This window comes from Engystomops pustulosus, chromosome 8 (genome assembly GCF_040894005.1).
Source record: "Engystomops pustulosus chromosome 8, aEngPut4.maternal, whole genome shotgun sequence".
Lineage (NCBI taxonomy): Eukaryota > Metazoa > Chordata > Amphibia > Anura > Leptodactylidae > Engystomops > Engystomops pustulosus.
The window spans coordinates 92,772,751-93,265,412 of NC_092418.1; the positions used below are offsets into that span (position 1 = coordinate 92,772,751).

At 44.4% G+C, this 492,662-nt stretch overlaps 6 protein-coding genes and 1 long non-coding RNA gene across 17 annotated transcripts; 4 read left to right on the forward strand and 3 right to left on the reverse strand.

The window, feature by feature from the left end:
• The first annotated feature begins 912 nt into the window (after positions 1-912).
• Positions 913-62,489, forward strand: ABCB11 (ATP binding cassette subfamily B member 11). Of its 2 annotated transcripts, none has more exons than XM_072121793.1 (28): positions 913-1,097; positions 8,188-8,225; positions 11,533-11,560; positions 12,155-12,215; positions 13,428-13,666; positions 14,304-14,388; positions 15,653-15,786; positions 17,641-17,812; positions 27,683-27,807; positions 28,229-28,403; positions 28,964-29,077; positions 29,684-29,794; positions 30,553-30,678; positions 31,241-31,444; positions 31,643-31,813; positions 35,458-35,638; positions 35,951-36,026; positions 38,577-38,724; positions 39,542-39,697; positions 40,336-40,440; positions 41,486-41,647; positions 42,162-42,365; positions 54,067-54,308; positions 56,408-56,564; positions 58,406-58,603; positions 60,085-60,291; positions 60,384-60,530; positions 61,169-62,489. In XM_072121793.1, exons 2-28 carry the CDS (start codon positions 8,198-8,200, stop codon positions 61,367-61,369), a joined length of 3,957 nt encoding a protein of 1,318 aa, XP_071977894.1. In that variant the 5' UTR covers positions 913-1,097; positions 8,188-8,197; the 3' UTR covers positions 61,370-62,489. The 2 variants fall into 2 exon arrangements, with proteins under 2 accessions (XP_071977894.1, XP_071977895.1); XM_072121794.1 differs by having other exon boundaries at positions 38,577-38,721.
• Positions 62,490-64,370: 1,881 nt separating this feature from the next.
• LOC140075657 (dehydrogenase/reductase SDR family member 9-like) lies at positions 64,371-98,806 on the reverse strand. 3 transcript variants are annotated; one of them, XM_072121802.1, is made up of 6 exons: positions 98,743-98,806; positions 70,485-70,594; positions 67,494-67,836; positions 65,720-65,978; positions 64,951-65,114; positions 64,371-64,671 (listed from the first exon to the last, which is right to left on the reverse strand). In XM_072121802.1, exons 3-6 carry the CDS (start codon positions 67,807-67,809, stop codon positions 64,454-64,456), a joined length of 957 nt encoding a protein of 318 aa, XP_071977903.1. In that variant the 5' UTR covers positions 67,810-67,836; positions 70,485-70,594; positions 98,743-98,806; the 3' UTR covers positions 64,371-64,453. The 3 variants fall into 3 exon arrangements, with proteins under 3 accessions (XP_071977903.1, XP_071977902.1, XP_071977901.1); XM_072121801.1 differs by lacking the exon at positions 98,743-98,806 and adding an exon at positions 72,089-72,129; XM_072121800.1 differs by lacking the exon at positions 98,743-98,806 and having other exon boundaries at positions 70,485-70,656.
• On the forward strand, positions 91,943-143,890 carry LOC140075656 (bile salt export pump-like). The gene is made up of 29 exons (XM_072121798.1): positions 91,943-92,255; positions 97,388-97,483; positions 98,090-98,108; positions 98,223-98,261; positions 100,065-100,116; positions 100,564-100,802; positions 101,346-101,433; positions 101,737-101,870; positions 102,982-103,153; positions 103,249-103,373; positions 104,316-104,490; positions 105,796-105,909; positions 106,157-106,267; positions 106,798-106,923; positions 107,444-107,647; positions 120,093-120,263; positions 120,935-121,136; positions 121,848-121,929; positions 123,913-124,045; positions 124,731-124,895; positions 125,276-125,380; positions 125,456-125,617; positions 136,781-136,984; positions 137,518-137,759; positions 137,972-138,128; positions 139,054-139,251; positions 139,669-139,875; positions 141,427-141,573; positions 142,277-143,890. The coding sequence occupies exons 2-29, from the start codon at positions 97,414-97,416 to the stop codon at positions 142,475-142,477; spliced, it is 4,044 nt and encodes a 1,347-aa protein (XP_071977899.1). The 5' UTR covers positions 91,943-92,255; positions 97,388-97,413; the 3' UTR covers positions 142,478-143,890.
• Positions 108,301-118,307, reverse strand: LOC140075655 (uncharacterized). Of its 2 annotated transcripts, XM_072121796.1 has the most exons (4): positions 118,187-118,307; positions 116,656-116,847; positions 116,393-116,530; positions 108,301-114,856 (listed from the first exon to the last, which is right to left on the reverse strand). In XM_072121796.1, the coding sequence occupies exons 1-4, from the start codon at positions 118,245-118,247 to the stop codon at positions 108,549-108,551; spliced, it is 6,699 nt and encodes a 2,232-aa protein (XP_071977897.1). In that variant the 5' UTR covers positions 118,248-118,307; the 3' UTR covers positions 108,301-108,548. The 2 variants fall into 2 exon arrangements, with proteins under 2 accessions (XP_071977897.1, XP_071977898.1); XM_072121797.1 differs by lacking the exon at positions 116,393-116,530.
• A 7,798-nt stretch (positions 143,891-151,688) lies between the features above and the next one.
• Positions 151,689-194,875, forward strand: NOSTRIN (nitric oxide synthase trafficking). The gene is made up of 16 exons (XM_072121804.1): positions 151,689-151,950; positions 156,726-156,811; positions 159,448-159,531; positions 166,721-166,783; positions 169,415-169,496; positions 171,768-171,830; positions 171,910-172,014; positions 173,593-173,718; positions 174,601-174,699; positions 176,110-176,235; positions 176,316-176,424; positions 178,531-178,619; positions 178,916-179,041; positions 180,695-180,932; positions 182,110-182,187; positions 194,505-194,875. Exons 1-16 carry the CDS (start codon positions 151,900-151,902, stop codon positions 194,621-194,623), a joined length of 1,644 nt encoding a protein of 547 aa, XP_071977905.1. The 5' UTR covers positions 151,689-151,899; the 3' UTR covers positions 194,624-194,875.
• Positions 194,876-199,369: 4,494 nt separating this feature from the next.
• On the reverse strand, positions 199,370-465,591 carry LOC140075660 (bile salt export pump-like). 7 transcript variants are annotated; one of them, XM_072121807.1, is made up of 30 exons: positions 465,455-465,591; positions 463,738-463,787; positions 461,182-461,277; positions 460,702-460,720; positions 460,561-460,599; positions 459,110-459,161; positions 457,344-457,582; positions 457,158-457,245; positions 456,076-456,209; positions 442,856-443,027; positions 442,636-442,760; positions 439,887-440,061; positions 274,886-274,999; positions 273,767-273,877; positions 273,322-273,447; positions 272,464-272,667; positions 267,296-267,466; positions 257,727-257,928; positions 237,842-237,923; positions 224,815-224,932; positions 224,331-224,501; positions 223,971-224,075; positions 223,734-223,895; positions 213,864-214,067; positions 210,582-210,823; positions 210,196-210,352; positions 208,892-209,089; positions 208,337-208,543; positions 202,711-202,857; positions 199,370-200,673 (listed from the first exon to the last, which is right to left on the reverse strand). In XM_072121807.1, coding segments are annotated over exons 1-30 (4,113 nt in total). In that variant the 5' UTR covers positions 465,457-465,591; the 3' UTR covers positions 199,370-200,472. The 7 variants fall into 7 exon arrangements, with proteins under 7 accessions (XP_071977908.1, XP_071977907.1, XP_071977912.1 ...); XM_072121806.1 differs by lacking the exons at positions 223,734-223,895; positions 223,971-224,075; positions 224,331-224,501; ... (6 more) ...; positions 273,767-273,877; positions 274,886-274,999 and adding exons at positions 416,483-416,644; positions 416,720-416,824; positions 420,301-420,462; ... (6 more) ...; positions 429,064-429,174; positions 430,557-430,670; XM_072121805.1 differs by lacking the exons at positions 199,370-200,673; positions 202,711-202,857; positions 208,337-208,543; ... (13 more) ...; positions 273,767-273,877; positions 274,886-274,999 and adding exons at positions 338,664-339,073; positions 346,520-346,666; positions 349,600-349,806; ... (13 more) ...; positions 429,064-429,174; positions 430,557-430,670.
• On the forward strand, positions 380,436-381,526 carry LOC140075661 (uncharacterized). The gene is made up of 3 exons (XR_011849455.1): positions 380,436-380,580; positions 380,730-380,797; positions 380,898-381,526. It is a non-coding gene; the product is annotated as an uncharacterized lncRNA (long non-coding RNA).
• Positions 465,592-492,662: the final 27,071 nt, after the last annotated feature.

Sequence of the window (492,662 nt, forward strand, 5' to 3'; positions counted from 1 at the left end):
ATAACTGGAGGCTTTCCAAAGCCTTTATCAAGGTGATGGTCTACTGAGTAAATATCCTGGAATGTGTCAGATACTTTCACCAAGACCCTGATTCTTTGTACTGTTCTATGTAACTAGAAGGCAACACCCTTACAGAGAATGTGGCGCCAATTTTCTTTTTAGTTACAATTTGGTCAAATTTTAAAACACATATTTACCATCGAGCCAACTGTTTCTTGCCCCTTGCCCTTAATTTTCTGGTCGTCCCCCAGCAACCAATCAACCATTGATCGGCTATCCTGAGGATGGGCAATGAAAAATTATTCCTGGACAACTATATTAAAATTAGCTAAGGCTAGCTTTGTCTTCCTTTAATGTTTAACTTTGGGCAAAACATTTCAAATCTTTATTTTTGAGCTTTATATTTCCCAAAAAGTTAAACCAAACATCATCGTCTAAGTGTTTGAGTTGATTATGAGAATATGTCTTATCATTATAAGAAGGAAACATCTCAACTTCTCAAACATATGCTATATTCTTCAGTCCCTACATTCACAAAGGAGACAAAGGACCCCTTTGTTCTTATATTGTAACACCTGTGAATAGGTGATTTATATTACGTCATGTCAAATCTTGGAAAAAATTCCAGAAATGATGATCAAGTATTTTCTATTTAGTCCACATTTGATCATTTACAAGGTGATGGTTCAACTCAATGATGGGTCTACAGGTCTTAGACCGATATAGTGAGGGACGTGGGATATGATAAGAACAGGACATTTATTATTCTCCGTCTGAAACAGAATGATCACATAATGATTAACCATCCAATATGATAAAATATAGAACAGAACAAGAGGAAGGTTAATCAATAGAGTAAGTCAAGTAAAATGCAAAGATTCTCAGTGTGACATCTCTTCTGTCAGATTTCCCAGCATTCCACGGGACATGCCTGCTCTTTACCTCCGGGTGTGAACTCCTGATAAACTTACTAATAGCTAATGATAAAGAAGTTCACAGCAGTGACGAGAAGTCCAGGGAGCCGAGCGGGCGGCATCTCTACAAACATTCACTACAGCCCCTTGGAATATATAATTGCCACCGTGAGAGCTAAAATTGTAAGTTCATTGTGATTTTTATGTTCTCTATGTTACTATGTGTCCAGATTAGGAATTAGATGCCATTAGATCTGTCCTACACGCTCGATCGCCTTGCAATATTTGCTACAAAATTTGTATTATGTAATGGATACTAAAGTTTTTTTTTCCCCAAAGAATTATCTAAATGGCAGCACATGGATTACCTATAGCTCCGTAAGGCCAAACAGTAAGGACTCTATACAAACTCCATGTAAGGTCCAAGACTAGCCATGATTGGCCAGTGTCAGACTGGTCCACAAGAGTACTAGAGTATTGTCTAGTGGGCCCGGTTCTAACCAAAAACTAGTCCCCACAGACCCACGAGAAAACAACCCAATTTGGTGGCTACAAGGCTCTATTTAATAGGGTTGGAGGACAATAGTTGTAGCCACTGAGCCCAATGAACCCCAGTCCGGTGTGTCTGGTCAATACTAAGATTTGGAAAGGACTACCTCCCAGTCTTCCTCAGTTCCATCAATAATGTTGTTCCATAATTTTGCATTATGGTTGGATTCCTTGGCTGCCTTTGTAAAAGCTGATGTTGATGACTTTGACCTGGAGTATGCAAGCTCAGCTTGATTCCTACTTTTATTTGAACCCCATATTAATTTGGGTAATTTGGTTAAAAATTCCCCTCCCCCCCCCAAATATGGCAGCTCTAACCCTGAACTCCTGAAATAGTATACTCCCTCATGCAAGTAATGGGGAGAGAAAAGTAAGTTACTACTCAACACCTCCGGTGGGACGTTGTATAATAAAGGATTGGGAATTATAAAATTCTCCATCGGAAACCAACAACAGCAACACAGGCAGCCGCTCCAAGTGCCTTTGTGCCTATGTACTGTGCCTTTGCTAAAACTGACAGCTAATATGGCAAATATGAGTGAGGTGAGGGCATCCTCTGTACAACATTGTTCTACTGAGGCTCATAGAAAAAATGTGACAAAAATTGCATAACTGAAATCATATTGCGTTTCAGGCTTGACAACACAAAGATATTCCTGAATATCATAGAAAGAATGAATACTTGTAGGATATAGGATAAACCTTTAATATGATATATGATAAAACACTTCATCAGTGAGACACAATAATAAACACAAAAGAAAAAACAATAAAAATGGAGCAGTCTTACCAGTTCGGGCGACAGGTTTCGGGATATGTATCCCTATACGGGACCCAGGAGGGAGGTACTTGTAAACACTTACCCTCAATCACTTATGCGGTCCCTAACACCCCAGTTGCTCCCGTCCTGACAAGGACAGTACCCATGCCATCCCTACCCAGAGCGGCTAGGTCCTCCTGGTTTGTATACCTGGCTAGCCTCTCTGGGTTAATGCCTTTGGAAGGCCTGTGTGTCATCTGTCTCCAGGATTCCAGGGTCGTCCCAGGGATGTTATTGCCCTCTTTCCTCCCCCTTGGAGTTTTTTGGTCCTAACTAGTCCCCTGATGATTCACGCTAACGGTGATGAAACGCGTTGGGAAGGGAAGGACGGGGAGCACCTTTTTTAGGTTATACCTTTAGGGCAAGACAGTGCACTGCTGTAGGGATGGCATGGGTACTGTCCTTGTCAGGACGGGAGCAACTGGGGTGTTAGGGACCGCATAAGTGATTGAGGGTAAGTGTTTACAAGTACCTCCCTCCTGGGTCCCGTATAGGGATACATATCCCGAAACCTGTCGCCCGAACTGGTAAGACTGCTCCATTTTTATTGTTTTTTCTTTTGTGTTTATTATTGTGTCTCACTGATGAAGTGTTTTATCATATATTATATTAAAAGTTAATTTTTAACGTGGCCAGTCCTATGCTATTTTTGACATATCTGAAGGCCAGGACACTGTTAGTGGTATAAATACCTAGAGATTTGGCTTAATTGTGGATATAGGATAAAGACAAGATACAGTTTAGTGCTTATTATTTTCAATTTTGTATTATTTCTTTACTTACAATACATGGAGACAGATATTTTTATTAGAAACAAAGAATAATTCACTTTATTAATGTTCCCAATATGATAAGTTTTAGAGTGATTTTTAGTTGTATGTTTAGTTGTATATGTAAGACTAGAGGGTAAAATAGGGATAACCTGAAAGTAATTCAATCTTTATTGTCAAATAGCGGTAGGTGGAAAATAGTTTTTTCTATTTATCTTCCTGTTTATCTTGGCGTTGATACAATGGGGCACATTTACTTACCCGGTCCCGCGGAGTTCACAGTAAGTGCATTGTCCGACGATCATGCACTGGGCCACAATTCACTAACATCGTGCGCCCGATATCCTGCATGTGTCGCTTCCCCACTCAGGTCAGCAAGAGTTCTTCTTCCTGGTGTATGTATGTGCATTGTCTTGCGACACAATTTTAAAGTTAAATCCCGCGCTCAGTCCGAATCAGTCGGATCGTCCTATGGCTCGCCCCCCCTTCCCTTTTCTGTCGCATGGAAACCAGAACAGCTGTGCCACAATCCAGTACACAACATGGAATAGTAAATAATTTCACTGAGAAGTAAAATTTCTTTATGCATAAAATAAACCCTCAGATAGCTTTAAATTTGATAAAGTTATTGATTTTTGAACATGGGGAGAAAAAAATTGATGAAAAAAAAGTTGCGATGCAAAGGGGTTAAGTGTGTGTAACATAGGTCACTTCTGTGTATTAGGTAACCCTTGGTTAATCTCTTCTGTGGCTTCTTTAGGATAAAGGGACAAATGTGACAGATAACACAGTGAGATATAGCATTGCTCTAGGAACTTCTTCATAATTATTGGTTATACAATGAATCCTGACCCTGGGGCTTGTATATATGTGTTCCTTTTAGTGCAATATCTTTCCACTGTCTGGAGAGCCTGCATTTAAGTAACATAATTTTGATCCCCATTATAGTTCTAGTATTTGCAATATAGGTTGGTGGTGAATAGGATGGGTGACATCAAAGTGATTGGGTGTATGAAACCAAAGCAGCACACAAGGACTGATACCAGGAATATACATGAATCAGCCTCAATCTCTTGTAAGAAGCTTAAAAAGGACAAGTTCCCTAAATATACTCAGGATAACAAAAATAACACCTTCTTTAATTCAATGTTATTAACAAAAAATACAGCATTTCACAGATAGAATTCCAACCTGTCTTTATCAGTCCTGGTGCAAACAATTTTGGTTGCCCTGGGATCCGACCCTAAATCAGAAGCCTAGGGTTGGGCAGGACAGATTGTTCTCCTGACTGATGAGGCCTTTATCCAGGGAAGGGGGAGGGAGACATATAGCGGTGCTGTGTATGTTATGGTTGTGATAGTAGAGCTGAGAAGGTAATTGTGTGTTACATGCATCTCGTGGATCTCATCATCTCTCATCTCTGATCTGTCTCATCTCTCTTTTTCTGTGTCAGATACTAGTTAAATACAAAGCAGCTATAGACCAGTTATTCATTAAGTCCCTTAGGGTTTACTGTATCCAGAACAAATACTGTATCCAGAGCAAATATCCAGTAAGTTTCCTTTCTTAAAATAGAGTGTGTTCAATTTCCCCCTCTCACTGGAGGCTTGACCAAGTCGATCCCCATGAATTTGACACTGTTACAGTCACTAACATGGTACCGGTTTACATGCCAGGCTATCGGGGTGTCTTATACTAGATACTAGTTAAACCCTGTGCCCTGATAATCTAAGCACATTGTCAGCACACAGCATCTCATAGCACAGAGGAATCATGAAGTGTCTGCTTAGAGAGTTCCTTTTCCCACTCTGGAATCTTATACTGACCATCACTGAGTGATAGGAGCTAAAACAGCAATAAACCCCATTAAAAAGTAAGGGTTTAAAAATTATCTTTATTGTGTAAACATCACTAGGGGATTCAAATTTGAGAATTTTCTTTCATGGGCAAACCCCTTTAAGCATATTTCAGCAAATAATTGATATTGTTTGTGTAATAAAAAGTTATACAATTTTGCAATATACTTTCTGTAGACGTCATGCAACAGGAAGCTTCATTCTTTATTTCCTGTAGATAAACAATGGTCCATGGTCATGTGATGTCACACAGGTGCACGGCTCATTAAAGGGAACCTACCACCACAAATCTACCAGATCGGGTGGTAGGTGGATCAATGGGACGTGAGGATAGACCTTTTAAGGACTAATCCTCACGTCCCCGCACTTCTTTAGTAACTTTTATTTGACTTTTATGGTAATTTTATTATGCGGCTACTGGGGCGTGGAGTAGCCACATCTGAGGTTACACGAGGCGGCTACTCCACGCACCGTTAGCCACTTTACCCCTCCTACTCACCATCTTCGGCGCGCAGCTGCTCGTAGATGTGCACCCTCGTCCGATGATCCTGCCATCTGCGCATGCGCAGAACAGCAGGCCCGCGCCTGCGCGGTCACTGCTCCGAAGCCGGGGCTGCACAGGCGCGGGCCTGATGTTCTGCGCATGCGCAGACAGCAGGATCGTCGGACGATGACGCGCAGCTACGAGCAACTGCGCGCCGAAGATGGTGAGTAGGAGGAAAAAATAGGCTACCGGGGCGTGGAGCCGCATAATAAAATTACCATAAAAGTAAAATAAAAGTTACTAAAGAAGTGCGGGGACGTGAGGATTAGCCCTTAAAAGGGCTATCCTCACGTCCCATTGATCCACCTACCACCCGATCTACCTTTATAGGTAGATTTGTGGTGGTAGGTGCCCTTTAAATAACACAGTATAATCAAAGCTGTGTAAAGCTCAGGAGCTGTGCACCTGTGTGACATCACATGACCATGGACCGGTGTTTATCTAGAGGAAGGAAATAATGAAGCTTCCTGTTGCATGAGGAGCAAGAAAACAGCAAGCATCTAGAAAAGCGTGAAGAATTGATAGAAAAAGTATATTAGAAAATCAAATAACTTTTTGTTACACCAACAATATTAATTATTTGTTGGAATGTCCTTAAAGAGTGCAATCCCTTTAAGTGTAAACTTTTATATAGGGAAAGAAGGAAGAGACTCTGTAGCTTCAGTAAGCTACCAGGGCTGTATTCAGCATGGAAATTAAACAGATTTTCCCTAGCAACGCTCCTGTAAAGCATTGCTAAGCAAAAACGTCACAGGCGTTTATATCCAACTCTATTCTCTATTCTGAATATACGCTCAGTGGGGGTCATTTACTAAGGGCCTGATTCGCGTTTTCCCGATGTGTTACCCGAATATTTCCGATTTGTGTCGATTTCCCCTGAATTGCCCCGGGATTTTGGCACACGCGATCGGATTGTGGCACATCGGCGCCGGCATGCACGCGAAGGAAATCGTGAGGCGTGGCCGAACGAAAACCTGATGGATTTGGAAAAACCGCCGCATTTAAAAAAAAATGTGTCACGGAGCTTGCACTTACCTTCACTAGGAATAGGCCGGTGAACTTGAGTGCGTTCCGATGCTCTTCAGCGCAGCAGCGCCACCTGGTGGACGTCGGAGGAACTGCCTTAATGAATCCCGGCCGGACCCGAATCCACCGCAGAGAATGCGCCGCTGGATCGCGAATGGACCGGGTAAGTAAATCTGCCCCAGAGTATACAAAAGATGTGATGCGAATGTTGAGAGAATAATACTGTCATTTTAAAATAAAGGTATCCAATTTCTCATTAGTTCTAGTTGTTAATATATTACTAACATCTGTAAAGTGTCAGTTTTGATGCTGATGAATTGGTTCGTTGACACCACCAAGGACTAAATGTAACCACCAATATGTTACCTTCTATACAATGTGATAGATTTTTATGCAAGTAACTGCTTGTATAGATGATTGAGTACTGGGGGTCATTTATGTTTTCTCTGCTTGTTTTGGCTTTTTTTTGCCTCTTTTCTTGTTTCTCCATCTGCTTCTTTGGTAATTTATCAATTTCATGTTTTCCTTGTGTTTAAATTTATTTTCTTTCAGATTTCTTCTTGTGACACTTGTTGCAAATGTTGCAAAGATGTTGCACAGATGTCTCAAGTCACTTCTTTACATTTTTTAAGCTTTCCTTAAAGGGGTATTCCAGGAATATGGCCAGGCCAGCAGTGGGAGCGGTGGCAGGGAGTGGGCCAGGGGCGGGGGCAGAGCAGCGGCGTATGATAAATGACCCCCATATAGTCCATTTAAATTTACCACACACACATTGTGAATCTCAACTAATGAATGATTGGATATGACTGAATTTTTTTTTAATTATTGGGAAGACAGACCAGAACTCTATGCTCTCATTTAAAGGAACACTCTAGTCAAAGCCAATTTATTGAATAATACATGGTGCGGGGCCTGGAGGGAGGAGCAGGACTCATTCATGATTTTCATTGTATTCCTAGAACCTGGAGTCACGCTCCTCCCTTCAGACCCTTCACAAAGAATAATTCAATGAAGCCGCTGTGACTGGAGTCTTCCTTTAACAGCACATACAGTAGTCATTTTACTATAATCCTAAGCTTCTTCTTAAGAAAACATATGTAATATTTCATTTTTGATTTTTTTTTAGCAGTGTTTAGCATTTTTTATTTCGTTTTTTGCTACATCATGAACTTTGTTGACCGGATTATACGGCGCTGCTTATTCAAACACAATAATATTTTATTGATTTACCATGTAAAGACCTCATCTCATAGTACAAAGATCCGTGCGGCCCTTATCTAATTGTAAGAATAACAGTCTGCAGGAATCTTCCATACTCCTGCTACAATAAAGTAATCCACTGACTAAGAATATAGGAAGATGTTGTTCCCATTAAGCTCAGGAAATTAGGCAATAGGTTATGGTTCCGTTACAACGGAGAAAAAGTTGTTGTACAAACTGGGCAAGTGGCTCGCTGTTACATATTTTGCAAGGTACTAAACCAATTATTGCAAAAAGCTTTAAAAATTTAATTTTTTTAGGGCACAAATTCATCTTGACCAAGCAGGAAACAAAAGAACTCCTTCAACTTTGACAACTTTCTTGACAACTTTGCTATTGTTGTTATATGGATAATCTGCAACTTAATACAAAGTAACTACTTATCTATGCATACTGTACATTCTGTATGTTGGTTATGGAAATATCACTCTTATCTTATCTCTTACAGTGATCACTACATGGAAAACCAAAAGTCTCCCACAAGTGGTAAATATAGTTTTCCTCTCTAATTTGTTGCAGATCTAGATGAGGACAGAGATTGTCTTATGTTGTATCAGTTAAAAAATGATCACTGGGTTTTCAGGCTCTTATATTCTTGATGAAATCTGTATCCGCTGTATACTACAATCCATTGTGCAGTTCAATTGATACTTGAAAGAAAAAGAGATGAACTTTTCTTTGTTTTTACTTTTCTATGTATAACCTATGTATTGCTGAATTCACTGACATTATTACTACCGTTTTAGGGTATGAAAAAAGCCTTTCAGTTTCTGAAAGAACCATAGAGACAAGTAATCTTCTGCAAAGTGGTTTGTCTTCTTATAGATATCCGAGGCCCTCACCTTATGATTATGGAGAGTGTTTAAAGTAGACCTGTTACCAGAATTTTAATGCTGGTAAAGGGTTAAAAGTCGTCCCCTATTACCTAAAATTATCTGCCACCGAAGCACTGTACCAGAATTACAGTAGTTTTTTCTTATGCATATGCAAATGAGTAAAGGTGAATCAACTTCTGAAGAGAAGAGTCATATTTTCTCCAGAGTGCCAGTGAACCACGCCTCTTTCCTTTGAATGACAGCTCATTCAAAAAAATTTTTAACCGGATCGGTTTTAACATCTGACTCATCAGTTGTTATGCCAATCTCTGGGTTCCTTACATATCAAACCTTAGCCCTAGCTCACCTGTTAAATGGCCTACCTTTGTACAACGTGCTATTTACAATACCGATTTCTTCTTATGTGTCAATGAGACATCTGGGCCCCTTCCTGCTTCAAGACTAAGTATTGATTACTTTCTCTGCCTAACCTATTGCTAAGGCTACTTGCACTCAACCGTGTGCATAAACGGGACGCAAACAGATGGAAGTTTTGTAGCCTGTTTTGGCTGGGTTGAGCTGGGATGGGCGGCTTTAGTGCAACAAGTGCAGGAATAGGACATGGTTTTATATTTTGCGTATGCCCAGTGCGGTATAGGTGTGGTGAGACACCTTGGCCTTACTGCATGATGTCCGTGCTCAAAAACCTCAATAGACACCTAGTTCACAGCCCCCATAATAATAACATTAATAATAATAATAATTTCTTTATTTATATAGCACACACAGATTATGCAGCGCTGCACAGAGTTTGCAAAGTCAGTCACTGTCCCCAATGGGGCTCACAATCTAATCCACCTACCAGTATGTTTGGAGTGTGGAAGGAAACCGGAGGACCCGGAGGAAATCCACGCAAACACAGAGAGAACATAAAAAATCTTTGCAGATGTTGAACCTTGGACTTGAAACCAGGTCCCCAGCACTGCAAGGCAGTAGTTCTAACCACTGAGCCACCATGCTGCCCCTGCTCCCATATACGGTCGTGTGCATGTAGCCTAAGGACAAGGGGTCGGCACAGTGTCTTATGACGATTTTGCCATCTATTTTTGTGCCCAACCAGAACCACTTGAGGAGAAAATCATGATAAATCCTCCCCACACCATTTTTTTATGATAATTTACATACATTCAGGTAAAACTCACCTGGAAGGATCAGTACTGTGACCTATAGTCATACATATAGATAATAATGACTCTTAAACAGCCTTTGCCCTTAAGATAACTGTAGGACCAGGTGTTAAATTGTGTAAAGGTAATATGTAAAAACAAATGTAAATGTTACAGCTCACAATAGCTACAAGGACAAGTTTATAATATTTGAGCCATAGATTTACATGGCCAATGAGTTAAGAGACACTGGCCCAGATTTACTAAAAACAGTGTGAACTGTACAATGCACCAGATTCAAGATTTCAATATTAGCTGCCAATGGGGCCCTGTACCTTAATTACAGCCAAATTAGCTTTTCTGACTCATGTCTGGTATCTATGACTCTTCTCTCTCTCAGGCTGGCAGTGAACCACGCCCCATTATTCTGACTGACAGTTCTGTGTCTCTTCAAATCACTGCTCTGCCTCCTTGTATTTAGGAACCGTCTGCTAATATTCAACTACAGACATACAAAGCTCTATGTACAGATGGGAAATACTGTGTCAATTTTTTTACACGGTACCTTGTGTTACATTCATGACATGTGACCAGTGACATCATCGCAGGTCCTTCAGGTATCTAAGAATAGAACTGTACACCATGTATGTGATGACATGAAATCACAGCATCCATGGAGAATGTAGAGGAGTAGAAGTCCAAGGAGGCTGTTGTGACTTCATGTGACTATTAGTAAGAAGCTAAAGGATGGTGTCACTCTGGTCACATGACATGAACTGTGACCAGTAAGGAGGCAGAAGGCATGGGGAGGATTAGATAGGAGGGGCCATACGAGCAGTACACGCCACCTCTGATGCCAGGTAACATAAGATAAAAGGTGATTTCTGTGGATGTAAGCGAAACAATTTTTAGCTAAAAGAAGGGTGTCAGTCAGTGAATAGGACTCTATAGGAACCTGTCACTGGCTATACATGTGCAAATGTGGTGACAGGTTCCCTTTAAGTGTCAGGTTATGCTTTGTAGCAAGTGACTGTGCTCCTAATGTAGCTCCCATCTTGCTGCTGCTGGTGCTACCTGAGGCAAGAGGCTCAGCTCTCCTCATGGCTGGTGCAACCCTGTGTGTGAGGTTGAATCAAAATCAATACAGTAATGCAGTAAGTTCTAGGGTACATTGATTTTGTGAGACTGGTATAGATAACAAGGAAACTAATGCCGGGAAGTCCTATTAACCACATGGCAACTCATGGGGACTTGCTGGTGATCCTGGTGTCCAGACCCCTCACAATAACACATTTATGTTTTATCACACATAGGCTACATTCACACTGCCGTATGGGGGACATATATATGGGGGATGTATATACGGCCGACGTATATACGGCCAATATAGGTCCCCCCATATACAGCAATGGCCGCACGGTGCCCAACGGGAGCACGTGCGGCACCGTACCGCTCTGTACCCCGGAAAAAGATAGGACATGTCCTATCTTTCTCCGTAGTACGGTGCCGTGCGCCAAATCTTCCTATGGAGAGAGGTGGGGGTGAGCTGCGCTCACCATCTCCTCCTCTCCACGTGCGCTGCCGTTGGCCGTTACGGTACGGTGCGGCGGGCAACGGCAATGTGAATGCAGCCATAGTCACATCTAAATATAGGCCCCTCTTCAGAAAGTCATTGCTTTCCCAATTAAGTAATAGCCCTTTTTCCAACAAGTCAAAATTTATGTCAATATTTTTATGACATATCAACTGGACTTTGATGATTCTTTAATACAATAGTCATTTATGGCAGTCCTTTTTGTTATTCTTTTTCAGATGGGGAATTACAGTGGTTACAAGATGGGTAAGTATCGGAAAGATTTCTAACCAGTAAAGTAAAGTCTTAATTAGAAACTGTCACTAGGAATGTCATTTTTAAAACTGGTGACAGTTTCCAATAGCCTATGCTATGCTGATTTTGAAAATGACTTTGTCAGCATTTTGAATAATTTTAGTACTTTATATAAGTTTAATTCACATTATCTGGCTCCCTGCCAGCAGCATGTGCTGAGTCCTGGGGGAGGCAGCTGCGGCCTGTGTCCTCTACTCCACACCATTCTAATCCCTTTCCTGCTCAATGCACTTGACAGGAAGTGGTGAGGGAGCTGGATGAGTGTGGAGGAGCGGAGACTGACACAGGCACACATAGGCTGCAGCTGCCCCCCTCCCTGGGGACTCACCACATGGCAGGGAGCCAGTTATTGTGCCTAAAACTTATATAAAGTACTGAAATGATTCAAAATGCTGACAAAGGCATTTTTAAAAGCAGCATAGCAAAGGCTGTTGCGACCTGTCACAAGCTAAATATGACATTCCTGCTGACAGGTTTGCTTTAAGTGCAGTTGCAAACGGAAAAGCTGAAGCTCTGGCAACATTTTTTGATTTACTTATGTTCTAGATCGGAGAAGAAATCAAAGAAAAAGAAAGAAAAAGAAATTCGGGTTGGATTCTTTCAGCTGGTAAGTGTCGGTGCTTGGTATGTAACGTAAAAATATGGAACAGTTACATCTTTAAAAAAGTTTTCAAATATGTTTTTATTGAAATATAAAGTAAAACAGGGCGGCACAATACGCCTAGGTTCTCCATGCAGGTGGCTTCAGGAAGTGGTTAAAGGGGTTGGCCACTCTACCTCATGTTTTTGTAATGTGTGTGTTAGTGGGGGGAGCATGATATGAGGTAATTTACTAATATACATCTATTAGTAGTTCTGCTCCGCTTTCTTGATATGTAAAGTGAAGCCTCCTGTCTTTTACCTCATCAGCCAGAGATTCCTGTCCATAAAATGGCTGCAGATGGAGGGTCATGTGATCTCTGACTGGAGATTGCTCATGGACAGATAGAGATCACATGACCCTCCATCTGCAGCCATTTTATGGACAGGAATCTCTGGCTGATGAGGTAACAGACAGGAGGCTTCACTTTACATATCAAGAAAACAGAGCAGAACTACTAATAGATGTATATTGGTAAACTATTGCCCCCCCACGTACACACACATTACAAAAAAAACATGAGGTAAAATGGCCAACCCCTTTAAGGTACCTGCACTGGAGACATTGAACTGAAAAAAAGTGGGAAGGGATAAAACCTTCCAGCATAATGTAAGCAATCTATGGGGAAGGAAGGGAAGAGGGCGGAGGGGGTATGCCTCTCCAGGGTGAATTGAATAGGGCACAATCCAGTAGTTCGCAGTCAGTTTGTTCAAACTCAATCGGGACAGAGAAACCTTAGACAACCAAAGAGCTTGGTAGTTTAATATAATCAATACATAGCTGCCAAGTCTTGAAGGAAATCGACAGTCAAAATCCATTGTGATAAACCAGGGACACTTACGCATAGATCCAGGCACCGTGACTGTGGTAATCTTCTTATATGTGTTATCTTCCTTCTAAAATCAACTTTTACAATTATGCAGATTAGTCTGAAGGGCTACCCTCCAGGGCCCAGAATAAGAGCTGCTATGATGTCACATGGTCACATTGTCAAGGGATGCTTTCTGGATATATTTGCTCTCTTGACCTTTGCTCCCTTCTTTACCAGGTGCCATTGAAAGATCTTTGTGCCGCTGAGTAGGAACAGTACTAACGTAGAAGGATTTTATTTGCACATTGCTTGTATACTTTTATATTCTCTTGTATACTCTACTCTAAGATCTTCCCGATCTTCTCTAGTTCCGCTATGCTTCCTGCAAGGACATCGCCATGATGGTGGTTGGGGCCGCCTGTGCTTTAGTCCATGGAGCCGCGCAGCCCCTGATGCTTCTGGTCTACGGTCTCATGACTGACACATTTATTGCATATGACAAAGAAAGCCAAATACTTCAGGATGTGAACAAAACATGTATCAATGACACCATCAGCTGGGTCAACGGAACCATCTTCGAAATCGATAACTCCACCGTGCCTTGTGGGTAAGATCTCATTCTGTACATACATAGACTTTTATTTATAAGGACACCACAGTCTTCTGTCTATCATTATATTTTACTGCTAGACCAACTTCTGCCTTTTGGTTGGTAAGAAGAATCTGGAGTTGGATTTTAGTGTGAGAGATTGCGACATAAATTTTTTTTTCTGAATTTGTAACAATTCTGCTTTATCACTGTATACATTTACCATTAAATTGGTGCCAGTTTACAGATTTGGTGCCCAAAGACTTCTGATTTTGTTCCATATTGGTTCAATGATACCATGGTTCAAAAAGTGGGCATTGTGTCCTGTGGTTTGACAGATTTTCTATAACTTACACATGGAACTTGGGCACCAAAAAGAGGCACCATACTACCAAAAGGGGGCATGGATTCATTAAAGAGGATGTAGCCATCCTAAAACTTACATGATTTCAGCATTCAAACATTGGCAGATATAATTAAAGGGGTCGCCCACTTTCAACAAATACACTCTCTCACCCTGGGTGCATCTATTATGTCCTGATGATAAGTTCACTAAATTGTGATTCTGAATTGCTTGTTGGTGCAGTATTTTCCTTTTATGACAATCTGTTACACTCCATTCACCCTGACTGTGATCTTTCATCCTAATTCACAGAATAAACATTGAGACGGAGATGACCCAGTTTGCATACTACTACATTGCTATCGGAGCGGTAGTCCTGATCATCAGCTACTTTCAGGTACAGGACCTTTAGTCTACTATACTGTATATCATGTACCATGCTCCAGTCCTTGTAACATTAAAGGGGTATTCTCGTCTGGGCAGTCACATTCAGTTTGATAAATCTGCCATATGTAAACATTTCTTCAATTAGATGTTATTAAAAAAAATGTTCCTGTGTGAAGGTAATTTCTCATAAATGCAGGCATATGGTCCTTTAGAAACATGTCACACAGCAGTCCTGTGGTAATGATTGCCGAATCCTGGTGGTCCGGCAGGACTTTATAGCGCATGTCTGGCCACTGCTGCCAGAGTGTGACGTGTTCGTATCCGAGGAAGCTATCTGGTTTCTAAGGGACAACATGGATACATTTATGAGAAATTATCTTCACACAGGAACATTTTTTTTATTAACATCCAATTGAAGAAATGTTTACATATGGCAAATGAATTTAATTAAATGTAAATGCCCTGATGGGAATACCCCTTTAAGGGTACATTAACACGGCGGTATGCCCGGCCGCACACGTGGGGAAAGATAGCGCATGCTCTAGCTTTTCCCGGAGTATGGCGATCGGTGTCACACATGTGTGGCACCGTACCACCGCCAGACCGCCATTGCCGTCTATGAGGACACAAATGTGCTGCCGCATTTACATCCCTCCCGACGCCTGTGTGAATGCACATTAAGGTGTCATGTTCACGACCCTTTAGTCTTGCTGCTCTGTACATACGGCCGTATTCTGGCTGTAAATATGGGACGTTATGCAACCGTAAGGCAATGTATCCGTACCATATCCTAGGAACCCAGGTTCCTCTCACAGGCCCAGTAAACTCACTATGGAAACGGAACGTATATATATATACGGCAGCATACGGTGCACAACAGTATGTAGCACCTATTTTTTTATATTTTATATATCCCCATTGACTTGTATGGTCCATAAGGAACGGAAATACAGCCCCTCCATGCTGCAGCTTTACAGGACTTCTAACTGTGTGATGAAACATCCTCTGCTGTAGTGATATTACAGGTAGAGAGAGAGGGGGGAGCGCAGGAGAGATGGTGAGGCAGAGTAACAGCCTGTGAAGCTGCAGCACGAAGATTTTAGAATAAATATAAATATAAGTTACCACAGTCACGGTACCTGGATCTAACTGGATGGAAAAAAAGAAGTCTGTGCTGTATTATGACTCAACATAACAAGCTGTCTCTACAACTTGCATTTCAGACTTCGGAAAAACTATGAATATGTGCCAATGTTTTTGTATTTCCCCTACAGATTTCATTATGGGTTGTGGCCGCAGCTCGCCAGATACAAATCATTCGGAAAGAGTATTTCAGGAAAATAATGAGGCTTGATATCGGGTGGTTTGACTGCAATTCTGTTGGAGAACTGAATACAAGAATTTCAGAGTAAGGAAGGATACATACACACACACATTGGATGCCATGGACAACTAGAACAGTTCTGCTCCAAGAGACTGATGATAAACCTCCCCCAGTGCAGGAAATCTAACATAAGTCTCTTAGAGCAGAACTGTTCTAGTTGCCCATGAAAACCAATCAGAGCTCAAGTTTCATTTTCCCACAGCTGTTTATAAAATTAAAGCTGAGCTCTGATTGGTTTCCATGGGCAACTTGAACAGTTTTACCTCAGAGATTTGATGATAAATCTCCCATCTGACAGTGAGCGTAACCATGTCCACCTCAACATTATATTTCACATAGTAGCGTATGATGCCACACAAGTAATACAATGCATAATAATCATGACATATCATACATGTGTCTTCATTTAAAAAGCAACCTACCTGGTCACTATTAAGACGACTAAGTATATTCACCATTCTGAGTCTGTCTGGACTAGTAAATGCTTGGATTACAGAGCATTATTTCCAAAAAATTCTGTGTGATATAGCTCCTCTTAGATGTAAATGAATATATTTTCTCAAAGCAGTGTTTCCCTGTCAGAGGGGTGTGTCCATCCTGGTCTGACACCAGCAGCACTGATTGGACTGGTTCAAAGTAGTCTAGGACATGCCCCCAACTTTTATGTCCAAATTGTCAGTTAATTCATACATTTTCGATAGCAACAACAAAGGTGTAATAACAGAGGTGTCATCCCATGAAGAATACAAATTTATACTAAAATACACACGACAGGGAAGAGGACAGGTGCACTTTATCAACCAATAAACATCTGTGTACATGTACGGTAGAAGAACACACATTGAATACGGCACCCACTTGAGCAATACAGATACCAAATATCACAATTCTGAACTAATGTCTCTGATTGCGTGGTTGAATGCAGTCACAGCATCTGAGAGGTTTCATTCACTTCCAGTGATGTTTCTTGTAGGCAATCGGACCCATTCCCATGGCAAGATCCAGAAAATGATAACAAAATTATAAGAAAATTGGTGATACCTTACCTTTAATAGTAAAACAGAAATGTTACCACTGAATGAAAGACTGTTGTGTTGTCTATGGCATAAGCAATCTTATCATTGCTCTATTCACTGTAGGCAGGGGTGGTGTGTTTTGGGGCAGTTCTCAAAAAGTTTTTTTTTTTAATTCCCCATTTTCCAAATAAGAACAAGCAATATTATGTATTAGAAAAAGAAAACTACAAATTGCAATTACAACTCACCAACTCATGGTCTAAACATAGTCGACTATTTGTTGAAGGTGCACAGGAGAGGGAGAGGAAGCCGGGTCGGTTACGAAGAGGCAAGTCCAGCACTAAAATGAACAAAATACAATAAACTTTAATGCTCCATTAAAATACATGACCAACATTGCATGGATACATTTAGTAAGATCAACCATGACTCAGATTTCTGTAGTTCAAAACGCGTTGGTATTTTTATATGCAAGTGTTTGTCATAAATCTTTAATGGAGCATTAAAGTTTATTACATTGTATTCATTTTTAATGCTGGAGAAATTCCTTTTTTCCTTTTATCCAGTCCAAAAATGTCCACAATATTAAAATATGCAAATATGGACTGTTCCACAATAACCTCAAATCTGTTAATCGAAATATAAAATGTTATGGCTTTCGAAGAAGCAAGGTTTTATTCAAGAAAAAATATGAATTAAAAGCAAAATGGGACACATCTAAAGTTTCTTACCTTTTGGCTTCTATGGAGTCTGAGCTGTGTTCCCATCATGCTTTATGTACCTGTTCCTCAGCTATTGTTGTTATTATTGGCCTATAATCCTGTAGTAGTGGTATATAAAGTTGTCTTTTTTCTTTATACAGCGACATCAACAAAATTAACAATGCCATTGCGGATCAGGTCGCCATCTTCATTGAACGCATCTCCACATTCATATTTGGATTCCTCATCGGTTTCATTGGAAACTGGAAACTAACGCTTGTCATTGTGGCTGTGAGTCCCCTCATTGGGATAGGAGCAGCTTTAATGGCTCTGGTGAGTCTCTAATGGACAAATCTTTGAAGCAGAAGGCTTAGTCACAGAAACGTAACTAGTTAGTGGGATGGAGAAAGGGATACATGATAGAAAGCTGCGCTGTCCCTTTAAACCTAAAGTCAACGTATGAAGTTACATTGCATTCTATGATTATGATGGATTCTTTCTCGATGAATGACTATTAAGGGAGTATGATTGGAATGGAGATGTCTCTTCAATCATTCTGATAACTGGATCTAAGCTATTTCTAAGAAAAACTAGCTGTAATTTACCTCCCAGTGATGTTATTTTTACCAAAATGTACCTTGTATTATTACGAGCTGAAGTACTTGATGGTTGATAAGTGGTTGCTATCATTGCTGGGGACTGTGAGCTGGCTTGCATTAACAATATGGCCTGTAACCCGCTGCTGTCCAGTCCATGTCCCAACATGTCAAGTCATTTGGATTTTACTAGATCTTTCTTCAAATAATCAACAAATGCAACATTAACACAACTTATTCTAATGTTTAGTAGACAAAATGAATGGCCATTGAGTTTCATTAGAGATGGACAGGATATGGTTGAGAAAGGGTAAACCTTAAAACGTTGTTCCCCTTCTTGAGCTACAGGAACGTAAATGTAAATCAGTCCTTCGCAAAAGGGAAGAAATCTCCTTCCTGCTCCACAATACGCCTGGCCCACAATATTTACTATAGTCTCTATCAGAAAATTGTTGGAGACTATGGCAAAAAACTCTGCCAGTTCAGATCTGGTTTACAGGTTCGAACTGACTTTGAACAGGTCGGAACTGAATGAGTTTGAGCTTGTATCCACTATGAACGCTGTACCAACATTGGGGAGAATTTGAGGACTTTTAGGTCTTAATGAATACCCCCTTGTGTCTCAGGAGAATTCATCTGAAGAATTCCAGGAGATTGCTCAGAGTGATCCTCCACCCAGAAAACAAAATGTGACTATTGACTATATGAGGAGTCAATGTAATGTTTGACCTCCATTGTTTTTTACCTTTCCATCGGGTCTCTCCTAAGATGGATATTTATTAGAGATGAGCGAACACTAAAATGCTCGGGTACTCGTTATTCGAGACTAACTTTTCCCGATGCTCGAGTGCTCGTCTCGAATAACGAACCCCATTGAAGTCAATGGGAGACTCGAGCATTTTTCAAGGGGACCAAGGCTCTGCACAGGGAAGCTTGGCCAAACACCTGGGAACCTCAGAAAAGGATGGAAACACCACGGAAATGGACAGGAAACAGCAGGGGCAGCATGCATGGATGCCTCTGAGGCTGCCTAATCGCACCATTATGCCAAAATTATGGGCAACAGCATGGCCATGACAGAGTGACAGAATGAAGCTAGATAGCATCTAAAACATCCAATAATTGACCCTGACACTATAGGGGACGGCATGCAGAGGCAGCGGCAGCAGGCTAGAGAGTGGCATGGCGACATACCCTAATTGGACTCAGGCTTCAAACCAATGGGTGTCAGAGAGGAACCAAAGGAGGTGAGCAAGAAGCGCTCAAATAATATCGGTACATGATAAAAGTTTGCCAGTATATTTTGTGGATTACACAGCAGGGTGGCGACAAAGTTAACATGGAAGCCATGAAAACAACCCAAAATTCTGCCTGACACAGCTCGTTTGATAAGGGGACCATGTATGCTTACAGTTCATGCCAGTCGCTGCACTGGCTGCCAGTCTCCTTTCGAATACAGTTTAAAATAATAATAACCCTCATCCATAAAGCTCTGTATAATGCTGCACCCCCCTACCTCTCCTCTCTTATCTCAGTCTATCGCCCAACCCGTGCTCTTAGATCCGCCAGTGATCTTAGATTAACCTCTACCCTAGTGCGGACCTCCCACTCGCGTCTCCAAGACTTCTCTAGAGCTGCACCAATTCTATGGAATGCTCTGCCCCGGACTATCAGACTAATACCTAACCTCCAAAGTTTCAAACGTGCTCTTAAAACCCATTTCTTTAGGCAAGCCTATAACACTCATTAACTGCATGAAGTTTTAACTCTTCTACTAACCCGTCCTGTGTCGTCCTCCCATCTGTTATCCAGCAACCAACAGGCACCAGACTTCTCTGCAGTCCCATTCACCCTGGACCTGGTATATAAGATGACGGCTGAGTGGTTCAAGCGACAGCAATTCCATTTATTATATTTTTTTCTATTCCCTAAGAAGAATGGCTTGACCATTAAATATTCTTTTACCTCGTGTTACCCCATCATCTTCATAAACCGTAAGCTCTGGCGAGCAGGGACCTCACTCCTGTTGTTCCATACAAATGTTGTGCTCTGTTACATTACATTTGTATTTGTTTCCTATGATTTGTAAAGCGCTACGGAATATGATGACGCTATATAAATAAAGATTATTATTATTATTATTATGGAGGCAGTGAACTAGTAGTAGATTAAAGGTGCTGCAACTATGTTAGTTGGATCTTGGGATGGAGCTGGCGCTCTGCAGCCAGGCGAGCTTTCGCCAATCCAAGCCCCTGTCTCTAGGCTACTCCCCAAACAGCACTTCTAAGAACCTTTTGTATAAGATCAAGTGTAGTAGCGTTCTTATAAGTTTAGGATATGCCGGGTGAGGGGAATGTAAACAGATGCGCAAGAAGCGCTGAAATAATATCCCTAAATGGTAAAAGTTTGCCAGTATATTTTGTGGATAACACAGCAGGGTGGCGACAAAGTTAACAACTTTGATGTGGAATCCATGAAAACAACCCAAATTTCTGCCTGACACACCTCGTTTGATAAAGGGACGATGTATGGAGGCAGCTATATGGATGACTTTTGGAGGTAGCAATGGAGACAACGTGTGGAGGCTGCTATGGAGACAATTTAATTTGGATAGTGCCTGTATGTGGCAGTCCCAAACATTTTTCAAACCAGAGGAGCAGGTAGGTGGCCCTCCAGTAAAATGGAATAGATTGAGTGCCTGTATGTGGCAGTCCCAAAAATTTTTCAAACCAGAGGAGCAGGTAGGTGGCCCTCCAGTAAAATGGAATAGATTGAGTGCCTGTATGTGGCAGTCCCAAAAATTTTTTAAAACAGAGGACCGGGTAGGTGGCCCTCCAGAAAAATGGAATAGATTGAGTGCCTGTATGTGGCAGTCCCAAAAATTTTTCAAACCAGAGGAGCAGGTAGGTGGCCCTCCAGTAAAATGGAATAGATTGAGTGCCTGTATGTGGCAGTCCCAAAAATGTTTCAAACCAGAGGAGCAGGTAGGTGGCCCTGCAGTAAAATGGAATAGATTGAGTGCCTGTATGTGGCAGTCCCAAAAATTTTTCAAACCAGAGGAGCAGGTAGGTGGCCCTCCAGTAAAATGGAATAGATTGAGTGCCTGTATGTGGCAGTCCCAAAAATGTTTCAAACCAGAGGAGCAGGTAGGTGGCCCTGCAGTAAAATGGAATAGATTGAGTGCCTGTATGTGGCACTCACAAAAATTGTTTCAAACAGAGGACCGGGTAGGTGGCCCTCCAGAAAAATTAAATGCATGAAGTACTATAGCAAGAGCCAGTGGGCCCTGTCAAAAAATAGCCATTTTCCTCTGCTTTACTGTACAAAGAGGAGGAGAAGGAGGAAAATGAGGAGGAGGAGGAGTGGATCAATTATTCAGGTTGAGCTTCCTTCACCTGGTGGAGATTGGAAATTCTGAGAAATCCAGCCTTTATTCATTTTAATAAGCGTCAGCCTGTCAGCGCTGTCAGTCGACAGGCGTGTACGCTTATCGGTGATGATGCCACCAGCTGCACTGAAAACCCGCTCGGACAAGACGCTAGCGGCAGGGCAGGCAAGAACCTCCAAGGCGTACAGCGCCAGTTCGTGCCACATGTCCAGCTTTGAAACCCAGTAGTTGTAGGGAGCTGTGTGATCATTTAGGACGATGGTATGGTCAGCTACGTACTCCCTCACCATCTTTCTGTAAAGATCAGCCCTACTCTGCCGAGACTGGGGACAGGTGACAGTGTCTTGCTGGGGTGACATAAAGCTGGCAAAAGCCTTGTAAAGCGTACCCTTGCCAGTGCTGGACAAGCTGCCTGCTCGCCTACTCTCCCTCGCTACTTGTCCCGCAGAACTACGCACTCTGCCGCTAGCGCTGTCAGAAGGGAAATACTGTTTCAGCTTGTGCACCAGGGCCTGCTGGTATTCATGCATTCTCACACTCCTTTCCTCTGCAGGGATGAGAGTGGGAAGATTTTGCTTGTACCGTGGGTCCAGGAGAGTGAACACCCAGTAATCGGTGCTGGAATAAATTCTTTGAACGCGAGGGTCACGGGATAGGCAGCCTAGCATGAAATCTGCCATATGCGCCAGAGTACCAACGCGTAAGAATTCACTCCCCTCACTGGCCTGACTGTCCATTTCCTCCTCCTCCAACTCCTCCAACTCCTCTTCTTCTGCCCATACACGCTGAACAGTGAAGGACTCAACAATGGTCCTCTCTTGTGTCTCGCCAACATTCTCCTCCTCTTCCTCCTCATCCTCCTCCACCTCCACCTCCTCCGATATGCGCTGAGAAACAGACCTGAGGGTGCTTTGGCTATCAACAAGGGAATATTCTTCCCCTGTCTCTTGTGACGAGCGCAAAGCTTCCGACTTCATGCTGACCAGAGAGTTTTTCAACAGGCCAAGCAGCGGGATGGTGAGGCTGATGATGGCGGCATCGCCACTGACCATCTGTGTTGACTCCTCAAAGTTACTCAGCACCTGACAGATATCAGACATCCACGTCCACTCCTCATTGTAGACTTGAGGAAGCTGACTGACCTGACTACCAGTTCTGGTGGAAGTTGACATCTGGCAGTCTACAATCGCTCTGCGCTGCTGGTAAACTCTGGATAACATGGTCAGTGTTGAATTCCACCTCGTGGGCACGTCGCACAACAGTCGGTGAGCGGGCAGTTGGAGGCGGCGCTGCGCTGCCCTGAGAGTGGCAGCATCTGGGCTGGACTTCCTGAAATGCGCACAGATGCGGCGCACCTTCGTGAGCAAATCAGACAGATTGGGGTATGTCTTGAGGAAACGCTGAACTATCAGATTTAACACATGGGCCAGGCATGGCACATGTGTCAGTCTGCCGAGTTGCAGAGCCGCCACCAGGTTACGGCCGTTGTCACACACAACCATTCCCGGCTTGAGGTTCAGCGGTGCCAGCCACAGATCAGTCTGCGCCGTGATGCTCTGTAATAGCTCTTGGGCGGTGTGCCTTTTGTCGCCTAGGCTCAGCAGTTTGAGCACCGCCTGCTGTCGCTTAGCGACGGCACTGCTGCTGTGCCTAGAGCTACCGACTGATGGCGCCGTGCCCACGGATGGTAGTTCGGAGGAGGAGGTGGAGGAGGGGTGGGAGGAGGAGGAGGCATAGTAGGCCTGAAACACCTGGACCGAGGTAGGCCCCGCAATCCTCGGCGTCGGCAGTATATGAGCAGCCCCAGGGTCAGACTCGGTCCCAGCCTCCACCAAGTTAACCCAATGTGCCGTCAGCGATATATAGTGGCCCTGCCCGGCAGCACTCGTCCACGTGTCCGTGGTCAGATGGACCTTGTCAGAAACGGCGTTGGTCAGGGCACGGATGATGTTGTCTGACACGTGCTGGTGCAGGGCTGGGACGGCACATCGGGAAAAGTAGTGGCGGCTGGGGACCGAATACCGAGGGGCGGCCGCCGCCATGAGGTTGCGAAAGGCCTCGGTCTCTACTAGCCTATAGGGCAGCATCTCCAGGCTAAGCAATCTGGAGATGTGCACATTAAGGGCTTGGGCGTGCGGGTGGGTTGCACTATATTTGCGTTTCCGCTCCAGCGTCTGGGGTATGGAGAGCTGAACGCTGGTGGATGCTGTGGAGGATCGTGGAGGCGACGATGGGGTTTTTGTGGCAGGGTACTGGGCAGGGGGCTGACTAGCAGCTGACACAGGGGAAGGAGCAGTGGTGTGCACGGCCGGAGGTGAACGGGCTTGTTGCCACTGAGTGGGGTGTTTAGCATTCATATGCCTGCGCATACTGGTGGTAGTTAAGCTAGTAGTGGTGGAACCCCTGCTGAGCCTGGTTTGGCAAATGTTGCACACCACAGTCCGTCGGTCATCCGGTGTTTCCTTAAAGAACCTCCAGACTTCTGAAGATCTAGCCCTCGCCGCAAGAGCCCTCGCCACGGGAGCTTCACTAGTTGACACATTTGGCGCTGATGCACCAGCTCTGGCCCTGCCTCTCCGTCTGGCCCCACCACTGCCTCTTCCAACCTGTTCTGGTCGAGGACTCTCCTCCGTCTCAGAAGCACTGTGTTCACCCGGCCTCTCAACCCAGCTTGGGTCTGTCACCTCATCATCCTCCGATCCCTCAGTCTGCTCCCCCCTCGGACTTCCTGCCCTGACAACAACTTCCCCACTGTCTGACAACCGTGTCTCCTCATCGTCGGACACCTCTTTACACACTTCCACTACGTCAAGAAGGTCATCATCACCCACAGACTGTGACTGGTGGAAAACCTGGGCATCGGAAAATTGCTCAGCAGCAACCGGACAAGTGGTTTGTGACTGTGGGAAGGGTCCAGAAAACAGTTCCTCAGAGTATGCCGGTTCAAATGCCAAATTTTCCTGGGAGGGGGCAGACTGGGGGGGAGGAGGCTGAGGTGCAGGAGCTGGAGGAGTGGCGATTTCGGTGACATGGGTGGACTGCGTGGAAGACTGACTGGTGGTGGACAAATTGCTCGAAGCATTGTCAGCAATCCACGACATCACCTGTTCGCACTGTTCTGGCCTCAACAGTGCTCTACCACGAGTCCCAGTAACTTCAGACATGAACCTAGGGAGTGTAGCTCTGCGGCGTTCCCCTGCTCCCTCATCAGCAGGTGGTGTCTCACCCCGCCCAGGACCACGGCCTCTGACCCCTGCAGTAGTTGGACGCCCACGTCCCCGCCCTCGTCCTCTACCCCTAGCCCTCGGGTTAAACATTTTTAAAATGAGAGTTATAACTTTATTTTTTTTTTAACTTTTTTTTGTTTTTTTTTGTGTTTTTTGTTTTTTTTTGTGTTTTTTGTTTTTTTTTGAGTTTTTTGTTTTTTTTTGAGTTTTTAAAACCAAACAATGCTATCCTATTGCTATGGCTATTTTCTAGCCAAGTATCAAAGCACACTACTATGCCAGATGAGATGACACTGAGTTAGTGCCTAATTGAAATCCAACCCCTACTAAATTTTCCCACTTCGGTCTTTGCTATGGATATGTGCGTCACTAAGCGCAGAACACAGCGGTCGCAAGTCTCACTACAAATTGCTCAGAATTGGCTAGTACATGCACTGCAGAAAGTACAGCCACCAGCAGATCAACCAGAAATCAAATATATAGAACGCTACTGTAGGCGTAAGTAAGCTCTTTGTATTCTCCTATGGCTATTTTCTAGCCAAGTATCAAAGCACACTACTATGCCAGATGAGATGACACTGAGTTAGTGCCTAATTGAAATCCAACCCCTACTAAATTTTCCCACTTCGGTCTTTGCTATGGATATGTGCGTCACTAAGCGCAGAACACAGCGGTCGCAAGTCTCACTACAAATTGCTCAGAATTGGCTAGTACATGCACTGCAGAAAGTACAGCCACCAGCAGATCAACCAGAAATCAAATATATAGAACGCTACTGTAGGCGTAAGTAAGCTCTTTGTATTCTCCTATGGCTATTTTCTAGCCAAGTATCAAAGCACACTACTATGCCAGATGAGATGACACTGAGTTAGTGCCTAATTGAAATCCAACCCCTACTAAATTTTCCCACTTCGGTCTTTGCTATGGATATGTGCGTCACTAAGCGCAGAACACAGCGGTCGCAAGTCTCACTACAAATTGCTCAGAATTGGCTAGTACATGCACTGCAGAAAGTACAGCCACCAGCAGATCAACCGGAAATCAAATATATAGAACGCTACTGTAGGCGTAAGTAAGCTCTTTGTATTCTCCTATGGCTATTTTCTAGCCAAGTATCAAAGCACACTACTATGCCAGATGAGATGACACTGAGTTAGTGCCTAATTGAAATCCAACCCCTACTAAATTTTCCCACTTCGGTCTTTGCTATGGATATGTGCGTCACTAAGCGCAGAACACAGCGGTCGCAAGTCTCACTACAAATTGCTCAGAATTGGCTAGTACATGCACTGCAGAAAGTACAGCCACCAGCAGATCAACCAGAAATCAAATATATAGAACGCTACTGTAGGCGTAAGTAAGCTCTTTGTATTCTCCTATGGCTATTTTCCAGCCAAGTATCAAAGCACACTACTATGCCAGATGAGATGACACTGAGTTAGTGCCTAATTGAAATCCAACCCCTACTAAATTTTCCCACTTCGGTCTTTGCTATGGATATGTGTGCCACTAAGAGCTAAACACAACGGTAGCAAGTCCCCCTGCTAATTCCTCACAAAATGGTACTAGATGCAAATTAAAATAAAAAAAGTAGAACGTTATTGTAGCCCTAAGAAGGGCTGTTGGGTTCTTTGAGAATCACTCCTGCCTAACAGTAAGCTAATAGAACACCCTAACGCTTTCCCTGACCAGCAGCAGCTCTCTCCCTAGCGGCATCCAGACACAGAATGATCCGAGCAGCGCGGGCAGCGGCTAGTCTATCCCAGGGTCACCTGATCTGGCCAGCCAACCACTGCTATCGACGTGTAAGGGTACCACGTCATGCTGGGTGGAGTGCAGAGTCTCCTGGCTTGTGATTGGCTCTGTTTCTGGCCGCCAAAAAGCAAAACGGCGGGAGCTGCCATTTTCTCGAGCGGGCAAAGTATTCGTCCGAGCAACGAGCAGTTTCGAGTACCCTAATGCTCGACCGAGCATCAAGCTCGGACGAGCATGTTCGCTCATCTCTAATATTTATCCATCTAAGAACAGTTGAGTCTCTGACTTATAGGGAGCTTCCCTGAATATATGTAATTTTTTGAGCAAAACAGAGAGCATCAGGAATGTTAACTTTTAATGCTTACAATATTGACAAATTTTGTTTCCTTAGTGGAGGGTCATTTTTAAGCCATACAAATTTCCCAACAAAATAATGGGTCTTTCTCGTGAATGTAACCCACTTCACGATTTGAAGCATGCTAACAAAATGGCACAAGCAGGTTTTGATTGGAAACAAACATCACCATAGGCATCTTAGTCTTTAGTACAAATAATTGCAGTAATATCACCAAGAACAGTAATGGAGCTGCTAATCTAATCCTGATTTAACCTACTAGCACTCAATCAAGCCAACATTTGACAATTGATATTGCAGATTGCCAGTCTAAACTTAAGTTCACCCTTGCATTCGGAAGGTGTTGTTAGGCTGTTGCTACGGATGACAACTCAATGACACCAAAAGCCACATCAGCCCAACGGTTACCTTTACAGACAATTGTGTTTGTAAGACACAATATACCCACCCCAAAGCTTTATGTGCTAGCACCAGGAGCTCTAGTGAAGATATAGGCATGGATGTTGTGGTGTGGTAGTGGAAAAAAGCTGAGAAGTGTCCACATTTCTGCTATAAATAATAGAAGGTTAACGTAAGGGAGCAGCAGATCAATGGAAGTCTCTAGGAAACAGAAGGTGAATGGAAGATCTTCTGTTCACCTTCCATTTTACGTTTCTGTTACACAAATTGCACAACTGGGTCTAAGCTTGGACATGTTCTGTGAAGGTGAAAGTAACCAGAAGTTCTGTTGGTGGACTCAGATTCACAGCAGAGGTAATATTAGTGGTTGTTAGGACATGTGATAAGTATTTGATTACTGGAAATTCTAATAGTAGGGCAAACAGAAATCAAGAGCTCGTGTAAAACGTTGTCCTCATAGTCTTATCTATATTATATTTTTAGGCTGTTGCAAGACTGACTGGCAGAGAACTGAAAGCATATGCCACAGCTGGGTCAGTAGCTGATGAAGTGCTCTCCGCCATCCGCACTGTGGCTGCCTTTGGTGGGGAGAAAAGAGAAGCAGAACGGTAGGAAAACTACAGCAAGAAACGCTGATATTGTACAACTGACTGGATGATGTTGAATTAATTAATACATATACAGGCGGTCCCCTACTTAAGAACACTCCACATATGACCCCTAGTTACAAACGGACCTCTGGATATTGGTAATTTATTGTCCTTTAGTCCTAGGCTACAATGATCAGCTGTAACAGTTATCACAGGTGTCTGTAATGAAGCTTTATTGTTAATCCTGGTTCTTATGACAACCCAACATTTTTAAAATCCAGTTGTCACAGAGAACAAAAAAAGTTCTGTCTGGGATTACAATGATAAAATATACAGTTCCGACTTACATACAAATTCAACTTAAGAACAAACCTACAGACCCTATCTTGTATGTAACCCGGGGACTGCCTGTATTTCACTTCTGTTCCTTTTTTTATAGATATGACCAAAATTTAGTGGCGGCCCAGGCCTGGGGAATTAGGAAAGGTACAATTATTGGCTTCTTCCAAGGATACATGTGGTGCATTATATTCTTGTGCTACTCTCTGGCCTTTTGGTATGGATCCAAGCTGGTTATTGAGACAAAGGAGCTCACACCAGGGAGTCTTCTTCAGGTAAGAATAATAAGTATCCGCATGGGACAGAGCACCATGGCTATAGGTGACCCAGAGGCCCTGATTGCTGAACTGAGGTGTCGACAGTCATGGACTCCAGCTTATTAGACTTAACATATTGGGGTTCATTTACTAAAGGTCCGTCGGACGCATTTTCGTTGGGTTTCCCGACAATTTCCATTTTGCGCCGAAATGCCCCGGGATTTCTGCTCACGCGATCAGATTTTTGCTGATCAGCGGTGGCTTGCACTCAACATAAATCGGGGGGCGGGCCTTTGGACAACCCGACGGATTTGGACAAACCGCGGAATTTAAAAAAGGATTTGTGTCACAAGATTAAGCACTCACATGCACCAGGAAGAAGAAGGTGAACTCCGGCGGACCTCAGCTTAGTGAATCGCGGCAGACCTGGATCCTCATCGGACAACGCACCGCGGGATCACAACAGGACGGGTAAGTAAATGAGCCCCATAACGTACATATCGAAAAAAGGGTCTATTTATTTATTAATATCAATTGTTTCTTATGAATTAAGAAAACTTATTCACATCATCCTCTAGGTATTCTTTGGCGTTTTGGTTGCTGCCATGAATCTAGGTCAGGCCTCTCCATGCTTGGAAGCTTTTGCCTCTGGGAGAGCAGCTGCAACGATAATATATGAGACAATAGAAAAGGTAGGTATTGAAGAGACATACTGTAATGTATTTATAAGTTAGAGGAAATGTATATATATATATATATATATATATATATATATATATATATATATATATATATATATATATATGTGTACAGTCTGTATCTCAAATCCGTTTGATAAAAAAAAATTAAGAAACACTACAAACAGTCTTGGTAATAAAAAAAAAAGTTTCTATGGGAGCAGACTACAAGAAAGCCTTGTAGTCTGTTACTGTGGCGACACATATTATGGGGTTGAAACTGTATTCAAAAAACAATATATATATATATATTTTTTTTCTTTTTTACATTCTCCAAACAAAAAAATTAAAAAAAGAATCCTTTATTTTATTTTATTGGAAAGTAAGATACAGCTAAGATACAGTTCATTTTTACATTTTTATTCAAAGTAAAATAAATAGAGCTCAAGTCAATTTATTTTTTGTGGTTTGATCTTTCTCCCAAATTATTAAATTTTTTGAAAACATTGATGACTTTTAATCAATGATGTATTATAGTACGTTTACATCTTTACGCTTTTTGTACTTGTGTATTGACAACTTCAGAGGTGCTAAACATGGATTATATTTGGGATTTTACAGGTTCCAGTCATTGACTGTATGTCTAACGAAGGTCACAAATTAGATCACGTGAAGGGTGTTATTGAGTTTCATGATGTGACTTTCCATTATCCATCAAGGCCTGATGTGAAGGTATGAATTTTCACATATTACATGAAATGTTTAGGGTCTTGGAGTGGATTTTGGCACTAATACCCCGCAGCTTTTGAATGTTCCTTCCTGCAAGATGTCTTATTACAGAATTTTTTTCGCTTAGTTTTTAAATCTTTTAAAATGCTGGTGTCATTGAATAATAACAATTGTTTACCTGGGGTTATCACACTTACCACTGGTTGTAATCATAGAGATTGGTGTATTGAGGGTTGATGCTCCCTAGACATTTTTAAAAATAATAATAATTATATTATAATTTAATTATTAATTAATGAATCAATTATTTCAAAATAATACTGATATTCTCCAGGCATTGCTTTAGAACGGCCTTAGTGACTATGTACAGACACAGGATACAGACTTTAACCTCCAGGAAGATAACAAATACAAGTTAACTTGACATTGGTAGATGATTTTACAACCCCAATACAAAAGTGATAATCACAAAAAAGGGTCTATTTCCTTTATAGAAACAAGTCTTTAGACAAATGGTTGTTTTGGGGATAACTGCTCATTCTGAATATATTAAATGAATACCAGCTGCAATACCATATACAACCAAGTACTTGCTGTGGCGCTGATTTTTTTGCATTCTGCATACGGTATACCTAGATAAGTTATGAAAATGAATGAGGTTGGCACTAGCAACGCTCAACTTACTGTTTATCCAAAGTAGTGGCTGAGTGAATAGAAAACATATTGGAAGATTTGGGTAAAAGTGTTGTTTTTATTCACAGATTCTAAGTGACCTCAATGTCTCTATTAAGCCCGGTGAGACCACAGCTTTTGTTGGGCCTAGTGGTTCTGGAAAAAGTACTGCAGTACAGCTCATTCAAAGATTTTATGACCCTACGGATGGAAAGGTAACTCTATGGGTAACACATGGGCATGAAATATATATTCATCCTTTCAATTCTGATAAATGCATGAAAGCTGCAGTAACACAGCGTGGCCACTTTACAGGAATTGGATATATTGTTTTAGATTCATACACAAGAATTGGGGAAGCCAGAATTGGCTGATTGCAGTGGGTCCAGAGTCTTGGACACCAGCACAGTTTATATTATGGATACTAAATAAGGCTGAATTCACACTATGGCTACGGCTGGACGGGCACAGGTCAGGCGCATTTGGAGAGGAGGAGAGGTGAGCACTGCTCACCCCACCCCTCTCCATAGAAAATAATACCTAACAGCCACATATCTTTTTTGCTGCCATGGCACGGTTTGCTGAGCACAAGTTGTGCTCACAAGTTGTGTCCCCATAGTCGCCATACACGACTATGGGGACAGCGTATATCTGGCCACAAATTTGCGGCCCTACATACACCCCCATACGTCCGTGTGAATGCAGCCTAAGGGGGGAAACATGTATGTATGGCTTTGAATATACATTATATGAAAGGTTTGTCATCTCCATCCCCAGGTCACCTTAGATGGACATGACATCCGCACACTTAACATCCAATGGCTGCGCTCCCTGATCGGAATAGTGGAACAGGAACCAGTATTATTTGCTACAACCATTGCTGAGAATATTAGATATGGAAGAGATGGAGTCACGATGGAAGACATTATCAAAGCAGCAAAAGAAGCTAATGCCTACAACTTCATCATGGATTTACCAGAGGTAACATCAGGCAAAGAGGATTGTCTGTAAATGCGGGAGCCATTGTACAGGAGAGTGTGAATGTGTTACATAATTGCATTGTGAAACAGGATAAACTTCTTGGTTAATTTCAAGAATAGAACCATTTATTGAGGCTGGAATGTTATGTAAAAATGGGTTACGTAAACATATTAATTGGGGTATTTTATTATTTTTTAGAAATTTGACACCATGGTTGGAGAAGGGGGAGGACAGATGAGTGGAGGACAGAAGCAAAGAATTGCAATTGCCAGAGCCCTGGTCCGAAATCCCAGAATCCTCCTCCTTGATATGGCCACATCCGCTCTGGATAATGAGAGTGAATCTGTGGTACAGCAGGCCCTGAATGCGGTTAGTGTCTATATAGCTCTAAAGTTCCTCTATACATCATCTATATTTTATATATGAGATAAGTTGTCTGTCACTGGCTTGTTACCACCAATGATCGCTAGAACTAAGGAGATGTTCTCCGTTAGAGACATCTTGCCACCCTATTATTCTGGACTCTATATACAAACATTGTTCAATCCCTGAAATAGATGCATTTCCTGGTTCCCGGACAGTAAATGCACCTATTTACCTTTTTACACCACCTCCACGCCAAGTGGACGTCTAGGGGTATGAAGAAGTCACGGCCGGTGGTGTAGTGGCAAGATTTCATCATGCGTTGGCACATTTTGCACCAGAGTAAGATAAATGTGCTCCATTATTACTACGATTTGTTAAGCAACAAAAGCGATTTTGGGCATATAAATATCTCAACACTGTAAGTTATTGGTTAAGCAGATCTCTGTAACCAGGGGCGTAACTTGAGAGGGTGCAGAGGGTGCGGTCGCAAACGGGCCCAAGAGGTTTAGGGGGCCCATAAGGTGTCAATTTCCAATATGAAAAGACGAGTACTATTTACCGTATATTATAGTCAGGGGGCCTGGCACAGACTTTGCACTGGGGCCTATCAGCTTCAAGTTATGCCACTGCCTGTAACCATACCTTTGTGTTTTCTTAGTAGCTGGAAGGACTGTGAAAATCGCATTCATATTCCAAGTAAGAAATTGGTTGAACATCCTCACACTGCTTTGCACTTAGATCTCTGCATTCAAAATATTTCCAGACCCTCATCTGTAATATTAAATTTATCAATCGGAGCAAAGAGAATAGACTTGAGTGAAGAGACCTCACACATCTATGTACTCTAGTGTGTCACTGCATCTACAACCCTAGAATACAAATGCAGAGATCATAGCACACAGCAGTGTGAGGGCACTTCCCCCAATGTTACAAGTCCATCTACAATCCTGGAATATAAATGCAAAAAAATCAAAGGTATGGTTACACAAATCTCCAGGGACAATAACTAACACTGTCAGCAGCTTTTTTTTAGACTTGCGCCTCTGCTTTCCCTTCTGCATGGGGCACTGTGATTTCTGAAATCATGATGCAACACAATAGATTTTTATAGAAAATAAGATTAGGAAAGGAGGAAGGATAATGGTTACTGATAGCAGGTGCTAGCAAAGGGTGTTTGCTGCATTATGCAACAAACACCTGCACTGTATGAAGAGGCCTCAGTCCTGTCCATACATACCTACCGACGCTGCACTATAATAACAAGCTGTGCGTCGGTAAAGGGTTAAATAAAAAAAAACCCTAATGAAAGGGACTATTTCTACCCCCACTATTCCAGTGGAAAGGACCATATTAGTTATAAGTTTTATATAAGTAAGGAAACTTCTCTGTAATTGGCTACTACGGACAACAAAACAAAAACAGATTTTCTTTTAGTTTCGTGAATCTGCCCACGGTGTTTCCCACTCCATTACATTTTCATATAAAGAGGATGACTGTGGAATGACACAGAGATGACACGTGGGCTGTAGGCACGATGAGATCAGCGTCATCTCTAGATAATGTGGTTATTATTACATTACAGTGACAACGATCTGAGAACATCCCCGGTGGCTCTGAGATGTGACTTTTTTACGCTACTATCTTGTTGATCATAGATAGGACTGATAGTGGAAATCAGTAGGAACTCTTATCTTATCGTCTCTATCCATTACCTCCATCACTACATGTAATGACTTGATAGCCTCGTAACCCTCCACAATATTGTAGAGCCCGCAACAGGTAGAAAGATTAGATCAAGATTGGAAAGTGAAATCCATGTAATACATCATGTAATGATAAATCATATGCTGTACTGTATGGGGGTTAACACTGGGTTGCCTGATTCAAATTCAGCAAGAGTAATATCTATAAAGAGGTAATATGTTGCCAGGATGTTAACCATAATTAACATGTCTATTGGCACGGTATTAGATGGTTACCAGGGCTATATAGGTACCTTACACTAGCTGTATTTGTGAAAAATGCAGTGATAGGTTCCCTTTAAAGTCTTCTTACTTCTTACTTATCCTGCATCATGTTACTAGGCTTTCTAAAAGAGTTATGCTAGGTGGTAAGGTGGCAGCCTTTCAAGGTAACCAAGAAGCAATGTTTTCCTGATCCCATCCTGGAAAACATTTGTGCAAATTTCCTAGAACTTATTAAGACTTTATTAAGCCTGGAATTTTAACCAAGCGGCTCGGAGATGTGGGTGCAATCTCCTTCAGGTTGGAACTGCTTAGAGTAAACAGCGATAAGTCCAGCTCACCTCAAACCCTTATGTAGAGCCTGACAAGGAGCAGAACACCCTGTAGGGGCAGCAGCATTTTTGTAATGTTAAAATACAAGTGCGTTATTGGCCTACGCGTTTCAAACGGTAACCCCGTTCTTAGTCATGGCTCGTAGAATCTTTTTTCCTCGTACAAAAATGGACCTGCTTAGACCAGGTCTGATCTGGCAGGGATTTCAGCTATGGTCTGTACCAGGTTTTCTGGCAGAGGCTATAGTAAATGTGGTAGGCTGCAGTGTTCATCCACGAGCCCACCATCCACCTGCCCCGCTCCTTGCTCGGCATGCCCAGAGCGGCGTGCAGGCTAGAAAACCCTCTGAGAGACAGAGACAGGGAGATTCGCAGGCCTTCTGTCAGTAGCTGTCCAGCAAACCACACAACCACAACCAGGCTTGGCGCTAGCTGTCAGACTGGGTAAGTGGTGGCGAACTCACCCTGCGGCGTCCCTGCGGGCTAAGGCCCTGCCTAAAGCAGATAAACCGCCCTGGTAAGGGCGAACCCGCTATCAGGAACCTATCTGACGGTCCCTGAGTGACCCTACAAGATGACAGGGAAAACTTACTTTGTCTGGCAGCTGCTCGATGGTGGAGCGGACAGGTAAACGGAATATAGGAACAGACCAGTGTTCACACTGGTACACAGAATATGCAGACAAGTCAGAGACAAGGAAAACGGAATAACACTAGGAGGTAAACGATACTGTACAGAATTGGATACAAAACACAGAATACCAAACAAGATAACAAGAGCACTAGATACACAGGTAGGACTTGAAGAATAACCAGCACGGTATGATGGGAATAGGCAGGTATATAAGGCCGTTTCCAGACATGCCTCCAGCAGCACACTGGGGGAACTGTCCATCAGGCCCTTGCTGGGCAGGACAGAAATGCAAGGAGCAGGGTGTGGCTCAGTTAATCCAAACACAAGCACTAAGCCACAGTTCACACACACATAAACGTCATATAGTGCGACATTTAGGCACGGAGACGTTACACCTTTTCCGGTTTTCTAGTAAATCTTCCCCAGTTTGTTTGCTGTCTGTTACTATAGAGAAACATAGATTTTCATAAGCAATGTCAAAAGAAAAATCTAAAATGTTCATGAGAACAGGGATCACCTGATTTTGTACTCACTCCAAATAGAGTGGCTAAGAAATCATAGTTCTCATAGTTCTCATAGTCCATAGTTTGGACACCCCTGTAAAGACGACTAAACCTCCAGAACAAAACTGACCTGAAGATGAAAGCTCCATGTTCTCTTTTTCTCTTCAGTCTTCTTTATTAACCCCTGGTTTGTCACGGTATTCATGTTTTTCTAGGTACGTAGTGGAAGGACAACCATTTCCATAGCTCATCGTCTCTCCACGGTCCGGAATGCAGATATAATTGTGGGATTCGATGGTGGCAGAGCAGTGGAGATGGGGACCCATGAAGAACTGCTGAAAATTAAAGGAGTTTACTTTACTTTAGTCACTTTGCAAAACCAGAATACTTCATCAGGTAATAGGACGGTATCATGGGTTTGTCCCTGTAGTTTATACATTGAGGGGTTACATGTTATTAATGTGACCTGCACTTTGCACTATGCTCATGGCTATTTTATAGTTTGTGCCAGCATATGCACTTCTTCTCCTTCCAGTGACCTTTGTTATGTCATGTTATGTATATTACATTCTATGGACACCTCATTTATATTATAACAAAAGCTATAGTTGTACATGGAATTACAACTTCATAAATTTCACCCAAAACATTTCTGTTCATATGCAATATCCTGCAGTACTGACACTTTACTGTTATTATGTATCATAGAAAAAGTTGCTGAAGATAAACCGGCAGAGGAGAAGACGCGCACGTTCAGCAGGGGAAGCTATCAGTCAAGTTTCAGGTTAATTTTCTTTTGTCTACTAATGACCTGATTTTCCAGCATTTTCAAAATAAAGTGTACTCAGAGTGTAGTGAAAATTTCAAGGGATTTAGAGGGACTTATACGATCCTCAAAATAGTCTGCAGACAAAACCACAATAAAGCAACAAGACCATACCACACGTAAGGTGGGGTGGAGACCAAAATAAGGGGTGGGTGGCACCCCATGCATATCGTGGCTCCCAGCGAGTTTGTCAGGGGTAAGTCCCAGGTATCATTGTGGCCAGTATTTGTACACCTTAGGGCCCCCCTACCTCATGGGTGGAAAAAGCATCCAATAACAAAAGGTAAATCTCTCCTGCACAATGTAAAATTAATAACGCGCGTCCGTCCGTGATTTTAAGAAGTCCAGCACGGCTATACACCAGAAGTTTGGGAAGCCACAAATATCAAAAGACACATGTGCAAAAATGATGACTTTAGCGTCATCATGGTGACAACCTCACGATATTCAATCCACCTACAGCTCACTACAGCAGGTAATGGCGACCCCTTTAAGCTACCTTCGAATTTCCATATGTTCCTTTATCACTTTTCTTCACGATCTCTGCTTACTTTGGATAAAAAGTAACATTCTTATTCATATTCAGGAGCCTAAAACTAAACTTGAGCTCCCCACCCAGCTGAGGGGTCTGTACTAAGTATCATTCCGACCAGGGGTGTAACTACAAAGGTTGCAGATATAGCAGCTACCATGGGGCCCACAGTATCGGGGGCCCCATCATCCGACTTAATACACTAAAGAGTGGAGGATGTGCACCATTCTATACATATTACACTAGAGCATAATATTTATATAACATTCAAAGCTCCATGGTTCAGCTTTCCCAACTCTGAATGCAAAGTAGATAAATGATACAATCATTGACTGCAAGCAGTGATCTTATAAAGATGTGGAATGTAATGTAAAGAAAATGAGAATATAATGTAATGTATTTTTATATTGCTGTCTTTGGACGCAACCTTTATCGTGTTGTGATATTACTTGGCCCCGTGTGCTATTGCAGTACTGGTACATATTCCAGCACACACAATACTTGCTATTAATAAGAAGAAGTCAATTTGTTCCCCGGCACAATGTCAGGCCCTCTATTAGCTTCCGTCACTGATACAATATAAGGTTCTGTGGAAACAATTGCTATGTGCTTTTCAGCATTCAGCCGCCAGCATGAAAGGAGAATTTATAAGGCTTTTACGGAAGAAAAGCTTCTCAACATTAGATGAGCGCCTGTGATTTATGGTGGTTTGTCATAATCTACATCTGCAAATCAATGTAAGATGCGTCATCCATAGGTCAGCCGTAGGCCGCACCCAGGCTTGTGTTATAGTGGGATGCAATGAGAACCATACAATAATTTCCTGATTTCCTGATTGAGAAGTAAGGGGTCATTTTCAAAGTAACGAATTATAGTTTTTCCAAATAGCAGAGAGACATTTGACATTAATATCATGCATTGGGATCTATCTCTTAGGTTTCTCGGATGTGCATAGTTACAGCTGAATTTCTATATAAATTCTATATTTTGTAAATGTTGCAAATGTGGATAACATACAAGCTGCAGATACCATATTATATGCATTAAGGCCTTCCTGCATTGGTATGTTAGAGGAGTAACTTGATGCTGCTGGGCCCCGGTGCAAAATTTGTACCAGGACCCTCCCCTCCAACAATAAAGTATAGTTTATAGTACTGGTCTTTTATGTCTTATGGGCCCCTAAAGCTCCTGGATAGTGATAAGGGGACCCGTTCTTGGGGAATGGAGGATGCCTCCCTTCTGCCTTCTTTAAAACTCTGGTTTCAGGACATTTGGAGGACCTTCAGAGCTACTGAAATGGCTCTTGTGTACATGTGTATTTAGAGCAGGAACAGATGTACGAGGCTTTCATGGGTGAAGGTCCATCTCAATATAAAATTTGGTGGGTGGTTTGGGTGACCATGGACCCCTTAACAGAAACTAAAACAGTCGCCTCATCCCGAGTTTATCATACCAAGCAGCATAAGCCCCCTTACATCCTATAGATTTCTTAGATACAACCACCTGACCCCATGGATTCCTTATGTACAGCCATTTAGGGCCCCCCCCCCAGCAGCTGTGGCCCCGGCACTTGCCCGGGTATGCCCAGTACTCGTGTCGGCCCTGACAGAAGATACAAATGTTTTATATATTGTACTCTGAATGTGGTACCAAACATCATTCATTTTTTTTGTTCCAATTATATATATTTTTTTGCAAACTTTCAGTTTTCCATAGACTTACAGAATCCTGACTATGTGCACTTTTGCATCAGAGGCTAAGTCTAAAACCAAAGTAATAAAATCCTGTACACCCAATGATGTAACCCAAATTAAGACAATGCTAGTTTTTTGGGACTCTTTGTTTACATTGTACATCCATCTATGTCATACTGCTATGATAAGTTATCTGCTGTCCAGTCTTTAAATCTTCACATCCCACCCTAGAAACATTTTATATGACATTAAACACTTATCACTATTTTATTTCATTTATAGGAATTCGATTCGGCTGCGCACAAAATCCCAGCTGTCCAATGTCTTCCCTGACGCCTTGTCCGGTACTGTAAATGGGTCACCTGTTCTGGCAATAAATGACATTGAAGAGGCAGAATATCTTGATCAATCACAGTCAAAAAAGAAGGTAGTGGTGACATAGCTGCATGTTCTGTCTTTATCTGGTTACACATAAATTTTATTGTACCCTCTAATGGTAAGCTGTTGTTATTTGAGCAAAAACAGAAAACCGAGCTGGGAGCATAGCAAGCCGGCGCCAGCACTGGGCATACACGGGCAAGTGCCAGGGCCCAGAGCTGCTGGGGGGGGGGGGGGGCACATAAGGCTGTATATAATGAATCCATAGGAGGTGGATTCATATAAAATAACCTTGAGGGGGCTGTTTGGTATGATAAACTAGGGAATATTTTAGGTAACAGGAGACTGTTTAAGTTCCTGAATTTTTTATGTCACCATGTGAGTTCACTGCAAAGGGGCCTACTGAGGCTCTGCCGCCCAGGGGCCTACTGATACCTGGAGCCGACCCTGAGCACAGCTGTGTTCTCGTGTAGTGGTTGGAGCTGGGTTACTGTTGTCTTGATTCCACGCTGAGGGTTGAATATCCCACGCTTGTGTTCATTTTGCAAACTGTGGACTACATGGACAATATATCTCTGAACTAACACTGCATGGCCCTCCGACCCCAGCATCATAGTCTTTTGCCTCCAAACAAGAACAGTTGTCTCACATATCAATCATGTTTTCAATATGGAACAGCAGTGATGCTTAGCATCATATTCCATGTTTGTGTATTGGGGCAGTGTTCTGTCCTTGAAATATGGCGTATAGACTGTTTTTCATGGATCAAATACAGTAATGAGGCAAGGATACCATGTGGACCTCAACTATTTTACCTGGGGCTAGTGATATGATTGCTAACCTTGTGATCTTAACATTATTGTGACTAGAATAAGAAGAAAAAGAAAAAAGAGAAGAACGTTGTGATGAGGATACTGAAGTACAACGCTCAGGAATGGCCATACCTTGTTTTGGGGTCTGTAGGAGCAGCCATTAATGGGACTCTTACTCCACTTTACGCTCTGTTGTTTAGTCAGATACTTGGGGTAAGTAACAAACCTAGCCCAAATATTCTCATCACATACATACTCACTATAACAGGTTCCTTAAAGGGATTTTCCCAAAAAACAAGTTAGGCCTTATCCACGGGATAGGGAGTAACTTGCTGATCGGTGAGGTCTCAGTGATGAGACATCCACAGATCATGAGAACGGGGATCCGATTGGGTTCGAGGAACCTCCTTGGATTCTTTTTCATTCCTGCGCATGTCCGTGCTGCTCTATTAATCTAAATGGAGCTGATGGAGATTGGGGAGCACCTCAAACCCAATCAGACCCCCTGTTCTTGTGATCTGTGAGATCACTGAGACACCCACTGATCAGCAAGTGCGGCCCTATACTGTGGATAGGGCCTAACGCTTTGTGGGAAATCCCCTTTAAATGTATTTATTCTTTTCTGTATCTGCTTCCTCACAAATTCACTTCGGATTGGTAGGCACCTTGTGCAGAGAAATCTGTTCTAGAAGCATCCGGACATCTCGGTGTACTGTATGTGATTATTCTTATCAGACTGACCATAAAATAGCTGAAATGGGTGTGGGTATCCAAATAAAGAGCTTCATTGTTACATCTTCGTCTTATAATGTGTTTGGAATTTTATTTATGTGTGATTTCTTGTCTTCCAGACTTTTTCACTTCCAGATGAAGCAGAGCAAACCAAAAACATCAATGGGATCTGTGTTCTCTTTGTAATAATTGCTGGGGTGTCTTTTGTTACCCAGTTCTTACAGGTGAGTCTATAAGATGACTATTCTCATCCATCCCTGTCCACCATGTGGTTATCATTGCAGATTCCCTACACTAGACACTTCTCTGGTTTAATCAAAAAGAATGTAATATCAAAGAGAAGTTCAAAGTCAATCCTTCTGCACCCAATAAACCACTGGAAAGTCTGCTGACATAAAAAATATCGCCACAAGCCCTTGGAAAATTGGAATGCGAGTTAATGTCCCCTTAGGGTTCATTCACATGGCCGTCTGTGGGGACGTACATGCGGCCACAAATTTGCGGCCGCATGTACGTCCCCATAGACGGCAATAGCGGCACGGCAGTGATACGGTGCCACACATGTGTGGCACCAATCTGGGCCGCACACCGCAAAAAGATAGAGCATGCTCTATCTTTCTGCGAGTGTGCGGCCGTGCGTCGCTGTCTTCTATGAAGGGAGGAGGGGTCACCTCCTCCTTCTCTCCAGCACACAGAGGTATGCCCCCATGTCGGGCATACCGCGTGTGAATACAACCTTACCATGTAGAGATAGGATATACAAAATCAACCACTCGAAAAAACACAAAGAAAACCTACAGATACTCACCTCCGCCCCTCTTCATCTCGATCCTGTTGCTCTCTGTCTCTAGCCTTGATCACTGTAATCTGCTGTGAACACTAGTGATGTTGGAGGAAGATGGATAGTGGTGTTTTTGTTATTTGCTGGCTTATTCTTGAGGAAGATCTCCTGGTTGTCGAAACACCTCAAACGAGTTGGATGATTCTTTGAACATGCATTTTAATCAAGATAGAGAGACGCCACATAGAACTAAGAGTCTTCTAACCAGACTAATTCTCTTTCAAATGTGAATTTTTTAGGTGGATCGGTCCAAGGCTGTATGTGGCTCTTAAAGTTGGAAGTGTGAAATACATGCATTGTTTTCCCTATGTATATGCTGACAATATAATACAGTTTGCTATCATGCTTTTTCATTACATGGTATCATACTATCAGCCTTATATTTTCTATAACGCATGTATAAGTACCACGATTTTTATTCTTTCCAGGGCTTTGCTTTTGCCAAATCTGGAGAGCTGCTGACCCGCAGATTGAGAAGGATAGGCTTTCAGGCTATGCTTGGTCAAGAAATTGGATGGTTTGATGATGCCAATAACAGTCCTGGAGCTCTGACCACCAGACTTGCCACAGATGCATCTCAAGTCCAAGGGGTACAGTACATACCTCAATTACATTTACATACAGTACAGATCTCATGATTGACCCCCTTAGTGGAATACCTTTAAATGTCATGTCTGGGGAGGGGCCTGAGGCGAGCAACTCAAGATTAAATAGAAAGAATATTAATGAGGAAACCGAAGGTCATGAATTGATCCATCATAGGTCTATCTGACTACTTTTGCATTTTTGATAATGATGACCTCTCAGCAATGTCAGATCAATTGGGATACAATCCTGTTCTAGCTCTCATTGGACACCAAACTCTATACATGGTATGTTCTCTCCGTCTTTTTGTGGGTTTCCTCCGGGTCCTCCGGTTTCCTCCCATACTCCAAATCATACTGGTAGGATGATTAGATTGGAGCCCCATTGGGAACCAGAACCAATTTGGCAAGTTCTGTGCAGCGCTGCATAATTTGTGTGCGCTATATAAATAATAGAATTATTATAATTCACACATAGAAGTCTGCATCCAGTCTTTATTTGATTATTTTCTTTATTTAGGCTACAGGTTCCCAGATCGGAATGGTTGTGAATTCCCTGACAAACATCGGAGCTTCGCTGATCATTTCTTTTTACTTCAGCTGGAAGTTGAGTTTGGTCGTCCTGTGTTTCCTTCCTCTTATCGGACTGTCTGGAGTTTTCCAAGCAAAAATGCTCACAGGGTTTGCAAATCAAGACACAAAGGCTTTGGAGGAAGCAGGGAAGGTATTTCAGTTAAAAATTCTTGTATCAGTTGAATAAAACTGCATGTAGTATAATCCTAGTATTATTATGGGAAATTAATATTTATAGGAGACAAACAAATGGACTGTGTAAGTTTATAACTAGAGATGAGCGAACATGCTCGTCCGAGCTTGATGCTCGGTCGAGCATTAGGGTACTCGAAACTGCTCGTTGCTCGGACGAATACTTTGCCCGCTCGAGAAAATGGCAGCTCCCGCCGTTTTGCTTTTTGGCGGCCAGAAACAGAGCCAATCACAAGCCAGGAGACTCTGCACTCCACCCAGCATGACGTGGTACCCTTACACGTCGATAGCAGTGGTTGGCTGGCCAGATCAGGTGACCCTGGGATAGACTAGCCGCTGGCCGCGCTGCTCGGATCATTCTGTCTCTGGATGCCGCTAGGGAGAGAGCTGCTGCTGGTCAGGGAAAGCGTTAGGGTGTTCTATTAGCTTACTGTTAGGCAGGAGTGATTCTCAAAGAACCCAACAGCCCTTCTTAGGGCTACAATAACGTTCTACTTTTTTTATTTTAATTTGCATCTTTTACCATTTTGTGAGGAATTAGCAGGGGGACTTGCTACCGTTGTGTTTAGCTCTTAGTGGCACACATATCCATAGCAAAGGCTGAAGTGGCAAAATTCAGTAGGGGTTGGATTTCTATTAGGCAATAACTCAGTGTCATCTCATCTGGCATAGTAGTGTGCTTCCTTTGATACTTGGCTAGAAAATAGCCATAGGAGAATACAAATAGCTTCTTGAAGCCTACAGTAGCGTTCTATATATTTGATTTCTGGTTGATCTGCTGGTGGCTGTAGTTTCTGCAGTGCATGTACTTGCCAATTCTGAGCAATTTGTAGTGAGACTTGCGACCGCTGTGTTCTGCGCTTAGTGGCGCACATATCCATAGCAAAGGCTGAAGTGGCAAAATTCAGTAGGGGTTGGATTTCTATTAGGCAATAACTCAGTGTCATCTCATCTGGCATAGTAGTGTGCTTCCTTTGATACTTGGCTAGAAAATAGCCATAGGAGAATACAAATAGCTTCTTGAAGCCTACAGTAGCGTTCTATATATTTGATTTCTGGTTGATCTGCTGGTGGCTGTAGTTTCTGCAGTGCATGTACTTGCCAATTCTGAGCAATTTGTAGTGAGACTTGCGACCGCTGTGTTCTGCGCTTAGTGGCGCACATATCCATAGCAAAGGCTGAAGTGGCAAAATTCAGTAGGGGTTGGATTTCTATTAGGCAATAACTCAGTGTCATCTCATCTGGCATAGTAGTGTGCTTCCTTTGATACTTGGCTAGAAAATAGCCATAGGAGAATACAAATAGCTTCTTGAAGCCTACAGTAGCGTTCTATATATTTGATTTCTGGTTGATCTGCTGGTGGCTGTAGTTTCTGCAGTGCATGTACTTGCCAATTCTGAGCAATTTGTAGTGAGACTTGCGACCGCTGTGTTCTGCGCTTAGTGGCGCACATATCCATAGCAAAGGCTGAAGTGGCAAAATTCAGTAGGGGTTGGATTTCTATTAGGCAATAACTCAGTGTCATCTCATCTGGCATAGTAGTGTGCTTCCTTTGATACTTGGCTAGAAAATAGCCATAGGAGAATACAAATAGCTTCTTGAAGCCTACAGTAGCGTTCTATATATTTGATTTCTGGTTGATCTGCTGGTGGCTGTAGTTTCTGCAGTGCATGTACTTGCCAATTCTGAGCAATTTGTAGTGAGACTTGCGACCGCTGTGTTCTGCGCTTAGTGGCGCACATATCCATAGCAAAGGCTGAAGTGGGAAAATTCAGTAGGGGTTGGATTTCTATTAGGCAATAACTCAGTGTCATCTCATCTGGCATAGTAGTGTGCTTCCTTTGATACTTGGCTAGAAAATAGCCATAGGAGAATACAAATAGCTTCTTGAAGCCTACAGTAGCGTTCTATATATTTGATTTCTGGTTGATCTGCTGGTGGCTGTAGTTTCTGCAGTGCATGTACTTGCCAATTCTGAGCAATTTGTAGTGAGACTTGCGACCGCTGTGTTCTGCGCTTAGTGGCGCACATATCCATAGCAAAGGCTGAAGTGGGAAAATTCAGTAGGGGTTGGATTTCTATTAGGCAATAACTCAGTGTCATCTCATCTGGCATAGTAGTGTGCTTCCTTTGATACTTGGCTAGAAAATAGCCATAGGAGAATACAAATAGCTTCTTGAAGCCTACAGTAGCGTTCTATATATTTGATTTCTGGTTGATCTGCTGGTGGCTGTAGTTTCTGCAGTGCATGTACTTGCCAATTCTGAGCAATTTGTAGTGAGACTTGCGACCGCTGTGTTCTGCGCTTAGTGGCGCACATATCCATAGCAAAGGCTGAAGTGGCAAAATTCAGTAGGGGTTGGATTTCTATTAGGCAATAACTCAGTGTCATCTCATCTGGCATAGTAGTGTGCTTCCTTTGATACTTGGCTAGAAAATAGCCATAGCAATAGGATAGGATTGTTTGGTTCTAAAAACTCAAAAAAAAACAAAAAACACAAAAAAAAACAAAAAACACAAAAAAACACACAAAAAAAAAAAAAAAAAAAGTAAAAAAAAAAAAAAAGTTATAACTCTCATTTTAAAAATGTTTAACCCCAGGGCTAGGGGTAGAGGACGAGGGCGGGGACGTGGGCGTCCAACTACTGCAGGGGTCAGAGGCCGTGGTCCTGGGCGGGGTGAGACACCACCTGCTGATGAGGGAGCAGGGGAACGCCGCAGAGCTACACTCCCTAGGTTCATGTCTGAAGTTACTGGGACTCGTGGTAGAGCACTGTTGAGGCCAGAACAGTGCGAACAGGTGATGTCGTGGATTGCTGACAATGCTTCGAGCAATTTGTCCACCACCAGTCAGTCTTCCACGCAGTCCACCCATGTCACCGAAATCCCCACTCCTCCAGCTCCTGCACCTCAGCCTCCTCCCCCCCAGTCTGCCCCCTCCCAGGAAAATTTGCCATTTGAACCGGCATACTCTGAGGAACTGTTTTCTGGACCCTTCCCACAGTCACAAACCACTTGTCCGGTTGCTGCTGAGCAATTTTCCGATGCCCAGGTTTTCCACCAGTCACAGTCTGTGGGTGATGATGACCTTCTTGACATAGTGGAAGTGTGTAAAGAGGTGTCCGACGATGAGGAGACACGGTTGTCAGACAGTGGGGAAGTTGTTGTCAGGGCAGGAAGTCCGAGGGGGGAGCAGACTGAGGGATCGGAGGATGATGAGGTGACAGACCCAAGCTGGGTTGAGAGGCCGGGTGAACACAGTGCTTCTGAGACGGAGGAGAGTCCTCGACCTGAACAGGTTGGAAGAGGCAGTGGTGGGGCCAGACGGAGAGGCAGGGCCAGAGCTGGTGCATCAGCGCCACTGTCAACTAGTGAAGCTCCCGTGGTGAGGGCTCTTGCGGCGAGGGCTAGATCTTCAGAAGTGTGGAGGTTCTTTAAGGAAACACCGGATGACCGACGGACTGTGGTGTGCAACATTTGCCAAACCAGGCTCAGCAGGGGTTCCACCACTACTAGCTTAACTACCACCAGTATGCGCAGGCATATGAATGCTAAGCACCCCACTCAGTGGCAACAAGCCCGTTCACCTCCGGCCGTGCACACCACTGCTCCTTCCCCTGTGTCAGCTGCTAGTCAGCCCCCTGCCCAGGACCCTGGCCCAAAAACCCCATCGTCGCCTCCACGATCCTCCACAGCATCCACCAGCGTTCAGCTCTCCATACCCCAGACGCTGGAGCGGAAACGCAAATATAGTGCAACCCACCCGCACGCCCAAGCCCTTAATGTGCACATCTCCAGATTGCTTAGCCTGGAGATGCTGCCCTATAGGCTAGTAGAGACCGAGGCCTTTCGCAACCTCATGGCGGCGGCCGCCCCTCGGTATTCGGTCCCCAGCCGCCACTACTTTTCCCGATGTGCCGTCCCAGCCCTGCACCAGCACGTGTCAGACAACATCATCCGTGCCCTGACCAACGCCGTTTCTGACAAGGTCCACCTGACCACGGACACGTGGACGAGTGCTGCCGGGCAGGGCCACTATATATCGCTGACGGCACATTGGGTTAACTTGGTGGAGGCTGGGACCGAGACTGACCCTGGGGCTGCTCATATACTGCCGACGCCGAGGATTGCGGGGCCTACCTCGGTCCAGGTGTTTCAGGCCTACTATGCCTCCTCCTCCTCCCACCCCTCCTCCACCTCCTCCTCCGAACTACCATCCGTGGGCACGGCGCCATCAGTCGGTAGCTCTAGGCACAGCAGCAGTGCCGTCGCTAAGCGACAGCAGGCGGTGCTCAAACTGCTGAGCCTAGGCGACAAAAGGCACACCGCCCAAGAGCTATTACAGGGCATCACGGCGCAGACTGATCTGTGGCTGGCACCGCTGAACCTCAAGCCGGGAATGGTTGTGTGTGACAACGGCCGTAACCTGGTGGCGGCTCTGCAACTCGGCAGACTGACACATGTGCCATGCCTGGCCCATGTGTTAAATCTGATAGTGCAGCGTTTCCTCAAGACATACCCCAATCTGTCTGATTTGCTCACGAAGGTGCGCCGCATCTGTGCGCATTTCAGGAAGTCCAGCCCAGATGCTGCCACTCTCAGGGCAGCGCAGCGCCGCCTCCAACTGCCCGCTCACCGACTGTTGTGCGACGTGCCCACGAGGTGGAATTCAACACTGACCATGTTATCCAGAGTTTACCAGCAGCGCAGAGCGATTGTAGACTGCCAGATGTCAACTTCCACCAGAACTGGTAGTCAGGTCAGTCAGCTTCCTCAAGTCTACAATGAGGAGTGGACGTGGATGTCTGATATCTGTCAGGTGCTGAGTAACTTTGAGGAGTCAACACAGATGGTCAGTGGCGATGCCGCCATCATCAGCCTCACCATCCCGCTGCTTGGCCTGTTGAAAAACTCTCTGGTCAGCATGAAGTCGGAAGCTTTGCGCTCGTCACAAGAGACGGGGGAAGAATATTCCCTTGTTGATAGCCAAAGCACCCTGAGGTCTGTTTCTCAGCGCATATCGGAGGAGGTGGAGGTGGAGGAGGATGAGGAGGAAGAGGAGGAGAATGTTGGCGAGACACAAGAGGGGACCATTGTTGAGTCCTTCACTGTTCAGCGTGTATGGGCAGAAGAAGAGGAGTTGGAGGAGTTGGAGGAGGAGGAAATGGACAGTCAGGCCAGTGAGGGGAGTGAATTCTTACGCGTTGGTACTCTGGCGCATATGGCAGATTTCATGCTAGGCTGCCTATCCCGTGACCCTCGCGTTCAAAGAATTTATTCCAGCACCGATTACTGGGTGTTCACTCTCCTGGACCCACGGTACAAGCAAAATCTTGCCACTCTCATCCCTGCAGAGGAAAGGAGTGTGAGAATGCATGAATACCAGCAGGCCCTGGTGCACAAGCTGAAACAGTATTTCCCTTCTGACAGCGCTAGCGGCAGAGTGCGTAGTTCTGCGGGACAAGTAGCGAGGGAGAGTAGGCGAGCAGGCAGCTTGTCCAGCACTGGCAAGGGTACGCTTTACAAGGCTTTTGCCAGCTTTATGTCACCCCAGCAAGACACTGTCACCTGTCCCCAGTCTCGGCAGAGTAGGGCTGATCTTTACAGAAAGATGGTGAGGGAGTACGTAGCTGACCATACCATCGTCCTAAATGATCACACAGCTCCCTACAACTACTGGGTTTCAAAGCTGGACATGTGGCACGAACTGGCGCTGTACGCCTTGGAGGTTCTTGCCTGCCCTGCCGCTAGCGTCTTGTCCGAGCGGGTTTTCAGTGCAGCTGGTGGCATCATCACCGATAAGCGTACACGCCTGTCGACTGACAGCGCTGACAGGCTGACGCTTATTAAAATGAATAAAGGCTGGATTTCTCAGAATTTCCAATCTCCACCAGGTGAAGGAAGCTCAACCTGAATAATTGATCCACTCCTCCTCCTCCTCCTCATTTTCCTCCTTCTCCTCCTCTTTGTACAGTAAAGCAGAGGAAAATGGCTATTTTTTGACAGGGCCCACTGGCTCTTGCTATACTTCATGCATTTAATTTTTCTGGAGGGCCACCTACCCGGTCCTCTGTTTGAAACAATTTTTGTGAGTGCCACATACAGGCACTCAATCTATTCCATTTTTCTGGAGGGCCACCTACCCGGTCCTCTGGTTTGAACAATTTTTGGGACTGCCACATACAGGCACTCAATCTATTCCATTTTACTGGAGGGCCACCTACCTGCTCCTCTGGTTTGAAGAATTTTTGGGACTGCCACATACAGGCACTCAATCTATTCCATTTTACTGGAGGGCCACCTACCTGCTCCTCTGGTTTGAAACATTTTTGGGACTGCCACATACAGGCACTCAATCTATTCCATTTTACTGCAGGGCCACCTACCTGCTCCTCTGGTTTGAAGAATTTTTGGGACTGCCACATACAGGCACTCAATCTATTCCATTTTACTGGAGGGCCACCTACCTGCTCCTCTGGTTTGAAGAATTTTTGGGACTGCCACATACAGGCACTCAATCTATTCCATTTTACTGCAGGGCCACCTACCTGCTCCTCTGGTTTGAAACATTTTTGGGACTGCCACATACAGGCACTCAATCTATCCCATTTTACTGGAGGGCCACCTACCTGCTCCTCTGGTTTGAAAAATGTTTGGGACTGCCACATACAGGCACTATCCAAATTAAATTGTCTCCATAGCAGCCTCCACACGTTGTCTCCATTGCTACCTCCAAAAGTCGTCCATATAGCTGCCTCCATACATCGTCCCTTTATCAAACGAGGTGTGTCAGGCAGAAATTTGGGTTGTTTTCATGGATTCCACATCAAAGTTGTTAACTTTGTCGCCACCCTGCTGTGTAATCCACAAAATATACTTGCAAACTTTTACCATTTAGGGATATTATTTCAGCGCTTCTTGCGCATCTGTTTACATTCCCCTCACCCGCCATATCCTAAACTTATAAGAACGCTACTACACTTGATCTTATACAAAAGTGCTGTTTGGGGAGTAGCCTAGAGACAGGGGCTTGGATTTGCGAAAGCTCGCCTGGCAGCGGAGCGCCAGCTCCATGCGCATCATGCGCTTCTTGCGCATCTGTTTACATTCCCCTCACCCGGCATATCCTAAACTTATAAGAACGCTACTACACTTGATCTTATACAAAAGTGCTGTTTGGGGAGTAGCCTAGAGACAGGGGCTTGGATTTGCGAAAGCTCGCCTGGCAGCGGAGCGCCAGCTCCATGCGCATCATGCGCTTCTTGCGCATCTGTTTACATTCCCCTCACCCGGCATATCCTAAACTTATAAGAACGCTACTACACTTGATCTTATACAAAAGTGCTGTTTGGGGAGTAGCCTAGAGACAGGGGCTTGGATTGGCGAAAGCTCGCCTGGCAGCGGAGCGCCAGCTCCATGCGCATCATGCGCTTCTTGCGTATCTGTTTACATTCCCCTCACCCGGCATATCCTAAACTTATAAGAACGCTACTACACTTGATCTTATACAAAAGTGCTGTTTGGGGAGTAGCCTAGAGACAGGGGCTTGGATTGGCGAAAGCTCGCCTGGCAGCGGAGCGCCAGCTCCATGCCAAGATCCAACTAACATAGTTTTAACTGCAGCACCTTTAATCTACTACTAGTTCACTGCCTCCATACATGGTCCCCTTATCAAACGAGCTGTGTCAGGCAGAATTTTGGGTTGTTTTCATGGCTTCCATGTTAACTTTGTCGCCACCCTGCTGTGTAATCCACAAAATATACTGGCAAACTTTTATCATGTACCGATATTATTTGAGCACTTCTTGCTCACCTCCTTTGGTTCCTCTCTGCCACCCATTGGTTTGAAGCCTGAGTCCATTTAGGGTATGTCGCCATGACACTCTCTAGCCTGCTGCCGCTGCCTCTGCATGCCGTCCCCTATAGTGTCAGGGTCAATTATTGCATGTTTTAGATGCTATCTAGCTTCATTCTGTCACTCTGTCATGGCCATGCTGTTGCCCATAATTTTGGCATAATGGTGCGTTTAAGCAGCCTCAGAGGCATCCATGCATGCTGCCCCTGCTGTTTCCTGTCCATTTCCGTGGTGTTTCCATCCTTTTCTGAGGTTCCCAGGTGTTTGGCCAAGCTTCCCTGTGCAGAGCCTTGGTCCCCTTGAAAAATGCTCGAGTCTCCCATTGACTTCAATGGGGTTCGTTATTCGAGACGAGCACTCGAGCATCGGGAAAAGTTCGTCTCGAATAACGAGTACCCGAGCATTTTAGTGTTCGCTCATCTCTATTTATAACAGATCATGTCCATGGGTTGCGTCTGGTATTGACGTTGAGTTTCACTTAAAGGACTTGTCCAAGTTTTTATTAAAACCATACAACGGTAGGAACTAAGCTTGGGCCTCTTTTACATCAAGCAACAACCTTTTTATCCGAGCTCCGCTCACACAAATTCTAGGAAATATGCAAATATGTTTTCCAGGATGAGATAAGGAAAACATTGCATCTTAGCTACCTTGTAATGCAGCCGCCTAAACATCAAGCATGACTTCCAAGAAGCCTAATGACATGATGTGGGAATAGAGCCAAACCAGTATATCTATTCCAGAAGGGACAGACTACCAATTGTAGACAGCGCTGTTTTGACATGATTGCGTCTGTTCAGTACAGTGTAGGGAACTGGCTTGGTTGAGTGAGTAAGAGACTTTTGACTAGGGTCAGGAAGTAAGAGCTCTCCATACAAAGACTTTGCCAGTTCAGGCGCCTTGCAGTCAAGTTGAAAGAAACATAATATCTAAATAAATGTGGTGCATAACATTTAGGAATCTAAATGAAACAAATGTTAATCATCTCCAGTAAGTTTTCAATGTAGTTGTTAGAGACCAGATTGTCCCTTGCTTATCTATCTTGATCTTTGTTGACGTTTATAACAATGTTAACAACAGATATTTATGTTTTCCACAAATACCTGCTTATATATATTTTCATTCAAAGTGAGCTGGATGAGGACTCTTGGTGGGGCAGTTGGGCAGTTGGGAGCAAGATGAGCAGACCTGCTGCTCCTGTTTGGCTGCACAACCTGGACATATTGCCGGATTGGTGACCGAACAGTCTACCCGGCAAATTGATGCCCATAGGAACAAGTCATGGCTATGATTGGTCAGGGGAGACTCAATTTGTTCAGCGATCAATGCGCAATATGTACGGGAAGCCGAACGGAAACAGCAGGTCAGCTCATCTCTAGTTGGTAGGGTTCAAGAATGCAAAATTCATCCGAATCATGGGGATTGTCTCTAAGATTGGATGGGAGGGGAGGCATTTGGGTATAGGGGAAAGAGTTTTCTGCATGAAGAATTTTCTTGACTTAAACGCAGTGTACATAGAAGTCAGTTGCCCAAAAACCCCTCAGCCCAGAGAGTTTAAAAGAGTAAGTGCAACTTGGCCTGATAAGAAATTGTAGGTGATGCCAGGTCCGAATCATGTGCCAATGATTGAAAGGGGGGATAAAGGGGTTGTCCACATTACGCACATTCCAGCAAATAATTGATATTGTGTGTTGTGCACCTGGGTGACATCACATGACCAGGGACCGGTGATTATATATAAGAAGTAAACAATGAGGCTTCCTATTGCATGACAGCAAGCAGAAATCTAGAAATCTGAACAATTGATACAGAAAGTGTATTGGAAAATGGAATAACTTTTTGTTACACAAACAATATTATTTAATTGTTGTAATGTGATTAAAGTAGAGGAAGCTAAAGTGCAAATAGAATCTGGGAGAAAGTTTGTGTCTCCGGGCCATTATTGCCACCAAATAGTTTTTCACCATTACATGATCAAAGTTTTGTATTCTTGACTTCTCAACAGATTCTAGTCTAGAGATATAAAGGAATATCCTGTAATTATTTCTTCTTATTCCAATTACATCTTTTTTACATCTTGATCCATCACTGGGATACTAACACATAAAAATCAGCCATATCATTACACATAAAAGTGACTTTGTTTTTTATTAAATTCCCCCGCAAGTTCATTTTTAATATCAGTCGTCCTCACTGTATAATCCTGATCCGGTAGCCTGCACATAAAGCACTGCATTAAATATACATATTTTAATTAGTGCTACTTAAATCACATGTAGAGAGCCTCGGGTCTAGGGGGAAGGGAAAAAAAAAAATTTAATTACGCTTTGAATATCATTCACATAGCCTTGGGGTGACCACGAAAAAATACATTTTAGTTATCACTTACTTAAAATGAACACCATAAAAATCTTGTAACATGGAGATTGCAAAGCGAAACAAAATAGTTTGTTTGTTTTGTTCATTTAATTTAATTATGTGTTTTTTACTTTAACTCTTTCATATCTAGTATTTGTAGACCTTGACAAGGGACATGAATATAGGTTGTAGCCACATGGATCACCATAGGTTAACTGTGGCTAAATTGTCAGTAACTGACTCATTTCAATGTAAAGTCAGAGGATAGTGGAAGGGATTTAAAGGGGTTGACCAGTTTCAGCAAGTAATTGATACTGAGGAACATCTGGGTCAGCTTTGTCTGTTGTCCGTGCTATGTAACTGAGGAGGCGCTGTATGGATCTTTTGTTCTACTGTGTGTGAACGTGGGTTTAGCTACATTACTAATGGCATTGATCTGAGTGTTCCACATCAGATTTGCATGTATCCTGTAATTGTTAACCTGCTATGATTGGAGCAGAAGCTCTGATCTCCTATAAGTGTCTTCCCTTCAGCGCTAGTTATAGAGATTATTCCTTGATTAGTTAAAATTAGTTTGTTTGCATTCTGCTATTTAGGTTTTGGCTTTGCTTAGACTACCTAACTGCATCTATTTTGCAATTTTGTACTTCTTTACTATCTCTGTTGTGACCCAGCTCGTTGTCCATTCTTGTTTGTGTTGTTTTTGTTGTTATGTGTCTGCACTTTGGCATAGGGTAGGATTGAGGCCCAGTTACTAGTCCCCATTTAGGGTGGATCAAGTAAGCAGATAGGGTCTTTTGGGGGGGTTGAGTTTAGGGCTCACTGTTCTGTTTGTCTATGCTGAACCAAGTCCTTTCATTACATATTGTTTTTGTAATGAAAAGTTGTAAAATTTTCCAATGCATCAATTCCTCACTGTTTTCTAGATCTCTGCTTGCTGTTATTCAACAAGAAGCTCAATTGTTTACTTCCTGTGGTCCCTGGTCATGTGATTTCACATAGGTGTATGGGTCGTTATATCACACAGTTCTGATTACTCTCTGAGTAATAAGTCGTGCACCTACATGACATCACATGACCAGGGCCTTTTCATATCCACCGGAAGTAATTAATAAAGCTTCCTATAGAATGACACCAACTAGATATCTAGAGAACCTTGAGAAAAATATAGAAAATATGAATTATTTGCTGCTAGTGGACAACCCCTTTAAACTCCTTGTTACAAAAAGTCCAATTTTGACATTTTTTTGCAACAGTGGCTTACATCATCTTTTTGTACAAATCTATTTAGAGACATGAATAAAGCAAGTATGCGATAATCTCATCATCCCAAGTAACAGGCTTTATATTCTCCAGTTGAAAAGATATGTTCATAAAAGCAATGTTGTCTTTATCACAATAAAAATACTAATTTCACTAAAAATATAATTTGCCTTTGATTTTTCAGGTCTCCAGTGAAGCTATTGGTAATATTCGTACAGTTGCTGGATTGGGAAAGGAAATGATGTTTGTGGAAGTCTATGAGAAGGAGCTGGTGATGCCTTACGAGGCAGCAGTGAAGAAGGCTCACGTGTACGGCGCCTGCTTTGGCTTTGCCCAGTGCGTCATTTTTATGGCTTATGCAGCCTCATTCAGATTTGGAGGCTTTTTGGTTAATACGGATGGGATAAATTATTCTGTGGTTTTCAGGTATTGTATTTTTGTATAATCTTACAATATGTGTTATGTCTTTGCCGATGTCTTACCCAGTTTGCGGCCCAGACGAGCATACGTTCAGGCCTGAGACTGAGGAGACTCTGATTTTTTCTATGGCTCACTATCATTCTGCAGTGTGAACAATGGTCTAGTTGCTGATTGAATTCACCACGTCCATCTTCTCTCCAGCCTGGCTCTTGTTTAGCAATAGTTAACATTGGGGTAGATTTACTTAGCCGATCCTGTCGCGATCCACCGATGCGTTGTCCGATGAGGATTCGGGTCTGCCACGATTCACTGAGGTTGTGCGTCCAATTTCCATGTGTCGCTTCCCTGCTAAGATCCGCCGGAGTTCACCTTCTTCTTACTGGTGCATGTGAGTGCTTGATCTTGCAACACAATTTTGTTTTTAAAATTCCGCGGTTTGTCCGAATCTGTCGTGTTGTCCAACGGCACGCCCCCGGATTTCTGTTGCATGCAAGCTAGCGCAGATGCGCCACAATCCGATCGTGTGTGCCAAAATCCCGGGGCAATTCGCCGCAAAAATTAAATAGTCGGGAAACCCAACAGAATCGCGGTCTGCGGATCCTTAGTAAATGTGCCTCATTGTGACTGACAGAATTCTGCTCCTATCACCTGAGGCTGGGTTCCTGCCAGCACAAATAGATCAGGAGGGAGATTTATCATAGCGCTAAAGTATGATTGCGGCAAGCAAAACTACGCCAGGTCCGACTTTGCGTAAACACCTACAAACGAGAATCAGAAAACTGTACACCAGTGATAAATACCCCCCTGTGTTTTGTTTGATCCTAATGTTTACTTTACATGCTTTATTTTCTGTGAGAGTTTACTGATCTTGGAGTTAGTCACAAAATGTAAACCAATTTGGTACTCTATTACTATCACCATCATTGTTGTGTAAGTTTGTCTTGTTTTGTGTTTCACTTTGGTGTAGGAAGAGACTGTCTCCATGGTTGTCCCATAACGCTCACAATATGTGGAGGAAAGCAGGCAGGGCATCCAGGAGGCTGGAGTTTTAGGGTTCACTGTCCTTTCTTGTCCGTCCTCCCTCAAACCAACCCCCCCCCCCACGTATCAAATTCATTGTGTAGGTTGATAAAACGGGTTGTCCAGATTAGAGCAATTACTTTAGTAGATTTTAAGATTAGGACCCCGCAGCTGCTGATATGGGTGGGGTTATTACAGAGGGGGTGTACTAACAATATCGACTGCACAGTCTCCTCTATATGCCATGAGCCAGTAAGACATGGGATGTCGCAGGAAGTCCAGATGGGTCATGTGATCCAGGTTACGTACATTAGGGTCTTATCATTAGCTATCCCTTTCTAACCTATATATAGGTCTTTCTAAGCTATATATAGATTATAGAAATTGATTAAGGAAAGCTTCTTCCCCACTCTGCTAATCTGAACTGGGCCAATGGAGGCAGTATAATCATAACATACAGAAGGCTCCCCTGATAAAACTACTGACAATTTTCCGTGCACTATTGATGATTGGAGAAGAATGGAGGATATCAGTTCTGTTAAGTACCTAGGATATCTTGGCATGTCATTGTTATTGCATATAATGGTGATTTACTTTTTACTTTTTTGGGAACAAAATTATGTAAAATAAATGATAGTAGACAAATAAAAGACACCAGTCTATAGTCAGAATGTAGGGTTCCTGCTTCTCATCAGTACAGAACAGAGATATTTCCTTATAGCCTTGTAATCAAAATTTTCAGGGGCACTAATAGAAGGGTGTTTGAGCACAGAATCCGACTACAAAGGATTTGATTGTAGTCTGTTGCCCTGGAAACAAATTACTCTCTATTTACTTATTAATTCAATGTTTAAATAACACTATTTACAAAGGTGTTTACAATTGCATTATCTCGTTCTAGTATGGCATTTACATATGTCTGTGGGTCTGTCGTTTACAGTAGTCAATGCAGTTTTCAATTTTATTAATAGATAACCCCCCCCCCCCTTTCCCACAAAAAAAAAAAATATTCAGGAGAGGTTACTTCTTCAAACTTTATTTGACTCTCAGAAATGTTATCAGATCGATCTTTCTTTCTTCTTTAGAGTCATATCTGCCATAGTCACAAGTGGCACAGCCCTGGGAAGGGCATCATCCTTCACTCCGGATTACGCCAAAGCAAAAATTGCAGCCGCTCAATTCTTCAAGTTATTGGACCGCATCCCTAAGACCAGCGTCTACAGCACAGATGGAGAAAAATGGGTAAGATTGCCATCATACATCTTTCTTTCATAAATCGAGCCATTGCTCAAGCAAATATTAGCAATCCTACAAAGAAGAAATGTGCACAGCTTGCCTGATGGCAGGATATATTCCTCCCAGCCTCCTTTATCTTCTGCTCACATCATTATTTCACCCACAGATGCCACTAAACAGCTTTCACATTCTAATATCTCGTACAAAGCACCAAAGTGGGAATTGTCCCCTCCATAAATGCGCACATTTAGGCTTTGTATCCTGCAGTGAGGGAAAGCTGTGAAATACTGTAAAATTAGGCACAATGGTATAAAATGACTTTAAATGTGCAAATCCATTCCATCCAGACCCCTCATGCGGCTTCTATACAGAGTAAAACATGTTGGGAGGGGAATCCTAATTGTTCCATAAAACTGTTATTGCTGATAAGTTTTCATAGACTCTGTCTCCTGACATATTGTCTGATATTATCTGTGATAATATGTGAACATTTCTATTCATACACAAGATTTTCTATCACAGTGTTCATATTTTCTATTATACATAAAGTTTATATCTTTGGTCATTAACCTTTTACGGTGTGACAGCCATATTACTATATTAATCAAACTTCGGCCGCCTTTGTTACCATTATCATAAAAGCACTAACTTTTATAATAATGCCCAAAATACCACCCTAGAAATGGCAAATATCACAGTATAGCACAAATTATTACTCCAAATGCACCAAAGAAAAGTGCATGATGTCAGATGCATAAACAGATAATTGATGGACAATATCAAATAATGCAGACCACAAAGCAGATGAAATCTAATTATGCAGATCCCATATAAAACACACAAAATTAATAAAAACCACAACCTAGATCATAAAGAAAAATACAGACCACAATTAACAATTATACAGACCATGGACCACCAGACAAAAAAAGGATAGTACAGAAACAAAACCAGAGACTGGATAATGATATAGGGTGGTATTTAGAGGCAGCACAGTGGCTCATAGGTTAGCACTACAGCCATGCAGAACTGGAGTCCTGGGTTCTAAGCCCATTCAGGTCAACATCTGCAAAGAGGTTTTATGTTCTCTCCGTGTTTGTGTGGGTTTCCTCTGGGTCCTCCGGTTTCCTCTACACTACAAAACATACTGTGAGGTTGATTAGATTGTGAGCCCCATGGGGACAAGGACCGATTTGGCAAACTCTGTGCAGCGCTGCGTAATCTGTGTGCGCTATATAAATAAAGGAATTATTATTATTATTTATCAGAAAGGTGGCATAGAAGTCCTGAAATAATGGCAAATTCTAGGTAGGTCCTGGCATAGAAATAAAATTCTCCGTTGCCACCCTCGGATACATGAAGATGCTGGAGCCCCTTGATGTATCCTGTTGCACCAGATGGATGGCTATCATACACCAGCGCAATTGATAAATATATAATGATGATATCTAATAATACAAATCAATTAATCTAGATTCCAGACCAGACATTAAAGAATCTCACAGAACCTAAACCAAAGGATAAATAATAATGCAAACACCAGACCATACATTGAATGACATTACAGACCACGGATAAGTGGATAAATAGTGATACGGACCACAGCCAATATCCAATAACACAGATGCCAGATCAGTAAATTATCAGTAAGTCTAGAGACTGAGTCTAGAGTCTATAAACCAGATAAAGAATAATACAGAACACTAATAGGAGTGTTGTAAAAGATTTTGGCTTAGGATATTTTGGGCCAAGAACTAAGGTAAGGAAGGGCACATCTGTACACTGGTGTAAGTGTGAATGTAATGACTTGCTGACTTACTGTATGTACCTTCTTAAAATCTTTGCAGGACAATTTCAAAGGAGACATTGAGTTTGTGAACTGTAAGTTCACCTACCCGAGCCGTCCAGTGACCATGGTGCTCCGAGGTCTTTCTGTAAAAGTAAAATCCGGACAGACTCTTGCCTTTGTGGGCAGCAGCGGTTGTGGAAAAAGTACAAGTGTGCAGTTATTGGAGAGATTTTATGATCCAGATGAAGGGAAAGTAGTAAGTAGATATTATATATTAGTGTGGTTTACTGGACACAAGATCATTTTCACTATAGCTGGTGCAGCATGTGGTCTACCGGGTTACAATGTAATGGGCAAACTATGGCATATGTGGTGTGGGCACAAGACTCATTTAGAACAACTTCTGTTCATCTTCCACATAAGATGTTTAATGGCTTGTATCTTACCTACCTTCAATTTGGTATTTAATAACTTATGTTTGGCAATGTGTAGGTAAGCTGTTATGACAGTCTAACAAAGAATTATGTTCTCTGGAAATGCTGGTCATCCCATGACCAAGAGGACATATCTATCCTCCCTAAACTTAAAATATGCAAATACATTTTCCAGGATGGGATAAGGAAAACATTGGGGTACATGTATCTAACTTCTGTCTTACCCATTTCTTTAATTTTTTAAGACTTTCATGGCCAACTGCCATTGTCCAGTTTCCTGCAGTGTTCCCTGAGTGAGCACCTTAATCCAGATGTGAAAGTTGCAAGTTTTTTAAAAAAAAAGTCACAATAAAGTTGCACATTTTTTGAACAAATCTACAGATGCCCCTGACCAGGTATAGAAATAAGCTAGGGATCTGTTTGCAACTTTTGGAGACTTTTTGTGACCTTTGTTTTAAAAAGTTGCAAATTCACCATAGACCAAACAAAGGACAAAATGTTAAGATACATCTGACCAGCAGGAAAGCCAAGAAAAGTCTCAAAAAACAGACGTATGATACATGGGCCCCATTGCCTCTTTAGCTACTTTGTAAGGCAGCCCCCTCGAGATCAAGCATGACATATTTCCAACTCTAGACAGTACTGACGGGATGTGAAGACATTGAAACAGCACAGTCTAGGGAACTAGATAGGCTTTGACTATTGTGGGGAAGTAAGACTTCTCCTTATGGAGACTTTGCCAATTAAGACCACCTTGCAGACTTGTGGAGACATACAGCCATTGATGCTCCACTGGGGTATTCTGGGAAATTCACAAATACATTTTCCAGGATGGGATAAGAAAAACATTGCCTCTTTTAGCTACCTTGTAAGGCAGCCCCTTCAAAGCAAATCTACCAATTAAAAAAATAATAAACACCTTGAAATACTCACCTGGTCTTCATTTTATCTTGATCCCGGCAATGTTCATCGCTAAGAAGACAGCATGGGGGCGTGCATAATTAACAGCCCGGAGCACCGGACATCCTATCCCCGAGCTCCGTGCTGCTTATTATAAGGATCTGCCGGGTTCAAGATAAAGAGAAGTGCAGGTGAGTATTTCTAGGTGTTATTAGATTTCTTTAAATGGCAGATTTCCTTTAAACACCAAATATGTATACATCATATACCTAGCCCTTGAGGGATCCTGGAAGAGAAGGGGCTCAAGGGGTTGTGGTGCTGAAGTGAGACCTAATTTTTTGCTTTTCTATATTTCTATGCTTTCTAAGCACTGCTAACCATGTGTACATTACTCTACATACAGCTTGTGGATGGACATGTAAGTTCCAATGTCAACATATCATTTTTGAGGAGTAAGATTGGCATAGTGTCCCAGGAACCTGTGTTATTCGAGGGAAGTATTTCGGACAACATCAAGTATGGCGATAACTCTCGAGATGTCTCTATGGAGGAAGTGATTGAGGCTGCTAAGAAGGCGCACCTGCATGACTTTGTCATGTCTCTACCAGATGTGAGCTTAATTGCTATTCTTTTTATACGTCTATTATAAATCGCATCACTCAAATTTCAAGATAAAGTTTACAATTTCTATTTTGCCTTTAGAAATATGAAACAAATGTTGGGATAGGAGGATCTCAGCTCTCCAGAGGACAAAAACAGCGCATTGCTATAGCCAGGGCCATAGTCAGAGATCCGAAAATTCTACTTCTGGATGAAGCTACATCGGCCTTAGACACTGAAAGTGAAAAGGTATGTGACCCTAAATCTACAGTACTATTTATGTTTGATGCTATTAGTTTTGAATAGTTGCTTCAAGACTTTTTAACCTTTTTCAAAACGTTCTGTACACTTATGAAACCACAGAACCTATTTAAAGGGATATTCCTGGATCCACTTTTCTTAGAATAGGTAGTCAATATTGGATTAACAGTGGCCCCACACCATCCCCGCCTTCCCATTTCAGCTTTTTTGGTCACATGCTTGTTGCTCAATGCCATTCATGGTTATGCGGCTGATATGCAATAGTAAGCACAGCCACTTTACAATGTATGGCGCTGTTCATGGTAGAGTGTGGAGAGGTTATAGCATTCATCCAAACTCTAAGAGAACGTGCCAGCTGTAGGACCCCTGCTAAATTAATATTGATCACCTATCCGAAGTATAGGTGTCCAAAAAATGCATAGAATATCTTATTACCTTTGACCATGGGAATGGCCCATACATGGTAGATCCGAGCAGACACTTTGCTGCAATAAGAGATACTTCAATAGCAAATGGATTGGTAAAATGGGGGATTCAGTGATATCATTTGGAACATTAGGTGCTAGTTTGTGGTGAGAGCTGCTCTTCTATTAGTTGACCTAATAATTTCTTGGTTCGTGTTGTAGACTGTCCAAGAAGCTCTGGATGAAGCAAGACAAGGCCGTACCTGCATTGCCATAGCTCATCGATTATCCACCATTCAGAATTGTGATATCATCGCCGTGATGGCACAAGGCGTTATCATTGAACAAGGAAATCACGAGGAACTGATGTCTCGTAAAGGGGCCTATTATAAACTGGTCACTACAGGAGCACCCATAAGCTAGATGCCACCAGCATCAGCACCTTAACATATTGTATAACAAATGTATCTCTTTACAATTGCAGGGTCAAATTTACCCATCCATGTTATTGACCAGGGGTGTGGGAAAGATGATGTCCTAGGATGCCAATACAGGTCGAAGTAATAGACCCCTTACTGCAAAACAGGGGCATAACTAGGAGAGTCTGGCCCCCATAGCAGCCTTCAAAATGGGCCCACTCCTAAATCCCCACTTAAAAAAAAATATACATGTTTGTATACTCGCACATGCGAGTTACAATCACACACATTTATACAGCATAGGTACAGCACACATACAGTACATACATACATCATAAACAAATCATACATACAGCATATATACATCACATATATGTAATATACAATGTGCAGCATAAAATGTATACAATCCTCCTCTGTTTAGTGTGTCAGGTCAGATGACGGGGCCCCCTGATACTGCAGGCCCTATAGCAGCTGCTATGGCTGCTACCACTGTAGTTACGCCCCTGCTCTGAAATTCAGAGAGCAGTTGTCCGTTAAGGAGACCATATTATAAAAATAAGAATACCAAATAGTAAAATAGTAAATCTGTTTTAGTTGCTCATGGAAACCAATCATACCTCAGCTTTCATGTTCCCCAGAACAGTTAATAAAATGAGAGCTTAGCCGGATTGGTTGCCACAAGCAACTAGAACAGTTTTCCTCTCTTTACACTTCTGATAAATTTTCCCTATTGGGTTCAATTTACGGCACAAAAACATAGGGGGACATTTATCAGAAGGTAAAATTGTTCTAGTTGCCCATTGTTCTGTGCAAAGTGTTTCCCCATAACCGTAGGAATGGATATTACTGCATTTCAACAACATCCTTTGGTGCATTGCGCTGTGTTCATGATGACATAGGCTGTAAATTATTTCCCGCTTATCTTCACAGATAATCTGCAACTTATGTATTTTGTAAGGGTCTGGCGAGTCAGTCGTCACAATATGTCAATTACTATTGTATAATGTATGAAATCTTTAGGAGAACAGCACTTACAGTGGAATTATTTATTTCCTTTCCTTTTATATGAAAAGCCGATGTTAAGTCGTCTGAAAAATTACATTAAAACCTATTAATGAGAATTATCTAACTAATGTCTGTGGTCTCTGGCAAAACCAAAGAAATCACAAGATAACAAAAGATAAAAAGTAAAAATTTCTTATGTCTTCCCCCTCATTGGATTTTCTGGGAAATCCCTAAAATTATTAAATTTACTGATCTTTGAACATACTGGGGCACATTTACTAAGGGTCCGCATCGCGTTTTTCCGCCGGCTTTCCCGAATTTTTCAAAATTGCCCGAGGATTTTGGCGCACGCCATCGGATTGTGGCGCATCGGCGCCGGCTTTCAAGCGACAGAAATGGGGAGGGGGGGGGCGTGTCCGTCGGAAAACCAGACGGATTCGGAAAACAATGCAGAATTTAAAATAAAAATTGTGTCGCAAAAATAGCACTCACATGCACCGAGACGGAGGAAGTGACTTCAGCGCAGCAGCGACACCTAGTGGACATCGGGTGCACGACCTTAGTGGATCCCTGCAGAACCCGAATCAGCGTCGGAGAACGCGCCGCTGGATCGGGACTGGACCGGATAAGTAAATCTGCCCCATTGTATCTACAGTATATAGTGAACTAATCTGTAAGCTGTTGTCATGTGGGTCATCCTCCCAGGTAAGCTGGGAGTATGGAGCTGCAGAAAAGTAAATGAGCTGCAGAGATAGGGGCACAAAAAGGTGATACCATTCACTCACTAGGATGATGAGCTTCCAAGGAAAGTCTCTTTAAAGGACATATACCACCAGGATGAAGGATTGTAAACCAAGCACACTTATATACGGGTGTGTGCCCCCTCTGGCAGGATCCACTCTTCTTTTAGCTCATGCCATTGTTTTTTTTAAGTTTTAGAATTATGCTAATTAGCCTGAGGGGCTGTAGCCTCCATCAACACCTATGGAGCATAAAGCCCCTTGGGCTCATTAGCATAATTGTAAAAGCCTTTTTTTTGTTAAAACAAGAACATTAGAATCTTAAAGAAGAGCAGATCCTGCCAGAGAGGGCACACACCAGCATGTCAGTGTGCTTGGTTTACAATCCTTTATCTTGGTGGTAGATGTCTTTTAAAGTCCACCAACATCATGTTACGCCATTGAAGGGAAACTACCTCTTGTTACATTAGGGAAGAACAACTTTTGTAATGACTTACTAACTTATAACCGTAGGATTTCAACACATAACTTCCCTAAAGCGTGCCAAAAAGAATGGGCTTGTATTATATTTCTAAATAATAATCCAAGATATAATCCAACAAAAATCCACAGCAGCACAGTAAAAAGGGAAAAGCATTAGGGTGCACTCCAACGTAACCTGCCGAAATTCCACATGTATATAAAAGAAATAAATGGCAACACTCCAAAATAGTGAAAAAAAATCAGCGGTTTTATTCCAAAGTGCATTTGGAGTGCTGCCATTTCTTTCATTTATGTACAGGCGGTCTGGATCTACAATTATAAAGTATACAGTTTCAATTTACATACAAATTCAACTTAAGAACAAACCTATGGAAGCTACCTTCTATGTCACCTGGGGACTGCCTGTATATATATATATATATATATATATATATATATATATATATATATATATATATTAAAATGGCAGCCCCTTGGAGTGCTGCCATTTTTTGATTCTATACTTCGGGATGGACTTTGTCGAAGTTCTGAGCTTTGCACGTAAATATATAATTTTTTTTTTGCATGTGCTTCTTGTTTTCTCATATATCCATAGAAAAGAGTTATAGATTATACTATAAAATGTATATATAGTGAGCCCTTTATCCCGGGAGCCTGAACAGAAAACATTGGACCCCATAGTGAAATGATGAAAACAGAAGTTGATATGCTATAGTATTATTACTCATATAATAGTACACTAGAAAATGAAGGAGAAAAGCATGTCATATTCAATTTATGTTATAACAGGACACAAAATGAGTTGTTTTTTTTAAGTATATTATAAATTCTGATAATTTATACAATATTCTTGGCCTTTACTCTGAAGTGGGTATTTTGACTTTATTTTTCAATATGACAAAGTCTTGTATGAATGTTGGCATATAAGATATTGGAATCCAGAAGAAGGTGGCATCAGTGCCTACACTGTATCGCGTCCTCGGGTGCTGGCTGGTCAGAGCATGCTCCATGCACCAGACGACCGCCGAGAGGTCGCTGCTTCGGATGTAGTTTAATTTCTGCTTCATTTCTGAATCTGAAAATAAAAAATAAGATCATGTAAGAACAAATTTAGACCACAAATACATAAAGATGTGAGAACCTGTAAAATGGTGAGAGCCTAGTTCTAATAATGAAGACATTGGACCAGTGGGATATAAAAGAGATTCCGACAGGATAGACAAGTTTATCATTTTTAGATTAGTTGGGATTCTTCCTGACTTATTTAGATGATCCAATCTAATACATTGTCTTTGGGGACCCCTATGAATTCAGTAGTAAGAAAGGTTAACACATTTTTTGAAGGAATGTTTACCGAGTTGTACGTAGTTTTCTCCATATTCTTCTCGAATTGTCTTTAAAAGTCGTCTCCAGATATGTAATCGTTGTTCTAAAACACGTTTTGGATCGGACATTGCTGTCTTGAACAGTCCTGGTTCAATACAGGAAACTTTCACCCCAAAGGCCTTCATGTCTCGCCTTAAAGTAAAGATAATAAGAATCAGACTAACGATCCAAAAACTGTCAAATAAAAGCTTTCCCCTCTGCAGGGAATGTCGGCAAATGTGCTGTTCACTTTCAGATGCTGAGTGGTGATCCAGCTGTGGCTACTCACTGCTCCCCTTCCCCTCTCCATAGAGCTTCTTATGTAGTCTGACACCTCAGTGACTTTCTGTCTGTCTTGCGAGCAAGATGGAATTTAGCTTGAATTTGTAAGTGAAAAGTAGATTAGAGGGAAGGAGGAAGATAAAAGCTAACGTAAAGAAGTGTATTACAAAGAATGTTGTGTTTAACATTTGTTAATAAGTTATTGACCATTTAAAGGACAATTTGTACTTGTTAGAGAAAGCGTGTAGTAATAAGCTGATGACAAGGTGAACCACTGATTAGAAAACCTGCAATCAGTCAATTACATCTCCACCATAAGGGAAGCTAAGTATTACACAGTGCCTATTCTAAAGTAATGGGTTGTCTATATAATGGACAGATCCTCCAGAGTAAGGGAAGCTCTATATTCTACCCTGGATTCTTTTATAGATCATATAACAATGGGTTTTCTAAGCTTCACAACCTCCTCAACTTACCTCAAACTGTCATTAAATCCTTCCACGCCATACTTAGATGAAAAATATCCTCCTCCACTGGCTGCGACTCTCCCGCCGACACTGGATACATTAACAATCCTCCCTTTAGCTTTCTTAATCAAGGGAAGTACAGACAATGTGACTTGTATTAATCCTATTAGATTTACTTCAATTGGTTCTCTAATGTCCTCAATAGTCAGCCAGTCAATGGGAGCGAGAGTTCCCATTACCCCAGCATTGTTCACTAATCCCCAGAGACCTGAAAAGATCAAAAATAAAAATTGTCAAATGAAATAATTATTTATGACCTAAAATATTGTTATTATCAACACAAATATAATCCCAACACAAAGACAGTACAAAGCAGGGTCCGTCAAAGAATTTTTTTTTACTCTATCCATAGCATAAAATATGGTAATTTTGGAGATCCGGAACTGTGGTTCAATGGTGGTCATGTACAGTATGGGATTAATGTCTATGGGATTGACAAACACACCAAAAGGAACACGAGTGACCACCGTTCCATAGACAAAGTATAGCAAAATGATGTTCATCATTGATTGAACTGTATAATTGCCTGGACAGGATATACATGTAACAAACCCTCAGCTAACAATAAGCTATAAGATGGTTGGCAATTACTGAAAGTAACCACCTTTTGGGGAGTGGTCACTTTACATGCCAAACATGGCCCTATTTGGGGATGTGTAAGGCACAAAACTTCCAATGCACCTCAGTAGGCCTTGGGAGATTGGCAAGTACTTCCAAGAATTGTTCCCTTTTTTGGGAGCCTCTTGGAAGTTCCAGTAAAGTTGATAAGAGTATTACTTCTGCACTGCACTATTGTTGAGAATTGGGGTTATCCTCACCCCTGTCACACGGGAACTGCAAATGTTTATGGTACAATATATTTACAATATATATATATAGGGGCGTTCCACAAATATCCATGGCTGCCTGCTCAGTTATTTTGAGAGCCCCGTAGATATGAATGGAGATAGACCTGTCCATGTTTGGCAGCCTTTTCCTTCTAAACCTTTGCCTTAAAACAAGTTTCAAGGGACCCACATTCTCAATATTGGTGCAGTTTCCTGAAGTGGGGCCTGCATCACCTATAATCTAGGCATTTAGGGCGGATGCATGTCATTACCATAACCTAAACCCATCAGGGAATGTCCTAACCCCTTGGTGAACAGGTTTAGCTCTAAGAATAAAGGATACTTGTCTTTACTAATAAGCCCACTATCGAGTTCCCAAAGCACTATACTAACTTCAGCCCACAATGTTTTGTAGCTAAAAAAAATGTATGGTTTCTATCCCCAGAAAATGAACTTTGTGAGCCAGTACTGTGCCAGAGGGATCAGTGAGTGATTGTGTTATCTTCCACCACCACTTTCCCCTCTTCACTCTTCCCTTTGGCAGTGAAGAGGATGACCTGCCACTAGCCATGAGATGAGAGATACACTCATCTCTCATCCTATGCAGGGTGCCAGGTAGGATTGCAAAGTTAATTTTACTTGGGATAGGTGTAGGCATATATTTTATAGTATTTTATTTCGTGTATGCATTGAAACGGACCTAGGAGGATGTTCTATAACAACTGGTGACATCTACTGTTTTGGTCAAACATATAATTTCAAACATCTTATCACAACCCTAGGAACTACATTTTTTTTTTTACCAAACACAAGTTAGTAAAGTCTAAAGTTTATTATTGAATATTATTGAAAATCTGTTGATAGGTTCCCTTTAAATATCAGAGTAACAAAATTACCTTTTTCTCCAACTTCCTCTTTGATCCACTCAGCGACTTTCTTTACATTGTCACCGTCTGTCACATCTAACATGATAACTTTAAGTCTTTGTGATGTTTCCTGCTTTAAAGCAGCTGCTCCACTTTTGCTAAGACAAGTTGCCAAAACCTTGAATCCTCTTTCATCAAAGGTGCGAGCAGCAAGATGACCGAATCCAGAGTCACATCCGGTGATCAGGACATGTTTGTCTTCAATGTAGTTAATTTTTAGACCATCCCTTACTCTCCACCATAGATACAGGACAGAACCACAAAGCACCAGCAAATACAGAAACATCTTGTCACATGTCTAGTTCACTGCACCCTAAAATATACAAGAGGGTTGGAGGGGGAGTTACTTTACACTCTTAAAAAACATTCATACAAAATTCAAGGAAAGTAACGCTTCTGGGTAGATCCCAGCAGTGTAATAAGAGCCAGCACCAGCACTAGGCATACCCGGGCAAGTGTCGAGGCCCACATAAGACAGTACATAAGTAATCCGTGGGGGTGAGGGGGGCTTATAATGACTACATAAAGGGTGAGGGGGGCTTGATATAAAATACCCATGAGAGGGCAGTTTGGTATGACAAACTAGGGAATATTTTAGGGAACAGGAGAATATTTTAGTTTTTAATGCCACCACATGAGTTTACTGCAAAGGGGCCCACTGAGGCACTGTCGCCCAAGGGTCTACTGAAACCTGGAGCCGACCCTGATTAGAGCAATATGTTAATTTACTACAGGCTGAGTTATTGCAGACAATACAGCCTCACAGCAATACAGTACATGTATTATGGAAGAAAGCAGAAGGACACTACTGGACTAGTTTACAGTTGAGTACCATTCTAAGGCCACTAACTTAGAATAAAACAGTAGTATACAAGAAACTGGGGCAGATTTATCAAGCGGTCTGAAAGTCAGAATATTCCTAGTTGCTCATGGCAACCAATTACAGCTCAGCTTTCATTTTACCAGTGCTCATGAATATTTTAAAGGGGAATATTCCGACTTTCAGAGAGACCTTTTCACTCAGAAATCAAGACAATTTCCTGTCTCTTAGAAAATGCACACTAACAATGTTTATTACCATGCAGTCGCATATATAAAACACAGAAAATTATCTGCATAGGCCATGAAAAGGTGATAAAATGCTGCAATGCTATAGACCAGCTGAATATACCAGAACCTCCCCCTTTACGACATTCTCACAAAATCAACTTAATTTTTGGAAAAATACTAAACTAGGGGGAAACAGAATGTTTATACAAATTGTCCTTGTGTTAGCTTTGTATAGGTCACAACATGGCCTTCAAGCAGAGAAGCTACAGAAAAGACAAGGTAAACAATAGCAAAGACATAGTAATTTTGTCACAAAAAATGATACTTGCATCACATGCCTTCTAAATGGACAACATGACCCCTGGTTAACACAAGATGGCGTCTGGTTGGACAAAATGGCGTCTGTAGATAAATATATCTCTCACAGGGGTCTCCAACTTCTTGTTTTTGGTTTAGAACTTAAAAGGGAATAATGCGACGTGGAACAACATGACCTAAAAATACCCACCCGGTGTATTGTGTACAGGAGGTGCGTTACACCACAGATTTCCTTTGTGTGATTGTAAAGGAGCATAACATATTTCATAATAATATACAGGAGTGAGATTGCATCACACAAGTGTAAAAAAAGGAACAGAGAAATATACAGAGTTATCTGGAATCTTGGGGGAAGAAAAAGAAGAAGGTCGAGCAGAGAGACAGATTATAACTTCTTATTACCAAAATGTAATGTAAAGATGCATGTAATTGGGGAGGGGGGAAGTTCCACTGTAAATATTATTAGCAGAACAGCAAGAAGTATTCCGTCATTTAGAAATTTGGGCATCCACATCTATTGTACATTTATTTAAAGGACATCTACAACCAAGATCAAGTATTGTAAACCAAGCACACTGACAAACTGGTGCGTGTCCCCTCTGGCGGGATCCGCTCTCCTCTTAGCTTCTTATTGCAAAAATTATGCAAATGAGCCTGAGGGGTTTCCAAGTTTCATAGGCGTTAATGTTTGCATAATTTTGTAAAGTCTTTTTTTCTTAAGTACAAGGGCATAAAAAGCAAAAGAAGAGCAGATCTTGCCAGAGGGGGCACACACCTGCATGTAAGTGTGCTATCTTTACAACCCTTGATGTCCTTTAAGGATGGACACATCTGAAGATAATTTCTCAGTAGGCCCATGGAGGTCATTAGAGAAAGCTGAGTACAAGCGGTCCCCTACTTAAGAACACCTGGTTTACAGACAACCCCTAGTTACAAACAGACCTCTGGATGTTGGTAATTTAGTGTACTTTAGCCCTAAGGATACAATGTAACAGGTATCACAGGTGTCTGTAATGAAGCTTTATTATTAATCCTGGTTCTTATGACAATCCAACATTTTTAAAATCCAATTGTCACAGAGACCAAAAAAACATTTGTCTGGGGTTACAATTATAAAATATAGAGTTCCGACTTACATACAAATTCAACTTAAGAACAAACCTACAGAACCTATCTTGTACGTAACCCGGGGACTGCCTGTAGATTGTCAATCTTTCTGTCAACTCCATCTTTAAGACAGCATTTGTGGGACCCCATTGTTTAGAAATTTGGGGGTGCATGATGTTAGATCATAGATAGATAGATAGATACATAGATAGACAGACAGACAGGACAGGTAGAAAGGTAGAAAACTAAAATAAGCAGCACTCCAGGGTTCCAAAATGCAGTTGGATATGTATTCCACTAATAATGTGTTGTTTCCAATAGCTATCTATAAGAGATAGATAGACAGATAAAACCGAAACCATGTTCTAGGAATAAGCAGGCTTCTACGCAAGGAAATACATAAAAGTGAAATTTCACCCTCTTCCATATACATCCAGCAGTTACTGTACAGTATAATAAGATTAATATGAATTAGTTAGTACTCACATCATGTAGCAGCGTAGAAGATGATTAGAAAGTTCTCTTCTCTTCAGGGGACTTCCTTGTAAGTGATGAGGAAGTACCAGACTACTTCTCTGTTATCTGCATGTAGGAGGCTGTGACATTAAAGCAACTTTAGTTCAGGACAAGGTGTGATCCCAGGTGACAGGTACATTTACATCATCGCAGTTACTAATGTGGACACTACCCAATAATCATCATAGTCTATTTAGGTCTATGCAAATCATCACTGTGTACACTAATTTCCCTAATCAGTATTTCCTCATGATGATTTTAAAGAGCTTATAATAGTATATGATAGAAGAGTTACTAGAGATGCAGCAATGTATTATAGTTTAGATTTTGGTTGTTGGTTCTATTATGGATTAAGTCTGGAATCACTTCCTACATATGGTACTAGAATCAGCTTTCTGGGGAATGGAGTATATCTCCCTTCTGCCTGATTTCAATCTACAGTTTCAGGACCTTTGGAGGACCTTCAAAGTTCCAGAAATGGCTCCTGTGTACATGTGTATTGAGAGCAGGAACAGATGTACGAGGATTTCATTAGTGAACGTCCTTCTCAGTATCAAATTTGGTTTGTGGTTTGTGTGGCCATGGCCCTCCTAGAAGGCTTTGGCCCTGGGTTACAGCCCAATATATAATCCACTACTGTACTTGGCACCTGGAAGGTGGGGTCCAAAAGCTTCTCTGGCAACACACTAAACATCAATCTACTAAACAGGGATGCAAAGTTCAAAATGTTACTTTTTCCATATAAGGGACTGTGGGGACAATGCAGGACATCTCCTACAGTCCTGTGGAGATATGTTGTTAATTGTGACTGGTGGGAATCCTAGCAGTTGGACACCTGTGAATTACTTCTACCCTATCATGTGGATTCGCCATACATGGTAAACTTGGGACAACAATTTTAACTTTAACCCTTATCACACATTTTCAGTTCTAGACCATGTCATGATATCCACCTTGTCTCTGCCCAAGACCATTGAAATTGCCCTCCTAGAGACTGTAATGGATGACCCTACCCAGAGGACTTAAATTACATAGTAAGTAACAGGTCTCCCTAAGTTAGTTACCTCAAATTTGAAATAATTCTCTACAGGGTCTCCCCCCAAAATTGTTTTAATTATTAACTAGACTGTAAACAACCCTTCCTGCGGACCTACTATCTCAGATTTCTAGCCTGATGATTTTGCTGCTGAAGTTAGGCCGTTGCCTGCTGTTGAAGTTTCAATAGAAACTGTAGAGAACTGGATCAGGCTGTTCACCATCATGGGATCCCCATCCTTCGTCAGCCAAGGATCCCTATATACACCTCAGGGGTTGGCCCAGGTTGAAACCATTCCATCAGCCTCTCCCTCCATTTTTCTTGCACACACCACCTGCTGGAGACCTGCCAGGTTGTATGGTCACCAAGCACCGTGACCATAGCGTGCCCAAAGCCACACCAGCCAGCCACTCTGGTATTCTGGGCCCCGGTGGTCAGGCCCCAGTGGGGGATGTTACACATATCCAAAGTTCACGTGATGTGCTGTGAATTGGGTGCGCCAATTGATGGCCTCAGAGGTCATGTGCCATTTACTCACAGAATGTCGGGTTCTACATCTGATGTGACCATATCATATCTCCCACAGTTAAGTGTTTCACAACTCCACCTCTACAGACTGCTATATATATAGTGTCTTATATGGAAACCACCCACCTACCAGATATGTACTGGAAATTCCAAGAATATCTCAGATGGGAATACCCCTTTAAAGTTTCATTGTGGCCCATGGGAGTGGACTGTGGACATAGGATTACTATACAGAACTGCTGAGAGTCTCATGTTAATCATTCATCACTGTAATTGGCTGTATTACATAACAACAAATAATAATCTGTCACTATTAGGCTTGATGCTGCCAAATGTGATCACGGCTATAGGACAGACAAGTTTTTCAGCTTTCACGAGCCGCCCACAGATCTATGATTTGTTTCTGTACTGGAGAGAGGAAGTAAATATAACGCTGGCAGTGACTCAGAGCAGATACTACAACCAACCACTCTCACATTTACTCTGCTTCCGGCACTATGCTTTCATTTGTTTCTCTAATTTATATTCACCCCTATAAGTATCTGTCAAAATATCCATTTACATACACAGTACATAGCAACCTCTCCACAATACTGTCAGCCAATTCTGACCAGATTTCATTTGACAGATATCTGGTCCCAATATATGTTGTGTACATTGGTTATATTATTTCAGAAGATGGACCCTTTATGAGGAATTTTGGGTAGTTGCACTCTATATAGACTTACTGCCCTATTTTATATATTGCACCTACAATTTTTTCACAGTGTCTCTTACTAAAAGGTATTCCATTTTCATATATCTACAGTAAATTAGTAAGCTCAAAAAGCATTTCTTCTCCCTCTTGCCCAGAACAATATGATGACTTCTTCCATCCAAGACTCTATTCTCTTAAATGGAACCTGACACCAGGAAACCACTTAATTAAATGTAAATAGTACCTTATAGAAGTCTGTAATGGTGGAGTAATGTTTTTTTCTGTGGGGTTTAAGCATAGCTTCATTTGGCGAAAAATGCCTTTTACTCCTTATAGATTTCCAGTCAAGGAGGTGGGGGGAGCTCTTGTATCCAATCAAGTTCCGCTCATCTCTGCACGGCCGCTCTGGTGGGTAAACCGGCTCCTCCACACAGCCCACACCTCTATATCACTGCTCATTATTTGGAAAATCCGGCAAACACACCGGCCATTTCCATAGGCTAACGCATGCAGTGAGCTGGGGCATGTGAGCACCTATGGAGATGTCCCAGGGTGTGCAGGCCAGTGCGTGTGCCAGACTTTCAAACTGATGAGCTGTGACGTGGAGGTATGGCTCATGCCCAGGGGCCGGTTTACCCACCAGAGAGCCCATGCAGAGGCAAGGAAAGCTTGACTGGATCCAAAAGCTCCCCCACCTCCTTGACTCGAAATATATAAAGAGTAAAAGTCATTTTTGGACAAAGGCAGGAAACCCCCAGAAAACCCATTACAGCACTATTACAGACTTCTATAAGGTACTATTTAGGGTTAATCGAGTGGGTTCCTGGTGACAGGTTCCCTTTAAAAGCAAGAATACCATAGTGACCTATGTAATAGTAAATGTAGCCAAGATGATAATATTATCCAAGACAATAAAAGTTTCTACTACAGTCTGCAGGCTAAACGTGACTAAGGGGCTTTGAATCCAGCGATCTTGTTGCCATATTGATCATACAGATTGTTACCTAAAACCCCCAGCATCATCTCTTCTACCCCAGGATTATTTTTTCTTCCCTTGGATTTTCTTTTACCCCACCCACCTCCCAGGTTCATGTCATATATACAGTATATTGTAGACTCAGATGTAATAATGTTGTATAAAAACTATATAATATACCACTCAATAATATAACACAGACTACAGAGATCTGGGAGAGTGTTGTGCGTAATGGCTTGGGACCCTTCTTATATGGCTGCTATGACATCAGGTCCCCCACCGGAGGATCCCATTGATGCACTACACTTTATCTTACACTTGATTTTTGGGGTTGATCCAGATACATATCATATGAATTTGACTTTAGTTCGGCATCAGTGTTAATAATTCTAAATTGTGTATAAAAACGTTATAGTGCTAACACTGCAGAATCCGCTTTGTCTCAAATGTAACAAGACCTGCAATAACATTGTAGCAAAACAAACAAGAACAAAACTAATAATTTACACAAGCACAAACAAGATCTGACAAGTTATCGCAGTTCAACAGGAGGAAAGTGTCTCTTGTGCCATCTGTAGGCTGGAAATATAAATGTGTTTCGCTGAAGAACTTCCATGTGCGGCGTCACTTTAAGATTTCGTTTTCTTCCTTTTAAATCTATTTAGCACCTGAAAGCCTATATTCCTATAAAGGTAACGACCTCCCTTTAGCATAGCCCTACCCCTGCTGCTGTTGTATTCACAAATATAATCCTGACTACTGCAAGAATTTTTCCTCCTTTAGTGTTACCCCACCATAACTATCCCAACTTGGCTTGGACCCCAGTCACACCGCTCAGACTCAGAGGGGACAAAACTGTCTTTCTGACTATTCTGCAACTCTACACTTGGCATTCCTCCAAAAAAACTGAATCTCCTTCGCGTTTTCAAAAATCAAAGTCCCTCACACGACCGGAAGATCAAACTAGGAAGAGGAGGAGCTGCTGTCTTCTTTGGTTAGTCGTTGGACTGTCTATCTACATGACCCACTGCTCCCACTGCACTGACAACATGATACTTTCCCTCTTTCCTAACTATTTCTCCCTTCAGTTGGTCACTCCTTCTGCCCCTTAGCTCCATTAAACTCTTCACTACAAAACCAAAGCCTGTTAACCCCTACAAATCCAATGTCTATTCCTTCCCTGACTAATGCTTTTCTCCTACCCCTTCCTTTTTCTGCTGATTGTACCCAAAAAATATATTTGGGCCCCCGAGATCAGGGGGCCCTTCAAAGACATTCTGGAAGCACCAATACAGTTTTAAGGGCATCTACCACCAGGATGAAGGACTGCATGCAAATGAGCCTAAGGGGCTCCAGGTTCCATAGTTGTTAATGGAGCCTGGAGCCCCTCAGGCTTATTAGAATACAATCTTTTATCCTGGTGGTAGATGCCCTTCAAAGTAATGGAAGAACAAGGAGGAATATGTAAGCTGGATGCCTATATAATGTCATTTGTAAGCTGGATACCTATATAATTAGTCATCTCTATGTAAAGTGGATACCTATATAATATTATCTGAGATACAGCAGCTCATTCTATGTAAGGTGGATACCTATATAATGGCAGCTTACATATAGAGGCTCAGTCCCTGTGTAGGACACCTGTATAATATACAGATACCATTTATACACAATGAGATGAGATGTTATAGACATCTTCTCTGAATAAAGTGTGAGTGGAGAAAAGGCATAACACTCTAACCCTATACAATTTTCTATAGTCTCAGTTACCTGTCTATATACAGGCCAATTGCTATGATTGGGAGACAAGCCTGGCAGCTTGTGTCATAAATCTCAGTGCACAGACTGAGACTTTTAGTTAGGAGACATCAAAAGAGATGAAAGTGTTGTGAAGGGCTTGTGTGTCCCCTTATGATCTCAGAGGCAGCTCTAACCTTCGTGGCCTCTAAAGTTTTGCCGCTAGTAATCTTCATGCAACTTAAACCCAACTTTGACTATTTGTGTGATGAAACATTTCCCGAATAAATCGCTCTTATATTAGATAACTGTTGCACGCTGTGTATAAACGCCTATGAAATGGAGACAATCGAGGACTGCAAACTAACCACCAGGCATCTACCCAGAGTAATGATCAACATCACAACAGCTCTCGGGCACAGCTCATAACATCTAAATATCAACAGGATCTTGGTAATGAATTAATGAATTGGTTAAATACCAGCATATGTCTGTATATAATAATGTACAGTACCTAGTGTCATACAATATCTTAAAATACCATATATACTCAAGTATAAGCCTAGTTTTTCAGCACAAAAAAATTTGCTGAAAACCCAGACTCGGCTTTTACTCGAGTAAAAAAAATATATCAAAACTCACCTTTCCGGCTTCCGCCGCTGCAGGCTATATACTGGGGGATATGGGCTGGCAGGCTATATACTGGGGGGCAGGTGCTGGCTATATACTATGGGGCAGGGTCTGGTGGGATATATAAAGGGGGAGTCTGTGATCAATGCATTTCCCACCCTCAGCTTATACTCGAGTCAATAGGTTTTCCCAGGTTTTTGTGGTAAAATTTGGGGCCTCGGCTTATACTTGGGTCGGCTTATACTCGAGTATATACGGGTACATTAAAAAAGGGGTGATTTTCAGATTATTTTCTAATAATCGGCAATACGTTTTGTCCTCTGTTTCATTTCATATTACAGGTAGAAGCTGTTCTGCTCTTTTGTAACTTCTGTACCACGAGCAGATAATTTGTAGTAAACATATGGACTGTAACCCTGCGGTCAGTGCACTTTCTAAAATCAATATTTTTCTATAATATGTTAATGTGCAGTAATCACAATACTTAGCACTCACATAGTATGCAATGCATTGGGCAGATTTATCTTAAATTTTTCTATTTTGCGTTTTTTTTGCACCTAACATGTCTCTATTTTGCACCATACTTGTCTAATGCCAAAAATTTGCTTAGATAGATGTGTTCCTTTTCGGTGGCTTGTTTTTGAGACTTTTTCATATATTTGTGACTTTTTGTAAAAAGTCTCAATGAGAAAAAATCCTATAAGTAAGGCAATATTCAGACGAGCGTGTGCTCGCTGTACCGTAGCACGGCAGGTATGCGTCGGCGCCTGGGAGAGGAGGAGAGGGAGACAATGGGGGTCATTTACTAAGGGCCTGATTCGCATTTTCCCGACGTGTTACCCGAATATTTCCGATTTGCAACGATTTTTTCTGAACTGCTTCGGGTTTTTGGCGCACTCGATAGGATTGTGGCGCATACCTTCACCGCTTACCTTCACCAGGAATAGGATCATGAACTCCAGCGGACCTCGGCGGACTTCAGCGCAGCAGCGACACCTGGTGGACGTCGGAGGAACTGCCTTAGTGAATCGCCGGAAGACCCGAATCCAAAGGCAGAGAACGTGCCGCTGGATCGCGAATGGACCGGGTAAGTAAATCTGCCCCAATCTGTCTCCATGACAGCCTTGGGTCTTTGTATCGCCGTATCCTAAAATTTACAATCTATCAAATATAAAAACAATTTTTTCCTGGCTTTTAACCCTGTAATTAGAAAATAGCACCCAAATGTCCAAAATGCCACTTTTTTTGCAATTTTGCACCATATAAAAAATGTGATAAAAAGTGATCAAAAGGCAGTACAATCTTTAAAACGGTACCAATAAAAACATCATCTCATCTTGCAAAAAAATACATGTCAAACTGCTCTGTAAACCGAATAATGAAAAAGTTATTTGCATCAGAAGATGTATAGAAGATTAAAATTTTTTAAAATATATTAAAACACATTAAAACCTATATATTTTAGTATCCCAACAAAATTTAGACCCAAAAAATAAAGATGACATGTCATTTGGTCGCACAGTGAAAGCTGTTAAAATCAAGCCCACAAGAAAATGGTGTAAATGCGTTTTTCACCAATTTCTACATTATTTATTACAAATTTATTACATATTGATACTACGAAGTGCAATTTGTTATGCAGGAAAATGCCCTCATTTAGCTCTTTATGTGGAAAAATAAAAAAAATTTAGATTTTTGAATTTGGGGAAAACACAAAATTAAAAAAGGGCCTAGACGGAAAGGGGTTTAAACTGGAGCAACAGCTAGACTACCAATTTACTGGATGCATTTGCTTGACTGCCTATCTACTGGTCATGTTATGTGAAAAAAGACACATGTCCATCAAGTTCAACTAAGAAAGGGAAGGGGTTGGATAAGAAAGGGATTTAGGGATTTAGGGGAAACAATTCTATATAACATAACCATCAATGTTATTTAGATGTTAAAAGGCATCTAGACCCTTCTTCTAGCTCTCTGCTGTCCCTACTGTGACCAGCGCCTGAGGCAGGCTATTCCACAGATAGAGAGTCCAGACCACTTCTGATACATGACAAGATCCTACTGGCTTTAGAGGCTGCTGATTGACATTGCATGCTGATATTTAATTTATGATCTACTAGTACCCCCAGGTCCTTCTCAACGAGAGACTCTCCCAGATTTACTCCAAGGAAACGTGTTGCCTGTGGATTATTAGCCCCCAGTGCATAACCTTACATTTGTCCACATTGAACCTCATTTGCCAGATGGATGACCAAACACTACACAGCATTTACTACTCCCATCCTCCATAGACTGTATTACACTACACAGCTTGTACTACTACTCCCATCCTCCATAGACTGTATTACACTACTCAGCTTGGTGTCATCTGCAAAATTAGACACAGTGGGGCAGATTTACTTACCCGGCCCATTTGCGATCCAGCGGCGCATTCTCTGTACTGGATTCGGGTCCGGCCGGGATTTATTAAGGTAGCTCCTCCGCCGTCCACCAGGTGGCGCTGCTGCATTGAAAAGCATCGGAACGCGCTGGAGTTCACGGCTCGGGCTGAGTAAAGGTAAGTGCAAGCTCCGCGACAAATCTTTTGTTTTAAATGCGACGTTTTTTCCGAATCCGTCGGGTTTTCGTTCAGCCACGCCCCCCGATTTCCGTCGCGTGCATGCCCTCGCCGATGCGCCATAATCCGATCGCGTGCGCCAAAATCCCGGGGCAATTCAGGGGAAATCGGCGCAAATCGGAAATATTCGGGTAACACGTCGGGAAAACGCGAATCAGACCCTTAGTAAATGACCCCCAGTGTTATTAATTCCAACCTCTATATTAATAAATATATTAAATAGTAGTGGGCCAAGCACAGAACCCTGGGGTACACCACTCATAACTGGTGACCATTCCGAGTAGGAATCATTGATCACAACTCTCTGGATACGATCCTTCAGCCAGTTTTCAATCGGATTGCAAATGATTCCTGCCAAACCAATAGCCCTAATTTTACCCATCAAGCGTCTGTGAGGGACTTCTGTGTCCAGGCATCTGCTCACTTCTTCATAGAAGCAGGTCAGGTTAGTCTGACAACTTCTATCCTTAGTAAACCCAAACCAAATATTTTCCCCACAATTGCAGTTAAAGGGGTATTCTCATCTGGGCATTCACATTCAGTTTAGTTAATCTGCCATGTATAAACATTTCTTCAATTAGATGTTATTACAAAAAGTTACCTGTGTGAAGATAATTTCTCATAAATGTAGTCACCTGGTTCCTTAGAAAAAAACTGTGTCCTTGGATACGGCCACCTCTGCCGGTGGGATTGAAACAAAAAGTTTCTGAATATGAAATATTCAGGAGTTACTGCAGGTCCCACAGTCGCCCTGTGGTAATGAACGCTGACCTTTTTTTTTTTTAATAACATCCAATTGAAGAAATGTTCACATATGGCAAATTAATTAAATTAAATGTGATTACCCAGATGGGAATACCCCTTTAAGCTTACAGGCCTGTAATTGCCCGGGGAAGTTCTAGAGCCCTTTTTTAATATTGGCACCACATTTGCCTTGCACCAGTCACTTGGCATTGTACCAGTCATTAGGGAATGAAGATTTTAACCCCTTAGTGACCCAGCTCGTTCGTACCTTGATGACCAAGTACTACTTCTCAAAACCAGCATGTGCCTCTTTATCTAGTTACAACTTTAGAAGACTTTAGCTTACTCAAGTGTTTTTGAGTTTGTTTTTCTGTCACATTTTGTACTTCAAGTTAATGGGAAATTTTGGTTGATCTATTTTGAATTTATTTATGAAAAAAAGGTGAATTTGGTAAACATTTTGAAAAGATTATCTATTTTCAAACTTCGAAATGTTCTGTTTTTCAAACTGAGAGTCTTACTACTCAAATTAGTTACTAACATTTATCATATCTCAGCTTTGTGTTGGCATCATTTTAGAAGTGTCCTTTTATTTTATTATGACGCTAGAAAGGTCACAAATCAAACAGCATTCTCTCAAATTTTTAAGAAAATTTTAGAATCAATTATTTTAGGGACCGTTTTTTTTCTATAGGGGTTTTGGGAGTTCTGTTAATAGAAACCCCCTGCATGTCTGCATTGAGACTCTCTATTAGTGACATGTGAGGACTGTTCACATGTTCCTTTTCCAGGTATTATTATGGGATGGGATTCAATGGGAAAACTGACAATTCTGACTTTTCATATGCAGAACCTAAACTGACAGATATTGGAGAAATGGAAATAACTTTGTTAGGCATTTCTCTTATGTATCACAGAAGTGATGGATATTTACGAGTCTAAATTTTATTTATATCAGGAAATGGAAGCTTTAGAATTTTAAAGTTTCTATCTATTTGGGTGCTAAACAGGGTGAGTAGTACAGGCAGAAAACCATGTGTAGGATGTTTGACCTCCCTTGACATTTGGATAGCGCTGTGAGACTACTGTCCTGTAGGTTTCCAAAGTCAAGGTCCTTTGTGTCCTTACTGTATATATGTCTGTAGCACATGCTGCAACATACAATTTCCTTCTGCTGTCAATGATTACCTCTGACCTTACTCTGGCTTTGATAGTTCACCCGGATCATTGGTTATACTAACATGTAAAAATGTTACATTTGTGTAGATGTAGCATACTGTAACTAGTCAAACACACTTTTATCCTGTCATGCCAAAAGAAAGGATGCAACTGACAGTATTGCAGGTAAATTGGTGCCAGCTGAAAGTTAATCTGTCAGCAGTTTTGACCATAAAAAGTTCAAGAGAGTCTTAAGCAGGAGATCTGTGTAACCATAACTTAATGAGGGAATTCATGATGAGGTTTTACGCCAAAAAATGTCTAAAATACCTTCCAACGCTTTTATGAAGGTTACTAAACTATTTTTTGTCCATTTCAGATTCGTCCGACAATTTAGCTTGATCTTCCAAAGGGGGCGTAGTTTTGGAAAAAGGTGGCTTGACCTATGGAAATTAGCAGGTGCGCCAAAAAATCACGGAGGTTAGACCAAAATGTGGCACACAGCTTAGACCAGCTATAAGCAGATTTAAAAGTCGAACTCAACAGTCCGGTTCCATTATCACAATAATGAATCTGGTGCAGACTCCCAGCTCTGCATTGTTGGAGTCTGAGACACATTAATGAATCTCCCCAATGTGTTGTTTGTAGCTGCAGGACTGTGAAAATGCATTTATATTCTGAGAATGTAGCTGGAGCACTTCGGAGCACTGTAGGATTTAAAACAAAAGCTGCATAACCAGAGTGCTCCAAATACAATCCCAACATTGGAATCTAAATGCATTTTTCCAGTTCCTGCTGCTAATAACCAACATGCCAAATGTATGGCTACACAGATCTCCAGGGCTGCAACTTAACACTCTTTGCAGCTTTGTATGGTCAAAATTGCTGAAATATTCCCTTTAATAGGAATCCTTCACCACAATTTAACTACATGAACTGACTGCTTTTATAATGGACCCATGTAATTTCCCATCCCATGTTGTTAATGTGATGTCTAATATGTTGATACAATTGTATTCTTTCCCACAGAATTCAGGCTGTGATTGGTTGGTATTCCCGAAATCCCCAGAACAAAAAGTGTATAAGTTTAGGCTCTACCTAGACTGGTGGTTCTTCTTTTGTGTCTTCATGATGACATTTTAGTCTTCATTGCTGCAGAAGCAGCACAGCCCATTGGCTCCTATTTTCAGCCTTCTGATATCAAGATACTCCTAAATTCCTGCTACACAATGGAACCCACGATCCACAGCCAACCAATACACCATCTTGAGTATTTGCCAGGAAGGATTACTGGTGCCAATAAAGAACTAAAGATTCCTGTTGCTCAGTGTGATCCGTCGCCTGCCCCCCCCCCCCTCTGCCCCCTGTGACCTTTGGTGAAGCTCTCTGGATACTTTACTATAGTCCCAGATTGCAATGATCAGCTGTAAGGTGTCTGTAATGAAGCTTTATTGATAATCCTTGGTCTCGTTACTGCAAAAAATTGTGAAACTCCAATTGTCACTGGGGCAAAAAAAAATTTTGTCTGGAGCTACAATTGTAAAATATACAGTTTTAACTTACATACAAATTCAACTTATTAACAGTACATAACCTGGGGACTGCCTGTAATTCTGAAGAAACACAAAGCGGATTGGTGGTAGGCACAATATTTACTAACTGCTTCGATGAAAAGATTGCTGGAACACAGATTTGCTACAACATACAGTTTCACGGGCAACAACAGTATAAAAGATCTTCAGGGTGGCAGTCATGGTGACAAAATCATGTCAAATTCAGTAGATAATGTCACATCAAGTCGGAGAATTAATGTCGTATAGTAAGTAATGTCAAGTCTAGTAAGAAACATCTAGTCTGGCAAGTAACTTCTAGTCTGTAAAGTAAGGTCAAGTCTGGCAAGGCATGTTTATTGTGATGAAGATTCAATAGCTGACAGCCTCCAGCCACTTAGCATCACCATGGAGCCTCTCCTGTGGTGGAGTTTGGCAGAGGCCAACAGGTACAGTAGTAGCTCAATGCGGATTCAGTCCTGCACACATCAGAGGAAGAGGGGGAAGCAGGACTGCTGCGGTGGAATGGGGAAAGGCCACAATGAGAGGTGCAGCAGACAGGAAGGAATAATGAAAGAGGGAAGCAGAGGGGAGCTGCAATACAAAGGGGGAGCATAGACAATCGCCACAGGGTAAGGGGGAGTTGGGGGGATCAGTAATATGAGGGGGGTTAGCAATTGGGAGGTCCACAATGTGAGGAAGAGTAGACAGGATGTGCAGAATGTGAGGGGGAGCAGAGGGATGGTCCAATATTTGAGCATAGAAAATCATATATAGTTTATGGAGCCAGATTTTTTATCATTGTGTATTTTTTGTATTTTGTTCATTGTCTGAAAGCCTCACATACATGAGCATGGATAATTATTTACTAAATGTGTCCACCCACTGGACTCTTCAGCCCAACATGAGCAGATGAAAATTATTCTACTGAACCTTTTCAGATTCCTCAGCTCCTCCTGCTCTATAACATCTTTTGCACAGATTGGACATGTACACCGTGACAACTTCATAGCTAGGAAAATATTTTCCTACTGTATATCTGGGTATATGTTATAGCAAATTCACCATAAAGTCTACTGTCTATATACTTCTATGCTCATCTTGTGAAGTGCACAGGATCAACACATGTTCCCAGAGGACATTCACCTTTTACACACTGAACATGTTCCAGAGTTTATTTACTCAATTCTAAGAAAATAAATCTACTAAAAAAGGTCTCAGTGCACTTCCAGGATAAAATATATTTTTGATTGCTTCTTGGAAAAAGGAATGAAATGCAAGATAGATAGATAGATGATAGATAGATAACAGATAGATAGATGGATAGAAATAGATAGATAGATAGATAGATATTTAGATCAACACTTCTCTTTTGGAAATGCAACTAAAGATGACACGGTATGTAAGGATTTTAAAGGAAACCTACCATTTAGAATGGTAGGGGTAAGCTGTAAGTACCGAGCACCAGCTCAGGGTGAGCTGGTGCCAGTACTTACTTTCGTTAGTGTTATAAACCGCGTTATCGCGGTTTTAACACTTTTTAAACTTTAGAGCAGAAGGGGCTTCGGCGCTGTGCGCGACCGTCGCACGGTCGCACGCAGCGCCGAAGCGTCTTCTGCTCTAAAGTTTAAAAAGTATTAAAACCGCGATACCGCGGTTTATAACACTAACGGAAGTAAGTACCGGCACCAGCTCACCCTGAGCTGGTGCTCGGTACTTACAGCTTACCCCTGCCATTATAACTGGTAGGTTTCCTTTAAATAGAGTCAAATGTATAAAAATTAGACCATGACTAAGACGCAGATGCATCAAAACACATTTCTTTTCCGTGTAACCATCTATTGCATGACTATGTAAAGTCAATAAAGAAATATCATTCAATCTATTCACCTCCAACGATTTTTGTGAGTGGTTAAAGTCTATTATATGAAATATCTGAACCAAATAATTGTATTTACACAAGTAAACCTGGTTTCTTTAAGCAAATCATTTTTTTAATATAGTGTTGAGTTTAACACCATCACCAAACCCCTTTTATCTGCCCAAATTACAGAGAGATTTACTGAGATTTGCCCAAATTATAGAGAGATTTGCTTTATCCTTTTATTGCTTTAAGGCCAGTCTCTCTTCTACAGGTTTATTTTTGTGTTTATTAATATATCCCTCATTTCCCCTTCAACATACATGTATTCTTCAATTCCACAAGGTCTTTTCCACGAGCTCCTGGAATCTATCCAAGATAGTAGGAAAGGATCCCACTCGGTAGAATTTGAGTAGGATTTCCCGGTTCACACAACCATTTGGTTCAGATATTTCACATAACAAATATCTCATTTACAATCACATCCATAAATCTAATCGAACATTCACTTAAAATATTGGGGCCCATTTACTTACCGCCGATCCGGAATGTCCAACGAGGATTCGGAGCTGCCGCGATTTACTAGAATCATGCGTCCAATTTCCTTGATGTGTCGCTTCCCCGCTCAGGTCCACCGGAGTTCACCTTCTTCTTCCCGGTGTATGTGAGTGCTGATCTTGCGACACAATTTTGAAAGTTAAATTCTGCTGTTTGCCACCAGCTGCACTGAAAACCCGCTCGGACAAGACGCTAGCGGCAGGGCAGGCAAGAACCTCCAAGGCGTACAGCCACAGTTCGTGCCACATGTCCAGCTTTGAAACCCAGTAGTTGTAGGGAGCTGTGTGATCATTTAGGACGATGGTATGGTCAGCTACGTACTCCCTCACCATCTTTCTGTAAAGATCAGCCCTACTCTGCCGAGACTGGGGACAGGTGACAGTGTCTTGCTGGGGTGACATAAAGCTGGCAAAAGCCTTGTAAAGCGTACCCTTGCCAGTGCTGGACAAGCTGCCTGCTCGCCTACTCTCCCTCGCTACTTGTCCCGCAGAACTACGCACTCTGCCGCTAGCGCTGTCAGAAGGGAAATACTGTTTCAGCTTGTGCACCAGGGCCTGCTGGTATTCATGCATTCTCACACTCCTTTCCTCTGCAGGGATGAGAGTGGGAAGATTTTGCTTGTACCGTGGGTCCAGGAGAGTGAACACCCAGTAATCGGTGCTGGAATAAATTCTTTGAACGCGAGGGTCACGGGATAGGCAGCCTAGCATGAAATCTGCCATATGCGCCAGAGTACCAACGCGTAAGAATTCACTCCCCTCACTGGCCTGACTGTCCATTTCCTCCTCCTCCTCCAACTCCTCCAACTCCTCTTCTTCTGCCCATACACGCTGAACAGTGAAGGACTCAACAATGGTCCCCTCTTGTGTCTCGCCAACATTCTCCTCCTCTTCCTCCTCATCCTCCTCCACCTCCACCTCCTCCGATATGCGCTGAGAAACAGACCTGAGGGTGCTTTGGCTATCAACAAGGGAATATTCTTCCCCTGTCTCTTGTGACGAGCGCAAAGCTTCCGACTTCATGCTGACCAGAGAGTTTTTCAACAGGCCAAGCAGCGGGATGGTGAGGCTGATGATGGCGGCATCGCCACTGACCATCTGTGTTGACTCCTCAAAGTTACTCAGCACCTGACAGATATCAGACATCCACGTCCACTCCTCATTGTAGACTTGAGGAAGCTGACTGACCTGACTACCAGTTCTGGTGGAAGTTGACATCTGGCAGTCTACAATCGCTCTGCGCTGCTGGTAAACTCTGGATAACATGGTCAGTGTTGAATTCCACCTCGTGGGCACGTCGCACAACAGTCGGTGAGCGGGCAGTTGGAGGCGGCGCTGCGCTGCCCTGAGAGTGGCAGCATCTGGGCTGGACTTCCTGAAATGCGCACAGATGCGGCGCACCTTCGTGAGCAAATCAGACAGATTGGGGTATGTCTTGAGGAAACGCTGAACTATCAGATTTAACACATGGGCCAGGCATGGCACATGTGTCAGTCTGCCGAGTTGCAGAGCCGCCACCAGGTTACGGCCGTTGTCACACACAACCATTCCCGGCTTGAGGTTCAGCGGTGCCAGCCACAGATCAGTCTGCGCCGTGATGCCCTGTAATAGCTCTTGGGCGGTGTGCCTTTTGTCGCCTAGGCTCAGCAGTTTGAGCACCGCCTGCTGTCGCTTAGCGACGGCACTGCTGCTGTGCCTAGAGCTACCGACTGATGGCGCCGTGCCCACGGATGGTAGTTCGGAGGAGGAGGTGGAGGAGGGGTGGGAGGAGGAGGAGGCATAGTAGGCCTGAAACACCTGGACCGGGGTAGGCCCCGCAATCCTCGGCGTCGGCAGTATATGAGCAGCCCCAGGGTCAGACTCGGTCCCAGCCTCCACCAAGTTAACCCAATGTGCCGTCAGCGATATATAGTGGCCCTGCCCGGCAGCACTCGTCCACGTGTCCGTGGTCAGGTGGACCTTGTCAGAAACGGCGTTGGTCAGGGCACGGATGATGTTGTCTGACACGTGCTGGTGCAGGGCTGGGACGGCACATCGGGAAAAGTAGTGGCGGCTGGGGACCGAATACCGAGGGGCGGCCGCCGCCATGAGGTTGCGAAAGGCCTCGGTCTCTACTAGCCTATAGGGCAGCATCTCCAGGCTAAGCAATCTGGAGATGTGCACATTAAGGGCTTGGGCGTGCGGGTGGGTTGCACTATATTTGCGTTTCCGCTCCAGCGTCTGGGGTATGGAGAGCTGAACGCTGGTGGATGCTGTGGAGGATCGTGGAGGCGACGATGGGGTTTTTGTGGCAGGGTCCTGGGCAGGGGGCTGACTAGCAGCTGACACAGGGGAAGGAGCAGTGGTGTGCACGGCCGGAGGTGAACGGGCTTGTTGCCACTGAGTGGGGTGTTTAGCATTCATATGCCTGCGCATACTGGTGGTAGTTAAGCTAGTAGTGGTGGAACCCCTGCTGAGCCTGGTTTGGCAAATGTTGCACACCACAGTCCGTCGGTCATCCGGTGTTTCCTTAAAGAACCTCCAGACTTCTGAAGATCTAGCCCTCGCCGCAAGAGCCCTCGCCACGGGAGCTTCACTAGTTGACACATTTGGCGCTGATGCACCAGCTCTGGCCCTGCCTCTCCGTCTGGCCCCACCACTGCCTCTTCCAACCTGTTCTGGTCGAGGACTCTCCTCCGTCTCAGAAGCACTGTGTTCACCCGGCCTCTCAACCCAGCTTGGGTCTGTCACCTCATCATCCTCCGATCCCTCAGTCTGCTCCCCCCTCGGACTTCCTGCCCTGACAACAACTTCCCCACTGTCTGACAACCGTGTCTCCTCATCGTCGGACACCTCTTTACACACTTCCACTACGTCAAGAAGGTCATCATCACCCACAGACTGTGACTGGTGGAAAACCTGGGCATCGGAAAATTGCTCAGCAGCAACCGGACAAGTGGTTTGTGACTGTGGGAAGGGTCCAGAAAACAGTTCCTCAGAGTATGCCGGTTCAAATGCCAAATTTTCCTGGGAGGGGGCAGACTGGGGGGGAGGAGGCTGAGGTGCAGGAGCTGGAGGAGTGGCGATTTCGGTGACATGGGTGGACTGCGTGGAAGACTGACTGGTGGTGGACAAATTGCTCGAAGCATTGTCAGCAATCCACGACATCACCTGTTCGCACTGTTCTGGCCTCAACAGTGCTCTACCACGAGTCCCAGTAACTTCAGACATGAACCTAGGGAGTGTAGCTCTGCGGCGTTCCCCTGCTCCCTCATCAGCAGGTGGTTTCTCACCCCGCCCAGGACCACGGCCTCTGACCCCTGCAGTAGTTGGACGCCCACGTCCCCGCCCTCGTCCTCTACCCCTAGCCCTCGGGTTAAACATTTTTAAAATGAGAGTTATAACTTTATTTTTTTTTTAACTTTTTTTTGTTTTTTTTTGTGTTTTTTGTTTTTTTTTGTGTTTTTTGTTTTTTTTTGAGTTTTTAAAACCAAACAATGCTATCCTATTGCTATGGCTATTTTCTAGCCAAGTATCAAAGCACACTACTATGCCAGATGAGATGACACTGAGTTAGTGCCTAATTGAAATCCAACCCCTACTAAATTTTCCCACTTCGGTCTTTGCTATGGATATGTGCGTCACTAAGCGCAGAACACAGCGGTCGCAAGTCTCACTACAAATTGCTCAGAATTGGCTAGTACATGCACTGCAGAAAGTACAGCCACCAGCAGATCAACCAGAAATCAAATATATAGAACGCTACTGTAGGCGTAAGTAAGCTCTTTGTATTCTCCTATGGCTATTTTCTAGCCAAGTATCAAAGCACACTACTATGCCAGATGAGATGACACTGAGTTAGTGCCTAATTGAAATCCAACCCCTACTAAATTTTCCCACTTCGGTCTTTGCTATGGATATGTGCGTCACTAAGCGCAGAACACAGCGGTCGCAAGTCTCACTACAAATTGCTCAGAATTGGCTAGTACATGCACTGCAGAAAGTACAGCCACCAGCAGATCAACCAGAAATCAAATATATAGAACGCTACTGTAGGCGTAAGTAAGCTCTTTGTATTCTCCTATGGCTATTTTCTAGCCAAGTATCAAAGCACACTACTATGCCAGATGAGATGACACTGAGTTAGTGCCTAATTGAAATCCAACCCCTACTAAATTTTCCCACTTCGGTCTTTGCTATGGATATGTGCGTCACTAAGCGCAGAACACAGCGGTCGCAAGTCTCACTACAAATTGCTCAGAATTGGCTAGTACATGCACTGCAGAAAGTACAGCCACCAGCAGATCAACCAGAAATCAAATATATAGAACGCTACTGTAGGCGTAAGTAAGCTCTTTGTATTCTCCTATGGCTATTTTCTAGCCAAGTATCAAAGCACACTACTATGCCAGATGAGATGACACTGAGTTAGTGCCTAATTGAAATCCAACCCCTACTAAATTTTCCCACTTCGGTCTTTGCTATGGATATGTGCGTCACTAAGCGCAGAACACAGCGGTCGCAAGTCTCACTACAAATTGCTCAGAATTGGCTAGTACATGCACTGCAGAAAGTACAGCCACCAGCAGATCAACCAGAAATCAAATATATAGAACGCTACTGTAGGCGTAAGTAAGCTCTTTGTATTGTCCTATGGCTATTTTCTAGCCAAGTATCAAAGCACACTACTATGCCAGATGAGATGACACTGAGTTAGTGCCTAATTGAAATCCAACCCCTACTAAATTTTCCCACTTCGGTCTTTGCTATGGATATGTGTGCCACTAAGAGCTAAACACAACGGTAGCAAGTCCCCCTGCTAATTCCTCACAAAATGGTACCAGATGCAAATTAAAATAAAAAAAAGTAGAACGTTATTGTAGCCCTAAGAAGGGCTGTTGGGTTCTTTGAGAATCACTCCTGCCTAACAGTAAGCTAATAGAACACCCTAACGCTTTCCCTGACCAGCAGCAGCTCTCTCCCTAGCGGCATCCAGACACAGAATGATCCGAGCAGCGCAGGCAGGGGCTAGTCTATTCCAGGGTCACCTGATCTGGCCAGCCAACCACTGCTATCGACGTGTAAGGGTACCACGTCATGCTGGGTGGAGTGCAGAGTCTCCTGGCTTGTGATTGGCTCTGTTTCTGGCCGCCAAAAAGCAAAACGGCGGGAGCTGCCATTTTCTCGAGCGGGCGAAGTATTCGTCCGAGCAACGAGCAGTTTCGAGTACCCTAATGCTCGACCGAGCATCAAGCTCGGACGAGCATGTTCGCTCATCTCTAAACATAACTAATTGAAATAGCAAGGAATATTGTTCCTTTGTCTATGAGTCTATTTAGTACAATCTTTATTTTAATACATTCCAATAAAGGTTAATTTTTATCTAACAATTTCATTGATTCTATCTGTCATAGGTGGGCATATTTTTTTAAGTTTTTGATTCAGCGCTATTTCACATTGTTCTCTAATTTTGATCTCCAGTGTATAAATTACAATCCATCAGGGGCAACATAGTCTCAAAGTAAGACATTGGATATATCTACTGAGGCTGTGATTTGTTTTCCAATATATCAAGGGTTTTGCATGCATGTCTTGATATGGGGCGGAATTGGCATACCATATATACTCAAGTATAAGCTGAGTTTTTCAGCACAAAAAAATGTGCTGAAAACCCTTACTTGGCTTGTACTCGAGTCTAAGAAAAAAATCTCTGTACTCACCTTTCTGACATCATATTGTGTGCGCCTCTATTTTCTCTGCCTGTCTCTCACTCACTTCCCTGCACATCGCTCACTCACTCTCCCTGCCTGTCTCTGTGTCACTCACTCTCCGTACCTTATCTCTCTGTCCCTCACTCTCCCTGCCTGTCTCTCTGTCACTCAAACTTCCTGCCTGTCTCTCTGTCATTAACTCACTCTTCTGCCTGTCTGTCTCTCACTCTCCCTGATATTCTCTCTGTAACTCACTCACGCTTCTTGCCTGTCTTTCTGTCACTCACTCTCCCTGCTTGTTTCTCTGTTACTCTCCCTGCCTGTCTCTCTGTATCTCACTTGCTCACTCTCCCTGTCTGTCTCACTGTATCTCACTCGCTCACTCTCCCTGTCTGTCTCTCTGACTAACTAATCAAAGCTCAGAGCTCATATTAATGACCTGTGGAAGAATAGCAACCAATCACGGAAACCAATTCTAGCTGCCACAGCAGCAGCAGACGATGGCTTCTGTAAGCGGGGGTTAATAAGTATATTTTGGAAAGCGCAGGATGAAAAATTTGGCTCAAAACCTATGTCTATGTCTATTACATTCCCTGAGTCACAGAAAGTGACTATGCAAAATTTGGTGTTTGTAAATGCGATGATGCAGATTTATTTAGCGGACGTACATACACATACACATTTTTTTAGCTTTATGTATTAGATAGTCCAAATCTGTTGAAATGAGGAAGAGACACCATGTCGGCCCAAATGCACCTGGGCTACCACAGCCAATGCACCAAATCAAATGTTGGCTCTTTTGCTGATTTATCCTAAGGAGAGGCCCTTTATATTTCATAATAATAATAATAATAATAATAATAATAATAATAATAATAATAATAATAATTATTATTATTATTATTATTATTTCATTTTGAAAGCTTTTCAGAGTTATTACTATCTTTATTTTATCTACAGGATTAGGAATAGCTATCTGGTAACTGACTGGGAATTCCTACTGCTGTGAGCCCCCCACCAAATCTGATAAAGGGAGTCCAGTTCTGCAATCCCCTTTAAAATATCTTGAGTTGGCAGGAAAATAAGGCCTTCCCTCAATCTGGCCTTGAGGATGAACCCCCTAAAATATCTATCCCCTAATTTGTGAATAGGTTGGTACTATCTCTTCAACTCTGACTACTACCATAACTTGAAATTTATATATTTCGGGTCGATTTTCCAGAGTAGAATCTTAAGTTAATAGAGGAAATCCCTTGTTCCTAATTTTTTGGGCCACTTCACCTTTCTTTCTCTCTGAAAGACTTGCCTATTATCTCTATTATCTACATAACTTATTTTTTTAATCACCAAATTTTAGCTGATTGAAAAACACTTCTATGCACCAGGGATTGTCCAAAGTGAAAAAGTCCTTTAAACCTTCACACTTCTTGAAGACAAGCCCTCTAACAGCCTCATGGGGTGAATCCCAACTTTTCATGGCAGTAACATGGGAAATAAAACTCCAGCTGATTCCGGCTGTCAGGTAAGTTCACTTCTTTCTCTACCGTCCTAGATGAACCCAGTGAAGGTCACGCTTTTGTGTTCATTACTACAGCTGGGGCAATGGAAGCAAGGTCATTGTCAAAATTTTTTGTTCACTCCAACAGAACTCATTTTTGGATAAGTAGATGTGTCTTGTCTGACGTGAACTTGGTACAAGGAAAGGAGCGCGGCTGGAAATCTATAACCAATTCCTAATATACATACAGTGGTTTTCACCCCATAAGCAGAAGAGTCAATGAACTATCGGAGAGGCGTTCGCCCGGCCATTTACCTTTCTGCAAACACCAAGTATTCCCTTTAAAGCTTCACTTCTTAATACAGCGCTGTCACTCTGAGTCCTGCACACGGCTATGGACACGCTGCTCTCCATCTAACATATCATTTCTCTTATTGGAGCCTGGATTGGATTATAGTGCAGGTAACTTACTATTATATTTTATTAATTCTTTTGCCTTTTTTTTTTTACTATAGATATTACTTATAACTGCAGAATAGAAATGTCTATTAGAGATATCTATAGAAATTTGCTTAGGCCATTCGTTTAAGCAGGAGTTTGGGATTATTTACGCATAATGCTTATGGCGGTTATTTATCATTAGGAGGCTACTTGGGACAGTCTAATTTTGGAGCTCTGCTGCCCATCAGATCCATTAAAGTGGCTTTGGCCCTTTAATAAATGTTCTTATATCTTTGATTTTTTTTTAAAGTCCCAAAAAAGTCTCAAAATGCATAAAAAGTCTCAGCACATAGACCAGCAGGGGACTGGAGTAACTTTGGAACTTTTTATGAGACTTTTTGCAAAAGTCTCAAGCCATGAATCTCGCTTTGCACATTGTTGCACTAGCAGTAGTTCTATGTTTAGGCCAGATTAATGAAGAGGTGTAAATAGTCCTGTGAGCATTTTTAGCAGTGAAAAGTCTCAAAAACCCTCAATGTGACTACTTTGAGACTTTTTTATGCCAAAAAGCCCTGGAAAACCAATGATAAATAACCCCCTATGTGTTTATGGGGATTTGTCTATGGTCTTCATATAAGCAGTCTGGAACATATGTTGGAATCATTCACAATATCTGTGTTAATGGGGTTCATTAACAAAAAGAAAATAGACATAATATAGATTAATATTAGGAGCAATAGAATTATATTATTATTATTATTATTATTATTATTATTCCTCTTCATACCCTGTTTCTCCTAAAATAGGACATCCCCGAAAGTAAGACCTAGTACAATTTTGTTCAATCTTAGAAATATAAGGCCTCCCCTAAAATAAGACCTAGTGGCAGACATTGCTACATCTCCCCCCAAGCCGTACATTAATACTTGTAGATTTTTTAGATGCTACAACAGGGTTGTCACATGGGTGAAGAATTGCAGAATAAAATTACTGACTGTTGCAGGACAAATAAGTGCTATTGCTAAACATGAGAGATTGGGGCCAAATAATCCAATAGTTCAGAGTTTGGAGAGTTATAAGGATGTTTTAGAAGTTGATTTTTCTGTTCACCAATAAATGTAAATTCTTGTTTATGAAAAAATAAGACATCCCCTGAAAATAAGACCTAGTGCCTCTTAAGGAGCAAAAATTAATATAAGACACTGTCTTATTTTCGGGGAAACAGGGTATTATTACATTTTCCATTATAATTATTATTATTACTACATTTTATATAATTATTATTATTAATATCCTTATTATTACTAATATGTTTTCCATAGTAATAATCTTTATTTATATAGCGCCATCATATTCTGTACTGCTTTACAAATCATAGGGGCATATACAAATAAAATAAGACAATACAGAGTATAAACATCTATGAGGATGAGGGGGTGACACAAGAGCTTACAGTCTATGAGGATGAGGGGGTGACACAAGAGCTTACAGTCTATGAGGATGAAGGAGTGACACAAGAGCTTACAGTCTATAAGGATGAGGGGGTGACACAAGAGCTTACACTCTATGAGGATGAGGGGGTGACACAAGAGCTTACAGTCTATGAGAATAAGGGGGTGACACAAGAGCTTACAGTCTATGAGAATGAGGGGGTGACACAAGAGCTTACAGTCTATGAGGATGAGTGGGTGACACAAGAGCTTACAGCCTATGAGGATGAGGGGATGACACAAGAGGTATAAGAGCTTTTATAATGGTCCAGCCATTCTTTTATAAGGGAATGGAATAATTATTATATAGCATAGAATTACATAGAATTTTTAGAACTATTGTTACCATTATTTTTATCACAATTATTATCAATATTATTTATATTGTTGCATTTAAAATTTCCAGCTGGTTATGAAATCAGTGAATCGGTGCACTTCAAACTCTCCATATGCATTGCTAGGGATATATAATTGCACTTTTTGGCTCTTATGGTTTCCACCTATGGATGAGAGGTTTTATTTGGTCCAATTTTGATTAGTGTCTCTTGTTACTCAAAGATCTAACATACACTACAACAATATATTGCACCTTATTCATCTTTTTTCTCTTCATAATGCAATTCATGCAGAACATCTACCATCTAAGTATAAGTACAAGTGGTTGTTTACCTTTAAATTTCACATTAAATTGAACGTTTTATAACAATGTAAGCATAATGACATAGTATAGCGCCACCTACCATTCAAAGAGTATAGCAATGTGCATGTCGACCTGATGAGCTATGATACGTGATCACATATCTTCAATTATTATTCAAACCACCATGTCTCTACATGATTCATTTCTAAACAGCCAATAGGAACTGGTTTCTGACCTGCTTGTCGGGAAAGGAGCAGTAGTTAGAAGTATAACGGAGACTTTTTCTTCAAGGGAAGTAACACAGTTGTCAGATAGGAAGGAGCTTGATTGTGTCTAGAATAGTAGCAGCACCAAGAGAAACACATGGGCACAAAAATTACGAAATTTTATATGAGTAACATAGCAAATTATTGACATAAATGTCCTTTCAGAGCTTTTAATTTGGAAATCTTAGTTTGAAGCTTCTGTCTGTTCTTTATGAATCCATTTTTTTCTGAAAACCTAAAAATTGTATCATGTACAGGCGGTCCCCTACTTAAGGACACCCGACTTACAGACAACCCATAGTTACAGACGGACCCCTCTGCCCACTGTGACCTCTGGTGAAGCTCTCTGGATGCTTTAAAATAGTCCCAGATTGCAATAATCAGCTTAAAATTGTCTGCAATTAAGCTTTATTGATAATTCTTGGTCCTATTACAGCAAAAAAATTTGAAACTCCAATTGTCACTGGGGCAAAAAAAAAAATTGTCGGGAACTACAATGATAAAATATACAGTTTCGACTTACATACAAATTCAACTTAAGAACAAACCTACAGTCCCTATCTTGTATGTAACCCGGGGACTGCCTGTATTGACTTTGATAAAGTAGACAAAGTCCTTATAGTTGTGATTTTTTTTTAGTGCAAACACCAGGGACACTGTGTTTCTGGTCAGGAGCCATCAGGATCATGTGCACCCTCAGCGGACCCTGTCCCTTATTCACTTGTCTGGTACAACCTAAGTATGGCAGGTCAGAGGAAAGAAATGTGACTCAATGATGTATGAACACAATGGGGCTCATTTACTAAGGGTCCGAACGCCGCACTTTCATCGGGTTTCTCGATTATTTCCGTTTTGCCCTGGGATTTTGGCACACACGATCGGATTTTGGCGCATCGGCACCGGCTTTCACGCGACAGAAATCGAGGGGTGGGCCGTCGGACAACCGTCAGATTCGGAAAAACAGCGGAATTTAAAAACAATTTGTGTCGCAAGATAAAGCACTTACATGCACCGGGAAGAAGAAGGTGAACTCCGGCGGACCTCGGCGCAGCAGCGACACCTGCAGGAAATCGGTTGCACGATCTTTGTGAATGCCGGCAGACCCGAATCCTCGTCGGACAACGCACCCCGAGATCATGTCTGGACCAGGTAAGTAAATGTGCTCTAATGTATAAAATGGGGGATTAGCGAGTGCATGAACATCATAGAATCTAATTAACAAGAATTTCACGCACATTAGTGGACTACAACGTGACCCCAATGTCAAAGTTGAACAATATCTGAATACAAACTTGTAAAAAAAAGTTGTCCACGTTTTGCCATCTAGTGGTTGTGTTTTGAGTTGCAGCTTGTTGTGGGTTATTTCAGAATGTCACAATATTGTATGGAGCTGAATTCATGAAAAATCAGTGCCTGTAACTAAATTTACATTTACATGTCTATAACTCATTAGACAATATCTATGCTAATGTTGTCCCCTCATAATAGGTATGTAAATCTTTAGAATTGCAAAGGGAAGGATGTGGAACTGTTTGTATAAAAAAAGAGAACCTGTCATCGGATTTAACCGAAACTACTAGCCCCTCGATTAGAGTATGAAATGTCCTTTCTAGTACTCCCTCTTTTCTGCAAAATTTGCGACTAAGTCATGTGCAAATAAGCAGAGAAGAGTCATATTTAACCATAGATGAGAAAATTTTAGAGCGTGCAGGGGAAGTGTCACTTCCGGTTCCCATTTCTTTGGTTCTGTAGCACCTGGAAACATGTTTTGGTGTGATATTAAAGATGAGAAGCTAATCTTTTAGATTGCATCAGGTTTGTGGTTCTATGAATAATAAAAACACATAAACACATCCCTTGAGATGTGAACTCCAATTCTCACACTTTTTTTTTAACTGTATCTCTGGTTCTGTAGCTAGCAAGTTGGATGAAAACTGGAAGTTTTATGACACCAAAAATCTTGTTTCTAGCCTTAATAAATGTGTTGGAAAACAGTTTAGACTGTTTAATATGCCGCAAATCTGCCAGAAATCTGGCGCAGATGCATTAATGAAATCCCCCCTATGTCTAGGTAGCCACATGTAGAAACACATGAAATAACTGTTGTATCATGAAAGGCAGCTCATTTCATGACACAGATGTGTGAACATGTCCAAAAGAGCAAAGGTAGGCAAGGACACATCTGTATGTTTATGGTGAGAATACTGTTATGTGATATTATGTCACAGGATGATAAGCTACACGTCTATGTGCAGCCACATATTGATTGGGCTGTGTGGGAGACTTTTTGGGAGACTTTTTCTTACTTTTTAGTTATTTGAAAAGATTTTTAGGGATTATGAAATTAATGGCATATTTATATCAATATTAAGTTGATGAGTGGGCTTTAAACCAAGTATAGCGCCATACAAGGTATAGTGGCTGTGCTTGGCATTGCATGGGATGTCACATGAGCGGGAACCTTAAGTAATGGCACCTACAGGTGCTGCACTATGATCAGGATAAGCCTACAAAATCCCTTTAAGAACTTTTTATTACCAACAAATTACAAAATTTAACAGAATCTTTGTCTTGCCTAGTAAATGTCATATCAATATTATTGCATAGAAATACATAAACTGGTAAATTAATCGGAATAACTGACTGTGGACATTTATAGCTTATTTGCTGTCTTTTACATTTTTGCTTACAAAACAGAAATTGATTCATGTATCATAATAATTAGATATAAGATACATTAACAATATCAATTTGCAGGGCCTGAACCAGAAGAGGAAGGAACCATGTCAGTAACTCTCAAGAGCATCAAGAAACTTGGGCATGAGAATTCATCATTTGAGTCGGATGAAACAGGTATAGTACATGGAGATGTAGTTACATTTACTCATATGGAAATCCATCTTTAATTTACCTTATAACCTGCTGCATGGAGTTATATAATAAAATTCTGACTGTGTGGGGCCGCCACTAGATGGAGCTCACGAGCTTTCTGCCTATCATTTATACACTGGTTCCCTTCTCCCTCCTCTGCAGCTCCCTGTCAATAGAATACTATGGGAAACTGTAATCTGATACATCTGCAAGCTGACAGTTCACCTTGGAGATGACCTAAATTTTTCAGGGAGATGTAGGGAGAGAAAAATAGCAAGATAATTTTAGAAATTATCATTTTTCTCTTTTAATTTTCTGTACTATTAAATTATATAATAATTTTGGAATTAGCTGATTGTTTGGGTCCTAAGTGCCGGACACCTAAATCTGATGTTGACAACCTACTTTATGCAACTTCACGTTGCCAATTTTCAAAGTGGGAGCAGGGCATTGTCAGTCAAAGGTTTTTGAAATAGCGCCTTCCTTCTCCATAGGCTGTGTTTGGTATTGCAGCTTACACTCTGACTGTTACTATGTTAATATTCCTTTTTATATATAAAATATAACAATGTGCTATTGTCATTACAGATAACCTGAAAAACACAACGTAAGTATTTGTTTCTGATCATACACATTATAATCTATATAATCTATGTGGTGTTACCCTATAACACTATACTGAATGTGATGCTTAAGATCAACATTTATCTCCTCTTAATAGGAAATATGAAAATGGCAAGACATCCTCCAAAAATGCAGAGTAAGTAACACTGTCTAATGTATAGAATACACCTCAGCTGACTGCTGTATGTATGAATGATTAAGGTTTGTGGACATCTTATTTGGAAAACCTATTTGCATATTCCTTATCCAGAATCCCCAGTGGAGAATGTATGACCTTTAAGGCTTAATTCCCCTGCAAAAGCAAATTCCATAAGAAGTTTAATTCCCTTTCTTTACCTACTACTTAAAACTAGGTTTTAAGCCAAAATTTTCACCTCATGCTTTCCAAAATACATTTAGTTACCGCCATATACAGGACCCATTGTCTAATGCTGCTATGGTAGTAAGCCATGGTATTGTGCTATGGTAATTTTGCTTCAGGTCATTTATATTAGCTCTGAGCTTTGATTACCTCACATGTAAGACGGCTTGTGTATGAGGTAATATGAATAGAGACAGACAGACAGATATACAGCTGTGGGGGACATTTAACAAAACAAAAGACGAACAGGCACTACCAAAGTAATCTCCGTATGATAATATCCACGCGGGGGACATTTATCATCAAGTTTCTGAGGTAAAACTGTACTTGTTGCTCATGGAAACCAATCAGAACTCAGCTTTTATTTTATAAACAGCTGTGGGGAAATGAAAACCGAGCTCTGATTGGTTGTCATGGGCAATGAGAACAGTTCTGCTCTAAGAGACTTATGATAAGAGACAGAGAGAGAGAGACATTGAAAAAGAGACAGAGAGATACAGAGAGAGACACAGACAGTTAAAGAGAGACAGAGAGAAATAAACAGAGAGAAATAGACAGAGACAGACAAATAGAGAGACAGCCAGAGGGAAATGGAGTGACAGAGAGAGTGGCAGACAGAGAGAGACAGAGAGACGAACACAATGATTAGCTGAAATGAGTGAATAAAGCCCCTTTGTTTGACCATATCTGTTGTGGTGCTGCCTGCTTCCTGCTATATATATAGAGTTAGATAGATATTGATATAAAATCTTACTTTTTATCCCATTGAAGAGCAGTTATTTACTATGTAGAGCAACGCGGGAGGCCACAGCTAGTTAGGAAATAAGTTCCAAAATTGTTATTTTAAGGGCAATGAAATTATTTACTAAAACGTACATATGTCTGGAGACGTGAGAGGTGCTTTTAATTGCCAATACATATGACTAGATTTCAAACCATATCTTATTAAATAAATCTCACATCAAAATCCATAATGATAAACCAGGGGCACTTACTCATAGATCCAAGCACCGAGACTGTAGTAACCTCCTTATATTATTTATGGCCTCCTTCCTTTAACTCAATCAACTTTTAAAATGATGCTAATGAACCCAAGGGCTGTATAAAGTCAATGAGGCGGAGATATTAACACTGAAGTCAAGATCTCTCTATTCCTCAGAAAGCCCCCTTCACTGTAATTGATGGTCCTGCATCCAGAGACATCACTAACCAGATCTCTTGAAGTCTGATGCATGATGTCAATCACAGAGGAGGAGGCGTTGAGAGCTCCCCATCTTGACTACAGTGTTAAATTCTTTACCTCCTTGACTTTATACAACCAATTTCCATCTCAATTCAGAGTTGACTTTCTGGATGATACCACCACACTGGACAGTGAAAGAAACAAAAACCAGAAGTTGTTATGCTATTTACAATATACTGGTAATGTTTGATTGTACCAATGGCTGATGACAGGTTCCCTTTAAGTGGCCTCCTACATGACTTTGGTGATCTCATAGCTAATGTGTTATCCAGTAATATCCATCTAGTTCCTGATTTATCTTTATAATCCATAATAGAAGGTTCTTTGTTTTGAAGGGCTAAGGGCAATGATAAAGGAGACAGCATCCGTGTCAGCTTCTTCCAGCTGGTAAGTGTGTGCTGTAGACTGACTCAGTTCTTCAATAAATAGAAATGTCAAGCTGTAGATTACCTACTCATAAGTGAATTACCACTCATCACGGCCGGCGCCAGCTCTTGCTTTTGGTATACCCGGGCAAGTGCCAGGGCCCAGAGCTGCTGGGGGGAGGGGGGGGGGCACATAAGGCTGTGTGGGAAAAAAATATGCAGATGTTTTGATCATACTTTTTACATCGTAAAGGGCATAATAAGTGGTGGTCCGGGGCAGTGAAGGTTGACTTTCTTTAATCTCAGGTTGCTCCAGGAGGTTCTTTCATATTTCTTCTGGAAACAGGGGCCCTAAGCCACTGCCTTGTTTGGCATACCTGGAACGAGCCTCGGCACTCTCAATTATACATATAAACATGAGACAGATAGATAGCAGATTGCAACATTTGAATTTGTCATGTGTTTCCAGTTCCGGTTCGCCTCTTGCTCAGAGAATTGGTTGATGGTGTTTGGTGGCCTTGCAGCAGTGATCCATGGTGCAGCTCAGCCGTGTATGTTGCTAGTCTTTGGAATCATGATTGACACATTCATATTGTACGATATTGAGCTGCAAGAGCTCCGGGATCCCAACAAGACCTGCATAAACAACACCATCATGTGGATCAATGGCTCCTACCACTTTGAAAATAACGATACTATAAGCTGCGGGTAAGAGATCATATTAAAGCTATGAATTGAAAAGTGAAACGAGTAATGTGATTTTTCTGTCAGAATAATTTCATTACTTTATATAAATGAATTCACATTACCTGGCTCCCTGCCAGCAGCATGTGGTGAGTCCCAGGGAGGAGGCAGCTAAAGACTGTCTGTGCCTATGTCTCTCCTGTATTCTTCTGCTCCTCCACACCTTCCCTATCCCCCCGGAAAGTGGCCGGGGGGTGGGGGAGGCAATTGAGACACAGGCACATGCACACATAGGCTGCAGCTGCCTCCTTTCCTGGGACTTACCGCATTCTGCTGGAAGGGAGACAAGTAATGCTCATTAAACTTATATAAACTACTGAAATGATTCAGAATGCTGACAAAGGCATTTTAAAGATCAGCATAGCACACGCTATTGGAACCTGTCACTAGCTACAAATGACATTCCTTGTGACAAGTTCCCTTTAATGGCCACTTACTTAACTCTTGCATTGAACGCTAACAGATAACAGTGTGTGATGTCTAACTTATTTCTTTATTTTCTCACAGTATGCTGGATATTGAAAAGGAAATGACTCGATTTGCTGCTTATTATGGAGGCATTGGGTGTGCTGTGCTTATTCTTGGATACATGCAAGTGAGTGTCCAAAATAGTAGGTAACCCCCAAAAGGTATCTGTCAGCAGTCTATCATGTTAGGTATTGGCCCTGGAGATCTGTGGTATCATACTTTAGTTTGTACCAGCAGAACTGTGGATGGATTTATATTCTAAGACTGTAGCTTCTCTGGTGTGGGACTTGTCCTCACACTGCTGTGTTCCTTTCTCTCTGCAAATTTTACAACATCTGCCTATACCAAATTCTTCCTTTTTAATACTAGTGTAGAAACATTTTACTGAGATCTGAATAATCAGTTCTTTTCTAATGATTCTCAACCACAGATTTCCTTTTGGGTAACAGCCGCTGCCCGACAGATCCAGAGAATAAGGAAACTTTACTTCCGGAAAGTGATGAGGATGGAGATCGGATGGTTTGATTGCACCTCAGTCGGAGAACTAAACACCAGGATGTCCGAGTGAGTTCTTATAAGTAGGGACAATTGAAGGAAGTTTAGACATACAAAATTACAAATCCTGTATAATATTTGATGGACATGAGATTATACATAGGACAATGACGCAGTTACAGACTCAGGTAAAGGTTTAGCCTAGTTTTCTCTATGCAGCATCTTCTCATTCTCAAAGCAATGTTCTGTTGTGACCTTTTTAAGTGATGACTAACACACCAAACATTGCATAGTCATTAATATAAAAATATATAAGAAGATTGCTAATATAGCTGTGGAAACAAAAATCCTCTCTCTCAGTGGGAGAGTTGAGCAGAAACAGCAGAGAAACAAACTCTGTCTGAAGCCGAGGGAGCCGATAGAAAGTAGGATGTTTCTATCTTTGCTTATGGTAAAGTACACTTTAAAGAAAATCTACCATCAAATTCAAACATGATAAACCGAGGACACTTACTCATAGATCCATGGCCCCCTTCCTTCTAAAATGCACTTTTAATATTATGCTAATGAACCAAAAGGGCTCTGGGGAGCGTTACCAGAACCCCTCAATGCTGTACCTTCACATTATATTACACTTTCTCCCATTCCTCCTCAGCTCCCTCAGCACTTCCTCACTCTGCCTGATGTAATCTCAATCTCTTGTTTCAGGTCAGGGAAGTGTACAGTGTAGCAGCTTGTAAAGTTAGAGCACAGAGGGGTTCTGTTTAAACTCCTAGAGCCCTTCAGCCCAAAATTCTGAACTTCCTAACAACCTAAAAAAAGAGAGGATGCATAACAGCCATGCCAATGTAAAGAAGACAATTGGGAAAGTTAGTTATAAAGTTGTTTTGGGTGCTTTGACTGTCTAGTGGAAAATTTAGAACTTTGAGAAATTTTTGCCAAATTTCTGTTTTTTTCCACAACTAAACACTAAAAATCGCATTAAAATTTTACTCTGAATTACAATGTGCGACGAGAAAAAAATCTCTAAATACCCTGGATATGTCAAAGCGTTACAAAGTTATAACCTCTTATAGTGACACAGGGAAGATTTGAAAAAATCAGGCTTGGTCCTAAAGCACTAAAATGGCTTAGTCCGGAAGGGGTTAATAAATGTGGGCCATTGTATTCTCTATTTTAGCGATATCAACAAAATCAACGATGCCATTGCTGACCAGGTGGGAATATTCGTCCAGAGATTTACAACATTCATATTCGGCTTCCTTTTGGGATTTGTTAATGGATGGAAGTTGACCTTGGTGATTATAGCTGTGAGCCCGCTCATTGGTGTTGGTGCTGCCCTTATGGCCCTGGTAAGAAATGTTCTGCTACACAGTAGGGACTGACTATTCCATTGATCCATAAATTTCTTTATGTAAATATTTACCAAATTTATCCTTCATTAAAGGCGGTTGCAAAACTAACAGGAAGAGAATTACTGGCCTATGCTAAAGCCGGGGCGGTAGCGGATGAAGTTCTATCTGGAATAAGAACTGTAGCAGCATTTGGTGGAGAACTGAAAGAAGTTGAGAGGTTTGTACCGCTGACTCTTTATAAAGGAATTAATGGGGGGAAATCGTCATTGTATGTACAGTATAAAATAGAACTCAATGGGACTTATAATTAGCAGCAAGGAGAGCAGAGACAAGATGCCCAGCTCTTCGGGATGCTATTTATGCACGCCCCCGAACCTCCCTCTTCCATTCTGGGAACATGGGTGAGAGAGGTGACATCACACAAGAGGCCTCTCTCTTGACTTCACTTCGCTATCCTAGCATGGGCGAGGGAGGTGGCGGGGGTGTGCATAATTAGCAGCTTGGAGCGCCAGACAGCATACATAAACGTCCTTCTGCTCACTATCGACTACAAATGTGCCACTGGGAGTGTGATGTTACTGAATAGGTGTGGTCTCCTGCTCACTATCTACTAGTTACGTAACTGCGGAGTGTGCCGCTGAGATACCAACATCAATTTTTGAGTTTAGCTGTGAGCTGACTGCCTCAGTGCTGGTGCTACGGCATGCTAAATTCAGACATTATTGCTGGTGAAGGCCCCTCTTAGTAGGAAGTTGGTGAGGGCCCCAGGGCACATGCCCCAGGAACACAACCGATAATCCAGCTCTGGATATAATTAACTGATCGGTGAAGGTCAAACTGCTGAGAATCCCTCAATCATGAGAATGGGACCCTTAACAATCCAGAAAAGAAGGGTCCAGTTTTCACTAATCCATGGAGCAGAACATATTGATTGATTATATGCCCTACTACTTGATTCAATAATATAGGAGTGTCAGAAATTACAGAGCACGGTTATCTCGGGCACTCCGTGAGTCCAATTTTCTACCCCCCCCCCATACTATTATAAGGTGTGGCAGGATGCCACATGGTAGACTTGTACTTTTCTTAATAGATTATTATAAGGTTATGATGTTTCATGATTCTCCTTATCCTTTTAATGTCCGTTGCATCTGCACAGATATGACAAGAACCTTGTGTATGCTCAGCGCTGGGGGATAAGGAAAGGAGTCATTATGGGATTTTTCACTGGATACATGTGGTTTATAATATTCCTGTGTTACGCATTGGCCTTTTGGTATGGATCCAAACTGGTTCTTGAAGAAGAAGAATATTCACCTGGAAACCTGTTACAGGTAAAATGTTATTTCTTACAAATTTCCGAATGGGGAAAATAATGAAAAGTAGTTTATAATGGGAACAGGCATTATATGTAGTTGTAGGCGCTCAAATAGAGATTACATAATTCTAAGGCCCCTCTCATTACCAGCCCTGGGGAAATAGACCTTACTAGACTCTAAATTAAGTTGTCTTTTACCATATCTCTGGGGTCTAGAAAAAGGGTTCAAGCCTGAGCCCACCTGCGGATCCTCCGAATCTCTGGTGGGCCAGTCCAACAATGTAGGTGCTCCACTCATCATCATGGAGAAGATGTGAATATATATGAATCCCCCTATAGTGACAGGTGGAGAAAGCCACACAAAACTCCACTGTAGTCACATGACATACACACTGGTATCACTTTTGTAGTTGGTGATTGGCTGCTGTGTGGTCACATGGTGCAGACAAGTTAAGAAAAACTGCCGAGGGATTGGAGATGCTGGATCGGGGAGAAGCAATATTATTATTAGTAAAATTTTCTGCTGCTCTTATACATCCTGTATACTAATTATATTCTATTAAATAGATTCATTATTCATTTTTGGAAGACTTTGTACAAATCATTTGATCAAATTAAGCAGCTTATTCATTTAGTGATTGGAGTTGGGAACTTTGGGGTTGAATGATAAAGATGATTAATAACAGATTGATGGGTGTTTTATACCCAGCACCCCTATCCTGCTGTTAGAAGGAGATGCTGCCTTTGGATAAGGAATGTGACTCCTTATAAGCAACTAAGAAGCAGTGCCATAATAGTGGTTGTTCATAGTATTGCAGCCCAGCTTCTTTCACTTGTGGGACTGAACTGCATATGACTGGTGGATGTAACATTGCTGGACTCATCGGAGCTCCGTGACTGCTTCATAAAACCAGGTGTCAGGCCCCCGCCATTCTTCTAAGCATTGGGATATCCCTTTAAGCAAAACCAAATAATACATTCCAGATAAATGTAAATTTCATGGAGACTTGAAATGGACTGGATTAAACTGGGAAGGATATAACAAGAATATCTTTACAATGATAATCATTAATAATAGCTATTTGCAAATTACCTTATTACCCGGAGTATTCATTATGTGAATGAATTCTAATACATTTTTCTCCCTTTGGATATTAATATGAGTCTAATTAAAATGTACATTTTTTTTCACTGTTGAATTTGTAAGAACAGCAGCCTATCTGCAGTCCGGCTATTAATAATGTCACAATCACTCCTCAGGTAGTGGTGGCTTTAGCATTAGATTATTTTATTATTGTAACATCACTTTTTTATGTTCTAGGTGTTTTTTGGGGTGTTGGTCGGAGCTCTGAATCTTGGCCAAGCGTCTCCTTGCCTTCAGGCTTTTGCATCAGGACGTGGCGCGGCTACAAATATATTTGAGACCATTGATAAAGTACGTTCGCCTCCTGTGTCCCCCCTTCCTCCTCAAGCTCTTGTGAGCAGGGCCCTCACTCCTATAGTTCCATATAACAATGTTATCACTCTGTAATCTCTGGTATTGTTTGTACATGTATCCTATGATCTATAAAGAGCTGGAGGTGGGGGATGCATAATCATGTCATTATCCAATTCTAGATCATTTATCTAGATGTAGATATCAGTGCGTGGAACCAATATGCATGAATTTTATTTTGTTGCAGGAGCCAACAATTGACTGCATGTCTGAAGACGGCTACAAGCTGGACAAGGTCAAGGGAGAAATAGAATTTCATAACATTTCTTTCCATTATCCATCCCGACCAGAGGTCAAGGTATGTTACCCCTTACCTTTTAGACATATAGCTGTTGCATTAGATTACCTATGCTAGCTATAGCTCCTCATATTCCAAGTTTGTATGAAAGGCATCCTGTCTCACAAGCATGGTTCTGTTTGAGAAAAAAATCTATCCCCTAAAATTTAAAAAATTGTCTTAATTTACACGCAAATGTGCATTTCAATGCAACATGGGTGTAACCATGTGGTCCAATGCTCCCCTGATGCCCATTTTCAAAGGAGGAGCATTCAAGGCTGGAAGGGAAGTTTTGAATGGTGACGTCTTGCCCATATTGCACCAAAATGACAATTTGCATATTTATAAACATGAAGACTTCTCAGAATTTTGGACACAGATAAGGTTGCAGGTCACTTCACCTATAAGGACATATGTGACAGGGCACTGACTGTAATGTTTAGCCGTTCACAGCAGTCATTTGTGCCAATGTCAGGGGCACTTGCTTAATTTTTTAAACCTTTTATGACCCATTTTCAAAACAAACTTTAAAATGTTATATTTTTATGCAGATTTTAGACAAATTAAACATGATTATCAAGTCTGGAGAGACTACAGCGTTTGTTGGACCCAGTGGAGCTGGAAAAAGTACCACAATTCAACTCATTCAACGCTTCTATGACCCTGATGAAGGAATGGTGAGTGCTGCCCAGATATACTATAGGGTACTACAGGCCTGTAGTGCACATAGAGTAACTATGCCAGGGGGTGGCTTCAATTTTTGGATTTTTCAGTTGTGGTGGGCTCCACAATGCCAATAGTTCACAGTGGTGCCCAATACAGATGCAAGTTAGGTAGGATTTTTATCCTTAAAGGTGTTGTACAGTATCAATCATTATGTAAATACTATTACACAATTTATTTTCAATATAAGTGCCTTATGGTTTTTAGGAAGCCATGGACATGTGGGACATCACATGAACTGGAAGTAATGCAATGAATGACAGCAAGCAGAGATCTAGAAATACAAAAGGAATTGATATAGATAGTATATGGGTAAATTCTATAACGTGCATAACATACACATATGTGCAAACTTGTATAACAATACAGTCTCAGAAGGGAGGTACCTGACAAGAGGGTTCAGGGATACTTGTGTTGCCTCTTGATTTTGTTTCTCATCTTGGTTATTCTTGCCTTTAATTCTGGATGTAATAGGTCACCTTGGATGGACATGACATCCGCTCCTTAAACATCCAGTGGCTGCGCTCTCTCATTGGTATAGTGGAGCAAGAGCCGGTCCTGTTCGCTACAACAATTGCGGAGAATATTCGTTTCGGTAAGGACAGCGCAACTATGGATGACATCATCAAAGCAGCAAAGGAAGCCAATGCCTACAACTTCATCATGGACTTGCCACAGGTTAGATTTGTTGTGTGCAAATTACATCAAAATACTTCTAGACCTTCATTTTTATTGATAATGTATATACTGTATTATGGGGTAAGTGGGCAAACCAACTCTGTAAGAATTTTCTCTTTTTACTCAAAATAGTTTACCTTTAATTTGCAGTAATTGATCAAACAATTAAATAATCAGGATTTAGTATCCCATAGGATGGATAAGTTCTTGATGGGTCAAGTGATGGAGTTAGCCAATACTGGAGATGTTTGGCAGTGGCTTACTTGCCTTGAATACAAAAGAAATTCAACATACAATGCCTTGTTATCAGTGAACCTAAATTACACATTAGCTAGTCCTACCAAAATTTTTAGGAACGGTTTTCTGGAATCATTTTAATGGCCTATGGACAGGATAAGTCATCAATAACAGATCATGGGAGACTAAAAGAGCCCATTCATGGATCTTCATGGGTCTATATCTTTGTTGTGTCTTTCTCAGAGTAAATCTCAAATTCACAAATGGACTTGGCCTACATCTGCCTTAATATTGATCCCTGATGATTGATCCCTCGTTGTAATAGCTGTTGATCAAATAATGAAACCAGAGACAGATACTTTAGATCAGCATTTTTATTTATTCTCATATAATGACTATCATATAATTGTGGAGGTATTAGCAATAGCTAGTTATACAATCATCCCTCTACCATCATTCCATTACCAAGAGACATTTGTAAAATGTATATATTAAGAAACTTAACAATATCTCAGTTGCTGAATAGCGATGATGCCATCTTACATTTTTACCTGCTGAGTTTTACAAATGTAGGACCCATCACTGTCATGACAAGCACATGATTTTAAAGAACTACTGCACCAGTTCTTTTATGACCAGATTCCCATTATTAATTATCTAGAAGTTAGGACTCATAATTTTCCATAAGCTGAGGTTTATTACTATCTAGAACTTGGGGCTCATCAGTGTTTTGTACTTGTGGTGGATCACTCTCCAGAACTTGTGTTGGATTACTGTCTAGAGCTTGTAGTGGGTCTCTCTCCAGAGCCTGTGTTGGATAACTTTCCAGAGCCTGTGTTGGATCACTTTCCAGAGCTTGTGTTGGAATACTGTCTAGAGCTTGTGGTGGGTCACTCTCCAGAGCCTGTGTTGGATCACTTTCCAGAGCCTGTGTTGGATCACTTTCCAGAGCTTGTGGTGGATCACTGTCCAGAGCTTGTGGTGGATCACTGTCCAGACTTTGTGTTGGATTACTGTCTAGAGCTTGTAGTGGGTCACTCTCCAGAGCCTGTGTTGGATCACTTTCCAGAGCCTGTGTTGGATCACTTTCCAGAGCCTGTGTTGGATCACTTTCCAGAGCTTGTGGTGGATCACTGTCCAGAGCTTGTGGTGGATCACTGTCCAGACTTTGTGTTGGATTACTGTCTACAGCTTGTGGTGGGTCACTCTCCAAAGCCTGTGTTGGATCACTTTCCAGAGCTTTTGGTGGATCACTGTCCAGAGCTTGTGGTGGATCACTATCCAGACTTTGTGTTGGATTACTGTCTAGAGCTTGTGGTGGGTCACTCTCCAGAGCCTGTGTTGGATCACTTTCCAGAGCTTGTGGTGGCTCACTGTCCAGAGCTTGTGGTTGATCACTTTCCAGAGCTTGTGACTGTTCACTACTTAATGCTTGTGGCCAATTTCTATCTGGATCTTGAGGTTCATCAACGTAGATAAATGATTGATCACTATCCTGAACCGGTTTCAAATTCTCAGCAGGTGTTTGCTCAAACTCAACTGGAATTGTAGATGGTTGTTCTTGGTCATTTGTCAGACAATCTGATGTACATGATGAAGGCTTGTTTGCCAAGATTGCTTCTTCCACACCTGGTACAGACGACAGATCACTTTCTAAAGGAGATGGCTGCTCACTGACTTGGAAGATGGATGCTTCTTGAGTTTGGTCTTCATGGCTTTCCTGACTTTCGTTTTCAATTTCCTCACTTGAAGAATGTCTCTGCTGACTTCTCCTGTTATGAGGATATTGCTCTTCCTTTGCCCCTTGTTTCTGCCCTTCCATTTCTCCTGAAAGTTTCCCTTTCTGTTCTCCTGTTTTCTTAGTACCTGGTTTCAGGCTTCTTTTGTGGCGTGGATGATGTCCTTCTCTTTCCCCTGGTTCCTGCCCTACCTTTTCTCCTGGTTTTTGCCCTTTTCTTTCACCTGGCCTCACACTTCTTTTGTAAACAGCATGTTGTCCTTCCATTTGCTGTGATTCCTGCCTTTCAAATTGCTGTAATTCCTCTCCTAATCCTTCTTTTGTATTTTCCTCTGTTACATTCTGCTTATTTGATTTGTTATGACCTCTTTTAGTATGTCCTCTCTCAGGCTCTTGTTCTCTTTGCTTCCCATGTCTCTTTTCCTCTGCTATCTTCCTCCCCTTTTCTCCATGTTCCTCATGTCTCTTTTCCTCCGCTATTTCCTGACCTTCTTCTCCCTTCCCCTCAGTCTCTAAAATATTGTTAGGCACCTCACGTTTTACCCTTTCTATGGTATCTTCATGCCTTTTCTCCTGTGCTCTCACCTGCTCTCCATGTTTCCCAAGTCTATTTCCTTCTAATTTCTCCTGTCCTAGATTTTGCCCTAACCTTAATAATCTTCCCTTATGATTCAGGGCACCTGGATTTTGACTTCTCCTCTTATGAGGATGTTGCTCTTCCTTTGCCCCTTGTTTCTGCCCTTCCCTTTCTCCTGAAAGTTTCCCTTTCTGTTCTCCTGTTTTCTTAGTTCCTGGTTTCAGGCTTCTTTTGTGGCGTGGATGATGTCCTTCTCTTTCCCCTGGTTCCTGCCCTACCTTTTCTCCTGGTTTTTGCCCTTCTCTTTCCCCTGGCCTCACATTTCTCTTATAAACAGCATGTTGTCCTTCCATTTGCTGTGATTCCTGCCTTTCCAGTTGCTTTAATTCTTCCCCTGCCCCATCTCCTCTCCTTATGTCTGCTATATTCTGCTTATCGGGCTTGCTATGTTCTCTATTACTATGTCCTCTCTCCGGTCCTTGTTCTCCATGTTTCCCATGTCTCTTTTCCTCTGCTATCTTCCTCCCTTTCTCTCCATGTTCCTCACGTCTCTTTTCCTCTGCTATCTTCCTCCCCTTTTCACCATGTTCCCCAAGTCTCTTTTCCTCTGCTATTGTCTGACCTTGTTCTCCCTGATCCTCAGTTTGTAAAGTATTTTCAGGCACCTCACGTTTTACCCTTTCTATAGTTTCTTTATATTTTTTCTCCTTTGCTATTACCTTCTCTCCATGTTTCCCAGGTCCATTTACTTTTAATCTTGCCTGTTCTTGTTTTACATTTTTCTTTTCTTCGGCTATCTTCCTCCCCTCTTCACCATGTTTCCCAAGTCTCTTTCTATCAGTTCTCTTCAACCCCTGTTTTCCGTGTTTCCCATGTCTCTTTCTATCAGTTCTCTCCAGCCCCTGCTCTCCATGTTTCCCATGTCTCTTTCCCTCTTCTCTCTTCCCGCCTTGCTCTCCATGTTTCCTATGTCTCTTTCCTTCTACTCTCTCTTTTCCTTGTTCTCCATGTTTCCCATATTTCTTTCCATCTGATACCTGCTGCTCTTGTTCTCCTTGCCCTTCTGTTTGTAGAGTATTGTTGGGTAACTCACGTTTCACCCTTTCTAAATTAGCTTCTGGTCTATTTTCCTGCCCTTTCTCACCATGTTTCCCATGTCTCTTTTCCTCTGCTCTTTCTTGCCCTTGCTTTCCATGTTTTGCACATCTCTTTTCCTCTGCTATCTTCCTCCCCTTCTCTCCATGTTCCTTATGTCTCTTTTCCTCTGCTATCTTCCTCCCCTTCTCTCCATGTTGTTCATGTCTCTTTTCCTCTGCTATCTTCCTCCCCTTTTCTCCATGTTGTTCATGTCTCTTTTCCTCTGCTATCTTCCTCCCCTTTTCTCCATGTTGCTCATGTCTCATTTCTCCCTTTCCCTCAGTTTGTAAAGTGTTCTCAGGCACCTCACGTTTTACCCTTTCTAAGTTATCTTCAGGTTTTTCCTCCTGTGCTATCACCTGCTCTCCAGGTCTATTCCCAGGTTTATTTCCTTCTAATGTCTCCTGCCCTTGTTTTCCATGTTTTTCATTTCTCTTTTTTTCTGTTATCTTCCTCCCCTCTTCACCGTGTTTACCTTGTCTCTTTCCCTCTGCTCTCTCCAACCCTCGCTCTCCATGTTCCCCATGTCTCTTTCCTTGTGCTCCCTCTTGTTGTTTTTTACCATGTCTTCCATTTCTCTTTCCTTCTACTCTCTCTTTTCCTTGTTCTCCATGTTTCCCATATTTCTTTCCATCTGATACCTGCTGCTCTTGTTCTCCTTGCCCTTCTGTTTGTAGAGTATTGTTGGGTAATTCACGTTTCACCCTTTCTATATTAGCTTCTGGTCTTTTCTCCTGGCCATGCTCACCTTGTTTCCCATGTCTCTTTTCCTCTGCTCTTTCTTGCCCTTGCTTTTCATGTTTTGCACATCTCTTTTCCTCTGCTATCTTCCTCCCCTTCTCTCCATGTTCCTTATGTCTCTTTTCCTCTGCTATCTTCCTCCCCTTTTCTCCATGTTGTTCATGTCTCTTTTCCTCTGCTATCTTCCTCCCCTTTTCTCCATGTTGTTCATGTCTCTTTTTCTCTGCTATCTTCATCCCCTTTTCTCCATGTTGCTCATGTCTCTTTTCTCCCTTTCCCTCAGTTTGTAAAGTGTTCTCAGGCACCTCACGTTTTACCCTTTCTAAGTTATCTTCTGGTCTTTTCTCCTGCCCTTGCTTTCCATGTTTTCCATGTCTCTTTTCCTCTGCTATCTTCCTCCCCTTTTCTCCATGTTCCTTACGTCTCTTTTCCTCTATCTTCCTCCCCTTTTCTCCATGTTCCTCATGTCTCTTTTCTTCTGCTATCTTCCTCCCCTTTTCTCCATGTTCCTCATGTGTCTTTTCCTCCGCTATCTTCTGACCTTGTTCTCCCTTTCCCTCAGTTTGTAAAGTGTTCTCAGGCACCTCACGTTTTACCCTTTCTGTGTTATTTTCAGGTTTCTTCTCCTGTGCTATCACCTGCTCTCCGTGTTCCCCATGTCTCTTTCCCTGTGCTCCCTCTTGTTGTTTTTTACCATGTCTCCCATTTCTCTTTCCTTCTACTCTCTCTTTTCCTTGGTCTCCATGTTTCCCATATTTCTTTCCATCTGATACCTGCTGCTCTTGTTCTCCTTGCCTTTCTGTTTGTAGAGTATTGTTGGGTAATTCACGTTTCACCCTTTCTAAATTAGCTTCTGGTCTATTTTCCTGCCCTTTCTCACCATGTTTCCCATGTCTCTTTTCCTCTGCTCTTTCTTGCCCTTGCTTTCCATGTTTTGCACATCTCTTTTCCTCTGCTATCTTCCTCCCCTTTTCTCCATGTTCCTCATGTCTCTTTTCCTCCGCTTTCTTCTGACCTTGTTCTCCCTTTCCCTCAGTTTGTAAAGTGTTCTCAGGCACCTCACGTTTTACCCTTTCTGTGTTATTTTCAGGTTTCTCCTCCTGTGCTATCACCTGCTCTCCGTGTTCCCCATGTCTCTTTCCCTGCGCTCCCTCTTGTTGTTTTTTACCATGTCTCCCATTTCTCTTTCCTTCTACTCTCTCTTTTCCTTGATCTCCATGTTTCCCATATTTCTTTCCATCTGATACCTGCTGCTCTTGTTCTCCTTGCCCTTCTGTTTGTAGAGTATTGTTGGGTAACTCAAGTTTCACCCTTTCTAAATTAGCTTCTGGTCTTTTCTCCTGGCCTTGCTCACCATGTTTCCCATGTCTCTTTTCCTCTGCTCTTTCTTGCCCTTGCTTTCCATGTTTTGCACATCTCTTTTCCTCTGCTATCTTCCTCCCCTTCTCTCCATGTTCCTTATGTCTCTTTTCCTCTGCTATCTTCATCCCCTTTTCTCCATGTTGCTCATGTCTCATTTCTCCCTTTCCCTCAGTTTGTAAAGTATTCTCAGGCACCTCACGTTTTACCCTTTCTAAGTTATCTTCTGGTCTTTTCTCCTGCCCTTGCTTTCCATGTTTTCCATGGCTCTTTTCCTCTGCTATCTTCCTCCCCTTTTCTCCATGTTCCTTACGTCTCTTTTCCTCTGCTATCTTCCTCCCCTTTTCTCCATGTTCCTCATGTCTCTTTTCCTCCGCTATCTTCTGACCTTGTTCTCCCTTTCCCTCAGTTTGTAAAGTGTTCTCAGACACCTCACGTTTTACCCTTTCTGTGTTATTTTCAGGTTTCTCCTCCTGTGCTATCACCTGCTCTCCGTGTTTCCCATGTCTCTTTCCCTCTGCTCTCTCCCACCCTTGCTCTCCATGTTTTGCCTGTCTCTTTTCCTCTGCTATCCTTTTTCCTTGCTCTCCATGTTTTGCCTGTCTCTTTTCTTCTGCTATCTTTTTTCCTTGCTCTCCATGTTTTGCCTGTCTCTTTTCTTCTGCCATCTTTTTTCCTTGCTCTCCATGTTTTGCCTGTCTCTTTTCCTCTGCTATCCTTTTTCCTTGCTCTTCATGTTTTGCCTGTCTCTTTTCATCTGCTATCCTTTTTCCTTGCTCTCCATGTTTTGCCTGTCTCTTTTCCTCTGCTATCCTTTTTCCTTGCTCTCCATGTTTTGCCTGTCTCTTTTCCTCTGCTATCTTCTGCCCCTTTTCACCATGTTTTTCTTGTCTCTTCTTCCCTTCTGCATTTTTAGGTAACTCACGTTTTACCCTCTCTGTTGCATTGTTACTTGTCTCACCCACTTTTTCAGCGTCCTCTCCTTTTTGTTCCTCTGAATGTCTGTGTCCCTTTTTATCTGACATCTTCACTTTGTTTTTACTTTTCTTGTCAAACTTTCTTGTACAATTTTCCTTGTGCTCCTTTCCTTTTTCACACTGACATGTCTTCTGGTCATCCTCCTTTTTTATCTCAATCCCTTCTTCTTGCACAGACTGATTTTTGCTAGTGTCCCTTTTATCTCTTGTTCTCTGACCTTCATATTCTTCATCCTCCCCACTTTCCTGTGAGTCTTCCTTTGTCTCATCATCTATTTGCTTACTTTCATTTCTAGTCTTGGCCTCCTGACCGCCTTGGTTTACCACTTCTCCAATAACTTCTTTTTGTTGTGTAGAGCTTTGATTGACCAGAAATGGTTTTGTTCGGGTTTCTTTTTCCTGTGGAGCAGATCGTTTGCTCACTTCATGTCCTGACTGCAAATCTGTAAACAAAAAGTGCAAGTTGTTAACATTCAGCTAACAATTTTTATCAAGTCTTCATCCATCTGTATTAAGCTTCATTGTATCCAGGGTTTCTCTAAGATATTTTATGCACATTCATAAGATGACATGGTCCCTAAATATTCACTACAGAAAAAATATGGTCAGGGATCCATTCACTTTAATGAATTGAAAAGTTCAGTTTCAGAAATGAAAGGAGTGTGCGTTGAATATTTGCACCAATGGTTAATTTATATGAAAATAACTCTACTCCTATCACTTTTCCCAAACCTCAAGAATCTAGTTTCTAAATCTTATTTTGGCTATGCACCGAAGTTATCTGGAGTACACCTGAACACAGTGCAGGAGTCACAACACTTGCAGTCCACATGGATGGTAATGGGAATGGCTTGACCCAGTCTAATCTTTCTGGGTTTGTTCAAAGGTCACGTGTTATTTGTCCAGTGCCTCCTAGATGTTTCCATCATGTAACCTCCGATACCAAGACAAATTGATTAAAGGGGTTGTCCACTTTCAGTAAATAATTTATATGGTTTGTTAGAAGTTATACTATTTTCCTATATACTTTCTGTCAATTCCTCATGGTTTTCTAGGTCTCGGCTTGCTGCCCTTCTATAGAACGCATATATCTTTACTTCCACTGAATAGAAACCAGTCCCCAGCCATGTGATGTCACGCAGATGCACATCTCGTTATATCCCTGGTCATTGATGTCACACAGGTGCAAGGCTTAATATATATACCTAGTCATGTGATGTCACACAGGTGCATGTCTCATTATATATACCTGGTCATGTGATGTCACACAGGAGCAAAGCTTGTTATATACCTAGTCATGTGATGTCACATATGTACACATCTGGTTATATCTCTGGTCATGTGATGGCACACAGGTGCAAGGCTTGTTATATACCGAGTCATGTGATGTCACACAGGTGCACATCTCATTATATCCCTGTTAATGTGAAGTCATGCAGGTGCACGTCTCATTATATCCCTGGTCATTTATGTCACACAGGTGCAAGGCTTGATATATACCTAGTCATGTGATGTCACACAGGTGCATGTCTCATTATATATACCTGGTCATGTGATGTCACAAAGGTGCAAGGCTTGTTATATACCTAGTCATGTGATGTCACATATGTACACGTTTGGTTATATCTCTGGTCATGTGATGGCACACAGGTGCATGGCTTGTTATATACCTAGTCATGTGATGTCACACAGGTGCATGTCTCGTTAAATCCCTGGTCATGTGATGTCACACAGGTCCATGTCTCGTTATATCCCTGCTCATGTAATGTCAAACAGGTGCACAGCCTGTTATATCACAGAGAGAAATCGGGGCTGTGTATTATAACGAGCCACGCACCTGTGTGACATCACATGACCAGAGACACATTTCTAACTTTTCCTTACACAAACCATATCAATTATTTGCTGAAAGTGGACGACCCCTTTAATAATGCTCCTCAAGCTACAGGTACTGCACAAGTATACGGCCGGTCCAATACCTTCATTATTTTTCAGAGGATTATGGTTGCTTTCCAATTGATTTGTTTTGTCTAGTTTTTGCTTCCATACACTTGGAAGTAGATTTACTTGGATGTTTTTCACATCTTTCATAAGTTCAGAGAGTCTGTTGATGTCAACTGAAAATAGAAAGTGCAAGTTAATGTTGACAAGTTAAAAAGAATACATCTATACTCTTTTGACCAGCTGAAATTTAAAGTCAATCCTTGTTTATTATGAAAGTACCTTCCACATAGCTACTTACTGGAGAAGTCGAATAAGCATCTGAACCCACAGGAGAGTTTACAACAGATAAAATTTTCTGGGCAATCAATGTCCTTTCTACACGGAGGTAATAAACAAGGGTTTGTCTGGTTCGGATCTGGTGTTTTGTGTGGCTCTTTCAAGTTTAAAAATCTTGGACACCTGTTAGATTCTCCAAATTCAATTTTGGGTTCTGCAAGAAAAGAATCCACATTAGAATAATCAGTTCAAATAAAGATTGATGTGACTTTTCCAGGGAGCTTCATTTGGAAAACCATTGTAACTGGTGGATTTAGGTTGTTCTGTCTCCAAATGGAATGAATGCATTTATAACATCTGTAGTCTTTCTGCTATGACTGCTCTTGTCTGGCCTTTCTTTAATACTACTCTATGTACATTCGTCTTGGTAGTCTGAAACACTCAGTTAGTTCTTAGTTGGTTGATCCAAGAGCAAGGTGGGTTGTCCCAACTACTCAATGTAAAACGAACCTTAACAGGTTGCAATGGTTGGTTGGACTAGCCCATTGCAGGAAAATTGTAGTTGGCTACCATCAGGGTCGGCTCCAGTTTTCAGTAGGCCTCAGTGGACCCCTTTGCAGTGAAACAGTGCAGGTAAACAGGAGAATTTTGACATAAAAGAATGAATTCTAGAAAGGACATGTCATCCCTGAGGGGCCATTAATTTCATGAGGTAAAATCTGGTGACACAATACCCTTTAATTTCATTTGATACTAGCTACAGTGAATGTCCCCTTCAGGTAGCTCCAATAGGTGTGACAGCTATAGTGACAAAGTGGTAGCCACGTTGGCCCCCTACAATTACTAGCCTTAGTGACCCTACAACAAAGCTATCACAGGGGTCCTATAGCAAAGCCATACACAGGTCCCCCTAGCTGTAAAAACCAGAGGAACCACAGTCAAAGCGCCATTACTTTGATTATTTTAAAGGAACCTGTTATCAGAAATTGGCCAAATAAACCACTACCAGTATGTTGTTAAGCACTTGAACAGCTTCTAGATTATGATTTTCTCATGCGTCAGTGTGATGGCATCATCCAGAAAATTGAAGTAAGATTTATAAAGTCAGGGAGGCGGATAGTTTAACACTGGAGTCAAGCTCCCCCCACCTGAACATCTCCTCATCAATCAGACTTCAGGAGATCTGATCTCCCTGGACGAAGAACATTCTAAGGTGTTCTAAGGCAGGGAAAGCTTGGCTTCAGTGTTAAACTCTCCGCCTTCTTGACTTCATAAAACCAATTTACACCTGACTTTAAAGTTGATTTTCTGGATGAGGCCACCACACCAGACCATGGAAGACACATCATATAAAAGCTTCTCAGCTGATAAGACAACATACTGCCAGTGGTTTATTAAGCCAATTTCTGATGACAGGTTCCCTTTAACGACCATTATTTTGTGCACCCACTTACATTCATAACTACAATCTATATAGTAATATCATCATTTCTGATAGTGGAAATCTATCAATCAATACTGTCACTTGTGGGACACAATTAGTGGGTACTTACTCGATGGTAGTCTTACTGCTGCCACTGCTCCCAGTAGCAGGGAGAAGACGAGAAGCCTCATACTTGTGGACTCCAAGACTGTTCAGACTGAGGATGTTGCCGATCACAAAGTAGAAGGAACAATCTACCTGATACCATCCGCTATCTGTGCTGCTATTTATACAAGGCCAGAACCAATGAGCGGCTTATGATGAAAACACAAATCACACCCCATCATTAGGGAATTATTCCAGATCACTGAAACCTGTCATTAGCAATTGTTAATGGAAATCCCTCTGTATGTCATTCTGTACAGAGCTCACATTTCATATACATTACTGTCGTCTTAAACTTGTAGTTGTTGGCTGTGGACATATAAAACATTTAGCAATACTATATTCTTCAGGTACAATTAAATGTTAGATTTGTATATTGATTTTGTATTTTGCATATCATAGATAGATAGTAACTATCACCAATGTAATGTCAATCTGAGGATTCTAACATTCACCATATACACTAGATGTGCAGTTGTCCAAAAATGTTATTATGTTGAGCCTACAATCTAATAATTATTGGGGTCTCCCGACAGCAGCTATTGGGGGAGATAAGGATTGGGAAGTTGGAATTTAACATAACTGATCTTTTTTTCTGAGAAATATTAGGGTCAGGAGGACCATTCCCACCTTCACCGCTCAATAAACATATAGGGTGTCAAGTACTAAGGGCCCGAATCGCGTTTTTACGTCGGATTACCCAAGTTTTTCCGATTTGCGCCGCTTTTCCCTGAATTGCCCCGGGTTTTTGGCGCACGCGATCAGATTGTGGCGCATCGGCGCTGGCATGCACGCGACGGAAATCGGGGGGCATGGCCGAACCAAAACCCGGCAGATTCAGAAAAACCGCAGCATTTTTTTAAAAAAAGTGTCGCTGGACACGCGCTTACCTGCACCCAGGATAGGATCGTGAACTCTGGCGGACCTCAGCGGACTTCAGCGCAGCAGCGACACCTGGTGGACGTCGGAGGAACTGCCTTAGTGAATTGCCGGAAGACCCGAATCCACTGCAGAGAATGCGCCGCTGGATCGCGAATGGACCAGGTAAGTAAATCTGCACCATATTGTTCAACCAAGTGGAACATATAAATGTCTATCTATGGAGTCCCTCAACATTTCATGTCTATGGCTAAATTACAGAGGACCTTTGCCAAACTGCCCATCTGCCCTTATTCGCATCCTTTAATAAATGTCACACCACCATTATTAATCAAATGTTTTCGATTGCTCCTTTAATTCCCAAGAATTCACTGTTAAGAAGAAGGCCCTGGGCTGGAGGAGACCAAGCGGAACATACGCATGTGAAGAGCAGTCGCTCAATATTTCATGTCTATGGCTAACTCCGTTATTTGCCCATCTTTGCATCCTTTAATAGTTGTTGCACCACTGACTCTGATACAAATGGAATTTTTTCTCTTGCACCTTTCTTTCTCAAGCAATCGACAACAGAGAAGGTTCTTCACTGTCAAGTAGTAGGCACTGGGGTGGAGGAGACATCCAAGACCTCCCACCTGACAATAAGGATCTCACAAGCAAATTCAAACATAAATTACTGCTCTTGAAGGCAGGGTCTAGTTCCATCTCGACTGAGTTCCTTATTAAATTCTGCAAGGAGCGGAATTTGATGTTAGGTCAGCAGGACCCTGTCATGTAATACAAGAGTCACAGGCTCCTGGGATATAATATCACCACTTTTCCAACTAGATGTCCAGTCATTGGAAAAAGTTCAACTACACTGATAAAAGATTAGTAGGATTGTAGTTATAAGAAATAATTCAATTAATTTAGTCTTGAGTAGAGTTATTTAGAGTGTGAGATGCATAACTCAATGGTTCTTCATGTTAATAACAAATCTTTATTAATATTTGTAGCAATTTGACACCATGGTTGGAGAAGGTGGAGGCCAAATGAGTGGTGGACAGAAGCAAAGAATTGCAATTGCCAGAGCCCTGGTCCGAAATCCCAGAATCCTCCTCCTTGACATGGCCACATCTGCTCTGGATAACGAGAGTGAAGCCATTGTCCAGGAGGCCTTAGATAAGGTAAAGCTTTGTCATAACTATACATAGAACTCATAAATGCTGTTGGGAGGCCGACTATGCATTCTAAACGTGGCCCCTGAAGAGAGTTGACCCAACCATGGTTAGTCCCATCTTAATGAAGAGTACCTGTTCCCTTTTCTGAAAAACTGCATTATTTAAGGGTGTGTATAGGGTCCTATTGTCCCAGTTAGCATAACATGGCACTATAATGATGTAACTAGCATGACCTTATGGCCATGTTCTGGATCTCACTGTTAGAAGTAGACAAGATAATACAATACAAAAAATATAAAATACTTGATCTAATATATTACTTATATATAACTATATGATATTATTCTTATATACAATTTAAAGCAAAATCCAAAACATCTTAAGAAAATTATTGTAGTCCTGTGGCCCCCTTACAAAGGACAATGCCCTCCCCCGTGACGTCTCTACATACCACCCACCTCCTTTGAGACTGAGACCGCACATAAAATCTGGAACCATGCTGCTGACTCTGGGATGGTACATTACGCTCAATTTTTATTAAATGAAACTTACCTCGGATATATAAGGTTTCTATATTGGTCAAATCAAAGTCAAATGTATATGTACTGTATCATGTGATTGATGAGGTTTAATGAGATGATATTTATGGTTCATTGATGCCAATGCTTCATCTCCAGGTTCGTTTTGGCCGCACAACCATCTCCATTGCCCATCGATTGTCCACAATTAAAAATGCAGATGTAATCATTGGATTTGAACATGGCCGGGCTGTGGAGAGAGGAACCCATGATGAACTGCTGGAGAGGAAAGGAGTCTACTTCACATTGGTGACTCTGCAGAGTCAAGGAGATAAAGCGCTAACAGAAATGGAGAAAGGCAGTAAGTGTTTTTTGTAATTTATGTGCAATTTACTGGCAGGACCTTATATAGGGTTAACGCTGCCAGGCCTGGAGGCTTTCACTAGTTCCCACTGATGGGTGGCCACGGCCACCCATCAGCATCCGAGTTTTGGAATACACTCATCTCTATTTTTTCCTATTTTTGGATCTGTAGTGCTGCTTTATTTTGGAATTAGTATTATAATATTTATATGGTTTCACAACCGGGACTTTGGGGCTCTTGCACCCCACCACCTTCTTAGGGGCCAAGTGTGACACTGTGTGGCTGTAGACTTTTTGTTTGTAGATAGATAGATAGGATAGATGATAGATTTACAAAAGGAGCATCCAAAGTACATCATGGCATAAAGAGATCACCCTTTCCTTCACTACAATCCGAAGTGCTGCCTCTTACTTGGTTATTTTTAGATTTCAATAGATAAATAGATAGGTATTATCCCTCTCTCGACTATCTATCTGTTTGTTTATAGTTCTATGCATATATCTCAACCTTAGATATACCCACGCAAACACGGAGAGAACATACAAACTCTTTGCAGATGTTGACATTCCGTCCATTGCAGTCAATGGGATTTTTTACTTTAATAAACATACAATGACATTTTCTCTTCTAATACTTCTTCTAATACTGGATAATACTATATTACTTCACATATTTTATTATATAATACAAATTTGTTTTTCTTTTCAGATGCTGAAAACAAGCAATTTGAGGAGCCCAAACTAGAGGAGGTTCAGTCCTTCAAGAGGGGCGGATATCGGTCCAGCTTGCGGTAGGGTTATTATCAGACATGGAAAGTTCAGACTACTTGAATAACAAGTAATGGTAGATAAATGTAATTATATAAGAGGGGCTGTAATTAATGCGAGACTGATGAATGAGCCTTTACATTATATTAATATGTCATTTTTCTTCTGTGACTTAATGTATACATGAAGAATGACACGTAATACCTCCGCTAGAACTTCTAAGAAAAGGAAGAATTAGAGAAAGGTCATATAAAATATGTATAATTACACAGTGGTATAATAGTATACAATATACATCTAGTCATAATGACTAAAAGAATGATGTTTTTTGTTACAGCCCAGAAAGTCATGATCACAAATTATAAAAAATAACATAATAATTACAAAAAAAACTATGCAAAGGAAAAAATTCATTCTAAAAAAGTCTTCCAGAGTAGAGATGAATAAATCAAATAACTGATTTGTAGATTCATTTCAACTGGGTCAATTTTCCAGCACTGAATCAAATCAGATTATTTGGACGAGCCAATGTTTCTCCAATTGTCCTAGAAATTCATATATATTATAACCCTACTAGTCTTCTAAAACACAGATTTTTTTAAAAGAAAAATGTCCTATGTTGTTTTGTTTTTTTATACAATTTTTTTCATTAATGTTAAGGTTCAGCAAAAAAAAAAAAAATATTATTATAATATTTTTATAATTAATAATTATTATTATTATAATAATATTTACAGAACTAAATTGAACCTCTTTTTTTTAAGAATATAAGTGTTTTAGAGGACTAGAAAATTTCCTGAATAATTGGTGTAACATCTGATTCAAAATTGAATCTTAACAAATCTGGTGAAGCTTCAGGGAATCGGATCTCGAATGATTTGTTATTTTCTAATGAAGACTCTAGGTTTAATACTATCATACTGTTTGGTGCATGAAGCTTCTATGGAGGCTTGTGTATCTCCAAGTTTACAGACTACAGCCACTTTTCTGGTGTAAAAGTCCTGAACTAGATACAATTCACTGCATACAAACAAGAAATTGTGCCCATTTCCCCCATTATGCCACCTACACACCAAGTGGGTGTAAAGGCATATGAAGGGGATAGGAGCCACGGCTCCCTATAGCTGGGCTAGTGCTCCATTGTATAGCAGTTCAGAGCTGATGTTAAAATGCTGCACTTCTGTCCGGTGGAGTTATCAGAAGACCGGAGTCCCCTGATAAATCCAACCAATGTGGCAGAGGCGGCAACATCAAGGGCTGGTGCACTTAGCACCAGCATATGATAAATGTACTCCAAAGTTTGATCCCCAAAGAACGTCTTCTTCCCATGGATCTCCAATATACTAATGTAATATATACAAGTCATTTTCAATCTACTGCATATATCATGTTCCAAGACTTTTTAGTGCTGTATTATTTCATGTTATGCCCCCTAGCCTATTCAGGTTACGTACGGTCCCCGGCTATGTAGACTATGTCACAAATGACTTGAGTGTAGAGAATGGATCAGCCCCCAGAACCAGGTTTGTGCTAGCAATGCCCTGACACATTTAATGCTGGGGTACAACAAAGAGGTGATAAAATCCAGACTTTTTTGGTATTTAAACACCATGATGCCAAAAAAAATATTTGGAGTGTCTCATTGTGTACATTGAAAAATAAGCCCCTCTTTAAAAAGTTTGTGTGTTTGGGTGTGGTTATGGGTTCCAGTTAGTACAATAGAAAAGAAAGAAAAGTAAATGAGGTGGAGAAGCACCCATTTCTGAACGATCAGACTACACACGGGGAGTGTTTGTAGTCTGTAACCTTGGTGACTCATAGGTCTGCATAGACGCTAAATACACAATTACAATTTTAAAAGGTGACGGACCAAATGCTAGCCCAAACAACATTCTAATCCACATAATTAATTATTCTATCATTTACCAAACTTATAACTCATAAGGTATATTATATAAGGTAAAAATAGCCTTTTAAAGTGAAATATGTATATTTTTGTGTTTTAGTGCATCCATCCGTAGTCGCTCAAGGTCACAGCTATCAAACATAATTCCTGACACTCCATTTTTGACAATACCAGACGCACCTGAGGCGATAAAACCTGTGTCTCATCATGATGACTCTGGAAAAGCTAAGAAGGTAAAGGATGAAATGTATAGAAAATTCTGCTAGAAGTTTGATTGTATGAGGTCAATGAGATTTCTCTCCGCATAACCATTCAAAATTTTAGCCAAATGGGAATAAGCCTGATAAGTCCACCATGTATATACCTTATTTCACAAACTTATAACTCTATATATGGTGATAAACATTAAGACCCGATGACAGACAAAGATGGCTACAAAAAAGTTCTTTGCACAACATGGACTGACTTTGTTTTACATTATGGTCTATTGATTTCAATTCCATTTGGTACCAGCTTTCCACTAAATACTAAGCAGTCTCATAATCAGGGGTGAATCTGAACTTCCTGCTACCAGAGGCGAGCTAAAGAACAAGCACCCCCACTGCCCTCTCCAATAGGTTTTTTTTTTGTATATGGGTTCTCTACGCTGTGTCTCACACCAATGCTGATATCTGTTGTGAAGAAACACTATTTTAATAAACAAGTTCTGCTTTGTAGCAGGTGGCAGTGTCTCCCCTGATGTTGCCCCCCTTCTTGCTGCAAATGGTGCTGAATGAGGCAAGAGGCTCAACTTGCCTCTCGAGTGGTGCACCCCTGCCCGTGATACTGAATTACTATGCTGAGCTATGCAGAAATAAAGCATGGCAGACACATACTGTTCTTATTAATACATATTTTTTCTGTTTTGTTTACTTCTAGGGAATTGGTAATGATGAAGATGATCATGTGGAACCAGCCCCAGTTGCCCGTATCTTGAAATACAACGCTCCTGAGTGGCCATACATGTTAATAGGTTCACTTGGAGCAGCTGTGAATGGCGCTGTCAACCCACTGTATGCCTTGCTCTTCAGTCAGATTCTTGGGGTGAGATTTATCATTATTATCTTTCCCTCTTTCATTCTTTCTTTCTTTTTTTCTTTCTTTTTTTTCCTATCTATCCTTTTTTTTTACCATGTGGCATTTGAACTAGTGGAGTCTTCTTATGAGGATCTCCGATTTTATTGGGCACTTGTTTCGACTGTATTGCATCTCTTCATCCCTTACCATTTCTAAGTGATCAGTCTCATTAGTATGAAATCTCTATTGTCATATGGGCATGACCAGACTGTCTGCTTCAGCCCTGGACCACCCATCTGACAGTAGAGAGCATAATTTGCATATTGAGTATTGCAACTGCCCTGAATTATTTACCAGTTAAGCATCCTGAGTGTATTTTGTAGTAATATATGTTTCATTCCTTGCAGACCTTCTCCTTACCAGATGAAGACGAGCAAAGAAATCAAATCAATGGCATTTGCGTGCTTTTTGTTCTTATTGGAGCCGTATCATTTTTGACACAATTCTTACAGGTAGCTATTGTTTAGATTTAAGTTTAAGAACTAATTTTGTATCAATGCATGATTACTTCTTTTCTATTTCACCAGGGATACACATTTGCAAAGTCTGGAGAACTACTCACCAGAAGACTCCGTAAGATTGGATTCCAAGCCATGTTGGGGCAGGAAGTTGGTTGGTTTGATGACCCTAGAAATAGCCCCGGTGCCCTAACCACAAGACTGGCAACTGATGCTTCCCAAGTACAAGGGGTATGTAATTGAAATTATAGAAAAGATTGAAATAGGGGCTGGCCTTTTGGAAACTAGGATCCTTACTTATAATGTGTCTTAAATGAAATGGTCTTAGACTTCTCTACAGGATCTTGAATACTTCCGTGTTAACAGTCCACCAAAACGAGATCAGGTTTACCAATAATCAGAAAAGAATTTAAAATTGATGAGATGCCTGTGTAAAAATTTGGATTTACTGCCGATCTCCACTCTTCTTCCATGTCTGCCACTACCTGGTCCCTCTCTGTTCTGCACTTCCTGGTCCAGTGATGATGTCGCAACAGATGGACTACATGCAATAGTATATATCAATAAATATAATTAAAGATTTTGGGGAGGGCAGTATCTCCCTAATGAAGTCATCAGGAGCAACAACCTTCCTCAAAATGGTGGCAAGCTGCTGGCATATTAGTACTGGCTCACGAGTGCCCGCAGTAGTTTGTAACTTTGTCAGTGGCATTCAAATAGTTAACACCCGCAATTGGTGCCCTAACAGGATTTTAAAATTAGAATTTTAGTGGGTCCACTCTTAACTACTCATAAAGTAGTTTTCCCCCTGGAGCCCTTGACCTAGCAAGGACTGTTTCTTCATGTTTTATGAGGCCACTTGAAAACTACCGCTCTGGTTGCCCAAAATCGGAAAGACAAGGTCCTCCAAAGTAATGTCGGGATTTCACGGGGGGTTAGTTTTTGAGTCTCCTTGTCCTGCAAATTCAACTGTGATTGGAGCAAGAACCAGACCATGCCAGAAAGGGCTCCAGATGGTTGGTCATGACAGATTCGGGTAAAATTTTTGAAAAATTCACTGCTCTCTAATTATAATGCTGATTTGCTATTGTCTGGGATTGGCTCTTTCCCTAACAAACTTCTGTGTTGTGATGTCATTGCTGGAGCAAACAGCCCAGAGTATACCCGCAGCACAGACCATACCTGGGGTAAAAATAACCTAGGCCATTTTATTCCCCGTCAAGACATTTTATACTGAACTTGAAAAGTTGAATACCACATTCTATCCCTAGTACGGTCCTGCAGTGCTATACTGTATGGTCATGAGGACAGAATTTCTCTGTTTTTGTCTGGATAATGATTTATACCGTAGACAGATTTGTTCTGTGAACGCTCTGCCTGTTCCTGTGTGTGAAGATAAGTCTACACTAAGCCTCTTTCTTTCCGCCTGTCAATTTACCAGTGATAAATGCCACCCATCCTTCTGTAGACTCAGCCTCTCCAGATACTATTCTCGGTCGAAAAGAATCTTTTTGACATTTGTGTGAAAAATTGACCTTTGTGTGCAGAGCATTTACATAAACACTAAATTAATATCTTATTTCCATTGGAAATGCGGCACACGTCTTTCAAGAAAACCGATTAGATTTCTAATAAGTGGCAAAAAGTGTCATATTTCTTGAAAATTGCACAGGGCACCAAGGAAATAAATAGTCAATATACACTGACTTTTTACTATTTGACACAAATGTCATGGTTAGAGATGAGCGAACATGCTCGTCCGAGCTTGATGCTCGGTCGAGCATTAGGGTACTCGAAACTGCTCGTTACTCGGACGAATACTTCGCCCGCTCGAGAAAATGGCAGCTCCCGCCGTTTTGCTTTTTGGCGGCCAGAAACAGAGCCAATCACAAGCCAGGAGACTCTGCACTCCACCCAGCATGACGTGGTACCCTTACACGTCGATAGCAGTGGTTGGCTGGCCAGATCAGGTGACCCTGGGATAGACTAGCCGCTGGCCGCGCTGCTCGGATCATTCTGTCTCTGGATGCCGCTAGGGAGAGAGCTGCTGCTGCTCAGGGAAAGCGTTAGGGTGTTCTATTAGCTTACTGTTAGGCAGGAGTGATTCTCAAAGAACCCAACAGCCCTTCTTAGGGCTACAATAACGTTATACTTTTTTTATTTTAATTTGCATCTTTTACCATTTTGTGAGGAATTAGCAGGGGGACTTGCTACCGTTGTGTTTAGCTCTTAGTGGCACACATATCCATAGCAAAGACCGAAGTGGGAAAATTCAGTAGGGGTTGGATTTCTATTAGGCAATAACTCAGTGTCATCTCATCTGGCATAGTAGTGTGCTTCCTTTGATACTTGGCTAGAAAATAGCCATAGGAGAATACAAACAGCTTCTTGAAGCCTACAGTAGCGTTCTATATATTTGATTTCTGGTTGATCTGCTGGTGGCTGTAGTTTCTGCAGTGCATGTACTTGCCAATTCTGAGCAATTTGTAGTGAGACTTGCGACCGCTGTGTTCTGCGCTTAGTGGCGCACATATCCATAGCAAAGGCTGAAGTGGCAAAATTCAGTAGGGGTTGGATTTCTATTAGGCAATAACTCAGTGTCATCTCATCTGGCATAGTACTGTGCTTCCTTTGATACTTGGCTAGAAAATAGCCATAGGAGAATACAAACAGCTTCTTGAAGCCTACAGTAGCGTTCTATATATTTGATTTCTGGTTGATCTGCTGGTGGCTGTAGTTTCTGCAGTGCATGTACTTGCCAATTCTGAGCAATTTGTAGTGAGACTTGCGACCGCTGTGTTCTGCGCTTAGTGGCGCACATATCCATAGCAAAGGCTGAAGTGGCAAAATTAAGTAGGGGTTGGATTTCTATTAGGCAATAACTCAGTGTCATCTCATCTGGCATAGTACTGTGCTTCCTTTGATACTTGGCTAGAAAATAGCCATAGGAGAATACAAACAGCTTCTTGAAGCCTACAGTAGCGTTCTATATATTTGATTTCTGGTTGATCTGCTGGTGGCTGTAGTTTCTGCAGTGCATGTACTTGCCAATTCTGAGCAATTTGTAGTGAGACTTGCGACCGCTGTGTTCTGCGCTTAGTGGCGCACATATCCATAGCAAAGGCTGAAGTGGCAAAATTCAGTAGGGGTTGGATTTCTATTAGGCAATAACTCAGTGTCATCTCATCTGGCATAGTACTGTGCTTCCTTTGATACTTGGCTAGAAAATAGCCATAGGAGAATACAAACAGCTTCTTGAAGCCTACAGTAGCGTTCTATATATTTGATTTCTGGTTGATCTGCTGGTGGCTGTAGTTTCTGCAGTGCATGTACTTGCCAATTCTGAGCAATTTGTAGTGAGACTTGCGACCGCTGTGTTCTGCGCTTAGTGGCGCACATATCCATAGCAAAGGCCGAAGTGGCAAAATTCAGTAGGGGTTGGATTTCTATTAGGCAATAACTCAGTGTCATCTCATCTGGCATAGTACTGTGCTTCCTTTGATACTTGGCTAGAAAATAGCCATAGGAGAATACAAACAGCTTCTTGAAGCCTACAGTAGCGTTCTATATATTTGATTTCTGGTTGATCTGCTGGTGGCTGTAGTTTCTGCAGTGCATGTACTTGCCAATTCTGAGCAATTTGTAGTGGGACTTGCGACCGCTGTGTTCTGCGCTTAGTGGCGCACATATCCATAGCAAAGGCCGAAGTGGCAAAATTCAGTAGGGGTTGGATTTCTATTAGGCAATAACTCAGTGTCATCTCATCCGGCATAGTACTGTGCTTCCTTTGATACTTGGCTAGAAAATAGCCATAGGAGAATACAAACAGCTTCTTGAAGCCTACAGTAGCGTTCTATATATTTGATTTCTGGTTGATCTGCTGGTGGCTGTAGTTTCTGCAGTGCATGTACTTGCCAATTCTGAGCAATTTGTAGTGGGACTTGCGACCGCTGTGTTCTGCGCTTAGTGGCGCACATATCCATAGCAAAGGCCGAAGTGGCAAAATTCAGTAGGGGTTGGATTTCTATTAGGCAATAACTCAGTGTCATCTCATCCGGCATAGTACTGTGCTTCCTTTGATACTTGGCTAGAAAATAGCCATAGGAGAATACAAACAGCTTCTTGATCTTGAAGCCTACAGTAGCGTTCTATATATTTGATTTCTGGTTGATCTGCTGGTGGCTGTAGTTTCTGCAGTGCATGTACTTGCCAATTCTGAGCAATTTGTAGTGAGACTTGCGACCGCTGTGTTCTGCGCTTAGTGGCGCACATATCCATAGCAAAGGCCGAAGTGGCAAAATTCAGTAGGGGTTGGATTTCTATTAGGCAATAACTCAGTGTCATCTCATCTGGCATAGTACTGTGCTTCCTTTGATACTTGGCTAGAAAATAGCCATAGCAATAGGATAGCATTGTTTGGTTTTAAAAACTCAAAAAAAAACAAAAAACACAAAAAAAAAAAAAACACAAAAAAAAACAAAAAAAAGTAAAAAAAAAAATAAAGTTATAACTCTCATTTTAAAAATGTTTAACCCGAGGGCTAGGGGTAGAGGACGAGGGCGGGGACGTGGGCGTCCAACTACTGCAGGGGTCAGAGGCCGTGGTCCTGGGCGGGGTGAGACACCACCTGCTGATGAGGGAGCAGGGGAACGCCGCAGAGCTACACTCCCTAGGTTCATGTCTGAAGTTACTGGGACTCGTGGTAGAGCACTGTTGAGGCCAGAACAGTGCGAACAGGTGATGTCGTGGATTGCTGACAATGCTTCGAGCAATTTGTCCACCACCAGTCAGTCTTCCACGCAGTCCACCCATGTCACCGAAATCGCCACTCCTCCAGCTCCTGCACCTCAGCCTCCTCCCCCCCAGTCTGCCCCCTCCCAGGAAAATTTGGCATTTGAACCGGCATACTCTGAGGAACTGTTTTCTGGACCCTTCCCACAGTCACAAACCACTTGTCCGGTTGCTGCTGAGCAATTTTCCGATGCCCAGGTTTTCCACCAGTCACAGTCTGTGGGTGATGATGACCTTCTTGACGTAGTGGAAGTGTGTAAAGAGGTGTCCGACGATGAGGAGACACGGTTGTCAGACAGTGGGGAAGTTGTTGTCAGGGCAGGAAGTCCGAGGGGGGAGCAGACTGAGGGATCGGAGGATGATGAGGTGACAGACCCAAGCTGGGTTGAGAGGCCGGGTGAACACAGTGCTTCTGAGACGGAGGAGAGTCCTCGACCTGAACAGGTTGGAAGAGGCAGTGGTGGGGCCAGACGGAGAGGCAGGGCCAGAGCTGGTGCATCAGCGCCACTGTCAACTAGTGAAGCTCCCGTGGTGAGGGCTCTTGCGGCGAGGGCTAGATCTTCAGAAGTGTGGAGGTTCTTTAAGGAAACACCGGATGACCGACGGACTGTGGTGTGCAACATTTGCCAAACCAGGCTCAGCAGGGGTTCCACCACTACTAGCTTAACTACCACCAGTATGCGCAGGCATATGAATGCTAAGCACCCCACTCAGTGGCAACAAGCCCGTTCACCTCCGGCCGTGCACACCACTGCTCCTTCCCCTGTGTCAGCTGCTAGTCAGCCCCCTGCCCAGGACCCTGCCACAAAAACCCCATCGTCGCCTCCACGATCCTCCACAGCATCCACCAGCGTTCAGCTCTCCATACCCCAGACGCTGGAGCGGAAACGCAAATATAGTGCAACCCACCCGCACGCCCAAGCCCTTAATGTGCACATCTCCAGATTGCTTAGCCTGGAGATGCTGCCCTATAGGCTAGTAGAGACCGAGGCCTTTCGCAACCTCATGGCGGCGGCCGCCCCTCGGTATTCGGTCCCCAGCCGCCACTACTTTTCCCGATGTGCCGTCCCAGCCCTGCACCAGCACGTGTCAGACAACATCATCCGTGCCCTGACCAACGCCGTTTCTGACAAGGTCCACCTGACCACGGACACGTGGACGAGTGCTGCCGGGCAGGGCCACTATATATCGCTGACGGCACATTGGGTTAACTTGGTGGAGGCTGGGACCGAGTCTGACCCTGGGGCTGCTCATATACTGCCGACGCCGAGGATTGCGGGGCCTACCTCGGTCCAGGTGTTTCAGGCCTACTATGCCTCCTCCTCCTCCCACCCCTCCTCCACCTCCTCCTCCGAACTACCATCCGTGGGCACGGCGCCATCAGTCGGTAGCTCTAGGCACAGCAGCAGTGCCGTCGCTAAGCGACAGCAGGCGGTGCTCAAACTGCTGAGCCTAGGCGACAAAAGGCACACCGCCCAAGAGCTATTACAGGGCATCACGGCGCAGACTGATCTGTGGCTGGCACCGCTGAACCTCAAGCCGGGAATGGTTGTGTGTGACAACGGCCGTAACCTGGTGGCGGCTCTGCAACTCGGCAGACTGACACATGTGCCATGCCTGGCCCATGTGTTAAATCTGATAGTGCAGCGTTTCCTCAAGACATACCCCAATCTGTCTGATTTGCTCACGAAGGTGCGCCGCATCTGTGCGCATTTCAGGAAGTCCAGCCCAGATGCTGCCACTCTCAGGGCAGCGCAGCGCCGCCTCCAACTGCCCGCTCACCGACTGTTGTGCGACGTGCCCACGAGGTGGAATTCAACACTGACCATGTTATCCAGAGTTTACCAGCAGCGCAGAGCGATTGTAGACTGCCAGATGTCAACTTCCACCAGAACTGGTAGTCAGGTCAGTCAGCTTCCTCAAGTCTACAATGAGGAGTGGACGTGGATGTCTGATATCTGTCAGGTGCTGAGTAACTTTGAGGAGTCAACACAGATGGTCAGTGGCGATGCCGCCATCATCAGCCTCACCATCCCGCTGCTTGGCCTGTTGAAAAACTCTCTGGTCAGCATGAAGTCGGAAGCTTTGCGCTCGTCACAAGAGACGGGGGAAGAATATTCCCTTGTTGATAGCCAAAGCACCCTGAGGTCTGTTTCTCAGCGCATATCGGAGGAGGTGGAGGTGGAGGAGGATGAGGAGGAAGAGGAGGAGAATGTTGGCGAGACACAAGAGGGGACCATTGTTGAGTCCTTCACTGTTCAGCGTGTATGGGCAGAAGAAGAGGAGTTGGAGGAGTTGGAGGAGGAGGAAATGGACAGTCAGGCCAGTGAGGGGAGTGAATTCTTACGCGTTGGTACTCTGGCGCATATGGCAGATTTCATGCTAGGCTGCCTATCCCGTGACCCTCGCGTTCAAAGAATTTATTCCAGCACCGATTACTGGGTGTTCACTCTCCTGGACCCACGGTACAAGCAAAATCTTCCCACTCTCATCCCTGGAGAGGAAAGGAGTGTGAGAATGCATGAATACCAGCAGGCCCTGGTGCACAAGCTGAAACAGTATTTCCCTTCTGACAGCGCTAGCGGCAGAGTGCGTAGTTCTGCGGGACAAGTAGCGAGGGAGAGTAGGCGAGCAGGCAGCTTGTCCAGCACTGGCAAGGGTACGCTTTACAAGGCTTTTGCCAGCTTTATGTCACCCCAGCAAGACACTGTCACCTGTCCCCAGTCTCGGCAGAGTAGGGCTGATCTTTACAGAAAGATGGTGAGGGAGTACGTAGCTGACCATACCATCGTCCTAAATGATCACACAGCTCCCTACAACTACTGGGTTTCAAAGCTGGACATGTGGCACGAACTGGCGCTGTACGCCTTGGAGGTTCTTGCCTGCCCTGCCGCTAGCGTCTTGTCCGAGCGGGTTTTCAGTGCAGCTGGTGGCATCATCACCGATAAGCGTACACGCCTGTCGACTGACAGCGCTGACAGGCTGACGCTTATTAAAATGAATAAAGGCTGGATTTCTCAGAATTTCCAATCTCCACCAGGTGAAGGAAGCTCAACCTGAATAATTGATCCACTCCTCCTCCTCCTCCTCATTTTCCTCCTTCTCCTCCTCTTTGTACAGTAAAGCAGAGGAAAGCAGTGGCTATTTTTTGACAGGGCCCACTGGCTCTTGCTATAGTACTTCATGCATTTAATTTTTCTGGAGGGCCACCTACCCGGTCCTCTGTTTGAAACAATTTTTGTGAGTGCCACATACAGGCACTCAATCTATTCCATTTTACTGCAGGGCCACCTACCTGCTCCTCTGGTTTGAACAATTTTTGGGACTGCCACATACAGGCACTCAATCTATTCCATTTTACTGGAGGGCCACCTACCTGCTCCTCTGGTTTGAACAATTTTTGGGACTGCCACATACAGGCACTCAATCTATTCCATTTTACTGGAGGGCCACCTACCTGCTCCTCTGGTTTGAAACATTTTTGGGACTGCCACATACAGGCACTCAATCTATCCCATTTTACTGGAGGGCCACCTACCTGCTCCTCTGGTTTGAAAAATGTTTGGGACTGCCACATACAGGCACTATCCAAATTAAATTGTCTCCATAGCAGCCTCCACACGTTGTCTCCATTGCTACCTCCAAAAGTCGTCCATATAGCTGCCTCCATACATCGTCCCTTTATCAAACGAGGTGTGTCAGGCAGAAATTTGGGTTGTTTTCATGGATTCCACATCAAAGTTGTTAACTTTGTCGCCACCCTGCTGTGTTATCCACAAAATATACTGGCAAACTTTTACCATTTAGGGATATTATTTCAGCGCTTCTTGCGCATCTGTTTACATTCCCCTCACCCGGCATATCCTAAACTTATAAGAACGCTACTACACTTGATCTTATACAAAAGGTTCTTAGAAGTGCTGTTTGGGGAGTAGCCTAGAGACAGGGGCTTGGATTGGCGAAAGCTCGCCTGGCAGCGGAACGCCAGCTCCATGCGCATCATGCGCTTCTTGCGCATCTGTTTACATTCCCCTCACCCGCCATATCCCAAACTTATGAGAACGCTACTACACTTAACTTGGTGCAGGCTGGGACCGAGTCTGACCCTGGGGCTGGTCATATACTGCCGACGCAGAGAATTGCGGGGCCTACCTCGGTCCAGGTCTCAAAGGCCTACTATACCTCCTCCCACCCCTCCTCCACCTCCTCCTCCTCCGAATTACCATCCGTGGGCATGGCGCCATCAGTCGGTAGCTCTAGGCACAGCAGCAGTGCCGTCGCTAAGCGACAGCAGGCGGTGCTGAAACTGCTGAGCCTAGGCGATAAAAGGCACACCGCCCAAGAGCTATTACAGGGCATTCCACATCAAAGTTGTTAACTTTGTCGCCACCCTGCTGTGTAATCCCCAAAATATACTTGCAAACTTTTACCATTTAGGGATATTATTTCAGCGCTTCTTGCGCATCTGTTTACATTCCCCTCACCCGGCATATCCTAAACTTATAAGAACGCTACTACACTTGATCTTATACAAAAGGTTCTTAGAAGTGCTGTTTGGGGAGTAGCCTAGAGACAGGGGCTTGGATTGGCGAAAGCTCGCCTGGCAGCGGAACGCCAGCTCCATGCGCATCATGCGCTTCTTGCGCATCTGTTTACATTCCCCTCACCCGCCATATCCCAAACTTATAAGAACGCTACTACACTTAACTTGGTGCAGGCTGGGACCGAGTCTGACCCTGGGGCTGGTCATATACTGCCGACGCAGAGAATTGCGGGGCCTACCTCGGTCCAGGTCTCAAAGGCCTACTATACCTCCTCCCACCCCTCCTCCACCTCCTCCTCCTCCGAATTACCATCCGTGGGCATGGCGCCATCAGTCGGTAGCTCTAGGCACAGCAGCAGTGCCGTCGCTAAGCGACAGCAGGCGGTGCTGAAACTGCTGAGCCTAGGCGATAAAAGGCACACCGCCCAAGAGCTATTACAGGGCATTCCACATCAAAGTTGTTAACTTTGTCGCCACCCTGCTGTGTAATCCCCAAAATATACTTGCAAACTTTTACCATTTAGGGATATTATTTCAGCGCTTCTTGCGCATCTGTTTACATTCCCCTCACCCGGCATATCCTAAACTTATAAGAACGCTACTACACTTGATCTTATACAAAAGGTTCTTAGAAGTGCTGTTTGGGGAGTAGCCTAGAGACAGGGGCTTGGATTGGCGAAAGCTCGCCTGGCAGCGGAGCGCCAGCTCCATGCCAAGATCCAACTAACATAGTTTTAACTGCAGCACCTTTAATCTACTACTAGTTCACTGCCTCCATACATGGTCCCCTTATCAAACGAGCTGTGTCAGGCAGAATTTTGGGTTGTTTTCATGGCTTCCATGTTAACTTTGTCGCCACCCTGCTGTGTAATCCACAAAATATACTGGCAAACTTTTATCATGTACCGATATTATTTGAGCGCTTCTTGCTCACCTCCTTTGGTTCCTCTCTGCCACCCATTGGTTTGAAGCCTGAGTCCATTTAGGGTATGTCGCCATGACACTCTCTAGCCTGCTGCCGCTGCCTCTGCATGCCGTCCCCTATAGTGTCAGGGTCAATTATTGGATGTTTTAGATGCTATCTAGCTTCATTCTGTCACTCTGTCATGGCCATGCTGTTGCCCATAATTTTGGCATAATGGTGCGATTATGCAGCCTCAGAGGCATCCATGCATGCTGCCCCTGCTGTTTCCTGTCCATTTCCGTGGTGTTTCCATCCTTTTCTGAGGTTCCCAGGTGTTTGGCCAAGCTTCCCTGTGCAGAGCCTTGGTCCCCTTGAAAAATGCTCGAGTCTCCCATTGACTTCAATGGGGTTCGTTATTCGAGACGAGCACTCGAGCATCGGGAAAAGTTCGTCTCGAATAACGAGTACCCGAGCATTTTAGTGTTCGCTCATCTCTAGTCATGGTCTTGTCTTAAAGGTCCACAACTAAAACTAAATGTGCTTTTTGCTTTTTATTTTTATGTGGTCTTTTTATTGTACTTGCAATGTATAAGATAGGTTGACTTCTTATTGTAAAAGATTTATCAGTCGTCTGTTGGTCAATATAATATCAACGTTGGGAGTTCAGTCTTGTGATTTGTGACAGCCGGGATCATGAGATCGAGGTCTTATTCACACAGTTATGTACAATATCCATTCCATATGGATATCTCTAGCCAGGGGTGCACCAGTCATGAGGCAAGTTGAGCCTCTTGCCTCAGGCAACACCACCTGCAGCAAGATGGGACACCATTAAGGGAGCAGTCTACAAAGCAGGACTTGACACTTAAAAATAGTGTCTCTTAACAATTGCAGCATGAATATTAAACATGTCATGGAGAATCCATTTAACCTGATATATTACTAGTGGATGGGGGCGTCGGGGCGCCGTTCTATAGCTCATCACAGGCAGCAGAGAATTTAGAAAATTGGTATAAACCCTTTAAAATGTTAGTAGTTACAGTATGTAGGTTAGTAGGAGATGGTTATATTAGTACTTATATGAACTTAGGAATACAAGCAAATTCTATCATTGTATATATAAATCTTACTAATAATCCATTGTTCTTGGTTACAGGCCACTGGATCACAGATTGGGATGATTGTGAACTCTCTCACCAACATCGGCGTAGCTCTCATCATCGCTTTCTACTTCAGCTGGAAGTTGAGTCTGGTGATTCTGTGCTTCCTGCCGTTCCTCGCATTATCAGGAGCCCTGCAGGCAAAAATGCTTACCGGATTCGCTAACCAAGATAAACATGCAATGGAATCTGCCGGAAGGGTATGTCCACTTATCTTTGTATCAGAGGAGGTCATAGATAATGGTGGGTCCCTGTACAAGTACAATATAGAAGCCCTTTGTCTGTAATAACACATCAAAGCACATCTTCCCTTATGTCCCTAACCTTTGTAATCTAATAGACAGCAAAATACTTCTTTTAGGGAGTCAATGAACTCCATTAATTACATTATAACATGTAAAAAAATAAACAAAAATTGAATTTGTGGGTTGCATCAGAAGTCACTAGGATTAGTTAGAAAACTGAGGTATTCAATCTATCCTGGGTCCATTGTAAACAGAACCTATGGTGCTAGTTTGAACGTGCTATTTACATAGCAGCCATTTTGAAACACTACATATGTCTCTAGATCGTATTCCCAGCAAATCTCTCTATTGCTATGCTTTGGGCAGGTATTTCTTTAAAGGGGGTTGACTGGTCCCAAACCATTTTTCGATTTTGATGGCAGCAACACTTTGCTCATGGCTAATGTCCCCTACTACTGTGTGCTCATTTCTTCAATGTTTTCCTGTAGATTTCCAGTGAGGCTCTTGGAAACATTAGAACAATTGCCGGAATTGCCAAAGAAAAGAGATTTGTTGAAATGTATGAGGAGCAGCTGGAGGCGCCGTACCAAGCGGCCATCAAGAAAGCCAACGTCTATGGATTGTGCTTCGGTTTTGCTCAGTGTATTGTTTTCATTGCTAATTCAGTCTCATACAGATATGGAGGATATTTAGTAGATGTGGAAGGACTTCACTACAGCTTTGTGTTCAGGTATTTATATTTAGTGTATAAAGAGCTAGGTAAAGATAGTTTCCATCTTATACATATCTATCCATGGGTTATTAGTATCAGATCAATAGGGGTCTAACACTGAGGATAAACCTCTTCTGATACCTGAAGCAGAACATCTGATGGAGTCAGAATTCCTATGCAAAATGTACATAAAGATATCTAAAAAAACTCCTTCTTGTGTATTATTCTAGGGTCATATCATCTATCGTGACCAGTGGAACGGCTTTGGGAAGAGCTTCATCTTATACTCCAGACTACGCCAAAGCCAAAATATCTGCTGCCCGTTTCTTTAAGCTGGTTGATCGTGTCCCCAAGATTTGTGTCTATAAAGATATTGGAGATAAATGGGTATGGGACATTTTTAGTTTGAGAACAGAATGTACATAAGATTTGTGATTTTGGTATTTCATGGTAAAGGATGCATAATTGCTTTTCTATTCTAACAGAGCACATTACAGAAGTTCAGTAAGTGCTATCCATGTCTTCTTAGTGGCTGCTATACAGTTTTTAATATTAGGGCTCAAAACTCTATAGATAGATGTCAAATGAAAACATTTTACCTGCTTACAGAGGCCACTAGAGGGAGCTTTGGAAGCTATGGTTCGATAAAGACTTTGGTTGGACCATAAAGATAGAAAGCTTCATTACTACATAACAAGGAATACTTGGCAACGTGGCAGCGTTACTATATGTAACTCAAATGCAACAATTACTCAGATCACATCTAAATCTAAATCTGGTCTATATCTCCTAAAAAAAAGTTGTGATACTTCAATGCAACCGAAATCCACTCCTAGTGGTGGCTACAGTTAACTTCAACTGTATTATGAGGAACACAAGATCTGAAGTGCCACAAAGGCAATCTACAACTTCTTTCCCCCCAGCAATGGCTCCCCATTATCCTTGGGCAGTGGATAAATCTAAAACTCAATCTCATTAAAGTGAACAGGTTTGAGCTAAGCGAACACAACCCATGGGCAAAAATCAAGCCACTACTTAAATTATTAATCATGACTAAGGCTACACGCCGTAAAGCGTAGATTTTTTTTGTTACAAGGTGTCTGTACCTTGGACGTGGTTTGGCTATTTTTATGGAATAAAGAATGGATTTGCACACAACACCCTTGAGTGTGGGATTTCCACTATACCGTTTTCGAATAATTAATAATTGACTCTTATTTTCAATTCGGGGTGATTCCTTTAATTAGAATTGTCATAATTGGATTCCGTTAGTTTTGTAAACACTGACTAAATGTAACTTTTTTTTCCTTAGAATGACTTTAAAGGAAGCATTGACTTTATTGATTGCAAGTTCACGTACCCGACCCGTCCTGATATCCAAGTACTGAATGGTCTGAATGTTTCTGTGAAGCCAGGACAGACCCTTGCATTTGTGGGAAGCAGTGGATGTGGAAAGAGCACCAGTGTGCAGCTTCTCGAGCGCTTTTATGACCCAGACATGGGCAGAGTTGTACGTACTTCATTATATATTTAGCTTCTTAAATTGTCGATTGATTTTCCTCAACTTTGCCCATATTTATAGCAAATGAGAAGAAACATTTTACTTTCTACCTTTACTTTACTCCTCTTGGAATCCTTCCATTCCTTATAAACTTAATTTCATTCCTCAATGTGGAAGATAACTCATTGAGAAGTCATAAAATTGAGTCACAGAAGCTAGGTCTCCAACACCAATCCTTTATATGATCACACTTTGAAGATCTGAACACAGCTTGAGATTTGGGCCTATTTGACCAAGAATTTCAGATTTTAATAACCCTATATAATTACTGACCTACAACCCTACAAGTATAAGATAGCATAACGTCTTTCCTGGGTCTTCTAATGTTCACACTTTTAATGTCTTCTAAATGCTTTCCTCTTACAGATAATCGATGGCCATGTCTCCAAAAACATCAATGTTGCATTTCTCCGATCTAAAATTGGAATCGTGTCTCAGGAGCCAGTGTTGTTTGACTGTAGCATTGCTGACAACATAAAGTATGGTGACAACTCCAAGCAATTGACCATGGACCAAGTAATAGAGGCATCAAAGAAAGCGCAGCTACATGAGTTTGTTATGGGTCTACCAGATGTGAGTATCTTTATGTAGTCTCCTATCAATGTAATGATTGTTATGTTATATAAGGCTGATGAGGCACCTTGAATAGACTATGACCAAATACAATATTACACTCATTAAGCAATACAATTAGGTAACGTCTCGTGAGTTATGGAATCATTATAATACAAGAAGGCTCTTATTAAATTGAAGTTTTAATATCAAAAGGGGCAGTGCTTACAAACAAATGGTTATTATACAAAAAGGGTAACATAAACATAAAATGCAAAAATAACAGTTTGGTAAAATAAAAGGAATAAATACAGAACTTTTTACATTACGTGATGTCAAAAGTCTGGTGCCTGCGGAAGCAGAAATACGCGATCATACTGTCCCCTAGAAATACCCAAAAAATGACAATTTCTATCTGGAAACTTCAATCTGAGTATGATCACAATATCCTCCACCACCTGTTATGACACAATAAAGGTTGATATAATTAATTGCTATTTATGACTTAGTATTCAGCATAGACCTGGATGGAGTTTTTAAGGAAAATTAAATATGAATATATTTCTTTGATGCATATAGCAAGAGGGTTTTTTTTAGCTGTGATCTCAGATACACAAGCCATCACCTCTTGCTGTTCTTGTTAATGGATGTAGAGAGGATATCATCAATGCACCATTATTTTTATGAGAGGATCTGGTTCTTGGAGAGACTAGTATTATTACCCAAGGATAGAGTAGAGGAATTTCAGAGGGGGTATTTGCACACCTCTCCAAATTTTTATATAACCCACATTAATGGATAGTATATATTTATTATGGCCCAACAATAAATGCATGGTAAATAAATAAACCTCCAAAAATTTCTAGTGGGTAAAAAATTAAAAAAGGATGGAGAAGGTTAAGGGGCGCATTGTTATTGCCATGATTCATGATGTCATTTATAGATTCGGAGAAGTAATTACAGCCTTTCTAGGTATAGAGGACAGGAATCCTGGTTCAGCTTTTTAAATATGTAATTCTTCAGGTGTAGGTAGGTAAATAACCTTGCTAACAACCCTTTAAAAAATTTGTATATTGAGCCGGTCCAAGGAAAAAAGTTGGTACAACAGTTGTCAGCTTCCAGTGTAAATGTTTTTAGAAATCGTAAATAGTGTATGCTGAGTGATCGAATGATGGTCAGAACTTCCTAGGTAATTGTGAAAGTGAGCAGAATATTCAAGGGCCCTTCCATTAAAAACCCTTGGGAGCCGCTTTGGTCAATTGAATGAAGGCTTTGCCCTCTGATCAGTCTAATGATCAAAGATGGTCAATCCCTCTCTAGAATAATATTGACAGGCAACAAAGTTTAAGCTCTGGAAGCCTGTATAATAAATCTCCCCTGATGAAATGTTACAGCTTTCTGTATCTAGGGAAAGTTTCTTCAAAGAAATTTATGTGAAACTGAAAACTGAGATTTCCTTATAATTAAAAGTTATGTCTTTCCTTCTGAAAAGAACAAAGTCTTGACTTATTATGAATAATTTTATATCCAGGGGATTGTTTGTGTAGTTACTGTATGTGGTGTTTCTTACAGAAATATAACACCAATGTAGGAGCTCATGGATCGCAGCTTTCTCGTGGTCAGAAGCAACGCATCGCCATTGCCAGAGCCATTGTCCGGGACCCTAAAATCCTTCTACTTGACGAAGCGACATCAGCACTTGATACAGAGAGTGAGAAGGTAATGGCTTTCATTCCATTTTACCTATTATAGAAATCCTGAGGGGCATGTGTCATGCTGGAGAACGTGGCTCATCTGCACATTACACAGACATCAAAGCAGATCAGTGTAATGCTTCATTTCACCTCTAGTGGCAGCACAGGGATATTGAACACTTGTAGACATTTTACCCTGCACGTTGCAGCTGGATAAAGGAGTGTCATTCTACAAAATTAAATATCCAAAGACTTTATCCATTGTAGAGTTCCAATTATGCATTTCTCTTTTCCATGTTAAACATCAGATTTAGGTAGAGGGTCCAGTCTCTAATAAATTGTAGGGCATCTCAAACTCCAAAATAGAAATGTATGATGGCTAGGGTCTGGTCTAGATTAGAGCAATGACCTAGGCCAGTTATATTTAGTAAAAGTTAAAGTAAATCCCATTCAATGTGGGACCTCACACCATCCCGCCTGCTCTATATCCACTTTTCAAAGCTGCCGATGGCATTTCAATGTGTGCCAGGTTACCTATCTATGCCTTTTTACTTTAGCTTAAGAGGGTGACATCAAATTGCCCATCATTTGGGTTCAAATAAGTTGTCCAAAGTGAGTAAACCAAGAGGTGTCATACATTTTGACAATAATGTCTTGAGATGAACCAAACCATTACTTTTTGCATCTATCCAAACTTTTTCCAAACTCCATCAATTTTGTGTTTCCAGACGGTTCAAGCCGCCCTAGACCGTGCAAGAGAAGGACGCACATGTATCGTCATTGCCCATCGATTGTCCACAATTCAGAACTCGGACATCATTGCCGTCATGTCTCAGGGGATTGTCATTGAGAAAGGAAATCACGACGAACTAATGGAGAAGAAAGGAGCCTACTACAAGCTGGTCACCACTGGAGCACCTATTAGTTAATGCTCGTGTGCTGCATTGTCATAGATTATTACAACTTCATTCTTTACAATGAAGATACAGTGGTGACTATAAGCAAGGTATAGCATGTAGTTGGGAGGCCATAGGTCAGACTATACTATAGCATTTACATGTAAAGAGCCAATGGCAGGTCCTCTGGTAACCCCAGCTATTTATCTCTACATGGTGAATATTTCATACCAACATAGTCATGGTCAAAAGGAATAAACTTGTCCTAGCTGTGTCATGGCATCAGGATTTACACAAATGTATAGACAGAGTACGAATTCTGCATTTATAATGGGGTAGACGTGAGTTGAAAAAGTTGAAACAATCGAGTAAATGATTGACTGTTAAAGGATCCAGTGATCATTGTCAATTATTTTTTTAATATATTTCCTCCATTGCCTGGATTGTAAATAACAATGAGATATTTATTGATGTATGTACATGTGTATGTTTAATTTTGATTAGGTAGATATCTAGATATTTAGAATAAAGAATTGCAAATATGGTAAAGTGTCTTGATGTGTTAGATTAGGTAGAGGGGTTATTTCTTGTATAATTTTTATCCCGAGCTCCAAGTAAAGCTGTTAATACCAAAGTTAAAGTAATTTTCCATATTTGTAGAATATGAAAAACAATTTTTTGGCTTCCATGTGGCCCCATTGTTGATTATGCTGTTTGGTCCTACTTGGGGTACAATCTAGACATAATCCATCTCCTTCCCCTTCTGGCAGCTGACCATTCTTTACTTTTCCTTCAGAAGGAATAATGTTTACTATCTTGCAATGTTCTGTAGATGTTCCTTTCCTGACAAGCAGGGCAAAAATCAGTTTCTATTGGCTGATTCAGAGGAATCCAAGATGTAGAGACCTGGGTATCCACCAGCACAATGTGGATGTGCACATTGCTATTTTTTTGGAACAACAGGTGGCACCGTACTGTGTAATGACAATAACGTGTAGACAAAAGTAGAAGAATATTTTTTATTATTTTTAACAGCATGTAAATGGCAAAATAGTTTATTTTTATTATCTATAAAAAAAATATATAACTAAAAGTGATTTTATGATAAAATATGGCTACCTATAGTTGTGTACAATACTGAATACATCATACATTGCCTTCAATATATAATTAGTTCTTTCACTTCCCCTAGTGGTGGCTACTATTATCTTTTAATATGTCTGGAATCTTAAAAAGTTACCTACTAATTGCAAATGAAAATTTCTGAATAAAATTAGTTTTTTCTGCCTAGTAAAGGCAATCAACAAAATTGATTTATATATTTATAGTTTGTCAATAGATAAATTAGAACAGAATATTTTCAGTTTCATGACAAACAAGATAAAATTTTGTCTGGTTCATTCATGGATTGTGTATGTTAATTTGATCAATAAATGACTAGAAGTAGCTGTTGTTTGGTTTGTTTCTTTCAATTATGTACTTTTTTATTATGTTTTTTTACCCAATTTGCTTAAAGGGGTTTGGTCAAGTATTTTTGTATCAACGGGCGGCACAGTGGCTGAGTGAGTAGCACTTCTGCCTTGCAGTGCTGGGGTCCTGGGTTTGAATCCCACGCAGGTCAATATCTGCAAAGAGTTTGTATGTTCTCTCCATGTGTGCATGGGTTTCCTCCGGGTTCTCTTGTTTCTTCCCACGCTCCAAAACATACGGTTAGGTTGTTTAGATTGTGAGCCCCATGGGGACAGGGGCAAATTTGACATGCTTTATGCGCTATATAAATAAAGAATTATTATTATTATTTATCCCTTATACAGGGGATAACTAGCTGATCAATGAGGGTCTGACTGCTGGGACCCCCAGATCGCCAGACAATGTTCTCACTATAGTGGGTGAAGCAGCATGTTCCCTGCTGCTCCATTCACTGTCCATGGGGTTGGTCAGCTATTTACATAATTCCTATACAATTGAATGGAGCACCAGGGCACAAGCTCAGATTGTTGCTTCAACCATCACTGAGAACAGGATCTGGAGAACTGCTGGTCCTGTTCTATTGATCGGTGGAGGTCCCAGCAGTCAGATCCTCAATGATTAGTTAACACCCTATCCTGTGGAAAAAAGCGTTCTTTCATAAGTCCAATTGTATTTCTGGGTGCCAATGTTTATTTCCACTTGATATCCAATGTATTTTTAAAATCCGGTGTGTTCTTTACAAAGTTTTTCCAGAGGTCTGTAAACATTTTCCTGCTGCTTACGGTTGTGGTCCGACATTCTGGATCGCAAAATGATGGCTAGCAGTAATGCCAGTCCACTACAGCGACATCACCCTCGCTACGGATAGTTAACCCCTTAAGGACGCAGCCATTTTACAGCTTAAGGCTCAGCCCGATTTTTTGGATTCTGACTTGCTTCGCTTTATATGGTTATAACTTTTGAACACTGTTACTTATCAAAACGATTCTGAGATTGTTTTTTCCCCACATGTTGTACTTCATTTTAGTGGTAAATTTTGGCAGATAAGTTTTGCGTTTATTTACAAAAAAAGAAAATATGATAAATTTTTTGAAAAATTTGCCATTTTCGAAATTCTAAATCATTGCGTTTTCAGGCAGATAGATTTACCACCTAAATAAGTTGCTGAATAACATTTCCCATTTGTCTACTTTACATTTTCATAATTTCTGAAATGTCTGGATAATTTATTTTGATGTCACGCGGCTTACAAATAGAATATCGCTTTTCCGGATTTTCAGAATTGACTATTTTGGGGATAAATACAGTTTTGAATGAAATTTTACATATTTAGCATCAAAACCCCCTATATAATCTACCCATTTTCAAATCTGCACCCCTCAAGCTATCAGAAACAGCTTTTACGAAGATTGTTAACCCCTTGAGATCTTCATAGTAATTGAATCAAAATGGAGGTAAAATTTAGAATGGTCATACTGTTCCCTTATACGTTCATTTAGCACTAAAATTTACACATTTCCAAAATATAAAAAGAGAAAACCCACCATACAATTTGTTCTGCAATTTCTCCTGAGTACAAAGACCCCCCACATGTGGCTGTGACTTGTTTTATGGGCACACAGCAAGGCGCAGAAGGGAAGGAGGGCGCTGCAGCTGCCAGGATTTTAGTTTCCTCATTGGCCCCTTTTGAAGGCTATAAAATTTTCGCTTTTTCGTTATTGGGGCCATGTGACGGCATTTTTTTTGCGGGATGAGATGCTTTTTCCATTGTTACCATTTTGGGGTTGGTATCACCTATTGTTGAAAATTTAGGAACTTTTTTTGAGGGCAGGAGTAGAAAAGCATCAATTCTGTACTGGATTTTTTACTTTTTTTTTTTTGGTGTTCACCGTATAGACTAATAATCATGTTATCTTTATTCTATGGGTTGATACGATTACGGGGATACCAGACATGAATATATTTTCTTACGTTTTACTAAATTTGTCAAACAAAACCCTAATGTGGGGAAAAATCTATAATTTTTGTATTGCCATCTTCCAAGTGGCATAACTTTGTTACGTTTTTGGCTACGGAGCTGGTTGATGGCTTGTTTTTTGCGGGACATGTTGTACTTTGCACCAGTATCATGTCTGAGTACATATGGTTTTTTGTTTGCATTTTATAGCATTTTTTGTGGGATTGAAAAGGTAAAAATCATAATTTTTGGAGGGTTTATAACAGTTTTTTTTTACGGCGTTTATCGTGGGGGTTCAATAATGATTTACTTTTATTCTACGGGTTGTTACGGACGCGGTGATACTATATATGTGGGGTTTGTGTTATGATTTAGACTTTTTTTTTGAGTTATATGTCTCTTTATATGTTTTGGGGGTTTGGGGCATTTTTAGTGATTTATGACTTTATTTTTTTATTGAATAACTTTTTTTTTTACTTTTTCACTTTTACACCATGGGATATGAACAAGCAATCATCTGATTGCTTGTTCATGATAATATTCTGCAATACTCATGTATTGCAGAGTATTATCAGTGTCAGCCTATGCACTTGCATAGGCTGGCACTTTGCCAGTAAGATGACGTCACAGACGCCATCTTACTGGCAATTCTTGCTAGTAACTCTGGGGTCCAGATCGGACCCCAGAGTTACTATAGCAACGATCGGCGCCCCCCGAAAACGGTTCGGGGGGGCCGATCGTGGGGGAAAGACCCCCCAGATACTTGTTAGATGCCGCGGTCGCGCTGACCGCGGCATCTAAAGGGTTAAGCACCCGCGATCGGAGACAACTCCGATTGCGGGTGTTACACTGGGGTGCCGGCTATTAGTTACAGATCCAGAGCCGAGCCGGCATAAGCGCCGTGGCGGATATATCCGCCACTGAGCGCTAAGTCACTGTGCTCCGTGGCGGATATATCCGCCGCGGAGCGTGAAGGGGTTAAGTGTGACATAAAGGTTCAGAGGAATTGGTCCGCCTTCGTCAGGGATAGTCTATTTTCTCCTCTTTATCTATTCTTATGGTTTCTCGTGGACCTTCTGCATTATATTGCCTTTCATCCTCAGCAGTGATGCTAAAACACAAATGATTCTGTTTCACTATTAATTCCTTTTGGGGCTAAATGAGGGATGTAACTACAGGGATAGCAGCCTCTATGAGGTCCACAGTGTCAAGAGGCCCCAGATCTGGAGTACTGGGTTTGTACTGGGAGTGAATATGCTGTATATGGTATTGCATGTGCAACACCCTCGCCGATGCAAGGCAGAGGAGTGGTTGCGAATACGTCCCACCATGTAGCTTGCAGCCTGTGTAGGGTCTAGTCAGCCCCACAGCATGTCACTACATCACACTACATAGTCCTTATAGGACACAGGGGAACATTGCAGTGGTAGATCCTGCCTGGTAAGGCAGGAGTTAAGTGTTTTGTCTGATGTCAGATGTGTCAGCCAATCACATGTGTTATACTCTGTTTCTGTGAGCTGAGATGCAATTGGAGGAGTAGCCACCACCTGACCAGTGGGAGTAACAAAACCCCTGGACAAGAAACTTCTAGAGAGTAGTTCCAGTCAGACCAGAGAGTCTGAAGAGGACACTTGTAGAGAGCAGTCAGACCCAGGAGTCTGCAGAAGCAGACTGGAGTTACTCCAGTACAGACTCTGCGGAGTCTGTACAGCTAGCATACCAGACCAAGAGCAGGTGAGCCTAGCCCCTGCCTGAAGAGTGGAACTAATAGCTAGTATAGTGAGGAAAGGGGGATCATCCTACCTTCCAGGGTGATACCTGAAGCAACCCAGGACAAGCAGAAGCATCCTTCCAGGACACAGCTACCTCCCAGTCTGCCATTGCATCCAGGCTGCCGATCTACATCCTGTGGCTCCCTGAAACTGCATCTCAGCACTCTACTATTCTGTTAAAGGCACGTTGCTGCGGTTCCTGTCGGTTCCAATAAAGAACTGTAAGTTGTTTTTGTTCAACGTCTGCCTCCGTCTGGTCCCTGCTACTGCGGCTGCCATCATCACGGGCACCCTGTCCACTACACAGAGACTCATACTCTAGACACCAAAGGGTTGCCCCAGGGAGAACCGCTATAGCAGCCTCTCCCTCATCATTTCTTGTCAACACCACCCTGCTGGAGACCTGCCAGGCTGTAGGACAGCCCTCCGGTTCCCCATACCAAGCACCGTGACACTAGCGTGCCTAGGCCGCAACCGCCAGCCACTCAGGTACTGCGGGCCCCGGCTGACTCCAGGCCCCGAGAAAAGGCTAGGCCCCGGTGGGGGATGTTGCACATGTATGTGTGTACAGTATTTACTGGATGTGTGTATATGATGAGAAAATGCTCTTTATGTCAAATAAAATGTCTCTTTATTTGTATGTTTATGTTGCATGTGTGTATATGCTGTATGTATATAAATGTGTAAATATACTTTATGAGTGAATAAATGTGTGTGATTGCAATTCACAGGTGTAAGTAAACAAAGATGTCTTATTTTTTAAAAGGGAAGGGGGCCCTGCCTCTCCTTGTTGCACCCCTGGGTTAAGCTGTTGAGATTATAAATCCAACTACTTTCCCCTTGTGACATCTTGGTTATATACTTTCCCCCCTCTCCAATTTTAACTCTTTCTATTCCAAAAATAATACCAGTTATTAGACCATCATGTTTCTCAAAATAATGGCAGGAAAAATGATGTTTTATGATTTTTTTCCTTATATATCTGTGTTCATTCCTTTAGTGAATTTTGAAGTTGAGGGGAAAAAGGCATTAAAATGTGCCCCTTCTTTAGTTAATATATGCTGTCTAAGATCAGTGAGGAGCACAGGAAGGTAAGTATATCAGTTTATTATTTTAAGGGGGCCATGCTGGACAGTTCATATTAAAGGGAGTCATATGAGACTTTTTATTATAAAGGGGGTCATGTTGGGCATTTTATTATAAAGGGGGCCATGCTGGCATTTTATTAGAAAACGGGGCCTGCTGAACATTTCATAATAAAGGGGTTCATGTTGGACTATTTATTATAAATGGGGTCATGTTGGGCATTTTATCAAAAAGCGGCTCATGCTGGACATTTTATTTATAATGCAGAGTATGTTGGGCAATTTATGATAAATGGGGTCATGCTCGGCATTTTATTATAAAGGGGGCATGCTGGACATTTTATAACAAAGGGGGTCATTTTGGACCTTTTATTATAAAGGGGGTCATGTTGGGCATTTTACTATCAATGGGATCATGCTGGGCATTTCATTAATGGACATTTTAGTAGTGAAAGGCGGTTGCTGCTGGACATTTTAAGAGTGAGGGGAGACTACTGATCACGAGAAGCCACTGCATTCCCCACCCTAGGCTTATACTTGAGTCAATAACTTTTTTTTTTCCCTTTTTTTTTCTTTAGTAAAATCAGGTACCTTGGCTTATACTGGGATTGGCTTATACTTGAGTATATACTGTGCTTCCCACCCCTTTAACCCCTTCTGTGCTTTTTTCTTTTTAAATAAAACTCAAGTTTCACCATTTTTTTTCTTTTTCTGCCCATTACTTTGTCCATTTTACTCTCTGGTATACAGTATTTGTTTTTGAGTGTACCTTATTCTGAGCTATTTCTTCTGTTTTGTGTTTCTGTGATGTATTTCCTTTTGTTTGTGTCTTATTTTGAATCAGTTTTTATGTTTCATTATCATCTTGTATAGATATCTTCTTTATTTCCATAGCTCCCAATTTTTCTAATATTGCATAACAATTTCTGTGAGTGATATTCTTTTCTGTTCCCCCTTTTTTTAGGCAACCTCTCTATTCCAGATAGAACAGATAATACTTCAATTGCTTCTTCTATTCTTCATCAATTGTTTGATATTGTGACATTAAATCACTATGATTGTTATCCCTTCATTGAAAAGGTACGAAATCGCTAGAGAATTTCTTTTAGATGTAATTTCCTCTTCCTTCTGTTGTTTATGTTTATGTATATTTGTTGATAAGTGTAAAATGTATTATATGGTTTTATTTGTTAAAATAGTGTTAGAATTTCCCTTAAATTATTTTTTCATTTTCGTACAATAAATTGTACTATGTGTGTAGAAAATCCTTTGAACATCTCCTCCCATTCTGATTATGTTTCTTTATCCCTATTGTTTTCTGTTAGGGTTTTTGTACAACAAGTCCCTTTGGGATACAATTAGACTCCAACTATTTTTTTGATGTTGCAATTGCCCAGAGATCCCCCATTTCAGTTAATAGTAATCTTTTCAAGGATTTTAATGCATTCTTAAAGGCATATTCTCATCTGGGAATTTACAATTAATTTCATTCATCACATTTCTTCAACTGGATGTTATTAATAAAAATGTACTTGTGTGAAGATAATTTCCCATAAATGTAGTCATGTTGTTCCTTAGAAAGGAGATTGTTGTCCTTGGATACGACCACCACTACTGTACAAAGAAACAAATAGTTTTTTCATATGAAATGTCCTGGAGTTACTACACGTTCCACAGCCCTCGTGTGGTAATAAACACTTAATTCCAGTTTGCCAGGCAAGCATCAATAGTGCATGTGTGGCCACTGCTGTCAGGTGTGGTCATATTTTAGGACAACAATCTTGTTCTCTATAACATGCTGTCTGCAGATAGGACACTATGTAAAATCTTCTCAGCTCCTCCTGCTCTATAACATGTTGTCTGCAGATAGGACACTATGTACAATCTTCTCAGCTCCTCCTGCTCTATAACATCCTGCCTGCAGATAGGACACTATGTACAATCTTCTCAGCTCCCCTTGCTCCATAGCATGCTGTCTGCAGATAGGACACTATGTACATCAGTGTGGCACAATGATATAGTGTGGAGGTGGAGGCAGCAGCAGGAGGCCACAGAGTGACACAATGACAAAGTGTGGAAGTGGCAGCAGCAGCAGCAGCAGCATGAGGCCAAAAACCCCCAAAAAATGACACCCTGGACATTGAGAAAAAATCACTCCAGCAACTATGTGGATTTGACACAGATTTCTTGATATCAACTTTAGCAAAAAAATAAAATAAATAAAAAATAAAAAATTAAATTTGGGGCATACATATCCCCCAAAACGGTCACCCTGGACTTTGAGCAAAAATCCCTTTATCAGCTACTGAGTACAAGCAGTTAGATGCTACAGACGGCACATGCAGTGTGAAATGACGGGATTGCAAATGACTGTCTGTTTTTATGGGGCTGTGACATCACATAAGCCTGCCGGTCGCTGATTGGCTTACATGTCTGCACATGTGATCGAGGGTGTTCCTTTCTTCTTCCCTAAGTTCTCTGCCCCATGTAACACGTTGTACTCATGGCCATTTTGCTAATAAAGGGGAAAAGAAAATTTTGTTCCCACAAATCACCATAAACTTCGGATTTGTGCAGAACCTGAAGTTTTCCTGAAACTGTAAACAAATTCCACATTGCTAGAATCGAATCGCCCATCTCTAATTATGAGTATATACCCAGTTTATACAATGTATATCTAATATAGACTGTATAAATAAATGATTCCACCATGTACGCATTGATATACTGTATATAGCTGCAGAGGTATTTAGAGGTCAATATATAAGCGTAAAAGTTATGGCTCATCAGCGGATTCCTTTATGTAAATAAATATATATATAAAGTGACAGTGATCCAGGCTCAACCACCCTAAGTGCAAACAACTTATGTTATCATACAAGACAGACTAAAGTCCACACAAGAACTGACTTCATTACAATAACGTATAATAAGTTACTGTTTACCTACATGACAGAGCACACATTACCCAGACCTGGGCCCTGCTGCCTGATAGCAGGAGATAAGTGATTCCTATCTGCAGCATAATACACCGGCTGTACTACATTTTACATATTTTTATTGCACCTTCTTGCTTGGGGATTATCCTACCGGAGCGACCATGTGACATCTGTGTAATATGTCCCAGGATGCACTGGTTCTTCCTCATCTCTCCCTAACATTCTAAGGACCATGGAACAAATACATCTTTTCAAAAGCCGAGACCCATTTGCGGGTTCAGCAGTAAGTGACTCAATATCACTTTACCATATCTAAATATTTACTGTGTGACTCGAAAACTTTTGGGTTATTGTATTATATTCTTCTTCTATGACTCTCCTGCTGTTATCTCAGCTAATTGATTGAGGCTTGGAATTATCAGGATTTTTCACATAAGACAATACAAACAGTTTGGTTACTATTTGCCGTGTGTGAATGTCTATTATGCCTCTATATGTTGTGGGGTTTGTTTGAAATGTAGATGTGGTGGAGGTGAATCTGTTACGTTTTTGGGAGAGTATTGGGATAGCGTTCTCGAAAATGTTGCAGTCCACATACCATATCAGTGTTTCACGGCAAGCAAAGTCAAATTTCCAAAGATCAGGGTAGTTTTTATCATTTGGAATTGAAAGAAAAGACTACTGCTACCAAGAAACTGCAGAACTTACCACTTTACCAGTAGGTGTGTGTGTGTGTGTGGGTGGGGGGGTAGATAGGTGACCGCCCAGGGCTTAAGCCATGTGGAGCATGTGGGGGGCATCTATCTCCCACTTACACCTACAAATTATTCAAGAATTAATAGTAATTATAATTGATATATATATATATATATATATATATATATATATATATATATATATATATACAGGCGGTCCCCTACTTAAGAACACTCGACTTACATAAGACCCCTAGTTACAAACGGACCTCTGGATATTGGTAATTTATTGTACTTTAGTCCTAGGCTACAATAAACAGCTGTAACAGTTATCACAGGTGTCTGTAATGAAGCTTTATTGTTAATATTGATTCTTATGACAACCCAAATTTTGTAAAATTCAATTGTCACAGAGACCAAAAAAGTTCTGGCTGGGATTACAATGATAAAATATACAGTTCCGACTTACATACAAATTCAACTTAAGAACAAACCTACAGACCCTATCTTGTATGTAACCCGGGGACTGCCTGTATATATATATATATATATATATATATATATATATATACTTTATAAATGTATATAAGTAGTCCAGTTCTGGTGATTTATTTCTGTATGGAGCCCTCTTCTGATGATACATCTCTGTACAGAGAATAGTACTGATAATATGGAAGTAGCCTAAATCTTTACTTGTGTTTTGAGCAATGTTCTGTTGCTGTATGTTGTACCCAGACCAGTTCTTGTACTGTATTTCTGTACAGAGCCAACTTCTGGTGCTATATTTCTGTAATAGACCTCTACATACCAAAAACCATATTACATAAAATGTAACCTTTATTTAAAATTTAGACTGCTGCCAAAATTTTGTTACCACCATTGTTAAGAGTTTTGAGTATGTAATCAGATTTGCTCTGGTGCTGTACTTATATATTGTGGCTTTGTAATGGTATACTCAGCCTGGTTCTAGTGCGGTATACAGGCGGTCCCCTACTTAAGGACACCCGACTTACAGAAAACCCATAGTTACAGACAGACCTCTCCTCTGGTGAAGCTCTCTGGATGTTACTATAGCCCCAGATTGCAATGATCAGCTGTAAGGTGTCTGTAATGAAGCTTTATTGATAATCCTTGGTCTAATCACAGCAAAAAATGTTTAAACTGCAATTGTCACTGGGGCCAAACTTTTTTTTCTGGATCTACAATTATAAAATATACAGCTTCGACTTACATACAAATTCAACTTAAGAACCAACCTCCGGACCCTATCTTGTACGTAACCCGGGGATTGCCTGTATATGAACTGAGATTCTGATTCTTTACTTGTTTTTTGAGCAATGTACTGTTTCCATATGTTCTACCCAGGCCAGTTCTGATACTGTATTTCTGTACAGAGCCCAGTTCTGATATTTTATTTCTGTACAGAGCTTGGTTGTGAGGCTATACTTTTGTACAAAGCTCTGGTGCTGTATTTCTGTAATGGACCTCTACATACCAAAAATCAAAGTAAAACATAAAATGGAACCTTTATTTTTTGCACAATAAAGTGTTTTTGTGCACTTTGTTTTATTAAAATTTTCCCTGATAACATTCAGATAAAATTTAGATTTCGGCCAAAATTTTGGTCCCACCATTCTTAAGCGTTTTGAGTAATTATGTAATAAGCTTTGCTCTGGTGCTGTACTTACATACTTAGTTTGGTTGTGATATCCCCACACCATGATCATTGCTGTTACATCATAATACCTCATAATACATAATACAAGTCTTCTCCTTCAGGTCCAGAATCATTCATAAATCAATTTTTTGGCAGAAGCTCCGGGCAGCACATCCCCCTACTGGGCCCTTAAAAATACCACAGTTACCTCCAGTATAATGTCAACCAAATTATTTTATATATGGCCTCCTTTATAAAAAAAATAATTTACCTATTTAATACTCCTTTTAATTATTTACATACTGCTTCCCCCATGAAGGGTTTAGGAAAGAAGATGTGTGCAAGGGTTATGTACAGGAGGTGTGTGCAGGAAATGTGTGCAGGAAGTGTGTGCAGGAAGTGTATTTGTGGTTTGTTTGCAAGAAGTGTGTGTGGGGGTTGTGCAGGAATTCTTTGCATGAAGTGTGTGAAGGGTGTGTGTGCAGGAAGTGTGTGCAGGAAGTGTGTGCAGATTGGGAGTGTGCAAGAGGTGTGGGTAGGAAGTGTGTGAGGGGTGTGTGTGCGTTCAGTGTATGCAGGAAGTGTGTGCAGGTGGTGCAAGCAGGATATGTGTGCAGAAAATGTGTGTGATGGCTGTATGGAGGTGGTATGTGCAGGATGTTTGTGCAGCATTTTTGTGCAGGCATTGTGTGCAGGAAGTGTGTGCATGAGGTGTGTGAAGGAAGTGTGTGCAGGAGGTGTGTGCAGGAAGTGTGTGCATGAGGTGTGTGCAGGAAGTGTGTGCATGAGGTGTGTGAAGGAAGTGTGTGCAGGAGGTGTGTGCATGAGGTGTGTGCAGGAAGTGTGTGCAGGAGGTGTGTGCAGGAAGAACGTGTCTGTGAACGGGGGGGGTGTGCGTGGGATGTGTGCAGGAATTGTATGCAGGGGGGTGTGCAGGGTGTGCGTAAGGCGGTGTGCAGGAAGTGAGTTCTGAAAATGTGTGTGCAGGGGGTGCATTAACCAGAGAACAGAGGAGGAAGGGGGTGTTACAATTAATTAAATATCACTATGCAGATTAAAGGGAACCTGTCACCTGGGACTTCATTTTCACTAAAGACAAGTTGCAAAAGTCCATTACAGCTGCATTGCACATATACCTTTGTGCTTTCTCTAAGCATTTGCATTACAATATAATTGTTTGTTTTAACTTACCTTGCACCCTGACATAATCCTCTGTGTAAATGGGCTGGAGGGTAGGTCACTAATTGTGCCACCCTATGTGTAAAAATGGGACGTCAGAAAGGCGCTGGTCATCAGGGGTAAGAGGTTTCCTTTTATTCAGAGATATTTAGGACAACGCGTTTCACACTCCAAACGAGTGCTTCCTCAGGTCTAGGCTTATTGTGCTGGAGAAGTGATCTAGGTTCCCCATGGCTTGTTGTGCTGGAGATCACTTCTCCAGCACAACAAGCCTAGGGGAACCTAGATCACTTCTCCAGCACAACAAGCCTAGACCTGAGGAAGCACTCGTTTGGAGTGCGAAACGCGCTGTCCTAAATATCTCTGAATAAAAGGAAACCTCTTACCCCTGATGACCAGCGCCTTTCTGACGTCCCATTTTTACACATAGGGTGGCACAATTAGTGACCTACCCTCCAGCCCATTTGCTATACGCCCTTGTTACCCAACCTTGGGGCGAGGGTGGGGACGCAGCAGCGGTTACTTACCACATATGCCTGACCCAGCGTTGTGCCTGTCTCTAGCACAACCAGCAAAGGTGAGTACCCAATCTCACCCAAGAGCACCTCTTCCTCAAGAGCACCCCCGAACTAACCAAGGATAATCTCGCACTAGGTAGCGCTGTTTCTCTCTGTTCCTTTTTCTCTGCATGTCCACAGGAATCCTCTGTGTAGTCCCAGGGGTTGGGCTTTGGTTTGGATGCATTTCAAAAAACAATATGTGACTTGTCTGTGCTGCAGACTGTTCAGCTCTCAGCCCCCACCTTTGTGCTCCTGTACAGCTCCTCCCTCCCCCACTGAGGCCGGCTCACCAGGCTGTGAGCTCTGTGAAAGAGCAGAACAAAGGAGCTGTGCAGAAGCACAAAGGTGAGGGCTGAGAGCAGAGGAGTCTGCAGAACAGACAAGTCACATATTGTTTTCTGAAATCCAATACAAAGTCCAACCCCTTGGACTACAAAGAGGATTCTGTCAGGGTGCAAGGTAAGTTATAACACACAATTATATTGTAATGCAAATGCTTAGAGAAGGTACAAAGGTATATTTGCAATGCAACTGTAATGGGCTTTTGTAACCTGTCTTTAGTGAAAATGAGTACTGAAAACAGTATTCAGTAAGATCAGGGGATTCCTGTGAATGTCTAAAGAATATAAAACTCTGCAACTAGAAAACAGACCTATATTGAGAGCCAAAGACACTAAACACAAACAATTTTAGTAGGGCCTCGTAGAGAAAGGAAAATACTGACCTTGGGGTCCTGACACTAGACTGATGTTAGAGGATACGGGGCAGCACTTTTCCATTTATATGGGTCTCGCTGCTCTCTGGTGATTGTATGACTCAGGCTGAGGTGAGAAATACAGATTATTCTACTTACGTGACCTGAATACATGAGGACATAACATATTATATCTCACGGATTACAGTTTTCTGTGCAAATATATAGTTATTGTGCACTATTTGTTTTATCCAAAATAATATTTCTTTTCAGTATGAAAAAGTGTATCAGGACCTTAAGAACATTTCTAAAAATGGAGAACATTTTTGCAAGACCCTTTTGTCGGTTCTACAACAAAGGTTAGTAGGAATAATTCTTATCGTCTCTTTGTAGGAAACTTAAACATTTGTTGTTAATGGTTCTTTATCCCAATCATTGGCATATAAAGGAAAGGATAGATGCCTCCTGTCTCCCAGCAGTAAGAGAATACATATTGGGGCTCATTTACTAAGGGACTGCACAGCAGACCTATGCAATATGTAGCCACATGCATTAGAATGAGGCTCACTAGTAAACTGTTGTGACAAATCTGTATGTACGGTGACAAGTGGGTGTCCCACTGATATCATTAAATATACCTGCACAAAAGGGCAATTCATGGGCATCGCCTTTTGTGAAATAAAGTTATAGATGTATCCAAATCGATATCTAACTCCACAGTATCTAGTATACTTGTATTGTGCGTCACTATTGGGGGGCATCAAACCTTCAGTGCAGATGTGATTTCTATTTGTCTCTGCTCTGTGCCTGTAGCCACGCCCCCTGCATGGAGCTCAGAGACTCTCACCGATCACTTCCTGCCAGCACATGATGAGCACAGAGAGAGGCTACAAGCTGCAAGGAGATAAGTGATCCGGGGGAAGGGGGAGGCAGGCACATGTCTGTGTGATGTAGCAGAGCTCACAGTGTAACAGTCTGTCAGCCTCTGTGTAATTTCATGCATCTCTGATCTGTCACATCTCTTTTTCTATGTGTCAGTGTCTTAGTACAATGTCAAAGCCAGCTGCAAGTGCATATACACCTTGTACCCTGATAATCTAATCACAGTGTCACCCCACAAAACTAAATGGCTCATAATGTGTCTGCTTAGAGAGGCCCTGCCCACACCCTGGAATTTTTTACTGAGCAGCTGAGGGAGAAATAGGAGCTAGAGTAACATTGTAAATCAAAGGGTTAAAATGATCTTTATTGTGTTAACATCACTAGGGAAATGTGAGAATTTTTTTCTTTTGTGGGAAAACCCCTTTAGGTGTCAATTTTGGACAGTTAGCTAAAGTTAAATTCATAAAAACAATGAGACAAGAAAAAAAATACTTTTTTCATAGATGAAAAGATAAAAAGGACACTCAAAAATATCACAAAATTGAATCAATGTAGACCAAAAAAATGTAACTGAAAATCCCAGGATACCTGCTTCCTTCCCTGGACTGACAAATAGGGAAACAGTAAGAGAACGTCTAACTTACCTAAGCTTTGCATTGCTCAATAAGAGGGCACTCTTTCCAGTTTAGTCAAGATGAGGTGTTGATGTATCCCTTTGGAGCCCCCAAACTGTTAACGTAATGCTGAACAGGTAGATTGAATTATGTAACAGCCAATAATAAAGATCTGAAATGATCCCACCCAAATATCTGTATTAATATAACTTTTAGTAATCGGAGTGTTTTAGGTGGAGGTACCACGCATGAGACATGGCAGATTACACGTGATTGTATATTGGCAGTATTTTTGACATATATGGCAACATCTTGTGGTGCGGAACTCACACACACATATCCTAATCAAATATATATATGAATATATGCATCAAAGTCATAGATCTGACCATTATGAAAATTACAACTTGTACTGCAAAAAACAACCCCCCACACTACTATACTAATAGAAAAATGAAAAGATGTTTGGTTTTCAGAACAAAAAAATAAAGGAGGTAATTTAATAATCCACAACAAAGTGTAGGATTCGTCTAGTGATGATGGACCCAAAGACAAACTTGCTGGAGTAGTCCGGTGCTCAGAATAATGAACCTCCATTGAAAACCGCATGGGGGGGGGGGGGGGTTGACTTGGTACGTACTGCTAGTCTAGTGACATTTCCTAATAGTATCCACTTTTAAATCAATCTTTTTGGGTTTCTTTTAAGAATATTGCAGCATTTGGCACACATAGGGGTATCCAGGCACAGGAAAAAGAAAGATATACTGTAATATAAAGATAAACAGGATTTATATGTGTTGACTGTATAACCAATGTTATCCCAAGGTGGATCTGATAATAAAAATAAACACTAAAGTATAAAAAAGAGCAAACACACAGTACATGAGGGTGTGATGGGAACTATACAGAAAACTCAGACACTGGAGAAGGACAGTATATACTGAAGATTTTATCAAAAGATTTAGTATGTAGTGGACCAGCAATGCTTATGTGAGGTGTCCAGATGTCACCACTTTTAAAGGGATTTTCCATCCTTGCAATATTACTGATGTATATTTTGGATAGGTCATCAAATTCATATTACAGAGGGCCAGTAGCCTGCATCTCAATTGATCAGCAGCCTCAACATATACACAGTGGAGGAGCCACAATCAGTCAAGTCCATTCAAAGCAAAGTGGATGCTTCAAGAAGGATGTGCAGCAGCTTTATCATATACGGTCACTAATTCACCTCGTAATAGTAGCTGCTGGCTGGGGATTCTGGAAGCCAAGGACTCAGGGATCAGCTCAGCCTTGAAAGTTTCCCATGAAAATTACAGCAGTAGTAGCCATAAACCAGTGCATGATGGTACCTAAAGAGTAGACCTCTGATTAAAAGCCCCATTGATACGTGGTAGATATTTTAAGATTTTGTATTGAAGTTTATACACTTAAATATATCCTTATGATACCTCATTCTCAAATTTTCCATCAAATAACTCCATAGTGTAATATTGCAGGGCTGACCTGGAGCTCAACTATGCCAAGGGACTGGATAAAGTTTCCAATAGGCTGACAAAAGCTTTGGACGGCATGAAGAAGAAGTAAGTAAAACTATTATTGCAAGAAAAATGATACCTTATGATGTAAGAGTTGAAGCTCAGTCTTGTCCAAAACAGACACCCCTTTAAAATTTTCAGCTTGAAAGCCGAATATAAGATCTCCTATAGCTTACCTGCCTCTCCAGACTACATTCCTAATTATATTTACAGCAGGATATAGTCAATAATCTATAGACTAGAAACAGTAAAAATCCTGTCCACCAATCAGACAGGAATAGGCTGTTTCTAGCTTCCTATGTGATGCTTTGCTGATGCATTGTGAGATTAATAACTGACTGCACAGAAAAAGACAAATCTGCATGTAAAGTGGTCTCTGATCTGAGCGGACAAGTGGCTGCACGTCAGGGAACTGAGATGGTCAGGTAAGAGATGTAAATGGACATCTTTAGGAATGTAGCCTGTAACCTAAAGTGATAGACTTCACTCTAAAGTGCTGTCACTTTTTTCTAATGTGTAAAAGGAGCTTTTGCTTATTAATGGTCAGTCTAATGGGGATAATGGACTTGAGGCCAGTGAACCCTAAAATTCCACCCAACTCCCCAAACAGCCCTACCTGCTTGCCTTTGCATATTATAGACAATATAGGACAGCCATGAAGATGGTCCCTCCCTGCACCAAAGTGTGGACAGGTAACAAGACAGACAAACAAATAATACAAAGGGGATGTTGATAATCGGGGTCACAACTAAGGTAGCATATTAAGTACGGAATGTTTTGTTTCATTCCATAACAAAACCCTTTTGTGGAGTTAAAAGTACAGAATTGTATACACAGAAGAATAGTCAAGAATGTAAGCCAAATATAAAAAAAAAAGAAATACAGATGGATAGAAAGCAAAGGACAGACAACGTAAGCAAGAAAATCTATAACAAGCAATCAGGTTAGCACACATGGGGAATTAATTAGAGTAGGGAATCTGCTTCAAGGCAGAGCTCTGAGATCGAGAGTGTTAACCCTTGCTGGTTCAGAGCAGTGTTTGCAAACAGCCATGCAAGGTAGAGTCAACCAGGAATCTGGCCATAGAGCTCTGTACAGACTTATGACTGAAATTCAGAATTCAGCATTTTCTCAGACTGACAGTAAGAACTGCAAAAGACCCAGACACAGACTCAACAGTAAGTCTATTGCTGAGGATATACGTAAGTTAGTCTGCTAAATCACATAGCACTTTGGCCACATTGATGATGTCATAAAATCAATGAAGATAATGAGAAGGGAACCTTCATATCAGTCACACCCAGTATGAATCAGTGTTAGGGCAACAATAAATTTAGCAGTAGCTACCAAACAGAAAGTGATCGATTAGTACAGTCTGCATTGTTATAGCATGATGGACGCTGCCCTTTGACCCCACAGTAAAATGTGATGATATTTGTTTGTGTGTAAAGGTCATCCAATTAACCTAAGTAAAGTACTTTCAGTATTTCACTACTTCCTCAATTGTTTAGCATAAAACCTCATATATAATTTGAATAACCCCCTAAGGGAAATGTACAGTCAGTTTTAATGATAAATAAATATTAATGCTGCAGTGCAGTTCGAACGTTATGAAAATTAGGAGCTCTGCTCCTTTTGCCTAGAAAACAATATTCATTTTTATGCTAATAATGCCCAGGTGTTTAAAAGGCCTCCAAGCTCTAGTTATTACAAGCCTCCCCGCCCCGATTCCTTCCTCCCCCACCTCCCTGCTCCCTAAGTGCTACCCCTAACCGCCGTATATGGCTCACAGGCCCCATTGTGCCTGGCTCTGGTCCAGGCAAAACTTTGGAGGAGCTTTCGTGGCCACTGGATCAAGCAGTAAATGAGAAAAGTAGAAACTGGAGTCAAGAAGTAATCCAAAAGTTTTATAAGGTTATTGAGATTTTTTTTTAATTATTGGAAAAAGTTTGCAAATAAATCTTACTTTTCCTAACACACAAACGCCTGTTAAGGATGGATAAACCTTTGATATATACCGATCACAAGTTTCACAGGTCAGACAATTGACCCCCCCCCCCCTCCCCCACTATCCATCTCATTCTTTAGCTCTTTAGATTTGAGATAAGATTAGTGACCCTGAAGTGTAGGGTTCATGCAGGCTAATCTGTAACGTACGGGAGTGACATAACTAGACTGAATACTCTCAATGTATAGCGGATCTCTAATCTATAAGAACAATTGGCTATGGTTGTAGAGCTGCTTTTACTTCTGGAATCTTTAATTTGCTGTTATGTTTAAATTTAACAGGAACCATTAAGGCCTTTTTCACATTCGCGTTGTTTCTCACATCAGTGGTTCTGTGATAATTTCGGATGCCTTAAAATCCAATGATTTCTATGGGTGTCTTCACACTTTTTTTATCGATGGGGATCACGGAAGGCAATAGAAGTCTATTCCAAACAGGGTGTCCTTCATTTAATGATTATGCCCTATTCTATCTGATGGGAATCCTCAACCCGGGTGATGAAGTGGCATCTTCCCAGTCTTTGGGGGAGATTAAGCAAACATTTGCACTTTTGATGTCCTAATTGTCCTATAAGCTGCACCTGGAACAAGTGCCGGTTATTTCTAGTCTTTCGACACTGTGACACATTTATTTCTTTTATAACTTTTTAAAAAAGGGAAAAACTGAAGCAATGGACCCAGGTTGCAGTACCAAACACAGCCAGCAGACAAAATAGGCGTGGCTTGCAGGAAATCATCAGTGCGCCCAAAATTCTGGTGCACAGTTTAGACCAACTAAAAGTAGGTCTAAAGTAGGAACCGACAGTCTTATCCTGCACCAGAATTCATCATGACCATGATAAATCTGGCGCAGCAAAAGACTAGTGTTTTCCAGCTAGAAACTGGTGCAACCTGAGACACATTGTTAAATTCCCCCCATTATCGTGATGTGAACACATTGGGGCACATTTATTTATCCAGTCCTGCTCGATCCGTCGCTCGATCTGTCGCTTCCCTGCTCGGTCCCCTGGAGTTCACTTTCTTCTTCCCTGTGCATGTAAGTGCATTGTCTTGCGACACAATCGCCCGATGGCCCGCCCCCCCCCCCATCTCTGTTGCATGAAAGTCTTCGCGATTGCGCCAAAATCCAGTTGCGTGCGACACAATCCCCTTCTAAATAGCTGTCACAGAGGCCCAAATCTTGAAAATGTCCAAAATCCGACTAAAGTGCGATCCGCGAAACCCTTAGTATATAATTGAATGGAAATATTAACAAAGTGCAATTTGGCAAATCTCTCCTCAGCAGTTGCATTGCATTTTAAAACGCAATGTAAATGCCACGTGTGAACACGGTCGTACTATTTTTCTGGTCTATTTTCATGTCCATCAGACGTTCACATTTACGTTACTTGGTAATTTAAAAGCAGTCGTTTTTCTCAAGAATTAGCATTCTCTTTAGTCTCATTCATGGGCCTGATAGATGTAGCGTGAGGGTTTTCTACATCGACATGGCTATAAATTACACATAATAATAACTCGATCAATCAGCTCGCTCTTTCAATGAGTCCGCAGCAGCTGCACCATCCGTATCATTAAGTCGTCAGTGATCTGGCAGGCGTTGCTCTATGCACAAGAGGACAACATTCTGCTACATCCACATTTCAGCTCAATTCCCCAGTATTTTCTACTTTCCTAAATAACTATTACTGGTGTGACTCATACATAATACATGAGATCTCCACAGCGCATATTTGGATGAATTTTATGATGCCCATCCTAAATGTGCAGGTGCTACTTCAGTACATAATACAGTATGTGCTCCGGAAGTTCTAGCAAACTTGCTAAACTTTGATGTCTATTAACTATATGAAAATTAAAGGACATTGACCACCAGGATGATGGATTGTAAACCAAGCACACTGACATACTGGTGTGTGCCACCCCTAACCCCCCCCCCCCCTCCCTGGACAGTATCTGCTTTTCTTAAAGTTTCTTATGCGCATGTTTTTACAAAAAAGGCACAAAAATTATGGCTTAATTTGCATTTGTTAACTTTAAAAACTTTTTTCTCTTTAAAACAACAACATAAGAATTTGAAACGAGAGCAGGTCCTATTAGAAGGGGCACACACCAGAATGTATCCAAACATCCAAAAATCTTCTTGTATCTGTTATCCGTGCCCTCTGTCCTTCTAAAATCAACTATTAAAATTATGCTAAGGCTAGGCACTGGGGGCGTTAACAAAGCCCTCAGTGTTGCAGATTCAAAGACGGTTACAAGCAGAACAATTGTCACTCAACCCCTTGCTCTCTCCCTTTTCCCTCTGCTTGTGTTATATAGCAACAGCAGGAGGGGCAAGGGGATGGGAGACCTGCTCTGCTCATTGCAACAACAATCTATAAAGCTACAACACTGATTATGCAACATCTGCCACCGGGGCCTAGCCTTTTCTTGGGGCCTGGAGGCAGCCGGGCTGTGACACACTGATGTCACGGTGCTTGGTATGGGGACCGGAGGGCTGACCTACAGCCTTGAAGGTCTCCAGCAGGTAACATTGTGCACTTACAGTTCTATATTGAACAGCAGGCAACGACCAAAACTATAAACAGCAGATTCTTAAGCTGGAAGAGTCATGGAGAGCCGGTCAGCAGGAAGGTTACACGCAGCCTGGTATTAGTTTCAGGCCGGGCTGGTGCAGATGGAACTGACTCCGGTGGTGGAGCTCAGTTCTGGGCTTAAGTCTCCGGACTTGCCCTGGGTGCTAGGCAGTAGGCCGGAGGCACTAGAAGTTCCTGAAGTTAGGATGCTGGCTGTGGCAGACAGACCATGAAGTCTGGTTCTGCCGTCAAACTCTATAAAAGGACCGACTGACTGAACCATTGACTCTTATTCCAGGATTGCAACTTGCGCGTATTCCTGTGTGAGATCGCTTTACTAACCAGGTGCACAGCCCTTTACATTTGCTATGAGTAAGAGAATTAGTAGGTTTCTGGTTAGATATCATAGCAATGGGGGGAGGAGATCTGAGAAGCATCTCAGTGTAGGGAGATCTCACAGTGCAGCAGTGTAGGGAGATGTGTGCTCCAAGTCCAGCTACATTCCTGGAACATGAATACATTTTTTCACATTCCTGCTGCTGCTTACAACTCAGACAAAGGTATGATAACACAGATTTCCAGGGACAATACCTAATGATGTCTTCAACTTTTTATGGTGAGACCTGCTGGTAGACTCCCTTTGAATATGGCTAAATACCATATATACTCGAGTATAAGCCTAGTTTTTCAGCACAAAAAAATGTGCTGCAAACCCAAACTCGGCTTATACTCGAGTAAAAATATAGGTTTTACCAGGTTTTTGTGGTATAATTAGGGGCCTCGGCTTATACTTGGGTCGGCTTATACTCGAGTATATACGGTAGCTACCCTATGTTTTAGACCAGAGGTCCCCAACCGCCGGTCCGCGGACCAGGACCGGGCCGTTGGAGTTCACCAGCCGGTCCGCGCAGGGGCGGCACCGGCCAGCACTGAGCTCCCGCACCGGACGGGACCACGTTGCAGCCCTGTGTCCGGCACCTTGCTCCGCGACGCTGCCAACACCTTGCGCCCACCCCCCGACGCCGCCGGCACCTTACAATGGCCCCCAGACCCTGCCGGCACCGAGCTCCCCCCCTCCAGGCTCTCGGCTCCCTGCTCCCCCTGCCCCCGCTCAAGCTCCAGGCTCCTTTCCCGCTCCCTCCGCTAACATCCTCCCTGCTCCCGGCTCTCCGCTCCCTCCGGTTCCCGGCTCTCCGCTCCCTCCGGTTCCCGGCTCTCCGCTCCCTCCGGTTCCCGGCTCTCCGCTCCCTCCGGTTCCTGGCTCTCCGCTCCCGGCTCAACCTGTCTCTGCTAACGCCCCCCCCCCTCTCTCGGCTCCCTGCCCCTGCTCAAGCTCCCCTACCGCTCCCTCCGCTCTCCGCTCTCTGCTCCCTCTGCCACCCCGCTCCCGGTTCTCGGCTCTTGACCTACCCGCTTACGGCTCTCTGCTCCCGGCTCCCCTTCCACTCCCGTCTCAACCCGGCTCCGCTAACGCCCCCCCTGCCAACGCTTAAGCTCCAGGCTCCCTAGCCTCCCGGCTCTCAAGACCTACCCGCTCCCGGCTACCTCACCGCGCCACCACCGCTGCAGAGAGGTAAGGTTACTTTATCTTTGCAAATATATGTGTAATATGTGTATATATGTGTAATATGTGTATATATGTGTAAATATATGTAATATGTGTGTGTGTGTGTATATATGTGTGTATATATGTGTATATGTGTATATGCTGTATCTACTGTTTGTTTATGTGTATATATGCTGTATGTATATGCAGCATTTGTGATATTTATCAGGGCTTCTATTTTGTACTACATGGCAGTACTCGGTATGCATTTTATACTACTTGGCGGTACGTTGTATCTATTTTATACTACTTGGTGGCACGCTGTGTGCATTTTATACTACATGGCGGTATTCTGTATGCATTTTATACTACATGGCGGTATTCTGTATGCATTTTATACTGCATGGCGGTATTCTGTATGCATTTTATACTGCATGGCGGTATTCTGTATGCATTTTATACTACATGGCGGTATTCTGTATGCATTTTATACTACATGGCGGTATTCTGTATGCATTTTATACTACATGGCGGTATTCTGTATGCATTTTATACTACATGGCGGTATTCTGCATGCATTTTATACTACATGGTGATACGCTGTATGCATTTTATACTACATGGCGGTATTCTGTATGCATTTTATACTACATGGCGGTATGCTGTATGCATTTTATACTACATGGCGGTATTCTGTATGCATTTTATACTACATGGCGGTATTCTGCATGCATTTTATACTACATGGTGATACGCTGTATGCATTTTATACTACATGGCGATACGCTGCATGCATTTTATACTACATGGCGATACGCTGTATGCATTTTAAACTAAATGGCGATACGCTGTATGCATTTTGCATTGCTTTATTTTTACACCAAACCAATATGATGGATCTGGTCCGGACACTCCCTGATATCTTATATTATAAGCTCCACCCCTCCATAACCCCACCCCATATGACCAAAGCCCCGCCCCCACCGGGCCATGGAAAACTGGTCTAGCTTAAAGCCGGTCCCTGGTGCAAAAAAGGTTGGGGACCTCTGTTTTAGACAACCCATGTTAAGGATGTTTGTGTGATTTCTTTTCCTCATGTATTCAGTTGCATTAATGCAGCCTGGGCCTGCGCCTGTGACGAGATGAAGACAAAAGCTGAAGTCCATAGGTAAGTGTGTGCTATCTATGTGTCTCCTGTACTATGTAGGTGATTGGGATGTGTCCAGGCTCCCATAGCAGACTACGTAGATATGCATTGCAATATTTATATATATGCGAACACCATATTAGAGCCTGCACATTTCTGCTGTGGAGCAGTTGAATGCACAGATTACAAAGCACAGCAGTGTGAGGACACTCCCTCTAGTGCTCCAGGTCCAGTTACAATCCTTGAATACAAATACATTTTTTACAGTCCTGCTTCTGCTAACAACATACAGAAAGGTATATCTACACATATCTACATGACCAATACTTAACACTCAATTAGCCATGAATAAGCGTGCCTTCTGCACTGGAAACACGTTTGTTACCTGCATTTTGTGTCTCATGTACATGATCAAATAAAGAAGCTATTTGTTTTTTGACAGGCTAGATCGTAAATTTCATTCTTTTGGAATGTGCCTCTGGGATTCTGCTGGGGAGCCTGATCTGTGCTATCGTATTAGGTGGCTAATGGGATGAACTAAATGTACATTTTTATCTTTGTACTCAATGCATAATACCGCCTACAGCTCTTTATAGTCAAAATTGCTGGTGGACGCCCTTTCGAGATATCAAAGGGCTATAATCTGCTTGTGGCTGGAGGACCCATATCTATGATACACATTATACTAGTTCCTAAGAAAACAATGAACAATACTACCTGCTTTTGTTAAAGGATGCAACCGAACAGTTATATCTTTATAAGCCATTGCGCCAAATGAAAATAGGACAGCGCAAAGTCCCTTTGACATCTATCACAAACTATCACAAGGAGCCAGTCTAATGATAAATAACCGCCAATTACATGGAATGGTCCCCAGCCCAGCCCCACCAAATGATTTGAGCAGTGGATATTTTATATAGCGCAATTAGTAAACACTCAGGTAAAATTGTGGAGGGGATTCAGTGATTTAGGAACTCCAATATCACATGTAGTGATGAGTGGACCCATTAAAATTTTTAATACCCTGCACCAGTAAAACATGTTATCGATGGTGGCACCGATCACAGATGTTATTAATATGACGTCATCAGGGAGCAATGATCCTCGCCCAAAATTGCATGTTAGTGCCATCAGCATTTAAAGGGAACCTGTCATCAGAAATTGGTCTAATAATCCACTACCAGTATGTTGTCAAGCAGCAAAACAGCTTCTAAATGATGTTTCTTTCATGACCCAGTTTGTTGGTATCATCCAGAATATCATCTGCAACATCCCCCTCCTGGGCCTAGCCTTTTCTTGGGGCCTGGAGACAGCCGGGGCCCGGAATACCTGAGTGGCTGGCGGTTGCGGCCTAGGCATGCTAGTGTCACGGTGCTTGGTATGGGGACCGGAGAGCTGTCCTACAGCCTGGCAGGTCTCCAGCAGGGTGGTGTTGGCAAGAAATGATGAGGGAGAGGCTGCTATAGCGGTTCTCCCTGGGGCAACCCTTTGGGGTCTGAAGTATGAGTCCCTGTGTGGTGGATAGGGTGCCCGTGATGGTGACAGCCGTAGTAGCAGGGACCAGACGGAGGCAGACGTTGAACAAAATTAACTTACAGTTCTTTATTGGAGCCGACAGGAACAGTAGCAACGTGCCTTGACAAATGGTAGAATGCTGGGGCTGCAGTTGGAGATGGAACCACAGGAATGGATCTCAAGCCTGGATGCAAAGGCAGGCTGGGAGGTAGCTGTGTCCTAGTAGGATGCTTCAGATATCACCCTTGAAGGTAGGATGATATCCCTTTCTCTCACTAACTAACTCTTCACTCCACTCAGGCAGGGAGCTGAGCTCTCCTGCTCTCTGACTAACTGGTCAGATCTGGTCTGGTGTGCTGACTGCACTGACTCTTCATTCTAGACTAACAAGTCTGACTGAGCTCTTCTGAGTCTCTTTCCACTCTGACTCTAGAACTTTCCTGACCAGGGGTCCCTTACTAAAGTCAGGGAGACGGAGAGTTTAACAATGAAGTCAAGCTCTCCCTGCCTCTGAACACCTTCTACCATTTGATTTGCATCACACATTAGACTTCAGGAGATTTGATCAGTGATTTCCCTGGATGCAGGACCATCAATTACAGTAAAGATGGTGTTTTAAGGCAGGGTGACTTCAGTGTAAAACTCTCCCTCCTCCTTGATGTCATAAAACCAATTTACATCTCACTTTAAAGTTGATTTTCTGGATGATGCCACCACACCAGCTCATGAAAGAAATATCATCTAGAAGCTGCTCAGCTGTTTAGCAACATACTGCTAATGGTTTATTAGGCCAATTTCTGTTGACAGGTGCCCTTTAAACAATTAGCACCAATTACAGAGGTTAATGGTTTGAGGGGGAGTTTGGTGGAGTCAAGCCAGGACCCCAATTTCTATTGAAGCCTGGGGTCGGGTCCAGGGGACTTGTACCCACAAAGTTCAGAACTTTGCGCTTTGGGTCCACTCAACATTAATCACAATGTACAGTAGATTTGGTGGTTAGACCTGCGTAACTCTTCTTCAGTCTCTGGTATTACTGTAGTTCATGTACTGTAGTCTGAAATAAAAATCTTTACATATTCTGCTATTATTGAAGTTCAAAAGCCTCATGACCCCTTCTGCTTTCTCTGCAATGGTTAGAAAACTTGGCACATCCATCGTACAAGAAGCCATAAAACCGACAAATCAAGTCCTGGACGAACACGACAAGAAGAGGAAGAAGGTAACCATTGACTGCACTTATTCTGGAGAATTAAAGACTCCTTTACATTCCCTATAGCGTTCAGGACACAATTTTTGATAATCCTTCCCCATGTAGTAAACCTCTCTGCGACATTTTTATCACTTGCCATTAATTTAGTCTTCAAATTAAATATTGTCTTCTAAAGTCTGGAGCCAGATCAAGCAGCAAACCTTCACATAAGACTTGTCATAAGATGAAATCAATGTGAATACAGGCAATTTGCATCTGATTATTAATGGAGGAGACATATTTTTTTGTCAAAATCATCTATAAACATATTACGCTTTTCAGGAAAGTGTGAATTTAATGTCATCAGGGTTGTCATGGGTTGTCTATTTTTGTAGGCCAAACATTTAGAATTTTTAGTTTCGTCCCATTCATGTTTTCCTGAGAATTGAACATCCTTATAGGTCATCAATATCAGAGTGATCATGGTCCAGGACCCCCCAGAACACTCAGTTGTGCTCAACTACCTGTGGCTATGATGCTACTGTGTATAATCGACAGAGCTGGAAGCAGGAGGCCCTATCCACCATGTAGTAGTGGCCATGCTCGGTAACTGCAGCTAGGCCAAACATTCACTCAAACATACTAATGCTACATTCACACTGCCGTATATATGTCCCCCATAGATGGCAATGGGCTTACGGCGTTTCCTATCTTTCCCCGGACTATGGCACCCTGCACCATATATCATTATAAAGAGAGCGGGGTGAGCAGCGCTCACCCCCTCCTCCTCTCCCGGGCGCAGATGTGTGCCAGCCGTGCTACGGTATGGTGGGCACACATCGTGTGAATGTAATCTAAGGATGGTAGTCCAAGCATTAAAGTTATACATGGTACAGGGAGTTCCTGCACTAATGCAGGTGGAATGATCTTCCTCATGTCCACCATCTCTATGACACTGATAAGGTTAAGGGAAATCTACCATCAAAATGCTTAAAATCCTCAAAAGTCTCACCCATATTAATGAACGTGAGAGGCTACTGGGGCAGATCCCTGAGCCCCTCCGTGCTGTAGCTTCACAGACTCTTAGACCGTCTCATCCACTGCTCCTGCTCAGAACTTCCCCCTCCAGTAGTGGATTATGATATAGGCAGTTTGGGCCCAAGATTTCCAAGGAGTCCTGGGCCACCCAAACCACCCACTAAATTTTAGGATCTTCACCCATGAAATCCTCGTACATCTGTTCCTGCTCTCAATACACTAGAAAACAAAAGCCATTTTAGGACCTTAGAAGGTCCCCCAAATGTCCTGAAACTGCAGATTGAAATCAGGCAGAAGTGACACATCTTCCATCCCCCAAGAAGCTGATTATAGTACCATATGTAGGAAGTGATTCCAAACTTGTAGGGAACATAATATTCATTCAGCCTTGACCATGGCAGTTGTAATTCACCCCCACCCCTTCCCTCTGCCTGATGTAATTTAACTGCAGCACAGGCAGTTCCAGAACACAGTGGAAGAGGGAAAATGGTCCTGCACAGTATAACATCCTGTGAGTCTGCGGAATGCGGGGGGGGGGGGGGGGGCAGGTAGGGTGCCAAAAAGGAGCCTTTCGTGCTTATTAGTGTCATTTTAAAAGTTGATTTTAGAAGGAAGGAGGCCATGGATAACACATTTAAGAAGATTACTACAGTCACGGTACCTGGAGTAAGTGTCCCTGGTTTATCATGAGGGATTTTGATGGTAGTTTTCCTTTAATTGAGTACAGAGCTAAGTTGTGTTTTGTGCACACGTACATCTCCTCTACTCAAGCCATTTAGGTTATGCTTGGTGCTGGTCCTGCTGATGAGACACTAACATTTTCCACATTCTGTGGATAGGTGATATATTTTGGTTCCAGAACCCCCCTACCTAATGTTCATACGAAGATCATGAATACCCCATCAGGTGTTTGCGTAAAGAGGTACAGAACATATTACACTGCAGTCTATGTGATTCTCCAGCATCTGTGATTTATTCCCTTCTCCTCATTTAAATAACCACACAAGGTCCTCTGAGCCCTGGAAAATATGAGCTCATGACAGATCACAAAATAGAATTTAGAATGTTTTCCAAATAAATTGTCTCCGTGAAACATTGATGAAGTGTTACAGACAACACATCACATCCATCACCCGGCTTATTCCTGCAGTATTAGGTGTAATATGTCATCATCAGCCAGATTTGCTCCTGTAGTCACAGACTAAGTTGACAGCGTGTGGAATAAATGGGCACAATAATGATGAGTTCCTTCTCGCCTATAAGCTAGATAATGAAGTGGACAAGACAGCGAGCGTTGTGTTAAGCAACTGGAAGCAACAAATAAAGGTACGACCTGTACTCCAAGGGGAGGGAAAATACACATCCAGGGTGTACTGCTGAATTATTAGGTATAACTTATTTACAGATAAAGAAGAAGCTCATAGAACATACCAAGAAACACGAAGCTCTGTTTCATCACGTGGAAATTGAAAATGCAAAGGAATCGGTAATAGAGAAAGACAAGCAGAAGGTGGGTATTAGCAGCAAAACATAATGGGAGAAGAGGGTACCGTCACCCGATCAAATAAGACTATAAACTTTATTGTCTTTGTTTTAAGCCTGGGCAATATCCTTATAACTTTTAGTGTATTGGTTGTGCACCACATTTTCTAATCTAGCACAGGAATTTGGAACACATCTGACCACCAGTTTAACTAATAAGCCTAATAACAAATTCCCATAGCACTAACTAACTTTTGCCCACACTGCTTTTAGCTAAAAAATGCCTATAGTTCCTATCCCCAGAAAATGAACATCGTAAGCCTACCTGTTACACTGGCTGAAGGATCAGGGTGTCCTAGGGCAGTATGCTATTCAAGGCAGTGTTTCTTTCATCCCATGGGGGACATTTATCATACGCCAGTGCTCCTGTGATACATCAAGAGCCTCTAGATGTCTCTGGTGGTTTACGCACCCGCCAGGTAGAACTACGACCTGGTGTAGTTTTGTGTCAAAAAGTTTGCAGCTTTTTCAAAATTACGGAGACACATGGCTGGAAAACCCTGTGCCCGCCCACTCCACTGGCCATGTGCAACTACACGCCACTCCACAGCCTCATGGTGTGGTTTTAGTTGCTGTAAGAATCGCAAACTCTTGCACTGCACAAGAATTTGCGATTCTTTCACTAGTTCTAAGCCAGAAAACTGACCCATGCCAGCTGGCAACTCACTCCTCCCCCTCCCTTCCTTTTATAAGTCATCTTCTGCTTTGCACTGCACTAACAGTGTGGGCACAAATTAGAATAGTGCTATGGGAACGTGTTATAAGGCTTCTAAGTAAAAATCTGTAAAGTCAATATTATGCTGGTGGATGTTACAAGAACCCCTCTGTGTTGCAGATTCGTAGGCTGTGCAGAAGCCCCCCCCCCCCCCTGCCACTGTGCATAGAAACTTCCTCTGATGCAGTGAGATTACATCAGGCAGAGGTAGGGGGGAGTGTATAGGGATCAGAGAAGGAGGGGAGGCAGTGAAGCTCTGGAGGAGCTCTGGTAACACCCCCAAAGCCCTTCATTAGCATAATTGTAAAAGTTGATTTTAGAAGAAAGGAAGATAACAAATATAACAAGATTACCACAATCACGGCACCTGGATATATGAATATGTGTTCCAAGTTTATGATAATGGATTTTGATGGCAGGGTTGTGTGCAATTAATGGAGTAGTCTTACCCCATTACCTGTTATAGTAATAAAGTTATCAATATTAGTGGAGCTTAAACACTTGAGGTGTAGTTCTAACAACTCCGATGGGTGGTGGTTGGAAACCTCTGATGCAGTTCAGCTGCAGTACTCTTAAACCACCACTATACACTCTAAGGAGCTTCAGTTCCAGTTATGTTGATTTATGGATTCCAGCGCCCAGTGAGTGGGTCATCCGTATTGAAATCTCATCAAAAACATGTGAAACCCTTTAAGCCATAATATTCAATCAGCATTGTAACTAATTCCACATAGAGGCAACCATGTAGCAAAATTTTGGAATCATCATAATCATCCTGACCCGCGTTACTATACATTTTGTGGTGAAAATTTTTCTGATTTTCATCTAAAGCTTTTAGGCAAACTGAAGAAGTCGGCCGAGTTCTTGACCAAAACAGATGAAAATTATTACCAGGAAAATCTCAATGGACAATCGGCTCGACTGAAATGGGAAAGTGTATTGGAAAATTGTTATAAGGCGAGTAATGGCACTAACTACTGGCTCATATGGAGCTCTATAAACTTCCATTATTAGCATTATGAGGGAGATTTATTATGCGGTCAGCCGACCTAGCGTAGTTTTGCATAAAAACCAGTGAATGAAAGTTCAGTGGTTTTTCAAAAGAACTTAAGCACGTGGCGTGCTTGCCACCTCCACCGGCCGCCTCTCCCCTCTAAGCCCCCTCCACCAGCCACTGCTCCCCTCTACGCCCCCTCCAGCGGCCGCCGCTCCCCTCAAAGCCGCCTCCAAAAGCCACTGCACCCCTCTACGCCCCCTCCACCGGATGCCGCGCCCCTCTACGCCCCCTCCACCGGACCCTGGACCCCTCGACGCGTCCTACACCAGCCGCTGCGCCCCTCTATGCCCCCTCCACTGGACGCTGTGTCTCTCTATGCCCCCTCCACTGGCTGATGCACCCCTCTAGGCCTCCTACACCAGCCACTGCGCCCCTCTATGCCCCCTCCACCGGAGGCTGCGCCCCTCTACACGCCCTCCACGCCCAAAAGGCATAGAGGTGGCGTTTTCGCTATTTTAATTGCAAATTCTTGCACAGAAAACTGGCTTAGAAGCAGTGATAAATCTCCCCCTACGTGTGTGATTTATTGTGACTCTTGTAGATAGTATTAGTTACCTTTTTGATAACTCCTCAACTGTGTATTGTAACTATATTTTAGTAGATACTACAATTCAATAATAATAAATGAAATGGTAACTAAAAGAAGAATGACATAGAGAATATTGAAGGGATAAGGGCAAACACAAGCAGATCACGGGATACTTGTTAGACTTGTATTTGCTTTTCTTATTTGTCTTGAGGTTCGTTGTTCACTTTTGTTTGTTTTTCATTTGGAAATATAGAACATCCAAGACCTTGAAAAAGAGAGAATACAGATCCTGTCTCACATCCTAACCCTGTACAACCAGCATGTATCTAATTATGGACAAACGCTCACTGCTGTAGGTATAACTTGCCTTCCAAAGAAATGCAATTCATAGTGACGGTATTTATTATCCCATCGGGTGTAGTGGAAGAGAGGAAAAAAGTCCAAATCCTGTGAAATTGGTGAAAAATTACATTTGCTCCATTCCTCTTCTGCTCGTTTTTTTACGGCTTTCACTGTGCACTCTAAATATCCTTTAATCTTCGAGTCAGTGCAATCACGGTGATACGAAATCTATTATTATAGGTTTTATTGTGTTTTGTATGAAACAAATTTTAAAATTTTGCCATCTTCTGACGTTGATAACTTTTTTCTAATTTGGCGTATAGAGCCGTGTAAGGGGTCAGTTTTTTTAAAAATGAGCTGACATTTTCATAGCTACCATTTTGGGGACTGTACAACTTTTGATCTAATTTTACAAAAAAATTTTGTGTGTTGCAAAATGGAAAAAGCTATTTTCCGTTATGGGGTTCAATGCCTGCCATAACCTGTTTTTATAGTTTGGTTTTTGGGACAGGGCGATACCTAAAATGTTTATAATTTATTTGTTTATTTTTACATCAGTTTTAGGGAAAGTGCAGCAGTTTCTAGGGTTTTTTATTTACAGATCTTCATTAATGACAGGTCCTAGAGTCTTATAAAGCCAATGGGGCTTATTTACTAAGGGTCCACAGACCGCAATTCCGTCGGGTTTCCCAAATACTTCCTTTTTGCGGCGAATTGCCCCAGGTTTTTGTTGCCTGCGATCGGATTGTGGCGCATCAGCGTCGGCTTGCATGTGACAGAGATCGGGGAGCATGCCGCCGGACAACCCAACGGATTCGGACAAACCGCGGAATTTAAGATCAAGCACTCACGTGCACCGGGAAAAAGAAGGTCAACTCTGGCGAATCTCAGCGTGGAAGCAACACATGCAGGAAATTGGACACACAACCTTAGTGAATCACGGCAGACCCGAATCCTCGTCGGACAACGCACCATGTGATCGCATCAGGACCGGGTAAGTAAATCTGCCCCAATGTGCTGGTGCACACGGACCACTGGCCATCACTGATTGCAGATGTAACTGATGGGTAATTGCTGTAATATACAGCAAACAGCCATTTTGTTTGGAGGGCGCTCAACCTGTGAGCCCTCTCCATACTCCATAACAGACTTGTGACATAAAGATACATCAGTCGTTATGTTATAGGTTGCTATATATTTATAGACAAGTGCTTCATCTTAGGAAAATAATTTCTGTATACCTTGTCTGGGAAATATCCAATGATATTAACAAACTATGCATGAAAGGTCTTGTGCAACGTGACAAAATAAAAGATCCATCAACAGCAGCTTGTCAGTGGCTTCCAAGTAGAAATACTTGGTTTTCTATATATTATACATTTTCCACAATTTGAGTCTTTGTCTACTTTTCATTCTGTAGTGCCAGAACCAGATCGATCAGGCAATTAAAAGCATTGATGTGGAGAAGGATATCCAAACCTTTATGGAAGAGACGACTATCTTTACCCAAGACAACAAGTCCGAATTTCTGCTCCTGGATTATTATGTAAGAGATGGAAGCAAATAAGAAATCCTCATGTGTAATCCCTGGCGTCATAGATATCAGCCCTTTATTATCTACCATAGGAAGAAGACAACTCCTCTGTTATGGATGAGAATAGAAGAATTAACTCTATAAATGAGAAGCTTACGAGACTGCAGCATGACATTGAGAAAGCAATGAAAGACCGAGAAGGTAAAGCCCTGAGCGCGGCTCGCCACCTGTTCACAATTATGATAAAATTTTATGTTAATCCAGGTAGTTGTTCTGACTGTTATATTGGGGTCTGGAGAGAATTTTGACATTGTTTGGGCCAATCTGTATCAGCACTGTAGGTTTTTTTGGTTGTTGCAGGGATGGACACTCCAACCTTATGTCAACTATGAAATCATGTAACCTTGGCAAAGAAAACTGTTATAGTTTTCCACTATAGTCATTCCTAAGTACTTCATAATGTGATCATAAAGTGGAATAACTTTCCGTCTGCGCATGCGCCAATATCTGACCGGCGTCAGTAATATGCTTGGGGGAGGATCATGACTGATTCAGGAAGGAATAAATTCTAAGTACTCATGAAGATTGACCCTACGGGTCACATTTACAGACATAGGGGCAGATTTACTTACCCGGTCCCGTTGTGATCCCGCGGTGCGCTGTCCGACGAGGATTCGGGTCCGGCACGATTCACTAACATCGTGCCTCCGAGTTCCTACATGTGTAGCTGCTGCGCCGAGGTCCACCAGAGTTTACCTTCTTCTTCCCGGTGCATGTAAAAAGTTGAAAGTTAAATCCTGCGCTCAGTCCGAATCAGTCGGATCGTCCGACAGCCACGCCTCCCGATTTGAGTTGCATGGAAGCCAATGCAGCTGTGCCAAAAAAACGATTGCTTGCAACACAATCCCAGCGCAGACACTTGTTAAATACCTATGAAAGCTGTGTAATCCCTGAAACTAACGGTCCAACGAAAGTGCGATCCGCGACCCTTAGTAAATAAGCCCCATTATGTGACGTAAAACTGGTTCCCGGGGAAGCAGAAATACACAATCAATCTACCCACTAGGGATCCCTAATGAATGACCAATTTCTCTTCCAAACTTTTAAATATCCCCCCCAGCCTCCCTGCTTGTGATCACATTAGCAAGACTTGGGGTTTGTTACTGTTCTTTTATAACCAAGTGTTTTATTTACAACCACGTGTTTTACTGTCTTGAAATGACAATATCTTGCCATGCGAGCATCCTAGGAACTTGGACCTACCTTTATCTTTTCCTTCATAATTAGTTCTTAATTAAAAATTTTAAAATCCCACTGGCACCGATCACTGTAAACCGTTTAATGCCACTCGCAAAGCTGCCAGTGGCATTTAAATTGTCATGTGTGTACTGGTACCAACATGCCGACAACCCGACTCATAATGTTCCACACACACAAGAATCCTAATAGCAGTTATAGTTTGGAAATTCTTCATTATGAAGCAAACATACCTTGAGAATGCTGTAGCTACACTGATGCAGGATCATATCTTGGTTAATCCCTGAGCTGAGTGCTTTTGCTGATAAAACAATTATAACATTATGATAATGAAGCTCTGTTGCTTCTTTGCCTGGGCTCAGCCCTTCTCCCAGCACATTAGTTATGCACTGATCACATGATGATGTAATCCTTGGGTTGTGCCTGAAGGCAGAATAATCAAATACTGCACCATCCCCCAGCTGCTGTGTATGAGTCGTCCAGCTCAGGTTTATTAGTCCTGTCTGGACAAAGCTCCTTGTGTAATACAAGCTGTAATACAAGCTCTGTGTAACTTGTGCAATCATGCAATCCAGCTTTCCCAAGATCCTGAATGCTATAATAGTTTTTTTCGGCAAAATCACTCAACTCAGGGATTAGCCAAGATATGATACCGCATTAGTGTTGCTACAGCATTCTCAAGGTATGTTTGTTTTTGATACAGTAGAGACAGCAGAGACTTGGATAGAGTTATTAGGGAAAAATGTGGCCGAAATATGAATGATGCCACACATTTCTCTGATGTGTACAGAAAGATGGGGATTTCTAGATATAACCATTGTTATACAGAGCCACATGGATGTGGGTAGAGCGCAGCCCCCCACCACCCACCCCACCCGCCAGACCATTAGGTTTTATTATATCTGGTTCCTCTGGATGTTGGTTTATGACATCCTGGCCAGGTTTAGGGACAAATAGATGAATTTCATAATTTTGATGTTTTCCTATCTTTATCACCACAGGCACCTATTAATATTTCTAAATAACATAAAAATCACTGTATTGTTATAGGATTGGAAAAAATGATCCGAGCTTATAATGAAAACCCAGCATTTTCTGATGTGAAGAATGAGGAGAACACAGCTGTTCTTCTGGATGAGGTAGATATTATTCAGGCTGCAGTATATGCAAAGTGTGAAAAATGATATCAATCCATAGAGGACACTGCATCGCGCTCTCCTTCTGCTAGTTTATATTTCTTCCCATGGACTTCTCAGTAATTGACCTATAAACTATGAATGGTCTTTTTTCAGAATTTTAAGGGGCATTTTTTAATGTTTTTTTTTTGCAAAATATATAGCTTTTTATTATGTATATTTTTAAAATTCTCTGGTCTTAAAATCCGGAGTGTCCCTGTTGTGTTGTATATAGTAATATATGGTTTACTGCCTTATAGACCAACTTGAAGATTAACTTACTGGAAGCGAATCACTTCAAACTCTCCTTGGCGCTGGCACAACTCGAGCAGAAAACTCTTCCAACTCATCCCTGCAGCGAGCGGATGACACGATGGAAGGAGAAGGTACAGATGTTTAGTTTAATGGTTTTGGTGCTGATTTACTCTGATTACAAAGTTGCCTGGTACATGGAGCCGTGAAGCTTATACACCACTGAATGGAGTGGAAAGTGAAGCTGTAATCTAGCTCTGCAAGGGCTCTGGGTGGGTCTTTTTAGCCTGAAGAGCTTTCTGCTCTCTGTACTGTTCTGCTCCACAGCCCCCCTCCCTCTACTAATAGTAGGAGCTGTATCACAATTTTGGTTGGATAATTGCAGCAGTTACTCAGAGCAGAGGGGAGGGGCTTTTGAACAGTTCATTGAAAAAAGCAGAAAGCTCTTCAGGCTGATAGTTTCATCCAGGAGCTTCAACCCTGCATTAATAATTCACTTTTCACAGTCCCGCCGCCACTTACTATGCACACAAAGGTATGATAACTCAAGAACCAATACCTAACACTGCCTCCAGTTTATTATGGTCAGATTTACTTAACCGGTCGTGATCCAGCGGTACGTTCTCCGACGCCGATTTGGGTTCTGCCGGGATTCACTAAGGTCGTGCGCCCGATGTCCACTAGGTGTCGTTGCTGCGCTAAAGTCCGCCGGAGTTCAACTCCACCGTCTCGGTGTATGAGTGCTATTCTTGCAACACAAATTCTTTTTTAAATTCCACAGTTTTTCCGAATCCGTCGGGTTTTCCGATTTCTTTTGCGTGAAAGCCGACGCCCATGCGCCACAATACAATCGCGTGTGTCAAAATCCCGGGGCAATTCGGCGCAAATCTGAAAAATTCGGAAACCCGATGAAAATGCGTGATTTGGACCCTTAGTAAATGTGCCCCATTGTGTACACAGTTCCAAAAAATTCTGTAGTTTATTATCAAATCTACTCACATAAAATCAGATAAAATTTTGCAATGTACGATCCATGAGGACGCAATGTCACTGCCCGACCCTGGGTTTCGCACCTTAGCTTCTTCTGCCCCGGAAGAAGCTAAGGTGCGAAACCCAGGGTCGGCAGTGACTTGGCGTGCTCGTGGATTTACCATTGCGCAATTTTATGTGAGTAGATTTGATAATAAACTACAGAATTTTTTGGAACTGGTTCCGTGTCTGGATGGTGCCTTATTTTCGTCTGGGATATTAATGGTCAAGCGATTTTATTGAAAGGTATACACACAATACGTATGAATTTGGATCAAAACCAAGTGACTTGAAGATTATACAGAGCTCCGGTCACATTACATTTTACATTCTCTTCAAACCTCCGGATGTTTTGGATCCATCCGGGACCGTTGTTTGAGCTCTACCTACAGATAAGGTGCTGCGTAACTGAACTTTTATTGATTTCTATTAATGTTGCCTAGTGGTAATAGATCATTCTCTCACCAAATGTTGGTATTTTAGAGTTATGAAGGTGAATATTCTGGTCAACCGGTAACTACCCTATATCCAAAAATATAGGAACACTATTACCCCCCTTCCATTTTATATATACCTATTACTCTGACCATATGTCTATGTACTCAAATAGACATGCCACTGCACCTTATGTAAATGTATACTTCAATATCCAAAATCATAACCCCCAGCCTGCATACCGTAGAGTTCACCCCGGCCGTGAGACAATACAATTTGTGGGAGATTCTGCTTAGACTTTGTCATGTGTCTCTCAATGACAGGGCTGTCAGCACAGCTCGGTGCAGGTGTCTCGCTCTATAAATACCTCCAAACTGAGACGGTCTCAGAGTAACAGGATGTCTACCAGAAGCTATGGGTCAACTCATCCACGGTCGCCTGAATATGAAGACCCCGACTGCACCGATCAACCCAGCAAACCACCACGAGGTCTATTCAAGAGATCTTCTAGAAATTCACGTAGCTCAAAGAAGGAGCGCAATAGTTTTACTCAAGAAAATGGTAAATTTCTTATCTTTCATTTTTGATTACACATTGATCTGCAGACGGTATGTTATAGAGCAGGAAGAGTTTTGTATATAGTGTCCTATCTGCAAGTAGCATGTTAAAGAGCAAGATGAGCTGAGTTGATTTGGCATACTGTCCTATCTGCAGGCAGCATGTTATAGAGTGGGAGGAGCTGAGCAGATTGTACATAGTGTCCTATCTGCAGGCGGCATGGTATAGAGCAGGAGGAGCTGAGCAGATTGTACATAGTGTCCTATCTGCAGGCGGCATGGTATAGAGCAGGAGGAGCTGAGCAGATTTAACATAGTGTCCATTGTGCAGTCAGCATGTTATAGAGCAGGAGGAGATGAGCAGATTGTAAATAGTGTCCTATATGCAGGCAGCATGTTATAGAGCAGGAAGAGCTGAACAGATTGTACATAGTGTTCATTGTGCAGGCAGCATGTGATAGAGCAGGAGGAGCTCAGCAAATTGTACATAGTGGGGCAGATTTACTTACCCGGTCCATTCGCAATCCAGCGGCGGCTTTTCCGTCGAGGATTTGGGTCTTCCGGTGATTCACTAAGGTAGTGCACCCGTTGTCCAACAGGTGTCGCTGCTGCGCTGAAGTCCAGCGGAGTTCACTGGAGTTCACCATCCGTTGCTGGGTGCAGGTAAGCGCGTGTCGAGCGACACATTTTTTAGAAAAAAATACGGCGGTTTTTCCGAATCCCTTAGGTTTTCAGACGTCCACTCCCCCGATTTCTGTTGCGTGTATGCCAGCACTGATGTGCCACAATCCGATCGCGTGCGCCAAAAACCCGGGGCAATTCGGCCCAAACCTGTAATTTTCGGGAAACGTAATGACAAATAGCGATTCGGGCCCTTAGTAAATGACCCCCAGTGTCCTATCTGCAGGCAGCATGTTATAGAGCAGGGGGAGCTGAGCAGATTGTACGTAGTGTCCAATATATAGGTAGCATGTTATAGAGCAGGAGGAGCTGGGCAGATTTTACATAGTGTCCTATCTGTTAGAAAGTATATTCTAGAGCAGGAGGAGTTGTACGGATTGTACATACTGCCCTATCAGCAGAATGATATAAAGTTTTGTTTATATTGTAATTACTAATGACCAACTGGACCCAAACGCTGAATAAGTAAACAATTTGTTCTATACTGTCTTTTCTTTAAGGGGAAGAGAATAATGGTAAATGGCGCGTCCTGTATCCATATAAGCCACAGAGAAATGATGAACTGGGTCTGGAGAAAGGTTAGTAACTAGAGATGAGCGAACATGCTCGTCCGAGCTTGATGCTCGTTCGAGCATTAGCGTACTCCAAACTGCTCGTTGCTCGGACGAATACTTCGCCCGCTCGAGAAAATGGCAGCTCCCGCCGTTTTGCTTTTTGGCGGCCAGAAACAGAGCCAATCACAAGCCAGGAGACTCTGCACTCCACCCAGCATGACGTGGTACCCTTACACGTCGATAGCAGTGGTTGGCTGGCCAGATCAGGTGACCCTGGGATAGACTAGCCGCTGCCCGCGCTGCTCGGATCATTCTGTGTCTGGATGCCGCTAGGGAGAGAGCTGCTGCTGGTCAGGGAAAGCGTTAGGGTGTTCTATTAGCTTACTGTTAGGCAGGAGTGATTCTCCAAGAACCCAACAGCCCTTCTTAGGGCTACAATAACGTTCTACTTTTTTTTTTTTTATTTGCATCTAGTACCATTTTGTGAGGAATTAGCAGGGGGACTTGCTACCGTTGTGTTTAGCTCTTAGTGGCACACATATCCACCTCAAACACCAAAGTGGGAAAATTTAGTAGGGGTTGGATTTCAATTAGGCACAGTCTGCCATTTTTCCTTTTTTATTTTACGTTTATTTTGTTTAATAACTCAGTGTCATCTCATCTGGCATAGTAGTGTGCTTTCATACTTGGCTAGAAAATAGCCATAGGAGAATCCAAACGGCTTACGCCTACAGTAGCGTTATATATTTGATTTCTGGTTGATCTGCTGGTGGCTGTACTTGCTGCAGTGCATCTACTAGCCAATTGTGAGCAATTTGTAGTGAGACTTGCGACCGCTGTGTTTTGCGCTTAGTGACGCACATATCCATTGCAAAGACCGAAGTGGGAAAATTTAGTAGGGGTTGGATTTCAATTAGGCACAGTCTGCCATTTGTCCTTTTTTATTTTACGTTTATTTTGTTTAATAACTCAGCGTCATCTCATCTGGCATAGTAGTGTGCTTTCATACTTGGCTAGAAAATAGCCATAGGAGAATCCAAACGGCTTACGCCTACAGTAGCGTTATATATTTGATTTCTGGTTGATCTGCTGGTGGCTGTACTTGCTGCAGTGCATCTACTAGCCAATTGTGAGCAATTTGTAGTGATACTTGCGACCGCTGTGTTTTGCGCTTAGTGACGCACATATCCATTGCAAAGACCGAAGTGGGAAAATTTAGTAGGGGTTGGATTTCAATTAGGCACAGTCTGCCATTTGTCCTTTTTTATTTTACGTTTATTTTGTTTAATAACTCAGCGTCATCTCATCTGGCATAGTAGTGTGCTTTCATACTTGGCTAGAAAATAGCCATAGGAGAATCCAAACGGCTTACGCCTACAGTAGCATTATATATTTGATTTCTGGTTGATCTGCTGGTGGCTGTACTTGCTGCAGTGCATCTACTAGCCAATTGTGAGCAATTTGTAGTGATACTTGCGACCGCTGTGTTTTGCGCTTAGTGACGCACATATCCATTGCAAAGACCGAAGTGGGAAAATTTAGTAGGGGTTGGATTTCAATTAGGCACAGTCTGCCATTTGTCCTTTTTTATTTTACGTTTATTTTGTTTAATAACTCAGCGTCATCTCATCTGGCATAGTAGTGTGCTTTCATACTTGGCTAGAAAATAGCCATAGGAGAATCCAAACGGCTTACGCCTACAGTAGCGTTATATATTTGATTTCTGGTTGATCTGCTGGTGGCTGTACTTGCTGCAGTGCATCTACTAGCCAATTGTGAGCAATTTGTAGTGAGACTTGCGACCGCTGTGTTTTGCGCTTAGTGACGCACATATCCATTGCAAAGACCGAAGTGGGAAAATTTAGTAGGGGTTGGATTTCAATTAGGCACAGTCTGCCATTTGTCCTTTTTTATTTTACGTTTATTTTGTTTAATAACTCAGTGTCATCTCATCTGGCATAGTAGTGTGCTTTCATACTTGGCTAGAAAATAGCCATAGCAATAGGATAGCATTGTTTGGTTTTAAAAACTCAAAAACACAAAAAAAAAAAAAAAAACACAAAAAAAAGTTAAAAAAAAATTACAGCTATAACTCTCATTTTAAAAATGTTTAACCCGAGGGCTAGGGGTAGAGGACGAGGGCGGGGACGTGGGCGTCCAACTACTGCAGGGGTCAGAGGCCGTGGTCCTGGCCGGGGTGAGACACCACCTGCTTATGAGGGAGCAGGGGAACGCCGCAGAGCTACACTCCCTAGGTTCATGTCTGAAGTTACTGGGACTCGTGGTAGAGCACTGTTGAGGCCAGAACAGTGCGAACAGGTGATGTCGTGGATTGCTGACAATGCTTCGAGCAATTTGTCCACCAGTCAGTCTTCCACGCAGTCCACCCATGTCACCGAAATCGCCACTCCTCCAGCTCCTGCACCTCAGCCTCCTCCCCCCCAGTCTGCCCCCTCCCAGGAAAATTTGGCATTTGAACCGGCATACTCTGAGGAACTGTTTTCTGGACCCTTCCCACAGTCACAAACCACTTGTCCGGTTGCTGCTGAGCAATTTTCCGATGCCCAGGTTTTCCACCAGTCACAGTCTGTGGGTGATGATGACCTTCTTGACGTAGTGGAAGTGTGTAAAGAGGTGTCCGACGATGAGGAGACACGGTTGTCAGACAGTGGGGAAGTTGTTGTCAGGGCAGGAAGTCCGAGGGGGGAGCAGACTGAGGGATCGGAGGATGATGAGGTGACAGACCCAAGCTGGGTTGAGAGGCCGGGTGAACACAGTGCTTCTGAGACGGAGGAGAGTCCTCGACCAGAACAGGTTGGAAGAGGCAGTGGTGGGGCCAGACGGAGAGGCAGGGCCAGAGCTGGTGCATCAGCGCCAAATGTGTCAACTAGTGAAGCTCCCGTGGCGAGGGCTCTTGCGGCGAGGGCTAGATCTTCAGAAGTCTGGAGGTTCTTTAAGGAAACACCGGATGACCGACGGACTGTGGTGTGCAACATTTGCCAAACCAGGCTCAGCAGGGGTTCCACCACTACTAGCTTAACTACCACCAGTATGCGCAGGCATATGAATGCTAAACACCCCACTCAGTGGCAACAAGCCCGTTCACCTCCGGCCGTGCACACCACTGCTCCTTCCCCTGTGTCAGCTGATAGTCAGCCCCCTGCCCAGGACCCTGCCACAAAAACCCCATCGTCGCCTCCACGATCCTCCACAGCATCCACCAGCGTTCAGCTCTCCATACCCCAGACGCTGGAGCGGAAACGCAAATATAGTGCAACCCACCCGCACGCCCAAGCCCTTAATGTGCACATCTCCAGATTGCTTAGCCTGGAGATGCTGCCCTATAGGCTAGTAGAGACCGAGGCCTTTCGCAACCTCATGGCGGCGGCCGCCCCTCGGTATTCGGTCCCCAGCCGCCACTACTTTTCCCGATGTGCCGTCCCAGCTCTGCACCAGCACGTGTCAGACAACATCACCCGTGCCCTGACCAACGCCGTTTCTGACAAGGTCCACCTGACCACGGACACGTGGACGAGTGCTGCCGGGCAGGGCCACTATATATCGCTGACGGCACATTGGGTTAACTTGGTGGAGGCTGGGACCGAGTCTGACCCTGGGGCTGGTCATATACTGCCGACGCCGCGGATTGCGGGGCCTACCTCGGTCCAGGTGTTTCAGGCCTACTATGCCTCCTCCTCCTCCCACCCCTCCTCCACCTCCTCCTCCGAACTACCATCCGTGGGCACGGCGCCATCAGTCGGTAGCTCTAGGCACAGCAGCAGTGCCATTGCTAAGCGACAGCAGGCGGTGCTCAAACTGCTGAGCCTAGGCGATAAAAGGCACACCGCCCAAGAGCTATTACAGGGCATCACGGCGCAGACTGATCTGTGGCTGGCACCGCTGAACCTGAAGCCAGGCATGGTTGTGTGTGACAACGGCCGTAACCTGGTGGCGGCTCTGCAACTCGGCAGACTGACACATGTGCCATGCCTGGCCCATGTGTTAAATCTGATAGTTCAGCGTTTCCTCAAGACATACCCCAATCTGTCAGATTTGCTCACGAAGGTGCGCCGCATCTGTGCGCATTTCAGAAAGTCCAGCACAGATGCTGCCACTCTCAGGGCAGCGCAGCGCCGCCTCCAACTGCCCGCTCACCGACTGTTGTGCGACGTGCCCACGAGGTGGAATTCAACACTGACCATGTTATCCAGAGTTTACCAGCAGCGCCGAGCCATTGTAGACTGCCAGATGTCAACTTCCACCAGAACTGGTAGTCAGGTCAGTCAGCTTCCTCAAGTCTACAATGAGGAGTGGACGTGGATGTCTGATATCTGTCAGGTGCTGAGTAACTTTGAGGAGTCAACACAGATGGTCAGTGGCGATGCCGCCATCATCAGCCTCACCATCCCGCTGCTTGGCCTGTTGAAAAACTCTCTGATCAGCATGAAGTCGGAAGCTTTGCGCTCGTCACAAGAGACGGGGGAAGAAGATTCCCTTGTTGATAGCCAAAGCACCCTTAGGTCTGTTTCTCAGCGCATATCGGAGGAGGTGGAGGTGGAGGAGGATGAGGAGGAAGAGGAGGAGAATGTTGGCGAGACACAAGAGGGGACCATTGTTGAGTCATTCACTGTTCAGCGTGTATGGGCAGAAGAAGAGGAGTTGGAGGAGTTGGAGGAGGAGGAAATGGACAGTCAGGCCAGTGAGGGGAGTGAATTCTTACGCGTTGGTACTCTGGCGCATATGGCAGATTTCATGCTAGGCTGCCTATCCCGTGACCCTCGCGTTCAAAGAATTTATTCCAGCACCGATTACTGGGTGTTCACTCTCCTGGACCCACGGTACAAGCAAAATCTTTCCACTCTCATCCCTGCAGAGGAAAGGAGTGTGAGAATGCATGAATACCAGCAGGCCCTGGTTCACAAGCTGAAACAGTATTTCCCTTCTGACAGCGCTAGCGGCAGAGTGCGTAGTTCTGCGGGACAAGTAGCGAGGGAGAGTAGGCGAGCAGGCAGCTTGTCCAGCACCGGCAAGGGTACGCTTTACAAGGCTTTTGCCAGCTTTATGTCACCCCAGCAAGACACTGTCACCTGTCCCCAGTCTCGGCAGAGTAGGGCTGATCTTTACAGAAAGATGGTGAGGGAGTACGTAGCTGACCATACCATCGTCCTAAATGATCACACAGCTCCCTACAACTACTGGGTTTCAAAGCTGGACATGTGGCACGAACTGGCGCTGTACGCCTTGGAGGTTCTTGCCTGCCCTGCCGCTAGCGTCTTGTCCGAGCGGGTTTTCAGTGCAGCTGGTGGCATCATCACCGATAAGCGTACACGCCTGTCGACTGACAGCGCTGACAGGCTGACGCTTATTAAGATGAATAAAGCCTGGATTTCTCATAATTTCCAATCTCCACCAGGTGAAGGAAGCTCAACCTGAATAATTGATCCACTCCTCCTCCTCCTCATTTTCCTCCTTCTCCTCCTCTTTGTACAGTAAAGCAGAGGAAACTGGCTATTTTTTGACAGGGCCCACTGGCTCTAGCTATAGTACTTTATGCATTTAATTTTTCTGGAGGGCCACCGACCCGGTCCTCTGTTTTAAACAATTTTTGGGAGTGCCACATACAGGCACTCAATCTATTCAATTTTTCTGGAGGGCCACCTACCTGCTCCTCTGGTTTGAAAACTTTTTGGGACTGCCACATACAGGCACTCAATCGATTCAATTTTCCTGGAGGGCCACCTACCTGCTCCTCTGGTTTGAAAACTTTTTGGGACTGCCACATACAGGCACTCAATCTATTCTATTTTTCTGGAGGGCCACCTACCTGCTCCTCTGGTTTGAAAACTTTTTGGGACTGCCACATACAGGCACTCAATCGATTCCATTTTTCTGAAGGGCCACCTACCTGCTCCTCTGGTTTGAAAACTTTTTGGGACTGCCACATACAGGCACTCAATCGATTCCATTTTTCTGGAGGGCCACCTACCTGCTCCTCTGGTTTGAAAACTTTTTGGGACTGCCACATACAGGCACTCAATCGATTCAATTTTTCTGGAGGGCCACCTACCTGCTCCTCTGGTTTGAAAACTTTTTGGGACTGCCACATACAGGCACTCAATCTATTCTATTTTTCTGGAGGGCCACCTACCTGCTCCTCTGGTTTGAAAACTTTTTGGGACTGCCACATACAGGCACTCAATCTATTCTATTTTTCTGGAGGGCCACCTACCTGCTCCTCTGGTTTGAAAAATTTTTGGGACTGCCGCATACAGGCACTATCCAAATTAAATTGTCTCCATAGCAGCCTCCACACGTTGTCTCCATTGCTACCTCCAAAAGTCGTCCATATAGCTGCCTCCATACATCGTCCCTTTATCAAACGAGGTGTGTCAGGCAGAAATTTGGGTTGTTTTCATGGATTCCACATCAAAGTTGTTAACTTTGTCGCCACCCAGCTGTGTTATCCACAAAATATACTAATAAACTTTTATCATTTACCAATATTATTTCAGCGCTTCTTGCGCATCTGTTTACATTCCCCTCACCCGCCATATCCCAAACTTATAAGAACGCTACTACACTTGATCTTATACAAAAGGTTCTTAGAAGTGCTGTTTGGGGAGTAGCCTAGAGACAGGGGCTTGGATTGGCGAAAGCTCGCCTGGCTGCGGAGCGCCAGCTCCATCCCAAGATCCAACTAACATAGTTTTAACTGCAGCACCTTTAATCTACTACTAGTTCACTGCCTCCATAATAATAATAATAATCTTTATTTATATAGCGCCATCATATTCCGTAGCGCTTTACAAATCATAGGAAACAAATACAAATGTAATGTAACAGAGCACAACATTTGTATGGAACAACAGGAGTGAGGTGATGGGGTAACACGAGGTAAAAGAATATTTAATGGTCAAGCCATTCTTCTTAGGGAATAGAACAAAATATAATAAATGGAATTGCTGTCGCTTTAACCACTCAGCCGTCATCTTATATACCAGGTCCAGGGTGAATGGGACTGTAGAGAAGTCTGGTGCCTGTTGGTTGCTGGATAACAGATGGGAGGACGACACAGGACGGGTTAGTAGAAGAGTTAAAACTTCATGCAGTTAATGAGTGTTATAGGCTTGCCTAAAGAAATGGGTTTTAAGAGCACGTTTGAAACTTTGGAGGTTAGGTATTAGTCTGATAGTCCAGGGCAGAGCATTCCATAGAATTGGTGCAGCTCTAGAGAAGTCTTGGAGACGCGAGTGGGAGGTCTGCACTAGGGTAGAGGTTAATCTAAGATCACTGGCGGATCTAAGAGCACGGGTTGGGCGATAGACTGAGATAAGAAAGGAGAGGTAGGGGGGTGCAGCATTATACAGAGCTTTATGGATGAGGGTTATTATTTTAAACTATTCGAAAGGAGACTGGCAGCCAGTGCAGCTACTGGCATGAACTGTAAGCATACATGGTCCCCTTATCAAACGAGCTGTGTCAGGCAGAATTTTGGGTTGTTTTCATGGCTTCCACAACAAACTTGTTAACTTTGTCGCCACCCTGCTGTGTAATCCACAAAAAATACTGGCAAACTTTTATCATATACCGATATTATTTCAGCGCTTCTTGCGCATCTGTTTACATTCCCCTCACCCGCCATATCCTAAACTTATAAGAACGCTACTACACTTGATCTTATACAAAAGGTTCTTAGAAGTGCTGTTTGGGGAGTAGCCTAGAGACAGGGGCTTGGATTGGCGAAAGCTCGCCTGGCAGCGGAGCGCCAGCTCCATGCCAAGATCCAACTAACATAGTTTTAACTGCAGCACCTTTAATCTACTACTAGTTCACTGCCTCCATACATGGTCCCCTTATCAAACGAGCTGTGTCAGGCAGAATTTTGGGTTGTTTTCATGGCTTCCATGTTAACTTTGTCGCCACCCTGCTGTGTAATCCACAAAATATACTGGCAAACTTTTATCATGTACCGATATTATTTGAGCGCTTCTTGCTCACCTCCTTTGGTTCCTCTCTGCCACCCATTGGTTTGAAGCCTGAGTCCATTTAGGGTATGTCGCCATGACACTCTCTAGCCTGCCGCTGCTGCCTCTGCATGCCGTCCCCTATAGTGTCAGGGTCAATTATTGGATGTTTTAGATGCTATCTAGCTTCATTCTGTCACTCTGTCATGGCCATGCTGTTGCCCATAATTTTGGCATAATGGTGCGATTATGCAGCCTCAGAGGCATCCATGCATGCTGCCCCTGCTGTTTCCTGTCCATTTCCGTGGTGTTTCCATCCTTTTCTGAGGTTCCCAGGTGTTTGGCCAAGCTTCCCTGTGCAGAGCCTTGGTCCCCTTGAAAAATGCTCGAGTCTCCCATTGACTTCAATGGGGTTCGTTATTCGAGACGAGCACTCGAGCATCGGGAAAAGTTTGTCTCGAATAACGAGTACCCGAGCATTTTAGTGCTCGCTCATCTCTATTAGTAACTTTAAATGGGTAAAGTCCAAAACAGTGTACAGAAAACAACCAGAAGCAATGGGGAAGTCTCATTGTGTGAAGGTGTATAAAAGAAAACTTGTTGTCGTTATCCATAACAACCAATCACAGCACAGCTTTCATTTTTTAATTTGACTAAAAAAATTAAATCTGTGTTGCGATTGCTATTGGTTTTTTATAGACAACAAAATTAGTTTCTCTTATATAAACCTTTGAAATTCTTCCTTTCTCTGTTCCAAATTAATCATGAAGCTGAATGTAGTGTATTATGTTTGTGTCATATTATTGATCTTACTTGTCATAAATCTCTTACCTATGTCATTATATGCCTTACATTCATGGGTTTCAAAAAGTTTAGAGCAGAACTGTTCTAGTTGCCCATGGAAACCAATCAGAGCTCAACTTTAATTTTCCCACAGCTGTTTATAAAATTAAAGCTGAGCTCTGATTGGTTTTGTGAGGGAACAGAATTAGAGATGAGCGAGTATACTGAGCTTGATGCTCGTTCCAGTATTAGCATACTTGAAACGGCTCGTTGCTCGGATGAGTATTTACTTAAGGAAACACAGTGAAGAACCGTGAAGAATACAATGAAAACAGTGAACACAGTGAACACAGGATCATTTAAGTGAAGAACACAGTGCAGAACACAGTGAAGAACACATTGCAGATGTTCCGTACATCTGCTATCAGAAGACATGAGTACAGAAAGGTGTTCTTCCCAATAGTATGTGAAGAACAATATGTGTGAAGAACACATTGCAGATGTTTCCATACATCTGCAATGTGTTCTTCAGTGTTCTTCTTTCAATGTGTTCTTTCAGTGAAAAATGCTCAAGTCTCCCATTGACTTCAATGGGGTTCATTACTCGATACGAGCACTCGAGCATCGGGAAAAGTTCGACTCGAGTAACGAGCACTCGAGCATTTTAGTGCTCATCTCTAAACAGAATCCATTTTCTCTTGTGTTCTCCCACCATGTGTCTTTACCATCCCCCGTGCACACAGGTCATCTTACACTGATATATCCTGTTCAAGGCGAAAGGAATGTGAGAATGCTCTGTAAAGTTTTCTTTGTTCCAAGAACCCATAAGAACTCTCTGCTACCTAAATAAATTGGAATTCTCTCAAACACATGTGAAGGTCTGAGTGGTTCACCGAGCAGCCCGTACTATACAATGATTTGGACCCACATCACATCAGAGACAGAGATATTTATCTAACAGTTTCCATAGGAAACTAGAACAGTTTTACCTCAGACACTTCTGATAAATCTGCCCTTTTAGGGCAATAGGTCTGATATACAATACTAATTGCATGTAATACTAAGTGCCCAGGAAATATAAAGATCTGTTAACTTATCACAAGTCCTCATGCAGGGTAAATGTTATCCGTAATAATGAGGTGACCCATCAAAATTCTGCACTTCTAATGGGGATCTGAAGCCGCAGAGTTAAAAATGAACCCTAACTTTGCGGTTCAGGTCCACTCATCACTAGTTGTGACACTTTATTTTGCCTTTATGTCACCGTTTGGTTGTGCAAGAATTTTCACACCTTGTTAATCAATTCCACTATAGAGATGTAATTTTTAGGAATATTTAGCGAAGTAGATCTCTTTCTTTTATCCTTTTGTGTTGGTCATTTTATCAACAATTATAAAAAGGAGACTCATTTACCAAAGGAAAAGGAAAGGCAAAAAAATCTGAATCAGGCTTAATGTAATGACTAGGCACAATTACTGTATATACTAGAGTATAAGTCGACCCGAGTATAAGCCGAGGCAGCTGATTTTAACACAAAAAAATGGGAAAACCTATTGACTCAAGTATAAGTTTTCAGTGGGGAATGCATTGGTCACAGCCTCCTAGTATATAGCCAGCCAGCCCATGCACCCAGTATGAGCCAGCCACCTACCCCCTGGTACAGTGATGGCGAACCTTTTAGAGCTTGAGTGCCCAAATTTTAACCAAAAGCCACTTATTTATTGCAAAGTGCCAGCACAGCAACTTATTTCTCCTTGTTCTTTGACAACTTTCAATCGCTCAGCCTCCTAAAAACAGCAACGCATTTGAAAGGAGGAGGGCAGATTCGCCTATCATTGTAGGAAGATTCTGCAGGCAGATTCTTTGAGTCCTGTCTTGTGAACTTCATGCTGGGGTGAAGGCCTGGGTGCCCACAGAGAGGGGTCTGAGTGCCGACTCTGTGCCATAGGTTTGCCACCACTGCCCTAGTATATAGCCAGACAGTTCATGCTCCCCAGTATATAGCCCATGGCCCCTAATATATAGCCAGCAGCTCATGCCCCCACCGTATATAGCCAGAAGCCCATGTCCCCTACTATATATCCAGACATTTTTGTGAAAACCAGGTGCCACTTAGATTCCGGTCCCAGGTGTTGGCTTTCGTTATCATCTGCAGTGGTCAGGAGGGTCCAATACCCCAGAAGCCTAAAAACCATAAAATTCCTTTGCCACCTCTCCAACAGATGAAATTATCGCACTCACCTTTCTCTTAAAGTGTATCACTTTACAGTTAGCTTACATTGACTTTCAAAACTAGTCATATGTCAGGAATCTATTCACAAATCAAAAGTTGGAAGGTCCTTTATCACGTTTCAAACCATCTCTAATAATGTGGGACTTCTACCTCTTACACAACTACAGTCAAACCTCTTTGAGGTCGGTCCTCTTAGAATGACAAGAGTAAATACAGAATATAACAAGAATAAAATGAAGGCCATAAAATACATTATAGATAATGAGATGGTCTACTCGGAGTGGTGGTCTTTGTGATGATATGTGGAAACATACATGCACATGGGGGGAAGGGTCACATACCAGGTTTAGTTCAGCAGTGTCTCTCACTTCCTCCTAGCCTTATCTTTTGGAAGGCCCCACTTCAAAGATGGAATAGGGTCTCTGGCTCTGTAGGGGGTAGCTATCAACTAACACCTCCATAGTCCTGGCGACTCCAAGCATTCCTTAGAGTTCCCTCCACTTTTTAGACATCCCAGCACAAGGCCAACTACATATTTTGAATTGGGATAGCCAGGGTAACACACACCTGTGTCTCAATTGGTTTGAGCATTCTTGGACACAAAATATAAATAACTCTCAATGGGAGCATAGTAAATAGGTCATGTCTGGTCTTAATGTAATCCAGGGATACAATGAGACCAGAACCCTGACCCTATCACTTCCCATTGAGAAGCTATAACTCCTCCAAAGTCCTTGATCTAATGCAAGGAGGAGAGTTACTAGAGCCCTCCTTGTGTGCATGGTTCTTCCCTGGGAGATATTTTACCATCTAAGGAATCAATAAGTGCCGGCATCCATCTCCATTGACCAGCACAAGGTAACTAACACACTAATTGCTGATACTTTTAGTACACCTACACTTGTGTTTGTACTTAAATATAAAAGTTGACCTGCTCTTTTATCTCGATTTAAGGATCCCCACATCCTAGTTTTATACATGCTACCCTGGGGTTGCTTATAACCTGATATAATCCCGTTAGGGACTGGGTTAATTTAGAACAGGAAGCTGGTGGCAACCTACTGTGCTGATAAGGTTCTGTTTCACTGAGGTTAGTGAAAGGGGTTTTTCACCCATTCACGTTTGTGGGCGAGCGTTGTGCCATACAAAGGTTGTGTGGGCAACTTTAACTCACTATCTGTGCCTCCCTGAATCCGAGTGTAGAGGGAATGTCTATAAAAACAATAATTAGTTGACCTTGCATCTGGAATCTTCTGTCTTCTTGACGGGTTTATCAATAAATATAATACTCATGAATATAATAATATACGGATATGTGTAATATGAATGCTGTATATTAAGGTGATCTTTTTTCCCTCCAGATGACTGCGTGATTGTCCACCGTAAAACCGATGATGGGTGGTGGTACGGTACCATTAATGGGAAGAAGGGTTATTTCCCCTCTACATATGTTGAAGAAATTGAATCTTCTCCTGCATAGAAGAAAATCTAGAACAAAGAATCACAAAGTTTTCATGCTGTATAACTTGTACAGTAATTGAGTGATATAAAATGAAACTGGAATAGATTTATTAAAGCATCTACTTTCTCGGCAAGAACCTATGGAAGCCTTCAGGCAGGCGGTTCCTTCACCATGGCTGCGCCTACGTTGTTATAAGCTACCCAGGAACATGAATATAGGAGAATCGGGGCAGTAATACAATCAGGAAACATTATGGTCAGCTACTGTACATCCAAAAAAATATTACATTTTAGCGGATATTCTTATTTTTTTACATAATAATTCATCATTGTTAAAATATATGAAGCACAGTGATGGTTTCCTTTTACCTGCTCTGTTGACATAATAAACCTATTTGTGGGTCCATTTTTTATCCAACTAGACATTAAAATGATAGTCGAGCTGACAAAAGTTTGTTAAAAAAGGCAAATACGTTTTCTAGACACACACAATATACTACTCAATCATTGGCTGAGATGTCATTTCCTGTATGTGGAGAGGGAACAGGAAGTAGAGGCTAGTGGGCAATTCAGGAAGGTAATTTTCTAAATATGTTTTATCTGGCTGTACAGGTATACAGGTGCTTTTATTTCAGAAACAGCACTACTACTCACTATGGACAATGCTTAGTATTACAGTGCAATCCCTTTGACTAGGATAGGGGTGAGCGGTAATACCAGGTATATGCCATACAAAAAAACTTGCAATATATTTGGCAGTAAGAAGTAATGTGTTAGATCCTTTTTCCAATCCGAGACTAGAAGGCTACGAGACAATGAAGCCAGTAAAGTCTGCTAAAAACACTACCTTTTTCGGACTATAAAGCGCACCGGATTATAAGGTGCACCCTGAAAAATTGCCTACTAAAACGTCTAGGTTCATATATAAGGCGCACCGGATAATAAGGTGCCCTGATTATAAGGATGAATGACCAGCAAGTGGCAGACCTGTGCACAGTTCAAGGCAGCTCCCGTCTGTAAGTATGGTTCATATATAAGACTGGACTATAAGGCGCACCTTTGACTTCTGAGAAAATCAATGGATTTTTTGTGCGTCTTATAGTCCGAAAAATACTGTACCCAAATGCTTCCCTCCGAAAACAATAGAATCAGTATCCCATCACTTTATGTACAAGTGACCCTGACAATCTTACATAATCTGAACAATCCCTAAGCAAAACCGTACAACCTGAAGAACTTGTTGATGATCTTGATGTATGTATGAAAGATGTTACCTTCTCTGCAGTGTCCTGCATATAAAACTTTCCATCTAAGCACAAAATGTTTACATACAAATTTTTGGAAAATATACTCAAAATGCTCTTTTATGTAAATGTAGAGATAAAGAATGACTGGACATGTGCTCTAAATTGTTTACTTATTGTAAAAACTTGCTCCTCCTGGGCGGGGCTTAAGAAAATGAAAGAGCATACATACTGGTGAGGAAGTCCCATAAACCCACCCCCAATCACACCTTGTGGTGCAGTTTTTCAGATGCAGTTTTTGATGTCCACACCAGGAGTGGAGTGAAAAAAGAGGAGGAGTATTTATTCTCCATTGGATGTTCTTACACATTATCCTCCACACTTTTGGCTTCAAAAACTGCATTTAAATATTTGTATGTGTGAATGCTCCAGTCCTTGTAACATTAACTTTGTAACTTTAAGAGTATATCTAAAGGGGTTTGTCCAAGGTTCCAAAAAGAAACTCCACACCCAACCATGGAAATGTACCATCAAAATCCAGCATGATAAACCGGGGACACTTACCCATAGATCCAGGCACTTATAGATTTAGATTCTTGTATGTTTTACCAATGGCCTAGTTCATTCTAATATCAGTTTTTTAAATTATGATAATGAGGCAGAAGGGCTCCTGGGGGTGTCCCTCCATGCTTCAGCTTCATGTTTTTTTTCTTTTTGCAGGACCACTTCCCCCCTCCCACTGTGTGCTGAAACTTCCTGTGCTGCAGTGGGAAGAGGGAGTAGTCGTGACAGAGCGGCAGGGAAACAGTGTAACAGCCTGTGGAGCTTCGAAAACACCCCTAAGAGCCCTTTAGGCTTATTAGGATTATTTAAGTAAGAAGATTACCACAGTCACGGTTCCTGGATCTATGAGTGAGAGTGCAACCACATGTTCAGTTTTTCAGATTGCAGTACAAGTGGTGGAAGCTGCAGTTCTGGGCTTAAAGAGGACCCGTCACCTAAATTTTCGGCACTAAGAGCTGCTTACTAAAGTAAAACCTCCGGTAACGCTATCAAACACTGCGGCGGGTTACAGTGTAATCATCAGACAACTTGCAAAGCTGTCCGATGTATTCATGAGGGGGCAGTCCGAGGCTCTGCCTTTTCCCCGGACCGCCCCGCTCGCTCCATATGCCGGTAGTGACTGCCGCACGCTAGGCGGCAGTCACTGCCCCTAGCCACGCCCCAACCCCGCCCCCTCATGAATACGTCGGACAGCTTTGCGCGGTGTCTGACAATTACATTGTACCCCGCTGCAGTGTTTTATAGCGTTACCGGAGGTTTCCTCTATCACTCTAACACTGCGGCGTTTGATCAAGCACTAGGAGCCGCTTACTTTAGTAAGCAGGTCCTAGTGCCGATAAATTGGGTGACAGGTCCTCTTTAAGTCTCTGGACTTGCTCTGTGTGAAAGGAAGTAGGCCTGAGTTCCTGGGATTGGCTGAGACAGCACTGAGGGTGTGCTGCACACACTGGGGGTCATTTACTAAGGGCCCAAATCGCGTTTTTACGGTGGGTTACCCGAATTTTTCAGTTTTTGCGCCGATTTCCACTGAATTGCCCCGGGATTTTGGTGCACGTGATCGGATTGTGGAGCATCGACTGTAGGAAAACCAGACAGATTCGGAAAACCGCCACATTTAAAAAAAAAAGTGTCGCTTGACACACGCTTACCTGAACCCGGGGTAGGACGGTGAACTTCAGTGCACTCCGATGCAATTTAGCGCAGCAGCGACACCTAGTGGACATGGGGGGAACTACCTTAGTGCATCGCTGGAAGACCCAAATCCTCCTCAGAGAACGCACCGATGGATCGCGAATGGACCAGGTAAGTAAATCTGCCCCATTGTCTCCTGACTGACTGAACTGGTCACGTGTTAGCACCTCTCCAATCACCTTCCAGCTTGCATAACAGACATATCATTGGACAATTACATACACAAGTTAACTGTTGCCTTGCCAGGCAGTATCTACAGCTGCAATTACACAATCACTCAGATTCTAGAACCTTCCTAAAGAGCTCCTGACCTGGAGAGGGTGCTATTTGCAACTACCAGCCTGCTTATGCATTGTCAGGAGTGTTGCAAAGGCTACATTCAGAAGACAGTTGGGGGACGTAAGAAGACATTCAGAAGACAGTGGGACCCCCAAGATAGGGCCTAACTTTAGTTTGTGGGAAAACCCCTTTTATGTGATTATTTTTATACTAAAAAGTTATACAACTTTCCAATATACTTTCTGTATCAATTGCTTACAGGTTTTTGGATCTCTGCTTGCTGTCATTCTATGGAAAACTGCTATGTTTACTACTAGTGGACAGAAATCTGTCCCTGGTCACACAAGTCCGATTACTCTCTGTGATATAATGAGCCGTGCACCTGTGTGACCATGGTCAGATTTCTGTCCACTAGAAGTAAACATAGAAGCTTCCTATAGGATGACAGCAAGCAGAGATCTAGAAAACAGTAAAGAATTAATACAGAAAGTATATGGGAAAATTATATAACTTTTTATCATAAAAACAATAACAATAATTTGCTGAAATGGGAACTGCATAAGAGATACTGTAACTAGCTGATTGATGAGGATCTGACAGCTCCAATCCGATCACGAGAACAGGACAACCAGCAATCCAGATAGTAGGGATCTATGCATAACCGGGCAAGTGCCGGAACTCCTGGGGGGCCCACATAAGGCTTTACATAAGGAATCCATGGGGGTGAGGAGGTACTGTATCTAATGAATCCATAGGGGGGGTGAAAGGGATTTATATAAAATAACCATGAGGCAGCTGTTTGGGATGATAAACTAGGGAATATTTTAGGGAACAGGAGACGATTTTAGTTTCTGAATTTTTAATGCCTCTTGTGAGTTCACTGCAAAGGGGTCCACTGAGGCTCTGTCACCAAGGGGCCTACTGAAACCTGGAGCTGATCATGCCTGCCCCTCCATTCAATTGTATAGGAATGTCGGAAATAGCAGAGCACAGCGCTCAACTCTCTCTGACCTCATAGACATTGGAGGGAGCAGCAGGGCACATGCTCATCCTGCTGCTCCACCCTAACTGAGAACAGGATCCCCATTATCTGGAGAGCTGGGAGTTGCAGTAGTCAGACTCTCATTGATCAGTTAGGTATCCTCTGTATAAGGGATAACTTAAATACTTTAGGGAAACCCCTTTAAGTAAAATGGGGTACAGAATCCACAATGCAAAACGTATGTAACTGAAAAAAACAAAACAACAGCAAACAACAGCTACTTCTAGTCATTTATTGATCAAATCAACCTACACAATCCACGAATGAACCAGACAAAATGTTATCTTGTTTATTATGATACCTAAAATATTCTGTTCAAATTTAGCAAACTAAATTAATAGATTTTATTTAGCTAATAATATATATATATATATATATATATATATATATATATATATATATATATATATATAGTTAATTGCCTTTAGTATGCAGAAAAAAAAAATTATTTGTAGCTTTTCATGTGCATTCAGACTCAAGAAGTCTGAGCTCCACATACTTTGTACCCATATTAAAAGCTAATTGTATCCACCACTAGGAGAAGTGAAAGAGCCAATTATATATTAAAGGCAATGTATGATGTATTCAATAATATACAAAACTCCCCCTAGTGAGGGCTATAGGCAGCCAAAATGTAATCATTAACAGTGTCTCACCCACTGTTAAATATCATATTGTTTCTACACAGTAATTTCCTCTGAATCAACAAATAGAAACTCATTTTGCCCTGCATGTCAGGAAAGGAACATCTACAGAACTTTGCAATATAGTATAGAAGACTCCTAAAGTAAAAAGGGGCGATATTTTCAGCTGCCAGAGGGGGAAGGAGACTGATTGTGTCCAGAGTTTCCAGTAGGACAGAATAGGAGCAGCAACAACGGGGAAGCCAAATTCGAAAAAACATTGCAAATTACTTTAAAATTTCCATTAATAGCCTTACATGGAGCTTGGGATAACAGTTATTCATTAAATAACCCCTCTACCTAATCTAAACACATCAAGAGACTTTATTTGCAATTTCCAATATTCAAAATATCTATATATTTACCTAAATAATCAAAATTAAACATACATGTACATATATCAATAAATATATATCTTATATATTTCCGATCCAGGCAATGGAGGAAATTATGTAAAAATAATTGAAAATGATCACTGGATCCTTTAACAGCCAATTATTAACTAAATTTTTTTCATCTCTTTAGTAAATTCGATACGTCTTCCCCATTATAAATGTAGAATTCGTACTCTGTCTATACATTTGTGTAAATCCTGATGCCAAGAAACAGCAGGAACAAGTTTCCTCCTTTTGACCATGACCATGACTATGTTGGTATGAAATATCCATCATGTAGGATAGAGATGAATAGCTGGGGTTACCAGAGGACCTGCCATTGGCTCTTTACATGTAAATGCTATAGTATATATAGTATAGTCTGACCTATGGCCTCCCAACTACATGCTATACCTTGCTTATAGTCACCACTGTATCTTCATTGTAAAGAATGAAGTTGTAATAATCTATGACAATGCAGCACATGAGCATTAACTAATAGGTGCTCCAGTGGTGACCAGCTTGTAGTAGGCTCCTTTCTTCTCCATTAGTTCGTCGTGATTTCCTTTCTCAATGACAATCCCCTGAGACATGACGGCAATGATGTCCGAGTTCTGAATAGTGGACAATCGATGGGCAATGACGATACATGTGCGTCCTTCTCTTGCGTGGTCTAGGGCGGCTTGAACCGTCTGGAAGCACAAAATTGGGGGTTTATTAGGTTGAAAAAAACCTCACTTATATGGAGATTATCATACCATTCTGTAGGGGCTGCTACATAGATTCACAGGCACTTTGAATTTTCCTTCTAGCCCCCACGGTTGCAGAGCTATTAGTCCCGAGATGTGACTATTATAATCTGTGTTTGCGTATCCATGACGCAAACGCTGCATAAGCGCAAACGTGCCACAAGTGGTGTGTAAGTGTAAATGTGACGCAAACGCCTCGCAAACGTGATGCAAATGACGCGTAAACGTGATGCGAATACTGCGTAAGCATAACCGTGATGCAAACGCTGTGTTAGTGTAAATGTTACACAAATGTTGTGTAAAAGTAAACGTAATTCACACGCCATGTAAAAGTAACTGTGTCGCAAATGCAGTGTAAACACGACGCAAACGCCGCGTAAATGAAACCGCAAGCAAAACTGACAAAACATTGTGATTATGTTAACACAATGTCAAGAGAATATTAGCAGAATGTGTGTGAACACAGCCATTAGATGAACATAGAAAAAACTCACAGCTCAATATTCATAGTAGCTTCTCTGACATTGCCTGCCACTGATTGGACAGTATAAGAGAAGATTAGCATAACACACGCCTCCAGCCCCAGCTCCTCCTCTCTGACCAAACACTGATTACAATGGTCAAACACTGGGAATGATATCTCCGCAACTGCAGGGGCTAGAAGGAAAATTCAAAGTGCCCCTGAATCTGTGTAGCCGCCCCTACGGGATGGTATGATAATCTCTACATGAGTGAGGTGGTGAAGGGTCCTCTTTAAGATAGATGCTAAAAGTGATGAATTTGGTTCATCTCAAGACATTGGGGCAGATTTACTTACCCGGTCCATTCGCGATCCAGCCGCGCGTTCTCTGCGGTGGATTCGGGTCCGGCCGGGATTCATTAAGGCAGTTCTTCCGACATCCACCAGGTGGCGCTGCTGCGCTGAAGAGCATTGGAACGCACTCAAGTTCACTGGCCTATTCCTAGTGAAGGTAAGTGCAAGCTCCGCGACACATTTTTTTTTTAAATGCGGCGTTTTTTCTGAATCCGTCGGGTTTTCGTTTGGACACGCCCCCCGATTTCCGTCGCGTGCATGCCAGCTCCAATGCGCCACAATCCGATCGCGTGCGCCAAAATGCCGGGGCAATTCAGGGGAAATCGGCGCAAATCCGAGATATTCGGGTAACACGTCGGGAAAACGCGAATCGGGCCCCTAGTAAATGACCCCCATTATTGTCAACATGCATGACACCTCTTGGTTTGCTCACTTTAGACAACTTATTTGCACCAAAATGATGGACAATTTGACGCTTATTCCTTTATGCTAAGTCACATCACTTTACCTTCTTTCGCTACCTGCAGACAAACGTAATCGTTCAGTGGAAAGTGATTTGTGCACTTGTCAGATCTTATGGACCAAGCACAGTGCAGTGGATGGGAATCCTTGCATCATGCTGAAATATTGTGGAAGGAGTCCCTGTCTGTGAACTTGGGTGAGACGTTCTAAACGTCGAAACGCGTCGATCTTACGCGTTCTTTTTATCCATGTAATATTGCACGAAGCCAAATAAAAAGAACATGTTTGCACTTATTCCGGTGTGGTTCTCCTGAGTGCCGCCTGCAACTATTCTTTTGCCGAGCTTGAGGATTTTTACAGTCAAGGATCTGACGGCGTGCACCACCACAGGATAAAGATGCAGGAGGATCATCAGGTGATTGGGTGAGCGATCCGATTTTTCCTTTTTTCTTCCTGTCTGTGAACTGTTACAGTGGTGGCGCTACCTTCGTCCATAATTCACTGAGGCAAAGACTCCCAATCACAGCACGTTTGTGTGCCCCAGGCCCTGTAGAGTATGGCCAAAACATTGTCTAATAACAATGCCACTAGAAATTAAGAATTACACAGTTCTAGGTTGATGTCTATGTTGATGCCACGTTCACCAGCATGACACATGTCCCCCAGGATTTCTATATTAGGCAAAATGGAATGAAAGCCATTACCTTCTCACTCTCTGTATCAAGTGCTGATGTGGCTTCGTCAAGTAGAAGGATTTTAGGGTCCCGGACAATGGCTCTGGCAATGGCGATACGTTGCTTCTGACCACGAGAAAGCTGCGATCCATGAGCTCCTACATTGGTGTTATATTTCTGTAAGAAACACCATTTATAGTCATTATCTAAATAATCCCCTGGATATAAAATGGTTACAAATAAGTAATGAGTCAATACTTATTTTTTTCTTATGGGAAAACATAAACTTCAATTATAAGGAAATCTCGGTATTCTAACTGTTTCTGTTAGGATTGGGTAACACAAAAGACAGGGGATAGTGTGCCCTGAGCTTGCCCCAACCTCTGTCCCTTCCTATAGCCCCCCCCACGCTAAACCGTGGGGCGACTACTTGAAGACTCGAAATACACTGCTAAGTGTGGGAAGGGAAACACAAACAGACTGACAAACATAAAACACAAAAGAATGGTTAACTAGCCGGAGTCACAACGAGAGGGTACGTCAATAGCAAAATCAGTAGGCAAAGAGTCAATGTCAAAAACGAGCCGAGGTCAACAACGATACAGATACAGATACAGAGCAAGTCAAACCTAATGCTGAGCGAGTGGAGAAGGGATTTCAAACACTGGCACAGGTGACTAGTGAGGCTGCAATTTATGCAGCCAGAACCCCACCTCCAGAACCTGATAGGAGCTGGACAACTACTGAGAATTAACCCCTCATGGTGCAGAATAACCAAGCACAATAGTAGGCACCATGCAGAGGTACCACAAGTCAGCAGTTCAGAACACAACTCCTAGACAGCGCGAGATCTTAGCAGCCGCTGCCCGGGAAGAGAGGAGGAGTTTGCGCGGACACGCGCTGGAGGTTGGAGAACACTGCTAGCACCACCAGAAGAACCAGAAGTACCAGCATTCTCTCCAGCGAACCTGACAGTACCCCCCCCCCTGACGGGGGGCCTTCGGACCCCTAGATCGCAAAGATGGCTTCTGAGGATAGGCCTGATGAAACAACCTGAGTAACCGCGGAGCATGAACATCTCTAGCCGGAACCCAAGACCTATCCTCAGGACCAAAACCTTTCCAGTGGACCAGGTACTGCAGGGAGTTACCTACCCATCTGGAATTCAAGACCTTTTCCACCTCAAACTCCAGATTCCCCTCCACACTAGATGGAGGAGGAGGGTCAGGAAGAGGCAAAACAGGCTCAACATAGCGCTTCAGGAGACTCTTATGGAAGGTGTTATGAACCCGCCACCCTGCTGGAAGAGTAACCTTGAAGGAAACCGGTTTAACAATTTGAGTAACAACAAAAGGACCAACGAACCTGGGCGGAAACTTCAAAGAGGGGACCTTCAATTTAAGATTTTTTGTGGATAACCATACTTTATCCCCCACCACAAACGTATTGGAGTTAGTGCGCCTTCTCTGAGCCTGTTGGACCATAGAATTTTGTGCCCTCTGAATATTTTGCTGAACTTGTGACCAGAGCGTGCGCAACTTGGATGTAATAGCTTCCGCCCGAGGAATGTTTTTGTCCTGCTAAAATTTGAGAGGAGAGGTGGGAGGAGACAGCTGCCAACACAACACCTGGAGACAAAATATTACTGTCCGTAGTCTCTGGAAGCTCAGGAGTCCCGAAGCTACGGGACAAGGCATCAGCCTTTGCATTTTTTGACCCCGGTCGGTAGGTGACCACAAAATTAAAGCGAGAGAAAAACAAGGCCCACCTAGCCTGACGCGAGTTCAAGCGCTTAGCAGTATCCAAATATACTAAGTTCTTATGATCCGTGAGCACAGTTATCGGATGAAGAGCTCCCTCCAAAAAGTGTCGCCAGACTTCAAATGCCCACTTAAAGGCAAGGAGCTCTCGATTACCAATATCATAATTCCTCTCACAAGAAGAAAACTTTCTAGAGAAATATGCAGAGGGTCTGAGTCTGGTGAGAGTGGAGGACCCCTGAGACAACACTGCACCTACTCCAACCTCGGAGGCATCTACCTCTACAACAAATGGCTGAGAGAGGTCAGGTTGAACCAAAACTGGGGCTGACGAGAATGCCGCTTTTAAAGTTTCAAACGCAGAGCAAGCGGCAGGGGACCAATTGTTTGGATCAGCACCCTTACGAGTTAGATCCGTGAGGGGTTTGGCGATCACGGAAAAGTTCTTAATAAAGTTCCGATAATAGTTAGCGAAACCCAAAAAACGTTGTAAGGCCTTAAGATTGGTAGGCCGAACCCAGTCCGTGAGCGCCTGAACCTTACTCGGATCCATCTGTACATCAGAGGGAGTAACAACATAACCTAAAAAGAAAACTTTTTGGACACAAAAAACACACTTTTCCAGTTTAGCGAAGAGATGGTTTTTGCGTAACCTGGTAAGTACTTGACGGAGATGTTGCTGGTGAGAAACCATATCAGGAGAGAAAATCAAGATATCGTCTAGATACACCACCATAAACACACCAATGTAATCATGAAAGATGGAGTTCATAAACCCTTGAAAAACCGCTGGGGCATTACTCAAACCAAAGGGCATAACCAGGTATTCAAAGTGTCCCAAAGGTGTATTAAATGCGGTTTTCCACTCATCCCCTTCTCGGATCCGAATCAGGTTATAAGCCCCTCTGAGATCTAATTTAGAGAAAACTTGGGCCCCAGAAACCTGATTTAAGAGATCCGGGATCAAGGGGAGAGGACCTGAGTTTTTTACTGTTATCTTATTTAATTCTCGATAATCAATACACGGCCGTAAACCACCATCTTTTTTCTCAACAAAAAAGAACCCGGCCCCAGTGGGCGACTCAGAGGGACGGATATGTCCGATTGTCAAACTCTCATCAATATAACTCTTCAGTGCCTCCCGTTCTGGTACCGACAGGTTATATATACGACCCTTAGGTAATCTAGCATCAGGAAGAAGGTCAATTTTACAATCAAACCCCCTGTGAGGAGGAAGGACTTGGGACAAGGGTTTTGAAAACACATCTGAGTAATCAGAGAGAAAACCTGGAAGACTCTGATCTTCCGCCACCACTGTACATAATGAAACTCTGGTCAGGTGATCCTTACAGTGAGGACCCCAGTGAACCAGCTCCAGAGTTTCCCAATTAATTACCGGATTATGGATCCGGAGCCAGGGTAGACCAAGAATGACATTTTCAGACAAGTTTTCCATAACTAGGAAAGAACACCATTCTACATGCATAGCTCCTACCATAAGTTTTATCTGCGGGGTTCGGAATTTAATCAACCCTGCCTGTAGAGGGGTCAAATCCGCACCCGACATCTGGATAGGAGTGGACAAAGGAATCAATGACATGCAAAACTGAGAGACAAAATTATAATCAATTAAATTAGATGCAGCACCTGAATCCAAAAAGGCGCGACCAGTGCAGGAAACAGACTGAAACGTAACCGTACAAGGTAAATACATTCTAGACACAATTGGGAGTACCTGAGCTCCTAAGCAGTCCCCCGACTACTGCTTAGGAGCGGAAGTTTTCCTGCTGCTGCCTCTTGGAACAGGTGTGTATCTGATGATCAGGACTTCCACAGCAGAAACAAAGATGGCGTCTTATTCGATGTTGCTTCCGCTGTGCAGGAGAGATGCTATCCAGCTCCATGGATTCCCATTCTGGATTACCTGGAGACAGACTGGCCACTGGCTGACAGTCAGAGGACACCAGAGGTGATCACCTGGATCTTAGGCGACGATCAACTCGGATGACCAGAGTCATAGCATCATCTAATGTCTGAGGCTCGGCACAAGCTAAGACTAAGTCCTGTACTCAGTCTGACAGTCCGGACATAAATTGGTCTTTTAGGGCGCAGTCATTCCATTGCGAGTCAGTCACATACTGTCTGAACTGGGCACAATAATCTTCTGCTGTCCGTTTTCCCTGACACAGAGATCTAAGGTGGGAAACTGCCAGTGCTCGGCCGTCAGGTTCGTCATAAATCTGGCCTAAAGCAGAAAAAAAAGTGTCAAGAGAAGAACGGGATGGAGAGTCAGGTGGGAGAGAGAAGGCCCAATTTTGCGGATCCCCACGCAACAGGGAAATTACCACGCCCACCCTTTGAGTCTCTGTGCCCGAAGAACGAGGACGTAAAGAAAAATAAAGTTTACAGCCCTCCCGAAATGAAAAAAATTTCTTAAGGTCACCAAAAAACAAGTCAGGGAGAGGAACCTTAGGTTCAGGCATGGGTGGCAGTGGATCCTGCGGTGGTGTCTGCCGTGGAACCTGCATAGATACCTGAATTTGGAGATGGGAAGCTAGATCCTGAACAAGCTGAGTTAGGGTCTGGACCTGAGCGACCACAGCTGACAAAGGCTCCATGGGAGGAGAGAATGTAGCAGGTCGGATACAGGATGCAGACCTATGTGTGGCCAGTGTTTCTGTTAGGATTGGGTAACACAAAAGACAGGGCATAGTGTGCCCTGAGCTTGCCCCAACCTCTGTCCCTTCCTATAGCCCCCCCCCCACGCTAAACCGTGGGGCGACTACTTGAAGACTCGAAATACACTGCTAAGTGTGGGAAGGGAAACACAAACAGACTGACAAACATAAAACACAAAAGAATGGTTTTAAACCGTGGGGCGACTACTTGAAGACTCGAAATACACTGCTAAGTGTGGGAAGGGAAACACAAACAGACTGACAAACATAAAACACAAAAGAATGGTTAACTAGCCGGAGTCACAACGAGAGGGTACGTCAATAGCAAAATCAGTAGGCAAAGAGTCAATGTCAAAAACGAGCCGAGGTCAACAACGATACAGATACAGATACAGAGCAAGTCAAACCTAATGCTGAGCGAGTGGATAAGGGATTTCAAACACTGGCACAGGTGACTAGTGAGGCTGCAATTTATGCAGCCAGAACCCCACCTCCAGAACCTGATAGGAGCTGGACAACTACTGAGAATTAACCCCTCATGGTGCAGAATAACCAAGCACAATAGCAGGCACCATGCAGAGGTACCACAAGTCAGCAGTTCAGAACACAACTCCTAGACAGCGCGAGATCTTAGCAGCCGCTGCCCGGGACGAGAGGAGGAGTTTGCGCGGACACGCGCTGGAGGTTGGAGAACACTGCTAGCACCACCAGAAGAACCAGAAGTACCAGCATTCTCTCCAGCGAACCTGACAGTTTCACGTACATTTCTTTGAAGGGATTTTCCATAGATACAGAAAGCAGTAACATTTCATCAGGCAATATTTATTATACTGATTTTCAGGGCTAAAACTTTGTTGGCCAGTCCATACTATTCTAGTGGGGAACTTATCAGAGGGAAAAGCCTCCATTAAATTGACCAAAGCGGCTCCCAAGGGTTTTTTAGGGAAGGACTCTTGAATATTGGGCATAGTCTATGCAAGGTGTCTTGTCAGCCTTATAGATGAGGAGTGGTGACAGCTAATATTCACTCAGGTTCTGGAGGACAGAGACCCGCCAAAGGATGGTCCAGTCTGACCTGACCGGCTCCTTTCCTAAAGGACAATCCATCATCACTAACTTTTTAGTGTTCTTCTCAAATCTTGTAGGACAATGTATGTATTGGTAGTTGTCATCCATAACAATCATTACATTGACAGGGGACTACATAAAGATACTCACGTCTGGTAGACCCATAACAAACTCATGTAGCTGCGCTTTCTTTGATGCCTCTATTACTTGGTCCATGGTCACTTGCTTGGAGTTGTCACCATACTTTATGTTGTCAGCAATGCTGCAGTCAAATAACACTGGCTCCTGAGACACAATTCCAATTTTAGAACGGAGAAATGCAACATTGATGTTCTGGCAGACATGGCCGTCGATCAACTGTATGGGGAAGGTTTAAAGATGACATCAGCAGTGAGATCATTAGAAGACCCAGGAGAGACTTTCTTCATGCTAGTATGTAGAGTTACATAAACCTTAAATTTTGGTCAGACAGACCCAAATCTCAAGCTGTGTTCAGATCTTGAAAGTGTGATCATGTAAAGGAAGGATTGGTGGTGGAGACTCAATTTTAGGACTCCTCAGTCACTTACCGCTCACTTTTCAGAATGAAGGTAAGTTTATAAGGAATGGAAGGATTCTGACAGGAGTCAAGTAAAGGAAGAAAGGGAAATGTGTGTTCACATTTACAATTAATATGAGCAAATGAGCATATAATGCAGTACGTACAACTGTGCCCATGTCTGGGTCATAAAAGCGCTCGAGAAGCTGCACACTGGTGCTCTTTCCACATCCACTGCTTCCCACAAGTGCAAGGGTCTGTCCTGGCTTCACGGAAACATTCAGACCATTGAGTACTTGGATATCAGGACGGGTCGGGTATGTGAACTTGCAATCAATAAAGTCAATGCTTCCTTTAAAGTCACTCTGATGAAATAAAAGTTACATTTAGTGAGTGTTTACAAAATGAATGGACTCCAATTATGACAATTCTAATTTAAGGGATCATCCTGAATTGAAACTTTGAGTCTATTTTTTAGTTATAAAGTGGCTTTATGTTTGTCCATGGGTTGTGTTTGATATTAAAGCTCAATCCTATTAAATTTAATGAGATTAAGCTTCAGAGGTAGCCACAGCCCAAGGACAATGGGAAGCCATTGCTGGGGAAAAGTTGTTGGTTGTCTTTGTGATACTTAACTCCAAATCCTGTGTTCCCCTCAATACAGTCATGCAGTTAAAGTTGCCTGAAGTCACCACTAGGAGTAGTTGAGGAGACAATTTTATTTATGTGACTTTTTTGTGGCTTTCTCTTACAGTGAAGTTTCCCCTTTTTTAGCAGATTTACAGCGGAATTAGGCTACATTCACACACATGTATGGGGGACGTATATACGGCCGACGTATGTACGGCCGATATACGTCCCCCATACATTTCTATGGGCTCACGGCCCTGTACTCACGTGCGGCACCGTACCGCTCCGTAGCCCGGGAAAAGATAGGACATGTCCTATCCTTTCCCATGATACGGCGCCGTGCGCTGTATCTCCCTATGGAGAGGGGCGGGGGTGAGCAGCCCTCATCCCCTGCTCCTCTCCGTAGCGCCGATGTATGCCCGCCGTACTACAGGCATACATCATGTGAATGTAGCCTTAATCTTTGTGATCCCCTGAGTCCTTCTCGCATTGGAGTTGCATATAGTAATGCTGCCACATTCACAAGTACTGCTTGTAGTAATGAAGCTTTGACAGTTTTATTGTCCCACCAAAATCTTTATGGAACTATAGCCTCTAAAGCTCCCCCTAGTGGGCTCTATAAGTAGATAAAATGTTTTCATTTAACATCTATCTACAGAGTTTTTGAGCCCTGAATATTACAAATGGAAATCCAGCCACTAAGAAGACAAGGATAACACTTACTGCACTTTTGTAATGTGCTTCGTTCTATTAGAAAGGCAATGAATCCTAATTTACATAATGAAATACCAAAATCACAAATCCCGCACTTCTTTTGTTCTTAAACAAAAAAGTCACATACCCATTTATCTCCAATATCTTCATAGACACTAATTTTGGGGACACGATCAACCAGCTTAAAGAAATGGGCAGCAGCTATTTTAGCTTTGGCGTAGTCTGGAGTATAAAATGAAGCTCTTCCCAAGGCTGATCCGCTGGTCACGACAGAAAATATGACCCTAGAATAAGACACACACAGGGGTAGCTAGATATCTTCATGTAGTTTTTGCATATGAATCCCTATTGTTCTGGCTGCATCATTTGTTTTGCTTCAGGTGCCGGAAGAAGTTCACCCTGACTGTTAGACCCCCTATAGATGTGATTCTGATAAAGCATGGATAGATCACAATAATTAAGTTGGAAACTAACTTTACATAGTTCTTTATGCTTAGCACTAAATATAAATACCTGAACACAAAGTTGTAGGGAAGTCCTTCCACTTCTACCAAATATCCTCCATATCTGTATAAGACTGCATTTGAGATGAAAACAATACACTGAGCAAAACCAAAGCACAATCCATAGACGTTGGCTTTCTTGATGGCTGCTTGGTACGGCGCCTCCAGCTGCTCCTCATACATTTCAACAAATCTCTTTTCTTTGGCAATTCCGGCAATTGTTCTAATGTTTCCAAGAGCCTCACTGGAAATCTACAGGAAAACATTAAAAAATGAGCACACACAGTAGTTTTTCTGCCGTGTGTTGCCATCAACTGCAGATGGGTTATCTATATTACAACCCCAACAACCCCTTTAAAGAAATGTCCCCTCAGGCCGTGCAGTAGGAATTGCAATAGATAAGTTCTGCCTATAGTTTAATGTGTGTGTCACTGGTGCTCCTGCGATCCATGACCCATGTACACGGTGGCTGCAGTCTTATTCATCTGTCCACGTTCCAGCGACACCGCCTGTGGTCCGCCACACACTTCCCCTTCCCCTAGGGCGGGCATGCTAGCTCTGTGAGATGTAAAGGGCCAGCGCGCCACTAATTAGGGCTGGCCAGCCGCTGCCTTGTTAGATAGCCTTCCTCTTCCTGTGACTTCTGCTGGATCTTTGTGCCCAGTTGCCTTAGAGAAAGCATAATTATTGATACTCTTGTGATTTACCCGTTGTGACCTCTGCTTCATTTCCTGAACTCGATGCTTTGCCACCTGCCTTAAAAAATTTGCTACGTTTCCGACTCCGATCCTGTGCTGCCGGTCCTGACCTCTGCCTGACTTTGACTGTGACTCTGCCTGCCGTCCTGTACCTCGCCTTGGGTGCTACCACAAGCAAGTCGCGCCTGTGAAGCAACCTGGTGTTAATCCGCCGCAGCAAGTCCTCTTCCCCTGCCACTGCTGGGTTCTTCTTCGTGGACAAGAAGGATGGCACTCCATGCATAGATTATCACTTAAAAAAATCACTGTAAAGAACCGCTACCCACTGCCTCTGATCACGGAGCTCTTCAACCACCTAGGTGGAGCCAAGGTCTTCACCAAATTAGACCTATGCGGGGCATATAATCTCAACCGCATCTGTGAGGGTGACGAATGGAAGACCATCTTCAATACTCATGATGGACACTTCAAGTATTTCCTCATGCCCTTTGGAGTCTGTAACGCACCAGCCATATTCCATGAGTTTGTTAACAACATTTTCAGAGATCTGCTATATACCTATATCATTGTCTGTCTGGAAGTTATCCTGGTGTCCTCTGCTGTCGAAGAATCCCATCAGGTTCATGTATGATCAGTCCTCAGGGGCCTAAAGGCCAATCACCTGTATGCAAAGCTTAATACACCAAAAGAGTGGTGATCGGGAGCTTCTGGCCATAAAGCTTGCCTTGGAAGAGTGGTGGTATCTTGTGGAAGGGGCTTGTCATTCGGTCTGTATTTATACTGACCAAAAAAATCTCCTGTATCCCCAGACCACTCAATGCCTCAATCCACGACAGGCTTGATGGTCCCTCTTCTACTCTCCCTTCAACTTCCTGATCTATTTCCCACCAGCAGAGATGCCCTCTCTCATACCTCTGATGTAATTGGGTACGAACCAGCTCCTCGACATATCGTTCCTCCTTAACGGCTTGTTGTTGCCGCTCCTGTGGATCTACGGCAAATTCTTCCTAGCAAGACCTATGTCCAACCTGCCCTTCAGAATCGAATATTATCTTGGGGACATTGCTCTCGTGTAGCTGGGCACCTTGGAGTGCAGAGATCTGATGCTCTCATCTCTCGTTTCTAGTGGTGGCCAGGTCTGGTCTAGGATGTACGAGACTTTGTGAGTTCCTGTGCTCCCTGTGCATGAAATAAGTCATCACATCCCAAGCCAGCAGGTCTGTTCCTGCCACTGCCTATACCCAGCTTCCCGTGGACTCACTTGTCCACGGATTTTGTTACCGTTGCAATTTCTCACAGTAATACCGTCATCTGGGTGGTCACAGACAGTTTTTCTAAGATGTCCCACTTCGTACTTCTGCCTGGTCTGCTGTCAGCTCCTCATCTTTCCAGCTTGTTATTTCTCCACATATTCCGGTTTATGGACTTCCTCAGCACATAGTCTCAGACCAAAGGGTCCAGTTTGTTGTGCAACCAACTTCAAATAAAACTGGACCTTTCCTCAGCCTGTCATCCATAGTCTAACGGGCAAGTGGAGAGAGTAAGACTCTGGGCTGCTATCTGTGGCACTTTATTTCTGTGCACCAGGACGATTGGTCCAACCTGTTACATTGAGCGGAATTCTCCTATAATTCTCTGAGTGCTGCCTTCTCCACGCCCACCTCTTCCTCTCTCCATGCTCCTGATGTTCCCGCCATGGAAGACTTGGTACAAGACCTCAGATCTATCAGGGAGCAAGCTTGTCAGTCTCTACTTCGGGTGTCCGCCTGCACTAAAGCCCAGGTTGATAAAAACTGAGGTCTCCCCCAGTCTTCTCTCCGGTTGATAAAGTGTGGCTGTCCTCCAGATATGTCCGGCTGAAGATTCCAAGCTACAAACTCAGCCCTTGTTTCCTTGGTCCATTCGAGGTGCTGAAGGGCATTAAGCCCATGGCTTACAAGCTTTGTCTTTCTCCCACCATGTGCATCCCGAACTCCTTCCACATTTCCCCTCGAAAGCCTATCATCCTGAATCGCTTCTCCCGGGAAGTAGCTCCTCCTTCTCCAGAGGCTGATTCCACCAATGTCTTTGAAGTAAAGGAGATCCTGGACATGAAGTCAGTTAAAGGGAAACTGTTCTTTCTTATCGACTGGAAGGGGTTTGTGCCAGAGGAGAGATCTTGGGAGCCTGAAGACAACATTCTGGACCGCTGTGTTCTTCAGAGGTTTCTTCAGGCCAAGAAATAGGTCAAAGGGGGGGGGGGGGGGGTTTACTGTCACCGGTGATCCGGCAACGCATGTCTCGGGTCGTTGGTGTACCCTTGTACCTCTGTGTAGCTCTGCCTCCTAGGACCTGCACGCAATCTAGAGACATACGTAGTGTAATGTCAAGTTTCAAACCATCTAAATAGCATGTTCAGACTAACATCATAGATTTTGACTAACTCCTGAATCAACCCCTCCATATTAAGTTTTTGTATTTTTTCAATGACTTTTTCGAATGTATTTTATGGGGTAAGTGATATCCATTGAAAGGCCCTCTATACTGTACTTGCACAGGGACTCTCATTTATGTGTGTGTATGACCTCCTCTTATACAAAGATAAGTAGACATACCCTTCCGGCTGCTTCCATCGCTTGTTTATCTTGGCTAGCGAGCCTGCCAAGCATTTTCGCCTGCAGGGCCCCTGATAACCCAAGGAACGGCAGGAAGCACAGAGTCACGAGACTCAACTTCCAGCTGTAGGAGAAAGCGATGATGAGAGCTACGCTGATGGTGGTTAAAGAATCCACAATCATCCCAATCTGTAATCCAGTGGCCTGCAACCAAGAACATTGGATTATTAGTAAGATAAAAGCACCTTTCACAGGAACTTATTTAAACTGCCATGTGCTACCCATAGCACCATAGTACCATTTCCATATGGGTAGAACGTGACCTCATTGACTAATTTGGGAAATATGATCATACATTGAATGGCTTTATTGCCTACTGTCCTTTACTATACCATCCCCCACATCCCCCACCAGGACCTAGAATTTTTCTGCCTTGGGGGCAGCTGGATCCCTTAGTGGCTGGCGGCCTAGCACTTGTCTGCGGTCACGGAGATGGGTACCAGAGGAATAGGCTTCATCCTGGCAGTACAATTATCTTTCTCTGCAACGATTCTGATACTGCCCGGTACCACTTTACTCAGCTCATCCTGGCCCGGTAATGACATCACAACAGAAATGTATATTAGGGATGGGTAGAACGTGACCTCATTGACTAATTTGGGAAATATGATCATACATTGAATGGCTTTATTGCCTACTGTCCTTTACTATACCATCCCCCACATCCCCCACCAGGACCTAGAATTTTTCTGCCTTGGGGGCAGCTGGATCCCTTAGTGGCTGGCGGCCTAGCACTTGTCTGCGGTCACGGAGATGGGTACCAGAGGAATAGGCTTCATCCTAATCAGTACAATTATCTTTCTCTGCAACGATTCTGATACTGCCCGGTACCACTTTACTCAGCTCATCCTGGCCCGGTAATGACATCACAACAGAAATGTATATTAGGGATGGAACCAATCCATGTCAGTAGCAGGTCAACATTATATTTAGGGATTAACTAATTTCTCAAAAAATTTTATCTGTCTAAACTGGAAGGTCATGAACAACCTCCTGGACCCCTATCCGGAATGGCCTGGTTCTTTACAAATGAATTTTTGCCTTGGAGACTCCCTAAAAATGTAGCCACTCTAATTAGATCTTTACTTTATCCTGGGGGATCAGGTCCTTCCAATTTTGGAGAGCCAGAGCTGCATTTTTCAGGCGGCATCCTTCTTAGAATTTATAACGCATGAGGAAATGATCCTGGCTGGGTGAAGGCAGGGCCCCAGGGGAACTGCTACTTTATGAGAACTGATGAGGGGACCAGCTAAAATTAGAATATGAATTTTAAAATCCTATTAGGGAACTGATCATGGGTGCTAACTAGAGATGAGCGAACATACTCGTCCGAGCTTGATGCTCGTTCGAGCATTAGCGTACTCGAAACTGCTCGTTGCTCGGACGAATACTTCGCCCGCTCGAGAAAATGGCAGCTCCCGCCGTTTTGCTTTTTGGCGGCCAGAAACAGAGCCAATCACAAGCCAGGAGACTCTGCACTCCACCCAGCATGACGTGGTACCCTTACACGTCGATAGCAGTGGTTGGCTGGCCAGATCAGGTGACCCTGGGATAGACTAGCCGCTGCCCGCGCTGCTCGGATCATTCTGTGTCTGGATGCCGCTAGGGAGAGAGCTGCTGCTGGTCAGGGAAAGCGTTAGGGTGTTCTATTAGAATAGTGTTAGGCAGGAGTGATTCAACAAGAACCCAACAGCCCTTCTTAGGGCTACAATAACGTTATACTTTTTTTTTTTTTGTTTGCTTGTGGCTGGGCTTGCTGGCACTAGTAGTGCAGCTAGTACCATATTGTGAGGAATTTGCAGGGGGACTTCCTACCGTTGTGTTTAGCTCTTAGTGACACACATATCCACCTCAAACACCAAAGTGGGAAAATTTATTAGGGGTTTGATTTCAATTAGGCACAGTCTGGCAGTTTCTTTTTATTTTACGTTTATTTTTTCATAACTCAGCGTCATCTCATCAGTGTGCTTTCATACTTGGCTAGAAAATAGCCAAAGGAGAATCCAAACGGCTTACTTACGCCTACAATAGCGTTATATATATTTTATTTCTGGTTGATCTGCTGGTGGCTGTCCTTGCTGCAGTGCATATACTAGCCAATTGTCAGGAATTTGGAGTGAGACTTGCGACCGCTGTGTTTAGCGCTTAGTGACGCACATATCCATCGCAAAGACCGAAGTGGGAAAATTTATTAGGGGTTTGATTTCAATTAGGCACAGTCTGGCAGTTTCTTTTTATTTTACGTTTATTTTTTCATAACTCAGCGTCATCTCATCAGTGTGCTTTCATACTTGGCTAGAAAATAGCCAAAGGAGAATCCAAACGGCTTACTTACGCCTACAATAGCGTTATATATATTTTATTTCTGGTTGATCTGCTGGTGGCTGTCCTTGCTGCAGTGCATTTACTAGCCAATTGTCAGGAATTTGGAGTGAGACTTGGGACCGCTGTGTTTAGCGCTTAGTGACGCACATATCCATCGTAAAGACCGAAGTGGGAAAATTTATTAGGGGTTTGATTTCAATTAGGCACAGTCTGGCAGTTTCTTTTTATTTTACGTTTATTTTTTCATAACTCAGCGTCATCTCATCAGTGTGCTTTCATACTTGGCTAGAAAATAGCCAAAGGAGAATCCAAACGGCTTACTTACGCCTACAATAGCGTTATATATATTTTATTTCTGGTTGATCTGCTGGTGGCTGTCCTTGCTGCAGTGCATATACTAGCCAATTGTCAGGAATTTGGAGTGAGACTTGCGACCGCTGTGTTTAGCGCTTAGTGACGCACATATCCATCGCAAAGACCGAAGTGGGAAAATTTATTAGGGGTTGGATTTCAATTAGGCACAGTCTGCCATTTCCTTTTTATTTTACGTTTATTTTTTCATAACTCAGCGTCATCTCATCTGGCATAGCAGTGTGCTTTCATACTTGGCTAGAAAATAGCCATAGCAATAGGATAGCATTGTTTGGCTTTAAAAACTAAAAAACACAAAAAAAACCTAAAAAACACAAAAAAACACAAAAAAAAGTTAAAAAAAAATTAAAGTTATAACTTTCATTTTCAAAATGTTTAACCTGAGGGCTAGGGGTAGAGGACGAGGGCGGGGACGTGGGCGTCCAACTACTGCAGGGGTCATAGGCCGTGGTCCTGGGCGGGGTGAGACACCACCTGCTGATGAGGGAGCAGGGGAACGCCGCAGAGCTACACTCCCTGGGTTCATGTCTCAAGTTACTGGGACTCGTGGTAGAGCACTGTTGAGGCCAGAACAGTGCGAACAGGTGATGTCGTGGATTGCCGACAATGCTTCGGGAAATTTGTCCACCAGTCAGTCTTCCACGCAGTCCACCCATGTCACCGAAATCGGCACTCCTCCAGCTCCTGCACCTCAGCCTCCTCCCCCCCAGTCTGCCCCCTCCCAGGAAAATTTGGCATTTGAACTGGCATACTCTGAGGAACTGTTTTCTGGACCCTTCCCACAGTCACAAACCACTTGTCCGGTTGCTGCTGAGCAATTTTCCGATGCCCAGGTTTTCCACCAGTCGCAGTCTGTGGGTGATGATGACCTTCTTGACGTAGTGGAAGAAGTGTGTAAAGAGGTGTCCGACGATGAGGAGACACGGTTGTGACAGTGGTGAAGTTGTTGTCAGGGCAGGAAGTCCGAGGGGGGAGCAGACTGAGGGATCGGAGGATGATGAGGTGACAGACCCAAGCTGGGTTGAGAGGCCGGGTAAACACAGTGCTTCTGAGACGGAGGAGAGTCCTCGACCAGAACAGGTTGGAAGAGGCAGTGGTGGGGCCAGACGGAGAGGCAGGGCCAGAGCAGGTGCATCAGCGCCAAATGTGTCACGTAGTGAAGCTCCCGTGGCGAGGGCTCCCGCGGCGAGGGCTAGATTTTCAGAAGTCTGGAGGTTCTTTAAGGAAACACCGGATGACCGACGGACTGTGGTGTGCAACCGTTGCCAAACCAGGATCAGCAGGGGTTCCACCACTACTAGCTTAACTACCACCAGTATGCGCAGGCATATGAATGCTAAACACCCCACTCAGTGGCACCAAGCCCGTTCACCTCCGGCCGTGCACACCACTGCTTCTACCCCTGTTTCAGCTGATAGTCAGCCCCCTGCCCAGGACCCTGGCACAAAAACCCCATCGTCGCCTCCACGATCCTCCACAGCATCCACCAGCGTTCAGCTCTCCATACCCCAGACGCTGGAGCGGAAACGCAAATATAGTGCAACCCACCCGCACGCCCAAGCCCTTAATGTCCACATCTCCAAGTTGCTTAGCCTGGAGATGCTGCCCTATAGGCTAGTAGAGACCGAGGCCTTTCGCAACCTCATGGCGGCGGCCACCCCTCGGTATTCGGTCCCCAGCCGCCACTACTTTTCCCGATGTGCCGTCCCAGCCCTGCACCAGCACGTGTCAGACAACATCATCCGTGCCCTGACCAACGCCGTTTCTGACAAGGTCCACCTGACCACAGACACGTGGACGAGTGCTGCCGGGCAGGGCCACTATATATCGCTGACGGCACATTGGGTTAACTTGGTGGAGGCTGGGACCGAGTCTGACCCTGCGGCTGGTCATATACTGCCGACGCCGAGGATTGCGGGGCCTACCTCGGTCCAGGTCTTTCAGGCCTACCATGCCTCCTCCTCCTCCCACCCCTCCTCCACCTCCTCCTCTGAACTACCATCCGTGGGCATGCCGCCATCAGTCGGTAGCTCTAGGCACAGCAGCAGTGCCGTCGCTAAGCGACAGCAGGCGGTGCTCAAACTGCTGAGCCTAGGCGATAAAAGGCACACCGCCCAAGAGCTATTACAGGGCATCACGGCGCAGACTGATCTGTGGCTGGCACCGCTGAACCTGAAGCCAGGCATGGTTGTGTGTGACAACGGCCGTAACCTGGTGGCGGCTCTGCAACTCGGCAGACTGACACATGTGCCATGCCTGGCCCATGTGTTAAATCTCATAGTTCAGCGTTTCCTCAAGACATACCCCAATCTGTCTGATTTGCTCACGAAGGTGCGCCGCATCTGTGCGCATTTCAGGAAGTCCAGCACAGATGCTGCCACTCTCAGGGCAGCGCAGCGCCGCCTCCAACTGCCCGCTCACCGACTGTTGTGCGACGTGCCCACGAGGTGGAATTCAACATTAACCATGTTATCCAGAGTTTACCAGCAGCGCAGAGCGATTGTAGACTGCCAGATGTCAACTTCCACCAGAACTGGTAGTCAGGTCAGTCAGCTTCCTCACGTCTACAATGAGGAGTGGACGTGGATGTCTGATATCTGTCAGGTGCTGAGTAACTTCGAGGAGTCAACACAGATGGTCAGTGGCGATGCCGCCATCATCAGCCTCACCATCCCGCAGCTTGGCCTGTTGAAAAACTCTCTGATCAGCATGAAGTCGGAAGCTTTGCGTTCGTCACAAGAGACGGGAGAAGAAGATTCCCTTGTTGATAGCCAAAGCACCCTTAGGTCTGTTTCTCAGCGCATATCGGAGGAGGTGGAGGTGGAGGAGGATGAGGAGGAAGAGGAGGAGAATGTTGGCGAGACACAAGAGGGGACCATTGTTGAGTCCTCCACAGTTCAGCATTTATGGGCAGAAGAAGAGGAGTTGGAGGAGTTGGAGGAGGAGGAAATGGACAGTCAGGCCAGTGAGGGGAGTGAATTCTTACGCGTTGGTACTCTGGCGCATATGGCAGATTTCATGCTAGGCTGCCTATCCCGTGACCCTCGCGTTCAAAGAATTTATTCCAGCACCGATTACTGGGTATTCACTCTCCTGGACCCACGGTACAAGCAAAATCTTTCCACTCTCATCCCTGGAGAGGAAAGGAGTGTGAGAATGCATGAATACCAGCAGGCCCTGGTGCACAAGCTGAAACAGTATTTCCCTTCTGACAGCGCTAGCGGCAGAGTGCGTAGTTCTGCGGGACAAGTAGCGAGGGAGAGTAGGCGAGCAGGCAGCTTGTCCAGCACTGGCAAGGGTACGCTTTACAAGGCTTTTGCCAGCTTTATGTCACCCCAGCAAGACACTGTCACCTGTCCCCAGTCTCGGCAGAGTAGGGCTGATCTTTAAAGAAAGATGGTGAGGGAGTACGTAGCTGACCATACCATCGTCCTAAATGATCACACAGCTCCCTACAACTACTGGGTTTCAAAGCTGGACATGTGGCACGAACTGGCGCTGTACGCCTTGGAGGTTCTTGCCTGCCCTGCCGCTAGCGTCTTGTCCGAGCGGGTTTTCAGTGCAGCTGGTGGCATCATCACAGATAAGCGTACACGCCTGTTAACTGACAGCGCTGACAGGCTGACGCTTATTAAGATGAATAAAGCCTGGATTTCTCATAATTTCCAATCTCCACCAGGTGAAGGAAGCTCAACCTGAATAATTTATCCACTCCTCCTCCTCCTCATTTTCCTCCTTCTCCACCTCTTTGTACACTAAAGCAGAGGAAACTGGCTATTTTTTGACAGGGCCCACTGGCTCTAGCTATAGTACTTTATGCATTTAATTTTTCTGGAGGGCCACCTACCCGGTCCTCTGTTTTAAACAATTTTTGGGAGTGCCACATACAGGCACTCAATCTATTTCATTTTTCTGGAGGGCCACCTACCTGCTCCTCTGGTTTGAAAACTTATTTGGACTGCCACATACAGGCACTCAATCTATTTCATTTTTCTGGAGGGCCACCTACCTGCTCCTCTGGTTTGAAAACTTTTTTGGACTGCCACATACAGGCACTCAATCTATTTCATTTTTCTGGAGGGCCACCTACCTGCTCCTCTGGTTTGAAAACTTTTTTGGACTGCCCCATACAGGCACTCAATCTATTTCATTTTTCTGGAGGGCCACCTACCTGCTCCTCTGGTTTGAAAACTTTTTTGGACTGCCACATACAGGCACTCGATCTATTTCATTTTTCTGGAGGGCCACCTACCTGCTCCTCTGGTTTGAAAACTTTTTTGGACTGCCACATACAGGCACTCAATCTATTTCATTTTTCTGGAGGGCCACCTACCTGCTCCTCTGGTTTGAAAACTTTTTTGGACTGCCACATACAGGCACTATCCAAATTAAATTGTCTCCATAGCAGCCTCCACACGTTGTCTCCATTGCTACCTCCAAAAGTCGTCCATATAGCTGCCTCCATATATCGTCCCCTTATCAAACGAGGTGTGTCAGGCAGAAATTTGGGTTGTTTTCATGGATTCCACATCAAAGTTGTTAACTTTGTCGCCACCCTGCTGTGTTATCCACAAAATATACTGGCAAACTTTTATCATTTACCAATATTATTTCAGCGCTTCTTGCGCATCTGTTTACATTCCCCTCACCCGCCATATCCTAAACTTATAAGAACGCTACTACACTTGATCTTATACAAAAGGTTCTCTTAGAAGTGCTGTTTGGGGAGTAGCCTAGAGACAGGGGCTTGGATTGGCGAAAGCTCGCCTGGCAGCGGAGCGCCAGCTTTATGCGCATCATGCACTTCTTGCGCATCTGTTTACATTCCCCTCACCCGCCATATCCCAAACTTATAAGAACGCTACTACACTTAACTTGGTGCAGGCTGGGACCGAGTCTGACCCTGGGGCTGGTCATATACTGCCGACGCAGAGGATTGCGGGGCCTACCTCGGTCCAGGTCTCAAAGGCCTAGTATACCTCCTCCTCCTCCGAATTACCATCCGTGGCCATGGCACCATCAGTCGGTAGCTCTAGGCACAGCAGCAGTGCCGTCGCTAAGCGACAGCAGGCGGTGCTCAAACTGCTGAGCCTAGGCGATAAAAGGCACACCGCCCAAGAGCTATTACAGGGCATTCCACATCAAACTTGTTAACTTTGTCGCCACCCTGCTGTGTAATCCACAAAATATACTGGCAAACTTTTATCATTTACCGATATTATTTCAGCGCTTCTTGCGCATCTGTTTACATTCCCCTCACCCGCCATATCCCAAACTTATAAGAACGCTACTACACTTGATCTTATACAAAAGGTTCTTAGAAGTGCTGTTTGGGGAGTAGCCTAGAGACAGGGGCTTGGATTGGCGAAAGCTCGCCTGGCAGCGGAGCGCCAGCTCCATGCCAAGATCCAACTAACATAGTTTTAACTGCAGCACCTTTAATCTACTACTAGTTCACTGCCTCCATACATGGTCCCCTTATCAAACGAGCTGTGTCAGGCAGAATTTTGGGTTGTTTTCATGGCTTCCATGTTAACTTTGTCGCCAACCTGCTGTGTAATCCACAAAATATACTGGCAAACTTTTATCATGTACCGATATTATTTGAGCACTTCTTGCTCACCTCCTTTGGTTCCTCTCTGCCACCCATTGGTTTGAAGCCTGAGTCCATTTAGGGTATGTCGCCATGCCACTCTCTAGCCTGCAGCTGCTGCCGCTGCCTCTGCATGCCGTCCCCTATAGTGTCAGGGTCAATTATTGGATGTTTTAGATGCTATCTTGCTTCATTCTGTCACTCTGTCATGGCCATGCTGTTGCCCATAATTTTGGCATAATGGTGCGATTAAGCAGCCTCAGAGGCATCCATGCATGCTGCCCCTGCTGTTTCCTGTCCATTTCCGTGGTGTTTCCATCCTTTTCTGAGGTTCCCAGGTGTTTGGCCAAGCTTCCCTGTGCAGAGCCTTGGTCCCCTTGAAAAATGCTCGAGTCTCCCATTGACTTCAATGGGGCTCGTTATTCGAGACGAGCACTCGAGCATCGGGAAAAGTTCGTCTCGAATAACGAGTACCCGAGCATTTTAGTGCTCGCTCATCTCTAGTGCTAACTGTTTAAATACCTCTGTCACCAGCAGAATTTAAACTGCGGGCGTGCATGAGATGGTACTAGCATGCCGGCAGTACACCACTTTTTTGGGGTTGGTCATCACTCCAGATGATATCATAGGGGAGAGATGGTCCTCCCGAAAATGGCGGCCACAGCCAATTATATACTGCTGGCAAGTTAATGCCTGTGAAGGATGCCAGAGTTGAGACCCTCCCGCTGCACAAATTCTGCCACACCCGTGACACAGCACCAGGCTTCATAGCTTCCATAAACTCCCAGTTCCGCAGATCACCATAAAATTCATAAAGTCCATCTGTTGGGACATCACCACTGCATCAGAAAGTGAAGAAGCAGGCAACCGGGAAGAAGAGTAGAGATAAGCATTAAATCCAAATTTTTACACAGGCAACTAAGCATTTTTAACAACACTTTTAAATGTAAACTCCCATCAAATTTTGGTCAGAAATATCCTGTACAGAAGTCTACGACAATTTCATTCAAGGGCCATTATGTGGCACATTTACTAAGGCTTTGCGACACACTTTTTTCGGTCTGTGCCCGTTCTTCAATGTTAAAACAGCTTGCGCAGGTATTTAAGTAGCAGGTGCATTGCAATTGTATCGCACGCAACCCTTTTTGTGGTGCAGATGCGCTAGCTTCCATGTTACACAAATTAGCGGGTGTGCCGTCTGACTGTCCGACTGATTCGGACAGAGCGCAGGATTTAACTTTCAAATTGTGTCACAAGCCCAAGCACTAACATGCAGCACTAAAAAGATGGTGAACGCTGTCGGACCTGAGCAGGGAAGCGTTACATGCAGTATATCGGGCGCACGGTCTTAGTGAATCGAGGCACATTGCATTATTGTCGGACAATGCACTTTATGTGAACTCCTCGGACCAGGTAAATAAAAGTGCTCCAATGAGAAAGGATCCAAGTTTCAAAAATCCTGACCCCCATTTAGAATTTTTTGTATTAAAATCTTTTACAACCATATTTACTTAACATACCCCTTGTATTTGGGATGCATCAGTTGCCAGTCTTGTGGTTAGGGCACCGGGACTATTTCTAGGGTCATCAAACCAACCAATTTCTTGCCCCAACATGGCTTGGAATCCAATCTTACGGAGTCTTCTGGTGAGTAATTCTCCAGACTTTGCAAATGTGTATCCCTGATGAAATAGAAAAGAAATAATCATGCATTGGTCCAAAATGAGTTTTCAAATTTATATCTAGGTTATACCTACCTGTAAGAATTGTGTCAAAAATATTACAGCTCCAATAAGAACAAAAAGCACGCAAATGCCATTGATTTCCTTTCTTTGCTCATCCTTATCTGGTAAGGAGAAGATCTGTGAGGAACGAAACATATATTACTCCAAAATACACTCAGAATATCTAACTGGTATAAATTCAGGGTAGTTTCAATATTCAATATGCTTAATATGCTCCATATTGTCAGATGGGTGAAGCAGACAGTCTGGCCAGTAGTGCCAAAGAAGAAGACTCGTAAGAAGACTCCAGTAGTAAAAAGGCCACATGGTGAAAGAAGGAAAGATAGATAGATAGATATGAGCTAGATAGATAGATAGATAGATAGATCTCACCCCAAGAATCTGACTGTAGAGAAAGGAATACAGTGGGTTGACAGCGCCATTGACAGCTGCTACAAGTGAACCTATTAACATGCATGGCCACTCAGGAGCATTGTATTTTAGGATACGGGCAACTGGGGCTGGCTCAACTTTATCATTATCATCGTCATCATAAATAATTCCCTAGGGAAATAAAAACAGAAAAAATATGTATCAGTAAGATTAGTATGTGTCTGCCATGCTTTATTTTTACATAGCTGAGCATAATCATACAGTATCATGGGCAAGGGTGCAACAGCGAGGAGGAAACTTGAGACTCTTGCCTCAGGCAGCACTATCTGCGGCAAGATGGGCAGCATTAGGGGGGGCACCGTCACCTGCTACAAAGCAGAACTTGACATTTTTTGAACTTGTCACAGTTCCCCCCTGATCATGGGACTGCTATGATGATATATGAGGAGTTTCTCCAAAATCTTTTAAACATTTCCCCCTTTACCTCCTTAGCTTTTCCCGAGTCATCATACTGAGACACAGGTTTTATCGCCTCAGGGGCATCAGGTTCTGTCAAAAATGGAGCGTCAGGAATTATGTTTGATTGCTGTGATCTTGAGCGACTACGGATAGAAGCAAAAAACACAAAAGTATAAGTATATCACTTTAAAAAGCAATTTTTCCTTATATAACATAGGAGATGAGTTATAAGTTTGGTAAATCAAGGAATAATTAACCATTTTGATAGCATTTGGGCCTTCGCCTTTCAATACTGTGAGCATGTATTTAGCGTCTATGCAGACCTATGTGTCACCATGGTTACAGAGTACAAACACTCCCCATGTGTAGTTTGCTCCTGAAGATAAGTGCTTCTCCACTTCACTTGCTTCTCTTTTTATTTTTAAATGGGCTGGAGGGTAGGTCACTAATTGTGCCACCCTATGTGTAAAAATGGGACGTCAGAAAGGCGCTGGTCATCAGGGGTAAGAGGTTTCCTTTTATTCAGAGATATTTAGGACAACGCGTTTCGCACTCCAACGAGTGCTTCCTCAGGTCTAGGCTTGTTGTGCTGGAGAAGTGATCTCTTTTTATTTTTCTACTCTACAACCTGGAACCCATAACCCCCATATACAGGGAGCCACCCCAAATTATCAATTTATTGGAATAATAGTGTTTGAATGATGAAAAAGACTTAGTGTCAGGGCATTGCTAACACAAACCTGGTTCCTAGGGCTTCTCCAGTCTCTACATTTAATTCCATAGTGACATATTGTACATAGCCGGGGACCTTATGTAACCCGACTAGACTAGGTAACGTAACAGGAAATGCAACTGCATATGATGGATTAACAGCGCACCAAATGGATTTATCAGGAGCACCGGCCTCTGATAACTCCGCCTGGTCTGACCTGCTGTAAAGTTGCGCCATAGCCAGGCTAAGGCAATGTGCAGGTTCACTGAGCTCGCTGGCCACAATCCCCTTTACATACTTCTACGGCCAAATGGCATGGAGGTGGCAATATAAACTAATATGCAATTAGTTGTTATTTTGCTCCGCTTAGCAGAAAAATGCTGCTGACATACACTATAATGAAGAATTAAAATGGCACTGCCCCTATAATTAGTTTGTTGATTTCCTCCATGTGAAGCAGGACAGAAGATGGCCGCAGGTCACATGTCCACATCACATGTGATCACCACTATGTTGGTTGCAGTGCATGCAGTGTTGTGGTGAGACATCATCTCAGTGATGGCAGTTACACATCATTACTATGGTAACAGAGCAGGACAGTCTGTTATATAATCACTGGAAGCAGAGCATAAGAGGGAGGAGGAGTTACTAAGAACTAAAGGATCATGGGACGTGTAGTTTCCAGTGGCAGCCACATTGGTGAAAACTCTGTATACTTTTGTGAATTATAAAATCAAACTATTTATGCTCCATTTTGTGACTAATGACAATGAGTTGGGTTTTTGTATCAGATATTCATATTCCCAGAATATCCCTTTAACACAAACCCTATTGAAAACATTTTTTTTAAATAAACAAAATGAGATAGGACCTTTTTATTTTAAAAAAGAATTTTGAAGATTCAGTTTTGAATCCGATGTTACGCCAATTATTCTGGAAATTTTTTAGTCCTCTAAAACACCTTTATACTTTAAAAAAAACAGGTCCAACAAAGAAGTCTAATATTTATTTTTTATATGCAGAACCTTAACCCCAATGGAAAATATTGTAGAGCATAAACAAAAAAGTGACAAGTCTCTTAAAAAAGAATCTGTGTTTTAGAGGACTAGTGGGGTTATACCAATTTCTAGGACAGTTGGAGAAACAATGGCTCATCTTGAATCAATGATTTGAATCATTATTTATCTTAATTTTTTTATTTTAATTGAATTTCTACCTTTGCATATTTTTTCATGATTATGATTAGAGATGAGCGAACATGCTCGTCCGAGCTTGATGCTCGGTCGAGCATTAGGGTACTCGAAACTGCTCGTTACTCGGACGAATACTTCGCCCGCTCGAGAAAATGGCAGCTCCCGCCGTTTTGCTTTTTGGCGGCCAGAAACAGAGCCAATCACAAGCCAGGAGACTCTGCACTCCACCCAGCATGACGTGGTACCCTTACACGTCGATAGCAGTGGTTGGCTGGCCAGATCAGGTGACCCTGGGATAGACTAGCCGCTGGCCGCGCTGCTCGGATCATTCTGTCTCTGGATGCCGCTAGGGAGAGAGCTGCTGCTGCTCAGGGAAAGCGTTAGGGTGTTCTATTAGCTTACTGTTAGGCAGGAGTGATTCTCAAAGAACCCAACAGCCCTTCTTAGGGCTACAATAACGTTCTACTTTTTTTATTTTAATTTGCATCTTTTACCATTTTGTGAGGAATTAGCAGGGGGACTTGCTACCGTTGTGTTTAGCTCTTAGTGGCACACATATCCATAGCAAAGACCGAAGTGGGAAAATTCAGTAGGGGTTGGATTTCTATTAGGCAATAACTCAGTGTCATCTCATCTGGCATAGTAGTGTGCTTCCTTTGATACTTGGCTAGAAAATAGCCATAGGAGAATACAAACAGCTTCTTGAAGCCTACAGTAGCGTTCTATATATTTGATTTCTGGTTGATCTGCTGGTGGCTGTAGTTTCTGCAGTGCATGTACTTGCCAATTCTGAGCAATTTGTAGTGAGACTTGCGACCGCTGTGTTCTGCGCTTAGTGGCGCACATATCCATAGCAAAGGCTGAAGTGGCAAAATTCAGTAGGGGTTGGATTTCTATTAGGCAATAACTCAGTGTCATCTCATCTGGCATAGTACTGTGCTTCCTTTGATACTTGGCTAGAAAATAGCCATAGGAGAATACAAACAGCTTCTTGAAGCCTACAGTAGCGTTCTATATATTTGATTTCTGGTTGATCTGCTGGTGGCTGTAGTTTCTGCAGTGCATGTACTTGCCAATTCTGAGCAATTTGTAGTGAGACTTGCGACCGCTGTGTTCTGCGCTTAGTGGCGCACATATCCATAGCAAAGGCTGAAGTGGCAAAATTCAGTAGGGGTTGGATTTCTATTAGGCAATAACTCAGTGTCATCTCATCTGGCATAGTACTGTGCTTCCTTTGATACTTGGCTAGAAAATAGCCATAGGAGAATACAAACAGCTTCTTGAAGCCTACAGTAGCGTTCTATATATTTGATTTCTGGTTGATCTGCTGGTGGCTGTAGTTTCTGCAGTGCATGTACTTGCCAATTCTGAGCAATTTGTAGTGAGACTTGCGACCGCTGTGTTCTGCGCTTAGTGGCGCACATATCCATAGCAAAGGCCGAAGTGGCAAAATTCAGTAGGGGTTGGATTTCTATTAGGCAATAACTCAGTGTCATCTCATCTGGCATAGTACTGTGCTTCCTTTGATACTTGGCTAGAAAATAGCCATAGGAGAATACAAACAGCTTCTTGAAGCCTACAGTAGCGTTCTATATATTTGATTTCTGGTTGATCTGCTGGTGGCTGTAGTTTCTGCAGTGCATGTACTTGCCAATTCTGAGCAATTTGTAGTGGGACTTGCGACCGCTGTGTTCTGCGCTTAGTGGCGCACATATCCATAGCAAAGGCCGAAGTGGCAAAATTCAGTAGGGGTTGGATTTCTATTAGGCAATAACTCAGTGTCATCTCATCTGGCATAGTACTGTGCTTCCTTTGATACTTGGCTAGAAAATAGCCATAGGAGAATACAAACAGCTTCTTGAAGCCTACAGTAGCGTTCTATATATTTGATTTCTGGTTGATCTGCTGGTGGCTGTAGTTTCTGCAGTGCATGTACTTGCCAATTCTGAGCAATTTGTAGTGAGACTTGCGACCGCTGTGTTCTGCGCTTAGTGGCGCACATATCCATAGCAAAGGCCGAAGTGGCAAAATTCAGTAGGGGTTGGATTTCTATTAGGCAATAACTCAGTGTCATCTCATCTGGCATAGTACTGTGCTTCCTTTGATACTTGGCTAGAAAATAGCCATAGGAGAATACAAACAGCTTCTTGAAGCCTACAGTAGCGTTCTATATATTTGATTTCTGGTTGATCTGCTGGTGGCTGTAGTTTCTGCAGTGCATGTACTTGCCAATTCTGAGCAATTTGTAGTGGGACTTGCGACCGCTGTGTTCTGCGCTTAGTGGCGCACATATCCATAGCAAAGGCCGAAGTGGCAAAATTCAGTAGGGGTTGGATTTCTATTAGGCAATAACTCAGTGTCATCTCATCCGGCATAGTACTGTGCTTCCTTTGATACTTGGCTAGAAAATAGCCATAGGAGAATACAAACAGCTTCTTGATCTTGAAGCCTACAGTAGCGTTCTATATATTTGATTTCTGGTTGATCTGCTGGTGGCTGTAGTTTCTGCAGTGCATGTACTTGCCAATTCTGAGCAATTTGTAGTGGGACTTGCGACCGCTGTGTTCTGCGCTTAGTGGCGCACATATCCATAGCAAAGGCCGAAGTGGCAAAATTCAGTAGGGGTTGGATTTCTATTAGGCAATAACTCAGTGTCATCTCATCCGGCATAGTACTGTGCTTCCTTTGATACTTGGCTAGAAAATAGCCATAGGAGAATGCAAACAGCTTCTTGATCTTGAAGCCTACAGTAGCGTTCTATATATTTGATTTCTGGTTGATCTGCTGGTGGCTGTAGTTTCTGCAGTGCATGTACTTGCCAATTCTGAGCAATTTGTAGTGAGACTTGCGACCGCTGTGTTCTGCGCTTAGTGGCGCACATATCCATAGCAAAGGCCGAAGTGGCAAAATTCAGTAGGGGTTGGATTTCTATTAGGCAATAACTCAGTGTCATCTCATCCGGCATAGTACTGTGCTTCCTTTGATACTTGGCTAGAAAATAGCCATAGGAGAATACAAACAGCTTCTTGATCTTGAAGCCTACAGTAGCGTTCTATATATTTGATTTCTGGTTGATCTGCTGGTGGCTGTAGTTTCTGCAGTGCATGTACTTGCCAATTCTGAGCAATTTGTAGTGGGACTTGCGACCGCTGTGTTCTGCGCTTAGTGGCGCACATATCCATAGCAAAGGCCGAAGTGGCAAAATTCAGTAGGGGTTGGATTTCTATTAGGCAATAACTCAGTGTCATCTCATCCGGCATAGTACTGTGCTTCCTTTGATACTTGGCTAGAAAATAGCCATAGGAGAATGCAAACAGCTTCTTGATCTTGAAGCCTACAGTAGCGTTCTATATATTTGATTTCTGGTTGATCTGCTGGTGGCTGTAGTTTCTGCAGTGCATGTACTTGCCAATTCTGAGCAATTTGTAGTGAGACTTGCGACCGCTGTGTTCTGCGCTTAGTGGCGCACATATCCATAGCAAAGGCCGAAGTGGCAAAATTCAGTAGGGGTTGGATTTCTATTAGGCAATAACTCAGTGTCATCTCATCCGGCATAGTACTGTGCTTCCTTTGATACTTGGCTAGAAAATAGCCATAGGAGAATACAAACAGCTTCTTGATCTTGAAGCCTACAGTAGCGTTCTATATATTTGATTTCTGGTTGATCTGCTGGTGGCTGTAGTTTCTGCAGTGCATGTACTTGCCAATTCTGAGCAATTTGTAGTGGGACTTGCGACCGCTGTGTTCTGCGCTTAGTGGCGCACATATCCATAGCAAAGGCCGAAGTGGCAAAATTCAGTAGGGGTTGGATTTCTATTAGGCAATAACTCAGTGTCATCTCATCTGGCATAGTACTGTGCTTCCTTTGATACTTGGCTAGAAAATAGCCATAGCAATAGGATAGCATTGTTTGGTTTTAAAAACTCAAAAAAAAAAAAAAAACACAAAAAAAAAAAAAAAAAAGTAAAAAAAAAAATAAAGTTATAACTCTCATTTTAAAAATGTTTAACCCGAGGGCTAGGGGTAGAGGACGAGGGCGGGGACGTGGGCGTCCAACTACTGCAGGGGTCAGAGGCCGTGGTCCTGGGCGGGGTGAGACACCACCTGCTGATGAGGGAGCAGGGGAACGCCGCAGAGCTACACTCCCTAGGTTCATGTCTGAAGTTACTGGGACTCGTGGTAGAGCACTGTTGAGGCCAGAACAGTGCGAACAGGTGATGTCGTGGATTGCTGACAATGCTTCGAGCAATTTGTCCACCACCAGTCAGTCTTCCACGCAGTCCACCCATGTCACCGAAATCGCCACTCCTCCAGCTCCTGCACCTCAGCCTCCTCCCCCCCAGTCTGCCCCCTCCCAGGAAAATTTGGCATTTGAACCGGCATACTCTGAGGAACTGTTTTCTGGACATTTCCACAGTCACAAACCACTTGTCCGGTTGCTGCTGAGCAATTTTCCGATGCCCAGGTTTTCCACCAGTCACAGTCTGTGGGTGATGATGACCTTCTTGACGTAGTGGAAGTGTGTAAAGAGGTGTCCGACGATGAGGAGACACGGTTGTCAGACAGTGGGGAAGTTGTTGTCAGGGCAGGAAGTCCGAGGGGGGAGCAGACTGAGGGATCGGAGGATGATGAGGTGACAGACCCAAGCTGGGTTGAGAGGCCGGGTGAACACAGTGCTTCTGAGACGGAGGAGAGTCCTCGACCTGAACAGGTTGGAAGAGGCAGTGGTGGGGCCAGACGGAGAGGCAGGGCCAGAGCTGGTGCATCAGCGCCACTGTCAACTAGTGAAGCTCCCGTGGTGAGGGCTCTTGCGGCGAGGGCTAGATCTTCAGAAGTGTGGAGGTTCTTTAAGGAAACACCGGATGACCGACGGACTGTGGTGTGCAACATTTGCCAAACCAGGCTCAGCAGGGGTTCCACCACTACTAGCTTAACTACCACCAGTATGCGCAGGCATATGAATGCTAAGCACCCCACTCAGTGGCAACAAGCCCGTTCACCTCCGGCCGTGCACACCACTGCTCCTTCCCCTGTGTCAGCTGCTAGTCAGCCCCCTGCCCAGGACCCTGCCACAAAAACCCCATCGTCGCCTCCACGATCCTCCACAGCATCCACCAGCGTTCAGCTCTCCATACCCCAGACGCTGGAGCGGAAACGCAAATATAGTGCAACCCACCCGCACGCCCAAGCCCTTAATGTGCACATCTCCAGATTGCTTAGCCTGGAGATGCTGCCCTATAGGCTAGTAGAGACCGAGGCCTTTCGCAACCTCATGGCGGCGGCCGCCCCTCGGTATTCGGTCCCCAGCCGCCACTACTTTTCCCGATGTGCCGTCCCAGCCCTGCACCAGCACGTGTCAGACAACATCATCCGTGCCCTGACCAACGCCGTTTCTGACAAGGTCCACCTGACCACGGACACGTGGACGAGTGCTGCCGGGCAGGGCCACTATATATCGCTGACGGCACATTGGGTTAACTTGGTGGAGGCTGGGACCGAGTCTGACCCTGGGGCTGCTCATATACTGCCGACGCCGAGGATTGCGGGGCCTACCTCGGTCCAGGTGTTTCAGGCCTACTATGCCTCCTCCTCCTCCCACCCCTCCTCCACCTCCTCCTCCGAACTACCATCCGTGGGCACGGCGCCATCAGTCGGTAGCTCTAGGCACAGCAGCAGTGCCGTCGCTAAGCGACAGCAGGCGGTGCTCAAACTGCTGAGCCTAGGCGACAAAAGGCACACCGCCCAAGAGCTATTACAGGGCATCACGGCGCAGACTGATCTGTGGCTGGCACCGCTGAACCTCAAGCCGGGAATGGTTGTGTGTGACAACGGCCGTAACCTGGTGGCGGCTCTGCAACTCGGCAGACTGACACATGTGCCATGCCTGGCCCATGTGTTAAATCTGATAGTGCAGCGTTTCCTCAAGACATACCCCAATCTGTCTGATTTGCTCACGAAGGTGCGCCGCATCTGTGCGCATTTCAGGAAGTCCAGCCCAGATGCTGCCACTCTCAGGGCAGCGCAGCGCCGCCTCCAACTGCCCGCTCACCGACTGTTGTGCGACGTGCCCACGAGGTGGAATTCAACACTGACCATGTTATCCAGAGTTTACCAGCAGCGCAGAGCGATTGTAGACTGCCAGATGTCAACTTCCACCAGAACTGGTAGTCAGGTCAGTCAGCTTCCTCAAGTCTACAATGAGGAGTGGACGTGGATGTCTGATATCTGTCAGGTGCTGAGTAACTTTGAGGAGTCAACACAGATGGTCAGTGGCGATGCCGCCATCATCAGCCTCACCATCCCGCTGCTTGGCCTGTTGAAAAACTCTCTGGTCAGCATGAAGTCGGAAGCTTTGCGCTCGTCACAAGAGACGGGGGAAGAATATTCCCTTGTTGATAGCCAAAGCACCCTGAGGTCTGTTTCTCAGCGCATATCGGAGGAGGTGGAGGTGGAGGAGGATGAGGAGGAAGAGGAGGAGAATGTTGGCGAGACACAAGAGGGGACCATTGTTGAGTCCTTCACTGTTCAGCGTGTATGGGCAGAAGAAGAGGAGTTGGAGGAGTTGGAGGAGGAGGAAATGGACAGTCAGGCCAGTGAGGGGAGTGAATTCTTACGCGTTGGTACTCTGGCGCATATGGCAGATTTCATGCTAGGCTGCCTATCCCGTGACCCTCGCGTTCAAAGAATTTATTCCAGCACCGATTACTGGGTGTTCACTCTCCTGGACCCACGGTACAAGCAAAATCTTCCCACTCTCATCCCTGGAGAGGAAAGGAGTGTGAGAATGCATGAATACCAGCAGGCCCTGGTGCACAAGCTGAAACAGTATTTCCCTTCTGACAGCGCTAGCGGCAGAGTGCGTAGTTCTGCGGGACAAGTAGCGAGGGAGAGTAGGCGAGCAGGCAGCTTGTCCAGCACTGGCAAGGGTACGCTTTACAAGGCTTTTGCCAGCTTTATGTCACCCCAGCAAGACACTGTCACCTGTCCCCAGTCTCGGCAGAGTAGGGCTGATCTTTACAGAAAGATGGTGAGGGAGTACGTAGCTGACCATACCATCGTCCTAAATGATCACACAGCTCCCTACAACTACTGGGTTTCAAAGCTGGACATGTGGCACGAACTGGCGCTGTACGCCTTGGAGGTTCTTGCCTGCCCTGCCGCTAGCGTCTTGTCCGAGCGGGTTTTCAGTGCAGCTGGTGGCATCATCACCGATAAGCGTACACGCCTGTCGACTGACAGCGCTGACAGGCTGACGCTTATTAAAATGAATAAAGGCTGGATTTCTCAGAATTTCCAATCTCCACCAGGTGAAGGAAGCTCAACCTGAATAATTGATCCACTCCTCCTCCTCCTCCTCATTTTCCTCCTTCTCCTCCTCTTTGTACAGTAAAGCAGAGGAAACTGGCTATTTTTTGACAGGGCCCACTGGCTCTTGCTATAGTACTTCATGCATTTAATTTTTCTGGAGGGCCACCTACCCGGTCCTCTGTTTGAAACAATTTTTGTGAGTGCCACATACAGGCACTCAATCTATTCCATTTTACTGCAGGGCCACCTACCTGCTCCTCTGGTTTGAACAATTTTTGGGACTGCCACATACAGGCACTCAATCTATTCCATTTTACTGGAGGGCCACCTACCTGCTCCTCTGGTTTGAAACATTTTTGGGACTGCCACATACAGGCACTCAATCTATTCCATTTTACTGCAGGGCCACCTACCTGCTCCTCTGGTTTGAACAATTTTTGGGACTGCCACATACAGGCACTCAATCTATTCCATTTTACTGCAGGGCCACCTACCTGCTCCTCTGGTTTGAAACATTTTTGGGACTGCCACATACAGGCACTCAATCTATTCCATTTTACTGCAGGGCCACCTACCTGCTCCTCTGGTTTGAACAATTTTTGGGACTGCCACATACAGGCACTCAATCTATTCCATTTTACTGCAGGGCCACCTACCTGCTCCTCTGGTTTGAACAATTTTTGGGACTGCCACATACAGGCACTCAATCTATTCCATTTTACTGGAGGGCCACCTACCTGCTCCTCTGGTTTGAACAATTTTTGGGACTGCCACATACAGGCACTCAATCTATTCCATTTTACTGGAGGGCCACCTACCTGCTCCTCTGGTTTGAAACATTTTTGGGACTGCCACATACAGGCACTCAATCTATTCCATTTTACTGCAGGGCCACCTACCTGCTCCTCTGGTTTGAACAATTTTTGGGACTGCCACATACAGGCACTCAATCTATTCCATTTTACTGGAGGGCCACCTACCTGCTCCTCTGGTTTGAAACATTTTTGGGACTGCCACATACAGGCACTCAATCTATCCCATTTTACTGGAGGGCCACCTACCTGCTCCTCTGGTTTGAAAAATGTTTGGGACTGCCACATACAGGCACTATCCAAATTAAATTGTCTCCATAGCAGCCTCCACACGTTGTCTCCATTGCTACCTCCAAAAGTCGTCCATATAGCTGCCTCCATACATCGTCCCTTTATCAAACGAGGTGTGTCAGGCAGAAATTTGGGTTGTTTTCATGGATTCCACATCAAAGTTGTTAACTTTGTCGCCACCCTGCTGTGTTATCCACAAAATATACTGGCAAACTTTTACCATTTAGGGATATTATTTCAGCGCTTCTTGCGCATCTGTTTACATTCCCCTCACCCGGCATATCCTAAACTTATAAGAACGCTACTACACTTGATCTTATACAAAAGGTTCTTAGAAGTGCTGTTTGGGGAGTAGCCTAGAGACAGGGGCTTGGATTGGCGAAAGCTCGCCTGGCAGCGGAACGCCAGCTCCATGCGCATCATGCGCTTCTTGCGCATCTGTTTACATTCCCCTCACCCGCCATATCCCAAACTTATGAGAACGCTACTACACTTAACTTGGTGCAGGCTGGGACCGAGTCTGACCCTGGGGCTGGTCATATACTGCCGACGCAGAGAATTGCGGGGCCTACCTCGGTCCAGGTCTCAAAGGCCTACTATACCTCCTCCCACCCCTCCTCCACCTCCTCCTCCTCCGAATTACCATCCGTGGGCATGGCGCCATCAGTCGGTAGCTCTAGGCACAGCAGCAGTGCCGTCGCTAAGCGACAGCAGGCGGTGCTGAAACTGCTTAGCCTAGGCGATAAAAGGCACACCGCCCAAGAGCTATTACAGGGCATTCCACATCAAAGTTGTTAACTTTGTCGCCACCCTGCTGTGTAATCCCCAAAATATACTTGCAAACTTTTACCATTTAGGGATATTATTTCAGCGCTTCTTGCGCATCTGTTTACATTCCCCTCACCCGGCATATCCTAAACTTATAAGAACGCTACTACACTTGATCTTATACAAAAGGTTCTTAGAAGTGCTGTTTGGGGAGTAGCCTAGAGACAGGGGCTTGGATTGGCGAAAGCTCGCCTGGCAGCGGAACGCCAGCTCCATGCGCATCATGCGCTTCTTGCGCATCTGTTTACATTCCCCTCACCCGCCATATCCCAAACTTATAAGAACGCTACTACACTTAACTTGGTGCAGGCTGGGACCGAGTCTGACCCTGGGGCTGGTCATATACTGCCGACGCAGAGAATTGCGGGGCCTACCTCGGTCCAGGTCTCAAAGGCCTACTATACCTCCTCCCACCCCTCCTCCACCTCCTCCTCCTCCGAATTACCATCCGTGGGCATGGCGCCATCAGTCGGTAGCTCTAGGCACAGCAGCAGTGCCGTCGCTAAGCGACAGCAGGCGGTGCTGAAACTGCTGAGCCTAGGCGATAAAAGGCACACCGCCCAAGAGCTATTACAGGGCATTCCACATCAAAGTTGTTAACTTTGTCGCCACCCTGCTGTGTAATCCCCAAAATATACTTGCAAACTTTTACCATTTAGGGATATTATTTCAGCGCTTCTTGCGCATCTGTTTACATTCCCCTCACCCGGCATATCCTAAACTTATAAGAACGCTACTACACTTGATCTTATACAAAAGGTTCTTAGAAGTGCTGTTTGGGGAGTAGCCTAGAGACAGGGGCTTGGATTGGCGAAAGCTCGCCTGGCAGCGGAGCGCCAGCTCCATGCCAAGATCCAACTAACATAGTTTTAACTGCAGCACCTTTAATCTACTACTAGTTCACTGCCTCCATACATGGTCCCCTTATCAAACGAGCTGTGTCAGGCAGAATTTTGGGTTGTTTTCATGGCTTCCATGTTAACTTTGTCGCCACCCTGCTGTGTAATCCACAAAATATACTGGCAAACTTTTATCATGTACCGATATTATTTGAGCGCTTCTTGCTCACCTCCTTTGGTTCCTCTCTGCCACCCATTGGTTTGAAGCCTGAGTCCATTTAGGGTATGTCTACTCTCTAGCCTGCTGCCGCTGCCTCTGCATGCCGTCCCCTATAGTGTCAGGGTCAATTATTGGATGTTTTAGATGCTATCTAGCTTCATTCTGTCACTCTGTCATGGCCATGCTGTTGCCCATAATTTTGGCATAATGGTGCGATTATGCAGCCTCAGAGGCATCCATGCATGCTGCCCCTGCTGTTTCCTGTCCATTTCCGTGGTGTTTCCATCCTTTTCTGAGGTTCCCAGGTGTTTGGCCAAGCTTCCCTGTGCAGAGCCTTGGTCCCCTTGAAAAATGCTCGAGTCTCCCATTGACTTCAATGGGGTTCGTTATTCGAGACGAGCACTCGAGCATCGGGAAAAGTTCGTCTCGAATAACGAGTACCCGAGCATTTTAGTGTTCGCTCATCTCTAATTATGATGTTATTTATTATCATTTGTTATTAGGATTTTCTGGGCTGTAACAAGGAAAACTATAAAATACTTATGTTTTCCCATCATTCTTTTAGTCATTATGACTAGGTGTATCCTGTATACTATTATACCATTGTGTAATTATACATATTTTATATGACCTTTCTCTAATTCTTCCTTTTCTTAGAAGTTCTAGTGGAGGAATTGCGTGCCATTCTTCATGTATACATTAAGGTACAGGTGAAAAATGACATATTAATATAATTTAAAGAGTCATTCATCAGTCTCGCATTAATTACAGGCCCTCTTATATAATTACATTTATCCACCATTACTAGTTACTTAATTCGTCCAAACTTTCCATGTCTGATAACCCTACCCTAAGCTTGACCGATAGCCGCCTCTCTTGAAGGACTGACCCTCCTCCAGTTTAGGCTCCTCGTGTTGCTTGTCTTCAGCATCTGAAAAAAAAATCATATAGTTTAAAAAAAATTTTTGGTTGCAATTAGAGATGAGCGAACATACTCGTCCGAGCTTGATGCTCGTTCGAGCATTAGCGTACTCGAAACTGCTCGTTGCTCGGACGAATACTTCGCCCGCTCGAGAAAATGGCAGCTCCCGCCGTTTTGCTTTTTGGCGGCCAGAAACAGAGCCAATCACAAGCCAGGAGACTCTGCACTCCACCCAGCATGACGTGGTACCCTTACACGTCGATAGCAGTGGTTGGCTGGCCAGATCAGGTGACCCTGGGGTAGACTAGCCGCTGCCCGCGCTGCTCGGATCATTCTCTGTCTGGATGCCGCTAGGGAGAGAGCTGCTGCTGGTCAGGGAAAGCGTTAGGGTGTTCTATTAGAATAGTGTTAGGCAGGAGTGATTCAACAAGAACCCAACAGTCCTTCTTAGGGCTACAATAACGTTATACTTTTTTTTTTTTGTTTGCTTGTGGCTGGGCTTGCAGGCACTAGTAGTGCAGCTAGTACCATATTGTGAGGAATTTGCAGGGGGACTTGCTACCGTTGTGTTTAGCTCTTAGTGACACACATATCCACCTCAAACACCAAAGTGGGAAAATTTATTAGGGGTTTGATTTCAATTAGGCACAGTCTGCCATTTACTTTTTATTTTACGTTTATTTTTTCATAACTCAGCGTCATCTCATCAGTGTGCTTTCATACTTGGCTAGAAAATAGCCATAGGAGAATCCAAACGGATTACTTACGCCTACAGTAGCGTTATATATATTTGATTTCTGGTTGATCTGCTGGTGGCTGTCCTTGCTGCAGTGCATCTACTAGCAAATTGTGAGCAATTTGTAGTGAGAGTTGCGACCGCTGTGTTTTGCGCTTAGTGACGCACATATCCATCGCAAAGACCGAAGTGGGAAAATTTATTAGGGGTTGGATTTCAATTAGGCACAGTCTGCCATTTACTTTTTATTTTACGTTTATTTTTTCATAACTCAGCGTCATCTCATCAGTGTGCTTTCATACTTGGCTAGAAAATAGCCATAGGAGAATCCAAACGGCTTACTTACGCCTACAGTAGCGTTATATATATTTGATTTCTGGTTGATCTGCTGGTGGCTGTCCTTGCTGCAGTGCATCTACTAGCAAATTGTGAGCAATTTGTAGTGAGAGTTGCGACCGCTGTGTTTTGCGCTTAGTGACGCACATATCCATCGCAAAGACCGAAGTGGGAAAATTTATTAGGGGTTGGATTTCAATTAGGCACAGTCTGGCAGTTTCTTTTTATTTTACGTTTATTTTTTCATAACTCAGCGTCATCTCATCAGTGTGCTTTCATACTTGGCTAGAAAATAGCCATAGGAGAATCCAAACGGCTTACTTACGCCTACAGTAGCGTTATATATATTTGATTTCTGGTTGATCTGCTGGTGGCTGTCCTTGCTGCAGTGCATCTACTAGCAAATTGTGAGCAATTTGTAGTGAGAGTTGCGACCGCTGTGTTTTGCGCTTAGTGACGCACATATCCATCGCAAAGACCGAAGTGGGAAAATTTATTAGGGGTTGGATTTCAATTAGGCACAGTCTGGCAGTTTCTTTTTATTTTACGTTTATTTTTTCATAACTCAGCGTCATCTCATCAGTGTGCTTTCATACTTGGCTAGAAAATAGCCATAGGAGAATCCAAACGGCTTACTTACGCCTACAGTAGCGTTATATATATTTGATTTCTGGTTGATCTGCTGGTGGCTGTCCTTGCTGCAGTGCATCTACTAGCAAATTGTGAGCAATTTGTAGTGAGAGTTGCGACCGCTGTGTTTTGCGCTTAGTGACGCACATATCCATCGCAAAGACCGAAGTGGGAAAATTTATTAGGGGTTGGATTTCAATTAGGCACAGTCTGCCATTTCCTTTTTTATTTTACGTTTATTTTTTTAATAACTCAGCGTCATCTCATCTGGCATAGCAGTGTGCTTTCATACTTGGCTAGAAAATAGCCATAGGAGAATCCAAACGGCTTACTTACGCCTACAGTAGCGTTATATATATTTGATTTCTGGTTGATCTGCTGGTGGCTGTCCTTGCTGCAGTGCATCTACTAGCAAATTGTGAGCAATTTGTAGTGAGAGTTGCGACCGCTGTGTTTTGCGCTTAGTGACGCACATATCCATCGCAAAGACCGAAGTGGGAAAATTTATTAGGGGTTGGATTTCAATTAGGCACAGTCTGGCAGTTTCTTTTTATTTTACGTTTATTTTTTCATAACTCAGCGTCATCTCATCAGTGTGCTTTCATACTTGGCTAGAAAATAGCCATAGGAGAATCCAAACGGCTTACTTACGCCTACAGTAGCGTTATATATATTTGATTTCTGGTTGATCTGCTGGTGGCTGTCCTTGCTGCAGTGCATCTACTAGCAAATTGTGAGCAATTTGTAGTGAGAGTTGCGACCGCTGTGTTTTGCGCTTAGTGACGCACATATCCATCGCAAAGACCGAAGTGGGAAAATTTATTAGGGGTTGGATTTCAATTAGGCACAGTCTGCCATTTCCTTTTTTATTTTACGTTTATTTTTTTAATAACTCAGCGTCATCTCATCTGGCATAGCAGTGTGCTTTCATACTTGGCTAGAAAATAGCCATAGGAGAATCCAAACGGCTTACTTACGCCTACAGTAGCGTTATATATATTTGATTTCTGGTTGATCTGCTGGTGGCTGTCCATGCTGCAGTGCATCTACTAGCAAATTGTGAGCAATTTGTAGTGAGACTTGCGACCGCTGTGTTTTGCGCTTAGTGATGCACATATCCATCGCAAAGACCGAAGTGGGAAAATTTATTAGGGGTTGGATTTCAATTAGGCACAGTCTGCCATTTCCTTTTTATTTTACGTTTATTTTTTTCATAACTCAGCGTCATCTCATCTGGCATAGCAGTGTGCTTTCATACTTGGCTAGAAAATAGCCATAGCAATAGGATAGCATTGTTTGGTTTTAAAAACTAAAAAACACAAAAAAAAACTAAAAAACACAAAAAAACACAAAAAAAAGTAAAAAAAAAATTAAAGTTATAACTTTCATTTTCAAAATGTTTAACCCGAGGGCTAGGGGTAGAGGACGAGGGCGGGGACGTGGGCGTCCAACTACTGCAGGAATCAGAGGCCGTGGTCCTGGGCAGGGTGAGACACCACCTGCTGATGAGGGAGCAGGGGAACGCCGCAGAGCTACACTCCCTAGGTTCATGTCTGAAGTTACTGGGACTCGTGGTAGAGCACTGTTGAGGCCAGAACAGTGCGAACAGGTGATGTCGTGGATTGCCGACAATGCTTCGAGCAATTTGTCCACCAGTCAGTCTTCCACGCAGTCCACCCATGTCCTCCAGCTCCTGCACCTCAGCCTCCTCCCCCCCAGTCTGCCCCCTCCCAGGAAAATTTGGCATTTGAACCGGCATACTCTGAGGAACTGTTTTCTGGACCCTTCCCACAGTCACAAACCACTTGTCCGGTTGCTGCTGAGCAATTTTCCGATGCCCAGGTTTTCCACCAGTCGCAGTCTGTGGGTGATGATGACCTTCTTGACGTAGTGGAAGAAGTGTGTAAAGAGGTGTCCGACGATGAGGAGACACGGTTGTCAGACAGTGGGGAAGTTGTTGTCAGGGCAGGAAGTCCGAGGGGGGAGCAGACTGAGGGATCGGAGGATGATGAGGTGACAGACCCAAGCTGGGTTGATAGGCCGGGTGAACACAGTGCTTCTGAGACGGAGGAGAGTCCTCGACCAGAACAGGTTGGAAGAGGCAGTGGTGGGGCCAGACGGAGAGGCAGGGCCAGACCTGGTGCATCAGCGCCAAATGTGTCAACTAGTGAAGCTCCCGTGGCGAGGGCTCCTGCGGCGAGGGCTAGATCTTCAGAAGTCTGGAGGTTCTTTAAGGAAACACCGGATGACCGACGGACTGTGGTGTGCAACATTTGCCAAACCAGGATCAGCAGGGGTTCCACCACTAATAGCTTAACTACCAGCAGTATGCGCAGGCATATGAATGCTAAACACCCCACTCAGTGGCAACAAGCCCGTTCACCTCCGGCCGTGCACACCACTGCTCCTTCCCCTGTGTCAGCTGATAGTCAGCCCCCTGCCCAGGACCCTGCCACAAAAACCCCATCGTCGCCTCCACGATCCTCCACAGCATCCACCAGCGTTCAGCTCTCCATACCCCAGATGCTGGAGCGGAAACGCAAATATAGTGCAACCCACCCGCACGCCCAAGCCCTTAATGTCCACATCTCCAGATTGCTCAGCCTGGAGATGCTTCCCTATAGGCTAGTAGAGACCGAGGCCTTTCGCAACCTCATGGCGGCGGCCGCCCCTCGGTATTCGATCCCCAGCCGCCACTACTTTTCCCGATGTGCCGTCCCAGCCCTGCACCAGCACGTGTCAGACAACATCATCCGTGCCCTGACCAACGCCGTTTCTGACAAGGTCCACCTGACCACGGACACGTGGACGAGTGCTGCCGGGCAGGGCCACTATATATCGCTGACGGCACATTGGGTTAACTTGGTGGAGGCTGGGACCGAGTCTGACCCTGCGGCTGGTCATATATTGCCGACGCCAAGGATTGCGGGGCCTACCTCGGTCCAGGTGTTTCAGGCCTACTATGCCTCCTCCTCCTCCCACCCCTCCTCCACCTCCTCCTCCGAACTACCATCAGTGGGCATGGCGCCATCAGTCGGTAGCTCTAGGCACAGCAGCAGTGCCGTCGCTAAGCGACAGCAGGCGGTGCTCAAACTGCTGAGCCTAGGCGATAAAAGGCACACCGCCCAAGAACTATTACAGGGCATCACGGCGCAGACTGATCTGTGGCTGGCACCGCTGAACCTGAAGCCAGGCATGGTTGTGTGTGACAACGGCCGTAACCTGGTGGCGGCTCTGCAACTCGGCAGACTGACACATGTGCCATGCCTGGCCCATGTGTTAAATCTGATAGTTCAGCGTTTCCTCAAGACATACCCCAATCTGTCTGATTTGCTCACGAAGGTGCGCCGCATCTGTGCGCATTTCAGGAAGTCCAGCACAGATGCTGCCACTCTCAGGGCAGCGCAGCGCCGCCTCCAACTGCCCGCTCACCGACTGTTGTGCGACGTGCCCACGAGGTGGAATTCAACACTGACCATGTTATCCAGAGTTTACCAGCAGCGCCGAGCCATTGTAGACTGCCAGATGTCAACTTCCACCAGAACTGGTAGTCAGGTCAGTCAGCTTCCTCAAGTCTACAATGAGGAGTGGACATGGATGTCTGATATCTGTCAGGTGCTGAGTAACTTTGAGGAGTCAACACAGATGGTCAGTGGCGATGCCGCCATGATCAGCCTCACCATCCCGCTGCTTGGCCTGTTGAAAAACTCTCTGGTCAGCATGAAGTCGGAAGCTTTGCGCTCGTCACAAGAGACGGGGGAAGAAGATTCCCTTGTTGATAGCCAAAGCACCCTTAGGTCTGTTTCTCAGCGCATATCGGAGGAGGTGGAGGAGGATGAGGAGGAAGAGGAGGAGAATGTTGGCGAGACACAAGAGGGGACCATTGTTGAGTCCTTCACTGTTCAGCGTGTATGGGCAGAAGAAGAGGAGTTGGAGGAGTTGGAGGAGGAGGAAATGGACAGTCAGGCCAGTGAGGGGAGTGAATTCTTACGCGTTGGTACTCTGGCGCATATGGCAGATTTCATGCTAGGCTGCCTATCCCGTGACCCTCGCGTTCAAAGAATTTATTCCAGCACCGATTACTGGGTGTTCACTCTCCTGGACCCACGGTACAAGCAAAATCTTTCCACTCTCATCCCTGGAGAGGAAAGGAGTGTGAGAATGCATGAATACCAGCAGGCCCTGGTGCACAAGCTGAAACAGTATTTCCCTTCTGACAGCGCTAGCGGCAGAGTGCGTAGTTCTGCGGGACAAGTAGCGAGGGAGAGTAGGCGAGCAGGCAGCTTGCCCAGCACTGGCAAGGGTACGCTTTACAAGGCTTTTGCCAGCTTTATGTCACCCCAGCAAGACACTGTCACCTGTCCCCAGTCTCGGCAGAGTAGGGCTGATCTTTACAGAAAGATGGTGAGGGAGTACGTAGCTGACCATACCATCGTCCTAAATGATCACACAGCTCCCTACAACTACTGGGTTTCAAAGCTGGACATGTGGCACGAACTGGCGCTGTACGCCTTGGAGGTTCTTGCCTGCCCTGCCGCTAGCGTCTTGTCCGAGCGGGTTTTCAGTGCAGCTGGTGGCATCATCACCGATAAGCGTACACGCCTGTCGACTGACAGCGCTGACAGGCTGACGCTTATTAAGATGAATAAAGCCTGGATTTCTCATAATTTCCAATCTCCACCAGGTGAAGGAAGCTCAACCTGAATAATTTATCCACTCCTCCTCCTCCTCATTTTCCTCCTTCTCCTCCTCTTTGTACAGTAAAGCAGAGGAAACTGGCTATTTTTTGACAGGGCCCACTGGCTCTAGCTATAGTACTTTATGCATTTAATTTTTCTGGAGGGCCACCGACCCGGTCCTCTGTTTTAAACAATTTTTGGGAGTGCCACATACAGGCACTCAATCTATTCAATTTTTCTGGAGGGCCACCTACCTGCTCCTCTGGTTTAAAAACTTTTTTGGACTGCCACATACAGGCACTCAATCTATTCCATTTTTCTGGAGGGCCACCTACCTGCTCCTCTGGTTTGAAAACTTTTTTGGACTGCCACATACAGGCACTCAATCTATTCCATTTTTCTGGAGGGCCACCTACCTGCTCCTCTGGTTTGAAAACTTTTTTGGACTGCCACATACAGGCACTCAATCTATTCCATTTTTCTGGAGGGCCACCTACCTGCTCCTCTGGTTTGAAAACTTTTTTGGACTGCCACATACAGGCACTCAATCTATTCCATTTTTCTGGAGGGCCACCTACCTGCTCCTCTGGTTTGAAAACTTTTTTGGACTGCCACATACAGGCACTCAATCTATTCCATTTTTCTGGAGGGCCACCTACCTGCTCCTCTGGTTTGAAAACTTTTTTGGACTGCCACATACAGGCACTCAATCTATTCCATTTTTCTGGAGGGCCACCTACCTGCTCCTCTGGTTTGAAAACTTTTTTGGACTGCCACATACAGGCACTATCCAAATTAAATTGTCTCCATAGCAGCCTCCACACGTTGTCTCCATTGCTACCTCCAAAAGTCGTCCATATAGCTGCCTCCATACATCGTCCCTTTATCAAACGAGGTGTGTCAGGCAGAAATTTGGGTTGTTTTCATGGATTCCACATCAAAGTTGTTAACTTTGTCGCCACCCAGCTGTGTTATCCACAAAATATACTAGCAAACTTTTATCATTTACCAATATTATTTCAGCGCTTCTTGCGCTTCTGTTTACATTCCCCTTACCCGCCATATCCTAAACTTATAAGAACGCTACTACACTTGATCTTATACAAAAGGTTCTTAGAAGTGCTGTTTGGGGAGTAGCCTAGAGACACGGGCTTGGATTGGCGAAAGCTCGCCTGGCAGCGGAGCGCCAGCTCCATGCCAAGATCCAACTAACATAGTTTTAACTGCAGCACCTTTAATCTACTACTAGTTCACTGCCTCCAAACATGGTCCCCTTATCAAACGAGCTTTGTCAGGCAGAATTTTGGGTTGTTTGCATGGCTTCCACAACAAACTTGTTAACTTTGTCGCCACCCTGCTGTGTTATCCACAAAATATACTGGCAAACTTTTATCATTTACCAATATTATTTCAGCGCTTCTTGCGCATCTGTTTACATTCCCCTCACCCGCCATATCCCAAACTTATAAGTACGCTACTACACTTAACTTGGTGCACGCTGGGACCGAGTCTGACCCTGGGGCTGGTGATATACTGCCTACGCAGAGGATTGCGGGGCCTACCTCGGTCCAGGTCTCAAAGGCCTACTATACCTCCTCCTCCTCCCACCCCTCCTCCACCTCCTCCTCCTCCGAATTACCATCCGTGGCCATGGCGCCATCAGTCGGTAGCTCTAGGCACAGCAGCAGTGCTGTCGCTAAGCGACAGCAGGCGGTGCTCAAACTGCTGAGCCTAGGCGATAAAAGGCACACCGCCCAAGAGCTATTACAGGGCATTCCACATCAAACTTGTTAATTTTCTCGCCACCCTGCTGTGTAATCCACAAAAGATACTGGCAAACTTTTATCATTTACCGATATTATTTCAGCGCTTCTTGCGCATCTGTTTACATTCCCCTCTCTCGCCATATCCCAAACTTATAAGAACGCTACTACACTTGATCTTATACAAAAGGTTCTTAGAAGTGCTGTTTGGGGAGTAGCCTAGAGACAGGGGCTTGGATTGGCGAAAGCTCGCCTGGAAGCGGAGCGCCAGCTCCATCCCAAGATACAACTAACATAGTTTTAAGCGCAGCACCTTTAATCTACTACTAGTTCACTGCCTCCATAATAATAATAATAATAATCTTTATTTATATAGCGCCATCATATTCCGTAGCGCTTTACAAATCATAGGAAACAAATACAAATGTAATGTAACAGAGCACAACATTTGTATGGAACAACAGGAGTGAGGTCCCTGCTCGCCAGAGCTTACGGTTTATGAAGATGATGGGGTAACACGAGGTAAAAGAATTTTTAATGGTCAAGCCATTCTTCTTAGGGAATAGAACAAAATATAATAAATGGAATTGCTGTCGCTTGAACCACTCAGCCGTCACCAGGTCCAGGGTGAATGGGACTGCATAGAAGTCTGGTGCCTGTTGGTTGCTGGATAACAGATGGGAGGACGACACAGGACGGGTTAGTAGAAGAGTTAAAACTTCATGCAGTTAATGAGTGTTATAGGCTTGCCTAAAGAAATGGGTTTTAAGAGCACGTTTGAAACTTTGGAGGTTAGGTATTAGTCTGATAGTCCGGGGCAGAGCATTCCATAGAATTGGTGCAGCTCTAGAGAAGTCTTGGAGACGCGAGTGGGAGGTCCGCACTAGGGTAGAGGTTGATCTAAGATCACTGGCGGATCTAAGAGCACGGGTTGGGCGATAGACTGAGATAAGAGAGGAGAGGTAGGGGGGTGCAGCATTATACAGAGCTTTATGGATGAGGGTTATTATTTTAAACTGTATACGAAAGGAGACTGGCAGCCAGAGCAGCGACTGGCATGAACTGTAGGCATACATGGTCCCCTTATCAAACGAGCTGTGTCAGGCATAATTTTGGGTTGTTTTCATGGCTTCCACAACAAACTTGTTAACTTTGTCGCCACCCTGCTGTGTAATCCACAAAATATACTGGCAAACTTTTATCATTTACCAATATTATTTCAGCGCTTCTTGCGCATCTGTTTCCATTCCCCTCACCCACCATATCCTAAACTTATAAGAACGCTATTACACTTGATCTTATACAAAAGGTTCTTAGAAGTGCTGTTTGGGGAGTAGCCTAGAGACAGGGGCTTGGATTGGCGAAAGCTCGCCTGGCAGCGGAGCGCCAGCTCCATGCCAAGATCCAACTAACATAGTTTTAACTGCAGCACCTTTAATCTACTACTAGTTCACTGCCTCCAAACATGGTCCCCTTATCAAACGAGCTTTGTCAGGCAGAATTTTGGGTTGTTTGCATGGCTTCCACAACAAACTTGTTAACTTTGTCGCCACCCTGCTGTGTTATCCACAAAATATACTGGCAAACTTTTATCATTTACCAATATTATTTCAGCGCTTCTTGCGCATCTGTTTACATTCCCCTCACCCGCCATATCCCAAACTTATAAGTACGCTACTACACTTAACTTGGTGCACGCTGGGACCGAGTCTGACCCTGGGTTTGGTGATATACTGCCTACGCAGAGGATTGCGGGGCCTACCTCGGTCCAGGTCTCAAAGGCCTACTATACCTCCTCCTCCTCCCACCCCTCCTCCACCTCCTCCTCCTCCGAATTACCATCCGTGGCCATGGCGCCATCAGTCGGTAGCTCTAGGCACAGCAGCAGTGCTGTCGCTAAGCGACAGCAGGCGGTGCTCAAACTGCTGAGCCTAGGCGATAAAAGGCACACCGCCCAAGAGCTATTACAGGGCATTCCACATCAAACTTGTTAATTTTCTCGCCACCCTGCTGTGTAATCCACAAAAGATACTGGCAAACTTTTATCATTTACCGATATTATTTCAGCGCTTCTTGCGCATCTGTTTACATTCCCCTCTCTCGCCATATCCCAAACTTATAAGAACGCTACTACACTTGATCTTATACAAAAGGTTCTTAGAAGTGCTGTTTGGGGAGTAGCCTAGAGACAGGGGCTTGGATTGGCGAAAGCTCGCCTGGAAGCGGAGCGCCAGCTCCATCCCAAGATACAACTAACATAGTTTTAAGTGCAGCACCTTTAATCTACTACTAGTTCACTGCCTCCATAATAATAATAATAATAATCTTTATTTATATAGCGCCATCATATTCCGTAGCGCTTTACAAATCATAGGAAACAAATACAAATGTAATGTAACAGAGCACAACATTTGTATGGAACAACAGGAGTGAGGTCCCTGCTCGCCAGAGCTTACGGTTTATGAAGATGATGGGGTAACACGAGGTAAAAGAATTTTTAATGGTCAAGCCATTCTTCTTAGGGAATAGAACAAAATATAATAAATGGAATTGCTGTCGCTTGAACCACTCAGCCGTCACCAGGTCCAGGGTGAATGGGACTGCATAGAAGTCTGGTGCCTGTTGGTTGCTGGATAACAGATGGGAGGACGACACAGGACGGGTTAGTAGAAGAGTTAAAACTTCATGCAGTTAATGAGTGTTATAGGCTTGCCTAAAGAAATGGGTTTTAAGAGCACGTTTGAAACTTTGGAGGTTAGGTATTAGTCTGATAGTCCGGGGCAGAGCATTCCATAGAATTGGTGCAGCTCTAGAGAAGTCTTGGAGACGCGAGTGGGAGGTCCGCACTAGGGTAGAGGTTGATCTAAGATCACTGGCGGATCTAAGAGCACGGGTTGGGCGATAGACTGAGATAAGAGAGGAGAGGTAGGGGGGTGCAGCATTATACAGAGCTTTATGGATGAGGGTTATTATTTTAAACTGTATACGAAAGGAGACTGGCAGCCAGAGCAGCGACTGGCATGAACTGTAGGCATACATGGTCCCCTTATCAAACGAGCTGTGTCAGGCATAATTTTGGGTTGTTTTCATGGCTTCCACAACAAACTTGTTAACTTTGTCGCCACCCTGCTGTGTAATCCACAAAATATACTGGCAAACTTTTATCATTTACCAATATTATTTCAGCGCTTCTTGCGCATCTGTTTCCATTCCCCTCACCCGCCATATCCTAAACTTATAAGAACGCTATTACACTTGATCTTATACAAAAGGTTCTTAGAAGTGCTGTTTGGGGAGTAGCCTAGAGACAGGGGCTTGGATTGGCGAAAGCTCGCCTGGCAGCGGAGCGCCAGCTCCATGCCAAGATCCAACTAACATAGTTTTAACTGCAGCACCTTTAATCTACTACTAGTTCACTGCCTCCAAACATGGTCCCCTTATCAAACGAGCTTTGTCAGGCAGAATTTTGGGTTGTTTTCATGGCTTCCACAACAAACTTGTTAACTTTGTCGCCACCCTGCTGTGTAATCCACAAAATATACTGGCAAACTTTTATCATTTACCAATATTATTTCAGCGCTTCTTGCGCATCTGTTTACATTCCCCTCACCCGCCATATCCCAAACTTATAAGTACGCTACTACACTTAACTTGGTGCACGCTGGGACCGAGTCTGACCCTGGGGCTGGTGATATACTGCCTACGCAGAGGATTGCGGGGCCTACCTCGGTCCAGGTCTCAAAGGCCTACTATACCTCCTCCTCCTCCCACCCCTCCTCCACCTCCTCCTCCTCCGAATTACCATCCGTGGCCATGGCGCCATCAGTCGGTAGCTCTAGGCACAGCAGCAGTGCTGTCGCTAAGCGACAGCAGGCGGTGCTCAAACTGCTGAGCCTAGGCGATAAAAGGCACACCGCCCAAGAGCTATTACAGGGCATTCCACATCAAACTTGTTAATTTTCTCGCCACCCTGCTGTGTAATCCACAAAAGATACTGGCAAACTTTTATCATTTACCGATATTATTTCAGCGCTTCTTGCGCATCTGTTTACATTCCCCTCTCTCGCCATATCCCAAACTTATAAGAACGCTACTACACTTGATCTTATACAAAAGGTTCTTAGAAGTGCTGTTTGGGGAGTAGCCTAGAGACAGGGGCTTGGATTGGCGAAAGCTCGCCTGGCAGCGGAACGCCAGCTCCATGCGCATCATGCGCTTCTTGCGCATCTGTTTACATTCCCCTCACCCGCCATATCCCAAACTTATAAGAACGCTACTACACTTAACTTGGTGCAGGCTGGGACCGAGTCTGACCCTGGGGCTGGTCATATACTGCCGACGCAGAGAATTGCGGGGCCTACCTCGGTCCAGGTCTCAAAGGCCTACTATACCTCCTCCCACCCCTCCTCCACCTCCTCCTCCTCCGAATTACCATCCGTGGGCATGGCGCCATCAGTCGGTAGCTCTAGGCACAGCAGCAGTGCCGTCGCTAAGCGACAGCAGGCGGTGCTGAAACTGCTGAGCCTAGGCGATAAAAGGCACACCGCCCAAGAGCTATTACAGGGCATTCCACATCAAAGTTGTTAACTTTGTCGCCACCCTGCTGTGTAATCCCCAAAATATACTTGCAAACTTTTACCATTTAGGGATATTATTTCAGCGCTTCTTGCGCATCTGTTTACATTCCCCTCACCCGGCATATCCTAAACTTATAAGAACGCTACTACACTTGATCTTATACAAAAGGTTCTTAGAAGTGCTGTTTGGGGAGTAGCCTAGAGACAGGGGCTTGGATTGGCGAAAGCTCGCCTGGCAGCGGAGCGCCAGCTCCATGCCAAGATCCAACTAACATAGTTTTAACTGCAGCACCTTTAATCTACTACTAGTTCACTGCCTCCATACATGGTCCCCTTATCAAACGAGCTGTGTCAGGCAGAATTTTGGGTTGTTTTCATGGCTTCCATGTTAACTTTGTCGCCACCCTGCTGTGTAATCCACAAAATATACTGGCAAACTTTTATCATGTACCGATATTATTTGAGCGCTTCTTGCTCACCTCCTTTGGTTCCTCTCTGCCACCCATTGGTTTGAAGCCTGAGTCCATTTAGGGTATGTCGCCATGCCACTCTCTAGCCTGCCGCTGCTGCCGCTGCCTCTGCATGAAGTCCCCTATAGTGTCAGGGTCAATTATTGGATGTTTTAGATGCTATCTAGCTTCATTCTGTCACTCTGTCATGGCCATGCTGTTGCCCATAATTTTGGCATAATGGTGCGATTAAGCAGCCTCAGAGGCATCCATGCATGCTGCCCCTGCTGTTTCCTGTCCATTTCCGTGGTGTTTCCATCCTTTTCTGAGGTTCCCAGGTGTTTGGCCAAGCTTCCCTGTGCAGAGCCTTGGTCCCCTTGAAAAATGCTCGAGTCTCCCATTGACTTCAGTGGGGCTCGTTATTCGAGACGAGCACTCGAGCATCGGGAAAAGTTCGTCTCGAATAACGAGTACCCGAGCATTTTAGTGCTCGCTCATCTCTAGTTGCAATTGAAGGAATGGGCCCACCAAAAAGCAAAAGTCACGTCTTATCAGAGTGGAAATTCTCAATAAATATGGTTAGCCAAAAGATTCTGTTCACAATTGACCAGGTTTGTACAATTCAATAAATAGACAGATAAATAGATAGATGGGCATGCATTTAACTTGCTTTTAATATAGATAGAGGGGGGCATTGATCATAATTTTTAGACTTTTTGGCAGTTTTTTTGCACAATTTTTTGGCACAGTTATTAAACTTGTCTCTAATTTGCAACTTTTTGGGTGCAAATAAAAGTCTGGCCCCTAGTGGTTTTGACTGTCTGTGCTGTATCGGACACAGTGGGGCTCATTTACTAAGGGTCTGAATCGCGCACTTTCGGCGGGTTTCCCGGCGATTTCTGATTTGCGCGGAATTGCCCAGGGATTTTGGAGCACGCAATCAGATTTTGGCGCATCGTCGTGGGCTTTCACGTGACAGGAATCAGGGGGCGTGGTCGTCGGAAAACCTGGCGGATTTGGATCAAGCACTTACATGCTTACAGACCCGAATCAGCGTCAGACAACGTGCCGCGGGAACACGACTGGACCGGTAAGTAAATGTGCCCCACTGTGTGGATGTTCTGCAGATGTCTGCATTGCATCTATCAAAAAAGTCACAAAATACACCTACTCTGAGCAGCTGCACTTAAAAAAAAAACAACTTTTTCATTACTGGAAACATATATCAATGTTTCAAAAATTACAAATTAACTCTAAGCATCATGAAAAAATACTTCTAAACAGTTTTAAAATGTAAAATTTCATCCTCTTTCCATTAAAATGGCCTCAAGTAACGACTTCATCATTTTCAATAGGACGTCACTTTTTTGAGTGGGATATTTGTCAATGTGCAGGCTCTTACTATCTTTACTATTTATCTAACTTTTAGTCTCTGTACTTACAACAATGGGGCTCATTTACTAGGGGTCGCACGCTGTACTTTCGTCGGATTTTGCACCTTTTTCGTTTGCATGGCTTGGAAGGTATTTAACAGGTATCTGCCCTGGGATTGTGTTGCACCGATTGTTTTTGGCGCAGCTGCGCCGGCTTCCATGTGACACAAATTGGGGGTCGTGCCGTCGAACGATCTGACTGATTCGGACTGAGTGCAGGATTTAACTTTCAAATTGTGTAGAAAGTGTAGAAAAGACTTACTTGCACCAGGAAGAAGAAGGTGAACTTTGTCGGACACATGCAGGATATCGGGCACACAATCTTAGTCAATTGCGGCACTGTGCATTGGAGTCGGACAATGCACTTTCGGTGAACTCTGGGGACGGGGTAAGTAAATGTGCCCCAACATGTAGTCATTGTACAAGCAGTCACTTTTTTGTGCAAAAATGAAGCTTAGAATGTTCCGTCACCTTTTCTCATTCTAGCTTCCTTATTGGTCCCGAATGAGATCTACTTTATAGGGGAAAAATAGGAAAAAAAGAAATTTAGGCGCAATTGAATCATCTATCTGAGAATTCAAAACGCATTTAATAAGACAAAAAAACAACATACATAAATTAAAAGACAAGAAAAGGAACAAACCAGGGCAAAAAAAGGTGAACCTGAGGCACAGTGTGGCTTATTTACTAATGGTACGCAGCCGCACTTTTGTCGGTTTTTCCGCCTTTTTTGGGATTAGTGAATTGCGGCAGAATGCATTCCGATTGGACAATGCACTTTCGGGGAACTCCACAGATCGGGTAAGTAAATGTGCCCCAATGTGTAGAGGGAGTCCATGTGGAGGAAGAACAAGCTGGTAAGATGGGGAGATGACTGTAGACCAGGAAGAGGAATGAAGTGGGACATTGTAACAAAGTCCATGGCTATGTGAGTCCACAGACAACTGGGTATTGGCAATGGATGCAGCAGACCTGCTGGCTTGAGGCATGATGACTTGTTAATGGCACAGGAAGTGCAGGAGCTCACAAAGTCCAGGGTGCCCAGCCACTTGCGAGCAATGTCCCCAAGTCAGTATCCTCTTCCGGAGAACTGCTCAGAGAACCCGTCGGAGGACCGTTCAGTTGCCAGGAGGAAGCTGCCGTAGGTCCACAGGAGCTGTAAGAAACAGTTATTCAGGAGGAACAATATGTCATGGAGTTGGTTGTTACCCAATTACATCTGAGGCACGAGAGAGCGCATCGGCCTTGACATTCTTCTCTGCTGGACGGAAATGTATCAGGAAGTTAAAGCCGGAGAAGAAGAGGGACCATCGAGCCTGTCGTGGATGTAGGCGCTGAGTGGTCTGGAGGTATAGGAGATTCTGTGTAGATACAGATCGCATGACAAGCTCCTTCTAAAAGATAACGGCATTGTTCCAAAGCAAACATATGGCCAGAAGCTCCAGATCACCAATGGAATCATTCCTGCCTGCGGCTGAGAAGGTCTTAGAGAAGAAGTAGCCCGTGACAGTTCCATCTTTGGGTCCCTTCTGGGTGAGACAGCTCCAGCACCAACAGAGGAGGCATCAACCTCTAGCAGGAACGTTTTCTCAGTATCAGGCCGGGTGGGAACGGGAGCAGAGGCAAAGGCAGACCTTAGCTTGGAGAAAGCTCCTTCAGCCGCCGGAGGCCACAGCTGAGGATTGGCGTTTTTCTTGGTCAGCGCCACAATGGGAAACACGAGTTAGAAAACATGCAGTAAAAACTGGCGGTAGTAGTTAGTGAAGCCCAGGAATCTTTGGATAGCTCTTGAAATACTGCAGGTGCATTAAAAAGTCCAAAGGGCATGGCCAGATACTCTAAGTGCCCATCACGAGTATTGTAGGTGGTCTTCCATTCATTGCCCTCACGGATGCAGATGAGATTATATGCCCTCCGTAGGTCCAACTTGGTGAATACCTTGCCTCCGTGTAGGTGGACCAGAGGTAGCAGTTCTTCACCATAACTGTATTAAGACCGCAATAATCAATGCACTGATGGAGTGAACCATCCTTCTTGACCACAAAGAAGAATCCAGCACGAGCAGGGGAAGAGGACTTGCTTAAGAATTTCTACTGCAGATTCTCCATCATATAAACTGTCATAGTCGCGTTTTCAGGCACTGACAGTGGCAGAGATGTGCCTGGCAACAGGTCATAGGGCCGGTCAAGGGCCGCTGTGGTGGCAGAGTCTCCACTTGCTTCTCTGAGAAGACATCTGCACAGTCCATATTTGGATCCGGTAGACCCACCAGAGGCTTGGAGGACACTAGAGAAGCCGTGGTAGATACAGGATGAGGTACTACCAAACAGCATGACTGACATTCTGGCCCCCAGCGAAGAACCTCCCATCAGGATCTGCCCACTGATGGAGGAGATGACCAGATGCTTCTCAAGAAGGACCACAGGAAGATGATGCTAGGAGACCAGGGCATCATCCACAAAGTTTTCTGCAGAGCCAGAATCAAGGAAAGCAGAAACTTGAAACAGCCACTTGTTCCTCAGCTGAGTAAGACCGGAATATTTAGGCGAGGAGAAGCTTTGCTCTCACCTAGGGACACTTCTCCCAAGAAACTTAGGTGTGTGCTTTTTGGGAATACTGTGCACAGACTGGACAAGCCTCAAGAAAGTGCTCTGGGCTGGCACAGTAGAGGCAAAGATTCTCCTGTCTTCGTCTGGAGTCAAACAAACTCTATCCTCTGCAGCAGAAACAGAGGGCAGCAGAGGGGGTCTTTGGAAGATGGGAGCCAATCGGGGCAGTCGCCGAGTCCTGAGTTGTGCTTTTTCAAGGCGCTGCTCCTCAAAAAACTCATAGAACCGGATGTCGACCCGCGTGGCCAGGGAGACGAGGCCACTTAGTGAAGACGGCAGGTTCCAAAGCAGACATGGCGTCTTTGATTGTACCAGACAGTCTTTTTTTAAAGGTGGCGACCAATGCTGCTTCATTCCAAGAGAGCTCAGAAGCTCGCAGACAAGTCTCCTTGGCGAAAGTTGAGCAGGATGGTTTCAGCAGGCTGGTTCTTCAAAATGGACAGGAATTCAGCGAAGGAATGTGGTGATATTAGCAGGGCTGCCACTAGGAATTTTGGGGCCACAAAAGATGGAAGATTTTTGTCGGCCTTGGATATTAGCCAGGTTGTTCCTGTCCCAGAGAGGGGTAGCCCATGCCATGGATTTCCCGGAAAGAATATTGATCATGAAAGCCGCCTTTGACCATTCTTTGGTGAACTGAGAAGGCATCAATTCAATGTGCAAGGAGCACTGCATGATGAAACCCTGGCTTAACTTGTCGTCTCTGTTACACTTGCTATACTTACTTGTTATATTGCTGCAAGACGGTGGTGAGATGTCCTAGTTGCTGGTCCTGCACAGCAATTTGCTGGGACTGCTGGGCCACGATGGTGGTGAGTTCAGCCAGTTCAGGTAGAGGAACCTCGGCCAGATCCATGGCCATATCTTACTGTCAATATCGGGGGTAGTGGACCCACTGTGCCACTGTGAGCGATGGCGTAAGCCGAAACCTGGAAACGGAGTCTAAGTGGCACGCGGTTTTCACCAAGTTGCTCCACAGGCGTGACTTTGCTCTCAAGGTGGCCAAGACGAGGTACAGAGTCAGCAAGCAAAATCGGAGTTGTTCTCAGGCAGAAGGTCAGGACAGGCGGCACAGGATTGGAGTTGGAAATGTAGCGGAAAGTCAGGACAGACGGCAGAGTCAAAAAGTCAAAAGCGCAGCAGGAGGTCACAACGGATAATACACAGAGAGTCAGGGAATGCTTTTTCAATGGCATAAGGGCGCAAAGATCCAGCAGGGTTCAAAGGAAAGGGCTGGTTACTTATTATGTCAGATGGCCGGCAGCACCAATTAGCAGCGTGCTAGTCCTTTAAATTTCAAGGAGCCGGCGCATGTACTAGGATGCAGGTACGCGGTCTGTCCCCGGATCCCTGTGAGCTGCTGCTGCACACAGCATGAAATCAGCCACTTGCTGACATTGTAGTGTGTGCGCAAATGCCTGGTTATACTCTGGGCATGGGACTGTCTTTATACTAGGGGGCAAGGGGTGTTGGCTATGTACTAGGGGGCATTGGCTGCTGGCTATATATTAGGGGGCATGGGCTGCTTGCTCTATACTAGGGGGCATGGGCTGCTGGCTATATACTGGGGGCCATGAGCTGCTGGTTATATATCAGTGGGCATGGGCCGCTGGCTATATACTTGGGGGCTGGAGCTGCTGGCTATATACTAGTGCAGGATAGCTTGAAAAAGGTGGTTACAAAGTTACCACATCTACAAGAAACGTAATCTTTTGTTGAAATTTGGACCTTGGAGTGCTGGCTGCAATATAGTTTTTCTACTATTGGTAGTCCTTTCCAGGATTTATGGGGGTGCTGCACCCCTCTTTTTGAGGTGTTTTTCCATTGTGCAGACTTGGATTTTCCATTGTATCTATCTATCTATCTGTCAATCCCAAAAAAACATTGGGGCACATTTACTAAGTGTCCGAATCGCGTTTTTCCGAATTTTACCATTTTAGGATGGTGAACTCCCGACGACCTTAGTGAATCGCCGGAAGACCCGAATCCTCGTCGGAGAAGGACCGGGTAAGTAAATTGTATCTTTTTATTCCATGGTGTCATATTTTAGTGAGTGAGTCACCTTGTTCAAGCCTGACTGCCTCACCAAAACCATGGAATAAATCCAAAAAAACATGGAATAAAAAGACACAGTTATTTATCAAACATTGGAGTCCTGCTATTTTTTTGGAAACCCAGGCCAAAGGCAGGGCCGGCGTTAGGGTGGCAGCAAACTGGGCATTTGCCCTGGGCCCCCTGTTCTAAAGGGTCCCCCTCCATTTGGACTTTTGTGGACAGAGGATGTACTGCTTCTTCAATACCCCTTGTTTTAATTCCCACGTGAAGATGCTTATTATCTAGCTCCTGTTTATATATCTATCATCTATATCTCTAGTGATGTATCTACTATAATTTGACTAATTCCTGTCTATAGATCTGTCTATCTAGGCATGTACCTATCTAGCTTATTCTCTATCTATTCTTCTTCTATCTACCTCCTATCTATTATCTATCCATCTGTCAATTAATTTTTTATCTCCACTCCAGGCCTGCCAGTGTTAACCCTATAAAAGGTCCTGCCAATAAATTGCACATAAATTACAAAAAAAACCAAAACATACTGTCTTTCTTCATTTCTGTTAGCGCTTTATCTCCTTGACTCTGCAGAGTCACCAATGTGAAGTAGACTCCTTTCCTCTCCAGCAGTTCATCATGGGTTCCTCTCTCCACAGCCCGGCCATGCTCAAATCCAATGATTACATCTGCATTTTTAATTGTCGACAATCGATGGGCAATACAAATGATTGTGCGGCCAAAACTAACCTGAAGATGAAGAATTGGCATCAATGTACCATAAATACCATTTTATCAAACCTAATCAATCACATGATATAGTACATATACATTAAAGGTAGGAAACATGCTTAAAACAGAGGAACAGAGAGCTAATAGTATGAAAATAATGTACATAATGGGGCACATTTACTTACCTGTCCTGCGCGATACCCAAAAGTGCATTGTCCAACCAGAATGCATCTGCAACAATTCAAGAAGATTGTGCGCCCGATTTCCTGCATGTGTAGCTTCCCCGATCAGGTCCACTGGAGTTCACCTTCTTCTTCCTGGTGCATGTAAGTGTTTAATCTTGCGACACAATTTAAATGTTAAATCCGGCGCTCAGTCCAAATCAGTCGGATCTTCCGACGGCCCGCAATCCTATTTCTGTCGAATGAAAGCCGGTGCCAATGCGCCAAAATCCGATCGGGTGCGACACAATCCCCTTCTAAATACCTGTCCCAGTGGCGCAATGATGCAGGTAGATCAAGACAAAAAAGAAAAAAAGGGGGACAACAGAGGACGGCGCCTCAGGTAATAACGTCTGGTGTCCCTGTCTATGCAGCTCCCACAGTCTGGATAACCGGCATACACCACAAGGGGTCCGGTGAAACAGCAAAATAAAGGCAAAAGATGCTCTTGTTAAAATACACATAAATTAATTTAAAAAGCTTAAATGGCCATTCGTGGAACGTTTTGGGTGTTCAACACCCTTTCTCAAACATAGGACAAAAATCATACAACATAATGCACATTAGCGATCTTATATAATGTAGTAATAAATAGAGATGAGCGAGCACTAAAATGCTCGGGTGCTCGTTACTCGAGCCGAACATTTCCCGATGCTCGAGTGCTCGTTTCGAGTAACGAGCCCCATTGAAATCAATGGGAGACCCGAGCATTTTTCAGTAAAATTACAAACTGAACGAGCACAGTGAAAGAACACAGTGCAGAACAGATTGCAGATGTTCGGGAACATCTGCGATCTGTTCCGGAGACACGCGTGCAGAACAGTGTTCTCCACAATAGTATTTGAAGAACAATATGTGTGAAGAACAACTTGCAGATGTTTGGCAACATCTGCAAGTTGTTCTCTACACATATTGTTCTTCAAATACTATTGCGGAGAACTCCGTTCTGCACGCGTGTCTCCGGAACAGATCGCAGATGTTCCCGAACATCTGCAATCTGTTCTGCACTGTGTTCTTTCAGTTTTCTTCAATTAAATGATTAAATTAAATGTTTTAATTGTATTTTTTTACTGTTCTTCACTTCTTTTTTTCTAATTAAATGCTCGTTATCGAGCAGGGCAAATACTCGTCCGAGCAACGAGCCAGTCCGAGTATGCTAATACTCGACCGAGCATCAAGCTCGGACGAGTATACCCGCTCATCACTAGTAATAAACAGAAAACAGGTGACTTACATGTATCAGCGTTTCGGGATGCTGGCTTCCGGCTCAGCACGCCAGAATAGCCCGCGAACGATAGCGTATCAATGCGCATGCGTGGTTACCACTCGGGCGCTGAGACCGAATGTTTAGCCGGCATGTCCATGGTAACGCTCGCATGATTGAAGCGAGTGTTAGCAAAGAAGGGGACATCACTTACTACTGATAGATGTGAATCACTATCAGTAGTGGATCGGCTACACAGCGGCCCCGGTCCATAAAAACAATAACGATAGGTGTAATAAGAGATTAGTCATGGTTACAGCAATAATTGTCTGAAATATAAACGATTTGGTATCCCCACAGTTAGCTCTTCGGTATATACAGAGAGTAAAAGTGATTATAATATTATATATAAGATAATAATATAATAAAAAACTTTTTATCAGCATAATACAATAGATAAAAAAAATAATAATAATAATGTATCAGCATAATCGGTCATATAAAAGATAATAACAAGTGCATATAGCATGCCATATATATAAAATTACTATCTAATATAAAATTATATATATATATATATATATATATATATATATATATATATATATATATATATATACACTCACCGGCCACTTTATTAGGTACACCTGTCCAACTGCTCGTTAACACTTAATTTCTAATCAGCCAATCACATGGCGGCAACTCAGTGCATTTAGGCATGTAGACATGGTCAAGACAATCTCCTGCAGTTCAAACCGAGCATCAGTATGGGGAAGAAAGGTGATTTGAGTGCCTTTGAACGTGGCATGGTTGTTGGTGCCAGAAGGGCTGGTCTGAGTATTTCAGAAACTGCTGATCTACTGGGATTTTCACACACAACCATCTCTAGGGTTTACAGAGAATGGTCCGAAAGAAAAAACATCCAGTGAGCGGCAGTTCTGTGGGCGGAAATGCCTTGTTGATGCCAGAGGTTAGAGGAGAATGGGCAGACTGGTTCGAGCTGATAGAAAGGCAACAGTGACTCAAATCGCCACCTGCTACAACCAAGGTAGGCAGAAGAGCATCTCTGAATGCACAGTACGTCGAACTTTGAGGCAGATGGGCTACAGCAGCAGAAGACCACACCGGGTGCCACTCCTTTCAGCTAAGAACAGGAAACTGAGGCTACAATTTGCACAAGCTCATCGAAATTGGACAGTAGAAGATTGGAAAAACGTTGCCTGGTCTGATGAGTCTCGATTTCTGCTGCGACATTCGGATGCTAGGGTCAGAATTTGGCGTCAACAACATGAAAGCATGGATCAATCCTGCCTTGTATCAACGGTTCAGGCTGGTGGTGGTGGTGTCATGGTGTGGGGAATATTTTCTTGGCACTCTTTGGGCCCCTTGGTACCAATTGAGCATTGTTGCAACGCCACAGCCTACCTGAGTATTGTTGCTGACCTTGTCCATCCCTTTATGACCACAATGTACCCAACATCTGATGGCTACTTTCAGCAGGATAATGCGCCATGTCATAAAGCTGGAATCATCTCAGACTGGTTTCTTGAACATGTCAATGAGTTCACTGTACTCAAATGGCCTCCACAGTCACCAGATCTCAATCCAATAGAGCATCTTTGGGATGTGGTGGAACGGGAGATTCGCATCATGGATGTGCAGCCGACAAATCTGCGGCAACTGTGTGATGCCATCATGTCAATATGGACCAAAATCTCTGAGGAGCTTCCAGCACCTTGTTGAATCTATGCCACGAAGAATTGAGGCAGTTCTGAAGGCAAAAGGGGGTCCAACCCGTTACTAGCATGGTGTACCTAATAAAGTGGCCGGTGAGTGTATATATACACACAATTATATACTCATGTATAAGCCGAGTTTTTTAGCAAAAATGTGCTGAAAAACGTCCCCTCGGCTTATACACGAGTCAATACGAAAGTAAAAATTACTTTATAAAAAAATAAACTTATATACTCACCCTCCGGTGGCCCCGATGCGTAGCGCTGCTCCCCCGATGTCCGCGCGGCTCGTCTTCAGGCAGCAGCAGCGGAAGCCTGAAGACGAGCCGCGCGGACATCGGGGAGCAGTGCTACGCATCGGGGCCACCGGAGGGTGAGTATATAAGTTTTTTTTTTTTTTTTTTAATGCTGAGCTCGCTGTATACTACTGGGGGCAGGCTGTATACTACTGGGGGCGGCTGGGGTGACCCTATACTACTGGGGGCAGGCTGTATACTACTGGGGGCAGGCTGTATACTACTGGGGGCACGCTGTATACTACTGGGGGCAGGCTGCATACTACTGGGGGCAAGCTGTATACTACTGGGGGCAAGCTGTATAATACTGGGGGCAGGTTGTATACTACTGGGGGCAGGCTGTATACTACTGGGGCAAGCTGTATACTACTGGGGGCAAGCTGTATACTACTGGTGGCAGGCTGTATACTACTGGGGTCAAGCTGTATACTACTGGGAGCAAGCTGTATACTACTGGGGGCAGGCTGTATACTATTGGGGGTAGGCTGTATACTACTGGGGGCAAGCTGGCTATATACCGGGGGGGTCTGTGACCAATGCATTTCCCACCCTCGGCTTATACTCGAGTCAATAGGTTTTCCCAGTTTTTGGTGGTAAAATTAGGGGCGCGTTCTCTGCGGTGGATTCGGGTCTTCCGGCGATTCACTAAGGTAGTTCCACCGACGTCCACCAGGTGTCGCAGTTCACAATGCTATACTTGGTGAAGGTAAGTGCGATTTCTCCGAATCTGCCGGGTTTTCGTTTGGCCGCGCCCCCCGATTTCTGTCACATGCATGCCGATGCGCCACAATCCAATCGTGTGCGCCAAAAACCCGGGGCAATTCAGGAAAAATCGGTGCAAATTGGAAATATTCGGGTAACACGTTGGGAAAACGCGAATCGGGCCCTTAGTAAATGACCCCCATACAGTGTGACCATCCAGAATATAGAGTGATATATCCAAGGTGCAAGTTAAATTTGGCCCATATAACAGCATTAGGGAAAGCTCTAATAAATGTTCTGTAAGCTTTCATTCAGACCTGCAGGTACCAAACTCTGAAGCTTGAATATCCAATACATCTCTCTTCTTTTGAGGTGATTGAATCTTTGAGGGACAGTGGGGTTAATGTGTTCTATCGGAAGTATGCTGAAATCCGTAATGTTGCAGTTGTGGTGGGTAGCTGCGTGTCGGGGCACACTATGGAGAGTAAAGCCATTTTAGATGTTATGTCTATGTGTATTGAGCCTTTCCCCTAAGGCAGTGATGGCGAACCTTTTATAGACCGAGAGCCCAAACTACAACCAAAACCCACTTATTTATCGCAAAGTGCCAACATGGCAAATAAAGCAGTAAACTTATTGCTCCCTTCTCTGTCATAGCTTTCAATCAGGTCAGTATCCTGAGGACATCAATACAGTAGAAAGAATGAGGACAAATTTCAGGTTCACCTGAACAGTAAGAATTGTCATCTCTGGAGCCGGAGGGACAATGATAATGCAGATCTGCCCACCCCTTCCAATTCCTCCAGTAGTCTCAGGCAGTGCTGTTGCTTTAAAGGGGTTGTCCAGAGGTTGAATAACTTGACTGATTTCTTCCAAAAACAGCGCCACACTTGGCTATGGTTTGTACCGTTATTGGGACTCTATTCATCTCTATCCAGCAGAGTTGCAATACTGACACAAACCATGGTCATGTGTGGAGCTATGTTTGGAACAAAGCAGTTTTTCTACTTCTTGCCAACCCCCTTAAGATAGCACTGAGCACGACAAGTCCTTAACTGTCTGGGAATCCATGAAGATACCATTTGTCCTCTTTGGTGATTGTCCCATATGCCACTCTCGTTACCTTATGCTCACGATGGAGCCTCTTTGCGCTTCCTCTGTGGCCCCTGTGGTAATGGCCTGGGTGCTCACAGAGAGTGCCACCTGTGGCACCAGTGCCATAGGTTCGCCACCACTGCCTTAAGGGTTTAATAGTTCGCCCAATGTATTGCAATTTACATTTGCACTCTATTAGGTAAATAATGTAATTTGATCCACAGTTTACAAAGCTCTTTATTGGATAGGTCTCCTTCGTTATGTTAGATGTAAATGTCTTTTGTCTGTGCCTGATCGAGTCGCAGCACTTGCACCTTGCATGTCTGCACTTAAAACTTCCCACAACTTTAGGGAAGAAGGATACTAGGGGGTTCTTAGCTACCTCAGGTCGCAACCGGCTCGGGGCTAAAATATTTGTAAGTGTTTGAGCCCTCCTGAAAGTAAAGCGTGAGTTCTTATGGATAACTCCCTTCAGGTACGGGTCGTGCATCAGTATGTCCCAATGCTTCATTAGAATATTCCTTATCTTTTTGCTATCAGAAGAAAAAGTCGTAAGGAAATTTGTATCAAATGTTCCCCTTTCCTTCAGCTTCTCTCTAGGTTGAAGGCATGCTTTCTGTGTTAGTGCACCGGCTTTTTTATTCGCCATATTAATCAGAGTGGAGGGATACCCTTTCGCTTTAAACCTTTCGGTTAGGACCTGGCTCTGGAGAGCATAGTCTGAGTCATCTGTACAATTCCTTCTGATTATTTTATATTTTTTGAAGTGGTTGCTGTCAAACCCTAAGTAGCTATTGCTATCTACCTGTTTGAAGAAGGATTTAGTCCTAATTTCACCTTCAGGTGTGTAGAAAACTTTTACATCCAGAAATTCAGCACTATTCTTTACGATGTTGCAGGTGAACTCCAGTCCCCACATATTTTCATTAATATCTCTCACAAAACACATGGCTTCTTCCTCACTCCCCTTCCAGATAATAAATACATTGTCTATAAATCTTTTATATAATTGGCGATGCACAAAATCTTTATGTTGGTAAATGACCTGCTCCTCAAACAACCCAACATAGAGGTTTGCGAAACTGGGAGCAAACTTGCTCCCCATGGCGGTCCCCCTGTTTTGCAAGAATATTTTGTTCAAAAAAGAAAAATAATTGTGTTTGAGAATTAAATTGGTGGCTCTCAGTATGAAGTTAATTTGTAAATCAGCAATGGTTGGGTCATTATTTAGATAGTGGGAGATGGCATGAATCCCAAGATCATGGGGGATATTTGTATATAATGAGCTGGTATCCATTGTGATAAATAGCCAAGAATTATCCAATTTTTGCTTGATTACATGTTTTATTAAATCCGCTGTGTCTAGCAGAATGTTTATCCACATAATGGGAAAGATTGGACGTTAGGGAATTTATTCCCGAAATTATGGGCCTTCCGGGGGGGGTTTGTCTGACTCTTGTGGACCTTAGGTAAGGGCCATTGCTGGCTCCTCTATTTTCAAGTACTGGTATTCTTTAGCATTTAGGATACCCACACCTAAACCCTCGTTCAGAAGTTTGTAGAGATCCGTCTTAAACTTCAAGGTGGGATCCTGGTGTAGCCTAGAGTAAAATTCCTTGTCTGCTTGAAGACGTTCCACTTCAAGGACGTAATCGGACCGATTTTGAATAGCAATCCACTCCCCCCCTTTATCAGCCGAGTTGATTACTAAGTCCTGTCTAGTTGCTAGATCCTTTAGAGCCACTCTTTCTTTAATATTTAAATAGTTTTGCTGGATCTGAATTGTTTTGGGTATATAGACTCTGAAATTGAGTGGACACTAGGCTGTAATAGGTCTCCACGAAGTTCCCCTTATGATGTACTGGATAAAATGTGGATTTTGGTTTTAAGTTTGTATGTATTAAGGGTATATGCATGCCTATTTCTGGTAATGGGGGGAGTGGAATGGAGGGAGTGTGATCATCCTCTGAAGGAGTCGGTTCAAGTACACCATTATCTTTGTTTGTTAGATTGAAATGCCTTTTCAGAGTCAACTTTCTAATGAATTTATTCAAAATCGACAAAAAGGTCGAATTCATTAGATCTAGACGTCGGGCAGTACGAGAGACCTTTTTCCAGCAATGTAGTCTCCTGGATTGAAAGAGAATGGCTAGACAGATTAAAAATTTTGACTAAGTTATTATTATTGTTAGTATTCAATGGTGTTTTCTCAACTATCTGTTCTTTTTGTATTTGGGGGTCTCTAATGAAGCATTGGGACATACTGATGAACGACCCGTACCTGAAGGGAGTTATCCCTAAGAACCCACGCTTGACTTTCAGGAGGGCTCAAACACTTAAAAATATTTTAGCCCCGAGCCGGTTGCGACCTGAGGTAGCTAAGAACCCCCTAGTATCCTTCTTCCCTAAAGTTGTGGGAAGTTTTAAGTGCGGACATGCAAGGTGCAAGTGCTGCGAATCAATCAGGCACAGACAAAAGACATTTACATCTAACATAACGAAGGAGACCTATCCAATAAAGAGCTTTGTAAACTGTGGATCAAATTATATTATTTACCTAAGAGAGTGCAAATGTAAATTGCAATTGTGTGAACTATCCAGCCCTTAAGAGAAAGGCTCAATACACATAGACATAACATCCAAAATGGCTTTACTCTCCATAGTGTGTCCCGACACGCAGCTACCCACCACAACTGCAACATTACGGATTTCAGCATACTTCCGATAGAACACATTGGGGCTCATTTATTACCCGGTCCTGTTCGCAGGAGTTCGCGATCCTACCCTGGGTGCAGGTAAGTGCGTGTCAAGCTACACTTTTTAAAAAAAATTAAAAATTTAGCGGTTTTTCCAAATCCGTCGGGTTTTCCGACGGCCACGCCCCCGATTTCCGTCGCATGAAAGCCGGTGCCGATGTGCTACAATCTGCGTGTGCAAAGATCCCGGGGCAATTCAGGGAAAAACGACGCAAATCGGAAAAATACGGGAAACCTGACGAAAATGCGCAAATGGGACCCTTAGTTAATGACCCTCATTAACCCCACTGTCCCTCAAAGATTCAATCACCTCAAAAGAAGAGAGATGTATTGGATATTCAAGCTTCAGCGTTTGGTACCTGCAGGTCTGAATGAAAGCTTAGAGAACATTTATTAGAGCTTTCCCTAATGCTGTCATATGGGCCAAATTTAACTTGCACCTTGGATATATCACTCTATATTCTGGATGGTCGAACTGTATGTGTGTATCCCGAAACGCTGATGCATGTAAGTCACCTGTTTTCTGTTTATTACTACATTATATAAGATTGCTAATGTGCATTATGTTGTATGATTTTTGTCCTATGTTTGAGAAAGGGTGTTTAACACCCGAAACGCGTCACGAATGGCCATTTAAGCTTTTTAAATTAATTTGTGTATTTTAACAAGAGCATTAAAATGTACTTATTTTTGGCAATATTAAGGAATTTGAGTTTTTTGGGAAGTGTACTGTCAGCGCCCCACGATAGTCTTGGTGTCTTTTGCCTTTATTTTAAAGGATGCAGGTGGTATGCAGAGAGGCCATGGTGGAGGGCATTATCCTATGTGTGGCGGTCAAAGGGGTTGGGGGAGTTGTGCAATATGAGAAGGGCACACAGAGTTGGGGGACTATAAACTATGTAAGAGAGGCCTCTGAAGGGACAAAAGTGAACAATATACAAAGTAGGTTATAATAATACTTTGATTCGGGCACTAAATGTGTGGGGCAAATTCTCTCTTTTAAAAGTTGGAAGGCCTTTCACAGCATATCAGAATTATATCATATAGTTATATCTAATTAAAATTCTAAATCATGTATCTTATTATTTTATTTTATCGCATTGTCTTGTCGACTTCTAACAGTGACATCCAGAACATGGCAGTGAGTTACATCATTTTAGTGCCAGGTATTGTTACCTGGGACAATAGGACCCTATACACACCTTTAAACAATACATTTTTTTCAGAAAAGGGAACATGAAGTATCGATCCATTAGTAGACATGGGTATAACCCATGGTTGGGTCACCTCTCTTTTGGTAGGTCACATTTAGAATGCATATTTGGCCTCTTAACATCATTGGTGGGTTCTTGGTATAGTTACGAGAAAGCTTTACCTTATTTAAGGCCTCTTGTACAATGGCTTCACTTTCATTATCCAGAGCAGATGTGGCCATGTCGAGGAGGAGGATTCTGGGATTTCGGACCAGGGCTCTGGCAATTGCAATTCTTTGCTTCTGTCCTCCACTCATTTGACTTCCACCTTCTCCAACCATGGTGTCAAATTGCTAAAAACAATAACGAAGCTTATAATGAGCAATAATGAAGAGCCACAAAAATGATAAGGGGTATGGAGGGTCTCAGTTATGAGGAAGGATTAAAACAAGTAGATTTATTTAGTCTGGAAATGAGACAACTACGAGGGGACATGATTATTACATAAATATATGAATGGTCCATACAAATAATATGGTGGAACATTTTTTCAGATTAAAACAAATCAAAAGACAAGAGGGCACTGTCTCCATCTGGAGAAAACAAGGTTTAATCACCAGAGGCTTTTTTTTACTTTGAGAACTGTCAATCTGTGGAATAGCCTGCCTTAGGCGCTGATCACAGCAGGGACAGCAGAGAGATTCATGCCTAGATGCCTTTTTACATCAAAATAACATTCAACCGTATCTCGAGATCTGTGGGGGTCTCATCACTGAGAGCCTCACCGATCAGCAAGTTAGGCCATATCCTGTGGAAAATTAGGCCATATCCTGTGGTTTGTGGGAAAACCCTTTAAGGCAAAATATAAACAAATAGAATGCATCATCACACAGCAGTTTGCATTATTATTTTACAGGAAGACAAGACAATAGGACCACTACTTCCAGATAGATGTAAGATTGTCTTCTCACTTTGCAAAACTTCATAACAAAGACCCTAGGGGACTTCGCAATTCAGTTAATAAAAAAAAGAATGGGCTGGGGGAGACTACATTGCTAAAATGTCAAGGGTTGGATCCAGATTTTTTTTTTAACTTGATACATTTGTCCCAAAAGGTATGAATGCTGAAATTGAATTGTTTAGATATTTAGAGAGGGATTGTGCGTGAGTGACTATTATGTTCCTGTCAGGCTGCTTAACCGGCACAGGAACTTCTACTTCTCACACCCAATCTCACACCCAATCTCATCCGGCATTTTTCACTACAGTTTTATTCATTTATACATTTATATGTACATATAATCTTATTAACACATTTCCATATGTTATATATTTTCGAATTTTCAAATTTTTTAAAAGTTATGTTCATATTTAGATTTAGAGACTTATCAGGCACCAGGGGTAGTGGACCCACTGAACCACTGCGTAAGCTGACACCTGGGACCGGAGTCTAAGTGTTACCCGGTTTTCACCAGAGCCCTCCATGAAGCAGGTTGGACTTGTCGTGCCGTGATACCACCAGGTCGTTCCACAGACACGACTTTGTCTGAGGTGGCGGCAAAGGCGGAGTAAAGAATCGTAAGGCAAACTAGTGGTCGGAGACAGGCAGGAGGTCGAGACAGGCAGCACAGAATCAGAGTTGGGGACGTAGTGGTAGGTCAGCACAGGCAGCACGGGATCAGAGTCAGGAACAGAATCGAGGTCACAACAGAAAATCTGGATAATCACAAAGGGCATGGAACAAAGATTTCTCTCAGGCATAGGAGCACAAAGATCCAGCAGGGGTCCAGTCCAGGTTTTGTAACTTCATAAATATCAGGCTTAATCTGGGAGCAACACAGCTATTGAAAAAAGGAGTTAGACATCCCAAAACGTGTCTAGATTATTGGCATACCACTGCAGGATCAACAGTCAGTTTACTAACTTACACTAAGAGTTACCACTTTTCAAGCACATTTTTGTACTTTGTCAGAAACCGGCAAACATCCAGCTGATAATATCAGAGAAGACATCGAAAGACAGCTGCTACCCGGCTTCCATGAAACAGCAAAGCTGCAGCCTAGCACTAGGACCTGCCAGACTCTCGGATTGCAACATGCAACATGGGCACACATGCAGTCTGAGGTGCGCAGGAAGAGAGGTGAGACAAGAGTATTTAGTGTCCTCCGGCTCCAGCAAGGTGTTTGTCTTTTTGCCATGCACAGCTTCCCTATCGGAACTGCGGCGGCAGATAGTTACAGGTAATAAAGTACATCTGTTACAGGACTCAGATATACAATCCTTTGCCTAGAAGTTATTTTATACTGGACATAAAACTGTACATGTAAATAAGACACTTTTTCATGCAAATGAATATTGGGCATTACTTCTGCAAATGGCCTTGAAAAGGAATATGATTATTAAAATATACAACATTAAAATATCGGAGTGGGATACCAAATGTCGACCATTGGAGCCAAGAGACTCTATTATTGGCTGTCCTGCTTCATTAAGTTAACATCCCGGTCGGTGAATTCCATTATCAATTGTGTTATTTCATATAAATTTTACTTTGTTCATGTCATTTTACCATAGATGAAAAACTGAAATGTGGTAATTTAGGAAATATTGTTTATAATCCGTTGGTATACAGACACATATTAGAAGAATTCATTGGGAATATTATATATTGTTAGCCTTTTTCTATATTATTATTATTATTAATATATCATTTTTAATTTTTCATTTATGGTCTATACTGGATGACACACAGTAGGACTATTGCACACCTCCCAGAGAGGGTTTTTTTTTCAAAACGTTTTGTGCGGTCTGTTTACATTTACGAAGGGGAGGAAGGAAGGGAAGAAAGCAGAAAAAAGAAGAAAAGGAGAAAAAAAGGAGAGACCTTTTGAAAAAGGCATTCACATAAAAGGAAAATTTCACCAGCCCTGTAATAATGAAGTAGAGAGAAGAAAAAAACACTCAAGAAATAGTAAAGATAGACCACCTAGAGATCTATCAAGAGAAAACCTGATGGAAGGGCATGATGTAGCAAAAAAAAAAACAAAACATGGAGGGAATTCTTCCTGGGAAATGAGGAATAGAAGTCCCCAAAATATGCAGGAAATGGGGAAATAAGGCACAATAGTAACTGTACAAAAAGAAATGGTAGATAATTGGGCTCAATAACAATGGTAGAAAGGTAAGTGGAAAAGATAATACTACTATATTAGTGAAACAGAAAGAAAAAAGAGAAAACCATAGTGCAAAAGAATTGCATAGTATTGTAAGGGGAAAGAGACAATCTTCAAGCGAGGAAATTGAAAACGAAAGTCCGAAAAGCCATGAAGACCAAACTGAAGAAGTATCCATATTCCAAGCTATCACCTTTAGAAAGTGATCTTTTGTCTGTACCATGTGTGGAAGAAGAAATTTTGGTAAACATTCATCATGTACATCAGATTGTCTGACAAATGACCAAGAACAAACATTTTACGATTTCAGTTTAGTTTGAGCAAACACCTGCTGAAAATCTTCAACCGGTTTCGGATGGAGATCAACCATTTCTCTACAGTGTTGAATCTCAAGATCCAGATAGAAATTGGCCACAAACCCTGAGCAGTGAACAGTCACTTGCTATGTAAAGTGATCCACCACAAGCTGTAGACAGTGATCAATCACAAGCTCTGGAAAGTGATCCACCACAAGCTGTAGACAGTAATCAATCACAAGCTATGGAAAGTGATCCACCACAAGCTGTAGACAGTAATCAATCACAAGCTCTGGAAAGTGATCCACCACAAGCTATAGACAGTAATCAATCACAAGCTCTGGAAAGTGATCCACCAAAAGCTGTAGACAGTGATCAATCACAAGCTATGAAAAGTGATCCACCACAAGCTATAGACAGTGGTCAATCACAAGCTCTGGAAAGTGATCCACCACAAGCTGTAGACAGTGATCAATCACAAGCTCTGGAAAGTGATCCACCAAAAGCTGTAGACAGTGATCAATCACAAGCTATGAAAAGTGATCCACCACAAGCTATAGACAGTGATCAATCACAAGCTCTGGAAAGTGATCCACCACAAGCTGTAGACAGTGATCAATCACAAGCTCTGGAAAGTGATCCACCACAAGCTGTAGACAGTAATCAATCACAAGCTCTGGAAAGTGATCCACCACAAGCTGTAGACAGTGATCAATCACAAGCTCTGGAAAGTGATCCACCAAAAGCTGTAGACGGTGATCAATCACAAGCTCTGGAAAGTGATCCACCACAAACTGTAGATAGTGGTCAGACAAAAAGTTCTGGTGATTGATCCACCACAAGTGCAAAACAGTGATCAGCCCCAAGTTCTAGACAGTGAAATTCTGGAAAATTATGAGCCCTAGCTTCTAAATAATTATTAATGGGAATCTGATCATAAGAGAACCACTAAAGTACTACAAAATGTCATGACGGTGATGGGTCCTACGTTCGTAAAACTCAGCAAGTAAAAACTTAAAGGAAACCTACCATTTGGACTGGCAGGGGTAAGCTGTAAGTACCGAGCACCAGCTCAGGGTGAGCTGGTGCCGGTACTTACTTTCGTTAGTGTTATAAACCGCGGTATCGAGGTTTTAACACTTTTTAAGCTTTAGAGCAGGAGAGGCTTCGGCGCTGCGCGCGACCATGCGCGCGCAACATCTCCGCTATTTCCTATGTAGGCGTGCGCACGATCGTGCGCACGCAGCACCGAAGCCTGTTCTGGTCTAGAGTTTAAAAAGTTTTAAAACCGCGATATCGCGGTTTATAACACTAGCGAAAGAAAGTTCCTGCACCAGCTCACCCTGAGCTGGTGCTCGGTACTTACAGCTTACCCCTGCCATTCTAACTGGTAGGTTTCCTTTAAGATATGAACATCCCTATTCAGCAACTAAGATATTGTAAAGTTTCTTAGTATATAAATTTTAAAAATGTCTCTTAGTAATGGTATGATGGTACAGGGATGATTTTATATATTTTTTATTTGATCAACAGCTATTACAACAAGGGATAAGTGATGTAGATGTAGGAAGATCTCCATTTGTGAATTTGATATTTATTAACCACCATTCTTTAGTGTCATGTTGGATGATGGGCCCCCTGACACTGAGGGCCCCATAGCAGCTGCTATGGCTGCTACCTCTATAGTTACACCCTTGCATCCATCCTATTGGATACTATATACTGATTATACTTATTGCAAATTAAAGGTCAATTATTGTAACAAGGGAAAATACATTGAGTTGATTTGCCATAGCCATCTACCCCATAATAGAGTACATACTATATCAAGAAATATGAATGTCAAGAAATTCTTTGATGTAATTTGCAAACAAATCTAACCTGCGGCATGTCCATGATGAAGATGTAGGCATTGGCTTCCTTTGCTGCTTTCATGATGTCATCCATTGTTGCGCTGTCATTGCCGAAACGGATATTCTCTGCAATTGTTGTAGCAAACAGGACCGGTTCTTGCTCCACTATACCAATGAGAGAGCGCAGCCACTGGATGTTTAAGGAGCGGATGTCATGTCCATCCAAGGTGACCTGTTACATCCAGAATTAAGGGCAAGAATAACCAAGATGAGAAACAAAATCAAGAGGCAACATAGGTTTCCCCAAACCCTCTTGGTAGGTACCTCCCTTCTGAGACTGTATTGTTATACAAGTTTGCACTCAGTTCTACATATGTAGCTGGGCAATGATATGTTTGGGTCACAATGAAAGATTAAAACAAAGTAACATAAGGTGATATAAATCTTTACTTAAAGGGGTTGTCAACTTTTAGTAAACAATTGTTATTTTTATGCTCAAAAGTTATATGGTTTACCCATATACTATTTGTATCAATTCCTTTTGAATTTCTAGATCTCTGCTTGCTGTCATTCATTGTTACTTCCAGCACATGTGATGTCCCACATGTCCTTGATAATATGACTTATTAATGTCATATCATAGTAATCAGAGCTGTGCCTTAGAAGTAGAGATTTGGAAAACTACTCATATGGAAAAATATATTGAAATAACATTTACATAAATGGTGATAATGAACAACCCCTTTAAGGATGAAAACCAAGTCACCTCGCTCCTGTATTGGGCACCACTGTGGACTATTTGTATTATAGAGCCTCTTGCTGGTATAGTTGCTCTATGTGCACCACAGGCCTGTAGTAGCCTATAGTATCGTTGGGCAGAACTCACCATTCCTTCATCAGGGTCATAGAAGCGTTGAATGAGTTGAATTGTGGTGCTTTTTCCAGCTCCACTGGGTCCAACAATCGCTGTAGTCACTCCAGACTTGATAATCATGTTTAATTTGTCTAAAATCTGAGAAAAAATATAACATATCATATCAAGTATTTTAAAAGGGTCATAATTAGTTAAAAAATAAAAAATAATGGGGAAAACAATGGGGGAGATTTATCATAAGTCTCTTAGAGCACAAATGGCAACCAATTAGAGCACAGCTTTAATTTTCCAAAGCTGTTTATAAAATAAAAGCTGAGGTCTGATTGGTATTGATGGGCAACTAAAACTGTTTTATCTCAGACACTTGATGATAAATCTGATCGTGCCTATCCTGGAACACAGCTAATGCTAATCTAATGCAACAGCTATATGTCTGGAGTATATGAGGCCATCATACCTTGACCTTTGGTCGGGATGGATAATAAAAAGAAATGTTATGAAATTCTATGTCTCCCTTGACCTTGTCAAGCTTGTTGCCGTCTTCGGACATGCAGTCAATTGTTGGCACCTGCAAAATTCATGTACATTGGTTCCATGCACTGATATCAAAAGAGACAATAATGACATGATTATGCATCCCCCACCCCCATAAAAAAAAAAATCTATGCCCCCCATCACTTATTCTCAGCTTACTTTCCAACATTACATAACATGAGGAAAGTGACCAATATTACATGAATCCCTGAATCCCATCTCATTGGTTGTGGACTGTCATTAGATTTTAGCCAAGGGGATCTTTAGTAATTATTAAAAATCTGTTTGGGTCCGAATACCGAACCCAAACCGCCACAGGTAAAACCCATGATCCGTGCTGGTACCGTTTACTGATGTTAACTCTTTTAATGTCGCTACCAAAGTCAGCAGCAGCATTTGGTCCACTGCGGCCACACTCTCGCTTACACCCTCATGCTGGTGGTGCAGTGAGCTGTCATTTTGGCAAGGGTCGTCATTCTCAATTACCTCATTGGGGAGCAACAATCCTTCCCAAAATGGCGGTATCCTGCACCGCTGGCACGAAGCTGTCTGCAAGAGGCTGCAGCCATTTAAATGCTGCGCCCAACTTTGCCAGCAACATTTAAAGAGTTAACGCCCTGATCGCAAGTGTTGACGTGGTGGTGGGGGTAGTTGAGCAATACACGGACCAGCACCTGCAAAGTTGCAGGAATTTTGTGGTTTGGGTCCACTCACCACCAATCTTTGGTCATGGGAATCCATGTTGAATCCTATAGCTTGAGAACCCAATTACTTCTATACCTGTCTGCTCTTAGTATGTCCGCTCTTGACATTTTTTCTTTCTTTACTGATCTTGTCTAATATGTGGAGCTTAAAGGGGTTGTCAAGGGTTTTTGAATAAACCATCCTATTCTGCAGCCCTTTATAGATCATAGGATACATGTACAAACAATACAAGACATTACAGAGTAATAATTGTTATAAAGAACTATAGGAGTGAGGGCTCTGCTCACAAGAGCTTACAATCTATGAGGATGAAGAGGGAACACAGAAGGGAACTTACTTTATCGATGATCTCAAATATATTTGTAGCCGCTCCACGTCCTGATGCAAAAGCCTGCAGGCAAGGAGACGCTTGGCCAAGACTCATAGCTCCGACCAACACCCCAAAAAACACCTAGGACATAAAAAAGTGATGTTACAATAATAAAATAATCTAATGCTAAAGGTACTTCTACCTGAGGAGCGTCTTCTAACAGCAGGATAGGGGCACTGGGTATAAAACACCCATCAATCTATTATTAATCATCTTTATCATTTAACCCCAAAGTTCCTGACTCTAATCATTAAAAGAATACGCTTAATATGATTATATGATTTGTACAAAGCCTTCCCAGAATGAATAATGAATCTGCATTATGTATAATGCTCATTCCCACTATAAATTACTTTTATTATTACTAATCATTATTTGCCCCATTCCGAAACCCGTACATGAAGAAATAACATTTTACCTGTAACAGGTTTCCAGGTGAATATTCTTCTTCAAGAACCAGTTTGGATCCATACCAAAAGGCCAATGCGTAACACAGGAATAATATAAACCAACTGTATCCAGTGAAAAATCCCATAATAACTCCTTTTCTTATCCCCCAGCGCTGAGCATACACAAGGTTCTGGTCATATCTGTGCAGATGCAACGAACATTTAAAGGATTATGAGAACCATGAAACATCATAACTAGAGATGAGCGAGCACTAAAATGCTTGGGTACTCGTTATTTGAGACGAACTTTTCCCGATGCTTGAGTGCTCTTCTCGAATAACGAGCCCCATTGAAGTCAATGGGAGACTCAAGCATTTTTCAAGGGGACCAAGGCTCTGCACAGGGAAGCTTGGCCAAACACCTTGAAACCTCAGAAAATGATGGAAACACCACGGAAATGGACAGGAAACAGCAGGGGCAGCATGCATGGATGCCTCTGAGGCTGCTTAATCACACCATTATGCCAAAATTATGGGCAACAACATGGCGATGCCAGAGTGACCGAATGAGGATAGATAGCATCTAAAACATGCAATAATTGACCCTGACACTATAGAAGACGGCATGCAGAGGCAGCGGCAGCAGCGGCAGGCTAGAGAGTGTCATACCCCAAATGGACTCAGGCTTCAAACCAATTTAAAAAATTCCTTTTGGCGAGGATAACGTGTAGCACTGTATGTATCAGTATTTTGCCTGGTTAAGGTGACAGAGAGGAACCAAAGGAGGTGAGCAAGAAGCGCTGAAATGATTTCCTATGTGAACAAAAGGTTGACGGTATATTTAGTCGATAACACAGCATGGTGGCGACATAGTGACCAAGTTCCATAACGTATCTGGTGAAACACCCGAAAAATGAGCCTGACACAGCTCGTTTGATAAGGGGACGACATGTGGAGGCAGCCATGGAGACGACTTCCATGATTAAGAATGACAGTATGGGGCATCCATATTGCGCTGCTATGATTGCAACTTCAGGTCTCCAGCATGGCGGTGACAGATGGGCCGAGTTCCATTATGTATCTGGTGAAACACCCGAAAATTCTGCCTGACACAGCTCCTTTGATAAGGGGACGATGTATGGAGGCAGTAAAGTAGTAGTAGATTAAAGGTGCTGCAGTTAAAACTATGTTAGTTGGATCTTGGGATGGAGCTGGCGGTCCGCTGCCAGTCGAGCTTTCGCCTGTCCAAGCCCCTGTCTCTCGGCTCCTCCCCACCCAAAATGGGCCTGGGGCCAGAAGCGTTTACTTTGAAAAACTTATAATTTTTAAAGCAGGCAGGGGCTACAAACAGCACTTCTAAGAACCTTTTGTATAAGATTTTGTGGATAACACAGCAGGGTGCCGACAAAGTTAACAAATTTGATGTGGAAGCCATGAAAACAACCCAAAATTCTGCCTGACACAGCTCATTTGCTAAAGGGACGATGTATGGAGGTAGCTATATGGACGACTTTGGGAGGCAGCTATGGAGATGATGTGTGGAGGTAGCAATGGAGACAACGTGTGGAGGCAGCTATAAAGACGACGTGTGGAGGCTGCTATGGAGACAATTAAATTTGGATAGTGCCTGTATGTGGCAGTCCAAAAAAGTTTTCAAACCAGAGGAGCAGGTAGATGGTCCTCCAGAAAAATTAAATAGATTGAGTACTATAGGTAGAGCCAGTTCCTCCTGGCAAAAAATAGCCAGTTTCCTCTGCTTTAGTGTACAAAGAGGAGGAGAAGAAGGAAAATGAGGAGGAGGAGTGCATACATTATTCAGGTTAAGCTTCTTTCACCTGGTGGAGAATGGAAATCCTGAGAAATCCAGGCTTTATTCATCTTGATAAGTGTCAGCCTGTCAGCGCTGTCAGTCGACAGGCGTGTAAGCTTATCGGTGATGATGCCACCAGCTGCACTGAAAACCCGCTCAGACAACATGGTAGCGGCAGGGCAGGCAAGAACCTCCAAGGCGTACAGCGCCAGTTCGTGCCACATGTCCAGCTTTGAAACCCAGTAGTTGTAGGGAGCTGTGTGATCATTTAGGACGATGGTATGGTCAGCTACGTACTCCCTCACCATCATTCTGTAAAGATCAGCCCTACTCTGCCGAGACTGGGGGCAGGTGACAGTGTGTTGCTGGGGTGACATAAAACTGGCAAAGGCCTTGTAAAGCGTACCCCTGCCAGTGCTGGACAAGCTGCCTGCTCGCCTACTCTCCCTTCACTACTTGTCCCGCAGAAGTACGCCCTCTGCCGCTAGCGCTGTCAGAAGGGAAATACTGTTTCAGCTTGTGCACCAGGGCCTGGTGGTATTCATGCATTCTCACACTCCTTTCCTCTCCAGGGATGAGAGTGGAAAGATTTTGCTTGTACCGTGGGTCCAGGTGAGTGAATACCCAGTAATCGGTGCTGGAATAAATTCTTTGAACGCGAGGGTCACGGGATAGGCAGCCTAGCATGAAATCTGCCATATGCGCCAGAGTCCCTACTCGCAAGAATTCACTACCCTCATTGGCCTGACTGTCCATTTCCTCCTCCTCCAACTCCTCTTCTTCTGCCCATACACGCTGAACAGTGAAGGACTGAGCAATGCTCCACTCTTCTGTCTCGCCAACATTCTCCTCCTCTTCCTCCTCATCCTCCTCCACCTCCTCCAATATGCGCTGAGAAACAGACCTAAGGGTGCTTTGGCTATCAACAAGGGAATCTTCTTCCCCCGTCTCTAGTGATGAGCGCAAAGCTTCTGACTACATGCTGACCAGAGAGTTTTTCAAAAGGCGGGATGGGGAGGCTGATGATGGCGGCATCGCCACTGATCATTTGTGTTGACTCCTCAAAGTTACTCAGCACCTGACAGATATCAGACATCCACGTCCACTCCTCATTGTAGACTTGAGGAAGCTGACTGACCTGACTTCCAGTTCTGGTGGAAGTTGACATTTGGCAATCTACAATCGCTCTGCGCTGCTGGTATACTCTGGATAACATGGCTAATGTTGATTTCCACCTCATGGGCACGTCGCACAACAGTCGGTGAGCGGGCAGTTGGAGGCGGCGCTGCGCTGCCCTGAGAGTGGCAGCATCTGTGCTGGACTTCCTGAAATGCGCACAGATGCGGCGCACCTTCGTGAGCAAATCAGACAGATTGGGGTATGTCTTGAGGAACCGCTGAACTATGAGATTTAACACATGGGCCAGGCATGGCACATGTGTCAGTCTGCCGAGTTGCAGAGCCGCCACCAGGTTACGCCCGTTGTCACACACAACCATGCCTGGCTTCAGGTTCAGCGGTGCCAGCCACAGATCAGTCTGCGCCGTGATGCCCTGTAATAGCTCTTGGGCGGTGTGCCTTTTATCGTCTAGGCTCAGCAGTTTGAGCACCGCCTGCTGTCACTTAGCGACGACACTGCTGCTGTGCCTATAGCTACCGACTGATGGCGCCATGCCCAGAGATGGTCATTCGGAGGAGGGGTGGGAGGAGGAGGAGGCATAGTGGGCCTGAGAGACCTGGACCGAGGTAGGTGCCCGGCTGCACTCGTCCACGTGTCCATGGTCAGGTGGACCTTGTCAGAAACGGCATTGGTCAGGGCACGGATGATGTTGTCTGACACGTGCTGGTGCAGGGCTGGGATGGCACATCGGGAAAAGTAGTGGCAGCTGGGGACCGAATACCAAGGGGTGGCTGCCGCCATGAGGTTGCGAAAGGCCTCGGTCTCTACCAGCCTATAGGGCATCATCTCCAGGCTAAGTCATTTGTAGATGTGGACGTTGAGGGCTTGGGCGTGTTGGTGGGTTGCACTGTACTTCCTCTTGCGCTCCAGCGTCTGGGGTATGGAGAGCTGAACGCTGCGCATGGAGACATTGGTTGATGCTGTGGAGGATCGTGGAGGCGAAGGTGTGGTTTTCGCACGGGAGGTGTTTGGGCCGGGGTCCTGGGCAGGGGCTGACTAGCAGAGGCAGCAGATGACACAGGGGAAGGAGCAGTGGTGTGCCCGGCCGGAGGTGAACAGCCTTGGTTCCATTGAGTGGGGTGTTTAGCATTCATATGCCTGCACATACTGGTGGTGAATAAGCTGGTAGTGGTGGAACCCCTACTGATCCTGGTGTGGCAAAGGTTGCACACCACAGTCCGTCGGTCATCCGGTGTTTCTTTAAAGAACCTGGAGACTTACGAAAATCTAGCCCTCGCCATGGGAGCTTCACTACGTGAAAAAATTTGGCGCTGATGCACCAGCTCTGGCCCTGCCTCTCCGTCTGGCACCACCACTGCCTCTTCCAACCTGTTCTCATCGAGGACTCACCTCCGTCTCAGAAGCACTGTGTTCACCCGGCCTATCAACCCAGCTTGGGTCTGTCACCTCATCCTCCTCCGATCCCTCAGTCTGCTCCCCCCTCGGACTTCCTGCCCTAACAAAAACTTCACCACTGTCTGACAACCGTGTCTCCTCATCGTCCGACACGTCTTTACACACTTCTTCCACTACGTCAACAATGTCATCATCACCCACAGACTGCGACCGGTGGAAAACCTGGGCATCGGAAAAGAGCTCAGCAGCAACCGGACAAGTGGTTTGTGACTCTGGGAAGGGTCCAGAAAACAGTTCCTCAGAGTATGCCGGTTCAAATGCCAAATTTTCCTAGGAGGTGGCAGACTGGGGGGAAGGAGGCTGAGGTGGAGGAGCTGGAGGAGTGCGGATTTCAGTGACATGGGGTGACATGCGTGGAAGACTGACTGGTGGACAAATGGCTAGAAGCATTGTCCGCAATCCACGACATCACCTGTTTGCACTGTTCTGGCCTCAACAGTGCTCTACCACGAGTCCCAGTAACTTGAGACATGAACCTAGGGAGTGTAGCTCTGCGGCATTCCCCTGCTCTCTCATCAGCAGGAGGTGTCTCACCTCGCCCAGGACCACGGCCTCTGAACCCTGCAGTAGTTGGACGCCCACGCCCTCGCCCTCTACCCCTAGCCCTCGGGTTCAACATTTTCAAAATTAAAGTGTAAACTGTAAATTTTTTGTGTGTTTTTTTGTGTTTTTTTTGTGTTTTTGTTTTTTTAACAAAACAATGCTATCCTATTGCTATGGCTAGTTTCTAACCTACACTGACAGCACACAACTGGATTTTGTGCTGTGCCTGATGACTTTTAGTTTTGAAAAAAAAAAAAAGAAAAGAAAAAGCAGACTGTGCCTAATTCAATCAAACCCCTAATAAATTTTCCCACTTAGGTGTTTGAGATGGATATATGTGTCACTAGGAGCTAAACAGAACGTTTGCAAGACTCACTGCAAATTTGTCACAATATGGTACAAGCTGCACTACTAGTGCCAGCAAGGCCAGCCACAAGCAAATCAACAAAAAATAAAATATATAACGCTATTGTAGCGCTAAGAAGGCCTGTTGGGTTCTCGTATGGCTAGTCTATAGCCTACACTGACAGCACACAACTGGATTTTGTGCTGTGCCTGATGACTTTTAGTTTTGAAAAAAAAAAAAATAGGCAGACTGTGCCTAATTCAATCAAACCCCTAATAAATTGTCCCACTTAGGTGTTTGAGATGGATATGTGTGTCACTAAGAGCTAAACAGAACGTTCGCAAGACACACTGCAAATTTGTCACAATATGGTACAAGCTGCACTACTAGTGCCAGCAAGGCCAGCCACAAGCAAATCAACCAAAAATAAAATATATAACGCTATTGTAGCCCTAAGAAGGCCTGTTGGGTTCTCATATGGCTAGTTTCTAGCCTACACTGACAGCACACAACTGGATTTTTTGATGTGCCTGATGACTTTGAGTTATAAAAAAAAAGAAAAGTAAAGAAAAAAAGAAAAAGCAGACTGTGCCTAATTCAATCACACCCCTAATAAATTGTCCCACTTAGGTGTTTGAGATGGATATGTGTGTCACTAAGAGCTAAATAGAACGTTCGCAAGTCTCCCTGCAAATTCGTCACAATATGGTACTAGCTGCACTACTAGTGCCAGCAAGGCCAACCACAAGCAAATCAACAAAATATTTATATAACGCTATTGTAGCCCTAAGAAAGCCGGTTGGGTTCTTGTATGCCTAGTTTCTAACCTACACTGAAAGCACACAACTAGATTTTGTGGTGTGCCTGTCACTTTAAGTTTTGAAGCCCAGCCAGCAAGTCCAGCCACAAGAAATAAAAAAAAAATATATATAACGCTATTGTAGCCCTAACAAGTGCTGTTGGATTCTTGTAGAATCACTCCTGCCTAACAATAATCTAATAGAACACCCTAACGCTATCCCAGACCAGCAGCAGCTCTCTCCCTAACGGCATCCAGACAGAGAATGGTCCGAGCAGCGCGGGCAGGGGCTAGTCTATTCCAGGGTCACCTGATCAGGCCAGCCAACCACTGCTATTGACGTGTAAGTGTACCACGTCATGCTGGGTGGAGTGCAGAGTCTCCTGGCTTGTGATTGGCTCTGTTTCTGGCCACCAAAAATCAAAACGGTGGGAGATGCCATTTTCTCGAGCTGGCGAAGTATTCGTCTGAGCAACGAGCAGTTTCGAGTGCGCTAATGCTCGAACGAGCATCAAGCTCGGACGAGTATGTTCACTCATCTCTAATCATAGCCTTATAATAATCTATTACAAAGATTACAAGTCTACCATTTGGCTGTACGAGTCCTCGCTAATACTGTTCATTGTTTGTAGGATTATATGTTAAACAGTTTTAATGGATGAAGTGACAGGTCCAGCATGCATCCTACCACACCATTTAATAGTATGGGAGGGAAGGAAATTGCCTGGGACAGTGGTTGGCTATCTATGACACTCCTATAATTTTGAATTGAGTGGCAGGGCATATGCTCAATTAATAGGTGCTGCTCCACCAATTAGTAAAAACAGGATTCTTGTTTTCTGGATTGCTGGGGGTCCCATCCCCATCATCATGGGGTTCCCAGCAGTTCGAATCTCACTGATCAATTGCTTATATCCAGGGCTGTATTATTGGGTGTGTTCCCAGGGCATGCGCCACAGGGCCCCCACACTCTTACTAGTAAAGAGGGGCATCCACCTGCAGCAATGTCTGAGACTAGCATGTGGCTATACTGCCACTGTTTACGGCTCCCAGTGACAGTCAGCTCAAAGCTAAACTCAGACTTTGCTGCTGGTGGCACAGCGGCACACTACCACGGTTACATGACTAGTGGATAGTGAGCAGGAGGACGTTATGTATGCCACATTCAGTGGGAGTTTCCACCAGATTTTGCGCCCAGGGACCCCCAACAACTTTGACCCTGTCCTGGTTGACCCTATCCTATGGATATTGGATAAGTTCAAAACTTGGTAAAACCCTTTAAAGACTCCAATTTCTAATCAAAGCAATTCAAATCCTTAATAGAACTTGGTAACAGAACTCTTGATAATATGACAGAATGGGAAGGGGGTGGAGCTTGCCCGTCTCCATCACCGGATTCATGAATTTAAGCTGCTCGCTGCAACTCACTCTTAACCTACATATATACACCCATAGGTAGTTTGCAATGGGCAAATCTATTGAAAACATAGCTAAGATGACTCCCAGCTCCTTCAAACTGGGCAAGAAATTAAGGAGACTTGGAACGGTTGTTACGGAAGAGCTCATTGCTTCACCCCTTCAAAGTCCCAAGATGACACCGGTCCATGGTGTGCCACCCACCACAGATGAAGAGTCGGAAGCTGAGAGAACATGTAAGCTCTCGAATACAGGCGGCTCCAGTTTCGAGTGCATTAATTAAGAAGATATTTTTTCAGGCCCTGAAGCCCCTAACCAAGGACTTGGGGGAGATAAAGACTAACATCAAACACTAAGATCACAAAGTAGAACATTTGAAGACACTGGAAACGGAACTGTTGTTCCATAACAGACTCTCTCCATATTCACTACAATCTTATTATCAAGCTTTGACTAGGAGAACAGAAGCCACAGGATGTATTGAGCATGACCAACTACCAACAGCAGCAAACCCCTTCTTGGCTATGACAGAGTCGCTCAAGTCAACACGTATGCACAGGGTGCTCCGCTCTAAGTCGAAACCAAATGAGCCCCCAAGGGACGTGATTTGCAGCCTTTGAAATATACAGACACGGTAGCAATAATGAAAGCTGGCAGAGAGGCAAGCCATCAAGTATGAAGACAAAAATTTTATTTTTCAAGATTTTGTTTCAAGATTTTGCCGAAAGCTTCACAAACCGTCTGCCGTTCAGTTATACCCTTTTGTGCAAAACACTCCCACCTGTATGCCGGCGAGCCAATGGGCATGTAGGCCAAATAAACCCCAACTATCCGCCAGCTGTGACAAATGTAACGTCGAAAACACCTTAAACAAAGGGCGGACGGGTGGGAATGAGGGTAAGTGATGGCTGCAGCTTGTATTTAAGCTATGCTCACTTCCTGTACCACCCACGACACAGGCCCAACCCTAGTTACGTAGCCCCCACCACCATAGCAAAGGCAGGAAATTAGAAAGGAAGGGAAAATCACCTCACTCAAAGGGGCCTTATTCTTGTACTAACTAAGGCACCCTTTGTGCAGTCATTAGCCCAACGGCTATACGCCTTCGGGCTTGCAACCACCATGGGTAGTCATGATTTAACTGGTGAATACACGGCGGGCGGTCGGGTCCCGCTGCATGGAGAGGGCTCACGGGCTCACGCCGCCATCTTGCCTGGGATCGCCGCCCCCTGTGACGTCATCGGGGAGCGGCGATCCATCTCCATGGTAGCCTCGGCTCTTCCAGCACATTGTAATGAATGGGGAGGAAAATCCCCATATACTGCCATACTGTAGTATGGCAGTATATGATAGGATCGATCAGACAACCTAGGGTTAAAGTACCCTAGGGAGTCTGAAAAATAGTAAAAATAAAAAAAAGTTTAAAAAAAAAATTATAATAAAAAAACCTTAAAATTAAAATAACCCCCTTTTCCCTAGAACTGACATAAATATAAATAAACAGTAAAAATCATAAACACATCAACGCGTCTGAAAATGCCGAATCTATCAAAATATATTAACAGTTTTTCAATGCGTTTAACCCAGTAACGGAAAATAGCGCCCAAAGTAAAAAATGACACTTTTTTGCCATTTTGAAAAAAATCTATAAAAAGTGATCAAACTTATGCAACAAAGTATAAAAAAGTTATTAGCACCAGAAGATGGCAAAATCAAAAAAATAATTTTTGTACAGGAGTTTTTAATTTTTGTAAATGTATTAAAACATTGTAAAACCTATACAAATTTGGTATCCCCTTAATCGTACCAACCCAAAGAATAAAGTAGACATGTCATTTGGGGCGCTCAGTGAAAGACCATTTTCACTGCATTTGGAATTTTTTAAAATAAATAAGTTATAGATTTTTGAAGGTGGGGAGTGAAAAATGGCCTTGAAAAAACAGGAAAGGGCCCGGTTAAACTATATATTCTCACTGCTTGGGCTTCATTCACCAATTAAAAGTTTTCACTAAGCTTTCACGGCAGGACAGCTGTAGAAATATGTTGTTTAAAAATATGCTAATTAGCACCAGGCACTCCAGTGCAAGTAACATGGGCTGCCCGGCGCTTCTTCATCTCCTACTTATGCACGCCTCTGTGCTTTCGATTTATAGACACTCTCTCCAACCCTTGTGCCTGAGAGCTGGTAAGGTCACCCAGCTCTCGGGAAGTCTTGCACGTGCGCTGAGTTCACCTCTATCCAGCAGCCGCGGACTTCAGCGCAGCAGCGACACTTGGTTCGATATCGGGCGCACGACCTTATTGAATCGCCGGAAGACCCGAATCCTCGTCGGAGAACGCGCCGCTGGATCGCGACAGGACCGGGTAAGTAAATGACCCCCACTTACTTACAAAGTGACTAGAGTTGACTAAAAGTGCATTGTCCGCCTATAATGCTGGGTGCGGCGATTCACTAAGATCACCTGAAATCATGAATGTGTCACTTCCCTGCTCAAATCTGACAGAGCTCACCATCTTTTTGGTGGTGCACCTTTAAAATAGGGTGTGTAACACAATTTGAAAGTTAAAAACAGTGCTCGGTCCGAATCAGTCGGACTGTCCGCTGGCACGTCCCCTAATTTGTGTTGCATGGAACCCAGCGCAGCTGCGCCATAAAAGGGTCACAGAGCAGACACTTCTTAAATACCTGCACAGTCCCACTAAACTTAAATGTGCCCCATAGTGTCTAATTTTTGTCTAAAATGAATGAGCTATTTGTATAATCCCCATCCACGCTGAGTCCTCCAGAGTGTGATACATTGGGGCTCATTTACTAAGGGTCCGCGGACCGCACTTTCGTCAGGTATTCTGACATTTTCGGGGATTGCACGGCTGGGACGGCTATTTAGAAGGGAATTGTGTCGCACACAATCGGATTTTGGTGCGGTGGAGCCGGCTTTCATATGACAGAAATCGGGGGACGCACTGTCGAACGATCCGACTGATTCGGACTGAGCGTGGGATTTAACTTCAAAATTGTGTTGCAACCAATGCACTAACTTACACCGGGAAGAAGATGGTGAACTCTGTCAAACCTGGGCGGGGAAGCGACACATGCAGGATATCGGGCGCACGATCTTAGTGAATTGTGGCTCAGTGCGGACAATGGACTTTCGAGAATTCCTCCAAACCAGTTAAGTAAATTTCCCCATTCTGTAGATGCTCTGAGCTCTATTTTATAGATACAAATCCTGAATGACGATTTCCCCCCATTAATTCCCTTATAATGATTCAACAGTACAAACCTCTCAACTTCTTTCAGTTCTCCACCAAATGCTGCTACAGTTCTTATTCCAGATAGAACTTCATCCGCTACCGCCCCGGCTTTAGCATAGGCCTTTAATTCTCTTCCTGTTAGTTTTGCAACCGCCTTTAATGAAGGATAAATTTGGTAAATATTTACATACAGAAATTTCAGGATCAATGGAATAGCCAGTCCCTACTGTGTAGCAGAACATTTCTTACCAGGGCTATAAATGCAGCGCCAACACCAATGAGCGGGCTCACAGCTATGATCACCAAGGTCAACTTCCATCCACTAACAAATCCCAAAAGGAAGCCGAATATGAATGTTGTAAATCTCTGGACGAATAATCCCACCTGGTCAGCAATGGCATCGTTGATTTTGTTGATATCGCTACAATAGAGAACAAATTGATTCGTTATCATATAGATGATACTGATTATATTGGTGGGGAGTCTGTAGGATAATGCTTAGTAGGAAAAGTTAACAAGCTTCAAAATAATGGAACAAGTCTCTACTATGGATGTCAGATCCTTTAAAGGAAATCTACACTCAATCAGCACTAAGGGACTTTTAATTGTAAAAGTTGATTTTAAAGGATTTTAGAAGGCCATGGATAACAAATTCAAGAAGATTATCACAGACACTATACCTGGACTTATGAATAAGTGTCCCTGGTTTATCAAGATGGATTTTGATGGTAGATTTTCTTTAAAAAGCTTAAACTACTCTATTAAAGCTGCTATATTAGAAAAATTATAGATAGTGTTTAGTCTTATAAGTAGGATCTGTACATACTGAATATTAAGGGTGAAAGAAAAGACAAAAAGCTTATATTGATGTTTGTTCAATAATCTTTGAAGACCCTCTAGACCAGTGATTTTCAACCTTTTTTGAGCCGCGGCACACTTTTTATACTTAGAAAATCCTGGGGCACACCACCAACGAAAATAGCACAAAATGACACTAAAACAGTCATAAAAGGCCTCCCTTTACTAATAAAAAACCCCTTGCGGCCTCCCTTTTCTAATTAAAAGTCCCTAGAGGCCCCCCTTTACTAATTAAGAGCCCCCAGCGGCCTCCTTTTACTAATTAAGAGCCCCTGGCGGCCTCCCTTTACTAATAAAAAGGCCCTAGCTGCCTCCCTTTACTAATAAAAAGTCCCTAGCTGCCTCCCTTTACTAATAAAAAGTCCCTAGCGGCCTCCCTTTACTAATAAAAAGTCCCTAGCGGCCTCCCTTTACTAATAAAAAGTCCCTAACGGCCTCCCTTTAATAATAAAAAGTCCCTAGCGGCCTCCCTTTAATAATAAAAAGCCCCTAGCTGCCTCCCTTTACTAATAAAATGCCCCTAGCTGCCTCCCTTTACTAATAAAATGCCCCTAGCTGCCTCACTTTACTAATAAAATGCCCCTAGCTGCCTCCCTTGACTAATAAAAAGCCCCTAGCGGCCTCCCTTTACTAATAAAAAGGCCCTAGCTGCCTCCCTTTAGTAATAAAATGCCCCTAGCTGCCTCCCTTTACTAATAAAATGCCCCTAGATGCCTCCCTTTACTAATAAAAAGGCCCTAGATGCCTCCCTTTACTAATAAAAAGCCCCTGGCGGCCTCCCTTTACTAATAAAAAGCCCCTAGCTGCCTCCCTTTACTAATAAAAAGGCCCTAGCTGCCTCCCTTTACTAATAAAAAGCCCCTAGCTGCCTCCCTTTACTAATAAAAAGCCCCTAGCTGCCTCCCTTTACTAATAAAAAGGCCCTAGCTGCCTCCCTTTACTAATAAAAAGCCCCTAGCTGCCTCCCTTGACTAATAAAAAGCCCCTGGCGGCCTCCCTTGACTAATAAAAAGCCCCTGGCGGCCTCCCTTTACTAATAAAAACCTCTAGCGGCCTCCATTTACTAATTAAAAGACCCTAGCGGTCTCCCTTTACAAATTAAGAGCCCCTAGCGGCCTCCCTTTACAAATTAAGAGCCCGTAGCGGCCTCTCTTTACTTGTTAAAAGGCCCTAGAGCCCCCCCTTTACTAATTAAAAGGCCCTAGAAGCCCCCCTTTACTAATTAAAAGGCCCTAGAGGCCCCCCTTTACTAATTAAAAGGCCCTAGAGGCCTCCCTTTACTAATTAAAAGGCCCTAAAGGCCTCCCTTTACTAATTAAAAGGCCCTAAAGGCCCCCCTTAACAAATAAAAAGCCCCAGCCTACCTTTACTAATAAAAAAAAAGACCCTAGCTGCCTTCCCTAAACAAATAATAACCCTATATACTTACCCTTGATGTCTTCTTCCACGTACCTTCACTCCTAATGGCGATCCGCTCACCTTCTGTAGCTCCTGCACCGCGCGCCTCTGGTCACGTGACTTACGCGACCTGACGTCAGGTCGCGTCAGTCACGTGACATGGGCCGCGCGGTACAGGAGCTACAGAAGATGGGCGGATCGCCGGCGCGGGGCATGGAGGTAAGTATGGGGCAGAAAACGGGGGCGCGGCGGCAGCTCGACACCGGGGATCTTTCCCCCGCGGCACACTCAACCTTGTGTCGCGGCACACTAGGCACACAGGTTGAAAATCACTGCTCTAGACCCTCACTATAAATCTTCTACTACATCGGAGGATCACATGATGCTGCTAAAAGTTAACAACAGAAAATTGCTTTGAGAATGAGAAGATGCTGAGAAAACTAGGCTAAACCTTTACCTGAGTCTGTAACTGCGTCATTGTCCTATGTATAATCTCATGTCCATCAAATATTATACAGGATTTGTAATTTTGTATGTCTAAACTTTCTTCAATTGTTCCTACTTATAAGAACTCACTCAGACATCCTGGTGTTTAGCTCTCCGACTGAGGTGCAATCAAACCATCCGATCTCCATCCTCATCACTTTCCGGAAGTAAAGTTTCCTTATTCTCTGGATCTGTCGGGCAGCGGCTGTTACCCAAAAGGAAATCTGTAGTTGAGTGAGTGAATGATTAGAAAAGAACTGAATATTGAGAGCTTAGTAAATTGTGTTACACTAGTTTTCAAGAGAACCTGCCAAACCCTCAAATCAGGCAACCCAAAAAAAATAATTAAATATTAAAAAGTAATGTGAGTCTTGCATATGCATTGTTTCCTGCCCTGCCTTTCCGTTCTGATTGACAGGTCTCACTGCTACAACCATGCCGCCAGTATGGAACTAGCACTTAGGGACCCATATTCAACTACACACATGTACAGCTTCCTTTACTTTCCACAGCAGGAGCCGTAGACAATTCTACACAATCCTTTACTGGAAAGTTGAGAGAGACAGACAGGGGTTGTTTGTAAAACAGTACTGCTACATCATTAACCTCTCCCTCAGGATGGCTAATAGAGACCTGGCTACATGATTCCACAGATCTCCAGGGCCAATAGCTAAAAATAGTGAATATTGTGGCAGATTCCTTATACAGGTTAGCTGTAATTTAGGACACTTACTTGTATGTATCCAAAAATAAGCACAACACACGCAATGACTCCAAAGTAAGCAGCAAATCGAGTCATTTCCTTTTCAATATGCAGCAAACTGTGAGAAAAAAAAAGAAATAAATCCAACTTTACACATAATGGTCTCATAGCGCTCAATGCAAGACTTTACCAAGTGGCCATAAAGACAATTCATAACTGTAATGTGATCTCTTACCCACAGCTTATAGTCTCATTACTCTCTATGCGGAAGGAGCCGTTGATCCACATGATGGTGTTGTTTATGCAGGTCTTGTTGGGATCCTGGAGCTCTTGTACCTCAACCCCATACAATATGAATGAGTCGATCATGGAACCGAAAACTAGCAACATGCACGGCTGAGCTGCACCATGGATCATTGCTGCAAGGCCACCGAAGACCATCAACCAGTTATCCGAGCAAGAGGCGAACCGGAACTGGAAGCACATGATAAATTCAAATGTTGCAATCTGCTATCTATCTATTTATCTATCTCATGTTTATACTAGAGGGTCGAGGATCATTTCAGGGATACCAAACCACGCAGTAGCTTAGGGCTCCTGTTTCCAGGGATTTTATGAAGAGAACCTCCAGGAGCAAGATGAGATTAGAGAATGTCAACCTTCACTGCCCAGGACCACCGCTTATTATGCCCTTTATTGTGATAAAAGTACAATGAAGATGCTGCCATTTATATTTCCCACATTTGCACAAATACATTTTTGTCTATATGAGTGATGAAATGATTGATCTGTGAAATGGGAACAATGCTCAAAAAGATGTGCGGTATAGTACACATCTTGCCAAACTCATATTCAAATTTATTAAAAATTGTTTAATATCAAAAATAAAATATACATTTGTGAAATCAAAATATTTATTAAATTGGTACATTGTTCATAATTCTCACTAGAGTGGGAACCATGCAAACTTTTTCTATAGGACACTCTGTTATTGGTGTACTACGCTAAAAGAACATAAAAGTACTCCAAAGTTTGAGCTTGTGAAGCCCTTTATGCCGCTGAAGCACAGGATCTATGTTTCTGATAGGTCTCCCTAAGGAACCCACCTTCAGAATAATTGGTGGATATTTATCATACAGTTGTGTTTGCGCATCGGCATATGATGGAAGCTCCGCCCCTCTGGTCGCACTGGATACACCCAGAGCCTCGAGCCTCGTGATGTGGCTGCACAAGCAGCTAAAACTATGCTATCTCCGAGGGAGATGTCCTCAATACCTCAATACCAGCCATTGTGCTTATTTCAGGGCTTCTTCGCCAGTCCCCCTTTTTCCTTGCATAACAAGCAACCAGATAAAATAAAGCAAAAAGGATGGGTAGAAATTAACCTACCACATGAGTAAGTGTTCTACATCTTGGCATTTCTATTTAATGAGCTGTTCAGATTATAAGAGATACTTAAAGAATTGAGTCATTGGGGCAGATTTACTTACCCGGTCCATTCACGATCCAGCGCCGCGTTCTCTGCGCTGGATTCGGGTGCGGCCGGGATTTATTAAGGTAGTTCCTCCGCCGTCCACCAGGTGGCACTGCTGCGCTGAATAGCATCGGAACGCACTGGAATACACCGAGCCGGGCTGAGTGAAGGTAAGTGCAATTTTCGCAACACATTTTTTTTTTAAATGCGGCGGTTTTTCCGAATCCGTCTGGTTTTCGTTAGGCCATGCCCCCCGATTTCCGCCGGGTGCATGCCGGCGCTACAATCCGATCGCGTGCGCCAAAATCCTGGGGCAATTCAGGGGAAATCGTCGCAAATCGGAAATATTCGGGTAACACGTCGGGAAAACGCGATTCGGGCCCTTAGTAAATGACCCCCATTATGCAGCCCTCACTTACCAGCTGGAAGAAGCTGACACGGATGCTGTCTCCTTTATCATTGCCATTAGCCCTTGAACACAAAGAACCTTCTATTATGGATTATAAAGATAAATCAGGAACTAGATTTACTAGATATTACTGGATAACACTTTAGCTGTGAGATCAAGAAAGTTATATGGTAAGTCACTTAAATAGGGACTTTCCAGCACATTCCACTAACTCCAACTTTTTGCATCTTTTCATGGCAGCGGCTGAACAAATTTTAGTCAGAATTTGCCCCTTAGATCCCCCCATTCCTGTATAATCAGCTGTGTGAGTTTCAGCATCCGATTTGCTGTTTTTTCTCTGTATTGTTTGGTGAGCAGTTCTGAGCCTGGACAACAGCCTGACATCTCCCACCTGACAACAAAGTGCCTAACTATCATATTAAATGCTGGGAGGGAATAAAGCATAAGGGTTAGAGAGAAAACTTAACTGCATTTGAAAAAATAAAGCAATTTTGGAGATGTTTTCAATGGAAAACTTTCATAAATATCAAGCACGATAAACCAGGGCCACTTACTTATAGATCCAGGCACCATGACTGTGGTAATCTGCAATATCCTCCTTGCTTATAAAATGTTCTTTTTAAAATTAAGCTAATGAGCCCCAAAAGGCTTTGGGAGGCATTAGCAGAGCCCCTCAATGCTGTAGCCTCAATGGCTGTTACACTGTAAGATCCAGCCATGGATCCCGCCAAGGTTCTGCTACCTGAACTACCTGACAGTAAGATCCGGCCATGGATCCCGCCAAGGTTCCGATAACTGAACTGGCGGGACCTACCACCACTGTGGTCCAGCAGTCCCAACAGATTGGCATGCAAGGTCATCAACTTGGACAAGTCACTGCCATGTTGCAGCAATTGATGGCTACACAGCAGCCACGTCAAGTCCTTCCGCTACTCCACTTGACTGAAGCTAGGCTGAGACTCTCGATGCTGTCCAAGTATGATGGGGACCCCAACTTGTGCAGGGGCTTTATCACCCAGTTCTCCCTGCACATTGAACTTATGCCAACACATTTTGTAACGGAACGGTCTAAGGTGGCTTTTATCATCAGCCTCCTCTCCATCAAGGCCCTGGCATGGGCTACTCCTCTCTGGGACAGAAAAGACCTGTTCACGGTTAATATTACATCTTTCTTTGCTGAGTTCTGGTCTGTCTTTGAGTAACCTTTACGGGCGCCTTCTGCTGGGACCGCATTGCTTAACCTGCGTCAAGGGGACTCATCTTTCAGTGATTAGGCGGTTCGGGTTCCTCTGAGCTAGCCTGGAATGAGGCAGCCCTGATCGCAACCCTTAAAAAGGGACTTTCTGGGCCAATTAATGACGCATTGGGGCACATTTACTAAGGGTCCGTCGGACACATTTTCATCAAGTTTTGCATATTTTTTCCATTTTGCGCTGAATTACCCTGGGTTTTTTGGACTGATTCTGACAAACTGCAGAATTTAAAAAGCAAATGGAGTCACAAGATCAGCACTCACATGTACCAGGAAGAAGAAGGTGAACTCCGGGGGAGCAAGGGAAGCGACACATGCCGGATATCGGACGCACAATCTTAGTGAATCGCGGCAGACCAAAATCCTCGTCGGACAACACACAGCAGCGATCGCAATGTGACGGGTAAGTAAATGTGCCCCGTTGTCTGCTAGTGACCTGCCGTCTACACAGTCTCATCTCTCTGGCCACTCAGATAGACATCCGGTTTGCTGAGCATTTTGGGGAATAGCGTCTGGAGCAACTGCAAGTTAGGAGACGACATTTGCCCCGTCTGGCTTCTGCCTTCCAAAGACCGTGTCAACCACCTTCCGGGTCACTCCATCCATGCATAGACTATCACAGCCTTAACAAGATCACCATTAAGAACCTCTATCCATTGCCGTAGATCACAGAAATTTTTGACCGCTTATGTGGAGCCAAGGTCTTCACCAAACTAGACCTACGTGGGGCGTATAACCTCATCCGTATCTGCGGAAGTGACAAGTGGAAAACCATCTTCAATACTTGCAATGGGCACTTCGAGTACCTAGTTATGCCGTTTGGACCCTGCAGCGCACCAGCTATTTTTCCGGGATTCGTCACCGTCATCTTCAGGGACTTGATATATACCTGTGTTGTGGTCTATCCTGACGATATCTTGGTGTTCTCTAAGGACCTTGAGTCTCACCGGTCCCACGTACGGCAAGTCCTCAGTCATATAAGGGCCAATCGCCTTTATGCTAAACTCGAGTAGTGCGAGTTCCACCAGAAGAGTCTGCCCTTCCTTGGTTATATCATTTATGACAAGTGCCTCCAGATGGATCCTACTGATCTGTCTGCTGGTTCTCCAATTGCCTCGCCAAGTAGCTCTACGTGCTATACAGAGATTCCTGGGCTTCGCCAACTACTACCGGCAGTTTTTTCCACACTTCTCCTCTCTTGTATCTCCCATTGTGGCACTAACCAAGAAGAACACCAATCCTAAACATTGGCCCCAGCGACTGAGGAAGCCTTCTCTAAACAAAGTTTGCCTTTGACTAAGCCCCAGTTCTCACCAAACTGATAAGGAGAAGCCTTTCCAGCTGGAAGTTGACCCCTCCTCAGTAGGAGCTGAGGCAGTGCTCACCCAGAAATAGCCCAAAGGCCAAACTCTCACTTGTGGGTTCTTCTCTAATACTTTCTCCTACGCAGAGAGGAATTACTCCATAGGGGACCGAGAGCTATTGGCTATAAAATTTGCCTTAGAAGAGTGGTGCTTTCTTCTGTGGCTGGACACCCTAGGGTGCAGCGCTCTGTCACCTTCATTTCCCGCTTCTATTGGTGGCCTGATCTGGTTAAAGATGTACAGGATATAAGCCATCTCATCTCAAACCTGCTGGTCTTCTTCAGCTATTGCCGATACCCAGCTACCCGTGGACTCAGGTGGCTATGGATTTTATCACGGAACTTCCGCCTTCCTCTGGTAATACCATCATCTGGGTTTCTCTTCAAGGTCTCCCATCTGCTCGACACCTTGCCAGTCTGTTTTTCCTTCACATCTTCTGGCTCCATGGACTTCCCCAGCACATAGTTTCTGACCAGGGGGTATAGTTTGAGCTACAAGTGAAATTTGACTTTTTTCTGCCTAACACCAGCAGTCTAATGGTCAAGTGGAAAGAGTTAACCAGACTCTGGGCTGCTATCAGGACGACTGGTCCACTCTGTTGCCATGGGCGGAGTTTGCTTATAACTCTCTGGACTCCCAGCTCTGCTCCATTTTTTATCATTTATGGGCTGCATTGATGCCCTACTCTTCCTCTACCTGTGTCATCGAACGTTCCTGCCGTTGAAAAGTTGGTTCAGGATCTGAAGTCCATTTGGGAGCAGACTTTTCTTTCCTTGCTACAGGCTTCTGCTCAAACCAAGATCCACGCCAACAAGAAATGCGGGCCTTCTCCTATCTTCTCTCCAGGTGACAAAGTCTTGTTATCCTCCTGGTATGTCCGGGTAAAGATCCCTGGCTACAAACTTATCTACATTTCCTGGGTTCTTTCGAGGTGCTGAGGCGCATCACTTCTGTGACCTTTAAGTTGCACCTTTCTCCCACCATGCGCATTTCAAACTTCTTTCATGTATCTCTACTCAAGCCATTCATCCTGAACCTCTTCTCCGGCAAGCTCCTCCTGCTCCTGAGGCTGACTCCACGACATCTTCGAGGTAAAAGAGGTCCTGGACATGAAGAGGGTGAGGGGTAAGCGTTTTTTCTTGATTGACTGGAAGGGGTTTGGGCCGGAGGAGAGATCTAGGGAGCCGGAGGACAATATCTTGGATCGTAGTATCCTGCAGAGATTCCTCCAGACCATGAAAAAAGGGAGGATGAGGGTAGGAACTGACATGGGTCGCGGGAGCACCCGTGACAGTTCCTACCCTCATCCTCCCTTTTTTCATGGTCTGGAGGAATCTCTGCAGGGAGCCCAAGGACAATATCTTGGATCGTAGTCTCCGGCAGAGATTCCTCCAGACCATGAAAAAATTGAGGATGAGGGTAGGAACTGTCACGAGTGCTCCCGCGACCCATGTCTCGGATCACATGTGCCCCTCTCCGTGCTCCAGCATGGCCACAATCTCACTTACCTATCCCCGTTCCTGTTCCGGCTCCGGTGGTTGTGCTCATGAGTCATCATTTCGTAGGGTATATGTGCTCCGGCTCATGAAGATTTAAGGGGACAGCGCACCATAGATTGGACCTGGCCATTCCCAAAATCCCTTACAATACATTCTCTCCCTGCACACCTCGACAGATCTTTGTGAATTGTGCCTTTGAACAAGCTTTGTTCCGAATGCCCTGTGCTCATTTTCTGAATTCCCGTTGTGACCCCCTTTCCATTCCTGACTACGCTCTTTTGCTGCCTGCCCTGACCTTCCGCTTCGTCCCTGACTCCCTGAGTCGCAGACAAAGTTGCACCTGTGGAACAATCTGGTGGTACCACGCTGCAACAAGTCCAACCTGCTTTGCGGCGGGCTCTGGTGAAATACAGGTACCACTTAGACTCCAGTCCCAGGTGCTGGCTTATGTCATCGTCCGTGGTGGTCCAGTGGATACACTACCCCTGGTGCCTGACACTCCTCCTGTTTCCTCAGCACTTCCCTTTTCCCTTTACCTGATGTAATCTCACTGAAGCAGAGAAAACACTCTATGGGTGGAAGACATTCTCCTGCACAGTTTGACAGCCTTCTCTATGTTGTTGGAGAAATAACATTGAGAAATTGAGAAAGGAGAGTTTTACCTCCAATGCTTCAGTAAATGAGACATCTCTCTACTGTATAAATAAATGCTCAACTTTCAAGAAGCCTAGTGACATGATGTGGTATAATAGGCAAACCGGTACATTTCTAATGGAAGAAACAGACAAACTGTAGACATAGCTACTATCAGTGTTACTTACTCTGCTTTTGTGGAGAATGTGTTACCATTTTTAACTTTCCTGTTAAGAGAAGAAAAACACAGATCTTAACCCCTTAACGACTTGGCCATTTTGCACCTTCCTGACATGTGTCAGTTTATCTGGTAATAACTTTGGAACATTTTAATATATCTGGGTGATTTTGAGATTGTTTTTTCGTGACACATTGTACTTCATGTAAGTGGATAAATTAAGGCAATATGTTTAGTATTTAGTTATAAAAAAAATGGAAATTTGGTCAAAATTTTGAAAAAAATGATGTTTTCCAAATTCAAAAATTTACACTTTTTGGAAAGTTGGTCATATCACCAAAATAACTTGATAACTAACATTTTCCATATATCTGCTATAACTTGGCATCATTTTTCAAACATTATTTCCTTTTTTTTGGATGTGAGGAGGCTTATAACGTTAGGTGCTATTTTTCAGATTTTCACAAAAATCGTCAAAACCTATTTTTGCAGTGACCAAGTTAGTTAGAAATCACTTTTTAAGGACTTTATGATAGTACTCCCCCCATAAGTGATACCATTTTAGAAACTGCACCCCTCAAAATATTCAAAACAACCTTTGGAAAGTTAGTTAACCCTTTGAGCATTTCACGAGCGTGAAAAATAAATGAACGTGAAATTACGGAAATCTAATTTTCTTTAACAATATATTCATTGAACACTAAATTTTGCGCCTTCACAAGGGGTTAAAAAGGAAAATGCATCTCAAAATGTTTGGTGCAATTCCTCCTGAGTATTCCAATACCCACTGTGTCAATATACTCTGCTGTACGGGCACAGGGTGGCACTTGGTAGGGAAACAGCACTGTTCAGTTTTTAGAGAACAAATTTTATTGAAATACTTTCCTTGTGTCAGGATACAATTGGAGAGCCCTAGTGGTACAAAACAGATGGGAACCCCAACAAGTCACACCATTTTGGAAAGTACACCCCTTGGAGAATTTAGCAAGGTGTAATATGTGTATGTACCCCTAAAGGTGTATGATCCAATCAGACCCCAAAAAGGAAAAAGGTGAACATTTTCCCCAAAAAGTCACTTTTACCCCAAATTATTCTAAGCCACAAGTGTCAAAAGATGAAACAATCCCACAAAATGTGTACAACTATTTCTCCTGGATGTAAAATTGCCCCACATGTGCAGATAAAATGTTGTATGGGTACACAGTAGGGCTCAGAAGGGAAAGAGGGATGTGTGTCTTTTAGAAGCCAAATTTGACAGAAATCGTATACATGGGTTAGGGTGCATTTGGAGAGCCCTAGTGGTACAAAACAGAGAGGAACCCCAACAAGTGACACCATTTTGAAAAGCAAACCCCTTGGAGAATTTAGCAAGGTGTAATATGTGTATGTACCCCTAAAGGTGTATGAGCCAATCAGACCCCAAATAGGAAAAAGGTGAAAATTTTCCCCAAAAAGTCACTTTTACCCCAAATTATTCTAAGCCACAAGTGTCAAAAGATGAAACAATCCCACAAAATGTGTACAACTATTTCTCCTGGATGTAGAATTGCCCCACATGTGCAGATAAAATGTTGTATGGGTACACAGTAGGGCTCAGAAGGGAAAGAGGGATGTGTGTCTTTTAGAAGCCAAATTTGACAGAAATCGTATACATGGGTTAGGGTGCATTTGGAGAGCCCTAGTGGTACAAAACAGAGGGGAACCCCAACAAGTGACACCATTTTGGAAAGCAAACCCCTTGGAGAATTTAGCAAGGTGTAATATGTGTATGTACCCCTAAAGGTGTATGAGCCAATCAGACCCCAAAAAGGAAAAAGGTGAAAATTTTCCCCAAAAAGTCACTTTTACCCCAAATTATTCTAAGCCACAAGTGTCAAAAGATGAAACAATCCCACAAAATGTGTACAACTATTTCTCCTGGATGTAGAATTGCCCCACATGTGCAGATAAAATGTTGTATGGGTACACAGTAGGGCTCAGAAGGGAAAGAGGGATGTGTGTCTTTTAGAAGCCAAATTTGACAGAAATCGTATACATGGGTTAGGGTGCATTTGGAGAGCCCTAGTGGTACAAAACAGAGGGGAACCCCAACAAGTGACACCATTTTGGAAAGTACATCCCTTGGAGAATTTAGCAAGGTGTAATATGTGTATGTACCCCTAAAGGTGTATGATCCAATCAGACCCCAAATAGGAAAAAGGTGAAAATTTTCCCCAAAAAGTCACTTTTACCCCAAATTATTCTAAGCCACGAGTGTCAAAAGATGAAACAATCCCACAAAATGTGTACAACTATTTCTCCTGGATGTATAATTGCCCCACATGTGCAGATAAAATGTTGTATGGGTACACAGTAGGGCTCAGAAGGGAAAGAGGGATGTGTGTCTTTTAGAAGCCAAATTTGACAGAAATCGTATACATGGGTTAGGGTGCATTTGGAGAGCCCTAGTGGTACAAAACAGATGGGAACCCCAACAAGTGACACCATTTTGGAAAGCAAACCCCTTGGAGAATTTAGCAAGGTGTAATATGTGTATGTACCCCTAAAGGTGTATGAGCCAATCAGACCCCAAAAAGGAAAAAGGTGAAAATTTTCCCCAAAAAGTCACTTTTACCCCAAATTATTCTAAGCCACAAGTGTCAAAAGATGAAACAATCCCACAAAATGTGTACAACTATTTCTCCTGGATGTAGAATTGCCCCACATGTGCAGATAAAATGTTGTATGGGTACACAGTAGGGCTCAGAAGGGAAAGAGGGATGTGTGTCTTTTAGAAGCCAAATTTGACAGAAATCGTATACATGGGTTAGGGTGCATTTGGAGAGCCCTAGTGGTACAAAACAGATGGGAACCCCAACAAGTGACACCATTTTGGAAAGCAAACCCCTTGGAGAATTTAGCAAGGTGTAATATGTGTATGTACCCCTAAAGGTGTATGAGCCAATCTGACCCCAAAAAGGAAAAAGGTGAAAATTTTCCCCAAAAAGTCACTTTTACCCCAAATTATTCTAAGCCACAAGTGTCAAAAGATGAAACAATCCCACAAAATGTGTACAACTATTTCTCCTGGATGTAGAATTGCCCCACATGTGCAGATAAAATGTTGTATGGGTACACAGTAGGGCTCAGAAGGGAAAGAGGGATGTGTGTCTTTTAGAAGCCAAATTTGACAGAAATCTTATACATGGGTTAGGGTGCATTTGGAGAGCCCTAGTGGTACAAAACAGAGGGGAACCCCAACAAGTGACACCATTTTGGAAAGTACACCCCTTGGAGAATTTAGCAATGTGTAATATGTGTATGTACCCCTAAAGGTGTATGATCCAATCAGACCCCAAAAAGGAAAAAGGTGAAAATTTTCCCCAAAAAGTCACTTTTACCCCAAATTATTCTAAGCCACAAGTGTCAAAAGATGAAACAATCCCACAAAATGTGTACAACTATTTCTCCTGGATGTAGAATTGCCCCACATGTGCAGATAAAATGTTGTATGGGTACACAGTAGGGCTCAGAAGGGAAAGAGGGATGTGTGTCTTTTAGAAGCCAAATTTGACAGAAATCGTATACATGGGTTAGGGTGCATTTGGAGAGCCCTAGTGGTATAAAACAGAAGGGAACCCCAACAAGTGACACCATTTTGGAAAGTACATCCCTTGGAGAATTTAGCAAGGTGTAATATGTGTATGTACCCCTAAAGGTGTATGATCCAATCAGACCCCAAAAAGAAAAAAGGTGAAAATGTTCCCCAAAAAGTTACTTTTACCCCAAATTATTCTAAGCCAAAAGTATCAAAAGATGAAACAATCCCACAAAATGTGTACAACTATTTCTCCTGGATGTAGAATCACCCCACATGTGCAGATAAAAGGTATGGGTACGATGTAGAGGGAATGGGGGATGTGTGTCTTTTAGAACCCAGAAATCTTATATATGGGTCAGAGTGCATTTGGAGAGCCCTAGTTTTACCAAAACAGAAGAGAACCCCAACAAATGACCCCAATTTTGGAAAATACACCCTTGGAAAATGTTTCAAGGTGTAATATGTGTATGTACCCCTAAAGGTGTATGATCCAATTAGACCCCAAAAGGAAAAAGGTGAAAATTTTCCCAAAAAAGTCACTTTTACCCCAAATTATTCTAAGCCACAAGGGATAAAAGATGAAACAATACCCCCACATTTGTAAGACTATTTCTCCCAAATGTAGAATTGCCCCACATGTTCATATCAAATGTGATTTGGGTGCAAAGTAGAGGAAAAGAGTGATGTTGGTCTTTTAGAACCCAGAAATCCTTTACATGTGTCAGGATGCATTTGGAGAGCCCTAGTGGTACAAAACGGAGTAAAACCTAAAAAGTGACCCCTTGAAGAATTGAGCAAGGTGTAATATGTGGTGTAGTGTAATACAAGTGGTGTAGTGAGCATTTTGAACATACAGGTGGTTTTCCCAATATAATGTGCTATGGATGCCCAAGAATTTTTATTAAAATTTTATTACTCAGGAGTTGTATGGTATATCCTGAAACACTCCTTCATGCAAAGGCCAGGTTTCTCAGGGCAGGTTTCGCAATGGTATATAGTGTCTTTCCTAACCCCTCTTTTGGAACAGACTCTGCATCTTTTCTGAGTCCTTCCTTTAGATGCAGTCTGGGGCACTTCACCGGGAAAATGTTGCCCTGGCACAACACGGGGGACATCTAATCCAGAGGTACTGGGGACCTGTCCTTCCTGTCCAAATACTAATGCCTTAATCACCACCTCTTGAAAATGGAGGAATGATACAGCATGGCCTGCACATTGGAACAGCACGTAAGAGTTGTACAGTGCCATCTGTACAATGTACACAGCCAGCTTTTTGTACCATATCTTCGTTTTCCGTAGAGCACTGTACGGCTTCAGCACTTGATCTGACAGATCAACCCCACCCATGTATTTATTGTAAGCCAGGATGCAGTCTGGTTTAGGGGTAGTGGTGGTGGTACCTCGTACAGGGGTGAGGGTGCTGGAGTTCCCATGAATGGTGGTCAGAACAAGGACATCCCTTTTGTCCTTATACTTTACCAACATCATGTTCTGATTGCAGAGTGCCTTTATGTCCCCCTTTCTAAGTGGCTGCCTAACAAGGGATCCCGGGAGGCCTCTCTGGTTTTTGCGTACAGTGCCGCACGCTACAGTACCTCTGGAGTTTAGGGATTGGAAAAGTGGAATGCTGGTATAAAAGTTATCCACGTAGAGGTGGTAACCTTTATCCAGAAGTGGGTGCACCAAATCCCACACAAGCTTCCCTGTAACTCCTAGGACAGGGGGGCATTCTGGAGGGCTAATTCGGGTGTCTTTACCCTCATAAATCCTAAACCTATGGGTGTACCCTGTGGTACTCTCACACAACTTGTACATTTTAATTCCGTACCTGGCCCTCTTGCTGGGCAGGTACTGGCGGAATTTTAACCTGCCTTTGAAATGTACCAGTGACTCGTCTACACAGATGTTTTGTAAAGGGGTGTATGCCTCGGCAAACTTTGTGCCAAAATGGTCGAGGATTGGCCGAATTTTATATAGCCGGTCAAATGATGGGTCACTTTGAGGTGGACATTGTGCATTATCGTTGTAATGCAAAAATTTAAGAATTGCCTCAAAGCGTGGCCGTGTCATTACGGTGCGGTAAATTGGAGTACTGTAGAAAACATCAGTACTCCAATACTGCCTAACCTCTGTTTTTTTAACAATGCCCATGTGGAGCACAAGACCCCAAAACTTCATCATCTCTACTGCATCTACAGGGGTCCACCTAGAAAATGATGAAGTGGGGTTTTGTGCAAAAAATTGTTGGGCATATAAATTTGTCTGTGACACCATGAGATTTAGGAGGTCCTCAGAGAAAAAGAATTTGAAAAAATCAATTTCAGTGAGGCCATCAGTGTCAAAATGAATTCCTGAGCTGCCCACGAACTCAGGAATTTGGGGCACATAATTTTCAGGGGGTGGGTTCCATGATGAATCACTTGCGGGCTGGGGAACATGCTCGGCAGTGGTCCTGGGGCGCCTTCTTGAGTGCCCCTCATCACCAGAGGAAGAGGAAGGGCAGTAGGAGGAGGAGGATGAAAAATAAAGAAATGGGGCATCCTCCCCTTCTGAATCAGTCTTGGCAAGGAAGGCATAAGCCTCCATCGCTGAAAAAGATCTTTGGGATGTATTGGACATTTTTATTGGGGTGGGGTGGGGGCGTGTATAAATGTTGTGCTTTTAACATGTGTAAACTTTATTCAAGGGGGTGTGTATGTTGTGCTTCAACACGTGTGGGGCGATGAAAGAATAGACCGTAACCGTAACTAGAACTTTTACTACAGGAGAAAAAAAAATTTACAACAAAAAAAAGCGACAAAAAAAGGAGCAAGTGCTGAGCAGTAAGATGCTACTGATCAGCGCTCGGTTGTCGCAGCGCACTCACAAGATGGATTGTGTACGCAAAAATTATAAAAAAAAAACACCTCTTTTTTACAATAAAAAAAAAGCGACAAAAAAAGGAGCACATGCTGAACAGTAAGATACTACTGATCAGCGCTCGGTTGTCGCAGCGCACTTACAAGATGGATTGTGTGCGCAAAAATTATTTTAAAAAAAAACACCTCTTTTTTACAACCAAAAAAAGCGACAAAAAAGGAGCAAGTGCTGAGCAGTAAGATGTTACTGATCAGCGCTCGGTTGCCGCAGCACACTCACAAGATGGATTGTGTGCGCAAAAATTATTAAAAAAAACCATCTCTTTTTTACAACCAAAAAAAGCGACAAAAAAAGGAGCAAGTGCTGAACCGTAAGATACTACTGATCAGCGCTCAGTTGTCGCAGCGCACTCACAAGATGGATTGTGTGCGCAAAAATTATAAAAAAAAAAAACACCTCTTTTTTACAACCAAAAAAAGCGACAAAAAAGGAGCAAGTGCTGAACAGTAAGATACTACTGATCAGCGCTCGGTTGCCGCAGCGCACTCACAAGATGGATTGTGTGTGCAAAAACTATTAAAAAAAAAGCAGCAGTAAAAAATTGGCACTGTGCAAGCACAAGTGCCAACCAGTGATGTGTGTCACCGATCTGCACTTGGCGGTCACAGGACACACAAAACTGAGCAAAAAAAAAAAAAAAAAACCCTCCTGTATAAAAAAAAAGCTGAAGCTAAAGCTGATCAGTGATGCAAGTCACTGATCAGTGCCCAGCTTACAGGATGCAACCACGAAGGTGGTGCAGGGGAAAATACGAGAAAAAAAAAAAAACTGCGACCAAAAAATGAGCACACGTGCTCGGCGTCGCAGGACGCACACAGGGAAGGGGTGGAAGGAATCAGGAACAGGGATTGATGTAGGGAAATTAGGGATCACACAAAAAAAAAAAAAATAAGATCACACAGAAGTGAGATCTTACTGAAGTAGTCACAGCAGCAATTGAGGATCACACTGGTGGTGCCCAGAAAGGTGCCAGCCAGCAATTCTAGAGGGTCCAGCAACACAGGGGGGTGATATACACTGTTCTGCACGCTGTCTCACACTAGAATGAGACGTGCAGAACAGTGATCACTAATTTGAAGCTCCCACCTGAAATCCGATTGGCCGATCTGTACAGATCGGCCAATCGGATGTCTAAGGGAGGTGGCATGATGCCACCAGACATGCCCCCTAATGATGATGATTGGTGCTGTCCTAGACAGCACCAATCATCATCCTGTGTTAACTAGCATGACCCCCTGGTGACGTATACTGCTGCTATTGGTCGGTCGCATCGACCAGCCAATAGCAGCGATCGTGGACGAGGGGGGGGGCGAAACCCCTCTGTACCACGAGGCAAGATGTCGGCTGTCAGGGACAGCCGCCATCTTGTCCCGATCGCCGTGTCTCTAGACAATAGCTGTGACATGCACCTTTCCAGCGCTATCGGCTGGTCTGAACTGACCAGCCGATAGCATCGATCGTGAACCGGGGGGTGCGACGAAACCCCTCTGGTCCACGAGGCAAGGTGGCTGGCTGTCAGGGACAGCCGCCATCTTGCCGCGATCACCGTGTCTGCAGACACGGTGATCGGTACATCGCGCGCCGTAGTACTACGGCGCGCGTCGTGAAGGGGTTAAGCATCACATTCATAGAGTATAGTGTATTATTAATATCTTATAGATTATAATATGTATGATATGAGAGAAATACTTACGATGTGTTCTTCAGTTTATCTGTAATGACAATAGCTCATGGTTAGGATTTATCATGATATAAAAAGGAATATTACAATAGCAACAGTCAGAGTCCAAGCTGCAATAGCATACACAGCCTATGGAGAAGGAAGGCGCTGTTTCAAAGACCCTTGACTGACAATGCTGTGATATTTCTGTTTCATGCATAACATCATGTCTGACAAAGAAATCTAGTATTCTCGAAGGTTCACCATCAAATATGCTCAGTTAGCCTCAAAAAGGTATCGCCTTATTTCTTCACTCTTCTTCAGCTTGCAGAAGTATCAGATTACATTTTCCCATAGTATTATATGGACAGGGATCGGCAGAGGAGGGAGAAGGGGCCAAGTCAGAGAGTTCAGTGTATAAATGATAGGCAGTAAGCTCCTGAGCTCCATCTAGTGGTGGCTCCACACAGCCAGAATTTTATTATAAAAGGTCAATTTTTAAAAATTGTACACATTTCAGATAGATTTCCATATGAGTAAATGTAACTACATCTACTTGTACTGTACCTAATTCATCCAACTTAACTGCTGAATTCACAAATCCCAGTTTCTTCATCCTTTTTAGAGATACTGGCATGATTGCTTCCTCTTCTGGTTTAGCCCCTGTGAATTGATATTGTTAATGTATCTAATTATTATGATACTTCAAACCATTTTTGTTATGTAAGAAGAATATAAAGGCCAGCAAATAATCTATAAATGTCCACAGTAATTAACAATTCTTTATTTCTATAGCGCACACAGATTACACAGCGCTGCAAAGAGCTTGCTAAATCAGCCCCTGTCCCCATGGAGCTCACTATCTAATCAACCTACCAATATGTTTTCGATTGTGGGAGGAAACATGCAAATATGGAGAGAACATACAAGTTCATTTCAGATGTTGACCTGGTTAGGACTTGGCCCCAATAACGAAAAAGCTAAAACATATAACCAACAAAATTTGACCCTTCTAAGTTTCACCTCCATTTTGATTTAATTACTATGAAGTACTATTAACAATCTTTCTTAAAACTGTTTCTGATAGTTTGAGGGTTGAAAATATTTGATAATATAGGGGGTTTTGATGCTAAATATGTAAAATTTAATTCAAAACTGTATTTATCCCCAAAATAGTCAATTCTGAAAATACTTAAAAGCGCTATTCGATTTGTAAGCCATGTGACATCAAAATAAATTATCCAAACATTTCAAAAATTATGGAAATGTAAAGTAGACATATGGGAAATGTTATTCAGCAACTTATTTAGGTGGTAGGTCTATCTGCCTGAAAACGCAATGATTTGAAAAATGGCAAATTTAAAAAAAAAAATCATAATTTTTTCTTTTTTTTTGTAAATGAATGCAAAACTTATCAGCCACTATGATGAAGTATGTTTGTTTCTGGCATAGAAACCCTGAAATGTGCACTGCTAGAAATTGTGATTATATTTATGTCTAGGCCACTGGCACGTTATGTGGGGGCATGGTCACCAGTGGACTGGGCACGCACAGGATGTTCCTGCTCCTGGGGGTAATTCCGGCATGACCTAAATCCCCCCCATGTCATTATCATGGGAATCTATGTTTAAAATAATACATATTGGGGCACATTTACTTTACCCGGTCCTGTCGCGATCCCTGAGGTGCGTTGTCCGACGAGGATGAAGAGTGTGCACCCAATATCCTGCATGTGTCGCTTCCAAACTGAGGTCCGCCAGAGTTCACCTTCTTCTTCCTGGTGCATGTAAGTGCTTGATCTTGCGACACAATTTGAATTTTAAATCTCGTGCTTAGTCCGAATCAGTCAGGTTGTCCGTTGGCCATGTCCTCGATTTGTGTCGCCTGAAAGTCTGTGTCAAAATCCGATCGCGTGCGCCAAAAACCCCTTTTAAATGCAATTCAAAATCGGAAATAGTCGGGAAACGAGACGAAAATGCGGTCCGCGGACCCTTAGTATATATCAGTGATGGCGAACCTTTTAAAGACCGAGTGCCCAAACTACAACCAAAATCCACTTATTTACCATGAAGTGCCAACATGGCATTTTTAGCAGTAACTTATAGCTACCTGTTCTTCCACATCTTTGTATCGTATCGGGCCCCCTGAAGCCACCAATACAGTTGAAAGAAGGAGGGCAAATTCAGACTATCATTGTAGCTTCTCACCAGGGTCTCTCTGTACAGAAAGAATAGTGGGTCCAGCAGGAGGACCTCCAAAGATAATGCAGATCAGTCCACACCTACTAATTTTAACTGCAGTTCCAAACAGCCTATGAAGTGTTTCTTTAAAATAGCATTGAGGGCAGCTTATCTTAAGATGCCTGGGACTGCAGGAAGATTTGGTGGATTTGGTCCTGTTTGGTGAATTCTGTCCTGGGGCGATGACCTGAGTGCCCACAGAACTGGCTCTGAGTGCCACCTCTGGCACCTGTGCCATAGGTTCGCCACCTCTGGTATATATGACCCATTATCTTTATTCTATAGATCACTACAGTAACGGTGATATCTCATTTATATAGTTTTTTATAGTTTATTATAGTTCATTTATTTGCACAATTTTACAGAAACAAAACTTTACTAGAGGAATCTAATTTGTTTTAGTAGTGCCATCTTTTCAGAGGAATAACTGTAATATTTCTTTGTGACAGAGCAACGGATGCTGCAATACCAAATACGTGTGGGGATTTTTGTGACTTCAAATGCCTTAGAAAAGTCACACTCACAGCCTCCCCCAGGTCCAGTCTAGAATAGTCTCATAGAAGCTGACATTACTTTGTATTGGTAACTACACCATGCTATAACAGGACTTTAACCCTTTCCCGCACCTTGACGTGACTCTACGTCATAGGATGCGGATAGTTCCCGCACCTTGGCAAGAGGAGAGCGACAAGCACCGTTCTCTTCATTCTGTGTTGTGAAGTGAAGAGAACGGAGCCTGTGTCCTTCTGCTACCCGTCAGAAATGTCCATTTTTAACCCTTTGATCACCATAACTCCCACACTATAAGGGAGTTCCCAGTTTCTTTATTTTGTCAAAAAAAGAAAAAGAAAAGTCAGTGTTAGTTAGTATCAGTGTCAGTCAGTGTCCATTAGCATCCGTCAGCGTCTGTCAGAGTCAATTCGTGTCAGTATCAGTCACTGGCTGTCTCACTGTTCAGTCCTAATAACTCTCAATCTAAGGGAACTTGTCAAAAAAAAAAAAATTAAAAGTCAATGTAAGTTGGTATCAGAGTCTCTCAGCGTCTGTCAGCATCCATCAGTTAGTGTCTCACAGTTCAGTTCTAAGGGAGCTTTCAGTTTTCTTTGTTATTTGACAAAAAAACAACAACAAAAAAAAATTATTAAAAATAATTAAAAGTCAGCGTTAATTAGTATTAGAATCAATCAGTGTCAGTCAGCATCAGGCAGTCAGTCAGCGCCCGTCAGTGAGCGTCCATCAGAGTTAGTGAGCGTCCGTCGGAGACAGTGAGCATCCGTCAGAGTCAGTGAGAGTCCATCAGAGCCAGGGAGCATCCATCAGAGCCAGGGAGCATCCATCAGAGTCAGTGAGAGTCCGTCAGAGTCAGTGAGAGTCCGTCAGAGTCAGTGAGAGTCCATCAGAGTCAGTGAGCATCCGTCAGAGTCGGTGAGAATCCATCAGAGCCAGGGAGCATCCATCAGAGCCAGTGAGAGTCCATCAGAGCCAGTGAGAGTCCATCAGAGCCAGTGAGCATCCGTCAGAGTCAGTGAGAGTCCATCAGAGTCAGTGAGCATCCGTCAGAGTCAGTGAGAATCCATCAGAGTCAGTGAGCATCCATCAGAGCCAGTGAGAGTCCATCAGAGCCAGTGAGAGTCCATCAGAGCCAGTGAGAGTCCGTCAGAGGCAGTGAGAGTCCGTCAGAGTCAATGAGAGCCCGTCAGAGTCAGTGAGAGTCCTTCAGAGGCAGCGAGAGTCCGTCAGAGGCAGTGAGAGTCCGTCAGAGGCAGTGAGAGTCCATCAGAGTCAATGAGAGCCTGTCAGAGTCAGTGAGAGCCCATCAGAGGCAGCGAGAGTCCGTCAGAGTCAGCGAGAGTCCGTCAGAGGCAGTGAGAGTCCGTCAGAGTCAATGAGAGCCTGTCAGAGTCAGTGAGAGCCCGTCAGAGGCAGCGAGAGTCCATCAGAGGCAGTGAGAGTCTGTCAGAGGCAGTTAGTGTAAGCATCAGGCACTGTGTGTCTCACTGATCAGTCCTGATAACTCCCAATCTAAGGGAGCTTTCAGTTTCTTTGTTCTTTTTAGAAAAAAAACTAAAAATAAAACAAAAAGTCAGTATTAGTTAGTGTTAGAATAAATCAGTGTCAGTCAGGGGAGCTTTCAGTTCCTTTTTTTGTCAAGAAAAAGAAAAAAAAGTCAGTGTTAGGCTACATTCACACGAAGTGTGCCTGTCGTACCGTAGTACGACGGGCACACGTCGGAGCTGGGGAGAGGTGGAGGGGGTGAGCACCCCGCCCATCTCCATAGTAATATTTGGCCCACGGTGCCAAATTCCGGGGAAAGATCGGACATGTCCTATCTTTCTCCAGGCTACGGAACGGTACGGTGTCACATCTGTGCGTACGGTGCTGTACGTGACATGTATATGGCGTATAAACGTCGGCCATATATGCGTCCCCCTTACGTTCGTGTGAATGTAGCCTTACTGTTAGAATCAATCAGTGTCAGTCCTGAATAGGACTTCAATATTAAATTGATGGGAAACGACTTTCTTTATCAGAGAAAATGGAAAAAGGAATAAATATTCTCTAACCATTTTTGGAAAGTTGTAACAATGCAAAGTAAATGCTCAGTTAGATTAATGAATTTGATTGCAAGGGTGCACACGTTGCAGTTACAACTGCATCACAATCAGCTATGAGGTGGTTTTAGGTGCAGTTTTGTTCATTTAACAGGGGAAAGACATTTGTTGAACAGGTTTACTCTTCAAAATCAAATTCACCCGTTCAGTTCATGTCTTTCAACTGTTAAATTAACAAAACTTTACCTAAAACCGCCTCAAAACTGATTGTGAAGCCGGTGTAACTATGTGACATATCGGGACCTAATGATTGTGTGATCGGGGGCTATTACACAAGCAATCCGGGTTTCTACCCAGTGGGATCTCGTCCTGCTATCTTGGATGGATTCCAGGAGCTCGTAGGAGGGGAATGAGGGTTATATTAATAAACAAAATGGGGTACATTTACTTACCCAGTCCTGTCGCGATCCCCGATCTGGACGGTCCAACGAAGATGAAGTCCGGCGCGATTCACCAACATTGTGCGCCCGAAATCCTGCATCTGTCACTTCCCAGCTGAGGTCCGCCGGGAGTTCACCTTCTTCTTCCCGGTGTATGTGAGTGCATGTCTTGCGACACAATTTGTGATGTCAATACCGCGCATTGTTCGAATCCGTCGTATCGTCCGACGGCCCTCCCCCCAATTTGTGTCGCCTGAAAGCTGGCACTGATGTGCCAAAAACCCGTTAAATGCGGTGCAACTCGGAAATCATCGGGAAACCCGAAGAAATTGATTTCATTCTAGGAGAGAAACTGGCCTTAAAACAATTAAAGGATAAATCAATTCTCTTTATAAGTTTGGCAGATAAATGGAGCCCCGGAGATGGTGTTAAACTCATCGCTATATAAAAAATTATTTACTTAAAGAAACCACAATTGCCCAATGTAAAAGTCCCCGTTCTCACACAATAATTTTTGTTCAGATATTTCACACAATAGACATCAACCAGAAAAAATGGTAAAAGTTTTCGAACACTCACATGAATCCTTGGAGGCAAATACGGTAGATTAAACAGTGACATTCACATAGTCAAGCTACGGATGGATACATGGAAAAGATCGAGGTGTTTCGAAACATCTACGTCTTATTTATGGTCTAACTTTGTTACAAGTAACAATTTAAAATCATTACACACCGCATCATCTCCAGGGGAGTTTTCAAAGAAGAGTCACGAGTGAAAATTCATCTGTTGTATGACTATAAAGAAGTCAATAAGAAGTGTTGTTTAATGTATTCGCCTCCAAGGTTTCAAGTCAGTGCCGGGAGCCTTTTTGTCTGGTTGTTGTCTGTGACCCATAGACCAGGCTACAGAGTTTTGGGTGATTGCGTTATTGTTTAGCAACTTTCTGTATCTACACAGCTTATCCATCTATATATCTACTTATCTATCAAACTTGCATTGCATTTCTATTTCCAAGAAACAAACAAAAATATCTCATTATCCTGGAAAAGGCCGGGGAACTGTTTGAGTAAATACACTCTGGAACATGCCCTCAGTGTAGCTGTGTTATAGAAACATATGTCTATAGAAGCATGTAGAAACATATAGACATTATGAAAAAAAACAACTATGCCTGCTCACTGGCGCTATCTTATTCTACGTTTTGTAATTGGTGCTGCAAATTACTAAGTACCCCTATCTGGGTGCTAAAATATAAACTCAGAAACAATACAATATGTAATTGCGCTCTGTATGTATAAAAGAGGGAAGTTGTGGCTAGTAGTACCATAAAGGAAACCTACCGTGATAGATCTACCATCTCAGAAGTAGATCTGATGGTAGATTCCTCCCTTCCTGCCTCTGCCCATGTCTAGGGTCACCGGCGCACCCCTTCATGCCAGCTCCATCCTCACTTACCTGTCCGTGTTCCAGCCAGTGCTCCTCTGGTCCGGAGCATAGAGCACAGACGCCGCTAATTGGTGCTGCCAGTCGTCTGACCTGATAAGTAGCTAGCCTCTTCCTGTGACCCCTGCCGGATCTTTGTGCCTCATAGCCTTTAAGAATGTGTTCCTTAAGCGATACCCGTGTATTATCCATTGTGACCTTGTGCTACGTTCGTTGATGACCTGGATTCCTTGCAGCCTGTCTTGACCTTCTTCTATGTCCCAGACTCCGATCCTGTGCCACCTGTCCTGACCTTCTGCCTGCCCAAGACTCCGATTTTGCCTGCTGATTCTGTACCTCGCCTTGGCCACCACCGCCAGCAAAGTCGTGCCTATGGAGCAAGCTGGTGGTATCCTGTCGCAGCAAGTCCAGGCCGCTTTGTGGTGGGCTCTGGTGAATACCGGGTGCCACTTAGACTCTGCTCCCAGGTATGAGCTTATATCATCACTTGTAGAGATGAGCGAGCACTAAAATGCTCGGGTACTCGTTATTCGAGACGAACTTTTCCCGATGCTCGAGTGCTCGTCTCGAATAACGAGCCCCATTGAAGTCAATGGGAGACTCGAGCATTTTTCAAGGGGACCAAGGCTCTGCACAGGGAAGCTTGGCCAAACACCTGGGAACCTCAGAAAAGGATGGAAACACCACGGAAATGGACAGGAAACAGCAGGGGCAGCATGCATGGATGCCTCTGAGGCTGCTTAATCGCACCATTATGCCAAAATTATGGGCAACAGCATGGCCATGACAGAGTGACAGAATGAAGCTAGATAGCATCTAAAACATCCAATAATTGACCCTGACACTATAGGGGACGGCATGCAGAGGCAGCGGCAGCAGCGGCAGGCTAGAGAGTGGCATGGCGACATACCCTAAATGGACTCAGGCTTCAAACCAATGGGTGGCAGAGAGGAACCAAAGGAGGTGAGCAAGAAGCGCTCAAATAATATTGGTACATGATAAAAGTTTGCCAGTATATTTTGTGGATTACACAGCAGGGTGGCGACAAAGTTAACATGGAAGCCATGAAAACAACCCAAAATTCTGCCTGACACAGCTCGTTTGATAAGGGGACCATGTATGGAGGCAGTGAACTAGTAGTAGATTAAAGGTGCTGCAGTTAAAACTATGTTAGTTGGATCTTGGCATGGAGCTGGCGCTCCGCTGCCAGGCGAGCTTTCGCCAATCCAAGCCCCTGTCTCTAGGCTACTCCCCAAACAGCACTTCTAAGAACCTTTTGTATAAGATCAAGTGTAGTAGCGTTCTTATAAGTTTGAGATATGGCGGGTGAGGGGAATGTAAACAGATGCGCAAGAAGCGCATGATGCGCATGGAGCTGGCGCTCCGCTGCCAGGTGAGCTTTCGCCAATCCAAGCCCCTGTCTCTAGGCTACTCCCCAAACAGCACTTCTAAGAACCTTTTGTATAAGATCAAGTGTAGTAGCGTTCTTATAAGTTTGGGATATGGCGGGTGAGGGGAATGTAAACAGATGCGCAAGAAGCGCTGAAATAATATCGGTAAATGATAAAAGTTTGCCAGTATATTTTGTGGATTACACAGCAGGGTGGCGACAAAGTTAACAAGTTTGATGTGGAATGCCCTGTAATAGCTCTTGGGCGGTGTGCCTTTTATCGCCTAGGCTCAGCAGTTTGAGCACCGCCTGCTGTCGCTTAGCGACGGCACTGCTGCTGTGCCTAGAGCTACCGACTGATGGCACCATGCCCACGGATGGTAGTTCGGAGGAGGTGGAGGAGGGGTGGGAGGAGGAGGAGGCATAGTAGGCCTGAAACACCTGGACCGAGGTAGGCCCCGCAATCCTTGGCGTCGGCAGTATATGACCAGCCGCAGGGTCAGACTCGGTCCCAGCCTCCACCAAGTTAACCCAATGTGCCGTCAGCGATATATAGTGGCCCTGCAGCACTCGTCCACGTGTCCGTGGTCAGGTGGACCTTGTCAGAAACGGCGTTGGTCAGGGCACGGATGATGTTGTCTGACACGTGCTGGTGCAGGGCTGGGACGGCACATCGGGAAAAGTAGTGGCGGCTGGGGACCGAATACCGAGGGGCGGCCGCCGCCATGAGGTTGCGAAAGGCCTCGGTCTCTACTAGCCTATAGGGCAGCATCTCCAGGCTGAGCAATCTGGAGATGTGGACATTAAGGGCTTGGGCGTGCGGGTGGGTTGCACTATATTTGCGTTTCCGCTCCAGTGTCTGGGGTATGGAGAGCTGAACGCTGGTGGATGCTGTGGAGGATCGTGGAGGCGACGATGGGGTTTTTGTGCCAGGGTCCTGGGCAGGGGGCTGACTATCAGCTGAAACAGGGGAAGGAGCAGTGGTGTGCACGGCCGGAGGTGAACGGGCTTGGTGCCACTGAGTGGGGTGTTTAGCATTCATATGCCTGCGCATACTGGTGGTAGTTAAGCTAGTAGTGGTGGAACCCCTGCTGATCCTGGTTTGGCAAAGGTTGCACACCACAGTTCGTCGGTCATCCGGTGTTTCCTTAAAGAACCTCCAGACTTCTGAAAATCTAGCCCTCGCCGCGGGAGCCCTCGCCACGGGAGCTTCACTACGTGACACATTTGGCGCTGATGCACCTGCTCTGGCCCTGCCTCTCCGTCTGGCCCCACCACTGCCTCTTCCAACCTGTTCTGGTCGAGGACTCTCCTCCGTCTCAGAAGCACTGTGTTCACCCGGCCTATCAACCCAGCTTGGGTCTGTCACCTCATCATCCTCCGATCCCTCAGTCTGCTCCCCCCTCGGACTTCCTGCCCTGACAACAACTTCCCCACTGTCTGACAACCGTGTCTCCTCATCGTCGGACACCTCTTTAAACACACCTTCCACTACGTCAAGAAGGTCATCATCACCCACAGACTGCGACTGGTGGAAAACCTGGGCATCGGAAAATTGCTCAGCAGCAACCGGACAAGTGGTTTGTGACTGTGGGAAGGGTCCAGAAAACAGTTCCTCAGAGTATGCCGGTTCAAATGCCAAATTTTCCTGGGAGGGGGCAGACTGGGGGGGAGGAGGCTGAGGTGCAGGAGCTGGAGGAGTGCCGATTTCGGTGACATGGGTGGACTGCGTGGAAGACTGACTGGTGGACAAATTGCTCGAAGCATTGTCGGCAATCCACGACATCACCTGTTCGCACTGTTCTGGCCTCAACAGTGCTCTACCACGAGTCCCAGTAACTTCAGACATGAACCTAGGGAGTGTAGCTCTGCGGAGTTCCCCTCATAAGCAGGTGGTGTCTCACCCCGCCCAGGACCACGGCCTCTGACCCCTGCAGTAGTTGGACGCCCACGTCCCCGCCCTCGTCCTCTACCCTTTTTTTTTTTTTTTTTTTTGTGTTTTTTAGTTTTTAAAACCAAACGATGCTATCCTATTGCTATGGCTATTTTCTAGCCAAGTATGAAAGCACACTGCTATGCCAGATGAGATGACGCTGAGTTATGAAAAAAATAAACGTAAAATATAAAAGGAAATGGCAGACTGTGCCTAATTGAAATACAACCCAGGGCCCTAATAAATTTTCCCACTTCGGTCTTTGCGATGGATATGTGCGTCACTAAGCGCAAAACACAGCGGTCGCAAGTCTCACTCCAAATTGCTCACAATTTGCTAGTAGATGCACTGCAGCAAGTACAGCCACCAGCAGATCAACCAGAAATCAAATATATATAACGCTACTGTAGGCGTAAGTAAGCCGTTTGGATTCTCCTATGGCTATTTTCTAGCCAAGTATGAAAGCACACTACTATGCCAGATAAGATGACGCTGAGTTATGAAAAAAATAAATGTAAAATAAAAAAGGAAATGGCAGACTGTGCCTAATTGAAATACAACCCCGGGCCCTAATAAATTTTCCCACTTCGGTCTTTGCGATGGATATGTGCGTCACTAAGCGCAAAACACAGCGGTCGCAAGTCTCACTCCAAATTGCTCACAATTTGCTAGTAGATGCACTGCAGCAAGTACAGCCACCAGCAGATCAACCAGAAATCAAATATATATAACGCTACTGTAGGCGTAAGTAAGCCGTTTGGATTCTCCTATGGCTATTTTCTAGCCAAGTATGAAAGCACCCTACTATGCCAGATGAGATGACGCTGAGTTATGAAAAAAATAAACGTAAAATAAAAAAGGAAATGGCAGACTGTGCCTAATTGAAATACAACCCCGGGCCCTAATAAATTTTCCCACTTCGGTCTTTGCGATGGATATGTGCGTCACTAAGCGCAAAACACAGCGGTCGCAAGTCTCACTCCAAATTGCTCACAATTTGCTAGTAGATGCACTGCAGCAAGTACAGCCACCAGCAGATCAACCAGAAATCAAATATATATAACGCTACTGTAGGCGTAAGTAAGCCGTTTGGATTCTCCTATGGCTATTTTCTAGCCAAGTATGAAAGCACACTACTATGCCAGATGAGATGACGCTGAGTTATGAAAAAAATAAACGTAAAATAAAAAAGGAAATGGCAGACTGTGCCTAATTGAAATACAACCCCGGGCCCTAATAAATTTTCCCACTTCGGTCTTTGCGATGGATATGTGCGTCACTAAGCGCAAAACACAGCGGTCGCAAGTCTCACTCCAAATTGCTCACAATTTGCTAGTAGATGCACTGCAGCAAGTACAGCCACCAGCAGATCAACCAGAAATCAAATATATATAACGCTACTGTAGGCGTAAGTAAGCCGTTTGGATTCTCCTACGGCTATTTTCTAGCCAAGTATGAAAGCACACTACTATGCCAGATGAGATGACGCTGAGTTATGAAAAAAATAAACGTAAAATAAAAAAGGAAATGGCAGACTGTGCCTAATTGAAATACAACCCCGGGCCCTAATAAATTTTCCCACTTCGGTCTTTGCGATGGATATGTGCGTCACTAAGCGCAAAACACAGCGGTCGCAAGTCTCACTCCAAATTGCTCACAATTTGCTAGTAGATGCACTGCAGCAAGTACAGCCACCAGCAAATCAACCAGAAATCAAATATATATAACGCTACTGTAGGCGTAAGTAAGCCGTTTGGATTCTCCTATGGCTATTTTCTAGCCAAGTATGAAAGCACACTACTATGCCAGATGAGATGACGCTGAGTTATGAAAAAAATAAACGTAAAATAAAAAAGGAAATGGCAGACTGTGCCTAATTGAAATACAACCCCGGGCCCTAATAAATTTTCCCACTTCGGTCTTTGCGATGGATATGTGCGTCACTAAGCGCAAAACACAGCGGTCGCAAGTCTCACTCCAAATTGCTCACAATTTGCTAGTAGATGCACTGCAGCAAGTACAGCCACCAGCAGATCAACCAGAAATCAAATAAATATAACGTTACTGTAGGCGTAAGTAAGCCATTTGGATTCTCCTATGGCTATTTTCTAGCCAAGTATGAAAGCACACTACTATGCCAGATGAGATGACGCTGAGTTATGAAAAAAATAAACGTAAAATAAAAAAGGAAATGGCAGACTGTGCCTAATTGAAATACAACCCCGGGCCCTAATAAATTTTCCCACTTCGGTCTTTGCGATGGATATGTGCGTCACTAAGCGCAAAACACAGAGGTCGCAAGTCTCACTCCAAATTGCTCACAATTTGCTAGTAGATGCACTGCAGCAAGTACAGCCACCAGCAGATCAACCAGAAATCAAATATATATAACGCTACTGTAGGCGTAAGTAAGCCGTTTGGATTCTCCTATGGCTATTTTCTAGCCAAGTATGAAAGCACACTACTATGCCAGATGAGATGACGCTGAGTTATGAAAAAAATAAACGTAAAATAAAAAAGGAAATGGCAGACTGTGCCTAATTGAAATACAACCCCGGGCCCTAATAAATTTTCCCACTTCGGTCTTTGCGATGGATATGTGCGTCACTAAGCGCAAAACACAGCGGTCGCAAGTCTCACTCCAAATTGCTCACAATTTGCTAGTAGATGCACTGCAGCAAGTACAGCCACCAGCAGATCAACCAGAAATCAAATATATATAACGCTACTGTAGGCGTAAGTAAGCCGTTTGGATTGTCCTATGGCTATTTTCTAGCCAAGTATGAAAGCACACTGCTATGCCAGATGAGATGACGCTGAGTTATGAAAAAAATAAACGTAAAATAAAAAAGGAAATGGCAGACTGTGCCTAATTGAAATACAACCCCGGGCCCTAATAAATTTTCCCACTTCGGTCTTTGCGATGGATATGTGCGTCACTAAGCGCAAAACACAGCGGTCGCAAGTCTCACTCCAAATTGCTCACAATTTGCTAGTAGATGCACTGCAGCAAGTACAGCCACCAGCAGATCAACCAGAAATCAAATATATATAACGCTACTGTAGGCGTAAGTAAGCCGTTTGGATTCTCCTATGGCTATTTTCTAGCCAAGTATGAAAGCACACTACTATGCAAGATGAGATGACACTGAGTTATTAAAAAAATAAACGTAAAATAAAAAGAAACTGGCAGACTGTGCCTAATTGAAATCAAACCCCTAATAAATTTTCCCACTTTGGTGTTTGAAGTGGATATGTGTGTCACTAAGAGCTAAACACAACGGTAGCAAGTCCCCCTGCAAATTCCTCACAATATGGTACTAGCTGCACTACTAGTGCCAGCAAGCCCAGCCACAAGCAAATAAAAAAAAAAGTATAACGTTATTGTAGCCCTAAGAAGGGCTGTTGGGTTCTTGTTGAATCACTCCTGCCTAACACTATTCTAATAGAACACCCTATCGCTTTCACTAACCAGCAGCAGCTCTCTCCCTAGCGGCATCCAGACACAGAATGATCCGAGCAGCGCGGGCAGCGGCTAGTCTATCCCAGGGTCACCTGATCTGGCCAGCCAACCACTGCTATCGACGTGTAAGGGTACCACGTCATGCTGGGTGGAGTGCAGAGTCTCCTGGCTTGTGATTGGCTCTGTTTCTGGCCGCCAAAAACCAAAACGGCGGGAGCTGCCATTTTCTCGAGCGGGCGAAGTATTCGTCCGAGCAACGAGCAGTTACGAGTACGCTAATGCTCGATCGAGCATCAAGCTCGGACGAGTATGTTCGCTCATCTCTAATCACTTGCGGTGTAAGATCCGCCATGAATCCCGCCAATGTTCCACTGCTCGAAATGGCTGACCTCACCACCATCGTGGCTCAGCAGTCTCAACAGATTGCCGTGCAGGGCCAGCAACTTACCTAGCTCACCACCATCATGCAGCAATTATTGGCATCTTCTAGAAAAAACAAAAGGGTATTTTTTCAGCTCACCGACTGTAGTCCACTTTCTGTGCAGATCGTAGCTCGGGGACATCGAGACCAAAAGCCGGGTCAGAGGAAAATCACGTTCCGCACCAGGTGTGGGTTAAAATATATTCTGTTTATTAGGTATCCATATAAAATAGCAAGCAAAAAGAGTTCAAATATCTTTGCATGATGAGGAACATGGCAGTGCATCTTGAACACCACTGGGAAAAAAGGATAGTGCATAAAACCTACGGGTTTCGGCATATAAATCGCCCTTACTCATGGCTGATTTTGTATTCAAATGGGATATGTAGTCCCACTTCATCCCCTCCCATCCAACATGTTAAAATCCAATTAAAAATCCAACTACAAAAAGTCCACATATAAAAGAAGTCTTGTTTCATTGAGGTCTGTCACAAATCCTCTTATGACCTAATACTACACAGCAACAGGGGAGGGGGGGGGATACAAAGGACAGCCTTTCCTTGTCCCCTAATATAGCTAGAGAAGCTTAACCCATCATATTATTTTTCTCAGCCTTGTAGACAAAATTTTAGCTAATATCAGTGCAATCAGTGTTCTGTGCAATTTAAATTGCATAGTGTTTTTACCCTCCTTTAATATCAGCATTATGATTGCTTCTTTCATCAATGCTGGTAGAAGTCCACACTCCCAAGATCACTGAAAAGTATAAGTGCTACAAAAAATGAAGGCATTGTAACAAAACAGGAAAGCTTTTATATAAATAATCAAACACCCTGATTGGCAGCTTTTTTATCATATTCCAAAAAGACATAAATCTGCCAATTCACCACCAGGGAGACCCATTATATGGGGTACTGGTTGTTTGACAGCCAATTTATCCTAATATGCTACAAAATTTAACCCAACAACTACCAGCTTACCTTAAAGATATAAAACGTATCCTTCAAATTTAGGAAAAAACTAATTGGGAGTCTCAAGTTTTAGGAGTCACGTCTAGAACAGAGTAGGTGGTGTATAGGGTAATGATGTAAGAGAACAGAGTAGGTGGTGTATAGTGTAGTGATGTAAGAGGGGAGGAGCTCAGGAGTAGATGTCACTTCCTGTCCTGTATCTCTCTTTCTCTTTCTCTCCCTAGAAGCACAGAAAGAAACATGTTCCTCCCACCTGCCCTTTACTATCATTAATTTACAACTAGTTATTTACCAATTACATGTATAATGCTATGAAAATGATTGTCTGTTATTTGTTGAACTTTGACACTGTTTATCTTGTATCATGTAAATTTCTTAAATGACTGTTCATGAGATGAAGTTGGTGTTATCCTCCTAAGCCCAAGGGAAGGGCAATTCTTCAGCCATGGTTCCCTAGAGGTTTCCTCCACAGGGGGTTTTTCCTCTCCTGAGCGCTGTGGGATGACTCTTAGTCGGAGGTTGCACATATTTAAAGTTTCTGCCTGGAGATTAAAATTTCTCAATATTATGCTCCTGGCTTTAAAATGGAAGAAGAAAGAAATATCTAAATAAAAATGTAGATATAAAATTAAAAACAAATAAATAAAAGAATATGTATTTGGAAAAAGAAAAAAAAATAGAATGGGAGTCAAAGTATGGCATTTTGTTATCTGTCGCAGCTTTTATTTTGCAGTGGAGGAGTCAGGTGGAAGGTGCAGGCAAGTTATTGGTGGACTAATTTAACTTATAGAGGATGTAAAAGCTCATGGTGGTGAACAGCCTGAGCCTTGGAAGTGGCCAGCCTCAAGGGTCTGGTAACGGTAAAAGCAGCCAGGGGCGGGCACGTTGGCAAAGCACACAATGGATAATCTTCACCAGGGTCATTGGTGCCCTTAAAGTGTACTGGCTCTGCTAGAATGGCAAGCCAGAGCGTGCCGCCCCCCTTTATTGCTGTCGGGCCGGGTGCTGTATGTCAGGCAGCTGTAGATTGGGGTATTGGGGAATCCCACCCTAGCATGTCACCTGACTCCTCCTCTGATTGTTTTATTCCTGTGATTCAAATAAAGCTGTGGCCATTTCACCCATTAAGTTATGTGGTTGTGTATTTTTTCCATACACCATGTTTTTCTCTTGTCTAAACTGTTTTAAAATAAAGTGAGGGTCCATCCCATATCCACACGTCATGTCAGAGTGAGTTCCGCTGCTTCTAAAGGAAGGACTAAAAGGACTAAAACAGTCTGTTCCAAAAGAGGGGGTTAGGAAGGACACTATGGGGGTCATTTACTAAGGGCCCGATTCGCGTTTTTGCGACGGGTTAACCGAATTTTTCAGTTTTGCGCCAATTTTCCCTGTATTGCCCCGGGATTTCGACGCATGCGATGGGATTGTGGCAAGCGACGGAAATCGGGGGCGTGGCCATACGAAAACCCGACGGATTCGGAGAAACCGCCGCATTTTTTTAAAAAAAGGGTCGCTCCGGCGGACTTCAGCGCAGCAGCGACACCTGGTGGACGTCGGAGGAACTGCCTTAATGAAACGCCGGAAGACCTGAATCCACCGCAGAGAACGCGTCGCTGGATCGCGAATGGACCGGGTAAGTAAATCTGCCCCTATATACTACTACTACCAGACCTGTGAGAACTCCAGAGTGAGAACAATTTAGTTGGTCCCATGATATATTTCACCTCTTTATACGCAACACATTCACAATTTGTGTACAACCTTTGTTGTGAATTCATTTTGGTAAAAGGAATTATTCTAACAACTGTTAGGTCCAAATGCTCCCTATACCCCTCGGTTATTTCATTGCGGGATGTAGTTTGCAAATTAGGGTCACTTGATGGTTTTATTTTTTTTATTTAGGTTTTCTATTTCCCTTCCAAGCCTCCGGATTAGTTAGCAGATCCTTTGTAATTCTCCAAGTTCTTTATTTCGTTACTCTTATTATTTATTTATAGTGCGTTATCATTGCTGAGCCGTGTTGTATTTTCTATCTAGTGTTTAGGATTAGAGATGAGCGAGCACTAAAATGCTCGGGTACTCGTTATTCGAGACGAACTTTTCCCGATGCTCGAGTGCTCGTCTCGAATAACGAGCCCCATTGAAGTCAATGGGAGACTCGAGCATTTTTCAAGGGGACCAAGGCTCTGCACAGGGAAGCTTGGCCAAACACCTGGAAACCTCAGAAAAGGATGGAAACACCACAGAAATGGACAGGAAACAGCAGGGGCAGCATGCATGGATGCCTCTGAGGCTGCTTAAACGCACCATTATGCCAAAATTATGGGCAACAGCATGGCCATGACAGAGTGACAGAATGAAGCTAGATAGCATCTAAAACATCCAATAATTGACCCTGACACTATAGGGGACGGCATGCAGAGGCAGCGGCAGCAGCGGCAGGCTAGAGAGTGGCATGGCGACATACCCTAAATGGACTCAGGCTTCAAACCAATGGGTGGCAGAGAGGAACCAAAGGAGGTGAGCAAGAAGCGCTGAAATTATTTCCTCTGTGAACAAAAGGTTGACGGTATATTTAGTCGATAACACAGCATGGTGGCGACATAGTGACCAAGTTCCATAACGTATCTGGTGAAACACCCGAAAAATGAGCCTGACACAGCTCGTTTGATAAGGGGACGACATGTGGAGGCAGCCATGGAGAGGACTTCCATGATTAAGAGCGACAGTATGGGGCATCCATATTGCGCTTCTATGATTGCAACTGCAGGTCTCCAGCATGGCGGCGACAGACGCGCCGAGTTCCACTATGTATGTGGTGAAACACCTGAAAATTCTGCCTGACACAGCTCGTTTGATAAGGGGACCATGTATGGAGGCAGTGAACCAGTAGTAGATTAAAGGTGCTGCAGTTAAAACTATGTTAGTTGGATCTTGGGATGGAGCTGGCGCTCCGCTGCCAGGCGAGCTTTCGCCAATCCAAGCCCCTGTCTCTAGGCTACTCCCCAAACAGCACTTCTAAGAACCTTTTGTATAAGATCAAGTGTAGTAGCGTTCTTATAAGTTTGGGATATGGCGGGTGAGGGGAATGTAAACAGATGCGCAAGAAGCGCTGAAATAATATTGGTAAATGATAAAAGTTTGCCAGTATATTTTGTGGATTACACAGCAGGGTGGCGACAAAGTTAACAAGTTTGATGTGGAATGCCCTGTAATAGCTCTTGGGCGGTGTGCCTTTTATCGCCTAGGCTCAGCAGTTTGAGCACCGCCTGCTGTCGCTTAGCGATGGCACTGCTGCTGTGCCTAGAGCTAGCGACTGATGGCGCCATGCCCACGGATGGTAGTTCGGAGGAGGAGGTGGAGGAGGGGTGGGAGGAGGAGGAGGCATAGTAGGCCTGAAAGACCTGGACCGAGGTAGGCCCCGCAATCCTCGGCGTCAGCAGTATATGACCAGCCGCAGGGTCAGACTCGGTCCCAGCCTCCACCAAGTTAACCCAATGTGCCGTCAGCGATATACAGTGGCCCTGCCCGGCAGCACTCGTCCATGTGTCCGTGGTCAGGTGGACCTTGTCAGAAATTGCGTCGGTCAGGGCACGGATGATGTTGTCTGACACATGCTGGTGCAGGGCTGGGACGGCACATCGGGAAAAGTAGTGGCGGCTGGGGACCGAATACCGAGGGGCGGCCGCCGCCATGAGGTTGCGAAAGGCCTCGGTCTCTACTAGCCTATAAGGCAGCATCTCCAGGCTAAGCAATCTGGAGATGTGGACATTAAGGGCTTGGGCGTGCGGGTGGGTTGCACTATATTTCCTTTTCCGCTCCAGCGTCTGGGGTATGGAGAGCTGAACGCTGGTGGATGCTGTGGAGGATCGTGGAGGCGACGATGGGGTTTTTGTGCCAGGGTCCTGGGCAGGGGGCTGACTATCAGCTGACACAGGGGAAGGAGCAGTGGTGTGCACGGCCGGAGGTGAACGGGCTTGGTGCCACTGAGTGGGGTGTTTAGCATTCATATGCCTGCGCATACTGGTGGTAGTTAAGCTAGTAGTGGTGGAACCCCTGCTGGTCCTGGTTTGGCAAAGGTTGCACACCACAGTCCGTCGGTCATCCGGTGTTTCCTTAAAGAACCTCCAGACTTCTGAAAATCTAGCCCTCGCCACGGGAGCTTCACTACGTGACACAATTGGCGCTGATGCACCTGCTCTGGCCCTGCCTCTCCGTCTGGCCCCACCACTGCCTCTTCCAACCTGTTCTGGTTGAGGACTCTCCTCCGTCTCAGAAGCACTGTGTTCACCCGGCCTCTCAACCCAGTTTGGGTCTGTCACCTCATCATCCTCCGATCCCTCAGTCTGCTCCCCCCTCGGACTTCCTGCCCTGACAACAACTTCACCACTGTCTGACAACCGTGTCTCCTCATCGTCGGACACCTCTTTACACACTTCTTCCACTACGTCAAGAAGGTCATCATCACCCACAGACTGCGACTGGTGGAAAACCTGGGCATCGGAAAATTGCTCAGCAGCAACCGGACAAGTGGTTTGTGACTGTGGAAAGGGTCCAGAAAACAGTTCCTCAGAGTATGCCGGTTCAAATGCCAAATTTTCCTGGGAGGGGGCAGACTGGGGGGGAGGAGGCTGAGGTGCAGGAGCTGGAGGAGTGCCGATTTCGGTGACATGGGTGGACTGCGTGGAAGACTGACTGGTGGACAAATTGCTCGAAGCATTGTCGGCAATCCACGACATCAGCTGTACACACTGTTCTGGCCTCAACAGTGCTCTACCACGAGTCCCAGTAACTTCAAACATGAACCTAGGGAGTGTAGCTCTGCGGCGTTCACCTGCTCCCTCATCAGCAGGTGGTGTCTCACCCCGCCCAGGACCACAGCCTCTGACCCCTGCAGTAGTTGGACGCCCACGTCCCCGCCCTCGTCCTCTACCCCTAGCCCTCGGGTTAAACATTTTGAAAATGAAAGTTATAACTTTAATTTTTTTTTTACTTTTTTTTTGTGTTTTTTTTTTTTTTTTTGTGTTTTTTAGTTTTTAAAACCAAACGATGCTATCCTATTGCTATGGCTATTTTCTAGCCAAGTATGAAAGCACACTGCTATGCCAGATGAGATGACCCTGAGTATGAAAAAATAAACGTAAAATAAAAAGTAAATGGCAGACTGTGCCTAATTGAAATCCAACCCCTAATAAATTGTCCCACTTCGGTCTTTGCGATGGAGAGGTGCGTCACTAAGCGCTAAACACAACGGTCGCAAGTCTCACTGCAAATTCCTCACAATATGGTAGTAGATGCACTACAGCAAGGCCAGCCACCAGCAGCTCAACCAGAAATAAAATATATAACGCTATTGTAGGCGTAAGTAAGCCGTTTGGATTCTCCTATGGCTATTTTCTAGCCAAGTATGAAAGCACACTGCTATGCCAGATGAGATGACGCTGAGTTATGAAAAAATAAACGTAAAATAAAAAGAAACTGGCAGACTGTGCCTAATTGAAATCAAACCCCTAATAAATTGTCCCACTTTGGTGTTTGAGGTGGATATGTGTGTCACTAAGAGCTAAATACAACGGTAGCAAGTCCCCCTGCAAATTCCTCACAATATGGTACTAGCTGCAAATAAAAAAAAAAATGTATAACGTTATTGTAGCCCTAAGAAGGGCTGTTGGGTTCTTGTAGAATCACTCCTGCCTAACACTATTCTAATAGAACAGCCTAACGCTATCCCTGACCAGCAGCAGCTCTCTCCCTAGAGGCATCCAGACACAGAATGATCCGAGCAGCGCAGGCAGGGGCTAGTCTATTCCAGGGTCACCTGATCTGGCCAGCCAACCACTGCTATCGACGTGTAAGGGTACCACGTCATGCTGGGTGGAGTGCAGAGTATCCTGGCTTGTGATTGGCTCTGTTTCTAGCCGCCAAAAAGCAAAACGGCGGGAGATGCCATTTTCTCGAGCGGGCGAAGTATTCGTCCGAGCAACGAGCAGTTTCGAGTACGTTAATGCTCGAACGAGCATCAAGCTCGGACGAGTATGTTCGCTCATCTCTATTTAGGATCATATGTTGGGTCTTTATCATGTCAGGAATCATGGCTTCCTAATCAGAGACCTGACATTTCACAGTGTCACAAATTGGGTGTCACATAACGGGCACCACATACAGGGCATTACGTAACGGGCGTCATATAATGGGCACGAACGTTCCAAAAATAATTGTAATTTCCATCTTGGGCTCCATTGCATATCAAATTTGGAAACCACCTGTATGTACAAAATTCTCATTTCATCTCTTGTATTACACTACACCACATATTACACCCTGGTAAATTCTGCAAGGGGTGTGCATTCAAAAATTAGGGTAACTTTTTGGGGTTTTCTCTGTTTTTTACCACTAGGGCTCTACGAATGCTTCTAAAAGGCCAACGCCCCTCTTTCCCTTTGAGCCCTACTGTGTACCCATGAAACATTTTATTTGCAAATGTGGGGCAATTCTAGACTCGGGATAAATAGTTTTGCACATTTTTGGGGGTTGTTTCATCTTTAATCCCTGGTGGTTTACAAAACTTAGGGGTAAAAGTGACTTTTTTTGGGAAAATTTTCATCTTTTTCCTTATGGAGCCTAATTGAATCAAACACCTGTAAGGGCAAATACACATATTACACATTGCTAAATTCTCCAAGGGGTGTACTTTCCAAAATTGTGACACTTGTTGGGATAATCCTCGGTTTTGTACCACTAGGGCTCTTCAAATGCATCCTGACACTTTCTGTCAAATTTTGCTTATAAAAGGTAAACATCCCATTTTCTGTTCTGAGCCCTGCATTTTATTTGCAGTTGTGGGACAATTCTATGCTTGGGGAAAATAGTTTTACATATTTTGGATGGTGTTTCATCTTTTATCCCTTGTGGCTTACAAAAATTTGGGGTAAAAGTGACCTTTTTTGAGGAAATTTTCCCTTTTACTTTTTTGGGGGCCTAATTGAATCAAACACCTATAGGGGCAAATACACAAATTACACCTTGCTAAATTCTCCAAGGGGTGTACTTTTAAAAATAGTGTCTCTTGTTGGGGTTCTTCTATGTTTTGGTACCACTAGGACTCTCTAAATGTATCCTGACACATGAAAACTTTTTCAGCCATATTTGTCCTCCAAAAACTAAACAACCCTCTTTCCCTTCCAAGTGCCCCCCGGTGCCCATACAGCAGTGTAGAGTGACAAAATGGGTATTGGCATACTCAGGAGGAATTGCACTAATCACTGTAAAATGCATTTTCACTTTTAAAACATTGTGAAGGTGCAAATTTTAGTGTTCAATGAATACATTGTTAGATAAAATTACTTTTCTGTAATTTCACTTCCATTTATGTTTCACCCTCATGAAATGCTCAAAGGAATAACAAACTTCCCAAAGCTTGTTTTGAATATTTTGAGCGGTGCAATTTCCAAAATGGTGTATTTTGTGGGGGGTTTCTATCAAATAAACCTTATAAAGTCACCTCTAGGTCCAATTGGTCCTTCCAAAAACAGGTTTTGATGATTTGCATGAAAATCTCAAAAATTGCACCAAAAGTATTAAGCTTCCTAACACTCTAAAAAAAGGAAAGGATGTTTGAAAAAATATGCCAAGTTAAAGCAGATGATTGAAAATGTTAGTTATCAAGTTATTTTGGTGATATGACTAACTTCACAAAAAGTTGAAACTTTTGAATTTGGAAAACATCTTTTTTTTTCGAAATTTTTACCAAATTTCCATTTATCTCCTAAATAAATACTAAACATATTGCTCAAATTTCTCAGCCAACATAAACATACAATGGGGCACATTTACTTACCCGGTCCAGTCGCGATCCAGCGGCGCATTCTCTGCACAGGATTCGGGTCTGCACAGGATTTATGAAGGTAGTTCTTCCGCCGTCCACCAGGTGGCGCTGCTGCGCTGAAAGTCATCTCATCGCGCCGGAATGCACCACCTCGGACCAGGTGAAGGTAAGCGCTCCCCAAGCGACACTTTTTCGGTTTTTAAATGCGGCGGTTTTTCCGAATACGTCGGGTTTTCGTTCGGCCACGCCCCCCGATTTCCGTCGCGCGCATGCCGGCTCCGATGCGCCACAATCCGATCGCGTGCGCCACAATCCCTGGGCAATTCAGGTACAATCGGCGCAAATCGGAAATATTCGGGTAACACGTGGGGAAAACGCGAATCGGGCCCTTAGTAAATGACCCCCATAATGTAAAGGAACTGGAAAAAAACAGACAAGAACTTGCTAAAACATTTAGAAAAACCTAAATTGGGGGAAAGGTTCAAAAGGAAGAAACTGCTACAACAGCAAAACACCTTTTGTGTTAAACAGTACGTCACGGGGACAGTTTCTTTTCTATGCCAAAATTGCTTCACATGTAGAACAAGAAAGTTATATTATAAAAGTTTGTGGCTCTAACGAGACAGAGAGCATTATATATGGAATAAAGTGTAACTGTAAAAAAATCTATGTTGGCAGAACAAAAATCCAGTGTACCAGAAGATTAGTAATCATCTGCTAAACATAAAGAAAAAAAACACGGGCCACTCATTGTCACGTCACTTCACCGACAAACATACAGGAAAAATGATAGGTACAACTGTGGTATCACCATACATGAGTTAGACTTAGACCACCATAAAAAATTTTTTTAAAGATACTTTATAGTTTATGAAACATTAACAACGGTACATTTGGCATAGGTACTTCACCCCTCTTCGGTTATAGCATGCCGTAGTCCAGATAGAGAGTCCACACTTCCACAGCTTGGCCAAACACCTGGAAACCTCAGAAAATGATGGAAACACCACGGAAATGGACAGGAAACAGCAGGGGCAGCATGCATGGATGCCTCTGAGGCTGCTTAATCGCACCATTATGCCAAAATTATGGGCAACAGCATGGCGATGATAGCATCTAAAACATCCAATAATTGACCCTGACACTATAGAAGACGGCATGCAGAGGCAGCGGCAGCAGTGGCAGGCTAGAGAGTGTCATGGCGACATACCCTAAATGGACTCAGGCTTCAAACCAATGGGTGGCAGAGAGGAACCAAAGGAGGTGAGCAAGAAGCGCTGAAATGATTTCCTATGTGAACAAAAGGTTGACAGTATATTTAGTCGATAACACAGCATGGTGGCGACATAGTGACCAAGTTCCATAACCTATCTGGTGAAACACCCGAAAAATTAGCCTGACACAGCTCGTTTGATAAGGGGACGACATGTGGAGGCAGCCATGGAGACGACTTCCATGATTAAGAGTGACAGTATAGGGCATCCATATTGCTTCTATGATTGAAACTTCAGGTCTCCAGCATGGCGGCGACAGATGGGCCGAGTTCCATTATGTATCTGGTGAAACACCCGAAAATTCTGCCTGACACAGCTCGTTTGATAAGGGGATGATGTGCTGTATATCCCCTCGCGCTCCAGCGTCTGGGGTATGGAGAGTTGAAAGTTGCACATGGAGACATTGGTGGGCGCTGTGGAGGATTGTAGAGGCGAAATGGACAGGAAACAGCAGGGGCAGTATGCATGGATGCCTCTGAGACTGCCTAATCTTGGGATGGAGCTGGCGATCCACTGCCAGGCGAGCTTTCGCCTGTCCAAGCCCCTGTCTCTCGGCTCCTCCCCACCCAAAATGGGACTGGGGGCCAGAAGTGTTTACTTTGAAAAAATTATAATTTTCAAAGCAGGCGGGGTCGTTTGAATATTTCATCTAGGAATAATGGAATAGCATAGCGGTTCTATTTTTAATTGTTTTTTCGGAAATGGTTCCATGATTAAGAGAGACAGTATGGGGCATCCATATTGCGCTGCTATGATTGCAACTTCAGGTCTTCAGCATGGCGGCGACAGATGCGCCGCGTTCCATTATGTATCTGGTGAAACACCCGAAAATTCTGCCTGACACAGCTCGTTTGATAAGGGGATGATGTGCTGTATATCCTCTCGCGCTCCAGTGTGTGGGGTTTAGAGAGTTGAAAGTTGCACATGGAGACATTGGTGGACGCTGTGGAGGATCGTGGAGGCGAAATGGACAGGAAACAGCAGGGGCAGTATGCATGAATGCCTCTGAGGCTGCCTAATCTTGGGATGGAGCTGGCGGTCCGCTGCCAGGCAAGCTTTCGCCTGTCCAAGCCCCTGTCTCTCGGCTCCTCCCCACCCAAAATGGGCCTGGGGGCCAGAAGCGTTTACTTTGAAAAAATTATAATTTTCAAAGCAGGCGGGGTCGTTTGAATATTTCATCTAGAAATAATGGAATAGCATAGCTGTTCTATTTTTAATCGTTTTTTCGGAAATGGTTCCATGATTAAGAGCGACAGTATGGGGCATCCATATTGTGCTGCTATGATTGCAACTTCAGGTCTCCAGCATGGCGGCGACAGATGCGCCAAGTTCCATTATGTATCTGGTGAAACACCCGAAAATTCTGCCTGACACAGCTCGTTTGCTAAGGGGACGATGTATGGAGGCAGTAAGGTAGTAGTAGTAGTAGATTAAAGGTGGCAGTGGAGCTGGCGGTCCGCTGCCAGGCGAGCTTTCGCCTGTCCAAGCCCCTGTCTCTCGGCTCCTCCCCAAACAGCACTTCTAAGAACCTTTTGTATAAGATCAAGTGTAGTAGTGTTCTTATAAGTTTGGGTTATGGCGGGTGAGGGGAATGTAAACAGATGCGCAAGAAGCGCTTAATTAATATCGGTAAATGATAAAAGTTTGCCAGTATATTTTGGTGATAACACAGCAGGGTGGCGACAAAGTTAACAAGTTTGATGTGGAAGCCATGAAAACAACCCAAAATTCTGCCTGACACAGCTCGTTTGCTAAGGGGACCATGTATGGAGGCAGTAAAGTAGTAGTAGATTAAAGGTGCTGCAGTTAAAACTATGTTAGTTGGATCTTGGGATGGAACTGGCGGTCCGCTGCCAGGCGAGCTTTCGCCTGTCCAAGCCCCTGTCTCTCGGCTCCTCCCCAAACAGCACTTCTAAGAACCTTTTGTATAAGATCAAGTGTAGTAGTGTTCTTATAAGTTTGGGTTATGGCGGGTGAGGGGAATGTAAACAGATGCGCAAGAAGCGCTGAAATAATATCGGTAAATGATAAAAGTTTGCCAGTATATTTTGGTGATAACACAGCAGGGTGGCGACAAAGTTAACAAGTTTGATGTGAAAGCCTTGAAAACAACCCTGCCTGACACAGCTAGTTTGATAAGGGGACGATGTATGGAGACAGTAAGGTAGTAGTAGATTAAAGGTGCTGCAGTTAAAACTATGTTAGTTGGATCTTGGGATGGAGCTGGCGCTCCGCTGCCAGGTGAGCTTTCGCCTGTCCAAGCCCCTGTCTCTCGGCTCCACCCCAAACAGCACTTCTAAGAACCTTTTGTATAAGATCAAGTGTAGTAGTGTTCTTATAAGTTTGGGTTATGGCGGGTGAGGGGAATGTAAACAGATGCGCAAGAAGCGCTGAAATAATATTGGTAAATGATAAAAGTTTGCCAGTATATTTTGGTGATAACACAGCAGGGTGGCGACAAAGTTAACAAGTTTGATGTGGAAGCCTTGAAAACAACCCTGCCTGACACAGCTAGTTTGATAAGGGGACGATGTATGGAGACAGTAAGGTAGTAGTAGATTAAAGGTGCTGCAGTTAAAACTATGTTAGTTGGATCTTGGGATGGAGCTGGCGGTCCGCTGCCACGCGAGCATTCGCCTGTCCAAGCCCCTATCTCTCGGCTCCTCCCCAAACAGCGCTTCTAAGAACCTTTTGTATAAGATCAAGTGTAGAAGTGTTCTTATAAGTTTGGGTTATGGCGGGTGAGGGGTATGTAAACAGATGCACAAGAAGCGCTGAAATAATATTGGTAAATGATAAAAATTTGCCAGTATATTTTGGTGATAACACAGCAGGGTGGCGACAAAGTTAACAAGTTTGATGTGGAAGCCTTGAAAACAACCCTGCCTGACACAGCTCGTTTGCTAAGGGGACGATGTATGGAGACAGTAAGGTAGTAGTAGATTAAAGGTGCTGCAGTTAAAAATATGTTAGTTGGATCTTGGGATGGAGCTGGCGGTCCGCTGCCACGCGAGCTTTCGCCTGTCCAAGCCCCTGTCTCTCGGCTCCACCCCAAACAGCACTTCTAAGAACCTTTTGTATAAGATCAAGTGTAGTAGTGTTCTTATAAGTTTGGGTTATGGCGGGTGAGGGGAATGTAAACAGATGCGCAAGAAGCGCTGAAATAATATCGGTAAATGATAAAAGTTTGCCAGTATATTTTGGTGATAACACAGCAGGGTGGCGACAAAGTTAACAAGTTTGATGTGGAAGCCTTGAAAACAACCCTGCCTGACACAGCTTGTTTGCTAAGGGGACGATGTATGGAGACAGTAAGGTAGTAGTAGATTAAAGGTGCTGCAGTTAAAACTATGTTAGTTGGATCTTGGGATGGAGCTGGCGGTCCGCTGCCAGGCGAGCTTTCACCTGTCCAAGCCCCTGTCTCTCGGCTCCTCCCCAAACAGCACTTCTAAGAACCTTTCGTATAAGATCAAGTGTAGTAGTGTTCTTATAAGTTTGGGTTATGGCGGGTGAGGGGAATGTAAACAGATGCGCAAGAAGCGCTGAAATAATATCGGTAAATGATAAAAGTTTGCCAGTATATTTTGGTGATAACACAGCAGGGTGGCGACAAAGTTAACAAGTTTGATGTGGAAGCCTTGAAAACAACCCTGTCTGACACAGCTCGTTTGATAAGGGGATGATGTATGGAGACAGTAAGGTAGTAGTAGATTAAAGGTGCTGCAGTTAAAACTATGTTAGTTGGATCTTGGGATGGAGCTGGCGGTCCGCTGCCTCTCGAGCTTTCGCCTGTCCAAGCCCCTATCTCTCGGCTCCTCCCCAAACAGCGCTTCAAAGAACCTTTTGTATAAGATCAAGTGTAGAAGTGTTCTTATAAGTTTGGGTTATGGCGGGTGAGGGGAATGTAAACAGATGCACAAGAAGCGCTGAAATAATATTGGTAAATGATAAAAGTTTGCCAGTATATTTTGATGATAACACAGCAGGGTGGCGACAAAGTTAATAAGTTTGATGTGGAAGCCTTGAAAACAACCCTGCCTGACACAGCTCGTTTGATAAGGGGACGATGTATGGAGACAGTAAGGTAGTAGTAGATTAAAGGTGCTGCAGTTAAAACTATGTTAGTTGGATCTTGGGATGGAGCTGGCGGTCCGCTGCCACGCGAGCTTTCGCCTGTCCAAGCCCCTGTCTCTCGGCTCCACCCCAAACAGCACTTCTAAGAACCTTTTGTATAAGATCAAGTGTAGTAGTGTTCTTATAAGTTTGGGTTATGGCGGGTGAGGGAAAAGTAAACAGATGGGCAAGAAGCGCTGAAATAATATCGGTAAATTATAAAAGTTTGCCGGTATATTTTGGTGATAACACAGCAGGGTGGCGACAAAGTTAACAAGTTTGATGTGGAAGCCTTGAAAACAACCCTGCCTGACACAGCTTGTTTGCTAAGGGGATGATGTATGGAGACAGTAAGGTAGTAGTAGATTAAAGGTGCTGCAGTTAAAACTATGTTAGTTGGATCTTGGGATGGAGCTGGCGGTCCGCTGCCAGGCGAGCTTTCGCCTGTCCAAGCCCCTGTCTCTCGGCTCCTCCCCAAACAGCACTTCTAAGAACCTTTTGTATAAGATCAAGTGTAGTAGTGTTCTTATAAGTTTGGGTTATGGCGGGTGAGGGGAATGTAAACAGATGCGCAAGAAGCGCTGAAATAATATCGGTAAATGATAAAAGTTTGCCAGTATATTTTGGTGATAACACAGCAGGGTGGCGACAAAGTTAACAAGTTTGATGTGGAAGCCATGAAAACAACCCTGCCTGACACAGCTCGTTTGCTAAGGGGACGATGGGGGCGGTCCGCTGCCACGCGAGCTTTCGCCTGTCCAAGCCCCTGTCTCTCGGCTCCTCCCCAAACAGCGCTTCTAAGAACCTTTTGTATAAGATCAAGTGTAGAAGTGTTCTTATAAGTTTGGGTTATGGCGGGTGAGGGGAATGTAAACAGAAACAGCTGAAATAATATTGGTAAATGATAAAAGTTTGCCAGTATATTTTGTGGATAACACAGCAGGGTGGTGACAAAGTTAACAAGTTTGATGTGGATGCCATGAAAACAACCCAAAATTCTGCCTGACACAGCTCGTTTGCTAAGGGGTCGATGTATGGAGGCAGCTATATGGACGACTTTGGGAGGCAGCTATGGAGATGATGTGTGGAGGTAGCAATGGAGACAACATGTGGAGGCAGCTATAAAGACGACGTGTGGAGGCTGCTATGGAGACAATTAAATTTGGATAGTGCCTGTATGTGGCAGTCAAAAAAGTTTTCAAACCAGAGGAGCAGGTAGGTGGTCCTCCAGAAAAATTAAATAGATTGAGTGCCTGTATGTGGCACTCCCAAAAATTGTTTAAAACAGAGGACCGGGTAGGTGGCCCTCCAGAAAAATTAAATACATAGAGTACTATAGCTAGAGCCAGTTGGCCCTGGCAAAAAATAGCCAGTTTCCTCTGTTTTAGTGTACAAAGAGGAGGAGAAGGAGGACATTGAGGAGGAGGAGGTTGAGCTTCTTTCACCTGGTGGAGAATGGGAATCCTGAGAAATCCAGGCTTTATTCATCTTGATAAGCGTCAGCCTGTCAGCGCTGTCAGTCGACAGGCATGTACGCTTATCGGTGATGATGCCACCAGCTGCACTGAAAACCCGCTCAGACAAGACGCTAGCGGCAGGGCAGGAAAGAACCTCCAAGGCGTACAGCGCCAGTTCGTGCCACATGTCCAGCTTTGAAACCCAGTAGTTGTAGGGAGCTGTGTGATCATTTAGGACGATGGTATGGTCAGCTACGTACTCCCTCAGCATCTTTCTGTAAAGATCAGCCCTACTCTGCCGAGACTGGGGACAGTTGACAGTGTCTTGCTGGGGTGACATAAAACTGGCAAAGGCCTTGTAAAGCGTACCCCTGCCAGTGCTGGACAAGCTGCCTGCTCGCCTACTCTCCCTCGCTACTTGTCCCGCACAAGTACGCCCTCTGCCGCTAGCGCTGTCAGAAGGGAAATACTGTTTCAGCTTGTGCACCAGGGCCTGCTGGTATTCATGCATTCTCACACTCCTTTCCTCTCCAGGGATGAGAGTGTAAAGATTTTGCTTGTACCGTGGGTCCAGGAGAGTGAATACCCAGCAATCGTTGCTGGAATAAATTCTTTGAACGCGAGGGTCACGGGATAGGCAGCCTAGCATGAAATCTGCCATATGCGCCAGAGACCCAACTCGCAAGAATTCCCTCCCCTCACTGGCCTGACTGTCCATCTCCTCCTCCTCCAACTCCTCTTCTTCTGCCCATACACGCTGAACAGTGAAGGACTGAGCAATGGTCCCCTCTTCTGTCTCGCCAACATTCTCCTCCTCTTCCTCCTCATCCTCCTCCACCTCCTCCGATATGCGCTGAGAAACAGACCTGAGGGTGCTTTGGCTATCAACAAGGGAATCTTCTTCCCCCGTCTCTTGTGACGAGCGCAAAGCTTCCGACTTCATGCTGACCAGAGAGTTTTTCAACAGGCCAAGCAGTGGGATGGTGAGGCTGATGATGGCGGCATCGCCACTGACCATCTGTGTTGACTCTTCAAAGTTACTCAGCACCTGACAGATATCAGACATCCACGTCCAGTCCTTATTGTAGACTTGAGGAAGCTGACTGACCTGACTACCAGTTCTGGTGGAAGTTGACATCTGGCAGTTTACAATCGCTCTGCGCTGCTGGTAAACTCTGGATAACATGTTTAATGTTGAATTCCACCTCGTGGGAAAGTCGCACAACAGTCGGTGAGCGGGCAGTTGGAGGCTGCGCTGCGCTGTCCTGAGAGTGGCAGCATCTGTGCTGGACTTCCTGAAATGCGCACAGATGCGGCGCACCTTCGTGAGCAAATCAGACAGATTGGGGTATGTCTTGAGGAACCGCTGAACTATGAGATTTAACACATGGGCCAGGCATGGCACATGTGTCAGTCTGCCGAGTTGCAGAGCCGCCACCAAGTTACGGCCGTTGTCACACACAACCATGCCTGGCTTCAGGTTCAGCGGTGCCAGCCACAGATCAGTCTGCGCCGTGATGCCCTGTAATAGCTCTTGGGCGGTGTGCCTTTTATCGCTTAGGCTCAGCAGTTTGAGCACCACCTGCTGTCGCTTAGCGACGGCACTGCTGCTGTGCCTAGAGCTACCGACTGATGGAAATTCGGAGGAGGTGGAGGAGGGGTGGGAGGAGGAGGAGGCATAGTAGGCCTGAAACACCTGGACCGAGGTAGGCCCCGCAATCCTCGGAGTCGGCAGTATATGACCAGCCCCAGGGTCAAACTCGGTCCCAGCCTTCACCAAGTTAACCGAATGTGCCGTCAGCGATATATAGTGGCCCTGCCCGGCAGCACTCATCCACGTGTCCGTGGTCAGGTGGACCTTGTCAGAAACGGCGTTGGTCAGGGCACGGATGATGTTGTCTGACACGTGCTGGTGCAGGGCTGGGACGGCACATCGGGAAAAGTAGTGGCGGCTGGGGACCGAATACCGAGGGGCGGCCGCCGCCATGAGGTTGCGAAAGGCCTCGGTCTCTACTAGCCTATAGGGCAGCATCTCCAGGCTAAGCAATCTGGAGATGTGGACGTTGAGGGCTTGGGCGTGTGGGTGGGTTACACCGTACTTCCTCTTGCGCTCCAGCGTCTGGAGTATGGAGAGCTAAACGCTGCTCATGGAGTCATTGGTGGATGCTGTGGAGGATCGTGGAGGCGAAGGTGTGGTTTTCGCACGGGAGGTTTTTGGGCCGGGGTCCTGGGCAGGGGGCTGACTAGCAGAGGCAGCAGGTGACACAGCTCCATTGAGTGGGGTGGTTAGCATTCATATGCCTGCGCAGTCTGGTGGTGTTTAAGCTGGTAGTGGTGGAACCCCTGCTGATCCTGGTGTGGCACAGGTTGCACACCACAGTCCGTCGGTCATCCGGTGTTTCTTTAAAGAACCTCCAGACTTCCGAAAATCTAGCCCTCGCCACGGGAGCTTCACTACGTGAAACATTTGGCACTGATGCACCAGCTCTGGCTCTGCCTCTCCGTCTGGCCCCACCACTGCCTCTTCCAACCTGTTCTCGTCAAGGACTCACCTCCGTCTCAGAAGCACTGTGTTCACCCGGCCTATCAACCCAGCTTGGGTCTGTCACCTCATCACCCTCCGATCCCTCAGTCTGCTCCCCCCTCGGACTTCCTGCCCTGACAACAACTTCACCACTGTCTGACAACCGTGTCTCCTCATCGTCCGACACCTCTTTACACACTTCTTCCACTAAGTCAACAATGTCATCATCACCCACAGACTGCGACCGGTGGAAAACCTGGGCATCGGAAAAGAGCTCAGCAGCAACCGGACAAGTGGTTTGTGACTGTGGGAAGGGTCCAGAAAACAGTTCCTCAGAGTATGCCGGTTCAAATGCCAAATTTTGCTGGGAGGGGGCAGACTGGGGGGAAGGAGGCTAAGGTGGAGGAGCTGGAGGAGTGCTGATTTCGGTGACATGGGTGGACTGAGTGGAAGACTGACTAGTGGACAAATGGCTAGAAGCATTGTCCGCAATCCACGACATCACCTATTCGCACTGTTCTGGCCTCAACAGTGCTCTACCACGAGTCCCAGTAACTTGAGACATGAACCTAGGGAGTGTAGCTCTGCGGCGTCCCCCTGCTCCCTCATCAGCAGGTGGTGTCTCACCGCGCCCAGGACCACGGCCTCTGACCCCTGCAGTAGTTGGACGCCCATGCCCTCGTCCTCTACCCCTAGCCCTTGGGTTCAACATTTTCAAAATTAAAGTGTAAACTGTAAATTTTTTTGTGTTTTTTTTGTGTTTTTTTGTGTTTTTTTGTTTTTTTAACAAATCGATGCTATCCTATTGCTATGGCTTGTTTCTAACCTACACTTACAGCACACAACAGGATTTTGTGCTGTGCCTGATGACTTTTAGTTTTGAAAAAAAAAAAAGAAATGAAAAAGTAGACTGTGCCTAATTCAATCAAACCCCTAATAAATTGTCCCCCTTAGGTGTTTGAGATGGATATGTTTGTCACTTAGAGCTAAATAGAACGTTCGCAAGACTCCCTGCAAATTCGTCACAATATGGTACTAGCTGCACTACTAGTGCCAGCAAGGCCAGCCACAAGCAAATCAACAAAATATATATATAACGCTATTCTAGCCCTAACAAGGGCTGTTGGGTTCTTGTAGACTCACTCCTGCCTAACAGTAAGCTAATATAACAGCCTAACGCTATCCCTGCAGCAGCAGCTCTCTCCCTAACGGCATCCAGACAGAGAATGATACGAGCAGCGCTGGCAGGGGCTAGTCTATTCCAGGGTCACCTGATCAGGCCAGCCAACCACTGCTATCGACGTGTAAGGGTACCACGTCATGCTGGGTGGAGTGCAGAGTCTCCTGGCTTGTGATTGGCTCTGTTTCTGGCCGCCAAATATCAAAACGGCGGGAGATGCCATTTTCTCGAGCTGGCGAAGTATTCGTCCGAGCAACGAGCAGTTACGAGTACGCTAATGCTCAAACGAGCATCAAGCTCGGACGAGTATGTTCGCTCATCTCTATTGATAAACCTTTATTCACACAGGCATGAAAAACTGCAACGTTTCGATTCGCCATGAATCTTTATCAAGCAGAAAGACAGACAGGGAGGATGAGTGACAGAGAGACAGCCAGTGAGTGTGAGTGAGAGACAGACAGGGAGAGTAACTGAGAGATGGACAGGGAGAGTGCGTGAGAGATGGGGAGACAGCCAGTGAGTGTGAGTGAGAGACAGACTGGAAGAGAAACAGGCAGGGAGAGTAAGTGACTGAAAGACAGAGAGAAGCAGGGAGAGTTAGTGACAGAGAGACAGGCAGGGATAGTAGGGGATGACAGACAGGAAGAGCTAGATGCATAGATAAATATATAATATTTCTTTGTTAATCAATTCTATTTTGTTATAGCTAAGAACAGTAATTTAATATATATATATTATTTAGAAACCAGGCAATGGAAGAAATATCTTAAAAAAAAATAATTGCCAATGATCACTGGATCCTTTAACAGTCAGTCAATCATTAACTTAATTTTTTCACATCTTTAGTAAATTTAATATGTCTTCCCCATTATAAATATAGAATTCATACTCTCTCTATACATTTATGTAAATCCTGATGCCATGACACAGCTAGGACAAGTTTACTCCGTTTGACCATGACTATGTTGGTATTAAATATCCACCATGTAGAGATATATACAAGAAAGCGGGCAGCACTCCAAATTATGATAAAAAAAGTGTAGGTTCTTTATTCCATGATCAGCAACAAAACAGCGAAGTTTCGGCTCCAAGGAGCCTTTTTCAAGCCCATGTAGAGATAGTGATAAATTGCTGAGGACTTTCCATGCAGCACATGAGCATTAGCTAATAGGTGCTCCAGTGGTGACCAGCTTGTAGTAGGCTCCTTTCTTCTCCATTAGTTCGTCATGATTTCCTTTCTCAATGACAATCCCCTGAGACATGACGGCAATGATGTCCGCATTCTGAATAGTTGACAATCGATGGGCAATGACGATACATGTGCGTCCTTCTCTTGCGCGGTCTAGGGCGGCTTGAACCGTCTGGAAGCACAAAATTGGGGGTTTATTAGGTTAGAAAAAGTTCAAACAGATGCTAAAAGTGATAAATTTTGTTCATCTCAAGACATTGGGGGTCATTAATAAGGGTCCGATTGGCGCATTTTTGTCGGCTTTCCCATATTTTTCCGCTTTGCGCCGTTTTTCCCTGAACTGCCCCGGGATTTTGGTGCATGCGATCGGATTGTGACGCATCGGCACCGGCTTTCACGCAACGGAAATCGGGGGGCGGAATTTAACAAAATAAATGTGTCGCTTGACACGCGCTTACCTGCACCAGGAATGGGATAGTGAACTCTGGAGGACTTCAGCGCAACAGCGACACCTGGTGGACATCGGGCGCACTACTGTAGTGAATCGCCGGAAGACCCGAATCCTCGACGGAGAACGTGCCGATGAATCGCGACAGGACCGGGTAAGTAAATGTGCCCCATTATTGTCAAAATGTATGACACCTCTTGGTTTGCTCACTTTGGACAACTTATTTGCATCCAAATTGTAGGCATTTTGATGTATTTCCCTTTCTGATAAGCCACATCACTGTAATTTCTTAATCTAAATGCACAAACTTGATCTGTTAGTGAAAAGGTCAAATCTCATGGACCAAGCCCATTGCAGTGAATGGGAATCCTTGCATCATACAAAACTATTGTTGAGGGATTCCCTGTCTGTCTACTGTTACTGTGCCCATTGCTGCTGTTTGTCCATAATTCATAATTCGCTATGATGCATAGACTCCTGTCCACTGCATATTTGCATGGACCAGGCCTTATAGAGTATGGCTAAAACATTATTCATATAGGTACAAGGTGATGATGTCAGTGTTATGCCACACATTGAAAAAAGTTGCAATGCCGTAAAATCTGGGATTTAATATTTGTGTTTGGCAGCTTTTGAAAGTGGATAGAGAATAGGAGCAATGAGTGAGATTTACATCAGCTTGTACCAATAAACTGGTTTTGGTTATTGCTCTTATCTAGACCTCTTCGCTGGCTGTTATACACTCACCGGACACTTTATTAGGTACACCATGCTAGTAACTTGTTGGACCATCTTTTGCCTTCAGAACTGCCTCAATTCTTCGTGGCATAGATCCAACAAGGTGCTGGAAGCATTCCTCAGAGATTTTGGTCCATATTGACATGATGGCATCACACAGTTGCCGCAGATTTGTCGGCTGCACATCCATGATACGAATCTCCCGTTCCACCACATCCCAAAGATGCTCTATTGGATTGAGATCTGGTGACTGTGGAGGCCATTTGAGTACAGTAAACTCATTGTCATGTTCAAGAAACCAGTCTGAGATGATTCCAGCTTTATGACATGGCGCATTATCCTGCTGAAATTAGCCATCAGATGTTGGGTACATTGTGGTCATAAAGGGATGGACATGGTCAGCAACAATACTCAGGTAGGCTGTGGCGTTGCAACGATGCTCAATTGGTACCAAGGGGCCCAAAGAGTGCCAAGAAAATATTCCCCACACCATGACACCACCACCACCAGCCTGAACCGTTGATACAAGGCAGGATGGATCCATGCTTTCATGTTGTTGACGCCAAATTCTGACCCTACCATCCGAATGTCGCAGCAGAAATCGAGACTCATCAGACCAGGCAACGTTTTTCCAATCTTCTACTGTCCAATTTCGATGAGCTTGTGCAAATTGTAGCCTCAGTTTCCTGTTCTTAGCTGAAAGGAGTGGCACCCGGTGTGGTCTTCTGCTGCTGTTGCCCATCTGCCTCAAAGTTCGACGTACTGTGCGTTCAGAGATGCTCTTCTGCCTAACTTGGTTGTAACGGGTGGCGATTTGAGTCACTGTTGCTTTTCTATCAGCTCGAACCAGTCTGCCCATTCTCCTCTGACCTCTGGCATCAACAAGGCATTTCCGCCCACAGAACTGCCGATCACTGGATGTTTTTTCTTTTTCGGACCATTCTCTGTAAACCCTAGAGATGGTTGTGCGTGAAAATCCCAGTAGATCAGCAGTTTCTGAAATACTCAGACCAGCCCTTCTGGCACCAACAACCATGCCACGTTCAAAGGCACTCAAATCACCTTTCTTCATCATACTGATGCTCGGTTTGAACTGCAGGAGATTGTCTTGACCATGTCTACATGCCTAAATGCACTGAGTTGCCGCCATACGATTGAGCCATCGTCTGCAGTGGTCCAGCGGATCCACAACCCACAAGCCTGACAGTAAGATCCGGCCATGGATCCCGCCGAGGTTTCGCCTCCCAGCAAGCCGGACCTTGCCACTATTGTAATGCACCAATCCCGGCAGATTGCTGCACAGCGTGATCAATTGGAGCAAGTCACCGCCATGCTGCAACAACTGCTAACTAACCAGCAACAGGTTCCTGAGGCTGCTTTTGCGACTCCTTCTGCACCGACTGCTCTACCTGCTGTTGAACCCAGAATGCGGCTGTCCATGCCCACCAAGTATGATGGCGATTCCAAGATGTGCAGGAGCTTTATAACTCAGTGCTCTCTGCACATAGAACTTATGCCAAGCCAATTTATCACGGAGCGTGCCAAGGTGGCGTTTATAATCAGCCTTCTCTCTGGGAAAGCCCTGGCCTGGGCTACTCCCCTTTGGGACCGGAACGACCCAGTCACGGCTTCCCTTGCGGCCTTTCTGTTTGAATTCCGGTCTGTATTCGAGGAACCGGCTCGGGCCTCCTCCGCTGAGTCTGCCTTGCTGAATTTACGTCAGGGGACTTCCTCCGTCGGAGAGTACGCCGTTCAGTTCCGCACCTTGGCGTCAGAACTCTCCTGGAACGACGCGGCTTTGTCGGCAGCTTTTAAGAAGGGTCTATCTTCTCAGGTTAAGGACGCACTGGCCGCTCGTGACCTGCCATCCTCTCTGAGTGGCCTCATCTCTCTGGCCACCCGAATTGATGTGCGGTTCAGAGAGCGTGCTGAAGAGTCACGTTTTGAACAACTTCCACTCCGTCCACGACGCCCTCCTCGCCTAGCTCCTACCTTCCAAAGACCATTCCAGCCTCCGGTCACACTACCTGCAAAGGAGTCTATGGAAGTGGACAGAGCCAAATTGTCACCGCAGGAGCGTACCAGAAGACGCCAAGGAAACCTCTGCCTCTACTGTGCTAGTCCTGAGCATTTCCTTGGGTCTTGTCCCATTCGACCCCAACGTCCGGGAAATGCCAGCACCTAGGGTTCTTGGGAGAAGCGTCCCTAGGTGTGAGCAGTGCTTCTCCACGCTTGTTGATTCCGGTGCTTCTCAGTATTGGTACCGGCAACCAGACCCAAGTTTCTGCCTTCCTGGACTCTGGCTCCGCGGGGAACTTCATGGATGCCGCACTGGTTTCCCGGTATCGCTTTCCAGTGGTCCTACTTGACAAGCCGCTGGTTATTTCCTCAGTTAGCGGACAAGTCCTCTCTGATCCGGTGCGATATCGCACTAAGCCTTTAACTATGCAAGTCGGTGCTCTACACAAGGAGAAGTTGTCCTTCCTGGTGCTACCTCGCTCTACTTCGTCTCTTCTGCTAGGTCTTCCATGGTTGCAGAGCCACGCACCAGTTCTTGATTGGAGGACGGGAGAAGTTCTTCGTTGGGGTCCGGATTGTCGGTCTCGTTGCTTAGAAGTTCCTCACCCTGTACCTGACTTGCCAACTACCTTGGGCGACAAGTCTCTGAAGAACCTTCCTGCGTGCTACCGAGACTATGCTGACGTTTTTTCTGAGAAGCAAGCGGAGGTTTTGCCTCCACACCGTGCCTATGACTGCCCCATCGACTTGCTACCGGGTACGTCTCCTCCTCGAGGACGAGTGTATCCATTATCAGTACCTGAGACCGAAGCCATGTCTGCCTACATAAAGGAAAATTTGGAGAAAGGATTCATCCGGAAGTCTTCTTCCCCCGCTGGAGCTGGTTTCTTCTTTGTATCCAAGAAGGATGGGTCCCTCCGTCTGTGCATTGATTACCGCGGCCTCAATAAAGTCACGATAAAAAACCGCTATCCCTTGCCTCTCATCACCGAACTCTTTGACCGCCTACGGGGTGCCAAGGTTTTCACCAAGCTGGATCTGCGAGGGGCATACAACCTCATTCGTATTCGGGAAGGCGATGAGTGGAAGACAGCTTTCAATACTCGTGACGGACATTTTGAGTATTTGGTAATGCCCTTTGGTCTCTGCAATGCTCCGGCGGTATTCCAGGAGTTTGTTAATGATATTTTTAGAGACCTGCTCTACTCCTGTGTTATTGTCTACTTGGACGACATTTTGGTGTATTCTTCAGATCTTTCCTCTCACCAAAACCACGTCCGGCAGGTTCTCAGACGCTTAAGGACTAATCATTTATACGCCAAACTCGAGAAGTGTCAATTCCACCAGAGCAGTCTTCCGTTTTTGGGATACGTCATTTCTGGCCAGGGACTCCAGATGGATCCTTCTAAATTGGCAGCCGTACTTCAGTGGCCACGCCCAGTGGGACTGCGTGCTGTTCAGAGATTTCTGGGCTTCGCCAATTACTATAGACAGTTTATTCCGCACTTCTCTTCACTTGTGGCTCCTATTGTGGCATTGACTAAGAAGAATGCCAATCCTAGACAATGGTCTCCAGCTGCTGAGGAAGCCTTAACTAAGTTAAAATCTGCCTTTGCCTCTGCGCCAGTACTTACAAGACCAGATACAGAGAAACCTTTTCAGTTGGAGGTTGATGCTTCATCCGTCGGTGCTGGTGCAGTTCTTACCCAGAAGGGGCCCAAGGGTCGTACCTTCACCTGCGGGTTCTTCTCGAAAACATTCTCTCCTGCCGAGTAGAATTATTCCATTGGAGATCGGGAACTGTTGGCCATAAAGTTGGCTTTGGAGGAGTGGCGCTATCTCCTGGAGGGGGCTCGTCACCCGGTTCACATTTATACCGACCACAAGAACCTCCTATACCTTCAGACCGCTCAGCGACTGAATCCTCGTCAAGCCCGTTGGTCTCTTTTTTTCTCCCGATTTGATTTCTTAATTCATTTCCGTCCTGCGGAGAAGAACGTTAAGGCAGATGCGCTCTCCCGTGCTTCGGATGTGGTTGGAGAAGACCCTGTGCCCAGTCATATTGTGCCTCCAGAACGTCTGGTCCTTGCAGCTCCAGTGGACCTTAGGCAGCTTCCACCAGGCAAGACATACGTCAGACCTGCCCTTCGTAAGAGGATCCTGATATGGGGACATTGCTCTCGTGTGGCTGGACACCCTGGAGTGCAGCGTTCCATAGCCCTTATTTCCCGTTATTATTGGTGGCCAGACCTGGCCAAAGATGTGCGGGATTTTGTGGGTTCCTGCACCTCCTGTGCCCGAAATAAGTCATCACGCCTTAAACCTGCCGGTCTCCTGATGCCGTTGCCTATACCCAGCCGCCCGTGGACTCATGTGGCAATGGACTTCGTCACTGACCTGCCTTCATCCTCGGGGAATACTGTCATCTGGGTGGTAACCGACCGGTTCTCGAAGATGTCCAATTTTGTCTCCTTGCCAGGTTTGCCATCTGCTCCGCGTCTTGCCAGCCTGTTCTTCTCCCACATCTTTCGGCTGCATGGACTCCCATTGCACATTGTTTCGGACCGTGGGGTCCAGTTTGTCTCCTGTTTCTGGCGATCCCTGTGTAACCATCTTCAGGTGAAATTGGACTTCTCGTCAGCATATCATCCTCAGTCGAATGGACAGGTAGAGAGAGTCAATCAAACCCTTGGCTGCTACCTTCGGCACTTCGTCTCGGCCCGCCAAGATGACTGGTCTTCCTTGTTGCCATGGGCGGAGTTCTCGTATAATTCCCTGGACTCTGAAGCTTCTGGTTCTACTCCCTTCTTCATCGTTTATGGACAACATCCACGCCCTCCTCTCCCTCTGCATGTGTCCACGGAGGTTCCTGCTGTTGACGAGTTGGTACGAGACCTTAAGACCATTTGGGAACAAACTCGCCTTGCGTTGAAGCAGGCTTCCGCCCGTACCAAACTCCAAGCGGATAAGAAACGCAGGCCATCTCCTGTTTTTTCTCCTGGGGACAAGGTCTGGTTGTCAGCTAAATACATCCGGTTAAAGATTCCTGGATACAAGCTTGGTCCACGGTTCTTAGGTCCTTTCGAGGTTATATCCCGCATCAATCCGGTGTCTTACAAGCTGCGCCTTCCTCCCACCATGCGCATCCCGAACTCCTTCCATATCTCTCTACTCAAGCCTGTTATTCTGAACCGCTTCTCCCGGCAAGTACCTCCTCCTGCTCCGGTGGCTGACTCCTCAGATATTTATGTGGTAAAGGAGATCCTCGACATGAAGACCGTAAAGGGTAAGCGGTTCTTCTTGGTTGACTGGAAGGGGTTCGGGCCTGAGGAGAGATCTTGGGAGCCTGAAGACAACATCTTGGACCATGATTTACTACAGAGATTTTTACAACCCAAGAAGAGGGGGAGGCCGAAGGGGGGGGGGTACTGTCACGGGTGGTCCCGCGACCCATATCGCGGGTCGCGGGCTCACCCGTGCCCCCCGAGCCTCGCAGGCGCGGTGCCGGTGCGACTCACCTCTCCCCGCTCCGGAATCGCTGCCAGGTTCCGTCCGCGCGCGTCCCCGTCTCCCAGGGCGCGCGCGCGGTATCTTCAGGAAATTTAAAGGGCCAGTGCACCGCTAATTGGTGCACTGGCTGATCACTTCCCCTTTAAAAACTCTGCACCTCCCTCACACTCTTGCCGGATCTTTGTGCCTCATAGCCTTAGAGAAAGCTCTGTTGCGATTTGCCTGCGTTCCAGTGTCTTCTGCGTTACTGTGTTTTCCGCGTGCCTGACTCCTACCGTGTTCCTGTGTTACTTGACTACCTTCGTGTTCCCGTGTACCAGTGTCCCTCCGTATTGCTGTCGTGTATTCTGTGTTCCCGTACCCTTCTGCTTGGACCTCCTGTTGCTGACCCCGGTTTGGACCCTGACGTTGCATCTCTGCCGCCTGCCCTGACCCTGTGCCTGGACTGTGACCTCGAGCCTGACTGTTGTTTCTGTACCTCAACCTTGGCCGCCACTGCAGACAAGTCACGCCTGAGGAACGACCTGGTGGTACCACGCCGCAGCTTGTCTAACCCGCTTTGCGGCGGGCTCTGGTGAAAACCGGGTACCACTTAGACTCCGGTCCCAGGTAGTGGCTTGAGCCATCGTCTGCAGTGGTCCAGCGGATCCACAACCCGCAAGCCTGACAAGGATAAAGTCCTTGGATATTCAATTTGATATAACAATCCTTTTATCCACTTTTAATGTGCAGGGTAAAATGTCTACAAGTGTTCAACATCCCTGCACTGCCTCTAGAGGTGAAATGAAGCATTACATTCATCTACATCGATGTCTGTGTAATGCGCAGATGAGCCACGTTCTCCAGCATGACACATGTCCCCCAGGATTTCTATATTAGGTAAAATGGAATGAAAGCCATTACCTTCTCACTCTCTGTATCAAGTGCTGATGTGGCTTCATCAAGTAGAAGGATTTTAGGGTCCCGGACAATGGCTCTGGCAATGGCAATACGTTGCTTCTGACCACGAGAAAGCTGCGATCCATGAGCTCCTACATTGGTGTTATATTTCTGTAAGAAACACCATTTATAGTAATTATATAAATAATTCCCTGGATATAAAATGGTTAATGATGAGTCAAGACTTTGTTCTTTTAAGATAATAAGGGCATTAAAAGATAACATAAGAGGAAACACCTATTTTTCCCCATTGTGGCCCCTCATTTCCTCCTTTTAAGCTGTACAGGAGCACAAAGGTGGGGGCTAAGATCTTAGCAGTGAGTAACACAGACAAGTCACATGTTGTTTTTTGAAATGCATTCAAACCAAAGCCCAGCCCCTATGACTACCCCAGGATGTCAGGATGCAAGGTAAGTTATAGCACACAATTATATTGTAATGCAAATGCTTAGAAAAGGCAGAAAGGCATTTTTGCACTGCAGGTGTAATGGGCTTTTGTAACCGGTCTTTAGTGAAAAGGAGGTCCCTGGTGACAGGTTCCCTTTAAGGCTGTGTTCACAAGATGTGTTTCGAAACACATATCAACCGCATCATAAATATCTCCTCCCTGACATGTGTTGTGCTATGTTAACTATCAGCTGTGTGTGCTGCACCAGACTGCACCAGTCGCATGTATGTTTTACATCGGCTCAATTTCTGCCTATTTGCGATGTTTTTGGACAGGAAATTCTCAGATACCTCAAACATAAAATTGAGCTAAAACTTCCCCCTGCAGTAGCAATGCATCCACATACACCACCTCCTATGTGCGATTAAATTTGCATTGTTTAGACAATTCTCAGTTGATAAATGTGGTGTTGCACACTCTGTGGTGTATTTTTTCCACTTGCGTGACATTAGAGTTGCGTTTTTTTCACGCTAAAACAACCCGCTAAAACAATGTTTGCACAAGAATGTGCGACAATTATAGACCAACAAGCTACATAGGACTAATGATAAATCTCCCCCTATGTGTCTGCTTTTTGTTTTAAAAAGGACTGCAAACACAAGGGCAAAAACGCTAAACAGATCTGCATTTTTACCATCATTAATAATGATGCGTTTGCAATGCATTTCAAAATGCATTTCAGTGTGGCCTTTACATGTAGATTTAATTTTCCCATATAGTAGTAGGCCCTAGGTACCCCAGATCCTTTCATTTTACCAGACTGTTATTTGTGCATCGTACGTATTTGTCTGTTTAATTTGTTACCCTTTTTGCATAATAACTTCTTTGTTTGTAAGCACTGTCCCTTTTGATATTAAAACTTCAATTTAATAAGAGCCTTCTTGTGTTCTAACTACTCCATAACGTTACCTAATTCATTTGTTAATAAATCAGAGTAATATTGTATTTTGGCATGGTCTATGCAAGGTGTTCTGTCAGCCTTATATACGATCAGGGCCGATTCTAGCCTTTTTGCTGCCTGAGGCGATAACTGAAATGCTGCCCCCCCCCCCATACTAAAATATTAAACATCACTGTCTTCATCAATTGAAGTGTACAGCACTCCCCCCCCCCCCCCCATTAAAGTATTGTTCTCTTCAAAGGTTGTGAAGGACCTTTCCTGATGCAGTGAGGTACAGTACAAGCACTGTGCATCAGCGCACCATGAACATGCCAGTCTTTTTGAGACTCACATGCGGCTGGCAAATAGCATCAAAGTAGTGCAAGACTAATACATCTCATACACAGATAGTGATTGCCGGCAGATGAACCTTCATTAAGTTGCTATTTCTTCCAACACCCTCATACACATGCATGATCGGCTTGGTTTGAGCATGCATGTGTAATAAATGGAGAGAAAGCAGAGAAGCATCACAACATAACACTGTGCCCCATATGTATATGTTTTGCGCATGCAGGGAGTGACATATTTTTTTCTTCCAGTCTCCATTTATCCAGTGCACTTTGCCTCACTATTAATATGCCATAGTGAGTGCCAAAGGCCATTAAAAGCACCTTTACATTGCACGAAAAATGTACACAATCCCCATACACGCTTACTACATACATATACACAATCCCCAGACACGCTTACTACATACATATACACAATCCCCATACACGCTTACTACATACATATACACAATCCCCAGACATGCTTACTACATGCATATACACATCCCACATGTATTATTATACACAGATACATGCAATATACTCATATCAAAAATAACTATTTTTTCTAGATCTTGCAGATGATGCAGAAGCTGGGGGATGGAGAAGGCTGAAGAGCAGCTGAGGGGGCTAAGAAGATAAGACTGGGCCACTGATGAGGAAGTGAGCAGCTGAGAGGAGACACATGTGTGGGCTGCTGGAGGGATCAGCTTGGGGATTGGGCATCTGTTGCATCACTTTCCTGTCCTCCTGTTCGGCTTCCTGTGTCATTGTTAATTCTTCCCCTTCCCACCTGTCACTCCAACTACACAGTAAACTACCACAGCAGTGCAGGAGGGAGGGGGAACAGCAGCAGCAGCACACAGGACAAGTCTGCTGAGTGCAAGAAGAAGCTCAGAGCTGGTGGGCGGGGCTTACTCTCCCTACACTGCAGAACGCAGGAGGAACGTGTGTGTGTGAAATCGCTGCACCCAGCAGCACAATTCCTCCAGGACATCACAGGCAGCCAGCAGGGGCATCCAGGAAGCCAGCGCCGCCCATACGCTACCCTAAGAGAACTGATTGCAGTGCCTGGGCAGCGCTGGTGCTAGAAGCAGAACTACACATAGTGGTTGGGCTGTGTACCGCCGCCTCCTTCAGGGCTCTGCCATCTGCCGCCTGAGTGGTGGCAGCTAACATTCACTCAGGTTCTGGAGGGGAGAGAGCTGCCAGAAGAATGTCCAGTGTGACCCAACAGGCTCCTTTCCTGAACCAAGGCAGTGATCCTGACAACTAATATTTTTCCATCTTTTAAGTGTTCTTCCCAAATTTTTTATTGAATATGTTGGTAGTTGTCACCCATAACAATCATTACATTGACAGGGGACTACATAAAGATACTCACGTCTGGTAGACCCATAACAAACTCATGTAGCTGCGCTTTCTTTGATGCCTCTATCACTTGGTCCATGGTTACTTGCTTGGAGTTGTCACCATACTTTATGTTGTCAGCAATGCTGCAGTCAAATAACACTGGCTCCTGAGACACAATTCCAATTTTAGAACGGAGAAATGCAACGTTGATGTTCTTGGAGACATGGCCGTCGATCATCTGTATGAGGAAGATATTAAGATGATGTCAGTAGTGAGAAAATTAGAAGACCCAGAAGAGATTTGGTCAGACAGGCCCAAAACTCAAGCTGTGTTTAGAACAGCTAAAGTAAGGATTGGTGGTGGAGACCTAGGTACTGTGACTCCGCAGCGAGTTACCTTCCACATTTCAGAATGAACGTACGTTTATAAGGATTGGAAGGATTCTGAGAGGAGCCTTGTAAAGGGAGAAAGAAGAATGTTTCTTCTCATTAACTATTAATATGAGCAAAATGTCAGATGTAGTTATATATAATGAAGTACGTACAACTCTGCCCATGGCTGGGTCATAAAAGCGCTCGAGAAGCTGCACACTGGTGCTCTTTCCACATCCACTGCTTCCCACAAGTGCAAGGGTCTGTCCTGGATTCACGGAAACATTCAGACCGTTCAGTACCTGGATATCAGGACGGGTCGGGTACGTGAACTTGCAATCAATAAAGCCAATGCTTCCTTTAAAGTCATCCTGAGGAAATAAAAGATACATTTAGTGAGTGTTTACAAACCTAATGGACTCAAATTATGACTATTCTAATTAAAGGGATCACCCTGATTTGGAAATTAAAGTCTGTTTTTAAGTTATAAAGTGGCTTTATTTTCCATGGGTTGTGTTTGTTATTGCAGCTTAAACCTATTCACTTTAAAGAGATTGAGCTTCAGAGGTAGCCACAGCCCAAGTAATTATTGCATTAGAGTTGCATATAGGTACACTGCCTAAGTATTGCTTGTTATGTAGTAATGAATCTTTCCAATCTTTATGGTCCAACCAAAATCTTTATGGAACCTTAGCATCTAAAGCTCCCTCTAGTGGTCTCTGTAAGCAGGTAAAATGTTTTCATTTAACATTTATCTATAGAGTTTTTTGAGCCCTGAATATTAAAAAAGGAACTTCAGCCACTAAAAAGACAAGGATACATTTAGTTGATATGGACATTATAATGTTAAGGTTATACTTAAAGAGGACCGTCACCCATTAAAAAAAGACACTGGGAGTAAACAGCACCTAGTGCTACCCCATTATTAGCAATGATAAACTTCTAGCTTTATCGGAACCCTCCAATAAAGCTAGCAGACACTGCTGCGCAGTACAATAGGAGGGGGCGGTTCGAGGTGCTGCTTCTTCCCTGGATCGCCCCTCCCACTACATAGTCCGGTGGTGACTGCCGAGTTTCATGCAGCAGTCACCGCGTCCTAGTCCCGCCCCCTCTTGAATATGCTGAACTGACGTTCCTTTTGTACTGCGCTGAATTGTTTGCTAGCTTTATCAAAGGGTTCTGTTAAAACTAGCAGTTTATCACTGCTAAAAATGGGGTGCTAGTGCCTTTTTTATGGGTCTTAAAGGGACGGTAACACATATACACATTGAGCTCCTATAAGAAACATCTGAAACCAAATCTGTCATTTAAGCCATTTGGCCTTATGCTACCCATCGCCCCTCATTTTGGAGAAGTGCTGTCTCCAAATCACCTCCCCTAATTCCTAGGTTAACTTGGGGTAAGTCCTCTTGGATTACAGTTGCGCTTTCTTTTGAAATGTTCTGCAATAGTAGTGGGCCGGAATGGCTTGTTTTGTTTTTGAGCTTTTGCTTTCATCTTGTAAGATGCTCTCTGAATATGCTCTTCAATTGTTTTACCAATATACGAAAAAGACCATTGCAGAATCTAAATAACGCCCATTTAAGAACACGTTATATGTTCTTTAATTGCATAGATCTCACAGTCTTTGTCCTAAAAAGACTTCTTTTTGACAAAAACTTGGCATGCGTTTCTCATACCACATAGAAAAAAAACTGCATTTTTGTGTTTTTTAATTTAGCAATTTCTTGAAAATGTCTTTGAACCAAGGCATTACTAACTGAGTAGCCTTTCCTATATCCACTGGGTCTGGATCAAGAAATAGGACTTCCAGTGGCGGTTCAAAATCCGGTTCGTCTTGCCCCACTTCTCATGTAATGTGGTAATGAATCTTATTTGATGGTTGGTCTTTTTTCTTTAGCTTCTAACAATTTTGACCAATCCGTTCGAAGTGCAGTATTGTATACTCTCTTGATTTGACGTCCAAAATAATATCTTAAACGTAGACGTTAATATGTGGCACCTCCGCAACACACTCATAGGAAATGAGCAACATTTAGCGGGCTCCCAGTGCTGCAACAGTTTCTGTTACTGTAGGGCTGGGACCCAATTGACTCGTTTTATCTTCGGGAGTTACGATCAATCCCAGTGGGATTAAACATTGTCACACACTGGGGGAGTACTAATCATAACTTGGGGACCTCCCCCTGATCACCTTGGGTGTTAGACATTAGCCCCTGTGTCAGTTGACTATTGTGCGTCACATTACAACATAAGATAAGTAAATATTTTATTAAATATTATTAGGTACTTTTTATTTGAGAAAATAAAGGTTATGTTTGATTCTTTCTAATAAACTAACACCTATTCCCTCTCTATCCCCCCAAACTATTCCTTTTGTCACTAATGACCCTTCATCTCCCCCTCATATTGTGGACTCTCATCTCCCCCTTATTTTGTAGCCCCTCATCTACCCTCATATTATGGCCTCTCATCTCCTCCTCATATTGTGACCACTCTCATCTCCTCAAATTGTAGCCCCTCTCATCTCCTCCTCATATTGTGGCCCCTCTCATCTCATCCTCATATTGTGGCCCCTCTCATTCTCCCTTATATTGTGGCCCTTCTCATCTCTCCCTTATATTGTGACCCCCTCTCATACCTGCCATATTGTGGACCCCTCTCATACCCCCATATTTTAACCCCTTCTCATGAACCACATAATGTTCCCTCCTCTCATTCCCCCCATTGTGGGTCTTGTATTTGCGCATATTGTGGTCCCCTTCTATAGCCCCCAAATTTTGGGCTCCCTCTCATACCCCCAATATTGTGGCCCCCTACAAAATCTATTTTCCTAGTTTCAAATAAAAAAAAAATAACACCACATACTGTCCCCTTTCCCCAGCAGATCTCTTCTTTTCATCTTCGTCTGTGCTGTGACGCTGGCAAATGATGACATCATCACATGATGCCTGCCAGCATCACAGCCACAGCAGGGGTACAGTAATGATGCAGGGAGATAATACCTCTCTATAACATCGTGTTATTCAACTCTCAGGGGTAAGAGTCAACACCCAACAGGGGGCAAGGCTAACAGGCATCAGCGCCCACCTGTGCTTTCCCCAGCACACACAGGGCCGGCTCCAGGTTTTAGTGGGCCCCTGGGCGACAGAGCCCCTTTATAGGCTGCCCTCCAGTAGTCACACTGCCTCCCCTCCCCCGCGTGGACACACTGCCCCCCCATCTCCCTATGTACACATTCCTCCCCCCTGTGGACACTCTGCCCCCCCTCCTCCTGTATACACTCTGTCCCCCTCCCCCTGTATACACACTGCCCCCCTCCGCCTGTATACACTCTGCCCCCCTCCCCCTGTATACACTCTGCCCCCCTCGTCCTGTATACACACTGCCCCCGCCTCCCCCTCTATACACACTGCCCCCACCAATGTATACACACTGCCCCCCCACCCCTATATACACACTGCCCCCGCTCCCCCTGTATACAAACTGCCCCCCCTCATCCTTTATACACACTGACCCCCCTCCTCCTGTATACACACTGCCCCCTCGCCCCCTGTATACACAATGCCCCCCAGTAAGTAATGTGCCCCACACAGCGCCCATTAAGTAATGTGCCCCACACAGCCCCCCAGTAAGTAATGTGCCCACACAGCCCCCCAATAAGTAATGTGCCCACACAGCCCCCCAGTAAGTAATGTGCCCAAAAACAGCCACCCAGTAAGTAATGTCCCCCACACAGCCCCCCAGTAAGTAATGTCCTCACACAGCCCCCCAGAAAGTAATGTGCCCACACAGCCCCCAGTAAGTAATGTGCTCACACAGCCACCCAGTAAGTAATGTCCTCACACAGCCCCCCAGTAAGTAATGTCCTCACACAGCCCCCCAGTAAGTAATGTGCCCACACAGCAACCCAATAAGTAATGTGCCCACACAGCCCCCCAGTAAGTAATGTGCCCAAAAACAGCCCCCCAGTAAGTAATGTCCTCACACAGCCCCCAGTAAGTAATGTGCTCACACAGCCCCCAGTAAGTAATGTACTCACACAGCCCCCCAGTAAGTAATGTCCTCACACAGTCCCCCATTAAGTAATAAGCCCACACAGCCCCCCAGTAAGTAATGTCCTCACACAGCCCCCCAGTAAGTATTGTCCTCACACAGACCCCCAGTAAGTAATGTCCTCACACAGCCCCCCAATAAGTAATGTGCCCACGCAGCCCCCCAGTAAGTAATGTCCTCACACAGCCCTCCAGTAAGTAATGTCCCCCACACAGCCCCCCAGTAAGAAATGTCCTCACATAGCCCCCCAGTAAGTAATGTCCTCACACAGCTCCCCAGTAAGTAATGTGCCCACACAATCCCCCAGTAAGTAATGTCCTCACACAGCCCCCCAGTCAGTAATGTGCCCCACACAGCCCTCCAGTAAGTAATGTCCCCCACACTGCCCCCCAGTAAGTAATGTCCTCACATAGCCCCCCAGTAAGTAATGTCCTCACACAGCCCCCCCAGTAAGTAATGTGCCCACACAGCCCCCCAGTAAGTAATGCTCCCACACAGCCCCCCAGTAAGTAATGTCCTCACACAGCCCCCAAATAAGAAATGTCCTCACACTGCCCCCCCAGGAGGTAATGTCCCCCACACAGCCCCCCAGTAAGTAATGTGCCCACACAGCCCCCCAATAAGTAATGTGCCCACACAGCCCCCCAGTAAGTAATGTGCCCAAAAACAGCCACCCAGTAAGTAATGTCCCCCACACAGCCCCCCAGTAAGTAATGTCCTCACACAGCCCCCCAGAAAGTAATGTGCCCACACAGCCCCCAGTAAGTAATGTGCTCACACAGCCACCCAGTAAGTAATGTCCTCACACAGCCCCCCAGTAAGTAATGTCCTCACACAGCCCCCCAGTAAGTAATGTGCCCACACAGCAACCCAATAAGTAATGTGCCCACACAGCCCCCCAGTAAGTAATGTGCCCAAAAACAGCCCCCCAGTAAGTAATGTCCTCACACAGCCCCCAGTAAGTAATGTGCTCACACAGCCCCCAGTAAGTAATGTACTCACACAGCCCCCCAGTAAGTAATGTCCTCACACAGCCCCCCATTAAGTAATAAGCCCACACAGCCCCCCAGTAAGTAATGTCCTCACACAGCCCCCCAGTAAGTATTGTCCTCACACAGACCCCCAGTAAGTAATGTCCTCACACAGCCCCCCAATAAGTAATGTGCCCACGCAGCCCCCCAGTAAGTAATGTCCTCACACAGCCCTCCAGTAAGTAATGTCCCCCACACAGCCCCCCAGTAAGAAATGTCCTCACATAGCCCCCCAGTAAGTAATGTCCTCACACAGCTCCCCAGTAAGTAATGTGCCCACACAATCCCCCAGTAAGTAATGTCCTCACACAGCCCCCCAGTCAGTAATGTGCCCCACACAGCCCTCCAGTAAGTAATGTCCCCCACACTGCCCCCCAGTAAGTAATGTCCTCACATAGCCCCCCAGTAAGTAATGTCCTCACACAGCCCCCCCAGTAAGTAATGTGCCCACACAGCCCCCCAGTAAGTAATGCTCCCACACAGCCCCCCAGTAAGTAATGTCCTCACACAGCCCCCAAATAAGAAATGTCCTCACACTGCCCCCCCAGGAGGTAATGTCCCCCACACAGCCCCCCAGTAAGTAATGTCCTCACATAGCCCCCCAGTAAGTAATGTCCTCACACAGCCCCCCCAGTAAGTAATGTGCCCACACAGCCCCCAGTACGTAATGTGCCCACACAGCTCCCCAGTAAGTAATGTGCCCACACAGCCGCCCAGAAAGTAATATCCTCACACAGCCCCCCATTAATTAATGTCCTCACACAGCCCCCAATAAGTAATGTGCCCACACAGCCCCCCAGTAAGTATTGTCCTCACACAGACCCCCAGTAAGTAATGTCCTCACACAGCCCCCCAATAAGTAATGTGCCCACGCAGCCCCCCAGTAAGTAATGTGCCCACACAGACCCCAGTAAGTAATCTGCCAACACAGCTCCCCAGTAAGTAATGTGAACACCCAGCCCCCCCAATAAGTAATGTCCTCACATAGCCCCCCAGTAAGTAATGTGCCCACACAGCCCCCCAGTAAGTGATGTTCTCATACAGCCCCCCCAGTAAATAATGTCCTCACACAGCCCTCCCCAGTAAGTAATGTCCTCACACAGCCACCCCAGTAAGTAATGTGCCCACACAGCCCCACAGTAAGTAATGTGCCAACAGAGCCCCCCAGTAAGTAATGTGCCCACACGGCCCCCCCCAGTAAGTAATGTCCCCACACAGCCCCCCAGTAAGTAACATGCTCACACAGCCCCCCAGTAAGTAATGTGCCCACAGAGCCCCCCAGTAAGTAATGTGCCCACACAGCCCCCCAGTAAGTAATGTCCTTATACAGCCCCGCAGTAAGTAATGTCCTCCACACAGCCCCCAGTATGTAATGTCCTCACACAGCCCCCCCAGTAAATAATGTGCCCACACAGACCCACAGTAAGTAATGTGCCCACAGAGCTCCCCTATGTGAACAAAAGGTTGACGGTATATTTAGTCGATAACACATCATGGTGGCGACATAGTGACCAAGTTCCATAACGTATCTGGTGAAACACCCGAAAAATGAGCCTGACACAGCTCGTTTGATAAGGGGACGACATGTGGAGGCAGCCATGGAGAAGACTTCCATGATTAAGAGCGACAGTATGGGGCATCCATATTGCACTGCTATGATTGCAACTTCAGGTCTCCAGCATGGCGGCGACAGATGGGCCGAGTTCCACTATGTATCTGGTGAAACACCTGAAAATTCTGCCTGACTCAGCTCGTTTGATAAGGGGATGATGTGCTGTATATCCTCTCCTGCTCCAGCGTCTGGGGTATGGAGAGTTGAAAGTTGCGCATGGAGACATTGGTGGACGCTGTGGAGGATCGTGGAGGCAAAATGGACAGGAAACAGCAGGGGCAGCATGCATGGATGCCTCTGAGGCTGCCTAATCTTGGGATGGAGCTGGCGGTCCGCTGCCAGACGAGCTTTCGCCTGTCCAAGCCCCTGTCTCTCGGCTCCTCCCCACCCAAAATGGGCCTGGGGGCCAGAAGCGTTTACTTTGAAAAAATTATAATTTTCAAATCAGGCCGGGTCGTTTGAATATTTCACCTAGGAATAATGGAATAGCATAGTGGTTCTATTTTTAATTGTTTTTTTGGAAATGGTTCCATGATTAAGAGCGACAGTATGGGGCATCCATATTGTGCTGCTATGATTGCAACTTCAGGTCTCCAGCATGGCGGCGACAGATGGGCCGAGTTCCACTATGTATCTGGTGAAACACCTGAAAATTCTGCCTGACACAGCTCGTTTGATAAAGGGACGATGTATGGAGGCAGTGAAGTAGTAGTAGGTTAAAGGTGCTGTAGTTAAAACTATGATAGTTGGATCTTGGGATGGAGCTGGCGCTCCGCTGCCAGGCGAGCTTTCGCCAATCCAAGCCCCTGTCTCTCGGCTACTCCCCAAACAGCACTTCTAAGAACCTTTTGTATAAGATCAAGTGTAGTAGTGTTCTTATAAGTTTGGGTTATGGCGGGTGAGGGGAATGTAAACAGATGCGCAAGAAGCGCTGAAATAATATCGGTAAATGAGAAAAGTTTGCCAGTATATTTTGTGGATTACACAGCAGGGTGGCGACAAAGTTAACAAGTTGGATGTGGAAGCCATGAAAACAACCCAAAATTCTGCCTGACACAGCTCATTTGATGAGGGGACCATGTATGGAGGCAGCTATATGGACGATTTTTGGAGGCAGCTATGGCGACGACGTGTGGAGGTAGCAATGGAGACAACGTGTGGAGGCAGCTAAAAAGACGACGTGTGGAGGCTGCTATGGAGACAATTTAATTTGGATAGTGCCTGTATGTGGCAGTCCAAAAAAGTTTTCAGATAATTGTAGCAGTGGATGGACGGCACTCTGTAAGTAGCGGTGCTCCGGGTACGGCCTTAGCCTCAATATGGTACAAAGATAGATCCCGGCACTCGCCAAATAATGCAGATACTGTTTAATAGTAAGATCAACTTACAGCATGATGTGCAGGGACACAACACAAGGGAACGCGTTTTCGGCTCAACACTCGAGCCTTTATCAACCATACTGTATAGTTGAATGGCACACATTTAAATACAAAGTAACGAACTAGGCCCCGCCCACTGACGTCACATCCTACCGGAAGCGGGATCTCCGTGGTGTGACGTAGCGGTTTCAGGTATTGTCCTCATTCTGGTTACGTTTCTAGAGAGAAAATTGGAACAAGGTCAAAAGAAAATTACAACCAACATTTGGTAAAATTGCAACCATAAATCAAAGTATAAACATATCTCAGATAAATTATCGTGATATTATGAAAGATCTCTCAGATCGTAATCACGATTTAACCCTCGCGGTTCTAAGGTCCCCAGCGTATGTATCCAATATGCCTCTCGGCGGCGAAGAAGAATTTTGATATTGCCCCCTCTACGGGGGATCTGGATCTGTTCGACCACTTGAAATCTCAGCTGTGAAATAGAGTGCTTTCTATCATGAAAATGGTAAGGAATAGGTAGTAGTCTGTTGTTACACCTGATGGTAGACTTATGTTTATTGATGCGGGATTTTACAGGTTGCATCGTTTCCCCTATGTATAAATATCCGCAGGGGCATTTAATGGAGTAAATTACATTGCGGGAGTTACATGTGAAATAGCCTTGTATCTTAAAAGGCTGACCGGTATGGGGATGATATAGTGTGTCGCCACGGAGAATGTTGGAGCATTCCGAACAATTCAGGCATGGGAACGTGCCTCTCTTTTGGGTCGCTAAGAACATTTGCTTGGGTATTATCCGTGTGCTCCCCATATCGGCCCGTACAAGTTTGTTATGTAGGTTGGGGGCTCTCTTATTGCATATCAGAGGTGGATTTTGGAATTCTTCCACCTGAGGAAACGATGTGCGAAGTATACGCCAGTGTTTCCTGACTATTGAGTCAATCTTGCTATTAAGGGGATGGTGTTGGTGACTAAGGACTATCCTCTTTTCTGCTCGTACCCTAGGTCTGGTTGTACCTGTAGATGTCAAGTCCCTGGCCCCTTTAAGGAGATGTTCGGGGTAACCTCTATCTCGAAATCTAGATTGCATCTCGTCCAACCTACTTTCTCTGGTATTGTCATCTGATACTATTCTTTGGACTCTTTGAAACTGGGAATTGGGGATGGATTTCTTTGTGGTGTAAGGATGATTGCTACTATAGTGTAATACACTATTCCTATCTGTCTCCTTCCTAAATAAATCCGTGCCCAGAGTCCCATCAAGTTTTTTATACACTACTGTGTCCAGGAAGCTGATGCTAGTATCATTATAAGTCATAGTGAACTGCAGTTCACTTCGTATAGAATTGAGGTATTGGAGGAAAGTCTCCAGGGTCCCCTGTGGCCCCGCCCACACGCAAAAGATATCGTCGATAAAACGACGCCATATTTTGACATGTCTCAAAAAGAGAGGATGTTGGTACACATATTCGTCTTCAAATGTTGCCATATAACAGTTTGCGTAGGGCGGGGCCACATTGGACCCCATTGCTGTCCCTCTTTTCTGCATGTAATAGTTGTCCTCAACCAGAAAGTAGTTCTCAGAGAGCACAATTTCTAGTAATTTCGTTAAAAAAGATCTCACTTCTGTAGAAACAGATGCATCATTCCTCAGCATTTTCTCAACCGCTTCGATACCCAACGTATGTTCAATTGATGTATATAAGCTGACTACGTCAATTGTGACCAGTAAGTCAGTGGATGTCATATCATCCAATTGTTTAATCACATTGAGAAAAGCTGTCGTGTCTAGAAGAAAAGAGGTTGTCTCCTTAACATAGGGTGTCAGGATTTTCTCCAATACTTTAGCAGGATTCGTCAACACAGAATTGGTGGAGGCCACAATTGGCCTTCCCGGTGGATTGACCAAGGTCTTATGAACCTTCGGTAGGATATAAAGAACCGGTGTTATCGGGTCGTGGTTAATTAGGAATCTCGCCATATTATTATCAATCAAACCTCCCTGTTCAGCTGTATTGACCAATGTCATGAGTTTGGTTTTAATCCGCATTGTGGGATTAGACAGTAATTTCTCGTAGGTCGTCTGGTCGGACAATTGACGATATATTTCTTTTCTGTAGGCTATCTTGTCCATAATGACAATGGCACCGCCCTTATCTGCAGGCTTCAAAATTATGTCATTGTCCGAGCAGAGAGACCTCAGAGCTCTGTATTCATTACCCGTAAGGTTGTTAGATACCGTAAAATCACCCAATTTATAGTGTTGATTAATGATAGCTACATCTCTCTTCACTACATCAATAAAGGTTTCAACTGGGTGGAACCTTTTGGGAGGGTTAAATGAACTTGTATTTCTCAAGCCAAGATCTGACAATTTAAGGGGGGTATCAGTATCAACAGAAGTGACATTGGAAGACTCCGTAGCAATAGGGTCAGCAAAATAAGCTTTCAGTCTCACATTTCTAAAGAATTTCTGTAGATCTAAGTCCATCAGAAAAGAGTCATATTTCCCAACGGGACTAAATGACAGTCCCTTTTGTAGTACACTCAATTGGTCGGGATCCAAGTTCTTTGAGGAAATATTAATAATTAAACTGGGTACAGTACCTGAGACCGAGTGAGTGGAGGTTGGGGAGGAGGTAAGTTCACCGGAGGTCGGGGATTGGTAGTTTCTACGGTGGTGTCTACCCCCGCGTCGGGTTTTCCTGGGGGTTCCCTGTTTCCCCCTCTGTGAAAAGGGCGACGTCTCCCTTGATTGGTGCTCCGGTCGCTGCTGGAACTGGAGGAGCGCTGGTCGTATCTTCTTCCAGACCTCGATGCGCCATATTGCCTGTTGGAGAAGTCGCGCCATTTGTAGACTCTGTTGAGTCTATAATCTTCTAGATCTCGCAGATATTTATTCCTTTTGGTGTCTTCCGTATCTTTACGATATTTGTTGATTAGGGTCTCCACAGACGATTTTAAAGTGGAGAAATCTTCTGGTTTCATGCAATCTTGTAACTGTTGTTTAGTTGCTTCTGTTTTGGAACGTAGTTCCTCGATCCCCTTTTGCAGGCGAGATATCGTGAGTACAATCAAGTCCATGGAACATTTGTTGAGAATCTTTTCAAAATTGTTGCGAAAGTCTTCCTCCTCGGAGAAGAGGGTTGGTCGTAGGTTTATCCTTAAGCCGCGCGGTATGCGGCCAGTTCTATGGTATTCCGCTAATGTTGCGGAGTGAAGTTCAAATGAGGTCAGTTTCTTAAGATCCCTCTCCCAATCTCTTCTTTTGAAGACGTCCTGTGGGATGTTGAGGAAATCTGTAGAGTTGGTCACCTGCGATAGGATATTAGCAGCTTCATCCTCACTAAAAGCAAGTGTTGTAGCTGACATTAGAAATACAGGTGCTCGATCCGTAAACAGATAATTGTAGCAGTGGATGGACGGCACTCTGTAAGTAGCGGTGCTCCGGGTACGGCCTTAGCCTCAATATGGTACAAAGATAGATCCCGGCACTCGCCAAATAATGCAGATACTGTTTAATAGTAAGATCAACTTACAGCATGATGTGCAGGGACACAACACAAGGGAACGCGTTTTCGGCTCAACACTCGAGCCTTTATCAACCATACTGTATAGTTGAATGGCACACATTTAAATACAAAGTAACGAACTAGGCCCCGCCCACTGACGTCACATCCTACCGGAAGCGGGATCTCCGTGGTGTGACATAGCGGTTTCAGGTATTGTCCTCATTCTGGTTACGTTTCTAGAGAGAAAATTGGAACAAGGTCAAAAGAAAATTACAACCAACATTTGGTAAAATTGCAACCATAAATCAAAGTATAAACATATCTCAGATAAATTATCGTGATATTATGAAAGATCTCTCAGATCGTAATCACGATTTAACCCTCGCGGTTCTAAGGTCCCCAGCGTATGTATCCAATATGCCTCTCGGCGGCGAAGAAGAATTTTGATATTGCCCCCTCTACGGGGGATCTGGATCTGTTCGACCACTTGAAATCTCAGCTGTGAAATAGAGTGCTTTCTATCATGAAAATGGTAAGGAATAGGTAGTAGTCTGTTGTTACACCTGATGGTAGACTTATGTTTATTGATGCGGGATTTTACAGGTTGCATCGTTTCCCCTATGTATAAATATCCGCAGGGGCATTTAATGGAGTAAATTACATTGCGGGAGTTACATGTGAAATAGCCTTGTATCTTAAAAGGCTGACCGGTATGGGGATGATATAGTGTGTCGCCACGGAGAATGTTGGAGCATTCCGAACAATTCAGGCATGGGAACGTGCCTCTCTTTTGGGTCGCTAAGAACATTTGCTTGGGTATTATCCGTGTGCTCCCCATATCGGCCCGTACAAGTTTGTTATGTAGGTTGGGGGCTCTCTTATTGCATATCAGAGGTGGATTTTGGAATTCTTCCACCTGAGGAAACGATGTGCGAAGTATACGCCAGTGTTTCCTGACTATTGAGTCAATCTTGCTATTAAGGGGATGGTGTTGGTGACTAAGGACTATCCTCTTTTCTGCTCGTACCCTAGGTCTGGTTGTACCTGTAGATGTCAAGTCCCTGGCCCCTTTAAGGAGATGTTCGGGGTAACCTCTATCTCGAAATCTAGATTGCATCTCGTCCAACCTACTTTCTCTGGTATTGTCATCTGATACTATTCTTTGGACTCTTTGAAACTGGGAATTGGGGATGGATTTCTTTGTGGTGTAAGGATGATTGCTACTATAGTGTAATACACTATTCCTATCTGTCTCCTTCCTAAATAAATCCGTGCCCAGAGTCCCATCAAGTTTTTTATACACTACTGTGTCCAGGAAGCTGATGCTAGTATCATTATAAGTCATAGTGAACTGCAGTTCACTTCGTATAGAATTGAGGTATTGGAGGAAAGTCTCGAGGGTCCCCTGTGGCCCCGCCCACACGCAAAAGATATCGTCGATAAAACGACGCCATATTTTGACATGTCTCAAAAAGAGAGGATGTTGGTACACATATTCGTCTTCAAATGTTGCCATATAACAGTTTGCGTAGGGCGGGGCCACATTGGACCCCATTGCTGTCCCTCTTTTCTGCATGTAATAGTTGTCCTCAACCAGAAAGTAGTTCTCAGAGAGCACAATTTCTAGTAATTTCGTTAAAAAAGATCTCACTTCTGTAGAAACAGATGCATCATTCCTCAGCATTTTCTCAACCGCTTCGATACCCAACGTATGTTCAATTGATGTATATAAGCTGACTACGTCAATTGTGACCAGTAAGTCAGTGGATGTCATATCATCCAATTGTTTAATCACATTGAGAAAAGCTGTCGTGTCTAGAAGAAAAGAGGTTGTCTCCTTAACATAGGGTGTCAGGATTTTCTCCAATACTTTAGCAGGATTCGTCAACACAGAATTGGTGGAGGCCACAATTGGCCTTCCCGGTGGATTGACCAACCGCTACGTCACACCACGGAGATCCCGCTTCCGGTAGGATGTGACGTCAGTGGGCGGGGCCTAGTTTGTTACTTTGTATTTAAATGTGTGCCATTCAACTATACAGTATGGTTGATAAAGGCTCGAGTGTTGAGCCGAAAACGCGTTCCCTTGTGTTGTGTCCCTGCACATCATGCTGTAAGTTGATCTTACTATTAAACAGTATCTGCATTATTTGGCGAGTGCCGGGATCTATCTTTGTACCATATTGAGGCTAAGGCCGTACCCGGAGCACCGCTACTTACAGAGTGCCGTCCATCCACTGCTACAATTATCTGTTTACGGATCGAGCACCTGTATTTCTAATGTCAGCTACAACACTTGCTTTTAGTGAGGATGAAGCTGCTAATATCCTATCGCAGGTGACCAACTCTACAGATTTCCTCAACATCCCACAGGACGTCTTCAAAAGAAGAGATTGGGAGAGGGATCTTAAGAAACTGACCTCATTTGAACTTCACTCCGCAACATTAGCGGAATACCATAGAACTGGCCGCATACCGCGCGGCTTAAGGATAAACCTACGACCAACCCTCTTCTCCGAGGAGGAAGACTTTCGCAACAATTTTGAAAAGATTCTCAACAAATGTTCCATGGACTTGATTGTACTCACGATATCTCGCCTGCAAAAGGGGATCGAGGAACTACGTTCCAAAACAGAAGCAACTAAACAACAGTTACAAGATTGCATGAAACCAGAAGATTTCTCCACTTTAAAATCGTCTGTGGAGACCCTAATCAACAAATATCGTAAAGATACGGAAGACACCAAAAGGAATAAATATCTGCGAGATCTAGAAGATTATAGACTCAACAGAGTCTACAAATGGCGCGACTTCTCCAACAGGCAATATGGCGCATCGAGGTCTGGAAGAAGATACGACCAGCGCTCCTCCAGTTCCAGCAGCGACCGGAGCACCAATCAAGGGAGACGTCGCCCTTTTCACAGAGGGGGAAACAGGGAACCCCCAGGAAAACCCGACGCGGGGGTAGACACCACCGTAGAAACTACCAATCCCCGACCTCCGGTGAACTTACCTCCTCCCCAACCTCCACTCACTCGGTCTCAGGTACTGTACCCAGTTTAATTATTAATATTTCCTCAAAGAACTTGGATCCCGACCAATTGAGTGTACTACAAAAGGGACTGTCATTTAGTCCCGTTGGGAAATATGACTCTTTTCTGATGGACTTAGATCTACAGAAATTCTTTAGAAATGTGAGACTGAAAGCTTATTTTGCTGACCCTATTGCTACGGAGTCTTCCAATGTCACTTCTGTTGATACTGATACCCCCCTTAAATTGTCAGATCTTGGCTTGAGAAATACAAGTTCATTTAACCCTCCCAAAAGGTTCCACCCAGTTGAAACCTTTATTGATGTAGTGAAGAGAGATGTAGCTATCATTAATCAACACTATAAATTGGGTGATTTTACGGTATCTAACAACCTTACGGGTAATGAATACAGAGCTCTGAGGTCTCTCTGCTCGGACAATGACATAATTTTGAAGCCTGCAGATAAGGGCGGTGCCATTGTCATTATGGACAAGATAGCCTACAGAAAAGAAATATATCGTCAATTGTCCGACCAGACGACCTACGAGAAATTACTGTCTAATCCCACAATGCGGATTAAAACCAAACTCATGACATTGGTCAATACAGCTGAACAGGGAGGTTTGATTGATAATAATATGGCGAGATTCCTAATTAACCACGACCCGATAACACCGGTTCTTTATATCCTACCGAAGGTTCATAAGACCTTGGTCAATCCACCGGGAAGGCCAATTGTGGCCTCCACCAATTCTGTGTTGACGAATCCTGCTAAAGTATTGGAGAAAATCCTGACACCCTATGTTAAGGAGACAACCTCTTTTCTTCTAGACACGACAGCTTTTCTCAATGTGATTAAACAATTGGATGATATGACATCCACTGACTTACTGGTCACAATTGACGTAGTCAGCTTATATACATCAATTGAACATACGTTGGGTATCGAAGCGGTTGAGAAAATGCTGAGGAATGATGCATCTGTTTCTACAGAAGTGAGATCTTTTTTAACGAAATTACTAGAAATTGTGCTCTCTGAGAACTACTTTCTGGTTGAGGACAACTATTACATGCAGAAAAGAGGGACAGCAATGGGGTCCAATGTGGCCCCGCCCTACGCAAACTGTTATATGGCAACATTTGAAGACGAATATGTGTACCAACATCCTCTCTTTTTGAGACATGTCAAAATATGGCGTCGTTTTATCGACGATATCTTTTGCGTGTGGGCGGGGCCACAGGGGACCCTGGAGACTTTCCTCCAATACCTCAATTCTATACGAAGTGAACTGCAGTTCACTATGACTTATAATGATACTAGCATCAGCTTCCTGGACACAGTAGTGTATAAAAAACTTGATGGGACTCTGGGCACGGATTTATTTAGGAAGGAGACAGATAGGAATAGTATATTACACTATAGTAGCAATCATCCTTACACCACAAAGAAATCCATCCCCAATTCCCAGTTTCAAAGAGTCCAAAGAATAGTATCAGATGACAATACCAGAGAAAGTAGGTTGGACGAGATGCAATCTAGATTTCGAGATAGAGGTTACCCCGAACATCTCCTTAAAGGGGCCAGGGACTTGACATCTACAGGTACAACCAGACCTAGGGTACGAGCAGAAAAGAGGATAGTCCTTAGTCACCAACACCATCCCCTTAATAGCAAGATTGACTCAATAGTCAGGAAACACTGGCGTATACTTCGCACATCGTTTCCTCAGGTGGAAGAATTCCAAAATCCACCTCTGATATGCAATAAGAGAGCCCCCAACCTACATAACAAACTTGTACGGGCCGATATGGGGAGCACACGGATAATACCCAAGCAAATGTTCTTAGCGACCCAAAAGAGAGGCACGTTCCCATGCCTGAATTGTTCGGAATGCTCCAACATTCTCCGTGGCGACACACTATATCATCCCCATACCGGTCAGCCTTTTAAGATACAAGGCTATTTCACATGTAACTCCCGCAATGTAATTTACTCCATTAAATGCCCCTGCGGATATTTATACATAGGGGAAACGATGCAACCTGTAAAATCCCGCATCAATAAACATAAGTCTACCATCAGGTGTAACAACAGACTACTACCTATTCCTTACCATTTTCATGATAGAAAGCACTCTATTTCACAGCTGAGATTTCAAGTGGTCGAACAGATCCAGATCCCCCGTAGAGGGGGCAATATCAAAATTCTTCTTCGCCGCCGAGAGGCATATTGGATACATACGCTGGGGACCTTAGAACCGCGAGGGTTAAATCGTGATTACGATCTGAGAGATCTTTCATAATATCACGATAATTTATCTGAGATATGTTTATACTTTGATTTATGGTTGCAATTTTACCAAATGTTGGTTGTAATTTTCTTTTGACCTTGTTCCAATTTTCTCTCTAGAAACGTAACCAGAATGAGGACAATACCTGAAACCGCTACGTCACACCACGGAGATCCCGCTTCCGGTAGGATGTGACGTCAGTGGGCGGGGCCTAGTTCGTTACTTTGTATTTAAATGTGTGCCATTCAACTATACAGTATGGTTGATAAAGGCTCGAGTGTTGAGCCGAAAACGCGTTCCCTTGTGTTGTGTCCCTGCACATCATGCTGTAAGTTGATCTTACTATTAAACAGTATCTGCATTATTTGGCGAGTGCCGGGATCTATCTTTGTACCATATTGAGGCTAAGGCCGTACCCGGAGCACCGCTACTTACAGAGTGCCGTCCATCCACTGCTACAATTATCTGTTTACGGATCGAGCACCTGTATTTCTAATGTCAGCTACAACACTTGCTTTTAGTGAGGATGAAGCTGCTAATATCCTATCGCAGGTGACCAACTCTACAGATTTCCTCAACATCCCACAGGACGTCTTCAAAAGAAGAGATTGGGAGAGGGATCTTAAGAAACTGACCTCATTTGAACTTCACTCCGCAACATTAGCGGAATACCATAGAACTGGCCGCATACCGCGCGGCTTAAGGATAAACCTACGACCAACCCTCTTCTCCGAGGAGGAAGACTTTCGCAACAATTTTGAAAAGATTCTCAACAAATGTTCCATGGACTTGATTGTACTCACGATATCTCGCCTGCAAAAGGGGATCGAGGAACTACGTTCCAAAACAGAAGCAACTAAACAACAGTTACAAGATTGCATGAAACCAGAAGATTTCTCCACTTTAAAATCGTCTGTGGAGACCCTAATCAACAAATATCGTAAAGATACGGAAGACACCAAAAGGAATAAATATCTGCGAGATCTAGAAGATTATAGACTCAACAGAGTCTACAAATGGCGCGACTTCTCCAACAGGCAATATGGCGCATCGAGGTCTGGAAGAAGATACGACCAGCGCTCCTCCAGTTCCAGCAGCGACCGGAGCACCAATCAAGGGAGACGTCGCCCTTTTCACAGAGGGGGAAACAGGGAACCCCCAGGAAAACCCGACGCGGGGGTAGACACCACCGTAGAAACTACCAATCCCCGACCTCCGGTGAACTTACCTCCTCCCCAACCTCCACTCACTCGGTCTCAGGTACTGTACCCAGTTTAATTATTAATATTTCCTCAAAGAACTTGGATCCCGACCAATTGAGTGTACTACAAAAGGGACTGTCATTTAGTCCCGTTGGGAAATATGACTCTTTTCTGATGGACTTAGATCTACAGAAATTCTTTAGAAATGTGAGACTGAAAGCTTATTTTGCTGACCCTATTGCTACGGAGTCTTCCAATGTCACTTCTGTTGATACTGATACCCCCCTTAAATTGTCAGATCTTGGCTTGAGAAATACAAGTTCATTTAACCCTCCCAAAAGGTTCCACCCAGTTGAAACCTTTATTGATGTAGTGAAGAGAGATGTAGCTATCATTAATCAACACTATAAATTGGGTGATTTTACGGTATCTAACAACCTTACGGGTAATGAATACAGAGCTCTGAGGTCTCTCTGCTCGGACAATGACATAATTTTGAAGCCTGCAGATAAGGGCGGTGCCATTGTCATTATGGACAAGATAGCCTACAGAAAAGAAATATATCGTCAATTGTCCGACCAGACGACCTACGAGAAATTACTGTCTAATCCCACAATGCGGATTAAAACCAAACTCATGACATTGGTCAATACAGCTGAACAGGGAGGTTTGATTGATAATAATATGGCGAGATTCCTAATTAACCACGACCCGATAACACCGGTTCTTTATATCCTACCGAAGGTTCATAAGACCTTGGTCAATCCACCGGGAAGGCCAATTGTGGCCTCCACCAATTCTGTGTTGACGAATCCTGCTAAAGTATTGGAGAAAATCCTGACACCCTATGTTAAGGAGACAACCTCTTTTCTTCTAGACACGACAGCTTTTCTCAATGTGATTAAACAATTGGATGATATGACATCCACTGACTTACTGGTCACAATTGACGTAGTCAGCTTATATACATCAATTGAACATACGTTGGGTATCGAAGCGGTTGAGAAAATGCTGAGGAATGATGCATCTGTTTCTACAGAAGTGAGATCTTTTTTAACGAAATTACTAGAAATTGTGCTCTCTGAGAACTACTTTCTGGTTGAGGACAACTATTACATGCAGAAAAGAGGGACAGCAATGGGGTCCAATGTGGCCCCGCCCTACGCAAACTGTTATATGGCAACATTTGAAGACGAATATGTGTACCAACATCCTCTCTTTTTGAGACATGTCAAAATATGGCGTCGTTTTATCGACGATATCTTTTGCGTGTGGGCGGGGCCACAGGGGACCCTGGAGACTTTCCTCCAATACCTCAATTCTATACGAAGTGAACTGCAGTTCACTATGACTTATAATGATACTAGCATCAGCTTCCTGGACACAGTAGTGTATAAAAAACTTGATGGGACTCTGGGCACGGATTTATTTAGGAAGGAGACAGATAGGAATAGTGTATTACACTATAGTAGCAATCATCCTTACACCACAAAGAAATCCATCCCCAATTCCCAGTTTCAAAGAGTCCAAAGAATAGTATCAGATGACAATACCAGAGAAAGTAGGTTGGACGAGATGCAATCTAGATTTCGAGATAGAGGTTACCCCGAACATCTCCTTAAAGGGGCCAGGGACTTGACATCTACAGGTACAACCAGACCTAGGGTACGAGCAGAAAAGAGGATAGTCCTTAGTCACCAACACCATCCCCTTAATAGCAAGATTGACTCAATAGTCAGGAAACACTGGCGTATACTTCGCACATCGTTTCCTCAGGTGGAAGAATTCCAAAATCCACCTCTGATATGCAATAAGAGAGCCCCCAACCTACATAACAAACTTGTACGGGCCGATATGGGGAGCACACGGATAATACCCAAGCAAATGTTCTTAGCGACCCAAAAGAGAGGCACGTTCCCATGCCTGAATTGTTCGGAATGCTCCAACATTCTCCGTGGCGACACACTATATCATCCCCATACCGGTCAGCCTTTTAAGATACAAGGCTATTTCACATGTAACTCCCGCAATGTAATTTACTCCATTAAATGCCCCTGCGGATATTTATACATAGGGGAAACGATGCAACCTGTAAAATCCCGCATCAATAAACATAAGTCTACCATCAGGTGTAACAACAGACTACTACCTATTCCTTACCATTTTCATGATAGAAAGCACTCTATTTCACAGCTGAGATTTCAAGTGGTCGAACAGATCCAGATCCCCCGTAGAGGGGGCAATATCAAAATTCTTCTTCGCCGCCGAGAGGCATATTGGATACATACGCTGGGGACCTTAGAACCGCGAGGGTTAAATCGTGATTACGATCTGAGAGATCTTTCATAATATCACGATAATTTATCTGAGATATGTTTATACTTTGATTTATGGTTGCAATTTTACCAAATGTTGGTTGTAATTTTCTTTTGACCTTGTTCCAATTTTCTCTCTAGAAACGTAACCAGAATGAGGACAATACCTGAAACCGCTACGTCACACCACGGAGATCCCGCTTCCGGTAGGATGTGACGTCAGTGGGCGGGGCCTAGTTCGTTACTTTGTATTTAAATGTGTGCCATTCAACTATACAGTATGGTTGATAAAGGCTCGAGTGTTGAGCCGAAAACGCGTTCCCTTGTGTTGTGTCCCTGCACATCATGCTGTAAGTTGATCTTACTATTAAACAGTATCTGCATTATTTGGCGAGTGCCGGGATCTATCTTTGTACCATATTGAGGCTAAGGCCGTACCCGGAGCACCGCTACTTACAGAGTGCCGTCCATCCACTGCTACAATTATCTGTTTACGGATCGAGCACCTGTATTTCTAATGTCAGCTACAACACTTGCTTTTAGTGAGGATGAAGCTGCTAATATCCTATCGCAGGTGACCAACTCTACAGATTTCCTCAACATCCCACAGGACGTCTTCAAAAGAAGAGATTGGGAGAGGGATCTTAAGAAACTGACCTCATTTGAACTTCACTCCGCAACATTAGCGGAATACCATAGAACTGGCCGCATACCGCGCGGCTTAAGGATAAACCTACGACCAACCCTCTTCTCCGAGGAGGAAGACTTTCGCAACAATTTTGAAAAGATTCTCAACAAATGTTCCATGGACTTGATTGTACTCACGATATCTCGCCTGCAAAAGGGGATCGAGGAACTACGTTCCAAAACAGAAGCAACTAAACAACAGTTACAAGATTGCATGAAACCAGAAGATTTCTCCACTTTAAAATCGTCTGTGGAGACCCTAATCAACAAATATCGTAAAGATACGGAAGACACCAAAAGGAATAAATATCTGCGAGATCTAGAAGATTATAGACTCAACAGAGTCTACAAATGGCGCGACTTCTCCAACAGGCAATATGGCGCATCGAGGTCTGGAAGAAGATACGACCAGCGCTCCTCCAGTTCCAGCAGCGACCGGAGCACCAATCAAGGGAGACGTCGCCCTTTTCACAGAGGGGGAAACAGGGAACCCCCAGGAAAACCCGACGCGGGGGTAGACACCACCGTAGAAACTACCAATCCCCGACCTCCGGTGAACTTACCTCCTCCCCAACCTCCACTCACTCGGTCTCAGGTACTGTACCCAGTTTAATTATTAATATTTCCTCAAAGAACTTGGATCCCGACCAATTGAGTGTATTACAAAAGGGACTGTCATTTAGTCCCGTTGGGAAATATGACTCTTTTCTGATGGACTTAGATCTACAGAAATTCTTTAGAAATGTGAGACTGAAAGCTTATTTTGCTGACCCTATTGCTACGGAGTCTTCCAATGTCACTTCTGTTGATACTGATACCCCCCTTAAATTGTCAGATCTTGGCTTGAGAAATACAAGTTCATTTAACCCTCCCAAAAGGTTCCACCCAGTTGAAACCTTTATTGATGTAGTGAAGAGAGATGTAGCTATCATTAATCAACACTATAAATTGGGTGATTTTACGGTATCTAACAACCTTACGGGTAATGAATACAGAGCTCTGAGGTCTCTCTGCTCGGACAATGACATAATTTTGAAGCCTGCAGATAAGGGCGGTGCCATTGTCATTATGGACAAGATAGCCTACAGAAAAGAAATATATCGTCAATTGTCCGACCAGACGACCTACGAGAAATTACTGTCTAATCCCACAATGCGGATTAAAACCAAACTCATGACATTGGTCAATACAGCTGAACAGGGAGGTTTGATTGATAATAATATGGCGAGATTCCTAATTAACCACGACCCGATAACACCGGTTCTTTATATCCTACCGAAGGTTCATAAGACCTTGGTCAATCCACCGGGAAGGCCAATTGTGGCCTCCACCAATTCTGTGTTGACGAATCCTGCTAAAGTATTGGAGAAAATCCTGACACCCTATGTTAAGGAGACAACCTCTTTTCTTCTAGACACGACAGCTTTTCTCAATGTGATTAAACAATTGGATGATATGACATCCACTGACTTACTGGTCACAATTGACGTAGTCAGCTTATATACATCAATTGAACATACGTTGGGTATCGAAGCGGTTGAGAAAATGCTGAGGAATGATGCATCTGTTTCTACAGAAGTGAGATCTTTTTTAACGAAATTACTAGAAATTGTGCTCTCTGAGAACTACTTTCTGGTTGAGGACAACTATTACATGCAGAAAAGAGGGACAGCAATGGGGTCCAATGTGGCCCCGCCCTACGCAAACTGTTATATGGCAACATTTGAAGACGAATATGTGTACCAACATCCTCTCTTTTTGAGACATGTCAAAATATGGCGTCGTTTTATCGACGATATCTTTTGCGTGTGGGCGGGGCCACAGGGGACCCTGGAGACTTTCCTCCAATACCTCAATTCTATACGAAGTGAACTGCAGTTCACTATGACTTATAATGATACTAGCATCAGCTTCCTGGACACAGTAGTGTATAAAAAACTTGATGGGACTCTGGGCACGGATTTATTTAGGAAGGAGACAGATAGGAATAGTGTATTACACTATAGTAGCAATCATCCTTACACCACAAAGAAATCCATCCCCAATTCCCAGTTTCAAAGAGTCCAAAGAATAGTATCAGATGACAATACCAGAGAAAGTAGGTTGGACGAGATGCAATCTAGATTTCGAGATAGAGGTTACCCCGAACATCTCCTTAAAGGGGCCAGGGACTTGACATCTACAGGTACAACCAGACCTAGGGTACGAGCAGAAAAGAGGATAGTCCTTAGTCACCAACACCATCCCCTTAATAGCAAGATTGACTCAATAGTCAGGAAACACTGGCGTATACTTCGCACATCGTTTCCTCAGGTGGAAGAATTCCAAAATCCACCTCTGATATGCAATAAGAGAGCCCCCAACCTACATAACAAACTTGTACGGGCCGATATGGGGAGCACACGGATAATACCCAAGCAAATGTTCTTAGCGACCCAAAAGAGAGGCACGTTCCCATGCCTGAATTGTTCGGAATGCTCCAACATTCTCCGTGGCGACACACTATATCATCCCCATACCGGTCAGCCTTTTAAGATACAAGGCTATTTCACATGTAACTCCCGCAATGTAATTTACTCCATTAAATGCCCCTGCGGATATTTATACATAGGGGAAACGATGCAACCTGTAAAATCCCGCATCAATAAACATAAGTCTACCATCAGGTGTAACAACAGACTACTACCTATTCCTTACCATTTTCATGATAGAAAGCACTCTATTTCACAGCTGAGATTTCAAGTGGTCGAACAGATCCAGATCCCCCGTAGAGGGGGCAATATCAAAATTCTTCTTCGCCGCCGAGAGGCATATTGGATACATACGCTGGGGACCTTAGAACCGTGAGGGTTAAATCGTGATTACGATCTGAGAGATCTTTCATAATATCACGATAATTTATCTGAGATATGTTTATACTTTGATTTATGGTTGCAATTTTACCAAATGTTGGTTGTAATTTTCTTTTGACCTTGTTCCAATTTTCTCTCTAGAAACGTAACCAGAATGAGGACAATACCTGAAACCGCTACGTCACACCACGGAGATCCCGCTTCCGGTAGGATGTGACGTCAGTGGGCGGGGCCTAGTTCGTTACTTTGTATTTAAATGTGTGCCATTCAACTATACAGTATGGTTGATAAAGGCTCGAGTGTTGAGCCGAAAACGCGTTCCCTTGTGTTGTGTCCCTGCACATCATGCTGTAAGTTGATCTTACTATTAAACAGTATCTGCATTATTTGGCGAGTGCCGGGATCTATCTTTGTACCAAAAAAGTTTTCAAACCAGAGGAGCAGGTAGGTGGTCCTCCAGAAAAATGAAATAGATTGAGTGCCTGTATGTGGCAGTCCAAAAAGGTTTTCAAACCAGAGGAGCAGGTAGGTGGTCCTCCAGAAAAATTAAATAGATTGAGTGCCTGTATGTGGCACTCCCAAAAATTGTTTAAAACAGAGGACCGGGTAGGTGGCCCTCCAGAAAAATTAAATACATAGAGTACTATAGCTAGAGCCAGTTGGCCCTGGCAAAAGATAGCCAGTTTCCTCTGCTTTAGTGTACAAAGAGGAGGAGAAGGAGGACAATGAGGAGGAGGAGTGCATACATTATTCAGGTTGAGCTTCTTTCACCTGGTGGAGAATGGAAATCCTGAGAAATCCAGGCTTTATTCATCTTGATAAGCGTCAGCCTGTCAGCGCTGTCACTCGACAGGTGTAACAAAGAGTACAAGGAAAGTGGAGGACCAATATAAAACTTAGCTTTTAATGCAAAATATCCTTAAAAATATTAAATACAAAAATAGATGTGTCAGTTACCAGTGTTCGTGAGGATGATGCCGTATAATGGGTGTAGGCACCGATGATGCAGAGTGGCACTCACAATTTTCTGGGTATATGTGGTTCTGCAGAGGTTATCCCATTGCGGGATGCCGAATGTCATGCAGAAAAGATACCGTCTGTGATAATGTATCGATGCTTAAAGAAGATGTGTGGTGCGGAAACTCCGAGAGAATGAGACAATGGTAAGAAGGGGTGGGGGTGGGGCACTCCAGGGTGTAGAGTGTGGGGTACCCTATAAGACCCTAGTATTAAAGATGAGTGGTCCCTGTCCAACCCTTCGAACCTCGCCACGGAGCCGCAGCCCTAGATGGCTGCCGCCCCGTCTGGAGCCTATCCCTACCAACGGCCCTCTGACCCTAATACAGGGGAGGGGGGAGGAGGGGGGGAAGGAGGTGTCCAGAAAAGAGTCTCTTGTGATGCAACAAGTACCTGACCTATCTAGAGGGGAAAGATAGATGTGTCCTCTATTGTGAAAATGGTGGGTATTAATGGCAATAGGCAGGTAAAAAATGTGTAGCTGCAGGGTCACATCTGGTCTTGAGAACCCTACATGTCATGTTTCGCCTCTTCAATTGGGCTCATCAGGGGCAAAAGGAGACCTGGTGGAGAGAGTCACAAAGGAGAAGCTTGTAATAACCTTCCACAGTGAGACTGCAAACCTGCATGCTAAAGCATATATAAATATAAGTATTATCTTACCAGAATAACCTGGTTCAAAAGCCTATATAGATGTCTCGGCTGAAGACAGCAAAATGGTGTTAAATAATCTGTGAACAGAGTGCATCAGGAACTTTTAGGGAAAGATGATCCATAATTGTAAACAATAGTAGACAATGTAAACAAATGTAAACAATGTAAACAAAACTAGTGGTGGTTGCAAACAGACAAGTGAAGTCTGTAGTGAGATCAATCTTACCTTGAGATAAATTAGGGCAGTGGCCGGATCAAGAGGGTCCGTTCCAAAGAATGGTTGGCATGGACCATAGGTGCCTGGACTTAGAAACGCCAGATGCTGCGCTTAGCGTCCGGCGTGGTGCCCAAGATGTCAGTGGAACACATGAGGCATAATGGAGCACTGGTGAGTGAGAGGCCCGGCCTTTTATTGAGGGGAAGCGTCATAACCACGCCCCTAAGGGGCGGGATCTGTGTGCCTAGTTTGGGCTACAGAAAGATGGCGCCCAGAGCGGACATGCGCAGTACGGGCGCAGGGGAAAACCGTGACGAAACTGGCGCAGTACGTCGCGGCGTGCGCCCAATTGTGCGCACCGCCACCCCAGGGTGCGTCAATTCATGCGCATCATCTCCCCGAGATAGGAGTCCAGGAATATAAGCGGGCAGTAAGGGGCACAGGTAGGTGACCCTTATAAGGCCAGAAATTGGCTGCAGAGAGGACTTAGTGTACAGGTGTCTTGTAAAACAGGATTTAAAAAGATACAATTGAGAACATATTTAGAATCAAAATCAAAGAATAATAGTCACATAGAGTGAGACTGGCACAACCATAAGTCAGCATGTGTAACCCATTGGGAGATAGTGCTAGTATGGGCAGATCTTTTTTGGAGATCGTAATGGGATGGGTACAATTATTGATGTGGACCAAGGTGGATCAAATAAAGCAGGCAAAGCTGAGTTGCTCGTTTAAGCCCGAGGGGGACATAGTTTTAAGGCGGTAAATCCATTGGGTCTCCTTCTGCAGAAGGATACGATCCCAGTCCCCGCCTCTAGGTGGAGGGTCCACTAGGTCAATTCCAATGAAGGTGAGTCCCTTGGTGTCACCGTGGTGTACTTCCATCATGTGTCTCGAAAGGGGTTTATCTCTCCCGTGTCTGATGTCCCCCAGGTGGTCGCCTATTCGACAACGGAATTCCCTGAAGGTTTTACCGATATATTCCTTCCCACATATGCATGTTGCCCGATAGATGACACCTCTAGAGTGGCAGTTGATGAACCTACGGATGTTGTAGGAAACGCCTGTCACATTGCTGGTAAAGCTACGTGCACTTTGAATTACGTTGCAGGCTATGCAGCCACTGCACCGAAAACATCCTTTGATCTCCCTGCTAAGCCAAGATGTAGGGGCAGCTGGCCGAGTGTAGTGGCTGTGGACTAACCTGTCCCTGATATTCCGACCGCGTCTAAATGTGATACTCGGGGTATCGGGTAAGTGGGAGGTAAGATCAGGGTCCATCCTGAGGATGTGCCAATGTTTTGATAGCACCTCCCTGACGTGATTCGAGGCGCTATCATAGGTGCCTATCAGACGGATAATGGAGTCCTCCTGGGGTTTGACCTTGGGGACCAGGAGACTGGCACGGTTTGTGGTGAGTGCCCGTTGATAGGCTTGGCGCAGAATGTAGTCAGGATATCCGCGGTTGCGGAAGCGGGTCCTTAAGTCATTGGCTTGGTGTTTAAATTCGTGTGGAGTTGAGCAGTTCCTACGGATCCTCAGGTATTGCCCAAATGGGATACCCCTTTTAAGAGCTGGGGGATGATGAGATTCCCAGCGCAAAAGGGAGTTTGTGGCAGTGGGCTTACGGAAGATTGTGGTCTGTAGGTCGCCTGATGCTGCTTTCATAATTTGCTTCCTCATCCTCAACTTTTTTAGCCCAGGGTCCGGTCTACCCCCTTCGAAACCGCAATCAGAGGGGCAGACCGAAGAATCCCTAATTGTCAATCTCTCCACTAGATCACTAACCTCACACGAACTTTCGATTCTTAGAAAGGGTCTGTCATTTGTACCAGTCAATAAATTTGACCCGTTCTGTTGGCACAAGGACATTCATTTATTTCTACGCAAATTGCGATGGCGAAAATACTTTGCGGTAAAGGATAGAAAAGAGAGTCGTGAACTACAAATTCCAGTGGACATCCTACCTGATGTCAGACTCCTGTATGATCTAGCAGAACCCAACCCCAATGCAGAGGGCTTGGGTCCCTTTACATCTCTACAGAACAAAAGCACCAAATTCCCACCACTGAGCGATGTTAACAGCATTGACGTGTTTGCTAAACTGGTCCTAGATGATCTAGAAAGGATCGATGTCAGCACTACTCACTTTAACTGCAATAAGGATGAACTAGCAGCTTTATCGTCATTAGAACGGGACTCCTCGATCTCGATAAAACCGTCGGACAAAGGCGGCAACATTGTGGTAATGCAGACGGAGGATTACCAAGAGTTGTGCGACGCCCTACTTAGAGACAAGAAGAGTTATGCCATCCTTTCAGCAGACCCAACAGAACGTTACCTCAAGGAACTAAGGGACATCTTGAACCTAGCACTTGATAAGAAACTTATCTCCAAAGATGAGTTTTCATTTCTCCTTCCCAAAAACCCCAGGATCGCAACATTCTATGGGTTACCCAAAATCCATAAGGGCACATCTCCCCTTAAGGGCCGACCCATAGTTTCAGGGGTCCAATCCTTGTGTGACCACCTAGGGGTTTATATTGACAAAATTTTGGCCCCGTTTGTCACTGCACTCCCCTCCTATACCCGCGATACCACTGACCTTCTAAGGAGAATTGATGGCCTTAATATTTCTCCTCACTGTCTTCTCACCAGTATTGATGTAGAAGCATTGTACACCTCAATTCCGCACGAACTTGGCCTCAAGGCCGTCAAATTCTTTTTGGACGGCAGGGGGACACAGTTCCAGATGCATAATGAGTTTGTTTTACAATTACTTGAGTTCTCGTTGACGCATAATTTCTTCATCTTTAATAGTCGTTTGTTCCACCAGCTCAGGGGCACAGCTATGGGGAGCGCTTGCGCCCCCAGCTATGCCAACTTGTTCCTGGGCTGGTGGGAACACACATGCGTCTTTAACGACGACGCTCAGGCACGCGGCATTGGGTTCGCTAGCCTTTGGGCTAGGTACATTGATGACGTCTTTATCATCTGGGAAGGGAGTAGGGAGGCATTCGTAGAATTGGTACAGGACCTTAATCACAATAATATAGGCCTGCACTTTACATATGAAATTCACCCCTCCTGTCTCCCCTTTCTTGACGTCCAAATTATGAAAGCAGCATCAGGCGACCTACAGACCACAATCTTCCGTAAGCCCACTGCCACAAACTCCCTTTTGCGCTGGGAATCTCATCATCCCCCAGCTCTTAAAAGGGGTATCCCATTTGGGCAATACCTGAGGATCCGTAGGAACTGCTCAACTCCACACGAATTTAAACACCAAGCCAATGACTTAAGGACCCGCTTCCGCAACCGCGGATATCCTGACTACATTCTGCGCCAAGCCTATCAACGGGCACTCACCACAAACCGTGCCAGTCTCCTGGTCCCCAAGGTCAAACCCCAGGAGGACTCCATTATCCGTCTGATAGGCACCTATGATAGCGCCTCGAATCACGTCAGGGAGGTGCTATCAAAACATTGGCACATCCTCAGGATGGACCCTGATCTTACCTCCCACTTACCCGATACCCCGAGTATCACATTTAGACGCGGTCGGAATATCAGGGACAGGTTAGTCCACAGCCACTACACTCGGCCAGCTGCCCCTACATCTTGGCTTAGCAGGGAGATCAAAGGATGTTTTCGGTGCAGTGGCTGCATAGCCTGCAACGTAATTCAAAGTGCACGTAGCTTTACCAGCAATGTGACAGGCGTTTCCTACAACATCCGTAGGTTCATCAACTGCCACTCTAGAGGTGTCATTTATCGGGCAACATGCATATGCGGGAAGGAATATATCGGTAAAACCTTCAGGGAATTCCGTCGTCGAATAGGCGACCACCTGGGGGACATCAGACACGGGAGAGATAAACCCCTTTCGAGACACATGATGGAAGTACACCACGGTGACACCAAGGGACTCACCTTCATTGGAATTGACCTAGTGGACCCTCCACCTAGAGGCGGGGACTGGGATCGTATCCTTCTGCAGAAGGAGACCCAATGGATTTACCGCCTTAAAACTATGTCCCCCTCGGGCTTAAACGAGCAACTCAGCTTTGCCTGCTTTATTTGATCCACCTTGGTCCACATCAATAATTGTACCCATCCCATTACGATCTCCAAAAAAGATCTGCCCATACTAGCACTATCTCCCAATGGGTTACACATGCTGACTTATGGTTGTGCCAGTCTCACTCTATGTGACTATTATTCTTTGATTTTGATTCTAAATATGTTCTCAATTGTATCTTTTTAAATCCTGTTTTACAAGACACCTGTACACTAAGTCCTCTCTGCAGCCAATTTCTGGCCTTATAAGGGTCACCTACCTGTGCCCCTTACTGCCCGCTTATATTCCTGGACTCCTATCTCGGGGAGATGATGCGCATGAATTGACGCACCCTGGGGTGGCGGTGCGCACAATTGGGCGCACGCCGCGACGTACTGCGCCAGTTTCGTCGCGGTTTTCCCCTGCGCCCGTACTGCGCATGTCCGCTCTGGGCGCCATCTTTCTGTAGCCCAAACTAGGCACACAGATCCCGCCCCTTAGGGGCGTGGTTATGACGCTTCCCCTCAATAAAAGGCCGGACCTCTCACTCACCAGTGCTCCATTATGCCTCATGTGTTCCACTGACATCTTGGGCACCACGCCGGACGCTAAGCGCAGCATCTGGCGTTTCTAAGTCCAGGCACCTATGGTCCATGCCAACCATTCTTTGGAACGGACCCTCTTGATCCGGCCACTGCCCTAATTTATCTCAAGGTAAGATTGATCTCACTACAGACTTCACTTGTCTGTTTGCAACCACCACTAGTTTTGTTTACATTGTTTACATTTGTTTACATTGTCTACTATTGTTTACAATTATGGATCATCTTTCCCTAAAAGTTCCTGATGCACTCTGTTCACAGATTATTTAACACCATTTTGCTGTCTTCAGCCGAGACATCTATATAGGCTTTTGAAGCAGGTTATTCTGGTAAGATAATACTTATATTTATATATGCTTTAGCATGCAGGTTTGCAGTCTCACTGTGGAAGGTTATTACAAGCTTCTCCTTTGTGACTCTCTCCACCAGGTCTCCTTTTGCCCCTGATGAGCCCAATTGAAGAGGCGAAACATGACATGTAGGGTTCTCAAGACCAGATGTGACCCTGCAGCTACACATTTTTTACCTGCCTATTGCCATTAATACCCACCATTTTCACAATAGAGGACACATCTATCTTTCCCCTCTAGATAGGTCGGGTACTTGTTGCATCACAAGAGACTCTTTTCTGGACACCTCCTTCCCCCCCTCCTCCCCCCTCCCCTGTATTAGGGTCAGAGGGCCGTTGGTAGGGATAGGCTCCAGACGGGGCGGCAGCCATCTAGGGCTGCGGCTCCGTGGCGAGGTTCGAAGGGTTGGACAGGGACCACTCATCTTTAATACTAGGGTCTTATAGGGTACCCCGCACTCTACACCCTGGAGTGCCCCACCCCCACCCCTTCTTACCATTGTCTCATTCTCTCGGAGTTTCCGCACCACACATCTTCTTTAAGCATCGATACATTATCACAGACGGTATCTTTTCTGCATGACATTCGGCATCCCGCAATGGGATAACCTCTGCAGAACCACATATACCCAGAAAATTGTGAGTGCCACTCTGCATCATCGGTGCCTACACCCATTATACGGCATCATCCTCACGAACACTGGTAACTGACACATCTATTTTTGTATTTAATATTTTTAAGGATATTTTGCATTAAAAGCTAAGTTTTATATTGGTCCTCCACTTTCCTTGTACTCTTTGTTATACCTACCAAGTGGGGTTTAGGAGGGGGTATACACCACCCTCCTTTTCGTATGTATTCACTCGACAGGTGTGTACTAGAGATGAGCGAGCACTAAAATGCTCGAGTGCTCGTTATTCGAGACGAACTTTTCCAGATGCTCGAGTGCTCGTCTCGAATAACGAGCCCCATTGAAGTCAATGGGAGACTCGAGCATTTTTCAAAGGGACCATGGTTCGGGAATAAAATGTGTTAATTAATTGAAAAAGAATGTCTTCTGATAAGTTAGCAGATGTATGCAAACATCTGCAATCTATTCTTCACTGTTCCGCGCGTATATTATCTCCCGACAAGTTAACAGATGTGAAGAACAGTGAGGAATAGAATAAAAACAGTGAACACAAGATCATTTAAGTGAAAAACACAGTGAAGAATAGATTACAGATGTTCTGCACATCTGCTTACTTGTCGGGAGATACGCTGTCCCGTGCCCCGCTGCTCTCCGTGCCCCGCTGCTCTCCGTGCCCCGCTGCTCTCCGTGCCCCGCTGCTCTCCGTGCCCCGCTGCTCTCCGTGCCCATGTCTCCGTGCCCCATGTCTCCGTGCCCCATGTCTCCGTGCCCCGCTGCTCTCCGTGCCCCGCTGCTCTCCGTGCCCCGCTGCTCTCCGTGCCCATGTCTCCGTGCCCCATGTCTCCGTGCCCCGCTGCTCTCTGTGCCCATGTCTCCGTGCCCCATGTCTCCGTGCCCCATGTCTCCGTGCCCCGCTGCTCTCCGTGCCCCGCTGCTCTCCGTGCCCATGTCTCCGTGCCCCATGTCTCCGTGCCCCGCTGCTCTCCGTGCCCATGTCTCCGTGCCCCATGTCTCCGTGCCCCGCTGCTCTCCGTGCCCATGTCTCCGTGCCCCATGTCTCCGTGCCCCATGTCTCCGTGCCCCGCTGCTCTCCGTGCCCCGCTGTCTCCGTGCCCCATGTCTCCGTGCCCCGCTGCTCTCCGTGCCCATGTCTCCGTGCCCCATGTCTCCGTGCCCCATGTCTCCGTGCCCCATGTCTCCGTGCTGCCGCTGCCCCATGTCTCTGTGCTGCCGCTGCCCGATGTCTCCGTGCTGCTCCCCGGTGTCTCTGTGCTGCTCCCCGGTGTCTCTGTGCTGCTCCCCGTTGTCTCTGTCCTGCTCACCGTGTTCTTCAATGTGTTCTTCACACATATATATTGTTCTTCACATACTATTTTGTTCGCACCGTTCCGCGCGTATCTTCCGACAAGTAAGCAGATGTGCCGAACATCTGTAATCTATTCTTCACTGTGTTCTTCACTGTGTTTTTCACTTAAATGATCCTGTGTTCACTGTGTTCACTGTTTTTATTCTATTCTTCATTGTTCTTCACTGTGTTTTTTTAATTAAATGCTCGATCTCGAGCAGGGGAAATACTCGTCCGAGCAACGAGCCGTCTCGAGTACCTTAATACTCGAACGAGCATCAAGCTCGGACGAGCATGTTCGCTCATCTCTAGTGTGTACGCTTATTGGTGATGAAGCCACCAGCTGCACTGAAAACCCGCTCGGACAACACGCTAGCGGCAGGGCAGGCAAGAACCTCCAAGGCGTACAGCGCCAGTTCGTGCCACATGTCCAGCTTTGAAACCCAGTAGTTGTAGGGAGCTGTGTGATCATTTAAGACGATGGTATGGTCAGCTACGTACTCCCTCACCATCTTTCTGTAAAGATCAGACCTACTCTGCCGAGACTGGGGACAGTTGACAGTGTCTTGCTGGGGTGACATAAAACTGGCAAAGGCCTTGTAAACCGTACCCCTGCCAGTGCTGGACAAGCTGCCTGCTCGCCTACTCTCCCTCGCTACTTGTCCCGCACAAGTACGCCCTCTGCCGCTAGCGCTGTCAGAAGGGAAATACTGTTTCAGCTTGTGCACCAGGGCCTGCTGGTATTCATGCATTCTCACACTCCTTTCCTCTCCAGGGATGAGAGTGGAAAGATTTTGCTTGTACCGTGGGTCCAGGAGAGTGAATACCCAGTAATCGGTGCTGGAATAAATTCTTTGAACGCGAGGGTCACGGGATAGGCAGCCTAGCATGAAATCTGCCATATGTGCCAGAGTCCCAACGTGCAAGAATTCACTCCCGTCACTGGCCTGACTGTCCATTTCCTCATCCTCCAACTCCTCTTCTTCTGCCCATACACGCTGAACAGTGAAGGACTGAACAATGGTCCCCTCTTCTGTCTCGCCAACATCCTCCTCCACCTCCTCCGATATGCGCTGAGAAACAGACCTGAGGGTGCTTTGGCTATCAACAAGGGAATCTTCTTCCCCCGTCTCTTGTGACGAGCGCAAAGCTTCCGACTTCATGCTGACCAGAGAGTTTTTCAACAGGCCAAGCAGCGGGATGGTGAGGCTGATGATGGCGGCATCGCCACTGACCATCTGTGTTGACTACTCAGAGTTACTCAGCACCTGACAGATATCAGACATCCATGTCCACTCCTCATTGTAGACTTGAGGAAGCTGACTGACCTGACTACCAGTTCTGGTGGAATTTGACATCTGGCAGTCTACAATCGCTCTGCGCTGCTGGTAAACTCTGGATAACATGGTTTATGTTAAATTCCACCTCGTGGGCACGTCACACAACAGTCGGAGAGCGGGCAGTTGGAGGCGGCGCTGCGCTGCCCTGAGAGTGGCAGCATCTGTGCTGGACTTCCTGAAATGCGCACAGATGCGGCGCACCTTTGTGAGCAAATCAGACAGATTGGGGTATGTCTTGAGGAACCGCTGAACTATGAGATTTAACACATGGGCCAGGCATGGCACATGTGTTAGTCTGCCGAGTTGCAGAGCCACCACCAGGTTACGGCCGTTGTCACACACAACCATGCCTGGCTTCAGGTTCAGCGGTTCCAGCCACAGATCAGTCTGTGCCGTGATGCCCTGTAATAGCTCTTGGGCGGTGTGCCTTTTATCGCCTAGGCTCAGCAGTTTGAGCACCGCCTGCTGTAGCTTAGCGATGGCACTGCTGCTGTGCCTAGAGCTACCGACTGATGGCGCCATGCCCACGGATGGTAATTCGGAGGAGGAGGGGTGGGAGGAGGAGGAGGCATAGTAGGCCTTTGAGACCTGGACCAAGGAAGGCCCCAGCCCCAGGGTCAGACTCGGTCCCAGCCTCCACCAAGTTAACCCAATGTGCCGTTAGCGATATATAGTGGCCCTGCCGGCAGCACCCATCCACGTGTCCGTGGTCAGGTGGACCTTGTCAGAAACAGCGTTGGTCAGGGCACAGATGATGTTGTCTGACACGTGCTTGTGCAGGGCTGGGACGGCACATCGGGAAAAGTAGTGGCGGCTGGGGACCGAATACCAAGGGGCGGCCGCCGCCATGAGGTTTTGAAAGGCCTCGGTCTCTACCAGCCTATAGGGCAGCATCTCCAGGCTAAGCAACTTGGATATGTGGACGTTGAGGGCTTGGGCGTGTGGGTTGTGCTATACTTCCTTTTGCGCTCCAGCGTCTGGGGTATGGAGAGCTGAACGCTGGTGGATGCTCTGGTGGATCGTGGAGGCGAAGATGGGGTTTTCGCACGGGAGGTGTTTGGGCCGGGGTCCTGGGCAGGGGGCTGACTAGCAGATGACACAGGGGAAGGAGCAGTGGTGTGCCCGGCCGGAGGAGAACGGGCTTGGTGCCATTGAGTGGGGTGTTTAGCATTCATATGCCTGCGCATACTGGTGGTAGTTAAGCTAGTAGTGGTGGAACCCCTGCTGATCCTGGTTTGGCACAGGTTGCACACCACAGTCCGTCGGTCATCCGGTGTTTCTTTAAAGAACCTCCAGACTTCTGAAAATCTAGCCCTCGCCACGGGAGCTTGACTACGTGAAACGTTTGGCGCTGATGCACCAGCGCTGGCCCTGCCTCTCCGTCTGGCCCCACCACTGCCTCTTCCAACCTGTTCTGCTATAGGACTCGCCTCCGTCTCAGACGCACTGTGTTCTCCCGGCCTATCAACCCAGCTTGGGTCTGTCACCTCATCATCCTCCGATCCCTTAGTGTGCACCCCCTCGGACTTCCTGCCCTGACAACAACTTCACCACTGTCTGACAATCGTGTCTCCTCATCGTCCGACACCTCTTTACACACTTCTTCCACTACGTCAACAATGTCATCATCACCCACAGACTGCGACCGGTGGAAAACCTGGGCATCGGAAAATAGCTCAGCAGCAACCGGACAAGTGGTTTGTGACTGTGGGAAGGGTCCAGAAAACAGTTCCTCAGAGTATGCCGGTTCAAATGCCAAATTTCACTGGGAGGGGGCAGACTGGGGGGAAGGAGGCTGAGGTGGAGGAGCTGGAGGAGTGCTGATTTCGGTGACATGGGTGGACTGCGTGGAAGACTGACTGGTGGACAAATGGCTAGAAGCATTGTCCGCAATCCACGACATCACCTATTCGCACTGTTCTGGCCTCAACAGTGCTCTACCACGAGTCCCAGTAACTTGAGAAATGACCTAGGGAGTGTAGCTCTGCGGCGTTCCCCTGCTCCCTCATCAGCAGGTGTTGTCTCAACCTGCCCAGGACCACGGCCTCTGACCCCTGCAGTAGTTGGACACCCATACCCATGCCCTCGTCCTCTACCCCTAGCCCTCGGGTTAAACATTTTCAAAATTAAAGTGTAAACTTCAAATTTGTTTTTTGTGTGTTTTTTGTGTTTTTTTTTTTTTTTAAACAAAATGATGCTATCCTATTGCCATGGCTAGTTTCTAACCTACACTGACAGCACACAACTGGATTTTGTGCTGTGCCTGATGACTTTGAGTTAAAAAAAGAAATAAACGTAAAAAAAAATTAATCAACAGACTCTGCCTAATTCTAATCAAACCCCTAATAAATTGTCCCACTTCGGTGTTTGAGGTGGATATGCGTGTCACTAAGAGCTAAACACAACGGTCGCAAGTCTCCCTGCAAATTCCTCACAATATGGTACTAGCTGCACTACTAATGGCAGCAAGCCCAGCCACAAGCAAACCAAAAAAAAGTAAAATATAACGCTATTGTAGGCCTAAATAAGCCGTAGGGGTTCTCCTAGGGCTATTTTCTAGCCTACACTGAAAGCACACTGCTTTGCCAGATTACTTTGAGTTATAAAAAGAAATAAACGTAAAAATAAATAAATCAGCAGACTGTGCTCAATTCAAATCAAACCCCTAATAAATTGTCCCACTTCGGTGTTTGAGGTGGATATGTGTGTCACTAAGAGCTAAACACAACGGTCGCAAGTCTCCCTGCAAATTACTCACAATATGGTACTAGCTGCACTACTAGTGACAGCAAGCCCAGCCACAAGCAAACAAAAAACATGTAAAATAAAACGTTATTGTAGCCCTAAGAAGGGCTGTTGGGTTCTTGTAGAATCACTCCTGCCTAACACTATTCTAATAGAACACCCTAACGCTTTCCCTGACCAGCAGCAGCTCTCTCCCTAGCGGAATTCAGACAGAGAATGATCCGAGCAGCGCGGGCAGGGCCTAGTCTATTCCAGGGTCACTTGATCAGGCCAGCCAACCACTGCTATCGACGTGTAAGGGTACCACGTCCTGCTGGGTGGAGTGCAGAGTCTCCTGGCTTGTGATTGGCTCTGTTTCTGGCCGCCAAAAATCACAACGGCGGGAGATGCCATTTTCTCAAGCTGGCGAAATAGTCGTCCGAGCAACGAGCAGTTTTGAGTACGCTAATGCTCAAACGAGCATCAAGCTCGGACGAGTATGTTCGCTCATCTCTAGTCCTCACACAGCCCCCAGTAAGTAATGTGCCCACACAGCCCCCCAGTAAGTAATGTCCCCCACACAGCCCCCTAGTAAGTAATGTCCTCACACAGCCCCTTAGTAAGTAATGTGCCCACACAGCCCCCAGTAAGTAATGTCCTCACACAGCCCCCCCAGTAAGTAATGTCCTCACACAGCACCCAGTAGGTTATGTCCCCCACACAGCCCCCCAGTGAGTAATGTCCTCACATAGCCCCCCAGTAAGTAATGTGCCCACACAGCCCCTAGTAAGTAATGTCCTCACACAGCCCCCCAGTAATGTCCTCACACAGCCCCCCAGTAATGTCATCACACAGCCCCCCAGTAATTAATGTCCACACACAGCCCCCAGTAATGTCCTCACACAGCCCCCCAGTAATGTCCTCACACAGCCCCCCAGTAATGTCCTCACACAGCCCCCAGTAATGTCCTCACACAGCCCCCCCAGTAAGTAATGTGCCCACACAGTCCCCCAGTAAGTAATATGCCCACACAGCCCCCCAGTAAGTAATGTGCTCACACAGCCCCCCAGTAAGTAATGTGCCCACACAGCCCCCCAGTAAGTAATGTCCTCACACAGCCTCCCAGTAAGTAATGTCCCCACACAGCCCCCCAGTAATGTCCTCACACAGCCCCCCAGTAATGTGCTCACACAGCCCCCAGTAAGTAATGTGCCCACGCAGTCCCCCAGTAAGTAATGTGCCCACACAGCCCCACAGTAAGTAATGTGCCCACACAGCCCCCCAGTAAGTAATGTCCTCACACAGCCCCCCAGTAAGTAATGTCCCCACACAGCCCCCCAGTAATGTCCTCACACAGCCCCCAGTAATGTCCTCACACAGCCCCCAGTAAGTAATGTGCCCACGCAGTCCCCCAGTAAGTAATGTGCCCACACAGCCCCACAGTAAGTAATGTCCTCACACAGCTCCCCAGTAAGTAAGTTGCCCACACACAGCCCCCCAGTAAGTAATGTCCTCACACAGCCTCCCAGTAAGTAATATGCCCCACACAGCCCCCGAGTAAGTAATGTCCTAACACAGCCCCCCATGTTCTCCCCCTTCCCTGGCCCATGTCATGTCTCCCCCCTCACCTCACTGATGCAGGTCTGTGTGTGCACTGCTTTCCCTGGCAGGTCATGTCACCATGACATCATCACAGGTCCTTCAGTGTCTGAGGCTGCAGCTGGGGAAAGCAGTGAGTGCAAATGTTTTCATCATGGTCTGTGTCCTGAGGACACAGATTGTGATGAGAGAGAGAAGAAATCTCCCGGGCAGCGGGACAGCTGATCCGGGGAGATCCTGGGCACCGGTCATAGGATATTTTGACCTAGCGATGCCCCTGGCGACACTGGTAAAATTGATCCAGGGGCCTGAGTGGGCCCCTCCAGTACCCCAGGGCCTCAGCCCTTGCCCGGGTTAGCCGGGTGCTGGCACCGGGCCTGGGCACACACCAGTAGGCTAGTCAGACCCTGAGGTCCCTGGTTGGATGCTGAGTGCTTCGCCCCTCAGAGGAAGTCTATAAAACTCCCTGGTAGCTGAAAAGAGGCAAGATTAAGACTAGACAAGTTAGAGATTAATTTTGATGAGAGAATATGAGACCTGCTGTCTATACACACAGCCTGCAAATACTACACCTGCAGCAGTTCTGATTCCTAACAGGGCCTGCCTAAACCCTGCTGCTAATTTAGTGCACAACCCCTCCAGCCTGAAGATACAGAAACGAGGATGTTGAACTGTTGCCCATGCTGAGTTCGAATTCTGCAAAAAGAGGAACGATGAGTTGATGTTGGCATCCCTTGTCTCTGTGTGATCCCTGCAAGCTGCTAACATCAAGGGTCTACTCTCTTCCATATACCCAGGGATCCTTATACACGCAAACACCGTGAGAGTGCCCCAGGGAGTACTATAATCCATCCACAGCAACTCCCTCTCTCTTGCAACCCACCTGTCCGGTGGACGAGGCCGGTTACACCTGAACCAGTCAAACGCTAGGCCGCTAGGCTCAAGCCAACCACTCAGGTACCAGGGAAATCCAGCTGCCCCCAAGCCAATAGGTCAGGCCCGATTGGGGGTATTTTGCAAAGACAATGATGCAAAATACCAAAATCACAAATCTCACACTTTTTTCCCAAACTAAAAATGTCACATACCCATTTATCTCCCGTATCTTTATAGACACAAATCTCAGGAACACGATCAACCAGCTTAAAGAAATGGGCAGCAGATATTTTGGCTTTGGCGTAGTCTGGAGTATAAGATGAAGCTTTTCCCAAGGCGGTTCCACTGGTCACGATAGCTGATATGACCCTAGAATAAGGAACAAACAAGGGTAGCTTGTTTTTTTCATGTACATTTTGCATAGGAATCCCCATTCTTCTAGCTCCATTATAAGTTTTGCTTCAGGTGCCGGAAGAAGTTCATCCTGACTGCTAGACCCCTATTGATCTGATACTGATGGATAGATATATTTAAGCTGGAAACTATTTTTACCTAGCTCTTTATACTTAGCACTCAATATAAATACCTGAACACAAAGCTGTAGTTAAGTCCTTCCACTTCTACCAAATATCCTCCATATCTGTATGAGACTGAATAAGAAATGAAAATGATACACTGAGCAAAACCGAAGCACAATCCATAGACGTTGGCTTTCTTGATGGCCGCTTGGTATGGCGCCTCCAGCTGCTCCTCATACATATCAACAAATCTCTTTTCTTTGGCAATTCCGGCAATTGTTCTAATGTTTCCAAGAGCCTCACTGGAAATCTACAGGAAAACATTGGAGAAATGAGCACACAGTAGTAGCAGACATTTGCCAAACTAAGTGTTTAAAGTTATGCTGCCATGTGTTGCCATCAACTGCGGACGGGTCATCTATATCAAAAAATGGGTTGGGACCAACAACCCCTTTAAAGAAATGCCCCCTCAGACCAGGCGCTAGGTATAGCAATAGATAAGTTCTACCTAAAGTTTAAAGTGTAGTTTCGGAGAATGTGATCTAAAGACATACATTGTGTAATGTTTCTAAAGCTTCAAAATGGCCACCATGTAAATAACATGTTCAGCCTGACATCATAGGTTTATAATAGACCCAGGAAGGTAGAATACCCCAGTTTTCTAACTGGGATCCAAAGTTATCTAAGACCTCCTCTGATACAAAGATAAGCAGACATACCCTTCCGGCTGCTTCCATCGCTTGTTTATCTTGTTTTGCGAATCCGGTAAGCATTTTTGCCTGCAGGGCCCCTGATAACACGATGACCGGCATGAAGCACAGAATCACCAGACTCAACTTCCAGCTATAATAGAAAGCGATAATGAAAGATACGCCGATGTTCGTGATAGAATCCACAATCATCCCAAACTGTGATCCAGTGGCCTGTAACCAAGAACAATGGATTATTAGTAAGATTAAAGCACCTTTCACATGAATGAAAACCACCGTGTGCTATCCGTACCATAATGTTTTTAAATAGGTAGCACACGGCCACATTATCTATGTTGGGCAAATCGGTACTACATTTAAATGGCTGTATTGTCCACTGTACCATACCAGTCCACGAGCGAAACTTAAAAAAATGTAGAGCATGTCCTATTTTCTGCTGTATTTCCATTCTGTAAACCCCACAGTTGCCTATGGGAAACTTTAAAATTTGTGTTGCATACAGTTGTGCACCACAGATATACGTGAAGTTTCTAGGGATTTTCCAGTTAAGCAAGCTAGTAACTTCATGTACAGGTATGGTTTAAAAAAAAAAAACATCACGTATATACAGTCATATACAGTCAAATGTGGCACTGAAATACATGCCAATTTGGTGGCATAACTAGCAGAAATTATTGGTATTTTAATTATTGGTACTGACTAGAGATGAGCGAACATACTCGTCCGAGCGTGATGCGCGTACTCGAAACTGCTCATTGCTCGGACGAATACTTTGCCCGCTCGAGAAAATGGCAGCTCCCGCCGTTTTGCTTTTTGGCGGCCAGAAACAGAGCCAATCACAAGCCAGGAGACTCTGCACTCCACCCAGCATGACGTGGTACCCTTACACGTCGATAGCAGTGGTTGGCTGGCCAGATCAGGTGACCCTGGGATAGACTAGCCCCTGCCCGCGATGCTCGGATCATTCTGTGTCTGGATGCCGCTAGGGAGAGAGCTGCTGCTGGTCAGGGAAAGCGTTAGGGTGTTCTATTAGAATAGTGTTAGGCAGGAGTGATTCTACAAGAACCCAACAGTCCTTCTTAGGGCTACAATAACGTTTTATTTTACTTTTTTTTGTTTTGCCTGTGGCTGGGCTTGCTGCCATTAGTAGTGCAGCTAGTACCATATTGTGAGTAATTTGCAGGGGGACGTGCTACCGTTGTGTTTAGCTCTTAGTGACACACATATCCACCTTAAACACCAAAGTGGGACAAGTAGGCTTCATCAGGAGTGATGAAGCCTACTTGATAGGCGACACGCGTCGGGTCATCCCTCTTCAAACACAGGTTGGGACGTATAAAACTTGTCTTTTATCTGCTTGATATGTGCCTATATTGTGCTTGACTTAATTACTTCATGTAGACCGATGTAGACCAGCAATTTAGACCTACCTTATACAGGTATCATTTGTTATACCGATCGGTTATTCATTATACACATACTGCTCTGGTCATACATTATATACAGTTCAAGCACACTTCTGTCACTCTTGCCACACTTATCCGTACACACAAGTCCCACACCTTTGTCTGACCTTGTTTTTCCATATATGTCCGAATTAGGACTCTTTTAATGGTTTTTAAACTGTATGTCTCTGTATATGCTGTATAATAAAAATCTATTTTGTTTAACTTTGTACATATGCATCCCCCTTTTTTCTTTGAAAAATGTAGGATTACACAGCAGGGTGGCGACAAAGTTAACATGGAAGCCATTAAAAACAACCCAAAATTCTGCCTGACACAGCTCGTTTGATAAGGGGACCATGTATGGAGGCAGTAAACTAGTAGTAGATTAAAGGTGCTGCAGTTAAAACTATGTTAGTTGGATCTTGGCATGGAGCTGGCGCTCCGCTGCCAGGCGAGCTTTCGCCAATCCAAGCCCCTGTCTCTAGGCTACTCCCCAAACAGCACTTCTAAGAACCTTTTGTATAAGATCAAGTGTAGTAGCGTTCTTATAAGTTTAGGATATGGCGGGTGAGGGGAATGTAAACAGATGCGCAAGAAGCGCTGAAATAATATTGGTAAATGATAAAAGTTTGCCAGTATATTTTGTGGATTACACAGCAGGGTGGCGACAAAGTTAACAAGTTTGTTGTGGAAGCCATGAAAACAACCCAAAATTCTGCCTGACACAGCTTGTTTGATAAGGGGACCATGTATGCCTACAGTTCATGCCAGTCGCTGCACTGGCTGCCAGTCTCCTTTCGAATACAGTTTAAAATAATAACCCTCATCCATAAAGCTCTGTATAATGCTGCACCCCCCTACCTCTCCTCTCTTATCTCAGTCTATCGCCCAACCCGTGCTCTTAGATCCGCCAGTGATCTTAGATTAACCTCTACCCTAGTGCGGACCTCCCACTCGCGTCTCCAAGACTTCTCTAGAGCTGCACCAATTCTATGGAATGCTCTGCCCCGGACTATCAGACTAATACCTAACCTCCAAAGTTTCAAACGTGCTCTTAAAACCCATTTCTTTAGGCAAGCCTATAACACTCATTAACTGCATGAAGTTTTAACTCTTCTACTAACCCGTCCTGTGTCGTCCTCCCATCTGTTATCCAGCAACCAACAGGCACCAGATTTCTCTGCAGTCCCATTCACCCTGGACCTGGTATATAAGATGACGGCTGAGTGGTTCAAGCGACAGCAATTCCATTTATTATATTTTGTTCTATTCCCTAAGAAGAATGGCTTGACCATTAAATATTCTTTTACCTCGTGTTACCCCATCATCTTCATAAACCGTAAGCTCTGGCGAGCAGGGACCTCACTCCTGTTGTTCCATACAAATGTTGTGCTCTGTTACATTACATTTGTATTTGTTTCCTATGATTTGTAAAGCGCTACGGAATATGATGGCGCTATATAAATAAAGATTATTATTATTATTATTATTATGGAGGCAGTGAACTAGTAGTAGATTAAAGGTGCTGCAGTTAAAACTATGTTAGTTGGATCTTGGGATGGAGCTGGCGCTCCGCTTCCAGACGAGCTTTCGCCAATCCAAGCCCCTGTCTCTGGGCTACTCCCCAAACAGCACTTCTAAGAACCTTTTGTATAAGATCAAGTGTAGTAGCGTTCTTATAAGTTTGGGATATGGCGGGTGAGGGGAATGTAAACAGATGCTCAAGAAGCGCTGAAATAATATCGGTAAATGATAAAAGTTTGCCAGTATATTTTGTGGATTACACAGCAGGGTGGCGACAAAGTTAACAAGTTTGATGTGGAATGCCCTGTAATAGCTCTTGGGCGGTGTGCCTTTTATCGCCTAGGCTCAGCAGTTTGAGCACCGCCTGCTGTCGCTTAGCGACGGCACTGCTGCTGTGCCTAGAGCTACAAACTGATGGCGCCATGGCCACGGATGGTAATTCGGAGGAGGTGGAGGAGGGGTGGGAGGAGGAGGAGGTATAGTAGGCCTTTGAGACCTGGACCGAGGTAGGCCCCGCAATCCTCTGCTTCGGCAGTATATGACCAGCCCCAGGGTCAGACTCGGTCCCAGCCTGCACCAAGTTAAGTGTAGTAGCGTTCTTATAAGTTTGGTATATGGCGGGTGAGGGGAATGTAAACAGATGCGCAAGAAGCGCTGAAATAATATCCCTAAATGGTAAAAGTTTGCCAGTATATTTTGTGGATAACACAGCAGGGTGGCGACAAAGTTAACAACTTTGATGTGGAATCCATGAAAACAACCCAAATTTCTGCCTGACACACCTCGTTTGATAAGGGGACGATATATGGAGGCAGCTATATGGACGACTTTTGGAGGTAGCAATGGAGACAACGTGTGGAGGCTGCTATGGAGACAATTTAATTTGGATAGTGCCTGTATGTGGCAGTCCAAAAAAGTTTTCAAACCAGAGGAGCAGGTAGGTGGCCCTCCAGAAAAATGAAATAGATTGAGTGCCTGTATGTGGCAGTCCAAAAAAGTTTTCAAACCAGAGGAGCAGGTAGGTGGCCCTCCAGAAAAATGAAATAGATTGAGTGCCTGTATGTGGCAGTCCAAAAAAGTTTTCAAACCAGAGGAGCAGGTAGGTGGCCCTCCAGAAAAATGAAATAGATTGAGTGCCTGTATGTGGCAGTCCAAAAAAGTTTTCAAACCAGAGGAGCAGGTAGGTGGCCCTCCAGAAAAATTGAATAGATTGAGTGCCTGTATGTGGCACTCCCAAAAATTGTTTAAAACAGAGGACCGGGTAGGTGGCCCTCCAGAAAAATGAAATGCATAAAGTACTATAGCTAGAGCCAGTGGGCCCTGTCAAAAAATAGCCAGTTTCCTCTGCTTTAGTGTACAAAGAGGAGGAGAAGGAGGAAAATGAGGAGGAGGAGGAGTGCATAAATTATTCAGGTTGAGCTTCCTTCACCTGGTGGAGATTTGAAATTATGAGAAATCCAGGCTTTATTCATCTTAATAAGCATCAGCCTGTCAGCGCTGTCAGTCGACAGGCGTGTACGCTTATCGGTGATGATGCCACCAGCTGCACTGAAAACCCGCTCGGACAACACGCTAGCGGCAGGGCAGGCAAGAACCTCCAAGGCATACAGCGCCAGTTCGTGCCACATGTCCAGCTTTGAAACCCAGTAGTTGTAGGGAGCTGTGTGATCATTTAGGACGATGGTATGGTCAGCTACGTACTCCCTCACCATCTTTCTGTAAAGATCAGCCCTACTCTGCCGAGACTGGGGACGGGTGACAGTGTCTTGCTGGGGTGACATAAAGCTGGCAAAAGCCTTGTAAAGCGTACCCTTGCCAGTGCTGGACAAGCTGCCTGCTCGCCTACTCTCCCTAGCTACTTGTCCCGCAGAACTACGCACTCTGCCGCTAGCGCTGTCAGAATGGAAATAGTGTTTCAGCTTGTGCACCAGGGCCTGCTGGTATTCATGCATTCTCACACTTCTTTCCTCTCCAGGGATGAGAGTGGAAAGATTTTGCTTGTACCGTGGGTCCAGGAGAGTGAATACCCAGTAATCGGTGCTGGAATAAATTCTTTGAACGCGAGGGTCACGGGATAGGCAGCCTAGCATGAAATCTGCCATATGCGCCAGAGTACCAACGCGTAAGAATTCACTCCCCTCACTGGCCTGACTGTCCATTTCCTCCTCCTCCAACTCCTCCAACTCCTCTTCTTCTGCCCATACACGCTGAACAGTGAAGGACTGAACAATGGTCCCCTCTTGTGTCTCGCCAACATTCTCCTCCTCTTCCTCCTCATCCTCCCCTACCTCCACCTCCTCCGATATGCGCTGAGAAACAGACCTGAGGGTGCTTTGGCTATCAACAAGGGAATCTTCTTCCCCCGTCTCTTGTGACGAGCGCAAAGCTTCCGACTTCATGCTGATCAGAGAGTTTTTCAACAGGCCAAGCAGCGGGATGGTGAGGCTGATGATGGCGGCATCGCCACTGACCATCTGTGTTGACTCCTCGAAGTTACTCAGCACCTGACAGATATCAGACATCCACGTCCACTCCTCATTGTAGACTTGAGGAAGCTGACTGACCTGACTACCAGTTCTGGTGGAAGTTGACATTTGGCAGTCTACAATCGCTCTGCGCTGCTGGTAAACTCTGGATAACATGGTTAATGTTGAATTCCACCTCGTGGGCACGTCGCACAACAGTCGGTGAGCGGGCAGTTGGAGGCGGCGCTGCGCTGCCCTGAGAGTGGCAGCATCTGTGCTGGACTTCCTGAAATGCGCACAGATGCGCACCTTCGTGAGCAAATCAGACAGATTGGGGTATGTCTTGAGGAAACGCTGAACTATCAGATTTAACACATGGGCCAGGCATGGCACATGTGTCAGTCTGCCGAGTTGCAGAGCCGCCACCAGGTTACGGCCGTTGTCACACACAACCATGCCTGGCTTCAGGTTCAGCGGTGCCAGCCACAGATCAGTCTGCGCCGTGATGCCCTGTAATAGTTCTTGGGCGGTGTGCCTTTTATCGCCTAGGCTCAGCAGTTTGAGCACCGCCTGCTGTCGCTTAGCGACGGCACTGCTGCTGTGCCTAGAGCTAGCGACTGATGGCGCCATGCCCACGGATGGTAGTTTGGAGGAGGTGGTGGAGGAGGGGTGGGAGGAGGAGGAGGCATAGTAGGCCTGAAAGACCTGGACCGAGGTAGGCCCCGCAATCCTCGGCGTCGGCAGTATATGACCAGCCGCAGGGTCATACTCGGTCCCAGCCTCCACCAAGTTAACCCAATGTGCCGTCAGCGATATATAGTGGCCCTGCCCGGCAGCACTCGTCCACGTGTCCGTGGTCAGGTGGACCTTGTCAGAAACGGCGTTGGTCAGGGCACGGATGATATTGTCTGACACGTGCTGGTGCAGGGCTGGAACGGCACATCGGGAAAAGTAGTGGCGGCTGGGGACCGAATACCGAGGGGCGGCCGCCGCCATGAGGTTGCGAAAGGCCTCGGTCTCTACTAGCCTATAGGGCAGCATCTCCAGGCTAAGCAATCTGGAGATGTGCACATTAAGGGCTTGGGCGTGCGGGTGGGTTGCACTATATTTGCGTTTCCGCTCCAGCGTCTGGGGTATGGAGAGCTGAACGCTGGTGGATGCTGTGGAGGATCGTGGAGGCGACGATGGGGTTTTTGTGCCAGGGTCCTGGGCAGGGGGCTGACTATCAGCTGACACAGGGGAAGGAGCAGTGGTGTGCACGGCCGGAGGTGAACGGGCTTGGTGCCACTGAGTGGGGTGTTTAGCATTCATATGCCTGCGCCTACTGGTGGTAGTTAAGCTATTAGTGGTGGAACCCCTGCTGATCCTGGTTTGGCAAAGGTTGCACACCACAGTCCGTCGGTCATCCGGTGTTTCCTTAAAGAACCTCCAGACTTCTGAAAATCTAGCCCTCGCCGCGGGAGCCCTCGCCACGGGAGCTTCACTACGTGACACATTTGGCGCTGATGCACCTGCTCTGGCCCTGCCTCTCCGTCTGGCCCCACCACTGCCTCTTCCAACCTGTTCTGGTCGAGGACTCTCCTCCGTCTCAGAAGCACTGTGTTCACCCGGTCTCTCAACCCAGCTTGGGTCTGTCACCTCATCATCCTCCGATCCCTCAGTCTGCTCCCCCCTCGGACTTCCTGCCCTGACAACAACTTCACCACTGTCTGACAACCGTGTCTCCTCATCGTCGGACACCTCTTTACACACTTCTTCCACTACGTCAAGAAGGTCATCATCACCCACAGACTGCGACTGTTGGAAGACCTGGGCATCGGAAAATTACTCAGCAGCAACCGGACAAGTGGTTTGTGACTGTGGGAAGGGTCCAGAAAACAGTTCCTCAGAGTATGCCGGTTCAAATGCCAAATTTTCCTGGGAGGGGGCAGACTGGGGGGGAGGAGGCTGAGGTGCAGGAGCTGGAGGAGTGCCGATTTCGGTGACATGGGTGGACTGCGTGGAAGACTGACTGGTGGACAAATTGCTCGAAGCATTGTCGGCAATCCACGACATCACCTGTTCGCACTGTTCTGGCCTCAACAGTGCTCTACCACGAGTCCCAGTAACTTCAGACATGAACCTAGGGAGTGTAGCTCTGCGGCGTTCCCCTGCTCCCTCATCAGCAGGTGGTGTCTCACCCCGCCCAGGACCACGGCCTCTGACACCTGCAGTAGTTGGACGCCCACGTCCCCGCCCTCGTCCTCTACCCCTAGCCCTCGGGTTAAACATTTTGAAAATGAAAGTTATAACTTTAATTTTTTTTAAACTTTTTTTTGTGTTTTTTTGTGTTTTTTTTTTTTTTTGTGTTTTTTAGTTTTTAAAACCAAACGATGCTATCCTATTGCTATGGCTATTTTCTAGCCAAGTATGAAAGCACACTGCTATGCCAGATGAGATGACGCTGAGTTATGAAAAAATAAACGTAAAATAAAAAGGAAATGGCAGACTGTGTCTAATTGAAATCCAACCCCTAATAAATTTTCCCACTTCGGTCTTTGCGATGGATATGTGCGTCACTAAGCGCTAAACACAAAGGTCGCAAGTCTCACTACAAATTCCTCACAATTTGGTAGTAGATGCACTGCAGCAAGGACAGCCACCAGCAGATCAACCAGAAATAAAATATATATAACGCTATTGTAGGCGTAAGTAAGCCGTTTGGATTCTCCTTTGGCTATTTTCTAGCCAAGTATGAAAGCACACTGATGAGATGACGCTGAGTTATGAAAAAATAAACGTAAAATAAAAAGAAACTGGCAGACTGTGCCTAATTGAAATCCAACCCCTAATAAATTTTCCCACTTCGGTCTTTGCGATGGATATGTGCGTCACTAAGCGCTAAACACAACGGTCGCAAGTCTCACTACAAATTCCTCACAATTTGGTAGTAGATGCACTGTAGCAAGGACAGCCACCAGCAGATCAACCAGAAATAAAATATATATAACGCTATTGTAGGCGTAAGTAAGCCGTTTGGATTCTCCTTTGGCTATTTTCTAGCCAAGTATGAAAGCACACTGATGAGATGACGCTGAGTTATGAAAAAATAAACGTAAAATAAAAAGAAACTGGCAGACTGTGCCTAATTGAAATCCAACTCCTAATAAATTTTCCCACTTCGGTCTTTGCGATGGATATGTGCGTCACTAAGCGCTAAACACAGCGGTCGCAAGTCTCACTACAAATTCCTCACAATTTGGTAGTAGATGCACTGCAGCAAGGACAGCCACCAGCAGATCAACCAGAAATAAAATATATATAACGCTATTGTAGGCGTAAGTAAGCCGTTTGGATTCTCCTTTGGCTATTTTCTAGCCAAGTATGAAAGCACACTGCTATGCCAGATGAGATGACGCTGAGTTATGAAAAAATAAACGTAAAATAAAAAGTAAATGGCAGACTGTGCCTAATTGAAATCAAACCCCTAATAAATTTTCCCACTTTGGTGTTTGAGGTGGATATGTATGTCACTAAGAGCTAAACACAACGGTAGCAAGTCCCCCTGCAAATTCCTCACAATATGGTACTAGCTGCAAATAAAAAAAAAAAAAAGTATAACGTTATTGTAGCCCTAAGAAGGGCTGTTGGGTTCTTGTAGACTCACTCCTGCCTAAGCTAATAGAACACCCTAACGCTATCCCTGCAGCAGCAGCAGCTCTCTCCCTAGCGGCATCCAGACACAGAATGATCCGAGCAGCGCAGGCAGGGGCTAGTCTATTCCAGGGTCACCTGATCTGGCCAGCCAACCACTGCTATCGACGTGTAAGGGTACCACGTCATGCTGGGTGGAGTGCAGAGTCTCCTGGCTTGTGATTGGCTCTGTTTCTGGCCGCCAAAAAGCAAAACGGCGGGAGCTGCCATTTTCTCGAGCGGGCGAAGTATTCGTCTGAGCAACGAGCAGTTTCGAGTACGCTAATGCTCGAACGAGCATCAAGCTCGGACGAGTATGTTCGCTCATCTCTAATTACAATGATAAAATATACAGTCCCGACTTACACACAAATTCAACTTAAAAACAAACCTATAGACCCTATCTTGTATGTAACCCGGGGACTGCCTGTATTTCTTTTTATAGCTCAAAGTCATCTTGCAAATCAGTAGGCTTTCACTGTAGGCTAGAAAATAGCCATAGGAGAACCCCAACGGCTTACTTAGGCCTACAATAGCGTTATATTTTCCTTTTTTTTTGTTTACTTGTGGCTGGGCTTGCTGGCATTAGTAGTGCAGCTAGTACCATATTTTGAGGAATTTGCAGGAAGACTTGCGACCGTTGTGTTTAGCTCTTTGTGACATGCATATCCACCTCAAACACCGAAGTGGGACAATTTATTAGGGGTTTGATTAGAATTAGGCAGAGTCTGCTGATTTATTTTTTTTTACCTTTATTTCTTTTTATAGCTCAAAGTCATCTTGCAAAGCAGTGTGCTTTCACTGTAGGCTAGAAAATAGCCATAGGAGAACCCCAACGGCTTACTTAGGCCTACAATAGCGTTATATTTTCCTTTTTTTTGTTTGCTTGTGGTTGGGCTTGCTGGCATTAGTAGTGCAGCTAGTACCATATTGTGAGGAATTTGCTGGGAGACTTGCGACCGTTGTGTTTAGTTCTTAGTGACACGCATATCCACCTCAAACACCAAAGTGGGACAATTTATTAGGGGTTTGATTAGAATTAGGCAGAGTCTGCTGATTTATTTTTTTTTACCTTCATTTCTTTTTATAACTCAAAGTCATCAGGCACAGCACAAAATCCAGTTGTGTGCTGTCAGTGTAGGTTAGAAACTAGCCATAGCAATAGGATAGCATCGTTTTGTTTAAAAAAAAACTAAATAAAAAAAAAAAATAAACACAAAAAAATTTTTTTTTAAGTTTACACTTTAATTTGGAAAATGTTTAACCCGAGGGCTAGGGGTAGAGGACGAGGGCGTGGACATGGGCGTCCAACTACTGCAGGGGTCAGAGGCTGTGGTCCTGGGCGGGGTAAGACACCACCAGCTGATGAGGGAGCAGGGGAACGCCGCAGAGCTACACTCCCTAGGTTCATCATGTCTCAAGTTACTGGGACTCGTGGTAGAGCACTGTTGAGGCCAGAACAGTGCGAAGAGGTGATGTCGTGGATTGCGGACAATGCTTCTAGCCATTTGTCCACGACTCAGTCTTCCACGCAGTCCACCCATGTCACCGAAATCAGCACTCCTCCAGCTCCTCCACCTCAGCCTCCTTCCCCCCAGTCTGCCCCCTCCCAGCAAAATTTGGCATTTGAACCGGCATACTCTGAGGAACTGTTTTCTGGACCCTTCCCACAGTCACAAACCACTTGTCCGGTTGCTGCTGAGCTATTTTCCGATGCCCAGGTTTTCCACGGGTCGCAGTCTGTGGGTGATGATGACATTATTGACGTAGTGGAAGAAGTGTGTAAAGAGGTGTCGGACGATGAGGAGACACGGTTGTCAGACAGTGGTGAAGTTGTTGTAAGGGCAGGAAGTCCGAGGGGGGAGCAGACTGAGGGATCGGAGGATGATGAGGTGACAGACCCAAGCTGTGTTGATTGGCCGGGTGAACACAGTACTTCTTAGACGGAGGCGAGTCCTATAGCAGAACAGTATCAGCAGGGGTTCTACCACTACTAGCTTAACTACCACCAGTATGCGCAGGCATATGAATGCTAAACACCCCACTCAATGGCACGAAGCCCGTTCACCTCCGTCCGGGCACACCACTGCTCCTTCCCCTGTGTCATCTGCTAGTCAGCCCCCTGCCCAGGACCCCGGCCCAAACACCTCCCGTGCGAAAACCCCATCTTCGCCTCCACGATCCTCCACAGCATCCACCAGCGTTCCTCTCTCTATACCCCAGACGCTGGAGCGCAAAAGGAAGTATAGCGCAACCCACCCACACGCCCAAGCCCTCAACGTCCACGTATCCAAGGTGCTTAGCCTGGAGATGCTGTCCTATAGGCTGGTAGAGACCGAGGCCTTTCAAAACCTCATGGCGGCGGCCGACCCCCGGTATTCGGTCACCAGCCGCCACTACTTTTCCCGATGTGCCGTCCCAGCCCTGCACAAGCACGTGTCAGGGAACATCATCCGTGCCCTGACCAACGCCGTTTCTGACAAGGTCCACCTGACCACGGACACGTGGACGAGTGCTGCCGGGAAGGGCCATTATATATCACTGACGGCACATTGGGCTAACTTGGTGGAGGCTGGGACCGAGTCTGACCCTGGGGCTGGTCATATACTGCCGACGCCGAGGATTGCGGGGCCTACCTCGGTCCAGGTCTCAAAGGCCTACTATGCCTGGTAGTCAGGTCAGTCAGCTTCCTCAAGTCTACAATGAAGAGTGGACGTGGATGTCTGATATCTGTCAGGTGCTGAGTAACCTTGAGGAGTCAACACAGATGGTCAGTGGCAATGCCGCCATCATCAGCCTCACCATCCCGCTGCTTGGTCTGTTGAAAAACTCTCTGGTCAGCATGAAGTCGGAAGCTTTGCGCTCGTCACAAGAGACGGGGGAAGAAGATTCCCTTGTTGATAGCCAAAGCACCCTCAGGTCTGTTTCTCAGCGCATATCGGAGGAGGTGGAGGAGGATGAGGAGGAAGAGGAGGAGAATGTTGGCGAGACAGAAGAGGGGACCATTGTTCAGTCCTTCACTGTTCAGTGTGTATGGGCAGAAGGAGAGGAGTTGGAAGAGTTGGAGGAGGAGGAAATGGAGAGTCAGGCCAGTGAGGGGAGTGAATTCTTGCGCGTTGGTACTCTGGCGCGTATGGCAGATTTCATGCTAGGCTGCCTATCCCGTGACCCTCGTGTTCAAAGAATTTATTCCAGCACCGATTACTGGGTATTCACTCTCCTGGAACCGCGGTACAAGCAAAATCTTTCCACTCTCATCCCTGGAGAGGAAAGGAGTGTGAGAATGCATGAATACCAGCAGGCCCTGGTGCACAAGCTGAAACAGTATTTCCCTTCTGACAGCGCTAGCGGCAGAGGGCGTACTTCTGCGGGACAAGTAGCAAGGGAGAGTAGGCGAGCAGGCAGCTTGTCCAGCACTGGCAGGGGTACGGTTTACAAGGCCTTTGCCAGTTTTATGTCACCCCAGCAAGACACTGTCACCTGTCCCCAGTCTCGGCAGAGTAGGGCTGATCTTTACAGAAAGATGGTGAGGGAGTACGTAGCTGAACATACCATTGTCCTAAATGATCACACAGCTCCCTACAACTACTGGGTTTCAAAGCTGGACATGTGGCACGAACTGGCGCTGTACGCCTTGGAGGTTCTTGCCTGCCCTGCCGCTAGCGTGTTGTCCGAGCGGGTTTTCAGTGCAGCTGGTGGCATCATCACCGATAAGCGTACACGCCTGTCGACTGACAGCGCTGACAGGCTGACGCTTATCAAGATGAATAAAGTCTGGATTTCTCCTAATTTCCAATCTCCACCAGGTGAAGGAAGCTCAACCTGAATAATTTATCCACTCCTCCTCCTCATTGTCCTCCTTCTCCTCCTCTTTGTACACTAAAGTAGAGGAAACTGGCTATTTTTTGCCAGGGCCAACTGGCTCTAGCTATAGTACTTTATGTATTTAATTTTTCTGGAGGGCCACCTACCCGGTCCTCTGTTTTAAGCAATTTTTGGGAGTGCCACATACAGGCACTCAATCTATTTAATTTTTCTGGAGGACCACCTACCTGCTCCTCTGGTTTGAAAACTTTTTTGGACTGCCACATACAGGCACTCAATTTATTTAATTTTTCTGGAGGACCACCTACCTGCTCCTCTGGTTTGAAAACTTTTTTGGACTGCCACACACAGGCACTATCCAAATTAAATTGTCTCCATAGCAGCCTCCACATGTCGTCTTTTTAGCTGGCTCCACACGTTGCTCCATTGCTACCTCCACACGTCATCACCATAGCTGCCTCCAAAAGTCGTCCATATAGCTGCCTCCATACATTGTCCCCTTATCAAACGAGCTGTGTCAGGCAGAATTTTGGGTTGTTTTCATGGCTTCCACATGAAACTTGTTAACTTTGTCGCCACCCTGCTATGTAACCCACAAAATATACTGGCAAACTTTTAGCATTTACCGATATTATTTCAGTGCTTCTTGCGCATCTGTTTACATTCCTCTCACCCGCCATATCCCAAACTTATAAGAACGCTACTACACTTGATCTTATACAAAAGGTTCTTAGAAGTGCTGTTTGGGGAGTAGCCGAGAGACAGGGGCTTGGATTGGCGAAAGCTCGCCTGGCAGCGGAGCGCCAGCTCCATCTCAAAATCCAACTAACATAGTTTTAACTGCAGCACCTTTAATCTACTACTAGTTCACTGCCTCCATACATGGTCCTCTTATCAAACGAGCTGTGTCAGGCAGAATTTTGGGTTGTTTTCATGGCTTCCACATCAAACTTGTTAACTTTGTCGCCACCCTGCTGTGTAATTCACAAAATATACTGGCAAACTTTTATCATTTACCGATATTATTTCAGTGCTTCTTGCGCATCTGTTTACATTCCCCTCACCCGCCATATCCCAAACTTATAGGAACGCTACTACACTTGATCTTATACAAAAGGTTCTTAGAAGTGCTGTTTGGGGAGTAGCCGAGAGACAGGGGCTTGGATAGGCGAAAGCTGGCCTGGCAGCGGAGCGCCAGCTCCATCCCAAGATCCAACTAACATAGTTTTAACTGCAGCACCTTTAATCTACTACTAGTTCACTGCCTCCATACATCGTCCCCTTATCAACCGAGCTGTGTCAGGCAGAATTTTCCGGTGTTTCACCAGATACATAGTGGAACTCGGCCCATCTGTCGCCGCCATGCTGGAGACCTGAAGTTGCAATCATAGCAGTGCAATATGGATGCCCCATACTGTCGCTCTTAATCATGGAACCATTTCCGTAAAAACAATTAAAAATAGAACCACTATGCTATTCCATTATTCCTAGGTGAAATATTCAAACGACCCGGCCTGATTTGAAAATTATAATTTTTTCAAAGTAAACGTTTCTGGCCCCCAGGCCCATTTTGGGTGGGGAGGAGCCGAGAGACAGGGGCTTGGACAGGCGAAAGCTCGCCTGGCAGTGGACCGCCAGCTCCATCCCAAGATTAGGCAGCCTCAGAGGCATCCATGCATGCTGCCCCTGCTGTTTCCTGTCCATTTTGCCTCCACGATCCTCCACAGCGTCCACCAATGTCTCATTTCAACTCTCTATACCCCAGATGCTGGAGCACGAGAGGATATGCAGCACATCATCCCCTTATCAAACGAGCTGTGTCAGGCAGAATTTTCAGGTGTTTCACCAGATACATAGTGGAACTCGGCCCATCTGTCGCCGCCATGCTGGAGACCTGAAGTTGCAATCATAGCAGCGCAATATGAATGCCCCATACTGTCGCTCTTAATCATGGAAGTCGTCTCCATGGCTGCCTCCACATGTCGTCCCCTTATCAAAAGAGCTGTGTCAGGCTCATTTTTCGGGTGTTTCACCAGATACGTTATGGAACTTGGTCACTATGTCGCCACCATGCTGTGTTATCGACTAAATATACCGTCAACCTTTTGTTCACATAGGAAATCATTTCACCTCCTTTGGTGAAACCTGAGTCCATTTAGGGTATGTCGCCATGAGACTCTCTAGCCTGCCACTGCTGCCGCTGCCTCTGCATGCCGTCCCCTATAGTGTCAGGGTCAATTATTGCATGTTTTAGATGCTATCTAGCCTCATTCGGTCACTCTGTCATGGCCATGCTGTTGCCCATCATTTTGGCATAATGGTACGATTAAGCAGCCTCAGAGGCATCCATGCATGCTGCCCCTGCTGTTTCCTGTCCATTTCCGTGGTGTTTCCATCCTTTTCTGAGGTTCCCAGGTGTTTGGCCAAGCTTCCCTGTGCAGAGCCTTGGCCCCCTTGAAAAATGCTCGAGTCTCCCATTGACTTCAATGGGGTTCGTTATTCGAGACGAGCACTCGAGCATCGGGAAAAGTTTGTCTCGAATAACGAGTACCCGAGCATTTTAGTGCTCGCTCATCTCTACTCCTTATCAAACGAACTGTGTCAGGCAGAATTTTGCGTTGTTTTCATGGATTCCACATCAAACTTGTTAACTTTGTCGCCACCCTGCTGTGTAATCCACAAAATATACTGGCAAACTTTTATCATTTACCAATATTATTTCAGCGCTTCTTGCGCATCTGTTTACATTCCCCTCACCCGCCATAACCCAAACTTATAAGAACGCTACTACACTTGATCTTATACAAAAGGTTCTTAGAAGTACTGTTTGGGGAGTAGCCTAGAGACAGGGGCTTGGATTGGCGAAAGCTCGCCTGGCAGCGGAGCGCCAGCTCCATCTCAAGATCCAACTAACATAGTTTTAACTGCAGCACCTTTAATCTACTACTAGTTCACTGCCTCCATACATGGTCCCCTTATCAAACGAGCTGTGTCAGGCAGAATTTTGGGTTGTTTTCATGGCTTCCACATCAAACTTGTTAACTTTGTCGCCACCGTGCTGTGTAATCCACAAAATATACTGGCAAACTTTTATCATTTACCGATATTATTTCAGTGCTTCTTGCGCATCTGTTTACATTCCCCTCACCCGCCATATCCCAAACTTATAAGAACGCTACTACACTTGATCTTATACAAAAGGTTCTTAGAAGTGCTGTTTGGGGAGTAGCCGAGAGACAGGGGCTTGGATTGGCGAAAGCTCGTCTGGCAGCGGAGCGCCAGCTCCATCTCAAAATCCAACTAACATAGTTTTAACTGCAGCACCTTTAATCTACTACTAGTTCACTGCCTCCATACATGGTCCCCTTATCAAACGAGCTGTGTCAGGCAGAATTTTGGGTTGTTTTCATGGCTTCCACATGAAACTTGTTAACTTTGTCGCCACCCTGCTATGTAATCCACAAAATATACTGGCAAACTTTTATCATTTACCGATATTATTTCAGTGCTTCTTGCGCATCTGTTTACATTCCCCTCACCCGCCATATCCCAAACTTATAGGAACGCTACTACACTTGATCTTATGCAAAAGGTTCTTAGAAGTGCCGTTTGGGGAGTAGCCGAGAGACAGGGGCTTGGATAGGCGAAAGCTGGCCGGCAGCGGAGCGCAAGCTCCATCCCAAGATCCAACTAACATAGTTTTAACTGCAGCACCTTTAATCTACTACTAGTTCACTGCCTCCATACATCGTCCCCTTATCAAACGAGCTGTGTCAGGCAGAATTTTCAGGTGTTTCACCAGATACATAGTGGAACTCGGCCCATCTGTCGCCGCCATGCTGGAGACCTGAAGTTGCAATCATAGCAGCGCAATATGAATGCCCCATACTGTCGCTCTTAATCATGGAAGTCGTCTCCATGGCTGCCTCCACATGTCGTCCCCTTATCAAAAGAGCTGTGTCAGGCTCATTTTTCGGGTGTTTCACCAGATACGTTATGGAACTTGGTCTCTATGTCGCCTCCATGCTGTGTTATCGACTAAATATACCGTCAACTTTTTGTTCACATAGGAAATCATTTCACCTCCTTTGGTGAAACCTGAGTCCATTTAGGGTATGTCGCCATGAGACTCTCTAGCCTGCCACTGCTGCCGCTGCCTCTGCATGCCGTCCCCTATAGTGTCAGGGTCAATTATTGCATGTTTTAGATGCTATCTAGCCTCATTCGGTCACTCTGTCATGGCCATGTTGTTGCCCATAATTTTGGCATAATGGTGCGATTAAGCAGCCTCAGAGGCATCCATGCATGCTGCCCCTACTGTTTCCTGTCCATTTCCGTGGTGTTTCCATCCTTTTCTGAGGTTCCCAGGTGTTTGGCCAAGCTTCCCTGTGCAGAGCCTTGGCCCCCTTGAAATATGCTCGAGTCTCCCATTGACTTCAATGGGGCTCGTTATTCGAGACGAGCACTCGAGCATCGGGAAAAGTTTGTCTCGAATAACGAGTACCCGAGCATTTTAGTGCTCGCTCATCTCTACTCCTTATCAAACGAACTGTGTCAGGCAGAATTTTGGGTTGTTTTCATGGATTCCACATCAAACTTGTAAACTTTGTCGCCACCCTGCTGTGTAATCCACAAAATATACTGGCAAACTTTTATCATTTACCGATATTATTTCAGTGCTTCTTGCGCATCTGTTTACATTCCCCTCACCCGCCATATCCCAAACTTATAGGAACGCTACTACACTTGATCTTATGCAAAAGGTTCTTAGAAGTGCCGTTTGGGGAGTAGCCGAGAGACAGGGGCTTGGATAGGCGAAAGCTCGCCTGGCAGCGGAGCGCAAGCTCCATCCCAAGATCCAACTAACATAGTTTTAACTGCAGCACCTTTAATCTACTACTAGTTCACTGCCTCCATACATGGTCCCCTTATCAAACGAGCTGTGTCAGGCAGAATTTTGGGTTGTTTTCATGGCTTCCACATGAAACTTGTTAACTTTGTCGCCACCCTGCTATGTAATCCACAAAATATACTGGCAAACTTTTATCATTTACCGATATTATTTCAGTGCTTCTTGCGCATCTGTTTACATTCCCCTCACCCGCCATATCCCAAACTTATAGGAACGCTACTACACTTGATCTTATGCAAAAGGTTCTTAGAAGTGCCGTTTGGGGAGTAGCCGAGAGACAGGGGCTTGGATAGGCGAAAGCTGGCCTGGCAGCGGAGCGCAAGCTCCATCCCAAGATCCAACTAACATAGTTTTAACTGCAGCACCTTTAATCTACTACTAGTTCACTGCCTCCATACATCGTCCCCTTATCAAACGAGCTGTGTCAGGCAGAATTTTCAGGTGTTTCACCAGATACATAGTGGAACTCGGCCCATCTGTCGCCGCCATGCTGGAGACCTGAAGTTGCAATCATAGCAGCGCAATATGAATGCCCCATACTGTCGCTCTTAATCATGGAAGTCGTCTCCATGGCTGCCTCCACATGTCGTCCCCTTATCAAAAGAGCTGTGTCAGGCTCATTTTTCGGGTGTTTCACCAGATACGTTATGGAACTTGGTCTCTATGTCGCCTCCATGCTGTGTTATCGACTAAATATACCGTCAACTTTTTGTTCACATAGGAAATCATTTCACCTCCTTTGGTGAAACCTGAGTCCATTTAGGGTATGTCGCCATGAGACTCTCTAGCCTGCCACTGCTGCCGCTGCCTCTGCATGCCGTCCCCTATAGTGTCAGGGTCAATTATTGCATGTTTTAGATGCTATCTAGCCTCATTCGGTCACTCTGTCATGGCCATGCTGTTGCCCATAATTTTGGCATAATGGTGCGATTAAGCAGCCTCAGAGGCATCCATGCATGCTGCCCCTGCTGTTTCCTGTCCATTTCCGTGGTGTTTCCATCCTTTTCTGAGGTTCCCAGGTGTTTGGCCAAGCTTCCCTGTGCAGAGCCTTGGCCCCCTTGAAATATGCTCGAGTCTCCCATTGACTTCAATGGGGCTCGTTATTCGAGACGAGCACTCGAGCATCGGGAAAAGTTTGTCTCGAATAACGAGTACCCGAGCATTTTAGTGCTCGCTCATCTCTACTCCTTATCAAACGAACTGTGTCAGGCAGAATTTTGGGTTGTTTTCATGGATTCCACATCAAACTTGTAAACTTTGTCGCCACCCTGCTGTGTAATCCACAAAATATACTGGCAAACTTTTATCATTTACCAATATTATTTCGGCACTTCTTGCGCATCTGTTTACATTCCCCTCACCCGCCATAACCCAAACTTATAAGAACGCTACTACACTTGATCCTATACAAAAGGTTCTTAGAAGTGCTGTTTGGGGAGTAGCCTAGAGACAGGGGCTTGGATTGGCGAAAGCTCGCCTGGCAGCGGAGCGCCAGCTCCATCTCAAGATCCAACTAACATAGTTTTAACTGCAGCACCTTTAATCTACTACTAGTTCACTGCCTCCATGCATGGTCCCCTTATCAAACGAGCTGTGTCAGGCAGAATTTTGGGTTGTTTTCATGGCTTCCACATCAAACTTGTTAACTTTGTCGCCACCCTGCTGTGTAATCCACAAAATATACTGGCAAACTTTTATCATTTGCCGATATTATTTCAGTGCTTCTTGCGCATCTGTTTACATTCCCCTCACCCGCCATATCCCAAACTTATAAGAACGCTACTACACTTGATCTTATACAAAAGGTTCTTAGAAGTGCTGTTTGGGGAGTAGCCGAGAGACAGGGGCTTGGATTGGCAAAAGCTCGTCTGGCAGCGGAGCGCCAGCTCCATCTCAAAATCCAACTAACATAGTTTTAACTGCAGCACCTTTAATCTACTACTAGTTCACTGCCTCCATACATGGTCCCCTTATCAAACGAGCTGTGTCAGGCAGAATTTTGGGTTGTTTTCATGGCTTCCACATCAAACTTGTTAACTTTGTCGCCACCCTGCTGTGTAATCCACAAAATATACTGGCAAACTTTTAGCATTTACCGATATTATTTCAGTGCTTCTTGCGCATCTGTTTACATTCCCCTCACCCACCATATCCCAAACTTATAGGAACGCTACTACACTTGATCTTATACAAAAGGTTCTTAGAAGTGCTGTTTGGGGAGTAGCCGAGAGACAGGGGCTTGGATAGGCGAAAGCTGGCCTGGCAGCGGAGCGCCAGCTCCATCCCAAGATCCAACTAACATAGTTTTAACTGCAGCACATTTAATCTACTACTAGTTCACTGCCTCCATACATCGTCCCCTTATCAAACGAGCTGTGTCAGGCAGAATTTTCAGGTGTTTCACCAGATACATAGTGGAACTCGGCCCATCTGTCGCCGCCATGCTGGAGACCTGAAGTGTCAATCATAGCAGCGCAATATGGATGCCCCATACTGTCGCTCTTAATCATGGAACCATTTCCGTAAAAACAATTAAAAATAGAACCACTATGCTATTCCATTATTCCTAGGTGAAATATTCAAACGACCCGGCCTGATTTGAAAATTATAATTTTTTCAAAGTAAACGCTTCTGGCCCCCAGGCCCATTTTGGGTGGGGAGGAGCCGAGAGACAGGGGCTTGGACAGGCGAAAGCTCGCCTGGCAGTGGACCGCCAGCTCCATCCCAAGATTAGGCAGCCTCAGAGGCATCCATGCATGCTGCCCCTGCTGTTTCCTGTCCATTTTGCCTCCACGATCCTCCACAGCGTCCACCAATGTCTCATTTCAACTCTCTATACCCCAGATGCTGGAGCACGAGAGGATATGCAGCACATCATCCCCTTATCAAACGAGCTGTGTCAGGCAGAATTTTCAGGTGTTTCACCAGATACATAGTGGAACTCGGCCCATCTGTCGCCGCCATGCTGGAGACCTGAAGTTGCAATCATAGCAGCGCAATATGAATGCCCCATACTGTCGCTCTTAATCATGGAAGTCGTCTCCATGGCTGCCTCCACATGTCGTCCCCTTATCAAAAGAGCTGTGTCAGGCTCATTTTTCGGGTGTTTCACCAGATACGTTATGGAACTTGGTCACTATGTCGCCACCATGCTGTGTTATCGACTAAATATACCGTCAACCTTTTGTTCACATAGGAAATCATTTCACCTCCTTTGGTGAAACCTGAGTCCATTTAGGGTATGTCGCCATGAGACTCTCTAGCCTGCCACTGCTGCCGCTGCCTCTGCCTCTGCATGCCGTCCCCTATAGTGTCAGGGTCAATTATTGCATGTTTTAGATGCTATCTAGCCTCATTCGGTCACTCTGTCATGGCCATGCTGTTGCCCATCATTTTGGCATAATGGTACGATTAAGCAGCCTCAGAGGCATCCATGCATGCTGCCCCTGCTGTTTCCTGTCCATTTCCGTGGTGTTTCCATCCTTTTCTGAGGTTCCCAGGTGTTTGGCCAAGCTTCCCTGTGCAGAGCCTTGGCCCCCTTGAAAAATGCTCGAGTCTCCCATTGACTTCAATGGGGTTCGTTATTCGAGACGAGCACTCGAGCATCGGGAAAAGTTTGTCTCGAATAACGAGTACCCGAGCATTTTAGTGCTCGCTCATCTCTACTCCTTATCAAACGAACTGTGTCAGGCAGAATTTTGCGTTGTTTTCATGGATTCCACATCAAACTTGTTAACTTTGTCGCCACCCTGCTGTGTAATCCACAAAATATACTGGCAAACTTTTATCATTTACCAATATTATTTCAGCGCTTCATGCGCATCTGTTTACATTCCCCTCACTCGCCATAACCCAAACTTATAAGAACGCTACTACACTTGATCTTATACAAAAGGTTCTTAGAAGTGCTGTTTGGGGAGTAGCCTAGAGACAAGGGCTTGGATTGGCGAAAGCTCGCCTGGCAGCGGAGCGCCAGCTCCATCTCAAGATCCAACTAACATAGTTTTAAAGGGCACCTACCACCACAAATCTACCTATAAAGGTAGATTGGGTGGTAGGTGAATCAATGGGACATGAGGATAGCCCTTTTAAGGGCTAATCCTCACGTCCCCGCACTTTTTTGTAAACTTTTATTACCTTAATATGTTAATTTTGTTATGCGGCTACTTGGGCGTGGAGTAGCCGCATCTGAGGTTACACGAGGCGGCTACTCCACGCCCCGGTAGCCACTTTACCCCTCCTACTCACCATGTTCGGCGCGCAGCTGCTCGGAGCTGCGCGCCCTTGTCCGACGATCCTGCCGTCTGCGCATGCGCAGAACAGCAGGCCCGTGCCTGTGCAGCCCCGGCTTCGGAGCAGTGACCCCGCAGGCGCGGGCCTGCTGTTCTGCGCTTGCGCAGACGGCAGGATCGGCGGATGAGGGCGCGTAGCTACAAGCAGCTGCGCGCCGAACATGGTGAGTAGGAGGGGTAAAGTGGCTACCGGGGCGTGGAGTAGCCGCCTCGTGTAACCTCAGATGCGGCTACTCCACGCCCAAGTAGCCGCATAACAAAATTAACATATTTGGGTAATAAAAGTTTACAAAAAAGTGCGGGGACGTGAGGATTAGCCCTTAAAAGGGCTATCCTCACGTCCCATTGATTCACCTACCACCCGATCTACCTTTATAGGTAGATTTGTGGTGGTAGGTTTCCTTTAACTGCAGCACCTTTAATCTACTACTAGTTCACTGCCTCCATACATGGTCCCCTTATCAAATGAGCTGTGTCAGGCAGAATTTTGGGTTGTTTTCATGGCTTCCACATCAAACTTGTTAACTTTGTTGCCACCCTGCTGTGTAATCCACAAAATATACTGGCAAACTTTTATCATTTACCGATATTATTTCAGTGCTTCTTGCGCATCTGTTTACATTCCCCTCACCCGCCATATCCCAAACTTATAAGAACGCTACTACACTTGATCTTATACAAAAGGTTCTTAGAAGTGCTGTTTGGGGAGTAGCCGAGAGACAGGGGCTTGGATTGGCGAAAGCTCGCCTGGCAGCGGAGCGCCAGCTCCATCTCAAAATCCAACTAACATAGTTTTAACTGCAGCACCTTTAATCTACTACTAGTTCACTGCCTCCATACATGGTCCCCTTATCAAACGAGCTGTGTCAGGCAGAATTTGGGTTGTTTTCATGGCTTCCACATCAAACTTGTTAACTTTGTCGCCACCCTGCTGTGTAATCCACAAAATATACTGGCAAACTTTTATCATTTAACGATATTATTTCAGTGCTTCTTGTGCATCTGTTTACATTCCCCTCACCCGCCATATCCCAAACTTATAGGAATGCTACTACACTTGATCTTATACAAAAGGTTCTTAGAAGTGCTGTTTGGGGAGAAGCCGAGAGACAGGGGCTTGGATAGGCGAAAGCTGGCCTGGCAGCGGAGCGCCAGCTCCATCCCAAGATCCAACTAACATAGTTTTAACTGCAGCACCTTTAATCTACTACTAGTTCACTGCCTCCATACATGGTCCCCTTATCAAACGAGCTGTGTCAGGCAGAATTTTCAGGTGTTTCACCAGATACATAGTGGAACTCGGCCCATCTGTCGCCGCCATGCTGGAGACCTAAAGTTGCAATCATAGCAGCGCAATATGGATGCCCCATACTGTCGCTCTTAATCATGGAACCATTTCCGTAAAAACAATTAAAAATAGAACCACTATGCTATTCCATTATTCCTAGGTGAAATATTCAAACGACCCGGCCTGATTTGAAAATTATAATTTTTTCAAAGTAAACGCTTCTGGCCCCCAGGCCCATTTTGGGTGGGGAGGAGCCGAGAAACAGGGGCTTGGACAGGCGAAAGCTCGTCTGGCAGTGGACCGCCAGCTTCATCCCAAGATTAGGCAGCCTCAGAGGCATCCATGCATGCTGCCCCTGCTGTTTCCTGTCCATTTTGCCTCCACGATCCTCCACAGCGTCCACCAATGTCTCATTTCAACTCTCTATACCCCAGACGCTGGAGCACGAGAGGATATGCAGCACATCATCCCCTTATCAAACGAGCTGTGTCAGGCAGAATTTTCAGGTGTTTCACCAGATACATAGTGGAACTCGGCCCATCTGTCGCCGCCATGCTGGAGACCTGAAGTTGCAATCATAGCAGCGCAATATGAATGCCCCATACTGTCGCTCTTAATCATGGAAGTCGTCTCCATGGCTGCCTCCACATGTCGTCCCCTTATCAAAAGAGCTGTGTCAGGCTCATTTTTCGGGTGTTTCACCAGATACGTTATGGAACTTGGTCACTATGTCGCCACCATGCTGTGTTATCGACTAAATATACCGTCAACCTTTTGTTCACATAGGAAATCATTTCACCTCCTTTGGTGAAACCTGAGTCCATTTAGGGTATGTCGCCATGATACTCTCTAGCCTGCCACTGCTGCCGCTGCCTCTGCATGCCGTCCCCTATAGTGTCAGGGTCAATTATTGCATGTTTTAGATGCTATCTAGCCTCATTCGGTCACTCTGTCATGGCCATGCTGTTGCCCATAATTTTGGCATAATGGTAGGATTAAGCAGCCTCAGAGGCATCCATGCATGCTGCCCCTGCTGTTTCCTGTCCATTTCCGTGGTGTTTCCATCCTTTTCTGAGGTTCCCAGGTGTTTGGCCAAGCTTCCCTGTGCAGAGCCTTGGTCCCCTTGAAAAATGCTCGAGTCTCCCATTGACTTCAATGGGGCTCGTTATTCGAGACGAGCACTCGAGCATCGGGAAAAGTTCGTCTCGAATAACGAGTACCCGAGCATTTTAGTGCTCGCTCATCTCTAGTACTGACCGTATGCAAAGAAATAATCACCACAATGATCTCTCGCTTCTCCGATTCTGATACTGCTGGTACCACTTTATTTAGCTCGTACTGACCCAAAAATGATTTTGCGGGTGGAACCAATCCCTGACAGTAGCAGGTCAACATTGTATTTAGAGATGAGCGAATTTCTCCCAAAAAATGCAAACTGTCTAAACTGGGAAGACATGAACAACCTTCTGGACCCCTTTTCCAGTATGGCCTAGTTCCTTACTCTGGTCACTGCTGAATTTGTGCAAGGACTGGGAGACTCTCAAAAAGTAGCCACTCTCCCAAAATCCTTACTTTACCTTGGTGGACTGGGTTTTTCCAATTTTGGGGAACCAGAGCTCCATTTTTCATGTTGTGTCCTTCTTGGAAGTCATAAAACATGAAGAAATGGTCCAGGCTTGGCTCCAGGGAGAAAACTACTTTATAAGTAGTGATAAGGGGATGCACTAAATTTCTAAATCAAATTTTAAAATCCTGTTTGGGCGTCAATTGCAATTGTTTAAATGCTGCTGGCAAAGTCACTAGTGGCATCTAAACTACTGCAGGCGCCTGCGAGCCAGTACTAACATGGCAGCAGCACGCCATCATTTTGGGAATGGTCGTTGCTCCATCAGGGAGAGGTGGTCCTTCCAAAAATAGCGGCTGCAGCTATTTAAATGATGCTGGCAAGTTAACACCTGCAATGGAGTTATGAGACCCTCAAAATATGCCACAGCCGTGATGAAGCACCAGGCCCTGGCGGAGCAAGATTCACAGCTTCCACAACCTCCCAGTTCCACAGATCACCAAAAAATTCCAATTCATCATCCATCCAAGTTTGTATTGAATATCGGTCAGGCAAATTCTATTCAATCATCTCTAATTATATTTATTGATTGGATGTAGTCCTGACAAATCCATCTGGTGGGAAATCACCACTGGATCAGAAAGTGCAGAAGAGCAAAGGACCAGGCAGTGGCAGACCAGGAAGAAGAGTACAGATGAGGAGTGAATACAAATTTTTACACATCTAAGCAATTTAAACCGCTTTTTTTTTAAAATAAAAAAACCTCATCTCATTTTGATGGACTATTTACATGAAAATATCCCTTAAAGAAGTCTAGATCCATTTCACTCAAGTAACATTATGAGTAAGGATCCAAGTTTCCTAAATCCCAGCCCCCATTTAGAATTTTTTTAAATTGAAATCTTTTCCAAATATAGTCACTTTAACATACCCCTTGTATTTGGGAAGCATCAGTTGCCAGTCTTGTGGTTAAGGCACCGGGACTATTTCTAGGGTCATCAAACCAACCAACTTCCTGCCCCAACATGGCTTGGAATCCAATCTTACGGAGTCTTCTGGTTAGTAATTCTCCAGACTTTGCAAATGTGTATCCCTGATGAAATAGAAAAGAAATAATCATGCATTTGTTCAAAATTAGTTTTCAAACTTAAGTCTAAATGATACCTACCTGTAAGAATTGTGTCAAAAATGATACAATTCCAATAAGAACAAAAAGCACGCAAATGCCATTGATTTGATTTTTTTGCTCATCCTTATCTGGCAAGGAGAAGATCTGTGAGGAACGAAACATATATTACTCCAAAATACACTCAGAATATCTAACTGGTATAGATTCAGGGTAGTTTCAATATTCAATATGCTTAATATGCTCCCTACTGTCAGACTGGTGAAGCAGACAGTCTGGCCCCGCCTATTTGACAATAGATCTCAGACTAATGACACTGATCACTCAGAAATGGTAAGGGATGAAGAGATACAATACAGTCAACACAAGAATTAGTGGACCAACATCTATTAAAAGGATTCAAAGGGGCACATGTATCATAGTGTCACCTAGGCAAATTGTCTTTTTTTTTGCGACTTTTCTGTTTTTTTTTTTTTTTACTTTTGTTTGCGCTCTTCAAGTGCACCTCAGTCTGCACCTTTTGCTGTGTGCCTCATGTGTAACTTTCCAGATGTTCCGTGCGACTTCTCACATTTTTTGTGACTTTTTTGCAACTTTTTAGGTGCAAATCTGCACCTGGTCCAGGGCAGGTGCAAAGGGAGTTTTCTTTTTCATGGACCCGATTTTAAGATGTAAATTGGAATTATTTCACATGCTTTAACTGTTTAATATTTTTCACAGTAACCTCTTTCGTCAAAATTCTTACTTTTTTTTTTGGTTACTTCTAAGGGCGAGGTGACGCGTAGCGGTTTAATTGCGTTTTTAATGCATTTTGAAACCTATTACAACAGCTGAGGAGGTGATTTGTCTTTTTTCATTACTGTTAACATTTGTGTTTACAAAATGCAATATAAATGCTGCGTTAATGCATGTGATAACATTGCATTTACTATGCATTTTTTAAATTCAAATGTTAAAAGTAATGAAATAAGGCAAATCACCTCCTCAGCTGTTGTAATAGGTTTCAAAATGCATTAAAAATGAAACATGTTAAATCCCAAATGAAAAGTAGTGTCCACTCCTGTATATAACCCTTTCACGTGGCTTGTGTCCTCTCCTGTATATAACCCCCTCACATGGCTTGTGTCCTCTCCTGTATATAACACCCTCACATGGCTTAGATCCTCTGAACGTGTATCACAAGTAAAAAGACAGGATTATACATAAGGGGCAAACAGGGGTGCACCTAGCCTTTCTGCTGCCTGAGGCGAACTATAAAAAGACGCCCCCCCCTCACTCCATATATGTAATATATAAAGGAGTGTCAGGACCAGACCCAATCATATTGGTTTAATGTGAAAATAAAGCAATGCAAAATACATAGAGCTTCCCATTGTACTATATTTTAAACAGAGTGAGCTACTACAAAGCACAAATACATACAACAATCCGCCATATAATATAAAATCAATACAGCGTGCCGCCATATACCATATAATAAATACAGCGTGCTGCCATATACCATATAATACATACAGCGTGCCGCCATACACCATATAATACATACAGCGTGCCGCCATATACCATATAATACATACAGCGTGCTGCCATATACCATATAATACATACAATGTGCCGCCATATACCATATAATACATACAGTGTGCCACCATATACCATATAATACATACAGCATGCTGCCATATACCATATAATACATACAGCATGCTGCCATATTCCATATAATACATACAGCGTGCTGCCATATACCATATAATACATACAGCGTGCTGCCATATACCATATAATACATACAGCGTGCCCCCATATACCATATAATACATACAGTGTGTGCCCCCATATACCATATAATACATACAGTGTGTGCCCCCATATACCATATAATACATACAGTGTGCCCCCATATACCATATAATACATACAGTGTGCTGCCATATAGTATATAATACATACAGCATGCCACCATATACCATACAATACATACAGTGTGCCACCATATAGTATATAATACATACAGCGTGCTCCCATATACCATATAATACATACAGCGTGCCACCATATACCATATAATACATACAGTGTGCTGCCATATACCATATAATACATACAGTGTGCCGCCATATAGTATATAATAATACAGCGTGACACCATAAACCATATAATGCATATAGAGTGCCACCATATACCATATAATACATACAGTGTGCCACCATATAATATATAATATATACAGCGTGCCGCCATATACCATATAATACATACAGTGTGCCGCCATATACCATACAATACATACAGCGTGCCCCCATATAGTATATAATATATACAGCGTGCCGCCATATAATACATAAAGATGCTGCCATATACCATACAATACATACAGCGTGCCCCCATATAGTATATAATATATACAGCGTGCCGCCATATACCATAAAATACATACAGCGTGCCGCCATATGTTATATTTTACATGGTGGCATGCTGAATGTACACACATGCATACTGACTATACATACAGCAAATACATTTATAAACAGTAGATACACCAAATATACACACACATACATATACCACATACAGAATATACAAATATATATATACATCCATACTTAAATATACATACATACAAAGAAGTTACCTTACATTTTTTCTTCTTCCATCGTTGGCCTTGTCCTCCAGTGGGGGGGTGAGCTTTGCCAGGGTGGTGGGAATCAGTCCCGGGGGAAAGGGGGGAAACGGAGCGGGGGGGAAAGGATTGGAGCCGGGGGGGGGGGGAAGCGAGACAGGGGAGGGGATCCGAGCGGGGGGTGGGGAACTGGTGTGGACTTTGGACCGGGCAGGTACCTTTGCCAGGTGGGTGGATGTGCCGGCCAGCGGGCCGCGAGGGGAAGTGCCGGGCGGCCGGTGGATGTGATGAGCGGACCGCGTGGGAAAGTGCCGGCTGGTGGGATGGTGGATGTGAAGGGCGGGCCGCGAGGGGAAGTGCCGCTGGGTTGATGTGATGAGCGGTCCGCTGGGGAGTGTGCCGGCCAGCGGGCATGTTGATGTGATGGGCGGGCTGCGAGGGGAAATGCCGGTGAGCGGGTGGATGTGATGGGCGGGATGCGGGGCGAAATGTGCCGCGGGGTGGCTGTGATGGGCGGGCCGCGGGGGAGTGTGCCGGCCAGCGGGTGTGTTCATGTGATGGGCGGGCCGCGTAGGGAAGTGCCAGCGGGCGGGTTGATGTGAAGGGCAGGTCCATGTGCCGGCTGACGGGGGGGGGACGTGGCGGCCGGAGAACATGCCGGCAGGCGGGACCCCGACGCCGCCCCCTCGTCTAGCAGGAGGCGCGCCGCCTGAGACGAGAATCTCAACTCGCCTTATGGCAGGTGCGCCCCTGGGTGCAAAAAGTCTCTAAAATTCACCTCAGAGAGACAAAACTATGATACATGTGCCCCAAAGTGTCATAGTTGATGGAGTGGTCAAATATTCTCTTGAAGAGGAATAGGAATGTAGCTATTGAGAGTGCGGAGACCATAGCCCAGCCATAGTGCCACAAAGGTTTGGAGACCCTCATAAGGCTTCAGTATTACAATGGCCACATATTTAAAGAATTAAATACAGATAGATAGAAAGATAGATCTCACCAGAAGAATCTGACTGAAGAGCAAGGCATATAGTGGGTTGACAGCGCCATTCACAGCTGCTCCAAGTGAACCTATTAACATGTATGGCCACTCAGGAGCGTTGTATTTCAAGATACGAGCAACTGGGGCTGGCTCAACATCATCGTCATCATTAACAATTCCCTGGGAGAAAAAATAACGGATGTAAGGTTATAATTTTGAGAAATAAGGTATATACATGGTAGACTTATCAGGCTTATTCCCTTTTGGGCATAATTTTGGTTTCTCCAGAATCTTTTAAACAGTTCCCCCTTTACCTTCTTAGCTTTTCCCGAGTCATCATGCTGAGACACAGGTTTTATTGCCTCAGGTGTGTCTGGTATTTCCAAAAATGGAGGGTCAGGAATTATTTTTGATAGCTGTGATCTTGAGCGACTCTGGAGGGAAGCACTAAAACACAAAAGTATAAGTATATCGCCTTAAAAAGCTATCTTTACCATATATAATAGTATATGTGTTATACGTTTGGTAAACGAAGGAATAATTAAGTGTTTTGAGAAGAATGTTATTATTTGAACCGTAGCCTTTCAATACTGTATTTAGTTTCTATGTGTCACCATGGTTACAGACTACAAAGAAACCCCATGTGTAGTCTGATTATGAAGATATTTGCTTCTCCACTAAACTTGCTTCTACTTTCGTTTATACTGTACTACCTGGCGCCCATACCCCCTCACTTTTTAAAGAGGGGCTTATTTTTCATTGTACACAGTGAGCCTCATTGGGGCAGATTTACTTACCCGGCGCGTTCTCTGCGGTGGATTCGGGTCTTCCGGCGATTCACTAAGGTAGTTCCTCCGCCGTCCACCAGGTGGCGCTGCTGTGCTGAAGTCCGCTGAGGCCCGCTGGAATGCCCTGAAATTAACCGGCCTATACCTGGTGAAGGTAAGTGCAAGTTTCGCAACACATTTTTTTTTTTAAAATGCAGTGGTTTTTCCGAATCCGTTGGGTTTTCGTTCGGATGCGCCAAAATCCGATCGCGTGCACCAAAATTCCGGGGCAATACAGGGAAAATCGGCGCAAATCGGATATATTCGGGTAACATGTCGGGAAAACGCGAATCGGGCCCTTAGTAAATGACCCCCAATCTTGGTGAATCGCGGCATAGTGCATTATCGTCAGACAATGCACTTTCGGGGAACAACTCCGGACGGGTAAGTAAATGTGCCCCATAGTGTTCAAATGATGGAAAAGACTGGGTTTTTACAACTCTCAAATAGCTGAGGACCTTATGTAACCTAAATAGGCTGGAGGACTTAACATGAAATGCAATGGACCTCATAGGACTGTGGGACAGCACAAAAATTCTTGGAAAATTTTGGCCACCTAGAAACCTGATTGGAGTGCCTCAGATTTGCCTGTAACTAAAGTATTGTTCAAGGAGTTCATCCATGTTAACAAGCAGTAACTGATATTAACAGTAGATTAGAAAGTACTTGTGTATATTACAGATTAGTATATTGGAGATACAAGGGAGGAAGACATTCTTTGGGTATCAATCTTTGGATCAAACATTTATTATAAGCTGGTGCTAAGTGTGCCAGAGAATGATGTTGCCCCCTCCATCACACCGGAGGGATTCATAAGGAGACTCCGGCCTGCTGATAACATGGAGGTGGCATAAGGGGGGAAATTGGCCCAATTCTTGGTTGTATGTCAGTTGTACACATATTTCAGGGCTTGTACACCAGAAAACTGGCACACAAGCCTTGATAAATGTGCCCATTTGTTCGTAGTCTGTAACCACGGAGACACATAAGTCTACAAATACTCTATGATATTATTAACCTGGAGTCTTAATTAAAGATTAACAAATCATTCTAGTCCCAATTTCCCTGAAATGCTACCAGATTTTTGTAAAGATTCCGTTCGGATTCAAATCTTAACAATCTGAACTGAAGATACTCCAATTGTTCAGGAAATTTTTCTTTTTTTTAAAAAAAGTTCCACTATAGTTTTATTAATTTTTTTTTTTCTTTGCTGAACCATACGCTAATACCCTAATATATGTATATAAAATAAACAAAATTATATAGGACCTTTTTATTTTTTAAAAATGTGTGTTTAGAGGACTAGTAGAGTAATACCAATTTCTGGTCCCAAAAATCGGATTTGATAGAGTGGTGGAAAATTGACAAATTTGAAAGAAATCTAGGAATAAATGCTGATTTTCTGGGCTGTAACAAATAAAATTGATAATATATATTTTTTCCCACCATTCTTTTAGTCATTATGACTAGGTGTATACAGTATACTATTATACCACTGTGTAATTATACATATTTTATATGACCTTTCTCTAATTCTTCCTTTTCTTAGAAATTCTAGTGGAGGAATTAGGTGTCATTCTTCATGTATACATTAAGTCACAGAAGAAAAATGATATATTAATATAATATAAAGGCTCATTCATCAGCCTCACATTAATTACAGCCCCTCTTATATAATTACATTTATCTACCATTACTTGTTATTCAAGTAGTCTGAACTTTCCATGTCTGATAATAAGCCTACCGCAAGCTGGACTGATAGCCGCCTCTTTTGAAGGACTGAACCTTCTGTCGTTTGGGCTTCTTATATTGTTTGTCTTCTGCAGCTGAAAAAAAATCAAATTTGTTTTATATGATTAAATATGTAATATAGTATTATTCAGTATTATTCAGTATTATAACAGAGAAATGTGATAGTATGTTTATTACAGTAAAAATTAATTCATATAGTTAATAAAAATGTATTAACTGCAATGGAAGGAATGGGACCACCAAAGACCACATCTTAGCAGAGTGGAAATTTTTAATAAATAAGGTTAGCTAAAAGATTCTGTTCACAATTGACCAGGTCTGTACAATTCAATAGATAGATAAATGATTGATTCTTGCTTCTAATATAGGTATGATGTAGACTTATAGAAAGAGAGGTATCTTAAATTTCAAATAGATGAATATATCTATGGATGGAGGGATGATTGCCAGCTAAAATACATCAAGATGCTCCGGTCTCTTGATGTATCTGGCAGGGATCAGCACAGCTTTTACCAAAAAATAAACGTGAAAAGTCGGCAGCCGCGGCGAGCCCAGAGACAGGAATGAGCCGCTCCGGCCCACAGTCCTGCCGTCCATGTCCCACTTCATGCCCCTCCGGGCTACCCCACCCCCACTGACGTGGAGATTCTATTTGCAGAAGCTCTGATAAATTCCCCCCAAAATATCTTTCTATCTATTGTAATCTAAATATCTATTGTATATCCAAGTAAGAGGCAGCACTCCATTTTGTAGTGAAGCAATGGACCTTTATATTTCATCTATTTTTCTTTCTTTCTATCTACAAAAGTCCACAGCAGCACAGTGCCATGCTTGGCCCATAAAAGTTGGGCCCCAGACTAAACACAATGGGGCACATTTACTTACCCGGCCGAAAGGAGTTCCGGAAATACAGGGTGTCCGACGATCATGCACTACAGCGTGATTCACATAGAATGTGTCGCTTCCCCACACAGGTCCGCCGGAGTTCACCTTCTTCTTCCTGGTGCATGTAAGTGCATTGTCTTGCGACGCAATTTTAAAGTTAAATCCAGCACTCAGTCGAATCCGTCGGATTGTCCAACGGCCCGCCCCCTGATCTCTATGGCATGAAAGTCGGCGGGATTGCGCCAAAATCCGATCACCTGCGACACAATCCCTTCTAAATAGCTGGAAATTTCCAAAAGCCGACGAAAGTGCAAACCGCGGGACCCTCAGTAAATAACCCCAATGTCTAAAGTTTTTCTGGACAATTCTTCTATCCTCCAGCAGCAGCAGCCCCGCACCACTATCGTGAGATGCTGATGGGTGGCCATGGCTAGTGAAGACTAGTGAAAGGCTCCAGGCCCGGCAGTGTTAACCCTAAAACCCCCCTAAAACCCCCCTGAGAGTAAATTGCACATAAATTACAAAACAGAACGTATTGCCTTTCTCCATTTCTGTTAGCGCTTTATCCCCTTGACTCTGCAGAGTCACCAATGTGAAGTAGACTCCTTTCCTTTCCAGCAGTTCATCATGGGTTCCTCTCTCCACAGCCCGGCCATGCTCAAATCCAATGATTACATCTGCATTTTTAATTGTGGACAATCGATGGGCAATACAGATGATTGTGCGGCCAAAACGAACCTGGAGATGAAGCATTGGCATCATTGAACCATAAATATCATCTCATTAAACCTCAGCAATCATGTAATACAGTACATAGACATTTGACTTTGATTTGTCCAATATAGAAACCATGAATAACAGAGGTAAGTGTTAAGAAAAAAGTAATGAGCAAAGTGTACCATCACAGAATCAGCAGGACCGTCCCAGATTTTATGTGCGGTCTTAATCTCAAAGGAGGTCGGTGGTATGGAGAGAGGTAACAGTAGAGGGCATTGTCCTATGTGGGGAGGCCACAGGTGTTGGAGGAGTTTATGAAATATGAGAAGGCCACACTGAGGCAGGGGAATATAAACTGTATGTAAATGTATAGAGGCCTTTGAAGGAGACACTACACTGCATGAGGGCCAAAAGTGGGTTATTATTATACCTTGATGAGGGCACTAAATGGGTAATATAATGTATGGGGGCCAAATTCTCTCTTCTGAAAGTTGGAAGGTACTGTATGATAATGGTCTTTCACAGTATATCAGAATGATATCATATAGTTATATATAAGTAATATATTAGATCAAGTATCTTATAATTTTATTGCATTGTATTGTCTTGTCTACTTTTAACATTGACATCCATAACATGGCAGTAAAATCAAACTAGTTACCTTATTATGGTGCCAGGTATTATTACCTGGGACAATGGGACCCTATACACACCTTTAAACAAAAATGTTTTTCAGAAAAGGGAACATGTAATATTTATCCATTACTATAGGCAAGGCCAAATTATAGGATAGGACCCTGGGCCCCAACCACTTTTCCCTTAACTGGGCCCTCACCAAGAATCGCCCACTATGTGTTCGGGTACTATTTGGCTCCCCGCCCGGTTCAAAGAACCATGCAGTAGCCAGTACACTTGTGGGGGAAGCTGTCTTAAATGGATTATTGACTAAGGTGGAACCCTACCTGCTACATGGATGCTAAATGTGTACCCAGTCTGGGCTACATTCACCAGATTTTGTGTCCATGGGCCTCCACCACTCTTAATCTGGCCCTGACTATACATGATGGGAAGAATCATGGTTGGGTCATCTCTCTTTTGGTGGGCCATGTTTAGAATGCATAGTCGGCCTCCCAACAGCATTGATGAGTTCTAGTTAAAGTTATCACAAAACTTTACCTTATCTAAGGCCTCCTGGACAATTGCTTCACTTTCGTTATCAAGAGCGGATGTGGCCATATCAAGGAGGAGGATTCTGGGATTTCGGACCAGGGCTCTGGCAATTGCAATTCTTTGCTTCTGTCCTCCACTCATTTGACTTCCACCTTCTCCAACCATGGTGTCAAATTGCTAAAAATATGAATAAAGATTTGTTATAATCATGATGAATCATTGAGTCATGCATCTCACACTTTAAATGTCTTTTCTCAAGACCAAATTAATTAAACTCTTGCTTATAACTACAATCCTACGTATTTCTTGTTAGTGCGGTTGAACATTTTCCAATGACCAGACATCTATATTATATCCCAAGAGTCCATGAGTCTTGTATTACATGACAGTGTCCTGCTAACTAAACATCACCTTCAATTCCTGGCATAATTTAATAAGGAACTCGGTTTAGTTGGAACATTGTCCCAAGTACTCAAAATTCACAAGCAATAATTTATGTTTGAATATGTTAAGAGGGAGTCCACCATAGTTCACTATCTTCTTCCTGGTGCATGTAAGTGCTTGATCTTGCAACACAATTTGAAAGTTAAATCCGGCGCCGAGTCCGAATCAGTCGGCACACCGGCGGCACGCCCCCGGATTTATGTTGAATGAAAGCCAGCGAAGCCGCACCAAAATCCAGTCGCGTGCAACACTATCCTTAGTTACATACCTGTGCTAGCTGTGCAAAATCCAAAAATGTCAGGGTCTCGTGTAGTGGGTATGTACAATACTGCCCCGAATATTAATAATATGTCCCAATAAGGAGAATAATTGAATCTTCCCTTGGATTTGTGTTTGGGGTCAGTAAAGTGGAGCGATCTGGTGAGATGGATCATTGGTAGGCTTTATGCAGAATGATGTCTGGATAACCATGATTTCTAAAGCATTCTCTAAGATAATTAGTCTGTGTCTGGAATTCATGTATCCGCAGGTACTGCCTAAAAGCAATCCCTCTCTTCAATGCTGGGGGTTAATGATATTCCCAATGTAGCAATGAATTGGTAGCGGTGGGTTTTTGCGATATATAGTGGTATATATAGCGGTAATCACCATTGATCATCCAATGGTGATTTCATGATTTTTACATCAGGGAAGGGAACACTTGAGAAATATATCTCATGTGTAAATCGCAGACCTAGATTGTTAGAATTTAGGTTTCTGACCAATTCCTCAAAGGCCTCTTTGCTGTCCTCCCAGATAATAAAGATGTCATCTTTATATCTGGCCCAAAGGCTCGCTAGTTCTATCCCACGGGCTCCTGCGTCCTCACTAAAAACACACTTATGTTCCTTATGATGATATGATGAGGGAAGAAAAAGGTTAGGGCAAAATCTAGGGAAGGCAGGCACCTAGAAAGTGGGAAAGTAAAACACCAGTGTAAGGTAAGGAAGCAGAAAAAACAAGAAATAGAGAATAAAAGGAGAGACCTAATTAAAGTGCTATTCACATAAAAGGAAAATTTCACTAGCTAATAATGAAGTAGGAAAAGGAAAAGAACTCAGGAAATAGTAAAGGTAGACCATCTAGAGATCTAGCACTAGAGAACCTGAAAGAAATACATGATGTACCAAAAGAAAGACATAGCAGGAATTCTACCTTGGAAACGAGGCATAATAGTAACAGAAAAAAATGGAAGAAATGGGGAAAAAGGGCGCAATGGTAACTGTACTAAGAGACATGTTAATTTAAATGGGCATGAGCACAATAACAACAGTGGAAAAGTAAGTGAAAAAGCAAAATATGTAAAAGATAATACAACTATAGTAAAAAGGAAAAGAAAAGTAGAAATTGTTAGTGTTGTAAGAGAAAAGAGACATTCTTCAAGCAAGGAAATTGAAGACAAAAGTCTGGAAAGCCATGAAGACCAAACTCAAGAAGCATCCATCTTCCAAGTAAGTGAGCAGACATCACCTTTAGAAAGTGATCTGTCATCTGTACCAGGTGTGGAAGAAGCAATCTTGGCAAACAAGCCTTCATCATGTACATCAGATTGTCTGACATATGACCAAGAACAACCATCTACAATTCCAGTTGAGTATGAGCAAACACCTGCTGAGAATTTGCAACCACTTTACGATAGTGATCAGTGATTTCAGTGATGAACCTCAAGATCCAGACAGAAATTTGCCATAAGCTCTGCATAGAAAACAGTCACAAGCTCAGAGAGCGATCCACCAAAAGCTGTAGACAGTGATCAGACAAAATTTCTGAGCTCCAGGTTCTAGACAGTGACGAACCCCAACTTCTGGGCCCTAATTTTAAATAATTATCAATGGGGATCTGATCATAAAAGAATCAGTACAGTAAAAAAAATCTAAAGTTTCTGTCTCTGGTTTCATTATTTGATCAACAGCAATTACAACAAGGCATCAATGATCCAGGATTAATATTAAGGCAAATGTAGGCAGATGCCCATTTGTGAATTTGAGATTTGCCTTTAGAAAGACACAAAAATAGTTACTCACTATTATGAGTAACATAAGAAAATTACTTGATTACAAAGTTAATTTGCCATAGGCACCTACCTCATAATAGAGTACATACTAAGGTATATCAATAAAAATCAAAGTCAGGAAATACCTCAATGGAATTTGCACACAACAAATCTAACCTGTGGCAAGTCCATGATGAAGTTGTAGGCATTGGCTTCCTTTGCTGCTTTGATGATGTCATCCATAGTTGCGCTGTCGTTGCCGAAACGGATATTCTCTGCAATTGTTGTAGCGAACAGGACCGGCTCCTGCTCCACTATACCAATGAGAGAGCGCAGCCACTGGATGTTTAAAGAGCGGATGTCATGTCCGTCCAAGGTGACCTATTACATCCAAAATAGTAATCAGAGCCGTGCCTTAGAAGAAGAGATCTGGAAAACCATAAGGCACTGATATAGAAAATACATTATTTGATAACACTTACATAATTGATGATGCTGAACAAGGATGAAAACATAGCTGCACTCCTGTAATGGGCACCACTGTGAAATATTCATATTGTAGAGCCACCACAATGGAAACATTGAACTATTGAAGCCTCCCCCTGGTAAAGTTGTGCACCACAAGCCTGTAGTACCCTATAGCACTCACCATTCCTTCATCAGGGTCATAGAAGCGTTGAATGAGTTGAATTGTGGTGCTTTTTCCAGCTCCACTGGGTCCAACAAATGCTGTAGTCTCTCCAGACTTGATATTCATGTTTAATTTGTCTAAAATCTGAGCAAAAATATAACATATCAAGTATTTTAAAGGCGTTTTCTTGTTTGTATTTAAATGGGTCATAATAGGTTAAAAAATAAAAATTAAGGGGGTTTCCATAAAGAGTTAGAGGGAAACAAATTGTGCCGAACCTGAGACACAGTTAATGCTAATCTAAGTATAGGAGGTCATCGTACCTTGACCTTTGGTCGGGATGGATAATGGAAAGAAATGTTATGAAATTCTATGTCTCCCTTGACCTTGTCCAGCTTGTTGCCGACTTCGGACATGCAGTCAATTGTTGGCACCTGCAAAATTCATGTACATTGGTTTCACGCACTGATATCTACATCTAGATAAATAATCCAGAATTGGATAATGACATGATTATGCACCCGCACCCCCCAGATAAAAAAAATAAATACAGGTGGTCCCTGACTTACATACGACCCCTAGTTACAAACGGACCTCTGGATATTGGTAATTTCCTGTACTTTAGCCCTAGGCTACAATAAACAGCTGTAACAGTTATCACAGGCATCTGTAATGAAGATTTTTGTTACTCCTGGTTCTTATGACAACCCAACATTTTTAAAATCCAATTGTAACAGAAACCAAAAAAATTTTGACCGGGTTTACAATTATAAAGTGTACGGTTCCGACTTACATACAAACTCAACTTAAGAACAAACCTACAGACCCTATCTTGTATGTAACCCGGGGACTGCCTGTACCCTACTATTATTCTCAGCTACTTTGATTTTGATTTTTCCTTTATAGGAAAGAAAGTCCCTTTCATTTACATCTTCATGACTGGCCAATGTAAAATTATGTTAACTATACTTGAAGGAGATTATGGAAAGGGCTGACGGACTGAGCCCTCTCCATACAGAGTCCACTGTATTTTTTAGCTATATTGGCCTCCAATATTATCATGTGAAAGTAGGGCCATGAAAAATGAGAACACAAAAGTGCGGAAAACCTGGTAAAAGGGGTGAAACAGAAGTCAATTCTACATTAAATTCGGTGAAATTGAAGATTGGAACCACTGACAAATACACCGGTAACGTTGATCCTCTAGTTTTTGTGACAAATGGACAGAGCTTGTTGTCACATTTAAATACCACATCTTCATTACACTACAATGGGGTACATTTACTTACTGTCGCGTGTTGTCCGACGAAGATTCGGGTCTGGCGGCATTCACTAAGGTCGTGTGCCCGATATCCAGCAGGTGTCGCTGCTGCGCTGAGATCCGCCGGAGTTCACGTTCTTCGTCCCGGTGCATGTGAGTGCTGATCTTGCGACACAAATTCTTTTTTAAATTCCACGTTTTTTCAGAATCCGTCGGGTTCTCCTACGGCCATGCCCCCGATTTCTGTCGGGTGAAAGCCGGCGCCGATGCATTACAATCCGATCGCATGCGCCAAAACCCCCCGACGAAAGTGCGGCATTCAGACCCTTAGTAAATGAGCCCCAAAGTGAGGATTTCTGTAACAATTCAGCATCATTTAGCTAAACCTAATAATAATAAGATATATTTTTATTTATACAGCGCCATCCTATTCTGCAAGTACAAACAATACAAGACATTACAGAGTAATAACATTGTTATATGGAACTATAGGAGTGAGGGCCCTGCTCACAAGAGCTTACAATCTATGAGGAGGAACACAGGAGGGGAACTTACTTTATCGATGGTTTCAAATATATTTGTGGCCGCGCCACGTCCTGATGCAAAAGCCTGAAGGCAAGGAGACGCTTGGCCAAGACTCAGAGCCCCGAGCAACACCCCAAAAAACACCTAGAACATAAAATAGTGATGTGACATTATTAATAGCCGTACTGCAGATAGGCTGCTGTTCTTACAAATTCCACAAAGTGACTCCGGAAAAAATAATTCAAATTTCAGATTTATATCTGAAGGTAGAAAAATTCCTTAGAATTCCTTAACATAATAATCTTCCGGGTAATACAGTAATTTGCAAATATCTATTTATAATGATTGCCGTTGTAAAGATATTCTTGTAATATCATTAGAGATGAGCGAGCACTAAAATGCTCGGGTACTCGTTATTCGAGACGAACTTTTCCCGATGCTCGAGTGCTCGTCTCGAATAACGAGCCCCATTGAAGTCAATGGGAGACTCGAGCATTTTTCAAGGGGACCAAGGCTCTGCACAGGGAAGCTTGGCCAAACACCTGGGAACCTCAGAAAAGGATGGAAACACCACGGAAATGGACAGGAAACAGCAGGGGCAGCATGCATGGATGCCTCTGAGGCTGCTTAATCGCACCATTATGCCAAAACTATGGGCAACAGCATGGCCATGACAGAGTGACAGAATGAAGCTAGATAGCATGTAAAACATCCAATAATTGACCCTGACACTATAGGGGACGGCATGCAGAGGCAGCGGCAGCAGCGGCAGGCTAGAGAGTGGCATGGCGACATACTCTAAATGGACTCAGGCTTCAAACCAATGGGTGGCAGAGAGGAACCAAAGGAGGTGAGCAAGAAGCGCTCAAATAATATCGGTACATGATAAAAGTTTGCCAGTATATTTTGTGGATTACACAGCAGGGTGGCGACAAAGTTAACATGGAAGCCATGAAAACAACCCAAAATTCTGCCTGACACAGCTCGTTTGATAAGGGGACCATGTATGGAGGCAGTGAACTAGTAGTAGATTAAAGGTGCTGCAGTTAAAACTATGTTAGTTGGATCTTGGCATGGAGCTGGCGCTCCGCTGCCAGGCGAGCTTTCGCCAATCCAAGCCCCTGTCTCTAGGCTACTCCCCAAACAGCACTTCTAAGAACCTTTTGTATAAGATCAAGTGTAGTAGCGTTCTTATAAGTTTGGGATATGGCGGGTGAGGGGAATGTAAACAGATGCGCAAGAAGCGCATGATGCGCATGGAGCTGGCGCTCCGCTGCCAGGCGAGCTTTCGCCAATCCAAGCCCCTGTCTCTAGGCTACTCCCCAAACAGCACTTCTAAGAACCTTTTGTATAAGATCAAGTGTAGTAGCGTTCTTATAAGTTTAGGATATGCCGGGTGAGGGGAATGTAAACAGATGCGCAAGAAGCGCAGAAATAATATTGGTAAATGATAAAAGTTTGCCAGTATATTTTGTGGATAACACAGCAGGGTGGCGACAAAGTTAACAACTTTGATGTGGAATCCATGAAAACAACCCAAATTTCTGCCTGACACACCTCGTTTGATAAGGGGACGATGTATGGAGGCAGCTATATGGACGACTTTTGGAGGTAGCAATGGAGACAACGTGTGGAGGCTGCTATGGAGACAATTTAATTTGGATAGTGCCTGTATGTGGCAGTCCAAAAAAGTTTTCAAACCAGAGGAGCAGGTAGGTGGCCCTCCAGAAAAATGAAATAGATTGAGTGCCTGTATGTGGCAGTCCAAAAAAGTTTTCAAACCAGAGGAGCGGGTAGGTGGCCCTCCAGAAAAATGAAATAGATTGAGGGCCTGTATGTGGCAGTCCAAAAAAGTTTTCAAACCAGAGGAGCAGGTAGGTGGCCCTCCAGTAAAATGGAATAGATTGAGTGCCTGTATGTGGCAGTCCAAAAAAGTTTTCAAACCAGAGGAGCGGGTAGGTGGCCCTCCAGAAAAATTGAATAGATTGAGTGCCTGTATGTGGCAGTCCAAAAAACTTTTCAAACCAGAGGAGCAGGTAGGTGGCCCTCCAGTAAAATGGAATAGATTGAGTGCCTGTATGTGGCAGTCCAAAAAACTTTTCAAACCAGAGGAGCAGGTAGGTGGCCCTCCAGAAAAATTGAATAGATTGAGTGCCTGTATGTGGCACTCCCAAAAATTGTTTAAAACAGAGGACCGGGTAGGTGGCCCTCCAGAAAAATTGAATAGATTGAGTGCCTGTATGTGGCACTCCCAAAAATTGTTTAAAACAGAGGACCGGGTAGGTGGCCCTCCAGAAAAATTGAATAGATTGAGTGCCTGTATGTGGCACTCCCAAAAATTGTTTAAAACAGAGGACCGGGTAGGTGGCCCTCCAGAAAAATTGAATAGATTGAGTGCCTGTATGTGGCACTCCCAAAAATTGTTTAAAACAGAGGACCGGGTAGGTGGCCCTCCAGAAAAATTAAATGCATAAAGTACTATAGCTAGAGCCAGTGGGCCCTGTCAAAAAATAGCCAGTTTCCTCTGCTTTACTGTACAAAGAGGAGGAGAAGGAGGAAAATAAGGAGGAGTGGATAAATTATTCAGGTTGAGCTTCCTTCACCTGGTGGAGATTGGAAATTATGAGAAATCCAGGCTTTATTCATCTTAATAAGCGTCAGCCTGTCAGCGCTGTCAGTCGACAGGCGTGTACGCTTATCGGTGATGATGCCACCAGCTGCACTGAAAACCCGCTCGGACAAGACGCTAGCGGCAGGGCAGGCAAGAACCTCCAAGGCGTACAGCGCCAGTTCGTGCCACATGTCCAGCTTTGAAACCCAGTAGTTGTAGGGAGCTGTGTGATCATTTAGGACGATGGTATGGTCAGCTACGTACTCCCTCACCATCTTTCTGTAAAGATCAGCTCTACTCTGCCGAGACTGGGGACAGGTGACAGTGTCTTGCTGGGGTGACATAAAGCTGGCAAAAGCCTTGTAAAGCGTACCCTTGCCAGTGCTGGACAAGCTGCCTGCTCGCCTACTCTCCCTCGCTACTTGTCCCGCAGAACTACGCACTCTGCCGCTAGCGCTGTCAGAAGGGAAATACTGTTTCAGCTTGTGAACCAGGGCCTGCTGGTATTCATGCATTCTCACACTCCTTTCCTCTGCAGGGATGAGAGTGGAAAGATTTTGCTTGTACCGTGGGTCCAGGAGAGTGAACACCCAGTAATCGGTGCTGGAATAAATTCTTTGAACGCGAGGGTCACGGGATAGGCAGCCTAGCATGAAATCTGCCATATGCGCCAGAGTACCAACGCGTAAGAATTCACTCCCCTCACTGGCCTGACTGTCCATTTCCTCCTCCTCCAACTCCTCTTCTTCTGCCCATACACGCTGAACAGTGAAGGACTCAACAATGGTCCCCTCTTGTGTCTCGCCAACATTCTCCTCCTCTTCCTCCTCATCCTCCTCCACGTCCACCTCCTCCGATATGCGCTGAGAAACAGACCTAAGGGTGCTTTGGCTATCAACAAGGGAATCTTCTTCCCCCGTCTCTTGTGACGAGCGCAAAGCTTCCGACTTCATGCTGATCAGAGAGTTTTTCAACAGGCCAAGCAGCGGGATGGTGAGGCTGATGATGGCGGCATCGCCACTGACCATCTGTGTTGACTCCTCAAAGTTACTCAGCACCTGACAGATATCAGACATCCACGTCCACTCCTCATTGTAGACTTGAGGAAGCTGACTGACCTGACTACCAGTTCTGGTGGAAGTTGACATCTGGCAGTCTACAATGGCTCGGCGCTGCTGGTAAACTCTGGATAACATGGTCAGTGTTGAATTCCACCTCGTGGGCACGTCGCACAACAGTCGGTGAGCGGGCAGTTGGAGGCGGCGCTGCGCTGCCCTGAGAGTGGCAGCATCTGTGCTGGACTTCCTGAAATGCGCACAGATGCGGCGCACCTTCGTGAGCAAATCTGACAGATTGGGGTATGTCTTGAGGAAACGCTGAACTATCAGATTTAACACATGGGCCAGGCATGGCACATGTGTCAGTCTGCCGAGTTGCAGAGCCGCCACCAGGTTACGGCCGTTGTCACACACAACCATGCCTGGCTTCAGGTTCAGCGGTGCCAGCCACAGATCAGTCTGCGCCGTGATGCCCTGTAATAGCTCTTGGGCGGTGTGCCTTTTATCGCCTAGGCTCAGCAGTTTGAGCACCGCCTGCTGTCGCTTAGCAACGGCACTGCTGCTGTGCCTAGAGCTACCGACTGATGGCGCCGTGCCCACGGATGGTAGTTCGGAGGAGGAGGTGGAGGAGGGGTGGGAGGAGGAGGAGGCATAGTAGGCCTGAAACACCTGGACCGAGGTAGGCCCCGCAATCCTCGGCGTCGGCAGTATATGACCAGCCCCAGGGTCAGACTCGGTCCCAGCCTCCACCAAGTTAACCCAATGTGCCGTCAGCGATATATAGTGGCCCTGCCCGGCAGCACTCGTCCACGTGTCCGTGGTCAGGTGGACCTTGTCAGAAACGGCGTTGGTCAGGGCACGGGTGATGTTGTCTGACACGTGCTGGTGCAGGGCTGGGACGGCACATCGGGAAAAGTAGTGGCGGCTGGGGACCGAATACCGAGGGGCGGCCGCCGCCATGAGGTTGCGAAAGGCCTCGGTCTCTACTAGCTTATAGGGCAGCATCTCCAGGCTAAGCAATCTGGAGATGTGCACATTAAGGGCTTGGGCGTGCGGGTGGGTTGCACTATATTTGCGTCTGGGGTATGGAGAGCTGAACGCTGGTGGATGCTGTGGAGGATCGTGGAGGCGACGATGGGGTTTTTGTGGCAGGGTCCTGGGCAGGGGGCTGACTATCAGCTGACACAGGGGAAGGAGCAGTGGTGTGCACGGCCGGAGGTGAACGGGCTTGTTGCCACTGAGTGGGGTGTTTAGCATTCATATGCCTGCGCATACTGGTGGTAGTTAAGCTAGTAGTGGTGGAACCCCTGCTGAGCCTGGTTTGGCAAATGTTGCACACCACAGTCCGTCGGTCATCCGGTGTTTCCTTAAAGAACCTCCAGACTTCTGAAGATCTAGCCCTCGCCGCAAGAGCCCTCGCCACGGGAGCTTCACTAGTTGACACATTTGGCGCTGATGCACCAGCTCTGGCCCTGCCTCTCCGTCTGGCCCCACCACTGCCTCTTCCAACCTGTTCTGGTCGAGGACTCTCCTCCGTCTCAGAAGCACTGTGTTCACCCGGCCTCTCAACCCAGCTTGGGTCTGTCACCTCATCATCCTCCGATCCCTCAGTCTGCTCCCCCCTCGGACTTCCTGCCCTGACAACAACTTTCCCACTGTCTGACAACCGTGTCTCCTCATCGTCGGACACCTCTTTACACACTTCCACTACGTCAAGAAGGTCATCATCACCCACAGACTGTGACTGGTGGAAAACCTGGGCATCGGAAAATTGCTCAGCAGCAACCGGACAAGTGGTTTGTGACTGTGGGAAGGGTCCAGAAAACAGTTCCTCAGAGTATGCCGGTTCAAATGCCAAATTTTCCTGGGAGGGGGCAGACTGGGGGGGAGGAGGCTGAGGTGCAGGAGCTGGAGGAGTGGCGATTTCGGTGACATGGGTGGACTGCGTGGAAGACTGACTGGTGGACAAATTGCTCGAAGCATTGTCAGCAATCCACAACATCACCTGTTCGCACTGTTCTGGCCTCAACAGTGCTCTACCACGAGTCCCAGTAACTTCAGACATGAACCTAGGGAGTGTAGCTCTGCGGCGTTCCCCTGCTCCCTCATAAGCAGGTGGTGTCTCACCCCGGCCAGGACCACGGCCTCTGACCCCTGCAGTAGTTGGACGCCCACGTCCCCGCCCTCGTCCTCTACCCCTAGCCCTCGGGTTAAACATTTTTAAAATGAGAGTTATAGCTTTAATTTTTTTTTAACTTTTTTTTGTGTTTTTTTTTTTTTTGTGTTTTTGAGTTTTTAAAACCAAACGATGCTATCCTATTGCTATGGCTATTTTCTAGCCAAGTATGAAAGCACACTACTATGCCAGATGAGATGACACTGAGTTATTAAACAAAATAAACGTAAAATAAAAAAGGACAAATGGCAGACTGTGCCTAATTGAAATCCAACCCCTACTAAATTTTCCCACTTCGGTCTTTGCAATGGATATGTGCGTCACTAAGCGCAAAACACAGCGGTCGCAAGTCTCACTACAAATTGCTCACAATTGGCTAGTAGATGCACTGCAGCAAGTACAGCCACCAGCAGATCAACCAGAAATCAAATATATAACGCTACTGTAGGCGTAAGCCGTTTGGATTCTCCTATGGCTATTTTCTAGCCAAGTATGAAAGCACACTACTATGCCAGATGAGATGACGCTGAGTTATTAAACAAAATAAACGTAAAATAAAAAAGGACAAATGGCAGACTGTGCCTAATTGAAATCCAACCCCTACTAAATTTTCCCACTTCGGTCTTTGCAATGGATATGTGCGTCACTAAGCGCAAAACACAGCGGTCGCAAGTCTCACTACAAATTGCTCACAATTGGCTAGTAGATGCACTGCAGCAAGTACAGCCACCAGCAGATCAACCAGAAATCAAATATATAACGCTACTGTAGGCGTAAGCCGTTTGGATTCTCCTATGGCTATTTTCTAGCCAAGTATGAAAGCACACTACTATGCCAGATGAGATGACGCTGAGTTATTAAACAAAATAAACGTAAAATAAAAAAGGACAAATGGCAGACTGTGCCTAATTGAAATCCAACCCCTACTAAATTTTCCCACTTCGGTCTTTGCAATGGATATGTGCGTCACTAAGCGCAAAACACAGCGGTCGCAAGTCTCACTACAAATTGCTCACAATTGGCTAGTAGATGCACTGCAGCAAGTACAGCCACCAGCAGATCAACCAGAAATCAAATATATAACGCTACTGTAGGCGTAAGCCGTTTGGATTCTCCTATGGCTATTTTCTAGCCAAGTATGAAAGCACACTACTATGCCAGATGAGATGACACTGAGTTATTAAACAAAATAAACGTAAAATAAAAAAGGACAAATGGCAGACTGTGCCTAATTGAAATCCAACCCCTACTAAATTTTCCCACTTCGGTCTTTGCAATGGATATGTGCGTCACTAAGCGCAAAACACAGCGGTCGCAAGTCTCACTACAAATTGCTCACAATTGGCTAGTAGATGCACTGCAGCAAGTACAGCCACCAGCAGATCAACCAGAAATCAAATATATAACGCTACTGTAGGCGTAAGCCGTTTGGATTCTCCTATGGCTATTTTCTAGCCAAGTATGAAAGCACACTACTATGCCAGATGAGATGACGCTGAGTTATTAAACAAAATAAACGTAAAATAAAAAAGGACAAATGGCAGACTGTGCCTAATTGAAATCCAACCCCTACTAAATTTTCCCACTTCGGTCTTTGCAATGGATATGTGCGTCACTAAGCGCAAAACACAGCGGTCGCAAGTCTCACTACAAATTGCTCACAATTGGCTAGTAGATGCACTGCAGCAAGTACAGCCACCAGCAGATCAACCAGAAATCAAATATATAACGCTACTGTAGGCGTAAGCCGTTTGGATTCTCCTATGGCTATTTTCTAGCCAAGTATGAAAGCACACTACTATGCCAGATGAGATGACACTGAGTTATTAAACAAAATAAACGTAAAATAAAAAAGGAAAAATGGCAGACTGTGCCTAATTGAAATCCAACCCCTACTAAATTTTCCCACTTTGGTGTTTGAGGTGGATATGTGTGCCACTAAGAGCTAAACACAACGGTAGCAAGTCCCCCTGCTAATTCCTCACAAAATGGTACTAGATGCAAATAAAAAAAAAAAAAAGTAGAACGTTATTGTAGCCCTAAGAAGGGCTGTTGGGTTCTTGGAGAATCACTCCTGCCTAACAGTAAGCTAATAGAACACCCTAACGCTTTCCCTGACCCGCAGCAGCTCTCTCCCTAGCGGCATCCAGACACAGAATGATCCGAGCAGCGCGGGCAGCGGCTAGTCTATCCCAGGGTCACCTGATCTGGCCAGCCAACCACTGCTATCGACGTGTAAGGGTACCACGTCATGCTGGGTGGAGTGCAGAGTCTCCTGGCTTGTGATTGGCTCTGTTTCTGGCCGCCAAAAAGCAAAACGGCGGGAGCTGCCATTTTCTCGAGCGGGCGAAGTATTCGTCCGAGCAACGAGCAGTTTCGAGTACGCTAATGCTCGAACGAGCATCAAGCTCGGACGAGCATGTTCGCTCATCTCTAAATATCATTCCCAGTTTTATCCATTCCATTTCAAGTCTCCATGAAATTTACATTTATCTGGAATGCATTATTTGGTTGTGCTTAAAGGCATATCCCAACCCTAAGAAGAATGGCGGGGGCCTGACACCTGGTTTTATGAAACAGTTAAGGAGCTCCGATGAGTCCAGTAATGTTACATCCATCAGTCATTTGCAGGTTATTCCTATCAAGTGAAAAACAGCCCCTATCTTCCTTTTATACAAAAGCTTTTAATGTAATGTATTTCTATTCTCTGTTATGCCAAATAAAGAATAATAACAAAAAAATTTAAAAAAAAAACCGCCCCTATGCAGTGTACGACCATGTGCTTGGTTAATTATAAAAAAATCCAAACGCAGCAGCTTCTTCTAACAACAGGATAGGTGTGCTGGGTATAAAGCACCAATCGATCTACTATGAATCATCTCTATCATCATTCAACCCCAAGTTCCTGAATCCAATCAATAAATGAATAAGCTGCTTAATATGATAATGTGATTCGTACAAAGACGTCCCAGAATGAATAAAAAATCTATGTGATGGACTATGATCAGTAAACGGGATGTAAAAGTGCATCAGAAAATGTTAGAAATCATGATATTGCTTCTCTCCGATCCAGCAGTGATATTTTGGCAGTGACAACATCATGTGACCACACAGCAGCCAATCACCCACTACAGAAGTGATACCAGTGTGTATGTCATGTGACTACAGTGGATTTTTGTGTGGCTTTCACCACCTGTCACTATAGGGGAGATTCATATATATTCACACCTTCTCCATGATGATGAGTGGAGCACCTACGTTATTGGACTGGCCCACCAGAGATTTGGAGGATCCTTCGGTAGGCCCAGGCTTGAACCTTTTTTCTAGACGCCAGAGATATAGTAAAAGACAACCTAATTTGAAGTCCAGTAAGGTCTATTTCCCCAGGGAGGGCCTCAGAATAATTTAACCTCTGTCCAAGCGCCTACAACTACCGGTATATGTATTGCCCATTCCCATAAACCACTTTTCATTATTTTCCCCATTCCAAAACTCATACATGAAGAACATTTTACCTGTAGCAGGTTTCCAGGTGAATATTCTCCTTCTTCAAGAACCAGTTTGGATCCATACCAAAAGGCCAATGCGTAAGACATGAATATTATAAACCAACTGTATCCAGTGAATAATCCCATAATAACTCCTTTCCTTATCCCCCAGCGCTGAGCATACACAAGGTTCTTGTCATATCTGTGCAGATGGACATTAAAAGGATTATGAGAATCATTAAACATCATAACCTTATAGTAATCTACTAAGAAGAGTACAAGTTTACCATGTGGCTGTACGAGTCCTCGGTAATACTGTCCATTGTTTGTAGGATTATATGTTAAACAGTTTCCATGCAGCAGTTTGATTATTACTCAATTTCATGTGTTTACGCAAATTTAGTTGAAGGGGTTGTACTAAGTTTGCACAGAATAAGGGATAACAAGCTGATCTGTGTGAAACCAACTGTTAAAGCAACATCCCCCACCGGGGCCTAGCCTAGTCTTGGGAGCCTGGAGGCAGCCGGGGCCCAGAACACCGGAGTAGCTGGCGGGACCGGAGGGCTGACCTACAGCCTGGCAGGTCTTCAGCAGGTGGTGTGTGCAAGAAAAATGGAGGGAGAGGCTGATGTAGTGGTTTCTCCCTGGGGCAACCTCTGAGTGTCTGTAGGATGAGTCCCTGGGTAATGGATGGGGAAGCTTGTGGTGGTAAGCAGCCATATCCAGGTATCATATGGAGGCAACATTGTGCAAATCAACTTGCAGTTCTTTATTGGACAGCAGGCAATCGCCCAAAAATTGTTAACAACAGGTTTCGGTTGGTGGAGTGGTCATGGAGAGTGGTCCGCAGGAATGGTGCACATAGCCTGATAGTAGATGCAGGCTGGGATGGTTGAGGTGGAGCTGTAGGTTGTGGAAGCTGCAGCTGTGGGCTAGCGTCTCCAGACTCGCTCTGTGTGTCAGGCAGTAGGCCTTAGGCACAAGAAGTTCCTGGGATTAGTATCTGTGACAGCACTGAAGGTGTGCTGCACACACTGTCTCTCTCTCTTCACTCTGACTCTGCAGTCTGACCTGAGACCTGACTCTCTGCTCTGACCATGTGCTCTCACCCAGCAGAGGTTTTTATACTACCCTTGGTCAGGTGGTAGCACCTCTCCAATCACACTCCAGCTGACGCAGCAGACAGATTATTGGCTAATTACACACACCAGTTAACTGCTGCTTTTCCAAGCAGTATCTACAGCTACAATTACACTAAGTTCTCCTAGCATTATCCTCGGAATGAGTTGATACTAGGCTCACTAGATGGATTCTGAGATTGGGAGGGGTGTTGCACTTGGAACCCCACAATGGTATGAACCCAGGAATCTGGAGAACAGAGGTCCCTTCTCACTAATGGATGATGTTACAGGTCCAGCATGCATCCTGCCACACCATATAATAGTATGGGAGGGTAGAAAATTGCCTGGCACAGTGGTTAGTTATCTATGGCACTCTGTAATTTCTGACACTCCTATTGAATTGAGCAGCAGGGCATATGCTCAAACAATATGTGCTGATCCATCAATTAGTGAAAACAAAACCCTTGTTTTCAGGATTGCTGGGGGTCCCATTCTCATGATTGTGGTGTTCCCATGAGTCGGAACCTCACTTATCAACTGGTTATGTCCAGGGCCGTATTATTACATGGGCTCCTGATGTGTGTGCCCCGGGGCCCCCATCAACTTGCTACCAAGGGGGGCATCCACGAGCAGCAATGTCTTAGCTTAGCATGAGGCTACACTAAGGCCGTTCATTGCTCCCAGAGACTGTAAAAATCATACACACATTAGGTATCACCGCGTCTGAAAATGCCCGATCTATCAAAATCTGATAAAGTTTTTTTACTGCGTTTAACCCCGTAACGGAAAATCACGCCCAAAGTCGAAAATGGCACTTTTTTGCCATTTAAAAAAAAAAAAAATTCTATAAAAAGTGATCAAAAGTTCGCACAGTCCTAAAAATTATAACATTGTAAACATCATCAAAATCCACAAAAAACTACACCACCCACAGCTCCGTACACCAAAGTATAAAAAAGTTTTTAGCGCCAGAAGATGGCAAAATCCCCCAAATATTTTTGTACAGGAGGTTTTAATTTTTTTAAATGTATGAAAACATTATAAAATCTATACAAATTTGTTATCTCCGTAATCGTACCGACCCAAAGAATAAAGTAGACATGTCATTTGGGGCGCTCAGTGAAATCCGTAAGATCCAAGCCCACAAGAATACAGCACAAATGCAGTTTTTTTACCAATTTCACTGCATTTGGAATTTTTTTCCCGCTCCCAGTACACGGCATGGAATATTAAATACCATTTTGAAGTGTAATTTGTTACCCAGAAAATAAGCCATCACACAGCTCTGTAAATGGAAAAATAAAAAAGTTATAGATTTTTGAAGGTGGAGAGTGAAAAATGCTGCGGCATTAAGGGGTTAAGACATGCACTTACATACACCGGGAAGAAGATGGTGAACTCCGTAGGACCTAAGCGGGATGTAAGCAAATTGCAGTAGTTGTACGTTCTCGTCAGACAACACACCTCGGGTAATGCACAAGTAATTGTGCCCCATAGTGTCTAATAAAATGAGCTTCTTGTATAATCCCCCTCCACGCTGGGCCCTCCAGAGTGTGATACGTTCTGTAGATGCTCTGAGCTCTTTTTTATAGATACAAATCCTGAATGATGATTTCCCCCCATTAATTCCCTTATAATGAGTCAACAGTACAAACCTCTCAACTTCTTTCAGTTCTCCACCAAATGCTGCTACAGTTCTTATTCCAGATAGAACTTCATCCGCTACCGCCCCGGCTTTAGCATAGGCCTTTAATTCTCTTCCTGTTAGTTTTGCAACCCCCTTTAATGAAGAATACATTTGGTAAATATTTACATAAAGAAATTTAAGGATCAATTGAATAGTCAGTCCCTACTGTGTAGCAGAACATTTCTTACCAGGGCCATAAGGGCAGCGCCAACACCAATGAGCGGGCTCACAGCGGTAATCACCAAGGTCAACTTCCATCCATTAACAAATCCCAAAAGGAAGCCGAATATGAATGTTGTAAATCTCTGGACGAACATTCCCACCTGGTCAGCAATGGCATCGTTGATTTTGTTGATATCGCTAAATTAGAGAACACATTGATTCGTTATTAGAGATGAGCGAGCACTAAAATGCTCGGGTACTCGTTATTCGAGACGAACTTTTCCCGATGCTCGAGTGCTCGTTTCGAGTAACGAGCCCCATTGAAGTCAATGGGAGACTCGAGCATTTTTCAAGGGGACCAAGGCTCTGCACAGGGAAGCTTGGCCAAACACCTGGGAACCTCAGAAAAGGATGGAAACACCACGGAAATGGACAGGAAACAGCAGGGGCAGCATGCATGGATGCCTCTGAGGCTGCTTAATCGCACCATTATGCCAAAATTATGGGGAACAGCATGGCCATGACAGAGTGACCGAATGAGGCTAGATAGCATCTAAAACATGCAATAATTGACCATGACACTATAGGGGACGGCATGCAGAGGCAGCGGCAGCAGTGGCAGGCTAGAGAGTGTCATGGCGACATACCCTAAATGGACTCAGGCTTCAAACCAATGGGTGGCAGAGAGGGACCAAAGGAGGTGAGCAAGAAGCGCTCAAATAATATCGGTACATGATAAAAGTTTGCCAGTATATTTTGTGGATTACACAGCAGGGTGGCGACAAAGTTAACATGGAAGCCATGAAAACAATCCAAAATTCTGCCTGACACAGCTCGTTTGATAAGGGGACCATGTATGGAGGCAGTGAACTAGTAGTAGATTAAAGGTACTGCAGTTAAAACTATGTTAGTTGGATCTTGGCATGGAGCTGGCGCTCCGCTGCCAGGCGAGCTTTCGCCAATCCAAGCCCCTGTCTCTAGGCTACTCCCCAAACAGCACTTCTAAGAACCTTTTGTATAAGATCAAGTGTAGTAGCGTTCTTATAAGTTTAGGATATGGCGGGTGAGGGGAATGTAAACAGATGCGCAAGAAGCGCTGAAATAATATCCGTAAATGGTAAAAGTTTGCCAGTGTATTTTGTGGATAACACAGCAGGGTGGCGACAAAGTTAACAACTTTGATGTGGAATCCATGAAAACAACCCAAATTTCGGCCTGACACACCTCGTTTGATAAAGGGACGATGTATGGAGGCAGCTATATGGACGACTTTTGGAGGTAGCAATGGAGACAACGTGTGGAGGCTGCTATGGAGACAATTCAATTTGGATAGTGCCTGTATGTGGCAGTCCAAAAAAGTTTTCAAACCAGAGGAGCAGGTAGGTGGCCCTCCATAAAAATGGAATAGATTGAGTGCCTGTATGTGGCAGTCCAAAAAAGTTTTCAAACCAGAGGAGCAGGTAGGTGGCCCTCCAGTAAAATGGAATAGATTGAGTGCCTGTATGTGGCAGTCCAAAAAAGTTTTCAAACCAGAGGAGCAGGTAGGTGGCCCTCCATAAAAATGGAATAGATTGAGTGCCTGTATGTGGCAGTCCAAAAAAGTTTTCAAACCAGAGGAGCAGGTAGGTGGCCCTCCAGAAAAATGGAATAGATTGAGTGCCTGTATGTGGCAGTCCAAAAAAGTTTTCAAACCAGAGGAGCAGGTAGGTGGCCCTCCAGTAAAATGGAATAGATTGAGTGCCTGTATGTGGCAGTCCAAAAAAGTTTTCAAACCAGAGGAGCAGGTAGGTGGCCCTCCATAAAAATGGAATAGATTGAGTGCCTATATGTGGCAGTCCAAAAAAGTTTTCAAACCAGAGGAGCAGGTAGGTGGCCCTCCAGAAAAATGGAATAGATTGAGTGCCTGTATGTGGCAGTCCAAAAAAGTTTTCAAACCAGAGGAGCAGGTAGGTGGCCCTCCAGAAAAATTGAATAGATTGAGTGCCTGTATGTGGCAGTCCAAAAAAGTTTTCAAACCAGAGGAGCAGGTAGGTGGCCCTCCAGAAAAATGGAATAGATTGAGTGCCTGTATGTGGCACTCCCAAAAATTGTTTAAAACAGAGGACCGGGTCGGTGGCCCTCCATAAAAATTAAATGCATAAAGTACTATAGCTAGAGCCAGTGGGCCCTGTCAAAAAATAGCCAGTTTCCTCTGCTTTACTGTACAAAGAGGAGGAGAAGGAGGAAAATGAGGAGGAGGAGGAGTGGATAAATTATTCAGGTTGAGCTTCCTTCACCTGGTGGAGATTGGAAATTAGGAGAAATCCAGGCTTTATTCATCTTAATAAGCGTCAGCCTGTCAGCGCTGTCAGTCGACAGGCGTGTACGCTTATCGGTGATGATGCCACCAGCTGCACTGAAAACCCGCTCGGACAAGACGCTAGCGGCAGGGCAGGCAAGAACCTCCAAGGCGTACAGCGCCAGTTCGTGCCACATGTCCAGCTTTGAAACCCAGTAGTTGTAGGGAGCTGTGTGATCATTTAGGACGATGGTATGGTCAGCTACGTACTCCCTCACCATCTTTCTGTAAAGATCAGCCCTACTCTGCCGAGACTGGGGACAGGTGACAGTGTCTTGCTGGGGTGACATAAAGCTGGCAAAAGCCTTGTAAAGCGTACCCTTGCCAGTGCTGGACAAGCTGCCTGCTTGCCTACTCTCCCTCGCTACTTGTCCCGCAGAACTACGCACTCTGCCGCTAGCGCTGTCAGAAGGGAAATACTGTTTCAGCTTGTGCACCAGGGCCTGCTGGTATTCATGCATTCTCACACTCCTTTCCTCTCCAGGGATGAGAGTGGAAAGATTTTGCTTGTACCGTGGGTCCAGGAGAGTGAACACCCAGTAATCGGTGCTGGAATAAATTCTTTGAACGCGAGGGTCACGGGATAGGCAGCCTAGCATGAAATCTGCCATATGCGCCAGAGTACCAACGCGTAAGAATTCACTCCCCTCACTGGCCTGACTGTCCATTTCCTCCTCCTCCAACTCCTCCAAATCCTCTTCTTCTGCCCATACACGCTGAACAGTGGAGGACTCAACAATGGTCCCCTCTTGTGTCTCGCCAACATTCTCCTCCTCTTCCTCCTCATCCTCCTCCACCTCCTCCGATATGCGCTGAGAAACAGACCTAAGGGTGCTTTGGCTATCAACAAGGGAATCTTCTTCCCCCGTCTCTTGTGAGGAGCCCAAAGCTTCCGACTTCATGCTGATCAGAGAGTTTTTCAACAGGCCAAGCAGCGGGATGGTGAGGCTGATGATGGCGGCATCGCCACTGACCATCTGTGTTGACTCCTCAAAGTTACTCAGCACCTGACAGATATCAGACATCCACGTCCACTCCTCATTGTAGACTTGAGGAAGCTGACTGACCTGACTACCAGTTCTGGTGGAAGTTGACATCTGGCAGTCTACAATGGCTCGGCGCTGCTGGTAAACTCTGGATAACATGGTCAGTGTTGAATTCCACCTCGTGGGCACGTCGCACAACAGTCGGTGAGCGGGCAGTTGGAGGCGGCGCTGCGCTGCCCTGAGAGTGGCAGCATCTGTGCTGGACTTCCTGAAATGCGCACAGATGCGGCGCACCTTCGTGAGCAAATCAGACAGATTGGGGTATGTCTTGAGGAAACGCTGAACTATCAGATTTAACACATGGGCCAGGCATGGCACATGTGTCAGTCTGCCGAGTTGCAGAGCCGCCACCAGGTTACGGCCGTTGTCACACACAACCATGCCTGGCTTCAGGTTCAGCGGTGCCAGCCACAGATCAGTCTGCGCCGTGATGCCCTGTAATAGCTCTTGGGCAGTGTGCCTTTTATCGCCTAGGCTCAGCAGTTTGAGCACCGCCTGCTGTCGCTTAGCAACGGCACTGCTGCTGTGCCTAGAGCTACCGACTGATGGCGCCGTGCCCACGGATGGTAGTTCGGAGGAGGAGGTGGAGGAGGGGTGGGAGGAGGAGGAGGCATAGTAGGCCTGAAACACCTGGACCGAGGTAGGCCCCGCAATCCTCGGCGTCGGCAGTATATGACCAGCCCCAGGGTCAGACTCGGTCCCAGCCTCCACCAAGTTAACCCAATGTGCCGTCAGCGATATATAGTGGCCCTGCCCGGCAGCACTCGTCCACGTGTCCGAGGTCAGGTGGACCTTGTCAGAAACGGCGTTGGTCAGGGCACGGGTGATGTTGTCTGACACGTGCTGGTGCAGGGCTGGGACGGCACATCGGGAAAAGTAGTGGCGGCTGGGGACCGAATACCGAGGGGCGGCCGCCGCCATGAGGTTGCGAAAGGCCTCGGTCTCTACTAGCCTATAGGGCAGCATCTCCAGGCTAAGCAATCTGGAGATGTGCACATTAAGGGCTTGGGCGTGCGGGTGGGTTGCACTATATTTGCGTTTCCGCTCCAGCGTCTGGGGTATGGAGAGCTGAACGCTGGTGGATGCTGTGGAGGATCGTGGAGGCGACGATGGGGTTTTTGTGGCAGGGTCCTGGGCAGGGGGCTGACTATCAGCTGACACAGGGGAAGGAGCAGTGGTGTGCACGGCCGGAGGTGAACGGGCTTGTTGCCACTGAGTGGGGTGTTTAGCATTCATATGCCTGCGCATACTGGTGGTAGTTAAGCTAGTAGTGGTGGAACCCCTGCTGAGCCTGGTTTGGCAAATGTTGCACACCACAGTCCGTCGGTCATCCGGTGTTTCCTTAAAGAACCTCCAGACTTCTGAAGATCTAGCCCTCGCCGCAAGAGCCCTCGCCACGGGAGCTTCACTAGTTGACACATTTGGCGCTGATGCACCAGCTCTGGCCCTGCCTCTCCGTCTTGCCCCACCACTGCCTCTTCCAACCTGTTCTGGTCGAGGACTCTCCTCCGTCTCAGAAGCACTGTGTTCACCCGGCCTCTCAACCCAGCTTGGGTCTGTCACCTCATCATCCTCCGATCCCTCAGTCTGCTCCCCCCTCGGACTTCCTGCCCTGACAACAACTTTCCCACTGTCTGACAACCGTGTCTCCTCATCGTCGGACACCTCTTTACACACTTCCACTACGTCAAGAAGGTCATCATCACCCACAGACTGTGACTGGTGGAAAACCTGGGCATCGGAAAATTGCTCAGCAGCAACCGGACAAGTGGTTTGTGACTGTGGGAAGGGTCCAGAAAACAGTTCCTCAGAGTATGCCGGTTCAAATGCCAAATTTTCCTGGGAGGGGGCAGACTGGGGGGGAGGAGGCTGAGGTGCAGGAGCTGGAGGAGTGGCGATTTCGGTGACATGGGTGGACTGCGTGGAAGACTGACTGGTGGACAAATTGCTCGAAGCATTGTCAGCAATCCACGACATCACCTGTTCGCACTGTTCTGGCCTCAACAGTGCTCTACCACGAGTCCCAGTAACTTCAGACATGAACCTAGGGAGTGTAGCTCTGCGGCGTTCCCCTGCTCCCTCATAAGCAGGTGGTGTCTCACCCCGGCCAGGACCACGGCCTCTGACCCCTGCAGTAGTTGGACGCCCACGTCCCCGCCCTCGTCCTCTACCCCTAGCCCTCGGGTTAAACATTTTTAAAATGAGAGTTATAGCTTTAATTTTTTTTTAACTTTTTTTTGTGATTTTTTTTTTTTTTTTTGTGTTTTTGAGTTTTTAAAACCAAACGATGCTATCCTATTGCTATGGCTATTTTCTAGCCAAGTATGAAAGCACACTACTATGCCAGATGAGATGACACTGAGTTATTAAACAAAATAAACGTAAAATAAAAAAGGACAAATGGCAGACTGTGCCTAATTGAAATCCAACCCCTACTAAATTTTCCCACTTCGGTCTTTGCAATGGATATGTGCGTCACTAAGCGCAAAACACAGCGGTCGCAAGTCTCACTACAAATTGCTCACAATTGGCTACTAGATGCACTGCAGCAAGTACAGCCACCAGCAGATCAACCAGAAATCAAATATATAACGCTACTGTAGGCGTAAGCCGTTTGGATTCTCCTATGGCTATTTTCTAGCCAAGTATGAAAGCACACTACTATGCCAGATGAGATGACGCTGAGTTATTAAACAAAATAAACGTAAAATAAAAAAGGACAAATGGCAGACTGTGCCTAATTGAAATCCAACCCCTACTAAATTTTCCCACTTTGGTGTTTAAACACAACGGTAGCAAGTCCCCCTGCTAATTCCTCACAAAATGGTACTAGATGCAAATAAAAAAAAAAAAAAGTAGAACGTTATTGTAGCCCTAAGAAGGGCTGTTGGGTTCTTGGAGAATCACTCCTGCCTAACAGTAAGCTAATAGAACACCCTAACGCTTTCCCTGACCAGCAGCAGCTCTCTCCCTAGCGGCATCCAGACACAGAATGATCCGAGCAGCGCGGGCAGCGGCTAGTCTATCCCAGGGTCACCTGATCTGGCCAGCCAACCACTGCTATCGACGTGTAAGGGTACCACGTCATGCTGGGTGGAGTGCAGAGTCTCCTGGCTTGTGATTGGCTCTGTTTCTGGCCGCCAAAAAGCAAAACGGCGGGAGCTGCCATTTTCTCGAGCGGGCGAAGTATTCGTCCCAGCAACGAGCAGTTTCGAGTACGCTAATGCTCGAACGAGCATCAAGCTCGGACGAGCATGTTCGCTCATCTCTATTCGTTATCATATAGATGATACTGATTATATTGGTGGGGAGTCTGTAGGGTAATGCTTAGTAGGAAAAGTTAACAAGCTTCAAAGTAAAGGAAAATTATCATATCTGTTAGTCATGACTTCCTTCCCACTAAAATGAACTTTTAAAATTAAATGAGTCTGAATGGCTCCTCTGCGCTGTAGCTACACAGGCTGTTACAGTTGTTGGAGGGGAAAGTGCTCAATCACCATGTAACAGCCTGTAAACAGACATCATGAAATGGTTAAAGTAACACCCCCAGAGATGTTCAGGTTCATTATCATAATTTTATAAGTTGATTTTAGAACTGTGAAAAGGCACAAAAACTTGTGCAAATACACAAATGCACCCAAAAGTCACTAAAACACAACCAAAAAATGTGTAGATGGTCAATGATAGATTGATGAAAAAGAAGACAATAGATTGATAGATTTGATAGATTGGGGTGGGAGAAGGGACAATGGGCCAGATGTATCACTCTTTTTTCTGTTGTTTTTGTACCTTTTCACAGTTTTTGCGCCATTTTTGCGACTAAACACTAGCGGTGCAGCAAAAATTACCATGTTTCCCTCATTTATTCTACCAATCTAGATGTTTTGCTGCGTCTAATAATATTCATAATTTTAGACTTTTCATTCAGGCGCAAAAAGGGATGCAAAAACATTCCAGTCCGAAGGTGGCGTAAACCGAGAAGCAACACTGAGCTCTTGTGTAGAGCAACTTATCCCCAGAAGCAGAGCTCAGCAGACACTACAGATATTGCCTGCAGCCATTATTTACAGTTCATGACCTTCTATTTACAAACAATCTGCAAAAGCCTCAGCTCAGAGCAGGAGAGAAGAGAAGTTTGTAGAATTTTGCAGATACGACAGAGATGTTTTCCCATGTAGCAGGATGACCACACCAGTGTCTGAGGAGGACACTGGCCAGATTTACAGCGGGGACAGCAGAAGATCAGCACAGGAGAATCCACTCCAGGTGAAGCCCCTGCTGAGGAGATTACTGGGTGCAGGGTGTGACCAGGAGCGCACCTGCCATGAGGCGAGTTGAGATTCTCGCCTCAGGCGGCGCGCCTCTTGCTAGACGAGGGGGCGGTGTCGGGATCCCTCCTGCCGGCATGTTCTCCGGCCGCCACCTGCCCTTCACATCAACCCGCCCGCTGGCACTTCCCTACGCGGCCCGCCCATCACATGAACACGCCCGCTGGCCGGCACACTCCCCCGCGGCCCGCCCACCACAGCCACCCGCTCACCGGCATTTCCCCTCGCAGCCCGCCCATCACATCAACATGCCCGCTGGCCGGCACACTCCCCAGCGGACCGCGCATCACATCAACCCAGCGGAACTTCCCCTCGCGGCCCGCCCTTCACATCCACCATCCCGCCAGCCGGCACTTTCCCACGCGGTCCGCTCATCACATCCACCGGCCGCCCGGCACTTCCCCTCGCGGCCCGCCGGCCGGCACATCCACCTGCCCGGCAAAGGTACCTGCCCCGGTCCAAAGTCCACACCGGTTCCCCACCCCCTGCTCGCTTCCCTCCCCCCGGCTCCGATCCTTTCCCCCCCCCCCGCTCCGTTTCCCCCCTTCCCCCCGGACTGATTCCCACCTCCCTGGCAAAGCCCACCCCAACACTGGAGGACAAGGCCAATGATGGAAGAAGAAAAAAGGTAAGGTAACTTCTTTGTATGTATGTATATGTAAGTATGGATGTTTATATATATTTGTATATTCTGTATGTGGTATATGTATGTGTGTGTGTATATTTGGTGTATATACTGTTTATAAATGTGTTTGCTGTATGTATAGTCAGTATGCATGTGTGTACATTCAGCATGCCACCATGTAAAATATAACATATGGCGGCACGCTGTATGTATTTTATGGTATATGGCGGCATGCTGTATATATTATATACTATATGGGGGCACGCTGTATGTATTGTATGGTATATGGCAGCATTTGTATGTATTATATGGAGGCACGCTGTATATATTATATACTATATGGCGGCACGCTGTATGTATGGTATGGTATATGGCGGCACGCTGTATGTATTATATGGTATATGGCGGCACACACTGTATGTATTATATGGTATATGGGGGCACGCTGTATGTATTATATGGTGTATGGCGGCACGCTGTATGTTTTATATAGTATATGGTGGCACGCTGTATGTATTATATGGTGGCACTCTGTATGCATTATATGGTTTATGGTGTCACGCTGTATATATTATATGCTATATGGCGGCACGCTGTATGTATTATATGGTATATGGCGGCATGCTGTATGTATTATATACTATATGGTGGCACACTGTATGTATTGTATGGTATATGGTGGCAGGCTGTGTGTATTATATGGTATATGGTGCCACGCTGTATGTATTATATGGTATATGGCGCCACGCTGTATGTATTATATGGTATATGGCGGCACACTGTATGTATTATATGGTATATGGCGCCACGCTGTATGTATTATATGGTATATGGCGGCACACTGTATGTATTATATGGTATATGGTGGCACGCTGTGTGTATTATATGGTAAATGGTGGCATGCTGTATGTATTATATGGTATATGGGGGCACGCTGTATGTATTATATGGTATATGGGGGCACGCTGTATGTATTATATGGTATATGGCAGCATGCTGTATGTATTATATGGTATATGGCGGCACACTGTATGTATTATATGGTATATGGGGGCACGCTGTATGTATTATATACTATATGGTGGCACACTGTATGTATTATATGGTATATGGCGGTACACTGTATGTATTATATGGTATATGGGGGCACACTGTATGTATTATATGGTATATGGTGGCACACTGTATGTATTATATGGTATAATTTTCACATTAAACCAATATGATTGGGTCTGGTCCTGACACTCCTTTATATATTACATATATGGAGTGGGGGGGGGGGGCGTCTTTTTATAGCTCGCCTCAGGCAGCAGAAAGGCTAGGTGCACCCCTGGGTGTGACACACCTGGGCTCTGCTGTGAGGGTCATTTTCACGCTGGGGTGTGGGAGAGAAGCAGAGAGGAGTTTGTAGGACGATCACATCTAAGTGCCCCGATCTAACATTGCACCTAAACTACACCTAAAGTAAAGAGATTTATAAGAGGCAGGAACTCAACTCATCACAGATGCTTGTAACTTGTAATAATTCAGGCGCAACGATGCACCAGAATATAGGAGCAACAGCTACACTTAAGCACAGAAAAGTGATACATCTGGCCCAATATTTACATTAACGCTTGTTCAATAATTTTTGAAGATCCTTGCTATAAATCTGTCTTCTACTGTGGCCTTGATGGATCACATGACACTGCTAAAAGGTAACAACAGAACATTAATTTGAGATTGAGAAGATGCTGCATAGGGAGAAACTAGGCTGCGCCATTGTCCTATGTAAAATCTAATTTTCATCTATTACACAATTTTTAAAATAAATTCTAATCTACCTTTTATTATTATTATTATTATTAATTTATTTATAGAGCACCATTAATTACACTAAGGGGTTCACATACATTACGTTAAGACAAAAAAAGGTGCAAGTACAAAATACAAAACTACAGTGATCAGGAGGCAAATAGGAGGAGGACCCTGTCCGTAAGGGCTCACAATCTATATGGGGGGATAGAGACATGAGGTGAGGGAGAGGTGCAATTATTGTGCATTATGGGTGGGTTCTCAGGTTACGTTTGAAGGTTTGGAAAGTGGGGGACAATCTGACACATTTTGGTAGAGAGTATGGGGGAAGCACGAGAAAAGTCCTGGAGTTGGTTGTGAGAAGAGCGGATGGTAGTAGAGTCCTGTGAGGACCAGAGATTACGTGTGGGGCATTATTGCCTGATGAGTTCACAGATATATGGAGGGGACATGTTGTGGATGGCTTTATAGGTCATGGTTAGTATTTTAAATTGAATCTGCTGTGCCTTGGGTAATCAGTGGAGAGAAGATGCAGAGCTGAATCGAGTGGACAGAGGGATTAGCCGGGCAGCAGAGTTTAGGTTAGGATAGATTGGATGGGTTTTAGGGAGTTAGCTGGGAGACCACAGAGAAGAATGTTGCAGTAGTCTAAGCAAGAGATGATGAGGGCTTAGGCTAGTAATTTTGTAGACTCTGGATTGAGGAAAAGTCAAATGCAAGAGATGTTCTTGAGATGGAGGGGGCATGTTGAAGCAAGGGCCTGCATGTGAGGCTTAAAGGATAGACATAGTCAAAGATAGCTCCAAAGCAACGGACATTAGGGACCGGGGAGATTGTGGAGCCATGAATTGTGATGGTTAGGTCAGGTGGGAGGGATGTGTTAGGTGGAAGAAAAAGTATGAGTTTTGTTTTGTCCAGTTTTAGAAAACAGGAAGAGAAAAGGGAGGATGTGGCTAACAGACTCTCTGGATTCTGGCTAGAAGAGAGGAGATATCTGGACCAGAAATCTAGATCTGTGTGCAATCTGCATATGAATGGTATTGGAAGCCATGGGACTTAATTAGGCGACCCAGACCAGAAGTGTAGAGGGTGAAGAGCAGGAGTCCCAGGACAAAGCCCTTAGGGATGCCAACAGAGAGGGGGCGAGGTGAAGAGGTGGTGTGAGAGTGAAAGATACTGAACGTCCGGTTGGAAAGGTATGAGGAGATCCAGGAGAGGGCACGGTCAGTGATACCAAGAGAACAAAGCATCTGCAGCAGGAGAGAATGGCTGACAGTGTCAAATACAGAGAACAGGTCAAGGAGGAGGAGAACAGAGTAGTGATGTTTTGCCTTAGCTGACAGTAGGCCATTAGAAACTTTGGTCAGGTCAGTCTCAGTGGAGTGATTGGGCCGAAAACCAGATTGTAGTTTGTCAAGGAGAAAGTTGGACAAGAGGTAGGAAGATAGTTCTAGGTGGATATGTTGTTCCAGGAGTTTTGAGGCAAATGGAAGCGAAATAGGACGATAGTTCAGCGGAATGGATGGGTCCAGAGATGGCTTCTTTGGGATGGGTGTGACAGTTGCATGTTTAAATGAAGATGGAACAATACCAGTGGTTACCAAAAGTTTAAAGAGATTAATTAGGGCTGGAATGAGCGCAGTGATGAGGTCGGGGATAAAATGTGATGGGATTGGGTGTAGCGCACAAGTGGTGAGATGTGAGCTTGACAGCATGGAGGAAACTTTCTCATTAGTAAGGGAAGAGAGATTAGTTAACAGTGACTTGGATTGGATACTGTTGGTTAACAGGGACAGGATATTGTGGGTGGGTTGCAGGGGATGAAGGTTGAAACTTTCCCTGATGTTGTCTATTTGGTTTTTAAAGTGTGATGCAAATTCCTCAGCTGAAATTAAAGTGGTTAGGGAGGGTGCAGGAGGACATAGAAGGGAATTAAAGGTAGAAAATAGTTGTTTGGGGTTGTGAGATAAAGAAGTAATCCTGCTTAGCAGAAGCAAGTGGAGATTTGTAGGTAAGACCGTCTGCTTGTATGACAGGAGATCTTTCTTCGAGAGGGATTTCTTCCAATGGCATTCAGCTTTCCTGGCACTCTGCCTTAGATGTTTTGTGAGGTCGGAGTGAGGGGGCTACAGAGTCCAGGGCAGAATAAACTGTGGTGTTGTAGAAGGTGGCAGCAGTTTCTACCTCCTTGAATGAGGATAAGGAAGATAGAGGTAGGAGAGTCTCAGAGAGTTTTCAGGTATCCAGATGTTTGAGATTCCTATGTGGGTGTATAGGCCTGTGGACTGCGGGAGAGGTTGAATCCCGATGGGTAGAGAAAGAGAGTAAGTTGTGGTCAGATAGGAGGAGAGTAGAGTTAGACAGATTGGATAGGGGAAGATGAGGTCAAGCGTGTACCCCTCTTTGTGAGTGGCTGTGGAGGATCACTGTGAGAGGCTGAATGAGGTGGTAAGTGAGAGGAGTTTAGAGGTAGCAGAATGAGCTATATCAATAAGGAATGTTAAAGTCCTACATGATGATAGAAGGGATGTCAGAGGAGAGAAAGTGAAGAAACCATGTATAAAAGTGATCAATAAAAGCAGTAGCAGGGCCAGGGGGTTGGTAGACAACAGCCACTTGGAAGTTAGAGGAAATATAGATACGGATGGAGTGGACTTTGAAAGAGGGAAAGGTGACAGAGGGTAGAGGTGGAATTGGGCTGAAGGAGCAGTTGTCAGACAGAAGGATGTCAACTCCTCCACCAGGTTTATTGCAGGGCCAAGGATTGTGGGTAAACTGGAGGCCACCATAACAGAGCACAGCAGGGGAAACAGTGTCTGAAGGATTTGGCCAAGGAAAGACAGTTTCCGAGAAATAAAGAGGTCATGAACATTAGCGACTTTGTTCCAAATGGAACGTGCATTCCATAATGCTCCAGAGAGAGAGGGTGGAGGAGATGGTGGAGATGGTGGAGAGCGGGTCAAGTGGATAGGTTGTAGATTAGAGCAGTTACAAGATTTGGATAAGAGAGGTCTATGGCGGAAGGCTGGAGGAACAGTGGGGATATGTTTGAAAGGCCCTGGATTGGGGCCTTTCAAACATATACCTTAACTTGTCCCTACTTATAAGAACTCACTCGGACATCCTGGAGTTTAGTTCTCCGACTGAGGTGCAATCAAACCATCCGATCTCCATCCTCATCACTTTCCGAAAGTAAAGTTTCCTTATTCTCTGGATCTGCCGGGCAGCGGCTGTTACCCAAAAGGAAATCTGTGGTTGAGAATCATTAGAAAAGAACTGATTATTGAAATCTTAGTAAAATGTTGCTGCATTAATTTTATAGGGATCCAAATTACCCCACCCCAAATATATAAATAATTAAAAACTATGATTTAAAAAGCATTATGCCTAAATGGTTTCTTTCCATGGCTGCAATGTTAAAAAAATCAGTTTGTAAATTTATATAGAAACTCACCTGATTGTAATGTGAGTCTTGCATATGAATTGCTTTCTACACTTCCATGCCTCCCTTTTCCTGATGGACAGGTCTCATTGCTACCACCATGCTGCTGCTATGGAACAAGTGCTTATGGACCAATATTCAACTACAGACATGTACAGCTTCCTTTGCTTTCCCCAGCAGGAGTCATAGAAAATTCTACACAATCCCTCACCTGACAGTTGAGAGAGTGACAGACAGGGGTTGTGTGTGACACAGTACTGCTACATCATTAACCAATCCTTCAGGAGGTTGGGGGCTAAGAGAGACCTGTCTATATGAAGAGACATCTACCTGTCTCTCTCATTCATGAAGGGTTCTGTGTTAGCAGTGTCAGTGAGGAGGGCAGGGAATACAGACTGTATACTGCAGCTTTCCACCTCATGACTGGAACAGAGAACATCAATAAAAATCTTGTTTTGAAAGAATACTGGCTCTAATCTCCTGGATGAACACATATAAAGACAGCTGTGTGTGGTCTGTAGTGGGTGGGGGGTCGTTGGTGACAGATACTAGTCAAAATAGTGAAAATTCCAGAAAGACCCCCCACGTGAGAGCCCCCAAGCTACAGTCTTAGAATATAAATCCATCCACAGTACAGCTGGTAGTAAATACCCACACTAAAGTATGATTCCAAAGATCTCCAGGGCCAATAACTAACATGGTGAATACTGCTGGCAGATTCCTCATAGGGGTTACCTACTATTTTGGACACTTACTTGTATGTATCCAAGAATAAGCACAGCACACCCAATGCCTCCATAATAAGAAGCAAATCGAGTCATTTCCTTTTCAATATCCAGCAAACTGTGAGAAAATAAAGAAAGAAATCCGACTTTACGCTCAATGCAAGACTTTACCAAGTGGCCACAAAGACAATTCATAAGTGTAATGTGATCTCTTACCCGCAGCTTATAGTCTCATTACTCTCTATGTGGTAGGAGCCGTTGATCCACATGATGGTGTTGTTTATGCAGGTCTTGTTGGGATCCTGGAGCTCTTGCAACTCAACATCATACAATATGAATGAGTCGACCATGGCGCCAAAGACTAGCAACATACACGGCGGTGCTGCACCATTCATCACTGCTGCAAGGCCACCGAAGACCATCAACCAGTTATCCGAGCAAGAGGCGAACCGGAACTGGAAGCACATGATAAATTAGAATGTTGCAATCAACTATCTATTTATCTATCCCACATCTATCTCCTATATATATATTTACTAGCTGTAGCTCCCGGTCTTGCCCGGGATAGTAAATAACTGCTCATAGCTAGAACAAAATAGAATGTGTTAACAACAAATATTGTACATGTATCTATCTATATTTGTTTCAGGGATGCCAAACCAGGCAGTAGCTTATGGCTCCTGTTTCCAGCGGATTTTATGAAGAGAACCTCCAGGAGCAACCTGAGATTAGAAATTGTCAACTTCCACTGCCCAGGACCACCGCTTATTATGCCCTTTACGGTGGTAAAAGTACAATGAATGCGCCAGCATATTTTTTTACCACCATTTGCACAAATACATTTTTTCTCCATGTGCGTGATGAAAGTGATGTCAAAGGTGAAATGGGAGTGATGGTCTCCAGGGTGTGCCGTAGCATAGTGTCTGTCTCCCCGTCAAACTCATATTCAAGTTTATTATAAATCGTTTAATCTCAAGTATAAAAAGATACATTTGTGGAATCAAAATGAAAAAAAATGTAAATTGTTTAGAATTCTCACTAGGGGGGAGACCATGCATTTTTTTTTCTATAGGACACTGTTATTGGTGTACTGCTCTAAAAGAACATCAAAGAACTCCAAAGTTTGATCTCGAGAATCTCTCTTTGCCGCTATAGCACTATGTTTTCTGATAAGGCTCCCTTAAGAACTTGCCCTCAGAATCATTGGGGGATATTTATCACACATCGGTGCTTGCGCATTGGCATATGATGGAAGCCACGCCCCTTAGATCAAGAACCTTGGGCCTCCTGCTGTTTCTAAAGGGTGTCTGTACCAGTGGCCATAACTGTGCCATCTCCTTGGGGGATATTAATTGCAATACCAGGTATGGTGCTTAAATCTGGGCTTCTAGGCCAGCCCCCCATTGTCCTTGCATAGTAAGCAACCAGATAAAACAAACAATAAAGAAGGATGAGTAGTAATTCACCTATAAGAAATGTTCTACATCTTGAAACATTTCTATTGAGTGACGCGTTGAGATTATAAAAGATACTTAAAGGTGTTTTCCCACGAAGGCAAGTTAGGCCCTATCCACGAGATAGGGCCTAAGTTGCTGATCAGTAGGGGTCTCAGTGCTGAGACTCCTACGGATCGTGAGAACAAGGGGTCCAACCGATCCCTCGACGCTCCTCAGACTAATGGAGAAGACGGCCGCGCATGATCTTACTGCCCCATCTATGGAGCTCACGGAAATTGCCGAGCGCTGCACTCACCACTCAGCTCAATAGAGATTAATGGAGCAGAGCGGTTATGCGCGGCCCTCTGCTCCATTAGTCTGAGGACCGGTGAGGGGTCTAACCCCTTATTCTCACGATCCATGGGGGTCTCAGCAGTGAGACCCCCACTGACCAGCATGTTAGGCCCTATCTCGTGGATAGGGCCTAACTTGTCTTCGTGGGAAAACCCCTTTAAAGAATTGAGTCATTATGGAGCCCTCACTTACCAGCTGGAAGAAGCTGACACGGATGCTGTCTCCTTCATCATTGCCATTAGCCCTTGAACACAAAGAACCTTCTATTATGGATTACAAAGATAAATCAGGAAATAGATGAATATTCCTATATAACACTTTAGCTGTGAGATCAGTAATGTAGAACCTCTCTTAATGGCTACGTCTCCATAAATTTTAGTAAGAATTTGCCCCTTAGATCCCCCCATTCCTGTATAATCAGCTGTGTGTGTTTCAGCATCCGATTTGCTGATTTATCTCTGTATTGTTTGATGAGCAGATTTGTACTTGGACAACAGCCTGGCACCTCCCACCTGACAACATAGTGCCTAATTAGCATATTGGGTGCTCTGACTAAAGTTACTGATAGCTAAGGAAAGATAAAGGTTGGAAAGAAAATTCAACTGCATATAAAAGAGTAATGCAATTTTGGAAATATTTTTAAAGAAATTCTACCATAAATATCCATCATGATAAACCAGGGACACTTACTCATAGATCCAGGCACTCTATGGTAATCTATTTATATTTTTTAGCCATGGCCTCCTTTATTCAAAAATATCCTTTGAACAATATGAAAATAAGCCAAAAAGGCTCTGGGGGGTGTTAGTAGAGGCCCTTCATGGTGGAGCAGTTACACTGTCTTCCCTCCTCCTGTTTACTCAGCACTTCCCTCCTCTCTCTACCTGATGTAATCTCACTGAAGCAGAGAAAGCTTCAGCAAACAGTAGGGGGAAGTGCTTCTGCACAGTGTCACAGCCCGTGAAGCTGCAAGATACCCCCTAGAGTCTTTCTGGTTCATCAGCATAATTTTAAAATTTGGTTGTCAAATCAAGGAGGACACAGTTAACAAATAGTTTTTGGCATCTGACATTCCCATTCCACAAAGGGAAAATTTTAAACCAGTTGTCAATTTATTTGGAAAAATAAAATAGGGACAACCAAATCTAGAGATTGGAGAAAATAAAAATACTTATTTCACATATGTTTTAATAGTTATTTATATTTCTTAGGTCAGGAGAGATGACTGATCCTCTTTAAGAAAGAAAGGAGAGTTATGCCTGCAATGCATCTATAGATCAATGCCTGACTTCCAGGAAGCCTAGCAACATGATGTGGGATAATAGCCAAACCAGTAAATCACTTATGGAAGGAATAGACATGGCCTGTTCTGAGTCATTGAATCTCATGAGTACGGTGTAGGAGACAGTTTTGACCGGTAAGAGTGTGGGTAAAGAAAGGGAATTAAACTTCTTACAGAGTTTTCCTTTTTCATTTTTTATGAAGTCTTAAAGGTGATACATTCTCCACTGGGGATTCTGGGTAAGGAATATGCAAATAGGTTTTCCAAATAAGATGTCCAAAAACATCATTCATTCATATACACACAGCAGTCAGCTGAGGCACACTGTATACAGTAGACGTCATGTCATTGTGTTACTTACTCTGCTGTTATGGGGAATGTGTTGCCATTCCGATATTTCCTTTTAAGAGAAGAAAAATGTGGATCTTTAGCATCACATTCGTAGAGTATAGTGTGATAGGATTATAGGTTATAATGTGTATGATATGAGACAAATACTTACTCTGTGTTCTTAAGGCTATCTGTAATGACAATAGCTCATGGTTAGGATTTATCATTGTATTAATAGGGATATTACAATAGCAAAAGATACAATTTCAAAGACCCTTGATCGACAATGCCGTGGCGATTAAAGTAGGTTATCAGATTTAGGTGTCTGGCACTTAGGACCCGAACAATCAGCTGATTCCAAAATCAATAATACAGAAAATTGTTAAAAGAAAAATGAATATTTCTACATTTATCTTGCCATTTTCTCTTAATACAACTCCCTCCAAAATCTCCAAGACAAACTGTCAGCTTGTAGAAGTATCAGATTACATTTTTCCATAGTATTCTATGGACAGGGATTGGCTGAGGGGGGAGAGGGGCCCAGAGTTCAGTGTATAAATGATAGGCAGTAAGCTCCTGAGCTCCATCTAGTGGTGGCTCCACCCAGTCAGAATTTTATGTAAATGTAACTATGTCTACATGTCTACTGTACCTAATTCATCCCACTCAAATGCTGAATTCACAAATCCCAGTTTCTTGATGCTCTTCAGAGTTACTGGCATGGTCGCTTCCTCTTCTGGTTCAGGCCCTGCAAATTGATATAGTTAGTATATCTTATTCTAATAATTATAATACATGAATCCATCTTTGTTTTGTAAAAAGAATGTAAAGGTCAGCAACAAATCTATAAATGTCCACAGTAAGTTATTCTGATTCATTTCACGGGTTTATGTATTTCTATGCATTTATTTTGATATGACACTCATTAAAGGGGTTGTGCCACCATAGCACATGGCTGTTATTGTTATGCATTGTAAAAAGTGATTTCAGCTTTTACATTTATTACAAAATATGCAGCCTTACTGAGATAACTCCTTCTGTAATGGTTGCTGGGGCCCCCTGGTGGTGGCTGTTTCCGTCCTGATTTCCTTCTGCTCTGGACGAGTCTGTGCACAAGGGTTCAGCCAATATATATTTCTCCACCAGCTCACTGCTCCTCTATAGGCTGAAACATCAGCTGCCACACTGCGGCCAATAGGAAGTGAGATAGGAGGAGGCGCAGGGTGCTGAGCTGTCTACAAGGGTGAAGGCTGTGGTTTCCACTTTTTACTTCAAGCCTCAGCTTCACCAGGGCTTATAGCAGCACATGCAAGGTAAATGCAGCCAGACATGATTATCTGCAGCACACAGGACACGACTGATAGCTCATAGCTTGTAGCAGCCCTTTCCTCCCTCCACCAAAACAGGTGCACAAGCTTTGATTTAGTCGCAAATCCTTGCAAAATATACAAGAAGAGATGCAATAAATGGCCCCAAAATAACATACAAAAACGCCAAAGTTTATTAGGAAATATCAAAGGCCTCTCTTTTGGATGGATGGATCAACAGAGCCATCATTTGATCCAGTGAAGAAGTTTTCATAGCCCAGGTGCCATTTGGGCGCACACGGTGTCTCTTCCCCATTTGAAGAGATTGGGACTATAGATGATAAATGGTATATTTGGTTTCCCTTGTACAGATTTTACACTGGGATGCTTGGGCTTTAGGTCTTCAATATCAGCTAAATGGGAGTTAGAAACAGACAGCTCTGCTTACTTTTTAGTAGGCAAGCCAGGATATTCCTGGCTCCCATTCCTGATACCAACAGGTGAAGGAATTGATAATGCACATTCCAAAGTCCAATGTAGGCCCATTCCTTAAATTCAAGTGGCCATCCAGCACTGGACAAATGAGATAGCGACAATATTTCAGTTCAGTTGTGGTCGAAATTTTTTATGGAAATTTATGACCAATCAGCCCCCAAATATGTGGAGCAAATGAAGGATAACATATAAAAAGACGAGGGGGCACTGTCTGCGTCTGGAGAAAACAAGGTTTAATCACCAGAGGCAACAGGGCTTCTGTACTATGTGAACTCTTAATCTGTGGAATAGATTATTTTTCTGGGTGTATATGGGCCCATGGGTTTATGGCATATATCGAATGGAGCCCAGAGGGGGTTTTGTACCATTGTTTTCCTTAATACTAACACCTAGATAAGCCGTGTGAATCCTTAAAGAGGACCTGTCACCCTGTATAAGCCCAATAGGAGCTGCTTACAGTAAGAAGCTCTTAGCCCTACCCGAGATGTGGCAGTGTTAAACTGCTGGTTATCAGAACCTTCCGATAAAGCTAGCAAACACTGGAGTACATAGCACTGTGAACACCGGACCGAGCTTACAGCAATCCAGCGTATCCATGAGGCGCACTCATGTTTTTTGTAATGTGTGTGTAAATGTTGGGGGGCAAGATATTAGGTACTCTACCAATATACATCTAGTAATAGTTCTGCTCTGTTTTCTTGATATGTAAAGTGAAGCCTCCTGTCTTTTACCTCATCAGCCAGAGATTTCTGTCTCTGTAAAATTGCCGCAGATGGAGGGTCATGTGATCTCTATCTGCCCATGAACAATTGCCATTAGAGATCACATGACCCTCCATCTGCAGACAATGTCTGGCTGATGAGGTAAAAGACCGGAGGCTTCACTTTGTAGCATCACATTTTGCTGCGATTCTCGAATGGATTCCAGTTCTGGACTGTGACATAGCCACTATAACACCTGGATACATTTATTTTTTAACCATTTCATTCTAGATTTTACTTTATGTATGGGATCATTTTATTGTTGGAAGATACATTTCCATCCCAGTTTCCGTTTTTTTGTAGAATCAAACAGGTTTTCATCCGAAATGGTCCTATATTTGGCTCCATCCATCTTCCCATCAATTTTATCCATCTTCCTTGTCCATGCTGAAGAATAGTAGGCCCAAACCATCATGCTACCACCACCATGTGTGACAGTGGGGATGGTGTGTTCAGGGGGATGAGCTGTGTTGCTTTTACATCAAACATATAATTTGGCATTGTGGACAAAAAGTTTGATTTTCATTTCATTTGACCAGAGCTCCTCCTCCCACATGTTTTGGTGACTCCCCGGTGGCTTGTGGCAAACTTTAAAGAATATCTACCACCAGGATTAAGGATTGTAAACCAAGCACAGTGACATACTGTTGTGTGCCCCCTCTGACAGGGTCTGCTCTTCTTTATGCTTCTTATGCCTAGGTTTTTAAGAAAAAAAAGGTTTAAAAATGTATGCGAGCCTGAGCAATTAAGACCTATAGAGTATGGATTGCATAATTTTTTAAGCCTTTTTTTCTTAAAATCCAGGGCATAAGAAGTTAAAACAAGAGCAGATCCTGCCCGTGGAGGGAAACACTGGAGGGAGTTTGCTGAACTGAAAGTAAAGGGGCTGAATAATATTGCACATGCTGACGACAAGGTAGGGGAGGGGAGCAGCATAAGGTGCAGAGAGAGACAGAGAAAGTTCTGTAAATCAGCACAATCAGAGGAAGCAGCTCCTACAGCACTCAGATGTCTGAGGGCTATAGCAAAGAAACGATTGGATATAGGCAATAAAACCTTTACAGTCACTCTTTAAGGGTGCCGAATAATATTGCACGCCCCACTTTTCAGTTCATTATTTATTACAAAAGTTTAAAATATCCAATAAATTTCAATCCACCTCACAATTGTATCCCACTTGCTGTTGATTCTTCACCAAATTTCACCAAAAATTACAATTTTATATCGTTATGTTTTAAGACTGAAATGTGGCAAAAGGTAGAAAGGGGACCGAATACTTTCACAAGGCGCTGTATGTATCAACTTTGTGTGTGCCACTGTATCACATGTCTTGGTAAAGTCCAGATACACAACATCTACAGCCTCTACCAGGTCCAGTCTAGACCTTTTATCCCTCATAAGAGCTGATATACAGCACTATGTATTGGTAATGACACCATACTTCTAGTGCTATACAGGGATTTAAATATTATTATAGGACCTCAATTTTAGATCGACTTTCTGTATCAGAAAAAAATGTAAATAGGAATAGACATTCTGTAACCATTTTTGGAAATTGACACATTGGGGGTCATTTACTAAGGGCCTGAATCATGTTTTTCCGGTGGGTTACGCAAATTTTTCAGTTTTGCACCGATTTTCCCTGGGAAATCGGGGGCGTGGCCGCACAAAAACCCAACGGATTCGGAAAAACCGCCGCATTTAAAAAAAAAAAGTGTCCAGCGCTTACCTGCACTCGGCCCGGCTTGATGAAGTTCAGTGCATTCCGAGGAACTTCAGCGCAGCAGCGACATTTAGTGGATATCGGGGGAACTACCATAGTGAATCACCGGAAGACCCGAATCCTCCACACAGAACTCGTTGCTGGATCGCGAATGGACCGGGTAAGTAATTCTGCCCCAATATTTTAAGTGAATGTTCGATTAGATGAATGAATTTGATTGTAAAAGAGATCTTTGGTACGTGACATATCGGAACCTAATGATTGTGTGGACGGGGGCTATTACACAAGCAATCCTGGTTTCTAGCCAGTGGGATCTCGTCCTGCTATCTTGGGTAGATTCCAGCACCTTGTGGAAAAAGACTTAGTTGAAATGAAAGGGAGATGAGGGATATATTAATAAACACAATCGTTTTACCCTATGAAAGAACACGGCCTTAAAACAATGAAAGGATAAAGCAAATATCTCAATTAGGTTGGCAAATAAAAGGGGTCCCGTTGATGGCGTTAAATTCATCGCTATTTACTTACAGAAACCACAATTGCCCATGTAAAAGTTCCCCGTTCACACAATCATTTGCTTCAGATATTTCACATAATAGACATCAACCAAAGAAAATGGATAAAGGCTCTGATACTCACATGAATCCCTGGAGGCGAACAGATTAAATGTTACTTCTTGGATACACGGAAAATATCAATGTATTTCGACACATCAGCGTCTTAATGTAACAAATAATATAAAATCCTTACACGCCGGGTAATCTCCAGGGGCGTTTCCAACAGAGAAAGAGTCACGAGTGAAAATCCATCTGTTGCATGACTATGTAAAAGTCAATAAAGAAGTATTGTTTAATGTATTCGCCTCCGAGGTTTCATGTCAGAGAGGGGAGCCTTAGTAGAATTCAAGTCTACGCAGTTTGTAAAAGCTGGAGTGCTGCCCGCTTTTTCCAATATCTATCTATCTATCTATCTATCTACAAATGGAAAGTCCAGGCAGCACACTTAATGGGCAAACAATGGTGGGTGCTCGCTTTGTTGAGTCTGGACTATGACTCTTCCATGTACAAGCAAAAAGGAAAAAAAACAGCACTCCAGACGTCCAAGTCAAGTGAAAGAGGTGGTCTCTTTATTCCATGTAAGGTAGCGACGTTTCGGCTCAAGTACGAGCCTTTCTCAAGCCAACTACTTAGTGCACAGGGTGGGTATATATACATAATTCATTGGTCACATGACCTACAGAAAACCCCGCCCCCCCATTACAATATACAAATTCAGTGTAAAGAGTACAATATAAAAAATGCAATAATATGTATACATTGTGCAAAGCGTAATAAGACACAGTACATGTTATTATATACGTGAATACGATCCAACATTTTATATAATATATTATTCGTGATATGCATATAAGTATAAAGTGCAAAAACAGTGCTTAAAATCCACTATAGCAGTGGAAGGACATACCGCCGCGCACTCAGAGGTCCCCAGTCTGTACTCAGTTCGTTGCTGTGTGTGCCCTGCGGTCAACCGTTGGTTGACACGCATATTGGAACGCAAGCCGGAATCCCTCCGGCTGCGCATGCGCATAGAATGTAAACCCGGAAGTTGGTATCCGTTACCATGGTGTCAAATTGCGAGCTGTGCTCGCTCGCGAGCTATGCTCGCTAGAAGATAATCTCCATATACCGATAGAGGGAGGAAAAATAAATAAAGGGTACACTAGTACTGCTAGGCTATATAATAATGTCACCAGATTGTAAAGAAAATAATATCACATCAATAGCATCAAAAGCATTAATCATAAAAGAGGTCATAAAGTAGGGGATGGACAATTGATTAAACTCCCCAGACCTCCTATTGATGTGATATTATTTTCTTTACAATCTGGTGACATTATTATATAGCCTAGCAGTACTAGTGTACCCTTTATTTATTTTTCCTCCCTCTATCGGTATATGGAGATTATCTTCTAGCGAGCATAGCTCGCGAGCGAGCGCAGCTCGCATTTTGACACCATGGTAACGGATACCAACTTCCGGGTTTACATTCTATGCGCATGCGCAGCCGGAGGGATTCCGGCTTGCGTTCCAATATGCGTGTCAACCAACGGTTGACCGCAGGGCACACACAGCAACGAACTGAGTACAGACTGGGGACCTCTGAGTGCGCGGCGGTATGTCCTTCCACTGCTATAGTGGATTTTAAGCACTGTTTTTGCACTTTATACTTATATGCATATCACGAATAATATATTATATAAAATGTTGGATCGTATTCACGTATATAATAACATGTACTGTGTCTTATTACGCTTTGCACAATGTATACATATTATTGCATTTTTTATATTGTACTCTTTACACTGAATTTGTATATTGTAATGGGGGGGCGGGGTTTTCTGTAGGTCATGTGACCAATGAATTATGTATATATACCCACCCTGTGCACTAAGTAGTTGGCTTGAGAAAGGCTCGTACTTGAGCCGAAACGTCGCTACCTTACATGGAATAAAGAGACCACCTCTTTCACTTGACTTGGACGTCTGGAGTGCTGTTTTTTTTCCTTTTTGCTTATCTATCTATCTATCTATCTATCTACTAATTATACATACATATCTATCTTGCGATTTTATTTTTATTTCCAAGAAGGAAACAAATATATTTTATCCTGGAAGTGCACTGAGACCTTTTTTAGTAGATTTATTTTCTTAGAATTGAGTAAATAAACTCTGGAACATGTGCAGTGTGTAAAAGGTGAATGTCCTCTGGGAACATGTGTTGATCCTGTGACTACACTAGAGATGAGTATAGAAACATATAGACAGTAGACCTTAAGGTTAATTTACTATAACATATACATAAACATATACAGGCGGTCCCCTACTTAAGAACAGCCGACTTACAGACGACCCCTAGTTACAAACGGACCTCTGGGTGTTGGTAAATTACTGTACTTTAGCCCCAGGATACAATAATCAGCTGTAACAGTTATCACAGGTGTCTGTAATGAAGATTTATTGTTAATCCTGGTTCTTATGACAACCCAACATTTTTAAATCCAATCGTCAAAGAGAACAAAAAAACTTTGGCTGAGGTTACAATTATAAAATATACAGTTCCAACTTACATACAAATTCAACTTAAGAACAAACCTACGGAACCTATCTTGTATGTAACCCGGGAACATATAGGAAAACATTTTCCTAGCTATGAAGCTGTCACGGTGAACATGTCCAATCTGTGCAAAAGATGTTATAGAGGAATCTGAAAAGGTTCAGCAGAATAATAATAATATTTCTTTATTTATATATTACGCAGCGCTGCACAAAGCATGTCAAATTGGTCCCTGTCCCCATGGGGCTCACAATCTAAACAACCTAACAGTATGTTATGGAGTGTGGGAGGAAACCGGAGGACCCGGCTGAGACCCATACAAACACGGAGAGAACATACAAACTCTTTGCAGATGTTGACCTTGGTGGGATTTGAACCCAGGACCCCAGCGCTGCAAGGCAGAAGTGCTACTCACTCAGGCGTGCCGCCCAAATTATTTTCATCTGCTCATGTTGGGCTTAAGAGTCCAGTGGACCCGTTTAGTAAATAATTATGGGTGCTCATGTATATGAGGATTTCAGTCAATGAACAAAATACAAAAGATACACAATGATACAAAATCTTGCTCCACAAACTATGTATCAGTTTTCTATGCTCAAATATTGGACCATCCTTCTCTGCTCCCCCTCACATACTGCACATCCTCTCTACTCTTCCTCACATTGTGACCCTCCCAATTGCTAACCCCCTCATATTACTGATCCCCCCGACTCCCCCTTAACCTGTGGCGATTGTCTATGCTCCCCTTTGTATTGCAGCTCCCCTCTGCTTCCCTCCTTCATTGTTCCCACCTCTCTGCTGCACCTCTCTTTGTGGTCTTTCCCCATTCCACCGCAGCAGTCCTGCTTCCCCCTCTTCCTCTGCTGTGTGCAGGCCTGAATCTGCTAGGCACAATTACGGCGTCACCTTGCACCTGTTGGCCTCACAGCAGAGGCTCCATTCATGGTGATGCTGAATCGGAGGGGGATGACGACTGTTGAATCAGTGTCACCTTAAACATGCCTCCTTCTGACCAAAATCTATATAATCTATAGAAAAGGGGGGGCTACAAGATAATGGCTTTATTATTTAGTTGGCCACGTTAGAGGAATTATATTTGGGTCCAGAAAGATATTGTAAAGTTTGGGTAGTGGCCATAGGACAGTAGTTATAGTAGTAATTGTACACAGAAAAGGGGCATTTTATAGGATGGGGGACTTAAACATTGTGATTGGCCACTGTATCTAAGCTGCCATTATAGAAATGTACCTTATGTAGAGCTGAGCTGCAGACATTACTTACCTGATTTGATGTTTGTAACCAAACTAGATGTCACTTACCTAACTTGATGTTACTTATGAGACTTGACATTACTTACCACACATTCTACAATGTTCCAATATACTTTCTGTATCAATTCCTCACAGTTTTCTAGATCTCTGCTTGCTGTCATTCTATAGTAAGCTTCATTATTTACTTCCTGTCCCTGGTCATGTGATGTCACACAGGTGCATGGTAAGTTATATCACACAGTTCTGATTTCTCTGTGATATAACGAGCCGTGCACCCGTGAGACATCACATGACCAGGGAGCGGCTCTTAGCCACTGGAAGTAAACAATGAAGATTCCTGTAGGATGACAGTAAGCAGAGATCTGGAAAACAATGAGGAATTGATACAGAAAGTATATTTTAAAATTGTATACATTTTCATTATGTAAGCAATTTTTTATTTTTTTTGGTGAAATGGGAACACTCCTGTAAATTTATCAGTGATGGCACATTCTAGGGAAACTTATTATATTAGCAAACCCTTTTATTACCCACTGGAGAATATTAACCCCTTTTATACCCTAGACCAGCAGGTATTAATAACATTTGTTTATCCCAGGTCACAACAGAAAGGCTACCGTATATACTTGTGAATACGCCGAGTTTTTCAGCACAAAAAATGTGCTGAAAAACCTCACCTCGGCTTATACATGAGTTAATAAAAAAAAATGAACTTACTCACTTACCGGCACCCCCAATGCTCAGTGAGGCTCCCAATATTCGCCACGCGGCTCCTTGTCTTTCTTCTCCGCAATGCTCCGGTCCCCGTGGCTCCTCTTTTGTCTTCTGTCTGCAGTAACAGTCAGCAGAGACGCGGCCATGTTCTCTGCTGGCCAGCGCATACTATGGCGACATCAGTGGTGACACCACCGCATTATAGTGTGCGCAGAGCGCATGGCCACGTCTCTGCTGGCTGTTACAGCACACAGAAGACAGAAGAGGAGCCACGCCAAGCATCAGGGAACATCAAAGATGAGCATGTAAGTTTATTTTTTTTTAGTGCTGGGCAAACTGGGGCTGGCTGGCTACTAAAGGGTGTTGCCTTGCTGTATACTACAGGGGGCTGGCTATATACTAAAGGGGGGTGGCTGGCTACATACTGGGTGGACTGTATACTAAATAGGGCTGGCAGACTATATACTAAAGTGGTCTGGCTGGTTATATACTACAGGGGCTGGCTGTATACTACAGGGGGCTGGCTGGCTATATACTACATGGGCTGGCAGGCTATATTCTGCAGGGGGCTGGCAAGCTATAATACTACAGGGGCTGGCTGACCATATACTACTGGGGGCTGGCTGTATAATACTGGGGGCTTGCTGGCTATATACTGGGAGGCTGTGGACAATGTATTTCCCACCCTCTGCTTATACTCAAGTCAATAGGTTTTCCCAGTTTTTGGTGGTAAAATTAGGGGCCTTGGCTTATACTCGGTCGGCTTACAATCCAGTACATTAAATCACTGGAGCTACTTAGTAACATTTACCCATTCACCAACTAAGACCACAGGGAAGTTTTAAATATTCTACAATATTTGAATTATTAATTTCCTGTTATTGCAGTTTGTGTGTGTCCTTTATAATGTAGTGTATACTTAATGCGGGTGTGTGAGTAGATACAACTCTACAACCCTACAGATGTCACTGCATGTACCAGCAGAGGAGAGACTGTGGTTCACAATCTGACAACCTGACATTATCTATATGGAAGCGCTTACTGCAAGCACTGAGTATATTGTTACTGTAACCCTATACAAATAACAATATAGCCACATCTACTAAGGTCAATTAAAGGGACTCCACCTAAAGGAATATTCACCTTTTAATTGGGTTGAGGTGAACCAAAGGCCCAAGTGTTTCACCAATACATAAACGGTTTATAAAAATTATTTAGTATTTTATTAGCCTGTGAAATTCTTATTTTTTCTATTTTTGTGTGTGTAGAAATATATTTTAATAAATATGAGTGTATACCTTATCCATTAAAAGTGCACAGTATATTGTATGTATTCTCTTCACTTTAAGGGTACATACACACAGCCCTATGCCCGCCTGCCTGCAGCTGGGCGGGCATACTGCTGCACGATGGAGAGGAGGAGGAGGGGCAAGCGGCGCACGTCCCAGACACACGGGGCAACATAGAGCATCTTTTCCCAGTGTATGGCACAGTGCCACATATGTGTGGCAGTACTGCTGCAGGGCCACCATTGCCCTCTATGGGGGCGTATATGCAGCTGCAAATATATATCCCCACAGACCGCCGTCTAAATGTACCCTTATACTGTATATTGTGTGTGGATCAGGTAACAGGATCAGCCTCTCCAGGAGTAGAAATAACTCAGCCCACACCAGTGCTTTAGTATTTACATATTTATATATTTACATATTTACAAATATACATATTTACATATTTACATATTCACAAATATACATATTTACATATTAACATATTTACATAAATACATATTTACATATTAACATATTTACATAAATACATATTTACATATTAACATATATACATACATACACATATACAAAAAAAATTATTTACATATGTACAAAAACATGGCAGTGTGGGAGGCAGCGGATTGGTTTGAGGCAGTAACTGGTTGGCAGCGGAGCGTAGAAGCAAACGTAAAAGGTGGTGGGTGAGGCAGCTGGTGGCGGATCGGAGCAGAGCATTGAATATGGCAGAAAGTGCGGTGGTAGGTCACAGAAGGTGCGGCGGTAGGACACAGAAAGTGCGGTGGGAGGTCACAGAAGGCGTGGTGGTAGGACACAGAAATGCGGTGGTCGGTCACTGAAAGTGCGGTGGTAGGTCACAGAAGGCACGATGGTAGGTCACAGAAAGTGCGGCGGGAAGTCACAGAAGGCACGATGGTAGGTCACAGAAAGTGCGGTGGTAGGTCACAGAAGGCGCGGTGGTAGGACACAGAAAGCGCAGTGGTAGGTCACAGAAGGTACGGTTGTAGGACACAGAAAGTGCGGCGGGAAGTCACTGAAAGTGCGGTGGGAGGTCACAGAAGGCACGATGGTAGGTCACAGAAAGTGCAGTGGTAGGTCACAGAAGGCACGGTGGTAGGACACAGAAAGTGCGGTGGTAGGTCACAGAAGGCACGGTGGTAGGACACAGAAATGCGGTTGGAGGTTACTGATAGCGCGGTGGTAGGTCACAGAAGGTCCGGTGGGAGGCAGTTGTTGCAGCTCTTGAAAGGGGTAGGGGGGGAGGGGAGGGATGAGGGGTGACTGGTGGACTTTCCCTAGATCTTCTTAGGGAAGTCACCACCTAGAAAAAAAACATATTTAAAAGAGAATTTAGTAAAATACTCAATTACTCTAGAATATTATATATATATATATATATATATATATATATATATATATATATATTTCACAGAAAAAAAAAACGGCACTCCAAATTGAATGTGAACAAACGGGTGGGAGCTTTATTAGCCCAAGTGCAACGTTTCAGACCCTATTCAGGATCCTTTTTCAAGCTTGAAAAAGGATCCTGAGTAGGGTCTGAAACATTGCACTAAGGCTTATAAAGCTCCCACCCGTTTGTTCACATTCAATTTGGAGTGCCGTTTTTTTTTTTCTGTGGATTATTATTACCTGATGTGTCAAGACCAGTATTTTCTCATGCTATTTGGTGCTGCTGGACTTCTAATTATATATATATATATATATATATATATATATATATATATATATATATATGCTGTTTGTGAATTATCTTATATACTTGAGTATAAGCCTAGTTTTTCAGCACAAAATTTGTGCTCAAAAACCCTAATTCGGCTTATACTCGAGTCAACTAAAAACATAAAGACAAAACTCACCTTTCTGACGTCACCCATAGGTCCTCTTCTGTCTGAGACAGTCTGAGACAGAAGAGGACCTATGGGGGACGTCGGAAAGATGAGTACAGTGTTATTTTTTTTCCTACTACAGGGACTGGGCAGGCTGTATGCTACAGGGGTTGGGCAGGCTGTATGCTACAGGGGCTGGCAGACTATATACTGGGAGGCTGTAACCAATGCATTTCCCACCCTCGGTTTATACTCGAGTCAATAGGTTTTCCCAGTTTTTTGTGTTGAAATTAGGGGTCTCGGCTTATACTCGGGTCGGCTTATACTCGAGTATATACGGTATGTCTTATGATATGACCACATGTTCCAGAAGAACTTCCCCAGTGGAGTAAGGATCCCCCCCTTCCCAGGACTAAAAACATATCTGTAAATCTATACATTACCTCATCCCTAAATATCACTCTTGAATTTTTTCCCGGGGGGCAGCTCATCTCCTGACCCCCCCGGGTCCCCCTCGCATGATGGACTTTCAGGCCTGAAAAAGAGCAAAATTTATTGTCAAAGGAATGGACAATAAATAGGAACTAAGGATCATGAGACATAATATTGTGAAGTTGCTGCCATCAAAGTTACTTACTGCTTTCTCTTCATGGGCATGTCCAATGATCTTTTTAAACTCAGTAACGCCAGGGCAGCATCTAACTCTGAACTGTGAATGAGAGGGAGCACATGTCAAAAAGTTCAGTAACTGAGCAGGGGTAAGAGGTGCAACTTTACAGTGCATCTAAATTTTGATCCTTATCAAACTGTATCCCTGAGAATTACTCTCCACTATACAACATCTGTTACATCACATCTAATAGACAAGACCCCCCCCCCCCATTACGTGTCCCCTGACCCCATGTAGACAACCCAGTGACAGCAGATACTATATAGAGAATGACTTACTCTGTATATATTGGAGTGTCGATTTGCAGTCCTGGTTCTCCAAGTTGAGGGATTTGTGCGGCACATTTTAAATAAAATGCCATCTTTCTTTTACTGGGTTTTTTTGGAATGACTGGAACAGCAGGAATAGCGGGAGCAACAGGAATAGCTGGAGCAGCAGAAACAGCTAATAATGAAAAAAGTCAATAAAAAATTCTAATTAAAAAGATACAACTATATTTTACCCAGATATTTGATATAGAATGTAATCTGTCCCTATAACAGGGTCATTGCAAAGTTTTCGGACAATCACTATTCAAGTTCTGTTATCCCACAAAATCACCAAATTTTAGGCAGTCTTTATTTTACACTTACGCTCTTTTTCATTTTTGTGCAATATATCAAGGAGTCCTTCGGAAACCAATTTCTTATATCTGTTCCCTTTATTTTGTCTAGCAGACCTTCTAGTCGCCATTTTGTAGTCTTCACACCACGAGACGTAAATGTGAAGTGACATACAACAGGAAAGTTCTATTGCCATAGAAATAGAATGTTTGGAATCTTCCATCATAGAGACGGTTTATGATGTTATCGCTAACTGGACACAACTATTTACTAAAGGGTTATATTAAATTTCTATTTAAAGAGTTCCAATATTCAAATAGCTGTTTTGGGGGTATTTCAAAAAAAATCATGAATAATATATAGTACTAAATAAGGAAAATCTCTTCCCTGTCACCCGTGTCTTGTTCAAATGACTCCTCATTAATAATCATAAGAAGGTTCCACCCACAGAATGTATAAAATAGTATCTTCCTCTATGTGCTGCCAGCTGATTGGTCTGTTACATGACCTGCTCAACAACAAAGAATGTGATTGGTCAAAGTTCTCACTCGAGTAGTCTACAAGTTCCACCCTTTAGACTCTTTAAAGGAGTCATGCAGATTATACCTGCTACAAACACATAAAAATGAACTTCTTAGCAATAAATAGTTTTTATATGTACAGACATCTGGAAAACTTTGAGAAACTATTTTTCCAGCAAAATTAGTAAGACCTAAACAGATAAACAAAGTATGGTCTTAATTGTAACAACATGAAGATAACATCATGGTCTATGTTGGAAACTTCATGAAATTGGTTGAAAACCAAAACCGAATTTATGTTTTATGTATCTCCCCCCTCAAAAATAAAAAGTTAATTTTAATGAAATAAGCTTACATTTTCAGCTTCCCAAAAATAGTATGACTCAAAAAATGCATCAAATTCTACAAAAAATAAGACTTCACATGGCTACATAACAGAAAAGGATTTTTTATACTAAAATGTACCAAAAAAGTCTCAAATCTGCCATGTTCTATAGGGCGTGGTAGGGGAATAGAAACGGAATGTATAAGATGTGCAAAACTACATCCGGGTACTCCTTAGATTTAGAGTTTACAAGGGAATAAGAAAGTAGCCCCTGAATGCCCCCATCCATTTTTCAGGCTCCCTCATGTCCCCATAGAGAATAGTATACACATTGTCTAAGAGCTTTTATAGTAAAATTGCCTTTTTCATAGTATCATAGTATCATAGTATATAAGGCTGGAAAAAGACGCAAGTCCATCATGTCCAACCTTTAGAATTAAATAAATGTTTTATCCCCATAACCCGTGATATTTTTTCTCTCCATCCAGGCCTCTCTTGAACATGTACATAGAGTCGGCCATAACAACCTCCTGCGGCAGCGAGTTCCACAGTCTCACTGCTCTTACAGTAAAGAACCTTTGTCTATGGTGATTAGAGATGAGCGAGCACTAAAATGCTCGGGTACTCGTTATTCGAGACGAACTTTTCCCGATGCTCGAGTGCTCGTCTCGAATAACGAGCCCCATTGAAGTCAATGGGAGACTCGAGCATTTTTCAAGGGGACCAAGGCTCTGCACAGGGAAGCTTGGCCAAACACCTGGGAACCTCAGAAAAGGAAGGAAACACCACGGAAATGGACAGGAAACAGCAGGGGCAGCATGCATGGATGCCTCTGAGGCTGCTTAAACGCACCATTATGCCAAAATTATGGGCAACAGCATGGCCATGACAGAGTGACCGAATGAGGCTAGATAGCATCTAAAACATCCAATAATTGACCCTGACACTATAGGGGACGGCATGCAGAGGCAGCGGCAGCAGCGGCAGGCTAGAGAGTGCCATGGCGACATACCCTAAATGGACTCAGGCTTCAAACCAATGGGTGGCAGAGAGGAACCAAAGGAGGTGAGCAAGAAGCGCTCAAATAATATCGGTACATGATAAAAGTTTGCCAGTATATTTTGTGGATTACACAGCAGGGTGGCGACAAAGTTAACATGGAAGCCATGAAAACAACCCAAAATTCTGCCTGACACAGCTCGTTTGATAAGGGGACCATGTATGGAGGCAGTGAACTAGTAGTAGATTAAAGGTGCTGCAGTTAAAACTATGTTAGTTGGATCTTGGCATAGAGCTGGCGCTCCGCTGCCAGGCGAGCTTTCGCCAATCCAAGCCCCTGTCTCTAGGCTACTCCCCAAACAGCACTTCTAAGAACCTTTTGTATAAGATCAAGTGTAGTAGCGTTCTTATAAGTTTGGGATATGGCGGGTGAGGGGAATGTAAACAGATGCGCAAGAAGCGCTGAAATAATATCGGTAAATGATAAAAGTTTGCCAGTATATTTTGTGGATTACACAGCAGGGTGGCGACAAAGTTAACAAGTTTGATGTGGAATGCCCTGTAATAGCTCTTGGGCGGTGAGCCTTTTATCGCCTAGGCTCAGCAGTTTGAGCACCGCCTGCTGTCGCTTAGCGACGGCACTGCTGCTGTGCCTAGAGCTACCGACTGATGGCGCCATGGCCACGGATGGTAATTCGGAGGAGGAGGAGGTGGAGGAGGGGTGGGAGGAGGAGGAGGTATAGTAGGCCTTTGAGACCTGGACCGAGGTAGGCCCCGCAATCCTCTGCGTCGGCAGTATATGACCAGCCCCAGGGTCAGACTCGGTCCCAGCGTGCACCAAGTTAATTGTAGTAGCGTTCTTATAAGTTTGGGATATGGCGGGTGAGGGGAATGTAAACAGATGCGCAAGAAGCGCTGAAATAATATCCGTAAATGGTAAATGTTTGCCAGTATATTTTGTGGATAACACAGCAGGGTGGCGACAAAGTTAACAACTTTGATGTGGAATCCATGAAAACAACCCAAATTTCTGCCTGACACACCTCGTTTGATAAGGGGACGATGTATGGAGGCAGCTATATGGACGACTTTTGGAGGTAGCAATGGAGACAACGTGTGGAGGCTGCTATGGAGACAATTTAATTTGGATAGTGCCTGTATGTGGCAGTCCAAAAAAGTTTTCAAACCAGAGGAGCAGGTAGGTGGCCCTCCAGAAAAATGAAATAGATTGAGTGCCTGTATGTGGCAGTCCAAAAAAGTTTTCAAACCAGAGGAGCAGGTAGGTGGCCCTCCAGAAAAATGAAATAGATTGAGTGCCTGTATGTGGCAGTCCAAAAAAGTTTTCAAACCAGAGGAGCAGGTAGGTGGCCCTCCAGAAAAATTGAATAGATTGAGTGCCTGTATGTGGCACTCCCAAAAATTGTTTAAAACAGAGGACCGGGTAGGTGGCCCTCCAGAAAAATTAAATGCATAAAGTACTATAGCTAGAGCCAGTGGGCCCTGTCAAAAAATAGCCAGTTTCCTCTGCTTTAGTGTACAAAGAGGAGGAGAAGGAGGAAAATGAGCAGGAGGAGGAGTGGATAAATTATTCAGGTTGAGCTTCCTTCACCTGGTGGAGATTGGAAATTATGAGAAATCCAGGCTTTATTCATCTTAATAAGCGTCAGCCTGTCAGCTCTGTCAGTCGACAGGCGTGTACGCTTATCGGTGATGATGCCACCAGCTGCACTGAAAACCCGCTCGGACAACACGCTAGCGGCAGGACAGGCAAGAACCTCCAAGGCGTACAGCGCCAGTTCGTGCCACATGTCCAGCTTTGAAACCCAGTAGTTGTAGGGAGCTGTGTGATCATTTAGGACGATGGTATGGTCAGCTACGTACTCCCTCACCATCTTTCTGTAAAGATCAGCCCTACTCTGCCGAGACTGGGGACAGGTGACAGTGTCTTGCTGGGGTGACATAAAGCTGGCAAAAGCCTTGTAAAGCGTACCCTTGCCAGTGCTGGACAAGCTGCCTGCTCGCCTACTCTCCCTCGCTACTTGTCCCGCAGAACTACGCACTCTGCTGCTAGCGTTGTCAGAAGGGAAATAGTGTTTCAGCTTGTGCACCAGGGCCTGCTCGTATTCATGCATTCTCACACTCCTTTCCTCTACAGGGATGAGAGTGGAAAGATTTTGCTTGTACCGTGGGTCCAGGAGAGTGAATACCCAGTAATCGGTGCTGGAATAAATTCTTTGAACGCGAGGGTCACGGGATAGGCAGCCTAGCATGAAATCTGCCATATGCGCCAGAGTACCAACGCGTAAGAATTCACTCCCCTCACTGGCCTGACTGTCCATTTCCTCCTCCTCCAACTCCTCCAACTCCTCTTCTTCTGCCCATACACGCTGAACAGTGAAGGACTCAACAATGGTCCCCTCTTGTGTCTCGCCAACATTCTCCTCCTCTTCCTCCTCATCCTCCTCCACCTCCACCTCCTCCGATATGCGCTGAGAAACAGACCTAAGGGTGCTTTGGCTATCAACAAGGGAATCTTCTTCCCCCGTCTCTTGTGACGAGCGCAAAGCTTCCGACTTAATGCTGACCAGAGAGTTTTTCAACAGGCCAAGCAGCGGGATGGTGAGGCTGATGATGGCGGCATCGCCACTGACCATCTGTGTTGACTCCTCGAAGTTACTCAGCACCTGACAGATATCAGACATCCACGTCCACTCCTCATTGTAGACTTGAGGAAGCTGACTGACCTGACTACCAGTTCTGGTGGAAGTTGACATCTGGCAGTCTACAATCGCTCTGCGCTGCTGGTAAACTCTGGATAACATGGTTAATGTTGAATTCCACCTCGTGGGCACGTCGCACAACAGTCGGTGAGCGGGCAGTTGGAGGCGGCGCTGCGCTGCCCTGAGAGTGGCAGCATCTGTGCTGGACTTCCTGAAATGCGCACAGATGCGGCGCACCTTCGTGAGCAAATCAGACAGATTGGGGTATGTCTTGAGGAAACGCTGAACTATCAGATTTAACACATGGGCCAGGCATGGCACATGTGTCAGTCTGCCGAGTTGCAGAGCCGCCACCAGGTTACGGCCGTTGTCACACACAACCATGCCTGGCTTCAGGTTCAGCGGTGCCAGCCACAGATCAGTCTGCGCCGTGATGCCCTGTAATAGCTCTTGGGCGGTGTGCCTTTTATCGCCTAGGCTCAGCAGTTTGAGCACCGCCTGCTGTCGCTTAGCGACGGCACTGCTGCTGTGCCTAGAGCTAGCGACTGATGGCGGCATGCCCACGGATGGTAGTTCGGAGGAGGAGGTGGAGGAGGGGTGGGAGGAGGAGGAGGCATAGTAGGCCTGAAAGACCTGGACCGAGGTAGGCCCCGCAATCCTCGGCGTCGGCAGTATATGACCAGCCGCAGGGTCAGACTCGGTCCCAGCCTCCACCAAGTTAACCCAATGTGCCGTCAGCGATATATAGTGGCCCTGCCCGGCAGCACTCGTCCACGTGTCCGTGGTCAGGTGGACCTTGTCAGAAACGGCGTTGGTCAGGGCACGGATGATGTTGTCTGACACGTGCTGGTGCAGGGCTGGGACGGCACATCGGGAAAAGTAGTGGCGGCTGGGGACCGAATACCGAGGGGCGGCCGCCGCCATGAGGTTGCGAAAGGCCTCGGTCTCTACTAGCCTATAGGGCAGCATCTCCAGGCTAAGCAATCTGGAGATGTGGACATTAAGGGCTTGGGCGTGCGGGTGGGTTGCACTATATTTCCGTTTCCGCTCCAGCGTCTGGGGTATGGAGAGCTGAACGCTGGTGGTCGCTGTGGAGGATCGTGGAGGCGACGATGGGGTTTTTGTGCCAGGGTCCTGGGCAGGGGGCTGACTATCAGCTGACACAGGGGAAGGAGCAGTGGTGTGCACGGCCGGAGGTGAACGGGCTTGGTGCCACTGAGTGGGGTGTTTAGCATTCATATGCCTGCGCATACTGGTGGTAGTTAAGCTAGTAGTGGTGGAACCCCTGCTGATCCTGGTTTGGCAAAGGTTGCACACCACAGTCCGTCGGTCATCCGGTGTTTCCTTAAAGAACCTTTCAGACTTCTGAAAATCTAGCCCTCGCCGCGGGAGCCCTCGCCACGGGAGCTTCACTACGTGACACATTTGGCGCTGATGCACCTGCTCTGGCCCTGCCTCTCCGTCTGGCCCCACCACTGCCTCTTCCAACCTGTTCTGGTCGAGGACTCTCCTCCGTCTCAGAAGCACTGTGTTCACCCGGCCTCTCAACCCAGCTTGGGTCTGTCACCTCATCATCCTCCGATCCCTCAGTCTGCTCCCCCCTCGGACTTCCTGCCCTGACAACAACTTCACCACTGTCTGACAACCGTGTCTCCTCATCGTCGGACACCTCTTTACACACTTCTTCCACTACATCAAGAAGGTCATCATCACCCACAGACTGCGACTGGTGGAAAACCTGGGCATCGGAAAATTGCTCAGCAGCAACCGGACAAGTGGTTTGTGACTGTGGGAAGGGTCCAGAAAAAAGTTCCTCAGAGTATGCCGGTTCAAATGCCAAATTTTCATGGGAGGGGGCAGACTGGGGGGGGGGGGAGGCTGAGGTGCAGGAGCTGGAGGAGTGCCGATTTCGGTGACATGGGTGGACTGCGTGGAAGACTGACTGGTGGACAAATTGCTCGAAGCATTGTCGGCAATCCACGACATCACCTGTTCGCACTGTTCTGGCCTCAACAGTGCTCTACCACGAGTCCCAGTAACTTCAGACATGAACCTAGGGAGTGTAGCTCTGCGGCGTTCCCCTGCTCCCTCATAAGCAGGTGGTGTCTCACCCCGCCCAGGACCATGGCCTCTGACCCCTGCAGTAGTTGGACGCCCACGTCCCCACCCTCGTCCTCTACCCCTAGCCCTCGGGTTAAACATTTTGAAAATGAAAGTTATAACTTTAATTTTTTTTAAACTTTTTTTTGTGGTTTTTTGTGTTTTTAATTTTTTTTTTGTGTTTTTTAGTTTTTAAAACCAAACGATGCTATCCTATTGCTATGGCTATTTTCTAGCCAAGTATGAAAGCACACTGCTATGCCAGATGAGATGACGCTGAGTTATGAAAAAATAAACGTAAAATAAAAAGGAAATGGCAGACTGTGCCTAATTGAAATCCAACCCCTAATAAATTTTCCCACTTCGGTCTTTGCGATGGATATGTGCGTCACTAAGCGCTAAACACAGCGGTCGCAAGTCTCACTCCAAATTCCTCACAATTGGCTAGTAGATGCACTGCAGCAAGGACAGCCACCAGCAGATCAACCAGAAATAAAATATATATAACGCTATTGTAGGCGTAAGTAAGCCGTTTGGATTCTCCTTTGGCTATTTTCTAACCAAGTATGAAAGCACAATGATGAGATGACGCTGAGTTATGAAAAAATAAACGTAAAATAAAAAGAAACTGCCAGACTGTGCCTAATTGAAATCCAACCCCTAATAAATTTTCCCACTTTGGTGTTTGAGGTGGATATGTGTGTCACTAAGAGCTAAACACAACGGTAGCAAGTCCCCCTGCAAATTCCTCACAATATGGTACTAGCTGCACTACTAGTGCCAGCAAGCCCAGCCACAAGCAAACAAAAAAAAAAAAAGTATAACGTTATTATAGCCCTAAGAAGGGCTGTTGGGTTCTTGTAGAATCACTCCTGCCTAACACTATTCTAATAGAACAGCCTAACGCTTTCCCTGACCAGCAGCAGCTCTCTCCCTAGCGGCATCCAGACACAGAATGATCCGAGCAGCGCGGGCAACGGCTAGTCTATCCCAGGGTCACCTGATCTGGCCAGCCAACCACTGCTATCGACGTGTAAGGGTACCACGTCATGCTGGGTGGAGTGCAGAGTCTCCTGGCTTGTGATTGGCTCTGTTTCTGGCCGCCAAAAGGCAAAACGGCGGGAGCTGCCATTTTCTCGAGCGGGCGAAGTATTCGTCCGAGCAACGAGCAGTTTCGAGTACGCTAATGCTCGAACGAGCATCAAGCTCGGACGAGTATGTTCGCTCATCTCTAATGGTGATGGTAAAATCGCCTCTCCTCTAGGCGTAGAGGATGCCCCCTTGTCCTGGTCACAGGCCGAGGTATAAAAAGATCTTTGGAGAGATCCTTGTACTGTCCGTTCAGGTATTTGTACATTGTAATGAGGTCTCCTCTCAGTCGTCTTTTTTCTTAACTGAATAATCCCAAATTTTGTAATCTGTCATTTCCGAAAAAAAAAGATAAGTTAGATGAAAGTTTACCTTTCTGTATGCAGAGCTGTGTCCTTAGACCCATGGGAGTGGCCAGTGAGACATGTCCCCCTCCTGTGTATTGAGAGCAGGGACAGATGTATGAGGACATCATGAATGAAGGTCCTTCTCAATATAAAATTGGTGGGTGGTTTGGGTGGCTGTGGGCACCCTCAAAGTCTTGGGTCCTGGCTACCACCCAAACCTCTATAATTCTCTACTGTATAGGTTGAGCACCACAATATAAAATCCAAATGCAAAATTAATAAATGCCCCCCAGAATGTATTGTATATAGACGAGATTGAGAGCATTTACTATCACACATGTGATATGGGGCAGTTATAGATACTGATGAATCCTATTGTGAATGCACCTGGTAGCGGGGTAAGTGTGACCCATCTACCTGCTCTAATGTACATATTCTTCTATATAGCTGGCAAAATGGCCAAATTGACTTTTCGATACAGTGCTCACTACTTACTCTATGACCCCTTCCCTCACCTTGTATTGGGAGGGTGTAGTATTTTATATATGATCTTTACAGGGAGGGATTGTATATTATTTCACTAATATGGTAAGAGTAGCAGTATGTAATATACTACATTTAAGTAGCCCTGTATATAATATCTGGGAGTGTTGTATGCCATAAGCATAAATAAATAATCAAAACATAACAAAATGTACCCCTTAGGAAATCAACCACATGCACAAGGTGTTTTTTAGCTGAACTCACTTACCGATCACTGGATCTTATCTTTATTAGTCCCTAGACACGGTGATACCATATATATGGGGTTATGACATGTAATATTATGATGTTTGTGTTACTGCTTGCGTTTTCTGGGCGGCTTGTCCCCAGATCTTCTTAGTGCTAATAATCCAAGTGCTATAAACTATGACCTGTAAAGATGAATTTCAAGAAGTTGACCAACTGAGCAGAGGTAAGAAAGTGTGACTTCCAGTTCATTAGTCCCCAAAAAAAAAAAAAAAATCTAATATTCACACTTGGTGAAAGTGCACAGTATATTGCATGTATTCCTAGTATAGTATGTCCGATGGACACATCTCTTATGGTATCAATTACATTCAGTATCAGATGTGCAGGAGCCCTTCACTTTTAGGCTGGATTCACATGACAGGTGCCCGTCGTACCATAGCACGGCGGGCACACAGCAGCGCACGGCGAGAGGAGGAGGGGGAGAGCGCTGCTCTCCCCCGCCCCTCTCCATAGGGATATATGGCGCACGGCGCCGTATGCCCTAAAAAAAAATAGCACATGTCCAGTAGGGCGCCATGCGCCCATTGCTGTCTATGGGGGACGTATATCAGCTGTATATACGTCGGCCATATATATATACGTCCTCCTTGCGGTAGTGTGAATGCAGCCTTATACTGTATATTGTGTGTGCTTCAGTAACAGGAACAACTTCTCCAGGGGAAGATAATAACTATAAGGAAATATGGTATTGGTATTTACATATACAGGTCGTCCCCTACTTAAGAACACCTGAATAACAGACAACCCCTAGTTACAAACGGACCTCTGGTAATTGTTAATAAACAGCTATAACGGGTAATAAAGGTAATAAAGGTGACTGCAATTCAGCTTTATTGTTAATAACAACCCAACATTTTTAAAATCCAATTGTCCAATAAGCCTTTGAATGATATGCAATATAATATTCCTTTGTATTATTAATCCCAGCTTTAACATACAGAACATATATATGCAAACTAAAACTGTACCAAAGCAGAGAGAAATCTAGCAACAAGACTCAAATCTAGCAACAAGTTAAAAAAAAAAAAAATCAATTGCCACAAAGACCAAAAAAAAATTAGTTTGGAGTTTTAATTATAAAATATACAGTTCTGACTTACATACAAATTCAACTTAAGAACAAACCTACAGAACCTATCTTGTACGTAACTGGGGGGACTGCCTGTATATATATATACATATATACATATTTACAAATATTAAAAATTTTTTTTACATATATACAAAAAAAAAAATAGGGGTGTGGGAGGCGGCTGGTGGTTTGCAGCGGTAACTAGAACAGAGCCTCGGTTTTTCAGTAGATGGAGGCAGAATCAGGCAGAGGGAGGAATTAGATAACAAGTCACATCACGTCACAGATTGTCACAGAATGACGCAGAAGGTGGCGGTGGGAGGCAGCAGATCACATTGGGTCATATTAGGTTGCTGACAGAATGTCACTTTAGGTTGTAGAAGGTGCGGACAATAAATATGAAGTAAGGATCATGATACATAACAGTGCGATGTTGGTGTCATCAGTATTACTTACTTAGGTACAGCGGACCTCGACCTCGTCCTCTTCCCCGACCAGTACAGGGCCATGAGCCCCAGGGCAGCGTCATACTCCTCACTGTGGGGATGAGACAATAAATATCAAGAATTTCTGCCCCTGAGCAGAGGTAAAGAAGTGCGACTTCCAGTGCATCTGAATATTGATCCTTCCCTCCAGAATATTGTATCCCTGAGATTTACTCTCCGCTGTACAATATCTGTTACATCTAATAGACAAGACCCCTCCCCCCCCCACTATTATATGTCCCCTGACCCCAGTAGATAACCCAGTGACAGCAGATACTATACAGACAGACATACAGTGGGGGACATATATCTTTATTTCTGCAGTTCTTTTTTATGACTTTTTGTGTTTTTTTGCTACCTTTGATGTTGTTTTTCAAGATCTCCTTTGTCTGCACCTTGTGTGGAGCCTTAAGTATCTTTTTTTTCCAAATGTTCTGTGCGACTTATCTCTCATGTATCCTTTTTTTCTCTATTTTTGTGACTTTTAACGTACAAATCTGCCCATGGTCTATAGCAGGTGCAGATGAAGGATCTTATGGACCCTGTTTTAACATGTAACTTGGAATTAGTTTACATTCCTTAAATGTTGAAAATTTTGCACATAAACCTACTGGGCATTGAAAGTTTCGGCTGTTTTTTTTTGTGCCATTTTCAAACACATCACAAAAGTTGAGAAGAGCAGATTTGCCTAATTACATTGGTGTCAACATAGTGTTTACAAAACAAATGTGTTAACGCAATCTTAACACATGAGTTAACATTGTGTCAACACACGCATTTGTTAACAGTATGCTAACCCAAATGTTAATATATTGTTAACATACACGTTTTGTAAACATAATGTTTACAGCTCCCCTCTTCTCAGCTGTTGTGATGTGTTTGTAAATACTATACTTTTCTCACCTTCAGCTTTTTCTCCCTGTGGCTCCGTCTTCTTCTTCCTGCGGTTCCGGTTTCTCCTCCTTCTGCACGTGTGGAGCATAGACTGTAATGTCAGGCAGAGGCGACACCGCCGTGTCATAATGTCTGCACCCGGGCTGGAAGAAGAAGATGCGGGGAGAAGAAGCCAAGGACTGGGTTTGGGCGGGTGTGGGCCCCTCGGAATGGTAAAAGCCCCAGGTGCCCATCAATACTGCCTATATGAAGATCCGCCATTGTCCCCACCATAAATCACATCCTACGGCCTGAAATAAGAAATAGTGCAAAGAAAAAAAAGTTAAAAAAATGTAAAAAATTAATAAAATATCAAAATTCAAATTAACCCCATTTCCCTAGAACCGGCTATTGCCGGCAGTGACCTTCACAATGGGAAATGTTGCCCAAATGTCCTAAACGCAACTTTTACACCTTTTTGCATGACATAAAAAAATGGAATAAAAAGTGACCAAAATGTTGCACAGTCCTCAAAATGGTAGCAATGACAACGTTGGCTCCTTTTGCAAAAAATGACACCACACACAGCTCCGTACACCAAAGTATGAAAAAGTTATTAGTGTCAGAAGATGGCAACATTTTTCTTTTCTTTTTCGTACACATTTGTTTAATTTTTGAAAATATTTAAACGTAATAAAACCTGTATAAATTTGTTATAAACAAAAAATAAAGTAGAGGTGTTATTTGGGGCGCACAAAGTCGTAAAAACTGAGACCACAAGAACGTGACGCACATGCTTTTTTACATTTTTTTTTATTTTTCCACATTTGGAATTTTTTTCCTGCTTCCCAATACACGGCATGTTATAATTAATAACATCACGGGAAAGCAAAATAAGCCCTCACACAGCTCCGTACATGTGAAAATGAGAAAGTTATGGATTCTTTAAGGTTGAGTGCGAGAAATGAGCGAAAAAACCCTGTGTCATTAAGGGGTTAAAGGGTTAATGTAGCCAAAAAATGTTTGGAACTCTCTACATTAGTTTTGTATAGAGAACTAGAGATGAGCGAGTATACTCGTCCGAGCTTGATGCTCGTTCGAGTATTAAGGTACTCGAAACGGCTCGTTGCTCGGACGAGTATTTCCCCTGCTCGAGATCGAGCATTTAATTAAAAAACACATTGAAGAACAATGAAGAATAGAATAAAAACAGTTAACACAGGATCATTTAAGTGAAAAACACAGTGAAGAATAGATTGCAGATGTTCGGCACATCTGCTTACTTGTCGGAAGATACGCGCGGAACGGTGCGAACAAAATAGTATGTGAAGAACACATTGAAGAACACGGTGAGCAGCACAGAGACATCGGGGAACAGCACAGAGACATCGGGGAGCCAGAACGGAGACACCGGGTAGCAAGGACATAGACACCGGGGAGCCAGGACATAGACACCGGGGAGCCAGGACATAGACACCGGGGAGCCAGGACATAGACACCGGGGAGCCAGGACATAGACATCGGAAGCCAGGACATAGACATCGGAAGCCAGGACATAGACATCGGAAGCCAGGACATAGACATCGGGGAGTCAGGACATAGACATCGGGGAGCCAGGACATAGACATCGGGGAGCCAGGACATAGACACCGGGAAGCCAGAACAGAACGGAGACATCGGGGAGCCAGGACATAGACATCGGGGAGCCAGGACATAGACACCGGGAAGCCAGAACGGAGACACGGGGGAGCCAGAACGGAGACACCGGGGAGCCAGAACGGAGACATCGGGGAGCCAGAAGGGAGACATCGTGGAGCCAGAAGGGAGACATCAGGGAGCCACAAGGGAGACATCAGGGAGCCACAAGGGAGACATCGGGGAGCCAGACGGAGGACATCGGGGAGCCAGAACGGAGACATCGGGGAGCCAGAACGGAGACATCGGGGAGCCAGAACGGAGACATCGGGTAGCCAGGACATAGACATCAGGGAGCCAGAAGGGAGACATCGGGGAGCCAGAACGGAGACATCGGGTAGCCAGGACATAGACATCGGGGAGCAAGAAGGGAGACATCGGGGAGCCAGAATGGAGACATCGGGTAGCCAGGACATAGACATCGGGGAGCCAGAAGGGAGACATCGAGGAGCCAGAAGGGAGACATCAGGGAGCCAGAACGGAGACATCGGGGAGCCAGGACATAGACATCGGGGAGTCAGAACGGAGACAACGGGGAGCCAGAACGGAGACATCGGGGAGCCAGAACGGAGACATCAGGTAGCCAGGAGATAGACATTGGGGAGCCAGGACATAGACATCGGGGAGCCAGAACGGAGACACCGGGGAGCCAGAAGGGAGACATCGGGAAGCCAGAAGGGAGACATCGGGGAGCCAGAACGGAGACATCGGGTAGCCAGGACATAGACATCGGGGAGCCAGAAGGGAGACACCGGGGAGCCAGAACGGAGACATCGGGTAGCCAGGACATAGACATCGGGGAGCCAGAAGGGAGACATCGGGGAGCCAGAACGGAGATATCGGGTAGCCAGGACATAGACATCGGGGAGCCAGAAGGGAGACATCGGGGAGCCAGAAGGGAGACATCAGGGAGCCAGAACGGAGACACCGGGGAGCCAGAACGGAGACATCGGGGAGCCAGAACGGAGACATCGGGTAGCCAGGACATAGACATCGGGGAGCCAGAAGGGAGACATCGGGGAGCCAGAATGGAGACATCAGGGAGCCAGAACGGAGACATCGGGGAGCCAGGACATAGACATCGGGGAGCCAGAACGGAGACACCGGGGAGCCAGAACGGAGACATCGGGGAGCCAGAACAGAGACATCGGGGAGCCAGAACGGAGACATCAGGTAGCCAGGACATAGACATTGGGGAGCCAGGACAGAAACATCGGGGAGCCAGGACAGAGACATCGGGAAGGGCAGAGAGATCGGGGAGACTTCAGTGGAAGAAGAGGAGCGGATCCCGGGACAGCGTATCTCCCGACAAGTAAGCAGATGTGCCGAACATCTGCAATCTATTCTTCACTGTGTTTTTCACTGCGTTTTTCACTTAAATGATCCTGTGTTCATTGTTTTTATTCTGTTCTTCACTGTTCTTCACATCTGCTAACTTGTCGGGAGATAATATACGCGCGGAACAGTGAAGAATAGATTGCAGATGTTTGCATACATCTGCTAGCTTATCAGAAGACATTCTTTTTTAATAAAATAATACATTTTATTCCCGAACCATGGTCCCTTTGAAAAATGCTCGAGTCTCCCATTGACTTCAATGGGGCTCGTTATTCGAGACGAGCACTCGAGCATCTGGAAAAGTTCGTCTCGAATAACGAGCACTCGAGCATTTTAGTGCTCGCTCATCTCTATAGAGAACATATTACATCTCATCCTAATGTTAGCATTATCTTTTCTTATTTTTGTTACATTTTAGAAATGTTAGAATGCTAATATTTTTAGAAGCAATTTTTCAGATTTTCGGAAAATTTCACAAATTTATTTAGAATTTTTACTTAGAAATTAGCGCTGCGTAATCTGTTCGTGCTATGTAAATAAAGGAATTAATTAAAGGAATTAATGAATTAGAATTTGGCTTTGAGTGGCCCATGTACTAGAATCCTCAAAGGTTACCCTATTTGGGTATTACACATCCCAATGTATTCAAAACAGCAATAAGGGAGCTGCAAACCCTTAAGTTGTAATTTTAATAATTCCATTCTGTTACAGAAAACGTGCCTTTGAGCTGCACATTCACAAGCAGTCAAAAGTATAAATACCCCCCCCCCCCCCAATTTGTCATACAATTTCTCTTCAGTATGCGAATACCCAAACTGTGGCTGTAAACTAGTGTTTACACTAGAAGTGACATTGGGATTTTGGAGGGCAAATTTGGCTATAAATGTTTTGAGGTGCAAACCCTCTGTGATACAAGAACAGTTGAAAACCAAAAGAAGTGACCCCATAGTAGTTTTGGGGCACACTTACTAAGAACAGTTCAGTCTGTGTTGTGTACAGGGGACGCCAGATTCATGATTTGTGGTGCCTGTACTTCATGAATTTGGTGTTCCCTAACCTGCTCCGACAGAGTACACCAACGTTTTTTGGTGCACCTGTAACATGGGGTGTGTGACACAGTTCTGTCAGACTTTGCATTTACCTGGTCTGACAAGTCCAACTCTCCCCCCTTATACTTATTATAGTCCAATACACAGTCAGGTTTGGGGGTTTCTGTACTGGTACCTCGTACAGGGGCAGGGGTGCTGGTGTTTCCATGTATTGTTGTTAATACTGCACCGATTGAATCAGTGGACGAGTGAGTAGCACTTCTGCCTTGCAGTGCTGGGGTTCTAATCCATCCAGGTCAACATCTGCAAAGAGATTGTATGTTCTCTCTGTGTTTCCGTGGGTTTCCTCCGGTTCCTTCGGTTTCCTCCCACACTCCAAAACATACTGGTAGGTTGATTAGATTGTGAGCCCCATGGGGACAGGGACCAATTTGGCAAGCTCTGTGCATAATCTGTGCGCGCTATATAAATAAAGAATTATTATTATTATTTTAAGATCTCTCAAAATTATGTGTATTGTATTTGACTCTTTAAGTTTTTAGCCTAGAAGGAAGTAATAAAAATCAATTATTTTATTTAGTGGCTTTGAACTCATTTGTTGTAAAAAGTAAACAGTTCCAACCATGAAGCATTCTTATTATACAGCCAACCCCCCACCATGTAGCCCACTCATCAAAAAGGAAGCCCCACTATGTAGCCCCTTATCACATAAGTAGCCCCCACCATGTAGCCCCTTCATTAAAAGGATAGCCCCAAATATTTAGCCCCCTCATTACACAGGTAGCCGCCACTATAAGGTCCAATCAAGAGACCTCAATGTAACCCCCTCATTAACCAGCCAGCCTCCCCATTACACAGGTGGTCTCAAAATGTAGCCCCTTCAATGCACAGGTGATCCCACAATGTAGCCCCCTCATCACACAGACAGTCCCCTCCATGTAGCCTCCTCATTTTACAGGTAGACCCAAGCAACCATGTAAGCCTCTTATCACACAGTAAGTCCCCATCATGTAGCCTCCTCAGTACAGAGATGGTCCCAAAATGTAGACCCTTCATTACACAGGTGGTCTCACAATCACACAGCCCTCCCCCCATGTAGCCTCATCATTACTACTTAATAAAGATACATTCTGAAATAAGAATAAATACATCAGATGGCCCCAAAATGTAGCCCCTTCATTACACAGGTGGTCTCACAATGTAGCCCCCTCATCACACAGCCAGTCCCCACCATGTAGCCTCCTCATTACACAGGTGGCTTCAAAATGTAGCCCCTTCATTACACATGTGGTCTCACAATGTAGCCCCTCATCACACAGCCAGTCCCCAACATGTAGCCTCCTCATTACACAGGTGGTCACACAATGTAGCCCCCTCATCACACAGCCAGTCCCTACCATGTAACCTTCTCATTACACAGGTAGCCCCAACCATGTAAGCCTAGATAAGAGCCTTATCTTTTGGGTTTGTGGTTCTGAGTAACACAATTGGAGATACATGCAGTTAAATACATGTTAGCTGAAGATAAAGATCCAGTTCTTACCTATTTTAACTGCCTGTTGCTATTTCTGTAGCTCATAGAACTACAATCCTGATGCAATCTAAAAGATGTGATTGACAAGCACAGCAGTCGAGGTGGCTCGTTAGCTTTGTCATAGTAAAACCATGTTCATTCATGCAAGCACTGTGTGGAATTGTGGCCTGAAGTAGGTGATTTCAATAACGTCAGGAAAAATGCAATAAAGTGCAAAAAGTACACATTAGAATATTGGAAATGAGGATGAAAGTTAGTAGACTGGCAAGAGAAAAGGTCTCGTTCAGTATTTAATAGTTGGCGAAGATTGTATGGTGGTCTAAATGCTGAGCTGTATGTGAGTGTCCTTGGAGAGGAGTTTCTTAGTACATTAGAGTACTATGGGTATGAAAGTGGCTACAAAGTGTACAAATATATATCAGCTTCTGGGTCCAAAGATGGGGCTGCACAACAATTTCTAGTACAGGCGGTCCCCTACTTAAGAACACTCGACTTACATACAACCCCTAGTTACAAACGGACCTCTGGATATTGGTAATTTATTGTACTTTATCCTTAGGCTACAATGATCAGCTGTAACAGTTATCACAGGTGTCTGCAGTGAAGCTTTATTGTTATTCCTGGTTCTTATTACAATCCAAAGTTTTTTAAATCCAATTGTCACAGAGACCAAAAAAGTTCTGGCTGGGATTACAATGATAAAATATACAGTTCTGACTTACATACAAATTCAACTTAAGAACAAACCTACAGACCCTATCTTGTATGTAACCCGGGGACTGCCTGTATTTAAAGGGCCATTGCATTCACATTTAATTTATCCTACACCAACCAGTGCACACCTTTCGTTGTGCTGATAAAAGAACCCCCCATGAAGATTGGGGATTGTGGTCTTAAACTTTGTGGTCCTACTATTCCCAGAAAAGATCCTTTGTCTTTGTTTCCGGAGTCACTTTGTGCTCTGTGTATTCATATTCTGCTCCTCAGCTCAAACTGACTTGGATCATTGTCTGTGCGCCCTGACTTCTAGCGCTTACCTTGGACTTTGTGGGGGTCATTTATTATAACCGTTCAAACTGAAAGCTGGCTGAAATTTTTTTTCCCTTGATGCACCTTTTTGCGTGTTATTTATGAAGTGTCGGGGCCACAATTTTGGTGGTTTTCCGACACTCACTGCTTGTTCCGGTTTTTTTTTGCGAACAATTGTGGCACCGCTTGTGAATGCAAAACTTTTCCAGCGCTACCATTTATATGACTCGTTTTGTGTCGCAAAATTTGGCACAAAATAAGAGAAGCTAAAATCTGGTCTAGGGAGTTCTATTTCACCTTCATGAATGAGGAACCATTCTAAACCTTTTTGTTCGTGCACCAAATTATTATATCCCTTGCACCACAAACTTAT

Coding starts and splice junctions, on each gene's coding strand:
- LOC140075656 (XM_072121798.1), top strand. CDS start 97,414: ATGTCAGTAACTCTCAAGAGCATCAAGAAACTTGGGCATGAGAATTCA. Junction 121,930..123,912: donor GGATATCGGTCCAGCTTGCG/GTAGGGTTATTA, acceptor TTTGTGTTTTAG/TGCATCCATCCGTAGTCGCT. Junction 125,381..125,455: donor TTTTGACACAATTCTTACAG/GTAGCTATTGTT, acceptor CTATTTCACCAG/GGATACACATTTGCAAAGTC.
- ABCB11 (XM_072121793.1), top strand. CDS start 8,198: ATGGAAAACCAAAAGTCTCCCACAAGTG. Junction 14,389..15,652: donor TGATCATCAGCTACTTTCAG/GTACAGGACCTT, acceptor TTTCCCCTACAG/ATTTCATTATGGGTTGTGGC. Junction 29,078..29,683: donor TATATGAGACAATAGAAAAG/GTAGGTATTGAA, acceptor GGGATTTTACAG/GTTCCAGTCATTGACTGTAT.
- NOSTRIN (XM_072121804.1), top strand. CDS start 151,900: ATGGAACAAATACATCTTTTCAAAAGCCGAGACCCATTTGCGGGTTCA. Junction 173,719..174,600: donor TATTGGAAAATTGTTATAAG/GCGAGTAATGGC, acceptor TTGGAAATATAG/AACATCCAAGACCTTGAAAA. Junction 182,188..194,504: donor TGAACTGGGTCTGGAGAAAG/GTTAGTAACTAG, acceptor TTTTCCCTCCAG/ATGACTGCGTGATTGTCCAC.
- LOC140075660 (XM_072121806.1), bottom strand. Junction 208,544..208,891: donor ACCCAGACATGGGCACAGTT/GTACGTACTGCA, acceptor TTCCCCATACAG/TTGATCGACGGCCATGTCTG. Junction 202,858..208,336: donor TTGTTATGGGTCTACCAGAC/GTGAGTATCTTT, acceptor TGTTTCTTACAG/AAATATAACACCAATGTAGG.
- LOC140075655 (XM_072121796.1), bottom strand. CDS start 118,247: ATGAGGCTTCTCGTCTTCTCCCTGCTACTGGGAGCAGTGGCAGCAGTA. Junction 116,848..118,186: donor AGCAGTAAGACTACCATCGA/GTAAGTACCCAC, acceptor CTTTTCTTGCAG/AACCCAAAATTGAATTTGGA. Junction 114,857..116,392: donor TCCTCTGAAAAATAATGAAG/GTATTGGACCGG, acceptor TTTTGTTTACAG/ATTTGCAGTCAGGACATGAA.
- LOC140075657 (XM_072121802.1), bottom strand. CDS start 67,809: ATGTTTCTGTATTTGCTGGTGCTTTGTGGTTCTGTCCTGTATCTATGG. Junction 65,115..65,719: donor GGATTTAATGACAGTTTGAG/GTAAGTTGAGGA, acceptor CTTTACTTTAAG/GCGAGACATGAAGGCCTTTG. Junction 64,672..64,950: donor AGAAAACTACGTACAACTCG/GTAAACATTCCT, acceptor TTTTATTTTCAG/ATTCAGAAATGAAGCAGAAA.